Here is a 410,765-nt window from a genome sequence, read left to right on the forward strand (position 1 = left end):
CTTCCCCAAGTTCAAGAAAGTTTCACAACAGTCTCATGATTATCTTTCCCAAAACTGTTCCACAAATCCTGGGGGTTCCCTTCCCCCAAGTTCAGGGCAACACAGTTCCAAAGGGGGGCCTTGAGGGCCCCGTCCTCCAGACAACACTAAAGTTCCTTAGTCTCAGGTTTCCCTTCCCAAAGCCTCTGGATTGGGTTAACAGTTCAATCCGATTACTCCTCCTTGGTTTTACTTTCAACAATGTCTTTGTCTTTCACAATTTAGGCTTCCCTGGTGCGCAGTTGTTGGACCACAAGGTCCACCCATTAGAGGTCGAGCAACCGGGAACCCCAGGTTCCTTGGCCCACACAGGTTCTTCTGTATCTGACTCTGTGAATGTTCTCAATCACTTGGCTTCTCCTCATCAGCCTCTTGGCTTTTCCTCAATATGTCACATATCCTTTGCTGGTCTTTCGACTTGCCACACTGTGTTCATGCATAAAGTTCACTTTGCAGTCGTTTTATTTTCTTCCCCCACCTTTTTGTCCTGCTCTTGCGCAATCTTCCACACTTGCGCTCTTATCTCGTACGTTGCTTTCAGATTGGCAATTTCACATTCATCTGTCACCAGGCTGTAGCTTTGCCCATAAAGTGTTTATTCAGTTTGGTATTCAATATTAGTGATCATTCACTTTTAACGCTTTCACTTTTCACCCAACCTGTGGCTTCGGGTTTGTTTCACTGTGCATTTGGCATTAGTCATGCTTTTACAGAGCCCCCAGGAGCGCCCCGGTTTCAAGTGACTTTGCCTCCACTCACCGGTCCCTGGCGTTCCCTTCAGGCAGCTGCGCTGTTCTGCTGGTTTGTCATCCACCACGAGCCCCGCTCACACTTCGGGTGCTCTTCTGTTCCAGCCAACAGCTCTCCTTTTCTTTGTGGATGCTGCATCCCTTTCTTTGCCTGCAGCTGTGGCTACTTATCTCTGACCACTCAGGCTTTCCATGACCACCTGAGAAGAGGATCCAGGGGGGAGTAGGTGTGAGGATACCCTCTGGTTTCTCACACTTCACATAACCAAAGAATATTTCCTCAGTTGATCAGTAGCAACATAAATTGTCTTTGTCAGGATGTTTTGAAACATCATATTATTTCTGAAGGTATGCTCCTGTGTCACTATCAGCTGGTGAACTCACCGGGTAAGGTGTGCGTGTCCAATTGCCTCGCTGCTCACATGTATTCTGCTTCAGCTGCTCCTCGCGACCCGGCAGTCTGCTGCTTTTGGTCTGCCCACCTGCGCCACGTATACATGGCACTTCCTTTGTTCTGGAGTCTCTCTGGTGTTTGCCGGCCTCTCCACACATTTGCTTCCTGCTGCACAGCCTCTGCAAAACAGGTCTTCAGAAGCCAAGCTTCCCTCTCTTAAACGTCCAGCTGTGCCACCTCTGCAATTAAGCCTTCTGGAGGCAAAGACATTCTCAGGACCAGCTACTGTTCTCTGCTGAACAGTGGTCCCGGCGTCTTCTCCCTCGTACAGTTTCTCCTGCTTACACTGCTCAATAATGGCCTGCACCTGTGGGAGCCTTTTAAGCCTCGCAGTCTCCCTCAGGTGTCGGTCACTCCCATTAACAAGCTGACGATGCCTGCAGTTTTGTTCCTGTTTAGCCCTATTCTTCGTCCCAGTACTTGGGGGAATTATGGGACTTGAAGTCCCTAATGACAGTTTGCTTTTCCAACTTAATTTTCGATTCTAAAGAAATATAATAAGGCTGAATCACAAGACTGCATTCTGTAGCAGAATAAGGTTCTTTAGAGTATGAATTGTTATTATTCACAGACTTATTTCGCTGTACCTTTTGGGATTTGGGGGGGGGGGCTTCTAGCTCTGACTCTCCAGGGTTTTGGAAGTGTTTTATTTATTTCAATGCCTATGGGTTTATGATTGTTTTTACCTATATTGAGATGCTCAACTTGGGGAACAAAACGATTGTTATGACAACACGCCATTACACACTTTGGTATTGAGATGTCCTCTCTAGTGGAAAACCAATACTGCGTCTCACCCTGCTCGTTCCCCTGGGCCCTTTCTGCTCCCTTGTGATCATCCAGCAGAACACCACCCCCAAGGTCAGAATCAGTAAGTATCTGCCTATCCCTGGCCAGCTGGGAGTAGACTTTAGGCAGGGGCTAAGTGGGGATTCTGTAGGATTCATCACACTTATGAAAGGGCCACAAAGAGTCGGTGTCCTCCTTCTGATCCACCACATATGGTGTCAGGAGAGGAATCCTTACCAGTTCTTAAAAGTTGGGGACCCTTACTATTTACCAAATTAAGTCGTAAGGCCCAAACCCCTAGGGTTGCCACCGCAGAATCCATAGGGTTTGACCTACAGAGCACCACAGAAATCACAATACCACCCAGTGAAAGACATGGATTCCATGGACTCTCATTAGCGCCCCCCCCCCCCCCAACGGAACCTATATAAGATTAGCTTCCAAGTCTGGGTTTCCCTGGTGGTATGGACTAGACGCGTTATGGTGGGAATCATTGATCCCGACTACTGAGGCGATGTTAAAGTTCTCCTGCACAATCATGGAAATAATACCTACACTGCACAAGAGGGGGGGGAGCTAGCCCAGGTGATACTTTATAAAGCATTGTTCCCAATACCCCAAGAAATATTAGATCAAACCGAGACAGACAGGGAAAACAAAGGGTTTGGAGAAGCAGACTTCCTGAGGGAAGTAAAAACTCAATCCCAAGAATAGATGAGACTAACACCTTCCCTGACCTTGCATTTGCTTAGAGAAACAATCCCATCCTCACAGAAGCCTTTGGGAAAGTAGTTGTGGAAGAAGAGGGACGTAGTCAAGCTGGTCCCCCCCTTCTTCCTAAAGAAAGAATTATTATATAGTGGAACTGTAACTCCAGAGGGAATATATCAGTCCCAAATAGTGGTTCCACAAAGCCACAGGTGAATTGTATTTGAATTGGTCCACTCCCATTTGAAGTCTGCACATGAAGGGATAGGGAGACCCAGAGTCAAAATAATACCAAACTTCTATTGGCCAGGAGTGTTTGCCGATGTGAAGAATTTCATAATGACGTGTGAAATCTCAAGGAATGACAACCACTCAAATAAACCCTGCTCCATTGCAATCCTTGCCTATCATTGATGTTCCATTTTTGAGTATAGCAATAGATGTGCTATGCTTAGAAACATCTGACCTAGGAAATTTTATCCTGGTAATAATGGATTACGTGTAACGCTCACCTGTTTCCCGTAGAGGCGCCGGTCTTGACTGGGCGTATACCGTATCTTCAAAGGTGATGTGTAACACACGGCTGGCTCTTTGGGCTGGACCTCTGTGCACTGTATGTCTGACTCGAAGGATAAGATGTCTGCAGATAGAAAATATGGGATTAAGGAACTGGGTTATTGAATGTCTCTCTCTTCTTCCCTTTCTCTTCTCCTGTAGAACCCCAAAGGTTAACGCTCTCACCTTAGGTAAGTGAACGCCGTGCTCTCCATCTGCCTCGGGGCAGGGTACTGTAACCAGTTTCTTCACTGGATAAGGGGAGCAGGCCTCTTGGCTTCAGAGGACTGCTGTCCGTCGTTTACTGCACGAACGGTAAGTTTCGAGTAATTCTAATGTCTTTAAAGTCTTTAGTAATGATGTTTCTTGTTTTGCAGGGTTCCGGCGATGGCGGATGACGGGCTGAAGTGAGTTGAAGATGGAGCCCGTGTGATGAATAGAAGCGCCTGGAAGCATGTAAGTAAGCGCTTGTTGCCTGCTTCACGATGCGCTCTAACTGTCTTTTTATTTTGCAGGTACAAGTTCGGAGCGGCTGCAGGGTGCCGGAATACCCACTGGGTTAGATGTGGAAAGGAGTAATGGCACGTGAGTATTAAAGTTCCCCAATGTCTTCAAACGCACCTTGTTTTGTCTTTCAGATGCGGGATGCAGCGCCGAAGGCCTCCGGAGCGTGCGAAGAGTTGGTAAGCTTTTGACTTTCAGATGCCGGAATGCAGTGTGAAGACCTCCGGAGCGCACGAAGAGTAGGTAAGCCTTTGTCTTTCAGATGCCAGAATGCAGCGCGAGGCATTGGTGACAGCCGATGGACCAGGTAAGTGAAGAGCTGTCACTGAAGACCGTAATGCTAACCTGTTCTTTCTTGTCTTTATAGGTGTTGCTGAAGACTGAATTCAGGATGGTAAGCCTTTTTCCTTAGGCCCAGGATCAGATGCAGAAGACACGATGAGCGTTCTGCTGCAGAGGATGCAGAATAATGCAAAGCAAGATTCATCCATCGGGTGTGGTTTAAATCGCCTCCTGTAGTGCTTAGGTGTCTCCTTCCACAGCCACGCCTAGATAAGAAAAGAGTTCCTGCTTTCCAGAAGAGTTCCAGTGTTCTGAATCTGGGGAGTGGCTCCTGCCCCACCCAACAGGAAAAGTAGTTCCAAACAGAAGAGGATCAGAGGCTCAACTGGCAGGCAAGTAAGCAGCATGGTCTGCTGCAGGTAAGTCCACCCAAGCATTATGAGCCCGGCGCTTCCAGCGCTGGGACTGGGCATATTTATGAGCCTGGTGCCACTGGCGCCAGGACTGGGTCCAAAAGGTCCCAATTGGGACTGGTTGGCACTCGGAACCTGGGTTATGGATCTGCTTCCAAGGGAGTTGGGGGGAAAACCCCTGACCTTTTGGAAGCAGAGATCATGACAGTACCCCCTCCCAACCCCCCACCCCCCCCCCCCCTCTCCCCCCCCAACCGGGCCTCTCCAGGGGTTTTGGCTTGTCATGAAATGTTCGGTGAAATCTTTTGATTAGGCGAGGAGCGTGGACATATTCAGCAGGTTCCCAGGATCTCTCTTGGGGGCCGTAGCCTTTCCAGTCAATTAGGTAAAATAGTTTAGATTTGGAGATCTTGGAGTCCAGAATGCTTTTGACTTCAAACTCGAGTTCTCCATCAACTAGGATAGGTTTTGGAGATTTAGTTAGTCGGGTTTGAGGTTGCACGGGTTTTAATAGAGAGACGTGGAAGACCGGATGTATCTTCATGTGCGGGGGCAAGTCCAACTTGACCGCTACTGGGTTTACTATGGTAGTGATGGAATAGGGACCAAGGTATCTTGGGTTGAATGTGCGTGGCCCTTTTAGAGGTAGATATTTGGTGGATAACCAGACTTGATCCCCTACTTGATATTGAGGGGCTTCCTTCCGATGTTGATCTGCTCCTTTCTTGTATTGTTCTTTAGGCCTTTGAAGGTGAGAAACAGCTTCCTTAAAGGCTTGGGTGATTGTAGAATGCAGGTAGTCTACTGCTGGTGTTTCAAGATCTTGGAGGGGATCCAACTCCGAGGTTCGAGGGTGACTGCCGTACAAAAGAAAAACGGGGTTTTCCCAGTTCCCGAATGGACAGTTATTGTAGGCATATTCGGCTATCCAAAGGATGTCTTTCCAAGTTTTTTCAGTTTGTTGCAGCATGCAGCGTAAATACTGTTCCAGAGTTTGATTGGTCCTCTCGGTTTGTCCGTCGGTCTGAGGGTGGTGACTGGTCGATAGTCTCATCAATTTGAGCCGACCGACAGCAACTTCGCCAAAAATGAGAAATAAATTGACTACCTCGATCCGAAATTAGAACCGAAGGAAAACCGTGCAGTCAGACGATGTTTTCGAGAAATTCTCAGGCCAGAGTTGCTGCTGTTGGCAAGCCTTTGAGCGGAATGAAATGCGCCATCTTGGAGAATAAGTCCACGATTACTAGAATCGTATTGTATCCGGAGCATGGAGGTAGATCGGTGATGAAGTCCATAGAAAGCGTATGCCAAGGGCGAGGTGGGATGTCAATAGGGCGTAAGAGGCCTGCTGGTCTTTCCTTTTGACTCTTGTTTTGGGCGCATACTCCACAGGACATTATAAAGTCTCTGATATCTTTTTTCCAAGACGGCCACCAGAAGTAGCGCTTGATCTTTTCTGAGGTCTTGGCCATACCGGGATGTCCTTCCATTAAAGAATCGTGATAACAAGAGATTACTTTTTTCTGTAAATCTGTGCTGGGTAGGTATAATCGTTCTTGGAAATACAATAAGTTGTCCTTTACTGCAAAGTCCTTTCCCTGCAGATGCCAATTCTGTATGTCTGCTGGAGTTACAAGTTGCCTGGCTTAATCCTTAACTTCCTCTATGGATTCTGTGGCGATTACACCCAGAATTCTTTGTTCGGGAATGATTGGTACAGGTTTAGGGTTGATCAAGTGTTCTTCCACTCCCATCCGAGAAAGGGCATCAGCTTTACCGTTTTTTGTACCAGGTCGATAGGTAATTATGAAGTCAAACTCGGCAAAGAATAATGCCCAACGGAGTTGTCTAGAGGATTGGGCTTTTGCGGTTTTCAAATATTGCAGGTTTCGGTGATCCGTAATCACAGTAACGGTGTGTCGGGCCCCCAGCAGATAATGCCGCCAAGCCTTAAAGGCAGACTTGATAGCCAGAAGTTCCTTGTCAGTAATCGTGTAATTGATTTCAGGAGGCGAGAATTTGCGGGACCAAAATGCCACGGGATGCAACTGATTGGTTACCGGGTCCTTTTGTGATAGAACTGCCCCCATGGCAAGGCTTGAAGCATCAGTTTCCACGATGTAGGGGAGTTCGGGGCGAGGGTGTTTTAAGATTGGTGCAGAGATAAATTTAGTCTTCAAATCCTGGAAAGCTTGTTCCGCCTCGGTAGACCATTCAAAACGTTTGTTTTTCTTTAACAAGGCAGTGATGGGCTGGACTATTCGAGAGAATTCGGGGATAAACCTGCGGTAAAAGTTAGCGAAGCCTAACATGCTTTGCACACCTTTTACGGAGGATGGTGATGGCCATTTGAGAACTGCATCGACCTTCTTTGAATCCATACGCACTCCGCCAGGTGATAATATGAATCCCAAGAATTCAACTTCAGTCACGTTGAAAACACATTTTTCCAACTTAGCGAAAAGTTTGTGTTGAAGCAATCTTTCGAGGACCATTTTCACGTGTTTCCGATGTTCAGATTCCGATGAAGAATAAACGAGGATGTCGTCAATGTAAACAACAACACACACATCTATGAGCTCTCTGAGGACATCGTTCATAAAATATTGAAAGGCGGCCGGGGCATTGCAAAGTCCGAAGGGCATGACCTGATATTCAAATAGCCCATACTTGGTGCGGAAGGCCGTCTTCCATTCATCGCCCTCTTTTACTCGTACCAAGTGGTAAGCTCCTCTAAGATCCAGCTTTGTATATATGCATGCTTTTCTGACTTGGTCCAGGAGTTCAGGGATCAAAGGTAACGGATATCTATTCTTAACGGTGATCTGGTTCAGGGAGCGATAATCTATACAAGTTCTAAGGTCTCCTTCCTTTTTTGGAACGAAGAACAAAGCTGAAGAAGCAGTGGACTTGGAAGGACGAATAAACCCATTTGCCAGGTATTGATCCAGGTATTGTCAAAGGTGAAGGTTCTCAGGCTCGGTAAGGGCATAAATTCTACTACAAGGAGTAGAAGATCCAGGTATCAGGTCTATCTGGCAGTCATAAGACCTATGAGGAGGTAGAGAGTTAGCCTGATCCTTCCGGAAAACATCTTGGTATTCTAGGTATTCGGGAGGTAACTGGGGAGTCTCTGAAGAAATTGATGCCAGTGCAACACCAGGTGGAGGGTGACAAGTAGAGACACATTCTGGAAACTGGACCGTTCTTGCTCGCCAATCGATCAGAGGATTGTGTTTCTCTAACCAAGGTATTCCTAGAATAATCTGAAACTGAGGGGCCTTGATCACATCGAACACGATCTTCTCATGGTGTCCATCTTGACTTGCTAGCGTCACCTCTTGAGTGGTATGCGTTACTGGCCCGGAGGCTATCTCCGTACCATCCACCGTAGTAATGACGTCCTTGGGACAAAGAGTTAGATTCATCCTCAAAACCATTTCATGATCCACATAATTGCCGATGGCACCGCTGTCGACGTAAGCTTCAATTGCATGTAATCGATCCGGATGATCAGGGCTAATGAGGACCATAGGTATCACGAAATGCGAGGTCACAGAACTGGTTTTCACGCTCGGCAAGAGGACCTCTATTCTTGTCGGGCGAGGTCGTTTCCCTGCTCAGAGTTTGTAACTTTGGTAACTGCAGCTCCTACTGCCTTCTTGGCAGGTTTCACCGGACAGTCTCGAAGAAAGTGCCCTGAGTTTCCGCAATAGAGGCATAATTGCAACTGTTTTCTCCTTTCCCGCTCCTTTTGTGTTAGAGGACCTTTCAGACCCCCTATTTGCATGGGTTCCCCGGAGTCTACTCCTTTGGAAGGAGTTGGCGGTTTGGAAAATACTCGAGCATCAAACTTGGAACGATCGGCCTTCCTGTTCTGCAGTCTGTGATCTATTTGAACGACTAAGTCTACATAGTCCGAACAATCTTGTGGGGGATTCACTACTTGGGCTAACACATCTTTGAGCTCTCCACGTAGACCTCTATAAAACAGCGTAATCCTTTTGTCCTCAGGCCATTGAGTTTCCACTATCAGTCTGTTGAAAGACGCAATATAAGCCAAAAGGTCTTGATTACCTTGTCGCAACGAAAGAAGCTCATTGTCCAAGGCCTGCCCCTGTGAATGTCTTGCGAACAGTTTTTCCATACTGAGCTGAAAAGCTTGAAAATCATGGAGGACCGGATCATCTTGATTTACTAGAGGGATCGACCAGTCTGCCGCATTGCCACTAAGGTACGAAAGCTACTTTAGCTTGATCAGTTGGAAAGGCTGCTGGCCGGCATAAGAAATGCAACCGGCACTGATTGATAAATACTGCAAACCTCTTTGGGTCACCAGAAAATCGTTCGGGCGGAGCCAGAGGTACATTCCCAGGTAGGTTGATCTGCACTGGATTCATAGAGGATGTAGAAGGAAGATTTCCCCCAGGTGCGGGTAACGGGGTCTGTCCGGCTTGTGACTGTAGCAATTGTCTAGCGAGATCATCTGTTCGCTCTTTGGAAATAATCAGTTCCCTTCTTAGAGCGTTCGTTTCCTGACGGGCTGCATGCACTTCTGCCCTTAGTTCCCCAAGTAACTGGGCTAGCTGGTCGGTATCCGAGGTTTCCATAGCGCCTGGACGGGAGTTTTGTGGTAGGCTTTGCGTTCTGTAACGCTCACCTGATTCCCGTAGAGGCGCCGGTCTTGACTGGGCGTATACCGTATCTTCAAAGGTGATGTGTAACACACGGCTGGCTCTTTGGGCTGGACCTCTGTGCACTGTATGTCTGACTCGAAGGGTAAGATGTCTGCAGATAGAAAATATGGGATTAAGGAACTGGGTTATTGAATGTCTCTCTCTTCTTCCCTTTCTCTTCTCCTGTAGAACCCCAAAGGTTAACGCTCTCACCTTAGGTAAGTGAACGCTGTGCTCTCCATCTGCCTCGGGGCAGGGTGCTGTAACCAGTTTCTTCACTGGGTAAGGGGAGCAGGCCTCTTGGCTTCAGAGGACTGCTGTCTGTCGTTTACTGCACGAACGATAAGTTTCGAGTAATTCTAATGTCTTTAAAGTCTTTAGTAATGATGTTTCTTGTTTTGCAGGGTTCTGGCGATGGCGGATGACGGGCTGAAGTGAGTTGAAGGTGGAGCCCGTGTGATGAATAGAAGCGCCTGGAAGCACGTAAGTAAGCGCTTGTTGCCTGCTTCACGATGCGCTCTAACTGTCTTTTTATTTTGCAGGTACAAGTTCGGAGCGGCTGCAGGGTGCCGGAATACCCACTGGGTTAGATGTGGAAAGGAGTAATGGCACGTGAGTATTAAAGTTCCCCAATGTCTTCAAACGCACCTTGTTTTGTCTTTCAGATGCGGGATGCAGCGCCGAAGGCCTCCGGAGCGTGCGAAGAGTTGGTAAGCTTTTGTCTTTCAGATGCCGGAATGCAGCGCGAGGCGTTGGTGACAGCCGATGGACTAGGTAAGTGAAGAGCTGTCACTGAAGACCGTAATGCTAACCTGTTCTTTCTCTTTCTTGTCTTTATAGGTGTTGCTGAAGACTGGTTTCAGGATGGTAAGCCTTTTTCCTTAGGCCCAGGATCAGATGCAGAAGACACGATGAGTGTTCTGCTGCAGAGGATGCAGAATAACGCAAAGCAAGATTCATCCATCGGGTGTGGTTTAAATAGCCTCCTGTAGTGCTTAGGTGTCTCCTTCCACAGCCACGCCTAGGTAAGAAAAGAGTTCCTGCTTTCCAGAAGAGTTCCAGTGTTCTGAATCTAGGGAGTGGCTCCTGCCCCACCCAACAGGAAAAGTAGTTCCAAACAGAAGAGGATCAGAGGCTCAACTGGCAGGCAAGTAAGCAGCATGGTCTGCTGCAGGTAAGTCCACCCAAGCATTATGAGCCCGGCGCTTCCAGCGCTGGGACTGGGCATATTTATGAGCCTGGTGCCAGGACTGGGTCCAAAAGGTCCCAATTGGGACTGGTTGGCACTCGGAACCTGGGTTATGGATCTGCTTCCAAGGGAGTTGGGAAAACCCTGACCTTTTGGAAGCAGAGATCATGACATTATGCCACTCGCTGTCCCGAAGCATTCCTTCTGCCAAACACCACCACCTAGCAAATACTCAAGCATTTGCTACCTTTTCTCTCAAGAGTGGGATTCCAAAAAGATATATTGGCAGATAAGGGTACCACTTCATACCCTGTTTGATGCAGGAGGTCAAAGAAATACTTGACATTAAAACCACGAGAACCTCCATGTATCATCCCCTAACAGACAGCCTAGTTGACGTTTTAATCAAACGTTAAAGCAAGTAGTGCACAAGTTGGTGGAGGCTGACTGGAAAAAATAGCATGTGGTGATACCTTGGGCAATGTTTGCGGTAGGAAAACACCACACGCTTCCCTGGAATAGTCTCCATTTGAACTCCCTTATGGGAGGGAACCGAGGGACTTATTAGACATGTTGAGGAAACGTGGGAAGAGGCCACTTTACCATTTCTCAAACCGCCCAAAAACACATGGCAGAGGTAAGCGAAATAGTGTGAAAACATTTAGGATAGGCTCAGGAACATCTGAAGGCTATCTATAACAAACCGGCCATACCACATAACTTTTCCATTAGACAATCTATTCTGGTTCTCCCACCCACTGTGAAAACAAAATGGTCTCGACATGGTATGGATATTATAAAATACTAGAAAGAAAGGGACCACTAAACTATCTTGTATCACAAACTGATGGACGACAAAAGATGCAAGTCTATCATGTCAGCTTGCTGAAAGAGTGGAAAATAGACCAGGCAAACACAGACTGGAGATTCTTCTTCCGGAGCTGCCCTTTGCCTCGAGGCCCTTCGCTAATGGCTGCCCAGGATGGCTGTACTAAGAAGGGTCCATACAGCCAATAGGGGGAAGGGGGCAGGCTGGGGCCGGGAAACTGCAAGGATTCAGGAGGTGGGTTTGAGGAACCTGAGGGCATCATCACTTCTTTCCCCCCAAATCCTTCTGTCAGATGGTCAGCGAAGGGCCATTGCTCTTGAATTCCGACCCTGGGGGTGGTGATGCGAGGGAGGATCACCTGGGTGGGGGAGACTTGGGGAATGGTAGGGGGATGTCCTTGGGTGAGATGTGTTATTCGTCATTTCCATTCCATGATCAACCCTGCGTCCCAGCCACATTTATGGGATATTGTTACCCTTTGACCTCTGGCTGGAAAAACACCAGAAGACATAATCCATCTAGGACAGTAGGAAGAAGGTGAGACATGGTATCCCCCTTTTCCTTGTGAGAACCAACTTCCCCCTCCCCCTGCCTTTATAGGCTGTTGCAAATCATTTCCCCTCATTCATACCATTAAAGTACTGGGATGAGGAAGAGGCGACTAGGAGTAGTGCACACCAATGTGGCATTTCAACATTGCAGTACTGAGACGAAGAAGAGGCCTATAGACTGTTGTAAGGGTCAGGCATGTCCAGAATACTCCATTAACTATGGTCAGGCAATTGGCCTGAGGATTCACTCCTGCAACCTGTCAAATGGTTGTAGGTGCATAAAAGGTGGAGCCGACAAGGAGAACAGAGACCAGAAGGAGAGAAGTTGTGCCCAGCGTTGTGAGCCGGAGGGAAGAGAAATCCTGTAGTGGAGGAGGCAGCCGAGTAGGGTCCTGTCGGGAAACCAGAACGCCGGCAAGTATCCAGAAGGAACTGTGGCGCAGAAGCCTAGGCAGGCCGTGGAAGCCTTACTGGTCGGTGCCCACTGCGGGGCACAGAAGAAATCTGATAGCTGCAAGCTACCGGCAGTGTCCACTGGAAATGAGCAGAGCTGCCAGCAACTCACAGAGAGGGAAGTGTGAGTGGGGCTCGCAATTCAATGGAATCTGTATGCGGAGCATAGGAAGAGAAAGCAGCCTCCCGGAGGAGACACCCGGCAAAGGTGAGTGAACAGAAGGGAACACTCAAACCGGGGCACTCCTGGGGGATGTTGTATGCCAAAAGTGAATGCATAAACCCAAAGTAAAGGGTTGTTGAATAATATGAATACGATTAACTGTGAGCAAAACGATAAGGGCTTTAAACTATTGAATACCAAACCAAAAAGAAAGCTTTTGACAAGCATATGAAAGTTTTTGATAAATCTATGAATAGATGACAAGTTTGTGTGCAATACAAATCTAATATATTGAAAGCAAAAAACAAATCTTGTGAAAAGAAAGTATTTAATATTGCTGAAGAGTGTGAGAGCAATGTGGTGAAGGAACGAGAGCAAACCTGGGAAAATAGAGTCCACGACATGGATGTCTTCATTAGAGACAGAGTATAACCTAGGCGAATAAAACATTTTTTGAATATAGAAATCTCAAAATTATGAGAATTACAGATTAAGCTGTTTATATATGTATTTGTTTTATAAACTCACAGAAAGTATCTTTTCATATTTATTTTTTTGTGCATTACACATTATCGTTCACCCTGGAGTTTAATGAACAGTACTGTGGAGATGTTGCCCAACACTGACCTGTTTCCAATGCAACAGCATGAAGACCTTAAGAATCCCCCAGGAACTCTTGCCTCCCCAATCCCGATGTCTCAAGAACCATAGGTGGGAGGGGGGGGGGGGCAAGGGCTCCAGGGAAACCCTCTGGGGGAGAAAACCCTGCTTGTCTGATGAGTCTTCAATCTGGTCTTGTTTTCAAACTCGGGAGATTGGGAGTCGAGAAGCTGTTCTTGAGGTAAGTGCAAACGCCAAGGAGGACCGGAGCGTCGCTGCTGTGCTGCAGAGGGATAGATGGACAGGTAAGAGAGTGTATGTGTGCTGGAGGTAAAAGAAGATGTGGAAAGATCCAGACCTTACCAAGAGGTTCAGCTTCTCGGATCTGCTCTCAAGGTTCTGTAAACGGGGAAAGGTTCTGTAAACAGGGAGGCAGAGTTTGTCAGGCTGTCAGAGGAGAACGACAGTGATACAGAGAAAGGGATTCTTACTAAAAGAGAGGGGTGAAACATTACATACCACAGCGGGCTGAAACTGGAGTGAAGGCAGAATGTTGGAAGGAATAATGCACAGAGAAGTTTGTTACACTCTTTTCTCTGCATGCATTAGATTAGAGCATAAGTTAGTGTAAGCAAAGGCATGGCACTCGGAAAGGAAAGATAGGATAAGAACTCACCGAGTAGCAACAAAGTCTTGCCTGGGCCAGTTCATATGCATATGCACTGCTGGAGACAGAGGCGGAGACAGGAAGCATCTTGAAGTGTGTACAAGAGCTGAAATGTTGCGTGGAACTTCGGGCATCATCTTGGAAGAGGGTCAGATGATGAGGCCAATATGTTTTCATCTATTCCAAATGGACCATTGCTGTGCCCGGGATGTGACAGTTGTGGCTATTCCATTTACTTCTATGCAATACTATGATTTTGTTCAAAGCATTGTGCTAAAACAATCCCTCTATATAGAAATGTACATTTTGTATATTCACATTAGCTGTCATTGATCTACAACCTTCTAGTTACATGTTGTAAATCTCAAATACCCCTTTTGTTGGTTTTTTCTCCTTTTTTGACCTAAATAAATAATGGTCCCTTTTTTTCACCCCTCCGATTTCATAAATTCTTTCTCAGTATCTGTTTCTTAGATCACCATACCTGGAGTACTTCAAGAGATATCTGGCAGGGATACTCCTACCCATGATTTTCTTTTATAAATACCTTATTATAAATAAGGTCCCACGGTTGAACAAATATTTGTGTATAGAAGGAATGAACACCACAAAGTGAACTGTATGAAAGAACTGTGTGGCAAAGTCAAGGACCGTGTGGGCCGACAACTGTGCCTAGACTGGGATACCCCATCTGTGAAAGCCAAAGAAACATACAGAGAGCAGATCCAAGTGTGTGAAATATTGCTGAAGTGTAGCAGAAGAAAGCAATCTGTATGAACTGCCAAGAAATCAGGAGTGTACAATTTACCTGGAACTGGTTTTTGAATATTGAGAGTCTGAGACTAAGTACAAGTTGGCGACATGTGTAGACCAGTCATTTCCTAATGAGACCTTGAAAGAAGCCTTTTTTTTTTTTTTTTATTTGTTTTGGCTTAAGCCTTTACAAAAGAGGAAGGTAATACAAGACAGTTTGCGTTAGTTACGAAGGAGACATAACTTGTGTTGAGGTTTCTTACTGTCCACCAACCCTGCCAGGTTTTTTTCTGTTCCTATAAATGACCTACTTAGGTACCTCTATCCTTTGGATCGTTGTGTTAGATTGTCACACCACTTTCTCTTAGCACCTGGATTGCTGCAAACGTAAGTGCAGCATTTTTCCCTGAGATTATTCTGTCCCAGAGGAAGTCTGTAACTATGTCTTCCTCCCTCCGTACCAGAGCTCCGAAGAATCTTAATCGCTGAAGCCAGGTGCCTTCGCAATCCATTAGGATATGTTTTAGCGTTTGTTTGGCAGGGTTTGCGCAAATTGAGCATAATTTTATTGCCATGTGCCCTTGGTTACGTCTTGCCAAAACCGCCCCACAGTGGACGAGATTCAGTCTCATTCTGAGGAAGTCCGAGCGCAGTTTTCTATTTGGAGATTTCAGTAGATAACATGAGAGTGATCCAATTTTCTTTTCTCCCTTCAAGAATAAATTTTGAGTTGGGTCCTCTCGTGCTTTCTCCACTGTTTCAATCCAGTCCCGTTCTTCTAGTCTACATTTTACTTTAAGAGGGTTTAGAGCCAAAGTCTCTTCATTCAGGTCCAATTTTTTTAGCATTTCCAAAGTTTTCCGTTCCAACGAGATGAGAATAGCGGATTTTTTCAATAATACTTCGTGTTTGAGATCGCCATACAACGTCGAGTCCTTACTAAGTGTTATTTCCCTAAATAGTGAAATGAGCTTCCAATCAGCCATACAGTTTAAGGATTTTAGGCCTAGTTCGAATCTTAGGCTTTTTAGGGTGGCGCAGTTTGGAAGACCCAAAACTCTTTTCCAGAGGCGGCCCTCATAGTTGTCCCAGTTTATGAACCAGAGATCCGGTTTTGCTTCTAGACCGTATAGAACAACTGGAACCACATTGGCGAGATAGAACTTTACCAGAGGCAAAATAGAGAACTTGCAGAATTTATAGTTTAGCTTGATCATCTGTGATATGAATTGTGTTATTTTGACTGCCACTTCATTTTCTACTTTGTATGTCGCTGGATGTGCATGGATGTTATAACCCAGATATTTTATGGTTTCTACTGTTTTGATCCGTTCTCCTCCCATGGTCCAGTTTATGTTTTTTGCTTTTGACAATGGATGTTTAAAAATCAAGATGTTCGATTTAGATGGATTAACTGTTAATTTGTTTAATCCTACATATTCATTCAATTTGTCCAGTAGATGTTGTAGCCCTATTGATGTTCTGTCGAGGAGAACTATGTCATCCGCGTATGCCAGCCAGCAGATTTTCCTCCCATTTAATGTTGGGCTTATCAAAGCAAATGTTTCTAGAAAGTGGCCCATATCTGCCAGGAACAAGTTGAAAAACAGAGGTGCCCCCAGACACCCTTGTCTTACACCTCTATTAACTTCAACTAGTCTGGACAGGTGACCCATTGCATCGAGCCGTATTCTTAGGTTGGTGTTTTTATGAAGTTCCACCAAAATTGACAGAAGAGTTTCTGGAATTCCCCAGTTCCGGAGTTTGTCCCACAGTAGGGTTCGTTCCACCTGATCAAAGGCTTTGGACAGATCTATCCAGGCTCCGTACAGCATTTGTTTTTTCCCCCCTCTCTCTTGCTCATTCAAGATGTTTAGAATCAGGCCGTTAATAGATGTTGAGTGGCCTTTGCGAAATCCTGTTTGGAAGCGTGATAGAATGTTGGAATCTTCAACCCATTTCGTAACGTGAGTTAGTAATAGTCTCATGAAGACTTTGCTTTCAATGTCCAGCAATGCTATCGGTCTATAATTCGTTGGTTTACGACGATCCCCGGATTTGAAAAGAGGAATTATAAGGGCCGTTTTCCAAGAAGCAGGAAAGGTTCGTTGTTTTAGTATTTCTCTGAAGAGAGCGGATAATAACTTTGACCACAATAATGGTTCACTTTTCAGTGCCTGATAGGTCAACCCGTTTAAGCCCGATGCTTTTGATGATGAGGAACTGGCTATGATTTCCTGTATGTCTTCTTCACAGAAGTTAAGTTGCCAGGTAATATCTGGATTAGATCTAAATTCGCGGGTTTCGTCGCTCTTAAATGTCTCTGTCAGGTAGCTCACCCAGCCATCTTCTGACACTAGGTTGCATAATGATTGTGCATGATCCCCTTCAAACTGGTTCATTACTTCCCAGAAGTTCTTGCTGTTTTTTTCTCTGAGTGTTTGTAGTATGTGCTCTCCATCTATTTGCATACGAATTGCGTTATGCGAAATCGACCATGATTTATAGTTGGCTTTTTGGGTTCTTATTTCAGTTTTCATCTCCTCCACTGAAAGTCCTGCCTTTTTGATGTCTCTTAACGTTTTCCTGTGCTCTCTTTTTCTTTTTTGTGTGAATTCGTCAAAGGAGTGCAGGTGTTTCTGTTTGGCTTCTCCCGCTAGGTATTTGGGTGCTAAGGTTGCCCATAGGAAGTTGGTAAATCGGTGTGGATCGCATTGTGATTTCCATATGTATTCGGGAATCATTTTAAGTTTTCCATTTAAGTTAGTCCCCCCATCTTTATACTTTACAACTCTAAGTTTTCCTTTCTTCCCTTCTAGCATCTGTAATTCTCGTTCAGCTTCTGTTGTCAGAATGTTTTCGAGTGACAGCTCCAGTCTGCTGTGGTCACTTCCAGGCTCCTGTATTATTTTTAATGTATAGGGCAAAGCAAGCAGGGTTTTTGAAACGAAGATATAATCTAAGGCTGAGGAAGATTTACCTCTTCTCCAGGTTATGTATGGTTCTTTTACGCCCTCCTGTGAGCCCACTACCATGTGGAGGTCCCATTGTTCCATAAAATCCTGCCATTGTTTTCCGAGTTCTTTTTCTCTGGGTTACTCGATCACAGTTTCCTTTTGGGGGATATAGGCAATTCGTGTTGAAGTCTCCAGCTACCACGATCTTACTAGAAACTAGAGTTGTTTTTAGTAGTTCGAATAGAGATGCTAAATTCTCTAAAAAGCAGTCTAGTTTTGATGTTGCTGGGTTCCAGTAAATATTTACAAAGACCCAAGTTGTGGTGTTTTCTTGTGTTGATACTTCGGCTCTGCATGCCTGAATGCCCTGGGGATTATTCCATATTTCCTTTGCATTTTTAAAGACTTGGTTTTTTAATGCTATTAGTAAGCCTCCTGAGGGCCGACCCAGTGGTTTTTGTGTGGCTGACAAACAATGGACCATATACCCTTCGATGCTTAGCGGATTGACCAACCAGGTTTCTTGTAAAAGAATTGCATCCCCTTGATTGAATATGTGTGACCTTGCTTCTTTGCCTCTGATGACACTGGAGCCTCTTGTGTTCCAGCTAAAGATATTAACATGGTTCTTTCTAAAGTTGTTGTGTGCCCAGACCCAGCTTCTTCAGAACTTCTGACAGTATATCTGGTAAGAGCATAAGGGTGTTTTCTTTTGTTTTGAAGCCCTTTTCTAAGCTTCCTTGCTTTGTGAGAATTGCCTCATTTTGATATGTTGTTTCTTTGTTTGGGCGTGGGGGAGTGCAGTATTTGGCCATGATGTTATTTCTCTTCTTGCAGTATGAGACTTCCAGTCCATAGGATTCCAACTCGATTGAGTTTCGCAAGATGTCATTTTTTGCAGTCTCTGAGGTCATGATGAGTTCGACCAAAGAAGCCTTTTTAATTTCCTATTAAAGGAAAGATCCCCTTTCCAAGTTCAAAACAGTTGCACAAAACTCTTGAGGTTCCCTTCCCCAAGTTCAAGACAAATTTCAAACAAAACAGTTATCAAAGGATTGGGATCCTCCCCAACCCGCTTACCAAAGGTGATTTCTCTGGTTCCCCAATGCACGTCTGCTACAACACAAGTCTTTACATATTTTAATTGTCTTGCTCCTTTTGGATATTCATACTCTTGAGTCTTCATTTCACTTGCTTCCATGCAGGACACTCGGTGTAGGCGCAGTTGACAGACATCACGGTCGACCCATCATAGGTCATGCAACTGGTTTGTAGATCCCCAACTCTTAGTATCAGTCTGTACTCGCTCAGGACCTTGGTAGAGCAGCAGAACAGTCAAGCTTATTTTTTTTAATATCTTTTTATTGATTATGAACAAGTTACAATAAGCAAGTCAAGCATCAGACATTCATCAAACATAGTCACATTGCAGAGATACAGTGCGTTTCGTTATTGAGACTATAAAGAGGACAGGGAGGCAGGTGTTGAGGGGCCCGGGGGGAGGGATGAAGAGGCGGGGGCAGCCTGGCCATGATTTTGCTCTCCCGATCCCCATGTTACACCAAACATACATGCCCTCTAGGCTAGGTATTTATACATTCTCGGTCCATCTCCCCCAGACCTTCAAGTGTTTCCCAGGGCAGCCCCTGGCGTTGTATATCCTCTTCTCGAGTGACGTGCATTGGTCCATCTCATTAACCCATCGGTTAAGACACAGTCCATCTGGAGATCCCCACGTGGAGGCTATGAGTCTTTTCCCCAATCCGAATGCCAGCTAGAGGAAGGTTTTTTTCACTTTTGGTACACTCCACTTCCCCCCAGATCCCGAGTATCACCATCTTTGGGTCCTGCAGGACAGGGGTCCCCAGGAACTTGTTGATCTTACGGGTGCATTGGCTCCAGAAATCTTGAATAATATCCCAGAGCATATGAAAGAACGTTCCTTCAGCTCTGCAGCATCGCCGGCAGTAACCATCCTTCACCACCCCCGATTTCATCATTGAAGCCCTGAAGTGATAGGACTGGTGCAGTATTTTGAACTGTATCAAGCAGAGCTTGGTGTCTTATGCCAATCTCCCATGGGAACATTGGCGCCTCAACCAAATCCTCAGATTCTAGCGGGCCTACCACCCTCTCCCATTTCTCCCAGAGAGTTCCTGGGCCCCGAAGGCAGTTATCACCTGGTATAGTGTTGACGTGACCTTCGCCGGGATCCCATTTTAGAGCATGCTTGCTTCTAGAGGAGAGCACTTGGGGATATCTGCCAAAACTGGGAATTGGGCCCGGATAGCATGTGTGATTTGCATATGCCTATATCACTCTCCAGTGGGTAGTGCAAACCTGTCCTGCATGTCACAGAATGGTGCTGGGTGCCCATCCCTCCTCACATCTGCAAGGGTCCGTATCCACATTTCCTCCCACCTGACAGTGTCCCATTTAGAGGATTTCAGGGATATGCGCGTTGTTCCACAGGGGTTGTCCCAGCGTGAATCTCCCTCCCCAGCCAATGTGTTGGGTATCCTCAGCCCAGACCTTGTGGATCTGTTGTGTCATCCCGGACAAGTCAGACATATACCCATTCCATGCTGTATAGTGCTCAGAGGGGTCTAATTTCCCCCCATACTACTGATCTCTCCAGCTATGTGTGGAAGCCCAGGGTCCCCATGGAGCCAATCGTTCACCACTCCCAGTTGTGCAGCCCAGTAGTAGGCCTGGAGGCATGGTAAGCCTATTCCTCCTTCCCAAACGGAGCGCTGTAGGATTTTTAATGCTATGTGGGGCTGTTTCCGTCCCCAGATGAGTCTCGGAGGATGACCTCTATGGATGCAAAGGTAGTGTGGGGAATGTGATGGGGGCGTTCTGGAGGACATACAGAAATCTTGGGAGAGAGAGCGTTTTGAAGAGGGGCGCTCTGCCCATTAGTGTCAGTGGGAGGGATTGCCAGTGGGTGACGTCTACTTCAAATCTATCCACCACTGGTTGCAGATTGAGGTCGAGCGAAATCCCCGGGGTTAGGACTGACGGTGATACCTAGGTAAACACATTTCTGAATGGGGCAGAGTAGGGGCAGTGACGTGGGATTGCATCAGCCCCACCTTGGAGCGGGAAGAGGACCGTTTTCTGTTTATTTACTTTTAGGCCACAGAAGTACTGATATTCGGTCAGGATATTCGTGACTGCCGGGCACACAGTCTTGGGGTTGCTCATGTAGATGAGCAAGTCATCTGCATAGAGACCTGGCCTTCCGCACCCCACGGCCACACGAAACCAGACCATTCCATTGATGACCTGAGCCTGACTGCGAGCGGTTCTATGGTCAGCGTAAACAGTAGGGGGGAGAAGGGGCAGCCGTGCCTGGTGCCCCGCCCTAACCTGAAAATCCTGGAGGTGGTCCCTTAAACCCTCACCACAGCTTCGGGAGAATCATACAGTATCTTGATCCAAGACATATAGTTGGCGCCGAATCCCATACGGTCCAGGATATCCCATAAGGCTGCCCACCCCACTGAGTCAAAAGCTACTGCCAATAATGCGAGTGGGTCGTTAATCACAGCGGCTTGGTCAATAGCGAACTGCACCATTCGTAGGCTCATCCGGGTGGATCTGGAAGGCATGAATCCACATTGATCCGGGTGGACCAGGGAGTGTATAGCCGCTAGCAATCGATTGGCTACAACGCGGGTGAGAATCTTGGCCTCCCCGTTGATGAATGAAATCAGCCTGTATGAGGCGCAGGGCTAAGGTGGTTTCCCAGGCTTGGGGATCATGGCTGCCTGCCTAAGATCACAAGGGAGCTGCGCTTCTTCCCGAGAGCGCACCAGCATGTGGTGCATGTGGCCTATAATTGGTTCTCCCAGCCTCTTCCTTGTTTCCACTGGGAAACGGTTTGGGCCTGGAGATTTCCCGGATTGGAGTTGGGACAGGGCTGCCGCTATTTCGTCCTCTGTGATTTCAGCCTCTAGTTTGCCTATGTGGTGCTCTGATAGTCTGGAGAGCGGGACAGAGTCTGGAAAATATGTGCTGTCGTTTCCCTGCTGTGTTGGCTGGGGGGAGTAGAGATGCTCATAAAAGGTAGTGAATGCCTCAGCGATCTCAGCATCCTCTGAGAATAGTTCTCCCGCAGGCCCCCGTATGGCACGTACACATCCCTTGTTCCTCTCCCGTCTTTCCAACTACGCAATTGTCTTACCGCCCTTGTCCCCCGTTTGGTATATCTGACTACGCATGGCCCAGTGGGCAGTCTTGTCATTGTCTAGGGCTAAGTTCCTCACAACCTCCTGGGCTGTAACCAGTGCGTCTTTCCAGGCCGGAGTCCCTGCTGCAAGGAACTTCTTCTGCCATGGCTGCGTTCTCTACAGCCTCTGCAATTTCTCAGGTGTGAAGTCTACAACGGCCCCACACAAGAGAGAGTGTCTCTCCCCGAAGTACCGCCTTATAACCCTCCCATAGTGTAATTGGGCTGTCAACCGAGGCCTGAGAGAGAAATAGTCTTCTGTTTTTTGAGTGAGTCCCTCCACTACTTCTGGTATCCTGAGATAGTATGAGTTGAGACACCAGATGGGGTTGGGTGTTCTCAGACCATGTATATTGTCATGATCAGCATGGAGTGATCTGAGATGCCCCTAGCCAGATACGTGGCTGTCTGGATCCTGTGTATCATGTAGTGCGGGATGAAGAAATTATTCTGCGCGATAGGGACTTGTGCACGCTCGAGAAGAATGAGAAGCTGGCGTCCATGGGGTGTAGAGTTTTTAGCTTGGTTGGGTGGTCGGGGTTCCTGGTACCCACGTGTGTTCTGTCCCTGACCACGTCCATCACCTTATTAAAATCCCCACCAAGCACCCAATAATATGCTTGTTTGTCCAGCATTACCGCTTGGAGATCTGTCAGGAGTTCAAGCGCAAGCCGGGGGCTGCATATATTGCTATTATACCCCAGGTGTTGCCTCTTATGTCCCCCGTTACCACCACGAAGCGCCCTATCTGGTCAGTTTGGACCCCTCCCAACTGGAATGGCACTCTTTTATGTATGAGGATCATTGTTCCTCATGATCCACTTGAAAATCCAGCGTGGAATGCCGTTGCATAGTTGGATCTCCAGAAAAACGTACGTCTGTGCCCATGAGATGTGTTTCAGTCAGCAACACGATATCAATCGAAGCACCAACCTGCGTTTGATGCTGGAGCCCAGCCCGTTAACATTCCATGTGAGCAGGGTTAGGTGTCCCTCATGTGTCATTGATGTCGTGGGAGGTGTTTGCCCAGCACATGCAAGACCCTCTTTGCCTGCGTCTGATTGCCCATGCCGCCCTTTGGACCCCTGTGTTGCCCCCCCAAAGCCTGCCCAACATCCCCACCATTGCTACGGTGGTGTGCCCGTCTAGCCTGAACCATGACTCTGTGACCATTAGAACAAGACGGTGAAAGAAAATAACCATCACCAAAACCCCCAGTCCTTGGAGATCTGTCCCCTTTTCCGAGAGTGTTAACTGCAGCAGGGCTACTGCCCCAGAGTTCCCCTTGCTAAGAGACAGCCTAACATGGACCAACATGTTTTGTGGCTTCCTGTGAGGCCAGCCATCCCAACAACCCTACCTGTACTCTCCCCCCCCCCAACCAGAAGCACCTGTAGCCTGAACTGTGCGCCAACTGGGCGCGGAACTTCAAACTTGAACATTGATGGATGTTATGGGGTGCCTACCCCTGCTGCAATTGCGAATCCGACGGCGGCCACCAATGCAGTGTCCCCTAGATCAGCCTATCCGGTGCAGTGTCCTGGTTCGTGGTGGCAATGTTCATCCGCTTTCCTATGCCCCCACCTCTTCATTCTGCAGAGATGCCAGTGATTCGGGGTCTTGCGGGTTTCTTTGCGGCGGGGAGCGGTCCGTCCTTGGTTTCCGTCCTGGTGGTTTTCTTGGGGATCGTTGCGGGTCAGCTCTGTTCAGGATCTGGGTCTCTAGCCATTCCTAGGCCTCGGGTGAGTAGAAGAGGTGAGTGACTCCTTCGTAGTGTATTTTCAGGAGCGCCGGAAAGAACAGTGCATACTTTATTGACTGTGATTGCAGCTTCTTCTTGACCGAGTCAAAGATTGTCAGGCCTTCTGTACCTCTCTGGTATAGTCTGGGTAGAAGCCAATACGGTAGCCATTTTAGGTGATGGGACCGGTGGCACGGGCCATCTGGAGAATGGCGTCCCTGTCACGGAAGTTTAGGAGTTTGGCAATAATTGTTTGTGGTGGTGTGCCAGGGATTGGGCGTTCAGCTGGGACCCTGTGGGCACGCTCAATGGAGAAGAACTTGAAGCGTTTCTTAGGGGCAAACACCTCGGTGAGCCAGTCTTCAAGAAAGAGCTAGACACTGGGTCCCTCCTCCTTTTCTGGGATCCTGAGGATCTATATGTTATTCTGCCTTACCCGTCCTTCATTGTCCTCTGCTCTGCTTTCAAGTTGGGTCACCCTTTGGGTGATTGTGGCCAGTTGTTTCTCCATTTGCCACTCAGAGGGAGTTCGAAATTCTCTGCTCCGTCTCCCCCAGCTTCGAAGCCAAGTTGCGGAGATCTTGCCGGAGAAATGATACCTCTGTGGATAGGCCACCAATTCTCCCTTCTAGAGATGACCTGGATTCCCTAATGGCTTTCATAATGTCAGTGAGGGAGATGGCTGGGGCCTGGTCAATGTTCCCTCTAATTACTGTTCTCTATGTGCGGAAATGGCTGGCCTTTGTGCGCACATTATTTTCCACTTGCACAACTGACTAATGAGGTAAGCCACTTTGTGAACATGCATAGTGTGGTGAGCTATCATTCCCAAAGCATTTGTAAGGGAGTTTCTCCTTTCTGGATCGGCCGCAATACCTAACAAAAGTACTCCTTCTGAGACAATGCAGAAAGTGTTTTATTCCACTGGAAAAAAAACTCATCTTTATTACAACAAACAAGTATCACTCATAACTGATGTGGCTGGCAACAAATTTAGACCGGATACAATATTTGCAGATGGATTCTGGCAACTAAAAGGAACCTCAACTATTATGAATCAATTTAAAGGGCAGGAGAACATTTTTTTAAGGATGAAAATTACATTAGAATATCTGCACCACAGAACATGATTAATTTGTGCGCCTCTGCTTACCATCCACATTACATGGTCCTGTGAACAGAGCTGTGACAACACTTACTCAAAACCAGTCTTGCAAGTAAGAGGCATACCATCACCTATGTTTTCCCTAAAAACAGGAAAATGTGCCAAACAAAAACAGTAAACAATAAACATATGAGAGCCTATCCCCTGCTTCTACCCACAAAGCTCCATTGATATTTTCGAAACAGTAGCCAGCAGAGCAGTGGCATAGGAAGGAACTCTACTAATAATACTATGTGATTTCATGAGGAATTTTGAAGGGAAAGAACAATATTTAATAGGCATAAAGTATCCCTATTGGCAAAGCAAATTACTTTTTTACTCCCTGAAAAATCATTTGATTCCATGTAGGGAGTCAAAGATCACCAGAGCCCTACATGCAACCCTGACATAGGAAGTGAAATGGCAGGGCACCTAATAGTCTATTTGAGTCCACCCTTCCTCCCACAGCCTAGCCAAAATTCAACAAGAGCCTTACCGAGGTGGAAGGGAAGCAGATGCATGTTCCTTTTCTGTTAATAGTAACATTCTCAGAGGAACAGCAGTTTGAGTTCCATCTTCCGTAACTAGGGACCCTTCTTCTGCAATTCACTGTTATCAGTTAAACAAGCTGTATGGGGATGCTAAAGGCACTAAACACACACCACGTAATTATATGGAAAAGCCCTCCGCTAATGAGCATAGAAAGAAACAGAAGGTGCAGTTTCCTAGACTGCTCCTAGAGTTTGCTATCCTTCAGCAAAACGACAACACATTTCCTTCACTGTGCTGTACTGCTGAAACATCTGACTTGGTTTTTGAAAGTTGCTGATTTTGTGCTTCACCCTCAAGGAGTGTTCTCCTGGGTCCAGCTCCCCCCGCCACCCACCAGGCAATTCACAGCTCCTGTGCTAGCCTCCAATACTAGTTGGCAGGGCTCTGGAAAAAGTGAGGGATTTTAGCAGTAAAACACTCCCTGGGATATTTGCATACCCACAATACTTTGCAAGCAAAACATGTTTAAAGCTTCACTGTGCTTGTATGGGCAGTTTAAGAAAATGACATGAATCTGCATGTACACAATTATTTTGCAGTGCATACAAAATTATATAAAACATGCCCCACCATACTATTATTGGGTAGGATTATACAGGTGCTCAGTGAAACCCTTTCTCTTTTTTAAACAGAGTTTTCATATAACAATTTGAGGCCCATGCAGATTGTGTGAAAGGTATTCTAGCTGTCTGAATATTCGTTGCGCTAATACAATGTACGAGTAATGCCAGGCATAGTCTATATCCCTTGTTCCTTGCAGGCCAAGTAAACGATATTGCAATGTTGCTCTCCACTTATAGGGTAACGTTAGCAATGCTAAGTAGGAGACACTGAGTTTGACATTGGCTTACTCCAAATCCTTAGCGGGCAAATTCATATATGATTTTAATAACACATTGAAACAGTACTCTTGCAAGTTAAAGTGTTTGTGTGGCATATGTACAAAGAATAGGAAGCATGGGGGGAGGCTACACATCCAAGTAGCTTGCTTACTAACAGTCCGTATCGGATGTTTGAGCTCACAGCTGGGTTACATAGTGTGGATGACGCTTTTGCTAAGGCACCATGAGTAACACAAATTTTGGTGCCTGAATGTTATTCATATTACAACAAACATAAAACAAGTGGATGTAGGCACAACTCTAACTCTGGTAACCTTTCTCAGAGCCAATTTAGGCAGATTCAAGGTTGTCTTGTAATATCTAAATGTGGACTGAGGCAGAAGTTGGAACCATAAGGTACAAGTGTGGTAGAGTCAAATATTGGCGTCATGGGGGGTGTGGGGTGGAAGGCTATTTGTTTGTTGTATGTGGGCATATCTGAGCTATACCTTCTGTTCATGGAGCCACTTTTTCATATTTGTTTTAGCCTCTTGAGGCTGTGTTCTGTTTTAGGTTTTTAAGGTCATGCTTTCTTAGTAGTGTAATGGAAATGGGCTACTAGAATATCAAGACTAGTTTGTATTGTCTACTTTTATTAGGAGAGAAAGCAAATGCCAGTTAACTGATGCGGCTTGTGCCTTATTAATTCTTGAGAAGATGGGAATTATCTGTATGCGCTGCTAAAATTCTTCTGCGCGGCACTCCGAAGGAAGCTGGGCAAGCACACATGAGCACAGTTTAGAGGGAACATTGGTCCTGGTGTTCCTCAGTCATTTCCCCATTTTCAGGAGTTTGGGTCACAGACTTTGAGGTAGTTTGCTTTGGAGGGCCTGTCTTTTTGCCATGTCTTTGACCATTGTGCCTGGTGGCTTTGGTGCGATGGGGAGATGTTCTGCCGTTAGTCTGTCATCGAGTGGGCCTCCCAGAGCTAGTGGCAGCACAGAATGGGGCATGGGCTGTTCCAGGTCCCCCTACGGAGATGTTGAGATGCCTGGGAGCGGAAAGGCGGAAGGTGGGGGTATTTTCTGCCCCTTCTCGGAAGTCACAGAGGGGATCCACAGCCGGGTCCCTCCAGCCCCTGTCTCAGCCAGGAAATGGGCTTGTGGCCTTAGGTTTGGGGGCCCAGCTGTTCTGGTGTGAGAATTGGACCTCCCTCAGCCCGTGTAGATTTACCCTTGCGGCGTAGTGCCCTCTCCATGAGCCCAGTATTCCTAGTGGATTGGCCCAGTCTCTGGTCTCCTTTTCTAGTATGAGACCAATGTTGCCCTAGCCCCATCGCTGTCTCAGTTCTGTGTTCCTTCATTGCGGGAATCTGGTCTCACTCTCGGTTGCGTTGTCTGTTGTTATCAGAGTGGTGGTGCTTGCTCCCTTTTGTGCCCTGCGGTAATCGACAGTTCCAGTTCTACTCGTGAAGCAGGTCGGATGTCAGGCAGTGTTTGGTAGTGGATAGGGGGCATAGTCCATGCCCCTTCCTCTGGTTGCAGGGAAGTCCTGCTGTAGAGTATCATTCACCCCACTCCAGCAAGGAAATGGGGTTGTGACCTTTGGCTTGTGGGGGGCGCTGTTTGTTCCGTGTAGGGAATCGTCTTCCCCTTAGTCAGGATATCGTGTCTTCCGGCATGAGCATCTTCTTCTGCTCAGTGTTTGCTGTGATTAGCACCAGACTCTGGGCATCTGCTCCGGTGTCAAGGCGGTATCGCCTGCAGCTAATCTCTGCCCCGTGGAGACACAGGGTGAGGCTGTTTGCCCCTTTACACCTTGTATGTTCCCCGTGTCCAGACCCTCTCACAAATGTGTCCTTTGTATGGGTTTGGGTGGGCCGGCTTGTCGACTCCCACCGATGCCATCTCCTTTCCACCCTTGGTCCTGCTGAGTCTAAGTGGGACCCATACCTGTTCCTCCGGGTGTACGTTGTGTGGGGTGCCCGCCCACCACCTTATAGCACGTTGTCGGTTGTGAGCCGGAGCAAAGTCCTCCTTGCTCTGGATGTTGCACTGGGTTTTCTCCCCCTGTTGAGATGGTTGACGGGGGAGGAGGGATAGGATTGTGGCCTCCTTCTCCCGTGGTAGTGTAGTGAAGGAGCTAAGTACCCCCACCTCAACCACCTCGCCCATATTGTCTGTATGTTAGAAACCAGAGCATGTGGCATACACCGAACAGTTGAACCAACAAAGGGCAGAGTATGGACTCTGTGCAGTACCAGTGAAAGTACCAGTACCTAAGAGAATCTGGGAGGAAAGCTACCCATTGCGAAAACCATACATGCAGATGAGAAAATATGATGGCCATTTGAATGAAATCCCTGAAGAAACAGAACAAATAAATGGGCAGGACGAATGGTGACATCACACAGAGCCGAACTGACGTACATAGAAGAGATGCAAAGACCAGAGAATGCAGATGTTCTATAAGGCATCAAGAAAGTACCAAGGATAAGTGACATCTTGGGATAAAGGTGAAGAAGCTTATGCCATAGAAACAGATGAAGATATCAAGCTAGTTTATACGTGTACAGATGCAAAAGAAATGGGGCTAGCTTTATAGTGTATAGATTACGACAAGCGCCTATATATAAATATATATATGGACAAGTAAAGGGTGGATGTTTCCACTACACATTATCGCAGTGCTGTACATTAGCAAGAAGGCCTCATTTCTAGTGTCTCGCAGTTAAAAAGCAAATGGAATTACAGAGTGAATCTCAGCAGACAGAGTTGGATGAGCCAAGAAGCCAAGGTCTTATCAAACTGGAGTGAACTGACATTGGATACAAATCTTGTGAAAGAACAGAACTCCTGTTCAGAAGGCATGAACAAAACAAGAAAGACGTCGGAGGTTCATTAGAAAATAGTATTAAATGCACCAAAAGGTTCGATTCCATGGTCTCTAGTCACATGGAAGAATGAAGTTGGACGAACGAGAGGGTCACACCTACGCACGAGTGCAGAGCGTGCCCTCACTCCCTGAATTTCTCAGAGCTAAGCACAAATTCAAGGCCAAGCTTCAAAGCCTAATTGACAGTAGACTACTGAGGTGATGTTGGATTGGTATGCTAATTGGTGGGAAGCAATGGTTAAGGCGAGCTCACCAGCACCTGGATGGCCAGCCTGCATGCTGTTAGACGTAGATGGAAAAGTACTGACGGAGGTTAGAGTGCCAACCAATTGTAGAGGACTGCGTATTTAGGGGTCCTATAGTTGTGTAACCAATGGGACGTTGTGTATTTAGTGACGTTCATAGTGGTCATTTTTGGGGGAGGGCTTAGTTGCCCCACCTGATGTTAAGTAACCAATCACATATTCACATTTTTTTAGACTAGTATGGATCGTATACTTCAATTTTCACTCAGAGACAATCACCCATACTCATAGGTTTTGGTAGTTTGCTACGTAGGATGACCTTGGTGCAAACATAGGTCAACGTCATTGATGACGAGTTTTGTGTATAAGATCTCAGTTTTTACTAAGAATGTTTGAGTAAGAGGATCGAGCGATTTTGTTGATGTTAGTTATGCTCCCTGTTTTAGATAATTGACATTAAAACAGTTTTCCTTTTGGCAATTACCTGAGTCATCTCTATTATTAATGTATGAATAAAATCTGCATCCCCATCCATCTACAGGGTAATTGCTACTCATCATAAAGGGCTGGGTTATCCAGTTCATTTAGTAGCAGAGGATGGTTTCAATCCATCGACCTGAGTAAAGTTTAGAGTCCCGGAAATATTGGACAACCTTTTCCATTCGGCTGAAAGGACGTGAAGCTCCCTGTAGATATTGGTTAGTGTAATTTGCAAAATCTTGCAAGCAAGGTGTGACAGGTCCCCTGGTTTCTACAGAATCCCCTCCCATGTCTACGAGAGGCTGATCGAACAGAAGGTTGAAGAGGCGGTAAAAGAGGCGTACAATCCCGAGAGTCAGAAGATAAAAATGAGAGCGGGGAGTAAAAACAGAGAGTTGGCAAAAGGATGGGTGATGAGTGAAGAAAAAAGTGAGTAACAGAGGGTGGCGGGATAAAACATAACGCAAGAATAAGAGTGTTATATACATACTGATGAGATATTGACTTGAGTGTGGCCAAGCAATAAAATATTGTGAGAGAGGCCACAATAAGAGAATATGCCCTGGCATGCGTTTTAAAACAACGTATCAGAAGAAATTTGAACTTAGAGTCCCATAGCGGATGACGTAGAAGACGGATTCAATTAAAGGATAATCTAAAGAGGTTAATTTAGATGGCAAGACGAGTCTTAGAGAAGATCGCAGAAGATATATGTGACTGTTTGAGTTTGTCTGTTTGTTTTATGTGATTTTGAGAATGATGACGTCATAAACCGAAAAACTCATTGCTTGTTTTAAATTGAACTTGGTGGTGGTTTTTTAGCAAGATTAAACTAAAAATTGTGATCCAAGGGATTGGAGCCTGCGGATATTGGTGCTCGCTTATATTGTATTATTTTTCTGAAACGTATTTTTAAATCTGTGATAAAAAACAAGCAAGTGTCACAAATTAAGAGTAGACAAATTGAAAATGGAGGATATTACTCCACTTATGCATGTCTGCAAGCAGTTGCCGAAACATGCACCTAAGCTTAGACAGTATAGTGCGGACTGGGTTAAAGAAGCCACGGATAAAATGTTTATGCCGTGGCCACAGGAGGGTCACTATGCAGTCCTGCAGCATATGACGACATATTTGCATGCATCGTACACAGGAAAAAAGCTAGACGATCGATTAGCTAGCCTAGAGCTTTGGAAGATGTACCAGGAGGATCGAAATGAGCCGCCTCCTGTAGATTGGACACTTAATGTATGCAAAGAGGGGGGTGAAGAGCCCTCTGCTCCCCACGCCCCAGCTGAAATAGAAGGGTTAATCCATTGAGGGAGCTTAAGGGTATAGCAACCCGGCATATGAGTCGCCTACGCAAAGTAGTGACGAGGATCCAGACACAAATACTGAGAGAGATGTAATCTCTAAAGTCCCGAGGGACAGTGAGAGACGTGATAAAGAGAGAAATGATCGAGCAAGCACATCTCTAGATATAGGAAGAGAAATAAAGAAATGGAAGGGAGAAAAAGGCAAAGCTGATGAGATAGTGCTCTTACATAACAAATGGATGGGTGGTAAGATTTTGTTCAAACTTGATGGTAAAGGCATCGAGGATTTAAGACAAAGGAAAGATCAAGACGAGCAAGACAAAAAGGAAAAAGAAAGAGGAACGATTGAAAGATGAAGGAGCAAAAAAGAAGGATAGGCAAAGACGAGAGCAGTTATATCAACAGGAGCAGTCAAGAAAACAAGCAAGAGCAGAGGAGCAAAGAAAACCAGATAACAGAGAGAGCAATGGATGAGCAGGAGAGGCTAGAACGAGAGGCTAGAACGAAAAAGCATAGACTAGGAGGAACAGAAGTTAAGGGATAAAATAATACAGAGACGAAAGGATGAGGCGATATGCAGGGCAAATGAGAGAAGAGATGGGAAGAAAAAAGAGGAAGACCAGGTCAGATAGAAAGCAAGGAAATTAAGAGAATTTGACAATGAGATAGAATGTAAAAGAAGGCAGAGAGCATATGATCTCGATCGCCTGGAAAAGGAGATAAGGGATCCTGAACCAGAAGTAGCCTGGGAGGACATAGAGGAGTTCTTCCCAGAATATGAGTCATTACCAGGCCGGTCTAGAGTAAATCTAGAGGACGAGTTTGACTCCAGGAGCATTGGGGGAAGCGATTGATAAAGTATATCATGAAATGAAAGCCCAGAAAGAATCAAAGAGTAAGGGAGAAAATTATCGACTCGAGAGCACTCAGTTGTACGACAGAGGGAGCCTCATGCAGTACGAGGCAGAAGGAGTTGTTCTTAGACAGACTGACTCCGAACAGAGACGAGGAGGAGAGAAGTTGCACAAGTTGGGCAAAAGAAATTTCAGATGAAGACAGAGACAGAGACACCTTAAGTGGGGAAGAGAGAGGGGATGCATGTGGTCCTAAGGGATGTTTTTCAATGGATAAGGAAGTAAGATGGTCAGATTTAAACGCAACTATACCTAGGGCGTCAGAACTATTGACACAGTCAGACCAACCTGAAGGGCAACTCCATGGTGAAAGGGGGGAGTCGCCACCATATGTGAGCAGAATAAGATCGCTACCAGGAAGAAGGCGATGTGGGAATATCGTCCCTTCTGTGGACAGACAAATGATGAGGGATGAGAATGAGCTTGGGCTTCACAGTTTCCCTTGCTAGAAAAAGGGGGGGGGGCAGACCACAGTATATGTCATGGGCCCAGATGGACAAGGACAATTTAAAGGTGTAAACTCCCGAATGTAACTTCTGGCGCTGGGAAATGGATACATGAGTTAGAAAAAATTACGTGCGGAAACACGTTTGGCTATAGGGGACATTAAGGGTCTCCTGATCACCATACTTGGTGAGAGAGCTGATGACATTTGGTCGAGAGCAGGATATGTTATTATTACTACAGTTAAAACTGCTCATGATGGAGCACCATTTAATAACTGTAGGACGGCAGTCTGGAAAGGGCTTAGAGTACTGTATCCGGACATGTCCGATATGGGAGCTATAATGACGAAAAAGATGGAAGACGGGGATGAGCCATTTGTTTACATTCAGAATTTTCAAGAGCAGTGGAGCTTGGAGACGCGCGAATCTTGAAGAAAATCTATGCCTGTGTTCTATCCTATATTGTGCCAAGGGCTGCCAGACCCTGTACAGAAGCAGCTCAAGACGTTAGTGGGTGTAGAAGCCAAACCGTGGTCGGAGATTCAGCTGACCATTGCCTCTTCGCTTTGCCTAGCATCGTCTTTCTTGCGATTCTTTTCTTGCAAGAGTCTACAATAATGTGCAAAGTTATTGCAGAAGAAATTGTCCAAATATGCCATTGAAGGGGCAATGTTGACTAGTGTAGACGGATTGAATTCACAGCAAATGGCAAATATACCACGGGCGAATAGCCAAAGACAGTTTGATCAGGGCAATAACGGGTTTGCTCCACGAGGAAGAGGAGGATTTCGAGGAAGAGGTTTTCAGAATAATCAAGGGAATTGGCAGAATAATCAGGGAAGCTTCCAGAATAATCAAGGTGGGTTTCAAAGTATGCAGAATGATGGTCAAAATATGCAGGATGGGCAGATTAGGAGGCCACCTATATGTTGGACATGTGGGATGACAGAGCACTTTGCTCGTATGTGTAGAAGTCGAGGGTTTTTGCAAAACGGCCAATTTTTAAGAGGAGGGACGTCAAACATGTCTGCGTATTCACAGCAGAGTGGAGATGGGTTTGCTCAGAATCAAACGATGCAGCAGCAAGCGCCAAGAGTGCAGCAAGGCTTGTAGATGCAGCAGGTAGTAGTCAATCCGCTACAAGGGCAGTCACAGCAGTCACCTATGCAGATTCAGCAGAGCACGAGCACAGGACAGGACAGCTTATAACTCCTAGAGTAGGGGGTGTCACTGTCGATGGAGGGAATCCTTTTACAGGTAATGGAATAAGGCTGTACCCGCAATAGGACGGCTTACTTGGAGACCTGATGTGTTCAGTACTATCTTTGATGCTGAATCCTCACAAGGAAACGAGGGTAGACATCAATATAGGAGGCAAAGGGTTTTTGTTTTAAGTAGACACAGGTGCAATGCGTTCGTGTATACGAGAGGGAAAGTTTTCGATGTCTGGCAATGCCATGAATACTCTAGGTTTTTCAAGTAGAGTTCCTTTTACTGAAGAATTACCAGTCTATATAGCAGACATGAAGGTGCCTTTGCTATATTCGCGGCAGACACCTATCAATATATTGGGTCGAGATCTAATGACAAAGTAGAATATGAGAATTTTGTTTACTGATGAAGGCATAGTGTGTTCAACGCCAGGAATCCATTATTTAAATGTGAGTGAATTTATTATGGCATTTGCAGGACAAATGGCCATGTGGGCAACGACTTTAGAACCAGAGGTTTTCCACTATGGAGTACGTATTCTGTTGACATGGCTACCAGGCCTAGTAGGCAGAACTATGAGGATACCTGACAAATTTTTGTTTAGGCCAACAATACCTATGCGTGAAGAAGAGGGACAAGATTTTCCCTTGGACCTGCAAGCAGCCATAGTGCGAGGTGAAATGGTTTTGCTTGATGTAAATGATGATGAGGGCAGACAATGGTGTGCAGTAATTGCCATCGGGGAAGGTTACAGATTAACTGACATCACTACTGATGATCTATTTGGAGATCATCCATCTGATGATGAAGTGATATTTGATATGAGAATTACTTATTGGGTGGGAGCAATCAAACAAGAGGTTCCTCAGAAAATGATGCTAGCACAAAAACTTCCTAAGTATTTAAATGAAGATCTGGTGAAAGTGGCAGTTTCATTATGGACTGCAGGCCCCTATGACATAGGCCTGTTAAAGGGGGTTGGAGAGGTGAAGAGTAAATTGAAACCAGGAGCAATCTTACCTCAAGCACGACAGTATCCCATGTCTCAAGAGGCAGATGAAGGCATTTTTAGGACTATTTCCGCCATGATGGATCAGGGTATCTTAGTGATGTCAGAGTCACCCTGTAACACAACAATTTATCCTGTGAAAAAAGGGAAAGGGGGGTTGTGGAGAATAATTCAAGATTTAAGGCCAATAAACCAGATTGTAGAGGCTGGGTTCCCTCTAGTTCCTAATCCTAATACAATCTTATGTAATATACCTGTTGAGGCACGACATTTCACTGTGATTGACTTGAAAAATGTGTGTTTCTCAATCCCATTGCACAAAGACTCGCAGGATCTGATATCATTTACGTTCAGACAAACGCACCTGAAAGGCACCCCTTTACCAGAAGGGTATTGTGAGTCCCCATTGATTTTTAATAGAGTTCTCCAGATGTATTTAAGCAATATTGATTTAGAAAGTGTTGTGTTGCAATACGTAGATTACATTTTAGTTTGCAGCACTTCAGAGGGAGAGTGCAGACGCGATTCTGTTCAGCTGATGATTATACTTGCTGACAAAGGATATAAGGTTGACAAAGAAGTTACAGTATTGTCAACAGAAGTGTTATGCATAGGCCAATTGATTTCACATGAAGGAAAGAAGGTTACTCCTGAGAGAGCTGAGGCTATTTTGAAGACCATAAAGCCACACACGATAAAGCACATGCAGAGATTTCTGGGATTATGTAACTATGTCAGAGCATAGGTTGTTGACTACAGCTCATATATAAGGCCTTTATTGCAGGCCCTAAAGAAAGCCCAGTGGACTGAGGAAATGGAAGAAGGGTTTGAAGAGTTGAAAAAGGTAATTTGCACAGCTCCAGTTTTAGAGATTCCTAATCATGCTGAGGAATTCTTTATATTCTAACACACTGACGGCACGGCACTGTTATGACAGCTGTTCTTACGCAGAGAACCACTTTGGGGTACAAGCCCCTTGCATATTACAGTGGGATTTTAGACCCAGTGATGAGAGGTAATTTTCTGTGCGAACTTATTGCTGGCAGCCGCCACATCGCTATAGAGAAAGCTGCAAGCATAGTGATGGGATGCTCTATGACGTTGTTTGTTGAACATGCACTATTTGCCATTTTAGAGAAACCAAAGGGTACGTTGACTTCTCAAAGGGCTTCTGCCTATTAAGTAGTTATATCGAATCCAGCGATCAAAATAGTTTGATACAAAATAGTGAATCCTGCCATGTTTGTAGCTGAACCACTGGCAGAGGATGAGCATGCGCATGACTGTTCGAACTAAGAAGAGTTCTATGATGAACTCCCTAGGATAAAAGAAAACGCTTTAGCAGGAGGAGAAATTGTTTTTGACGGTTCTTCAAGAATCGATCAAAATGATGGGCAGAGATACACAGGTGCCACTGTGGTAAAGCACACAGCCAATGTGGAGTTTCAGAAGATGGAGGGTGCTCAACTACCGTCCCATTATTCAGCACCCGTGGAAGCCCCTGAAAGTCCTGCTTTACCGCGGTACGCTCTTTGGACCTTGTTGGACTTATTGGATTTACTCGCCTTTTCTTAACTACAACCTCCATAAGGCATTGCAACTAACTTTAGTGGACGTGCCTATTTAACTCTGCTCGCGCGCGCCCGTGGAAGCCCCTGAAAGTCCCGCTTTGCCGCGGCGTTGGGGCGCATGAGGAGGATTTTTTTTTAAAATTGCAGAATTTCTTCTGTTATGTTATTTTCTGCACGTTTTTTATCTTTTATTTTAATGTGTTAAATATTTCTGTTTTCTTTTCTTCTAATTATTAAGTTGAAACATGGTAATGTTGTAAACCGTTATTGTGCTTGAATTGCTGAACAGCATACGAACAATAGCACAAACGCTTATATTATAATTTATTATTTATATAGTTCTTAACATATTTTATTGATCATGACTGATAAAAGGGGAAAGATCTATAACCTACGCACGGACATGCCATGTCCATCACGATTATGTGCGTTATGTGACTCATCACATAAAGTTAACCCTCTCCTAACTCCGAAATCAGCTCGCCCTATTACAAAAGGACCCCAACCGGATAAACGAGCTGGGAGGAAACATACCCGCCCTAATATTCCGGCTGGTGATATCCGAGACTTTGGATTCAGAGCATTGCATGTGAGTCGTTTGATGGCGAAAATTCCTGAATTAGCCAACTTAAGCGTCTCAAACATAGAGGCTCAACCTTTACTTGTTAATCAAGAATGCTTAGCTAATAAACAACCTTTAATGAGCTCCCCCACAGCATTAGACTCTAATGTCAGTAATAAAGGTTGTGAGCAACCATGCAATATTTCCTTATCAGACACCATGATACTGCAAAATGCCCGTACAGGCAATGCACCAAACACACTGAATAAATCAAAAAGTATCATCAATGATGTGGAGGATGCTGTAATTGATCTTTATTCATCACACTCGTGCTTCTCGGCCAAGGAAGATAGTCATGATCTTTCAAAATCTCCTGCCTTATTTCGGAATCAAAGTACTTCTGAAATTGAAACTTCTATCTCATTTATACCTCCGACCCCAAGAAGGCCGGATCGAGCTAACTCTGCTATGACCAGAGAGTCGCTCTTGAAAAAATCTCCAATAATAACGTTAGAAATGATGAATATTGCCATAACATCTCTTGCAAAACTATTTGAAGTTCTTGATACCAAAGTAAGCTCTATTTTGGACAATTCTAAAAACAATGCTATTTGGCAAAAATCGATTGCTGACTCTTTGGCCCAGAGGCAGATATTTGATGAAAAAGCTGCTTTGTTAGTATTTAATCAAATACCTGAGCTTATATCTACACTCAAAATGGTCACGGATCAATATGGTTCTCAATGAAGTCGATGCTTAACCGATAAACTTGTACCAACTTTAAAAACTGCTGTCCCATTTGTAGAGGGCATTATTCCAGAGATTCCACCGAAGGTTCCGGCTGTAGTGCCCTCGCTGCTTACAAAATCCATTGATGAATTACCTTTGACGCTCTCTCCTAAAGTACTTCCCAAAGTAACATCTATTGACGAATCATGCATACCATCTTCTGTTAAGATACTTCCTATTGTTGAAAGCGCACAAGTACATAAAGAAGCTTATATGATTTTTGACAGAAATTCTAAGAAACAAAAATCTGAACCTATTATAAATGTGAAGAAAACAAGAAATCAAACATCTAAAAAGGTATCATCAAATGGTCAGACCAAACAGTTTATTAAGTCACTCTCTAAACCAGCGAGTGGATTAAGATTGGCCTCTAATGCTATAACTAAAAAATACACTAATTTGGTACAGGAGAAAAAAAGATCTATCAATGACAAGATGAGGGACTCTCAGGCAGATCTAAATCATTCTCCATTAGACGAATTGGTAAAGGCGGTGGAAGGATGTGATAATGAGTGTGCAGACTTACCTGCTGAGGAGCATCTAATAGAACCAAATAAGCCTGACATAGAAAATAACTCTGATCGCCAAGGATCTTTACCTACTTGTGCGGAATTTAGTAAAGCTGTGGATGATTTTATGTGCCAATATCGACCAAATCCGGTTTTGTCACATCCGTTGATGAAATCCAATCTTGCCCTGAATAAAAGTCTAACGCAGAGTTCTGAAATTGTTGGTTACCCACTTGCCTTGCCACTTCGAGATGGTGAAGTTGGTATAGGTACAAAGAATCCTTCTGACATTCCAATAGTACCGGCATTACAGGCAAATGTGCAAACTGATATCTTATCCTCGATTAGGGATTGCTTCGTGGCCCTAACCATAGAACAAAAGACACTTAAATCTGACATGAAAATGTCTACCTGTGGTTATAATTCTGATCCCTCATTAACTGCAGATCAGAAAGCTAATGTTAGAAATGTTTCATTTCAGCTCCCAGCAGCTATTGAGAAAACAAACTCTATACAAGAAGCACCACGCACAAAGAAAACGGTCCTAATGACTTTGGGTAGTGGAAATAAAAAATCCCCTCATTTACATTCAATATTTCTTAGTTGTCGAGGTGGTTCCTTCCCGAAATACACTATGAACAGAGGGAGTATCATGGAAATATTCTCCGATATCCCAATGTTGGAGAGTCTTGCCTCAGGAGACATTGATAGGATTGAATTCCCTGATGAAAATGATTTAACTGTCTCATGTTTGTGGATTAGATCTTGGGCCATTTTTAACATCATATGGTCTGCGAGATTGGCGCTTTTTGAATTAGGATTCAAATTAATCCCTACTAATGGTGAAAATCATCCAACTGTGAGTTGGAACACCAGAGGGCACAAGCACTTATTGAACAACCCAAAATGCATATTAACAAATTTTGATATAGTGCTTCTACAAGAGACCTGGTTAACGATTTCTCCATCATGGGACAATCATCATATGCATCTGGTCCCTGCGATTAAAGGCCAGAAAGGTAGACCAATGTCTGGTCTAACAATCATTTCTGATATTTCAACTATAACCAATGTAGCTGATTGCCCCTCTCCGAATTCCTACATGCAATGGTCTGTAATTTTAATTCAGAACATAAAAATCACAATCATTAATTTATATTGGAATCCTGTAGCTATTCTAACCTCTATTTTTCTAAAGGATCTCAATGCCATCATGGAAAGCATTGCTGCTACTCCTAACATCATGCATATTATTCTTGCTGGAGATTTGAATATTCATCTCCTTATGACGTCTAAAAAAGGGAATTCGGAACAGGCCTCTCAGTGGCTTTCTTTTGTAGAAACTTGGGATTTTTTAATGTTGAATGGTGCATTTAAAACTGATATTCCACCTTCTTACACTTGGTCAAGTGGACAACACAAAGCAATTATTGACTGTTTATGTAGACAGAGTACTATTCAGTCAGATATCCAAGTTTCTTGTTTTACCCTCCTTGGATAGCGATCATCTGATGTTGACGATTGAATTCTCTATCCATACTCAGAGTAATTTGCAGGTCTGTCAACAGCAACTAAAAAATTTGAATATCAACACACAGCTGAATAGGCTATATTGGACGAATCCTGACTTAGAAGCGCTGGGCGAAGATTTGATTAATGATTATCACCTTCTTTCAGAGAAAGCATATATTCCATTAGAATATCATGATAAAATGCACCTCTTTGCCTCTTCTAGCACAATTGCTCATAAAACGAATAATAATATTTGTCCTACCCATGCATTTGACCAATTAGAGATAGAAAATCTTTATTTCGTAAACAAAAGAGACAATCCTTGCTTTTACCGCAGAAATATCGTGACTCAGCTCTACGTAGAATAAAAACTAACTATAAAAATTGGATAAGAGCGCATAAAGCAAGCATGTATCAAAAAGATGGTGAACAGTGGCTTCGAGTAGCTCAGATAAAAAATACTTCTCAGATCTGGAAATTAATTAACTCTGGCACAACATGTTCACAATTATCATCTCAAACTAATGGTGTATCGGAGAAATGCTGGGTTGAATATTTCACGAATATGTATGACTTACCACCAAATAACAGCGAACAAGAGCTACCGAGATTTGATGGTTTCCCATTCTCTTTAAAGTTTGATCTGGACGATATACTGTTTTATATTAATAAGGCAAGTTCATCTAGAGCTCCGGGCCATGACAGTCTGTCCAATTACACTCTAAAACAGAATCCGACTCTATGGGCTAAAGTTTTACACGCTGCTTTTCTTTCTATTCAGGTGAAACAAAGCATTCCTCCATCTTGGTGCAAAGCTGTGATAGTCCCCATTTACAAAAAGGGGGATCGCACAAGCCCAGCAAGCTATCGCCCAATAGCATTGCTAGACGCACCTGGGAAAATCTTCTCCAGAATTATTTTGAGAGACCTCAATATTTGGCTACATAATGAAAACAGACGTGACCCTTTTCAGACGGGCTTCGTAGTGGGGTTAGGTACTGTTATCAATATAACTACACTTAATGCTATTAAAGCAGGATATGCAATGAAACAACAATCTCTCTACTTGGCATTTGTCGACTTTCGAGTCGCCTTTGATTCTGTTGATCGACAATTATTATTTAATAAAATGTTGAATTTTGGTTGCCCGACATCACTCATTTCGTTAATAAAACTATTACACTCTGATACAACAATGTAAGTCAAATTGAACCTAGACGGGTTGCTATCTGAAACCATTCATACTAAACGCGGCCTAAAGCAAGTCTGCATTCTTGCTTCAACCCTGTTTAATATGTTCATCTTTGACCTAGGCATAGATTTTTTGAAGTTAATTAATGATGCACCTAATCTCGGCAAGCAATCCATCGCATGGCTTCTTTATGCGGATGACTTGGTCCTTATTTCACAAACACCGAGTGGACTTCAGTTACTTCTTAATCAGCTAGAATGCTTTGTTGTCAAGAATAATCTTACACTTAATTTGGAAAAAACCCAAGTTATGGAACTAAGAAATAATCATTTGAAACTTCGGAAACACAATGATTGGGTTCTGCATAAACAAAAACTAACGATAGTTGATGAATATAAATATCTTGGTGTAATGTTTAGCAACTCCACTGCAAATAAACCAAAACAAAGTAGTTTGAGTAGGAAACTATTATCTTTAATCTCGCAGGCCAAAATACTTTTAGCTAAATTTGGTAAATTCTCTTGTTCTCATGTTCTTACATTTTACCTACAAAAGGTAATTCCCATTATGACTTATGGGGCTGAAACTTGGACACCCCAAAAACGAGAATATTGGGACAGAATCGAAGCTCAATTTTGGAAAAAAAACCCTTAATCTACCGAGCTCGACACCAAATGCTCTTCTGCGGTTTGAATTGGGCACTCTCTCGATGCATATTCAAGCAGCCTGGAAAAGATGCAATCTTTTGCGAAAATGTCTTCTAGGACTAACTGCAAACAGTGTGCTAGCAGTACTGGCAGACTATTTGTTACGTTCCCAACATCCATTTCCAAGATATTGGAGAACTACTGTGTTCGATAATTTGAGTGAAGCTAATATATCACTGGAATTGTTATTGCATACTCCAAACAGGGCAAAATTGAAATTGTATATATTTGACCGGCAATGTACACAACAAAAATGTTTAGCATTAAAAGATTTTGATAGAGCGCTATTCGGTCATAAGAAATTCCGACAGGCGGCTGACTATCTATTGAAATGCCCATCAGCCATACTGAGAAATCAGATTTTAAGGTTTCGGTTAAATTTGTGGCCAACAAATCAAATACTGTTGAGAAGAGGTCTAATTAAAGCAGAAGTTGCACATTGCCGATTTTGTAAACTTGTTGAATGTGTTGGTCTAAAAACACAAAGAGAAATGATTATCCGTAAACTTACTCAATCACATTATATATCTCGTTCTGCCGATGAGTTATGGTATGAATTGTTTGCCACAACTAAAACCTCAATAAGAATAGCTACTATGCAGTTTTTAAAATCAATACTGCTCCCAGCTGAATCTATAATTAGTCCTTAATGCTCAAACATCGTGTTATAATAATGCGAACTCGGCTAAAACTGAATTTTACGGTTTGTGGCTTTTGAATTATGAACTGATTAATTATTACTATTGTGAATGTAACTATTGATGAGCATATCTTAGATTTCTTTCTTCCCTTTTCTTTCCTTTAGTTGTAAATAATTGAAATTGATGTGATGTGCACTTAAGTATTATGGAAATTTGTGATGTGCATGTACATCATGATGATTGAGAATGGAAAATATGTATTTTAATGAACCAATTTTCTAGAAAAGTTTTTGTTTTGAAAGGTTAAATTACTTTGACCAACCAAAATAAATAAAGCACAGGCTGCAGAATTAGTGACGCTGATTGTCGTGCTTGAGAATCATGCAGACCAGGAAGTAACAGTGTACAGCGACTCCGCCTATGTGACATCAACGGTGCACGCAGGGTTAGCACGTTGGAAAAGGAGGGGCTACCTCCAAGCAGATGACAAGCCAGTGCAGCATGCAGTCTTATTGGACAGGCTTATTAAGGCACTGCAACTCCTAGTAGCCATCTCAGTAGTTAAATGCGCAGCACATACTAAAAGAGCAGACTTTATCTCACGCGGAAACTAAGCAGCAGACAATGAAGCAAAACTTGCTGCATGTTCAGAAAATGTAATGACATTTGATACGCCTGATGTAAATGAGAAAATGGTTGTAACAATGAACGTGTCTGAAAGATATAGTGATTTGTCAAAGACACAGTAAATGGAGATCTAGGGGAAAGCACCTCAAGATGAAAAGGATTTGTGGACGCGAAGAGGGCGTTCTTTAAACCCCTCTGAAGCATTGTGGCGACAAGACAGCACTGGTAAGACAGTGATGCCTGTAGCCTTATTGAGGGTGGCGGTGGAACAGCTACACTACCCTGCGCACACAACTAGGGAGAACCTCACTATTGCAGAGGATTGGTTCGTACCAAATATGTTAGATCATGTTGCGTTCTTTGTAGTGAACTGCACCGTGTGCCAACAATTTACAGCTAGGCCTACACTGAGCACAGTTAGGGGAGTTATTCCAAGACCTACTGGCCCCTTTCAGCATTTGCATATCGACATGCTGCAAGTATGTAATGGATATAGATATATGATTGTTGTAGTTTGTCATTTTTCAAGATGGATTGAGGCTGGTCCGTGTACACGCCCAGACTCTACCTGTGCAGCTAAATTCTTAGTGTGGGAAGTGTTTCCCAGATGAGGAGTATGTGAAGTAATGAGGTCCGAAAATGGCCCACATTTTGTGAATCAAACATTTGAGCAGATCAGCTTGTTGCATGGTATAAAGCACAAGTTCTCTTCGGCCTATCATCCACAAGGAAATGGGATCTGTGAACGGCTCAACGGCTTTCTTAAAGAAAGAATAGCCAAGTTGAAGCTTACCTTGAAGAAAGGGTGGTTGCATTGCCTACCACTGGCATTATATATATTGAGGAACCTACCAAGTTCGGACCACCATCTCACCCCCATGAGATAGTGACAGGGAGACAGATGAGGACACCCCTCACTCCTCCATCCAGAGTTAGAAGTAATGCTCAGCCTACAGCAGAACTGTTAGGAATGGAGCTACATGAGTATCTTATGTATATGTCTTCAAGTATCTGTCATTTCAGGTCAGCTACGGCGAAAAGGATGTGGGGCAGCACAGAACACAGAAGGAGATGCTTCAACAAGTAGTGTTCAAGAGCTTTGTGTTCCCAAAGTATTCCCTGGAGATGTGGTCCTAATCTGCAACTTTACAAGGAAGTGGCACGAGCCCAGATTTAATGGCCCCTTCATTGTAGAAGATGTCATGCTGTCTGCAGTCAGAGTGCAAGGCAGACGTGCTTGGACTTTTTTAGACGACGTCAAAGTTTACACTGGAGAAACCCCTCTGCCCCCACCCCCTACAGAAGCAAGCATCGGGGAAGAACCTCAGCAAATGCAGACAAGGTCTATGATGAGGAAGAAGGATGCAGAGGCTGTCAAGTGGAAGAAAAGATTTCGTTGGACTGTGGCTTGGTTCGGGACACTGTTTTAGCCACTTCTGAAAGAGTTAAGGGAAGCTGATGCAAGCACTCTGTGCAGTTATTTCAGGGTGAAGGGAAGATCTTTTGTTCTTAAAGCCACAGGAGCTTGTTAAACTTTGGACTGAGGCATGCTTTAAGCCTTGATAAGAAAAGAAATGCAAAATTCCGAGTTCATTTTCGACAATCCAGAGGGTGCAGTACCCTGATTCATTTCACACTGAGTTTCTGTTTCGATTTGCCCATGTTGAGTCCCAATGACAACGTTTCAAGGATCATGTTTGAAGTTTTTCTCTTCATTCTGTGCATGTATCTGGCTATTGTGGGGAGAACTAGTAGTATTTGTTTTTCTGCAAGGTCCTAAGAATGGTCCAATCATAAGAAGGTTGCTCACAGCTATTATTGAGCAAATTTTGCAGTTGCCAGTGTATAGTGGGGAAAGGACAAATGCCCCTATCCGCTGATGATGCTCACAGACAGGTCAGTTTGGTTTTCTATCGTCTGACTGAAGAATACCCATAAATTGTTGGAAGACACTGATGTGTGCACATTCCTAAGGGATCCGAGAAACACTTCAGAGTTAAACGAAATCCTGAGAGGCATCATACTACAAGTGAGTGCTTATTGTGCGAGAAATCTGAGATCAGAGTGAAACTTTCCTTCGAGGGACAGATCAAGAGGTTGCTGGTAAGACAGAACTTTTGTTTCCATGCTGAAAGAAATTCACCATGTCATCTGGTCTAAGGCAAATTCCTGAGATCGTTTTTCTTCATGCAGGAGAGGCATTCACATTTCGTCTGGTTAAAAACTGGTTCCAGGGATACACTGAGCGTTTGTTCTTGTCATCCAGTAAGCAGACAGTTGATTGAGGGTAAATTGCTGAGTCAAGACATCAGCTTCCAAAAGCAGTACATAATGCTGATGTATGAAAGATTACTTTTTCCTTCCTTAGGCAATACAAATGGGTAGTATCAGCAGTAATATAATAATGCAGAGAGACGTCTACAAAGTAGATGCTCTACATTGATATACCTGTTATTTATGCTTGCATTGTGTTCATAATCATATTGCTTTTACTCACAGTACGGACATCGTACTACGTTGATGTACCTAGAGCTAGGACTCCTGTGAATCTTCCTGAGCAGAAAGAAAGTGTAATCACGGCAATTACTAGGCAGCCAAGACCCTATGTAGTCATTCCTGTTCCAAAGAGAAAGACGACAAATTGTCTGAGCTTGAGTCAAGTGTCACTAATAATTGTGCACATACAAAAAGTGTCTTAGAAACTCCGTTAGGACATAAAAGAAAGGCTTGGCAAGATAGACAGGACAAAAGGTAGCTAGATGGGGAGCCCATACAAGTAATGCATGCAAACACACCTGTTCCTGTGATAAATGACCCAAGGGTAGTAACCCAAAGGCAGTCACACATGGAGATTTTGCAAGACATTTTCATGACTAAATGGTATGTTGACAGGATGAAACTTGCTGAACTTTCTCCTACTCAGGGAGCACTGATAGATGTTCCTGTAATTGATCCAGTCAGAAGGAGCTATGCTAACACACTTCATGATATGATCATATAAGGTCATATGAAAAGAATGAGACCTAAAAGAAGCACCAAAGAGGATGATTTTGAATTAAATGATAACCTGGACAGCACAGCTCACCTGGGAAATAACATATGGTATCAGCATATGAAAGAAGTAGAAAGAAGAACTATGAAGGAGGAATGCTTTGTATGTGCACTCCTGCCATACAGTATGAGGAAATCTAAGATCTTTATAGCTATTTAAATAGATGTTCTGACTGCACACTGCATATTACATCTAGCATTCTGTAGTACAAAAGGCCAGTTCATGGGTCGAACAGCCTACCTCAAATGGGCAACTGAATGGACAGATCCAGATGAAGATGACTATATCCAAGACACAAAGACAAGAAACAGAGCCTATACTAAGAATCGTGTGATCAGGTACGAAAGGCCTGGAGTAAAAGGAGCTGGAATCAGATGGGAAGTAAATAAAAAATGGGTACTTCCAGAAAAATCTGCAGAAGATATTCGTAGATGGAAGAACAGAGACCAGATGCAGATTTGGGGAACTGTGCTATCACCAGATGGCTGGGAAAAAGGTATAGTGATCTGCAGAGACTGGGTGATAATGGGTCACTACCAACCAACTATTGAGAATGCACAGATGTTGTGTAAGCCTCTATGGTCGAAACTTGCTAAGCTACTGACATGGGTCAAAGACAGAGGAGGACCCTTACAGATAGTACATTTGGAGAGCGCAAAACTGTGTTTCAGAAACAATGGCACAAGAAAAGTTGGAGAGAACCAGAAATGTGGGCGAATATTTGAAGCACCAGGAATGAACATTGGGACAGCAGTGATCATGGATCGTTATTGGGCTTGCGGATCCAAGGCATTCATGAAGTTACCCAAGGATTGGGGAGGAATATGCACATTGGTAAATGTCCATGTTCCAGCATTGGTGATTCCAAAGAGTGGTCTGAGACTCGAACGTTTTCCAAAAGCAGATGTTCACCTGAGGAAGAAGAGACCTGTGGAGCAGATAAAGAGGATGAAGAGAGTGAACTATTTCTCAGCCAAATCAATAGAAGCTTTTGACTCTATTCCTTATGAACACAGGCTGTTCAGCCAGACCTAGTCAGTGTTCACGGTGATCTTCATGCCGAGAATCCAGGTTGGAGCAAATACAAAATGGCTTCAAATTACCAGATGGGAATTGCTGCAGACAATTTTTTAAAAATTATTTGTATATAATCAATTTGGATGTTTACAAAAAAGCTTTTAGTTCTTGAAGTTCTTGGAGTTACACGAAGGACATTTCTGCGTAATTGGTGATTTCTCAAAGAAGGCCAAGAAAGCGAAGAAAAGCAAAGAGAGAGGCTTTTCCGAAGGTTTACTTCTGTATCATTTGCGACGTCTTCTCTAATGCAGACAATTAACACAACTATAAAGGGATTCAATGCTATCAGAGGTGTAACGCTCACCTGATTCCCACGGAGGCGCTGATCTTGGCAAGAAGGTGTCTGTGACTCGAAAGGTGATGTGCAGAACCCGATGGGCTTCTGGGGTCGAACCTCTTCGCACTGTGTGTCGAACTCGTAGGGTGAGGTTTCTGCAGGTGAAAGAATATGGGGGTTAATGGTCTGGGTTGTTCAATGTTCCTCTTCCTCTCTCTCCCTCTCCGTAGAGCCCCCAGGTCAACGAGCTCACCTTAGATAGGTGAATGCTGGGCTCTCCATCTGCGTCTGGTGCAGGGCGCTATTGCCAGTTCCTTCACTGGTGAAACATAGGCCTCTTGGACTCAGAAGACCGTCACCGTCGTTAACTGCACGAGCGGTGAGTTTCCAGACACCTTTTTAGTCTTTATAGTCTTTAGGTGCAAGGCACGTTAACATTGAACAGGACTTCGTATAATGCTTTTCTCCCTTTTGTCTTGCAGGACTCTTGAGGAAGATGGAGTGAAGCGCCTGGAAATGCGTGAGTAAATGCAAGCACTCTAACTGTCTTTTCCTTGCAGTGTAGTTCGTGCTGAAGAGCAGGCGTTCTATTGCGAAGAGCGCGATGGGCGTAAGTAAATACCTGTCTAATGTCTCTTCTTTTGTCTTTCAGAAGTTGGTTTGCAGCGCCGGAGTCCGCGGAATGTCCGTAAGTAGATACAATGCTTTTATCTCCGCAGGCGGCGATGCAGTGTGAAGAAATCCAGAATTCACGGAGTGCCGGTAAATAGTGACAATGCTTTTGTCTTCGCAGGCGGAGGTGCAGCGTGCCGAAAATGACCGCAGCCGATGGATCAGGTGAGTAGCACTGCGAGATAAGGCTGCCTTGCTAACCTGCTGTTTCTTGTCTCTGCAGGTGCTGCTGTCGACTGGATGCAGGAATGGTGAGTATGCTTCTTGCAGATTCAGGATGCAGGAATGGGGAGTATGACTTCTTGCAGATTCAGGATGCAGGAATGGTGAGTATGACTCTTGCAGATTCGGGATCGTAAGAAGAAAGGCTGGAACAGACTCGGTCAGCGTTCTGCTGCAGATGCAGAATAACGCGAAGCACGTTTCGTCTATCGGGTGTGGTTTAAATAGCCTTGGAGTGATGAGGCGTCTTCCTCCACGGCACCGCCTAGGTAAGAAAAGAGTTCCAGTTCCAGAAGCTTTCCAGTGCTGAATCCAGGGAGTGGAGCTTGCCCCACCCAGGTAAGAAAGTAGTTCCTGTTCACAGAGGACTTCTAAGAGGCTGGTAAGTAAGCAGCATGGTCTGCTGCAGGTAAGTCCACCCAAGCATCTGCACACATATTATGAGCCCGGCGCTTCCAGTGCCGGGACCGATGATTCTGATGAGCCTGGTGCCACCGGCGCCAGGACATGGTCCAAAAGGTCCCTGTGGGGACCGGCTGGTGCCTAGGATTAGGGTTAGGGGCCTGCTTCCAAGGACGTTGGGCTGGTCCTGGCTCCTTGGAAGCAGTGATCATGACAGTACCCCCCCCCCCCCCTCAAGGCCCCTCCTAAGCGTGTCTTCTCCAGGGGTTTTGGTTTGTTGGGGTGATTCAGATGGAATCTCTTGACCAGACGAGGTGCGTGGACATATTCAGAGGGTTCCCAAGACCTTTCCTGGGGGCCGTATCCTTTCCAATCAACCAGATAATATAACTTAGATTTGGAGATCTTGGAGTCTAGAATGTTCTTTACTTCGAATTCGAGTTCTCCGTCTACCAAAACAGGTTCTGGGAGTTCAGCCAATCGGGTTTCTGGTTGTACTGGTTTTAATAAGGAGACATGGAATACTGGATGTATTTTCATATGCGCAGGTAATTCCAATTTGACCGCCACCGGGTTAACTATGGTAGAGATGGGGTAAGGTCCAAGGTATCTCGGGTTGAAGGTGCGGGGTCCTTTTAGAGGCAGGTGCTTAGTGGATAACCAGACCTGATCTCCTACTGCGTAGTGAGGGGCCTCTTTACGGTGTCGATCTGCTCCCTTTTTGACTTGAGCTTTAGCTCTTTGCAGATGGGCAGTGGCTTCTTTAAAAGCACGGGTAATCTCAGAGTGCAAATGATCCACAGCAGGTGTTTCGAATTCTTGGGGAGGATCCAGATTAGAGGTTCTAGGATGATGTCTGTATAATAGGAAGAAGGGAGTCTTCCCGGTTCCAGAATGAGTCGAATTGTTGTAAGCGTATTCAGCGATCCAAAGAATATCCTTCCAAGGGTTTTCAGTTTGTTGGAGCATGCAACGCAGATATTGCTCTAGAGTCTGATTTGTCCTCTCGGTTTGTCCGTCAGTTTGGGGATGGTGACTGGTTGAAAGTCTTACATCAATTTGGGCTAGACGACAGCAACTTTGCCAAAAGTGGGAGATGAATTGACTTCCCCTATCAGAGATTAAAACCGAGGGAAAACCGTGTAACCAAACGATGTTTTCTACGAATTCTCGAGCCAATACCGAAGCCGAAGGTAGGCCCTTCAGGGGAATGAAGTGAGCCATCTTGGAGAATAGATCCACGATTACTAAAATGGTATTATACCCTGAGCATGGAGGTAAGTCCGTGATGAAATCCATGGACAGGGTATGCCATGGACAGGGAGGAATATCCAGAGGGTGTAACAGGCCGGCTGGTTTCTCCTTCTGACTTTTATTCTGGGCGCACACACCGCAGGAGATTACAAAGTCTCTAATATCCTTCTTCCATGATGGCCACCAGAAATGTCTCTTGATCTTTTGCATGGTTTTGGTAATGCCAGGATGACCCTCCATTAGAGAGTCGTGATAACAGGAAATGACTTGTTTTTGTATTTTCTCACAGGGCAAGTACAATCGCCCTTGGAAATATGGTAGGTCTTGATCTATTGAGAATTCTTTTCCCTTTAATTGCCAGTCCTGCAAATCGGCCGGAGTTAGGAGTGACTTGACTGTAGTCTTGATGTCTTCAAAGGATTGAGCGTTGATCAACCCCAAAAGCCTTTGTTCTGGGATTATGGGTATTGGTTCTGGATTGGTCAAATGTTCATCAACTCCCATCCGAGAGAGGGCATCTGCTTTTCCGTTTTTACTGCCGGGTCGATAAGTAATTATAAAGTCAAACTCAGCCAGAAACAGAGCCCAACGAAGCTGTCTGGAAGACTGAGCTTTGGCCGTCTTCAGATATTGTAGATTGCGGTGATCAGTCATTACGGTGACTGTGTGTCTGGCTCCCAAAAGATAATGCCGCCAGGCTTTAAAGGCCGATCTGATAGCTAAAAGTTCCTTGTCTGTAATTGAATAGTTGATCTCGGAAGCCGAGAATTTGCGGGACCAAAAGGCTACTGGATGTAATTGGTGTGTGACCGGATCTCTTTGTGATGACACTGCCCCCATAGCAAGACTAGAAGCATCCGTTTCCACGATGTAGGGGAGTTCTGGGCGAGGATGTTTTAGAACAGGAGCAGAAATGAATTTAGCTTTTAAGTCCTGAAAAGCTTGTTCTGCTTCTGTAGACCATTCAAAACGTTTGTTCTTCTTTAACAGAGCAGTGATGGGCTGGACTATCCGAGAGAATTCCGGAATGAATCTGCGGTAAAAGTTAGCGAAGCCTAACATGCTTTGAACTCCTTTTACCGAGGTTTGTGATGGCCACTTGATGATTGCATCGACCTTCTTTGAATCCATATGAACCCCATTAGGTGACAATATGAATCCCAAGAACTCAACTTCAGTTACGTTGAAAACGCATTTTTCAAGCTTGGCAAAAAGGTTATGTTGACGCAGTCTCTCGAGAACCTTTTTAACGTGTTTCTGATGTTCTTCTTCAGATGATGAATAGACAAGGATGTCATCAATGTAGACAACAACACACACATCTATGAGTTCTCTAAGGACATCGTTCATAAAATACTGGAAAGCGGCAGGAGCGTTACAAAGTCCAAAGGGCATCACTTGATATTCGAATAGCCCATACTTGGTGCGAAAGGCCGTCTTCCACTCATCGCCTTCTTTTATTCGTACCAAGTGGTAGGCTCCTCTGAGATCCAACTTTGTATATATGCATGCTTCTTTGACTTGGTCCAGGAGTTCAGGGATCAAAGGTAACGGGTATCTGTTTTTAACGGTGATTTGATTCAGGGCGCGGTAATCTATACAAGTTCTAAGGTCTCCTTCCTTTTTCGGAACGAAGAACAAAGCCGAGGAGGCTGGAGATTTAGAAGGACGGATAAACCCGTTAGCTAGGTATTGGTCCAGATATTGCCTGAGGTGAAGATTCTCTGGCTCGGTGAGGGCATAAATCCTACTGCAAGGAGGAGTTGTTCCGGGCATCAGGTCTATTTGACAGTCGTAAGACCTATGAGGAGGCAGGGTGTTAGCTTGATCCTTCCGAAAGACATCTTGGAATTCTTGGTAGTCGGGAGGCAATGTGGGAACCTCTGAAGAGATCGCCGCCACTGAAACTTCAGGCCGAGTATAACAAGTGGTAAAACATTCTGGAAACTGAACCGTCTTTGCTCGCCAGTTGATCTGAGGATTGTGCTTCTCTAACCAAGGGATTCCCAGAATGATCTGGAACTGAGGGGCCTTGATCACATCGAACACAATTTTCTCCCGGTGTCCATCTTGGCTCACTAGCGTCACTTCTTGGGTGGCGTGCGTTACTGGTCCGGAGGCTATCTCCGTGCCATCCACTGTAGTAATGACGTCTTTTACTGCCTTAGGGACAAGAGGTAGATTCATCCTTGATGCCATTTCACGGTCCACATAATTGCCGATTGCTCCGCTGTCGATGTAAGCTTCAATTGCATGCAAACGATCCGGACGTGCAGGATTAATGAGGACCATGGGCACCACGAAATGCGAGGTCACGGGACAGATCTTAACGCTCGGCAAGAGGACCTCTACACTTGCCGGGCTAGGTCGTTTCCCTGCTCAGAACTTGAGGTACTGGAATCTGCAGCTCCTACAGCCTTCTTAGCTGGTTTCTCTGGACAGTCTCAAAGAAAGTGCCCCGAGTTCCCGCAATAGAGGCATAATTGCAGCTGTCTTCTTCTTTCCCGCTCCTTTTGGGTTAAAGGACCTTTCATCCCCCCTATTTGCATGGGTTCCACAGTGTCAGCTCCCTTAGTAGAAGTCTGTGGTTTAGAAAACACTCGGGTATCAAATTTAGAACGATCAGCCTTCCTGTTCTGTAATCTGTGGTCCAATTGGACGACTAAGTCAATATAGTCCGAACATTCTTGTGGAGGGTTCACAACTTGAGCTAACACATCCTTGAGCTCTCCACGCAGGCCTCTGTAGAAAAGCGTTATTCTCTTATCCTCGGGCCATTGAGTTTCCACTATGAGTCTGTTGAATGAGGCTATATAGGTCAAGAGGTCTTGATTACCCTGTCGTAATGAAAGAAGTTCATTGTCCAAGGCCTGCCCTAGTGCATGTCTTGCAAACAGTTTCTCCATGCTGGACTGGAAGGCCTGGAAATCATGTAAAACCGGGTCATCCTGGGTGACTAAAGGGATCGACCAATCTGCGGCGCTGCCACTGAGAAAAGAAAGCACGAAAGCCACTTTGGTCTGGTCTGTTGGGAATGCAGCTGGTCGACATAAGAAATGTAAGCGGCACTGGTTGAGGAACACTACAAATTTCTTTGGGTCACCAGAAAAACGTTCGGGCGGAGCCAAGGGCACATTACCAGGTAGATTGATTTGCACTGGATTTACAGATGATGCAGAAGGATAGCTTCCTCCTGGAGCGGGCGGGGGTGTCTGTCCTGCCTGCGTTTGTAGCAATTGCCTAGCAGGTCCTCTGTTCGCTCCTTGGAAATTATCAGTTCTCTTCTTAGAGAGCTTGTTTCCTGACGAGCTGCATGTACTTCTGCTCTTAATTCCCCGAGCAACTGGGCTAAGTGATCAGTGTCTGAGGTTTCCATTGCGCCTGGGTAGGAGTTTTGCGGTGGGCTTCGCGTTCTGTAACGCTCACCTGATTCCCACGGAGGCGCTGATCTTGGCAGGAAGGTGTCTGTGAATCGAAAGGTGATGTGCAGAACCCGATGGGCTTCTGGGGTCGAACCTCTTCGCACTGTGTGTCGAACTCGTAGGGTGAGGTTTCTGCAGGTGAAAGAATATGGGGGTTAATGGTCTGGGTTGTTCAATGTTCCTCTTCCTCTCTTTCCCTCTCCGTAGAGCCCCCAGGTCAACAAGCTCACCTTAGATAGGTGAATGCTGGGCTCTCCATCTGCGTCTGGTGCAGGGCGCTGTTGCCAGTTCCTTCACTGGTGAAACATAGGCCTCTTGGACTCAGAAGACCGTCACCGTCGTTAACTGCACGAGCGGTGAGCTTCCAGACACCTTTTTAGTCTTTATAGTCTTTAGGTGCAAGGCACGTTAACATTGAACAGGACTTCGTATAATGCTTTTCTCCCTTTTGTCTTGCAGGACTCTTGAGGAAGATGGAGTGAAGCGCCTGGAAATGCGTGAGTAAATGCAAGCACTCTAACTGTCTTTTCCTTGCAGTGTAGTTCGTGCTGAAGAGCAGGCGTTCTATTGCAAAGAGCGCGATGGGCGTAAGTAAATACCTGTCTAATGTCTCTTCTTTTGTCTTTCAGAAGTTGGTTTGCAGCGCCGGAGTCCGCGGAATGTCCGTAAGTAGATACAATGCTTTTATCTCCGCAGGCGGCGATGCAGTGTGAAGAAATCCAGAATTCACGGAGTGCCGGTAAGTAGTGACAATGCTTTTGTCTTCGCAGGCGGAGGTGCAGCGTGCCGAAAATTACCGCAGCCGATGGATCAGGTGAGTAGCACTGCGAGATAAGGCTGCCTTGCTAACCTGCTGTTTCTTGTCTCTGCAGGTGCTGCTGTCGACTGGATGCAGGAATGGTGAGTATGCTTCTTGCAGATTCAGGATGCAGGAATGGTGAGTATGACTCTTGCAGATTCGGGATCGTAAGAAGAAAGGCTGGAACAGACTCGGTGAGCGTTCTGCTGCAGATGCAGAATAACGCAAGCACGTTTCGTCTATCGGGTGTGGTTTAAATAGCCTTGGAGTGATGAGGCGTCTTCCTCCACGGCCCCGCCTAGGTAAGAAAAGAGTTCCAGTTCCAGAAGCTTTCCAGTGCTGAATCCGGTGAGTGGAGCTTGCCCCACCCAGGTAAGAAAGTAGTTCCTGTTCACAGAGGACTTCTAAGAGGCTGGTAAGTAAGCAGCATGGTCTGCTGCAGGAAAGTCCACCGAAGCATCTGCACACATATTATGAGCCCGGCGCTTCCAGTGCCGGGACCGATGATTCTGATGAGCCTGGTGCCACCGGCGCCAGGACATGGTCCAAAAGGTCCCCGTGGGGACCGGCTGGTGCCTAGGATTAGGGTTAGGGGCCTGCTTCCAAGGACGTTGGGCTGGTCCTGGCTCCTTGGAAGCAGTGATCATGACAAGAGGAGAGCCATAAAACCGATGACTCTTCAGAATAGATATCACATCAATGGATGGCGGTGTTTGTGCAAAAATTGGAGAATCATGTTGCACATTTGTACCTTATCATGATGACGAGAACGGAAGCTTGACAGAGGCCATAGTCATGCTGACGAAGCTCCATGGTCAAATGATAGACGAAGTAGAAGACATTGCTGATGACAGCTGGTTTGGATCGCTCTTTTCTTGGGTTCCACAACAGATGGCAGCTATGTTCAAATTTCTTGGAGCCCTGATAGTGATGATATTGCTTGGATTCTGAGTGATCAAGATAATAATCTCACAATGCAAGAAGACAGCAAAGAAAGCCATAGGGATGAAGATCATGATCGATGTCGAATCAGGATGGAAAGCCCGAGACTTAACAGATGAAGAGATCAGAGACTTTGTGAAGGCTAGTATCCATGCATCTGAGGGAACAAAGTTCCTGTATCCAAAGAACCATAAGAAGTATGTGGGAAGATGGATCTATTGCAGTCCAAGTGGACAATGCAGCCTCATGACATGGAACAAAGATGAGCATGTCAAGTCAGCTGGATGCCTGAAGGGTGTCAAAGATATGGATTCCAAAGAAGCTCTTTTCCAGAAGAGGATGCCTGGATGTGAAGGATGATGGGAGAGTGATTAATGAATCGCCCGGGGGGGGGGGGAGTGTAGTGAAGGAGTAGAGTACCCCCACCTCAACCACCTCGCCCATATTGTCTGTATGTTGGAAATCAGAGTATGTGGCATACACCGAACAGTTGAACCAACAAAGGGCAGAGTATGGACTCTGTGCAGTACCAGTGAAAGTACCAGTACCTAAGAGAAACTGGGAGGCAAGCTACCCATTGCGAAAACCATACCTGCATACGAGAAAATATGATGGCCATTTGAATGAAATCCCTGAAGAAACAGAGCAAATAAATGGACAGGACGAATGGTGACATCACACAGAGCTGAACTGACGTACATAGAAGAGATGCAAAGACCAGAGAATGCAGATATTCTATAAGGCATCAAGAAAGTACAAAGGATAAGTGACATCTTGGGAATAAGGTGAAGAAGCTTATGCCATAGAAACAGATGAAGATATCAAGCTAGTTTATATGTGTACAGATGCAAAAGAAACGCAAGCAGATGAAGCAATCTTGAGGCTAGCTTTATAGTGTATAGGTTGCGGCAAGCGCGAATATATATATATATATATATATATATATATATATATATGGACAAGTAAAGGGTGGATGTTGCCTCTACGCATTATAGCAGTGCTGGAGTGCTGGACATTAGCAAGAAGGCCTCATTTCTAGTGTGTTGCAGTTAAAAAGCAAATTGAATTACAAAGTGAATCTCTGCAGACAGAGTTGGATGAGCCAAGAAGCCAAGGTCTTATCAAACTGGAGTGAACTGACATTGCATATAAATCGTGTGAAAGAACAGAACTCCTGTTCAGAAGGCATGAACAAAACAAGGAAGATGTCCTAGGTTCATTAGAAAATAGTATTAAATGCACCAAAAGGCTTGATTCCATGGTCTATAGTCACGGGGAAGAATGAAGTTGGACGAATGAGATGGTCACACCTACGCACAAGTGCAGAGCGTGCCCTCACTCCCTAAGTTTCTCAGAACTAAGAACAAGTTCAAGGCCGTGCTTCAAAGCCTAATTGACAGTAGACCACTGAGGTGATGATGGATGGATATGCTAATTGGTGGGAAGCAATGGTTAAGGCAAGCACACCAGCACCTGGATGGCCAGCCTGCATGCTGCTAGACGTAGATGGAAAAGTACTGACAGAGGGTGTCCAGTCAAACGATCGAAAAGAAGGATGGAATGACCTTTTGCTCGAATGCAAAAGGATCGAAAAAAAATGGTGTAATTAATTTATTTATATATATATTTTTAGTTTGGGTTGATAAAAAAATGTATTTAATAAAGAAAACAGGGGGATGGGGAGGGCCCCCCCATAAAAAAAAATATCGATCCTTTTGTTTTCGACCCTATCACTGGCAACCCTGACAGAGGTTATAGTGCCAACCAATTGTAAAGGACTGCGTATTAAGGGGTCCTGTAGTTGTGCAACCAATGGGACGTTGTGTATTTAGTGACGTTCATAGTGGTCATTTTTGGGGGAGGGCTTAGTTGCCCAACCTGATGTCAAGTAACGAATCACAAATTCACACTTTTTTAGACTAGTATGGATCGTATACTTAGATGTTCACTCAGAGCCATACTCATAGGTTTTTGTAGTTTGCCACGTAGGATGACGTTAGTGCATATGTAGGTTAACGTCATTGATGATGAGTTTTGTGTGCAAGATCTCCGTTTTTACTAAGAATGTTTGAGCAAGAGGATTGAGCGATTTCATTGATGTTCGTAATGCTCCCTGTTTTAGATAATTGATATTTAAACAGTCTTCCTTTTGCCAATTACCTGAGTTGCCTCTATTATTGATGTATGAATAAAATCTGCATCCCCATCAATCTCCAGGGTAATTACGCTCATCTTAAAGGCTGGGTTATCCAGTTCACTATGCTCCATGCAGCTCCTTAGTGGAAGGGGGGGGGGGGGGGGCGAGCCCAAGCAGCCGGGTGTGCCCCCCCTTGGTCGTGCCTGGAAGGATTCTGCACGTTGCCTCATGTTAGGGAGAATTCTCTGTTAAGGCTAATTTCCCAAACCTAGTGAGTCCCCCAGCAGCTTTGATGGATTTTTGGGGTTTAATTATTTCTCCTGCTAAGAGTGAGACTCTTTTTCTCCCACTCTTAGGCATGATTTGAGAATGTCCTTTGACTATGTAATGTGTTTTATGGGCTATGGGGTCTTTTACTCCATAGGGCTTTATGTGTTTTTGGTATATGTGTTACACAGCACCCTCAGTGCATTAAGACAGGGGTGTCATAGTGACCCCCAAACATAGAGTCCATACCCTGGGACTGACTACTGTCTCCCAGGGCATGTAAAGTCACTATTGGCTTTACTAGTCTTAAATTGTGAACAGAACCAGTACAAACCATCATATTGTGGAAGTACTGGTAGGGGTAAATCGATTGCCCCTGGCTCTGTTTTTCAAGGGGGCACTGTCCAGTCCCCCCTTGTCGAGTTTCTGGCTGGTGGCAGTGGATACTACACAAAATATTCCACCGGAATATTTCCTATGGGATTTTTCCATTCATTTTAAACGCACCACTTTTTGGTGCAATGTTAAAGATACAGCCGGGTTATTTATTTAATATTTATTCCACGCTTGGGTCTTTTTACCAGGACTCGGTTTTAAAATGGCGTTTGTGTTCGCCTCTGAAACTCCACCCAAGTCGAGCCCTTTGTTCCACTTTTTGCGGGCTTCTGCACAGAAGCCTCCAAAAGTGGTGCCACTCTGTCTGGGTCTACAGGATGTGTGAGAGGGGGGAATAGGCACCCTGGACTGAGTTGCCTTGGCAACTCAAGTCGCACTCTTGTGTGATTGGCTCAGTGGTGAGCTGCCCGGCTCACCACTTAGCATGTTTGATTGACAGCTAGGCTGATGAATGGGGGTTTTCTGCATAAAAGCAGGGTTTTGGGGACTGGAACTTGAGAAGTCGCCACAGGATCTAAAGAATCCGAAGAGGGGAGAAGCTGAGCCAACTACGACACCACAGGTGGAGCCCTGCTGTACGAAACTTACCACCTTCCCGACGACAGAGAAGATCTTCTTCCAGGAGAGTCTTCTTCCCTTTGAGCTGGTGGGACCAACCAGTTTGCATTTTTTCGCCTCCTGGATCGTCTTGTGGTCGAATCGCCCGTGCCAAGCACCCCGGCGGCCGGATAGCCACGTTTCACCACTGCCGCGAATAAAAGGGTAGTACCTTTTAACCAGGAAACTCCGCGGCTGGTTTCTTCCCTGGCAGTGCAACGACCTCCAGCTCTCCTCCACGTCAAGATACTTCTCTTCCCCTGGACGAAGCCCCGACTTGCACCCGCTGCCAGGAACAACGGGCCCTGCTAGAGCTTTCTCACCATTTCAGGTACTGTGTCCTGCCTGGTCTCCCTTGCAACAGACTGTCCAAGGTGTCCCGTAAATCCTTGACTCTTTATCCTGGGGTGACCTCGGACCCGTTAACATTACCTTTCTAACTTGATCCAACCCCTTTTTGACTTTCCTGCAAAGACTTTGAGTGCATTTACACTGTGTGATCTTGGGCACATTCCGCCTTGCTCTCTCCAAGAGTGGGCCTGGCTTATGAACTTTTTTCTCTACAGTAGACCCTGCCTTTCTTGACTTGCTGTGGTTCTTTAAAAGTGTTGGTACTGTGTGATTTTCCTATTCTGCCTTTTCTCTCCCTTTTTAAACAAATTATTGGAGTACCATCTATGGTTACGCGCTCACCTCTGTTTTGCTAAATAAGTGGTGTCTTCACCTAGACTTGTCAAATAATTAATTAGGGAGGTGCATATATTTCTAGTGACTGGGTTTGAACTTGCTTGACATATTAGTGCCAGTGTATTTTTACAAGTGTGTTTTTAAATAAATAATTATATACTTTGATACCAAAGCTCTGGTCAGTGTTTGCTTGTGCTACTGTATTTTTAGCCCTATTGTGTATACTCTATATACTGCCTAACTCTTCTTGAGAGAAGTCTGACTGCTCAGCCACAGCTACCAGGTAAATCTGGGTGGTGTAGACTGCTACCAATTGGGTTTACTGCTAACACCTGTAGTCTTAAACTTTTTGCAGTGGTCCCTAAGGGAACTGCACAGGTTTCTGCCTAACACCTCAGCCCCCGGAGATGGCCAGAGCCCAGGATGTTGCTGTGTAGTCCAGGACCGTGCCGTTCCCGACGGGGTCTGTCCGTTTCGGCTGCCGTCTCCTAGGTGTCTTGGGAGGGGGGGCACTCTGAGCTGGCACCTCCAGGCCACTGCAGGTTCTACTTGTCTGCCTTTTTGCCACTGGTACCACAGTGGACGGCTGGGGACCTCGGTCCGATGATGTCTGTAGAGGGCAGCCTCGATGTTGTCTGGAGCAATGGTGCAGGCAAGAATCCACCTGAATCTGCTTCGGTGGGGCTGTTTGACCTTTCACCGGCTTCCCAGCTCAGATTTCTGTCAGAGAAGGGCTTGGCTGCTGCAGCAGTATTTTCCCATCCGCCCACTGAATTTGTAGCTCTGGAGTTTCACAGAGGCTCAGGATATGTGAACAGGATGTTGGCAGCCACCGGGAGCAAGGTCGCTCAGGTCTGCATGAGCGCCTCGCACATGCGCCAGTCTGGCTTATCTTACGAAGAAGATGCGAGCTGTAGGTAAGTACACTGAATCTTAGGTAGAGAGGCACAGCAAAGAAGCACTTACACTTCTAAACACTTAGGAATTTTTGATAATACACTTCAAAGGGCACTTTCACTTTTGTGTTTGTTCGTAGTTACATTTGTAGCAATGTTAGAAAGGGAAAAGACAATGTTATCGTATTATCGATTAATGCGCACTCATGCGGTTTATACAGTAATGCATTTACTCTGCAAACACATATAGTAAAGTCACTTAAAGAGAAGAAAATGTTTAGTGTAAGATAAGCTTAGTTCAAGTTTCTAGAGATGGTTTCTTTGCCTAGTAAGCCCTTAAAGTCCAAAAATGCAACCCTTGTTAAAGGCAGTTCAGAGAGGGCTTGAAGTCTTGACAAGCAGCGAATTACACAGAGTTTCTGTGGATTTCTTCCAGTTTCTAGTGTTAATGAAGCAGCAAGTTAACAACTAATAAAGGAGACCTTAAAGCTGACTCGAGAAGGGGATACAAGCAGCGGCTTGGGTCTGAAGTAAGAGAGGGTTGCCCTGGACACCTCTACTTGCACTCCAACGTTCTTGAGCGACTTCTTGGAATCAGGTAAGCAATACCTTTTTCCCCACAGTAACTTAGGTTAGAAGAAAAGGTTTGTGCTGGATGCTCCGCGATGTTGCAGCTCTGGACCCGACCACCGGATTCCTTGGTCTGATGACTGAAGGCAGGACAACGGACAGGATCTCTTTGCAGCAGTCTCGAGGGAGGACTTGTAGCACGACTTTCAGCAACTCTTGGGGTCACTCTGTGGTTTTGGCACCTTTTCTGCAGAACCAACAAAGGACAAGGATCGCCCGGTCAATGTTTTGCTTCCTGCAGGCCCACACTCTGTTGAGGGGGTCTGGGCTAGTTGGATCGGATCTTTGGAGTGTCCTTATGGGTTCAGCAAAGATTTGCACAGATTCAACCTTTCCACGCTGATGCACGCGAAATGGGCAGCAGGTCTATTGGTATTGGGGTTTTGCAGCTCTAGAAACTCCTAGGACCTCGAGAGATGGCTTGTTTCATAGTTTGTCTTGGGAATGGTTGTTCCCACCAGCCAAAAGAAAGGAGTCGTCCTTGTTGGAGCTTCCCTGTCGCACAGAAAACAGGGTCAGGACAGCAATGGTCGCTTCACGGTGTAGCAAAGGGTCTGCAGGCATCTCTGGTTGTCTTCTTCAGTTACTTCAGCTTCCAGTGGTCGACTTGCTTTTCACTCAAAAAGCCTCACCTTGTATACAGTTCCAGGACACACTCCTCTTCAATCTCTCTCAGCATTTTATAAAAAGAGGTGTTTGGCTGTCAATTCAGGACAGCCAGACCCCTTGTGGGAGCTGGACCTATTCACTCTGGCAGACAAAGGACAGGGTGGTGGAAAACTGCTCCCCCACTCCTGGGATGGTAAATTCAGATGTGGGGGGTCCTTGTGTTTTATATTCCGACACTAGCAGAAACTTTATGGATAGAACCTTGGCTGACCGTCTTGGTGTTCCATTAGAAGAAAAGGAAATTCCCAAACAGGTCACAGCTTTAGATGGTACATGACTTCTGGTACAATCGCACAAACCACTGGCCAGTTGGAATTGAGAATAGCAGAGGGACATTGGGAGGAAATTATTTTTTAATTAATTGATGTGTCCCAGTCGCAAATCATTTTGGGAATTCCCCGGATGACTTTACACAATCCCCCGATTGATTGGGCTAAGACCAGTAGAGTTTAGATCAGAATTTTGTCTCGAACAATGTACTGTGGATGGTTTCGAGGGAGGTAAGGTTAAGCAGGTGTGAATCAGGGGAAACACTTTGCAAGTGGTGCAGTGGAGAAACATGTAGTGGGGACAATTGTGGGAGTCTTGCCCACATGCCATTGTGGATTTGAGGATGCCTGCAGGGGGCTAGTGAGTTTCCACCACACATCCCATAAGACTGCAAAATCGACTTGTAAGATGGGGCACCCATTCCCTGTGGCAGGATTTATGTATTAACAGAAAAGGAGAACGAGCACCTGAAGGAGTACCTGCAGGAAAATGCAGCCAAGGGTTTTATTCGCCATTCAGAGTCACCCACTGCGTCACTCTTATTTTTCGTCACCAAGAAGGATAAGAGATTAAGAACTTGCATTGATTATAGAGCCCTAAATAAGATCACCATAAAAATCGATACCCACTTCCACTGATTTCTGTGATGCTGGATCCGATACAGGGTGCTAAGGTTTTCAATAAATTGGATCTCAGAGGGGCTTATCATCTTGTGAGGATTAGAGAGGGAGACGAGTGGAAGACTGCATTTCGAACTCACCTTGGACATTTGAACATCAGGTGATGCCGTTCGGCCTTTGTAATGCTCCAGTAGCTTTCAGTTTTTTATCAATGAAGTGCTTCGGGAATACCTAGATATCTTCGTGGCTGTTTACATTGATGATATCTTAATTTTTTCAAAGGCTGTGAGTCAACACGAAGAACACGGTCGGAAGGTCTTGACCAAATTGCGAGAGAAATCACCTTTTTGCAAAGCTGGAAAAGAGCCCGTTTCAAACATCAAGAGTAGATTTCCTGGCCTTTGTAATTTCTCCGGCTGGGTTGGAAATGGATACCAGTAAAATCAAGGTGGTTGTGGAGTGGCCAACACCAACCAAACTCAAAGACATCCAAAGTTTTATCGGATTCGCACATTTCTAATCGCAGGTTTAACCGAGATTTTTCTCAGGTGGTGATACCCATTTCTCAACTACTGAAGAAGGGAATGAAGGTTGTGTGGGGAGGAGAAGCGGAAGAAGCTTTTTGTTTTCTGAAGTAGAGATGCACCACAGGACCAGTCTTGCTGCATCCGGGTGTGGAACAACAGTTCTTTGCGGAAGCAGATGCTTCTGATGTAGCCTTGGGAGTTGTGTTGTCCCAGAGACACTCAGTTACAGGTCCACTTCATCCGGTAGATTTCTATTCAAAGATGTTTTCAGCAGCGGAAAGGAACTACACAATATCTGAAAGAGAACTTTTGGCCATCAAGGCAGCATTCGAGGAGTGGAGGCACTACCTTCTTGGAGCCAGACATTGAGTAACTGTTTTAACGGACCACAGAAATGTAACATTGCTGCATTCAGCCAAGACCTTAACACCACAGCAATTACATTGGTCCTTATTTTTTGCCGATCACATTTAAGCCACGGCATCAGAATATCAAAGCTGATGCAATGTTGAGGTGTTATCCCGGAAGCACTAAGGAAGATCCCATCACCCAGTTCCGTTGTTGTAAGAAAGAAATGTTGTGGTTGGTGAGGTGCAAAAAGTCGATAAATTTGATGAGCAGATTCACCAACTGATGTCTCAGGAGCAAATGTGTGAGTGGGTGAAAGAGGATCCAGTTTGGCAGATTAAAGGGGGTTTACCTTACATGGATGCAGAGTTGTTTGTGCCCGCTGAAGAATTGTGGGAAGAGGCTCCAAGTGTTGCCACGATTCACCATTAGCAGGGCATCGTGGATTTAGGAAAACTTTGGAATTGTTGCGTAGGGAATTTTGGTGGGAGGGTATGCGTAAGGACACTTTGAATTATGTGAGACATGTGCCCGAGTTAAGCTGAACATCCAAAAACGTGCAGGTTTGCTAGCTCTGTTACCTACTCCGCCTCGCCCTTGGCATACAGTTTCCTTAGATTACATTGTGGATCTTCCCCCAGACGAGGAGTGTAATAGCATCTTGGTTGTGGTTGATGTTCTGTCTAAGGCAAGTCCTTTTGTGTCCATCAAGGGGGCAGCTACAGCTTCTTCCTTCGCACAAGCCTTTTTACAAAACATTGAGAGCCTTTATGGGTTACCATCTCAGGTGATCTCTGACCAAGGATTTCAATTTGTGTCGAAGTTCTGGCAAGCATTCTGCAAAGAGTTAAAGATTGAGGTTAGTTTGACCATTATTTATCCTGAAGCGAATGGTCACACTAAGATGGTGAATCAAGCGCTTGAGAAATACGTTGCTACTATAAGTCTGGCATGGGTTGGGTGGAGCTGCTATGGCTGGCAGAATTTTGTTACAGCACATCCCAAGATTCCACATCCATGTCTCCATTCTTTGTGAACCAGGGTTTCCATCTGAGATTTTTTATGGAAGTGAATTTTGAGGAGGTGGAGGTTCCCGATGTTGAGAGTAGGCTGAAGACTATGGGTGAGAATATCAAGAAGGGTATGGAGGCATTGCAAAGGAGTACATTAAGCTACAAGAAGTTTGCTGACCGCAAGCAGAGATCAGCTCCAGAGTATCAGGTAGGAGAGTCGGTATTGCTTTCCAGTAAGAACATTGCTCTTACGGGAAAAAAAACAAGTTCAGTCCACGGTCCATTTGAGGTTGGACGAGTTCAGTCCCCAGTTACAGTAATATTGAAGTTGCCCTCAGGTCTCAAGGTGCATCCCACTTTCCACGTAAAAAAATCTTTTAAAGCCTTGTACAGAGGGTACCAGATTACAGGAGGTGCCAAGTCCAGTGAGTGTTGAAGGTTCTGGGGATGAGTACAAAGTGCAGCCATTCTGGATTCTAAGATGGTACATGAAAGGTTGCAATATCTGTTGGATTGGAAGGGGAACGGTCCAGAGGAAAGATCATGGCTGGCTAAGGAGGAAGTTAATTCCCCGAGATTGGGCAGGAGGTTCCATCGACATTGACCTGAGAAACCTGGCCACTGGGACAGGGTACTATTGGAGGGGAGGGGGCACTACTATCAGGTTCCCATTAAGTATCTCAGCTAGAAGGAAGTTTGGGTATGGAAAAGGTGCATTTTGCGCAAGGAAGGTGCAAGATCTAAAGTCGATTGTTAAAGGTGGTTATATTGGGGCAAGAATATTTTTTCCTTAACAGTGCCTTGCAGGATACAGGAATAGTCCGAACTTAAAATGGTGGGCTTACAGAGCAGCAATGGTTGGCCCAGAGGGGATTGGGCGGTAGTAACTAGAGCTCCAGTAATTAACTAAAGAGAAAACTGTAAAGAAGATTTTTCATAATAGCAGACATTTTCAGAGTGAGACCTCCTGTCATCAGTGAAGAAGTTGAAGAACTCAAGATAAGTGCCATAATTGGAGAATGATCACTCAATTAAAACAAGACAGACTGCCATAGCAGGGGAAAAAAGAATGTTATCACAACAAACTCAAGACTGTTGACGAAAGTATGTGACATAACCGGAGAGAGACTGTCATTTTCAAAAGTAACTTTTTAGTCAAAAGTATTTCACTAGAAAAACTACATTAGCTAGTTGAGACTAAAGTACAGCACAATTCTTATAAGGCACCTCCAAGCTGGGGTGGAGGGATAAAGGTAATTATGGAAAGTTGGTATAGAATACTTTAAAAAGAGTGTAAGATTAAGAGAAGTTTTGTAACCACAGGTTGCGTTCATTTGCAAGTTCCCTGAAGACATGAGGTTCAACAGTCAGAGGGCAATCGACAGGGACCTGATCTTTTTTATTTGATCAACTTCTACTTTCCCCCCAGGCTGGACAACTCAGCAATTATAATATAAGGATTGTTTGGTGGACCGAAGTAAGGGTCTGGAGGACTCCTAGTTTGCTTTTGCAGGATTTTAGAGCCGGGTCCTTACAGATAGTCAAGTCAGGCATACCATACCTGTCATGATGCCTGCCCCAGGAAGACCAGACCAGGCCCAGCAGCCCCAGAAGCAGGCATCATGCCACTTGGAGCATGCCCAAAAGCCCCAGTTAGGGGCTGTTTGGGTACAGTTCTGGCGCCTATGGCACCAGGCTCAAAGATAAAGTCAGTCCTGGCGCCATGGGCGCCAGGCTCATTATTGATAACTTACCTGAAGCAGACCATGCTGCATACTCACCTGAGGCAGACCATGCTGCATGAAGACTCAAGCCAAATGAGGCTTTGGAGGGACTATTTTACTGAAGGGACTATTTTGTTACTAGGGTGGGGCTGTGGAAGAATACTTACCTGGATCTTCTTCCAAGGCTATTTAAACCACGCCCGGACAGCCACACATGCTTCGCGTTATTCTGCTTGCTGCAGCGTAACGCTCACCATGTTTTCAGCAGCTCCAGTCTTCAGCCACGCCCGCTTCAGTCCTGGGACTCCTGAAACAAGAAGACAAAAAGGATAAACGTTAGAACAGGAGTTTTAACTTTAATCCTTACCTGAATCCTGATCCATTTCGCCACGGAACTGAAAGACAGAAGTCTTTGAAGCATTGCTTCGCATTCCTACGGCGCCGCGCTGAACTCACCTGCTTGGCGGTACTTCAGCATTCCATCACGCTCTCTCCATCTCGCGGCCGCCCTTCGACACCTAAGGAGACAAAGACAGCAAGGTGAGCAAGGGGACTCTCTAAGGCCATACAAGCTCCCCCAAAACTTACCTGATTTACCACGGGGGTCTCACCTCATCTCGGGTCGGCACAGTCAACTCTGCTTCATCGCCGTACCCCGGCCCCTAAGGGGAAAAACAAAATAGACTTACCTGAATCTTACCGGGTGCCATTTGGAAATCCTTGTGTGGATTAATCGGCAACCTGCAAGGAATCAGACAGAGTGAAGAGCAGACAATTGAACTCTTATGAACAATTGGACTTTAGAGTCAATACTGGAACTCACCAATTCCTCTACGCCAGTGAAGTAACTGGTCATCAACGCGCCCCTGCGGTCGACGCAGGATGGAGCGCTCATCCTTCCAAACCATCAGGTGAGACTAAGGAGGGGACATCAAGAGTGATCAGTGGGAAGACAATGGGAGTGGGGAAGGTAGGTTGACACTCAATTCCACGGGTGGTTAATTCCTCTTCTCCTTTGCAGAAGAATATTCTTGCGAGCCAGACAAACTAGTCTGAGCGGGCCAGTCCAGTCAGTCATCTCGGCGCTACACGTCACGCTGGTGGAAATAACAGCGGCCCAGTTCCGGTCGACGCCCCCGTGGGAACCAGGTGAGCATAACAATACCAGCAGTGCTGACAACTATCGAGCATCCTACTGTTGGACAATGGAACAAATATGTGAGGCCTTCCATGGCAGTAGTGAGAAGTCTATGTAAAGTCATGCTACATGCAGAAGGGTATTGAACAAGCCGTTTGTACTATGCCAGGCAGCCTTCTGCACTAGTCTGAATCCGTACCATGTCGGTTTCGATGTGGAAGTGCCCACCATTCAGCAGAGGTTGCGTTGGTCAGTGTGTGCTACGTGACATTTCTACTGCCAAATGTGATGTTATATTAGGTTTTTATGGCCTTGTTGTAGAACTATAAGCAAGGCGTTGGGACATAACATTTGGCAGGCTTTTAAAATATACTGTTGCAGCAATTTGCCAGATGGACTTTTAGGCCATGTTTTGTAATGGAGAGGAAAGACTATGTTGTTATTTTTTACTTTTCTTAACCATGTCTTTTCGGAGGAGTTGTGGATTCAAGTGAGTGTACTGTGTGGCAAATGGATGATATACAAGAGGAATAACAAGATGTTATAAAAGTAGTTCAGTAGTGTTAACATGGTTATGGAGGGACATTATTGGTTATTGGCTACAGAGGCACTATGAATGTGGGAAAGAAGTTATAGATGTATTGCACAGTGTGTATTGTTTATCAGGCATCACTGATGTGTCCCTTCCAGATGTTATGGATGTGTAACATTGTTTATTGGGCATCACCGATTTGTGCCAGAGGTTAGGGATGTATAACATATTGTTTATTGAAAATGGGTTTTGCGCAGGGAGGGGCAGGAACTGGGTGGGCATGGCCAAAGGGATTAGCATGGCAATGGGAGGTCAACGGGCGGGCTTTTAACCGAACACCAAACACCTACAAGCTGTGTGTCCCTCATATGCCATTTCTCCCATTCTGTACTCTAATGCAATAGTTTTGGCTTATAATAACCTAAACTGAAAAGGGCAGTCCCCTTTTAAGCCGACAAAGCTAAATGGTATGAGGTACCGCTTTCAATAGGCATATGAGGGATGTAGCTACATTAGGACAGTACCTAGGCATATGACGCTTTCACTGTGTTACACATGGGAAAAGGACACTGCCCCTTTAAGGGCAGCCAAGGAGAAAGAGCGGGAGGAGAGACGGAAAGGGAGGGGCGAGAGAGGGAGAAAGTTAGTTAGAGTTGAGAGGTGAATAAAGTTGGTTCGTAGTGAATTTGGCTCCGTGTCGTTTGTAGGCCTGAGAGCGTACGTATGAACGAGGTCCAACACTGGCGACGAAGCCGATACGACCCGTTGCGTGCCGGCAGCAGTTTGGAGGGCCTGTGAGCCCAGCAGTGCGAGGAGGGCCTGTGAGCCCAGCAGCGTTCAGGGAGGGCCTGTGTGCCCAGCAGTTAAGGAGGGCTCGTGAGCCCAGCAGACCAGGTGGGCTCGTGTGCCCTGCAGCATCAGGACCGGAGAGCCCAGCAGTGGTGGCCTGCCAGCAGCAGACCAGCCGACCAGAAGATCGGGGAGGACCCTGCGCCCAAGACTGGAGAGCCCGGTGGCGAGGAGCCCGACAGCGGAGGACTGCCAGCTAACCAGCCGACCGGAAGATCGAGAGGCCCGTGCGCCCTAACTGCAGAGCCCAGCAGCGAAGAGCCCAGCAGCGGAGGCCCACCGGCAGCTGGCCAGCCGACCAGGTGATCGAAGGGCCCGTGCGCCCGAGACTGAAGTGCCCAGCCGACCGGAAGATCGAGAGGCCCGTGCGCCCCAACTGCAGAGCCCAGCAGCGAAGAGCCCAGCAGCGGAGGCCCACCGGCAGCTAGCCCAGCCGACCAGGTGATCGAGGGGCCCGTGCGCCCGAGACTGAAGTGCCCGGCGACGGAAGCCCGCCGACAGCAGCCCAGCCGACCAGGACCGCAGCGCCCAGCAGAGGAGGTCCCGCGCACCTCGACAAGAAGAGGACCGCGGACGCCAACAACGAGCGGAGCCCGCGGACCAGAAGAGGCCCACAAGAGGAAGGAGACCACGAGGGAACTCAGCAGGCCCACACGTCACGGAAGAGGAGACCCGCAGGCTCGCGGCATCCACCCTCAAGTAAGGAGTCGGAAAGGGGTAGCGAAAAGGGAACCCCGAGTCTCCCACCCACGTGACACACCAGGGAACCAGTGAAATCACCCGAAGGTGACACCTGCAAAAGGGAACCCCGAGTCTCCCACCCACGTGACACATCTGTAGAGACACCCGAAGGTGACATTTGAAAGGGGAAACCCCGAGTCTCCCACCCACGTGACACACCAGCAGACACACCCAAAGGCAACAGTTGAAAGGGGAAACCCCGAGTCTCCCACCCACGTGACACACCAGCAGACACACCCAAAGGTAACATTTGCAAAGGGGAACCCCGAGTCTCCCACCTACGTGACACATCGGTGAAAACACCTGAAAAACAAAATTCTGCAAGAATCCGAAGGTGACATTGCCAGAACGCCACTCTGCACACAAAAAGCAGAGGGTGAACAACGTGCCCCAGTGGGCGAACATACACCGCAGCAGTTCAAGAGAACCACGGTGCAAAAGCCTACCAGAGCACCCCGATCATCCGCGACGCAGCACTCCACGCTACACACCAAGATACCGCCATGTCATCTGCAGACGCGGCAGACCCTAATGCACCACCACCACCACCACCGGGAGCTCCCTCCTCTCATGCAAGCCTAATGAGGAGACCTGCCCCGTTCACGCTAAACCCACACCATGACCAGGGGCAGAGATGGGAAGAATGGATGGAGGAATTTGACGACTTCGTGGGTGCCATTGGCACACAAGAACCTCCCAACATACTGAGCATATTTGCAAATGTCGCAGGGAGAGAAATCAAAAATATTATACGCACGATCCCTCCACAAGATCGCACCACATATGCAAGACTCCTGCAAGCCATTAACGAAAAACTGGTCATCTCACCCAACCGGGACTATGAAAGGTACACTTTCAACCAATGTGGCCAGCTACCTCACGAATCAATAGGGGAGTTCGTAATACGTCTTCAGAGGAAAATATGCAAATGTGACTTTGCTAACTTTAATGACGAAGAAGCCATTAGATTACGCATCATAGAAGGGTGTGTATCCTCGATGTTCCGGAAGCACCTCCTCAAGAAACCCCTATCCATAAAATAGGTGCTAGACCTAGCCAGGGTATACGAAAGAGTGGACATTCAAGCAGCAGCCATTGAGAACCAAAAAAAGGGAGAAACCATAGCCGCAATACATCCCTACGCCCGCCAGCCAAACCCCCAACCAAGGACCAACCAGAGGTACCCGACACAACGAGCACAGGGTGACCGCCAATGCTATCGCTGCGGATTCGAATATCCACACAGAGGACCGTGCCCCGCCATTGGGCAACGATGCATGAGATGCGGAATGGAGAACCACTTCCAAGTGATGTGCAAAGAACTACTACCGGAAGGAGGATCAGCACGCCCACGATCTACCCCTCGCACGATGGACGCACATAAAGAACAGCATCACCATGTGGACAGGAACGCACCTCTCGCGCCATCATATCAACGCCCAAACACAGTGAGAGCCTTGGAAGGACTTCAGATTGAACCAGACAGGAAAGACCACGAATTATACGATGCCTATCAGGATGACTTCATGCGGGAACTGGAACGCGAAGACACCCGCAGAGCGGAAGCACCAGACAACCGGGAACGTGACAGGGAGCCATACCCTTACCCCCCACCACACTATCCACCAAGTGGAAACGAACAGCCTCAATACCTGCAGGACGGCTACGACCGAGAGTATGTATGCCTTCTCAGCGTGGAGGAGGAGGACACCGCGGCTCCCAGAGTAACAATTCAGATGGGAAGAACCCAAAACAGATTTATTGTTGATACAGGAGCGACGGTCAACGTCATGAATGAAGACATCTATCGTGAAATAGCTTCAACATACCCCATCCAAGAGTCTAGGACACACATCTTCCAATGGGGAGCAACCCAACCCATGACATCAAAAGGGAAATTTCAATGCGACCTACGACACAGAGGCATCACAGTAACCGCCACGATACATGTGATAAGAAGCCCAGCTATTGGCCGCTGCCTTCTCAGTTACAGGACAGCTAACGCACTTGCCCTGATTGACCTACACTATGACCAGTCGGAGGTCATTGAAGGACTACCACTACCATGCGAATCCCTCAGGGCAATCATAGACAGACCATTGGCAAAAAGAGACCTCAAGAACACTTTCCCCAAACTGTTCGAAGGGGTAGGGATGCTAAAAGGGCCATGCATCAAACTACACATAGACAAAAACGTCAGGCCAGTTCCACAACACCCACGGAAAGTGGGTTTCCACCTCCAGGAACAAGTGTCAAAGGAAATACAACTTCTCCTCCAGAACGACATCATAGAGAAAGCGGAAGGGCCAACACCCTGGGTGTCACCGATAGTAATTGTCCCCAAGGACAATGGTCGCCTTCGCATATGCGTAGACATGCGCATCCCGAATACTGCCATCCAGAGGGAAAGGCACCCAGGACCAGGATTGGAGGACATGCTAATCAGGTTAAACCAGGCGAGGTTTTTCTCAAAACTTGACCTCAACCAGGGCTACCATCAACTCGTCCTGGATCCAGAATCACGGCCCATAACCACATTTGCAACGCACGACGGCCTGTTCCGATACAAAAGGTTAAACTTCGGCATCTCATCTGCCGCAGAAATATTCCAAGAGACCATCAGGCGTCTCATAGCATCAGAGACGAATGCATTAAACTACAGTGATGACATCCTCATATTCGGGAAAGATCAAGACCAGCACGATAAGGCTCTCAGGAACATCTGCTCCATCCTACAAGATGCAGGGCTAACACTGAATGAGTGCAAGTGCGTCATTAACAGAACAAGTCTCAAGTTCTTCGGACACACATTCTCCAACAACGGCATATCTGCAGACCCAGACAAAATAAAGGCCATCACTGATCTGCGAGCGCCGACGAACACAGCAGAGTTACGCTCGCTATTAGGAATGGCGGGATATTGTGCGCGATACCTTCCAAACTACGCCACAACGACTGACCCGCTCCGCAACCTCCTGAAGAAGAACCAACCATTCACATGGGACGCACCCTGCCAGGAGTCATTCACAGTGATAAAAGAGGGACTCACCAACAACAAACAACTGGCATATTTTGATCCCAACTGGCACACCATCATCACAGTTGATGCGAGCCCGGTGGGGCTGGGAGCCATCCTAGCACAAACTGACTCCGCAGACAACGGCCACCATGCAATAGTCGCCTACGCCAGCCGAGCCCTGTCACACACGGAAAAGGCCTACTCTCAAGCAGAGAGAGAAAGCCTGGCCGCGGTATGGGCGTGTGAGAAATACCACCACTTCATCATTGGCCGAAAATGTACCCTAGTGACAGACCACCAAGCCCTCCTATCTATCTTCGGGAACCCCAGGACGAAGATGCCACCCCGCATTGAGCGATGGGGGATAAGACTACAGGAATACGATTACACCACAACGACTGACCCGCTCCGCAACCTCCTGAAGAAGAACCAACCATTCACATGGGACGCACCCTGCCAGGAGGCATTCACAGCAATAAAAGAGGGACTCACCAACAACAAACAACTGGCATATTTTGATCCCAACTGGCACATCATCATCACAGTTGATGCGAGCCCGGTGGGGCTGGGAGCCATCCTAGCACAAACTGACTCCGCAGACAACGGCCACCATGCAATAGTCGCCTACGCCAGCCGAGCCCTGTCACACACGGAAAAGGCCTACTCTCAAGCAGAGAGAGAAAGCCTGGCCGCGGTATGGGCGTGTGAGAAATACCACCACTTCATCATTGGCCGAAAATTTACCCTAGTGACAGACCACCAAGCCCTCCTATCTATCTTCGGGAACCCCAGGACGAAGATGCCACCCTGCATAGAGCGATGGGGGATAAGACTACAGGAATACGATTACACCATCATCCATAAACCAGGAGGAGACGCAAACCCAGCGGACTACTTGTCCAGACACCCTCTACCAGACAAAAATGACACTTAGGTACAAGACATATTCAGTGGCTTCATGTGCCAATCGTCAAATGCCATGCCGCCCACCATCTCGACCACGACGTTCGAGGAAAGGAGCAAAGCCGACCCAACGATCAGGGCCGCTATCACCCTCACCCGCTCCAACAAATGGAGGGAACGCCACTCAAATAGAACTGAAGAAGGAGACGTGGACCAGAAAGAATTAGACCGGCTAGCCAAAGTAAAAGATGAACTTATAGCAACTGACCAAGGGCTACTACTACGAGGTAAGAGGCTAGTAGCACCAAGAGACCTAAGGAAGACACTAGCAATGCTGGCGCACGAAGGGCACAGGGGAATGGACAACACCAAAAGGTTCCTCAGGAACTATGTCTGGTTCCCATATATGGACATGATAGTGGAGGACATGCTCAGACACTGCAGACCCTGCCAACTGGCAGCCCAAGGACAAAACCCAAACCCCCTCCAACTCACCACGCTGCCAACGAGACCCTGGCAAAAGGTCGCAATGGACTTTTATGGACCCGTAGAAGAGGGAGGGTATCTATTAGTAATAATAGACGAGTACTCGAGATTCCCATTTGTGAAGCAAACACCCTCGACATCCTTCGCTGACAATGCGCCCATAGTGGACGAACTTTTCAGCGAATGGGGCATCCCCAACGTCGTGAAGACCGACAACGGGTCCCCTTTCCAGGGACGGGAATTCGCAAACTTCGCAAAACACCTAGGCTTCTCCCATCAAAAGATCACACCACTCTGGCCCCAAGCCAATGGGATGGTCGAACGGTTTATGGCCACGATCAAATTGACCCGACAAAAGGCAGTAGCGGAACAGACACCCCATCCGAAAGCCATCTGCAGCATGCTCCGAAGCTACCGGAACACTCAACATGACGCAACTGCAAAGCCACCCGCTGAACTCATGGTGAGATACCAACCCAGGACACGTATCCCACGATGGGAGGACTATACACCGGAAGAAGACCTAGCCATCAGGGAACGTGACGCTGAGAAACGAAGGAAAGCCAAGCAATGGGCTGACACAAGAAGGAGAGCAAAGGAACAACAGCTGGAAGTTGGACAAACAGTACTGGTCCGACAAACACAGCGCAAGAAAACGGACACTCGATACCATCCAGAGCCAAGAATCATCACAGCTATCAAAGGGCCCATGGTCACGGCAACCGGAGAACTAGGGGACATTACCCGTAACTCCTCATTCTTCAAGAAGCTGTATCTGGAAGAACCTGAACCACCAGAGATACCCGACGAGAGCCTCAATGAGGAAGAGGAAACGGAACCCCCAATAGAGTCAAGCGGCGAGAGCAGAGAATCACCAGGGAGACCCCCGAGGACGATAAAGAAACCGATGAGGCTCATCGAACAGATATAGCCGGACTGTTATGATAAGCACGGGGGAGGTGTTACACATGGGAAAAGGACACTGCCCCTTTAAGGGCAGCCAAGGAGAAAGAGCGGGAGGAGAGACGGAAAGGGAGGGGCGAGAGAGGGAGAAAGTTAGTTAGAGTTGAGAGGTGAATAAAGTTGGTTCGTAGTGAATTTGGCTCCGTGTCGTTTGTAGGCCTGAGAGCGTACGTATGAACGAGGTCCAACACACTGCCACATGAACCGGTACCAGGCACATGATGGCAAATGTAAGGAACGCATGGTGGTAACAGTAAAGACAGACACAAATGATCAAAGTTCAAGGGTTTTTATTAAACTGTGTGCAGGTTGGAAAAATGCCTAATCTGAACCTAAATCTAAGATCGGAGCAAGCAACGACCATCAAATGAAAATAAAGCAGTCATTGTGGCATTGTGCCAAATAAAAAGGGCCTATACTAAGAAACCTATTGCCAAACCTTACAACAAATATAAAAGGGTGTGGGATGGTTTTGGAGAAAAGAACTGTTCTCAAATAATGTGTCAGGATGCGGTGGCTTAGATCTCCCATCCCCACGTTTTGAGTATAGAGTAAGATGGAATCTTTAAGCACAGCACACACTCAAGCTTTCCCAGCACAAGTAGACAGTTCCACATGCAGCTATCAGGACTGTGAATGGCAAAGTCTAGTTTCTCTTGAAAGTCTCTTGCCTTCGAGGGCCTGACGTATTCAATAATAACACAAAGGTTCCTACAACAAAATGGAAGTTAGTTTCCTGGTTTTACTTGGGGTGAGGATTCTTCACCCCTGGGTCCCCCTCTTCTGGGTGCTGACCCCTGTTCCTCGTGGCCTTGGGTGATCGGTTTTCACCCCTCTGATCTCCCTCTTCTGGGTTTGGATCCTAAGACAGTTCTTATCGATATCAAGGCCTCTTGGTTTATGGTTTCCTGGTCCCGCAGGCCTGATAGGTTTACCACGAAAACCAGCAAACAAACACAAAGTTCTGTTCTACGTATTTCTCGGGTGATGGATTCACCCCTGCGTCCCCCTCTTTCGGGCACTGACCCTTTACAAATTGTACTCCACAAATCAAATAACAGTTCCTTCTCTTAATGGACTGTTATGGATTCACCCCTGGATCTCCCTCATTCGGGCTCAGACCCCTCTCAACTATTAGCCTCCCTCCACAGGGTTCAGTATGGCTTTGCTTCCTTCACAACTCTTAATGTCTTTTATAAACAGTTCTAGTGGACATCCCTCGGCCGGGTTCACTCTTGTCAACACACTGTTTCTTGGGACTTTAGACTTTGCCCCCTTCCTATCAGCATCCCTCTTCCGGGTTCACACTTGCCAACTTCACCTTCACTTGCAATGTTTACGGGATTCACTTCCCTTGCTTTCTAATGTGGCGGGATTCACTTACCTTGCTTTCTTTATAGTTTGTAGATCAAAGGCTTTCGACTGAACAGGGATTTTGCTTGACCTCCTGTATGACCGCTTTAACCAATCTTGGCGGCTCTCCCATGGCCTTCTGGTACCTATAGTTTTACTCAGACGGGGGATTGACCAGGGTTTCTCAGAGCAGCACCCACGTGGTACCGGTCCCCTTTTGCAGCTTGTCTCCCCTTTATAATGTTACAGTTCCTTTAAACTTCTTTCACTTTGCGACTTTCATTCACCACAGCCCGGTTGTTATCGGTTCTCCCCTCGACTCACCAGCTGTGATGAACCGCTTGGCTTCTTCTTTAATGGAGTCAAGGCCGGTACCACTGAAGCAGGAGTCTCCTTCGGCTTATCAGCATCAATACACTCAGTGTTCCGTTAACATCTGCTGCGGCACACCTGGGCTATTGTCCTCACTTTTACGTTTCTTTCAGCGGAGGGTTCACAGGGTTTTGTCGAAAAGGGCAAGGTCCTTCCTCTCTTCGTCAGCCTCTCCATATTTGCCACCTTTCTCCTCCTCTTGAACTGCCGGGTCTGGATAGCTGTCTTGTCCTTGCGGTCTGCCTTGCTCGTACTGTGCTCTTTTGCTCCACCTTTTATCCCTGTGGGGAAAGGAAAGGGCCATCAAGTGTGTGTGTGATTGAGTAATCGCCTGAATTTGCCTGACCCTTTTGTTGTGACATGTCGGGTACACAGCACTGCTAGTCTGTTGTCTTTTGTGGGGTAAAAAGCTGTTGGTGTCGAAAGGGGGTGGGGAGGGGGAGTAGATTGCCAGATTATCCTACGGATAGGATGGGATGGGGAAACTGTGCTATATGGATTTACAACCCTCTTATCAGAGGGGTTTTGACATGAGTAGGAGGGTTTGTGAGGCACACAGGAATGACCAGAATTATTAGTATAAAGTGAACAAAGGGAATTGTGGGATTGGTAGCGTTTTGTCAGAGCAGATGGGGATTGTGGGAAATAGTGACTAGGGGGGCGTGGAAAAGAATGACCGGGAGTATGCGGGTAGGGAACAGAAAAACAGGGATTATGGGAGGAGCAGTTTTGAAGTGCAACAGGGTTTGGGCTCCTAGGGTATTTACCGGATATGGAGGGGACGTCTGGTTGGAATAGTAGCGATCTAATGGGAGGAAGGGAGACCGATGTAATTCAGCCTATGAAGGTTTTAAGGATCTCGCCCTCCTCTCTTTCTCCGGTACAATACTGGGTCTCGCTTGGGTTATTCCCTCGAGTACAACCCTGGGCCTCTCCATCTCGCTGAGCCTTTATCGCTCTTTCACCCCTATTGTGGGGATCTGAGTGGATCAGCCCTTCATTAGCCACCCGAATAAGGGTTTCTCGAGGCCGGCTATGTGAGATACCCTAAGGTATTTCACACAAAGCCTGAGCGTGTGATGCTGTAATGGGGCATATGGCAGTAGTACCTGTGCTTACTAATGTAACAATGGGATACACTTGGACACTTTATAATAACATCTGACCATACAAGAGCCATATAATAGCTGCACCTCTTTGTGTAAAGGCTATAGCTGGACATTTGACAGTGTGCTGGTGTAAGATGCCAGTACATGGTACAAAAAGGCAATATGCAGACCCTCCAGCTTATAGCGATTTTGCGATCCCGCAAAATGCTGCGAAAACGGGCGTTTTGTGCAAAATGCTGTGAAAACTGCAGTTTTATGCAAAAACAGCAGCTTTTTTTAAAAAAAAGAAAAAAGTAATCTGCAAAAATTAATGTTTAAAAAAAAAAGCTCAAGCCTGTGGAAATGCGCCGGTCACCTTGAGAATAAGGTGACCTGCTCATTTCCAAAAATGGGTTGTCTAAAAATAGCATATCCTCAGCTCTATTTTTAAATTCCCCATTTTTTGAGGATCAGGGTCAAAATCTACATAAAAAAAATAAAAAAATTGTTACACTATGAGAGGGAAAGGAGAAAGAGGGAGTGATGGGTGGGATGTGAAGTGATAGGCAAGAAAGCAGAGGGAGAGCAGTGGGTCAGAGGAGGAAGTAGTGCACAAGAGAGGAGAGGAAGCAGCGAAGTAGTGGGCCAGAAATCTGAGAGCGAGTGGAGGTACAGAAGGTACAGAAAGTAGAGGGAGCGTGTGGTCAGTGAGCCACAAAACAGAGAGGAAGCGGTTGGCCGGAAAGAGGCAGTGAGCTGCAGATTGGGAAAAAGGATGAGGGAAGAGTACACTAGAATGGGAGAAAGGATGCAAGAAGCAAAAGCACACAAAAGAATGAAGGAGTGTATATTGAGGGAGGAATTGTAGAGTGTAAGGTGTGAATTGGGAGTATCATTTGGAGTGTGGCAGGGGATGGGCAGTGCATATTGTGACTTGACAGTGTGACATAGCACGCAAGTATTTGTATGAGTGAGAGGTTCAGGAATGCAAGTTGTGATGGGAAGTTGGTGAGATGTGTGTTGGTGAGAGAGGTGTTTGGGGGATTGGAGAACATAGAAGGGGAATATTTTCAGCATTACAACTGATAATGATCAATTAAGTTAATACTATTAAATAGGCATGCACATTAAACCAAAAATGTAGCCATATCCAACACTGTTCTGCCAAGCCAGAGACATCTGGGACTCTTCCTATTACATTGATACAAAAGATACATAATAACGGTACCCTGGCTCTCTTGTAGCCTTGCACTCTGCCTATTTCCTGCAATGTGTCAATCTTACAACCTCCAGTTAATACAAAATGTCCCGCAAAAATGCTGCATTAAATAAAGGTTTGTTCCGCAAAATCTGCCATTTCATGCCGCAAAATTCTGTAAGGCCTGAATATGGGTCATAGTAGGCTGTCCATGCATACAAGTCTACATACAGCATATTATGAAAACAGGACTATTGCATTTGACAATGCGTATTCTACTGGTTGGTTATGATTTGGTCTTCTCACGTGTGCTTTTGTTCATGTTATTTTTCCTGTAGGTTACATTTTCTTTATTGCTCAGTACATTGATGGGCCAATTCTAGTGTGAACCAGAGTCCTTTTGCCAGTACTGCATAGCACCTGACTAGTTCACTTGTGGAGTAGACGTGGACACTTTGTAAACATTCTGCTTGGCTATTCTTTCCTTATTTTGCCCGACATTATCCTCGGTAACCACCCGGGTATTTTACGAGTACATCAAAATTTAAGGAGTGATGGACTAGAGGAGCAACTCATGATGTAGCCAATGATCAGAGGGGTCATGGACCATATGAACCTAGGACCAGAGGAGTGATGGACCAGAGGAGCCATTCATGAGGGAACAAATGACCAAAGGGGTGATGGACCATAAGCACCAACGGAGCAACTTATGAGGGAGCCAATGACCGGGGGGGCATATGAACCAAGGACCAAGTAAGAGCAATCAACCAGGTTGCCCAAAACCAGAAGGCGAGTGACTCACAAAGGAGTCAAGGGCCAGAGGGGAGACAGAAAAGAGGCAACTCACAAGGGCATTGCTGCCTAGTGGGGGGGCCCATGTCATGCATGACACCATGAGCCAGTCCTGGATTTTCACTTGGCACCGTGGTCCTTGTAGGCCCATACCTATAACGGAAAGAACAAAAATACCAGTCCTAGCATTTGGCTGGCTCAGTGTCAAGAAGGACATGGGGCTACCTGGGAGGTATGCAATGGAGCCAAGGATCAGAGGAGAGCGACGAATCAAGGACCAATTGGATGATAGACCAGAGAAGCAATTTTCAAAAGGGCAATTATGCACTTGTCTAAGTCACACAAATGCAAGAAATTAAAATAGACAATTGTTAGAAAAACAAAATGCAATTTTAATAAATGCTTTTTGTTCCAACATATTATGTTTGTGTTCAATATATATATATACATACATACATACACACGTTATTGTTATTTGTCTTACTTTTGAGACCTATGCACAGTGTTTTAGAGGTGTGCTTGTTTTGGGCCTGTTTTGAAGTGGCATTCAGTTTATTTTTTCCTTCTGACTTGGCAACACTGGTCCTTTGACATTTAGTGTTTGTGGTGCCTTGCGCTTCTGCCCCATGCGTGGAATCCCATTTTGAGTCATGTTTATCAGTGCCATGTTTGAAAGCTTGTTTTTTCTGAGCCGTATATTTCTGCAGCATGTTTGGGTTTAACACTCTCTGCTCTTCAGTAGTGCGTTTTGGTGTAGCAAGCTTCAGTTTACAGTTTCCTTAGCATCTGATTTTTCAGCAGCATGTGACTGTGCTTTGGTGACATTAACTGTATGCTAGGGCCCAAGACTTCATAAGCCACTGTGGGCTTAATAGCCCCTTCAGTTAAATCAGATGCTATGGGAAGCATCCTGAGCACGCTTTCCGCTGAGCTCTATGGAAAACAGGGCAGGCTTCCTATGATGATTGACTGTACCCTCTCCAACAGGGCCTGCTTAAGGTTAGGGTGGGCTGGGCGTCTGCCCGGGGTGCCATTAGCCCCCCCAGAGTGCCATTAGCCCCCCATCACGCCAGCTCGTGGGAGTCTTTCAAGGGCCCACCCCCCAGCTGGCGTAGTGGGAGTAGGCACGGCAGGCACCCTATTGTCATTAAATGCACCTGAAGGGGCAGGGCACCAGAGGCGTAGGCAGGGTAGGGCCTGAGGGGCAAGGCCCACCCAGAATCTGTAAATGCCCACTCAGCAGCACTGTGTGGGCATTAATAGATATTTTTGTCAGTGCAGTGGGCCCAACTACATTAGCTTCAGGCCCCATTTGCTAGTCACTCCTGGCTACGCCTCTGCAGGGCGCATTTAATAATAGGGTGCTGATGCAAAAGCATCAGCACCCTATTGAGATGATTACCTCCCTGCTGTGACGCAGAAGCGAAGTGGTTTTCATTAGAATAGGGCTCCCAATTCCAGTGATTAACTCCCTGCTCAGGTGCAGGAGAGGAGAGTTAAAAGAAAAGAGAATTGGCGCTGCCCGGATTGACCAGGTGTGCGCGAGGAGGGTTCACATTATTTTTGTCCATTTGAGGCCATGGCACATACTGCGTTATCCCTAGTCTGTATGAGGGGCATCTGCATGTCTATTTTGTTTTCAACCTTTTTTAGTATTCTTCTGATCTTGTACTACCACTATTAAATGTGGTCTATTTCTTGGTCTACCCATGCTCACTGCCTCCTCTTGTCGTGGGGACAGGTTTCTCGAAGCCTCCTCTCCTTGATCTCTTTCTTGCCCTGCCTCTTCATTATTCCTGCCATCTTGATCTTCCCATTCATTTTCCCTTGATTGTTCTACTTCTTGTCCCAGGACCATCCATACCCTCTCTGTCATTTTTGTCAACACAAACATTTCTTATTGCCCCAGAGTTGAATCTAACCAAACAATCTCCTGACTTCCAATCCCCTATTTTCTGCACCGGTACTCTTATTTCTGGTGATGCTTCTTCAGGTTCTTGTAACCTGACCAACATTTCCCACAATGCTCTTAACTCATTGTTTATATCTGCTTGTCCACCCTATGGGTACACTGATGCTGCGGGCATGTCAGCGCTTGTGGATGGGTTATGTGGAGGTGCAAATGCTCTTCAGTCCTCCCCTTCCCCACCCCCACCCCCCAGTTGCTAATCCTGTTGTTGACAGTCTCTCTAACACTGGAGTCTTATAGAATGGATTTGTATACCGTACTGCAGGTTTAGGCGTTACAGGGTATATCCCCTTAAAATGGATCTCTTGATATTCCTGATCTTCCATATCCTCAAATAATCGCCAGAGATGTAGAATCTCTTTTTTGGGGGGAATTTGTTCCCCTTATATTTTGCTGCTAAAAAGATGAATATTTTTTCTTGCATGTTTCTGTTATGGGAACCCTGTTCTGGCCAGGAGCAGGACATCCCCCCTTCCTGTGTTTCCAATACCAATTGTTTGTGATATTTATCTATCGTGTCACAGTGGCAGGACCCTATGCATGTGTTTTTATTGGTGTTTCTTCCCCCATAATGTTGCGTGCGTCTCTAATGTTCACTTAGACTTTACGGCTATGCTGCTGCTTGTTACACAAAAATACAGATCAACCCACTTTTCCCCACCCTTTTTTTCGCCTTTTTTCCCTCTAGGGAAGTAAGGCCAAGAGTCTATCTTGCAAGTTTATTCTTTACAAAAATGAAGATGGGGCAAAGAACTCTGCTTCCTGAACGGTCTATCCTGTCCGCATCCGTTCCTTTCTCCTTCCAAACTGGAGCCAGGCAGGTGTTTATAAACTGTTGGCTTGCTGCAGTTGTGTCACTGGATAAGGGCATGGCTTCATCCCAAAACCGTCCTGCTTCCATACAAGGGATGCTCCAGTCTTCCTTTCTTCATTGTCAGCAGGTACTGTCAGGATATGCTCCTTTACATATTGCTACCTTACAAAGAAACCCACTGCAGCCCTGCAGACTTTTACAAACCTTGAGGCCTAGCCCCAGGAAAAACGAAACATTTCTCCAACTAATTAATTCTATCCATACTCCACTAATCCTATTCATGTTTTTACATGGTCCTGTAATTTCTTTTAAACCTGGTTTTTATAATTCTACATGTTGTGCATGGAGCATATAAAATCCCATTTTAGCATGCATGGGCTTTTGACAGCAGACAGCTAGTCAGTGTGCTCGTGCTAGCACGAACACCACGGCAATGCCTGTAGTGCATTTTTAGCACAGGCTGCATTCTTTCCGGGAAGGAAGGCGGAATTGTTTTACTCATACTGTGCTAAGATTTTAAAACTGCATAGGATTTGACATTTACAATGGTATTCAGCTAATAGTTATTTGCACCTTATATTTAAATAACTGCCTTCTTTTAGTGCCTGCCCATGTCTGTATATATGATTATATTTGCATGAGAGAGCTTTCCCAGTGCCTCCCTTTCCTCTGATGCCTTGTAGTGCCTAGAAGCAGTCAAAAGACGTCTTGCCTAATTCTAAAGTGCTTGGGAGTGCAGAAAGACACTAGCTCCTTCCCAACAGTACAGCTGGTGTGGCATTTGTGTGATAGCTGCTTCTTAGCGATAGGTGTGGTGGTTGAGAGATCAGGAGTATGTGTTCGTTCTGGCAGGTTGTAATTGTCATGCTCACCTGATTCCCACGGAGGCGCAGGTCTGGCTTGGAGTGCTGATGCTTCTTTTATGGTGAAGCGCAGGACTCTGAAGATGGACTCACTGGCTCGCAGGAATATTCCCCTGTGCGTGAAAAGGGAGCATTACCTACTGACGGGGGGGGCGCGTTGAAACCCAGTTACTTCACTGGATTGAGGTTTCATGGGAGTTCAAATAAGCTTGACTATTCAGGTAAGGCGCTGTAAGAGTTTTGTAGCAAGTTCAAAAGTTCAAGCTTAATAATAATGTTCATTGTCTTATTGCTGCAAGCGCTAACGCTTATGTCTTTTTCCCCTTAGGGGCCGGGGTTCGGAATGCCGGAGATATGGCGCCGACCCGAAGTGAAACGTGCAGTTCCAGTAAATGACAGGTAAGTTCTGGATGAGCGTTCGGGTAAAGTCTTTGCATTCGCTCATTCAATCTCTGTCTTTTTTCCCCATAGGGTCCGGAATGCCAGGAAGCGGCAGGACCCAAAATGAAATGGGAATGACCCAACAGGTAAGTCTTAGAAGGAAACTGAGCTTTTCCTATTCCCTTCCTTCTCTCACCTTGTGTTCTTGTCTTTTTCTCTCTAGGCTCTGGGAAGTGGCTGCGGATCCGGATGATAGCTGCTGAAGATGGAGGTGCCCAGGAAAGGTGAGTGAAATGCAGCGCTGTAGCGATCGAAACGAAATGCTTTTGAAATGACGTCTTCCCTTTCAGGATCGTCGGTGTGAAGTCTCCGTGATGCAGCTTTAGCAGATAAGGTCCTCTTTCTCTCCAATTCTCTCTTAGCAGGTGACCCAGGGTGCTGACAGGCGTGGCTAAAGTCCAGATGCAGGAGCTGACACGGTGAGCGTCCAGCTGCGAGGAGCAGAACAACGCGAAGCGTGAGTTGCTGATCGGGCGTGGTTTAAATAGCTTTGGAAGAAGTTCCAGGTATGTATCCTTCCACCAATCAGGTATGTATCCTTCCCCGACCACACCCAGGGGAAAGTAGTTCCACAGGTAAAGTAGTTCCATTCAGGCCTCAAGAGGGCCTGGATGTAGCAGCATGGTCTGCATCAGGTAAGTGCACCTTAAAACACTTGAACACATGTCTAGCTTTATGAGCCTGGCACCTAAGGCGCCAAGACAGGGGTCCAACATGAGCCTGGCGCCTAAGGCGCCAGGACTGTGTCCAAAGGGCCCCAGCTTGGGCCCGCTGGCACTTCCCTGGGGGAAATGATGCCTGCCTCTGGGGTTGCTGGGTCGGACCTGGCTCCTTGGAGGTAGGCATCATGACAGTACCCCCCCCCTCAAGGCCCCTCCCAAGGTTGTTCCCTCCGGGGGTTTTGGCTTGTTCGGAAATCTCCGGTGGAACCTTTGTATTAATCGAGGTGCGTGAACATGGTTACTAGGCTCCCACGATCTCTCCTGAGGTCCATATCCCTTCCAGTCAACAAGATAGAAGAGTTTGGACTTTACCACCTTGGAGTCTAAAATGTCTTTAACTTCGAATTCTAATTCCCCTTCAATTTGAACTGGGTCTGGAGGCTTGGACAGTCGGGTCCCTGGTTGTACTGGCTTCAAAAGTGATGCATGAAAAACTGGATGAATACGCATGTTAGACAGTAAATCCAGTTTAAAGGCCACGGGATTGATTATAGCCTGGATGGGATAAGGTCCTATGAATCTGGGATTCAAGGTTCGCGGGCCCTTGAGGGGTAAATGTTTCGTTGCTAGCCATACCTGATCTCCTAATTGGTAAGGAGGAGTTTTACTTCGGTGCAAATCAGCGTTTTCTTTATACTTTTTCTTGGCTTGCTGTAAATGAGTTGCAGCTTCTTTGAAGGCTCGGGTTATTGTGGAATGCAGATGATTTACTGCGGGCATTTCCAGGGTCAGGGGTGGATCTAGATCAGAGGTCCGAGGATGGTGACCATACAAAGTATAAAAAGGAGTTTGTCCGGTTCCAGAATGCACTGAATTGTTGTATGCATATTCTGCGATCCAAAGGATGTCTTTCCAATTTAACTCAGATTGGTGTAACATGCACCGAAGATATTGCTCGAGAGTCTGATTGGTTCTCTCGGTTTGTCCGTCGGTCTGGGGGTGGTGGCTGGTGGATAGCCGCACATCTATTTGTGCTAGTTGGCAACACCTCTTCCAAAAATGGGAGATAAATTGATTTCCACGATCCGAGACTAATATGGAAGGGAAGCCATGTATGCGAACTATATTCTCCAGAAATTCCTTGGCCAAGGTGGAAGCTGAAGGCAAACCTTTTAAAGGGATAAAGTGGGCCATTTTGGAGAATAGATCCACAATTACAAGGATAGTGTTGTAACCAGCACAAGGATGCAGGTCAGTTATAAAGTCCATTGACAAGGTGTGCCATGGTGCCGGTGGAATATCCAAGGGTTGAAGTAGGCCGGCTGGCCTTTTCTTTTGACCCTTGTTTTGGGCGCAAATTCCACAAGACAATACAAAAGACTTTATGTCTTTTCTCCAAGAAGGCCACCAGAAGTGGCGTTTGATTTTTTTCCTCCGTTTTAGCGATACCAGGATGTCCTTCCATTAATGATTCATGATGATGGGCAATAACAAGTTCTTGCAATTCTTTACTAGGCAGAAACAACCGCTCCTGGAAGTAGGGTAAGTCATCCTTAACGGTGTAATGAGGACCCTTTTGACTCCATTCCAGTAAGGCTGAAGAGTCTAGAAGTTGTTTTACTTGCGTTTGGATGTCCTCAATAGTTTGCAATGAAGTTAGGCCTAAGATTCTTTGTTCAGGTATGATTGGCACAGGTTCTAAACTCGAATTGGGTTCTTCCATGCCAATCCGGGATAAGGCGTCCGCTTTACCATTCTTGCAGCCAGGGCGATCGGTAATTACAAAATCAAATTCCGCAAAGAATAGAGCCCATCGGAGTTGTCATGAAGATTGAGCCTTGGCCGTCTTTAAATACTGTATATTTCTGTGGTCCGTAATTACGGTGATGGTGTGTCTTGCCCCGAGAAGGTAGTGACGCCAAGCCTTGAAAGCAGATTTAATAGCCAGTAACTCTTTGTCGGTAATTGCGTAGTTGATTTCAGGAGGAGAAAATTTCCTGGACCAAAAGGCCACAGGGTGTACTTGGTTAGTTTCTGGGTCTCTTTGCGACAGGACAGCTCCCATGGCCGAACTGGATGCGTCGGTTTCCACAATGTAAGGGAGATCTGGGTGCGGGTGCTTCAATATAGGTGCAGAGGTGAATTTGGTTTTCGGATCCTGAAAGGCTTGTTCGGCCTCAAGAGTCCATTAAAAGCGTTTGTTTTTCTTTAGGAGAGCTGTGATGGGTTGGACTGTTCGGGAAAATTCCGGGATGAATCTTCGATAGAAATTGGCGAAGCCGAGCATGCTCTGAACTCCCTTCACCAAGCTAGGAGATGGCCATTTGAGGATGGCGTTCACCTTTCGCGAGTCCATTCGGACTCCTTGAGGTGTCAGGATGAATCCGAGAAACTCCACTTCTGTGGTATGAAAAACGCATTTTCGAGCTTTGCAAATAATCTGTGCTGGCGCAATTTCTTAAGAACTGCCCTAACATGTTTTCTGTGATCGGATTCTGAAGAGGAGTACACCAGGATGTCGTCAATATAAACAATGACACAGACGTCGATAAGTTCCCGAAGAACATCATTCATAAAGTACTGAAAGGCGGCAGGTGCATTGCACAAACCAATGGGAATCACCTGATATTCGAAGAGCCCAAATTTGGTGCGGAATGCAGTCTTCCATTCGTCGCCTTCTTTTATACGCACCAGGTGATAAGCTCCTCGGAGATCTAACTTGGTGTACACACAAGCATCTTTCACCTGGTCGATAAGCTCAGGGATCAGGGGCAGAGGATAACGATTCTTAGGGCGCGATCGTCTATACATGTTCTAAGGTCGCCCTCTTTTTTCGGCACGAAGAACAGAGCTGAGGAGACAGGAGACTTGGACGGGCGAATAAAACCATTGGCTAGGTACTGATCTAAATACTGACGCAAATGTAGGTTCTCAGGTTCCGTAAGAGCATAAATCCTACTACAAGGTAGTTGAGCATTGGGTACCAGATCGATTTGGCAATCATAAGACCGATGGGGAGGTAACGTGTTAGCCTGTTCCTTCTGAAAAACGTCTTGGAATTCTTGGTATTCTGACGGTAGCTGTACAGGGGTGGAAGTTGCTGAGGCTAGACCCACAACTGGATTTCTTGGGTAACAAGTTGGTTCACAATCAGGAAAACATATCTTCTTTGCTCGCCAGTCAATTCTGGGATTATGTGTTTCTAACCAAGGAATTCCAAGAATTACTTGAAATTGTGGGGCCTTGATCACATCAAACACGATTGCTTCCCGATGTCCATCCTGACCCACCAGTGTCATTTCAACAGTGGAATGCGTTACAGGCCCTGAGGCTATTTCGGTTCCATCTACTGTAGTAATGACATCTTGGGTTACTTTCGGGCGGAGAGGGAGCTTAATCCTGGAAGCCAATTCACGGTCTATGTAATTTCCAATAGCTCCACTGTCGATGTATGCTTTTATAGCATGCAACAGCTGAGGCTGTTTTGGGTCCACGAGCACCATTGGCATGACAAAATGCGAGGTCAAAGAGTTTGTTTTCAAGCTCGGCAAGCGGACCCCTACGCTTGTCGGGCTAGGTCGTTTCCCGAATCAGGTGTCAATAAATCGTTATCAGTGGCTCCAACCACCTTCTTAGGTGGTTTAACCGGACAATTTCGAAGGAAGTGACCGGAGGTCCCGCAATACAGGCAAAGTTGCATTTGCCGCCTTCTCTCTCGTTCCTTCTGTGTTAATGGTCCTTTAACACCGCCGATTTGCATAGGTTCGGATACGTCGGTACTCTTGGAGTTAGCGTGGGTTTTGATCGGTACTCGGGTTTCGTACTTGAACCGATCTGCTTTTCTATTTTGAAGTCTGTGATCAAGTTGAACCACTAAGTCTATGTAGTCTGCGCAGACCTGGGGTGGATCTACTATCTGAGCTAGAACATCCTTAAGCTCTCCGCGCAGGCCTCGATGAAACAATGTGATCCTTTTGTTTTCTGGCCATCCAGTTTCCACAACCAGTCTATTAAAGGTGGCAACGTAGGACAGAAGATCCTGATTACCTTGTCGTAAGGATAGCAGTTCGTTATCAAGGGCCTGTCCTTGAGAGTGTCGAGCAAACAATCTTTCCATGCTGGCCTGGAAACCCTGAAAATTCTGGAGAATGGGATCATCCTGATTTACCAATGGAATAGACCAATCGGCAGCACTGCCACCGAGGTAAGATAGTATGAAGGCTACCTTGGTCTGGTCGTTAGGGAAGGCCCCGGGTCTGCATAAAAAGTGTAAACGACATTGGTTCATAAATACGGCATATTTCTTGGGATCCCCCGCAAAACGTTCAAGGCATGTGTCCAGGTAGATTGATTTGTACCGGGTTATTCAAACCCATTGATTTGGAAGTATCTCCGGAATTAGGTAAAGGAGTGTGCCCTGCCTGGGCCTGCAATAACCTTTTGGCCAGGTCATCTGTTCTTTCCTTGGATAGGATCAGTTCTCTTTTGAGAGCGTTAGTCTCCTGGCGGGCTGAGTGCACTTCTGCCCGTAATTCCCCCAAAAGCTGGGCCAGCTGATCTGTCTCGGAAGTCTCCATAGCGCCCGGGTGGGAAATTGTGGGTAGGCTTCGCGTTCTGTCACGCTCACCTGATTCTCACGGAGGCGCAGGTCTGGCTTGGAGTGCTGATGCTTCTTTTATGGTGAAGCGCAGGACTCTGAAGATGGACTCACTGGCTCGCAGGAATATTCCCCTGTGCGTGAAAAGGGAGCATTACCTACTGACGGAATAATGCTCAAGCCTCCCACTCCCTTCCAACCCTCCACGATACCCTTCCTCGATTCCCCGTGAAGTCTCACCTTAGGGTCTAAAAGGATGAGTTCTCCATCCTGCTTTTGATGCAGGTGCGCGTTGAAACCCAGTTACTTCACTGGATTGAGGTTTGATGGGAGTTCAAATAAGCTTGACTATTCAGGTAAGGCGCTTTAAGAGTTTTGTAGCAAGTTCAAAAGTTCAAGCTTAATAATAATGTTCATTGTCTTATTGCTGCAAGCGCTAACGCTTATGTTTTTTCCCCCTTAGGGGCCGGGGTTCGGAATGCCGGAGATATGGCACCGACCCGAAGTGAAACGTGCAGTTCCAGTAAATGACAGGTAAGTTCTGGATGAGCGTTCGGGTAATGTCTTTGCATTCGCTCATTCAATGTCTTTGTCTTTTTTCCCCCATGGGGGCCGGGGTCCGGAATGACAGGAAGCGGCAGGACCCGAAATGAAATGGGAATGACCCAACAGGTAAGTCTTAGAAGGAAACTGAGCTTTTCCTATTCCCTTCCTTCTCTCACCTTGTGTTCTTGTCTTTTTCTCTCTAGGCTCTGGGAAGTGGCTGCGGATCCGGATGATCGCTGCTGAAGATGGAAGTGCCCAGGAAAGGTGAGTGAAATGCAGCGCTGCAGCGATCGAAACGAAATGCTTTTAAAATGATGTCTTCCCTTTCAGGATCGTCGGTGTGAAGTCTCCGTGATGCAGCTTTAGCAGGTAAGGTCTTCTTTCTCTCCAATATCTCTTAGCAGGTGACCCAGGGTGCTGACAGGCGTGGCTGAAGTCCAGATGCAGGAGCTGACACGGTGAGCGTCCAGCTGCGAGGAGCAGAACAACGCGAAACGTGAGTTGCTGATCAGGCGTGGTTTAAATAGCTTTGGAAGAAGTTCCAGGTATGTATCCTTCCCCGACCACACCCAGGGGAAAGTAGTTCCACAGGAAAAGTAGTTCCATTCAGGCCTCAAGAGGGCCTGGATGTAGCAGCATGGTCTGCATCAGGTAAGTGCACCTTAAAACACTTGAACACATGTCTAGCTTTATGAGCCTGGCGCCTAAGGCGCCAGGACAGGGGTCCAACATGAGCCTGGCGCCTAAGGCGCCAGGACTGTGTCCAAAGGGCCACAGCTTCGGCCCGCTGGCACTTCCCTGGGGAAATGATGCCTGCCTCTGGGGTTGCTGGGTCGGACCTGGCTCCTTGGAGGTAGGCATCATGACAGTAATCCAGACCGATTCTGGCTGCGTTAGGTCTGAGGAGAACGCCTAGGCTGGAGGGTGTGTAACCAGCAGTGTTTAGTTAGGGTGATGGGGAGTATGAGGCAGATGATGGTATGAGAACAGCTATACTGAATTGTGTCATAGTATCGCTGTGTTCTATTTGAGTGGTGGTGTAAAGAAGAGAGTAAGCGTGGAGATGCAAATATGGTGGTTTACCTTAGGTGCTTGAGATCGAGCCCACTCCAATAGTTCCATGTACTCCATCTGTTTCATGTATTCCGAACTGTTCCATGTATTACGACCATTTCAAGCACTCAGAACCATTCCTTTCAATGCTCTTTCAGATGTTCCATGCCCTCCAAAACATTCCATGTAAGTCACGCCATTCTATGCACTCCAATCCGCTCCATGCACTCCAATACGTTCCACGCGCTTGCATCCGCTTCCATGCACTCCTATCCGTTCCACGTACTTCAACCATTTTATGCACTGCTCCTTTCATTCGTTCTACCCACGTTATCCTTTCTCCATGCATCATCCATCCACATATGTCATCTGGCATTCATAGCAAGCCTATACTAAGGTGTTTCAAGGTGCGACGAGGCAAGGGAGGGGTAACAGAGGGAAGACAGACAACGATCCTACTAGGCCAGGTGTCATTCAGATCGTGCAAGTGCAGATAAATCAACTGAGCAGAATCTGGCTTTATCAACAACAAAAAATAACACGGCTCAGCACGCTACGTTCTGGTTGTATTGATCAATGACTGGTTTACGGATTATTTAATTGGGCCTAAAAACGACTGTAGTAATTTTCCTTTCTGGATGTGTGAATCTGTTTTGACTCGCATGCTTTGCATATTCCGCCATGTAGTGGTTGGTTTGGAATAATTGGTCGGCGTGTTCTTATTGTTGGATGCCCGGTCGTTGTCAAATCCTCATCTTCCGTAGTTGAGGCTTGACCCACCCCCCCTCAAACCCATTACAGGGGATATTTGTAAGACAATGTATTGCTTGACCAATTCATTTAATTGAACCCATTTGTTAGAAAGAATATTCCACAGAAGGCATTTTGATTAACAAAATATATTTTTTTGTTTTATTACATTTGTTTAGACAATTTGAAGAACGATAATGGCGAGAGCTACGGTGGAAATATTCACAGAGACATTACATATTTTTCCCATCAGATGTAATGGTCACTGCTACACCACTAAAATCAGTCTTTTTATGGCCACTTGAACATGGTGGGTCTGTCTGGAATTGTATACTTTTTTGGCATTACTCTTAGCCAACGCTGGGATGAAAACAGGTCTTTAGAGAGCTCCCCCCCCCCCCCGAATTACCAAAATATCACCTAGAATCAATGTTGCACATTTATCGATTAGTGGTCTCCTCAAGTAGCTCAGAAAGCAAATTAGAATTTTGTCTTTCTTTTTAAAAGCAAATAAATACGACGCTTAACGTAACGAATATCAGGTAAATGCTCTTTACGAGCGTTAAACTTGGGCCATTCGTTGTGGATGGGATCCGGATCTGCATCGCGATTGCCAGAGCAATGATGAAGGTCTACCTGGATCATAGGAGTTCAAATCTCCTTTTTGAGAATATAAAGCCTTCAGAAGTTTATGTCAGAGTGGCAGGATATGGGGGCGCCGACTGGCGCGAGGGGAAATGTTCATGCAATGCTATAATGCTTCATCTCAGGGTAACACGTGGTGGAACAGACCTCTTGGACATTGTCTTCACACAAAATTATCTTGTACGGGTCAGGGTACAATCAAACGAGAGAACAGGCCCTCATCCAACCTGGTACTGGGGTAAACGTGCTTTGTGTAGCGTGCCATTGGGCGATTCTCATCATTGCCCTGGAAGAGAGCACAGACGTTGTAGCCACCAATGGAAAAGGATACTTCAACAGTGGAGGTCTGTCGAATGACAGGCTGCAACACAATAAGATCAAGTCATAAGCCAGAGAGGACGCTGGCAATGACCGCAATATAAAGGTTTGCAGTTAGCGAGGCTGACGTTGGTAGGTATTCCTCGGGGAAGGTTTAGGCTCAAGTGTGTTGACAGTGTGCTTGACCTTTTGTTTTGATAACCATGCTTTCTTATGCATTTCTTGTATCAGCCTTTGTCCAGCATGCATGTTAACGAGTGAGCTACCACTTGAATAGCGGTAAGTAGCAGTGTGGGATGTCTTGCCTCAAGAGGAGAGGACAGTCCTCATAACTATAAAATACAGGAGCCTCCCCAGTTCCAGACGTACCTATGGCCAGACACACATTGAACATCATCATGGAACGCAAAAAGGCACTCCTTGTGGGGGCATATTTTTTTCAAACATTCTGATAAGGCTTTCGGCAAGTGTTGAATTTTTTGGGTTGATGTTGACAAGATTCCCCACCCCCCCCTCCCCCCCCAAAGAAAATACTAGTAGGGACACCTCAAAAGCAGAAGTAGGTAAACAAGCAGTTAAAGACAAATTCTTTAGAATGACATCTGCCAACAATTAGTAATTTAGGCACAGCTGGCCGAGGAGTCAAAAGCATCTGAAAATGGACCCAGGTGTGCTTAGAACCTATACATCCATTAATTCATTCATGGGGCAGTTTGTCCTTCACATAAATAAATCATACAAGAATAAACTAAAGTGTTGACACAAACACCAGGGCAAAAATCACAGCCTGCCAAGTAAGGTAACTTGTTCCTTTTAGAAATTGGGTCTTTCTTTAGAGAGTTCACAACAAAAGGACTTTGATACAGACGAGGGCTTTCCGTAAGGATTAGAACTTGGGATAAACTATCAACCTTAAGGATCTACCTCCCTTGCCACCTTCTATTGTGGTATTCCATTAAGTCCAGATTTAATCAGCAGGAATATTTCTCCCAGGTTCCGTCCCATGAGTGATTAATGAGTCCTGCCTTTAAGCAGCATATCAAGTCCCGGGGACCCCCAGTGCCTCTCCCTTCTGGCAATAGGGTCCCAAGGTTACACCCCTCTGTTGGCTCCAGTAGAACAACATTGAAGAAAAAGTCCCAAATCCTTACACCAGTCAGTTCTTCATCTGGCTCCACAATAGTCTAAGGGTCCAGGTCTCTGAATCTCTGCATACCTTAGTTGGACTAGACAATGTCCTGTTCCACTGTGGTCCTTATCAGTGTTGCCATAGGTTGGGTAGCATCTGTGAAGAGCAATAAACACTCCTGAGGTTCCAAGCTTTGCTACAGTATGGTCCACATCATCTCCCAGGGGTGAGGTATACCAGGAGAGATTATAGCTGCTTAACCAGGGGCTAGAGTGCATCCCTTTCCCAGGAGTCTGATCCTGGTACCCAAGCTCGTATATCTTTCAATCTTATCAAACAAACTTTCATATCTGTGGACCTGTTTCTAGGCGTTGACTCCGACTCTCAGGCTGTTAGTCAGATGGGTTTTAGTATCCGTCTGTTACCAGCACCATGCATCCAGGGAACTTCCCACCTTTTTGCCTGTTGCTCTGTTCTCCAACTAAGAACCTATTCACTTGGCCCAAAGTCCTCTTCTCCAGCAATTCGGTCTTCTTCGCCCACTCTTGGTCCTCTCTCCCCCCTTCTGTTGTGTACCTCCTAGGAGGTCGTCTCGGTCCATAACCTTCCCTGCACTCTTCCAGCTTCCCTGGTGTTCCCATTCCTCCGACCTCTGTGTACTCATTTCCTTTTTGATAGGATCCCTTGTCCACCTCTTTGCCTTTTCTCTTCTTGATTTTATTTCTCTCACACCTCTGCCTTTCTCTGCTTCAACTGCTGTATCATTTCCTAATCCCTGATCTCTTTTCCAGCCTATGTACTCTTCGCTCTTCTACAATGTTCGCCACCAGTCTTTCTGCACCTCCTGCTTTCAGCACTTCAACCTCCTCTCATTGCTCTCTGCACATCTTCCATATCACCACTTCCCACATACGTCCTTGTCCTGAACCTTCACCTCTCCACACCTTGTTACTCTGCTACACCAAACACCCACACACTCTACCACTTTCGCAAGGCTTTTGTTTTTAGAGTCTGAAACCCTCCCCTTGGGCAGGGTTATGGTCTGCAGGCAGCACAGGTTATCAGTACTTGGTCTGAGTTCAAATCGATTACAAGTGGGTGCATTCAATGATTCTCAGCCATTCTATTATTCTGGGACACAAGTCCTGTATACAAACCAGGCTTTTTAACAGGCCGATCTACTATCTTGGAACTCTCCTTTACACTCATGTGCCTGGTAGCACACCGGAAGAGCCTGTGCAGGAGCAGAGATGCGACTCTTCTGCAGTCTGCTCACAGGCGGGGTCTGGAATGCAAACGCAAATTGGTAATCTCAACTTTCTCTTTATCGATCACTGCATCCAGGGGTGGACTGGCCTATAGGTAACTCTGGAGATTTCCCGGTGGGCCTCTGCACCCTGGGCCTCTTTTGTGTGGTATTTCCAAATGTTCTCATAGGAAAAGCATTGGGCTTGCTGAAAATGTGTCATATGGGGCCACTTTGAAAAAGATTTCCAGGGCCTCTTTTGGTCCCCAGTAATCATTTCCAGGGCCTCTTTTAGTTCCCAGTCCACCCCTGACTGCATCCCCATAGATGCGGGCCGAGGCAGCAGATTTAAAAGGCCAGTAGAAACACTAACCTGGAGATCCCTTGCCCCTGGTGTGGTGGGGCAGGAAGGGCATTGTATCCTTCCCATACTCCCTCCTGCCACACATCACATAGCAGGTGGTGGGGCCCCAGTCCCCTGAAATAACCCCAAATTCACCACCATGGGACGTTGTCACACTGTATTTTCATATAAAGAAAACATTGCTTTTAACCATAATTCACAAATAAAAAAATACTGTTGTTCCTTCATTGTTATATGCTAAGCACTTTCCCCCTTGAATTATCAGTCAGGAATCCCTGTGATGCCCATTGCAGCAGTAACCATTATCCTTGTAATCGTCATTCTTAGCAGATGTAAACAATTCTATTAATCCAAGTGTATATTTTCCAAATTATGTATTTATCTCTATAACTGCTGTTTACCGGGCAGATTTGTTTTCTTAACAATGATTACAGGGGATTTCATTTTAAAATGAATGTTATTTTAGGTATTAAAGTACAGAAATAATTCAAAATTGTTGTGTACAAAATGACTTTAAATAAACCTCAGGATCCCTCTCTTCCTCATCAAGCTGTTCCCAACCCATTGCATGCATTGAATTCCTTCACTTGAAGAGAACATAGACCCCATGCACACAAAGTACAGCTACAATCATTGAGTGCAAAACATTTTTACAGTAAACAATAAGTAGAGGTGGGAATCCAGCAAGAATCTAGAGAATCATTCAAGCCCAGCAAGTCATAACTTCCAGAAACCAACATAAAACAGTTGATGTCTGGGCACGCTCTTTGATCAGACATATTTAACTATAGACAAGTCCAAAAAGACACGGCCGATCAAAATAGGGTGGTCCTAACCAAGCAGTACAGTCTAATGAGCAAAGAAAAAAAAACTCCACTGGCATCAGCCCAGCTGAAAGCCATTAGATGCACGTAGCACCCTTCCTCGAGCCCATGAAGCAAAGTATTCAGGAACCTACGGATGGATCTATAGTGTTGCATGCTTCACAAGCCTCACCAGTCCACAATAGCGTAGACCATATGACATGCCTCCCCAAACAGCGCAATGGATGGGACAGGTTCCTATGAGGGGCGCTTAGTGTGCATCAACAGTTCCCGCTGCAGGCCAGCATCAATAGGGGCGGACGACTTGCTTGAAGGTAGGTCTGTGATGAGGGTAAGTTTGTTGAATACGCCACGGCCAAAGTAATCAGCAATCACAGAGAAACCGTCATTGGAGCACTGGAGCTACAAGAAAGGAAGACGGGTGAGGAGAGAGTCATACAAGCAACCCTTACACAAAGTCTTTGAGGGGCACAGCTGGAGCAGTTTATTCTGCCACAACAAGCCTAGAGCTGCTAATACAGTCTGCAGTGGTTTCACCTACATCATTTTAATCGTAAACTGTTTGGTTGAGTAATAATGAGATATCTCTGACAAATATTACAAACCAGTAATTGCCTTTGAGGATTGTGCCCACATACCAACACATGATCTGCAGTCTACCTGGTGGTTGGCTCAGTGTATAACATTTGTTTTTTCAAAGTTGAAAAATTAGGGTGTCAAAAGGGGCCTTCCCGTCACACTATCCCTTATCCTACAAGTAGCAATGATCCCCCATGCGTCAACATGCTCAGATTGTTGCTTTTTCTGACTTGACATCTGTAAGGGTTGTGTGTGCAATGCAAATGGATACATTACTCACCGTAATTGTATTTCTGATGTTTGTATCTGCTTAGATTCAGATGCTATGCATAGGCCGACATCTAGTGCGTGGGAACCCCTGCAGCGGTAGGGCTCTGCTGTTGCGAGGGGGTTGAGAAGGAGCACCCGAGAGGCTCGACGTGGAGCTCCGGAGGCTGGGGGGTGCAGCGCAGGCAGCACGATGGGAGGAGGAGAGGAGGAGAACCTCCCTCACCCCCATCCGACGCCGCTGAGTAACGGCTTACACCGGTGGCCCCGGCGCAGGAGGTGGCCAGAGCCACCAAGACTCCCGAGGAAGCAGCACTGCTCGGCGGGGAGGCTGAGACAGGAGGCGTCAACACCCCCTAGTGAGGAGCAGGCAATGGGTGCAGCGGTGAGGAGGAGGCCCCATCAGGCAAACTGTGGGGAGAGGATTAACAGCCCAGAACCCAGCATTGGCAGGGGGGTGCCCCTGTGGAGACAGAGTGAGGCCTCTACACAGAAGATTTGGGCCACAGCATCCAGGTGGCAGAGCAGCTGCAGGAGACAGTGGTGCTGGGCCCAGAAGGGGCCATTGCCTTGGAGGTCAGTGCTGTGAAAGGCGAGGACGGCTACCCCCCACAACCCCACATCAACAGCTAATTCCGGGACTGGACCAGCCAGGGTTACCAGTGGTCAACCAAGGAGTCGGTACGACTGGACAGAGCCCCGCGGCAAGTTTAGATGTCTTCCAGGGCTAAGGGGAATACGGCGAAGACCGGCCAACGTGTGGGAGACCCCCTAGGTATCCTCCCCACCCTGCGGCCAGCAATGGAAGCCAGGGAGCCAAACCGAGGTGACAATGGTCAGCTGAAAGAGCGGCCGGTTCAGGACGGGGCCGCAGACTTGGCACAAATGACAAGACAGGACCTCAGAGGAGAAATGCAGGCCTTGAGAGAGACTCTAGCTAGAACCTTTCAGGACCAATTTCAGCTGTTGAGAACTGATCTGAATGTAGCGCTGGAAGAGCTGAAACAAGAAATGGCCCAGCTAGGGGAAAGAACGGACCTATTGGAAAGAGGGCTGCAGGAAACAGAAAAGGACAACGGCTAACAGTGAGGCGATCAACCGATTGGACCTTGCGACGCAGAACTTGGAAACCCAGGTGGAGGACCTTGAAAATAGATCTAGAAGGGTCAACATCAGGATCAAACTCTTACCGGAATCAGTGGCTGACCGAGAACTGAAGGGGGAAGTCCAGAGGATCTTTGCTGACCTCTTGGGTGAGGGGGGCCTAGAAGCGATTGAATTGGACAGAGTGCACAGAGTCAGTCGACCCTCCCGGGGCCCTAATGCCAGGCCATGTGATGTTCTGGCCACATTTGCTAGATATGGACAAAAGGAAGCGGTGTGGTGCGCTGCTAGACAGCGCGAACCTGTGCACTACAAGGGGCAAGAGATTTCCTTGTTTCAGGACCTGACGAACAGCACGCTAGTGAAAAGGACCATGGGACCAGTCCTGAGAGAACTCACCAGGAAAGGAATAAAGTACAAGTGGACATTCCCCTTTGGGTTACTGTTCGAATGGGGGGGTGGGGAGGGGTACAGAGACCGGCAACTACACCACAGGAAACGGCAAACATAATGCATTTGGCGTTGACGGGGAAAGGGAGGCCTGAGGGGGCAAGCCCTCAGCCACCTCGGGGGAGGCTGACCGGGAGAGAGCAAAGGAGGCGGGGAATGGATCCGAGTAAAGTATGGGGTTTGAGTCATGGTAGATATTCTGAAGGGGGAGGTGGGAAAATGGGCATCACGTAAAGCCATGAAGGGGGGAGTTGAAAACATATTGGAACAAGTAAGGACAGACGAGTCCGGGGGGGGGGGTTTGGGGGGGGCAGGGGAGGGTCTGTAGTGGGGAGGGGGGAGCCCGGCAGCTCTCCAAGTTGGGGTCCGGAGGGTGGGGGAGGGGAGGTGGGGGGTCTCAGAGGTGCCGAGCAAGCAGAGCTTGTAGAGGGCATAGGGCCACAACATGGGGGGTGGAAGGAGGCAGTAGGGGGGAGGGCAGGGGCGAGCAATGTCGGGAGGAGTCTCCCAGGAGAGGAACAAGGGAGCAAAAGCAGGGCTGTGCCATAGGTTTCTCGACGGGTTCATCCATCACGCATAATGTGAGGGGGCTCAACACCCCCGTGAAACGGGCAGAATTAGAGAAGTTCACTAAGACACATGCCCCGGATGTTCTGGCGCTCTAGGAGACTCACCTGAGAAGGGATCAGGGTCTCAATCTAGAACTGATTACATATGGGTGTCAGCGAGTCTGGTAGGAAGGGTGGAGGCGGTGGAGACGGGTCCCATGGGTATAGCAGATCATAAAACAGTGCAGATGAGGTTGGGCCTGCGGAGGCGAAGCCCGGTGGGTGCGGAAGTGGATTTTTCCAGAGGAACTACTGAGGGAACGGGTGATCCGGGAAGAGATTGGGGATAAAATAAGGGTGTTCTTTGAGACAAACAACAGGACCGAAAAGTCTGGGCAAAAGATGGGACGTCTTTAAGGCCACATTGAGGGGGGGAGCTCATCGCCCTGAAGGTGGAAATGAATAGACAAATGAGGTTGCTGGAGGCACAATTGGAAAAGGGAGGTAGAGACGGCAAGGCTAAGGAGGGGGGGGGGGAGCACCCTCCAGGAAAGCATTTAGGGCATACAGGCTAGCTGGGGGGTTCTGAGGACCAAAAAAGGGGAGAAAGCTATGCTTATGGTTAGGCAAAAGTACTATGCGAAGGCTAATAAGGCAGATTTGTTGCTAGCGCACCTCCTGTTGAGGGGGGGGGGGCAAGGGAGCAGAACGTGATCACGGCAATGCGGGATGAGAATGGGAACAGACTCACCCGCACGGAGGATATAAAGGGTTGCCTAGCTCGATTTTATAGTACATTATATTCCTCACAGTACCCCCCTGCCCCAGCCTCAGAGGGACTTTCTCGGGGCTCTGCCCTTCCCTAGTTTATCCCAGACGGCGAGGGAGGAGCTGGGCCGCGACATCACGGAAGATGAAGTGAGGATTGCAATAGCGTCACTGCCCTGAAATAAGGCCTCCGGGCCGGACGGCTACTCAGCATCGTTCTAAAGGACCTTTTACAAGATTCTCACTCCGCATCTCACGCAGTTGTTTATCTCCTTCAAGGATTCAGGGAGAATCACCTCGACAATGGAGGAAGCTAAAATCATGCTCATTCACAAGCCTGGGAAGGACCCGGAGGAGTGTGCCTCATACAGGCCTATCGCACTTATCAATATAGATGTGAAACTGTATACTAAAATACTTGCGAAGCAGCTTGAGGGGCACCTTCCGACACTGATCCACCCAGACCAAACAGGGTTCGTTCTAGGGAGACAGACTTCAGATAATATCAGGCGGGTAGCTCATCTTGTAGAAAAGACACAGAAAACGGCCACTCCGGCGGTGCTCCTAGCCTTGGATGCGGAAAAGTCGTTTGACCGGGTGGAGTGGTCATTTCTTTTCCAAGTTATGGAGAGGATGGGACTGGGCGCAGATTACATCAATATGGTCCGAGTCAACTATCAAAGTCCATCCGCATGCATTATGGTTAACGTGGCAACATCAGATCCATTTAGTTTAAGGCAGGGGACTAAGCAGGGGTGTCCACTCTTCCCCCTTGCTATATGCAATTAACCTGGAGCCCCTACGACATGCTCCTCATCCTTACCGATCCGAGGGGGTCCATTAAGGCGAGTATCAAATTCGCAGAGGTGTCGGGTTTGCGGATCAACTGGCAGAAGTCAGAGCTCATGAATTTGTCTTTGGAAGCCAGGGAGGCTGAGGAGCTTAAAGAGGGATGTCCCTTTAAGTGGAGCCCCGGGGCAATAAGATACCTGGGGGTGAAAATTACCCCGGCTTTGGAGGGGGTGGTACTCGGCGAACTACATCCCCATAATGAAAGCAATTAAAGAGGACCTCCGGAAGTGGAAGTGGAGTGCCCTCAGAATATCTTGGCTGGGGAGAGGGACGGCGCTTAAAATGGTGATTTTGCCCCAGCTTCTTTACCCCTTTCAGGCGGTTCCGCTCCCGGTTCCCGCAGGCTTTTTTTTTTAGAGAATTGGACACGGCGGTGAAGGAATTCATAATGGGAGGACAAGAGACCACGACTGGCCAGGCGCTTGATGATGGCCTCGAGGGGGGACAGGGGCCTGGGGCTTCCGGACTTCTGCCAATACTATGAAGCTGCGCAGTTGCAAATGATCAAGGAGTGGTTCTTGGAAGAGTACGGGAAGCAGTGGGCTCAAATGGATAGGGCGGTGGCCCAACATCATCTGGGGGAGGTCTTCTGGCTCCCACGCCACCTTAGGCTACCTCATTTATATCTCAGCGCCATAACGAAGGGCCTGGTGGACATTTGGGATGGTGCGGTGAGAAAGTTAAGGGTTACAACACACCCCTCCCCTTTTACTCAGCTATTTCAAAATAGGGACTTCACCCCAGGGTTGGAAAAAGGGGCTTTTAGGAAGTGGGAAGAAGGGGGGTGCAGTGTCATCAGGAACATGTTCTGAGGGCACACCATGAAAACGTACCTAGAGTGCAAGCGAGAATTTGACCTGGGGGAAAGGGGACAGGCATAGGTATTTCCAGATTAGAAATTGGGTGATGACTGAGGAGGTGAGAAACGCGGCCACGCGGACTACGACGCAGTTAGAGAGGTTCCGCCTAACGCATGAGGGGTCTAGAGGGCTAATTTCAGATCTCTACAAACTTCTGGGAGACACGGTCCCAAAAACTAACTGGGCTTACATGTAAAGATGGGAGCAGATTCTGGGGACGAGAATAGAGAGGGGATTGGGAGAGGCTGGGGATTACCGAAGTGGGCAAGAGCAGCGCAGTTACAAGAAGCTTGGTATAAATACATCTTTGGATGGCACTACACCCCTTCTCGCCTGAATGCGATATACCCTGCAACATCTAAAGACAGTTGGAGGGGGTGTGGGTAGGAAGAGACAGCAGCTCACATTTGGTGGGATTGCACCAGAATTAGACCTTTCGGAAGCAGTATTACGCTGGCACAGGAACAGGCGTTTGGAGAGGGGCGGGATCCTTGGGCGATCTTAATGGGGAGGCTAAGGTTGGGAGACAGGGGTACGGGGAAGGGTTGAGATAATGCGAAGATTACATTTACACTTGCAGCAATGTCCCTTGTCGCTCACAGATGGAAGGGGCCCGCGGTTCCGACGGAGCAGGATTGGCTGAGGAAAAGTGGGAATTGGTGGCATTGGAGTGGGCCACATATGCAGTCAATAGCAATCTGGAGAACTTTGCAACTGAGTGGGGAGAAACGCTGACATACCTAAAAGGAGAATTACGAGAGCAGTGGTGCCCGCAAAGGCTGAAACTGTTGGATCTTTATGGATGACCTACGAAATACTTTTTGATGTTGGAGAGTGGGGAGGACATGAGGCAATCTTGGCGCCCTGAGGGGGAGTGGGAGTGGGAAAGGAGGGGAATTATTTGATTTGTTGAACTGCATGTTATAAAATAATAAAAAGATGTTAAAAAAAGGTAAGAGTAGATAAAGCTAGAAAACATCTATGCACCGTCTACCCCACAGGGGAAGAAGGGTGGGCACATGTGAATCTAAGCAGACACAAGCATCAGAAATACGGTTACGGTTAGTATTGTAGCCCTTCTGAGGCTTGTGGATCTGCTTAGATCACATGCTATGCACAGACTGCAAAGCAGTGTCTGGAGAAGGCACAACAGTAAATAGATGTTTTAGCACCGCTTGTCCCACCTGTGAATGTTCTTTAGAATGTGTGTCAATGCACTAATGCTGAGTAAAAGTATGTATGGAACTCCATGTACCTTCTTTGCAAATGGCGTCCAGAGGGACATTTGCAATAAAGGCCAAAGTAGCTCCTGTACCCCTGGTAGAGTGAGCTCTTGGTGTGAAAGGCAGAGTTTTGTTTGATAGGGAGTAGCAGAGCTGTATGCATTTCACTACCCATTTGGAGATGGTGTTTTTTGAAACGTGATCTCCTTCCCTGCCAGGTTTTATCTGGTTTACATAGTAAAGAACTGCCCTCCTTACATCTAGTGTATGGAGGATTTTCTCAGCTGAGTTTGAAGGATTTTGAAAGAAAGCAGGTAGTTCAAAGGATTGGTTAACATGCAACTTGGATATAGGTGTGTTAGGCAGAATCCTGTGCAGTTCCCTTGGGGAACACTGCAAAAAGATTAAGACTACAGGAGTAAGCAGTAAACCCAATTGGTAGCAGTCTGTACCACCCAGATTTACCTGGTAGCTGTGGCTGAGAAGTCAGACTTCTCTCAAGAAGAGTTAGGCAGTATACAGAGGATACACAATAGGGCTAAAAACACAGAGCAAGCAAACACTGACCAGAGCTTGTCATCAAAAGTATATAATTATTTAACACACACTTTAGAAAATACACTAGCACTATAAATCAAAAGCAAGTTCCAACACAATAAGAAAAGTATACACACCTCCCTTAGCAATTACTAGACATGTCTAAGTCAAAACACCACTTTTTGTCAAAACAGAGGTGAGCGTGCAACTTAGATGGCACTCCAATAATTAAATAAAAGGGAGAGAAAAAGGCAGGTCATGAAGATAAAACAGTTCCCAATACTTTTAAGAGACCAAAACAAGTTAGTGAAGGCAGAGTCTACTGTAGAGCCAAAGTTCATAGGCGAGGCCCACTTTAAATGGGGCAAGGTGAAATGTGCCCAAGATCACACAGTTGAGAAATGCATTCAAGTCTTTGTAGAAATGTTCAAAAGAGGTTGGGGTGGTTCAAAAGATAAAAGTTAGAAGGTCTGTGGGCCAACCCGTAGAAAGGGAGGCCAGGTGGAACACAGTACCTTTAAAGTTAAGGAAGCTGCAGCGGTGGCAGTTGTTCCTGGCAGCAGGTGCAGTTTCGACCAGGGGAAGAGAGGATCTCGTCGAGGAGTAAACTTGGAGTCGTTGCACTGCCCAGGGAAGAAACCAGCTGCGGAGTTTGTCGGTTAAAAGGTACATTCCTGGTATTCGCAGTCACAGTGGTGAAGCTTGGCTATCCGGCCTCCGGGGTGCTTGGCACGGGCGATTCGACCAAGAGACATCCTGGAAGGCGAAATTGTGAACTGGCTGATCGCACCAGCTCAGAGGAAGAAGACTCTTTCAGCAGAAGATCTTCTCTTGTCGTCGGGAAAGTGGTGAGGTTGTTGCAGCAGCGCTCCACCGGTGGTGTCGTCGTTGCAGATGGCTCAGCTTCTCCCCTCTTCGGATTTCTTAGGTCCTGTGGTGACTTCTGAAGTTCCAGTGCCAAAAGCCCTGCTTTTGTGCAGAAAAACCCCCATTCAACAGCCTAGCTGTCACTCAAACATGCTAAGTGGTGAGCTGGGCGGCTCACCACTGGGCCAATCAGAACAGAGTGTGACTTGGGTGGCTAAGGCAACGCAGTCCAGGGTGCCGATTCCCCCACCCACACACCCTGTGGAACCCAGACAGAGTGGCACCAGTTGGAGGGCTCCTGTGGAGAAGCCCCGCCAAAAAGTGGAACAAAGGGCCCGACCTTGGTTGGAGTTAAAGAGACGGACACGAATGCCATTTTAGAAAAGAGTTCTAGCAAAAAGACCCAACCGGTGATTTAATATTAAATAAATAAACCGGCGGTATCTTTAACATTGCACCAAAAAAGTGGTGCGTTTAAAATCAATGGGAAAATCCCATATGAAATATTACGGTGGAACATTTTGCGTGGTAACCACTGCCACCAGCCAGAAACTCGACAAGGGGGGACTGGACAGTGCCCCCTTGGAAACAGACCCAGGGGCAATCGAATTAACCCCTTCTAGTAATTCCACAATATGATGGTTTGTACTGGTTCTGTTCACAATTTTGGACTAGTAAAGTCACTGGTGACTTTACATGCCCTGGGAGACAGTAGTCACTATGACACCCCTGTGTTACTGCACTGAGGGTGCTGTGTAACACATACAGTAAAAACAGATGATACCCTATGGAGTAAAAGACCCCATAGCCCATAAGCACACAAAAAGTCAAAGACATACCTCAAATCATGCCTAAGCGTGGGAGGAAAAGAGTCTCACTCTTAGCAGGAGAAAAAAACAAACCCCAAAAATCCAGCAAAGCTGCTGGGGGACTCACTAGGTTTGGGAAATTAGCCTTATAAGAGAATTCTCCCTAACAAGGTGAAACCCTAGGGTGTGTTCTTAGTACCAACATGTCTTTGTGGATAAGGGTCTTGCACTGACAAAGCTTGTAGTTCACGGACTCGTTTTATGGGGCGATGGCCACCAGAAAATCTGTTTTGTACGTTCGGTGTTTTAGGCAGGATTTGAGCATAGGCTCGAAGGGAGGACCGATGAGCTTTGAGAGTACCACATTGAGATCCTACCCTGGAGGTGGGCTGGAAATGGGGGGTGGGGAGGAAGTCTCTTTACTCCCTCCATGAAAGCCTTAATAAGGAACAAGTTACTTACCTGTAACTATTGTTCTCCAGCATGGGTCTGGCATGAATTCACCGATTCCCATGCACAAGAACATTCCCCTTCGTCAGGCCAGGAATCCTCAGTAAAGTAAAACACTGTTTCACTTACAAACTGTATTTCTCCTCTAACCCACTCACTGAGCTCTGGGTCATACTGCCCCAAGCCAATAATTGCCCTCTCCTAAAACCCCTCCTCTGGCATACAGCTTCAGATTTAGTAAGCAGGTAAAGTGGCAGTATGACCAAGAAGAGCCGCAGAGGTGTCGGCGGGAGGGTTTGCATGTGAATCCATGCCAGACCCATGCTGGAGAACAATAGTTACAGGTAAGTAACTTGTTCCTTTTCCAGCATGGATTCACATAATCATGAATAAAGAATACATAGCAGTACAACACTACAGAACCATAGGAGGTGGCAAGGCTCAACAGAAGCAATTACTCTTACCTCCGGAACAGGCTCACCTTCAAGCATACAGGTTGCGTAGCACTGCTTGGTCGACCCTGGACTCCTCCCTGGAATCCCCGTCGACGCAGTAGAATCTTGTGAAGGTGTACAAGGACCTCCACGTAGCAGCCCTGCAGATGTCCAGCAGAACACACCCAACAGGAACACCATCGTCACAGCGATTGCTCTGGTGGAATGGGCTCTCGGACCGCCAGGCAGCGGTCTGTTTGCCAACCAATGATAGTGTGTGATACAGCCGGAGAGCAACATGGAGATGGAAGCCTTGGACAAGGCCTTCCCATGGTTCACAGGACCAAAGTTCACGAACAGTTGAGACGTCTTCCGGAAACTCTTTGTGCGTGCCACATAGAACTTCAGACCATGAGCCACATCCAGCAAGTGCAAAGTCCTTTCAGCCGGCGACAAAGATTTCTGAAAGAAAACAGGCAACACCAAAGGTTCATTGAGGTGGAATTCCAACGGAACCTTTGGCATGAAGGAGGGGTGGGTCTGCAACACCACCCCTGTGTCGTGAAAAGTCAGATAAGGCCGTTTGCAGGGTAGGGCCTGGATCTCACCTACCCTCCTGGCAGATGTGATGGCCATAAGGAAAGCCATTTTCCGTGAGAGGAACTTGAGAGGGGCATGATGCATAGGCTCAAAGGGGGCCCCCCCCTCATGATCACCCTCAGTACCACGTTGAGTTCCCACACCGGGGCAGGTGCCTTCACCGACAGGAATGATCGGAACAGTCCTTTGAGGAACTCCTTGACGAGACGGTGGGACCAAAGAGAAGATCGGCCTGGAGACCTGGTGTAGCGGGGGATAGCCGACAGATGCACCTTGATGGAGGCGATCGACAAGTACGGAAGAACCTGCAGGGCCATGACCCTCAGAGGATTGATCTTCTGTGCCTGGCACCACGTAGCGAAGCGTTTCCACTTGTTCCCATAGCACTGGCGACGTTCTGGCCCTGGCAAGGACCTCCCTGCAGTCTGCTGGCAACTCTTACCCTCCAAACTCTAAGGCTGCAGGAGCCAAGCCCGCAGGTTCAGCGACCCTGGGCCGTGATGCAGGATTGCGCCTCCTGTGGTGAGCAGATCCGCGACCAGTGGCAGCTTGACCGGGGGTGACATTGACAGGTTGAGAAGGTCCAGGCACCAAATCTGCCTCTGCCATGCCAGGGCAAAAAGGATCATCCTGCATCGGCATCGTTGGAGTTGATTGATGACTCCCGATTGATTTATTTTGCTGCGATTGTGTTTTTATCTGTGCATCCTTCTTTGAAATCCTGATTTTTACCCCACATTGCTGCTACTGCTTTTTCACTCGCGCTTGCACACTTTCTAGAATATTTGTTTCTACACTGTTGCCTCATTTTAGTACTTAGACCTCTTATTGTGCTTTTAATATTGTGAAACTTCCCCATTAACTAAAGAAAGGTGCAGTTTCAATCGGTTTCTTGCTTACTCTGCACGCACTTTCAAACTACATTTCCCCATCAGGAGCTGTAGTTTCTGCATGCGCTTCCATTGAAACCCAGTGTGAACGTGCTGGCGCGAAGGGGGCAAGTCAGTCCATGGCGTGAAGGGGGCAAACCGGTCCGTGGCGCTCCGTGGTCTCGGGTGCCACGTCCTTTGCAGGCAGCATCTACTACCTGGTAAGCAACATGAGTCTCCCGGCTAGTCTTGAGTTTATTGCCAAAGAAAGAGCAGACTCCGAACGGAGATCGGCTCGTCTCCTAGAAATTGCGGCGGTCTCCAGTGCTCGCTTTCAGAACATGTTAATGTCAATTTGTGCTGGGATAGGACCACACAGATAACACGAGCAAGGATAATCTGCATAAAGGATACTCTTGCTTGAAGGGATTATTAGAAAAATCCAGCACTAATAACAGAGTTACTGATGAGGTCCCAAATACTCAGCTTGCACCTCCTGAACATTACGTCGTAAGCCAAGAAGAGCAAAGTTAGCCTATGAGCATTAATGCCACTAATGCCATTTGCACTGTGTTCATGCTCCCCATGAAGAGCAAGGCTAATTCCAGCTTTAAGCTCAAATGCCTTCTTCTCAATACACGGTCTCTTCTGAAACAAGCTCTAGCGTTCTGCGCATACATTTTGACACACAACATTGACATGTGCCGTAACTGAACCTTGGAATCTTACTGCGGCGGCTCCCTCTCTTGCCCTGGCAATACCTCAAGTTACAATATATTCTGCCAGGACAGGCTTGAAGGCAAAGGGGAAGGGGTAGTAATCATTTTTAAAGACTTTCTAGACGTCTGGAGTACTGAAATTTTGAGTATAGGTAACTGAAATTCTTCATATTATAAAATAAGACCACACGCAGAAAATACAGTGAACTTTATTCTTGTTTATTGTCCACCAATTCCAATGAAGGATTTCACTAGTCAATTATCGGATCCCCTCTTAACGTTCCTAAAACCTTCCTCTAAAATTTTACTTCTTGGAGATTTTAATTAATAACAATACTCACACTAAATTGCTGGATACGGCTCTCTCAAATCTTGGCTTCTCCCAATTTATCCTTGCTCCTACACATGTAAAAGGGAACACTCTTGACTGGCTGCCAAGTCTTAATATAACGCCAACCAATTAGTCGGTTAGCGCGTGTACCTGGTCTGACCACTCGTTTACTTCGAGATCATTTCTGAAAGAACTGTAGTGAATAAGAAACCTATCATTACTACAGTTCTTGGCAGAAACCTAAAAAAAACGGACTCCAGAATCCTTAGATCATTGGACTTGTGGACTACAAGAGAAAGTGAAGGCTGAGTGTTCTGTAGAAGAAATCACAGACTCCTATCTAGACACTATGCAAAAAGCAGTAGACACGTTAGCTCCTTTGCGACTTAAGAAGACACTGCAAAGAGACCAATTCTTGGTTCTCCACCGATTTGCAAGCCCTGAAAAGCAATAAAATCAAAGCTCTCTACAAATGGAAAAATTCCCCAACAGATTTGGATAAAGAATATCAAATACTTGGTTAAAAACTATAAAAAGACCATTATTTCAGCTAAAAGAGCCTACCTAGACGATCACATTGCTAAAGCACAATCCCAACCCAAGAAGCGTTTTAAAGTGTTGAGGGAGTTGGAAACAACAAAAAACAACATGGACACAATCACTAGAGATGGAAACTGGTGTAACCTGGTCCAAGAAGCAATGGATACTAAATCTAACGTAAAACAAGCTTTAATCTGGTTATCAAATAAAACCTTAGCTAGTACTGATCCCAATGTGACCAATCCTACACCCAAGAGCTGGAAATCAGAAGAGCTTTTCTCTATTAAACATATATGTGAAGCCGAATTTACATTGATTGTAGAGAAACTCAAGCCATCAATCTGTAAGGGGGACATCTGTCCTGCATTAGCTATTAAAGCATGCTCTGCTGCTCCGATTACCACTCGCTGTAGGTTTGTGAGCACGTCTTTTAGAGACTGTTCTGTGCCAGCATGCATTAAGCAATCCTGGGTCACACCGTTCATAAAGAAGCCTAATCTTTCATCCAGTGACCTGTTAAACTATAGACCTATTTCTAACTCTCCGTTTCTATTGAAGGTTCTTGACAGGGTTGCATATATACAAGTGCCCCCCCACCTGAGAACCATTGACATTTTGAATCAGGAGGCAATCCTGTTTCGAAGACGAGCACGGCACGCAGACAGCTCTGCTGGACTTAAAATCCAGACTCCTCCGGCATATGGACCAGGGAAATACAAGCATGCTGATGTTTTTGGACCCGTCTGCCGCCTTCGATCTGGTGGACCATGCAGCGCTGGTAGCCAGGTTGGAGGAGTTACCAGGTATCATGCCTTCGGAAGCTCAATGGGTTAAATCATTCCTTGGGGGACAACACTGGAGAGTGAGCAGTGACTTAGCGGATGCTAACCCTTTAGAGTTGACACAGGAGTACCTCAAGGAGTTGGTCTCTCCCCCATCTTCTATAACATTTTTACTGTTCCACTCCTTGACTTCCTGGATTTTAACGGCGTCGAGTTCACCAACTACGCTGATGACACTCAATGTGTCATCCCAATTACTGGTGTCTTATCTGAAGATGAATCAAACATCAATACGATCTACGGCCTTATCCAAAATTGGATGGGTACTAATGGCCTCTCGCTCAGTACGAGCAAGACAGAGCTTATGCTGGTAGGAACAAAAAAAGAATATTCACAAGTTGGAGGGACAGTACAACAACTCCTGATTGGTGATTGCATCATTGAAACTAAAAAGGTTAAACTTTGGGGTCTATTTGGACTGCAGTCTGAATATGAAGGCACAGGTCAGTATTTTAGTTGCCTCCACGGTCTATATCAAACATCTGTCCGATGCCCGTCCTTTTGTTTCTAGGACAAGCAGGGAAGCATTAGCATGTGTAATAATTGGTTCAAGGATGGACTACTGTAGCAGCATCCCGATTGGTTTACCCAATTGCTGGATTAATAGACTGCAAGTGATGCAGAATAATGCTGTCAGAATTGTTGTGGACCGAAACAGAAGAACAAGTTACTTACCAACTGTAACATTCTTTCGACTGGATGTTCCTCCCACGTATTCTATGATAAATACACTTCCAGCTTGCTGGCCTCGGATTTTTTTTCACAGTAGAGAGTGCTGCGCGTCCACGTCGCTCGAGTCTGTGTCCCTCGAAGGCCTCCGTATCAGCACCGACGTCACCATAGGTATAAATAGTCTCGCGCAGTGTCCGTTGCTCAGTTACGTTTTGAGGTGCTGTTTTTGTCTTGTACGAGATGGTTAGTACCTTTGAAAGAGCGTAGGCTGAAACTACAAGGGAAGTTTTACTGCGGGGAAGGATGGGAGGGGCGATAAGGAATACGTGGGAGGAACATCCAATCGAAAGAAAGTTACAGTTGGTAAGTAACTTGTTCTTCAAACGGATTGTGTCCTCCCACGTATTCCTTATCTTTGATAGACTCCCAAAGCAGTAATGTGTATAGGAGGCGGGAGTAAAACAATGATTTCTTTAAAGATGCACAGAGTGCAACAAAGCTTTTCCAAATTTAGTCTCCTGGCTAGTGGAGGAATCTAGACTGTAGAATTTGGTTAAAGTATGTGCGGATATCTGAAGCGCAGCAAAGTTATGATGTACTTGAAAAGGATGAGGGTGGACATAGCATTATTGCAGGAGACTCACCTAACCAGGGAGAAATTGGCGGTGGTTCAAAGAGAGGGAGTATAGCGGGTGCTACATATTCAGTTTACGCAAGAGGAGTTATCACATGGATAGCACCCCACGTGCCATTCAAAGTGCTTCAGTCCACGGGGGACCCAGAAGGCAGACTGATCATTGTTAGAGGGTTATTGGAAAACCGGGTAAGTATTGTAAACTTATACGCCCCCAATCAGGACACACCAGCCTACTTTTGAACCATGTATGGTAAGATTAGCCCCCTACTGGTTGGCGGGATACTATGGGGAGGGGACTTTAATTGTGTCTTAAATTCTAAGCTGGATAGATCAGACAATAAGCTAGACAAACCCACCCCGGCTGCAAAGATGCTGAGGGCCCTCTTGAGTGACTTTGATCTTGTGTATGTCTGAGGCAATTGCACCCCCCAGATAGGCAATACTCACACTATGCGGCACCACATGATCTGCACACGAGACTGGACTATGTGTTCGTTGCGGCTAATTTGGTAAGCTGGATGAGAGGTGCGGAATACAAAGCCAGAGTGTTCTCAGACCATTCTCCTCTAGTTCTGGAGTGGCAACACCAACCCCCTAGGGTGCGGATTCCGACGTGGAAGCTCAGAGCCGAGGCCCTGCAGTTCTGGATTCCAGGAGGATCTAACGGAGGAGATCACAGAGTACTTTGAGATGAACACAGGCAGTGTCAGATTGATGGGAACGGTGTGGGAGGCTTTCAAAGTGGTGGTGCGGGGGGTGGCTATGTCGAAATCCAGAGGGCTCCAGGGGAGCATAGAACAGGAGTTGCGCAGAGCTGAGGAAGAGTTGGAAGACATAATGCGTAGGGGAGGCACCTCTAATGAGGACGGGATCAGGATGAGAGAGCTCCAACAAGCTAGTTGTGAACACTGGGACAGGCTATGTAAATTGAGCTATAAGAAATGTGGAGAAACAGCATGTAGGGGCAGATAAACCTTGAAGGTTGTTGGCCTGGCTATATAAGAGTGAGGCACCAAGGCTTGCGATCAGGGAAATCAGGGGGTGGGTGGGAGGTCGGACCCTGGACACCCAGGAGGGAATGAATGGCGAGTTCCTCAGATACTACAAATGGCTTTATGAACACCCAGGCGGAGCTGGGGACGAAGAGACCGGGACAAGTTAGAAGACATGGTCCTGCCTACTTTAGATGACTCGGAATGGGCAGACCTGGATGCCCCGATCACAATAGAAGAGCTTGAATCAGTGATCCGACACCTGCCCACTTGTAAGGCTCCGGGGTCAGACGGCTACCGAGCAAATTCTACAAACAGGAGTTGTTACCCCTGCTGCTGGCCATGCCTAATGAGTCATATGAGGAGGGCAGGCTGCCTGAGATCCTTACGAGAGGCAGTGATAATTCCGCTCCAGAAGCCGGGTAAGCCGAGTACGAACTGTGGGTCATATAGACCCCTGTCGATGCTCAACCAGGACAGCAAAATCCTTACGGCAGTGCTGGCAAATAGGCTTAAGCGTGTCATCGGCAAACTGATACACCCTGACCAAACAGGTTATGTCCCTGGTAGGAATATAACTGATGACCACAGGCGATGGCATCACATTATTAACCAGACTGAGGAGGACCCAGGTGAACTGGCGATCTCCTCGCTTGACGCAGTCAAGGCGTTCGACTCGGTAAAATGGCCCTGGCTGTTGGCGACTTTAGAAGCCTTTGGAATGGGTCCTGGGAATCTTAGGTGGGCCAAAATGGTAAACAGCTCCCCAAATGCCAGGGTTAAAACGGGTTCTACAATCTCAGACAAATGGCAACTTAGCAGAGGCACCAGACAGGGTTGCCCCTGGTCACCCATGTTGTATATACTAGCGCTAGAGCCATTGGCTGTCTGTCTTAGACAGCAATATGGAGAGATTGGGATGCGCACCGCAGGTGGTCTGCATCTCATTTCATTATATGCTGACGACATGCTCTCGTACTTGCGCTTCCCAGAAGAGAATACACAATACATCCTGGAGGTGATGGAACGATATGCCGCCCTCTCCGGCATAGCTGTAAACCCCAAGAAATCTAGCATGTTTCCCCTAGGGAGGTACAGGTTTGTCTCGCCAAGGGATTTTGCCGGTGTGGCCAATACCCTGGCAAACTAAGTCGTTCAGATATCTTGGAATTGACATATACCATACGACAGGAGAGGAACATAAACACAATACGGTGAAAGCAGTTGAAGGCATCAAAAAATACCATGGGCTTCTGGTCCAGGCTGCCCCTGGCCATGATGGGGAGAGCAGCTTTAATGAAGATGGTAGTCCTGCCCAGACTGTTGCACTTTTTTGTAAACATCCCACATGTGATCCCTATGCGTTTCTTTGCTAGTCTCCACAGCGTGTGCAGGGGCCTCATTTGGCATAACTCCAGGAACAGGGTGGCTCCTTGGAAATTACAAAACTCGTGTGACAGAGGGGGAATAAACCTGCCGAACCTGGAGTTGTATTATCTTGCGGGTCAATTGCAATACGTGGCCAGATGGCTGTCTGAGGAAGAAACAGCAGAGTCTAGGTTATTGTGCATGGAACCGGCTCCTTATTTTCTTAGAGAGGTGGTGTGGCTGCCTAAGCTTAAGGTGCTAGAGATGGCGCGACTGTTGGTACTTGGCTGGTAGGTTTGGCATAGAGCATGGCGGCTAGTGGGATGCCCGGCCCCGTTTTCCATGCAGGTGCCGCTGGCAGCGCTATGCAAAGACCACCCCCAATTGATACAAGGGGTTCGTAGGTACTGGGAGCCCATGGGTCTGGTTACTTTGGGAGACATATGGCAGGATGGAGTGGCGCTAGAATTCCAGAAATTGATGGACACTGGGGTGCATAAGGGGCAACATATAACCCACTCCAGAACTGTTAAGCGGGTGTGAGAAAAATGGCTGGTGGTGGTGCTCACAGAACAACCGGATGCCACCATGGAAATGATATAGGACGTCTCGGAGGGCGGGCACGAGATATCCCGCATATATGAGCTACTGGGGTCCAAGGTGGGGAAGAAATTGTCCTCATTGAGACAGCTCTGGGAGGAGGATGTGGGAGAGCCTATGTCGGACGGGTTATGGGATAGAGCCCAGAGATATCACAAGAAAGTGTTCCAAAATGCAAGGCTCCAGCAGATCCAATTATATGTCACACATAGGGCATATTTGACCCCCAGTAAGATTGCTAGGTTTGGGGGCCAGATAATCCAGAGATGCCCCAGGTGTGGCTAGGTAGAAGCCGGTATGTTACATATGTTCTGGGCCTGTCCGGAGGTGGGTAGAATCTGGGCTGAATTGAAAATACGCCTAGCTGAGAAAGGCATTTAGCTAGAGGTGGAGTCGGCCTGGGCATGCATGCTGGGAGGTTTCCCCAGGCCGCGCCATTTGAGGCACATTAGCAAGATGAAGGACTTGGCATACATCCTGGCTAAAAAGAGGATTGCGATGCGCTGCAAGGCAGCTCATAGGCCCAGATTGGAGTTGTGGTGGGCTGACCTTCTGAAATGGGCCGAGGCGGAGTTGGCGGTTTGGTTCGAAGCGGTCAGCAGGGGAGGAGAGGAGGAAGTAGGACCCCTAATTGAATGGAGGCAATTGGTGGCCACCATGGTGGCCCCCCCCAGCCCGATCACAGTGAGGATGATATGGATGAGAGGAGGACAATCGACCCGCCTGTGGACGTACAGGCTGAGGATATGGACAATATGGCTCAAGTTGGGGGGGTGGGAGGGTGTGGCACTAAAGAACATGGCCTGTAAAGTTAACTTGTTTGATATGGATATGGAAGTCCTAATTATTGTGTTGTTTGATGTGTTATAAAATAAATGTTAAAAAAAAAGTATGTGCGAATGACCATGTGGCAGCCGCACATATGTCTTTAATTGGGACTCCTCTTTGGAGAGCTGAAGAGGCTGCAATACCCCTGGTTGAATGAGCCCTGAGGTGTTGAGGAGGCTCTTTTCCTAAAAATGTATAGCACTCTATAATAGTTAGTATTATCCATCTTGAGATGGTCTGTTTCGTGATAGGTAAACCTAGTTTATGTCCTGCATATCCCACAAACAACTGTTCTGCTTGTCTAATCCTTACAAGTTTGTTAATATAAAAACTCAAAGCACGCCTTGGATCCAGCCTATGCAATCTCTCTTCCTCTTTCCCTGGATGGGGAGGAGGGTAAAATGAAGGTAATGTTATTTTTGTGTGATGTGGAATTCTGAGACCACCTTTGGGAGGAAATGTGGCTTCACTTGAAGATCTACCTTATCTTTGTGAAAGATTATATGAGGAGGTTTGCAAGAAAAAGCTTGTAATTCGCTCACTCTTCTGGCAGAAGTTAAAGCCACTAGGAACACTGTTTTAAGAGTGAGAAACCTTAATGAACAGGAATGAAGGGGTTCAAATGGAGAACACATTACAAAAGTTAAGATTAGGTTTAAATCCCACAGGGGAACTTGGGGGAAGACAGTCAACCCTTTCAGAAATTGAATGACTATGGGCAACTTGAAATAGGAAGGCTACTCAGCCGTGCGCTTAAAGATAGACAGCGCGGCGAGGTAACCCTTGATTGTGCCGACTTGAAGGCCTGAATTTGCCAAGTATAGTAAGAAAGATAACACCATTGGTGCACTAGATGAAAAAGTGTCAATATTCTTCTCTCTACATCAACTGCAGAATTTGTTCCAACGGCAGCGGTATAAAGATTTAGTTGCTGGCCTCCTAGCTGAAAGCAACACCTCCATTACATCATTCAGAAGGTCCCAATCTTTGTATCTCAACCTTTCAGAAACCAAGCGTGAAGGTTGAGGGTCCTGATATCCAAATGGAGAACCTGACCTTTCTTCTGCGAGGGAAGATCCTCTCTTTGTGGAAGACGAATCGGAGGACAGATGGACATGTCTAGAAGATCATGGTACCAGTTCTCCTGGCCCAATCCGGGGCAATTAGGATCATGGGTATCCAGAATCTCCTCAAACTCCTGATCACTTGAGTAAAGACAGGGACAGGAGGAAGAGTGTACAGAAGTGGAAAATTCCCAGTCCACCACAAACGCGTCCCCTAGAGCTCCTCTCGGGGTAGATTCCCTTGAGCAATACTGATTGCACTTCCGGTTGATACTGGTGGTGAACAGATCCACTCGAGGGGTTCCCCAAAGGGCGAGGATCTCTTGAAGGACTTCTTGAGCTAGTTCCCACTCGTGGGAGACTGTTCTGCCTGCTCAGAGCATCCGCCGTCGAGTTCTTCTCTCCGGCTAGGTGAACTGCTGATAGAGAGATTCCTTCCTGAATTGCTCAGAACCATAGCAGCATTGCCTCTCTGTACATTGGCAGTGACCCTACGCCTCCTCTTTTGTTGAGGTTGCGCATGGCCACCGTGTTCTCCGTCATTATCAGACATTTTTTTCCCTGTACCAATGGCAGGAAAGCCTTCAGCGCTAGTCTGATCGCTATCAGCTCTAATAGGTTGATGTGTAATCTGGACTCCAGTGGAGACCAACGACCGTTGATAGTCAAGTCGTTGGCATGGGCTCCCCATCCCGTGAGTGAAGCATCCGTGACTACTGTTATCTTCAGCCACGGTTGCCAAAACTGTTCTCCTTTCAAGATGTTCTCCAGACAGGCCCACCACTGAAGGTCTCGTGCTACTCTGTCCGGGATACGTAGGAGATCTGACATTCTTCCTGAGAATTGCGACCACTGGTTCCTTAGCACCCACTGGAGAGATCTCATTCTCAGGCGATCCTCTGGCACTAGAAAAATGCAGGATGCCATGAGGCCGAGCAACCTTAAAAAGTCGAAGGCTGGAAGACGCTGGGCATTTTGAAACCTGGTGACAATCTGTAGAGTATCTTGATCCCTCACCTCTGGTGGCAAGGTTTTTCCCAGGGATGTGTCCAGGACTGCTCCAATGAACTGGAGTCTCTGTGATGGTATCATCTGTGACTTCTTTAAGTTAAGGGAGAAGCCCAGTTTGTGGAGGAAGTGGCAAACATAATTTAGATGGATGTGAGCTTGTTGTGGGGACACTGCTCTGATCAACCAGTCGCCAGGTAGGGGTAGAAATGAATCCCTTCCCTCCTTAGACTTGCTGCCACAACCGACATTAACTTGGTGAAGACCCTCGGTTGGAGCTCAACCCATATAGCAGAACCCGAAATTGATAGTGAGAGCTGCCAATGGCGAACCTCTGGTACTTCCTGTGCTTGTGATGGATTGGCACATGAAAGTAAGCATCCTGAAGGTCCAGAGATACCAATCAATCCTGAAGCTGGAGGATATGAGAAAGGGTTACCATCTTGAACTTGTCTTTCCTGAGGAATTTTTTCAATTCTCGCAAAACCAAGATGGGCCTCAGTCCTCCGTCCTTCTTTGGTATTAGAAAGTAGGGGGAATACCAACCAGTGTTCCTCTCCGCTACAGGAACCGGTTCTATGGCATCTTTCTCTAGCAGGTCTGAAATCTCCTGCATAAGAAGCGGGCCTGGAAGCTTCAAAGAGTTGTTCCCCGGTAGATGACTGAGGAGTATGTAGGAAAGGCAGGCAGTAACCTGGGGCAACTGTTTCCAATGCCCTAGCATCTGACGTAATAGTAATAGTTGAGTTAACCTGCCTCCTACTGGTGTTTTGTGCGGCGAGACCTCAGAGGGGTTTAGAAGCGGCTGATGCAGATGAGGGTAATGCAGCACCTGCTGATGCGGACTTGGTACCTTTGACCCATCCACCACGGGTGAATAGTTTCTGGCCCCTTTGAGCTGGCTGCCCTCTGTGTTTTAGGAATGTGGAGTAAAAACGAAGGGGCTTCCCCTTCCAGGACATACCCGTGGGGCGATTTGGAGTTTGACGGATTGCAGCCCCAAGTGATTTTGCTGCCGCCTTTGAGGTTTGCAATTTCTCCAGACGGTCATCAGCTTTCTTGCCAAATATGAGAGGTACCGTCAAAGGGCATGTTCAAAAGCCTGGCTTGTACATCAGGAGCAAAACCAGACTTCCGCAACCATGCAAATCTGCAGATTGTGGTACTCGCCACCATGGCTCTGCTGATGTTGTCAGCAGAGTCGATACCTGTTTGAAGGGAGTCACACATCGCATTCTTCGCATCCTTGACTACATTCAAGAATGCGTCTCGTCCCTCCACTTCTGGGAGACGGTCAGCTGCCGATGAAGCGCACTCCCAAAGGGTGTGGCTGAATCTCGCTAGCGTGCAAGGGGCGTTAATAGACTTAAGTGCCATACTGCATGCTGAAAAGATCTTTTTAGACATGGCATCAAATCTTTTATCGTCCCAGTCTTGTGGTATTAGTGGGTATGCAGACTTACTACTTGATGAAATTGCTGCCTGCACTACTAAACTCTCTGGAGTTGGGTGTTTACTTAAATATTTAGGGTCTGAGGACGACACCCTGTACTTTGCAGCAAACTTTTTATTTACTGCCGGGACAACCTCCAGTGTTTCCCAATTTTCAGCTATTTTTCTCTGCAATGCTGCATGAAAAGGAACTATAGGGTCTTCTTGAGGCCCTTTATCTAAGATGTCTGTAAGATCATCTCGTTGGAAAGAGGGTGTAGGTGTTGTCCACCCCATAAATTCCACAATTCTTGCCATAGGGACTCTAAGGCATTTCTGCATGCTCCCCAGGTTTTGGTCTGGCAAATTCTGCCTCTGGAAAGGTATCTATGCCACTGGTATCTTGTAAAGATTCTTGAAGATCTCTCCATCTATTCTCCTCCGAGATAAATTCCTCTGGAATAGGCACTCTTGTTGTTTGTAAACCAAAAGCCCTCTCATTGTCAGAGTCCTCTCCTTCCTCATAAATAGAGGATAAAGCTCTGAAATAGTCAGATCGTGGAAGAGGGGTAAAACCCATTTCCAGAGAAGAGGGTGCCAAATTGGCAGATAGTGCATGAGAAAAAGTTGCAGTTGTCGATGCAGACGTCATAGGTGTCGACAAACCTGTAAATGGTGACGAAAAACTCGAAAAAGGCCTCAATGTCGTCGAGAGAATCGGAATCCTACTCGGTGTCGTCGATATTGTCGACGCCACTCTCGATGCCTTGGACGGGACATTTGACACCTGTGGTGCCGATGCCGCAGTTGGGGCCTGCAACTTCGAGGGCTTCTGTTTCATCAGAGTCGACAACGGCCTCGACGAAGGTGTCGATGACTTGTGCGTCGAAGGTACCTTCGACGATGTCATCGATGACAGTCTTATACGATGAAGTCTTGTCTTTACTCGAGGGTTCGTGATGCTCTGAAGGGTTTTTGTTTGCCGGGTTCGATGACTCGCTGCACTTTTGTTTTTCGGGTCTTTCACCCGGGGTACCACCTCTAGGCATCTCCGAGGGGGTCAAAGCCGCGTTCTCGAAGACCCTAAGCATTTTCTTTTGAAATTCCTCCCACTTAGCAGGAAAGCTGTGTTTAGTGGGGCAGGTGACACTTTCTGTGGAATTAGAGAATGAAGAAGAGGGCGATCTATTATGCCTTTTCTTAGAATGTCTCGATCTCGAAGAGTGGTGGGAAGCACTTCGAGACCTCGATCGGGAATGTTTCTTTCAATGGCAAGGAGACGAATGTCTCGACTCAGCTGAGGACAATTTCGAGGAGTAGAAGATTTAACAGGCTTACCTCTTTCTAACTTCCCCCTACGCTCCTTCAAGGCTTTCGCCGTCATGGACATACAGACCTCACATTCCGAACACTGGTGTTCTGATCCCAGGCACCACAAACAGATCCTGTGAGGATCAGTTAATGACATCTTTTTACCACAATCGCAAACATTTTTGAAGCCGGATCGTGGTGTCGATGTTTCGGATGAAGATGCCATCGTAGGATGTTAAGATTTTCAATGAGTAGAAGAACCGAGCGTTGCGTCTCCGAGGCTTACGAAGCAGCACAGAAAAACTGAACTAAGCAACAGATGCTGCGCAAGACTATTTATACCTATGGTGATGTCGGCGCCGATACAGAGGCCTTCGAGGGACACCGACTCGAGGGACGTCGACGCGCAGCGCCCTCTACTGTGAAAAAATTTCCAAGGCCAGCAAGCTGGAAGTGGATTTATCAAAGATAAGGAATACGTGGGAGGATACAATCCATTCGAAGGGACCATATCTCAGACACAAGAAGGGACCCACATTGGCTTCCAATCAAGGAGAGAATCCATTTTCGGTGAATGGGGATTACCTTTAACTGCTTAAAAAAGTCTGGCCCAATCTATTTTAAGGATGTTTTGGTTCCCAATGCCAGTAAATATAACTTGAGATCCAACAACTGCTCTTTTCTAAAGATACCCGTTTGTCTACTGACACAGGCCAAAAATGGAGCCTTCTTTTCGGCAGCTCCAGCATTGTGGAATGGTTTTCCCATCAATCTGAGAGAAGAATCTTCCATCAGGGTATTCAGAAAGGGACTGAAGACCCTTCTGTTTAACTAATCAGTACTGCTGACTCCGGTTCCATCTAACACACTGCTCTGTCAGGAAGCTAGGCTGTTTGATGTTTATGTTCTGTTTGTTCAGTGCCCTTAAGCCCCCGGGTCAGTGGTTTGCACTATATACCTTATAAATAAATAAATAGCAGGAGCGGCAACAAAGGGAACGCGTATAGGAACAGGCCTTCCCATGGGAAGGAAAACGCGCCTCCCCATGCTCCTGGTAGAATCTGCGGACGAATTTCTGGCATTTGGAATTTGTTGCTGTCGCAAACAGATCGATCTGGGGTCTGCCCCTCTTGAGGAAGAGGCGGTTCACCTGATCCTGTTGAAGTTCCCATTTGTGGCAAGAGCGCAGTTCCCTGCTGAGGGAGTCTGTGATGGTGTTCTTGACTCCCGCCAGGTGAAAGGGGATGAGAAACATCTCTTGGGCGATGGCCCATTGCCACAAGTCCTAAGCCTCTCCGGAGAGCACTGGGATCTGGTGCCTCGCTGCTTCCTGATGTAGAAAATCGTGGTGGTGTTGTCTAGGAAGACTCTCACTTTGCCCTTGAGGGGCAGAAGGAACGACTTGAGGGCCCACTGCCCGCAGCTCCAGGATATTGATGTGGAGATCACTTCTCTGGCAGCCACAGTCCTCTGGCGTGGAGACGTCCGGTGAGGGCTCCCCAGCCCTCAAGGGATGCAACCGTGGTGACAGTCTCTTGGTATGAGGGGCTCTGAAATCCTGTGCCCCCAGGGTCGGACTGGGACAAGAAATAGGCCCAGACACTGAAAAGAAAGTGGCCCACCCCTCGTCTCACGACCCTTGACCTCCGATGACATCACAGAAAGTGATGTCATTTGACCCCACCCCAAAGTGACATCCCGGGAAGATATGAAACATGACCTTTCACCCCTTGACAAAACAGGAAGTGGCATCAAATAGCATTGTTCCTAAGTACACTACGAAAAATATTGTTATGATTTCACTAATGGGATATACATTTCATACAAGAATGGATAACCATAGGTATCATTAATATATGTGTGCATAGATCCATATTGTCAAATTACTGTGATTGCAGGCAGACGTCCAAGGCCAAAACATAATATGTTATTGTATAGCACTTATGCTTAAGCTCTTTTTTATAGAACAAATGTGCATACAATTTCACCCAGCCTGTGTTGGTACTCATTTATCGACCTAAGAAGGATGAAAGGCTGAGATGGCTTTGCTGGGATTCGAACCTGGAGACAACACACATTGTAGCAGTGAGCGCTCAACCCACTGAGCTATCGTAAAAATGAGCAATTATTCTATAGTGGATACCATTAAAACGGTAACTGAGATTTAACAGCAGACCAGTTAAGTTCATCTGCAGTTCTGGTGCAAAGTTGGCCCATGTCAAGCATGCATGCATCTACTTTCAGGCTGCAGAGGTTGGCAAAATAGGGAACGCAGCGCACTCACAGGACATCCCATACTCTGAGCACTCATTACCTCATACATGCAAACAAACATCCTGACCAGCATACCAGGGAGATGTGAAAGATGGACACATTACAACAAAGCATTCATTGAGGCACAATGAAGTCAATGGCCACTTGATGTGCTATGGTCAAATATTTCTACACTGTACAGAAGCTTTTAGGCACAAGGATTTTGTCAAGTGACCGAGGACACCGAGATGGAATGTTTTGTGATGATCGTAAGACAACGGCAGAAAAAAAAAACATGCTATTACTGCAACTTGCGAAAGGCAAAATACATAGTCCGAAATGGATGCCTATTCTACTCTAAAATTGGTAGTTTATCACTAATATCACTAATACATATTGATCACCCCTGGAGTGGTGGCACAGTAACAGCCGCCAGCCTGGCGGCGGCCCCGGCCCCTCAACTTTGCATGCTGCAGCATGTGAATGATGTGTGCATCATAATTTATTATGCACACATCATGCATGCAAATAAATCATCAAAGCAAGGTAACATGTGTTACCTTGCTTTGATGAATTATGCCGTTGCAGGTGTTATTTGTTTTTAAGAAAGAATTTTATTTTTTCAATTTTTTTTTTCTTCAAAACTGGCCCCCACTCTCCAGGGCCGATTTCGGCCAAGCCACGGGCCGAAAATCCAAATCAACCCTGTGTGCACCCAGCGATGATGGAGCTCACACCCCACCACCTTATCGCTCGACAGACCTCATCAAGAGCAATCTTGTATGCGAAGATTCCAGACACCTGGATCCACCGAGCGTCCAGGAATTCCTGAAGGGGTCACATCCACAACCTGCAGATTCGGATCAGGTAGATGCACGACAACACCATGCTGAGCAGCACCTTGGTCCACAGCACTCTTCAGTGCCAACAGCCGCTGTACCTTGCCCAGCAGGGCCGCTATCCTCCCTACCAAGGGAGCCGCCAGGCAGAAGACCGTGTTGAGCCTGGCCCCCAGGAACAGCCCCTTCTGCGATGGTATTAAGCCGGACCTTGGAGAGTTGACAGAGAATCCCAGATCCGTCAGCAGCCGGACGGTTCTCTCCGTGTTTTCAACGGCTACTTCCCTTGACTTGGCACAGATGAGCCAGTCATTGAGGTACAGGTACGCGTGTATCCCCTGTACACACAGATGGGCCCCACTGGTGTCAGGCACTTCGTAAACACCCCGGGTTTGAATCATAAGTTACTTATAACGCGCTTAATACCCAGAGGTTTCGAAGCGTGGACCTGGGGATCAAACCTATGTTGCTCCGTGTCCTCTTGCTTCCAAGGCGAGCACGTTGCCGCTGAGCTATCCTCCCTGGGTGCCGACATCAGTCCGAAGGGCAGGACCTTAAATTGGTAGTGCCTTCCCTCTACCACAAAGTGAATGGGGACGTGGGAGTATGCGTCCTCCAGATCCAGCAACATCAAGAAGTCTCCTTCCTCCAGTTGGCCGAGCACGTGCTGCAACATTACCATCCTGAATTTTAGGGACTGGAGTTATTTGTTGATGTGCCGCAGGTCTAGAATGGGCCTCCAGCCCCCAGTCTTCTTTACTAAGAAGTATCTGGAGTAGACTCTGGAGCCTCAGAGTCTATTTGGAGCCAGCTCCATCGCCCCTTTTCGCATGGTCCGTACTTCCTGCTGGAGTTGAGGATTGTGCTGCTCCTGCCCAGCCACCAGCTTATCTGTGGACACTTCTGTTGGAACTTTGGAGTGTGTCCGTAGGCAAGAGCGTCCAGCGCCCATTGGTCGGAGGAGATCTTCCACTCGCTGAGGAAGCCTGCATGGGTGGGGCCCCCGACAACCTGGCTGGTTCAATCTTGCCTCGGGGCCTGTGTGCCGCCCTGGGAGGAACAATGTCAGCCACCTTCACCGAAAGCCCTAGAACAGCCTCTATAGGCCTCCTGGGTCGTGGACTGGGAGGGTTGACAGTACGAAGAGGACCCTCTGCCAAAACCTTTCGACATTCTGCTGGACCTTCCGCCGAAGGCATGAAAGGAAGGGCAGTGTTGTTGAAGAGTGCCCAGGGGCACAGGACGTTTCTGTGTCAGTCTTAATGGCCTCCAATGACTCGACGGTCTTCCCAAAGAGGAGGTCGTCAAAGGGCATGTCCAGAACTCTCATCTGGACCTCCCGACAGAACTTGGAGGCTTTCAGCCAGCCACGACGATTGAGGCAGGTACCCCCTAGCCCCCATCTGCAGGGACCCTGTGTCCGCGACGTCCAGGGCCACTCTGATGGCATGGTCCGATGCCACCGCCCCCTCCAGGAGGATGCAAAGTGCCAAAACCCACTTGTCATTGGGTAGGAACTCCAGAAGCAGGGCCATCTTATAGCACAGCTACCAGTCATACCTGGCCAGGATTGCAGGTGCGTTGGCCGCCTTGTCTGTTGATGCCACCGAGTCGATCACATTTCTTCCAACGGTATCCAACTTCTTCCCCTCTCTATCCAGAGGGACGGAGGATGCAGACGAGGGGTTAGGCTGATTCTTTCTCAATGCCGCCGACACCACTGAGTCCGGGAAAGGCTGCAAACATAAGCACTTGGGTGCGGACTCCGGCACCAGGTATTTCTTCTCCATCCTATCCCTCATGGCCAGGGCCGTGGCCGGATTTCTCAAAGCTTGGCCCTCCTCCCAAACGTCGTCCAGAAGAGGCACCGACAAGATGGACTTCCTGTTGGCCTCGCACCATTGGCATCGGAAACCTTCCTTCTTGGTCTCTTCTGGCATCATTTGGAAGCGTTTGGACATTCTGGCGACCATGGCATGGAATGACCCCACCTCGTCTGGGGTAGAAGGCCTTGGCTGCAGCGAACCGCCCGCCGTGGCCAAGTTGTCGTCTGTAGTCGCTGTGTCCGTCCCTGTGTCCCTAGCCAGGGAGGGCATGTGTGGAGGTTGATGCAGCGGCATAGGGTGCTCCTTCCTCTTTTTCGCCGATGGCTGGTCCAGGGCCGGTGATGTCGTCAGCATCCTTTTCAGAATCTCCGACACCAGGGTGTGTAGGGTGGAAAGGATGTCCAGTGATACATCACTCGGAGGGGTAGGGCGGTAGGCCTACTGGGTGCCCGCGCCACCGTCTGCATTTCCGCCGTCTCCGTCATCCCTCTCGGCCTTTCCGCCGTCGGCACCCACGTCCTCCTGGATAGTGTGTACAGACACCTGGTCCTCCTTGTCCAAGGAAGAAATATCCATGTAACGTCCCTGCAAAAATGTCTCCTGACCAAATAGTCGCCTTTTTTTTGCGGAGACATTATTACATTGACCATGCGAGGGACGGCCCTGCAGCCCCCAACATGTTTTTGTTTTGTTGTTTTTTTTAACAAGGAGTGCAGGGAACATCCCTGCAACCAGTCCTCATACATAAATGTCACCATATATAATGTCACCAATGGCTTTTCCTGGCGACTGTCACGCTCCCGTCTGTCACACACCACACATGTCCCTACAACATCTAGGTGCCCCATACCGCTTCCGGACCATACACCTTCCTTCTCATCTACTCACGTAGGGCAGGGATCACGTGAGCGGCAAATTCCCCATTTCCCTCCGGGCCATGCCACTTATTCGGGGCACGGCAGGTGGCGTGTTCAGCCCCCATTTAGGTGGCGGTTGCCATGGCACATTGGGGAAGGCATACATGGACGATTGCGTCCGTGTCACGTGACAGTTGGTTCCCGGTCATGTAATACGGCTGTTTGCCACGTGACGCGGAAGCGATCAGTGCTTAAGCAGTGATTCACCCATTATTCTTTGCTTCACAGCTGTTTCCTCGGAACTCTGTACGGCAACCACTGTTTGTTCTTGCTTCATGAACCTTACGACCTTGGAACTCTTACACAGAATTCATTTGGATATACCATTCGGTTGTGAATTTGTACCCTGATTTCACGGACTATTGGATCACGGAACTGCAACTCGGACTTCTTTGGGATTTCCCTTTTGTCTCGACATTCTGCACCCGCTCTTGGTTTTCCTTTGGCAAACTTCAGGATTGTTATCACAGGCTTCCTTTGTGTTCTCCAATCTCGGCTACAGGTGGGCCAGTCGGTGTTCACTACACACCGCCGTGAGTCATTTCAACTCATTTCAATACACCCTACTTCCATCTGGGGTGCTGCTCACGTGGCCTCTCCACGGAACCATCCCTAAGCCCTGTCTGGTTAGCAACAACATCACTGCCATTCCTAGGTAAGCCGCTCATAGTCCTTTACGTACACTTTATTTCTGACTGTGATCGTTTGATGCTAATTGGCATTTTGCTTTACAGCGGCCTTGGGGTTCCAGTGTTCCACAGTTCCAGTCTTCAAGAATCTTCTACCTGTGGCCTCAAAGATCGCACAGAGTGGTGTTACATTCTCTCTGCGTGGTACTTGTGGACAGAGGTTTCTCTAATCTTCAAGACGATCAAGTCTTGACAGCGACATTTATGGGGACATCATTACTCAATACCCCCTAGAGTACGGCTCAGGCCTCCTCTGCTTAAGGATGGCATCCTCTTCCCCGGTGTCCTCTGCACCGGCTTGGCCGAGGCCACCCACCTCGGTGGCAGGGATAGTCTGGGCACTGCCGAAGCTACCTTGACTAGGTCAGCCCCCTTGGCCTTCGAGAGGGCGGCCGCCACCAACTCTATCGTCGAGGACGATTTCACTTGGGCCGCCTGGGGCAGTTCGGCCACCTTTTCCTGCACATTCATCTTCTCGGGTCTTTCCCGCAGCTTTGCCGGGTTAGCTAATTTCCTCTTCGAGGAGGAGCTGGAGCGATGGGTAGAGATGGAGGCAGATGGTGAAGATGAGCGCGCCCTGCCCATCGCTTGTGCGGCGCCCCCGAGGGAAACAGACGTGCAGTGCTTGGCTTTGTCTTGGGCCCCCACAGATGGAGCATCCTCAAAGGAATTAGAAGCCTGCTTATCGGACCGGCCAGTCCTGTGTGAGGCATGCCCCTGCTTGCCGCACAGGGCATAGGCCTCGACACTGAGCCACTATTCGATTGGAGAACTCGAGGCATATTTCACAATCCGCTTCCCTGTGATCCAAATGGGGACAGTAGAGGCACTGGAGGTGTTTGTCCTCTACAAACACATTCCGCAGCTGGAGAAGAGCTTGGAGAGGGAGCTTCCCTCCTTTTCTTCCGACATGGTCCTGAGTGCAAAGTAGGCCCGGTGGCCTGCTGAAATCTTCAATGAAAGGTTGACGATTCTAGCCTTTAAAGGGCGTGGAAATTGACCGACAAACGGATCCCCGCTTGTCGGCCAAAGGAACGAAAGAGCACACTGACTGTTGACAAAAAACGTAGAATAGCTCACGGAGCAAAACACAAGGACTCCCAACACTTGAAGGTGCAGTACGAATCTGAAGATGGCTGCCAGAGGAGGAGCTTAGAGAGAGGGCAGTATGACCAAGAGCTCAGAGATAGGTTTAGAGGAGAAATACAGTTTTTTCTTTTACCAAGGATTCCCAGCCCGCCGACGGGGGATGTTCACGAGCATGTGAATCCATGCCAGACCCCATGCTGGAGAACAGAGACTTTCCACCAGGAAACCTTGTTTTGTGAAGAGGTGTACGCGGATAGAGCCGCTAGGTGAACCTTGATGGAGTTGAATACTAGGCCAGAGTATAGTAATTAGATCATATAGTGAAGAATGTGTGATGGAGTACATTCAATAGGGTTTATGTTGTTTGACTGGCACCATATTACACATCTTTTCTATTTGTTGAAATAACAGTGCCTGGTGTTAGGTTCATGTGCCTTCTTGAAGATTTCCATACACCTTTGAGGTAGTTTTAAATGACCAAACTCTATGGCTTCTGAAGCCAAATTGCGAAGTTCATAGATTGAGGTTGTGGGTGTAACGTTATTCCCCCCCCCCGTGTTCAGTGAGCAGGTTGATGGGGCACGGGAGTTTGATTGGGTTGCACATCACCAGTTTGAGCAGCTACGGAAACCAAGGTTGTCTCGCCCACATTGGATCATCCAGGATTAGAGTTGCTTGTTCTTAGTGCATTTTTTGCCCTATTCTGCTGAAGAGCGGTGTCGGTTGAAAAGCATGAGCAAATTTCCCTGACCATCACCCATCGGGCGTTCCCCTTGGATCTGGGTTGGGGAAACCTGGATGCGAAGTCTGGGCATTATGCGTTTTGGTTTTTGGCGAACAAGTCCAAAGGAGGATAGCCCCAGAGTGAAAAGATATTGCCCCTCATTAGAACTTTGCCGGTCCAGAAACAAAAGGTGTCGGTACCATTATTTCCAGACCAGCAAGGTACTAGTCTGGTGGGTGGGTGCCCTCCCGCAGGGCAGGTCTGACTTGCCGGGTGGACCGGCAACTGCCCACAGGCTTTCACAGAAGCACCAGAACCGTTATTACCGGTGCCAGTGTTTCCGTGGTCCCCATTCCCAGGAAGAACACATTACCGGCACCTAGCTCCCGGTCCGCCGGTACTTGTAATGTCCTGGTGTTACCAGGAAGCTAGCTGCCTATAACTGTTTACAAGTCAGTGGCAACCTGACGATTTTACCGGCACCGTTACCGCCGGACTTGTAATGAGGCCCATTGTCTAAAATTACTCTGTTGAGTTGCCACTGGTGTTCTTTGGGCAGGGGAATCGAGCCTGCTAGAGAACTGAGTTCCCCTGCAATGTGTTTAGATACTAGAAACATGTTCCGCTTGAGTGCCCACTGTTAGGGAGAATTCTCTGTAAAGGCTAATTTCCCAAACCTAGTGAGTCCCCCAGCAGCTTTGCTGGATTTTTGGGGTTTATTTTTTTTCTCCTGCTAAGAGTGACTCTTAACTCCCACTCTTAGACATGATTTGAGGTGTTCCTTTGTTTTTCCATGTGTTTTATGGGCTCTGGGGTCTTTTACTCCATAGGGTCTCATGTGTTTTTACTATGTGTGTTACACAGCACCCTGAGTGCAGTGACACAGGGGTGTCATAGTGACACCCCAAACATAGACTCAATACCCTGGAACTGACTACTGTCTCCCAGGGCATGGAAAGTCACCATTGGATTTACTAGTCCCAAATTATGAACAGAAACCAGCACAAACCATACTGTGGACGTACTGGTCGGGGCAATTTGATTGCCCCGGGGTCTGTTGTTCGAGGGGGCACGTCTCCGTCCCCCCTGATAGAGTTTTGGTTGGTGGCAGTGGATACTACTTTTTATATTCGACCGCGAATATATCTCTATGGGATTTTCCCATTGTTCGAGGCTACCAACTTTAATTATTTAATTACTATAGCCTCGAACATACCACCAGGTTATTTATTTAATATTAATTCACCGGTTGGTAATTTTTGCCAGAACTCGATTCTAAAATGGCATTTCTGTTCTCTTCTGTGACTCCAACCCAAGTCGAGCCCTTTGTTCCACTTTTTGGTGGGCTTCTCCACAGAAGCCTCCAAAAGTGGTGCCACTCTGTCTGGGTACCACAGGGGGTGTGGGAGGAGATTAAGGCACCCTGGACTGAGTTGCCTTGGCAACTCAAGTCGCACTCGTGTGTGATTGGCCCAAGTGGTGAGCCGGCCGGCTCACCACTTAACATGTTTGATTGACAGCTAGGCTGAATGAATGGGGGTTTCTTGCATAAAAGCAGGGCTTTGGGGACTGGAACTTCAGAAGTCGCCACAGGAGCTGAAAATCCGAAGAGGGAGAAGCTGAGCCGACCTGCAACGATGACACCACCGGTGGAGCCCTGCTGAACCGTCTCACCACTTCCCGACGACAGAGATCTTCTTGCCGGAGAGTGGTGGGGACAACCAGTTCGCTTTCCTCTTCGCCTACCAGGACGTCTAGTGGTCGAATTGCCCGTGCTAAGTACCCCGGCAACCGGATAGCCACTTACCACTGAACCGCGAATAAAAGGACCGCTCCTTTGAATCGAGAAACTCCGCGGCCGGTTTCTTCCTGGCAGTACAACGACCTTCTGCTTTCCTCCCCGACAAGATCTTCTCTTCTGCCGGACGAAGCACCGACTCACAACCGCTGCCAGGAACAACTGCCCCCGCTGGAGTGTTCTCACCATTTCAAGGTACTGTGTCCGCCTGGCCTCCCTTTCTATAGATTGCTACAAGGCGACAGTAAATCCTTAACCTAGACTGGGCTGGTCTCTTGACCATCTAACTGGTCCCTTTCTTTTGGTCCAACTACTTTCTGAACCTTTGAGACTACTGTGCACTTTTCAACCGTGTGACCTTGGACCCATTTCGTTCTGATCCTCTTAAAGCGGGTCCAGCTTTCTGAAACTCTAACTTCACTGTTTTATTCTGCCTTCCTCTCTTGCTGTGTTCTTTTGAAAGTGTTGGGATCTGTTTCAATGTATGCTCTGCCTTTCCCTCCCTTGTACCCGAAGTATTAGAGTGCCATCTGCGTTAAGTGCTCACCACTGTCTGAAAATAAGTGGTGCTTTACTTAAGACTTGTCTAATATTCTGCGAAGGGAGTGTATATACTTCAGTAACTGTGTTTTGAAATTGCTTGATATTAGTGCCAGTGTGTTTTTATAGATGTGTTTTTAAATAAATAATTATATATCTTTTACAACAAAGCTCTGGTCAGTGTTTGCTTGTTCTACTGTATTTACCTGCCCTATTGTGTATGCTCTGTATACTGCCTAACTCTTCTTGAGAGAAGTCTGACTGCTCAGCCACAGCTACCAGGTAAATCTGGGTGGTGCAGACTGCTACCAATTGGGTTTACTGCTAACTCCTGTAGTCTTAAACTTTTTGCAGTGGTCCCTAAGGGAACTGCACAGGTTTCTGCCTAACACCCACTTCCACATTTTTTGGGCTAGCTTGGAAAGTGTGTGCCTCCCTGCTTGTTTATGTAAAACATGGCAGTGGTGCGGTCTGTGAGGACTTGCACTGTTTGGTGCACCTGAAAGGCTTGTAGGGCTTTGAGTACTGCTAGTAGCTCCACAATGTTGATGTTATTTTGGGCTGTGATCAGTGTCCTCAGGCCATGCGCTGTGTGGTGAAGGTAATGCCCCCCCCCATCTGGAGAGGGAGGTGTCTGTTATAACTATTGATTGCACTGGAGGATTGTGAAAGGGTTTCCCTTCAACAGATTTTCCTGTCTCCACCAGTGTAGCGCTTGAACTACGGTTAGTGAAACAACCACTAGATCGTCCCACTGAGCGTTTGCCAGATACCACTGTTTCGCTAATCACTCTTGCATTGGGTGCATGCACAATCGTGTGTGCGGAAACAGGTAAATGCATGAAGCCATCATGCCGAGCAAGCGCATTGCATACAGTTATTTGGCGACCTGCCAGATACTGAGGTATTTGCAGCAGTATGTTTTGTACTCTTTCGTTTGAGGGGAAGTCTAGCCCCTCTTCCGTTTTTACGATTGATCCTAGGAACGGTTTGGTTTTGCTTGGAATGAGACTTGATTTTTTTTCTTGTTGATTGAGAATCCCAATTGGAACAGAAGATTCATAGTCCTTTTGGGTATTTTGCTTGCAAATTTGAGGGGATTGCTCGGTTATCAGCCAGTCATCCAGATAAGGGTACACTGGGATTGATTCTCTGCATAAGTGCACTGCCACTACCGCTAATACCTTGGTGAATACCCTTGGAGCGGAGGCTATGCTATGGGGTAGCACCTTGAATTGGTAGTGTTGATTTGCCATTTTGAAGCACAGAAATTTTCTGTGCGCTGGGAACATTGAAATATGAAAGTATGCATCTTTCATGTCCAAAGTTGCCATATAGTCCCCCGGTTTGATCAGTGGGATTACTTCTTGCAACATAGTCATGCAAAATTTCTGAGGCTTGACATATGTGTTCGCAAGGCGCACATGTAGGACAGGGCACATTGTAAGGTCTTTCTTTGGCCAAAGAAGTACACTGAATAGTTACCCTCGTTTACCGGGACGATTTCTATGGCGTCCTTTAGTAGCAGTGCTTTGACCTCTTCCACCAGAATACGCTGGTCCTATTGCATAGTTTGTCTTGGTGGGTGGTGTTTGTATGAGTTCTATGTGGAAAGTACCCACTTTTCTGACATGATCCCCTCCCATGCGTGGGTAAAATGAGAAATGCAAACTTCTACTGGAGAGGCATGGGAGGGGACCGGTATCTAAGCATAGCATCGAATGCCTTACCATCTAAAGAAAAGCGTCGAAAAAATGAAAAAAGAAAAAGCATCTAATGCATTTTTTTTTTTAAGGTAAAGGTTTTATTTTAACTGTATTGGGTTTTTAAATGTTAATAAATTGGGGCTGGGGAGGCCCCCCCATAAAAAATATAAAGAAAATGCATTCAATGCTGACCTCCCCCTCCACCCCCTGGCGCTTTTTTTTTTTTTAAGATGGTAAGGCAATCGAGGCAATGAATATAAACCGAGGGGACCTGGAGCGGGCGGTCATTGCTTTGGGGGGGGGGGTGGCCCCTTTGAACATTTTGTGGGGAGGATTGCCCCTGCGAGGAACCCCAAGATTATGTCTGCCCACACTGGTTGTAGTTGGAGGACCACTGGGAGTTTTATCCTCAAAAATGGTGTGCATAAAATGTGCCTCTCTGCACAAAGGGTTTGTTTGTGAGCTGTCCCAGGGATTTGAGGGCATCATATTCCTCCTTAGCACTTTTCAGTGCATCCTCGACCGCTTTCCCAAATAAGGCATTTGGCTCAATTGGCATATTTAAAAGGGTGGCTTGGGTTTCCATCTTGAAACCTGATTGGCGTAGCCATGCATCATTTAGTGAGGGTACCCTCACCTAATATGCGGCCTGCATTATCTGCTGCATGCAGATTATTTTTCAAAATGCCACTTGCCACCAGTTTACCTTCAGCTACTGTTTTTAAAAGCTGTTTTCTGGGGCAGAGTCTATCTGTTGTGAGCTCTCGTCCCACTTGTGGCAATTTCGCCAGGAGTGTAGTGTTGTTGGCTATCCTTACTTGGTAGCAGACGAGGAAGCTACTTTCCTGCCCAGTGTGTACATCTTTTTGTTCTCCTTGTCAGGAGGGGGCTTCAGCAGAGGCTAAAGGTGTGCCTGCTCTTTTCCTTGTGGTTGTCACCACAAGAGAGTTGGGCTTTAGCTGCCCCCTGATGTACAATGGCTCCGACAGGGCTGGTCTAAAAATCTTCTCAATGCGGGGTTGACTGCCCTCGTCAGGTTGGGGGGTAAGTAAAGAAGGCAGAATGCGCCTTTGGATAGATTGGAGCAGACTAATGAATTGTGCTGCAGATCTCTTATCCCTGAGGATGTCCTCTACAAAGTCTTTGTCGACTTGTGCATCCTGGGTATCTATTTTAAAATGTTCTGCAGATTTTAAAAGCAGATTATACTGCAGCTGGTTTTCCACAGGGGAATCAGCTGCAGGTTGGTCAATATGATCTGGAGATTGAATGATGTATACATCATCATCATCATAATATTGGTCTGTATCATCTATGTCCCCTTGATCTGCTATTGAGCTAGGGTCTTGCGAACCTTAAGTGTCAAACTAGTATAGGTCGTCAGATATGTTTTGAGAAGTAGAGGTACTAGGCTGTGCCATGTCTAGGCAGGGTTGTTTGGCGACGGGCTGCTTATTAGCTGCTTTGCCTTGAGGGGGCCATTGGAGGTTAGTCACTTGATCAGGATGTTGATCAAAAAAGTTAAAGCTAGAAATTCTCCTCATCACGCTATCAAATTGTTCCATAGTCCATTAGATGGAGCTTGGTAAAACTGTGAGAACAGGGGTAGGGAAAGGCTCTGGTGTAGGGGGCTGTTTGTGGTACATGGGTGACACTAGGGGCAGAGTGTTCTTCATCCTTTTTAACTGGTGTTTTTGAGGATAGGGGCGAAGATTTGAGTTTTTTGATGTTTTAGATTTGACTAGTGTGTCTGGGACATGTTTTTTAATGAGTTCTCATTTTGAATTATTAACAAGGGCCGTCGACACGTCTTTCGACACAGTCATCAGTACCCGAGGACTTGTCCGATTTGCTTGCAGTGTCTGAAACTGACTTCGGCGTCTGTTTTGGGGGCCTGTCATAAAGCGAAATCGATGGCCTAGAGGAAAGGGACTTTTCGGACCTATTGTAGCTTACTGATGGACGAAGCAGTCGACTGTCGACCGTGGGGGGTGTGTTTAGTGAGGTGTGAAGTGTGGGTGCTAGTGCCGCAGAACCGCCAGCCTGCCAGTTAGAGTCGGGGGCTTGCATGCAGGAAACAGTCTGGTCCCGATAGCCCTCAGCATCACTTAGGATGGCAATGTTGCCATCACTGGAGGCTCCCTCAACATCCATGGAGTCCTTCCAGGGAAACTTCCTGTTACAGGAAGGACAACATTTAAACAGTTTTCACCATAGCATGGAAAGATGGCAGCTCGATGTAAAAGGAACAATAAGGAAATAGGCCTTCTCTAAATGAGATTAATTAGCACCACCCCCACTCTCCCTACTGTGCAAGGCTGAGGCCCGTTTGGGCCTAGGTAGGCTGCAGACAACGTTCTTCAAGACGGGTGAGTAGTTATGGTCGAAAGGGCTTGTCCTCGAAAGCCATCGCAGCAGATCCGGCGGTGTGCGCCATCGAAAGGATAGAAAGAAAGTCTACGCTTAAACTTTGTATAAGTAAAGGCGTTAGCCAAAAGAAGGAACTCTGCAACTTGTGTCCGACTAGGATGGTGGAAAAAAACAATCTGAGGTACCTCGGCACATGAAGGACCATGGGTACAGGAGACGTCACACAAGGGATAGTATTACTGCCACGCCCTGTTGACGTCCCTGTTCGGGTTTCGAAAACAAAAAATGTAATACTCTGTAGCTACCACTAGATGTCGGCCTATGCATAGCATGCGATCTAAGCAGATCCACAAGCCTCAGAAAAATATAGAAGACCTTTGTACTGTCCCGTTGCTCTCTTGCAGAGAGGCTGGGCGAGCCATGAGATTCTAAACAGATAAAAGCCTCAGAAAGACCACTACTGGTAAGAAATGGTGTCTTTTGGGGCTTGTGAATCTGTTTAGATTCACATACTTTGCATAGATTAAGAATGGCATACTCCATGAACTAACCCTCTGACTAAAACAGAGGTGAACTTCACGTGAAAGGTACCAGGTGGCGATGTGCTGTGTGATATTTGGTTGAAATGACAAAATAAATTATACATGGTGGATATTATATATAGGAGAAATATTACTTACCAATTATCGTCTCTCTGAAGCTTGTATCTGCTTAGAAGCACATGATGTCTATAGTTCACCATCTAATGGTTGGCTCAGAGTATAACAGCTCATGTCACAATCCATACATACCATGATCCTTCAAGCATCAACGTCCTCAGATTTCTTTTTCTGGCCGTCGTATGCCAGGGTTGAATGTGCAAAGCTGTTCTCAACTCTACACATGCCTTTGTACTCTACCTATGCCTTTGTACTATCATGTTGCTCTGCGCCAGGGTGGGCGCATGTGGTTTTAGCAGATACAGGCATCAGAAAGACATGCCGCATGTGGAATGCAGGTAATGTTTCTTTTGCAAGTGAATGACCGAACAGACAGAGTGTCTGCAATGTTTCCTTACCGCTCTGAATTGATTTGTGTTTTCCCTTCACATGAGAACGTTGAGGTGGACCTTTCTGTACGGGCCCTTTAAACGCAGAGGACACAAATACCCAGGAGCCAGCGCAGAGTGCATTTGCAGAGTGTTACGGTGGCTGAGGTGCCAAGGGATGCAGAATGAAGACAAATTAAGTCCCTGTTGCCTAAACGAGATGCTAGGTAAAGTGGAAACAAAATCACGTATTAAAAGCCCTAGAAATGGGGAACCTTACATGAAAACTGTTACACGTGCAGCGTACTGGTTGGGAAATATGCTAACTGTTGTAAATGAAGACTCACCCATGAGGGAGGGGGCGCAAAGTGAAATAACCAATTAGTATCAACCCGAAATAGGAGTGAAGACACTAGTTCTACCTTCAACAAATGGTGTGAGGTGCTATTCTAAATGTATGTATGTATCTAACTCCAACTTCGGGGATATTGACAACACCACACTGCAGGCATTGCCACAGAAATGCATGACATTATTGAGCAACAGCTTGACCTACTCATAGTCACTGAAACCTGGCTCCACCAAGCCTCTGGACCAATACTTACCATTGCCATTCCTCCGGATTACACTATCCTCAGGACAGACAGAACAAAGTCAATAGGTGGAGGAGTAGCTATTGCTAAAACCCATCTTAAAATAAGAGCGTGCCCCATAGAGAATCCAGACGGGTACGAAATCCTACTAGCTAAACTAGCCACTAACCACAAAATTACTATAAACATAGTAACCATTTACAGAGCGCCCAACACTAAATCCCAGCCTGAAGTAGACATACCTTTATTACAAACGCCACTCATTAAACCCAAAACAAAATTAATAGTCCTTGGCGACCTGAACCTTGGATTCAATGATATCCAAGACTATAAAGCAGAAGCACTACACAGTGCACTTAAAGACATGGACTCGTGAACGCCCCTACCCATACAAAAGGGAGAATACTAGATTGGTTACTACCACTCAATACCTCAGTATCCATAGACTCCAACACAGTATCTTGGTCAGACCATCACAGTGTAAACTTCTCTATCCTGTGTAATGAACCAGACCCACCTAAACCTAACATAGTGGCATCCTATGTAACTAGACATATCCGCAAACTCTCAGCAGATAACCTTAACCCTCTGAATATTCGCCCTCAATGACAAAATGATTACCAATGAGAACCCCTGTATCTTGGCTGACACCTACCACAAATGTCTCACTAACACAATAGATACCCTAGCACCTTGCGTCACCAAAACCAGACAAGGACAAAAAAATCCTCCTTCTGGTTTAACGATGAATTAGTCTCCCTTAGACGGACCAAACGATCGCTCGAACACCGTCTAAACAAAACCCACACTCCAGAAGCCGCGGAAGCATTCAATACTGCCAATAAAATCTATAAAGCAGCCCTCATTGCTCATAAAGCAGATGCCCTCAATACTAGGATAAAAAATGCCTCCTCTGACACAAAAGAGTTATTCTCCATCCTTAAAGAGTTGGAAAATCCCATCCCTATCATTAACCCGGTTCAACCGAGTTAAGAATGGTGCACCACCGTTCAAGATGCTCTTGCCACCAAAATCAAACTTCTACAAAACAAAGTCATCTCCAAAAGAATTCTATCCGATAAACACCTCACGTCGAACCAAATCACTAAGCACGCAGGAGACACTACGCCTACTTTCAACTTCGCTCCAGTCACCCAAGAAGTAGTACAAAACACTATAGCTAATCTCAAAGCATCCAACTGCAAAGGAGACAACTTCCCAGCACCCCTAGTCAAACTATGTGCCCCTACCCTCACCCCCATAACCACCAATTTTGTGAACGCCTCTTTCAATTCTAATCTGGTCCCAGCTAGCATCAAAGAAGCATGGGTCACGCCACTATTAAAAAAGCCCACGCTAGATCCTCTAGCTCCCACCAACTATCGGCCTATAACTACTGTCCCTTTTCCTACTCCAAATCATCGACAAACTAGCCTATAACCAAATACAAACCCATCTTGAACAAAGTAACCTACTAGGAGCTAGACCTCAGGCCTAACCATAGTACTGAGACGGCCCTCCTGGACCTGAAAAGCCAATTAGATACATCAGAGATGCAGGAAAAATGGCTACACTACTGCTCCTGGACCTGCAGCATTTGACCTGGTAGACCATGACAAACTCTGTGAAACACTAAAAAAAGACTTTAATTTCTTAAACAATGCCACACTCTGGCTCAAATCCTTTTTAATTGGATCGAACATCCAGAGTCGCCATAGGAACTGATTCAGCTGACCCTATACCAGTTCCCATAGGAGTTCCCCAGGGATCATGCCTCTCCCCCACCCTCTAGAATGCATAAACTAAACTCCTATTCTCAGCCCTAGATGATATGGGTGTCTTCTACACAAATTTTGCAGATGACACCCAGTTCCTCATCCCTATTACGGGCGACTACATTAAGATACCCAAACCATCAATAAAGTCTACGCCATCATCCAATATTGGATGCCTTAAACAGCCTTTGCCTCAATGAAGAGAAAACTGAGGTTTTCATCGTGGGCTCTCAAAAAAGATCCTCCATCCCGATTGCTCACCCATCAACAGAGACGGCACTCGCATCCCAGTACTCAAGCAAGTTAAAACTCTTGGGGTATATATAGACAGCAATCTCACTATGCATAAACAAATATCAGCCCTCTCCTCCTCAAAAAGCATATACACCCAAACTTATTGCACTCAGTCGCCAATTCCTCACTCCTACAAACTGTATCACTCTGGCTAGAGCGCCGATTTTAACGAAACTGGACTACTGCAATATCCTTCTCCTAGGTACCTCCAAAACCAATATCAACAAGAAACAATTACTGCAGAACAAAGCCCTCAGAGCAGCTCTAGGTATAAAGAAATCCGAACACACATCCAACATTAGGCGAGAAAATCACTGGCTGCCTATCGGAGCTAGAATCATTTTCAAAACACTATGTGTCGTTCATAAATGCATCACAAACAAAGCCCCTGGCTACCTCAACACTATCAAGAAAACATTTCCTACAGGGCCTTTAGATCCAATAATTTGGCACTACTAGAAATACAGCAATACAAATATAAGAGAGCAGGTGGAAGTAGCTTCAAAGTCCTAGCCCCAACTCATTAGAATGCCTTACCACTTAATATCAAAAAGGAGGACACGCTATTAGGGTTCAAAAAAGCACTGAAAACCGGGTTGTTCAACAAATACTAAAACTCAGCTATTTCTAATCAACCAGGGTACCTGACTGTCCCCGATTTACCTTGACTTTCCTAACCGGTCCCATGTACTATATGTATGCCCAGTGGCCTATTATGCAACAAGAGTGTCAAATGATTGGCTATTACTGTTTTGAAGGATATGCAACATTGTATAAGAAATACTATAAGCTGTCTGCTACTATGGTTTTGATGGATATGTAACATTGTATAAGAAATTCTATAAGAGGTCTGTAATTTTGCTGCGATACCCCTTGGGTCTGGGCGAGAACTGTAATAGATAAAATAACATTGTACTATTCGCTGCAGGCAACCACAGGGGTGAGTGTGGGGGAAGACTGCAATTATCAACCAAACAGGGAGATGTAAACCCCCTCCGAACCAATGCCTGAACTGGGCCACATATCCCCTCCACCCCCACTACTCCCCTTAGGTCCTCTGGCCCTGCAAGAAGAGAGCCAGCGGCTTTCGGTGTCTCCTGTACTATTACCCATTTTAGCACACGATGATGCAGACCCGAGCTCACAAAGTGTTTGTGATGATGCCGACCATACAAACGCTAACAAAACCACTACGGACGTTGTGAATTTTGCAGTAAAATTGCTGCTAAAGCTATGCAATACTGGAAGGCGTACAAAAACAAGGTAGATACTATGGACCCTTTAAGAGAGAACAAAAACATGGATACCCGTAAATAGTCCACCAGACCGCAGAGAAGCAGATCAGTCGGAACCATGTTCACCTGTTGCCCATATACCAAACAGACAGCGAAAACAGGGGAGGTCCGAAGCTTCGATCCTGATGGATGGGGTTTTGCCATAAGTATCAATTTACATGACAAAGAAGGAACAAAGGCTGGGTAAACGTACAAAAGCCTGAAACGTGGGGAACCTAAATGATGTCTCTCCATTACTAATTAAAACCTTGTCCCCGGTGCCCCTAAACTCAACCATCATTTCTCCTGATGCATGGAACAGAAGGAAAGTAAAAAGGAAAGCTGCCCGGAAACAAAAACGACAAAGGAAATCAGCAGGTACACTAACAAGCTGGTTGGTGGGCGATGGACAAAACAATGCAGAACCTGCTGGAAGTAAAGAGCCAAGGCTAGTACTACTGCCCCACACCACTAGTATATTGATACAGACACCACCCATCATGGATGAAGTTAACCAACCTCCGGTGCCGGCGGCCCAATGTGGATGTGCCCAGACATTGGTTTCAGAAACGGTAGAGGTTGTGGTGGGTGGAAAGTCTATGAACCTGGAAGAAAAGACATGGACCCTGGTCCATGCCCCTCAACTTTTACAGAAAAAAGAAAAAAAAAAAAATAGGTCAGACCTATTATCAATCTGTAAACAGGTTCTGGCGCTAAGAGTACCATCATGCGCAAATTTCAGCTTTGTGTAACCAGTGCCATCGGAGGGTGGAAATTATGTACGAGCCCACTGTGTGTCATCAGAAGCATCAGCCCCAATTAGACTACATCATGAATCTATCCAGCAAGTGGGCTACAAGGTGGATTGTCCATCAGATGCCCCCCTCTGGAAACAAGTAACCACCCAGTCCGTTGCGCAGGTCTAAAAAAGTGGCATGGGGGTGCTGCATCAGGTTGTAACAGAGAACATCCGAAACCAGCCAGAACAGAGGATGCGCAGGGCTGGGAATGATTTTAACGTTTTCTGATAAAAAATCTGGCAGACCAAATTAACTGTGAAGTTGATATCCAACATCAAAGGACATAACCATTTCCTGAGAAAAGATTACTCTTTAACTCTACTGTGCAAGTATGATATATTATTTATGCAGGAGACATGGTTAATGAAGTCCATACATAAAGAGGGGTACACGCTGTTCCAAAGGTTGGCGGCAAAGGGCCCTTGAGGCCGCCCTTATGGTGGCCCCAATTGTTGGTACAAGACAAAATCTCCTAGGAGAGAGCATTAAACTGCTTGCTGATTCGGAAAACATACTGGTTATAGAGATAAGAATGAAGAAAGGGAAAACCTGTTCTACAATGCTCTTCATTAACATTTACATGTCTCCCGTTACAGTAAATACATGTGTTGACTGGCTCTCCATACAGAGGAATGAATGCGTTATCATTGGCAGTGATTTAAATGTGTTACAGTAAATTTGGAACCACTGTTTGAAAAGATTGACTCCATGGGGCTGATTCATGGAATTTGTGTGCCGTAAAATGGGGATTTGTGCGCCATTCTGCCCGCAAATCCACATTTGTTAAACAGGGATTTGCGGGCAGAATGGCGCACAAATCCCTGTTTTTCGGCACACAAATTCCATAAATCAGCCCCTAAATATGTTGACTGGCTCTCCATACAGGGGAATTACTGTGTTATCATTGGCAGTGATTTAACCGCGTGTTGCAGTAACCCAGACAAGAGTGGACCATTTAAATCCATGTATCCAATTAGTGCGATTAAGCGGAGGGGTGATACCAAGGGGAAAAAATGGTTATCATTTATCAAAGAATGGGGGCTTACCATGTTTAATCGCAGAACCATAGGCGATAGCCAAGGAAATCATACCTGATCTATGAAAAATTAAACATCGATCCTGAACTACTACTTTGAAAGTTATGAGCGTGCAAAGAGAGTGGAGTCCCACCAGATTAAAAGTACTTCATATAGTGACCATTCTATTCTGGTTTTGACCTTAAGCATGGGAGTATGTGGACCCTTGCAAACTAGGGGCGGTGGGCTAAACGTAAACCATGGTAAAAACCGGATAGTCTGGCCCCAAAGGAATATTGATAGAGCTGTGAGGGCCGCGTTAGAGCTGCATAGATATGAGCTATCTGCCCTTTCTCTGTATAGTGTCCGAAATGGGCGAACGTTAAAGTGCGTTAGCCATCGAGTCAGGATCTATGGTCACTAGAAGACCAGTAGTACACTCATATAAGCATAAAAACCCATATGACAAAGTAGCACAAGAGGAAAAATGCAGACTGTGTGGCTCTATCAGAAAAATACAGAAGACCTGTGGGGAAACTGGAACCACTGAGGTTCCCATAAAGAAGTGTAAAAATACCTAAAACAAATTGCTATCGAGAAGAGCCCATATAAAGAATATCCAGTGGCAGCAAATAATTTCAGTATTGTGTAGTAAAAACTCCAGATGTATTTGGCAACAGCTGGCGAAAGTTAAGGGTGATGGCCAGTGGGACCTAGCAAATCCTGTTCCGGCCACAACATTGACAAGAGTATATTCTGTCTAAATCCACAATAGGCAGATTTTTGAATACAGAGACCTGGACCATTGCCTTTAGTTGCTACGATTGATGAAAAAAAAAAAAAAATCACAAAATTAAAGGGCGCACACATGGCAGGACCCGACGGCCAGTCTAATGCTGCCGTAAAGGTAAACCCTGTGGAATGGTCAAAAATCCTGAAGATATTTTGACAAGTTATGTAGGTAGAGGGTGATACCAGAGACATGGCTAAGAGTGATTATGCTTCCAGTTTACAAGAATGGTGATAGAGAGCAGCCTGAGAATTACTGATTGCTCTCCCTCCTGGACGTGGTCGGGAAACTGTTTGCATCACTGGCACTGAGAAGTGGGTCGATGACGCTGATATATTGCACGATACACAGACAGGCTTCAGACCGGGATCAAATAACCCTTAACATTAGGCTATTGGGCGGTGTGATCCAGAAGGCGGCCAAAAAGGGTGATCTTGTGATATATCTTGTAATTGTCGATTTCTCCTCAGCCGTCGATTCAGTAAACCGTGTGATGCTGTGGGAAAAACTGTACAAACTGGGATGCCCAAATTGGCTGCTAGAAATTATTTGTCTACACTCGGATACAAAAGGTACAAGTTAGGCTGGATGACTCGGGTACAACAACAACCGAGGTGAAAATTAACAGGGAGTCAAACAGGGTTGTACATTGACCCCCCCTTTCCCTCTGTTTACCCTGTACCTTTCGGATTTTGCAAAAGCGATTTCGAGTGAGACAGGTTGCCCGATAAAGATCGGGTCTAGCTTAGTTGCATGTGCACTTTACGCTGATAGTCATTATGGACCGGACCATAAATGGAGCGAAAGCTGAATTATGTGTCGAAAAACGATCTCGCTATAAACATGAATAAAACAGATGATGCTAGTAACGGGTGGTAAGGTGAAGCAGGTAAACCTTGAGGTTTGAGTGGGAAAACTGGAATAGGTCAGTAGCTATACTTACCTTGGACTTGAACTGGTGCTAGTGGCAGCTACAATACTATCGTAGAAGCCAAGAAACAAAAAGCAAGTCAACATATACCATAAATAAATTTGCAAGACAATTGGCGGAGTTGGAGAGAGAGTTGAAGCAGTCTGTGCAAGGTGTGCTTCTTGTGCGTCCGGACCGCCACCTGGCTCTGCCGTTCCTCTACGCCAACACAGCAACAACCTAATATCCTATACTGTGCAACCGAGGGGAGATTGCTGCTCCTGTTCGATAGCATATGCTTGCACTCTAAAGACAATACTTCCACTTCACCCTTGACAGCCCTGCAACCCGCTTGTTATTTCTTTCCCGCGCACAATACTGTAAGCTGTCACCGGGGGTCCTCCACGTTGCGGGCATGGTTAATCTAAGCCAATACAAGCCTCAGCAGTTTACACCTTAAGCAGCTAAAGAAAAGGGAAAAGAAACCGATTGGAACAATAGGGGACTGAGTGTGCTCATTTGGAGAGCCGCTCGTATATCAATGCCTCTTGTAAGGAACTCATGGTGGCAACAGTAAAGACAGACAAGTGATCACAGTTCAAGGTGTTCATTAAACTGTATACATGGGTTGGAAAAACGCCCAATCTAAACCTAAATCTAAGATGGGAGCAAGCTACGACCATCAAATAATAATAAGGCAGTCCTAGTGGTGTTTTGTCAAATAGAAGGGCCTATACTAAAAAGAATATTGCCAATCCTTACAGCCAAGTACGAAAAGAGTGTGGGATAGTGTTTACGAGACAAGAAAGAAGTGTTCACAAATGATAAATCAGGATGTCTAACCGGGGGTCTCCCTTCCCCACGTTTTGAACACAGGAAAAGGTGGGATACCTGAGCGCAGCACACCTTTGGGCTTTCCCAGAACAAAGCCACAGTTCTGTTCTTTGGTATCAGGATCTTCGGTGGTTAAGTCTCTTTTCTACAAAAAGTCTCTTGCCTCCGAGGACCAGATGCGTTCAAAATAACAAAATAAATTCTGATTGCATGTTCAGTGATAACTTTTCACCCATGGTTCCCCCAACTTCCAGGCTCAGACCCTTCTCCAATGATAGCCTGCCTCTGTCGGGTTCACTATGGCTTTTTACTTCAAAAGAATTCACCTGTCTCAATGTATTATTAAACAATCCGCTGTGGACATCCATCTTCTCATGAATTGCCGCCCTGGAATAACTCCCCGTCGTGCGGTTTGCCTTCCTCATAGTGTGCTCTCGAGGTTAATTGCCCGACTTTGCCTGACCCTTGTGTTGGGACATGTCGGATAAACGGCTCTGGTGTTAGGCCGTTGTTTGTTACAGTGTAAGGAAGTGTTTGTGTCGAAAAAGGGGCAGGTACAGTTTCTGAATATCCTACGTGGTAGGATGGGTGAAAGGTGTTATGGGAAAGGGGACACCACGTCTCACCCGTCGGTGTCCCACCTTCAATCCACAACGACCCTCCCATCCAGGTGATCCTCCCACACTGGTCCACCCCCAGGAACTGGATCCAATAGTGATGGCCGTATCCTGGCCACCTGAATGACAGATCTGCGGGACTAGTCAGGGAGACACCTTCAGGTTTCTCACACTCTTGGCATACTTGAAGCAAGCACCTCCACCGCTATTCTTCCCCTGACTTGACTTGTTTTTGGTGTGGGCTGTGGGTGAAACCTTTAAGCTGCTGCGGTTTTTATCATGAAGTCAAGAGGACTTTTGTGCTTAAACATTTGCCCTACGTTTGTCATATGCTCCTGTTCTAGCACTAGGTGCTTACAGGACGAGTGTTGCTTGTGAATCCCCCCCCCTGTTGGTTTTTCTCATTGCTGCCTTTTGTGTTGCTAAGGGTGGTGACTGTGGGTACACTGCCTTTGAGCCGCACCCCCAACGCTACCAGCTCTAGCTCCAGACTCAAATTTTGGCAATTAACTTGAGAAATGTTATGAGACTACTGATTTTGATTTAAACCTCATTTAACATTGCAAGCAGATAACCTTGCATGTTCATGTGTTTTAGTTTTTTAGTTTCTGTTTTAACCGGACATCTCCATTTTAGATCAATTTTATTCCAATTTTATTGTAGTACTATTTAACTGTGCTTATCCCGAGGCAGAGCTTTTATAATCCGTTAGTAACAAGCATTTGCACTGGTGTTCCTGTTTTGCACGCTCCCTCTTGTATATTCCCTTCCCCCATAGCAACTAGGAAATTCTCCAAACTTGATTGACATGACATAGCTTCAGGGCTAAGAAGCAAACTTTCTTTGGAGGAGCCTGGGGAGGATAAGATGGTTAAAATGGCCAGCAAACGGAAGTTGACATCCATGGGGGAAAAAGGGAACTTTAACAGTGGCACTAGTCCATGCCCCAAAGTCGTTGGTTCGTTCACAACAGGCCTCCAGAGAAGCATTCTTTGAAAGTATGAGGAAAGCTTGCAGCCTTCCATCTGGTGTTACGCTCACCTGGTATCCACAGCGGTGCCACACTATACTGGATGGAGGTCTAAGCGCTATCCTCGGCCCCTCTCGGCTTGGTTATGTGCCAGCCGTTGGGTAGCGCCTATAACAGGAGAATGGAGAGTTAAGATACTGGTTCTGTGATGGGTGAACTCCCACCTCCCTCTGGTCCAAACCCCCCCCCTTTGGGTTATTGTTCAACTTAGGTTTTTGTGCATTGAACTCCCCGTCCTGCGTCTCTGTGCAGGGGCACGTGGTTGGTGCGGGCGTTCCGTGGACTTAGTTGCTTCACTGGTCCGTGTGCCCTTATGTCGGGTCCAGACGGGCTATGACTCCGACTCTGCTTGCTGTCTTCCAGGTGAGTTATGTCTTTTCTGTCTTTATTCTGTCTCTTTCTTTCCCTCCGTTTACTCTGTCTTCTCTGCGACTTGCTCCACTACGCTGTTCCCTAACAATGTCTCTTTGTTTTCACAGGGATGGTTGCGATCTCGGAGTTGCCGTGCCGATGGCGAAGACCACAGTGAGTTACTGATGAGGAGCGCTGCGCTGTTTATTGGTGTTAATTGCTAGCCTGAGTTCTCTTCTCTTTGTACAGGTTGCGGTGATGTTCTGGAGTGATGAGCGATCGAAGTGCTGCTTGCCCAGTTCAGTGCTTTGTTAATGATCTCCTTGTTCCTTTTCCCTTGCAGGATGCAGTGAAACCGAGATGGGAGAGGCAAGGGAAGCGCAGGGTGCTGCCAGGACTCTTTGCTTGCCCAGGTAAGAATCATTATTAATGCTGTCCTTATTTCTTTACCTTTGCAGGTTGCGGCAAACTCCAGAGATGGGTGAGATAAGCGAAGCGCAGGATGGATTCAAGACCAGTTACTTCACAGGTAAGTGTTCTTGCTCGCTAATGCTGTTCTTGCTCTGCCAGGTTATTAATGGAATCCGGATCTAGGGCATCAAGATCGGGCCATCGGAGAAACAGATGAGCAGGAGCTGGACACGGTGAGCGTTACGCTGCAGGAGTGCAGAATAACGCAAAGCGTGTTCTGCTGTTTGGGTGTGGTTTAAATAGCCCAGGTAAAGTAGTTCCAGGCCAAGAAGTTCCAGGCCAAGTAGTTCCAGGCCCAGCCACATCTAAAGCACTAGAATGCATGGCTTGGTTCTAAAGAACTGAGCTGTGTAATAGGCCTCCATGTTGGATTAAGGTCCAAAACTGGTATTGCTCCATTCCTGATTTAGCGCCACTGCTGCCAAGGGGCTGTTATACCTGAGGGTGTCAGGGGCATGGATCATGACATCTGCTAATGGAGAGGACCGTGCCTCTACTCCCATCCCTACAGGTCCTTGGAGGTACTCTACAGGTGCTTGGAGCCCAACCTCCCCCAGGAAGAAATCACAGACCTGGAGTTGTTGGCCTTTACGGAATGATCTTTATCCGGGTGCATGGAAGGTGCGGGGCAGGGGTCTGAAACAAATATGGCGGGTGGGTTTGGGGAACCTGCCCTGCTAGACAGAAATTCACCCAATGTGTCTCCAAAGGATTAAGTCATGGAAGACCTGCAAGGTAAAGCATCAACAGGTCAAAGAAGAGAGGGGGAGGAGCGGAAGGTTAGCTCCATTATACATTCCCCAACTCCTAAAATTATGGAGTTTGGAGAGGGTAAGCAAGAGGATGGGTGACCATGTAAATAGTAACCAGGTCCAGGAGGGTGAACTAGTAACGATATCCCTTTCCCCCGTGGAGGCATTAAAGGGGAGACCAGTCCTCTTACCTATAACTTTTAAGGGTAATGCAAACAGTTGTACCTTTGCATTCTCTAAAGGGGTGACAGAGGGTGGAGGGACTAAAGTTAGAGGGCAGAGGGTGTGGCCGTCGAAAATGTGAAGTGGCAATTTGTGGCAAGACCGCCCCAGAGTGGCAAATCCAAGGAACCGCAGGACCCCAGTGGGTCTTCAGGTGGTGATCCACTGGCGCACCTAAAGTCCCTTAACCAGCCTTTGAAGAAGAGTGTTCAGTGTCACACACAAAATTCTAAATTTGAACAGAGGGACCTGATCCTTACCCTAGGGTCGGTTGCCAGGACTCTGGAACTTGCCCTGTTGACAATGAACAATGTCCAGAGGGATTTAGTGCACGTGGTGGCAACCCAAGAGAAAGTGCTTACCTCCCCGGTGGCGAAAGTAACTAATATTGAAGGGTATATATTAGGGTTCTAGAGGCGCGCACCCTTATAATCCAGGAGGATGGGGAAAGGGAGCAAACGCCTGTGGTCAGTGCCTCTCCCCCAAGTGTTATGTCAATGTCATCATGTGGGCGGAGGAAGTTTCAAATACTGCCATGTGCTATGAAAATGATGTGCCAATGAGAGGCTGTGACTGGAGATCCTGAGGTGAGACTATTCCCCTCTTATCAAGTGTCCCCCCTCCCACCCTTCAGGTTGCTGAAGATTTGTTAAATGAGATTGGGCCTGACCAGCTAAGTGCGGGGGAGATGGCTTCTGCACCTGATAGGTTTGAGACACTTAATAGGGATAATGGAGAAAAAAAAAAGACAGGGGCTAATACCTCATACCATTTTGGGCCCAAAATAAAAATAAATAAGGGGCAGAAGAAAAGTGGCCGCAAGGGGATGTCCCAGTTCATTCAGAATCTATCTACGCCACCAGCCCCGAAACAGAGCAGGAGGGTGGGCAGTGGTAGATCAATGCAGGGGGGGGGGGGGGGGGGGGGGGGGGGAGTCTCTAAATCATCACACAAGAGAGGAGGTATGTCGAATCGCAGGTTCAATTCCTTAATTCATTTGACACAGGATGTGACTTGGATAATGGGAGGGAGTGGGAAACTGTGGGAAGGAAACGGCAGGTGCAGGCAACGCATGAGGATCCAGAAAGGGTGGAATTGGTGCAATTTGTTGGGGTACCTCCAGAGAGCCCAATGATCCAGCGTAATAGGGCGAACCCCAAACAAACAGGGGGGTTTTGTAAGGAGTGAGAAATTTAAACCCCAGGGCGGCCCCGTTTATGACTCTGGAGGAACATAGACCAGCTGTAAGGGGGAATCCAACCAACATAGTGTAAACAACTAGGGAAGAGTCGACTAATAAACTGGCTCTCCAGAAATGGCCTTTGGATCAGGAACAGGTCATTTTAAAATCGATCCAAGGGGTTTGCTATCCTATGGAAATCACAGGGTTTGGCAGACTTATCCTCGGGGGACATTACCCGGGTGGAATTCTGGAACTGTTTCGATATGGATATGGCAATACTCCATTTCACATCTAGTATGGTGCTCAATCAATTGTTAGCAGAAGCAGATGCATTTAGAGCCTGGGGATACGATCTCTATAAACTGTCAATTAGGAATGGGGGCCTGCCAAAGGATCCTAGGGTGCAGTGGGTAGAGCATACGAACGCAGCACCCGCACAGGAAAATGTAAAATTAACAATAAGATTGCGGGGGTGGGTTCCAAGGAGAGAGAATTTGCAGTGCGGGAGGACGGTTTGTGCCGTTCGGTCAGGGACGAGGACTGGTGCTGTGTGGTGCCACCATAAATCTGAGGCCAGGTGGTCCAGTATAAAGGAGGACCCATGTGGGGTGGGTGTACAGGGCTTGGTTTGGTTTCTTGGAATTGTAGGGGTTTTTCGCACTGGTTTCAGACTAGCAGTATGGACCTCTTAAACTCTGTTAGGCAAGATTGTATCCAGTACCCTGTGGGAGACTGCACCAGCCTTGTCCTCTTGGCAATAGGTAATCCAACCTTTGGTATAAGTCTGTACTATACAAGTTGGTAGAATGAATGAGTAGCCAAGCTTATCTCAAGAGGGGTCAATGTGACCTGTAGGTTTGCAGCATAGAGTTTCACATTGACAAGTAGCCAAATAACACACAAGGTTTCCTGATTAAATAATTGTTTATTCATTTAAACAGTCAGTTTGAATAAGCCTTCTTTAGAAGGGATCAAATATATAACACTAAAATATACTTCATAATTACACACTCAGTATCAATAAATTAGTAGATACCCTTTGGGAATGGCACACAAACACTTCCTACACCCTGGAGGTGACTTCAATAGTTAGGACACAGTGGACATTGATACATCACTGGTACATTTAACGCGATACTGAGTTTGATGTCAAAAAGGAAAAGGTTAGGCAAGGAAACCGTGCTTAACAAGTTTCTCTAACAGGTAAGCACTTTTGAACCCCCCCACATCTCCTCCCAATGCAATGTAGATTAACCCTTTCCCAGCTATACAAGTAAAGGATGTATGACTTTTTGGAGGGACAGATCAAAACACAAAGTCAGAGGTTAGAAGAGTCTTCAGGGAGCCAGGACAGTCAATATCAATTGAGCAAAGTCTAGGGGAGCTGAGGCACTTCTTGAAGGTAAGTAAAAAGTCTTGCACAATGTTATAGAGAGCTTTGTAGAAAAAGAAATCGCTGTTGGGCCACAAGCTGGGAGGCTTGTGATGGGCAAAGCTGCAAGTAACTCTGCAAAAAGCAGCAAATGTGTCTCAACTGAGAGCAAGCAAGCAAGCTACACAACAAGAGGCAAGTACCCCTTAGTTCACAGTATTTTAGGTCTGAAGAAATTGGTTCCAGCTGGCTTCTGTTCCTGTTCTAGTATGGCAGATCCTGTTCCTGGGCCACAGTCGTGGGGACAAGAGGGAGGACGTCTGGGGACTCCTGCACTACGATTCGAAGGTCGGCAGCAGCAATGGGCAAAGTTCAGATCAGAGGTACTTTGCGGTTTCAGCTTCTCGCGAATATCAACACTGCCATTCTTGGACACCTTGTGGATTTTCCTTGCTTCTAGGGTCCAGCACTCTATTGAGGTGGCTCAGGCTTGGTCAGCCCCAATTTCCAGGAGTAAAACAATCTTCGGCTCCGGGACTGCTAAAGAAGAGGGCCATTAAAAATAATAAACCGCTTTATGTCGTCTTCATAGACTTCTCGATGGCTTTTGACACCATCACGAGGAACAAGTTATGGGCCAAACTGGAGGAATGGGGTTGTCCTCTTGCATTACTGGTGATCCTTACTGCATTACACATGGACACTTCCATGTCTGTTCAACTAGCTAGAGAGGGCAGAGAAACAAGACAGTTTACTGGTCGCGATCCTATTCATACTCTGTCTGATCTGGGCAAAAAATTTGCTGACACTACATCCCCCCCCCCCAGAATTAAACGCTAAAATGATCAACTATTTATTGTATGCCGACAACCTGATTTTAATGGACCACCCGCCTATCGGGTTGCAGCATCAGTTGAAGGCTTTGGATTTTACTCAAAAAAGAATAATCTAACGATTAGCGTGCCCAAATCGAAAATCCTGATTATGCAAAAGAGCGCAGGTAAGGCAGGAGGACAATTCAAGTGGTCCATTAGCGGGAAACCCATAGAGAAAGTGGACAACTTTGTATATTTGAGTTTCAATCTTCCCAAAAGAAAATAGAGCTCAGCGGCTGGCCGTAAAGAAACAAAAGATATCGCTCTGGCCATACAGGATGCTGTCCTGCACAAGAAATATGGGCATTTTTCAATAATCCCTGTAAGAGTATTATTGCAAAAAGGTGGTCCCTGTGGTCACGTATGGTGCAGAGACGACATTCTCCCTGGATGGGCAAGGGGTTAAGCTTGAAGGAGCGCTCTGGAGGAACATTTTAAAGCTACCAGCGAGTGTCCCAGCCCCAGTTGTAAGGTATGAACTGGGCCTAGTTTCTCTGGAAGCTCTAGTTAAGTGGAAAAATCTAAACTTTGTCCGAAAGATCTACCTGGTGGAACAGGGATCAAGCTGGGTGTTGTTAAAGTGTGGGTTAGAGAATAAGTTCTCGGCCCCCCTCTCAGAATGGCACTGTCAGTGCCTAGAAATATTAAGCGCCATTGATGCCTCAGTGGAGCATTTACTAATGAATCCATTGAAAATTAAAAAGTGAAAAAGAGAGTTTGGGAGACCGACGGGATTGACGCGATCTTGCTAGGAAGTACTATGTATTCAAGGGAATACTGTTAGATGCGAGATCCTATAATACATTACCATAATATCTGAGGAAATGACCGGGGCAATACTGGCAAGCCCAGCGTTTGCGATTCCACCTGAACTTGCTCACCACTAATGAAATCTTGGGAGCCCGAGGCAGTGTAGATCGCAACGAGGAGTTGTAGATTTTGCAAAATGGAAAACTCAGTAGAAACCATAAAACATCTGAGGGGTTACTGCCCTGAACTAAGCATCCAACGGCTGACTATTTTTTCTCATCTTTTAAAGGACTATAAGGAGGTTCACTCAGATTGGCTATGGCAAAGCATTTTCACAGATAAATGTTTTAAATGATTGTTGGCTGCAATACATTTCATTAAAGATTTTTTTTTTTTTAAATATGTTTATTTTTTAACAAGGCAGGAAAACATTACATTCACTTGCGGTCAACATTCAGTATGCATTATTACACGAGAGTACTGCTTCCCATGTCCCCCCACCCACCCGAGTTCATCCCGTAGTTCATTCCCCTTCCTCCTGTTCCTGTCCCTGTGGGGCGGGCCAGCTCTCTAGGACCCTCCTGGCCAGCTGAGGTTTGTATGTTAATGCTGGAAAGTCTCAATCAAATTCGAGGAACGGGTTCCAAATGTTCTGGAAGCGGTGGAGAAGGCCTGCTCTGGCCGCGGTCACTCTCCGCGATGAGTACATCCCACAGTTTCACACACCACAAGGGTAGGAGCGGGCCTTCCACCAACTTCCATGTGCGGGCCACCACTATTCTACCCGCCAACAGGCATGGGGACAGCAGTTTAGCTTTAGGGCCTGTGCGTGGGTAAATCCCTGGGACCGGGGCGCCCAAGAGAATAGGTTCAGGATCTAGTGGGAGTGTAATGTGCGTGATTTCTGCAATGACCACTAGGCATTCTTTCCAGAAGTTCTGGGCTTTGGGACAAGTCCAACACATGTGGAAAAAGGATCCTACTTGGCCACATTGTCTCCAGCAGGCCGGGTCCACCGAATCATTCATGTGGTGCAGTCTTAAAGGGGGGGGTAGTACCAGCGTAGTAAGATTTTGTGGGCGCATTCTCTATTTGTAACACAGGTGGATGCTGATTGGGTGCGGGTCCAGATGTCCACCCAGGCTTGGTCCAGTATGGGTTGTCCCAGGTCCGCCTCCCACTGTGCCATGGCCCAGTATATGGACGTGAGAAAGTCTTTTTGGAGAAGCTTATATAATGTTGAGATCTTACCTCGGAGTGGAAGGTCTTTGAGAGTAAGTTCTATGGGTGTGGGAAGGCAGGTTGCTGCTTGGCGTATCTGAGTGGGAACACCAGTGCCGCAGTTGGTGGTAAGTGAACCGGTCTGTTTCTTGAAGTTGGAAGCCATCTTTACATTGTTGATAAGAGAGTGGTTGTCCTCCCTCGAAGAGTTGTCCTATGGTCTCCAATCCGCCCGCGATCCAGTTTTTGAAATTTTTGGGAGCTGTTCCCGGGGAAAAGGCAGGGTTCAGGAAGACCGGGGATGAGGGGTTAAGTCCCCTTGGAATTTTCTACTGCTTCAGCATCTTATCCCATATGGCAACAGAGTCCCTGGTGGTCAGTAATAGCTCCTGCCATGGTCGCCTGGTCGCCGGTGGGATGTGGGGAAGGAAGCGTAGGGGAAGGGCTAGGTGCGATTGTTCCATGTCCACCCATCTAGGGCGATTGTTAATTGTTTGCCATGCTTGGGTGCACGCTAGTTGGGCTGCTATCTGGTATTTCTGGAGGTCAGGGACCCCGAGGCCGCCAAGTCTTGCATTCCCCATCATCGAGTCTCTTGGTATTCTGGATTTTTCCCCCTCCAGATGAATAGCAGCATTTTCCTCTGTAGGTTCTGAAGTGCAGGGATTGGGATCATCACTGGGAGGGCTGAACATGTATACAGAAATCTTGGGAGCAGGTTCATTTTACATGCTGTGATCCTGCCCATCAGGGAGATCTCCTGGGATGCCCAGCGCTTCAGGTCTGACTCCAGTTCTCGGAAGAGCGGAGGGAAGTTCATGCGGTAGACATCTGTCGGTTTAGCCGGAATCTGGACCCCCAAATAGTTGATAGCCTTCGTTTTCCATTGGATCGGGCACATTGGAATTGGGTCGTCTCGCTCTCTCGGTGAAATCCTTATTCCCAGCGCTGCTGATTTATTGAAGTTAAGAGTGAAGCCCGTGACCCTTCCATAGTTGTTTAGTTCAGTCAAGACGTGTGCCAAGGAACTGCGGGGTTCAGTGATAGTTAAAAGGACATCGTCCGCGTAGAGGGCAAGTTTATGGTGCAAGGGCCCCACTTGGAGCCCCTTAATTGAGTGGTTCAGCCTAATCCTCTGGGCGAAGGGTTCCATGATCAAGGCAAATAGGAGTGGGGACAGGGGACATTCCTGTCTTGTTCCGCAGATCAGCGTGATGGGGGCCGAGAGATTGCCACTGATTCTAAGTAGGGTTCTGGGTGCTTTGTAGTTGGCTAGAATCATCGTGCGGAATTCCGGCCCAAATCCAAATGACTCTAGGGTAAGCCTCATAAATGTCCAGTCCACCTTATCAAACGCCTTGATTGCGTCCAGTGCCATGAGTGCCATCCCTCTTTCTCCACATGTGGCTAGATCTACCAAATTCAGAGCTCTGCGGATATTGTCCGCCGTAGATCGGTTCGTCAGAAAGCCGCACTGGTCGGGCTGAATTATATACGGGAGGATGTGAGCTAGTCGAGTCGCCAGAATTTTAGAGTAGATATTGGCGTCAATGTTGACGAGGGCGATGGCTCTATATGAGGCTGGACATCTCGGGTCGCCTCCAGGTTTGGGGAGCAGGATGGTGATTGACTCTTGCATGGAGGGGGTTATCACGCCGGTCTCTCTAAAGGCGTTAAACAGCTGTACCAGTGGGGCGAGTAGTTGGTGCTTGAAAACCCTGTAGAACCTGGTTGTGTAGCCATCTGGGCCTGGCGCACGAGATTTAAGAGATTTTATAGCCTCATCTACCTCCTCAGTAGAGATTGGTGCGTCCAGGAGGTCTCACGTGGCGTCCGGGATTCGAGGGAGTGCTGCTTTGCAAAGATATTCCCTTTGTTCGCTCACGTCCCATGGTGGAGCGGTCATTATCTGTTTCAGATGTTCAGATGCCAGGCGTCGTTTGTCTTGTTCTGCGTATTGGATTCGACCATGTGTGTCTCGGAGCCCAATAACCGTGTTTCGTTTTGCTTTGGCTAGTTTGGCCACCAGTAGCTTATTTGCTTTATTGTTTTTGGCATAATAGAATTGCTTGGCCTTGGCCATTTGGTGTGCTGTGTGTTCGGCGTAGTGGGCCTCAATCTTCTTCTGTACTGTGCGAATGGCTCGTTGGGTTCTCTGGGACCATCCTTTTTCTTTATGAGTTTGCTCCGCCTTCCGGAGGTCGTCTTCGAGGGCCAAGCGGGTTTGACATCTGGCTTTGTGGAAGGCAACTCCCTGTGCTATTAACTCCCCACTCACGACCGCTTTCCTAGCGCCCCAAGTCTTGGCGGGCGATGTGTCCGTTACAGGGTTTTCAAGAAAGAAATTCTTGATTGTGGTGGCGATAGAGTCCCTAAGCGGCATTTTGTTGAAAATTGGATCATAGAGTGTCCATCTACGTCGGGCCGGTTGGGGAGGGCCCTGGATTTGGATTTCCAAGGACACTGGACCATGGTCCGACAGAATCCGTGGGCCTATGGAGACCTTGTTGGTGAATGAGAGAATTTGGGGGGAGACCAGAAGGAGATCGATCCCTGAAAATTTTCTGTGGATGTGGGAGTAGAATGAACCCTCCACGCGTCTACCACATCCAGAGTCCTGAATAGCTCTAGTAGTGCCAAAGCTAAGGTGAAGTCCCCAGATGACGAGGGTGGGACTTGTCTATTGTAGGATCCGGCACTCCGTTGAAGTCAAAGTCGCCCCCAATGATAACTTGGCCTTCTAGGAAGGAGGGGAGAGCAGCGCATAGGGCCTCGTAGAAGGCGGCTTGAGCCAAATTAGGAGCATATATGGACACAAAGGAGTATAGTTCCCCAAGTAAAAGGCATTTCACAGCAACGAGCCGGGCAGAGCTTCGTGTCGAGAATCTGGGGGTCTACCCCCTTCCTGAAGAGAATGGCTGTGCCCCCTTTTTTGGAGTTTCCAGATGCAACAAATTGTTTCGGGAAGAGACGAGACATTCAGTGAGACGAAGTTCAGGGTGGAGTGGTCTGGAACGCTAGACGAGGGAGTCGTTATGTCTGGTGAGGGTGCAGGGGACGAAGGTTGTGTCAGCCAGCATCTCGTGGGTACTGCGAATGCGTGCTTCCCTGCCATTCAGATTTTTGCTCCAGCCTCCAACAGGGAGGTGGAGATTTAACTGGGGGGCGGGGCAGGTTTATGTGTCCAGCACCCCCCCTTGGCCAACATGGCCACGTAACTATTCATAGCCAACATGGCTAAACTTGTAGGTATCGCCTTCCAAGGATATAGATGGGTTGATCCTCGGAAGCGGGCAAGGGCCGTGGGGTGGGGCCCGCCGCCCTGACCATCGGGGTCTTCTTTCGTTTCTTATGGATGGTGAGGTTCCTTTATGTGTGGCTATTTCTTCTTTCTGAACCTCGGGACTCTGGACCAGGAGTTTGCCTTAGTGATGGGCGATTTCGGGAGGTCTGAGTCAGAGGCCCTCTCAGAGTTCATGGGTGACCACTCTTCAGAGGGCATCGGGTACATGATCTTTTCAGCGTCTTCCAGGTGGCCGATTCTTCTTTGAGTGCCTTTGTAGGAGAACTGTAGGGCCTTGGGGACGAACCATCGATAACTAATTTGTTGGTCTTGTAGAAAGACAGCTAGGGGTTGAAAGGGCTCGTCTTTTCTGGAGAGTGAGGACGGATAAATCTTGGTAAATTTGGATGGAGGTGCTCTGAAAAGTTATTTCATCACGAGAGCGACTGATTGCAGAAATTGCTTCCTTTGTCATGAAGAAGTGCACTCTGGTAATGACGTATGGTGGAGAGTCCGTTTCCACTCCCTGGCGAGGGCGCATCCTGTGAGTGCAGTCCAGGAGGCGTTGTGACTTATCGAAATCCGGTAGAAGAGCTTGGAGTAGGTCTGCCACATATTCTGCAAGGTTTCTATCTGGAACTGAGGTTGGGACCCTTCGGATGCGCAGGTTGTTGCATCGGGCCCTGTTTTCTAGGTCTTCTTGTTTAAATTCTAATATTTCACATTTATCCTGGAGGAGTTTGAGCCCTGAACCTCCGCCAGGGTCGATGCTTAGTCCTGTGTCCCGTCTTCTACTTCTCCTAGCCTCTGTTCGGTGTCCGTTACCCTTTGGTCGGTGTTTTCCAGTTTGGTAGACAACTCCCGCATGCATGATCTGAATTCTGATTTAATGTTCGCCATTAAAGCCTTAATATCATTTTTCGTAGCGAGGGTACCCTTAACCTCTGGGGCTGCTAGAGGGGTGGAACCAGGGGGGGGTTCTTGTTTTTTAGATTTATCCGTCGCCATCAGCATTGTTGCAATGTCTGCGTTTTTGCCAGTCTTGGCTTGTTTGGACATCTCGTTCCCCTGGGCAAAACGGGGCTTCTGTGTACCCCGGAGTAGAGGGGACGATTACTGCGGTGTTAAGGGCCAAAGAGTCACAGTGGGTGGGTAGGGGGATGGGGGGTTGTAGAAGGTGGGCCGGGTCGCCCCAGGAAGATGGAGGATCTTTTCATGTGTCAGGTAGGTAAGGGGGTAGTTGTGTCTGGCTGCCCCCTCTTAGTTGCTGATGGGAGCTCACCAGGCCTGCTGAAGCCCTGCTGCGTAGCTCCTAACTTGTCTCCAGAGTTGTAGCTTGTCCTACCCGGAAGCTGAACGGAGCTGTATTAGGGGGAGATTGGGGGAATCAAATTTTTACCGTGTCTGGGCAAAGGGTGGGGGCTCCGGCAGCCCAGCGTGGGCCCCCCTGCTGTTAGCGGCCTCTTCCGATGGTGGGGAGGGGGGATTGCTATAGGCCGCTAAGGATGGTGGCTGCAGCTGGCTGTGGTGGTTCAGTATGGGAAGGCACTCGAGATGTCCACCCTTCCCCGGCTCACCTCCACTCCAGGCCGGGGCTGCTTCTTGTTGGCACGGCAAGCCGCATCCGAAGCGGAATCCTCCCGGCCACTCCCTGGCCGTCCAGGGCGCGGGCGCTGGCAGGGCCACCGGGACGTCCGCAAGTGCCCTTCTATCGATCACGGGCGCACCTCCGCCGGCACCCTGCAGCTGGAGCCAGGGGGGTCCGTGCGCCTTGGCCAGGCCGCATGGGCCACGTCGGGCTGTTGTGTCGAGGCCTCAGCTTTGCCCGCAGAGACAGGGCGGGAGCTGGGCGGGGGGGGGGGGGGGGTAGGGGGAGGGGGAGGGGAAAAATCCCCGATGAGGAGAGATATATATATGTGGGTGTCGGTGTGCTGGATGGGGACAGCCGCGAAGATCCCCCGGGGGCAGGAGCTCCTCCCCTTCTTTACGCCATTCCTCGGCCTAATCCTCTGAGCCCTCATACGCCATCTTGGAAAAAGGTGCGGGCGGGGAGCTCAAAGCTTCGTATCTCCACGGCTTGTCCCCCGAAGACTCCCGGAGCGTGGCCACCACTGCAGCAGGCTTTCACCAAGCCTTGGATATTTTTCGGTCCATCGTCCAAGCCTAATATTGGCGACAATTCATCGCGGCAGTGGGCATCCCACGGAGGCCGTCAAAGGAGCGACCGCATCATCGGCACTCCAGGCCATGCTCCCTCTTTAAAGATGTTTTATCGTCATTCGCAGGAATGGCAAGTGAGGATTAGAGCCGCAGACACCACCCAGGGGAAGTTTATTATGAGCTATTAAGCTATGCTAATGAATTCGTAGACTAGTTGTTTTTATTATGTGTGTAATGTGAAATTGTAATATAAAGCTTGAAATGTGGTGTATTGTGAAGGTTGAGTTGAAGTCAAATTGTTTTCATATGCTTTATTACATTGATGTTTTGTGTGTTTTATGTGAAAAGGTACCAAAACAAACAAAAAGAAATGTGCAAGACAACCTGCAGGCTATACGCTAGAAGGAATTACAAAACTGTATAAGCAAAGTTTTGTTCCGCCCATCCTTTATGGACTGGAAGCACTAGCTATGAGCGATCTAGTGTGGCTTGATGTAATAAAGGGCCTCTTTTGGAGAAAGATCCTAAGCCTCCCGCCGGCGGCTTCCATGGCCTACTGGAGACTCGAGCTGGGCCTGGTGTCTTTAAAGGGTCAGGCACTATCTGCAGGGGCTTACTATACCTGACGGTCAGAAGTAACCCTAAGTGTCCATTATTGAGGGTTCTGGGCCATGGTCAGGTGGCAGTCAGAGGGGTAAGAGTAAAAATTGTGATCTAAATGAGGATTGTTTCTATTCGCTATGTTGGGTGCCATATTTTTGAAGATGTACTCAATACAAGATATTAAAAGCCATCTATACAAAAAAAAAATGGAAAAAAGGGATTGGGTAAAAAACTACACCCACCTGGAAAAGGTAAGAAATTATAGACAAGTCAATGGAGCAACATACAAATACTTAAAAACACAGGCCTACCTAGTCAAAAGCCCCAGCCCTTTGGTTCGAGATTTTAGACTGCGCCTACGCATAAACCAACTCCCGCTTTTAACAATCCAGGGTGTATATAAAGCCATTCCAAAAAGGCCAACAAATTTGTTGTATCTGTAAAATGCCAGAGATAGCTAGGCATGTACTCATTCAATGTGCTGAAATGAGCACATGGTATATGTGCCCCCCTGGGCAACTATGTGAGCCAATGCGATTCAATTAAAACAGATGCTTTTTGGCATTACTGTTTAAATTCAGACACAGGGTCAGTCCGGATAGCACTGTCCAGTCTATGGTGTCTAGATTAAAAAACGACTGGGCAACTAGGATCTGAATATGGACCTAGTGAATAAATGTAGCACCCCATAAAGTAGAGAAAACTGGAACCATACACCTCTACAGCCACTTTGGGCTTTGAAGAGTTGAACACAAAACCGTAAAATGCAGATTATCGTACTGTACAGGATATCAAGAGACACTATTCTAAAGCGTTTTGAAGTATCTGAAATGCTAGGACACCAAAATAGTTTTATCATGTTTTACTGTATGTGTTCATTGTGTTTTTAGTACAGTGTTTTCCCTTACCACTGGATGACTGAGGAAGTAGATGGAAGAAACCTGTATTCATATCTGTACTTTTATCTGTATTCATATTAGTATACTGTATAATTTTGAGAATTTGAAACCTAAAGCTGATGAAATAGCTTGTTTTGATCTTAAATTCGTTTTCATATGATATTCTCAGATTCTGTTTGATTAAGTTGTTCTACAGTACCCGGATCATTAGCCCACTCACCTGAATCTGTGTGGAGGTCCGATGGATCGTCTGTGTGGAGGTCCGATGAATTGTCAGATGAAATCTCCTTCATTCTCTCTCTCTACAGGAGTTGCTGGACCTCTTTTTAAATGTTTTCCCCTTTTTCTTGGAGAGATCAGGACGGGCTATTCCAGAGGCCACTTTGCCAATAAGGCTATTTGCCCGGCAGCGGGGTCTCCGGGGAGCCCACCCCACACCAGGGAGAAGCCTTGCCGAAAAACCCTGGTAAGTTCTTGTGTAGGTAATCCTGTCTTGGACTTCTGGTCCTAGCATGCAGTGCTGAGGAGTATGTGAATGCAGGTCTTTCCAATGCGCAAAGATCTGTGAAATGGTTCAATGATCCAGTAGCAATGAACTCCAAAAGGAATGCAGAATGCAGTAGCAACGGGAAGGTAGGAGGGAAGGACACAGGGTGCTTCGTTCGGGAACAAAATGATATGCGGTTGCTGGAAGACTCAGAGCCGAGTAGGAAAGGGGCGGGCCAGAGGAAAGGGCACAGCGCCCGAACAGGGACGCGGAGAGAACAGGAAGCGGAGCGGGTAAGTAGCAGACAAGAGGGAGAGGGAGACACCGCCTGAGAGCGGAACGGGGAACTTACGGAGGGCAAAGAGGAGCGTTGGCGATTTCTCCCCAAAACACTGGAAGTTGCAAAGCAAGCACGTTAGCAACTTCCGGGTAGTTATAGGAGGAGAAAGAAAGACTAGAACGCACGTAACATTTACTGAAGAGAGGGTTAGTCCTTCGTCCATCTCTTCCACCTACCCCATAGTTTCCACGGCCGGCAGATCATGACAGATTAAATGATTTTTATTTGTAAACCGCTCATTATTTGAGACAAAAACAAAACATTAAAATAACAGTTTTGTGGCCTTGGTAAATGGGTCACCCTCTCTCAATTGGCTTGTTTTGCATAGTTCTATTGTCTTGTTTCGATAGAACATAACTACGTACATCAATTGTGTGATCCCCCCCACCCCCCCCTTCCTTTTGTGGCTTAGGGAAACAAGATAATAGTTGAATTGACTCGATTACTGTACACAGTAACATTTTCATTTTTTCAAAAACAAAAGAAAAAAAAAACAGATTTAGAAAGACCGCTCTGAACGGTCTTTCTAAATCAAACTGTCATGCCAGTGCAAAGTACCAAATACTGCCTCTGTGGGGACTTGAATATTACCATCAATACACACCATATCTGTGGGACTTGATCAGTATCACGACACATCTTTGTGGGGACTTCAACATTAGCTTAATCATATACTACCAACATACAAATGTTAACATTGATCTGAACACATAGCATCCCAATGTAGACTTACACCTTTTATTAGACCATTCACATATAGGAGATGTGGTCAAGTGGCTTAATTTATCACTAGGGTACTATGGAACCCGACCTAATTCACTCATGATCTCTTCTTTACCAGCACATACCATACAGACTTATAAATCACCATCGTCACAGAACATCTCTTTGGAAATCTTACCGTCGCACAAACTCCATGTTGGGAGAGTAGCCTTAATTAGATAATATAGCATAAGGAAAAATTTAAAATATTGCCATCCGACATACTTTAATAGGGAGTTTAACATGGACGTAATTGTACATTAACACTGAGAGAACCATAGAACAGCAGTTATCCCATAAAGTGCCTTTAGTGATGTTAACTTTGCCATTATGCCCCACCAAAACCTTGACAGTAACTTCTTTACTATTACAACATTCATGGAGAGTTTTGTAGTGTAGCAATGAAAGTGCTGAATGTAGAATCATGAAACTGGAGTTCAAATCTTGCCTCCCCTTAAACGCAGTGTGACCCTGGAACAATTACAAAATATGCCTGTGACTCAGTTCTCTTATCCTTGCTTTAACCTTGAATGAAGTACCTTTATGTGCACATGGAAATTAAAAATCATAGCAACCCATCTGTTACGGTACCCTATGATGTATAAAATAACTCCTACTGAAAAGACATACATTATAGGAAGTAATTTAAAATCAAGGATCAATTCATTTTCACATGAATGCATTCCCTTTCCAAATAGGAATTATGAGGCAAGTCTCCAAAAGGATGGTAACGCACGTTCTTCTCCCGGCAGCGATGGTACCGTATGCACGATTAAAGATGGCATTTTTGCTCATTTAAAAGCAGGACCCTATATTATGATTATTTTCTGAACATATTTCTGCTATGGACACATTTCTAAAACCTAAGTCCCCACAAGGCAGGTTTAGGTTGGGGAAATTCTATAGATCCCTAACTCTAGGAGGGGTTTCCCTGACGACAAAACTAAGGAACGTCTGTCAGGATGTTAAACAAACTAAACCTCTTCAGTCCTGTGCCCAAAATCCTAAACTAACCCTTACACTCTAAACTAACTACAAGGTGAAAATGGGGATTTCTCTGAGCTACAGACCTAGGGGAAGGGGCTTACCTTCCCCTAGATTTCGTCCAGTGGTTTATCCACGGATTTTCATTCATCTTCAAAATAAAGTCACTCTTTAAGGAGAACAACTCTTCCCCTTTTCAATCCTTCAGTTTGTCCATCACTGATGGATCTCCTACTATTCACAAAAGGGGGATGGGAGAGTCATTTTCCTCCCCCACCCCACCCCGATTTATATTTAATTTTCTCTTTTCCCTCTGTATGTTTTGATATGATTTCATCAAAATTCCAATTTGCTTAAGGGGGAAAAAACTCTTCCTTTTTACCTCCAAGTACACAATTCTCTTGAATTAAAACCTACTTCTCTTGACTCACAGCATAGTCCACAACATAGTTCTCTTGAATCCTTAAAGGGGTATGAGTCTTCCCTGTTACACACTTTCATGTATAGTGGTTTTGACCCCAAAGTTTTCCCAATCCTCCTTCCTTTCCCTGGTTTACTCACATGCAGGGTATCGTCACTTTCTTGCTTGGGTGCAAGTCCCAGTCTCACTGGTTGCCTGCTTCCCTAACGTGCCAGGGGTTCACCACTCTTTGCTTCACTTTCCCTTTTATCCAGCACACAATAATTCGCCAATATTGGGTCAGCAACCCTTTCTTACTTCCATCGCCTTTATCTAGAGATTTGCTTTTAAAACTGTTCATACTTGCAATGATTCCACGGTCTACGTTAGGTTCTCTCAACAAGGTTTGCATCAGTAATACTTGCACTGCCTTCACTTAGGCTTGTTCTTTCAACAATGTTTGTATCTGTAATATTCTCTCTTACAGGTTGTGGATGGAGTCTTTAGCTTTCTTAGTGTTTCCTAAGCATCTGTGCGCCCGATCCATTGAATGGTCTGGCATCCGGTAAGTTAGTCACTTCCCGCTTCACATTCCTCTGACTGGCATTTGCGGCTGCCCATTGTCGAAAAGCATCAAACTTCTCGCGGTCTGGCACCTCTGCACACCGTGCCATTGGCCTCTGCTTGTCTTCGGTGCCCTCAACAGTGTCAGCAAAAGGCAGGTGCCTCTCCAGTTTCTGGCTCTCTCGTTCTCCCCAATTTGGTTCACCTGTGTTGCTTTTAAATATCTTTGTCCTCGTCTGCAGTCTCCAATGCCTAGAACACCACATGGGTTTCTCTTTTCCGTGCCTCAGTACCCAAAAAGAGGCGCTGAGGGGAATGAGGTTTTTGGTTAGAAAAACCTGGAAAATAAGTATCTGTATTGCAATAGGCCATGTATAAATGTTGCAACGGTATATGGTTGTCACTGAAAGGTATAACTGAAGTGTTACCTTGACTTAGTCTCTTTCTGTCTCCCTGGAGCTTGTCCTCTCTCATGTGGTCCTCCCGCAGATAGACATCCCCAGGGTCAGAGTCGTGTAGCTTCCGTCGTTCCCTGGCCACGTAAGATGCTTCCTTCCAGGGAATCTGTGACAAAGCTGTCAGATGTGTGGGCGCGTTATCGCGCGTTAGGAAAGTTGAACAAGTTACTTTCTTACCTGGTAACGTTCTTTCGATGGGATGGTCCGACGACGTATTCCATATCTATGACATGTAATCACCACAGCTGTGCTGCTTCGGAAACTTTTTTCGGCGTCTGCGTCCTGCGTCGATGCGCCGTCGTCGAGGACCTCCTCCGACGTCATCCGATGTGATAAGTAGGAGGCACGACGCCCGTAGCCTCAGTTGTAGTTTTTTCCCCCAGAACGTGTGACATTAGTCAACTGCCAGTCAGACACAAAGCCTTGCGGAACGTAAGCTGCAATCGCAAAAGAAATTCTGCAGCGGGGAAGGCAGGGAGGGAGCGATATGGAATACGTCGTCGGACCATCCCATCGAAAGAAAGTTACCAGGTAAGAAAGTAACTTGTTCTTCGAGGGGATTGGGTCATCCGACGTATTCCATATCTATGACAGACTCCCAAAGAGCAAGGAGGAGGGAAAGAATTTAGAATCCAAATTTAGAATTGCCAATCAAATAGCAGAGCAAAGGACCGCCTTGCCAAAGGCCAGATCCTGTCCTAGGATGGAATCGAGGGAATAGTGATGTACAAATGTATGTACTGAAGCCCAAGTGGCTGCATCACAGATGTTGCTAATAGGAACACCCCTCTGCAGGGCAGTAGATGCAGCCATACCCCTGGTAGAATGGGCCCGCAAGCCAGCCGGTGGGTCCTTACCCGCCAAGCGGTAACACTGCGAGATGGCCAAAATAATCCAGGGAGACAAAGTCTGTTTCCTCACAGCTTGCCACAAACGCTTTCCAGCGTAACCAATAAAGAGTTGATCGTCCACTCTGACCCGGGACATGCGTGAAACAAAAGCTTAAAGCTCTCCTAGGATCAAGCCTATGGAGCCTCTCCTCTTCCTTACCAGGATGCGGAGGATAGAATGTCAGAAGAACAACCTTCTGGGCCAAATGAAATTCCGTCACTACCTTCGGGAGAAAAGAAGGACGAACTCTAAGGACAACCCTGTCCTTGTGAAATACAGTGAAGGGTGGTTTAACTGAAAGTGCCTGTAACTCACTCACCCTGCGAGCGGAAGTAACCGCAAATAGAAAACACAGTTTTCAGAGTTAACAGCCTCAAAGGGCAAGAATGTAAAGGCTCAAACGGAGCACCCAAAAGAAACTTAAGAACAAGGTTTAAATCCCAACCGGGCACCAGGAAAGGTGACGGAGGGAACACATTAGTGAGCCGTTTCAGAAACTGTGAAATTAAAGGGATTTTGAAGTAAGAACACTCTTCAGACGAGCGCTTAAAGATGGACAGCGCCGCCAGGTAACCTTTAATGGTACCCACTTGCAAGCCCTTGTGGGCCAAAGAAAGTAAAAAGGACAGAACCATGGGGATGTCACATGCAAAAGGATCCACATTCTGAACTCTGCACCAGTCGCAGAACTTGCGCCAACGGTACAGAGACTTTGTTGCTGGCCTTCGGGCCGAAAGCAACACCGCCATCACGTCTTCAGGGAGGTCCCAATCCTTATACCTCAACCTTTCAGAAGCCAAGCGTGAAGGTTGAGGGATCTGACCTCTGGATGGAGAACCTGACCTCCCTCCCGTGAGAGCAGATCATCTCGGTAGGGAAGACGACGTGGAGGGCAGATGGATAAGTCGAGAAGGTCCGGGTACCACGTCCTCCGAGCCCACGCCGGAGCAATGAGGATCATCCGGGAACCGAACTTCCGTAACCTCCGCAGCACTTGCGGGATGACGGGGACTGGAGGAAACGCGTACAGCAGCGGGAATGACCACTCCACCACAAACGCGTCTCCTAAGGCTCCTTTTGGAGGAAATTCCCGCGAGCAAAACCTTTCGCACTTCCGGTTGACACTGGAGGCGAAGAGATCCACTTGAGGGGTCCCCCAAAGGGCGAAGATCTCCAGGAGAATCTCCTGAGCCAACTCCCACTCGTGAGAGATCGTGCTCTGCCTGCTCAGAGCGTCCGCTGTCACGTTGTCGTCTCCGGCCAGATGAACTGCCGAGATCGAAACTTCCTGCTGGATGGCCCAGAACTCGAGCTGCATCGCCTCCCTGCACAGAGGAAGTGACCCTGCCCCCCCCCCCCTTTTTGTTGAGGTAGTGCATGGCCACTGTGTTGTCCGTCAGGATCAGGACACTCTTTCCTCGCACAGTCGGCAGAAAAGCCTTCAGGGCTATCCTGACGGCCCTCAGCTCCAACAGATTGATATGGAGTCTGGACTCCGACAGAGACCAACGACCGCTGACTGTCAGCCCGTTGGCATGATCTCCCCATCCCGTGAGGGATGCATCCGTCACGATCGTCACCTCCGGCCAGGGAAGCCAAAATGGAGTCCCCTTCATCAAGGTGCCTTCGACGGCCCACCACAGAAGGTCCCGGGCGAACGAGGGCGGCACCTGAACCGGGTCCGACATCCTGCCGGAGGACTGCGACCATTGCATCTTGAGTGCCCACTGCAAAGATCTCATCCGCAGGCGAGCCCCTGGCACCAGAAGAATGCAGGATGCCATGAGGCCGAGCAACCTCAAGAACTCGAACGCTGGGAGCGTCTGGGCATGCTGAAACTTGTGCACCATCTGCTGAATGTGAAGAGCCCTCATCTGGGGAGGAAAACACTGCCGCAGGGAAGTGTCGAGCACTGCTCCGATGTACTGGAGCCGCTGTGTTGGCGTCAAATGGGACTTCTTTAAATTGAGGGAGAAGCCCAGCCTGTGAAGGGAGTGGCAGGTGACGGACAGATGATCCAGGACTTGCTCGGGAGAGCTCCCCCTGATCAACCAATCGTCCAGGTAGGGGTAGACGTGAATCCCCCCCTTGCCTGAGATGCGCTGCCACCACCACCATGAGCTTGGTGAAAACCCTCGGGCCGGAGGTCAATCCGAACGGCAGGACCCAAAACTGAAAGTGCGAGTCTCCAACCGCGAACCTCAGGTACTTCTTGTGCTTGGGATGGATCGGCACATGGAAGGAAGCATCCTAGAGGTTGAGAGACACCAACCAGTCCTGAAGTTGAAGGGCCTGGAGGACGAGAGAGAGTAACCATCTTGAACTTGTCCTTCCTTAGGAGTTTGTTCAAACCGCGCAAGTCCATGATGGGTCTCAATCCCCAGTCTTTCTTCGAAATCAAAAAATAAGGGGAATACCATCCCTTGTTTCTCTGCTACAGGCACCAGTTCTATGGCGCCTTTCTCCAGCAGGGCTTGAATTTCCTGCGCAAGGAGCGGATCCGGACTCTGCAAAGAGGTTCCTCGGTGGATTGTCACGAGACCTCTGCCGAAAGGGAAGACAGTAGCCGTGGGTTAGGATCTCCAGAACCCACACATCTGAAGTAATGGCACGCCACTCTACAAGATGCTGCGCCAGCCTTCCCCCAACCGGCGAACCATGGGGCATGGCCTCATGACTGAGTGGTAGCGGCTGCGGCGTTACCTGAGGGCAAAGGGGCAACTGCCCGAGCGGCCTTGGCACCACGGGTACCCTGTCGTCCACCTCTGGTATCCCTGCGTTGGCCTCTGACTGCCAGCTCCTCTCGCTTTACTGAAGGACGAGTAATAGCGAAAGGAACCACCCCTCCATTGCTGTCCCCTAGGACGAAAAGGCAGAGGTTGGCGAACTGCAGCGCCAAACGACTTCGCTGCAGCTTTGGAGGTGTGCAACCTCTCAAGGATCTCGTCAGCCTTGCTGCCAAAAAGGTGTTCACCGTCAAAGGGCATGTTGAGGAGCCGGGACTGCACATCAAGAGCAAACCCCGACTTCCGCAACCACGCAAACCTGCGTATCACGGTGCTCGCCACCATGGACCTGCTGACGCATTCAGCCAAGTCCAAACCCGACTGAACGGACTCACACATGGCATCCTTACCATCCTGGACCATAGCAAGGAAACCATCCGTTCGTCCCCTTCGGGAATATGTTCAGCCGCTAATGCAACACAGTTCCACAGAGTGTGAGTGAAACGAGACAAGGCACAAATGGAGTTGGCTGCCTGAAGCGCCATACCACCAGAAGAAAACACTTTCTTCGCCCAGCCATCAAAACGTTTGTCGTCCCTATCAGGAGGGATGGTAGGGTACGACGCCTGCTTTGCTGGGGCCGTGGCCGCCTGCACCACCAAACGCTCCGGAGTGGGGTGCCTGGTCAAGTAGCAGGGGTCGCTACTGGCTGGACGGTATTTTCGCGACAAGGACCTGCCCACCGCCGGGAGACTCTCCGGAGCAGTCCAAGCTGCCGCCACCCTTCTCTGTAAAGCCATATGGAACGGCAGTACCGGGCCAGTTGGGGGACCAACATCAAGGATGTCTGTGAGATCATCCTGCACAAACTCCCCTGGGGGAGCAGACCATCCCAAGTACTCAGAAACCCTAGCCATAAGGCGTCGGTACGAGGAATCAGCATGAGAGCCAGGCTCAGGCCGACAAAACTCCACCTCCGGAGAGGTGTCCAGTCCACTGGCATCATGCAGGGACTGCCTCAAATCGTCAAACTGACTATGCCCTGAGATAATTTCATCTGGAACCTGACTAGGAACCAGGCCATCAGAATCCTCATCCGCCTCTGAAATATATTCCAGGTGGCGAAAAGAAGGCACCCGAGAGTGCTTGCTCTTAACCAGAGCCTTTCTAGGGGGTTCCCCCGTGCCACGGGGTACCTCCGACACAAAAGGGCTCGAGCGAATCGGCGCCGTGAGAACATGCATCGGCGCCGAGAGGATCGGCGTCGAGGAAATAGGCGTCGATGTCGGATGCAGCGCCGCCAGCATCGGCGGCGTCTACACAGTCCTCGAAGCCGGAGCTCCGAGCGTGTCCTTCGACGACCTGAGCGTCAACGGCTTCGACGACTTCCTCTGAGCCGGAGCCTCGAGAAAGCCCGTCGACGGCGTCGACGTCTTCCTCGAAGACATCACAGGTGCACACGGTCTCGAACACGTCGAGGACCGGGACCTGGAACGGGTACGTCGAGAACAAGTCCCCTTGTCCGAACTGGACCTCTCCCATGACTCGTGCCGACCACTCTTGGGAGCTGTGTCTCTCGACCTCTCACGACCGACCCCACTCGGGGGCGCGGACGGCTTAGTACCCTGCGACTCGAGAATCGCCAGCATTTTCTTCCCAAAGGAAGCCCATTCCTCCGGCGTCGCACGGCTGGTGGGGTAAGCAACGTGCCGGGCAGAGTCCTCCGAAGAGGACCTGGAAGATGACCGGTATCGGCGCTTCCGAGAATGCCTCGAAGAGGCTGAGGAGTGGCGAGACCGACTCCTAGAAGGAGACCCACTAGACTTCCGACGATGACGCAGAGTCTCTCCTCTCGAATCATCCGTCGAAAGCCCCGCATACTTCGACTTCCGGGGCTTGGACACCTGACAACTTCTTACGTTCACGTAAGGCTTTGGACGTGAGCGACTGGCAGTCGATACAGTCATCCGTGTCGTGGGCCTCCCCGAGGCATCAGAGGCAGGCGTTGTGCGAGTCCGTCACCGACATCTTGGACCCACACTCCCCGCACTTCTTGAAGCCCGGACGCTGAAGACGAAGTAGAAGACATCTTCACACGAAGGATTTTCACAAAAACAAACAGGTTCGAAGAACCAAGAAGAACAGAACTCCAAAGAGTCGAGGCGTTAACCGAGATTCACGAAGCAACACGTTCGCGGAAAAAACGGAACTGAGGCTACGGGCGTCGTGCGTCCTACTTATCACATTGGATGACGTCGGACGAGGTCCTCGACGACGGCGCATCGACGTCATCAACTCAGGACGCAGAAAAAAGTTTCCGAAGCAGCACAGCTGTGGTGATTACATGTCATAGATATGGAATACGTCGGAGGACCCAATCCCCTCGAAATCTTTTTTAGCAACTTTCCCTCCATGTCTATGTGCCTCAAAACATTTGGTTTTAAAACTCTGTCCTGACTTTGTACAATGAAATGAAGCCTTCAGCGTCACTCAACTGCACTTTTGCCCATTGTTCTGGGGGAAACTGACCAGGGCATAAGGCTGTCAGTACTGGGAAACTAGGTTTCCTTTTTCTTTATACCAGTTATCTATTTTGTGGGTAACTTCATGCACAATGCATCTTACAATGCAGTGCAATGGGGTTTCTTTTGTATGGCCCTAGAGTACACTCAATGGATTTGCTTTGGTTACTTAAAGACAAGCTGGTGGCAGCAGTTGTATTTTGACTATTCTTTCAATACTTTGTTAGCCTTACCGCGTTTGGCTACCAACTGTGGCTAGTGTCCCAAAATGGCCGTGCCACAAGGTTTTTGCTTGTTCTTTTGGTCATTTTGTTTGTTGGCCTTCTTCCTGCCCTGTCAGGTCAAAGAAATCCTTTAATAGTCATGCCTTGCCCAGGAAAGCGCATGCGCATGTGCGTGTGTGAGGTGGGTTTCTGTCTCACCCGAGTTTCTGGATAAGACTAGGAGTACTGCAGCCATGCCTCAGATCCTGGAGAAATCATGCAAGGAGCCAAGTATCCTACCCAGCTGTGAAGACCGTGGAAGACCCTTGGACCGTCCTAAGAAAGCCTGCTGGCCAACTTTTGCTGCAGTCCCGGTGGAGCCCTGTCTGGCTGATCTTCAGAAGGCCTTCAGTGGTACTTTGACCCTTGGAGTGGTGGGACCAACCATTCCAGACGTAAGCTTGGTGCCCAGCCATCTGGAGTCTTCAGACATGTTCCTGGAACCATCCTGTGGACTGACCAACTCCAGTTTGGGCTACTGCAGTAGAGGCGGCGTGGTTCCCCGTTTCAGCTCGGCACTTTGGGTACCCTCGGCTTATGCTACAAGAGTCCCACCTGCAGAAATCCGGCCCTTCAGCTTCAACGGGTGCCAAGATATGAAGCAGACTCTCAACGCAACAGCTGTCGCTGTGCATGGATGACAATCGTCGAAACTGGCTTCCCTGTGTCTGGTTTGCTGCCTAGAGGTGTGCTGCATCAGTAGGAGTTGCATTCATCGACTGGAACAGGTTGCCCCAGCTTCTGTGTCCAACCGGGACATATCTTGCACCTGTGACTCCTGGGCTCTGGTGACCAGAGCGAACAGTGAGAAAAAAACAACCTCTTATGATCTGCCAAGTTTGAAGAGAAACTGGAGTGCGGGGGAGGGGGGGGAGGGTCGAGTTACGACAATATTAACTGCCCACCTATTTCCACCCGTGAAAGTTTTGAATATAGTTTACCTTTGTTTGGCTTTGGCAATACTCGTTCCTGAAAACTGGGGACAGGTTTATTTACTAGAATAGATACTTACCTTACACCAGATGACAAAGTGTTTCCGTTTACTGGAATAGAAATAGCGGGTGTTAGGTTTCCTAGCTTCCCAGTGTATGTCCATGCATCTCTGAGGTAGCTGTAGGTGTCCAAACTCTATGACCTCAGGAGCCATGCTGCTAAGTTCAGAGTTTGTGGGCATGGGTGTAGGGTCTCCCCCCCCCTGTCCTGAGACAACATGTTGTACGGGCAGGGTAGTTTTACGGGTGGGGAGAGGGACATTTCCATTAGATGAGCGACCCAGGGTTGGCGGGCCCACATGGGGGCCACCAATATCATGGTGACTGGTTCCTGGTGCATCTTGTGCACTATCATATTGAGTAGGGGAGTCGGGGGGATGGAGGGTGAGCAGCGTAGACACATTTCCCTGACCAAGTTATCCAGAGTCTGTTGCCTTTGGAGCGGTTCTGGGGGTACCTGGAGGTATAGTCTTGGCATTGGGTGTTCTCCTGAGTTGCGAACAGGTCGATCTCCGGGAGGGCCCATTCTGCAAAGTCGTTGGAGATGATGTCTTCGTGCAGACGCCATTCGTATTCTACAGGCAGCGGGAAATCTCTGCTGAGCACATCTGCCAGAAGATTGAGTTCCCCTGGAACGTGTTGCGGCAACAGAAACATCTTGTGTTTGAGAGCCCACATCCAAATGTTTTGGAACAGCTTGGATAGCCCTGGAGAGTGTGTGCCCCCTTGTTTGTTAAGGTAATACATGGGTGTGGTGCTGTCTGTCAAAACCAGAACTGTCTTCCCTTGTAGTTGAGTCTGAAGGGGGGGGGTGGGTGTGGGAGGTGGGAGGTCCAAAGTAACAGTTGGAGGGAAATCCTCCTACACCTCAAGAAAGACACAGGGAAACTGGACAATAAACTAGATGCCCTGGACACCAAAGTGGATCTTATACAGTTACGACTTGATGAACACGAGGGCAGGCTGGATGAGGCAGAGGACAGAATTTCGGGCCTGGAGGACACAATGGCGACGATCCCGAATAGATTGGCGACCCTGAAGACGGCAGTCAAGGTTATTACAGCCAAAAGGAACAAATAACTGTCCTCAGAAAAGGTCTGGCATGAATTCACGTGCTCATGAATATTCCCAGTCAGGCCCAAGACAAGGCCCAGCACTGCAAGTCTGTTTCCGTTGGGGTTGCAGCACAAGCGGGTCCCGAGATGAGCAGGGTGCAATCAACATCACCATCAACATCATCTCAAGCCATTGCTCCAGGTCCTCCTCGACGAGGAAATCAGCTACCCCCCGGGAAGCTGCAGGAGAAATTGGAGGACTGTTTCGATCGTTCCTGCCGTTGAAGGTGCCTGCCCCGGCGTGGGAACTCAACGTGGTGCTGACGAGGCTTATGGGGGCCCCCTTTGGGCCTATGCATCAAGCTCCTCTCAAATTCCTTTAGTGGAAGACAGCTTTGCTCGTGGCCATCACCTCTGCCAAGAGGTTAGGTGGGATCCAGGCCCTGTCCTACAAGCAGCCTTATCTGTCTGACTTTCCTCTGTGGAGCCAGTGGTCAGGGGGGGAGGCCCTTTTCTGGAGCAACCATTGTTTCAGGATCGATGCTGACTGGAAGCACACAGCCCCTGTGGGTGTTCCACCAGTGTTGTTGCATGGGGGAATGGCGTCGGGTGGGGCCATTCTGCACGATTTGGGGTGGTGTTCGGCGGGGTGGGGGGGGGGTGTTACAGTTGTCAGTGTCCGCTTGTATATATGGCCAGCAGGGTATGGCAAAGATGGCTAGATCCTCTTTGACGGGTCGACAACTTGACGCCCGGCACCAAGGTTGCGGTACCTTGAATGGCACTGAATAGAGGGGAGGGGGGTCCAAGTTGAGAGCCTTAAGTTGATTACCAAGAATATATGGGGGTAACCGCCCCGACAAGATTATGGAGGTTCTCCAGCCGACACCTGGTGAGTCAAGGGGAGAGTAAATGAGCAACACAATGGGGATGCCCATAGATACTTTTCATCGTATTCCTCTTATGCAAGGGGGGTGGCCATATTCATTCTCAGCTCCTTAGGTTCCGCCTAGCGGAGATGGTAAAAGACCAGGAGGCATAGCTTTGCTATTAACAGGATACATCGAAGGGATGAAGGTTACTCTCTTAAATACGTATATACCCTGAATGCTGACGAGTCAAGGTTCTTTGGCCACCCACTTATCCCAGATGACTAACTCCTTGATTTTAGGGGGTGGGGGGATTTTAACAACGTTAGATGGAGTTCTGGACAGGTCCACAGGGGGTTGGGGGGAGAAGAGGGAGGGCTGTGTCCAGGTCATGTGTCTGGGGAAAGAGACCGGAATACTGAGAGGAATAAGGGCTGAATTGGATGCCAATGAAATCAAGCTGAAGGAGTTAGAGGGGTCAGATCAGTAGAAAACTGTGTGGTACTGGTGTATATCAGGAATTAACTGGACACTTTCCAAGCGAACATTCTGCAAGTGGTACGATGTACGCACAGATCAGGCCCGGTCCGACAATACAGGGAAGACCAGAAGACCAGGGTGGTCCTAGAGCGGCTCTTGGCAGAGGGGTGGGGGGGGGGAGGGTCGGTGTGGGGTTAGGGGTTGGGGGGGGTAACGGCAGTCGGTTGTCTGCCAGGTGATTGTGATCGCCTGTATGTAAATCGGTTTTTTGAGGCACCACTGCCATATTTCCTTTGCCAGAATTGACAGTGTGTTCCTCCCTGCTTGTTGCCATAGCCATCTGTATTGACCAACATGCTCTTGTTGTAAGGTTTTGTCCGGAAAGATAGCAGTGCCATTTTTACTGCCAACAGTTCCAGCACGTTTATGTGCTGTGTGGTTTCTCCGAGTCCATATACCCTGTGCAGTGAGTGTGTGACAATGGGCTCCCCAGCTTAGCATTTAGGCATCTGTTGAGATTGTAGCCTGTACCATTGGAAGGGCCTACCCTTTAAAAAGTTTTTTTTCTTTGTCCACCATTGTAGCGCTTTCACTACCTCTCTTCTGTTACCACCACTAGATCGTCTCACTGGCCCAATACTTAGGACCATGGTCCTGGTAGCCATTGTTCGATGGCTCTCAGGTTTAGACATGCGTGCAGCACTATATAGAGGTCATGTCTAGTATCTTCACAACCTTTCTTAGTTACATAGACACCTGTCTGGAAACTGGGGATTAGGTGATGGGATGCTTGACCCCCTTCTGTGGATGGGTAAGCAATTGCTTGTGCTGAATCTTTAACAGGAACTGTTTTTTCTGGGATTGTACGAGACTAGATTTTGTTTCATTTATGGTGAAAACTAGCCTGAATAGTAGGTCAACTGTTCTCCATGTGTAGCATAGGCAATTGGCCACAGCCTCTCGTGCTATGAGCCAGTCGTCCAGATATGGGTAGAGAGGGGATGTTTTGTCTGCATAGTTGTGCCTCTAACACTATCAGCACTTTTTTTGAATACACAAGGTGCTGAGGCTTTTCCAAAAGTTTGTACCTTGAATTGTTAGTTACCTTTTCCTACTTTGAACCTTGGATATTTTCTGTGGCTGGGGAACATTGAAATATGAAAGTATGCATCTTTCATGCCTACTGTGGCCATGAATAGCCCCCTTGTTAGCAGTGGAATAATCTCCTGTAGCGTTGTCATGTTGAAAGTTTGTAGTTTTACATATTGCTTTGCTGGCCCTAGAGTTTGATCCTTTTTGGGAACCAAGTAGTGAATGCCCCAGTTTCCCTGATTTGGCGGGACTTTCTCGATTGCACCCTTTTACAGCAGAGCCTCAATTTCTTTCTCTAGGAGCTCCTGATGGTCCAACGGCAGCATTCTGTTGTGCGCTGGCAGGTTGCAAGGGGTGCCCACCAACTCCTCAGAATACCTCCTTGAAACAGTGTCTAGCACCCACTGGTCTGACGTTTATCCCTGTGACCACAAAAGTGATGGGTAGAAGGTTTTGAATATATCTGTACCACTCATTGCTATGGGCAACCTTCCACACCACCGTGTTTTAGCCCGTCTGCCCATTGCAAAAGAGGTCCAGCCATATGCAAATCAGTCAGGTATTGCCACCAATAGTAGCAGCCCAGCCCGAACTGCTAGGCCATGTCCCCTCTGCACGGAAACACAAGCAACCCCAGACATGTTTTGGCCTTGTTGGGCCTCCTCAGTGAGGTGCAGCTTGGTTCCCTATGGCGCAGCAAGCAAGGGACCTACGTCTGGGCATACCCTCCCTCACATAGTGAGACAAACTGACCACAAAAGTGATGGGTGGAAGGTTTTCAATGTATCTGTACCACTGGCATTGCTCTGGGCAACCTTCCACACCACCATTTTTTAGCCTGTCTGCGCCATTGCAAAAGGGGTCCAGCCATATGCAAATCAGTCAGGTACTGCCACCACACCCCGAGTGGGACGGGTATGCCAGACGTGGGTCCCGTGCTTGCTGGGCCTAGAGACCCAAGCTACTCCTCACTGATGAGGCCCAACAAGGCTGAAACATGTTTGGGGATGCTTGTGGTCTCGTGCAGAGGGGATATGAACTAGCAGTTATGGCTGGACTGTCCTTTTGGGGTGTGACTAAGCCCGATTTGCATACATATGGTTTTCCCTTCTGTAATGGCTTGGAAGGCGAAGAACAATGGTCTGGAGGGTTGCCCAGAGCAATGCCAGTGGTTAAGATTAATTCTAAACCTTCCAGCCATCACCTCTTTGTTTTTGCCTGATGTTAATCCCTCCCATGCCGAGGTGAATGAGGTTATGCGACCCACCGCTCCTGCAAGGGGGTAACATGAGAGGGGACTGTATGCCCAAGTCCTTGTTTGGAAGTCGAGGACCCCCCTTCTGGAGGTTTGACCCAATTCCTTGGGCTTTCCTCTACGCTGCTATCTAGAGGGCAATGAATAGCAGTATTGATGCCGATTGCCTGTGTATCAGCTACTGTCCTGGGCTGTTTGAAAGTATGTGCTCACCTGAAAGGAACAGCGGTTAGCCCGTGCCGCTGTAGGCTGAAAAGATCTCCCAGACATCAGTTCCAGGGTCTTTAATGTATCATGATATTATTCGGCCCCCTTTAAGGTTTCATCCACTGCCTTACCAAATAGAGCTGCTTCCTCAATGGGTTTGTCCAGCAAGGTTGCGTGGGTCTCTGACTTGAAGCCTGAAAATGTAACCATGCATGGTACTTTTTAACAGGCGCCCCTTCCGCTGTTCTTGCCATGTTAAGAGTTCTCAATTATGACATTAGCAGTCCCACCCACCCCCCTCAAATATTATTTTGCAGAATGATGACTGGGATTCTGCAGGGATATGTTTTTCCAATTCCTCTATGTCATCCCACAGTGCTCTCTTGAACCTGGACATTTCTGATGTTGTATTAGCAATCCTCAGGCTATAAGCCACAGAGGATGCTGCTTTGCGACCAAAAAGTATACGCAAGTCTGCTCTCCTTGTCAGGGGCCAACTCTGTGGCAGCCATGGGTGCATTAGCCCTTTTTCTGGCTTTGTCGACAACTAATGAGTCTGGGGAAATTTGCCCTCTGATGTACATGGGATCAGCATTTGAGGGTTTATATTTTTTCTCCACCCTTGGGTTAACGAGTTTAGTAGCGACTGGTGTAGATAAAAGAGTTTGCCACTTTTCATACCATCTTTTTCTCCTAAAATGCAGAAGCATTTAGCGGCCCTCTTTAGAAGGTCTGGAACGCATCTTCTGTTGCACACAAAATGACTGGACAGTCTACCTCATCTGGGTAAGGCATCATCCAGGTCGATGTCCTGATGTGAATCAGTGTCCTCCAATTCATCACGGTCAGAGATCATTAAGCATTCGATGTAGTCTGCTCGGGGTATAATGGAACCTATGAAGTACCTTAAGCTGAATTAGTTTGAAGCGGGAGTTGGATACCCCGTTTATGCGAGCGCACATGTGAGCCCAGCGTTCGTCAGTCACCTCCACCCCGAAGTCATCTTCCCATACACGCCTCAATTTAGTGAATTCTGGAGTAGATCTGGTTTGGACCATGTTGTGAAGTCTAGATATCTTACCCCCAGTGGGTGTAGGCGAAGTCAGTTCTTCAATAGCGGGATCGTCTGGTGGTATCGCTGGGAACATGGGGAATTTTTGTTTAAGGGTTTTCCAGAGGGATGAGTACCGGAGCCATATAGACGGGCTCCGTCTCAGGGACAATGGGAGGTCTGGCCATTCGATGATGCTGCCCTGCACAAAGGCATCACGGATCAACTCACATCCAGCCTCGGCCCAACGGCGCACCATGGGCAGCGGTACTCGAGGGACCCCAGGGAGAAAGTTCCAGAGCGGGAGGTTGCCGTGAAACGGGTGGACAGTGCCAAGCAGTTTCCACGTTTTTGTTAATGCCAGGGACGTGCAGACCACCGGGTCAAGTGAGTCCAGGCCCGATGGGATGGGTTGTATCACCAGGGAGCGGATATCCCGGTCGCTAACCGTTAGTTTTTCGAGTCTGACATGTGGAGGGGGGGGGGGGGGTCTATTGTGTTGAACCAGTGTGATGTGAATTGGATTTGAGCAACCAGCCAGTATTTGCGAAAATCAGGGGCCCCAAAGCCGCCACCAACCATTGGGGTGGACGAGGTTCCAAGTTTAAGACGGACCGCACCCGAGTGCCACAAAAAGGAGTTAATCGTACGAGTCAGTGTTCGGAAAAAGCCCTCGTCTGACCATAGGGGGATGTTGGTGAACCTGTAAAGAAGTTGGGGCAGTACTATCATCTTCAGTATCCCTATTCTGCCTGCAAGGGAAATCGGTAGCTTACTCCAAGCTAGGGTCCTGGTTGCCAGATGCACGAGATAATTTTGATAATTTTCTTCGTAGGTCGACTCGAACTGTCGAGTTATTTCTATCCCGAGATAGGTGATTTTTGACTGAGCTCACGTGAACCCCTGGGTATCAGGAGGGAGAAGAGTGCAATCCGTGAGTAGGAAGAGAGTGGATTTTGCACAGTCCACTTTAAGGCCCGAAATGTGACCGAAACGGACAACGTCCTCCAATATTGGGGGCAAATTGATGGAGGGAGAACGAATGAAGAGGAGTGCGTCGTCGGCGTACAGAGACGCTATATCAGCCTGGCCCGCAGTTCGCAACCCTCTATGTGCATGGAATTGGCGCAACATGTCGGCAAAAGGTTCTTTTGCTATGGTGAAGATCAGGGGAGAGAATGATCAACCCTGCCTCGTCCCCCTGGCGATCTTGAAGAGGGGAGAGCATCGGTCCTTAGTGCGGACCCTGACCACCGGATCGGAGTAAAGTAGTCTGACCCAGGAGAGAAAGGCGGGGCCAAAGTTGCATTTTTCAAGGACCCGCCAGAGGTAACTCCACGAGACAGAGTCAAACGCTTTTTGCATGTCAAGTGTGGCGGCCACCGCGTGTACTTTTGGATTTATTCTGCTAATTATGTTAAAGAGGTGGCTCAGGTTCAAGGAGGTGGAGCGTCCTGGGATGAATCCTGCTTGATCAGAGTGGATAACGTATGGCATGCAGGGGGCAAGACGCAACGCTAACGACTTGGCATATATTTGGACATCGCAATTTACGAGCGAGAGAGGGCGGTACGAGCCGCATTGTTTGGGGGATTTACCAGGTTTAAGTAATACGGTTATCGTGGCTTCACGGAGTGATGGGGGAAATTGGCCTGTCTCCACTGATTCCTCCCAGAGAGCTATTAGGTGGGGGAGTAGGAGTGATTTCTAGCGTTTGTAAAATTCGATCGGGATGCCATCAGAGCCAGGAGCCTTCCCAGAGGAAAGGGAGTCCACAGCATCCGAGAACTCCTCATGGGAGAGCGGAGAGTCGAGGAATCCGATGGTCTCAGGGGAGAGTCGATAGGGGGAGGGCTTGAGGTAAGAGTCAATTTCCGCCATCGAGGCATCATCCGCATTGGCATACAGTGCTTCATAAAAGGTGAGCAATTCCGAGTTGATGTCCTTCGATGAGACAGCCAGAGAGTCATCGGGCCTCTCAACCCCGGGAATATGCGGGGCACCTAGCTTGCGGCAGATGAGCCTAGAAAGGAAGCGGCCGGGGCGTTCACCCTCTCCATATTTCCTTTCCAGGCCAGGGTTATCCAAGAATTTTTGCTCACGGTCCGCCAGTGACTGGAATGTGTCGAGTTCCACTCCTATAGATTCCAGGGCCTCATGGGTTTGGAGTAGGAACATTGGGCCGCCAGAATCGATAGTTAGAATTCGCTTTCAGCAAGGTCCCTCTGGATTGTTCTAAGAATACCACTTTCCTTTGACAGCGCTATGCCCCTAATATAAGCCTTAAAACATTCCCATAGAGTGGCCTGTGAAGACACCGATTCTGTGTTTATTTCAAAGAACTCCTCGAGGGCCACCTCCAGCTCAGAGCTAAATAAGAGGTCAAGGAGAGAGTCGGGTTTCATCCTCCAGTGTCTAGTACGTTCGCGGTCTGGGCCCCAGCACATGGTGATGGTCACTGGCGAGTGGTCAGATAGGGTTCTAGGAAGAATCATTAGTGGTGTCACATTTTTTAACAGTACATCAGATTACCCATCTATCAATTCGGGAATAGGAGTCGTGCACCGAAGAGTAGAAGGAGTAGGAGCAGGAGTCGGGGTAGGAGTCTCCATGTGTCAACCATTGCGAGTTGGTGGAGAAATGACAGGGTAGTGTAGGCCGCCTTGGTAAGTTGGCGGTCCTGGACCTAGATCTGTCGAGGTTCACATCAGAAATTGTATTAAAGTCGCCCGCCCAGAGAATTGGAACTAGGGGAAATCCATCGAGAAGGGATGTGAGGTGTGTATAAAATTCAGGGTTGTCTATTTTAGGACCATAAATATTCAGTAGGGCCACCTCCGTGTTTTGAAGCGTGGCATGGAGTAGCACATATCTGCCCTGGGGGTCTATCTGGGAGGATTGAATAAGGGCCATGACCCCGGGGCTTTGGGTAGAGAAGTCGGTTAAGTATCTTTAGGGGCCCCACATTTTGGCAAATCTCACACATTGTTCAGCGCAGGCATGTGTCTCTTGCAGAAAAAGGATTTTGGCCCCATGCCGTTCGGCCTGTAGCTGGAGTTGCCTCATTTTCTTAAAATTGCCCAAGCTCCGCACATTCCAACTCATGAAAGTCAGGTTATCTTCGGTCACCAATGTAGAAATGTTCGTATCAAATCAATATTAAGGTCTGATGGGTCGGTTTAGCAGCCCTGCAGCCCCAACCGTTCAATGTTACCTTGTGCTCTGCCCTCGCTGCCAGCGGCAAGCTTTTTATAACACCCAACGTACCCAACCCCCACCCACATCCCTCCCCCAACTAGAGGAATGACAACCCCGAAACCCATTAACCAAATCCTAACCAGTCGTATCAACGCCGGGGGACCAGTTGGCCGGCCTCGTGGCGACGCTCCAGGCCGGAGGCAATTTGGGATAAACATAGTGCCTGAAAGTGGCTTTGTACGTAATTTGAAGGCGGTTTCGCACGCTTGAGCGTGGCACAGTCGTATAACGGTGAACCAAATTGATCTTGTTGGAGAGTAGTAGACTCATATTCCTGGCGCAGAGAGGTAGTCAGTGTTGGCGACCGCTCGACAGGGTAGCTTTACAGACGTAGAAACATGGGTGACGTGTTCAATGCAAAGTTTAGCGGGATATAGCGTGGAGTATTTAACTCCGTGGTCTCTTAGCCTTTTCTTTACTGCCAGGAAAGTCTTGCGCTCCCGCTGGACAGCCACTGAGAAGTCAGGGTATAGGTGTATCCTTGCTCCACCCAACAGAAGTTTGCCCTTAATTCTTGCGGCCCTGAGGAGGGCATTGTGGTCTCGGAAGTTCAGAACTCTAGCTATGATGGGGCGTGGAGGCACTCCCGGCTTGGGTTTAGCTGTTAAGGCTCGGTGTGCTCGCTCTATCGCGAACTGTGGGGAGAGCTTCGGGGAATCGAGGAGCGACAGTAGTGTATGTTCGATATATTCCTCCATCGGCTCATTGATACCATCCTCGGGAACACCAATAATGCGGAGGTTATTACGCCTCGATCGGGACTCAAGGTCCTCATTCTTCTTCTCAACCTCGAGGACTCGGTTGGAGAGCGCGGAGACCCTCGCACGAAGGGAGCCCAGGCCATCCTCGGTGGAACTCACTCTTGTCTCGATCTCCGACACCCGACTGTCAGTCCTCTCGATGTGGGCCTTGATGGAGGATATGGTGCCATTCATGTTGTCCAATTTGGAATGGAGTGTGGTGAAGCCCTCACGGATGAATTTCATCATGTTCTGAGAGTCTGGAGCAACAGATGATGAGTTAGTGGGGGCCTGCTCAGGCACTTCCTCAGTCGATCTCGACGGAGTTTTTGCAAACATGTTAATGGAGCACTGCTTTTTCCCGGCTCCTTTGGTCATTGTGCCGATAACAAGACTTGAGAGGAATGAAGGAGGATATATGGTACCCCAGGCAGTGTGGGAGGGGGTCTAGCAGGATACAGCACGTTGGAGGTCCGAGCTGCGCACACCAGTAGGAGGTGATCGCCTGGGGCAACAGTAGGATATTATATTTGCCCCTTCAATGAATCGGGGGTCCCACGGATAGTTTAGGAGGTTGAACTGGCGTGCCTTAGTAGATGACCCTATTTGCGTGTTGTGTCCCAGGAGGGGGGACCCAGAGGGTCGAGCAGGCGGCCGGGGGGGGGGGGGGGTCTGATGACCGCACTTACGTCTTCACAGTAGATGTGGTTGCCAACGTAGTCAGTGGGATCTCGACCTGTAACGGGAGAGCTGGGAATGGAGCCTCAAAGCCACATGTGCATAAGTGAGCAGGTGCAACCGCTGTTGGTCGCAGAGAATTTAGGCACAGCGCCCCAGTACCACCTCTCAGGAGGCCGACAGCTCAAAGTTCAGGGAACTAGTTGTATTTTGGGGAGGGGGGCGAGGGACGCTAGGCCCCCCCCCCCCCGTCTTGTTGTATTGTGCGCGGCCTGCTTCTGGATGGCTGATATGCATATAGGGAGGTCAGGATGTACACCCCATCGCCAATAGCCCCCGTGCCGTTGTCTCAGGGAAAGATTGTGTGACCTGCGGGAGGCACGAGCCAGTTTATGGGGCACACAGCCAGGATGGGCAGAAGGCCGCGCCGAAGCTACCAGGAACCAGTGTCTCCCCAGACACGGTACAAGGATCCAATGCGATCTGTCTGGGCCGCGTGTAGATGTTCATAGAGGGAGCGGAAGGGACTGGGCGCATCTACACCGCAGGGGGCACCATGAGGGGAGGAGGAGCGGAGTCGGGACAGGGTCTGGGCCGCAGCACGCCCTCAGGCGCAGGCCATCGGGTCCCAGGGTATCCCCCATCAGATGAGGCCGGCCGGTGCTCCCTCCCGGGCAGCGTAGTCCCGTATTATAACTTTGTCCTGTGGGTACGTTAGCAAGGGACTGGTGGCAGTCACTCCGGAGATCCCTGTAGGGTTTATACAAGTTCGTGTCCATCAATGGGGGTGCTTGAGGACTTAATCCCCCACGTACCTTATGGCCACCAAGGATCCGGTATTTTAGCTTTCATTGTCGGGGGAGCGCGGCACCTGGGATCCGTCGGTGCGCCGCAGCTAAACCCCGAGTGCTGAAGTCTCGTTGACGGGAGGAGGGGGGTGGCGGGGGGACTGCCACCAAACCGCCCTCGCGCTCCAATGCGGCCACCGAGGGGAGGGGGGGGCAGGTCACGGCCGAGGCAGGATACAGCCCGCCTCCCAAAGCGGGTCCCGGCACAGCCCACAGGGATACCAGCCCGCCACAGGCCGCGCAGCTCAGTCGGCGGCATCAGTTCACACCAGCGGTGTGGGGTCTCAGCGCCCACGTTGTCTCCCTAGAGTCCCTGCTCAAATGCAGAACGGTGGGGTGACCCACCGCCTGACGGGTTCCCTCAAGGCTGGTGGGGCGCCCCAAGTATGCGAGGCGGATCAGCTCGCCTCTCCTCCAGCGCCGGATTTTGGCACGCAGCTTAGCAGCCGTTGGCAGATGGCCGCAGCCGTGGGAGCACTCGATCCCTGGGTTCACACCACCATTTTCAATCAGGATTCAGACCGGGTGGTCCCAGGGCCAGCTGCTCATGAATCGTAGCAGTCAGGTTCACTCAGGTGATCGCAGAGGCACAGGATCAGGAACAAGTGAAATGCCTGCCGCTGAGCTCACGGTTCAGGCGGCCATCTTGTTCGGCACACAACAGCGCCCCCCCATGAAAGATAACATTTTGAACATCTCTCGAAATTCACGCATCGACCAGTCCTTTGGGCGTCTAGGTGCTGCATGTGAATCTAAGCAGATAACTTCTAGTTCTCAGCACCAGAAGGAGAACGACAAGAGTTGTTGGTACACTTCTTTCAGGCCTTGTGCTCTCTTTGGGAAGACTGTCCCAGGTGTTGATTAAGTCATCAATCATTAGTGCAGGGAATTCTGGTCCTTGCAGCTGCAATGTTCAAGTGCTACTAGGACTAGCATTCCATTGTTACACCTAAGGGGTTGCTTGCTCCTCACGCTGGTAGGAGTGTGTTTGCTGTGGCCCGTTGCTTAGCTGCTCCAGTTTGGCACCGGTGGAAGTTGCTGTGGAGATGCACAATGCTTGGCCGCGTCACGTCAGCTGTCCGCGCACCCTGTACGCTTTGGAGGCACTAGCTTCCCTGTCCTAGCCTCCAAACTTTGGAACACCCTCCCCGCTGCCATCAGAGCTGAAGACTCCTTCAACACCTTCAAGAATAAAACCAAATCTTGGCTCTTTGACCAGCAATAGTCGTGTTAGACATCTGTCCTACTTACCCAGCCCGCCTGTTCCCCTGCACGATTTCTGGTCTGCTACCTTCCCAACTACCTCAGGGATACTTCCTCTGCGGAGCCTAGGGACACTGTACCATGTTTAATATTTGTAATTATTAAGATTGTTATTATGCTGTATTGGTATACTTTTATTGTAATTTATCTCCCTGTATGTTCTTTTCTTGCAACCCTGTACAAATTGCGCCCTGATGCCCCCGGGCCTGATGGTCTGCGCATTATAAATAAACAAATACAAATACCCCACGCAGCCTCACAAACTCTGCCTGCATTCTTCAGTTTAAAAGTTGCGTTCCGCGGCATTGCTGCACTTCGATTTGTAGCATTACTCTAACTTTTTGAACTCTGATACTGATTCCTGACTACGGCTACGTTTAAATCAGACCTCCTTTTGTCTATTCCCTAGTACTTCATTACGGACTGTTGACAAAATGGAATGCCACACAGACCTCTTCTGTTCTACTTCTTGTTTTCATAGAGACCAGCCGCTGCCGAACCTCGCCTGTGAACTGGATTCCTCCCTTCATTTCACCCTCTGCTGGTATTCTGCTACTCTCAGATACGCTTGGTAAGACTTATTATGCTTTTCTGTCAGTTTAGGTGTAACAGTGCAATACGCCAGGCTGGCTCCAATCACCTGATAAGTTGCATTACCGCTCAGGGGTTCACGTACTCTTGTCTACACACATACTTACTTGTATCCATTCTGAACCACTGTTGTTCATCATCTCCATACAACAACTGCACAAAGAGACTCTCTGAATAAGTTCTTCAAGAGTCCATCACGTGCACTCACGAACACTTTGCTGATCAGTGCACCATCCTGTATCTAGTGCGACCCTCGCGTGCCCGGTTGAATATCCTATACTAACGTTTCTTTTTGTTGTTTTGTCCTGTTGTTGGTTCTTGAACTATTGACATTTTTCATTACCAGTTAATCCTCCTCTGTGGTAAGCCACTTAATTCCTATATTCATTGAACACTAGCTCCCAGGTTTAAGTGGGTTAATAGTACCTCTTGGTTTCCTCATAGTTTCAGACCCCGTACGAAGTAGATGCCAACAGTTCTAGGTACTACAGGAGATATTTGGGGTACTGTCTGTATGTCTCCTACTCCAATTTGGTGTTAACCTGTTTTCTGTATTTTTGTTACAACAATTGGTTGGTGGTGCGTGTGTTCCCCGCTCTTTTGTATGATCAACACCTTTGTCTAACACTAAAACAGCAGAGGCGTGTATCAAAGAAGAGTTCCCTCAAGTTGAGGAGGCCGGAGTTCTGGGTGAATCCCGGCTGACGAGTGGCGATCCAGGGAGTTTCCTCAATGTTTCATTCGATTGACTCAAGGTTTTCTAACCAATGCCCCTGACAGCACGGTGGTGAGCAACATCCATCTACTGATGGGTGATTAATTACATTAACATATGGGACTGTCTTCCTGAAGACAGCATGAAGCTTGCAAGTGCTAGAAGAAGGAGAACACCACTAGAGTTACAGGTACACTGCTGAGAGTTACAGGTACACTGCTGGAGAGCACCTTTCATTCTGTGTTATATATAACACATACTACTTACCAGTAATAGTCTAAACCTTCTATCGGCTTAGAATCATATGATTTGCATAGTCCGCCATTTAGTGGTTTGCTCGGAGTAGAACACTAGGTTTATTTAAGCAAAAAATAGGGTGTCGACAAGGGACATTCGGTCACACTATCCTTATCCTACATGTTAACATGCGCATGATCCCTTATGCATCAATATATGCAGATGGTTTCTTTTTCTGACATGACATCTGTGGAAGACTATTACTGCTAAGTAATATTTGTCTTCTGGGGCATGTGAATCTGGTTAGATTTGATTTTGCGGTCTCGCGGTTTCAAGGTGACTTCCCTTCAACTCACCCCGAGGTTGTGCCATCAAAGCTGGGATTGGCTAAGTAAGTGGTTTTCCCGCAAGGTGAAAATCCCACCCCAACCACTCATCCCCCCCCACAGTGACCCACCCCTCGCACCAAATTCTACCATCTGACAGTGCTTCAGTGTCGAAGTTGGTGACCATCAGTGTAATGGTGTCAACATGTTTCTGTACGCTTTGGAGACTTGCTGCACAGGAGTGCGGGGAAAAATGTGAGGGTACATGTACACAGGATAGGTATAGTGTGACAGGAATGCCCCCGTCTATGTCCCATTTGTTGACTTTGAAAATAGTGTTCTTATTTGGAGCAAACCATTGGATGGACTATGGAAAGCAAGTGACTCAATAGCCCCAGAAATAGGACAAGCATTACTTACCGTAATAGCATTTCTGATGATTGTATCGGCTTAGATTCACATGCTGTGAATATAGTCAGACAGCTAGTGGTAATCAAGGAGTATTGCATCTGGTCTTTCAAGGATCGGAAGGGGACGTCAACATGGGCGTGCTTGTAACACTATGCCTAACGTGATGTGTAGTGTACCCAAAATCCCTCACGCGTCGAGGGTCCTCTGGTTGTGTTTTTTCTGCTGTGAGAGAGCTTTATGACTAACGTGAGTGAGTACAGAAAGAGAGATAATAGTAAGATGTTTATGTTCCTTCTACTCAGAGCGGGGGGGAAGGGTGGGCACATTTGACTCTAAGAAGATACAATCATCAGAAATGCTATTATAGTAAGTAATGAAGGTCTTCTGATGCTTGTGAATCTGCTTAGAGTCATATACTGTGCATAGACTAGCAAGCAGTACCCAGAGTTGGATGGCGGGGTGTGAGAAGGAACCGTGGTAAAGAGATTTCTTAGTACCTCTTGTCCCACCTGACAATCAGACCTAGAGTGAGTATCTAGGCAGTGGTGTTTTGTAAAGGTGTGTATAGAACTCCAGGTTGCTACTTTGCAAGTGTACTCGAGAGGAAGTTTGGCAATGAATGCTATGGAAGCTCTAGTGCCCCGAGTCGAGTGTGCTCTAGGCTTGAATGGCAGATCTCTCTTGGCAAGAGTGTAGCAGAGTGTGATGCAATTTACAATCCAATTTGAGATGGCTGAATTAGAGACAGGGTACCCCTCTCTACCAGCCGCCACCGAAATGAAAATCATATTCATTTTTCTTAGTGTTTTTGTCTTTTCAAGATAATATATGACTGCCCTGCGCACATCAATTGTGTGAAGGCTTCTTTCTGACACGTTAGTGGGGTCTGGAAGAAGGCAGGCATTTCTATTGATTGGTCCACGTTAGACAAGATTTGGAGCAGTACCCTTTGGGTGCACTACAACAACCTTGACCTCCTGGCAATAGGAACCAACCTTTGGTATAATTCTGCACTACACAGGTTGGTAGTGTGGCTGAGCAGCCAAGCTCATCTCAAGAGGGGTCAATGTGAGCAGGAGGGTGGTTACACAGATTCACAGTGACGGGTATCCAAATAAACACACTCAAGTTTTCTTGATTAAACAACTACTAATTAATTTAACAGTCAGTTTGATAACCCTTCTTCAGAAGAGGCAATATAATATTAACAATCAAAAAGACTCCAAAATACACACTCTTAGTTTCTCTAAATCAGCAAATACCCATTTGGGATGGTACACAAACACTTCCTACACCCTCAGGTGACTTAAATAGCTAGGACACCGGACATTAATAGATCACTGGTATATTTAGAGCAATACTGAGATGAGTGTTAAAGTAAAGATGTTTCAGAATAAAACAAGAGATCACGCACAAATTCTGAAGCAGGAAAGTACTTTTGAACCCCCCCTCAATGCAAAGTAAATTAACCCTTTCCTGGAGGGAGGGTAAGGCACAAGCAGAAGAGAGAAGAGTCATTCAGGGAGCCAGGCCAGCCAATGTCAATTGGGCAAACGTCTAGGTGAGCTGAAGCACTTCTTGCAGGTAAGTAAAAGTCTTGCACAATGTTTTAGAAGTCTTTGTAGACAAGTAGAATCAATGTAGGGTCACAATCTGGGAGGCTTGTGAGAGGTAGAAGATGGAAGAAACTCTACAGAAGCAACCAAGACCAGTCTCAACTGAGATCAAGTAATGCTACAACAACCAGAGGTAAGTCCTCTCAAACTTTACAGTACCTTTGGTTAGAAGAAATGGTTCCAGCTGGCTTCTGTTCCTGTGCAGCTCTGCAGATCCTTTTGTTCCTGGGCCTCAGTCATGGGGACGAGAGGGAGGTCGTCTGGGGACTCCTGCACTGAAATGGGACGGTCAGCGGCAGAAAAGGACAAGCTTCTATTCAGCGTCACTTCACGGTTTCAGCTCCTCGCGTCTCAGCAAATAGCACCACCGCAGACTATCGGATACCACTCTGGACTTTCCTCACATTACTGGGAGTCCGGAGGATCTTCCACAAGCTCAGGTCCGATTTAAAAGTGATGGACTGTTTGGTGTTCCTCTCCCTAGCACTTCGGTTCCAGCAGCAGTAACAGCCAGCTCCGAGAGGATGTGCAAAAGAGTTCACTTTGGAGTCGATTGGTCCCACCAACTCAAGGGGAGAAGCCGTCCTTGCAGGGCTTCTCTAGTTGAGGTGAATTCATAGCTTCAGCACAGCAGCAGGGCTTCACCGGGCAAACCAATGGTCCAGGAGTTGCAACAGGCATCTGTTCCAAGTTCTTCTTCAGATTCCTTCGTCCACTGATTGACTCTGCCTTCCAAGACAAAAAGCCTCGTCTTTTATGCATGTTTCTCCCATTCATTCCAGCCTAGCTACCAATCACAAAGCAGGGTGGCTGTCCTTGCCAGACAGCCAGCCGGCCAATCACTTTTGGGTGCATTCCTGGAACCAAGGGGATTAAGCACAGGGAGACTCGGGCACCTCCATCACTTCCTGCCCCCTGCCAGACATGCTGGAGCCAGAGGCGGGCTTCACTTGTGAATCCCGCCAAAGAAAGCGAACATAGGGACCAAACCATGTTTGGCGTGCCGAGCAAATCTCAAGAAGGACCTTTCCAGCAAGAAATGGCAGAAAAAGAAGACCAGGGCCATTTTGATAAAATGGGCACCCATGGTTGCTTTACTGCAGCTGCGAACGCAGCCCGCTGTAAAAACACACAATGGTAGTAAAAAGTAAACCGCTGCCACCAGCCATTAATTGTAGAAAGGGTAATATAAAAATGTTACATGTGAAACTAGGTAGAGGGGATACTAAGTAACCCCTCCAGTACCCTACGCAAAGATAGCGCGTGCTGGGACTAGAAAGTTACAAATTGTAAGTAAAGTCAATTTCAATTCTCTTGGTGAAACTACTGTATCCAACAACAGTGAAGGTATTTAAACATTTGGAAAATCGACTTCCGTGTGCCACTGCACTGTAGTTGCTGTGTGTCACAATGCAAAGATGATGCCTATGGAGTTTGTCAGACTCCAAAAGAAACCGTGTTTAAATCACAGTAAAATACATGAGAGAGTGGGGAAAAAAGGTCTCACTCTCTCCAGGTTGAAAATTAAAGTCCTATAGTCCAGCAAAAGTGCTGGGAGCCTCTAAGGTAGAAAGGAATTAGCACATTTCTGAGAATTCTCCCTAACAGTTCACATGGAACTTTGAAATGAATTTAGACACAAACTCATCTTATCTTTGTGAATTGTGACAAATGGGTCTTGAACTGAAAGGGCCTGTAATTCACTGACTCGTCTTATTGAAGTGACTGCCACTAGGAAGGTGGTCTTGTAAGTGAGTGCGTTAAGGCTAGCCTTATGCATAGGTTCAAAAGGAGATCCCATTAGTCTAGTTAATACCACATTTAGGTCCCATCCGGGAGCTGGATTTGAAATTGGGGGATGAAGTCTTAGCCCCTTCCATAAATGCCTTGATCACTGGGATCTTCCACCACAACACCTTCTTTTGGGACGTAGTGCAAGCTAAAAGAGCAGCTAGGTGGACCTTCAGGGAATTAAAAACCAGACCTGAGTCCAGTAAATGAGTCAGGTATAAACCAATATGTGTAGGAGAGCAGTCTATGGGATTGATGCTCTTAGAATGGCACCAGATAACGAAGCGTTTCCACTTATTGGAATAGCAATGTCTGGTGTTCGGTTTTCTAGCCTCCTTAAGAATGTCCATGCATCTCTGAGGGAGTTGGAGGTGCCTGAACTCTAGGACTTCAGGAGCCAGTCCGCCAAATAGAGAGTTTGCGGGCATGGATGGAGTGTTTCTCATGTCTTGTGAGAGCATGTTGTATGTGCAAGGCAGCTTCATCTTGTTGAGTAGGGGAGTTGGGGGAAAAGCGTAGACAAATTTCCCTGACCATGTTATCCAGACACCATTCTTCTTAGAGCGGTCCTGGGGGTACCTGGAGGCGTAATCAGGGCATTGTACGTTCTCCAGAGTTGTGAACAGGTCAATCTCTGGGAAGCCCCATTCCGTAAAGACGTTTGAGACTGTCTTCGTGCAATTGCAATTCGTACTGTGTGGGTAGAGGGAAGTCTCTGCTGAGCACGTCTGCCAGAAGATGGAGTTCCCCTTGAACGTGTTGAGACAGGAGTAACAACTGGTGTTTGAGAGCCCACTTCCAAATGTTCTGGGACAGTTTGGATAGCCCTGGAGAGTGTGTGCCCCCCTGCTTGTTCAGGTAATACATGGCTGTGGTGCTGTCCACAAGGACCAGTACGGTCTTCCCCTGTAGTTGTGTTTGGAAAGCTTTTAGGGCTTTGAACACTGCCAAGAACTTCAACTGTTGTATGTCGTTGGATGCTACTGCTGGGGACCAAACGATGTGCGCTGTGTGATGGAGGTGAGCCACCCACCCAGTCAGAGTGCGTCTGTGGTGAGAGGGGCTTCTACTGCAGGGGTGGTGAAGGTTTTCCCCTTCAAGAGGTTTTCCCTCGGCCACCACTGCAGAGTGAGAACGAGGGCTGCCGAGAACCACTAGATTGTCCCATTGTCCGCTGGCCTGACACCATTGGCTGCTGAGCCACTCTTGCATGGGGCGTATGTGCAAACTAGTCTCGGCGTACCCGTTGGCGTCTGTGGCCTTCCCGACGACTCTATTGCGGCAGCTTGGGGGTTGTGTGCTTTCCTTTACATGATGTCTGTGTGTGTGTCCTTCCGCAGATAGGTCAATGGCCTCTGGATCGGAGACATGGCTGTCGCTTCCTTCCTCGTCACTCGAGGCAGAGGTGGGAGAGCTACTCTCGGCCTGCTGCATGGCATAGGCTGCCCACTACTTTACTCGCCGTTCTTTTATCGTCTTCGGATGCCAACGTTTGCAGGACCGGCGGGACTGCTCGTTATGATCGAGGTAGACACTTATTACACCTTCAGTGTGAGTCTTTCCATGGGTACTTGCCGTTGCAAGAAGGGCAAACTTTACAAGGAGTCCTATCCAGAGCTCAGGTTAATAGTGATAGCAAAACCAGAAGGGAAAAGAGAGGGAAGAAAGAAACACATTCTTGAAAACACACGACCCCTGCCCCCACTCTCCCTACTGTGTAGGCCTGGCCGGAAGGCCGATGCCACGCAGTCTACAGCGTCGACCGGAGCACCAGCCGCCAAAATCTACAGTCGTCTTTAGCGTTGGTTCTGAAGTAGCGGGTGAAAGATTGACGAATATTAAAAGACTGTAGGTCGTCGACAAAGAAATATATCTTAGCAATTTTAGAGCTCTGCATAAGGCAAACAGCTAGCTTGATGGAAGAAAAAGGACCTCGACGCGCAAGGAATTTTGGGTACCCTACATGTCACGTTAGGGATAGGGTCCCAAGCACGTCCATGTAGACGTCCCTTTTCAATCCTCAAAAGACTAGATGCAATACTCTGCGATTACCACTATATGTCGGACTATATGCATAGCATGTGACTAAACAGATTCACAAGCATCAGAAATATATATTGGGGCAAGACAAGCAATGGTGCTGGGAGGCAAGGCGGGCTACATATGGTGTTCATTAAATGCCCAGTAACAGCCTTTCCGGAGCTTGTATCTGCTTAGAATTTGATGCTTTGCATATACGCTGTCATTGTCAGAAGCCCAGACCATTGGTTTTGTCCATAGGGAACCCAGCACTAGACCTGAACAGGAGGGGGATGGATGCAAAGGAGAGGAATCCAATTCCTGCCACACCTCCTTATGCAAACATGTGTTTGCAGACCCTTATCTCTAGCCTTGCCTCTTGATGCAGGTGCTTGCCAGTGTTTTTTCTCACTTTAAGCTACATCCAATCCGTAACAATGGAGAGAACACCAGGATATCAAAATTGGTCACTGTTAGGGAGAATTCTCAGAAATGTGCCAATTCCCTTCTACCTTAGAGACCCCCAGCTCTTTTTGCTGGACTTTAGGACTTTTAATTTCTAACCTGGAGAGAGCGAGACCTTTTTCCTACTCATGTATTTTTCTGCGATTTGGACTCTGTTCCATTTGACTTTGGAGTCTGACAAACTCCATGGGCATCATTATATAGTGACACACCGCACCTTCAGTGCAGTGACACAGTGACGTTAAATTGACTACTTACATTTGTAACTTTCTAGACGAGGAACACTATCTTGCCATAGAGTGCTGGAGGGGTTACCTAGTATCCCCTTTGTCTATTATCTTATGTAACATTTTTATGTTACCCTTTCTACAATTAATGGCTGGTGGCAGTGGTTTACTTTTTCCTACCATTGTGTGTTTTTACCGTGGACTGCAATGGCAGCAAGACACCCATGGGTGCCCATTTCGTCAAAATGACCCAGTCTTTTTTCACCATTTCTTGTTGGAAAGGTCCTTCTTGAGATTTACTCTGCGCGCCAAACCAGGTTTGGTCCCTTTGTTCGTTTGGTCTTTGGCGGGATTCACTGGTGAATCCCGCCTCTGGCTCCAGCGTGTCAGGCAGGGGCAGGAAGTGAGGGAGGTGCCCGAAACTCCCCCTGCTTAATCCGCTTTGTTACAGGAATGCACCCAAAGGTGATTGGCCGGCTGGATGCCCTCGGAGGACAGCCACCATGGTGTGAGTGACAGCTAGGCTTAGAATGATAGGGAGACCTACATAAAAAGGTGAGGCTTTTTGCTCGGAAGGCAGAGTTGACCACTGGACGAAGGAATCCGAAGAAGAACTTGAAGAGGACGCCTGCTGCAACTCCTGGACTGTTGGTTGGCCCGGTGAAGCCCTGTTGCATTGCTGAAGCTCTGAATTCGCCTTGACTAGAGAAGCCCTGCAACGGACGACTTCTCCCCTTGGGTTGGTGAAACGAAGGAACCCCACAGTGAACTTGCCTGGACATCCTCTCGGTGCTCGCTGTACTTCAATTGCTGCTGCAGGAACCATATTGCCAGGAAGAGTAACTCCAGATCGAGTGCATCGCTTTTAGTCGGACCCGAGCCCCAGGAAGAGCCTCCGGACTTCCATTAAGCAGGACTGACCAAGCCTGAGCCACCTCAACAGAGTGCTGGACCCCAGATGCGAGGAAAGTCCATTAAGGTAACCAAGAACCGCGGTTGTGCCGCTTGCGTGAGCTGGGAGGAGCTGAAACCACGAAGTGCTGCTGATCTGAAGTTTGCCCATTGCTGCCGCCGACCTTCCATTCGTAGTGCAGGGGTCCCCAGACATCCTCTCTTGTCCCCATGACTGAGGCCCAGGAACACAGGATCTGCAGACCTACACAGGAACAGAAGCCAGCTGGAAGCAGGTTTCTTCTAACCAAGGGTACTGTAAAGCTAAGAGGACATGCCTCTCGTCATGTAGCCTTGCTTGTTCTCAGTTGAGACTTGTCTTGGTTGCCTTTGCAGAGTTGCTTGCAGATTTGCCCCTCAGAAGCCTCCCAGCTTGTGGCCCTACATTGATTTCATTTTCTACAAACATTTCTAAAACACTGTGCAAGACTTTTTACCTACCTGCCAGAAGTGCTTCAGCTCCCCTAAACTTTTGCTTAAATAACATTGGCTGTCCTGGCTCCCTGAAAGACTCCTTACCTCTGACTTTGTTCTTTGCCTTTCCCCAGGAAAGGGTTAATTTACTTTGCATTGGAGGGGTTTAAAAAGTACTTACCTGCTGTAGAATATTTGTTAACCATGATTTATTCCCTCAAAACTTTACCTTTTTTTCTCCCACTCAGTATTGCTCTAAATGCGCCAGTGATAAAAATCAACGTCCACAGTGTCCTAGTTATTTCAGTTACCTGTGGGTGTAGGAAGTGTGTGCGTACCATCCGCAATGGGTATCAACTGATTTAGTGAAACAGAGTGTGTATTTATTTAAATATATTTTGTGTTATACGATTGCTTCCTTCTAACTAAAGAAGGCTTTTTCAACTGTTAAATTAATAATTGTTTCATCAAGAAACCTTGTGTGTAATTGTTTATTTGAATAACTGTCATTGTGAAACTGTGTAACAACCTTACTGCTCACATTGACCCCTCTTGGGATAAGCCTGGCTGCTCAGCCACACTACCAGCCTGTGTAGTACAGACTTATACCAAAGGTTGGGTTACCGATTGCCAAGAGGACAGGGTTGGTGCAGTCTCCCACAGGTTACTGCACACAATCTTGACTAACAGCCACTCACACACTGAAACACCAATCACAGCCACAGCGCTGCAGAGACCAGTGCAAAGCAACCAGTGATAGCAACAGAGACACACTGGCTGCAATCCCACACCGCTACAATTTGAGATCCCACCGCACAGGGCTGGCGGAGGAAGCCAGAAATTGCAAAGTGAAAAATAACTAGTCCCTGCCCCACAAGGTATTAAGGAGAAACACCTGAGGCATTCCACATAATTATCGAGATGATCTCGGGATGCAGACCTATAAACAGAAACTGTACCACTGAACTTCCAACGGTGCCATGGTCAATCGGCTGCATGCCTACAAGAACAAAGTATGTGGGGCTTGGCCCATCTTAAAGACTTCTCCTTGAACATACACCTTCCAAGAGGGCAAGATAGATAAGGGTTGGCAAGGAAATATTGCCAATCGACCCAGAGGGAGGGAAATGCAAGCACCTCCCCTGGATAAACACACTTCCGGTTTCCTTTTCATCCAATCCCTACTGTTCATGTCCAGGTACCAATGGCCTTGATGCATTGGCATCCTCAACTGTAAACTATTAAAAAGATGCAGCTGAAACCATGTAGAAGCAGCTAATACTAGTCTGTATTTAACCTTAGCCAGCTGAATTGTTTTTTCTTGTTTAAGTTTGTTTTACAATCAGCATCCGGCTTCTTGGCTCTGTTCTGATGCATAGTGAATGGTCGATTCCTGGTGCTTTTAGAATTCTTCTGATCAAGGCAGAAAATGTTGAATGTGAAAAATGTATTATCCAGCGTGCAACAAAGTGCAAAGCAGAGCAGGAACATTGTAATCTTAAAAAGGAGTGATAAAAGACTGCAAATGAAGAGAAATTAGGAAATTAAGATTGAAGCGGCAAAGAATATATTGACAATTGGAACAGTCACAGCCCCTCATAAAAAAAAGTTCAAGATTTCTGGGAAAACTTGAAGTGAAACAGATCAGCAAACTTCACCAACCCTTCTGAAGAGATAGTCCTAATAGAACCACATCACCACAGAGCCCTACTTTGGATCTACTTACCACTTTGGGTTGCTAGTATCACAAACGGTTTAGTACTGCAAGAGGTACTGCACTAGCACAATAGAAAGCAATACAGCTAGGTGTGACTACGAGGATGGCAATGTGGAGACTAAAAAGCACACAACACAGGAGAAGGATGGACGGAACATTGCGACAGAAAATCTTGTAAATGGGCTGACAGAAATGGAACCCCATCAATCCTGAACGGAACAGAATCATTACTTTTCTCTGGAATGTGGCAGTACCAGAAGCATCCTCTATGCTTACCTGTCGTTGAAATTGGTTGTGAAGATCTTTGCGCTGCTCCTGTGCTCTGATCATTTCTAGCACTTTACGGTTCTCTTGAATGCAGGTGGGGCACTCACTGTCGCTCTCACAATAGCTCTCGAAACAGTGCTGGTGAAAGGAGTGACCACACAAGAAGTGCACAGAGGGTAACTCCAGAGCGCTACTGCAGATGCTGCACTTAGTCTTCTGGAAGATCTTGGGGCTGACAGAAAGCAAAGACAGTGAGTATGTTAACTGGAGTGACAAGCACAGGGAAAGGTGGGCAATGTAGGACCCAACATGAAGTTAGCACATCTGCCCATGGTCTGGAATATGAAATAAGAAAGAAGAGGGGCAGCCAACCTTTCATTCTCTCGTACAACCCTACAACTCGCATCATTCCCAGACTTTAAGGTCACCGAAGTGAGATCATGGGAGTTGTAGACGAAAACATTTGGAGGATGAGGTTGGTTAACCCAGTTCTAGAACTAGACATATGAAGTGAAATCATGTTATCACAGTTCTGGATGCACAATAAAATACAAAGCAGCACATGCAGTAAGCACAAATGCACATAATTAGGTGGGCAGAAACATCCTCTGCAGTCTGTAACTACGCACAAGCAGTCAGAAAAGCTATTCACAGTCCAACTCATCACATACTTGGATTATCGCTGTATATTCTAGGATCGGATATTTGCACCAGTACTAAATGTGTGTATATCCAGTTTGACATGTGGGGTTCTAAATTCACCACATTTTCAATTTAAATCACGTTTCTGTTAGGAACCATTTTCTTTTTGCAGCTTTCCTTCGATAGACATCAATGAGACAATCAACTTTTTGCAGCTGTTTTGAACTTGTACTGAGACTTTTGGAGGGAAGTGAAACAGTTTTACTTCACTTTCCTTGCTAAACACAAGCGTTTTGGGGGCACTGATCAGTTCCCATGTCTATCAGTGCAGGGGAACATTTTTCTTTTTTTTTTTTCACTTTGTGTTTATTGGATTTATTCAGTAACAATGGCGATAGATACTCAACTCAACCACCAGTCTAAACCAAACCATAAAAAACACCCCAACCCTCCTCCCCCCGAACCCTCCGCCCCACCCACCCCCCAAAACAAAGAGCTACACAGGGTTCACAAACAAAAGAAGAAGAGGCACCTCCAGGCTGGGAACACAATTCTGTACAATTACTGGCCATCTGACCGATTAGCCCTCTCTGCAAGATCCCCGCCAAAGCACACTCTGCTGGAGCTTTTATTCAGCAGCCGAACCGCCTCCACCCTCCCCACATTGTCCACCACCACACATGGCCCCAGATCTCAGAGTTTCAATGCAGCACAGTCTGTATTCAGGAGCACTACACTCCAATCCTGCAAAAAGGAAGGCATGTCATCATGTACAATAGCTGCAAGCTTCTCATAGGTGAAAATTGTTATCAGTTTATGAAACCAATCAGACTTCGTTGGGCCCTGAGATCCTTTCCACCTCTGGGCCAGGGCCATTCTTCCTGCCCTCAACATCGCACTGACTACCCTGGGGAAGGGGCCCCCTTCACACCGAGGCCCAGGGGCACCGAGTAAAATCTCCATGGGATGGAGGGCAGGGCAGTTTCCCAGGATATCTTTGATCCAACTTAGTAACTCTGCCCAGTAGACCTGGATGACCGGACATTCCCACCACATATGAAACCAAGTTCCTTTACCCGCACATCGGGGACATTTAGGGGAGACACCGGGAAACATTTTCGACAAAGAAGCGTGCGAATGGTGCCAAGAATGGAGCATTTTGAAGTTGTGCTCCATTGCTGCCGTATAAAGCCTCCCTTTAAAGACAGCTCGAAGCACGGAGTCCCAATCCCGCTCCTCCAGTGCCGTGCCAATTCTCTCTTCCCACACACCCCTGAACGCCTGTCTCCCCTCCAAGTCCGCCGTAATTAACACATTATAGATTTTCGACAGGGATCCCTTCCTGGAGCTGGCCTCCACAAAAATCTTTTCGAAGGCGGTCAGCTTACGAGAAAGGGAGGCCACCCACTTTGCTTGCGTGAGAATGCCCTTGAGTCGCAGAAAGTCAAAAATGGAGGGAGGCCTCTCCGGAAGCAGCTCCAACAGCTGGGGAAATTCAATAAAGCCTCCCTGGTCAAAAAGCTGCGCAGCCCTCTCCAGCCCCTGGTCCGACCACATCTGCGTCCCTCGGAACCCCCTAGCCCCCCAGATCCAGTGGAGGACCCCACAGGGAAGACAAGGGAGAAGGCCATGATGACAACAATTTGTTATCCCTACCAGGTCCCCACAATCGCCACAGGACCGCTAGAATTGGGTGGGACCGGGCTACCGCTGGTAGGGCGCGAGGAGGGGTCCAGAGCAAGTCCCTAACCTTGTGGGGGTGAACATGCACATCTTCAATAAAAGACCAATATGTCCTAAGGTCCTCTCGCAGATGCTCTAACATGACTCGCAACTGGGCCGCTTTGTAGTACAGCTTAAAGTCAGGAAGACCAAATCCCCCGAACGCCTTAGGAAGTGTTAGAGTACTCAACTTTATTCGAGCCCTCTTACCGCCCCATACAAAACGCAGAATTCTCGCCCGAAGCGAGAGAAAGAAGGAGTCTGGGATAGCACGAGGCAGAGAGGAAAAGAGATAGAGCAGCCTAGGCAGCATGTTCATCTTCACAGAGACCATTCGACCAAACCAAGAAAGCGTCAGTGGGGCCCACCTATCCAGGTCAGAACCAACCTTGGCCATCAAAGGAGGAAAGTTTAGCTCAAACACCTTTCTTAGGTCCCTCGGAATTACCACCCCAAGATACTTGGTACTAATTTTCTCTATACGCAGCCCGAACACCTCCACTCTACCCTCAATATCCACGTCCCGCTCTCCCATGGGCATAATACAGAATTTAGAAACATTTATTTTAAGACCAGAGAACTGTCCAAATCCACCTATCAACTCTAACAACCGGGGCAGGGAGTCGTTAATCCCAGTTAAATAAACTAGGATGTCGTCTGCAAAGAGAGACAGCTTAAATTCGTGCTCCCCACATCGTACACCTGTAATCGCCTCTTCCCGCCTGACCGCAATAGCAAAGGGCTCCATAGCCAGCGCATACAAAAGAGGAGAAAGAGGGCAGCCCTGGCGAGTTCCTCTAAAGAGTTAAAAGCTCGGGGACGCGAAGCCATTGACCAGAACCCTCGCAGATGGAGCATTATATAGTGCAGAGACCCATCCACAGAACCTATCCCCAATACCCATCCTTCGCAGCACTTTCATCATGTAAGACCATTCAACGCGGTCAAAGGCCTTTTCAGAGTCTAACGAGAGGAGGTAAGCCTCAGACTCACTCTTGGACACTTCATATATTAAATCCAGCGTTTTCCGCACATTGTCAGAACCCTGCCGCCCTGGAATGAAGCCCACCTGGTCCCCGTGAACCAAAGAGGGAATCAGCCTAGCCAGCCTGTTCGCCAAGATCCTGGCCAATAGCTTGACGTCAACATTTAAAAGCGAGATAGGCCTATAAGATTGACAAAAGGAGGGATCCCTCCCCTCCTTCGGGATGACAACAATGAGAGCCGACATTATAGAGGGAGGCAGAGACCCCGTTTCCAGGGCCAAATTATACACCTTAGACAAATGCGGCGCTAATGTGGAGCGAAAGGTCTTATAAAAGCGGACGGTGAATCCGTCGTCTCCCGGCGCAGTGCCGCTCTTCAAGGACGCGATAGCCTCAACAACCTCTTGGGGCGATATCGGGAGTTCCAACGATGCCGAGCGTTCCAACGGCAGACAGGGGATGGGGAGAGACCCAAAGAACCGATCAATATCTGACCCATCACCAGAATATTCAGAGGTATAAAGGGTTTCATAATATGACTTGAATTGCTCAACGATCTGGTCATCCCCCAGCCACCTTACACCCCCCGGACCAGATATGGATTTGACTCGTCGACTGTTACGGAGTGCCCTAAGTCTCCAAGCCAATATCCTGTCCGCCTTTTCCATATATCTTTGTTTTAGAAACGCAAGCTTCTTCTCAGTCTGCCCCACGAGCAAGGCAGACAGTTTGGCTCTCAGCTGTTGAAGCCTAGCCCACTTGTCCAGATCTATTTGCGTCTTCAACTTCCCCCCTGGCTGAATAGCCAGAATCTGCTCCCTCAGCTTACTCTCTTCCCTCGCCCCCTCCCTCCTAGCTCCCATTTCCATCAAAACGCATCTGATCGTAGCTTTAAATGCATCCCACACCCCTCCAAACCCCACCTCTCCATTGTCGTTTAAGGTAAAGAACTCGACTATCGAGTCCAGCAGGGACTGCCTTAGCGCCCTATCCTGCAGGAGCGAGTCATTACATATCCAATGCGAACTGCTCCCGACCCTTGGGGGAATCCCTAAACTAACACAGATCATATCATGATCGGACCATGGGATGGACTCCACCTTGAAGTCAGAGATATATTCATGGACTGCGGAATCAACTAGCACATAGTCAATCCTAGAGAATGACTGATGAACTGAGGAGTAATAGGTAAATAGAGGATCCCGGTTACCAACATCAGCGTGGGCATCTAAGAGATGTAGGTCCATATTTACCTCCCGAAACGACTCTGCCATCTTCCATTGGGATCTAAGATCAGGGCATGGGTTTGCGGATTTCCTGTCTTTATCCAGGTGCATCACCATATTAAAATCCCCCCCTACAATGATTGCACCCTCTCGAAATCCCCGATTTTCCCGCTCATCCCCTGCCAAAACACATCCTGACCCTCGTTCGGACCGTAAACTCCCACCAATGTGAACCACCTACCCCTTATCTCCCCCTTGACCATAATAAAACGGCCCTCTGGATCCACTTTATGCGCTTTGGGAGAAAACTGCGCATCTGGGGAAACCAAGAGCACAACCCCCCTTCTTTTCACCCCATATGATGATCGAAATAGGTATTGAATAGCCCTAGATTTGAGAGCGGGTTCTCTCCCCTTAACCCAATGGGACTCCTGTACAAAGAGAAAGTGCAACTTCAACCGCCGGAACTCTCTGAGCACCAGCGACCTCTTGGTCGGGGAGTTCAGACCTCGCACATTTAGAGACCCCACAGAAAGAGAGTAAAAAAAGTCATTCATAAGGGCAGACGGAAAGCCACACGGAAGCACCTCCCCCCAACCATGGAGACCCCCAAAGAAGGAGCAAAACATATGTGTTGAACCCAATATTCATAGTAGCGCTTAACTCCCCCCTATGCCTCACAAACTCCCCGCCCCTCACCCCCCACCCAACTTCTGAGCGTCTGAAAGGACTGCATCTACCTACAGTCAATCTTCCAGACCACCAAGGCTCGCCTCCACCAGGGCGAACAACCTCACACAGAACACAACAGTTTCCGGGCCCCCCCAGACCCAAAAGACGTATCCGACTTCCCCCCTCCACCAGCCAGAGCAAGAAGCGATCCCGCTTAGAGACCGGCGACAAACCAACGATACTCAACCCCATACAAGCACAAACGCAGTCAGAGGACAGCAGAGGCTCCCCCCCTCCAGTTAGGCCGGCACTTGCCCCGGGGACGGAGGTGCTATCTTCCTATATTTCCTATGCCCCCGGACGCGCCGCCGTCCCAGGGATGCCGGAGAGTCCCCACGGGGACCCTCAGTGGGATCACCATCCAACTTGACCTGCTCCTGAAGAGAGTCACTCAATAGCTCTGCCATTTCTCTTCTGATGTCAGACTCCGAGGTAAGCACATGTCTCTCTCCATCGAGCTCAAAGGTGAGAGAGAATGGGTGCCCCCATCTATACCGCACTCCCTTCGCTTGTAACCACTTCGTTAATGGCCCACAGAGTCTCCGTCGCGCCAAAGTGAGTGCAGAAAGATCATGATAAATGGAGATTTTGGCACCATTCCACTCAATCACACCTTTTTTGCGAGCAAGTTCCAATATCTTAGTTTTCTCTCTATAATAGTGGAATTTCACTAGAACGGAGCGAGGGCCTCCCACCTGACCTCCTGCTCTATGAGCTCTGTCAATGGCAGGATCCATAGTAATCTCCCTTTCAAGAACCAGACTTATAACTTCTTTGACCTTTCGCTCAGGTCAACCTGCGTCTCTCCCTCCTGCTCCGGTATGTTGAAGAACCTCAAATTAGAGCGTCTCTCTCGATTTTCCAAGTCGTCAAGCTTGAGGGCAATCTTTTCCTCCTTTCTCTCAAGCTCCGCCAGCCGCAGGTCAAGCTGGGTCTCAAGGATATCCACAGAGGACTGATTGGCTTCGTGGGCCTGAACCCTATCTTCCACATCGTCCACCTTCTTATCCAGGGAGTCAAGTCTCTTCCCTATGTCTGCCCTGAACCCCCGGATCTCCTCGAAGAGAGCTGCCATACTGCGGCCCATATCCTGGGAATCTACTACTTCTTTTTGGCCGGAGACCTGCATACTGATGACCAATTGAGTCCTGGGGAGACCTCCGGAATCGCTGGAGAGCCCTCACTCCCTGCATCCAGACTCCAAACTTCCCCTAGGCCGGAGTTCCGACAAGTTCACCACACGAGGAGCACTCACCGGGCGCGGGAGCCCCGACCGAGCTCCAAGAGAGCGCCCCCCAGAACACATCCAGAGACCATGTCGCTGCCCCTGAAGCGTAGGGAAGAGTGCAAAGTCGGAGTCGGAGCTCCCCTTCAATCAGCAAGCAAAATCCACTCCTCCCCCGTCTGCCTCCAGCACTTCACAAGAGAGAAACACACACTGTCTGGACCCAGGTGGGTGCCCCAAGCTCCAGAGTGCCTTCCGACGCCGCTGCTACAACGGCAAAGATTCCCTCTTCGCTGCTACCTCCAGCCAGCAACAGTTTATGGGTCCATTCTCCGCCCTTCCCGGACCATCCCTGCCGCCAGCTCTCAGCCGGCACTTCCAACGGGGAACGTAGCGGGCCAGATCACCACACCTCTTTTTCCCTCATCAGGCCTCACACGTCCCGCGACTCCTCTGCCGCACTCCAGGAAAGGTGCAGACCCTTCCCTCGCCGAACCAAGCCAAGCGGACTCAAGCAGCACTCCGGCACCCAGCGCCACCCCTCTCAGGTCACCGTACCGGAGGCAGCTGTATGTCTGTGTGCCAAGCTCCCAGGGGCTTTAGAGTCTCATGGCAGCTGTATGTCCGTGTGTCAAGCTCCCAGGGGCTTTAGAGTGTCATGGTAGCTGTACGCCTGTGTGCTAAACTCCCAGGGGCTTTAGAGTGTCATGTCAGCTGTATGTCCATGTGCCAAGCTCCCGGAGGTTTAGAGTGTCATGGCAGCTGTATGCTCGTGTGCCAAGATCCCAGGGGTTTTAGCGTGTCATGGCAGGTGTAGGCCTGTGTGCCAAGCTCCCAGGGGCTTTAGAGTTTCATGGCAGCTGTATGTCTGTGCGTCAAGCTCCCAGGGGCTTTAGAGTCTCATGGCAGCTGTATGCCCATGTGCCATGCTCCCAGGTGCTTTAGAGAGTCACACCATTCCCCACCGGTCCTCTGCTGGGGCTCACCTCGGGATGGCAGCTTCACACTCCGTGCCCCCAGCAGGTTCCGCGGCCTCTCACCGTTCCTCCGGGGCCTCCGGCATACAAAGTCCGCAGCTCACTCTCCCAGAGCTGCCGCACTCTCTTCTCTTCCGGGGAGAGCCCACGGCTCCCCCCCGCGGGAACCGCCACACAACGGACGCCGCTAGGGGGGTGAGGGGGGGGGCACGGGTCCGCAGCAAGGCCGCGCAAGGGCTCCGATCTGGGCGCCTCCGCCCCTCCCCCACCGCCAGCGAGACAGCGCCGCGCGGCCCTCCTCGGCGGGGAAGGACCCCTAGCCTCTCCCGGCAGAGCGCTCCGGAGGCTCCGAACTCCTCGCCCCCGGCACCTCCCGTCACCGGCGTTCGCTCCACCTGGTCACGGGGCTACACGCCAGCCCAAGGGGGGGGGGTCCTCACACAGCTACGAAGGGGCTGGGGGGCCCAATCCTGGAAAAAGGCCGCCCTGGGGAGGAGAACTGCCGAGAAGCTTCAGCTCATCTCGGCGCCCCCTGGTGGCTCCCCGGGGAACATTTTTCAATCCACAATGTGCAACCTTAAAATCTGTTGCCAACTTTAAAGCTGTGAAATGAGTTGAATTATTTTTTTCTTGGACAACATTACCTTAATCAGAAACACTGCTTACTCATCTGTCACCATTATACTTCTCACCACCCCAATTCAAAGATATTCCTATGGCAACTCCCTTGATTTGTAATTTATATTTTTCTCCAGTTCTGAGGAAATATTTCCACTTCTATCGGTTCTGAAGCCTACTATTCTATTTACCAGCCATTGATGGTATGGCAATATTGTAAGTAAATGTATTACCAGCTTGGTTAACTCATCGGCCAAAGGATCGTCAACCCTACCCCCGGCCACCATAAGCTTTGAAAGTCTCCGTTTTGGCTCCCTTGCTGAGAAAACCATCCCTGGATCAGAATACACTGAAAAATGACCACCCGGTTGCTGGTCTTTTATGGCCGACAATGATGCTATAAAAAAGTTAGTCACCTAGCATCAGCAAAGAGAACCAACTTTTAGACTCTTTTTCAGTCTGGTTTTCAGCCATTCAATAGAATAGAAATGGCACTTGTGACAATGTTTCTATGATATTTTTAAATATGCAGACAAAGGCGCTTTTCCCCCTTCCGATTAGGTTTGACCGCTCCGTAGGATCTCGAAGTAAACAGTGATGAGGTCTGCAGTCTTGCGGGACGAATCGAGGTATTCAGCCACTTTGCCCCAAGGGAAGGGTCATGTGAAGCTAGCAATGTGAGCCTGCAACACAACATTCGGCCTAGGGGTGGCGGTAAGCGAGAACTCGCAGGGAGAGACTCCCCTCTTGGGGAGAAGGACCCCCTTTCCACTGAGGAACTCCCTTGTCAGTGTTCTCAAACATCCACTACAACCCTATCACTTGACAGAAAACAGTTATTGTAAGATAAAAACAGAAAACAAGTAACAGCCTGGTACTGTGAAGAGTACGAACGGAGCAGTGATAAACAATACCAGTCAATCACAGAGACGAAAAAACCTAAAGGGAGTGGTTATGAAGAGTATAGCTCCAACACAAAGGAAGGACTATCCAGGAAAGCCCCAGCATAGCGTAATAAAAGGGGAAGTGACAAGAAAACCAGGAGTTTCAAACTGGCTGGCAGGGGGAAGCTGGCAACTCGGGGAGAACAGTGGTTTGTGTGTCAGCAAACCGTAGGAGAGGCAAGTGCACTACCTGGAGAACAGGCTGGAGAGAAATTGGCCAGAGACTGGTAGTCCCTGGATGGACACAAGGCTGCAGAGGAGCCCCAACCTCGACGCGCCTGAAGTGTAGCACACTCAGGACGGAGCCGAACATGTCTATCAGATTGAAGGAAATCCCAGGAGGGAGCAGAACGTGAAATGTGGTGGCCAGAAAGAGTGAATACCTCTTTATTTGCCGATACCACACACCGACACTGCAGTGTGTCAAAGGAGCAAAATGGAAGAAAGCAGAGAAGCCGTCCTGACTGACAACGGAACAGAAGCCAAGAACACTGTCCCGGTGACGCAGCCCCATTACACCATGGGTAAAGGGGAGAGTGGGAGACCCGGGGCATGAGAAATAAGTGGGAAACTTCCTACACCTTGGAAAACAGAATCTAAAGATTGAAGTAATCCTACTCTTACCAGTAACTGGGAAGAGTAAAAAAAGAGGGAGGAGCATTCAGGGACTTACCATACGCATCCCAGTGAATGACACGAGTATAAGAAGAGTAATAGGAGTAATCCTACTCATCCCAGTGAATGGCAACAATACAAGAAGAGTGAGAATGGTTCAGTGAGTGGCAAGAATATCAGAAAAGCAAGAGTCAAATAAGGACTCAACCTACTTGTCTTAGTGAGACGATAAAATCAGAAAGAAGAAAGAAGGGTCGTGAGGTACAACACCTATTCAGAGACTCCGTCAAAAGACCAGAGAGGAATCTGAAGAGTCAAGGGAACCAGTATAAGAGGCCCTGGAAAAACCCCTTGAAACAAATGAAGGACCTAATAGGAGACATAGCAAGAGACTATCTGAAGATCCAGTATGGAGGAAAACTTAGCAAAAGTTAAAATTGAGAACATTCTACTTCACCACACAGCCTACTTTCTACAATCCTTAAATCAACGCCCGTTAGAGGTACTAGTCTCCTTTTGTTCATAGAGGTAATAGTCGATCTGAGATTAACAGGAAGTAGGTTCCATAGGCGAGGGCCCAAGACTGAGAAATGTTTGACTTTTACAGAAAAATCTTAAAACCTCTTTCAATAACTTATGGTGCTTTCCTAATATCTTTTTTGCAATCGTGAGAAAGACAGTTCTGGCAGGTTTGAACCCTGAAAAGATGTTTTTACTAAATCCTTCAGCATAGTTAAAAAAAATGTAATCATTGAAAACATAATTCATTACAAACAGAAAGGGATTGTCGCACATGATTAACTAAAATACAAACATCGATGTGGCTGGTAGAAGAGGGACTGCGCCAAAAAACAGGCACCAGAAGGACCCATACAAGAGTTCCGGAAACCACTAACCCCAGTGAGTCCGCCCTCACGAAACCAATGCAGGTTAAGAATTGGTACTAGGAATACATATTCCTAGTGCAGCATTTCCACGTTATTTTTAACTACTTCTGAAGAATGTTCTACATTTATGTATTTATGAAGTGAAACCTGTTGAGAAAATACAACCTGTGAATTAATGGACAATGTTAGAAGACCATTATGACCATTATGAGTAATAAAACTCTTGTATGATCTTTGGTTCTTCTTTATCAAGACCCACAAGACAACCAGTTTATGAAACCAATGTACATTATTTGTATCATGACCCAGACCACCTCTGTGGAAACTGTATAGAATAGGACTAGTGATTAACAATTGGTGTTTGTATTTTAATCATGTGTGAAAATCCTGTTTTCTGTTTGTAACGAATTAGATTTTCAATGATTAAATAGTTTTTAACTATCCTAAAGGATTTAGTAAAATAATCTTTTCAGAGTTCGAACCTGCCAGAACTGTCTCTATCATGATTGTGAAGCAGAACCCTACCCGGGAATAGATCGAGATGGCACTCAGTTATTTGTTGAATAAGTGCACCCCGGGGGTCCTCCCTCGTTTCTTGGCTTTCCTAATATCACCTTTAAATATGATGAAAAATAGTAACGTCCATGCCCAGATGCAGTTTAGTCTGCCCCGCTCCTCTTTTCCCACTGGATATGTTCCTGATAAATAAACAAATTAAATCAACATGTTCTCCATCATAAAATTGTCTATTATTTCTGCCTGCACAACCACCTTACAGTGAAGTGTGGTAGGAAGAGGACACTGTCTCTTGTGACAAATTGCAGTTATTTGTCCCTTCTTCCCTAGGGAGACTCCCCATGTGAGGCTAGTGAAGTAAGCCCACTCCGCAAGACCTACCCTAGGGGTCAAGGAAAGTGGGGCCTCACGAGGAGAGACTCCCCCTTTGGGGACAAGGATTCCCGTTTCAGTGAGGAACTCCCTGAAGGAACTACCACAGCCACGTATGTGGGACTGCCTTCCACAGAGAATATTATGAAGGCTTCATTTTTGGATATATGCAATTGTTAGGACTGGATTTCTATACTCTGGTCTGGTGGACAGATGTGTAGGAGGCCAACCTAGTATCAGAGAAACAACTGGGAGCTGTAGCCAAACCAGTTCAAGGTAGCAAGGCGAGTGGCCAAGGCTAAGTCTCAGGAAGGATGAGCCTGGTAAGGGGCCCTCAATGAGTACAACGTGAAAAGTCAAGGAACACACTTAGACTAACAGTTATGCAAATATTTATTTATGGCCATAGAATACTATGAAAAATTACTACTAGCATGTAATAATCACACAAACTAAATAAATGATACATACAATCACTGGTGTAGGGAAACATACATAAACCCCTGCAAAATGAAGTTGTATTAATATGCAGCACTCCAGGTCCAAAGAGATACAATACAAACTTCAAAGGTCCATCCCTAAGATGTATGGGGCCTTGTGCCCCAAAGTTCCACACAGTTTTGGGAGAGAGGGCTTCTGGGGTCCAATGAAAGGTTCCATGGGGTAGAAGACAAGTTGTTCTAGTGAATAAAAGTGTCTCCCACTATCGGAATACTTGCGCGAGCAAGCAATGGCAAAGCCAAACTGTTATAAAAGTTTCTAGAAGTTAAACTTTTAAAGGGAATTTAAATGTTGTTCAGGTATGTACTGTTACAAATCACCTCCATACTCAGATTGTTCTGAAGGCTTTGCAGGTCTTCAGAGGAGGGTCTCATGCTGTTTTTCCCACCTTCAGCACCGGCCTTTCTACCCAGCAGTTGCAGGTTCTAACTTCTCCGGTCGGCAACAGATGATGGTGCAAGGTCTTGTCTTGCTGAACACTCGTTCTCCCGACTACATGCAAGTGCCACACACTCGGCTATCCCCTTTCGAGTTTGAAGTAAGCAGGACCTGCCCGGTGTTACGACATTGGTTTGCTGCGATAACGTTTACTGCCACTCACACAGCACTGTACTTACAACCCACAGCACTGTTAGGGAGAATTCTCAGAAATGCGCCAACTCCCTCTACCTTAGAGACCCACAGCAACTTTGCTGGATTTTGAGGAATTGATTTTTTTAACCTGGAGTGAGTGAGATTTTTTTCCACCCTCATGTATTTTTGCGTGACTTTTGTACACTGTTTCTCTTTTGGATGTGGAGTATGACAAACTCCATAGGCATCATCTTTTATATTGTGGCACACAGCACCTTTAGTGCAGTGACACAGTGAAGTCTTAGATTTCCCAAAGGTTTAAATACCTTCTCTGGGTTAAACTACTGTTTCCCAGAGCAGTACAGTGAAATTGACTTTACTTACATTTGTAACTTTCTAGATGGCACACACTATCTTACTATAGGGTGCTGGAGGGGTTACCCATCATTCCCTTTTTTCTAACTTCTCATGTGACTTTTTATATGTTACCCTTTCCTCGCTGGTGGCAGTGGTTTCATTTTTTACTACCGTGGTGTGCATTTACCACAGGCTTCGTTCGTAGCTGCAGTAAAAGCACCCAAGGGTGCCATTTTTGTCAAAACGGCCCAGTCTTCTTTTTTCACCATTTCTTTGTGGAAAGGTCCTTCTTGCGATTTACTCTTCATGCCAAACCAGGTTGGTCCCTTTGTTCATTTTGCCTTTGGCGGGATTCACGAGTGAAGCCTGCCTCTGGCTCCAGGGTGTCTGGCGGGGGCAGGAAGTGAGGTAGGTGCCCGAAACTCCCTGCGCTTAGTCCCCTAGGTTACAGGAATGCACGCTTAGGTGATTGGCCGGCTGGCTGTCCGGCAAGGACAGCCACCCTGCTAGGCGACTGACAGCTAGGCTGGAATGAATGGGAGCAAGCTGCATAAAAGGCGAGGCTTTATAGCTTGGAAGGCAGAGTCGACCACTGGACGAAGGAACTGAAGAAGAACCTGAAGAGGACACCTGCTGCAACTTCTGGACCAATGGTTTGCCCGGTGAAGCCCTGCTGCTGTGCTGAAACTCCAAATTTGTATCGACAGAGAAGCCCCTGCACGGACGACTTCTCCCTTTGAGTTGGTGGAACCAATCAACTCCAAAGTAAGCCACCTGGACATCCTCTCGGAGCTGGTTGAAATTCCACTGTAGTTGCTGCTGAAACCGAATAGCCAGGGAGAGGAACACCAGATCGTGTGCGTCGCTTTTAAGCTGGACAAGAGCTCCAGGAACATCCTCCGGACTCCCAGGAAGCGGGACTGACTAAGCCTGTGCCCCCACAGAGTGCGGGACCCCAGATGCAAGGAAAGCCCATCTCGACAGCCAGGAATTGCAAAGGTGCTAATTGCGGTAGACGTGAGGAGCTGAAACACTTAAGTGTCACTTGTTTGAAGATTGCCGGTTGCGGTCGGTGACCGTCCCATTACAGTGCAGGAGTCCCCAGACGTCCTCCCTCTTGTCCCCACAACTGAGGCCCAGGAACACCAGGATCTGCAGAGCTGTACAGGAACAGAAGTCATCTGCTGCCCTTTTCTTCAACCTAAAGGTACTGTGAAGTGTGAGAGAACTTACCTCTTGTTGTGCTGCCTTCTCGTTCGTGGAGAACAGCAGTATGGACCAATGGATGGAGGATGACAAGTCACACTCATTTATCGTTTCTCATATATCGATAAACATTTTTACAAATCACTTCATTATATAGCAAAAATATTCAATGTTTAAAAACAAATCAATGTACATAAATCATTTTCACACAAGGGTAACAACATTTTCAGCTCACATCTTTCCCAACCATTCATTTACTCACTCTCTTTCCATCTCACTACACTATCTTCAATAAACACAATGACCATCTACAATAGGTCACTCTTTACAATTCTCAATTTCAACAGTATTTGGTTCCCCATGCCAGTTTTAAGGTGACTCAATCTGTCTGTCAATCTTCCCACAGATTTTGGTAGACACGTGTTTCGGTTGTCAATGTTGGACTCCGTAAGTCGTGTCCACTAGATCATGCAGCCTTCATCGGGACAAAAACAGGAAACTCAATAAGTCCTGTTGCACACGGTAGGTTGAGCCACACCACCGCCATATATTTTATGGGAGAGGCACATATGTGATGGACAAATCATGACTCTACTTTGAGGCTTGGCATAAATATTTCTGGTCTAACTTTTAATTGCAAAGGACATGAATAGTTGTCTTCATCTCAATGTTGTAAATCCACTTAATCGCTCTTCCAAAGGTTCATTCACTTTTATAGTCCCCGTTATTCGGTTCAGCTAAATACTTCTTCATAGGGTAGACTAACTGTCTGCTTAAGGTATTCTTCAGCCCGTCCTTAACCGACACAAGGACTCCATAATTGGTTAAATGCCTTTCAAATCAATGTTGGTCTTTGCTTGTTAAGTCCAAATAGTTGATCCACCAAATATGGCAAATGCCATCTCGTCTCCTGGCTTATTGCAGTTGGGTGCAGTTGATTCCGTTCTTCTAATATTGGCAATTTCTCTCTTCTTCCAAACTAAATGGAAAGCATTTGCGTCTCCCTTATAGCTCCCAGTGCTGGCGCAGCGTCTTCACTGCGTCGCGGGCGGCAAAGAAAACCTTGTTGGAGACTTGTCTCGGTTGCTCTTGTAGAGATGTTTGCAGCTTCTCTACCTCACAAGCCTAATCAGCTTGTGGCCCTCCTTTAATTTCTTCTATTCTACAAAGACTTTTTAAATATTCTGAAAGACTTTCTACTTACCTGAGAGTAGTGCTTCAGTTCACCTTGACATTGGCTGGCCTGGCTCCGTGAATGACTCTTCTCTCCCTTGCTTATGTGTTTTACCTTCCTTCCAGGAAAGGGTTAACTGACTTTGCACAGAGGGGTTTATTTTTTAAAGTACTTACCTGCTTAACCCCTTAAGTGCCAAGGGTGAGGTATCTCGTCCTTGGGATTACTTCCCTGTTGCCAAGGACGAGATACCTCATCCTTGGCACTTACGTGGTTAATGAAACAGGAAACGTTAGAAGACATTGAATGGCGAAATAGCGAAATAACAAAATCACCAAAAAAGGCCTTGGCACGGGGTTGGGGGGGGGGGGGGGAGGGGGAACCCACGGCAGTTAAAAGGTTAAGGATAACTGTGTGAATACTTGTTTTATTCTGAACTCTCTTTTCTTGAACACTCCTCTCAAGGATATTCTAAATGCAACAGTGATACTTTTTGGTCAACAGCACCCTAACTATTGAAGTCACCTGAGGGTGTAGGTAATGCCTGGATGCCATCCCAAAAGGGTATTTCTTTAGAAAACTAAGAGTGTGTATTTTTTGAGTGTATTTGTGTGTTGCTTTATATTGCTCCCTTCTGAAGAAGGCTTATTCTGACTGTTAAATACATTAATAATTGTTTAATCAAGAAACCTTGTGTGTAAGACTTTAATACTTGTCACTGGGAATCTCTGTGTAACTCGCCTACAGCTCACATTGACCCCTCTTGAGATAATCCTGCTACTCGACCACACTACCAATCTGTGTAGTACAGACTTATACCAAAGGTTGGGTCGCTATAGCCAGATCATCAGGGTTGTTGTAGTGCACCCAAAGGGTACTGCATACAATCTTGGCAAAACACCCGGTATGTGGTTTAGGGGTGGTTTGAAAACCTGTGCCTCGGGCGATGTTCGAGTGTACACCCCACCACCTTCCCACCCGACGGAACTCCTAGTAGAGAGGAATCTTGTCCGCGAAGCTTCCAGACACTTGTATCTAGCGAGTATCCAGGAACTCCTGAAGAGGCCGCATCTGCAACCTCCAGAGCCGGATAAGGTAGACGCAAGACGACATCATGCTGAGCAGTGACTTGATGGTCCGTACATTGGCGGTCTTCAGTGACAACAGCCGTTGCACTTTCCCCAGCACGGCCGCTACCCTCTCGTCTGAGGGAGACGCCAGGCAGGAGACTGTATTGAGCCTGGCTCCTAGGAACAGTGCGTTCTGCAATGGTGTAAAGCAGGACTTCAGATCATTGATAAACTCCAGATCCGTCAGTAGCTGGACGGTCCTCTGTGTGTTTGACGGCTACCTCTCTTGACTTGGCACGGATGAGCCAGTTGTCCAGGTACACGTGTATCCCTCAGACATATGGGCCGCCACTGGTGCGAGGCACTTCGTGAACACCGTGGGCGTCGACTTTAAGCCAAAAGGGAGGGCCATGAATTGGTAGCGTCTTTCCTGCACTACGACGCATAGTAACTTCCAATTCTTCCTGTGAATGACGATGTGGAATTAGGCATCCTCCAGATCCAGCAATGACAAGAAGTCTCCTTCCTCCAGTTGGCAAAGCACGTGCTGCAATGTGACCATCCAGAATTTTTGAGACTTAAGGTACTTGTTGAGCCGCCGCAAGTCTAGAATGGGCCTCCAGCCCCTTTTCTTTTTGACTAAGAAGTATCTGGAGTAGACTCCGGAGCCCCGGAGCCTCCTTGGAACTAGCTGTATCGCACACTTTCTTAGCATGGCCCGTAGCTCCTGCGGGAGCTGATGGATGTGCTGCTCCTGCCTGGTCACTGGAGGAATCTGTGGACACTTTTGCTGAAACTCCAGGGTATGTCCGTGGACGAGAGTTTCTAGCACCCATCTGTTGGTTGAGATCTTTTTCCACTCATCAACTAATCCAGTCAGCTGGCCTTCCACTGGGGTGCATAGGTGGGGATCCAATGTCCTGGCCGGTTCAGTTCTGCTTCAATGCCTGCTTCCACCTTGGGGGCGATGATGGCGCTGACCACCTCTACCAAAAGCCTTGTAACAGACTCTGTAGGCCTCCTGGGTCGTGGACTGGGAGGGCTGACGGTACGACAAGGAGCGTCCACCAAAACCCTTCGTCGATCTGACCGACTTTCCGCTGGAAGCATGAAAGAAGAGCAGTGCTGTTGGCGAGTACCGAAGGCACGAGCCGTATCCGTATCAGTCTTGATGGCCTGCAAGGACTTGTCGACGGCCTTCCCGAAGAGGTTATCTTTGTCGAAGCGCATGTCCAGTACCCTCGTCTGTACCTCTTGGCGGAAATTGGTAGCCTTCAGCCAGCCTAGACGATGGAGGCAGACACCATTCCCCATCTGTTCCAAACCTGTGTCTGTGATGTCCAGGGCAACCGTGATGGCATGGTCCGATGCCACTTAACCTTCCTGAGGAGTGCAATCACCTCCACCTGTTTGTTGGGTAGGACCTCCATAATCGGACCTAGCTTGTACCACAGTCCCGGTCGTACCTGGCCAGGATCACCAACCTGTTGGCTGTCTTGATGGTCGACGCTTGAGTAAATGACCTTTCTCCGCACTGCGTCCAACTTCTTCCCCTTGCTGTCCAGAGGGACGGAGGACAATGATGAGGGGTTAGACAACCTCTTCCTCGCAGACGCCGACACGACAGAGTCCAGCGACGGTTGCAAATGTAGGCACTTGGGTGCAGACTCCGGCACCCAGTACTTTTTCTCCCGCCAATCCCGCTTGGCCAGGGCTGAGCAAGGATTCTTGAGGAGGGCTAGGCCTTCCTCCCACATGTCGTCTGGGGGGGGTGGGGCTTGGGGGGTCACTCCGATGGTCCACCCGCTGTGACGATATCATCATCATCATCCGTCGTGCCCGTCCCCATCGGGGGAGGGTTAGGGCACGGGGTTTGGAGGTTGATGCAGAGACGTCGGATAGCACTTCCTCTTTTTAGCCGGAGGCTGATCCGGAGAGCCACTGGGTCGGGACCTGTGGCATCCTCTACTGAATTTCTGAGACCAGCGTGTGAAGGGTCGAAAGGATGTCCAGGGATACATCTCTTGGATGAGCTGGTGTGGTCGGCACACTAGGCCCTGTGCCGTTGTCGCCATCAGCGTTGCCACCGTCGTCATCCTCCACGTCCTCGTGGACTGTGTTGCAGGGACGCCCGGTCCTCGTCGCCTGAGGACAAAACATCCATGTCTTGGGGTACAGCCTGTGGCTGGCCTGGGACTACGTCATCCCCCCACCCCCTTTTTGCACCCCGAGGGGTCTTAGCCAGGCTCAGCGACGGCATCCTCTTCTCCGGTCTGCCAGGAGACTTCGCCACCACCCCAGCTGAGGCCCCCCGCCTCGAGGTAGGGACACCATGGGCCCATTAAGGGCTACCTTCACAGGGTCAGCCCCTTCAGCCTTCGAGAAAGAGGCGGCCAACAGCTCTATCGTCTATCTCCTGCGCCACCTGGGCCTTCTTGGGCAGGTCAGCCACCGGGCTTCACCCACAGTTGGGCGACTTCCTCTTTGTTGGTCTTTGATCGTGCCCTGCCTGTCGAGGGAGCCGATTACGCAGCGGCCCTGACTGAAACTGACTTGCAGTGCTTTGCCTTGTCCTGGGCCCCCACAGATGGAGCGTCCTCAAAGGACTTAAAAGCCCGCTCATCGGAGCGGCCAGTCCCAAGTGAGGCATGACCCTGCTTGGGGCACAGGGCAGAAGCCTTGGCGTCTAGCCACACCGCCAGTCTACTGTGTTGACCCTTCATCGTTCGCTAGGAGAAGCTGAGGCAAATTTTCCAATCTCCCTCTTTGTGGTCCGGATGAAGGCAGTAGATGTATGGAAGGCGTTTCTCCTCCACAAACACGTTCGGCAGTCCGCATCTAGTGCAGAGCTTGAAAAGGGAACTTCCTCACTTTTCCTCCGTCATGGTCAGAGGTGCGGAGTAGGTCCGATGGACTTCTGGAAACTTCCATGAAAACAACGATCCTTGCCCTTGAAGGGTGTTGAAATTCACTGACAAACTGATCCCCGCTGTCGGCAGATGGAGAGAAGAGCTCACAGTCTTACTTGACAAAAATAGAACTTTTTCAGTTAAAAAACGTGACAACTGCAGAATAGCTCACAGAGCAAAACTCGAGGACTCCCAACACTTTAACGTACAGTAAAAATCTGACGATGACTGCCAGAGGATGGGCTTAGGGTGAGGGCAGTCATTGGCTGGGTGCAGTATGGCCCAGAGTACAGTGATTGGTTTAGAGCAGAAATACAGTTTGCTGAGGATTCCTGGCATGGCGAAGGGGGAATATTCATGAACATGTGAATCCATGCCAGACCCCATGCTGGAGACTGACATGCATTACTTACAGTAATAGCATTTCTGATGATTGTATCTGCTTAGAGTCACATGCTGTGCATTTATATAATACCACATTTAGGTCCCATCCGGGAGCCGGGTTTGAAATAGGGGGATGAAGTCTTCCAACCCCTTCCATGAAAGACTTAATTACAGGGATCTTCCACCACAAGACCTTTCTCTGATGTACGCTGAAAGTGCGGCTAAGTGGACCTTCAGGGAATCAAAAACCAGGCCCGAGTCCAGTAGATGAGTCAGGTACAGGACAATGTGTGTGGGTGAGCAGTCTATAGGACTGATGCTCTTGGAATTACACCAGATGACGAAGTGTTTCCATTTATTGGAGTAGCAATGTCATGTTTTAGGCTTTCTTGCCTTAAAGTAAGTCCATGCATCTTTGAGGAAGTTGGCGGTGCCCAAACTCTATGACCTCAGGAGCCAGGCCGCTAAATTGAGAGTTTGCGGGCATGGGTGTTGTGTATCCCCATTGTCCTGTGATAGCATATGGTATGGGTAAGGTAGTTTCATTGGAGGGTCGATTGACATCTTCAGCAGATGGGAGAACCAGGGCTGGTGGGCTCACATTGGGGGCCACCAATATCACTGTGACTGGTTACTACGCACAATCTTGAGTAGGGGATTCGGGGGGGGGGAGCTTAAACAAATTTCCCCGACCATGTTATCCACAGACCGCTCCCCTCGGAGCAGTTCGGAGGGTACCTGGAGGCGTGATCTGGGCATGCCAGGGGACCACTCCAGTGGTGATAGTGCGCAGTACAAATGTCCTTTAACATTAACATTGTGAGTTCTCCAGAGTTGCGAACAGGTCGATCTCTGGGAAGTCCCATTCCGTGAAAACATTGGAGACAATGTTTTAGTGTAATCGTCATTCGTACTCTGTGGGTAGAAGGAAGTCTCTGGTGAGTACGTCCACCAGAGGATTGAGATCCCCTGGAACATGGTGAGACAGGAGGAACATCTTATGTTTGAGAGCCCACTTCCATATGTTCTGGGACAGTTTGGATAACCCCAGTGAGTGCCCCCTTGCGTGTTCAGGTAATACATGACCGTGGTACTGTCCGTGAGGATTAGTACTGTCTTCCATTATAACTGTGTCTGAAAGGCCTTCAGGGCTTTGAACACTGCTTATAGCACCAACAGATTTATGTGGTTGGATGCTACTGCTGGGGACCAAATGCTGTGCACCGTCTGTTGGAGGAGGTGGGACCCCACCCTCCCCCCCCTTCACCCAGTGAGAGGTGCGTCTGTCGTGAGAGTGATTTCTACTGCAGGGGTGCTGAAGGTCTTCCCCTTCACAAGGTTCTCCCTCGACAACCAATGCAGAGAGAGAAAGAGGGCTGCTGAGACAATCACTAGATCGTCCCATTGTCCGCTGGCCGGACACCACTGGTTGTTGAGCCACTCTTGCATGTGGCGCATGCACAAACGTGCGTGTGGGACTAAATAAATGCAGGAGGCCATCATTCATAGCAGTTGCATGGCTTTGCGTACCGTCACCTCCCGACTGGCTACATATTGAGGGATTTGAAACAGCATGTTTTGAACCCTTTCGTTGGAGGGTAAGACAAGGCCATCTTCTGTCTGAATCAGAGACCCCCAGAAATTGATTGACTTGGCTGGGGTCTAGTCTGGACATCTTTGTTTATTGAGAATCCATGACTGAAGAGTAGATCTATAGTCTTTTGGGTGTTTGACAGGAATGTTCTGTACAAATAACCTGTTATGAGCCAGTCATCGAGGTAAGGATAAACTGGAATGGATTGCCTGCGCAGGTGAGCCGCCGCTACTGCCAGCACCTTTGTAAATACCCTCAGGGCTGAAGCAATGCTGACGGGAAAGACCTTGAACCGATAATGCTTGTCCTCTATCATGAACCTTAGGTATTTTCTGTGCACTGGCAACATTGAAACGTTAAAGTATGCATCTTTCATGTCCAATGTTGCCATGTAATCCCCCTGTGTTAGAAGTGGGATTACCTCTTGCAGTGTTATCATTCGAAACTTTTGTGGTTTGACAAATTTGTTCGCTGGGCGCAAGTCTCGCACAGGTCGCATGGTGAGATCCTTTTTGAGTACAAGGAAGTACACTGAATAAATACTCTGGTTTACCTGTAGAACGTCAATGACTTTGATTGTGCCCTTTTACTACAGGATCTCGACCTCTTGCAGTAGGATTTTCAGATTTTCCAGCGACAGTCGCCTGGTCTTCGGAGGTAGCTATCGAGGTGTTTGCCTGAACTCTATACAGTAACCGTGGGCGACGGTCTTGAGCATTCACTGGTCTGTGGTAATTCCCTCCCATGTGTGGAAGAATGATGTTAACCGTCGCCCCGAACGGGGAGGCATGGGAGGGGACCTGGATCGGCGAGTCATTTCGGATTGGAGGACGGCGAGCCTCTAGGGGTGGTACTCCTACCCCTTCGTTTGACACAGCGCTGCTATCTAGACAGAGGTTGGTGGTCGAGGCAGCTGACCCCTGTCCTGAAGACCATGTGTTTCCAGCTCCATATTGATTGTGCAGGAAACAAGCGAAAGATTGTCTGCGAAGGGAGCGGCGAGGGCTTCCACTACGCTGCTGAAATGGCCTTTGAGTTATCTGGTTCAAGGACTTCAAAGTCTCATGTTCTTTCTTCGCTGTTTCTAGTGCCTCATCTACCGCTTTAGATTCCTCCACCGGTTTGTTAAGGAGGGCCGCCTGCGTTTCTTGTTTGAACCCCAAATTTTTCAACCACACGTGCCTCTTCAATAGGGTACCATGGTGTTAGGCAAAGTTTGTATGCAGTGCCCTCTGGGAACACTACAATCAACTCTGACTCCAGGTATAGGAAACCCAACCTTTGGTACAAGCTTGTACTACACAGTTTTGGTAGCATGTTGAACAGCCAGGCTTATCTCAAGAGAGTTTGTACCCGAACACTCTCCTTTCCCCCTAATACCCTCTGTGTTCACCTGCGATTGAAAAAAAGACAGCCTCTCGTAATCAATTTAGAAAAAATCTTTAAGTTTTAGGGCTCAACATGCTTAAAAATACTTGAGATATAGCATCCATTGATCGTATAGAAAACGATACACCAATATACAGGTTAAGTAGTGCAATGGTTTGTGTAAAGAAAGAAATGAGTGACCTTTACTGTCAATGTTTGTGGTGACAGTGGTTTACACAAGACAAATAGACATTTGTGACATGGAACAACATAATCGATAACACAAAATAATTGTTTTTGAGGACAGAGCCAATACACTGTTTCAATAGTGCGTCTACACCGGGGTGTTTCAGCCGTCTATGTGGGCTTGTTTTGCCTCATCTTTCTACAGCCTTCTTCAGAACGGGATGCTGTGTGAACTGAGAGTTTGTGCTGTGGGGAAGGGAAGGGAGAATATAGTCAGGGGAGTGTTGGAGTGAACATTGATTCATATAGATTCCACTCTAACACTCCCCTGACTATGTTCTCCCTTCCGTTCCCCACAGCACAAACTCTCAGTTCATACAGCATTCCGTCCTGAAGAAGGGTGTAGAAAGATGAGGCAAAAGAAGCCCACATAGACGGCTGAAACACCCCAGTGTAGACGCATTATTGAAACAACAGTGTATTAGCTCTGTCCTCAAAAAGAATTAATGTTGTGTCATCTATTATGTTGTTCCATGCCACAAATGGAACAAGTTACTTACCTGTAACTGTTGTTCTCCAGCATGGGTCTGGCATGGATTCACATGCTCATGAATATAAGAATACATAGCAGTATACACATGCACAACCACGGGAGGTGGCAAAAGGCTCAATATCAAGCAATACAACAACTCAACATTAAGCAACTCTTACCTCCTCACCAGGCTCACCTTAGACGAACAGGTTGCGCAGCACTGCCTGGCCGACTCTGGACTCCTCCCTGGAATCCCGGTCGACGCAGTAGAATCTTGTGAAGGTGTGCGTCGACCTCCACGTAGCAGCCCTGCAGATGTCGAGCAGGGGCACACCAGACAGGAACGCCGTAGTAGCAGCGATCGCTCTGGTCGAATGGGCTCTCGGACGGCCGGGCAGCGGTCGGTTTGCCAACCGGTGACGGTGCATGATGCAGCCGGAGAGCCATCTGGAAATGGAAGTCTTCGAGAGAGCCTTCCCTTGATTCACAGGTCCAAAGTTCACAAAAAGCTGTGATGTCTTCCGGAAACTCTTTGTGCGGTCCACGTAGAACTTCAGCGCTCTAGCCACATCTAGGGAGTGCAGAGTCCTCTCAGCCGGCGACGAAGGCGACGGGAAGAAAACTGGCAACATCAAGGGCTCGTTGAGGTGGAAGTCTGACCGCACCTTGGGCATGAAGGAGGGGTGCGTCCTCAGCACCACCGTCGTGTCGTGAAAAGTCAAGTATGGAGGCTTGCAAGACAGGGCCTGGATCTCTCCCACTCGTCGTGCAGAGGTGATGGCCACGAGGAATGCTGTCTTCCACGACAGAAACTTCAACGGTACTGAATGCATAGGCTCAAATGGGGCCCCCATGAGCCTAGTTAGTACCACGTTGAGCTCCCACGCCGGGGTAGGGGCCTTCACCGGCGGGAATGATCGGAACAGTCCTTTCATAAATTCCTTCACCAGACGATGAGACCACAAGGACGCCCGTCCTGTAGTTCTGGTGTAACGTGAGACGGCAGCCAGATGTACCTTGATGGAAGCGTGAGATAGGCCAGCCTTGGCCAAAGACAGTAAGTACGGCAATACTTGAGGGGCCGTAATCCGCAGAGGGTTAATCTTCTGTGCTGGGCACCAGACAGAGAACCTCTTCCATTTGTGTCCGTAGCACTTGAGAGTTGAGGATGCCCTGGCCTTTGCAAGAACCTCTCTGCAGTCGGCCGGGATGTCGTATCCTCCAAACTCTAGTGCTGCAGGAGCCAGGCCTGGAAGTTCAGCGAGACTGGTTCGTGATGCAGAATGGCACCTCCTTCTCTGGAGAGAAGATCCGCGTCTGTCGGTAGCTTGACTGGTGTGGACGCTGACAAGTCCAGAATGTCCGGGAACCAGATCTGCCTTGGCCACGCCGGTGCAACGAGGATCATCCTGCACCGGGACCTCTTGAGCTGGTTGACGAGCCGGAGTAGCAGCGGCAACGGCAGGAATGCATAAAGGAACAGGCCGTCCCAGGGGAACGAGAAAGCATCGCCCATGCTCCTCGGTTGGGGAAACCTGCTGGCGAACCTCCGGCACTTGGAGTTCACCGCCGTCGCGAAGAGATCGATCTGGGGTTCGCCCCATCGTCGGTCCACTTGATCCTGGCGCAGTTACCACTCGTGGCACGAGCGTAGCTCCCTGCTGAGTGAGTTGGCAATGGTGTTTTTTTATCCCTGCCAGATGAAAGGGTACCAGAAACATCCTTTGTGCGATGGCCCAATGCCACAGATCCTGGGCTTCCTTGGACAGGGCAGGGGATCTGGTTCCGCCCTGCTTCCGAATGTAAAGCATCGTGGTGGTGTTGTCGGTGAAGATCCTCACCACCTTGCCCTTGAGGGACGGAAGGAAGGACCTGAGGGCCCAGAACACTGCGCGGAGCTCCAAGATGTTGATGTGGAGAGTCTTCTCCTCCGAGCACCAAAGGCCTCTCGCGTGGAGGCCCCCAGTGTGCGCTCCCCAACCTTCCAGGGAGGCGTCCGTCGTCACCTGGTGGGCCGGGGCTAGGAAGCCTGTTCCCGCCGTCAGATGGGCGCGGACACCCCACCATCATATCGCCTGACGGAACGTTTCGTCGAGCGAGACCCTGTCCTCGAAGCTGCCCATCGTCTGGATCCAGTGGGCGTCGAGGAATTCTTGCAAGGGCTGCATGCAAAGTCTGCAATGGGGCACCAGATAAATGCAGGAGGACATCATTCCGAGGAGGGACTTGATAGACCTCACTTTGGCCACGTCCGTGGCCAGTAGACGTCGCATCTTTCCTAGGATGGTCCTTATCCTTTCCTCCGACGGTGGGGCCCGCCGCACCACTGTGTCAAACTGTGCTCCCATAAACAGGGCAACTTGCGACGGGACCAGGTGGGATTTTGGAAAGTTGATGGAGAACCCCAGGTCCGTGAGCAGCTGGACGGACTTCGCAGTGTGTTCCACGGCAAGCTCCCTTGTCCTTGCCCGTATGAGCCAGTCATCCAGGTAGGGGTAGACGTGGATCCCCTGCAGTCGCAGCCGCGACACCACCGGTGCTAGGCACTTGGTGAACACCCTGGGCGCCGATTTTAATCCAAACGGGAGGGCCTTGAACTGGTAGTGCCGCCCTTTGACCACGAACCTGAGGAACTTTCGGTGTCTCTTTAGAATAGGGATGTGGAAGTAAGCATCCTCCAAATCCAACGACGACAGGAAATCGCCCTCCTCCAGCTGTCCCAGCATGTGCTGGAGGGTGACCATCCGGAACTTCTGTGCCTTGATGTATTTGTTTAGCCGTCGCAGGTCCAGTATGGGACACCATCCTCCTGTCTTCTTCCTCACGAGGAAGTATCTTGAGTAAACTCCGGAGCCCCGAAGCCTCTTCGGGACGAGCTCGATGGCACCTTTCCTGAGCATCGCCCGTACTTCCAACAGCAGTTGATGGACGTGATTTCCTTAATGGCCACGGGAGGAATGCGGGGGCACCTCTTCTGGAACTCGAGGGCGTGCCACAGGGCCAGGGCTTCCAGAACCCAACGGTCGGTGGAGATGGGACTCCCACACGCCGACGAACTTTGTCAGCCGGCCTCCCACCGGGGTGCTTCGGCGGGGGCCCGACCCGACGGACGGTTCAATCCTGCTTGGAGGCCGCTTTGCCTCCTTGACCACCTTGGCGACGACAGCGGGATCCACCTGACTTGCCGCGTCCCCTGTAGGCCTCCTGCGACGAAGACCTTGCCGCTTGACGGTAAGTAGAGGAGCTGCTGCCGGCTCCCTTGGAGGCACCCTGTCTGCCTCCGGAGCTCCGAAAGGACGGCCGTCGCTGTTGGAGCACCCCCAGTGCACAGGCTGTCTTGATCGCCTGAAGGGATTCATCAACCGCCTTGCCAAAAAGGTTGTTCCCATCGAAGGGCATGTCCAAAACCTTGATCTGAACGTCCTGGCGGAAATCCGTCGCCCTGAGCCATCCTCGTCGTCTCAGGCAAACGCTGTTGCCCAACTGACGGAAACCGGTGTCGGCGATGTCCGTAGCCACCGTAATGGCGTGGTCCGAGGCAATCTCACCTTCCTGCAAGATTTCCAGGGCCTCAGCCCTCTTGGCATCCGGAAGGAAGTCCAACAGAGGGGCGATCTTAAACCACAACTCCCTGTCGTACGGGCTACGATGGCCAGGGCGTTGGCCGCCTTGATGGTCGTCGCTGCAGATGAGATGACTCCGTCGTCCCATCGCATCCAGTTTCCTACCCTCGCCGTCCGGAGGGGAGGTTGAAGTCGAGGCCGAAGCCCCCCCCCCCCCGCTTTCTTCTTGGCCGCCGCCGAGACGACCGAGTCCGGGGTAGGTTGCGCTCTAAGGCACAAAGGGGCAGCGTTGGGGACCTGGTACTTCTTCTCGTACCGGTCCCTCTTCGCAGGAGCCGTGGCAGGGTTCTTGAGGAGGGTGAGCCCCTCATCCCAGATGTCATCAAGAAGCGGCACGGCGAGGACAGTTTTCCTTTTAGCCTCGCGCCACTGGTAAAGGAACCCCTCCTTTTCCTCGGGGCAGAGCTAGAAGAGCTCGGATGCCCTGGAGATCATTGCATGGAAGGATCCAATCTCGTCGGGCGGGGACGCCCGGACAGGGGGCGACGGGGGACAAGTCCCGTCGTCGCCTCCGTCGTCATCCGTACCCGTCGTAGTCATGTCCATGCCTGTATCATCCCCGTGGGTAGTGGACCGGGGGGAAGACAGAGAAGGCTGCAGAGGCAAGAGAGGAGGTCTAGGATGCATCCTCCTCCTCTTAGGCGGTGGGCTCCCCGAAGGTCCTGGCTCCGGATCCTCCGTCGCGTCTGGCTCAGGCTCCTCCGTCGGGGGGAAAGGGGCAACCTAGTCCTTATCTCCGAGCATAAGGACTGGATGGCTGACAAATGGCCGCCGGTGTCCTGCGGCGCAGGAAACGACGGGCGCGAGGGCTCTTGAGGAGCCTCGTCTGCGTCGTCACCGCCCTTGTCGGGATCCCTCCCGATGGGCTGTGTCTCCTCCACGACTTGGATGAGCTCCTCTTCAGAGGTCGTGTCCGTATCCACGACAGCCACCACCCCCTCCCCCCTTTTTCCAACAAGGACTTTGTGGGGGTCTTCTCGATGGGCCTGAAAGACTACTCCCTCCGCGGTGGCAGGGAGACTCTGGTACCTGAGGGCGCCTCCACTGGTGTAGCCTCCACAGGCTGAGCCAGGGACACGGCGACATCCTCAATCGAGGTCCTAGCGGGGTGAATCACGGCCAACGTCACCTTCTGTACGCCCGGGGCCTTCACCTTCGGGGGAGGGTCCGAGCCTCGCTACCCCTCTGCCGGAGTCTTCGAGATCGACCGGGGCCTCTCCAGAAGCTTCGCCTGGTTCTCGGACTTCCTCTTACCCGAGCCAGAGCGTTGGCTCATGGTCGATGGCGCCGGGGAGGGTGCGCCCTGCCTGGCAGCCAAGGAGCCCAACCGTTTGGCGCTCCCGGTGCCCGCGGACTCGCGGTGGTTAGCCTTTTGTTGGGTCGCCGGAGCACCCTCACAGGACTTAGAAGACCGCTCAGACTTCTTCTCACCTGTCGGGCTCTTACCTTCCCAGCCAGTTGGCGAGACGGAGGTGGCGATCCTTCATGGTCCGCTCCGACATGTTTCCACAAAACGCGCAGTCCTTTTCCTTGTGCGTCTTGTCCTCATGGAGACAGTAGAGGCATAACGAATGCTCGTCCTCCTTGAAAACGTTCTGAAGCTGGCATCCAGGGCAGGTCCTGAATAGCTTCCCGGGTGTCGAGCTCCCTTTCTCCTGGGCCATGTCCGGGGTAGGCCTCGGAACTTCTGGAACCCTCCAAAAGCGTAACTCGACGAAATCTTCACCCTTGAGGGGCCTAGAAAACTCCGAAACGGATCCCCGTTGATCGGAAGTAGAAACGGTGGAGCTTGAGGCTCTTTTAACCGAAAAAATTAGAAAATTTCCTGAAAAAAAGCGCAAAAACGCATAAAAAGCTCGAGAGTTAAGCACAAGGACTCCCAACACTTGAACGTGCGGTAAAAATCTGAGAATGGCTGCCAGGGGAGGGGCTTAGGGAGAGGGCAGTCATTGGCTGGGGGCAGTCTGACCCAGAGACCAGTGATTGGTTACTACTGAGAAAGACAGATCAGAAACGAAACTGATACTGATTTTTTCTATACCGAGGATTCCCGGCCTGACGACGGGGAATATGAGCATGTGAATCCATGCCAGACCCCATGCTGGAGACGTCTATTTGTCTTGTGTAAACCACTGTCACCACAAACATTGACAGTAAAGGTCACTCATTTCTTTCTTTAGACAAACCATTGCACTACTTAACCTGTATATTGGTGTATCGTTTTGTATACGATCAATGGATGTTATATCTCTCGTATTTTTATGCATGTTGAGCCCTAAAACTTTTTTTAAAAAAAATCAAGATTTTTTCTAAATTGATTACGAGAGGCTGTCTTTTTTCAATCACAGGTTAACACAGAGGGTATTAGGGGGAAGGAGTGTGTTCGGGAACATACCCTAACCTATTCAAATGTATCATTATTTCAATATTCAGCCTTCCTGGGCAGAATAGGTTTCAAACCAGGAGCCCCTTTTTTTGAGCTCATCTCAAGAGGGGTCAATGTGAGCTGTAGTGGAGTTACACAGACATTTACAGTTACAAGTATTCAAATAAACTCCTACACTCAAGGTTTCTTGAATAAACAATTATTCATGTATCAGTCAGAATAAGCGTTCTTCAGAAGGGAGCAATATAACAGTAACACTCGAAGACACTTCATGAAAAACACATGGTTAATATCTCTAAATCAGTAGATACCCTTTTGGGATGGCACACAGACACAACCTACACCCTCAGGTGAATTCAATTACTAGGGTGCTGGGGACATTAATATATATATTACTGTTGCATTTAGAATCATGGAGTACGATGTCAAAGGAAAAGATTTAGAACATACAAGAGACCACAAATATTCTTAAGCAGGCAAATACTTTTGGATCCCCCCCCCAGAAAGAGTCATTTGATACAATAAGCTAAGCCAATGTCAATGGGCCGAAGTCTTATATGGGATGAAGCACCTCTGGTAGGTAAATGGAAAAGTCTTTGCACAATGTTTTACAAATCTTTGAAGAAAAGAAGCATCAAATGTTGGGCCACACGCTGATTAGACGTGAGTAGTAGAAGATGCAAGCAACTCTACAGCAAAAGGTAAGTTCTGTCAGACTTTGTACAGTACCTTAGCAATGAGGAAATGATGCAGCAGATGACTCCTGTGTTCCTGTGCAGCTCTGCAGGTCTCATTGTTTGTGGGCCTCAGTCGTGGGGACAAGAGGGAGGACATCAGGGGACTCCTGCAACGCACTGGTATGGTCAAAACTTGCAACCGGCAAACTTCACTTTCAGTGGCTGTTCAGTTTTTCAGCTCCTTGTGTGTACTGCAAATAGCAACACTGCGGTTCCTGGCTGTCGAGATGGACTTTCCTTGCTTCTGGGAACCCGCACTCTGTTGTGGGGGCTCAGGCTTGGGCAGTCCTGCTTCCTGGGAGTCCAGAGGATCTTCCTGGAGCTCTTGGGCAGCTTAAAAGCAACGCACACAATCTGGTGTTCCTCTCCCTGGCTATAAGGTTCCCAGCAGCAACTCTGTGGAAATTCAACCAGCTCTGAGATGGATGTCCAGGTGGCTTACTTTGGAGTGGATTGGTCCCACCAACTCAAGGGGAGAAGTCGTCCTTGCAGGGACTGCTCTGTCGATGCGAACTTGGTGGTTCAGCAATGCAGCAGGGCTTCACCAGGTAAACCAACGGTCCAGGAGTTGCAGCAGGCAACCCCTTCAAGTTCTTCTGTTCCTTCGTCCAGTGGTCGACTCTGCCGTCCAAACCAAAAAAAACTTGCCTTTTATTCAGTTCTCTCCCATTCATTACAGCCTATCTGCCACTCACCCAGCAGGGTGGCTTTCCTTGCCGGACAGTCATCCGGCCAATCACAGAGTGCATTTGGGTCGCCTACCCCAGACACCCTGGAGCCAGAGGCGGCCTTCACTCATGAATCCCGCCAAAGGCAAAACGAACAGTGGGACCAAACCGGGTTTGGCACGCAGAGTAAATCTCAAGAAGGACCTTTCCACCAAAAAATGGCGAAAAAAGCCGACCGGGCAGCCTTGGGTGCTTTACTGCAGCTGCGAACGCAGCCCACAGTAAATGCACACCATGGTAGTTAAAACAAAACCACTGCCACCAGCCATTCAGTGAGAAAAGGGTAACAAACATTTTTTACATGAGAAGCTAGACAAAGGGGATACTAGGTAACCCCTCCAGCACCCTATTGTAAGATTGTGTGCGCTAGGGCTAGAAAGTTACACATGTAAGTAAAGTCAATTTCACTTTACTGCTCTTGGAAACAGTAGTTTAACCAAGAAAAGGTAATTAAACCTTTGGGAAATCTGAAAGACTTCCCTGGGCCACTGCACCGAGGATGCTGTGTGAGCCAATGTAAAAGATGATGCCTATGGAGTTTGTCAGACTACACAACCAAAAGAAACAGTGTACCAATTCACATAAAATACATGCGAGAGGGTGAAAAAAAAAATGTCACACTCTCTCTAGGTTAAAAACTATCAAGTCCTCAAAATCCAGAAAAGTTGCTGGGGTCTCTAAGGTGGAGGGAATTAGCACATTTCTGAGAATTCTCCCCAAACACTTGAGCCAGAGTTCTCCCTACTGTCTCTGCAGCATCAAAGGTAGGTTTCACCTGCCTCCCCTCTCACACAATCGCCAGTAGACATGACCGTGTTGGTTCAGGGACCTCTTGCAGTCCCTTCTTAGAAAAGATTCCACTGAACATCGCTGTAGCTGGCCAACAACGTAGTAGTGTTGGCAATTCTGGTGGAATAGGCTGCCTCAGTTGTGACCTGCTTCCCCAAAGCATCCAATTTCTTGCAGTCCTTATCCAGCGGTGCTTCGCCCGTGGACAAGGATACCCCTGCTCTTTTCCGGGTCGTAGTCACCACCAGGGAATATGGCGTGGCATGTCCCCGAATGTAGAGGGGGTCTGTAGGTGAGGGACGAAAAATCTTCTCAACCCATGGGTTCACAGCTCGTTTGCGATGGTGTTAGCAAAGAAGGAGTGATAAACTGTTTAATGGAGTTCAGTGCCAGTGGTTTCACCTTCAGAATATCCTCCACAAAGTCGGTGTCTAGCACTGCTTCTTGAATGGCAATCTGAAAATGTTCTGCAGCTTTTTTCAGAATAGCATTAAATGCCATCTGGTCATCTACGAGGGATGCCTGTCTAATAGGAGATGGGGGGGGGGTCCATGCCCAATGTGTCTGGATCAGGTGTATTGGTTGGTGACAACCATGGTGCATTATCCACTGGCTGATCCATCCCCCCCCCACCCCCCCCAATCTGGGGCCTGGGCAATAGGGTCCTCAAAAGGGATAATCTTCCTGAACATACAGGTCTTGAGGAACTTCCTCTGGTTCCATCAAGTCAAACACCTCCAAATGCAGGGGGAAGGAGGTCCTCTGAAATTTGGATACAGTAGGGTAAATGTCCTCTTCACTAGGCCTCTTAGGTGTGGTAAACCTTTCTGAAAAGCCTCCAACTTTGGAAAGTCTATCCATACACCCTTCAAATCGGTCTCTGGTCCATAAGGAGGAGCCAGAGCGGTCTAGAGGGAGTGGGGGGGAGGGCTCCCCTTGGGCATCCGAGTGCTTAGTGCATCGAGATGTATCTGCAAGAGTCTTAGCCAGGGGCTGGGGACCTTCAGAATAGTCTTCTGCCTTTCTCGGCATGTGAACGTAACCCTCGACCTGTCTTTGGGCTCATTAGCCGCTGAAACAATCTTTGCGAGACTCTCGCGTATGTTCAGAGTCTCTGGAAGGTGTTTCAACTGTACTAGTGCCTTCGCCGTAGTCTTAGACGTTGCTGGTTCCTTCAGCGTCAGCGCGCTCTGAAGAGGCGTCTCAACGCTCTTGTGAATTTTGGTGCCGACACCCTTGTCAGTGCAATGCCCGGACGCATGCCGCTTAGGCGGTTGCGGGTAGGGCTGCCGACCCTGTGGATCGGTGGGTTCCGTAGAGGAAATAGGCATACCTGTTGGCACCTTTGACCGTCCCGACTAGTCTGTTGAGCCGGTGCGGGAGGGTAGGGGGTTGTGTTTTTACCTTTATGAGTAGTGTGTGCGTTCCTGTCGCCGGGGGTGCACTCCCCATAGCAGAACCGGTGGCCTGCCTGCCGGGGCCGGACAGGCCGTAGTGAGGCCGCTCCTAAAATAGATCGATGGCATCCGTGATGGAGCCACGGCTGTCGCTCAATTCCACGTCACTCTCGGCGCCTGTGGCAGCGGGGGAGCTACCCTCTGCCTGCATCATGGCATAGGCCACCCACCGTTTAACTCGATGCTCTTCAATCGTCTTAGGACGCAAGAGCTGGTAAGGTCGTCAATACGCCTCATGGTGATCGAGGGAGACACTTATTGCACCTCTGGTGCGTGTCCTTCCAAGGGTACTTGACTTTACAAGAAGGGCAACATTTAAAAAGGTATCCGGTCCATAGCATGGGGCCAACAGTATCATGGTGATTGGTTCCTGGTGCATCTTGTGCACAATCTTGTTGAGTATGGGAGTCAGGGGTGGGGGAGCGTAAACAAAATTTACCTGACCATGCTATCCAGAGCCCGTTCCCCTTGGAGCAGTTCTGTGGGTACCTGGAGGGGTAATCTTGGCATTCAGCGGTCTCCAGAGGTGCGAACAAGTCGATCTCTGGGAAGCCCCATTCTGTGAAAGCATTGGAGACGATGTCTTCATGTATTTCTCTACGGGCAGCGGAAATCTCTGCTGAGCACGTCTGCCAGAAGACAGAGTTCCCCTGGAACGTGTTGGAACAACAGGAACATCCTTTGTTTGAGAGCCCATATCCAAATGTTTTGGGACAGCTTGGATAGCCCTGGAGAGTGGGTGCCCCCTTGTTTGTTTAGGTAGTACATGGCTGTGGTGCTGTCTGTCAAGATCAGGACTGTCTTCCCCTGTAACTGTCTGAAAGTCTTTCAGTGCTTTGAATACCGCTAATAGCTCCAACAGATTTATGTGGTGGGACGCTACTTGTGGGGACCACACGCTGTGCACCATCTGCTGAAGCAGGTGAGCCCCCCCCCCCTCCCACCCCGCAAGCGAGGCTTCTACTGCAGGGGTGGTGAAGGTTTTCCCCTCGACCACCACTGCAGGGAGAGAACGAGCGCTGGCGAGACAACTACCAGATCTTCCCATTGTCCGCTGGCCTAACACCACTGGCTGTTGAGCCACTCTTGCATGGGACGCATGCGCAGACGTGCGTGAGGAACTAATTAAATGCAGGGCGCCATCATTCCTAACAGTTACATGGCCTTGTGAACCGTCCCTTCCCGCTACATACTGAGGGATCTGAAACAGCATGTTTTGAACCCTCGCATTGGAGGGGAAGACGAGGATGTCTTTTGTCCGAATTAGATTCCCCCTAGAAACTTTTGCCTTGACTGGGATCTAGGCTGGATTTCTTCTTGTTGATTGAGAATCGCATACTGATTAAGAGGTCTATTGTCTTCTGAGGGTTCAATAGGCATGTTTCGTAGGACTCCCCTGTAATGAGCCAGTCGTCGAGGCAAGAGTAAACCGGGACAGATAGTCTGCGCAGGTGTGCTGCCGCTACTGCCAGTACCCTTGTAAACACCCTTGGTGCCAAGGCAATGCAGAAGGGTAGTACCTTGAACTGATAGTGCTTGTCCTCTATCATGGACCTTAGGTATTTTCTGTGCGCTGGCAACATCGAAATATGAAAGTATGCATCTTTCATGTCCAGTGTTGCCTTGTAAATCCCCCTGTTTCAACAGCGGGATTACTTCCTGTAAAGTGACCATACGAAACTTTTGAGGTTTGACAAACTTGTTCACTGGGTGCAAGTCTAGCACAGGGCGCATCGTGAGATCCTTTTTGGGTACAAGGAAGTACCCTGAATATATACCCTTGTTTACCTGTAGAATAGGGACGACTTCTATGGCGTCCTTTCCTAGAAGGGTCTGCAGCTCTTGCAGTAGGATTTGCAGGTGGTCCGGCATCGGGCGTCTTGATCTTGGCAGTCTGAATTGGGGTGGTCGGGCAAATTCTATACAGTACCCGTGGGCGACCGTCTTTAGTACCCACTGGTCTGTTATTTCCACCCATGCAGTAAGGAAAGATGTTATACGCCCCCCAACCGGGGTGGCATGGGAGGGGACCTGGATGCGCAGGTCATTTCTGACCAGAGGACAGAGCACCTCTGGGGTTGGAACCTCGTCCTCTACCTTTCCCACGCCGCTGTCCTCTGGGTGGATAAGTGGTGGAGGTATTAGACCCTTGTCCCGAATTCCAGTTGTTTCCTGCATTATACTGGTTCTAGGGAAAACGAGATTGGCCGCGAAAGGACCAGTGGGAGACGCTTCCTCTCCGAGGAGAGGGTTTCTGGGTAATTTGTTGAAGGGACTTGAGTGTTTCATGTTCTTTCTTAGCTGTTTCAAGAGCATCAGCCAATGCCTTGCCAAACAGGTTGGTCTCCTCAACAGGTTTGTTAATCAGTGCTGCTGGAGTCTCTGGTTTGAAACCGGAGGTCCTCAGCCACGCATGTCTACCTGAGCAAGGTACCTTGTGCCAGGGTTCTTCCCGCTGTCTCGGCAGCGTCCAGAGTGTTTTTGAGCACATTCTGGTTCACCTGCTTGCCTTCGGAAACAATGGCAAGCAACTTGGTCTGTGTAGGTTCTTGCACTTCTTGCAGAAGTTTCCACTGGATGTCTGCATAGCTGGCCAATGGCATGGTGTTAATGGCTATACGGGTGGAAAACGCAGCAGCAGTTACCCTTTTTCCCCCCAGTGCATAAAGTCTCTTGGACGCCTCATAGGGCGGTGCCTCTGCTGTAGACGGGGGAACACCAGCCCATTTTCTAGTAGTGCTAACCACTAAAGAATCTGGAGTGGCATGACCCTTGATGTAGGCAGGGTCGGTCGGAGAAGGCCGAAACAGCTTCTCCACCCTAGGGTTCACCACCCTGGTTTGGACTGGCGTCAGGTGCCAATCTCCTCTTGATTGAGGTCAACAAAGGGATGGCATGGCTGGCCGGAGGTTTTCCTCCACGAAATCAAAATCTGGTAAAGCCTCTTGAGTAGAGTTCTGAAAATGGTCAGCCGCTTCTTCTTCAAGATGGCGTTGAAAGCCATCTGGTTATCCTCTGCGGAGGCTTGGTGAGCCGGAGTGGAGGTGGGGGAGGGGAGGTTAGATTGAATCTATGCACAGGACATCGGGGTCCTGGGTGGGAGTAGGGGACGTCCAGGGTTGAGCATCAACCCGATGGCTGTCCTTCCAATTGTCCATAAAACCTGTCTGATCATCCACATTGTAGTTAGTTTTCCAGAAAGGTGCCATCCTCATCCTGATCCTAAGTGTCCATAACATCATTATCTGCGAGGACACAGGTATACTCTGCATGTGGATCTTCCATGGTCCTTTGAAACTTGGATACTGGCATGGAAGGAAAGTCTTTGAGGCCTCTTGGGAACAAGGGTCACAGAATAAGAGACATTTTTCTAATATGTCCATACATCCCTCAAATTTCTGCCTGGTCCATGAGGATGAACCAGAGGGGTCCAGGGGAGGAAAGGGTTCATCTTCTCTGTGACGTCAGGATTTGTCCTCTAATGTACTTGACAAAGGCACAGGACTCATTGTAGTCCTTGCGGGGTTGAGGGTGCTGTGGCTTCTCTTTCGGCACGTCCCTAGGCCATTCTTTGTGCTTCGCCGCCTCCTTCGACCGTTCCTTCAGTCTAACTGCTGAAGTAATCCTTGCAATGCCCTCGCCAATGGTCGGGGAATCTGGGCGGTCTACCGGCTGAATCGTAGGCTGAGTGGTGGATTTTGACACCACCGCCTGAACCATAGGTGGAGAGGTGGATTTCGGCACCACCCGGGCCTTAAGCGGCGTCTGCGCGTCGTCCTGGAGCACCTCGACATCCGCCTGTCTTTTAGTGTTAGCGCCCTTTACTTTGGATTGCCCAGTCGCTGGCCGCGACTGGGTTTGCAGGGAAGGCTGCTGATCATGCTGATCAGAGGATCCCGTCGAAGTTTGACGGTTCCATTGGCGCTTTCGTACGCTTCGACAGTGCCGCCGAAGCAGAACCTTGGGTTGTGCGTTTGGTGGTATGATCGTGTGCGCCCGGGTGTTTTCCCCATAGCGTGACTCAAGTCAGGCCTGGTGGGGTCGGGGACAGGCGTTGCTGACCGAGAGAAGTCCGCCGCTAGGTCAATGGCTTCTGACACGGATGCCTGGTCATTGCTAGTTCCCCCAACCCTTTCGGCGGTTGCAACAGCGGGGGAAGAACATTTGGCCTGTAACATGCCGTAGGCCGCCCACCGGTTCAAGCGACGCTCCTTAAGCATTTTAGGGCGCAGGAGTCTACAGTCCACGAAACTCACTTCATTGTGGTCGAGGGGGAAGACCGTTGTTGCACCTAGTGTGCTAGTTTTTCCACGGATATTTGGCCCTGCACGAGGGACAAAATCTAAATGGTGTCTTTTCCATAGCGAAAGATAGTTACAGCAATAACACCACCCAGGGAGCAGAGAGGGTGAAAGAGGAAAAGCATACTTGTAAAGAATATGTCCATCCCAACCTCACTCTCCCTACTCTGTAGGCCGGCCAAAAGGCCTGGCCATGTGGACGGTGGCGCCGATGGGATCAACATGCGTGGAAAGTCTGCAGCAGTCTTCAGCGTTGTTTCACAGGATTTAACAGTCAAAGTAACTTAACAGGAATAACGACAAAGTCCATAATAATGACAATACCGCTAGCTCTACGTAAGAACTCCGCATTAGGGTGACCAGTAATCTGGGCAGAAAAAACAATCTGAGGGACACCGACGTGTGATGGATTTTGGGTACACTACACGTCACGTTAGGGATAGTGTTACAGGCACGGACATGTCGACGTCCCCTTTTCGATCCTCGAAAGACAAGATGCAATACTCTGCGATTACCACTAGATATTGGACTATATACACAGCATGCGATTCTAAGTAGATACACAAGCATCAGAAAGTAGATTACAACATTAGATTTTACCTGCTTAGAATAGCTGTGTTCCATTCCTGAAAAGTGTTCCTTTTGGTGTAGCTGACCTTGAGTTGCCTGGAGCATCCAAAATTAGTGTAAAGAGTTCTTGCTCAACTTAGACTGTGTTCCAGTGAGCTGAAAAGCAACTGCGATTGTACATTACACCAAAAAAAGTCTTACTCACCTAGTATAACTGTGTTATCACAAAAGTAGTAGAGGTGTATACTGTTCCTTGAATCTGTGTTACACTATTCAAAAAGGTATATTTGCAAGTTGGTTGACTATGTGATTTCCTTGTCGAGTGTTCCTGCATAACTGACAGGGTCTACTACCCTTGTATTAATGGAAAGTAACTTATGGTTTTACTCCCCAAGAATAGGTGTGCCCTATACCAAATGTGTATACAAAGGTCTGTGCTTTGATCTGTGTATTTAAAAGCATATTGTTGTGTTTTTATAATGCGTTTATATGCTTTATGATAGTACTAACTTACCCAGGAATCTCTTGGTCTGCTTGTATGAAAAAGAAACCCTTTATTTGTACAATACATAGTGTGTCAGGGTTTCTTTGGACCATATGTAAAACATTTATTTGTGCTGATTCTACAGCCCTCTCTCCCTCCTAAAATAAGCCTGGCTGCTCGGTCTACATTACCATGAACTCAGGTGGTACAGTCATATACTAAAAGTGGAGTCTTATACCGTCTCAGTTGAATGGTTTTACTACGCCCTTAGTTCGACTTCAGAGAAACTGTCCTAACAGCGGGCTTACCTCCCAAGCCACAAAGGGGGTGTCTTGCCATGGGGACCAGGTCCAAACACTCTTGATTCATCACAGTGAAGTGTATTTTCTAGATTTGTGCATGGACTAATTGTACGCCTGTCGCAACCTATGCCATTCCATTGTGTTGAACCTTGTCGCTCGGACCACGTTACCTACACTTAGAGGGGGTTGGCTTCCCTTGTCAGGTGTGTTAGCCTTCTCCTTGGGTTACCGGTTGCAGCATTAGAGGGTGGTGCAAAACCTACCTTAACAGCCAGCCAAACCGCTTTGGTCCAAGACCTGGACTCTCCAGCCTAGGCCTTTCCACACTGGGCAAGACCAGAGTTGCCGTCCATTGCTTAGCAGCCTGCAGAGGCTGACCACCTTTGACCATGGATACCTTGTTCTCTCAGAATACCAATGTGGCAATAGAAGAAACAGGTATCGTACCTAGCAGTGCCCCTGCTCTCTTGCCATCTAACGAACATTGGCTCTGGGCATCATCAAGCAATGCCTCCACTCTGGAGAGTTATGCAGGCACTGTTGAGGGAGGAGGGGGAGAAATGCAAGCCTTTGATCTCTATGCAGTCCCTATTCTACGTGTAGCTCCTGAACTTCTACCTCATTACTATACCTTGTTATTTGTCCACCATCAACCCTCCGATTTCTCCTCCAACTTCATCCCTCCTGCCGTCCCTACTATTTTCCATGTCACAGCTTCTAAATTGCACTTTACAAGAATTAGTTATGGACACTCACTTACGCCTGTGTCTGTGCATACGTACACCACTCTAAAGATACTCTAGAACAACATGCTCCACGTTTCACAGGCAGACAATTGGGCCAATGCAACTTACATCAAACCCTTTAGTTCAACATTCCACCTTCTCCCCCCCCCCCCATTTCCCCCAAGCTGGAGCCTACCTATTCCTGAGGTCCTCCATCTCCTGCCGGATGCGTGCAGTTTCTTTGCGGTATTTCTGGATCAGCTGCTCATCCTCTTCAGTCTGTTCACTCTGCTTCTGCAGTTTACTGATTAAGTAATCCTTGATGACGGACAGTGTGGCTGTGGAGTTGTGGGCCAAAGTTTGAACCACTAAAAAGGCAAGAAAGAGCAGTGGGTACCGAGGCAACCCATTGGAAAAGGATAACAAGCGAGTCCCGGCTCAAAATGAGCTCAACAGATTCCCAAGTTCTTATTTGCCATTTCCTATCCAAGTTAATCATTGCGCTGCTTTGAACAGTGATGCAAGAATGTAGCCCTTGCTCTGACTCAAGAGTGTGTGATATGGGGCGGGGCATAGTACACCTACCCAGAAGTGTGTACACACAGTTCACCATTACCCAGGATAGTGTGGTACAGTGGCCAGTGACAACTCTTGCCCATCACCATCCAGAACACAAGTTATTGCCATTCTTAGCCAGCAATGAGTGCTTCAAAGGACAATAATAGCCCTTCCCTAGTAGTCAGAGGCATCACTATACCCAACAATGTGCGCAAGACAGCACCGGTTACCTAGTAATGCGTTACACAGGTCAGTGCCACAGCTCATCTCCTAGCATGAGGCACACAGGCTAGAAATGCTCTTGCTCAACAGAGTACACCACTCAGGGGAGCACTAACACTTACCTAGCAGAGGCGGCATCAGGTTCTTCTTCTCAATGTGCTGCAGCGTTTCTGTGATATATTCCTTGCAATCTTCCTCTTTCCGGGCAAAGTAACTCAGTGCCTGCTCCCAGAGGCAGGGCTCTTGATCCTCATACAACTCGCACACCTCAATTACTTTGCGGTACTCCTCATTCTGCATGTGGTAGTGCATGATCTGCTGGAACCTGGGGGCATGAGCAAAGGAGGTCAGATTCAGAGGACCACATTCTGCATGATTTCACAAGACGAACTGCCCTGGGAGTAGCTTGGGTAGACTCATTGACACTGCCAATGCTAGAGGACAGGGTGGGAGACGGCTGAGAAATCACAATTGGTAAGTAAGGTTTTAGATGAGAAAAGCACAAACTTACAATTTGCCCTGCTCATAGAGGTAGAGGACTCCATCCTTGAAGTTGTGCATCTGGCAAAGCACTAAGGCCTTGTCAAAAACGGTCACAAATCTTCCACTCTTTAGTAGGGAGATGGCTTCCACTTGCAGCTGCTTCTTTACCTGCAAGGAATCAACATGTTGAGATCAGCAGACAGACTTGACTTCGGGATATCCAAGCCAAGAGCTGCAGCTGGAGAACAAGGAGCATAGCTGCCCAATGTAGGATGCTGCCACATGTGTATGAATCCACTCGCTAGCTTGGTCTTCTCCGTGCGGAACACCAGTAAGATGCTGCAATTGCATGGAGCAAAGTGGTTTCTAAGCAGTGCTTTTGCTGGATATGACTAACTGCAGAAAGTAGGTGTACAAAGCACACTGATATTGGTGCTCAATAAAAGTATGACTGTTTAAAGAGCCAGTGGATTATTAAGACTGACTGCTGGATGTGGGGCTATTCAAATATTAGGCTTTAGCCTTTGCAGGAGGGTACTGTCCACAGGAAATGGCCAGCTTTGCCAGCCATTACTGGATACATGTGAGGGAAGTAAGGGTTACTGAAGTACGCTGCCTTTTCATATAGTTTTTTGCTGGACTGGAGTCTGAATGCAAGTGAGCATGTGTGCGAAGAAGAGCAACTGATAAGAAACCGCTTTGCTGGATAGAAGCATTGGCAGTTTAGGGAATGGGAGTATGAAGGAGATTGTTTTCACCAGTCTTTGCAGAATAAGACTGAGGCTGTGCAGAGAGCAGTTACAAGGAGAGACTGGATGCTAACCAGTGCTTTACTGGATATAGTTGAGACTGCATCTTACAGAGGTGTATAAAGACGGGTAGGTTTCTACATTTCAAACGGAGAACATGTGTCTCACGGTGTGAAAATTGCAATGAGCAAAGTCCCACTTTGCATTCTCATGGGTGGTCTGACCTTTGGGTCCTCTTCATGCGCCCAATTCTGGAGCCGCAGTTCTAGAAGAGTGTCATAGACACCCTGCGATGAGTCGGACTGCACATGAGTCATGTGCTCCAGGAAAGCCTTCAGTTCCCGAGGGTTGTTGGCAAAGATGGGAATGAACTCTTCGGAGTTGGCCTGTAAGAGAAACAGTGGAATCAGGGCATTACTTCAAATGCTGAATTTATCCATCAAACAGAGAAAAGAAAAAAGTTACTTAACTGTAACAATGCATTTTCCAATGTTGACATCGTTCACAGTGTCAATGTGCTGTGGTCTTACTTTGCTGCTTCCAATATTGAATCTAGAGCAACTCAATGCTTCTGAACAGGTTACCTTTAATATCTCTGAACTGTCTTTAATCCACTGTGCTAGAGGGGCAGAAGAAAATAAAAACCTTTGCAGATCAGTCTAGTACAGCTTAAAGGATAATCCAGCACCAAAACGATGCATCTCTTTCAGTCGGGGATTAGCAGATCTTCCCATGTTTTGCACTACAGTTCCCATGATCCCACGCCATTGTCAGCTGCGAGTGATGGGAGCTGTAATCCAAAACATCAATAGATCGAAAAGGATGTAGAACCATGCAGAGGAGAATCACCTAGAATCACAGCCAAACTATTCTGATGACACCAACCAAGGCAGAAACATGTGTCTAGAGTTGCTATTTGTACTCGTGCTCCGATGAGAATTGCCTGGCATGTCAGGGCTAGACTGGCTTTGTGGACATATATCCAAACAGATGCATTTCTCCTCTTGCAAGGCACAGTGAGCTAAAACATGAGACCCTCCTGAAAGGTGCTTCCTCATAGAGCGGTTATTTAGTCATGGTGGTTGTTGTTCCCAGTAAGACTATTGCATGCAAACAATTTGCGTTCTCCATACATAGAGGTTTTCCAGTGAGAAATGCATTATGTGAAAGTCCCCTACCTCACTCAGGGGACATCTAGTGGGGTGACCAAGGGGGCTGGGTACCTCCTAAAACTAGAGGACAATGGGCCCAGGGTGTTATGAGGAGGATTCCCCAGGTCACCCTACTTAGAACCAGACCTCAGGGCAGGGGACAATCACATGAGGCTATCTGGTGACAGTTCCATTTACGAGGAGCAGAGACCATATGGGATAAAGTAAATTAAGCTATCCCCAACCCCAAAGCACAATGCGTTCAATGCCACTGATGCTGGGAACTCTGAAGCTCTTAAGTGAATTCGAGAAATGAAAGCAATGCAGAACCAACAGCAGCTGCACGCTCAGTGCAGGCTCCCATCAAAACCTACAGAAGGAGAGCAGGTGTACTGAATTAGGGAAAGAAACTGAACAGTCAAATGGCCATTCATTACATAAGGCCTCCACTCTCATATGGCTAGGGTTGGGGCCTGAAAATCTGAGACAGGAACTCCCAAGTGCAGGGACTAGCCAGGTCCAAGTCCCACAACAGACCTGGAAGTCACCTCACGGTGCCGTGCAAGACAGACAATCCTCAATCGCAGCTAACACCCCTGGATCCTCCTTCACCAGATACGAGGCTAGACGGAGGAGCCAAAGCCCTATAAAATCAGGCAAGTTCAGTCTGGTAGTAGAACTGTTTGGAGTAGTAGATGGAGATAGCGGCTGTTTTGAAGAAGGCTGGAGAGGGGGGTGGGGGAACAGAGGACATGAAAAGTGAGCATAGACCAGAAGACTAGGGTAGGGCTCCAGAAGGCTAGACCACACTGGAGCTTGCGGGCTGGAGCAGAGATCCAAGAGACCAAAATGAGCCAAGATATCAGAAGCTGCTAGTAAGGAGAGAGTGGTGGCCAAAGATAGTAAAGTATCTGAGAGAGATTGGTGCCCCGGGGTGGTGAGGAAAGTGTAAATATTTGTGAACTGGAGAGGCTTATGTAAAAGGGGTTCCCACATGGGTGAGGGACAGTAGTGAGCCTTGAAAGACTTGTGTATAGGCGCGTTATAAATGCCATATCATAGCCAGAGAAGGTTGGTGCTGTTGGGTAATATTTGAACCTTAGTGCTATATCGACATCACTTTTGAGAACCCCAGAACTTTTTGCTGGACTGGTTTGATTATTTTCCCTATACCGCAGGGAGAGGGATCCTTTTTCCACACTCACCAATGCTTTTACTCTTTTTATGGGTGTCATTGTTTAGACTCTCCATAGTGTCCTTTAATTGTATTCCTTGACAACTTTTTTTGTTGTAACTTTATTTAAGTTCGGCAAGCACATATCGATTTAAAACAACCAGGATCTAGTCAGCGGTACACCCTGTACTGTGCAATTCACATTTCCTACATACATTTATTCACCCCTCCCCATTGATACAGTTGCACCATCAGTTCCTGACCAGAAACGCTCTAAACTAACCCCATATATCTCGGTGGCGTGACATCATTGGCTGCATTTGCACATAAGTATCCTCACACTCGTTAGTCCGTGTCAGCGCTCTCAACCATTTACGGGTGGCAGGTGGCCATCGGTCCTTCCACTACACCCAGACACAATGTTTTGCAACCATACCCCCCACATTCAAAAAGGACCTCATTCGCCTCTCCGCGATATCACTCCATACCCCAAAAAGGGCACTGAAATGTGACCTCTTCAAGTGCTTTCCGATCACCCTGGATAGTATTTCGTAGACCCCTTCCCAATAGCACCCCAACTCGGGACAGTTGCAGAGCATGTGTGCATACCCAGCGCCTGACCCCTCACATCACGGGCAGCAGCCTGTATGGACAGGGTATATCCTCCCCAGTTTACAGGGTGTATAATGAAGATGTGAAGAATATTATATTGGATCAGCTTCATCCTCATTCATGAACACTGATTTGGTGAACAAACACGTAGCTGCCCATTGCCAGTCAGTGATACTAATCTCCAATTCAACTGGCCATTTCTCCTGGGTGTTATCTAACCTAGGTGGGGTTTTATCCAGTAGTCCTCTGTATATGGTAGACAGCAGTCTCCGGGACCAATAGGAGATGGATATTAGTGAGAGTAGGCAGTTTTCTATGGGTTCTACACCATTTCCGCACAGCAGCTCCCAACCTATAGAACTTTAACAGTTCTGTTAGTGCTCCCCAATGCCCCTGCTTCCAAGTTGGCGTCAGAAACGTCCCAGCCGGGATCAGGTCGCATATTGCACAGTGATCTAAACCAGTCCAGTGTTGCAGCATCCCACGTGGGGGAGTGGTCAGGAAATCGCTGCAGCAGAAGCCAGCAGCAATATGGGCGAGTATTGCTCTCCAGGCCATCAGTTTCGTCTGCACCGGGTCTGTGAGAAACCTGAAGGTATCTCACACACTAGTCCCCGGGGATCTGTCATCCAGGTGGCCAGGACACAGCCATAGCTTTTGATCCAGTTCCTGAGGGTGGACCAGTGCAGGAGGATTACCTAGATGAGGGGTCCTCGGGGAGTGGAAGTGGGACACAGACGGGTGAGACGCAGTATTTCCTTCTTGTAACACCTTTTCCCCACCCTACCCAGTAGAATACTCAAAGACCCTACCCCACCCAGCCCCCCCTTTTCTGCCACAACACACCACAAATGACGGACAAACACCTAGAAACTCAAACCCTCCCCCTTTTCCCGACCCAAACACTTTCCAATGACAGCAGAACCCACGCCCAATTTGTGATTTTCCAACGTGCATATGCTGCGTGAGCCTTGTAATAGTCAACAGTGCGTTTCTACCCCTGGAGACAGTGATGGCCAAATATCTTAGTTGATCCGGTGTCCATTTCAGCGGGCAGCTACCTTGGGCGAAGTGTGCTAAGGGGAACATCTCTGAATTCCCGCCGTTAACTGTGAACCCGGAGTAGCCCCCTATGTGCGCAATGCACCTCATATGGGGTCCAGGTTACCCTTCCTTTTGACAACTTTTGGCATAGACCTTTTTATTGTTACAGGGTTGTCCTTTGGGCTCCCCTTTTACTTTCTCTGGCTAACCCTGTGGGAACTACACTTCCCAAGGGTAGAAAATACATTTCTATCCAGTCTACATTTTGTTAGGGGAAGCCAGCACACCCCACCCTAAGTGGAGTGCTGGGGAGATCCCTTTCTCACTAGCCCTGTAACAATTCTGTTACTGGGACAAGCTTACCTTAAATGGCTGGTGTTGGGGCTGATTTTCCATACTCTGGCCTGGGGGAGATATATATATATATATATATATGGCCAACCTATATTGTGACAGGGACAACTCTGGGAGCTGTAGCCAAACCAGTTCAAGGTAGCAGTGACGAGTGGTCTAGGCTAAGTCTCAAGAGGTGGTGAGCTTGTAAAGGGTCCCCAATGAGTACACACAATGGGAATCACAAATCACACTTCAACAGTACTAACAGGCAGAAATATATATATATATGTCACTAGAGAAGGGCATAATATAGATCAAACCCCTGTAAAGGAAAGTAAGGATTAGATTATGCACTACAGGTCCAGAGAGAATTAGCTCTAGTTTCAAAAGTCCTTCCCTTAGTTGTCTGGGGCCTTCTGCCCAAATGTTGAGGAAAAGTTCTGACACAGTTTGTAATGCTGGGAAAAAAAGAAGGTATGGTCTGTGGGGCCCAGTTTACCATTCCAAAGGTTAGGGGACAAGTTATTCTAACAAAAGTTCCGCCAACTTTTGGAAGTCTTGTGAGAGCAAGCACTGGCAAAGCCGAAGTATTGTAAGAGTTTATAAAAGTTAGCAAAACACTTTTAAAGGGATTTTAAGGGCAGGTAAGAACCACTGTAAATTAACCCCCATACTTTGATTCTTCATAAGACTTGGCAGGTCAATGGAAGAATGTAGGAGGTAGTTTTTTCAGACATCAGCCTCAGCCCTGGATTCGCACGAGTTGCAGTTTCGAGCAGATCTCTGGTCTGTGTATTTAGCTGGTGCAAGGAGTCTCGGATGAAAAATAGCAAAACACGATGCAGGACCCCTCTCAGGACTGGACTCGACTCAGGTAAACTCTTTCGGACAGCGGTCACCACAGCACGGCGAAGGCAAAATGACTCCCTTGTCATGGTAGGACTTTCCCTCCTATCTCAAGTCCACTTGACGCTAGGACTCAAATTCTGCTGAGGTAAGTCTTAGCCCAAACTCAGAGCTGGTCAACCACAGGGCAGTCCCGGGACACTTCTGAAGGCTCTTCGCAGGGTCCCGAGCAAATGTCAGAAATGGATGTTCCCTCCACTCCAAGGTTTGCAGCTCCCCCAGGACAGCAGCATAAGTTGGTTGCCAAGCCTCCTTCAGACGGGTCACCAGTCATCCTCGCAGGTCTCACAGCTGGACAGAAGTCTTGGCTTCTTCAGGTTTCTCCAGTGTGTGTGCAGGGGTCCCCTTAGCCCAAAAGCCAGGTAAGAGCAGAAACTCCCACTAGCAAACAGCAACACACACAATCAGGACCACTGGCGGGGACACTCCTGCATACCACACAGACACACTGAACCCAGTTTGTGGTTTGGAAACACAGTCCCAGCCCACATCCTGCCAGCAAACGCACATAGCCCTCTAGTACCCCACCAAAAGCCTTTGCTTTCCGGGCACTGGAAGGCCATATAAGGATTTACCTGGCCTCACGGCCAGGAAGAAGGCTAAAATACAAGATTGTCAAAGGACAAGCAAAAAACCTTGTGGCATGCCCATGTTTGTTCACTAGCCAAACGCAGTAAAGTCAGTTAGGCTAAATTGAAAAAGACCCAAAAAGAAAATAAATAAATAAAAAGGTAGAAAGTCAATGCTGCCACCTGCTTGTCCATTTAGCACACCTAGAGTAACCAAAAATCCTTTTAGTGTTAATCTAGGGCAAAAGCAAACGTGTACCCCATTGTACTGCATTGCAAGATGCATTGTACAATGATAAAACATTACCACAAGTGATATTAAGTTACTAAAAGTAGTAAAGTAACTAGGCTAAGGGAAACAGCTGACAGCCTCAAGGACATGTCAGTTTCCCCATAACAGATGAGCAAAAGACAATTGCACTGTAAAAAGTACAGGTCATGATAAAAAATAAAAGCTAAAAGTTTGGGGGTCCATTAAAATAGAGGAAAAGGTACAGTAAAGAGAAATCTTTCCTAACAGCTGGTGGCAGTGAACCTTTTTTGCAATGGCTGGTGGCAGTAAACCTTTTCACAACTTCAGTGCACCTTTACTGAAGGCTATTTTCACAGCTGCGGTAAAGGCACCCATGGGTGCCCATTTTACCAAAATGGCCCTGTTTTTTTGCCATTTTCGCGCTTCTTGTTCCTTCTTGGTCTTTCCCCTGCTCTCCAGGGCAAGAAATTCCTTTGGCCGATTTTTTATCTTTGGCAGGAGAGCTCAGTCAAACCACCCCCAAGGCTCCAGAGTGTCTGAAGGCAGGAAGCGAAGGAGGAGTCCAATCCCATCCCCCAAGTTTGAATGTTGCTCCTCTGTTTGATTGGCTGGGTTCCTGCATAAAAGTCTGATCCTGGAAAATGAAGAAGTAGTCGACCACTGGACCTCGATCCAAAGAGGAAGATGAAAATGTAGCCGGGACAATTTCCAGCCACCCGAGAGCCTGCTGTGTAACCGGAGCCTGCTGCTACCGTTCCTTCCAAGCGACCAGGAGGCTCCAAAAACGACAAACCCGACCCAGAGCCTGGTGAGATCCACTCAAGAAGACCTGCATTTTGAGCCAGCAGACCTTGTGCTGCAACCTCGCGGGGGGCTGCAATACCCCCAATACCATGGGACCTTGAGCCATTGTGCGGGACATGGTCTTCCAAAATCCAAATCGAGCTGAAACTTTGGTGGCATCCTGCTGGGCCACCAGAGACGCGAGTCCAGTCCTCCAAGTCCCCTCACTAGAGCGCTAGACCAGTTTAGCGACTGCAAATCCAATCAGCAATATTCGGTCTTCTTCTGGCTCCTGAAAAGGGTGCCAATACCACAGAGCTGCATCCAGCCGCAAATAAACTCTTGCCTGGAGCCTTGCCTGTTGATCCTTGCTGCAAAATCCCTTCCAAAGTCCTGTCTTCCATCTTCAGACAAAGGAATCCATCGACCAGGTTTTTGGCTACAGATCCTGAAGTCTCCCCTGCTGCAACTCTTCTTCCATGCTGAGGTACTGCGTTGACTGGGGTATTTACCTACCTTAGACCTTTGTGATTCCTGTGTAGCTTTGGAGTGTTTCTTGCGATTGGGAGTCCTCATACAGTTCACCCAGGCCCACTGCTGGAATCCTCCTAGGTTGTCTTCTCAGACATCCCTGGACCCTTTCAACCTCTTAAAGTTTAATACTTACCGGTTTGAACAGCCTTCCTTGGGAACTGATATTTACTACTTCTGTGCCTTTCTGGACTGTCTGTTGGATACTAGAGACCTAGTGACCCACCCTTCTGCCACTGAGAACACTCATGCTCCAAGAAGGGAAAGGCTTCCTAAGGCTTGGGCCTGTTGCCTATAAAATGTGTTTTAAAAGTGTACTCATGTAAATGAGTTGGTTGGAAAATAACTCTGAAAGCTAGCAGTTACAAACGTTCTTACTTACCTTGAATGTGTGTTGTGCCATTCTGAAAAGTAATGCTGTTGGCTTCACTTAACTATTTCTTCCAGAATATTGTGTAAATTCACCAACTGAGTCTTGCTTCCCCTGACTTGCTAAACGAATTCTAAACTAAGTCTGCCTAGGGTTTTACGTACCTGGAATAACATGGAGTCATTCTTAAAGTGTATAACTGGGTTTTGCTTTCCATGGTCTGTTTTATACAGGTTCTAAAACAGTCTGAGGTTTACACGTACCTTGAAGTTGCAGGTAGCTCCTGTACAAAGTATATGGGTTTTACTTGTCTTGAACAGCTGTGTGCAATTCTTAGTAAGTTACTGCGGGTGCTACTAAACTGGGTCTGCCTTGTGCCATCCTAAAAGTTATTGCTTACCTTAGTCTGTGTTCCACTGACCTGAAAAGCAACTGTAATAGTTTATTACAACGCTCGGTTTTACCTACTTAGAATAGCGGTATGCCATTCTTACAAAAGTGTTCTGTAGGTGTAGCCGACTTTGGTTTGCTTGGTGTAATCCTTAACTAGTGTAAGTGTCGGAAGTGGGTGATAGTCTTTTTGAGCTCATCTACCCTTTGAATTGCTGGCTAAAGAAGGGATCAGTGGTACTTGAAAATAATTGCCATCTAATTTACAGCTCTACACTATTTATATCAGTCACAGCCTAGCAGCTTCAAGAAAACCCATCAAGAGCAATGCCTTACGATCTCCGTAGTGGCAGCTCCACCACTTCTCCCTCTCCCAGAACTATCACGGATGAAGAAATGCTGGCCTTGCCTTGCCTTGCCCCTCCCACCTTCACCCACAGAAAACGGTGCCGTTCTGGCTTTAAATCCATCTTCGCCAGTCGAGGGGAAAAAATCTCAAACTGAAAAAGCAATACCAGAACCAGATTACGTCCTTTTTTCCACCACTCAGTGGCTCATTGAGGAGTGACCCATTAGTACACACTCCTCTGGAAAAAATCTATGGAAAGCGATTCCCGCAACTTCCACCAGGCTACACCATTAACAGGATAAAGAAGTTTCTGAACGCAGTATTAAATTGGAGGAAAACGCTTTCCCCAAGAAGGAGCCATTAGATCGTTCCATGGTGGACACTCCCCCTGACATGAATGATTGTTCAGATACTATACAACATAATGCCCAGTGTACCTTGGGTATAGACTTTTACTCCTCTCCAGCACATTCTCCTAATCCACTTCCTCTGGTACAGTTATCGGCGATGATGCGTCAAATTGAGGATGGTAAATGAGAGGAGAGAGAGAAGGTCTATTCACAGTGATAAATCATGTCCTATGCATTTTGGTCTACTTATATGAAGTTATATAACGAGAGAACAAAACTAACACGGCATTGCTTGAATCATTGTTCAAATCTGAATATATGGATCTGCAGGCCGCGGCAAGGGATTTTCTCATCTCTAGGAAATTGGGCTCAATTGAAACACTGCCACTGAATGCAAATGAAACTACGGGTACAGTCTCCAAGGAATCTACAACACAAGCGGTACAGGCGACCAACGCCACTCCATATGGACCAACTGAGAAGGCAGGCCAAGATCAGACCACTCAGGTGCCTTTGGGTGAGATTAATGCCACTGTGGCAGCCCCAGTTTGCCCCATGACACAGCAGGATCCCATTGGGCAACAGTCTCGGGTAATTTGCCTGGCTCAGATGACACCCTGGCGGCAGGCTGGGGCAAATGAGTAATCTAACATACCCTCAAACAGGCTACCAGCTCTGCCCGAGTCTATGGAAAACAATATGCAGGAGGCCATATCGGTGGAGGAAATTCTTAGTATGGAACCTGTAAAGATGTCGGATCACCCACAACAGACCCGCCTGTGAAACAGACATCATGCTGTACAGAAAAGGAGAATAAAAACAATCTAAAAACATCCCCTCCAAAAATACAACAAAAAAAAGCACGCAATTTTATCAAATCCTTATTCTCACAGAGTGCAGCGAAGGCAGCCTTGCCTCTGTTGGAATGGTCGGGTACCTCAACTGAGGTAACGTGCCGGGTTTCATGTCAATCCATCTCACAGAGTTCACAGGTTGAAGGAGCATAATCTGCCCCTCTGGAGGGGGGTGCCTCACTTGCGCCCAAAGTGCCTGTGGTCACGGAAGTATTAACTGTGTCGCCTTGCATTCGGCCTATGCCCTCTGCCTCAAATATACATTTTTCCGGTTCAGGCAAAGGCTTTTGTCATCCCCCCTGAGGTCCCAATTGCCACAGTGTGGCACAAAGGACTGTGGGGTGGGTAGACAAGACTGTTTTCCTCAGGGCCCAGTAGGCCTGCAGAAGTCGATTCACACACATCAGAAGATAGCACAAGACAAATTAATAACATGATCGAAAGTGTCATTTCCGGAATCCCCTCCTCGATTTTGAACCACCCAAATTTACTGTCCTTACAAGAAATACTGTTGTTGGGCGGTATCAAATCTGGTGACTTAGAGAGTACTTTCCCCAGATCGCTGCAGATTAGATCAAGCAGTGATCTATCAAAAATCCAAATTTGCGATGGACAAGTTATTGAAGGAGCAAGATCATCTCAGATGTTTGTGTTCCAATCTTTTGCATTTGATGGCAACCTTCTGCAAGGAGAGGGACTTTCTCGGGGGCTTCAACAAGGTCATGGAGGAAAATCACAACAATTGGGACAGAGTTACAGTGGAAGATCAAGTCCTGGCCTTCAAGAGAAAGATCATGAACTCAGAGGAAACTAGGGACTGGTCATGGCTCCTGGCATCTTCCTCAAGTTAGAATTGGAGGTTTCAACATGGGGAGAAAGTTGTTGGACGAGGCCCCGAAAAGGAAGATTGGCTGCTTTTCGGTGGCCTCCTTTAATTCCAGCGGTAGTGTTCACTGGTTCAATGATCTATCCTTGGCCCGTTTACTTAGGTCACACACAGTGATTGTCTTATAAGAGAGCTGGCTTAAGACAGAGCCTGCCTTGGATGGTTACTGTGTTGTCCACCAGCCTGCAAAACAAGGCGTGAATGGCCGCCAATATGGTGCCTGCTGACCCTAGTAAAAACGTCAGCATCAATGAAGCTGGTTACTAGGATCGATGTCAGTTTTGGGGTGATGGCCACTCATATTAGACCTGCAACTGACATGGATGTGAAGGTGCAGATTGTGAACATCTATTGGCACTAGGGTATGGGGGCAATAATGGAGGTGGTTGAATCCATCTCCTCATCTGTTGCGGACTGGTACAATACTACAACTGCAGGGCACATCCTGGTGGCAGGGGATCTTAACTCAGACTGTCTTTCCGTTCTGGAATAGAATCTAAGATGCTTAAAAAAACAAGGCATCTAAATTTGGGAATGGAAGAGCATGGGTAGATTGTTTTAGAGGGATGGGGCTCTCACCCCTTAATGGCTTGGTTTTTAGAGATATTCCCACTCTGTTACGCGGTCTAATGGGCGGAGTGTTTCCACCATTGATTATGTGTTTGTGGGACCTTGGTTACTGGAGAACTGTTCTTGTTTTGAAATTCAGAAGACAGAATTAAGGGATCATTTCATCCTGAAAGCCGATTTAGATTTTCTAGCTAATGTACCTGATCAGACTGCAATACCTCTGGGGCGTTGGGCTGTGGCACCCAACATACAGGGCAACCATCTACATTGGACACCCCACGTTAGTAAGGGTGAACCAAGCAGTTGCGGCTGCTACAGCCGTTAAATCCAACCTATAAATGTCCACCATGTTCGCAGTTGAGAATTTTGAGTGTTTTGTAGAGAGTGTAATTGCTCCCAACATCTCTAGGGCAGGTACAGTGAAGTCTCGTTTATATCCCCACACACATCTATAATGGGGATGTGGTTGTCAGACGAAGAGAACTGAGACATTTGCTTAGGCAAACTAAAAACACCCAGCTCTCTGAAACATAAAAAGGGGTTCAAATAAGAAAAGCGCAGCAGGGGTTTAAAACTGGGCCTGCAAATCCAGAGCTTCTCGCATGCAATTGGATGTGGAAACAATGCTATCTGCGCTTCTAGATAAGGATTCTAGATGCTTCTAGTCGTTGATCAGTGCATCTAGAAATATGCGAACGGGTAGGATGGTGAATGGTGTCGCAGAGAAAGACTGGGTACATCACTTTGAGTCCCTGTATGCGTTGTCCACCTTGCAAGTTAGACGTACAGTGGTAAATGAACCTGACAAGGCTAACCCTTTGGACATTACTCTGAGCCATATTTGAGTGAATTGGAAAAATCAGTAACTCAAGGGCACAGAGTATGAATGAGCTTACAAACAGGTTGTTCAAACGTAATCCTGCACTTTGGGCAAAGATTCTACGCACTATTCCTCGACATTATTGAACTTGAGCAATTTCCTCCATCGTTGGGTGCTGCCCACATCATCCCCACTTATAAGAGGGGATAGAGCGTCGCCTTCCACCTATTGCCCAATAGCCATACTCAATGCAGATTCCAAATTAGTTTCCTTCGTCCTGTTACAACATCTGGAAATCAGGGCCAATAGCCAAAATGTAATACCCAAGTGGCAAACTGGATTCAGGAAGGGTATGGGTACCATTATGAACGGTATGATACTTAAGTGCATACAGGGTCAAGCTTGGTCTAAAGGGAGCAACCCAATTTATCTGGCCACTATCGAACTCGTCGCAGCATTTGATGCGGTCGACAGATCACATGCTGATGGCCAGTCTGCACAGAGCAGGGGATCTGGTGCCTCCCTGCTCGTTGACGTAGTACATGCTGGTCGAGTTGTCTGTCTGGATGAGGACAACCTTGCCACTGAGAAGTGGTAGGTGTTAGGAAAGATTTCATAATTGTATGTAATTTTCCCTCCATGTGGCAACCCCCAAACTTTTTGCAGTTTTACACCCTGATCTAGACTTTGCCGGAGAAGCGCAGCCTTCCGCCGCCCTCCTCTGGGCTCTCGCTCAATTCTTATGGGGAAACTGACATGCCCTTAAGACAGTCAGTACGGGGAGACTTCGTTTCCCTTAGTCCTTTCCTCATGTTGCAGCTTTTGTGCAACATGAAACAAGAGTGCACCGTAACTTACATTACCGCGCTCTTGGGTCTCTAGTCATTCCAAAGACCCTAGAAACTCTTGCTGGACTTATGAACTGTGCAAGTGTGTCACGGACGGGACTGGTGGCAGCTATCATTTCTCTTGTGTTTTGAACCCTTTTTCGCCATGTTATCCGCGCTTACCGCGTTTGTCACAAATGAGTGGCCTGGCTCCAAAATGGCCATGCCACGAGGTTCTTTGTCCTGTCCGCTGACCGTCTTGCCCCTTCACCTTCCCCCAGGTCGAGCCGACCCAGGCAGTCCTTATTTGGTCATGCACTTTCCCGCAAAACCCCAAAGCTTTCGTGGGCTTCTGCATGCCTTGTGTGTGCCTCCAGGATGTGGGCTGGGATGTCTGGTCCCAATACACATCCTGGGTGCCAGAGAGTCTGGAGTGTCCTGAATGCCTGGGACCACCGTGGTCTGTGATAGGTCCACGTATGGTGTGAGTGTTTGTGAGCAGATCTCCCATTGGGTCCTCTCCGTTTTGGTGCAAAGGGAACTTTGGATAAGAGGAGGCTGGAAACACCACTACCATGTCGATCTCCTGAGTTCACACCGAACAAGGGATAAGGAGCCAAGTATCCTGCAACAAGAAGCTGAGTCGAGGAACCGCTGGTGACTCGCTGAAGGTTTGACACCCTGAACTGCTGTCATCCTGAGAGACCCCTCTGCATCTGATCGTCCTAGAAGGTCTGCTAAGGCGCTTCGACCCACTGGAATAGTGGGATCAACTATTCACGGCACCTTCATCAAACCCTGCAAGTAAGCCTCTTTGGAAGTGTCCCTAGGCCAACCAGTGGGCTGACCAGCTTACGCAGGACGCTTTGCTCCGTCACCTCCGCCGTTTCGGGGAAGCCCTCGAAACTTGGTTTACTGCTTGCTCTGTGTCCATGGCACCCTCACACCGAATTTCGTACACTTGGCATTCCCAGGTCTGAAGTGAGACGATTGCGGCCGGACCAGAGTAAAAGCGGTTGCCGTGTTGCCCTGCTGTGGTAACAACCTGTGCACGTTCGCTGCATTTGGGACACCCTCGACCCTGCATCCTGCTACGCAGAATCTACACAGCGTCAAGACGTCCTGATCATCGCAGCTGAACCTGCCAGCAACGTGAACTGAACTGGAGAAGTCTGGGTCTGCCTGCGTCGGGGACCGGTGAGTAGTCCATACCCCAACCAGTGGCCCCTCGCGCAAGAGCCCATTTCTTTTCTACCTCTGTTGCAAAATAGCGACTATCCCGCACTCTCACCCTGCCTCTGCCCACAAGTGGAGGCCTTGTTGAGTAGTGGGGACTTGTTCAGCATCGCTTCATCCACCTTCCTGAACTGCCCGATATCCTCGAAGAGGCCCTCTTTTGTCCATTGGCACCAGGCGTGCAGGTACTTTTGAGCGTAAGGCTCCTCTCTTCGTAGGGCTCGGACTTCCTCCTAGTTAGGTGTATTTCAGATGTCAAACTGGATCTGATGATTACTTTCACTGCCCGTTTTCCTCCCCACCTAGGTGGTCTACATATTACGTGCTCCTAACTCCTTAGACCCCTCGGTCTTGTATATATATTGTATTGATTGTGATGTGTTGGTTTACTTTAGTATTATTGTGATTCTTTGCTATGGTCGATGTTACAAAGGCCTTGTAATAAATGGGTCTATATTTTTAATATAACACCTGTCTGGAGTAATTTGTAAGTGTCCTTGCTTTGTGTGCTCATTGAGGTCTTTCCGTCACCCTCACCCCTCTTGAGACTTAGTCTTGACCGCCGCCATCTCTACCCTGATTGGTCTGGCTTGTCCAGAGGTTACCCTGTTCCAAGAAACTAGGCTGGCCTTCTGAACCTCTGCCCCTCCAGGTCAGAGTTCAGAAATCCTTCTAAACAGTAGGAAGGCTCTGAGCGCTAGTCAGACAGCGTTCAGCTCTAACCAATTGATGTGGTATTTCTGCTCCTGTGGAGTCCAGGTGCCGTGGACCGAGAGATCGTCCAGGGTGGCTCCCCAGCCCTCGAGCGAGGAGTCTGTGGTGATTGTGGCCTGCAGGGTAGGCGGCCGAAAGGGCTTACCTGTCCGTAGATTGCAGTCCCTGGACCACTATGTTAGGTCCGGGTGGAGAGATGGAGGAACGTTGATCATCTCGGATTGAGAGCCCCGCTAAGTGCAGCTGAATCCTCCTCATCCTCAATCTCGTGTCTGGGATGGCTAATAGGACCGCTGCCAATAGACCCAGGAGATGTGGGTACTACCATGCCGAGGTCAGCTCTCTGTTGAGGAAGTGGGTGTTGGCCCTCTTGATGGCCGAGATCTTGTCCTTAGACGGAAATACCTTCTCGGAACACGTGTCCCAGATGACGCCCAAAAATGTCAGTCTGCGTGGGCTGCAGCTGCGACTTCAGTGTGTTCATAAGGGCATGGGAAGAGTGGTGAACCGCTTCCGGAGCTGTAGCCCTGACAAGCCAGTCGTCAAGGTATGGGTAGATGTGGAGGCCCTGCGCTCTGAGGAGGGCCGCCACCGTATTCATGGGCCTCATAAAGACCCTGGGGGCCGAACTGAGGCCAAAAAGAAGGACCTTGTAGTAAAAATGGTACCCCATGATCCAGAATAGTAGGAAAGAACGATGGGGTTGCTAAATAGGGATGTGTAGGTACGCGTCCTTCAGATCCAGGGAGCACATCACCTTGCACAATGTCTCCCTTGCCCAATGTCTCCGCTATAAAAGCTGGCGTAACCATCTTGAAGGGATGATTTTGCAGGGGTAAGGAGAGGTTTAGGGTGGAAAGGTCCAGCACAACTCTCAGGCCCGCCTAGTTCTTCTGAATGGCGAAAAAAAATCCTGGAGTAAAAGCCCAAGCCTCGCTGGGAGACTGGGACTTCCTTCACTGCCTGGCTCTCTACGAGCGACCGGATCTCCACCAAAAGAGTTGTTGTCCCAACCTGTGGGAGTGGAGGGGAGGGAGGAGAGGCTGGGATAGGGAGGCTGTACCCCGTGGATACTACAGAGAGGATCCAGGGGTCTGAAATTCTGGCACCAGAAATTTGCGCGGAGAGCTAGCCTGCCCCCAGTGGAGACACATGGACCCGAAGGGGTGTGTCATGCCTTCTTTCCCTGGAGGGCTGTTGTGGAGGGGGACTGGAAAACACCCCCCATCCCTTTTTTGTTGCTTGCGCTGGTTCGGAGACGGCGAGCAGTCCATCTGCCTGGATCTCCGTTCCTGGAAGCTGCAGAACCCTCCTTACGTACGACCCCTGTCGGAGCGCTGCTTGATTGGGTGTACGATTTGGGTGTGGTCTTTGTCAGGATGGATAAAGACTAGGCTGTTTGTGAGCCGTTTCATTTTGTCCAGCTCTTCGTCCGTGGAGGAGTGAAAGAGGTTCCCCACTCAACCCCCCGCCCCCTCGAACGGTAGATCTAATATGCGCTTCCAGGACCTCCAGGTTGAGTTTTGTTGCCCGGAGCCAGGCTGTCCATCTCATGTCTGTGGCAATACAGATGTCATGGCCAGAGGTGTCAATATGGGCCACGGTGGATTCCATGAGGTCATGCGCCACCAGCTTGGCCTCGGCCAGCCCCGACTTAAAGCGTGATTGGCTCAGAGTAGGGAGTTCCGGGAGGAAGTCTGCAATAACCTTTGGTTGGTGGCAGCCAGCATGGCGTTGGCCTGACGGAGATGCAAGGACGAGTTGGAATAGAGCTTCTTCCCGTACACTTCCAAGATCTTCTCCTTGCCTAGCAGCGCCGCATAGGAGGAGGCCGAGGACGACTGAGGCTTGGAGTATAGTGATGCCACAGCAATCACTGAGGAGTGTGGCTGAGGATGGGCCGAGAGCAAGAGTGCATCCCCCTCCATCTGCCTGTACTTGGCGTCCAGGCGTCGATTGACCAGTTGGGCCGAGTGGGGCTTGAGCCAACCCTTCTTGGCCAGGGAGACTACATTGGTTTGCAGTGGAATCCCCGTTTTGGCAGAAGGGCATCACGTGAGGACATCAGCCAGAACCCCCTCTGCCGTCTGCTTGACCTCAGGTTGGGGTAGGCCCAGCTCTGCCAGTCCAGCAAGACGTTCGTGGAAGGCCCTGGCCGGATGGCGTATACGGATCCTCCTCCTCATCATCCGTAACCTGTGGATCAGGAGGATCCTGTGGAGGAAGAGTAGTTGGCACCGGAGGCTGGGGTACAGGAACTGCAGCCGGAGGCTGAGGAGGCAGCGGAGGCTGGTACAGAATTGCCTGAGGCATCAGCTGGGGAGCCGGAGGCAGTAGGTTTGCTGGGGTCTGGGACGCCGGTTGAGGCACTTGTGGTGCCGCTAGCATTGCGGGGAGAACTTCCCTGATGGCGTCCTTGAGGATAACCCCCATGCGAGGAGACTTCATGAGGCCGAGGAACCTCTCGAAGAACCCCTCCTCACTGGCCGAAGAGGCGGCAGGGGGTGCTGACGGGGTAGCTGGGAGCTGCTGGAGTCGCTGCGTACCCTGCCCATATGGACGCAGTGGGAAGCTGCCCTGTGCAAAAGAGGGATAGGCTGTAGGCCACGTACCCACCTGGACACTCTTTCTTCGCCGAATTCCTGGTATGGCGGACGGGTGCCTCTGTCTGGTGGCCATCTTGTCGAGCTGCCTGCCACATGCCTGCAACATGTTGCTCGGCCCGGCCTCCTCCAAGACTCTTGCGTGTGGATCACAATGCCTACCCTGCTCCTCGGGCCTAGGCCCAGTAGGTGTGACGCCATCGACCCGGGGGTCGGTACAGCTGCGTTTAGGCACCCCCTCGGACGTATTGCAGGTATTGGGGCGTAGTCCTCTGCCATAATGCCGGTACTACGGCAGAGCCCCTCTGATGACAATCGGTACAAGAACCTTCCGGTCCCTCAACACTACACCGGGAGGATCCAAGGATCCCTCGGCCAAAGGCCAGTCGGTGCACGTGTTGGTATAAAGACCTGACCGGTCCCTCCCACGCGGGAGAGTCCCTGGGGAGAGTCCCTGGGAAGGAGTCTCCTTTGCGGGGTGCAATGGAGAACATCGGCCCTACACTGGGCTTGGCTCGATGTTTCACTAAGTTCTTGAGGTCCTCTGGAGGCGACTTCTGGAAGAGCTACCTCCACCTCACTAGTCTGTTCTTCAGCCCTTTCAAGGACAGCGAGCCACACGCAGTACAAGCTTGCCAGCCGTGGTCTGGGCCAAGGCAACGTAGACACAGGGCGTGGGGGTCTGAAGTTGGGAAGAGCCCGTTGCAGGATGGACACCTGCTGAACCCTGTGGAAGTCGACATGCACCGGGGAAGAGCGTGACACCAGAGGACATAGTACCGGAATGATAAAAAGACAAAAAAGACCGAAGTAGCATCAGCGTGTGGAATTACATGGCCGAAGCCAAACCCAGGAGCCCTGGTGAATTCGGGCCATTCCAGTCGATGCAGAAAAGGGGACTGATGTGTGGCGCCGGAGGGCGGAGTCAGGGCAGCGCCTGCTCCATGGGCGCCTCTAAATTTAAAGGGGAAGAAGGTTTTTTCTGGTGAAAAAGGTTCCTTCTCCCGTCCGTTGGAAGGGACGCCCATGAAGTATGGAGGAAAGGGGACGGGACGCAAGAGTACAGTCTTGCACAATAAAGAGTTTTGTTGAAAAAGAAATCACTGTTGGGCCACAGGTTGGGAGGCTTGTGAAGGGCAAAGCTGCAAGCAACTCTGCAAAGGGCAGCCAATGCAAGTCTCAACTGAGAGCAAGCAAGCTACACACACAGTAGGTACCCCTTAGTTCACAGTACCTTTGGTCTGAATAAATGGTTCCAGCTGGCTTCTGTTCCATTCCGCAAACTGCAGCTGGTGCACAACTTCTCCCACATGATCCGTTGCGGTGTAGGCACGATGGACTTCTGGAAACTTAAAGAAAGAAAACACTCAACGACTTCTACCGTTAAGGAGAGAATAAAGATGACGTAAAACAGGTCCCCGTTAGTCCGATGGATAAACAATGGCGCACCCAAGCTCGATTGAGCCGAAAACAAGAGTTTTCCTACCAAAAAAGTGCAAAAACAAAAAACAAAACGCAGAAGCTCGAAGAGCAAAACACGAGGACTCCCAACATTTCAACGTGTAGTAAAAATCTGAAGATGGCTGCCAGAGGAGGGGCTTAGGGAGAGGGTAGTCATTGGCTGGGGAAGTATGACCCAAAGCTCAGTGATTGGTTTATAGGAGAAAGACAGTTTAAACACGAAAGTGAAACTGTTTTTTTCTTTTACCGAAGCGGGCCATATTCATGAGCATGTGAATCCATGCCAGACCCAATGCCAGAGAATGTCATCTGCATCGGAGAACTCATTGATGGGACATCTTAAAAAAAAGCATGCAAACGAGTTGAAATCTGTCCTTTGAGTTAAAGATGCTGTCACAACTTCTTTTGACCGAGTCAGAATGCTCTATGTAAGATCTTATTGGCAACCCAGGTAAAGTAAAGAAGGCATTATTTGCAGCAGATTGAGCCAACACTATTGCAGAATTTCACGCATGTCCATCCCTAAACCACCTCAAATGCAATCATTAAAAAAAAACAGGGAACATTAGCCCCATACTTATCACTTTATTCCAGTAAACGGGTGCAATCCACTTTTTAGATTTCAGTTGAATTTAGTTTGGGCAAAGGAAGTTCTATTGAGATATGGACGGACAGCAATGGGCACTGTTTTCAGTAGATTTTGCAATGATGAAACGCAGTTCAAGAGAGCTCGGCATTTATTGCTTGTATGTGATGCTATAAAAATTATTACGTTGAGAGCATTCTCCAAGTATCAAAATATATCAGAAGAATGCATGTGGAATTACTGCTAGTCCGGTTCAACCACATCAATTGTAAAAACTGTCTCATCTTTCTTTCATCTAATTCTACATGGGAAGGATGGGTAGTCTATCTGTAAAATGGAAATATGAATGGACTGAAGAAGATCATGATTTGTGTTGATTGTATACGCAGCTTCACTTTTAGGTGCTTTTTATTTTTCTTAATCTGTAAATGGAAAGATGAATTGATTGTATGATTTGATTTAACTGTTTTTCTTCCCTTTTATTTTATTTCTTATTTTTACTCATGTATTCCAGTTTTGTGTTACGTTGTTGTTAAAGGTTGAATTACATTTTAACCAATACAACACAAATATGTTTGTAAAGAGTTCTTGCTTACCTTAGTCTGTGTTCCACTGAGGTCAAAAAGGTCTTACTCTGTTATCCTGAATATGGTTATAGGTTTCTACTGTTCCTTGAATGCGTGTTCCACTATTCAGAAAAGTATACCTGCAGGTTGGTTTACTAAGTGAATCCTTAACCAAGTGTCACCGCACAACTGCTACGGTCTACTACCCTTATATTACTGAAAGTACTCAGAAAGTAACTTATGGTTTTACTCCCAATTAATAGGTGTATCCTATACTAAACGTGTTTGATACAATCTGACTTGCCTAGAAATACGGTTAGTTTTCTGAACAAGGTTTATGCTTTGGTCTGTGTACCTTCAAGCATTGTGTTGTGTTTTTAGAAAGTGTTCATGATTCTATGACCAAGTACTTACCCCCCCCCCAAACCCCTAATATTTATCTTGGCTAACTTGTATTTATAATAAACCTTTATTTTTTAGAGTACTTCTGGTTGTGTTTCTGTTGAACCCTTGGTATACTACAAGTTCTTTGTACCTTCCTACAGCCCTCTATCCCTCCTAAGGTAAGCCTGGCTGCTTGCTCTACGCTACCATATACTCAGGTGGTACAGTCTTACACCAAGTGGAGTCTTGTACCCGTCTCAGTTGAATGGTTTTTCTAAGCCCTTAGTTGGACTTCAGAAGAACTGTCCTAACCGGTGCCTAGAGGGGTGACAGAGGGAGACATAGGAGCGAAATGGTGAACATGGACTGGAAAAGGTAGGTGCCTGAAGGGGTGAAGAATGGTGCCCAAAAGGTTAAAGAAGGCAGGGAATTGAGGGGTAAAAAAAAGTAGTGAATACAATGACGAGAGGGAGTTACGAAGGAGTGGGGGTGTGAAGTAAACAGAATGTTTGTACAAGAGCTGATAAAAGGAGTGGAGAGTAGGAGTACGTCACGAGAACAGGACTAGGATTCGGTGCACTTAATACAAGAATAGGAGTGGAGAAAAAGGGGTACAATCTGGAGAAACAAACACCAAAAGTGAAGCAGGAAGGGATACGTCAAGAATTGTCTCCAACCAGAGAACAGGAGCAGCTTGTGGGGCCTAGATGTAAGGACTAGGAAGTAAGAGTAGTAGGCCATCTTCTCACCCTGCAAAGCCTCCATGGTCTGCATCCAAGGCTTAGGGAGTTGCCACACACCTTACTCTGAGCCCTCATTCCCTGGACTTGAGAATAAGAATTACTAGCAGAAATCAACCACTACTTGGAGCAGACCTTTACAGTCTGTCAGAACAAACCATTAACTGGAAAGACCAAGTCGCAGAGAAAAAGGATGAAGAAAGGGGAGACATCTTGATGATCAGAAGGGAAGCAATTTATGGAAACAGAAGGCTGAAGAAACACCATCTGAAACTTTTACTTGTTCCTGAATGTTTAGTTAATTATATCTCCCGAACCAAGTCAAATACCATTTACATTTTACTTCCAACTTCTTTATTATGTTGGCACCCATTGTAAGAATCCCTTAATAAATTACTTTGAATCTAAGTTGAACCTAGTCTTCCGATCACGGTCCCTGGCATGACAATTCAGACACACGCCTTCTGCAATTATAAAAATCTGCCCTTGTGCTTGCATGAGGGCAGATTAATCTTCGAATTTTGTAACCAGTTAGTGTTAATCGTCATAAAAGACGTGAACACAGAGGACTCAGGGTTTGGCTATAAACCTATTCAATGGTAAGGGGTTGAAAAACGCATTTCTTTCCCTGTTCTATGAGGCGTTTCCTTACCTCAAGCAAAACTAATGGGTTGGCCCTTTGTCAAGATGTCCAAAGCAAAATATGTCCTGTGTCCAAAATCCTATCCTGGTCATCACACTATAAACTAACTCTAAGGTGCCATGGATATTATCTGAGTTTCAAAGTGCACAAATATTTAAATGCAACACAAAAGGAAAAGCCCAACCAAAACGATCCAAGTGGACAATGCTCACAGATCCAGGGAAGGACTCCCCTTCCCGGATTCCTTTTCTTCCAAAATGAAAAAGTCAAACAAAGAATAACCAGGTTGCTTGTAACTCAAGAGGACAAGACCTAATCCTCAGGAACCGTGGACACAACCAGGGTAAGGTATTGTCCAGGACAACACCTTACTCTGGTTGTGTTCATGGTTCCTGAGGATTAGGCTCCCTTCCCAGGGTTTCCTTTTACATACAGTTCAATATCTTAACTGTATGTCTTCTATGTGATTATCCTGTCGCTGTCTTACACTTTGGTTGTGGTTTCCAGACTCCCAGGTCACCTAGTATAGTCCTTTGCCAGGCTCCTTTCCACATTTGTAACAATTCACAATCTTAAGGGCATGGCCCTTCCTTGAGATTCTCGTCTTACCACCATTCGTCACATATACTTGACTTGCCTGGTATACTCTCCTTCCAGGATTGTTATGCAGTTTCTTCTACTTTACCAACCATTTGGTATTTGTGTTACCAAGTCGGAACATGAAATGTCTCTGGTTTCCGTTCATTGTCTCTGCCAAGCTCCTACTCAGGGTCCCAGTCACACGGTCTTGGAATTTCGTTCTGCAACCGGATAGTCAGATTGTTTCTCTGGTTCTCGCGTTGCTTTCTGCTCTTGCCAGCACATCCAGTAGGCATTCAGGCTTCGGTCGACTTTCCAGTCTATGCATAGGTTGGGAGGCAAGACTTGTTTCCCTGAGCTTCTTTCGGTCTCCACAGAGCCTCCTCAAGCGTATTGCTCCCTGGCTGGCCCTCTTGCCCCATGTAGCTGCTAGGACTCCCGTGGAGCCACCGGTACATCGCTCGGCCTTGAGCTGGAGAACTCCATGCTTCTCTTCCCGGCATGGTTTGGAACCCTGTCCGACCAACTGAATTTCGCCAGCGACTATACGCTGACCCTGGTTTGCATTAGGAGTAATCCTCATTGCCCCTTGCCTCTTCCGAATCTCAGTTGTTATACTGTTCCTTGTTGGATATTGGGGCACAACCCAAACAGGGACGGAAGAGAGGGACATCTGACTTTCTCCGATGTCGTGTCATCCCGAGAGATGCGCCTCCCCACTACCCTGCCCCCATGTGGTCCTCCCCCATATAACCACCCTGAGGGTAAGAAGGTAGCACCTGCCATCCCCTGACCACATGTGCGAGTCTACCTCAAGCGAAAGGAGTCATGACATCATCAGATTCATCACAGTAGCCACAACTGAATTATGCGGTACAAGTTGTGGGTTTCTCTCCCAGTGAAACATGATTTTGTTGGTTTATGTGTTACATACAAGGGGGTCTCAAGCCAAGAATGTATGTGCACTCTTAGGCAGAAAAGCAGCAAAAATATGCTGACTTTAAACATATTTTCTGCAAGTTAAACTTTAGACTTTCACAGCATCACAAGGGACAGAAATCCCAAATAAAATCTTATTTTCTATATTTTTTGACATATTGGTCTTAATAAACACACACAATTGATATCCCAAATAAAAAGTTCACCATTATAAAGCAGTTGATTTTTAATCCTGGGAGAACACATCTCAAATTCACAACAGATATTGCACCCATTACGACCATGGAGCACAAAAGACTAAAACGTATATCAATAACAGAAAGCAGTGGCAGTTCTCACCATCACTGTTCGCTTGTAGACAAAATGTTTAATTTTAAAGCATCCAAGGTAGCTGTATTACATAACTTCAGGACCTAAAAAGCAAAAGAGACTAGGGACATGAGGTGCAGGTGAAGACGGACCAGCGAAGCCCAGTCTCCACAATGAATAGTCCTGGTTTCCTCTGCTGATTGGAAGCAATAGACATACCTTATTCCCCTCCGCTCTGCTTGAGGCCTCACCGTTGGGCTGGTAATCTGTGCAGAGTACTTTCAGCAGCTGGGTGGTCTCGTTGGGCACCTGGCCCATCAGGATTTTCCCATAGCGTTTCATGTTGCTCTCAGCTTGGGCAAAAGGTAGCTTGCCAATGTACCGCAAGCCCTCCTGGTAATTCTACAAGTGCAAGAGGCAAGAAAGGAGCTCAATGTTTAGGATAAAAGGGGTATGATAAAGAGCAAGGAGAGAAAAAGGGGGTTGTGCAAACTGAGCACATAGCAGCCTTGGGACTTCATTCAGATCAGTGTATAGCATATGCAAAAGGAAACGGCCAGTGGGAGGAGAGTGGTGAAGGTAGCATTTGAGAGAAGTAGCATTACCCAAAATCATTTGCGTGATGGGTAGAGGCTCCAGCAAGATGACGTATCTAACAGGTAGCATGAAGTTCTGGCATACCACCTAATGGAGTGTCCGGAGCTTTAAGTTATTGTTACAGTTTAAGGGGACAATGATCTAGATCAATTTGTATTCCGTTGCTACGGTGCTATTCAGCAAATTGCACAACAGCAACAAAACTGATACATTTATAAAGGAGATCTACTAGGAACATCACAAGCGTTATTCCATACGTTCAATATGATTGGCATTCAGACTAATGGAGAGAATCAGTATACCATGAGCTATGCCACACCTATGTGGACTTTTCGTATACTGAAAATGGCATATTGTATTATATTTTGTTAACACTTGTATACTACTTGTATTTAATGGATTGAAAATTATAGCTTTTTTTTTTAAACAACGCCGTTCTTAGTGGCACAGTTTACATTTGAGGCATGATATGAAACCGTTGGGAGTCAATGGAGAGCAGAAGCAGGCTTGGAAAATCAGAGACATCCATGGTGATAGCAATGGTTAATCAGCAATCCCAAGCTTGTGCATCTTTGGAAAAGGTGTGATGCTATGGCCAAGCAACTGGCAAATGCCATTTAACGAATTAGATCCAAGTGCACCAGAATTTCACCTGCCCCAAAATCTGGAGAAGTTTGAAAAGACCACTTGCAGGTAACCTCAGTCTGTAGATAACAAGGAAGCAAACATTTACTTACCTATAAGTATTGTTCTCCAGTGTCTGTATATTTCACAGACTGGCATGCCTCAAACGTTCCTAGTCAGCAGGCTGGGAATCCTCAGATTATGTTTTACAATAGCAGTAAATGAAAACTTCCCCACAAGCATATCCAACTAATTTCAAGCTATTTTCCCACTAAGCTAATTAGGTGCAAAGGCCTTGGACTCTGGTCTTGGAGGCCATCTACAGATTCTAGAAGCACACAGTGAGTGAACATAGACTAAATCGCATGTCAATCTATAAACAACCCCTATGCTGGATAACTAAGTAACTTCTCCCTTCTACAGCATTGAACCTTTCAAAGATTCACATGCTTTCAATAGTTTACAAAGCAGTATTTAACATTACATAGCAAACCTAAAGGGTCTGATACTAAGGCTGCACTTATACGAACAGGCTCTGCAGCACTGACAGACCCACATTTGCAATCTTCCTTGATTGTTGTTGGGAAAGATTTCCTTTTTTCAGCTTTCCCTCCATCAACATTAATGGAACCACCAATGTTTTGCTGCCGTTTGGACTTTTAGAAGCCAATGAAGTATTTTTGCTTCACTGGCTTTGCAAAGAAATGACCCTTAGAGAAAGATATAGATATAGATATAGATATGAGTTAGCTGGGGGAACGGGAAAGGGGCAAGTATAAATGAGTTAGCTGGGGGATCGGAAAAGAGTGTTTCTTGGGTGGAATGAAGGGGGCAGGTGAGTCCATGTGCATACGTTTGCGTCAGTGTGCGACTGTGCCTGTAGAGAAAGTGATTGGGGGGTGGCAAACACCCTCTAAAATAGTGTTTATTCCACGTTTTAAAGGCTGCACCAAATGAGCCAAAAAAAAAAAAGTCAGTCATTTTATGTGCAGCCTTTAAAATGTGGAATAATTACATGGAACCGTTTTGGGGCACTAATTAGTCCCTATGATTATCAGCGCAGGAGAATTCTGTTCCCCCGTAGCAACACTTTCTTTTCCTGCACAGATCACCATACAATGAAGTGCAGTAGGGACACGGTCTTCCTGTAGCTTTGTAACTTGTAGCGTTGTGGTTACTACTGGTGGGATTGGAGGACATGTATTACTCACCGTAAAATACCCTTTCTGATGATTGTAGCGGCTTAAATTCACATGCTGTGCATGTAGTCAGACATCTAGTGAAAATCACAGAGTATTGCATCTTTCTTTCGTAGATCGAATGGGGATGTCGAAATGGGCGTGACCAACACTATCCCTAACATGAGGTGTTGTGTACCCAAAATCCCTCACGCGTTGAGGTCCCTCTAGTTGTGTTTTTTCTGCTGTGAGGGAGCCTCATAGTCAGCGTGAGCAAGTGCAGAAGAGAGAAGGTGTAAGAGGTCTATGTTCCTTCTACTCCATGACAGGACGAAGGGTGGGTGCATGTGAATCTAAGCAGATACAATCATCAGAAATGCTATTACGGTGAGTAATGCATGTCTTCTGATGCTTGTGAATCTGCTTAGAATCACATGCTGTGCATAGACTAGTGAGCAGTACCCAGAGATGGTGGTAGGATGTGAGAAAGAACAGTAGACAAGAGATGTCTCGGCACTGCTTGTCCCACCTAAGAATCAGACCTAAAGTGTGTATCTAGGCAGTAGTGTTGTGTAAAGGTGTGTACAGAACTCCAGGTTGCTGCTTTACAAATGGAATCAAGAGGAACATTTGCAAACAATGTTATGGTACCCCCTGTGCTCTGAGAAGAGGGTGTTCTAGGCGTGAAGGGCAGAACTCTCTTGGCAAGAGTGTAACAGTGTGATGCAGTTAACGATCCACTCAGAAATAGCTGATTTAGAGACGGGGTCCCTTTCTCTACCAGCAGCCACAGAGACGAAGAACTGGTTTGTTTTTCTTAGTGTTTTTTTTGTTTTTCTTTTTTTACAGATAGTAGATAACCGTTCCTTTCATGCAGTGTGTGGAGGCTTCTTTCCACCACTTTAGTGGGGTTCTGGAAAAAGGTGGGTAGTTCTATGGACTGGTTTACATGGAACTTTGAGATATATTTGGGCGCAAAGTGAGTGTGTGCGCGCAAAACCACCTTATCTTTGTGAATCGTGACAAATGCATCCTGAACTGAAATGGTCTGCAGTTCACCAACTCTCCTTATAGAGGTGATAGACACCCAAAAGGCAGTCTTGTAGGTGTGTTTCAAGGTTACCTTGTGCATGGGTTCAAAGGGAGGTCCCATAAGACTGGTAAGAACAAAATTCAGCCGGTTTGGAAATAGGTGGATGAAGTATTTTACCCCCTCCATGAAACCTTGCTCTAGGACGTGGTGTACGCCGAAAGCATGGCTAAGTGGACTTAAAGAGAATTGAAAACCAGTCCTGATTCTAACAGGCGAGTTAAGAAAAGGATATCTTTAGGTAAGCATTCAATAGAATTGATGCCCTTGCCATAACACCCGATGACAAAGCGCTTCCATTTGCTGGAGTAGCAATGCCTGGTGGAAGGTTTCCGTGCCTCTCGAGTATGTCCATGCATCTTTGAGGGATCTGGAGGTGCCTGAACTCTATGCCCTCAGGAACTAGGCTGCTAAATTGAGAGTTTGAGGGCATGGATGTAGTGTTCCTTCTGGTCTTGAGACAGCATGTTGTATGGGCAAAGTATCTTCCTGGGAGGGGAGACTGACATTGCCATGAGATGGGAGAACCAAGGCTGGCGGACCCACATAGGGGCCACCAGAATCATCCTGACTGGTTCTTGGTGCATCTTGTGCACTATTCTGTTGTGCAGGGGAATCCAGAGGGGGTGGGGTGGGGGGGCTTTGGGGGTGGGAGGTTGGTGGTGGTACACAAATTTCCCGGACCATGTTATCCAAAGACCGTTACCCTTGGAGCGGTTTTTAAGGTACATGTAGGCGTAATCTGGGCATTGGGCATTCTCAAGAGTGGCAAGTAAGCCGATCTCTGGGAAGCCCCATTCTGTGAAGACATGGAGTATAATGTCCTCCTGTAGCCGCCACTCATGCTCTACAGGTGGGGGGGGTCTCTGCTGCGTACGTCCACCAAAAGATTGAGTTCCCCTGGAACATGTTGCATTTGAGAGCCCACAGTTTGTATAGCCCTAGAGAGTGAGTCTGTGAGGTCTAGAACTGTCCTCCCCTGGAGGTGTGTCTGGAAGGCCTTCACCAACAGGTTGATGTGATTGGATGCTACCGCTGGGTACCACACGTGTGCGCAGTCTGTTGCTGGTGAAGGAGGGGATGCGTCTGTGAAGAGAGTGGCTTCTGAGGCGGGGGTGGTGAAGGTTTTCCCATGCAGAAGGTTTTCCATGGACCACCACTGCAGAGACTGAACAAGGGCTGCCGAGACAACCACTAGATCGTCCCAATGGCCGCTGGCCTGACATCATTGGCTCAAGAGCCACTCTTGCATGGGGCGCATGCGCAGACGGCCGGGAGGAACTAGGTAGACGGAGGAAGCCATCATCCCCAACAGTCGCATGGCTTTGCGTACTGTCACCTGGTGACTGGTGTTAGGCAGAAACCTGTGCAGTTCCCTTTGGGAACACTGCAAAAGATTTAGGACTACAGGTGTTAGCAGTAAACCCACTTGGTAGCAGTCTGTACCACCCAGATTTACCTGGTAGCTGTGGCTAAGCAGTCAGACTTCCCTCAAGAAGTAGAGTTAGGCAGCATGCAAAGTATACACAATAGGCACTCAGACACAATAGCACAAGCAAACACTGACCAGAGCTTTGGTATCAAAGTATATAATTATTTATTTAAAAACACACTGTTTGAAACACTCCAGCACTCTTATTGTAAAACACTCTAAACAGTTACTATCATGCTATATACAACCCTTATTCCTTATCAGACAAGTCTTATTTAACACAACTTATTTCCAGACAGAGGTGAGTGCTTAACTATAGATGGCACTCCAATAAGTTCATGAAAAAGGGAGGAATAAAAAAAAGACAGAATATGTGAAGATACACGACTAAGATTTAGGAACACTTTTAGCAAGGCAGAAGAGCAAAAGTCACTGGTGAGCCAAAGTCCATAGGCTGGGCCCACTCTTAGAGAGAGCAGAGCACAAATGCGCCCAAGATCACACAGTTACACTAGGCTTTGAAAGTCTTGCAGAGAGTTCGAAAAGAGTTTAGAGAGGCTCAGAAAAGTTTAGCCAGGGTGTCCCAGGCTAACCCAGGTTCGAAAGCCGGGGGCTAAATCTACTTCGTACAGTCAGTGGCAAGGGAAGCCAGGCGGAACATGGTACCTTAAGTGGGAATCCAGCGGTGGCAGTTCCTGGCAGCGGGTGCAAGTCTCGGCGTCGTCCAGAGGAAGAGAAAATCTAGACTTGGAGGAAAGATGAAGGTCGTTGCACTGCCAGGGAAGAAACCAGCCGTGGAGTTTTCCGGTTAAAGGTATTACCCTTTATTTCGCGGTCGTGGTAAAACGTGGTATTTCGGTTGCCGGGGTGCTTGGCACAGGCAAGGCGGCCACGAGATGCGTAGGGAAGGCGAAAAGACGGTGAAACTGGTTATCCCCACCAGTCAAAGGAAGAAGTCTCTCCGGCGGGAGATCTCCTCTGTCGTTGGGAAAAGTGGTGAGACTGTTCAGCAGGGCTCCACCGGTGGTGTCGTAGCAGGTCAGCTCAGCTTCTCCCTCGTCGGATTCTTAGGTCCTGTGCGACTTCTGAAGTTCCAGTCCCCAAAGCCCTGCTTTTATGGAGAAAACCCCCATTCACTCAGCCTAGCTGTCACTCAAACATGCTAAGTGGTGAGCCGGCCGGGTCACCACTTGGGCCAATCAGGACGGAGTGCGACTTGAGTTGCCTAGGCAACTCAGTCTAGGGTGCCTAAATCCCCCTCCATCCCTCCCAAGTACCCCAGATAGAGTAGCACCACTTTGGAGGGCTTCTGTGGAGAAGCCCGCCAAAAAAGTGGAACAAAGGGCTCGACTTGGGTTGGAGTCACAGAAGAGAACACAAACGCCATTTTAGAACCGAGTTTTGGCAAAAAATACCAACCAGAGAATTAATAATAAATAAACCAGCAGTATGTTCGAGGCTATCGTAATTAAATAAAGATAGTAGCCTCGAACAATGGGAAAATCCCATAGAGAAATATTCGCGGTTGAATATAGAAAGTAGTATCCACTGCCACCAGCCAAAACTCGATCAGAGGGGACGGAGACGTGCCCCCTCGACTAACAGACCCCGGGACAATCGAATTGCCCCGGCCAGTACGTCCACAATATGATGGTTGGTACTGGTTCTGTTCAGAATTCAAGACTAGTAAAGTCAATGGTGACTTTACATGCACTGGGAGACAGTAGTCAGTCCCAGGGTATGGAGTCTATACTGGGGAGTCACTACGACACCCCTGTGTTACTGCACTGAGGGTGCTGTGTAACACACATCACAAAAACACATGAAGCCCTATGGAGTAAAAGACCCCATAGCCCATTAAACACATCTAGAGTCAAAGGAACACACTCAAATCATGTCCAAGAGTGAGGGTAAAAGAGTCTCACTCTTGGCAGGAGAAAAAAAAATAAACCCCAAAAATCCAGCAAAGCTGCTGGGGGACTCACTAGGTTAGGAAATTCAGCCTAAACAGAGAATTCTCCCTAACAACTGGCTACATAGTGAAGGATCTGGAACAGCATGTTTTGAAGCCTCCCATTGGAGGGTAAGGCTAGGCAGTCTTTGGTCTGGATTAGAGTCCCCAGAAACGGTTTGACTGGATATTTTCTCGTTGATAAAGAAAAAGTTACTTTCTTACCTGGTAACGTTCTTTCGATGGGATGGTCCGACGACGTATTCCATATCTATGACAGCTAATGTCCACAGCTGTGCTGCTTCGGAAAATCTTTGGCGTCTGCGTCCTGCGTCGATGACGTCGATGCGCCGTTCCCGAGGACCTCCTCCGACGGCCGACGTCACCCGATGTGATAAGTAGGACGCACGACGCCCATAGCCTCAGTTGTAGGTTTTTCCCAGAACGTGTGCCACCAGTTTTCTGCCAGTCAGACACACAAGGCCTTGCGGAACGCAAGCTGCAATCACAAAAGAAATTCTGCAGCGGGGAAGGCAGGGAGGGAGCGATATGGAATACGTCGTCTGACCATCCCATCGAAAGAACGTTACCAGGTAAGAAAGTAACTTGTTCTTCGAGGGGATTGGGTTCTCCGACGTATTCCATATCTATGACAAACTCCCAAAGCAGTACCAAGCAAGGAGGTGAGAAAGAATTTAGAACACAAATTTAGCATGCCCAATCAAATTGCGGAATAGAGAACTGCCTTGCCAAAGGCCAGATCTTGCCCTCTGATGGAATCAAGGGAATAGTGACGTACAAAAGTATGTACTGAAGCCCAGGTGGCTGCATCACAGATGTGACGAATAGGAACTCCCCTCTGCAGGGCAGTCGACGCAGCCACTCCTCTCATAGAATGGGCCCGCAAGCCAGCCAGAGGGTCCTTACCCGCCAAGCGGTAACACTCGGAGATAGCTAAAATAATCCAGCGAGACAAAGTCTGTTTCGTCACAGCTTGTCCCAAACGCTTTCCAGCGTAACCAATGAAAAGTTGATCGTCCACTCTGACCCGGGACATGCGCGAGATATAAAAGCTCAACGCTCTCCTAGGATCAAGCCTATGGAGCCTCTCCTCTTCCTTACCAGGATGTGGAGGAGGATACCACGCCGGAAGAACAACCTTCTGGCTCAAATGAAATTCCGAAACCACCTTCGGAAGAAAAGAAGGAGGAACTCTAAGGACAACCCTGTCCTTATGAAACACAGTGAAGGGTGGCTTAACTGAAAGTGCCTGTAACTCACTCGGCGAGTGGAAGTAACCGCAACCAAAAACAGTTTTCAGAGTCAACAGCCTCAACGGGCAAGAATATAAAGGCTCAAACGGAGCACCCATAAGAAACTTAAGAACAAGGTTCAGATCCCAACCTGGCACCAAAAAAGGTGACGGAGGGAACACATTAGTGAGCCCTTTCAAAAACTGCGAAATTAAAGGAATCTTAAAATAGGAACATTCTTCAGACGAGCGCTTAAATATGGACAGCGCCGCCAGGTAACCTTTAATTGTCCCCTCTTGCAAGCCCCTGTGGGCCAAATAAAGCAAAAAAGACAGAACCATGGGAATGTCGCATTCAAAAGGATCCACATTCTGAACTCTGCACCAGTCGCAGAACTTTCTCCAACGCCTGGCCGAGAGCAACACCTCCATCACGTCTTCAGGGAGGTCCCAATCCTTATACCTCAACCTTTCAGAAGCCAAGCGTGAAGATTGAGGGATCTGACCTCTGGATGGAGAACCTGAACCCCCCCCTCCCGTGAGAGCAGATCATCTTGGTAGGGAAGACGACGTGGAGGGCAGATGGACAAGTCTAGAAGGTCCGGGTACCACGTCCTCCGGGCCCACGTCGGAGCAATGAGGATCATCCGGGAACCGAACCCCCGCAACACTTGCAGGATGACGGGGACTGGAGGAAACGCGTACAGCAGCGGGAATGACCACTCCATCACGAACGCGTCTCCTAAGGCTCCTCTTGGAGGAAATTCCCGCGAGCAACACCTTTCGCACTTCAGGTTGACACTGGGGGCGAAGAGATCCACTTGAGGGGTCCCCCAAAGGGCGAAGATCTCCAGGAGAATCTCCTGAGCCAGCTCCCACTCGTGAGAGATTGTGCTCTGCCTGCTCAGAACGTCCGCCGTCTCGTTGTCGTCTCCGGCCAGATGAACTGCCAAGATCGAAAATTCCTGCTGGATGGCCCAGAACTCGAGCTGCATCGCCTCCCTGCACAGTGGAAGTGACCCTGCCCCCCCCTTTTTGTTGAGGTAGTGCATGGCCACCGTGTTGTCCGTCAGAATCATGACACTCTTCCTGCGCAGAGTCGGCAGAAAAGCCTTCAGGGCTAGCCTGACGGCCCTCAGCTCCAACAGATTGATATGGAGTCTGGACTCCAACGGAGACCAACGACCGCTTACTGTCAGCCGGTTGGCATGAGCTCCCCATCCCGTGAGGGATGCGTCCGTCACGATCGTCACCTCCGGCCAGGACAGCCAAAAAGGGGCCCCCTTCATCGGATTGCCCTCGACGGCCCACCACAGAAGGTCCCGGGCTACCGAGGGCGGCACCTGAACAGGGTCTGACAGCCTGCCGGAGGACTGAGACCACTGGAGTTTGAGTGCCCACTGCAAAGATCTCATCAGCAGACGAGCCTCTGGCACCAGAAGAATGCAGGATGCCATGAGGCCGAGCAGTCTCAAGAACTCGGACGCTGGGAGATTCTGGGCAAACTGAAACTTGTGCACCATCTGCTGAATGTGAAGAGCCCTCACCTGAGGAGGAAAACACTGCCCCAGGGACGTGTCGATCACTGCTCCGATGTACTGGAGCCGCTGCGTTGGTGTCAAATGGGACTTCTTTAAATTGAGGGAGAAGCCCAGCCTGTGAAGGGAATGGCAGGTGACGGACAGATGATCCAGGACTTGCTCGGGAGAGCTCCCCCTGATCAACCAATCATCCAGGTAGGGGTAGAAGTGAATCCCCCCTTTCCTGAGATGCGCTGCCACCACCACCATGAGCTTGGTGAAAACCCTCGGGCGTAGGTCAATCCGAACGGCAGGACCCGAAACTGAAAGTGCGAGTCACCAACCGCGAACCTCAGGTACTTCTTGTGTTTGGGATGGATCGGCACATGGAAGTAAGCATCCTTGAGGTCGAGAGACACCAACCAGTCCTGAAGTTGAAGGGCCTGGAGGACTTGAGAAAGTCACCATCTTGAACTTGTCCTTCCTGAGGAGTTTGTTCAAACCGCGCAAGTCCATGATGGGTCTCAATCCCCAGTCTTTCTTTGAAATAAAAAAATAAGGGGAATACCATCCCTTGTTCCTCTCCGCTACAGGCACCAGTTCTATGGCGCCTTTCTCCAGCAGGGCTTGAATTTCCTGCGCAAGGAGCGGATCCGGACTCTTTAAAGAGAGTTTCCCTGGTGGATTGTCGTGAGGCCTCTGCCGAAAAGGAAGAAAGTAGCCGTGGGTTATGATCTCCAGAACCCACACGTCCGAAGTAATGGCTTGCCACTCTACAAGATGCTGTGCCAGCCTTCCCCCAACCGGCGAACCATGGGACCTGGCCTCATGACTGAGTGGTAGCGGCTACGGTGTTGCCTGAGGGCAAAGAGGCAACTGCCCGAGCGGCCTTGGCACCTCGAGTACCTCTGTTTTCACCTCTGGCACTCTTACAATGGCCTCTTTGACTGCTAGCTCCTCTCGCTTTACTGAAGGACGAGTAATAGCGAAAGGAACCTCCCCTCCATTGCTGTCCCCTAGGACGAAAAGGCAGAGGTTGGCGAACTGCAGCACCCAACGATTTCGCTGCAGCTTTGGAGGCCTGCAACCTCTCAAGGCTCTCGTCAGCCTTGCTGCCAAAAAGGTGTTCACCGTCAAAAGGCATGTTAAGGAGCCGGGACTGCACATCAGGAGCGAACCCAGACTTCCACAACCACGCAAACCTGCGCATTACGGTGCTCGCCGCCATGGACCGGCTGACACAATCCGCCAAGTCCAAACCCGACTGAACGGCCTCACACATAATATCCTTGCCATCCTGAACCATAGCAAGGAAACCATCCTGTTCGTCCCCTTAGGGAATATGATCAGCCGCTAATGCAACACAGTTCCACAGAGTGTGTGTGAAACGAGACAAGGCACATGTGGAGTTGGCCGTCTGAAGCGCCATACCCCCCCGAAGAAAACACTTTCTTCGCCCAGCCGTCAAAACGTCTGTCGTCCCTATCCGCAGGGATGGTAGTATACAACGCCTGCTTTGCCGGGGCCGTAGCCGCCTGCACCACCAAACTCTCCGGGGTGGGGTGCCTAGACAAGTAGCAGGGGTCGCTACTGGCTGGACGGTATTTTCACGACAAAGACTTGCCCACTGCCGGGAGACTCTCCGGAGCAGTCCAAGCCGCCGCCACCCTGCTCTACAGAGCCATATGAAAAGGCAAAACCGGGTCAGTGGGTGGACCGAGATCAAGGATGTCCGTGAGATCATCCTGAACAAACTCCCCTGGGGGAGCTGACCAACCCAAGTACTCGGTAACCCGAGACATAAGGCGCCGATATGATGAATCGGCATGAGTGCCAGGCTCCGGCCGACAAAACTCCATCTCCAGAGAGGTGTCCTGTCCACTGGCATCATGCAGTGACTGCCTCAGGTCATCAAACTGACTATGGCCCGAGATAAGGTCATCTGGAACCGGAACCAGGCCGCCATCAGAGCCTTCATCACCCTCTGAAATGTACTCCAGGCGGGGAGAGGAAGACCTCTGCGGACCAAAGCAGTGCCGGACCTTAGCCATAGCCTTTTTAGGGGCAAACCCCGAGCCATGGGGCCCCTCCGACACCATCGCCTCAAAAGGCGTCGAGGGCGCCGAACGAGTCGGCGCCGGCAGAAAAGGCGTCGAGCGAATCGGCGTCGACGTCAGCTGCAACGCCTCCAGCATCTGCGGCGTCGACACAGTCCTCGAAGCCGGAGCTCCAAGCATGTCTCTCGACAACCTGGGCGCCAGCGGCGTCGACGACCCCCTCGAAGACGGAACCTCGAGAGAAACTGTCGACGACCTCGGCGCCACAAGCGTCGACGTCTTCTTCGAAGATGGCACAGGATCACGCGTTCTTGAGCGCGTCGAGGACCGGGACCTGAGAACGGCTACCATTGTCCGAGCGGGACCTCTCCCGCGAGCCGTGCCGACCACCCGAGCCCGAAGGCGTACGGGCGGTGTCTCTCGACCAGTGCCGACCAACCCCACTCTGAGGCGCAGACGGACCGGTGCCCTGCGATTCCAGAATCGCTAGCATCTGCTTCCCGAAGGAAGCCCATTCCTCCGGTGTTGTTTGCATGGAGGGATAAGCGACCCGCCGACGGGCGGAGTCCTCGGAAGAGGAAGGCGACCTATGCCGGCGCTTCCTGGAATGCCTAGAAGGGGCGGAGGAGTGGCGAGACCGACTCCTGGAAGGAGACCCACCGGACTTCCTACGACGACGCGGAGCGTCACCCCTCGAGTCATTGGTCGAAAGCCTCGCAGACCTCGACTTCCGGGGCTTAGACACCCGGCCTACCGACAGCTTCTTCTTGCTTTCCCGCAAGGCCTTCGCAGTGAGCGTCTGGCAGGCGACACAGTCGTCCGTATCGTGGGCCTCCCCGAGGCACCAGAGGCAGGCATCGTGCGAGTCCGTGACCGACATCTTGGACCCACAGTCCCTGCAGTTATTGAAGCCCGGACGCAGGGTTGAAGACGAGAAAGACATCGCCACGAACAGGTCTTCACAACAAACCGAACAGGTTCAACGAACCGAGAATAGAAAACAGCAACTCCAACGAGTCGAGGCGTACCGAGATTCACGAAGCGAACACGTTTGCGGAAAAAACGGAACTGAGGCTATGGTCGTCGTGCGTCCTACTTATCACATCGGGTGACGTCTGCCGTCGGAGGAGGTCCTCGGGGACGGCGCATCAACGTCATCGATGCAGGACGCAGACGCCAAAGATTTTCCGAAGCAGCACAGCTGTGGACATTACCTGTCATAGATATGGAATACGTCGGAGGACCCAATCCCCTCGAAGAACAAGTTACTCTAATACCTGGTAACGTTCTTTCAGTGGGATGGTCCGACGACGTATTCCATATCTAGGACAGTAATCACCACAGCTGTGCCGCTTGGGAGAAACTTTCGGCGTCTGCGTCAATGACATTGATACGCTCTCCGAGGGCCTCCATCGAGCCGACATCACCGGATGTTATAAGTAGGGCGCACGACGCCCGTATCCTCAGTTGTAGTTTTTTCCCCAGAACGTGTGGCACCAAACCACTGCCAGTATGACCACAGAAAGCCTTGCGGAAACGTAAGCTGCAATCGCATAAAAAATTCTGTAGCGGGGCAGGTAGGGAGGGAGCGATATGGAATACATCGTCGGACCATCCCATCGAAAGAACGTTACCATGTAAGAGATTCTTGTTCTTCGAGGGGATTGGGTCCTCCGACGTATTCCATATCTATGACAGACTCCCAAAGCAGTACCAACGTATGGAGGAGGGAAAAAGAATTTAGAATATACAAATTTAGAATGCCCAATCAAATTGCAGAGTAAAGGACACCTTGCCAAAGGCCAGATCCTGCCCATGGACAGAATCTAGGGAATAGTGTCGTACAAAAGTATGGACCGAAGCCCAGGTGGCTGCATCACAGATGTTACAAATATCAACACCCCTCTGCAGGGCAGTAGAGGCAGCCATACCCCTAGTAGAATGGGCCTGTAAGCCTACCGGAGGGCCCTTTCCCACCAAGCGGTAACATTCAGAAATTGCCAAGATAATCCATCGAGATAAAGTCTGCTTAGTAACAGCCTGTCCCAAACGCCTTCCAGCGTAACCAATAAAGAGCTGATCGTCCACTCTGACCCGGGACATGCGTGAAATGTAGAAGCTTAAAGCTCTCCTAGGATCGAGCCTATGGAGCCTCTCCTCTTCCTTCCCAGGATGTGGAGGAGGATAAAATGCCGGAAGAATAACCTTCTGGCTTAAATGAAATTCCGACACCACCGTCGGAAGAAAGGAAGGACGGCTCTGTCCTTATGAAACACAGTGAAGGGTGGCTTAACTGAAAGTGCCTGTAACTCACTCACTCTGCGAGCGCAAGTGACCACAACTAAAAATACAGTTTTAAGGGTTAACAGTCTCAAAGGACAAGAATGTAAAGGCTCAAATGGAGCACCCATTAAAAACTTGAGAACAAGGTTCAAATCCCAACCGGGCACCTAGAAAGGTGACGGAGGAAACACATTAGTGAGCCCTTTCAGAAACTGAGAAATTAAAGGAATTTTAAAATAAGAACACTCCACAGACGAGCGCTTAAATATAGACAGCGCCGCCAGGTAACCTTTAATGGTACCCACTTGCAAGCCCCTGTGGGCTAAAGAAAGCAAAAAAGACAGAACCACAGGAATGTCATGAAAAAGGATCCACATTCTGAACCCTGCACCAGTCGCAGAATTTTCTCCAACGGCAACGGTACAGGGACTTTGTTGCCGGCCGTCTGGCCGAGAGCAACACCTCCATTACGTCTTCAGGGAGGTCCCAATCCTTATACCTCAACCTTTCAGAAGCCAAGCGTGAAGGTTGAGGGAACTGACCTCTGGATGGAGAACCTGACCCCCCTCCCGTGAGAGCAGATCGTCTCGGTAGGGAAGACGTCGTGGAGGGCAGATGGACAAGTCGAGAAGGTCTGGGTACCAAGTCCTCCGGGCCCATGCCGGAGCAATGACGATCATCCGGGAACCAAACCTCCGTAACCTCCGTAGCAGTTGCGGGATGACGGGGACTGGAGGAAACGCGTACAGCAGTGGGAAGGACCACTCCACCACAAATGCGTCTCCGAAGGCTCCTTTTGGAGCAAATTCCCGCGAGCAGAACCTTTCGCATTTCCGGTTGACACTGGAGGAGAAGAGATCCCTTGAGGGGTCCCCCAAAAGGCGAATATCTCCGGGAGAATCTCCTGAGCCAACTCCCGCTCGTGAGAGATCGCGCTCTGCCTGCTCAGAGCGTCCGCCGTCTCGTTTTCGTCTCCGGCCAGATGAACTGCCGAGATCAAAATTTCCTGCTGGATGGCCCAGAACCGGAGCTGCATCGCCTCCCTGCACAGAGGAAGGGACCCTGCCCCCCCCTTTTTGTTGAGGTAGTGCATGGCCACTGTGTTGTCTGTCAGAATCAGGACATTCTTTCCTCGCAGTCGGCAGAAAAGCCTTCAGGGCAAGCCTGACGGCCCTCAGCTCCGACAGATTGATATGGATTCTGGACTCCGACGGAGACCAACGACCGCTGACTGTCAGCTCGTTGGCATGAGCTCCCCATCCCGCGAGGGATGCGTCCGTTACGATCGTCACCTCTGGCCACGGAAGCCAAAATGGAGCCCCCCTCATCACATTGCCTTCCACGGCCCACCACAGAAGGTCCTGGGTGACCGAGGGCGGCACCTGAATGGGGTCCGACATCCTGCCGGAGGACTGAGACCACTGGAGCTTGAGAGCCCATTGCAGAGATCTCATCCGCAACCTGGCCTCTGGCACCAGAAGAATGCAGGATGCCATGATGCCGATCAACCTCAAGAACTCGAACGCTGGGAGACTCTGGGCATGTTGAAACTTGTGCACCATCTGCTGAATGTGGTGAGCCCTCACCTGGGGAGGAAAACACTTCCTCAGGGACATGTCGAGCACTGATCCGATGTACTGGAGCCGCTGAGTTGGCGTCAAGTGGGACTTCTTTAAGTTGAGGGAGAAGCCCAGCTTGTGAAAGGAGTGGCAGGTGACGGACAGATGATCCAGGACTTGCTCGGGAGAGCGCGCCCTGATCAAACAATCATACAGGTAGAGGTAGACGCGAATCCCCCTTTCCTGAGATATGCTGCCACCACCACCATGAGCTTGGTAAAGACCCTCGGGGCGAAGGTCAATCCAAACAGCAGTACCCGAAACTGAAAGTGCGAGTCGCCAACCGCGAACCTCAGGTACTTCATGTGCTTGGGATGGATCGGCACATTAAAATAAGCGTCCTTGAGGTCGAGAGACACCAACCAGTCCTGAAGTTGAAGGGCCGGGAGGATTTAAGAAAGAGTAACCATCTTGAACTTGTCCTTCCTGAGGAGCTTGTTCAAACCGCGCAAGTCCATAATGGGTCTCCATCCCCCCCCATCTTTCTTCGAAATCAAAAAATAAGGGGAATACCATCCCGTGTTCCTCTCCGCTACAGGCACCAGTTCTATGGCGCCTTTCTCCAGCAGAGATTGAATTTCCTGCGCAAGGAGCGGATCCGGACTCTTCAAAGAAAGATTCCCTGGTGGATTGTCGCGAGGCCTCTGCCGGAAAGGAAGACAGTAGCCGTGGGCTATGATCTCCAGAACGCACACATCTGAAGTAATGGCACGCCATTGTACAAGATGCTGCGCCAGCCTTCCCCCAACCGGAGAAGCATGGGCCTCATGACTGAGCTGAAGCGGCTGCGGCAGTGCCTGAGGGCAAAGAGGCAACTGCTCGAGCGGCCTTGGCACCTCGAGTACCTGGTTTTCCACCTCTGGCACTCCTATGGTTGCCCCTTTGACTTGCAGCTCCTCTCGATTTACTAAAGGACAAGTAATATGAAAGGAAACCTCCCCTCCATTGCTGTCCCCTAGGACGAAAAGGCAGAGGTTGGCGAACTGCAGCGCCCAACGACTTCGCTGCAGCTTTGGAGGTCTGCAACCTCTCAAGACTCTCGTCAGCCTTGCTGCCAAAAAGAGGTTCACCATCAAAGGGCATGTTGAGGAGCCGGGCTTGCACATCCGGAGCAAACCCCGACTTCCGCAACCACGCAAACCTGTGTATTACGGTGCTCGCCGCCATGGCCCGGCTGACGCAATCAACCATGTCCAGACCCGACTGAACAGATTCACACATGGCATCTTTGCCCTCCTGCAAGGAAACCATCCCGTTCCTCCCCTTCGGGAATATGATCAGCCGCTAAGGAAATACAGTTCCACAGAGTGTGTGTGAAATGAGACAAGGCACAAACGGAGTTGGCAGCCTGAAGCGCCATATCCCCAGAAGAAAACACCTTTGCCCAACCGTCAAAACGTTTGTCGTCCCCATCAGAAGGGATGGTAGGGTATGACGCCTCCTTTGCGGGGGCCGTAGCCGCCTGCACCACCAAACAAGAGTGAGACCCTTTTTCCCACTCTCTCATGTGTTTTAATGTGATTCTGTACACTTTGTTTCTTTTGGTTGTGGAGTGTGACAAACTCCATAGGCATTATCTTTTACACTGTGTCACACAGTACCTTCACTGCAGTGAAAGAGAAGTCTTCCAGATTTCCCCAAGGTTTAAATACCTTGTCTGGGATAAACTCCTGTTTCCCAGAGCAGTAAACTGAAATTGACTTTACTTACATTTGTAACTTTCTAGACCCAGCACACACTATCTTACAATTGGGTGATGAAGGGGTTACTTCGTATCCCCTATGTGTAGCTTCTCATGTGACAATCTTATGTTACCCTTTCCTCAATAACTGGCTGGTGGCAGTGGTTTACGTTTTACTACCATTATGGGATTTTACCGCAGGCTGCATTCACAGCCACGGTAAAGCACCCATGGGTGCCATTTCTGTGAAAATGGCCTGCTCTTTTTTCACCATTTCTTTGTGGAAAGGTCCTTCTTGAGATTTACTCTGTGCGCCAAACCAGGTTTGGTCCCTTTGTTCATTTTGCCTTTGAAGCCCGAGTGAAGCCCGCCTCTGCCTCCACTGTGTCTGGTGGCGGCAGTAAACAAGGGAGGTGCCTGAAACTCCCTGTGCTTAGTCTCCTAGGAGACAGGAATGCACCCTGTGGTGATTGGCCGGCTGGCTGTCCAGCAAGGATAGCCACCCTGCTGGTTGACAGACAGCTAGGCTGGAATGAATGAGAGCAAGCTGCATAAAAGTCAAGGCTTTTTGGCTTGGAAGGCAGAGTCGACCACTGGACGAAGGAATCCGAAAAAGAACTTGAAAAGGACACCTGCTGCAACTCCTAGACCGTTGGGTTGCCCGGTGAAGCCCTGCTGCTGTGCTGAAACTCCAAATTAGTATCAACAGAGAAGCCCCTGCAAGGACAACTTATCCCTTTGAGTTGGTGGGACAAATCAACTCCAAAGTATAATGATAATGATGTGTTATTTATATATCGCCTTTATCCAAAGCGCTTTACAGAGCACATTTACATACAATATCACCCAACCGAAGTTGGTACTAATTTATCGACCTCGGAAGAATGAAAGGCTGAGTTGGCTTTGCCGGGATTCGAACCTGCGACCTGCAGATCACGCTCAGATCGCAGCAGCGAGCGCTCAAACCGCTGAGCTATCTTACCGGCTTATGCCACATGGACATACTCTCAAAGCTGGTCGAGTATCCACTGCAGTCGCTGCTGGAACCGGATACGCAGGGAGAGGAACACCAGTTTGTGTGCGTTGCTTTTTAAACTTTTAAGCTGGCCAAGAGCTCCCGGAAGATCCTCTGGACTCCCAGGAAGCAGGACTGACTGAGCCTGAGCCCCCTCAGAGTGCGGGACCCCAGACACAAGGAAAGCTCATCTCAACAGCCAGGAACCACAGTGTTGCTATTTGCAGTAGACGCGAGGAGCTGAAACACCGAACAGCCACTTGTTTGAAGTTTGCCGGTTGCGAGCGGTGACCGTCCCATTGCAGTGCAGGAATCCCCAGAAGTCCTCCCTCTTGTCCCCACGACTGAGGCCCAGGAACAGCGAGATCTGCACAGGATCAGAAGTCACCTGCTGCACTTTTTCTTCAACCTAAAAGGTACTGTGCAGTCTAAGAGAACTTACCTCTTGTGTAGCCACTTGTCCTTGTTGGAGACTTGCTTGGTTGCATGTGTAGAGTTGCTTGCAGCTTCTTTACTTCACAAGCCTAATCAGCTTGTGGCCCTACTTTGATTTTCTTCCATTCTACAAAGACTTTTTTAAACATTGGAAAAGACTTTCTACTTACCTGCAAGATGTGCTTCAGTTCACCTTGACTTTTGCTAACTTAACATTGGCTGGCCTAGGCTCCCTGAATGACTCTTCTCTTCTGCTTAGGTGTTTTGCCTTCCCTTCCAGGAAAGGGTTAACTTACTTTGCGTTGGGGAGGTGCCTTGAAAGTACTCACCTACTTAAGAATAACTGAATGAATACTAGTTTCATTCTGAACTCTCTTCTCTTTAACACTACTCTCAATAATATTCTAAATGAATCGGTGATATACTAATGCCAACAGCACCCTAGCTATTGAAGTCGCCCGAGGGTGTAGGTAGTGCTCGTGTGTCATCCCAAATGGGTGATTGCTGATTTAGAGAACTAAGAGTGTGTATTTTGAAGTGTATTTGTGTGTTGCTTTATATTGCTCCCTTCCGGAGAAGGCTTATTCTAACTGACTGATAAATTAATAATTGTTTACTCAAGAAACCTTGTGTGTAAGAGTTTATTTGAATACTTGTCACTGTGAATCTCTGTAACTCCCCTACAGCTCACATTGACCCCTTTTGAGATAAGCCTGGCTGCTCAACATGCTACCAACCTGTGTAGTACAGAATTATACCAAAAGTTGGGCTTCTATTGCCAGGAGGCCATGGTTGTTGTAGTGCACCCAAAGGGTACTGCATACAATCATGCCTAACAACTGGCTTGTTGATTAAGAGGCTCGAGTTTCGGGTTTAAAGCCGGAGTTTTTCAACCAGGCATGTCTTTTAAGTAAGGTCCCCTGGGCGTCCAGCGGTCTCCGAAGAGTCCAGCATGTTTTGCAGTATGTTATGTGTTACTGGTCTGCCTTCAGCCACGTCCGCCAGCAGACGTGATCGAGTGGGCTCTGGAACATCCTGAAGACCATCCGGAACTAGGCCCCATTGGACATCACTTTAACTTGCCAGGAGAGTGGTGTTATTTGCGATCCTTGTGGAGTAGGCCACAGAGGAGGTAACCCGCTTACCCAGGGCATAAAGCTTTTTACAATCTTTGTCCGGAGGGGCTTCCGCTACGGACAGTGGAACCCCTGCCCTCTTCCGAGTGGTAGTAACCACCAGGGAGTCCGGTGTAGCATAACCCCTGATGTAAAGAGGGTCGGAAGGTGATGGGCGGAATAATTTCTTAACCTGGGGGTTGACCGCTTTGCGAGGGATGGGGAAAGCAAGGAACGGGCCAGGCGCCTTTTATAGAATTTAGTAAGGGGATGGCTTGACTGGTCGGTGCCTTCTCCTCGAGGATATCCTCCACGAAGTCTGAGTCTGCAGCAGCTTCATGCGATGCAATTTAAATTAAAAAAAAAAAAAAAGAGCAGCTGATCATTTTCAATGGCCTTAAACAACATCTGGTCGTCAACAGGTGACAAATCCCTCTGTGGAGAGGGAGCGAGATCTAGGCAGATGGCATCTTGGCCAAGGGCCCTGATCCTGCTCCCAGTCTGGGTCCTAATCGGTCGGGTCTTGTGCAAAAGGAATAAGGTCTTCATAAGGAGCCTCCTGTGTTGGGTCATCCGGGACCTCCAATGTATCTTCCTGGTTTCCCTGTGCAGAGCTGGGTAATTTCTTCAATTTGTAAGGAATGGGTCCTCTTCCCTGGGTCTTTGGGATGTAAAGTACCGGTCTGAAAAGTCAATGAATGGGCCATTTTTTCCACATATTGCTCAAACCACTCCCTAGTCCATAGAGAAGAGGCAGAAGGGTCTGGAGGAGGAAAAGACCGAGCCGGGGGAGATTTTCCCAATAAGGCCTTAAAGAGAGGCTCGGGGGCCTCAGAATACTCCTCTCGACGAGAGGGGGTGCCCTTGTGCTCTGTGGCAACCGAAATGAGAGCCACAAGGCTTCTCTGAATCTTCGGTGGTTGCATTGAATGTCTCGATGCGCCTGAAAGTGCAGTCGCGGTCAGTGACTCAACCGAGGCCTTAGGCGCTTGTGCGCACTTTGACAAAGTGTAGACGACGGTGTTTAAGGTGAACGCCCGTTCTAGAGGTATGCCCAGTCACATGTCACGAAGGCGGTAGCGTGGAGGGCACCAAACCAAGAGGTTCTGAAGACGACGCAATCTTCGGCGGCCCTGTGGGCATTGTGCGCTTCTTCAACGGGAGGATAGCTCAGCGGCAACGTGCGCGCGTGGAAGCAAGAAGACACGAAGCAACACAGGTTCGATCCACGGGTCCGCGCTTAGAAACCTCTGGGTTCCTAAGCGCGTTATAAATACGCAACTAAGACAAAAACAATTACGCAACTAAATAAACAAAAACAATTCCTGTAACAGCGCCTCGATGCCCGCGGGCTGTGTGAGCGCTTTAAAAATGTAAAATAAAAAAATTCGATGACTCCGAAGAGGCCTTAGGGGTTGTGTGCTTGTGAACATGTGGTGCGTGGGTGCCCTTGTCGCCGGGGTGCGATTTCCCTGTAACAGGTGCCAGGGACGGTCATATGGGAGCCAGAGGGCTCCGCTGAGAGGTCGATGGCTTCCAATTCGGAGCCATGGGTGCCGACTGATTGCTCGTCGTCCAAAGCAACAGCGCCAATGGGGGAAAGTCTTTCGGCCTGCACAACTCTAAGTTGAGTTCTAGGTCGTCCAAGTTTCAGCTCATACTCAGGAGGTTCCAGAAGACGAGGGCGATTGAGCAGACATGTGTTTATTATTTTATCCACTTCCCCTTTGGTTTGCCCCCTTGGCAAAAGTAAATCAAATTTTGTCAGATGTGCAGGCTTTGGAGGGGTGGAAGGAAGGGGGGTCTGGTGGACTATTTTTCGCTCCAGAAGGAATAAAAGGCTGGGACACGATAGTACATGTGGAGGGTCAATAATATAACTACTGAGACGAAGCTGAGTACAGGCTACCCACTGGAGGCTGGTAGTACTAGTACTGAGATGAAGAGGAGGCGCGGCACTGTGAAGAATATAGTAAGAACAAAGGGTGAGCATTCTAGTGGTTATCAAACAACTATTGACATGAAAACCAAAAGGAGGACTGCAGAAAGTGTCAAACCATTCCTGGGGCAGCAAGCTTAGAAGCAGTCAGACGTGGGAGATTCGGACGAGTGGGAGCCCGACAACCGGAGATGCAATTAGGAAGCTGGAAGTGTACCCTGTGCACAGAGATAAGGACAAGGTTGCACTTACCGCCGGCGGACGATCCAGCAGCGCCTGGACTGTCGTGGAGCCCTCCACCCCCACCTTTCCATCCTTCACCTCCATCCCCTCCGCCGAGGGATGAGATGGAGACTGAGACGCGACGACAGAACAAATCTCCCATCGCCCTCTCCCCGGGCTTCCCCGACGAAATTGGCTAGTTTCACGCCATGATCTCTGAGCTTTTCCAGCTATGCCACCGAAGAGCAGAAGGAGAGATTCCTTTATCAGTGACGAGGCGCCAAGAGGAAGACGTACTCTCAGTCCCACTGTTGGATGACATCTGGGATGAGGGACAGTCCCTTCTGAAGAACCCGTCCATGGCTTGTGAAGAGGCCGGTACGAGAAGAAGTACCAGTCCCAGATTCCGCTCGTATGTGCCTCAGGGTGCAGCCGTCCCTGGACTCGGTGGGCACCACGGCGGCCAAGAGGAAATCGGCAGGGGTGACTACATCTACTACCACTTCCCCGCCAGACGGCGAGGGGAAGAAGCTAGACGCCATTGGACGTTGGGTGATCTCGTCAGCAGAGACGACCATTAAGGCGGCCAACTCTCTCGCTATCGTGGCCCGCTACGATAGGGAGCTATGGTTTAAAATCGCCCCCCTCCTGGACTTTTTCCCGGACGACAGAGCAGAGGCTCTCAATCCTGCAGGAGGGCGAGGTGGCTTCTAACCACACCATCACGGTAGCCACAGACACCGCCGACACCGGTTTTCGCCAGTTGGGCAACAGCGTTTGCCTTCACCGGCACAGTTGGCTCAGGGCCACTGACTTCCGTCAGGACATACAGACCAGGGTACTGGACATGCCCTTCGACGGGAACAACCTGTTCGGCAAGGCAGTGGACAAGTCACTGCAGGCCATCAAGGGGGACACAGACCGCCCGTGCCTTGGGCACGCTCCATCAGCGACAGCCGTCCTTTCGGACCTCTGGAGGCAAGTCCCAAGGTGTCTCCAAAGGAATCAGCGGCAGCTCCTCGTCGTACTGTCAGGCGGCCCGTTCTTCATCGCAGGAAGCCTACAGGGGCTGCAGCAAGACCGGTGGACATCGTCGTCACCAAGGGGCCCAAGGTGACAAGGCCTCAGCGAAGCAGGAGTGAACCGGCTGGGATGTCGGGCCCCCACCCGAGCACCCCGGTGGGAGGCTGGCTGACGAACTTTGTTGGCGGGTGGAAATTCATCTCCAACGACTGTTCGGTGCTGGATGCCCTGACCCACGGACACACTCTGGAGTTCCAAAGGAAGTGTCCCCACTTTCCACCGGTGGCAAGGAAAGGAAACCACATTCCACAGCTACTTCTGGAGGTACGAGCAATGCTGGAAAAAGGCACTATAGAGCTCGTCTCGAAGAGACTCTGGGGCTCCGGAGTGTACTCGCGGTACTTCCTCATCCGAAAGACCATCTGGCGGCCTATCCTGGATATCCGCCACCTCAACAAATACATAAGATCCCAAAAATTCCAGATGGTCACCAAGCACCACGTGCTGGGACAGCTGGAAGAAGGGGACTTCCTGTTGTCGCTGGAACTGGAGGATGCATACTTCCACATCCCCATACATAAAGGACATCGAAAATGTCTGCGATTCGTGCTCCAGGGGTGACACTATCAGTTCAAGGCACTGCCCTTCAAGTTGAAGTCGGCACTAAGGGTCTTCACCAATCATGCCTGGCGGCGCGGCTGCGCCTGCAGGGGATCCACCTCTACCCCTATCTGCGCGATTGGCTCATCCGAGTGAAGTGAAGGGAACTCGCCGTCGACCACACAGAGAGGACCGTCCGCCTGCTCACGGAACTGGGGTTCTCAATAAACTATGCGAAAGTCCTGCTTGGTGCCATCACGGGACGCCCTATTCCTGGGAGCCAGGCTCAACACAGTGACACGGCTGGCCTCACTGTCGGAGGAGAGGATAAAGGCCATCCTGGGCAAGGTTCAACAGCTGTTGACCACGGAAGTTGCCAGGGTGAGGTCCATCAAGTCCCTGCTCGCCATGATGTCATCATGCATCTACATCGTGCGACTATGCAGGTTGCGGATGCGGCTGCTGCAGGAGTTCGACGCCGGGTGGATACAAGTGGCAGGGAGCTTTGAAGACAAGATCTCCCTCAACGGGACTTTCCGTCAAGCGATCCAGTGGTGGGGCACCCATGCGCATCTCGTGGTATGGACTTGCAGACCCCAGCGCATCAGGAGACTGACGACGGACGCCTCCCTGGAGATCTCCACGCAATTGGTTTTTGGCTCCCAAAGGAGAGGTCACTGCACATCAATGTCCTGGAGCTTCAGGCCGTGTTCTGGGCCCTCAGGTCCTTCCTTCCGTCCCTCAAGGGCAAAGTGGTAAGGGTCTTCACCAACAACACCACCATGATGATGATCTACATCCGGAAGCAGGGGGGCACCAGATACCCAGCTGTCTCCAAGGAAGCACAGGATCTGTGGCACTGGGCCGTCGCCCAGGGGATTTTCCTGGTACCCTTTCACCTGGCAGGAGTAAACAACACTGTCGCTGACTCACTCAGCAGGGAGCTGCGCTCCTGCCAAAAATGGGAGCTTCGGCAAGATCAAGTAGATCTCTTATTCCGACGATGGGGTAATCCCCAGATCGATCTGTTCGCGATGGCGACGGACACCAAGTGCCAGAGGTTCGCCAGTCGGTTTCCCCTAACGGGGAGCATGCGGGATGCATTCTCCTTCCCCTGGGACAGCCTGTTGCTCTATGCATTCCCACCGTTACCGTTGCTCCTGCGACTCAGTCAACTCAGACGGTCCCGATGCAGGATGATCCTCGTTGCACCGGCGTGGCCGAGGCAGATATGGTTCCTGGACCTTCTGGACATGTCACCCTCCCCTCCAGTCAGGCTGTCGACGGACGCAGATCTTCTCACCAGGGAAGGAGACGCGATCCTGCATTACGACCCAGGATCTCTGAACCTACAGGCCTGGCTCCTGCAGCACTAGAGTTCGGAGGCTACGACATCCCGGCAGACTGCAAGGAGGTACTTACCAAGGCCAGGGCTTCCTCGACTGTGCACAGAAGATCAACCCTCTACGGATTATGCCACCCCCCCACCCCCAAGTGCTGCAGTATTTGCTGTTGCTGGCCAAGGCGGGGCTGGCACATGCCTCCATCAGAATTCATCTGGCGGCTGTCTCCCGCTAGACCAGAACTGCGGTGCGGTTGTCACTGTGGTCCCACCGCCTGGTGAAGGAGTTCATGAAAGGTCTGTGCGGCTTGTTCCCGCCAGTGAAGGCTCCGGCCCCGGCGTGGGAGCTCAATGTGGTGCTGACAAGGCTCATGGGCACGCCATTCGAGCCTTTGCATTCGGCGCCGCTGAAATTCCTATCGTGGAAGACAGCGTTTCTTGTGGCCATCACCTCCGCACGACGAGTGGGAGAGATCCAGGCCTTCTCCTGTAAGCCCCCGTACCGGACATTCCACCAGACGAGGTTAGTGCTGAGGACGCACCCCGCCTTCATTCCCAAGATGCCGTTGGACTCGTTTTCTTCCAGTCGCCGGCTGAGAGTACTTTGCACTCGCTGAATGTGGGTAGAGCGCTGAAGTTCTACATGGACCGCACTAAGAGTTTTCGGAAGACATCACATCGGTTTGTGAACTTTGGCCCTGTGAACCAGGGGAAGCCCCTCTACAAGGCTTCCATTTCCAGATGGCTCTCCGGCTACATCATGCACGGTCACCGGTTGGCAAACCGACCGTTGCCCGGCCGTCCGAGAACCCATTCAACCAGAGCGACCGCTGCTACGACGACGTTCTTGTCTGGTTTGCCCTTGCTGGACATCTGCAAGGCAGCTATGTGGAGGTCGATGCACACCTTCACAAAATTCTACTGCGTCAACTGGGATTTCAGGGAGGAGTCCAGAGTCGGCCAAGTAGTGCTGCGCAACCTGTTCACTTGAAGGTGAGCCTGGTGAGGAGGTAAGAGATGCTTAATGTTGAGCCTTGCCACCTCCCGTGGTTGTGCATGTGTGTACTGCTATGTATTCTTGTATTCATGAGCATGTGAATCCATGCCAGAGCCCATGCTGGAGAAGGAACAAGTTACTTACCTGTAACTGTTGTTCTCCAGCAAGGGTCTGGCATGGATTCAAATGCGAACCCTCCCTCCAACCCCTCTGCAGCTCTTCTATTTGTCCTACTGCCACCTTACGTGCTACCAAATCTGAAGATGGCTACCAGGTGAGGGGCTTAGAAAGAGGGCAGTCATTGGCTGGGGGCAGTATGACCTAGAGACCAGTGAAGGGTTATTAGTAGAAAGACAGTTCAGAAACGAAACTGATTTCTTCTTTACCAAGGATTCCCAGCCTGACGACAGGGAATATTCATGAGCATGTGAATCCATGCCAGACCCCATGCTGGAGAAATAAGCATTGGGGGGAATCTCCATCAGCACAGTGGGAGTGAGAAAGCCATTAACAACCGGAGAGGGGTCTGGTACCGAAAGTTCAAAAATAAAGTATCAGAGGGAAGCTCCTTTGGCACAGTAGTATGGAGGAAACCATTAGCCACCAGAGAGGGGTCTGGGAACCCTGACAAAAGAAAGCAAGAGAGAAAGACCATTTTCTTCATGGCAGTAAATGGCAGGAGAGTAAACCAAGTCTGCCAACCTGAGAGACGGGGAAGCCTGGGCATGGACCCTCGAAGTGGAAGAAAGGTCAGGACAAAAGAGGCATTTTTCCTGAAGTTGTCAAACCCTGAAATTAAGTGTTGGGTAAGAATTGATGCAGTCACAATGTGTGAGACTAAACAACACTCATCTGCTTGGTATTAGGTAACCCACTTTTTGGTATAGGGCTGTACTACACAAGTTGATAGTGTGACTGAGCAGCCAGTCCCATCTCAATAGGGGTAAATGTGAGCTGTAGAGCTGTACAAATGAAATCTGTAAATTCAAGTAGCCGAGTAACACTTCAAGGGTTCTGTTACAAATAGGTATTTATTTAATTAACACCAATTTTTAAATAAGCATTCTTTAAAAAGGCTATTCGTTGTAACAATGTAAATGTACTTTATAAAACATTTTCAGAATCAAAACAAGTTATTGGGTGATCTTTGGATAGGATTCTTACACAATTCCTACACCCTGAGGTTACTTCAATCACAAGGACAGTAATGGCATTTATATATCTCACTAGTATACTTTGCAGATTCGGAGGTTGCAGAAAGGAAAGGTTAGGGAAGCAAAAAGTTTAGACAGTTTCTCAGTATATGCAAGGACAACTAAATCTTCCAATGAAATCTACATAAGCCTTTCCCAGCAGTAACAGTCTACAACAATCTACCACCTATGAGGAAAAATGGTATCAAAGTCAATGGACAAGAAGAGTCTTCAGGGAGCCACGATAGCGAAAGTCATTTGGGACACAGTCTATGGATCTGTTGCACTTCTTAGATCAAAGTCTTGCAGAAAGTTAGAGTGTTAGAAAAATCACTTGTAGGGTCACAAGCTGTTAAACCTGTGAAAAGAGTTGAAATCAACTCTAAAAGGTAAACCAATGCAATTCCCAACTGAGAGGAGTGCTGCTAAAAGGTGTCCAGTATATATATGTTTTCGTTTAGGGAAAAAAAGGGAAAAGGGGTTTTTTTAGCAAAAAAAAAAAAAAAAAAAAAAAAAAAAAAAGGGTTTGGGGGGACCCCCCAACCAAAAAAAAAAAAAAATGAAAAAAAAAAATAACATTCGACCATTTGACCTGTCAACCTTTTGGTGTCGACCATTTGTCCTGTCGACCATTTATTTTCGACCAAATGACCTAGAACCCTGCTAAAAGAGAACGAGGTAAGTACCACAAACCTAAACAGTATCTCTGACTTGAAGAAGAGTGGTTCAGCTGGATTCGCTCGCTACAGCAGTGCAGACCCTTGTTCCTGAGCCTCAGTCGTGGGGACAAGAGTGGACGTCTGGAGGGCTCCTGCGGCAGTACTTGGAAGGTCGTCAGAAGCAAGGGCTCTTTTCGGTTCAGCAGCACTTCACGGTTTCAACACTTGGCAAACAGCACTGATGCGGATCTTGGATACCGATTGGGCTCTTTGCTCCCTCAGTCCTGCACTCTGGTGAGGGGGATCTGGAGGTCCTGCTTCAGGAGTCCTTCGGATTCTCCTGGTGCTTCTAGCCAGATTCGTTCCGCGGCAGATGTTGCACTCTACTACGGACAGTCAAACCCTGGCACTGGGCTTCCTAAGCAACTGATAGGCACCGCAAGTCAGGGAAGGTGGTCCAGTGGAGTTCGTCTCAGGGTTAGCTGGTCCCACTAACCCAAGGGGGAAAAGTCGCTCCGTCCGGAGCTTCTCCGTCGAGGTGAAGGAGTTCAGCACTACAGCAGGGCTTCGTCGGGTAATTCAAAGGTCCAGGAGGCGGCAGCATGCTTTGTTCACCGTTTCTTCGTTGGGCGTTTCTCCCAGTGGTCGACTCTGCCTGTAGTCCCAAAACCCTCGGCTTTTAAGTAGGTGTCTTCTATTCATGCACAGCCTAGGCCAGCCGGCCAGCCAGTCAGCCAATCAGGGCTAGTTGCATTCAGGCATTCCTAGAGACAAAGGAAAGGGGAGTTCAAACAGAAAATGAAAAAAAGAAAAAGACGACAGGTGCCATTTTGACAAAATGGTCACCCATGGGTGCTGTACTGTAGCTGGGGGGGTTCAGCCTGCGTTAGCAAAACAGTAGGAAAAATTAAACCACTGCCAGCAGCCATTTAAAGTAGTGAGGGCAACATAAAAATGTTACATGAGAGAGTAGGATAAGGGGATACTAGGTAACAACCACCTCCCCCCCCCCCCCACAGACACCACCCGAGCACTCCACATGTGTGTTGGACCTACAAAAAGAAAAGGGAAGTAAAGTCAATTTCACTTTACTATTCTTGGGAACTGTAGTTTGCACAAGAAAAGGTATTTAAACCTTATAAGAAATCTAAAGGGATTCCTCTGTCACACTGCACTGAAGGTGCTGTGTGTCACCATACAAAAAGCAGCTGCCTATGGAGTTTGTCAGACTCCAAAAACAGTGAAAACACAAAATCCAAATCAGGTAAAAACACATGAGAGTGGAATAAAGATCTCTCACGCCAGGGTTAAAATCAAAACGTTCTAAGTCCAGCAAAAGAGCTGGGGGTCTACAAGGTGGGAGGAATTAAGCACTAAAAATGAAAATTCTCCCCAACACCAAGATACCAGGAGAAGGGAGTCATTCCCCTGGTTACAAAAATGTAAAGACTTTCTGATACAGACTATTAGAAGACAGGCAGGGTGTCTGCCAGGGAGGAGTGTTTTAAATGTTGCCCTTTTTGTGTTGAAGGACAATTTTGACCCGGGGAAGGGAACCATTCCCCTACGAAACAGCCAACATCTGGAAACAAACTTCTATCCCAGTCCAGAAGAAGGGAGTCATTCTTCTGGCCCAAGAAGGTCTACCTCTCTATAGTTTAGTTTTTAGTGTAAGGAAGAGAAGTAGGGCTTTTGACACAGTACGCACTATTGATTTATATGGACATTCTAAGAGAACCCTTAGGCCCCGATTCACAGAGCGTTTGCCAATGGGGTTTTGCCATTATAAAAAATGCTATTGTAAATTAGGCCCTTAGTGTTTTAGTTGAGGCAAGGAATCCCCTCTTAAGGATAGGGAAAGTTAGGTTTTCTCTTTATTTTCCTGACTAATAAAAGTCTACAACAATCACAATGCCACCTGTGTCTCAGTCTCCACCTTCTGCACCCTTAGAGGATTTATTTTATAAGGTAATGTGATAGGGTTTCCATTCATATCTTGTTACTTACCTTGAATCTTCCTCAACTGTTGGTGTTCCCATTGTTAGCATGTATAGATGTACAGTAGCAATTTGCTAGTAATACTTCAATGTTATTTGTATTGCATGGAGTGAGTTTAGGCTTAGTAAATAGCGTATTTTTTTATATTTTATGGTCTCGTTTGATTTGAGTGCTGTGTGTGTGTCATTGTGCCATTAGACAACATTCCTGAAGTTTAAGCCTTACTACTGTACTGGCTACCTGGATTAAGTTCGGCTACATCCCAGTGTTTTTCATCTGTTCACTTTAATAGGGTGGGCTCAGAGAACCCTCCTTCAGGACAGGTTCTAAAACTCCATCTCAACAGTTGTCGTCGGGGGCTGAATCCTGCTCCTCTTCTCTTGGGGCTGCTTGTCTTGAACGCTCCACTGGATCTCTTCTTCATGGTCTCCACTGTGTCCCCAGAGGTCAATTGCTATTTCTGGGTACCTGTGTGAAGAAACTGGAATATACCCGACATTTACTGCTTCCTACAGGTCACTTTCCCCAACATTGCTACTAGTGACACTTGTGAGAAACCAGAAGGTGTCTCCCACGATATCCCCAGGGATCTTTCATCCAGGTGGCGAGGACACCGCCATCGCTATTGGATCCAGTTACTGGGGGTGTACCAGTGAGGGAGGATCACCTGGATAGGGTGTCCTTGGGGGAGTGTGACACCGATGGGCGAGACGCTGGATCCCCTTCTTTCAACACCTTTTCACCATTCTACCACGTAGGATATACCAAAACACTACCCCGCCCCCATTTCTTTCCCCCGACACAAACACTTTCGCACAACACGAAAGACAATGGACTAAGACCAGAGCTGTTTACTTGACATGTCCCAATACAAGTGTCAGGCAAAGTCAGGTAATTGACCAGTATCACACACACCGGATGGCCCTTTCCCTTCCCCACAGGGATAAAAGATGGAGCACAGGACGAGCAAGGCAGACAGCACCACTTGAGAGCTACCTCAGCACAGCAGTTCAAGAGGAAGAGAAAGATGGCGCATACAGAGGGGGTGACAAGGAGAGAAGCGACCTAGCCCTTTCCGACCAAGGCCCGTGTGACCTCCGCAGATGGAATCATAAGACTGCGAACAATAGCCAGCGTGTATTGCAGCAGATGTCAACAGTACACAAGACCTTCCACTGCTGATTTTCAAGCCAGGGAGAGAGACGCTCGTCTCTGAGGTGCCAACCTTGACTCCAGAGGAAGAAAGCCAAGTGGTTCATCACAGCTGCTGAGTATAGGGGAGAGCCGATAAGAAACCGAACTTTGTTTAACAAAAAGTAGCAAAACCGCTAATTTGAACTGTGATAGGCTTAAAGAGCGAGTGATGAAAAAAGAGGAAACTAGCAACAGGAGTCCGGCACCACGTGGGTGCTCCGGCAGGAAACTGGGCGTTTACTCAATGGAAGAAACTACTGTAATCAGAAAGTCTAGTGGAAAAGGCGTAAAAACGAGGTTAAAGAAGTCACGGGTTACAGGGGTCTTGTAAAATCCTCTGTATTGTCGAATGTCTTTGATCAACAGATGATTGTGAAGAAGAGGGAAATTAATCCTGCTTGGTGAAATTAGCACATGAACAGTGTGTTGCAATTGTTGGTAAGAGTGAACCCGGAAGAAGGATGCTAACAAAAAGGGGTGAGGCCTGAAGTCCCTATGAACAGTGTATTGACAGGAATTAACCTGACTGAAGGATGTCCACAGTGAACCATTTTGCAAAAGTTGGCAAGCGTGAACCCGGCAGAGGGAGGCTGACAAAAAGGGGCGAATCCTGAAGAACTGTTTAAAAAGACAGTAAGATTAGTGAATGCAAGAAGTATTGTAAGACCAGGGAAGTGGATTGTCCCCCTTGGCATTGGGATCCGAGTCCGGCAGAGGGAGATCCCGAAAGAAAGACCCGAGTCTGATCGAGGGAAGCCTAGGGGGTCCGAGCCAGAGAGAGGGAGATCCAAGGGGTGGAAAGTCATCACCCCAACGTTCTTTTGGAAAGGAACATTTTGTTTGTTCGTTTTGCTGAATACATCAGGCCCTCGAAGGCAAGAGGCCCTGATAACTGGTACGGAACTGTCAACTCATTTTGGGAAAGCACAAGTGTGTGCTGTACTCAGGAGATCCACCTTGTCCCATGCTCAAAACGTGGGGAAGGAAGAACCCTGGCAATCACATCCTGACGTATTATTTGTGAACACTTCTGTCATTATTGAAAACCCCTTCACACACGCTTTCTGTAATTAGTTGTAGGGATCTGGCAATAGTTTTCATTTTAGTATAGGCCTTTTACTTTGACAAGACGCCACAAGGACTGCCTCATTTTTCATTTGATGGTCGAAGCTTGCTCCCATCTTAGATTTACATTAGGCGTTTTTCCAAACTGCATTTACAGTTTAATAAACACCCTTGAACTGTGATCACTTATGTCTGTCTTTACTGTTGCCACAAGTTGCTTACACACTGCAAGGTACTTATGTGGACTGTAGCATTCTTCTAGGGACCTGTGACGAATCACTGGATGTCGTCACTTCTCAGAGGGAGAACGCTTTCCCATGAAGCCAGGGAGGTGAGGCCGCTACTCTATAGTACCCCTGGGGGTGGTATCATGCAGGAGGATGTCATGGGAGGGACCCCACCCTATGGAGGACGATGGCCGTCTAGGCTATAGCCCTTATGAGAACATCAGATTCCCCCACACACTCTAGCCTCTCCTTCTGCTAACCCCTTTGTAAACAGTACACCTATGTACTGTCATAAGGCAGACCAACTCAAGATTCTGGAAAGTACTGAGATTAACAATATCAGGAATATAGGTAGTACTAGGACGAGGTGGGACACAGAAACAATGAAGAGCAATACCAAGAAGGAACTGCAGTGGTATAGACTTCTGGAGGCATGGTTCCTCTTACGTGATAAACACCAAGCATGACTGCCTATCAGGGAGGCACAGCCAACCAGGACAAGAGACCGAAGCCCCGGAAGCACGAAGGACACGCAGAGAAGGCCAGGACGGAGCCAAGAGCTGTCTGCTCCCACTTTGCCCAACAGCATGCAGACAGTAACAGGAGGCTGTCGGACAGTGACACAAATGCAAGAAGCAGCATCCATACAGTCGGTGGAAAGGCAAGGCAGGAGATCTGCAAGGTGAAGGCGCCAAGACAGGGAGATGACCGTGCAGCACACAGAGTAGGAGAGAAACCCCAGGAAGAACTGGCTGCGCATCCTGGGAATAAGCAAAGTAACAGGAGAGGAATGGGGACAGGTAGGGGCTGGAAGGTAAAGGAAGCAAAACCGCTGTACAGATATAATGAGCAGAACTATCCCCCCTCATGTCAGGGCATGGCAAGCAAGGCAGCTAAGGGGACAAAGAGAAAGGGAGAGAAAGAAGAGTCGTGGACTCAAACTAGAGCCAGACAAGTCATCATCCTCATGGCAGTACCAGGGTCTGGAAGATGATCTCATGTGTCTTAGGCTTGCCGAAAGTTACATTGGCTCTCTGTAGAGCAAAGTGCGGTATAAAGCAAATACTCTCGTTCACAAGGGCCCCTAGAAGACTAACTTTACTCTCCAACAAGGATGCCCTTTTGGTCTGTCCAAGTTTTCTCCTGAAAACGTTTGGGGGTACCAGCTTTGATGCCTGGGCTCCTTTGTTATGGAATGCACTGCCTCGCTCTGAGGATAATCCCTTCTTTAGTCAATTTTAAGAAACGACTGAAGACGTTCCTTTTTGATAAGGGTAGAGATCAATGAGCTTTAGGGTTTAGCCACTTCGGAGCATGTGCTTTTCTGTTAGGCTTGTCAGCGCTCTGAGGTATTTGGGTGTGCGGCGCTATAGAAAAAAAATGAGATACTTGTCGGGGAAGTGAACCAAGTGGACCCAATCAAAGAAGAGAAGCCAAGGTCGCGGGCCCTCCTAACACTCAGAGTTGGGTGTTCCAAGTGTGAAACCTAATGACGAGAAGACCAGGAGAACGGAGTTATTTTCCTGATAAGTCGGACCACAAGAAAGGTCCAAAAGGCCTGTTTTTTAATTTTTTTTTTTTTTTTTTAAGACTGAACGCCAGGAGAAGGACGGCATTCTCCTGGTCTACAAAGGAAATATTGTTTAGAACTTTTTGGCTTGGAGAAGTGAGTCTTTTGCCCAGGTTGAGACTCGATGCAAGGAGAAAGAAGGCATTTTCCTGGTCCACCAAGGAAGCATTGTGTGGAACTTTGACTATAACCCATGAAATGGGAGACATTCTCCTGGGACCAGAACCGTATCGCTTTATTCTTTAGTTTAGTGTAAGGGACAGAAGTAAGGTTTTCTTGACATAGGACGGTGAACACGTTCACGTTAACCGACAGTCACCATAGATCTTTAGATGAGGCAGGGAAACCCCTCTTAGGAGATAGGGAAAGATAAAATCTATCTTGCTTTATTTTTGTTTAATAAAGGCTTTTAGTCCCAAACATGCAACCTTTGCATCAGAGTCCTTCTGCACCCTTACAAACCGGTTCTTAATGAAGCCCTGAATTTTTAGAGACTACTCCCGATTTAGTAGGGATTTTTCAATATGTATAACACTTGGATTGAAGGAAATCCATTGTTTCAGGAGGTGCTAGTTTGTGCAACATGCACAGTATTAGGAAAGCTGTTCTGCTTGCTGCTTTCCTCCTATAGACCTCAATGGGGGTCGGGGAGGGAGTGGACACCCCTTTTTGCTTGGTTTGTGTTAGGGAGATGCATCATTGTTAAGCTTCATCCCCTCTAATAGTAAGACCCCCAGCACTTTTTTGCTGGACTTCTGGACCTTTTTCTATAATCCTGAATAAAGTGGATCCTTTTTCCACTCATCCATTCCTATGGGCTCAGTATTTTGAAACTCTATTCTTTGTATTTTCCCTATCCTATGGAGTCTATTGTACTCCATAACTCTCTTAAAGTAATCTGTATTTCACTATTGCAGCAAACAGCTCCTTATGGGCAGAGTTGCTGGGGACCCTTAGGGTCCTCCTTTGAGATTATGTTTCTTTATCCTAGAGTAACTACAGTCCTTACGGATAGAGCGATACTTTGGATCTCTCCTAAAATGTTATTGTCTGAGATTGGCACACACCACCCTATGTGGTGTGCCAAAGGGATACCTAGTACCCCCCCCCCTTCTCTCTGCTCATGTGACTTTAGTCACAGACAATCTCCTAGCTATGGCTGGTGGCAGTGGATGTGTTCAACCAGCTATTGTGGGATTTTTCTACTGCAGGCTATGTCCATAGCCACGGTAGTGCACAATAGGGGCACAAGTACCAGCTTGGGGCCTCCCTTCTTTTTACGCCATTAGTAGCATGGTTGTTCTTGGTCAGCCCTTCTTCTACCATTCTGGGAGGGGGAGGCCTGTGTGTGTGTTAAGCCTTTGGTGGGAACCCTCAAGTGCCCCTGACAAGGCTCCAAAGTGTGTGTGTATAATATATATATATGTACATATATATATATATATATATATATATATATATATATATACACACACACACACACAGGAAGTAGGGGAGGCGCTTTCACCCCCAGTCCTTCATCTGCCAGAGTGCCTGAAAGGGACCAGCTCCCACTGCAGATCTTGCTGTCCTGATTGGACAGCTAAACGCCGCTTTCCCTAAACTGCTGAGGAAGATTGCAGAGGAATGAGTGCTGGAACTGTATAAAAGGTGAGGCTCCTGGAGTGAAAAGCAAGTCGACCTCTGGAAGCTTAAGTAACTGAAGAAAACTACAACCAGAGATGACTGCAGACCCTTTGCAACACCATGAAGCGACCACTGCTGTCCTGATCCAGTTTTCTGTGCGACAGAGGAACTCCGAAGAAGACTCCCCCCCCCCCCTTTGAATGGTGGTAACAACCAGTCCTTGAGCCATCTCCCAAAGTCCTGTGAGTTGCCAGAGTTGCCGAACCCCAATACCAGGAGACCTGCTGCCCATTTTGATTGCAACATCATGGAAAGGCTGAATCCGTCCAAATCTTTGCTGAGCCCTCAAGGACATTCCAGAGATCCGATCCAACTCCCCCAGACTCCCTCATCAGAGTGTAGGACTAGTAATCCAAGAGAATTGACCAGGCAAATCACATCCTTTGTTGGTGCTGCAAAAAAAGGCGCCAAAACCGGAGGGCGAACAGAGAAGTTGATGAAAGCCATGCCAGAGATCCTCTCTTGAGACTGCTGCTGAGAGACCCCATCCATTGTTCTTCCTATATTCACCAGACCAAGGAATCCAGAGGTCAGATCCAGAGCTGCAATATTGCATAGCATCCACCACTAACATTTTCTTCAAACCTAAGGTACTGTGGGGAAAAAGGTATTGCTTACCTTATTCCAGAAAGTCACTCCAGAGCATTGGAGTGCACGTAGAGGTGTCCAGTGCAACCCCCTCTTACCTCTGACGCAACCCGCTGCTTGTGTCCCTTTACCAAGTCCTTTAACAGGGTCTTCAACGCTGGTGAAGTCTTCTTGTATCTTCTTTCCTAGAGACTAGAAAGTATCCACAGGAACGTTTGACTTCTGCTGCTTTTTAAGATTAAGCCTCTCCGAACTGCCTTTTAGCTATGGTTGCGTTTTAGATTTTAAAAGACTTGCTGTGCAGGGAAACTGCCCCTAGAACCTGAAGTTCTGCCAGGATAACGCTAACCAACTGTTTTCCTTCCCAAAAATCACAATCCTATATGTGTATGCTGACTGAATGCAATTACCGTCTTACTGTGTAGGTGCGCGTCACTACTGATAGTACGGTAGACCTGTCAAACTACTGAAACAATTGTGCACGTTCAGCAACTACCAACTATACCCAAGTGTGTTGGTTTATTGTGCTAAGTATTTAACAGTGACTCTTGTGTAAATAGAATAAACCTATATTTTAATATAAATGTATGTGCAAGTGTTTCTTTGATGTGCATTACTAGCTGGGTTCAGCGTACTTACCTACAGCTCACGTCTTCCTCTTAAGATGAGCCTGACTGCTCTGCCACTCTACCAAGGTCGGAGTAGTACAGACTGATACTAAGAGTTGCAGATCTACAAACCACTGGGATAGCTTACTAAAATCTTACCTCCAAGTGGAACTTTAGGAAAACTCCCCTAACAGTTTGGACTCCTGCCCTGGCTTTTTTTAGAGGCAAGTTCAACCTTCTGCTTTACCACCCTTGTCTTTCGGCTCATTCCTATGGGGAAACTGCGTCTCAGTGCTGATAGTCTTATGGAGTGATCAAAGTCTCGCGTTGTCAATTTTTTGTATGTTACAACTGTACAAATCACTCTAAAGTGAAGTGGGGTTAGGATACTTTGTTTGCTTATATAATGTTTGGTAATGGCTTTTTGGTTACATTTACAATACACCTAGGATGGGTTGGTGGCAGCAGATATCTTTGTACCGTTTTGTAAACATTTTACTTGTGCACTTTTGCATTTACTGCAAAGAGCTACTAAAGGTGACCAGCACCCAAAGATGGGTGTCCCAAGAGGTTTTTGTCTGTCCTTTGGACAGATCCTTCTTTGGCCGCCTTCCTGCCCTCTCTAGTCAGGAATTGCCATATAAGGAAAGCCCTTTCCTAGGGTAAGCTGTTCCAGGCAAAGAGGTGGTTTGTGTGCAAGTTTGGATGTGGGGGCGGGGACTCTGATCCCAGTACACATCTTGGTGCCTGAATGTCTTTTATAGTGGGCAGATCTTGGGGCCAGTGGCTATCCAGGCTGTTAGTTTAAATGGTGCAGATCCTTACCGTTATGTGAACCTACGCAAGCTTGGAGACCAATACTTGGATAAAAAAAGGACTCCTGCAGCCGTTCTTCAGATCATTGCTGGAGCCAAGAAACCTATGAAGAAATGCAGCTGCTAACGACCAGAAGACGACTCCTGCAGTGGACCAGCACAAACTCCAATGAAGTCTTGGTGAAGCCCTGCTCCTCTGTCCTGATCTCAAGAAGGCCCTAGTCGGTGCTTCAACCCCAGGATGAGTGGGAACAACCAGTCTCGGTCTCTGCTTCAGGATATGTGCCTTCTGAACCTTTGTAAGTGTCCCTGGACCAACTAGTGGACTAACCAGCTCTCTCCTGGGCTACCTTGTTATAGCCAGCACTGTTCCGAATGCAACCTTGGAACTTGGAGGATTTTCAACTTAAGACCCCTGCTTCTGCATTTTCAGCCTTCTTGCAAAAACAGAAGCCATGCAGTAACTGCTTTTTCGTTCAACCTTGTGAAGACCGCCTGTTGCTGCCTGACCGTAGTGACTCCTGTTGCAATCAATCTTCTTTGCATTCTACAGGTGTCGTGAGGCTGCCTGCTCAGCAGAAGTCTTCATCTTTTCATTGTTTGGGTGATCAGCTGGAAAGTGCGTGGAACCGAGATCCAAGTACTGCGGATGACTGACATTGCTGAAGTGACCTCCGTACCCATGACCCGTAAGCATCCCTTGACGGTACCAAGCACAGAAGATTACATCTCCAACGGATTCAGAGTCGGTGTCAGAGGGGCAAGTTAACATACCTGTACCTTCCACACCGTTCTCCATAGGGTTAAATGGGTGTAAAGCCCTGTCCCTAAATCACTCTTTCCTGTTGGAGTAGGCCTGGTCAAGAGTCCCTTTCTAAGCATGTCCTAGTGTGCGGGATTGAGTAAGTTTACTTACCTGAACTTTACTTACCTTTTTGAACTTCGTATCATAACCACTGGCATCGTCCAAATCTCTTAAGCCCAATGTAACAAATCCTTGGATGTTGCCCCTTCTACCCTAGGGGGAGCCCCTTCCCATGAGGCCAAAGAGGAGAGGCAGCTACCCAACAGTCCCCCTAGAGGGGTATTCAGCAGGTGGATTCCATGGGAGGGGGAAGGCTCTATGGTACTAGGGACGACTGTCCAGGAAGAACGCGGTATGACCAAAACATATCCCCACCTCCCTCACCTTCCTACCCCATACAGGGTCCCATAATCCCAAAGTCTTCCATGTACCTCTGTAGGGTAGATTATCTGACGTCCCTAAAATAAATACTGGGACGAGGAAGAGTGGGGACTACCTATGTGAGCCATATACAGAAACAGACAAAGAAGAGCACAAATAACTCAGTTGAAGATTAGAACATCAACAGTGAGACGAGGAAGAGGTGTGGAGCAATGCAAAGTGACCCAGGGAACCAACATGTGCAGCCTATACAACTTGTAACAAGTATGTTCAACCCGATAATAAAAAGGGTAGAAGGACTTCACAAATTGTCACACCATTCCTGGAGGAACCAGTAAACTTTAAATGAGCTGGAGGAACAGGGACGCTGGGAGTGCAGAGACTGCGAAACTTGGCCGCAGGCAGAAGCATCCCTGATAGATCCGCTGTGGTCAGACCAAAGAAGGAGGTAGAGACCAGGGCAGCGGTGCGGAGAGCTGGAAACACAGCTCAAGAGCAGAGGCATGCTGAGAGGCCATTGTAGCCCCTGAATAGACCGTGAGAAGCCAGAGCAGGGAGGAGAAGCCAACGGACAACCTGAGTTCACTGGTAAGAACCCTCAAGAGGTCCGAATAGACCGGACGGATGCCTCCAAAGTCATCTTCATAGTCACAGTACCTGGCATGATAGCAAACCAGGTATGCAGCATCAGGAGAAGAGAATCTCACAGGCCTGGGACCTGCACTGTTTTATTAAGAGTAACCAAAGTCATCTTTATAGTCACAGTACCTGGCAGGGTAGTGAACCAGGTGGGCTGAGAAACAAAAACCGAGAAAGACCTGGGGAAGGAACACTCCGCAGGAGTGAAACATGGTGAGAAAGGCCAGGGGAAAGGGAGTCATTCCCCCTGGTGTTTGTGAACATTGTGAGAAAATCCAAGGGAAGGGAGTCATTCTCCTAGCATTGTGAAAAGGCTGAGAAAGGCCAGGGAAGCGAGTCATTCACACTGGTATTGTGAACACTGTGAGAAGCATGAGAAAGACCAAGGGAAGGGAGTTATTCTCTTGGCACCAAGATTTTGAGTTGGAATTTTGCTTTAGTTGCGAATGCAAACTCTTCAATCTGGAACTTTGTATGATACCCTTGAAGGGATTGCAATCTGGGGAAAGGAGTCATTCCTTCAGGAAATAGCCCCTCCAGACTACTGGCATGGTAGTCCGCTCTATGGAAAAAGGGAGCCATTCTCTGCATTAAGAAGACTTGCCAACCTTTTAGGTTAGTTAGACGCGTAAAGGCAGGAAATGGACATTTGGTTACGGACATACCAGCATATCCTTAGTATTAAGTTGAAGCAGGGAAACCAGTCTTAGTGATGGGGACAGGTAGGGGTTGCCCTTTGTTTTTCTGACGAATAAACGTCTTTAGCAACAATCAGGCCACCTGCGTGTCAGTCTCCTGCTTGCACGCCCTTACGCTACCTGAAAAGTATAGCTTTGGAACATATGACTTTAGGGTACACTGCCATAAACCACCTTAGGGCTGGTCTTACTAAGTGCTAGGGTAACTGTTCTATGGTTACTGTAAAGTGTCTTTACCGACTACTTTCTTCCATCCGAGTACTTATCTGCGTTGCACTGGTTACTGAATCATCTGCTTTCTTTCTTCTCCTAAGGGTGAATGTATATATCCATTTCATAGTAATGGAGTGACAATATTTGCCTAGAGATTTCATTTGTGCAGTGTAAGGGTTCAAAAGTAAGGCTGACAAAATGCTGGCATGTTTCTGAATATAAACTTTTATTAAATACGAATGGCTGAGAAAATGACTATCCCTAAAGCAAAGAGGGGGTTTCCCTACCTCAAAGGAAACTAGCGAAATTATCAGGAGGTCCGAAAGTAAACCGTGTCACCGTCGTGTCCAAAAATCTGCTTCTGTCCCAAACAATAATCTAAGGTAACTGTGCAAGGATGGTCTCTTCTTAAAGTAACAAGTGTTCTTTGTGTTTTCAATCAACAGAACAGTTCCCCGATTTCTGGTAAAAAGGGATGAAATGAACAAGGTTAAAAAATGCAAGCGTCCCAGGCTAAGTTTCTGCTCCTTTACCCTAGAGTTCCTCAGTTTCCCTCCTTTTAAGTTCTTGAGCCTGTTTATCTTCTTAGGCAAATATCAGTGGACAATCCACAAGGATATCTTGTTTAGCTTCACAATCCTTTGTCTTGTCAACTGGACACAGTTCCTTATAGAATGTAGGATTCAGTTTTCCCCCAACTCTGGGGTCATTGACCCTCAGTCTCTCATATGGGTGAGAATCCCAGAATCGAGGACACTAGCTTTCCTGCCAAGCTAGTGTACTCTCATGGACAGTCTCTTTCACGTGGGTCTCGGTCCCTTTTTTCCTCCCTTTCATTAGGCGCTTCTACTTCACATGGGTGCGGGTCTGAGACTCGCAAATCATGATATATGGTTGGTTCACTCTCCTGCCAAACACCTAATCAGATTATCTGGGTTGCTCTCATTTGTTATATGGTGTGATTTGTTATCTCTGATCAATGTCCCTTCAGGGTCCCAGACCCTCTTTCTCCAATATTTATATTCATTCTCTAGCTTCCCCAGACCTCCAACGTCTCCTGGAAAACCTGCGTACCTTTCTCTTGATAAGTACCAGAGTATCCCCAGTTGCTGCGTTTTTAGAGGCTCTGCCAGCTCCCTGGTGAATGGCGGAGTCTATAGCGGTTCCGCAGGGGTCTTACTCTTGCCCGGTTACGGGTCCTGCCTTGCAAGCGGTTCACCAGAGCATGTGGTGTGCTGAGGTACGTCTCAGCAGCAACTCAAACTGTCCCACCAACTTGGACCGCCCTCAGGTCCTCATTCTACTCCCTTCGTGGCTTCTTCCCTTTGGGCTTCTCCCTGCCAACCCGGTGCAGGAATCCTGCAATTCCTCCTCGGAGGATCATTCATCCTCTGTCTCAGAGCGGAGTTCCTTTTAAACTCCAGCACCGGCCAGCTGCATTCGTTCTGGCAAATGACATCGATAAAAAGTATATTATATAGTTTGCCAAGTATATTAAAGTGACTGACCTTGCAACAGAGTACATTAGCGCTACCTACAGGGGTGGGGGGCTGGGGTATTTGGTATTAGACCACATCCTCAGATTTGTCAAAGTAGCGTGTAATTGAAAGGCCTAATAAATGATTGTATATTTGTGTACTTAGCTGTCTAAATGGAATTATTGGTGATGTTCTGTGTACAAGACCACTCCAGTAGCAATCAAAGGTTAAACCTTGTAGCACTGCTACCTTACCTCGATTGGGATTGGCTAGATCTCAGTGTTTACTTTTTCACCATAATAAGTTGGCCTCCCAAAATTCACCCAGAGGGTCGATCCTGGAACTCCACATTAACACCCTTCTGAGCCGAAGGACTCTCCAACCAAAATATATCCTGGACTTTGGTCACCCTCCTAGCTGTGTTGGACATTGTGTTCCCCTGCTCTTTACATTCATATGCTACGACTGAGTAAAAAGCACACTACTTCATTAAGAATGTAGCAGGAAGCCTGTGCCAAGATCTGCGTGTTACACTTGGATCCTGACTGGTAATCCTTACTGTGTGTAATATTGTCTAGTGGTCTTTTCCTGAACTCACCTCCGAAAGTCTATGTACTGTGTGTACCCTAAAATAGAAGCCACATAGCTGGTAGCAAGGAATGAGTTAGACCTTCACTGTTTTTACTTGGAAAGTGCGTTGCTATGCGATATGTTCACAAGAGTACTTATTCTCCCCCAACACATCATACATATTCATTTGTTACCTAATAAAGTGTATATATTTTTTAAAAATATTCCAGTGTGTTGTCTTCCGTTTTCTTTTTGTGCCAAAGTTCTGTCTGTGACAAGACTTTAGAAAGCTGTCCTTGTATGAACAGGGATGCATCCCTTAGGTTTAGCCTGAACTACCCAAAGGTTTCGTAGCTGTGGGCGAGCGGCAGGCTTAGTCTGGGAGGGAGGAGGGCAGTAGCAAGGCACACAGAACTCAGAGTTTACACTTAGTTCAAGGAAACACTTATACACTGAAGTTATAGAAAGAAAAATAGACATTTATCTATATACTGCAAGGTTGCGGAAAGAGAAGACGACACATGGGGCATTGCTGTGGTTATATACTTTTATTCAGGTCAAAATAAGGAACAAATTACTTACCTGTAACTACTGTTCTCCAGCATGGGTCTGGCATGGATTCACATGCTCATAAATATTCCCTGTCAGGCCGGGAATCCTGGGTAAAAGAAAAAACAGTTGCACTTTCACTTACAAACTATTTTTCTTCTAAACCAATCACTGTACTCTTGGTCATACTGTTCCCAGCCAACAATGGTCCTCTCCCTATGCCCCTGCTCTGGCAGCCATCTTCAGATTTGCAAAGCACGTAAAGTGGCAGTATGACCAAGAGCTGCCGCAGTCGCACGAGGGAGGGTTCGTATGTGAATCCATGCCAGACCCATGCTGGAAAACAATAGTTACAGGTAAGTAACTTGTTCCTTCTCCAGCATAGGGTCTGGCATAGATTCATATGCTCCAGAATAAAGAATACATAGCAGTACAACATTACACAACCACATGAGGTGGCACGTCTCAACAGAAGCAATCACCCTTACCTCTGGAACAGGCTCACCTCAAGCGAACAGGTTGTGCAGCACTGCTCGGCCGACTAGTTTCCTCCCTGTCGATGCAGTAGAACTTCATGAGGGTGTGCGTGGACCTCCACGTAGCAGCCCTGCAGATGTCCAGCAGGGGCACACCAGACAGGAACGCCGTCGTTGCAGCGATCGCTCTGGTGGAGTGGGCTCTAGGACAGCGGTCTGTTTGCCAACTGATGACACTGCGTGATGCAGCCAGAGAGCCACCTTGAGATGGAAGCCTTGGAAAAGGCCTTCCCATGGTTCACAGGACCAAAGTTCACAAACAGTTGCAATGTCTTCCGAAAACATTGTGCGTGCAAATAGAACTTCAGGGCACGAGCAACACTAGCGAGTGCCAGGCCTTTTAAACCAGTGACGAACGATTTCGAAAAAACACTGGTAACACTAAAGCTTTGTTGAGGTGGAATTCCGATGGAACCTTTGGCATAAACTAGGGATACGTCCACAGCACCACCCTAGACTTGTGGAAGTCAGATAAGGCTGTTTGCAGTATAGGGCCTGGATCTCACCTACCCTCCTGGCAGAGATGATGGCCACAAGAAAAGCAGTCTTCCATGAGAGGAACTTGAGAGGGGCCCGATGCATAGGCTCGAAGGGAGCCCTCATGAGCCTCGTCAGCACCACGTTGAGGTCCCACACCAAGGCAGGAGCTTTCACCGATGGGAAGCATCGAAAGAGTCCTGTGAGGAATTCTTTGACGAGACGGTGGGAGCAAAGAGAAAACCTTTCTGGGGACATGTTGTAGCGGGAGATAGCCGACAGATGCACCGTGATAGAGGCGTGCGCCAGTCCCGCCTTGGCCAAGGACAACAAATATGGAAGGACCTGCAGGGCCGTGACCCTCAGAGGGTGATCTTTTGCAACCGGCACAACGTAGCAAAACGCTTTCACTTGTAACCGTAGCACTTGGAGTTGACGACACTCAGGCTTTGGCAAGGACCTCCCTGCAGACCACCGGCAACTTGTATCCTCCAAACTCTAGGGCTGCAGGAGCCAAGCCCTCAGGTTCAGCGATCCTGGGTCGTGATGCAGGATTGCGCCTACTTCTCTGGTGAGTAGATCTGCGACCACTGGCAGCTGTACCGGAGGAGACGCCGACAGGTTGAGAAGGTCCGGGTACCAAATCTGCCTGGCCACGCAGGGGTAATTTGAAGACTTGCAGCAGGAGAGGCAACTGAGGGAATGCGTACAGAAACAGGCCATCCCATGCGAAGGACAATGCTCCCCCCCCCCATGCTCCCCAGTTGGTGTAATCTGCTGGAAAGTTTCTGGCATTTAGAGTTCACCGCAGTTGCAAAAAGAGCAATCTGGGGCCTGCCCAACTTGATGAAGATGTGGTCCACCTGGTCCTGTGAAGTTCACACTCATGACAGCAGCGCAACTCCCTGCTGAGGGAGTCAGCAATGGTTTTCTTGACTCGCGCCAGGGGAAAGCGGATGAGCGCTGGGGATTGAGTGCCCCCATTCTTCCTGATGTAGAACATCATGGTGGTGTTGTCCATGAAGATCCTCACCCACCATGCCCTTTAGGAACGGAAGAAATGACTGGAGGGCCCAGAACATTGCCTGCAGCTGCAGTATATTGATGTGAAGATCCTTCTCCTCCGCCTGCCACAGTACTCTGGCATGCAGGCGTCCGGTGTGGGCTCCCCAGCCCTCCAGGGAAGCATCTGTGGTGACCTGTACGGGGGGCTTTGGAAGCCTGTGCCCTGGGGATGGACACCCCAGAAACCAAAAATCGCTCGTCGGAAGTCCTTGTCGAGCGGGATCTCATCAGTGAAGCCTCCGGATACCTGAACCCAGTGACCGTCCAGGAACTCTTGAAGAGGTTTCATCAGTCACCTGCAAGACATCATGCCGAGCAACGACTTCATGGTCCACACTGTGGCGATCTTCAGTGACAACAGTCGCTGCACTTTCCCCAGAATGGCGCTACGGTCTCCTCCGAGGGCGACGCTAGACAGGAGACTATGGAGTCTGGCTCCTAGGAACAGCGCGTTCTGCGATGTTGTCAAGCAGAACTTCGGATAATTGATGGAGAACCCCATATCTGTCAGCAGCTGGACGGTAGTCTGTGTGACTGACGGCCAAATCTTGCAAACTTGACCTAATGAGCCAGTCATCCAGGTACAGGTACACGTGTATCTCCCGTAGATACAGATGGGCCGCCACTGGTGCCAGGTACTTTGTGAACACCCTGGGGGCCAACTTCAGGCCAAAGGGGAGGGCCTTGAACTGGTAGTGCCTTCCCTGCACTACGAAGCGTAAGGATTTTCGGTGCTTATTGTGGATGGGGACGTGGAAATAGGCATCCGCCAGGTCCTGCAACGTCAAGAAGTCTCCTTCTTCCAGATGGCCGAGCATGGGCTGCAAGGTGACCGTGCTGAATTTTTGGGAATTGGAGGTACTTGTTTAGACGTCGCAGGTCTAGAATGGGCCCGCCAACCACCGCATTCTTTTTGACCAAAAAGTATCTGGAGTAGACTCCAGATCCCCGGAGTCGTCGTGGAACCAGCTCTATCGTGGAACCTCCTACCCTTGCCCCCCTCCTTTCCCGCCCCATCCTCTCCCCTTCCCCTCTGACCTTAAATTGGTAACAAATACTACTTGGGGGCAATGAGGACACCAGATCACTCCCCCTTCCCTTCCCCCTACCTCAAATCTTACACCGCAACTCCCTTCCCCTACCCCCTTCTCTACCCTACCCCCTCCTCTACCCTCCCCCCACCCCCTTGTAAATTGTTATACTTATTGTTCAATGACCTGTTCATGTTTGTAAATATGCTTCCCTCACTTTTGTACCTGTTATATTGTAAAGCGCTACATAAATTCAATAAACATATTGCCCCTTTTCGCAGCATGGCCTGTACCTCCTAAGAGCTGAGGGATGTGCTGCTCCTGCCGGGCCACCGGAGGGATCCACGGACACTTACTGAAACTCCAGGGTATGTCCATGGGCGAGAGCATCCAGCACCCATCTGTCGGTGGAGATCTTCTCCCACTCACTGATGAATCCAGTCAGCCGGCCTCCTACCAGGGTGCATGGGGGGGGAATCCACCCCCCAACATCTTGGCCGGTTCAGTCCTGCTTCTGCGCCAGCGTTCCGCCTTCAAGGCGACGACAGTGCTGACCACCTCGACTGCAGGCCTTGGAACGGCCCCTGTAGGCCTCCAGGGCCGTGGACTGGTAGGGCTGGCGGTACGACGAAGAGAATCCTTTCGTCTGTCTGAATTTCCTCTGGAAGCTTGAAAGGAAGAGCAGTGTTGTTGGAGTGCCCAGGGCACGAGCTGTCTCTGTATCAGCCTTGATGGCTTGCAGGGACTCATCAACGGCCTTCCCAATGAGGTAATCTCCGAAGGGCATGTCTAGCACCCTTGTCTGGACTTCCTGGTGGAAACTTGTGGCCTTATGCCAGCCTCGACGACAGAGGCAGACACTGTTTCCCCATCTACCGGAAACCTGTTTCGGCGATGTCCAGCGCCACTGATGGCATGGTCCAAAACCGCCTCTCCTTCCTGGAAGACAGCGGTTGCCTCTGTCCTCTTGACGTTGGGTAGGAACTCTAGAATCCGGACCAGCTTGTACCACCGCTCTGTCGTACCTGGCCAGGATCGCAGGTGCGTTGGCAGCTTTGATGGCCGGTGTAAATAACTCCCCTCCCCCCCATTTGCGTTCTATTTCTTCCCCCCCACTGTCCGGAGGGACTGAGGATGAGGAAGAAGGGTTTGACTATCCCTTCATCGTGGTCACCAAAACCACAGAGTCCGGTGATGGTTGCGACCGCAAACACCGGTGAGAGGACTCTGGCACAGTACTTTTTAACAAGCCTATCCCGTTTGGCTGGAACTGTGCAAGGGTTCTTCAAGAGGGCCAGGTCTTCCTCTCACAGGTCGTCCAGAAGGTGCACGGCCATGCTGGTCTTCGTTTTGGCCTCGCACCTCTAGTACAGGAAGCCCTTCTTGGTTTGCTCGGCCTGTGGTTGGCCCCGGTCTTCAACATCCCCATCCCCCTTTTTGCACCCCGGCGAGCCGGGCTAAAAGACCGCATCCTCTTCTGATCCAGCATGCCAGTTGGCTTCGCCACGCCCCAGATGGGGCCTACCGCCTTGGAGGAAGGGACAGCCTGGGGGGCAGTAGGGGCTACCTTAACGGGGTCAGCCCCTTTGGCCTTCAAGAGAGCAGCCTCCACCAGCTCAATCGTTGACGAAGATTTCTCCTGCGCCGCTTGGACCTTCTTGGTCAAGTCGGCCGCCTTTTCCTCCGTCCTGGGCTTCTCGGGTTTCTCCCGCAGTTTAGCCGGGTTGGACGATTTCCTCTTTGAGGAGGAGTTTGATCGCTGGCTGTCGATGGAGGCAGATGGCGACATTGATCGCACCCTGCCCATCGCGGGACCAGCTTGCGCGGCGACCCCGATGGAACCTGACTTGTGGTGCTTGGCCTGGTCTTGGGGCCCCCACGGATGGGGTGCCCTCAAAGTACTTAAAAGCCTGCTCCTCAGACTGGCCGATCCTGGGTGAGGCATGACCCTGCTTGGGGCACGGGGCAGAGGCCTTGGCGTTTAGCCATGCCGCCAGTCTACTGTGTCGATCCTTCGTTTTTTTGGAGAAGCCGAGGCAGACCTTGCACACTCCTACTTTGTGGTCCGGATGAAGACAGTAGAAGCATTGAAGGCGTTTGTCCTCCACAAACACGTTCTGTAGTCCGCATCTGGTGCAGAGCTTGAAAAAGGGATCTTGCTTCTCCTCCGCCATGCCCGGAGGTGTGGATTAGGCCTGACAGCCTTCTGGAAACTTCGAAGAAACACTGAAGATCCTCGTTGAATTAACCTACAAATGGATCACTGCTGTCAGCCGATTGAGAGAAGAGCACACAGGCTCTTTGACAAAAATAGAAACTTTACCCGTCGAAAACGACTAAAACTGTACAAGTAGCTCACGGAGCAAAACTCAAGGACTCCCACGTGCAGTAAAAATCTGAAGATGGCTGCCAGAGAAGGGGCTTAGGGAGAGGACCATCATTGGCTAGGGGCAGTATGACCCAGAGTACAGCAATTGGTTTAGAGGAGAAATACAGTTTGAAAGTGAAACTGTTTTACCGAGGATTCCCGGCCCAACGACAGGGAATAATCATGAGCTTGTGAATTCATGCCAGACCCCATGCTGGAGAAAAGAGGAAACCCCGAATTGTTCCCAACACCAAGATGGGTTACCCTGCCTCAACTAAATACTAAGGACTCGTTCAGGATGTCTGTCTAAAGCAAATAGTTCACTGTCCTGTGTCAAAACCTTTTTCCGCCCCTTATACTCTTAACTAAGGAAAAACAAGGATCTTCCTAGTTCTGAAGAGTGACTTCCTTCTTCTTGACTGAAACTTTGTTTTCACCTCCTGGTGATGAGAAGTGTTCTCCAGATTGCATAGAACAAAAAGTTCTAAGTTCTCTTGGCAGATGTCTCAGTCAATGGCAGGCACAGAAAAGAACGTCTCTGAATTACTTATTCTATTCATAATACCAGGGATGGCTCCCTCCCCTCTGGCTTTTCTTGAACTCACCGACAACTCAGCAAGGGGTGGGGGAACCTCTCCCTTCCCTTGGGCTTTCTAAGACCTTTTTAGGATGGCAGAGGAAATGACTCCTTTGCAGTTTCTCGTATCCCCGGGGGAATTACTTCCTTTCCCCTCTGTGGTTTCCAGCTGCTCTGCTATTTGTAAGGTAGTCCTGGTTCACTATTCTGCCAGACACTGCTATTGTTTCGTTTAAGCCAAAATGACTGAAATAAAATGTCTCAATGTGTGATTTGGCCGCTTTTCGGCTGTTCGCAAATTCCGAACGGCTGAAAAGTTTGACCAGATCACGCATTCAGTGCTGGGGGCTGCAGGGGGCGTCCTGCAGTCCCCACTACCCCCAAGAAAACCAAAAAAACCTGGGGATGTCCCCCGGGTTCTACGTTATTTCATAGCCGTTTTTTTTTTCCCCAAAAAACTCAGGGTTTTTTTGGGGGGATACCCCCCCCCCCCCGCTCCAAGCCCACTTTTTTCTTTTTTTTTTATTCCCTTAGACCCACAACCATATATTTAATTTACCCTCCCCCCAACAAAAAAAAACGGCAATGAAAAAACCTGCGATGAAAAATACCACGGTGAAATGAGTTTATACCGTCCCCCGCAACCCCACCGCTCAGGGAGGACACCCCCGCAGCCGACAAGGAAAGGACCCTGCGGCGCCAGTTCCCGATCACGGAAGTGAAAGGGAACAGGCGTCGCAAGGACCTCGGCGAGACGGAATCCAAGTTAAGTAGGAGGGTGTGTACATCGGTAATGTTCAAGGGGGAAAAAGACCTTCCAAAAATAATCTTCATCTTTTCTCCCGCGAACATTTCCTCTTCGGGCATTCAACCCCAAATCTATCGTTTATATAGTGGTTGTAATAATTTCTCTGTATTCGGGGTTCCATCTGAGTCCCAGACCCCCTACTTCACATGCAGTTGTTCCCTTAAAGTCTTTCACTGGCTTACCTCCAAGCCTTGAGCTCCAGGGTACTTTTACCCTTTTTAAAGGGTTCCCACTTTGGTTCTCCATTCCCACCAGCGAGCCCAAGCAAGCCCCTACCTTCAGTGAGCTTCCGTTCGGGCTCAGGCCGGCTACACAAGTCTTCCGCCCGTGCTCTCTGCGTCGTCCGTCCCAGCCCTGGCATCTCCATAGGAGTTGCTTGCTGCTATGCTCTGCTTTACCGGTGTGCGTGGTTCGGTTCCTTCTCTCAGGCAGACCTCTGTGGTCTGCTTCCAGCAGAGTACAAGGTTCTCCTTCCTTCAACCCTTGTTGGAGGCTTCAGCTTCTCTATTCCCCTGGTGTCGCTTCTCTGTTCCCCTGGTGTCGCTTCTCTGCTCCGCTGACCTGCTTGCAGCTCTTCATGAGAGGGCTGAACAATCTCTTCAGTACAGTACTTCTTCCCTTTTTATGCATCGGCAGCTTACCGATTGTACATACTGACTAGACTACTGAAGTTGGTCCCACTGAGTGCTCTTCATTACTCTGCGCCTCTTCTTTGTGCCAGTACTCATGCTATTCATTTCAATTGGGTTGCTTTGAATCTTCGTCTCAGTACTTCTGCAGGATTCATACAGGGAATCCCTACTCTTCCTCGTCTCTGTACTTTAGAAGATCTTTGGATGCTCTACCTTACATAGGTACATGGAAGAGTGTGGAATTATGTTACCCAGTATAGTGTAGGGAGATGAGGCAGTGTATGGGGTAGTCTGGGTATACCACATTCTTCCTAGATAATCGTCTATAGTCTTACACGGGGGATTCATGAGATCTACGAGCTGGGTACTACTCCCAGGAGGACTATCGAGGACCGGCCTCACCTCCCTGGCCTCATGGGAAGGGGCTTCCCATAGTGAAGCAGGAACAATATCCCAGGATTAGTTACAATACACCACGGCTTGTAGCATTCAAGTAAGGAAAGTACTATCACACAATACTATAATAGTTGAACAGTTGCAGTATTTGCAGAGTTAAATACTTCAGAACAGCAATAATGGTAACAAAACAAAAAAAAAAAAACACTCAATCAAACCTCCTGAAATCTATATGCAAACTTGTTAAAACTTTGATAACTTGTGAAACCTTCAGTTTAGCCCATCTTAGAAAGTCCAACCCTGTCTTAGGTGAATCTCACAAAGTCAGAAGGTACACTGGGGCACCAGTGATCAAGGACTGAGGGAGACAAGAAAGCAGAGTTCAGGGATCAAAGAAACCTAGTCCAACAGGATCTCTTCAGGTTGGTATCAGTCAGGTTTCACAGGGCAAGGAAATTAGGAGGTTCCCTCAACGAATTGCCCCAAGGACAAGTGTCCTAAGGCAAGGTAGAGCACAATGGGTTGTCTAGCAAATGTAGCTCAAGGAAGGCCGTGGAGAGGTGCAAGATGCACCTATCTACAGCCACCAGAAGCATGTGATAAACAGAGCAATGCTCCAAGTAAGTAACTAGGAGCAGGATAGTACCTTTAAGCAAAGATGTTGATGCAGGAGGACTATCCCCACGGTGAGATGACAACAGACCTGGTTTGAGTTTTCAGTCTTGGCAACAGGAATAAAGAACTTGGAGTGGATCTGGCGGCTTCTCTCATTTCGTCGGATGCCCACCAAGGGATCTTTGCAGCACTGGCTCAATGCACAGGCAAAATGGCACAGTACCACGGCCGGGGTATTGGCGAATTGCGGGTTGTGGAGTTCGCAGCTCTTCCGATGAGGGCACAAAATGCATTTTGTCTTGGCACTGGTTAGGCCCACCAGTCCTAGGGAGGAAGCCGTCCCCTTCAGAGCTTCTCTGTCGCTCAGAAGTTGAGAGTGGGGCAGAAGCGGTTATTCAGAGGCTCTGGCGGTCGCTGTAAGTGGCTGCGGACTTCCTTCATCGGAAATCCTGGTTCCAGTGGTCGACTGAGTTTCAGCTGCAGGACCCTCATTTATCCAGGAACAACGGCTGAGAACACCAAACATCATTCAAACTTGGGGGTTGGCTGTTGTAAGGAAGGCATGGTATCAACAGTAAGACAGACAAAAGTGACCACAGTTCAAGGGTGTTTATTGAAATTCAAAAAGGGTTTGAAAAATGCCCATCTAATCCTAAATCTAAAGAAGGGAGCAAGCTACGACCATCAAATAATAATGACGAACTCCTACTGGTGTCTTGTCAAAATAAAAGGGCCTTTACTAATAAACCTATTGCCAATCCTTACCTCTAAATACAAATAGTGTGGGAAACAGTTCTATGAAAAAGAAAGGTGTTCACAAAATGATATGTCAGGATCTTCAGGACGTTTTCAGCACAGGGCAAGGCAGTAAACCCGAGTTTAGCACAGTCTCTGGCTTCTCTAGCACGAGGATAGAGTTCAATCGCTAGCATCAGGGCCTTCCGTGACCAAGTCTCTTTGCCTTTCAAAGTCCCTTCTTTTGGAGGGACCAATGCGACAAACAAGTCATTTTCCTCTTCGGATTTCACAAGTAATCAATTTCTCAGGCGATTCACTATTCACCTCGGATCCCCTTCAGTCAAGCTCAGATCCATTCAATACAATGTCCATAGGATATTCATGCATCCAATTCTCTTAGGGTACTCTTTCATGAGTCACTCGCGGTTCACCCCGGATTCCCCTCAGCCGGGCTCAGATCCTTTTTAGCACAATTTTCAATTAGTCTCCGTCCGCCAGGCTCGGACCAACTTCAAATTACTTTGTCATGAACGGTCTTTACGCTATTAACATCGAAGACTTTCGAATTTGCACAGGGTTTTTCTTGACCCCTTGCAAGACCACTTCAATTCACAAATTATTTGTCACTCTCACTATCGCCACCTTTCAGTTTGATACCTTACAGAGACTTTCGAATGAGCACACACGCCATGCCAGACCACTCCGTCTAAGGTATCGTATCTTGGCTTCAAAGTTCCAGCACTCATCTGTTGCCATTCACTATACAGTGTTGCCATTTGCAACCTTGGCTTCAAAACAGACCTATCTCCCCAATTTACCGGCTGTGCCGACTTCCCTGGCACTGCTTTGTTGGACAGTACAACGGCAGCAAGCACCTCCCCGCCTTGACTCTCGGCGTGGGAGAGCCCCGGGTACCTCCGACACACAGTGCAGGATTCTTCAGCCTCGTCTGCTGGTCTTACGTTTCCTATTTTCAAAGGCTTGTGAAAGTAACAGTGCCTTGTCGAAAAGATCAAGGGCACTTCCGTCCTTGCAATGCCCTTCCTTTTTACCGTCCTTCGCCTTGTATTAAACTGCCATCTTGGAACTGCCGATTCCTTGCATGCTTTGCCTCGCTCACAGTGTGCTCTCGTGCTCAGCGTTTTATTTGTGTGGGGTAGTGTAATGTAAGTCCGGTGTTTGCAATGGTCAGTAATTGCCTGACCATTGTATTGGGACATGTCAGGTATACTGCTTGAGCATTAGTCCATTTTCTCTTATAGCGAGCTGTCTGTGGGAAAGTGTTCGTGTTGGGGGAAAGGAGGAGGGAGCAGGGGATTTGAGTTCCTAAGTATCCTTTCTGATGGGATGGGGTAAAGGTGTTGCAGGGAAGGGGATACCGCATCTTGCCATGCAGTGTCCCACTCCCACAAGACCCTCCCACACTGGTCCACTCCCAGGAACTTGATACAAAAGCGATGACCGTGTCCTGGCCACCTGGATGACAGATTCTCCCCCATCACTCCCGGGGCCTAGCGGGTGAGACACCTTCGAATGGGGACAGCAAGCCTCCCAGTGCAAACTGGTTCCAGGCAGGCACAATGCAGGACAAGGATCAGCAGAGTATCGGCCACCTCCCCCACTTCCTATCCTCTCAGGGGAGTCTTTGCAGGTTTTCCTTTCCAAGGAAGCCCGCCTAAGACAAAAGACCCATCAAGACCTCCCCAACCCAGCAAGGTAGAAGTTGGCTCAAGAAAGGACAAGTCATCGAGATTGGGGCTTAAAAAAGTACAGCCGACATTTTAGGCGAATGGTGAAACGTGTGTCCCTTACCGCAGCTGCGAAGAAAGCCTGTGACAAAAGTCCACAAAAAGTGGTGTAAAAAGGTACACTGCCACCGGCCTGTCAGATCTTGTCACAGCAATGAAACGTTACTGGAGAAACGAGAAAAGGGAGACATTGTTTCCCCTCAGCACTCCAGTTAAGGTGATGTGTGTGCTGATCTCCCAAAATCAAATACAGGGGGACAAAAAGGTCCCCACCCTGCCCTGGTAACTGTGTTACCACAGTTAAAATAAAATTGGAAGCTGTAGGAACTCCCAGCAATATGTCCAGAAATGTTGGAGGAAAGCATAATTCCATTAATAAGTACCAACAAGAGGTACAAAAGAGCTCCCAGGGTCAGAGTAAAAGAATGAGTGAGTGTAGAAAAAATAGAAAAAGGTTCCCACTCACTCCAGAGAATCAGTCCAAAAATCCAGTAGTCCAGCAAAAATGCTGGGGGACGCACAAAGTGCGGAGAATTGGACTCAAAAAGGAAAATCTACTGTACATATTCTTTTGTGGTGCGTCTTTTGGGACTGGTTGTACCTCCACGATAGCCTTCCTCCCTTCTGAATTTAAACCCAACTGCTCTGCTAAAGCTACCATTGTAGAGTCTGGGCCTTCCTTTAGAGTGACACACTGTTCTACAATTTGGTTAAATTATAACAGACCTCACTAGAGGGTTGTGCAAAGATGTCCAAGAGTTGGCTTACCCATCAAATTGTGCTTCATGTTCAACTGTGTTTGTATTGTTTTTAAAAGGTCTTCATGGTCTTGTTCTACCTTCTCTTTCTTCCTTGATCTCCCTTCTTCTCTCCTCCTTGTCGTACTTTGAGAACTCAGCCCCAATTCCTGTCTGTCCCCCCACAACCCATTTCCTTACCAACACCTGCACACCTAATAAACCTGCCCTTCAATCGTGGGCCTTTTTCTCCGTTTGGTTCTCATTCAAGTAACTATCTTTTAGCTAACTGTAAGCATACAACTGTACCTGTCTAGGTTTTGGAAGATATTTTTTTACACACACACACACACACACACACACACACACCCCCCCCCCCCCCCAAATGTTTACATTTAATTGTTTTTCCTTATGTTCAATTGTTTTTCCTTATGTTCAATGCTTTGGTGAAAGTGCTGTACAAGCGAAAATAAATACAAACAAAATAAAAACAGAATATTGCTCCGAGAGCTACATCACTGCAATTCAACTGAGGTACAAGAAAACACACAGGTACCATATGGGATCCATTACTCACCGTAATCGTATTTCTGATGCTTGTATCTGCTTAGATTCACATGCTCTGCATAGTCTGACATCTAGTGCCAGACAATTGAGTTCCCCTAGAAAAAGTTGAGATGTTCGGAGCATGTTCCACTTGAGTGCCCGCTTCCATTTTTTGGGATAGCTTGGTTAGACTTTGAGAGTGTACCTCTTTGCTCGTTTAGATACCGTCTGTGGGGACCTGCACTGTTTGACCTATAAGATGTTGCTGAAAGGCTTGAAGAGCCTTGAGGAATGGCAATAGTTCCAAGAGGTTGATATGTCTTTGAGCTGTAACATGTCCACTGGCCGTGGGCTGTGTGGTGGAGAAAGTGAGCCCCATCCATCTGGCGAGTGAGGCATCTGTAGTTAGGAACGCTTGTGCTGGTGGAACGCGCAAGGATTTTCCTTTTAGCAAGTTGTCCCTGGACCACCAGCGAAAAGCCTGTACCAGGGTTAGCAAACCACCATTAGATCGTCCCACTGACCGCTTGCCGTAGACCATTGTTTTGCTAACCATTCCTACATTGGACGCATGCGCAGACGCGCATGTGGAACCAAGTGAATGCATGAGGCCATCCCGAGCAAGCGCATTGCTTTGCGTACAGTAATCTGGCGACCACCCTTCAACAGCATGTTTTGTACTCTCTAGTTTGAGGGGAAACCCAGCTCCTCCTTTGTCTATAGAATAGCCCCTAGAAATAGTTTTATTTGCCTGGGGGCTATGCTCTATTTATTTTCCTTGATGGAGATGCCCAGATTAAAAAAAGACACCACTGTCTTGAGTATTTTGTTTGCAAATTTGAGGCAATTCCCCGGTAATTAGTCAGTCGTCCAGATAAGGGTATACTGGGATGGACTTTCTGCACAGGTGTGCTGCCACCACTGCGAGTACCTTTGTGGATACTCCTGGTGCTGAGGGGATGCCGAAGGGGAGCTGCTTGAATTGGGAGTGAACTTCCGCTATCTTGAATAGCGGATATTTTCTGTGCGCAGGGAGCACCGAAATATGGATGTATGCATCTTTCATATCCAATGTTGCCATGTAGTCCCCCCCCCGTTTTAGGAGTGGGATACCTCTTGGAGCGTGGTCATGCAAAACCTTTGGAGTTTGACATTTGTTCGCATGGCGCAGATCTAGTATTGGGCGCATGGAAAGGGCTTTGTTTGGCACAAGGAAGCACATTGAAGAAATACCCTTGTTTACCTGGTTTGCTGGGACGATCTCTATGGTGTCCTCCAGCAGTGCCGTTACTTCTTGCAACAGTATGTTTTTCTTCTGTTGACATTTTCCTCTGTTTTGGCGGGTGGTATGGTGGTTTTTGTAACAACGATACAATATCCGCCTGTCGCGCTGGACAACACCAACTTGTTTGACGCTATCCCCTCTCACGCGTGGGTGAAGTGTGAAATTCGGCCTACCTGGAGTGGCATGGGAGGGGACCTGAAGCAGTGTCTCATTGTTTGGAAAGAGTTGAGCCTCCACAGGGTGAAGTTCTGCCCCTTCCTCTGCTCCTTTTATTTCCTCTTTCAAAATTGTTAGAGGAACTTCGTCCTTGTGATTGCCCCCAAAATGAGGACCGTCTGCCCTAGGTATAGCCCGAGGAACATTGATCACCCGGCCCCCGAAACCTTCTAGTGTTTGAGGAGCCCCATTGAACATGGGGCTTGTTTGTTAACTAGCCAAGGGATTTTAGAGTGTCATATTCCTCCTTAGCACTCTTAAGGGAGTCTTCGACGGCCTTCCTGAATAATACATTAGGCTCAACTGGAATGTTTAGGAGGGTTGCCTGGGTTTCTAACTTAAACACTCGATCGTCTGAGCCAGGCGTAGCGCTTGATGAGTGTACCCTCTATGATGCGACCTGCATTATCTGCTGCATCAAGGTTAATTTTCAGGATGCAGTTTGATATCTGCTTTCCTTCTGTAATAGTCTTTAACAGGGATGGCTTCTATTTGGAATTCCAGGTCATCCCATTTGTGGCAGCAGTAACTAGCTAAAAGCTTAGTGTTGACGATTCTGGTCCGGTATGCCGCAGAGGTGGCAACCTTTGTCCTGAAAGTATATATCTTTTTGCTTTACTTGTCTGGCGGGGTTTCAGCCGACACCAGGGGAGTGCCTACCCTCTTTCTGGTAGTGGTGACCACCAATGACTCAGGTTTAAGCTGACCCCCTAATATACATGGGTTCAGTGGGCACCAGTATGAATAGTTTTTCTATTTTGGGGTCGACTGCCTGTGAGACTAGGCGCCAGTAGGGATGGCTGGATGCGTCTTTGTACAGACTGCAAAAGCGGAATAAACTGGGTGGCAGACCTTTTGTCCCTCAGAATGTCTTCCGCAAAGTCCTTGTCATCTGTGCTTCCTGAGTGTCGATGCTAAAGTGTTGTGCAACCTTTAGTAGCAATTCTTTGTAAAGAGAATCTGCTACAGACTGTTCCTGGTGGTCTGTCGACTGGATTACGTAAATATCATCATAGTCATAGAATTTGTCTTGGTCTCCACTATAAAGGCCCCCTTGAGACCCGGGTCTTGTGACCATGAGGGGTTGTCATAGTACATATCTTGGTAAGGGTCTTGGTAGGTCGAAGCTGGGGCATCTAGAGCAGAGGTGCTACACTGTGGCCCAAGATGAGACTTTTTAGCAGGGGGATGCAGTGCCGAGGCCCCTGGCTGTGTGTTATCTCTAGGAGAAGACAGTTGGTCTGGATGTCTGTCCATAAAGTCCACTAAACAGGACATCCTCCTTAAGATCTTATTAAACCGATCAGGTGTATAGTCACATGAAGGTGGGAAGCCCAACATGATGAGAGGTGGCCTAGGAGGGAGTTTGATCTTTATGGTGCAAAGCCCCTGAGAGTATGTTTACAGGGGGTGGCGATCTACTGCTTGTGTGCTTTGAGGACAAAGACGGTGAAATTTGAGATTTCTTCGGTGACCTTGCTCTAAGCAGGGAAGCACGGATGTGTCTTGATTATTTCTTGCATTTTCTGCCTTTTCTTGGGGGATGCCGAAACTCCTTCCGCCGCCAATTGTTCGGCACACGAAAGGAGGGCCTTTTTGTGTGTGGTGTCCAAACCAACCTTGGGGTCAGGTTTTCAGAGGTCTGTCATGGCACGAAAGCGTACGCAATGGCCCAGAGGACAGTGAAGAACCCGAGGCTTTCTCTGTGGACACCGCGTGGGCTTCGACACTTGACGGTACAGTCGAAAGTCAGCGGTGGGGTATGGGTTTGGTTTTCTTGAGCTTATGTGTGCTCTGGCCACCGGGTGTCTTCTCCATCACAGAACCGCTGGCCTACTTATTGGATTTGGGGGCCCCACACATGACCCGCACTCATGACCCCGATCCTGTCCTCGCTGCAGTCTTTTGTCACGTCGATGGAGATCACGGCCTGCATGGCATGAGGGGCCCAGCGTTTGGTGTGCCAATCCTTTAAGGTATTAGGTCAAAAAAGTGAACAAGATTTGCAAACTTTTTCGTTGTGATCCCTCGGGAGACAGTAATTGCACACTTAGTGCGTGTCCTTCCACAGGAATTTCGGGTGGCAGGGAGAGCAAAATTTCAAGAGAGTTTTTACTATTTTTTTTAGAAAGGGAAAAATAGTGAGAAAAAGGGAACGGGGATGACAGAAGAGGTCAGTATCAAGAACCTCCCCCCTCTCTCCCTACTGTAATGGGCCAAAGCCCGAAGAGGCCCGTGCAGGCCGCTTCTGGTCTTCGACAATGAGGTTGTTCGTCAAAAGCCATTGAGCAATCTGTTGGCTATGCGGCAAAGCAAGCAATAGGAAAGAGTCTACAAGTAAACTTTCAACTAATCAAAGGCATCAGCCTGGCAGAGAACTCCACATTTGCAACCGACTTAGATGGGGGAAAAAAAAAACAATCTGCGGGGCCTCAGTACGCTAAGGACCATGGGTACAGTCCAAGTCACACTAGGGATAGTATTACTAACGCACCCTATCAATGTCCGTTTGAGTTTCAAAAACAAATCTTGTAAGACTACGCAACTTCCACTAGATGTCGGACTATGCAGAGCATGTGATGTAAGCAGATCCACAAACTCCGTAAATATATGTATATGAGGTAAGATGATGGGCAGGACGCCCATTCAGGACGACTGATGCTGCTTTATCAAGTACAAGGTATCCCTCTTACCTTGATATCCTCCAGCTGAATCTTCAGGTACCATTCATGGTGTGCATGCTTTTCAGCCAGGTACACTGCATGGGTGTAATATCCTGCCTGCCGCAACACCTTTATAGCAGTCTCTACATCAAAATGTACTTCACTTTCACTGGTCTGTGGGAAGATTAACAGGAGTTGTTGGATTATTCTGCAATTCACAAAGCAGAAAAGAAAGAAAAACAAGGTCTTCTTATCCCAGACCAGAAACATCAAGTGAAATAATACATGCTTTGCAACTAGTTTACAGTTCAGGCCTTGAGCAAGTAGAACACCTCACCCGTGGTCAGCATGCAGCTCTCTATCATGATCTCTCTATACTGTTCTATGTAACTTTCAACCCAAAAACTGCCTTTGAACACAATCTTTACACTGAAAGGTAGGGGAAAATAGACAAGGAAAGGTTATAGGGCCACCATCATGAGATCTACCAATGACAGCCTACAGCACAACTCAAAGATTTATCTTCACCTCGTACAGTGCCAGAATTAGTACTCGACCCCCTTTATTCATTTCCTGAAAGACTGTCCCCCAATTCGTACCTTGATAAACTCTTCCAGCTTGGCGCTGTCCTTCAGCTTGGTGTAGCAGTTGAGCAGCAGTGTGGTGTGGTCAGCGTTGGCGAGTGACTGGAGATGCAGTGCCTGCAAGTACGCCGTCAGATTGTGGATGCGTTGAGCATCAAGAAACTTACGAATCACATAAGATGGTTCCAACTTTCCAATGGTTCTTATGCAAGAAGAGAAAAATAAAACATCATAAAATGGCCTCAGAGGAAGATTTAAAAAACTCACAGAAGGTGCCAGTGACGACTGACAACCCCACCTTCCATTGGACCTTATTTGTGTGCTCAGAGGGACTTCACTAAAGTCACAATGCAACCCTTTTTGATGTGCTTTCCTATGGTATTAATAAGGCTCCTGGACAGGTGTAGCTATTGAAGCACTATTTTAGTTCCAGGGTGTTTCTATAACACTGCAATTGTGTTGTGGACGCTATTAAGTAGAAAGCCCACCCTTTCAGGTGATGTAGTTGTCCTTGTACCTTCTGCTTGCTCTGCTGGGTTTGGATTGTATTTTTCCCCCTCTCAACCAAGCTTAATGGAAGGCCTGACAAAGTGGCTCCGTTTTTTTGGCTCATAAACCAGAGGTTCTCCAAAAAGGTACCACGGCGTCCCAGAGAGAACACAATGTCTTGGTTAGTCATGTGGCTAGGAAAGCGGAAGCTTTGTGTAGTATCGCTTCCATTTTGTGGAAACCATGTTACCTGTCAGGGGTCCTTCTACATTCACAAAATAGAGGTAGTCCGTTTGCCTTGAAGGTCTTAGAGTTCACATGACTACCCACCCCCTGTGAGAGGGGGAGGAGGGGTCTGTAGCCAGTGTGATTCCAGTTTTAACTCACAAATGCAGATGCCATTCAGAGATAGTGTGGATTCCCTTTCTTTGCTTCTGTGAAACCTTTCTGGCTGTGTTTGCAGGGGGTGATTAGTGGTCTTGACAAGGGTAATTAGCAGCTTTGGGATGTCTTCTATGAGGGGATTTGTGAACAAACAGACACAACCGTGCACTAACGAGAACGGAACTGAATAGCCTTTCAAATACTGCTGCTGCGTTGAGGCTGATGCTGTGGCGCATGCACGAGTGGCGTTGCCATGGTGACCATTTGTAACTAATGCGGCCATGGGGCATCCGAACGGTAACCCGGTCTCCTGCCTCACGGTCCGTGCATGCTAAATATGTTGGTAGGTCTTCCTGACAAGAGTGATTAACCGCACTGGGACGTTTTCTATGAGGGGATTTGTGAACAAGCAGGCACATCCGTGCACGAACATGAATGGAACTTGTAATAAAAGCGAGGGATTCCGAAGCGTTGGAAGACGGGCTAGCCCTGATAGCATTACACTGAGATGTGTAACAGATGGTGGGTACTTTAGGTTAATGTGACCCTTCTGATCGAATGGGAGATGGTGGAGTGGTGCAGAGAAGGGGGATTACCCTAAGAATACTGGGAAGATGGATTTTGGCACAAAGGGAAATATACTGAAAGGGATTTTTGATTATCCCGACAACAGCACCAATAGCAGAACACCAGTGATACCATTGGGAGATAATACCAGGCAAGCTAGATCTAAGAGAAGCCGGGTAATGAACTAGGTAATGTTGTCATATAAGACAGTAATTCGTGTATGATGTACTGTTCATTGCACTGCATGTAGCCACGGCTATATGAGTAATATACATGTTTTTATTAACCGGATATTTCCAGTTATGACCACAAGTAGAGGTTAGTAACTTTCTGCGACTTATATGTTTGACAACTCACTAGTGCAAATGTCCTTGGGTAGGTTATAAATATAACTCCCTATATAATGTCAGGTCCACAGATGAACAGAAAGAGTAGAATTGGTTTACAATGGACAACTCAAAGCCCTGAAGATGAATATAGCATAATATCCGAAACACGTTGGCTAATTTGGACAGTCTTTTGGGTTGACCATAGTAGAAGTGTTAAATGTAAATGATACCAGTGTGTAAAGCGAACATTTGCATTTGAAATATTGTTGTTGGAGTTTAGGGTCCAATGGAACCTGTGCAACTTTGATTCCTGGTACATCGACTGCCTAAGACACAGGAGCAACTTTATAATTAGTTAGGTTTGATGAATTTGTTTTTGAATGTTCACTAAAATGCGATTTTTAAAAATTTCTGTTTGGATAGCATTATGATTTAGAGAAATATAGTCCGTAAAGAGTGCATGTGGGTGATCTACAGGCTCTTGTTTTGTTGTTTTGAACTAGTAGAGTGGTAGACAGTGTCACCACTGGCCTGTGTAAAACTCATGGTGGCAACAGTAATGATAGACACAGGTGATCACAGTTCAAAGAGGTTTATTAAACTGTATAAATGGGTGAGAAAAATGCCTAATCTAAACCTAAAAATCTAAGATGGGAGCAAGCTACGACCATCAAATAATAAGGCAGTCATAGTGGTGTCTTTCCAGATAAAAGGCCTACACTAAATAACCTATTGCCAATCCTTACAGCTAAGTTACAAAACAGTGTGGGGCAATGCTCACCGGAAAGAAAAGAAGTGTTCACAAAATGATAAGTCAGGATGGTATGGCTGGGGTCTCCCTTCCCCATGTTTTGAGCACGGGATAAGGAGGGACTTCTGAATAAAGCACACTCCTGGGGCTCACCTAGCACAAGGTTACAGTTCAATTCCAAAACATCAGGGCCTTCGGTGGCCATGTCTCTGTTAACCAAAGTCTCTTGCCTCAGAGGAAAAACAAAACCTTGCCAAAAAAAAAGTTACTTCAATCAATCTTTCATATTGGGCAATTACCCTTTGCCATAGGATCCTCCCCTGTCAAGTTTCAATCCTCCTCTCAGGGTTGCCGTCGCCCTGTTGGGTTCACTACAGCCTTTCAATCACAAGTTCAACAATCATTCACCATGGACAAAACTCACCCGGGTTCACTCCTGTCAACACAATGTTCTCGGGTGTTTTAGGGTTTACCTCGATTTGCAGGCATCCCTCAGCCGGGTTCATACTTGCCTCATTTTACAATAGCGGGGGAGGGGTCCTTTCCCCTAGCTTTCTCTCAGCAACAGATCAGAGACTTTCAAATTGTACAAGGTATTTGATGTGACCACTCAGACACCTCACGTCAGCCTCTCCTAGGGCCTCCTGGTACTTGTAGTTCCAACAAAGGGGACAGACAGAGTTCTTCAAATGAGCTTCCCAAATTTGTAAACACACACGTCCTTTATTCACAAGTCCTTCCGCACACAATATGTTGCCGACTGCAACCTTCAGCTCAACACAGTCCGGCTTACTATCAGCTCTCTCTCCAACTCACCGGCTGTGTTGAACTCCCTGCCGTTCATGGTCTCTGGAGTCAAGGACGGTACCACGGTAGCCAGCAGGCCTCCCTGTCTGGGCTATAGGCGCGGGAGGCCCCTGTGCACCGTTGACATCCGCTACACCGCACACCAGCTGTATAGCCCGGTCTAATGATTCATTTCACTGAGGCTTTGCGTGTCTAGGTTGAAAGGGGCAAGGGGACTTCTTGTGTCGTCCTTTCGGGTCTTGCCGCCTTCCTTCTCTTTTTGAACTGCCGGTTCAAAATAGCTGCTGCCTCATGTGGTTGGCTTTGCTTGTAGTGTGCTTTCGTGCTTCACCTTTTATGCCTGTGGGGAAGAGAAAGGGCTGTCAGGTATGTGTAATTATTGGTAATTGCCAGACTCTGCCTGACCCTTGTGTCAGGACATGTCAGGTAAACGGCTCCTTTTAGTCTGTTGTCTGTCACGGTGTGAGAAAGTGTTTGTGTCAAAAAAGGGGGGTAGTAGAGTTTCCAAGTATCCTATAGGGTAGAATGGGGAAAAGGGGTTATATGGAATTATAGCCCTCATACTAGGGGTGTTTGGTAAACTCAGAAGGGTGAGATAGGTAGGTTTTGTGAAACAAACGGAAAAGACCGGGATTATTATCGTGAAATGAACATGGGCGATTGTGTGAACAGTAGTGCTTTGTCAAAGTAGACTGGGAGTTCAGGCAATAATAAATCAGAGGGACTTGTAGAAGAAGGATTGGGAGTATTCCGGTAGGAAACTGGAAAACAAGGATTCTGGGAGTTGTGATTTGAGTGCAAAAGGGTTTGGGTTCCTAGGGGATTCACCAGATATGGAGGAATCAATGGATTTGAATAAGGGAGATTCTTGGGGTGGAAGGGAGGTATATGTGGAACAACCTACAAAAGCCTCAGGGACTTAGTCCCCCTCGCTTTCATCTGTGGTATAGTACTGAATCTCGCCCGGGGTATTCCCTCGCGCATAACCCCGATTTCCCCTACCCATGTGATCTTCCCTCGCTCGTCTATCCCCAGGGTTGGGATCTGAGAGCACCAGCCCTCCCCTGTACCCCTGAATAAGAGATTCTCGAGGACTACGTCAGGTTTCTTACACATGGTGACGAAACCCATATGCACCAGAAGAGAGTTTATCACAGAATACATTGAATGAACACAACAAAGTAGTGCTCCTCTCCTTTTCATTTTTGGAGGAAGTGATCAGCAATTGGCTGTCCCTCTGTTTGGATCTGAACCAGTGTGTCGTCGCTGGAGACTGGAGAGTTGCCAAAAAACATGCGGTGACCAATCATAAACCTTCTGCAGAATTAAGCCTTTGACCGAAGATTTTTCTCTATCTGGCACTGCTTGCAAGTTTTTTCTTCTGCCTGATCTGCATCGGAGGGTCCCCTCTTCAGCACCACAGTACTTCTTTAGCTGAGACTCCACTGCAACTACAGAGACTGTGGCTCTGGGCACTTGTCTGCAAAAGATAACACTTTCTGTAAACAATTGGATAAAAACCGCAAAATGTGGTTGCCCTTGCCCTCCTTAAAAACTCATTCTATCCTAGATATTGTAAAAAAGGGCTTTCCCCACCTTAATCCCCAGCGATCTCCTACAAAAGGAGGCCAGGAAAGGGCCATCACTTTTGGATCCCGACCCTTGGGGCAGACTAGCGAGGGAGGACTACCTAGGTAGAGGATCTTCGGGGATTGAGGAGGAAGTGCCAAAAGGTGAAACACGTATCCCCATCTTTCCTGACAGTAATCTACCAAACGTTTCTTCTCTTTTAGGGGGACATTACAACTCCCATAATTCCTGTTTTCCCTTTTGACTGTCAAAGGTCTGGGACGAGCAAGAGGCCATCAGGAGTGCTACAGATTGCCCCTTTAGACAACATGGGAAAAATAAGGGCAAACTAGTTTAGAGAACAGCAGCAATGTCCCGCTAACTGAGTCAGGCAGGGCTAGGCAACTACTCACACCAGACTCCAATTGACTTTCCCACCAAGTATAAAAGGTGGAGCCAGAAGCCACACTTTGAACGAGCCTTTGGAAGCAGAATGCAGAGAAATCGAGGAGAAGGCCAGCAGTATCCTGTGGAGAACAGAGCACAAGGATGTTGTCCCATTGTTTGGAGGGTCCAGAGTGTAGCGAAAGAATATAGTGTCTCCAGGAAGCTGGACTTGCAAACCCTGGCGGGTTTTCCGACTTGTGCTGGCAGCCAAGAGTGAGTGCTTGTTTCCCTGGGCGTGAGTCGAATTCCAGGTGTCAGTGGGGCAGAGAGGAGACCCCGACCACAGCGCTGAATGAAGCAGATTTTTTGGCGACCATACACCACGACCAGTGAGTTTCAACATGGTGCACATGTGAAAGAAATGAAAGAACACGTACGAGCGGCACAAAAGTGAAACACTAATTATTTTTGAAGTCTCCTGAAAAGAAAGGAAAAAGTGCTGCCGAGGGGAGCAAGCAAAGTGGGGGGAAAATATGAGAAACAATGAAATGAGATGCGTATGCCCAGGATGGCCTAAACAGAAGAAACTATGATAGGTTGTGATACAAAGAAGGCTGTGAATTGTTGAAAGGCAAGGAATTTATTTAAACACAACCAGTGTGTTATCAAGGGCAACAAAAGTCTGGTTGATGTTAAGAGAAATTGACTAATTTGAAACTTGAAGGTTGCTAGTGTGCTGATAAAACGCCAATGAAGAACAATTGAGTATTGAAAAAGGATACAAAGTAGCAGAGTGGTCCTACGAGAAGAAGTCACACATTGAAAGATATGACAAGCGGAGATTAGAGGACAGCAAGTTGAATAAAAGGAAAAGGAAATATGTGAATTGTGAAATAGGCCAAGAGGGCAAAAGTAAAAAATAAAACTTTGGAAAAGGCCAAGAAGGCAAGTGAAAGAATAAGAACTACAAGTACCAAGAGGCATTGGTGCTGCAAGAGAAGATTGTGAATGGAAGGAATATTGAAAGAGGTTGAAACGGTCAAGCAGAGGTCTATGTAAATTCCTTGCAGTTTCGAAAGTCTTCAACGGTGAAAGATATCTTAGATGAAACATGGGGGAGGGAATCCCCATGAAGAAAAAGACAGACTCGAGCCCGGGAGAGGGAAGCCTGTATAGAAGTGTGAGAAATTGAGAGCATATGAACTGAGTATTGATGGCAAGGTGGGTGAATAAGGAAGTGATTGAAGTACCCGAAGTTGAAAGCCTAAGATTGAACTGCTGAACTGTACCAGTAAGGCAAAGTGTGCAAGACTGATAGAACTGTGAAAGTAGGGACGTTATTTGGTACTGAAGTGTTAGGGAGAATTCTCGGTTTAGGCTGAATTTCCTAACCTAGTGAGTCCCCCGGCAGCTTTGCTGGATTTTTGGGGTTTATTTCTTTCTCCTGCCAAGAGTGAGACTCTTTCACCCTCACTCTTGGGCATGATTTGAGTCTGTTTCTTTGAATCTAGATGTGTTTAATGGGCTATGGGGTCTTTTACTCCATAGGGCTTCATGTGTTTGTGTGATGTGTGTTACACAGCACCCTCAGTGCAGTGACACAGTGGTGTCATAGTGACCCCCCAGTATAGACTCCATACCCTGGGACTGACTACGGTCTCCCAGGGCATGTAAAGTCACCATTGACTTTACTAGTCTTAAACTCTGAAAGAACCAGTACAAACCATCATATTGTGGACGTGCTGGCTGGGGCAATTCAATTGCCTGAGGGTCTGTTAGTCAAGGGGGCACGTCTCCGTCCCCCCTGATTGAGATTTGGCTGGTGGCAGTGGATACTACTTTTTATATTCAACCGCGAATATTTTCCTATAGGATTTCCCATTGTTTTAGGCTACTACCTTTATTTAATTATTTACGGTAGCCTCGAACATACCACTGGTTTATTTAATTAATATTAATTCTCCGGTTGGTAATTTTTTGCCAACACTTGATTCTAAAATGGCGTTTGTCGTTTGTGTTCTCTTCTGTGACTCCAACCCAAGTCGAGCCCTTTGTTCCACTTTTTTGGCGGGCTTCTCCACAGAAGCCCTCCAAAGTGGTGCCACTCTGTCTGGGGTACTTAGGAGGGGTGGAGGGGGATTTAGGCAGCCTGGACTGAGTTGCCTAGGCAACTCAAGTCGCACTCTGTCCTGATTGGCCCAAGTGGTGAGCCAGCCAGCTCACCACTTAGCATGTTTGAGTGACAGCTAGGCTGAGTGAATGGGGGTTTTCTGCATAAAAGCAGGGCTTTGGGGACTGGAACTTGAGAAGTCGCCACAGGACCTAAGAATCCGACGAGGGAGAAGCTGAGCCGACCTGCCACGACACCACCACCAGTGGAGCCCTGCTGGACCGCCTCACCACTTTTACCAACGACAGAGGAGATCTCCCGCCGGAGAGTCTTCTTCCTTTGACTGGTGGGGATAACCAGTTTCACAGTCTTTTCGACCTTCCCGACGTACCTCGTAGCCGCCTTGCCTGTGCCAAGCACCCCGGCAACCGGGATACCATGTTTTACCACGACCGCGAAACAAAGGTACCACCTTTAACCGGAAAACTCTGCGGCTGGTTTCTTCCCTGGTAGTGCAACGACCTTCATCTTTCCTCCAAGTCGAGATCTTCTCTTCCCCTGGACGAAGACGCAACTTGCATCCACTACCAGGAACAACTGCCACCGCTGGAGGATCCTTCCCACTTAAGGTACCGTGTCCCGCCTGGCTTCCCTTGCTACCGACTGTACGGGGTAGATTTAGTCCCCGGCTTTCGAACCTGGGTTAACCTGGGACACCCTGGCTAAACTTTCCTAAGCCTCTCTAAACTCTTTTTGAACTCTCTGCAAGACTTTCTACACCTAGAGTAACTGTGTGATCTTGGGCGCATGTGTGCTCTGCTCTCTCTAAGAGTGGGCCCAGTCTTTGGACTTTGGCTCACCAGTGACTTTTGCTCTTCTGCCTTGCTAACAGCGTTCCTGAACCTTAGAGTGGTGTACCTTTCCATATTTTGTCTTTTTCCCTCCCTTTCTCACAAACTTATTGGAGTGCAATCTAGTTAAGCGCTCACCTCTGTATGAAAATAAGTGGTGTTTTACTGTGACTTATCAGATAAGGAAAAAGGGGTGTACATATTACAATAGTAACTGTGTTTAGAATATTTTACAACAAGAGTGCTGGAGTGTTTCAAACCGTGTGTTTTTAAATAAATAATTATATACTTTGATACCAAAGCTCTGGTCAGTGTTTGCTTGTATTATTGTATCTGAGTGCCTATTGCGTATACTTTGCATACTGCCTAACTCTCTTGAGGGAAGTCTGACTGCTCAGCCACAGCTGGGTGGTACAGACTGCTACCAAGTGTGTTTACTGCCAAAACCTGTAGTCTTAAATCTTTTGTAGTGTTCCCTAAGGGAACTGCACAGGTTTCTGCCTAACATGAAGCCATTCTGACATTTCTTTTTGACACACCATTTTCCTTTTTGTATTCCTTTAACACATCTCATCTTGAGAAGGAGGGCAAGGTTAGGTTTTCTTAGTATAGGCCTTTTTATTTTGACCAGACTGACTTGGACTTATTTGCTATTGTTAAATGGTCGAGATTACTCCCATTTTAGAGTTGAGGCCAGTTAGGAATTCTACCATCCCAACCACATTAGTAAATAAAGGGTTTTCGAAACTTGGATCCATTGTGTCTGTGTCTACTGCTCGATACCATGCCTTCCTCACAATATGAAAAGGATTTTAACTAGCCTGCAACTGCATTTTCTCCTGCAGGGAGGTCTTTTTACCAAACTCCTGGTATTTACATGATAGTGTTGCACATTTGTTTTATTAAGCTAGTACCGATTAACTGCCCCTCTCACCTCCTAGGAGTTAAGCCTGGGCTACTCTGCCATTCTACCACTTAAGAGTCTTGTGAAGCTTAAGGGAAACACTGGTACCTAGGAAAGCAAGAGATACCTAATAGGACCTGATCAGACGGCATAAGGAAAACTTCCCCAACAGCTTGCGACACCCGTAATTTAGTTTTGGCTTTACCACGGGGTGTAGCCAGGCATTCGTGACTCAATGTACCAGTATAATAGCCATTAGGGTACTAATTGACTAAGTCCTACTACTGGACATTTTGTTTTGTCCATCCTCTTTGTGTTAGGGAGACTTCTCATTTCTGTGCTAACTCCCTTCAACCTTAGAGACCCCCAGGTCTTTTGCTGGGCTTTAGGACTTTTTAATTTTAACCCTTGAGTGAGAGCTCTTTTTCACACCTCTCTCGTGTTTTAAGCAGATTTGGATTATGAGTTTCCTTTTTTTTTTTGGAGTCTGAAACTCCATAGGCATGTACTTTTTGTATGGGGACACACAGCATCTTCAGATTTCTCCTAAGGTTTAAATACATTTTCTTGTGTGAACTACTGTTCCCAAGAATCGTAAAGTGAAATGGACTTAACTTACCTTTTCTCTTTGTAGCTCCAGCGCACATCTTATGTGGAGTGCTTGGGGGTTACTTAGCAGCCCCTTTTCCTACCTACTCATGTTACATTTTTTGTTACCCGCACTACTTTATATGGGTTGTGGCAGTAGTTTCATTTTCCTACCATTGTGCTTTTCTACTGCAGGCTGAATCCTCAGCTGCAGTATAGCACCCATGGGTGAACATTTTTTCAAAATGGCCCCAGACTTCTTTTTTCATCATTTTGTGTTTGCAAGGTTTTTCTTGGGTTTTACTCTGCACACCTAGGCAGGTTTAAGCCCTTTGTTAATTTTTGGCAGTCTTCAGTACTGAAACCCGCCTCTGGCTCCAGTAGGTCTGGAAGGGTAGGAAGCGAGGGAGGTTCCCGAAACTCCCCTGTCCTTTGTCTTTAGGAATGCCTGAATGCACCCAGTCCCGATTGGTTGGCGAGCTGTCCTTTCAGGACAGCCACCCTGCTGTTTGAGCGACAGCTAGGCTGTGCATGAATGGGAGGAACCGGCTTAACAGGCAAGTGTTTTGGGGCGGAAGACAGTCGACCACTGGGAAGAACGACCCGACAAACAAAAACTGAAACAAAGCTTGCTGCATCCTCCTGGACCATTGAACTGCCCGGTGAAGCCCTGCTGCTGTGCTGAAACTCTTTTTCTAATCGGCAAGATAAGCTCCAGAAGGGAAGACTTCTTCCCTTGAGTTAGTGGGACCAACTAACCCCAAGATGAACTCCACTGGACCATCTTCCCAGACTGGCTGTACTTCTTTGCTGCTGCAGGAACCGAGTGCCAGGGGGGTCAAGAAATCCGTAGTCTAGTGCAAAGTGTGTGATCCGTCCAGAAGCCCCAGGAGTCTCCCCAGGACCCTCCAGAAGCAGGACTCAAGGAGTGAAGGAAGCCCAACTGGTATCAAAGATCCGCGGTGGTGCTGTTTACCGAGCGCTGAAACCACTAAGTGCCACTGACCTGAAAAGAGCTGTAGCTGCCACTGACCTCCGAGACCCCCCAGACGTCCTCCATCTTGTCCCCATGACTGAGGCCTAGGATCTGCATCAATGCAACCAGACAGAAGCCAGCTGGACCACTCTTCTTCTAACCAAAGATACTGTTCTGACTTGGGGTACTTACCTCAGTGTCTTTAACTTTGCTCTTCTCAGTTGAGAGAATTGATTTCAGCTCTACCCTTCACAAATGTAACAGCTTGTGACCCTACAGCGATTTTTCTTCAACAAACTAACTTTGTGCAAGACTTTGTTATCTAAGAAGTGCCTCCGCTCCATAAACTGTGCTCGAATTGACTTTGGCTGTCCTGCAGACTCTTCTGGTCCATTTGACTTCGATACATACTGTCCCTCATAGGTGATACATTGGTTTTTAACTATTTTCCCCTCGAAAAGGTTTTGACCTAGACTTCATTGGAAGATTTAAAGTGCTCACATGCTCCGAGAACCCGTTTAACCTTTTTGCTTCCTCCAACCTTTCCTTTCTGCAAAACTCAATTTAAAAAGCGTACTAGTGATATATAAATGCCATTAATGTCCTACTTAGTGAAGTCACCTCAGGATATAGGAAGCATGTAAGAAGCATCTATAAAGAGTATCTACTAGCTTTGTGTTGAAAAGTATATTGGATTGTTAAATACATTCCCCTTTTAAAGAATGCTTATTTAAAAAACTGTTAAATAAATAACTATTTACAACAAAAACCTTGAGTGCAAGTGTTACTTGGCTACTTGTATTGGTGGATTTAATTTCTACAGTTCTACAGCTCACATTTACAACTCTCGAGCTAAGCCTGGCTGCTCAGTCACACAACCAACTTGTGTAGTACAGGCCTATACCAAATGGTGATTTACCTAATACCAAGAGGACAAGCGTTGTGTAGTCTCCCACAGAGTTACTACATCAGTTCTTGCATAACAGTAGGGAACACAATACAGTCCTAACATTACACAGGTGCAAACATGGGCTCACCTGGAGCCCAGCCCTGCACCCACTACTCGGGTATAGACAGGTGTATGCTGGTTTCCTGCCATGGACAGTCCCAGTGCACATGCAGTGTGGGTGGACGAAAGTGATTCACGTTTCGTCGGGCCAGCCGCACTAGCTGGCTGCCGAAACATGCGTTTATCTGCCTGGTTTGCAACTGGAAGCCTGGCTCAGGCAAGCCTTTAAGCAAAAGTGAATATCTAGGGGAGGCCCTCTACATTCCTCAGAGAGAGATCAGTTGTTTCTTACCAAACCTGTTGGGAGGATTTACCATGGAAGGTGGGCTACTTCTTTTCATGACTAGTTTGGTCCATACTGACCAGACCCTGGGTGCTTTGTCCGTCCCAGGTTTCTTCTTTCGGCTGCTAAACGTTCTCTCTTAGTCCTTCTTGCTGGGACCATTCCTGGATCGCCGTTTCCTTGCAAAATCTGTGTGACCAAGCGCCTTGAGGTAGGGCGCTTCCCTGGGCCAGAAGAGTTAGGAGTTGCCACTACTCCAGCTCCATCTTGGCTCGCATTGGTTCTCCCTACAGCCCTTCCCCCTACTCCCCACAGCCCGTCCCACCCCCAACTGTTTCTCCCGTGGATTGCTGGATCGCTACACTGTTTCGCAGCTCTATCTGCCCGGATCCCCTTGGTCATGTTCCTAAATCGCCCTAGTGTTCCCTCGTCAATGCTTGGACATCTGGCAAGAGGCTTGTTGTGCTGGGTAAATAGATTATTCTTACTTTTCTTTGTCAGGGTAGTCTAGGGTTCAAGGCGCCCTCCCTACAGCCCCCGCCCCTCCCAAGTATTGGACCCCATCTACAGCCCTATGGAAGCCACCCTGTACTTACTAGGTTTGCCCAAGTCTTCAGAAATGAATCCTGTACGCCTGCCATTGTATGTACCTGTGCTCGGATTCTGAGATGTTTTGTGGAATCCTCGTCAGGGATTCCTGGGTACTGGAGTAGTGAGGGTTTGCAGGCTTCTCTCTACCATGGTATGCCACTAAATAACACTGGCCTGAATTCTGCTCCGCTTCGCTCCTTCCTTCTCTGTTTGGCTGGGACTCAATCCTGGGACTGGGGTCCCCAGAGGTTGGGTGCTTCTTTGCTGCACATGTGTGGTAGAACAAGTACCTAAAGGGATTTAACCCATAACTGCAACCTGCCTATGGACTCTGCCCAGTTAATTCCTACGGGCAACGTTTGCACATTTTAAAACTCCTTCAGAAGGGACTACAATGCATATTTACCAGAACGTTGACATTTTTCGGGGGCGATCTTGGGTCCCTAGAGTTTTACACCAAAGACTAGAAATTTAGCAATTCCCTCTTCGCCTCACCCTCCCTCTGATTGATTATAGATTTGAATGTACTAAATCACTGCACTCTTGCCTATTGAAATGTATGTCACTTAGGCTTACCTATGCTACATTGTATTCTTCCATTTCTAGCCGTAGGAGACCAAGTATGTCTGGTAGTGTAAGACTAACTGTTGTGAATTTTAGTGGTCATTTGGGGCATGGTTTGTAATTGCCATCCTCTCCCTATAGGAACTACATTAAGCCTATGGTTTGTGGGCCTTAGAAATAGGCAAATACGCTAAACAAGAAAATTAGGGACTACAAATGCTCACACCAAAATGGGAAATGGCCGACACCTAGGAGCAGTCATATTTCCACCTACAAACTTCCATGGACATGCCTGGATGAATGTTGCCAGCCAAAGAGGGGTAGAGGGAGGATCTTTACTACTATTGATGCCCAATATGAATATTAACTTTCAAAAGTAAAAATGCATAATTTAATGTGCCTGGTACAAAGAGGTATGCATTACAAAACGATAACCGTTTGAGAGTGTATATATATATATATATATATATATATATATATATATATATATATATATATATATATATATATATATATATACACACATATATACTACATTACTCACCGTAATCGTATTTCTGATGCTAGTATCTGCTTAGATTCACATGCTGTGCATAGGCCGACATCTAGTGGAAGCTGCAGAGTATTACAGTTTGTTTTTCGAAACTCGGAAATGGGCGTCGACACAGGGCGTGCCAGTAATACTATCCCTAGTGTGACGTCCACTTTACCCAAGATCCCTTACGCGTCTAGGATCCTCAGATTGCATTTTTTCTGACATGGAGTAGCGCGAGTACAGATAATCCAAGCAGATAGACAGAAAGGTAAGACTACAAGCAATCATGCGCCTTCTCTCAGAGGGGAGGAAGGGTGGGTCGCATGTGAATCCAAGCAGATACAAGCATCAGAAATACGATTACGGTGAGTAATGTATCCCTTCTGAGGCTTGTGGAATCTGCTTAGATCACATGCTGTGCATACATTAGCGAGCAGTACCTGAAGAAGGAGGTGGGATGTGAGAAGGGCCATGAGCAAATAAGTGTCTTAAAACCGCTTGTCCCACTTGTGCATCTGCCTTGGAATGGGTGTCAATGCAGTAATGCTGAGTAAAAGTGTGAATAGAGCTCCAAGTAGCTGCTTTGCAAATGGTGTCAAGGGGTACATTTGCAATGAAAGCCAGAGTGGCCCCAATGCCTCTAGTAGAGTGGGCTCTTGGCGTGAAAGGCAGAGTCTTTTCAGAGAGTGAGTAACACAGCTGGATACAGTTAATAATCCACTTCGAGATGGCACCTTTAGAGATGCGATCCCCCTCTCTGCCTGTAGCTACGGAGACAAACAGTTGATCTGTTTTTCTTAGCGGTCTGGTTTTATTTACATAGTAGATGACCGCCCTACGCACATCTAGGGTGTGTAGTTTCACCTCAGCCGAGCTTTGCGGGTCCTGGAAGAAAGCCAGAAGCTCGATGGACTGGTTTACATGGAATTTTGATATAAATTTAGGTGAGAACCTAGGGTGTGTGCGTAAAACCAGTTTGTCTTTATGGACAGTAAAGAAGGGATCCTGCAATGACAGAGCCTGAATTTCACTGACCCTTCTTATAGAAATAATAGCTACTAAGAAGGCCGTTTTATAAATCAGGTGTTTGAGACTGCTTTTATGCATGGGTTCGAAAGGGGGGCCCCATGAGCTTGGCTAGCACCATATTAAGGTCCCACCCTGGTGGTGGGTTTGAAATAGGAGGGTGAAGTCTCTTTACTCCTTCCATGAAGGCTTTAACTACTGGTACTTTCCACCACGAAACCTTGCTATGGGAAGTGGTGTAAGCCGACAGGGCTGCCAGGTGTACTTTCAGCGAGTTAAAAACCAATCCTGCATCTAGCAGATGGAGCATGTATGTAACAATAGTGGAAGGAGTGCAATCAACCGGGTTGATTTGTCTACTCTGGCACCAGATAACAAACCTCTTCTACTTGTCAAAGTAACAGTGCCTTGTGTTTGGTTTCCTAGATTCCTTTAGGATGTCCAAACACCTCTGTGGCAAATTGAGATGTCCAAACTCTAGAACCTCAGGAGCCATGCTGCCAGGTCCATTGAGTTGGGTTGCTGGTGCACTGTTTGACCTTGGTGCTGGGACAGTAGGTTGTACCAGGCTGGAAGTTTGATGGGCTCGCACACCGCCATCCTGCGTAGGTGTGGGAACCACGGTTGTCTTGCCCACATGGGAGCAACTAGGACGAGCGTCATCGACTCTCTGTTCATCTTGTTCACCACTTTCCTGATGAGAGGAGTTGGTGGAAAAGCGTACGCAAACATCCCTGACCAGTTCATCCACAGGGCGTTCCCCTGGGAGTCTGGTTGGGGGAACCTGGATGCAAATCCTGGGCATTGTCTGTTTTCGCTTGTGGCGAATAAGTCTATTGTGGGGAAACCCACTGAGAGAAGATATCTTCTACGACCTCTCTGTGTAGAACCCATTCGTGTTCCTCTGGGAGGGAGTCTCTGCTCAGAGCATCCGCTAGGGAATGGAGCTCCCCTGGAACATGTTGTGATGACAGGAAGATGTTCCGTCTGAGTGCCCATATCCAGATTTTCTGGGCAAGCTTGGACAGATTTGGCGAGCAAGTCCCTCCTTGCTTGTTCAGGTAGAACATGGCTGTTGTGCTGTCCGTCCGGATTTGCACTGACAGGTTTAGTAGGTGGGGCTCGAACGCCTGAAGCGCTCTGAATACTGCCAGAAGATCTAGCAGGTTGATGTGGTTCTTGGCCACCTAGTGAGACCAGAGACCCTGAGCTGTGTGGTGGAGATGGTGAGCTCCCCACCCCGTCAGACATGCAACTGTAGCAACTACTGCCTGTACTTCGGGATCGTAAAAGGGTTTCCCCTGTGCGAGATTCTCTCTTGTCCACCAGTGAAGGCTTTGTACCAGTGTTGGCGAAACGACCACTAGATCGTCCCACTGACCACTTGCCTGAGACCACTGTTTCTCCAACCATTCCTGCATGGGACGCATGTGCAGGCGCGCGTGGGGGACCAGGTAAATACATGACGCCATCATGCCCAGTAAAAGCATTGCTTTGCGTACCGTTATTTGTTGACCGGACTGATAATGCGGAATTTGCAGTAGTATATTCCAAATTCTTTCTTCTGAAGGAAAGGTCAACCCCTCTTGAGTATCTAGGATTGCTCCTATGAATTGTTTGGAGGTGCTTGGCACCAGGCTTGACTTTTTCTCGTTGATTGAGAAGCCTAACTCGTGGAGGAGGTCGATAGTCCTTTGAATGTTTGTCCTGCAAATTCCTGGGGTTTCCCCCGTTATGAGCCAGTCGTCCAGATAAGGGTACACTGGGATTGCCTCCCTGCCTAGGTGTGCAGCCGCCACCGTCAGTACCTTGGTGAATACCCTTGGTGCTGAAGCTATCCCGAAGGGCAGTACCTTGAATTGGTAATGTCGACTGTCCACCTTGAAGCGCAAATACTTTCTGTGCGCTGGGAACATGGAAATATGAAAATAAGCATCTTTCATATCCAAGGTTGCCATGTAATCCCCCTTTTTTAGGAGGGGGATTACCTCTTGTAGCGTGGTCATACGAAACTTTTGGGGCTTGACATACTTGTTGGCAGGCCGTAAATCCAATACTGGGCGCATTGTCAAATCTTTCTTTGGCACAAGGAAGTAAGTTGAATAAATACCCTTGTTTACCTGGTGTCCCGGGACGAGTTCTATCGCGTCCTTTTCAAGCAGAATGGCGATCTCCTCGAGGAGAATCTTCTGATGTTCTAAAGAGTGTACTCTTTGTCGTGGAGGATGGTTCCGGGGACGCTGAAGTAGCTCTATACAATATCATGTGGATACTGTTGACAGCACCCATCTGTCTGATGTGATCCCTTCCCAAGCCTGGGTGAAGTTGGAAATGCGTCCCCCTACTGGGGTTGCGTGAGAAGGGACCCTGAACTGAATGTCACTGCTTTGGTGAGGCGTGCCGCCTCCCTTGCTGGGGCTGCCTCTGCCTTAACCACAACCTCTCCTATTACCCCTGCCGTAACCCTGGGTAGACTGTTGGTTGTTCCACTGTGTACCCTGCCCCTGGGAATAGTTAGATCCTCTCTGGGAATTTTGGCCGCGTGGGCGACGAAAATTACTATTCCCTCTCTGGTTAGGGGGTTTATTGGTTAACTGGCCAAGGGACTTGAGTGTTTCGTATTCGTCCTTGGCATTCTTCAGTGCGTCTTCGACCACCTTACCAAACAACAGATCGGTTTCCACCGGTTTGTCCAACAATGATGCCTGGGTTTCTGCCTTAAAACCAGACTGCCGTAACCACGCATGTCTTTTGATAACAGTGCCTTCTGCTATCAATCTGCCTGCATTGTCCGCTGCGTCGAAGGTTGCTTTCAAAATGCAACCAGACACGGCTCTACCCTCTGCGGAAATCCGAGCTAACTGGCCCTTTAAAGGTTCAGGAGCAGAGGCTATGAGTGCCGCGACTTCTTCCCACTGATGGCAGCTGTAGCTGGCCAACAGGGTGGTGGAGTTTGCAATCCTTGCTTGATAGGCAGACGTTGAGGCTACTTTCCTGCCGAAACCGTATAGTTTTTTGCTCTCCTTGTCGGGTGGAGCTTCGGACGACGACAAGGGTGTTCCAGCCCTCTTACGAGTGCTGGTGACAACTAGGGAGTCTGGCTTCAGATGTCCTCTTATATAGATAGGGTCAGACTGGGCCGCCCTGAAAAATGTTTTCAACCCTGGGATTGACTGCTCTGGTGTGGTTCGGGTTCACCAGGGACTGGTCTATTCTTCGCTGAATGGACTTAAGGGTAGGGATGGTCTGGGCAACAGGCCTCCTTTCTCCCACTAACTCTTCTGCGAAGTCCCTCTCCTCCTGGACACCGTTGGTGTCAATATGGAAATGTTCTGCTGCGCGTGCGAGAACCTCGTTTAGGAGGGGTTGGTTATCAACCAGGGAGTCGGTAACCGGGGCTTCGTTCTCTACCGGGGAATCTACTCTGTATGTTTCCGGGTCTTCCTCTTCCTGGTCCTCATCATCCCCATAGTAGCCCGTCCCGGTTTGCTCTTCTACCATGCCAAATTCTTGGTCCTCACCAAAGGAAGCCTCTCCTTGATACAGTGAGTATGGTCTTGAGTATGGTTGTACCTCGAAGGGGTCTGACCTCATCGGCGTTTCAAACCGGGGCTTTTTACTCGGGGGGGGGTGGGGAGGGAATAGGATCATTAGAGCCTGAGGGTGTCGCCCCTTGTGGATCATACGAGAGGAAATGTTCTGGATTTTTATCATAAAAATCAGCCAAAGAAGACATCCTTGACATGACCCTATCTATGTCTTCACTCGACCATTTTCTGGAACTGGGAATGACTCTCTCAGCAAGTCTATGGGATTTATCTTGAGTAGATTTGCTGGTTTTAGACATAGCAGCAGACCTGGTTTTGTCTGTCTGTTTAGGGGGGAGTGGTGTGTTTCACAGGTGTGGAAGAGTGCAAAGGCTGCTTCTTCTGCTGTTTTCCCCCCTCCCCATGAGTGGAAAAATGTTTTCCCTGTCCTTAAGTGGCTCCGGAGGTTTTCGACGCCTGCCGTCGAGGATCGGGGATGGGGTCCCTGTCCTTCGAGCGTGGGGCCTCGCTGATTTTGACTGCGGGCTCTGACTCCTGGAGCGCGGCCTGGGGGTGGAAGTCGTCTTAGTCTTCCGACGATCGAACTTCTGTTTGCCTAGGGAGCGAGGCACTCTTGGCAAGAGTGGATGATTGCCTGGAGTCTTGCAGCGATCTTGATCGTGAGCGCCCAGAGGACACCGAATCGGACCGTTCTGTTTGTGCCTCTTTCCGAGAACTCGACGTCGTCGAGTCTCGGTTGGACTTCGTGTGTTTAGTGTGTGTAGTGTGTGAAGCGCTTGTGTCGCCGGGGGTCTTCCCCATAGCCGCCCTGCCGGACGACCTTCCGAGGTCGGGGACCTGCGCTCGGCTGTCTTTCAACGCCGTAATGCCCTCGCCGTCCGAAAGTACGACGTCGCTGCCGTCGCTGAAGGCGCCCTCAGCTGCCATGGCCGCCTGCCTGGCGTGGTGGGCCCAACGCTTCGTCGAACGGTCCTTAAGTGTCTTAGGTTTAAACCTACTACACGCTCTGCAGTTCGCTTCGGGGTGGTCCCTTGGCAAGCAGAGATTGCACGTGGCGTGCCTGTCAATCCAAGGGTATTTGCGATTGCACTTGGGGCAGAATTGAAAAGGGGTACCCTCCATACGCACCTTGAGGCAGCGGGCTAAGTGTAGGAAATGTATAAGGTGTACCTATATACCAAGAGTGTAGAGTATGTACAACCCCCCACTCTCCCTACTTGCAGGGCCGAGGCCAGGGGCCTTCCAAGGCCCGGGCCGAGGCCTTCCGAGGCCCAAATCCGTCGTGCAGCAGCCGACGGTCAATTTCTTCTCCAGCCGGCGTCGAGTGTCGAAGTTCGACGTTGGGGTGGGGAAGGATGTCAATAGATTAATATTTTAAATATTTTAGCAAAAGTATGGCTAAGGCCAGGGGACTCCGCAAAATGCTTCCGACCAGTATGGCGGAAAAAAACAATCTGAGGATCCTAGACGCGTGAGGGATCTTGGGTACAGTGGACGTCACACTAGGGATAGTATTACTGGCACGCCATGTGTCGACGCCCATTTTCGAGTTTCGAAAAACAAACTAATACTCCGCAGCTTCCACTAGATGTCGACCTATGCACAGCATGTGATCTAAGAAGATTCCACAAGCCTCAGAAATATATATATTTTTTTTAATCGCGTTAAAAAATATACATTGATATGAATTTTTTTTGTAATTTATTTATACACACAAAAAATCATTACACTGCCAACTACAAAAAATGGGGCGTAAAATAGTCTCACTTCAACATCATATCTAGGGTCCTGGCTACAGGAGTAGGAAGGGTCTGCTGAGGCCCCCTTTACACTTATATATAATGATAATGATGGGTTATTTATATAGCGCCTTAATCCAAAGCGCTTGTCCATATATATTCTGCTCTAGTGTATTCTCACTCAAGTACTTTCTCTATGTACTCTTTATATAAAGTAAGGAGTATGTATTGCAGTATATTTTCTTGGCAAACTGTACCAATCCACCAGCCTTCTTTCCTGCCTTAAGCGATGCCTGAACGCTCGGCCATAACTACCAATAAAACCCCTCACAAGATGGGTGTGTAAACATCACCCCAACATCCTTATCTTTCAGAATGAAATGGACATCTGTGTCCAGGAGTTCACCAACATCTACTGATGGCTCCATCAATTCTATACAGAACATGCCCTATAACAAAGTACTTCTTGAACAGACCATTCATACCAGCCTCCTTACCTTATGTATTGCTGAATGGCCCCATCATGGTCACCCTTGTTGTACAGGTGGTCTCCATACTGCCTAAAGATCTCAGATAGGCCATCGCTGTCCAGATGCTGGCTCTTAGCGAGGTTGATGGCCATCACAAACAAGTTCTTTTTGAAGAGCATCTGCAGAAAGGAGGCAGAACATATGCAAAACCCCAAGGTGGTGCTCCCACACAGAATGTCACAGACTTTGCATTAAACGTCACAGCCACTTTTCTCATTAGCACAGTCTTTCTCCTTGGTGGGCGCTCCGTAAAAAGCTTCGCTCCCAAGTACCTTCTAAATGTCCTCTGCTCTATTCGGAGCAGAATAAGCATGCTAAAAATAAACCAACTTCAGGCTTGCACTTTGCAGAAAAGAAAATCAGCAGTGGTTCCAGTTCCCCCTTTGTCCACCCGGTCCACCCGGTGTCTAGCTTGATCAGGAATGTTAGGGGTTTATGTGTTATTTGGAAGAGAAAAGCCCTCCTGTTGCACTTCTCAAAGTTGAATTAAACACTCAAACAAAAAAATAAAGAATATTTCAACTATCTGAATCACAACACCTACAATTTAAAATTAACCACAGAACACAGCCAGACAAGTATCCATTTTTTGGACATCACCTTTTACATTGAAAACGACACCATCTGTACAACGCTCTATACCAAATCAACAGCTGTCAACAGTATACTCCATGCCTCAAGCAGCCACCCGAAACATATCATTTACAATATACCTTATGGTGAGATTCTAAGAGTCAAAAGGAACTGTACCAAAACAGACAATTTCAAACAAAAAGCAACAATAACAGTGAATACATTTATCTCAAGAGGATATCCCACCAAACTTGTCAAAAACAGTTATCGGAAATCACTAACCAGGACCAGACAATCATTGCTACAAGTGAAACCTAATACCAATATTACTACAACCGATTCAAACAGAACAATCAATTTCATCACAAATTACAGTTCGAACTCCTCAACCATTCTGGAGCATCCTCAAGTTAGACTCCGATCTCACGACCAATTGGAAGCTAAACCAACCATTACCTTCAAGAAAGCCAAAAACCTCAAAAATGAATTAAGCCCATCACATTTTGAGCTCGACACTTCCACCGGAACTTCCAATTCACAGACCATGTGGCTTCATAAACCAATCAAAGGAAGATACAAATGTGGTCAATGCTCCATGTGTAAATATGCAGACAATGCAAGAACTACCATCACCAAACGGCACCAATTTTACCATTCAACAGTTCATCAACTGTAATAGTAAATTTGTAATTTATATCATCAGTTGTCTCTGTAACAAACTTTATATTGGAAGTACCATCAGAAAACTTAAAACCAGAATCAGTGAACACATTTGGACAATCACTAACCAAGATACAAGATCACCAATAGCCAATCACTTTATGGAATCACATCAACCCACTCAGATCAGTCAAATCAGATTTTACGGAATTGTCAAACTCAAATCTGCCCCTACAGGAGGCAATTTGGAACTCAAACTAAGACAACAAGAAGCACGTTGGATCTGTTTAATGGATACCTGCCACACCGGTTTGAATACAGACCAGGAGATATGCCATTTTCTCTAAATCATCAAAACTCATCATTATCACATCTTATCTATAATTTCTTCAACACCCCCATATTCTCCACCCTTGCTGTAATACCACGCATAATTTCTCTGCTTCCTTACTACAATCCATTTTGCAATTGATCCCATTTTCTTTTAAATCATGAAACACTCTATGTACTCTCATGTGAATATTGAGCATGTCTTGTGCCTTAACACCGGTCTCCCCCAGTACCTTTATGGCTGGAGACCTATATCTCCTGCGACCGAACTACTTATTAAATTGAGACACATCTATCACTTGTGTTCAATAATCATTTTCCATTCTTCAAGCCATGTGGGAGTTTTCCCACCACTGAGCTGATCCAGTGCCCAAACATCGTGTCTCCCCGAGTGACTCTACGGCTAGAGACTAAGACTCTGTGCAAATTTATCTTTAACCAAATCAGGATATACACATGTCTTTCATAAAACCTCTTTTCACTCCTAACATCATGCAGGATTGTAAACTACGGTTTGTTCCAATCTATAATGATTGCCCATCGTAGCCTTTGTAATACATCTGTTTTCTAAACTTTTTTCCTTAAACAACCAAATCAATGCCAAGTTCCACAACGTTACCTTTCCTTTCTTTTTTGCATCTACTATATCTATTTTGTTTGCATTTTCATTACGGGATACTTCAACCTTAGGCATTCTAGCCGCATTACGAAAACACCTAGATAGCTTGTGAGCGATGACGTCATCACGCAGCAATGTGCGTGCGGATGACGTCATCGCGCACACGTTGCCGCGCGAAAACGCATTGCCCATAACACACAGCGTTACTCCAGTATTGGAGTCACCTACGAACGACAAGGAACATTAGAATCCTAACGGTAAGCGGTATTTCAAGTATTACTCTTTTTATACTCTGTCTTTTAGGAACTAAAAAACAACCGTTTTTGGTCCTGCATCGAAAATGCATCCATTTATACCTATCTTTTCCTGCCTAACGGCCATGCCTGCCTTAACAAGGTTGTGATTTCATCTTATGCTCAGTGGGAGCTCTAACCACACTTTAAGCCTGACCTATGCTACTTACCTACGCTATTTTGCTAAAGACACCTCTACTTGCTCACCAGCATGTATATCTTTGCTGCACTCTTAACCAACACTGCATTAAACCATACTTCAAGCATTGCTTGTTACTTAACTTTTGCAATTTGATAGACACCGCCACTTGTTGACTAAAATTTAAATCATTGCTGCACCTCTAACCAACACAGCAATGTACCACATTTCAAGTATTTGAATGTGTTCAGTTTGAAATGTAAGCAAACATAGCAGAGTGCCTCGTACTTTTACACACCAGATCAGACGGAATCTATTTATTCTATTAAAACTTAAGTGAATCAACACCATCAACCAATTTGACTTGACCATAATTCTGTAAGTAAAAATTTTTCTGATATATTCACTTACCCATACCACTTAGAACCAACAGCATGAGACTCACTGCTCAAGCTAACCCTAATCTCCCTCTTCCTCTCAGACACCCTTTGATATTTCATCTCATATTCCTCCTGAAGAACTACCGCGACCATCCGGCGGAGTAACACGTGTTGAGGAACTAACATTTTTTCAAGCCAAGGAACGTGGTTTCCACATTATTAGAAGGGAACACTACAAATTGAAGTACTCACTGCATCATTGATTTAAACTTCAATAGGACTTTTCAATCTACAAGGATTTTCTTAACCTATGAGACTTAGTTTGATTAACTGAGGACTCCAAACGAATAAAGATCCCAAATCAACAAGGATTTATTTCAACTTACAAACAAGACCTAGTGCATTTAACTAAGGACTTTCTCAAAGGATAAAGACTAAATCTTAGTGAAAACTCAAGATTTCACATTGTCCTAAAAGCTTCAACTTTTGATACTCTCAAAACAATTTATTTTTGCCTAAACAAACATTTTCTTTCCTTTTGGACGTAAATGTGCCAATTTTTGTCAGAATTATAATGTAAATAAAACTAAAAGGCATCTGAACATTTTTGTTTGAGTATTTAATTCAACTTCGAGAAGCGCAACAGGAGGGCTTTTCTCTTCCAAGTTTGTCCTAGCCCAGGTCAGCCTCTGTGGCATCCCTCTACTGCAGCATCTCTATCATTACCATTCTGGATCTTTGCAATATTCTCCACTTAGAGCGCCAACACTGTTTCAAAGGTTGAACCCTCTTTTCTACTGGGTTTATGCGTTATGCAGACAGAAACATCTATGCAACGATCCTACATTAACCACAAATCCGGTGCCAGGGATACACAAATGAAATGTATAGGTCTAGATATGTAATGCTAACATCCCAATAAACTGGCTGTCCATATTAGGTAAATAGTTTAATGTAGATCAAACTACTAATATGAATCCGTAGTGTTGAGCTGCTTTTCAGACACAGCAAAAGATTACATTTTACAGGCTAGCACTAGGCATTCCCGAAGGCACTAGATGTCTGGGTTGGCATCAGAACAAGAGACCTGCACCATCTACAGGGGAGAGGGACAGCCTTACCTCCAGCTTAGTCTGTGTGTCCTTCTCTTGCAAGACATGCACCTTCCCATCCCGAGTCAAAACATATAGCGACCCCCATTCAGCTAGCACATCAATCACATCCTCAAAGACAGTACTGTAGGCGATGAACTTGTTGTACAGATCGTACACAGTTAGAGTCTGCTTGTCAGAGTTCTGGACATCTGCTGCTCGGCCTGCAAACTCAGACCTGAAAGCCACGGAAGAAAGAATGGAAAATGTAACCCATTATAACACAATCTTTTACCCAGAGCATCATATTGCAGACAGAATTCCATTTAGTGTAAACTAAGCTGCGGATGGATGGTCAGTGTCTCTCAGCTGCACATAACAGTCTGGCATGTGCTCTTGGGTCAAATGGATTAATCTAATTTTCGCGAAAAGGCCCTAATGTTTTGTCTGGCGAGGTACGAACTGGTTTCCTGAAGCCACATAACCTTGGTGTTTGGGGAGGTCCTGCTGTCCCATTTCATGTGCCCCCTAAACTTTTTGATTTTTCATTTTGGTTTGTATGGAACGTGGAACTTATTTCTGTGGTTAGAGGGACTTCTATTGCGGTCCACCTGCAACTGTAACACTTTTAGATGTGCTGGCCTATGGTAGCTCATATGGCTCTTAAGACCGGTATGCTCCTTAAGCACACCATTTTGCCCCTAGTGTGATTACATCACCCTACAATTATGATATGGTGTAGGCTGGTGGCAGCTGTAAATTAGTTTTGGCTTCACCAGGGATATATCCCATTTTACTGTATTATAGTAACCATTGGGGTTCTAGAGCATTTTTTATGCCCTGCTCCAAACTACTGGTTTTGACCCATCCATGTTTGTGGAATACATGAAGCAGGCCGAAAAATGTGTACACCTGGGCTCACTCCGAGCCTAGCCCTGCAACCTCTGTAGTGACAGCTACAATACACAAAATAATGGTGGATCTGATAGTTTGGCAGATTTTGGGACCAGCCACAAAAATGTTTGTCTGCCCGTTATGTAATTGGAGGACTGAAGTAGGGCGCAGCATAAGTGTAGGTTCATATCTAGCGGATACACTGGGCATTTCCCAAAATTCCAGATTCTCGCCTGAATTGCTGGCGAATTTGCTATGAAGATAGAATGCTGAATCTCTAGGACCAAGTTTGGCCATACACCCTAATCTCTGTCTCGTTAACTCTGGCTTCTTCTTTTGGCTTCCAGACTGGCTGTCCCAACTGGCACAGTTTCTGCCCTCTTCCAGTTTTACCATTGTGGATGGACCCAGCGCCTCCAGGTAGGGAGCCTCAATCGTGCAGAAGGGTGGTGAGACACTATTACCCCACCTCTACTGTTTGTCTGGGCAGACGTCACTGTTGCCCCGGTTGTGGGATCATTTTCTGCTTGTTATCTGCCCAGTCAGTTTTGCCCTTAAAGTCACCCAGAGATGCCCGGTTGAGCTCCTAAACCCTCATGGAGCCTTCAACGTTACTTCTGGCTTGTGGGACTACCATCCTGGGAATGTCAATGCTTTTTTTGGGACGTTCAGGTCTTTGCTTGTTTGGGATGCAAGTACATGGGGTGTCAAGGTCAGTAAACTGACCTTACCAAAAGGCATTGGGGCCACTCTCAAGCTAGGGTGGGAGGCCCATCCGGGTGTTGTGACTGCTCTCCCCTGGGTTATGCATTGAATTAGCCAGTCATGTATCCATTGGTCCCGAGTGGCGTTTCAGGTCCCCTCCATCACAGTTCATGATAGACTTCCTTTGGCCAGAATTCTGCTCCACTTCCTTCTCGCTCAGGGAATCTTCAGGGGGTTGGTTGCTTGCTGCTTCACCCACACACAGTGGTACAACAGGCATTTACCTTCCATTTTCCCCAATAACATGGGTCTGCCTGTGGTGGCTTACCCCCCACAACCCCTCTTTTTTTTTTTTTTTTAAATGGGGAACATTTTATCAACTGATAAACTCAACTAAAGTGACCCGGGAAGGTACTCACTGAACGCTGACATTTTCAAAGATTACTTCAAAACTCAATACAGAGCTCCAATTTGGATATTCTTGATGCATTGTCAGCTGCTGACTAAGGTCTGCTCTCTGCTACAACCTTACGAGGAAGCCACAGAGCGTGCTAGCAGTCATAAGAAGTCTACGAGAGGTGCCGCTTCTGGTCAACATACCTAAACACTATGCATGTTCAGCATTCAATTCTAGATGTGTGGTGCACCTCATCACTCATAAAAGGCACTTGAGAACACCTATTACAAAGTGTGGTTGCCATCGCCCAATAAAGCTGGAAACAGTCGGATGAGTCCAAATTAACAATGTGAGGCACCAGGGTAGAGGCGTACTTACTTCGGAGAGACCTTACTGTCCTTGGATACGACAACAAGATAACCTCGGTACCACTGCACAATTAGCTTCTGTCCTTCGAACGCAAAGCAGGGCCCACGCTCGTCAGGCTGATACAGGTAAACACACTCATTGCCAGCCACCACAAACTGCATGTCCTGTGATGGGTCACTAAGGACCGAGCAGCGCAGGCCACAACCATGCGTGTCAAGCTCCATCCGGGGGTAATCCTTGACTGACAGCTCATACGACTGGAGAGAGAGACATACATGCCAAGTTAGGTTAGCACTGAGAGAGAAATCATACTAGTCATGCAGCACATTTGTTTAAACCAACCCTGAATGCAATTATATTCAAAGATATCTGCACAGAGAGCGCCAACATTCTTTTTTTTACAAATTCAGCTACCCTTCAAAAAAGAACACAAAAACGTGTTGGTAAAAAGTCTCAGCAGCAATGGACAAAATCTGAGGTTCCTCCTAAAAATATGGACCTTACACAGACATTAATAAGCTGCAGAAATGTTAACTAGACCCAACATAGTAACATATGGCCAACATAGTAACGGCATAAAGACTGTATTGTTGCTTCGTCAACTTACCAGCACATCCTCTGTGGTGACGACAAACAAATGGGTTGTTTTGCCAGCCTGGCGAAAGGCAAGGCCAGTGACAGGGTGACTTCCTTTGTGCAAAATCTGCGTTTTGCTGTGTCTGTCCCGCGTAATGTCACCTTTTGTGAGGACAACACTGCCATCTGTGAAGCCTGTGAAAGGCGAGAAGAACATACATTGACAGTCGCCATGTCATTCAAGCGCAATAGGAGTTGTTGCGCTCTCTATTGTACTGCAACATTGGTTCCTTCTATTGGAAAATTAAAAGCTGGTTGATTAATAGAATGAGTATTTGTGTACGTTCTACCAGTTTTCAGCCACAGGCAAGTTCCAGTGGAGTTAGAAACTGCTTCCAAAAGTTGTACTTCCAATAAAGTTTACAGCAAAATAACCAAAGAGATTATTCAATGTCTGATTATTTAAACTTTAATCCTAAATCTAAAATGAAATAATTATTCCTGCATGCAATGCCTAAACACTTCGGAAAAGATATATTCAGTCTGTGCAAGAACCACAGTTAAGAAGAGACCCCTGAAACCGAGACAAGTGACATGCATTTTAGGCAAACTGAGGGGACTCTGGAGAAATTCAAAAATCGAGGAGTAGAAGCACATCGGCATCCCTTCCACACCATAGCTGAAAAGTGAAGGATTCTTCATGTACCAATAGCCATGAAGTTAAGATTCTCGTGGACAGTGATGCACGACACAACCGTTGGCTTGTTGCCCGGGATTGCTGGAAAGATCCTGGTGCACAGTGGCGTCCCCCCGTCCCGTTTGTCGAGATTCCAAACCTTCACCTGCATGAGAGAAGAAGGAAGACGTTAAAAATACCAATGAAAGGATCAACCAGCCAATCCAAATTCTCATCAGTTAAAAGAAACAGCACAAAAACATGGTGCCCTCATTACTCAATATAATTTGCTCAAGCAGCAAAAACAAAAACACAAATGGAACAAATTCTATGCAAATGTTGCAGTTTATTTCTACCTGCTTAAAGGCAAACGGGCATGTGAAGTCCTCTGCAGGTTTAGGGGTGGATGACGCAGTCGGCCAGGTGCCTCCCCGAGACATTGGATGACAGGCATAGAAGTGGTATGAGGAGAATACCCTGTTCTACACAATGTACTTCCCGCCAATGGCCAAGGGACTCACGTGTGAAAAAGCATTGCTAGTGGCCCTTTAAGGAAAATAAATTAATGCATAAAGGCACAGTGTGCCACCCACCCCAAATAGTTCTCCAATGCGACACTCAACACCATCCCAGGATAAGAGACAGTTCATAACTGCGTTGTTCATGTACTGTGGACTACACAAAAACTCACCATGCAGAGAATAGCAGATGCAGTTGTACTCCCAGAGCCAAACACTTGGGGTGTGAACACATGCTCTACAAATCAAAGATGGCGGACAAAGCCCTTGAAGCACACCCTCCATCTGAAATAATGTTAAACACCTACAGCCCAGAATCTATTAGGAGGGACCCAATCAGCTATCAAGATTTAAGATAGTGGCCCAGGAAAAAGCCCAAATTGGTCGCAAGATGGGAACAACATGCAGTAGCCAGAAAAGATCACCATGGAGAGGCAGAGCAGCACGAGCAGGAGTGTGGGAAGAAGGAAGGGGTCTCAAAGACCAAGTCCAGAACCAGGGAGACTAGGAAGCCATGAGAGGGAAAGCATTGTCAAAGGCAATAGTATGGGGTAAGGCCACAATCTGAAGGTGCCAAGCCCCTGTTGGGAGCAAGAACAAGCATGTGCCATGGCGTAGAAGGACCGTAAAATAGGAAGCAAGAACTACAATGGGTATAAAACGTGACCCAATCAGAGGAGTCGAGAAGAATCTCAAGAACATCTCCATAGAAGGGATTGCTCCTGAGACAGGGGCAGAGTGCCAGGAAATAGAGTGAACCTTTGTGAAGTGGAAAGAGACATTTAAATAGATACCACTGGTTGGCGGGTGGACAGGACTGTGCTTATACTTTACTGGAGGCTGGCAATGTGCTTATAAACATTGAGACATTTTAAACTGATACTGTTGAGGGAGGAAAAATTGTGTGAAAGTTGCATTTGTTTTGAAATATAAAAGGGCTGGAGAACATTGAAACAAGCCACAAGAACTGGTCAAATGAGTATTGAAAGAGGGAGGTTATCTAAGGCAAACTACAGAGAAGGGGAGAAGTTGGCATTTCACCCAAGTGGGTCAAATAGCACAGCGAGTAGAGCGCTCGCTTTGACATCCGTGCGGACCGGCAGGGCCAAACTCAGCCTTTCATCCTTCCGAGGTCGATAAATTGAGCACCACACAGGTGTTTTTTTAATTTGTTAAAAAAATAAAAGAAAAACGACAAACATCTCGCTGCACGGCACCGCACGGTGCCTTCAGCCAGGAAGGCCCGTCTTCAATGTTGATGACACGAGTCATCAGCATTGAAGACGGCATTGATGTTACCTATACGGTGGACCCACCACCTCGGGGAATATCGCCTCAATAGGACAAAATATTTATTTTCAACCCATTTCCATGTTGCTTGCGTTTGTAAGCAACTGTTCACTAGGCTAACAGGTCACAGTTAGATTAAAAATGGCAGGTTCTCATATTTCCTGTACATTTTAGTTTTTTTAATTTTTTTTTTACTAGAGACCATTTTCCCAATGGATAACTATATTATATAAACGTGACAAAACAAACCAACACTCTTAATACAACCATTTATTAAATCATGTTTTTCATCAAACATCAAATACCATCTCACCCTAAACTAGTACCAGCAGATGTTGGTATTGTAAGTGATGCATGGTATCAAAAGTATGACACAGACAAAAAGGTACAATTTGTAAAAACCTTAATTTTTAAAATATTAATAATTGTTTTGGTTTATAAAAAAACTTTACAAAAAGAATAGAGCATTTAAAAACTGAATTGACATTAAGAACCTAATATACAACCATCATAATAATGTATCACATACCATTACACATAATACATCACAATTATATACAGAAGATTACATAAGCTTTACACAAGTATTAAGATAAAAAAAGAAGAAAAAAAACAACACAATCTGACCTAAATTCAATTATGCTTTTTAGGCTGATTTCCCAATGTACACAACAACATTTTTTATAACTCTCTTTCCTTTTGAACAGTCAGTGTTTAATAATCGCTATATGCAAGAGCAGACGCTAATGAAATCCGACCGGAATAATGAGACTTGCCAACTTTACAAACATTCTTTACAAACAGTGCTCTTAACTTTATTGACAGGGATTTTCCATTTAAAATGTTCAACCAAAGCAAGTATCTTGGTACCCATTCAGAATTGGTAACATGTCGGCTGAAATATTCCATTCTCTGGGTATGTAAAGCTGGACACAAGCAATAGCTTTGATAATGATTCAATTTCTCTCTTGCTCTCATAATGCCTGCAAACTCCTTTCACCATACCAGATCCATCACGTATATATAGAATTTCCTTTGTACCCATGACATAAAATTGGAGACGCATAAAGTAGTTTCTCAGAACTTTGCAGAAGTATCAGATAGCTTTCCATTATGCCTGGTACCTTTTGCGGAGATACGACTTAATTAAAACCTTTATTACCGTTTCTGGGTTTGGAAAAACTCCTACTTTGCCCTATAGCTAGGATGGCAGTAGTCTCTACCATCAAATAATAAATAAAACAGTCCTAGTTGAGTCCGTAAAAACAAAACGGCCTATACTAACAAAACCCAATGCCCGCCGGTCCTTACACGTTAAAGTCTCCCTTTCCAACTTTCAAAACACAGTTCAACAAAAAATTCTTGCAGGTCTCCCTCAGTCGGGATCAGGCCTTTCAAAGCAGGGGTTCCCCTTCCCCACGCTTAATTCACATCCTTTAGGTGTTCCCTCCAAACCAATTACACTTCTGGTCTCCCTCAGTCGGACTCAGACCTTTTCCTGAAGTTGAACACTTTCGAATGTGTGGCTTTTACTATAGACCTCCGCAGAACCACTTCTACTTTCCCCTTTTGCCCCACTGTCTCTTGGACTGGGTAGTTCAATGTCAGAAGCACAAAGGTTCGACGTTCACCTTTTGGTTGGCTTAATCTTCACCATTTCACATCTTATAGTTCATTCACTTTATCAAACAAAAACATTTCATCTTTCACTGAGACTTTCGAGTGTGCCACTTGCTTTCACCTGAGCACTCAGCTACTCGGCATCACTTGTTTCACAGCTATCAGGCATTCAAAGTTCATCAGAGTTCTGCCTTTCTTTGCATCTCATCCACATGTGTGCAGCCTTCTATTGTGCAATATACTATTGCAACTTCTTTCCTAAACAGACACCAGTCTTTCATGACGCTTGCTAACTCACCAGCTGTGTGCGTTTCTTTCTGGTCTTTGCAGTTTTTCATTCACGGGTCAAGGTTAGTACCACAGGCTTGGCTTCGCCTCCCAACTCTGCCGTTCACCCAGGAGGGTCGCTGGCATCCTTGAAACACAATGCAATCTTGTTTGGGACTGGACATTCTCCACATGTCTTCAGGAAACTCTTGGGGTTCTCTACCCTTTGTTCTAATCACTCGGTCGATCGCTCTGCTCCAGTAGGTTCACCTTCGCCTCGGAAGTTCTGCTCTTGATCATCGTGTTTCACCTAGCTCAGAGTGCGTCTCTATGTTCTTCCTTTTATCCATGTGAGAAGAGCTAATTGGTATCAGATGTATGCACTTAAAGTCAAGTGCCTGACCCGATTAGTGGGACATGTCCAATGAGCTATGCAAGGGTTAGCCGCTTTACTCTCAGTCGCCCTCTTCTTCGGCCCAGTGTTTATGTGGAAAAGAGGGTGGGGGTGGCGGGGGTTAGTTGGGACATCTGAGAATCCTATAAAATAGGATGGGTCAGATGTAAGGAAAAGGGGGGGGGAATACTGCATCAGTCGCCTCACCCCCACTCCTTTTTCCTGGTTCCTGATCTCATAGGAGCAAACCTAGGACACGTTTCAACTCATCACGTAGAACTGACATTTGTAAGGGTGCAGAAGGAGGAGACTGACACACACGTGGCATGATTGTTAGCATAAACCTTTATTTAGTCAAAATAAAGAGGAAGCCCATCTCTCCCCAACTCCAAGAGAGTTTTCCCTGCCTCAACTAAGGAACTAAGTATTCGGTCAGATGTCAAAGGCATGTCAAAATACCCACTTCTGTCCCTCACACTTTAATACTAAAGAGCTAGTGAAACTTCTTGGTCCAGAAGAATGGCTCTTTTCTTCTGGACAATGGACTATAATTCCAATTGCAGGTGGTAACTTTGCCTGAGAGAATGACTCCCTTACCCAGGTTTCAGTTTCTTTCCAATCTACAAAACACATTTCCAGTTTGTGATGCTGTACAGTTCTCATTTCCAACTCAAAAATCATTCCTTATTGCCCATGGTTTTCTTCACTATTGGGTTCCTGGAGAAAGTATCTTGTTCTCCACATTTTTGCAGCACCAGGGAATTACTCCCTTCCCCAGGCTTTCTTTCGATTGGCTTCATGGTACACAACACCAGGGGGTAAATGGCTTCCTTCCCCGGATCCCTTTTGGCTTCACAGTTCACGAGGGTTCGGAGGAATGACTTCCTTCCCCAGGCCCTTCTCAGAATCTTATTTTGGGATGCGGGTCCCAAACCGTGTTGGCAGACCTGGTTCACTTCCTTGCCAGGTACTGTGACGTGAAGAGTGGTTGCGATTACCTCTTTCTTCCGTTGCGGGTCCAAGAGCCTTCTCTCCTCTTTATATCTCGTTGGTGATAGACCTGGGTGTCAGCTGAGTCGCAGGTGACCACTGAATTGTGCTTGTGACAGTACTGCCAGTGAATAGCTGTCCACACAGTCTCCCCTTGCTGTCTATTGCAGGAAGAGGAGGGGTTAAAATCCCAAAGTAAGCACAGCAGAGTCGCAGTTGACCGCAGTTAGACGCAGGCGACGGCAACTCTGTAAATCAGCTGTTTGCAAGACAGCCCGGTGATCCGGACCAGATGGAGTTGGAGGGAGAAATGCCATGCGGAAGAACGCGGCTCCAGACCTGTGTGCAAGGCGAGACTTTCCACCCGTTGGTGAATCCCGATAGTGCAATTGTTGCGGCCGTTCTAACCCCTTCCCCGTGGACAAAGGCGGCAGCTCCCAAACCTTCACCACCCTTGGCTCACTGTGATTTGCTTCTACGGAGGGCTCCCACTTGATTTCCATCTATGGTTTCACCTTTGCGGCCGCCGCTGGTGTCAATGCTTGATGTGATAGACGGTGAGATGTTGGGTGCGGAGGGTGCAATTCCGCCCGCTTTTGGAACGTCACTGTTGAATCCTGTGCCTATGGAGGAATCCCTTATCCTTGAACCTCCTGATAGAGTTACCTTGAGCGACCCCAATTTGGTCAAACTCTGTGCTACTGACTAAGAGTAGTGGGGTTTTAAGAACGGCCCGACGGGGGGGGGGGCAGAATGCAATTTGGACGTTTGGGGGTGTGGGCATGTGTCCCCTTGATGACTCTGCCCATTGTGCCACCTGTGCTACTGCAGGAGTCAACCTCTACACAGACGCCTATTTTTTCCTGTTCCACGGCACCACACAAAGCCTCAGTGAAAGGTAGGGACAGCGCCTACCCGTCTCCAATGGTGCTGCCCTCTTCTTCATTAGCCCTACGGCTGTCCCAAGATATAGCCCTTATTGAAGCCTCTTTGAACAATAAGACTAATTGGAATTTGCACAAGAATTCTGTGCAAATTACAGCTCTGTTGGATGATCTTGCCTCTCCAACAACCCAGGGGAATCTAAATTGAAGGTCCCCCCCACAAGGCAATCCAGTGGACCTACTGGTCACAATCTTTAAGAAGGGTTTAAGAACTGACCTGGGCAACTACCGCCCTATTGCCCTCCTCGCCAGTTTGAGTAAAATCTTTGCTTCTATTTCGTTGAAGCGGCTGTCTAGGTGGGCTATAGACTCAAAACATCAACATCCCAGACAAACCTGTTTTGTTCGAGGTATAGGTACGGGTCTCAATCTATTCTTGTTGGACCTGTTAAAGCTCCAAACAACGAAAGGCAAATATAAGCTATACGTTGCCTTTGGAGAAAGCTTGACAGTGTGAACCGGGAACGGCTGTGGTGTAAACTGCGGGCCTGGAAATGCCCGGAAAATATATTGGCACCAATGGAAGCCCTCTAATCGGACACAATGCAGGTCTGCCTAAATTCAGAGGGACTGCTGGTAATTAAAGTTAATAGGGGCCTTAAACAAGGCTGTGCCCTTGCCTTCATTCTTTTTAACCTTTTTGCATTCTTATAAGGAATTAAACGATCTACGAGTAAACATAAAAAAAAATTCAAAGATTCTGGTATTTAATGGCAGACCTAGAGGCAAGTCTACCCCCAAATTCCAAATGGCAAATAAACCAACAACCGTTGGAATGCGTCAACTCGATTACCTATTTAAGCGTCTGTCAACCAAAGTGTAGTTGAAACACCTTGGGCATTCCTTTTAAGATCAAAGGTTAAATATTTGGTTGCCAGGATATGGTATTATATTGTAGATTCAGCAAGTTTTCTATGACCCCATGGATTACATTTTATAACCAAAAAGTAATTTCAATACTCTCGTATGGGGCGGAATCATGCTTAAATCTCACTTGCCAAATTTGGGACCTTCGAGAAGGGCTCTTTTGGAAGTGAATTCTGTGAATCCTTAAGATGTTGCCCATGGCCTGTATTCGCTTTGAATTTGGTTTATTAACCTTTATTCAGTCTCTTTGTGGAAATCCCTTCAACTCTTTCATAAATCTTTGTTGTTCCAAAAGATCTCACAATTGACCATGAAAGGTAGCCCAACGTAATCACGCTCACACCAGATTAAAGTTCACCCCTATAGGGAATTAAGGCCAAGAGTCTTATCTTGCAAGGATACCAAGTTTAATTTTTACAGGAATGAGGATGGGTGGCAAAGAACTCTGCTCCCTGAACAGTATTCTGTCCCTAACCGTTCCAAGCTCATCCAGACTGGTCCAGGCAGGGGCCTTATATACTTGACTTGGTCACTGGATAATGGCAAGGCTTCATACAAAATGGTCCTTCATCCCTACAAGGGGTGCTGCAGTCTTCCTTCCTTCATGGCTGGTGAGGTCTGTTTTAGGACATACTACTCAAGAATACACTGTAGCTCCTATTTATCATCATTTTGATATAGATATATATATATATATATATATATATATATATGTTCCAGTAGTTCCCCTTAAAACCTAATTTTCCATAATTCTGCATGTCGTGCATTGAGCATGTACAATCCCCTATTCTTAGTCTGCATGGGCTTTCGACAGACAGCCAATAGCTGCTCAGCCACTTTGTGTGCTCTGCCAGAGCTTAGCCTCAGTGACACAACACTGATCTGCGATCCATTTTTAGCGCAGGCCACATTCTTTTTGGCACAGAGCCTGCTGCTCTTTTATCGTGCTTTGAGAAAAATGAATTAGAATTTAACATTTTACAAACTTATTCAGATAATAGTTGTGCGCACCTTATATTTAAATAACTGCTTTCTTTTTAGTGCCCCTGCTCCCCCCACCTGGACTCTTGTAGTGCGTAGAAACAGTTTAAAAGAAGATCGTGCCTAATTCTTAAGCGCTAGGGAAGCTTGGGAATGAAGGAAGGCGCTAGCTCCTTCCCAACAACCATTTTGGGAGACCATGATGGGTCGCCCAATCAGGATTACCTATGCTTATGGGAAACTTAACCTAACGACTGTTTGGTAGATCGGGATTCTTCAGAGGCAACTTTAATTTCAAACCTCACTCTGACAAAAGAGAAACTCAACCAACAGGATTGGATATTGACCCAGGCCAAAAGAAATAAACAGACTTATGAAAGACTAATGTCCTAGAGTCTAAACATCTGAAACAGGTACCCAAATATCTGAAGATCTTTCTGTGTGGAATAGTACGAGGCACTTTGAGGGTTTAAATCTATTCCCTACTACGGAATTATTAGTTGCCAGGAAACATCTGATGGCGGACCAGTATTCTTGTAGATACTGCCAGAATTCTTCTGAGACAGAAACATTGAAACAATTGTTAACAAAGTGTTTGGGCTGGAAACCTCGGAGGACCCCGTTTTTGGGCTCAACATGTGCCTCAGCTCCAACAATAGGCCTAGACGACTGGTGGCTCAAATCCCTAATGGGTGAAAGCCACATGTTGGTTTTTGCTTTGGTTAAATTCTTGAATGGAATCCCCTTGAGTGATGATTCTGAGGCATTAGTATAATAGGGAGCAATTAGTCTCCAGGGTGATTGTGGTGTTCATTTAGTGGAGAATAGTGCTTATATATTTTTATTGATGAGTTGTAATTGCTTTTTGAATTGTGTGTTTTTTTATTTTGATCTTTGAACAGTGAAACCTGGAAAGTAATGTTATGTTCATTCTGTTCTTTATTTGCGTTTTAATTGTTAAAAGGTTTGAAATAAACCAATAAAAAAAATAAAAAAAAATATATAAACCTGTTCACTAGCCTGGCAGGTATTATTGTGTCTCAAATTACTTAAGGCAGTCTCTAAAAAGTACAACCGGAGTTAAGGTATGATAAGAAGCTGGTTTCCGGACTTCTCGTGGCCTCCCTTCTTTCCCCAACAGGCCTTGTACCTATTGAGTCTCTGTCGGGTCTTGTTCAACGGTTGCAAGCACTTCTGTTGCTCCTTTCGGCTGGAGCGGCAGCGCAGCATTCGGTGCTGAGCGAGTGGCGGTCTCTCCACAACCGCGCCATCTGATGGCTCCGCGCCATCAGACTTCCGTTCTTCCAGCTCTCCGGGTGGCCAGGGTACTGCAGACCAGGTGAGAACGCCTCTTTTCCCGTTCTTGTGTCTCGGTCAGCAGCTTCCGCTGCTCTACACTGGACATCCTCCAGGTTTTTAGATTCTCCTGGGAGGGTCCGACTCCTTGCTTGGTTTTCCCCACCTTCTATTTTGTACTGGTCTTAACCAATAGGAATTTGTGAAACACTAGACTGTTCAAAAGGTGCTTCAAGGAGTGCCCTTCATGCCTTCGTACCTTCTCCTTGTTCCCCGTAATTTCCCGAGCGCTCTCTCCAAGGTGGACCTGCCTCACCCTCACCTCCGTACTGCTACTACTATGTACATGACATGTACATGGGATGGCAAGGCAAAGGCAGGTTAGGTGAGGGGGATTGATGAGAAATATACTACATTCTCCTTAGATTGTCGTCCCTAGTACGATTGGGGGGCCTCCCCTCCCGAGATCCTCCCGCTGAGTACCATCCTGAGTGGGTCCGTCCTGCACCAAACCAGGAAACAGACCGAGAGACATCCTAGTGGCCTTCCACAGCTTTGCACAAAAGAAAAAGTCTTAGAGAAAGCCAGAAAGGCAGGGCACATCACCTACAACGGCACAGAGATAATTCTATATCAAGATATGGCACAATTAACCCTGATTAAAAGAAGGCGTATGGGTCCGGTCCTGACACTTGCGTGCCCAGCAGGTGCGATACAGATGGACCCACCCATTTGGTCTGAGCTTCACCTGGAAAGGCAGACAACACAAGATCACTACCTGCGAACAAGGAATGGACTTGCTGGGCCTGGAGGAGCAATCCCCGGCGGGACCCACTTCTCAAGCCGACCTTCGCAACACTCGCAAACCATGAGAATGGTCTACAGTGGGGTCTGAATGATAAAAAGAAAGGAGGCCCTCCAAACTTCGCACCAAAACGACCCGATGAAAGCTATGCCAGAATGCCAAAACCGATCACCTGAAACTGTAAGCAGATTCTGGAGAAATAGCCCGAGACTGTACAGTGAGCCCGGGGAGGGCGTTCGCTAACAAAAGATACGTCTACGGTATCAGGAAAACCCTAGCATTTGCAAATCATGATAGCAGTGGGGGTGTGGGGGGCCTGGAGTCCTGCATTAGGCAAACCTGGGGCTATACCGGAGCACAGCTGACCTGGCCCTTGTGGATGCATGGAGGGAGATGCGGGGTAGCAACGTGGGGTACACCTATTCACACGCGCACAGGACACACTAACGAATAGACTAAATATGGATTTCCAAAGCACTGCTAGGCAAAACCACACAGACATTGCCTTAGGAGAGATCGCGCTCTCAGACCATGCCCCATTGACCCTGACAATACTCCGACCACACGGCCCTCCTGGGCTGTGGAGGTGGTGTTACACGACCCACCTGTTTAAGGACGCTGTTCTAACCCGGGAAATAGAAGAGCTACAGGAGTTTGCGACTAATACATTGGAAGACACTCCTCTGCAGCTATGGTGGTATGCCCCCAAAGCCACGATGAGGGGAAAGATTATCATGATAAAAGCTAGAAGAGAGCTGAAATTGGAGGAACAGCTAGAGAACAGACTCAAATTATGGCACAGATGGGCTCAAAACACACAGGTGCCATCAAAAGAGTATCACGCAGTAAGGGGGCAGCTAAATCCAATTCAGACCAGAGCGGCTGAACGTAACCACCTTCGTCTGCGCCATAAATACTACGTCAAAGCTAATAAATCTGACCGTCTTCTAGCCAGAATGCTAAGGAAGGAGGAAGGGGATAAAACCATCCTGAAAATTGAGGGGTAGGGGGCCGGATGTTCACCAGCAACAATGACATAGAAAGGGAGTTCTGCCGGTTTTACACCACCCAATACGCCTCTGACAACACGGACCCCACAGCCCAGGTGACCTACCTGGAAAAGATAGATCTGCCGACTATCTCACGAAAGGAGAGGGAGCAGTTGGAAGAGAAAATAACACAGGACTATGTCAGAAGGGTGATAACCACCATGCCACTAAATAAATCCCCAGGCCCCGACGGGTATGTCGCGGAATTCTATAAATTACATAAAGAAATCCTAATCCCCCATCTAGCCAAATTGTTTAACCATGTTGGACCCACCAAAGCCATACCCAAATCAATGGAGGAGGCAAAGGTCATACTTATACATAAAAAGGGCAAAGACCCGGCAGAATGCGGGTCATACCGCCCGATAGCGTTAATAAACGTGGATGCTAAAATACACACCAAAATCTTAGCAACCAGGCTAGAGACAATTATGCTTAGAATAGTGCAACCAGACCATGCAGGCTTCATCAGAGGCAGGCAGACAGCGGATAATGTAAGAAGAATTGCCCACCTGGTAGAGAAGGCGCAGAGGAAAGGGATCCCTGCCCTCCTGCTGGCAATAGATGCCAAAGAAGCCTTCGATCGGGTGGAGTGGGGCTTCCTTTTTGCTACAATGACTAAGATGGGCTTTGGACCTAAATACCTAGATCGGGTCAAGGCCAATTATTAAAATCCACTCCTCCGACTGGCAATTAATGGGCAGATCTCAGGGCCGGTCATAGTAGAGAGGCACAAAACAGGGTTGCCCCCTCTCACCGCCGTTATACGCACAGCATCTAGAACCATTCTTGGCAGCGATAAGAGTAGTAGAGGACATAAAAGGAATACCGTTTGGGGGATATGACTATAAAGTGGCCGCTTTTGCAGACATGCTTCTCACATTGACGCAACCCGTCACCTCTCTCCCAGCGGTGTGTGGGGAACTTGACAGATTCGGACAAGCCATACTCCACGTCCTGGGGATCGCTACGGGGACAAACAGAGGCCTGGATATGATCGGTCTGAATGGGGCCCTGGTAGGCATCCCCACAAAGTCAAGCCGTAAAGTGTATGTCATTATAACAATGTCGGCAGCTATGGTCCTAGCGTGCAAGTGGAAATCGAAAGAGATTCCCCAAGAACATGAGTGGATCGCAAAAACGTGGTCACTCGATACATGGTGACCATAGTTTGCGACAGACTGCGGCGGCCTTCTGAAATACCTAAAGGAGGCAGCTCGTAGAGCATGCTGCCCTAGATCTATGACTGTTAGGAATTGTAAAGCCTCAAGGAGTTCGACCTATAAAGGGGAAATACCAGGAAGAAAACGTGGAACCCAGCTACCCTGCATGGACATAACTCCTCCACAGCTGCTACCAGAAACCAGGAGGGACCATAGAGCTCCAAGGATAACTCTTGGATAGAGGGGGGTTTCCAATAGTTGAATGTTGTAACTTTAAAAAATGCCAATAAAAATAAGTTGAAAAAAAATAAAAACAAGAATCGCCTGGTACTTGTCATATTTATACCGATTCATGGTTGGTTGCTAATGGTCTAGTAGTCTGGCTGCCGGCTTGGAAAAGAAATGGATGGAAAATTCACAATAAAGAAGTGTGGGGCAAAGAAATATGGCAAGACATTGCTGACATGCTAGTGCATACTACTGTTACTGTATTTCATGTAGATGCACATTGTGCAACAGATTCATTAGAACAATGGTTCAATTCTGTTGCATATGGACATGCAAGAGTTCAAATTGTGGACTCTAAAGCTGAAGAAGACTTGGAGGGAATTGCCAAGTGGGCCCACCAGAAAAGTGGACATCTCGGAGAGAAGCCTAGTATCAGGTGGGCGGAATCAAAATCCCTTTAGAAAATCCTGAAAACTGATTTTAAAATGCCCTATATGCCAACATCAGAAACTTAGATCTATTCCACACATAATTCATGGCATGTTAAAAATGTGGGAAGTTGCCAGGTCACATTTGGCAAATTGATTATATTGGCCCTATGCCCATTAGCAAAGGTTGTTTATGCACGTACAATTGTGGACACGTACTCAGGCTATTTAATGGTCTTACCATGTAAGAGAGCTACTCAATTTAATACGATAAATCACTTGATCAGGTTGCTGTGTATTATGGCGTCCCATTACAAATTCAAAGTGAAAATGGCTCCCGTTTCAAAGGTAAATTGGTCGTGGATTATTGTATTGAGAAAGGGATTGAATGGCTTTTTCACATCCCTTATCACCCGGAAGCATCTGGTCTGATTGAACGCATTAACGGGTTATTGAAACAACAACTGCCCAAACTTAGTGATGGTACTTTGCGGAGCTGGCGCGAACACTTGTCTGAAGCAGTCCAAATTCTTAACCATCCTATTGCTAACAGTGAAACTCCATTGATGTGTATGTTAACGCCAGCTTTGTAAATGAATCCAAGTCGTGCACATGAAACTTTGCCTTATTGGGAAACATCTCCAAGCGATTTGGTGCCTTATCGTGCCACTCCAGAATCTGCAGGGGGAGAGTTGCATGCTAGAGAGGAGGTTTGCTTACAGCCTGACAGTATTACTGTAATCGATACTGGTATTGGTGTACATATTCCCTCTGCACACATGGGTTTGATCGCTCCAAGATCGGGATTGGCCCTAAAGGTATCCAAGTATTTGGCGGTATTGATTATCAAGGCGTCATTAAAGTAATTCTTTTAAGTAGTGGTGAAAATATGCTACCCATTCATATTGGAGATCGAATTGCACAATTGGATTGTGGTGCCTATTAAAATATCCATGGGTGCTAAAGGCGAACCTCCCGCAACATAGACAATTTGTGGGAATAAAGTATTTGGTTCATCTGACACTATGGTTCCTGGTGCAAATGTTATGGGTTGAGAAACCTACTGGTCCACCCGTGCCTGCTGATGTAATAGCATCCAGTAATGATCAACTTGTTTTGGTCATGGAACCTGGAAAAAAGAAAAAGAAATGGGTGCACATCCCTGCCAACAAATGTTATTTACGTGAATTATGTACTTCACTGATATCTTCCTTTTTTTAAACTGTCTTTTAGATCCTAAGTGTATTGAGTGCCTGTGTGCTGCACGTTGGGAGTCCTTTCGGCAGGGTACGGGTTCATGTCAAAGGATGTGGAAGACTTCTCCATTCTGCAAGTGGAGCGTGGCATTTGGATGTATGATAATGCACCGCCTATTACCTATGCTCCCGAGGATGCAATCATTGCTGCCTATCAGATTGCATTCAGAAAGCGACGAGAGCACAAAAACAAGGTTTTACCTTTGTTTCTTCCGGGAGTTGCTACTTCCTTTTCCCCATCAGAGTTATTCTGCTTTAGTAAAACAGCCAGGAAATGTTTGGATCTATTTGGCCCAAAAAGTACTTAACATTTCACACTTTTGCTCGTCGGATGTGCACAGTTCTACAGACTTAATTTCTACTCGTTTAGTGGCCATTCCGACGCACACTTGTGTTGAAGCACATATTTGGAACATTGCACAATGACTCTTTGGTGCAACACTTGGATATTTGAAATTCATTTTCAATTTACGAGTATGTTACATTTTGTAAAGACACGTTTCATAAATTTAATAACATGACGTTCGTTATCACACACGATATTGCTCCTGCTGACGTTTGTTATAGCATGACATGTGATGTTACTTATATATATTTTTTATTATTAAAATGGTATAGTTTTTTTACAAAATGTTACTTATATCAATTGAGATTGGATAAACTATTCAAACATACTGATTCTGAGAAACAATTATGTACAAGATCTATTGCAACGTGTACGGATGGTTCCAATGACATGATCTGCAACTTCACCATTCTCACTGCTAGCCACTTGAAATATGTTAAACTTCCGCCTGGTTGGTTATTTTCTTGTGGCAATTTTTCTTATTCTTACATTCCTGCTAATATTTCTGGTGGTCTCTGTGCTTTAACACGGCTTGCTTTGATGATGTACCCATTAACACCTGCAATCACGCGTTCTGTTCGTGCTGCTTCTTATCATACCTTAACTCCGGTTGTAATTTTGATGTACATTTAGTCTCGGAGGCCCAAGTGCTTGCTCTTAGTGTTTCTTTTATTGGTATTTTTGGTTTGGCTGCAGGTACCTATAAAACCATGATTAAGCTTGCTTGTTTAGTAGTTAAGGGGCTTAATGAAACCTCACAAGCATTAACTGAAATATTATTAGATAAACATTCTTCAAAATAGGGTGATTAATTATTGGTTTTTGAAACATAATTTAGGTTGTGAGGAAATAGAGGGCATGTGTTGTTTTGATTTAGGTGATCATTCCTGCCCTATTGAAAAGCATATTAAAAATATTAAGGGTCTTGTTACAAAAGGTAACTCAAGATTGATATGTAAATTGGTGGGAATATGTATTATCCTGGATTCCTGCATCATTGCGTTCTGCTTTGTTTTGGCTTTGTGGTATTCTTGTAGTTTTGACTAGCCTTTTTTGTATTTCATGTATTCCTAATATATGGAGAATGATTTGTAGGTTTTGATCTTCTGAACAACATACGTGTTATGGTAGTGGAGTATTCAAGGAGTGGAATGTAATGCTAGGGTGTAAAACGCGAGCCAGAACAACATGGCGTCGATGCGCATCTATTTTGAACACTCATCTACCATTGCAGTAATAAAGTCTGCGCTTCCGCGGGCCTCACAGAATGAACAAGTAGCAGGGAAAACAGAGCAAGGACACAGATATTCTGCAGGCGGACTGACTACAGGGAATAGTTATTGTATTGTCCAGTGAAGGACGAATACAGAAGGCTAGTTGGGGTGCGCTGCAGCTGCTTGATAAGGGGTCTGGGAATGCATGCAAGTAGAGGAGTGCTGGGTTTTTCCACTTTCAACTGGATTTTTCGACCCTTTGTCTCTTCGACTTGTGATCTGCCTTTCGGCCGAAGGCAGAACACGATTTGGAAGGGGTGGGGGTGACCCATAAAAGAGGTCATCACGGAAAGGTGGTTCAATGGTGAACCCTGGGTGTTGCAGTCTTGCTGATAGGGAGGACGCTCCGTTTCAGACCCCGTTGATCATAACTATCTCTTCATCTACCTGCTGAGGGACTAAGCAGTGTTGTCTGGTGGCCAAGATGAACTTTTCTTCTGCTGTATTGATAACAGTTATGACATTTATATTCTAATCTGAATATACAGGTTTAGATGTATTAGTGTGTTATCAGTTATTAATAAACGGCCTATAATGAGCCATGTTCTATAACCTTATACGGTATGGGTGTCTCTTCTGCTAGTCTGAGTCCAATCATTTGTTATTGTGAGAAGGGGCTGGGGAAACTTAACAATTTGTGTTCTTCCCTTTTAGCCAAATAGACGCAATACAGGCCTCGATCCGGTCTGCAGTCGGCAGACAGGGGAAGAGTTGGAAGGAGGCCAGACAGATGCAAACCCCGAACCAGGCAGTCACGGATAGAGCCTCCAGCCACCCAGCTTTCCTTACAGCAGAACCGCAGCAGAGGGAGCCGACCCTGCAATAGAGAGAACATGGGAAAGCATGCAGAGCTGCTGCAGCAGTCCAGGCCAGGAGATAGGGAGCAGTCGTGAAGAGAGCCTCTAGCCGTCCTGCTGCACAGCTGCAGAACTGCCGCAGGAAGCACAGAGCCCATGTGCGAGAGATAGAGAAAGCGAGCAGGGGAACTTGAACGCAGCTGTTGAAATGCTCCCTGCAGAGGAGAACCAGAGTTTAATCCGAAGTTACCAGGGTTGTTGGGGAAGATTGGAAAAATACAGGAAACCGGAGAAGCAGGGTCTGGGACCCATGTCAAAAATACCCGACATGCTAGTGGACTAGGTGTACGAGTGAGGAAGAGAAGCACACTCCCTCTTCTTCTTCGCAGTACCTGGAAGGGAAGAAACCAGGTTTGCCAAGAAGGGTCTGGAACCCGCATCAAACAATAGAAGCCAAAAAAGGCCCGGGAAAGGGAGACATTCCCCAATCAGTTGAGATTGAACTGTAACTTCAAACAACCTTCCAATTGGGAACGTTATACTTTGTTTTCTAAAGGCACTTGCAACCTGGGGATAAGGAAATATACCCTCAAGGATCCCATTCCACGTTGGGGAACTTTAATTATCCAGGGGAAGGGACCTATTCCTCTAAACCAAGGAGACATAACTTTCTTTAGTCTAATTAGAAGTGTAAGGGACAGACATAGAATTCTGACATAGGACTGTGGACTTTTGATTTGAACATCCCGACAGGTCCAGTCGTAATTTTAGTTGAGGCAGGGAAACCCTCTTAAGAGTTAGGGCAAGATCTTTACCAGCCACAATGGCTCCACTGTGTCAGGGCCGTACTTCACCCGTGCACCCCAAAGAGAACAACGTATCCGCTTTCTTGGCCGTCCAGGTTGTTGTCTCGTTCATTGCTTTTCTTTTCTCTTGTTCTCTCTTGTACATGTACTTGATATGTCCAACAGGGATTCCTCTTGTACAGCTTCTGTGAGAGGGCAGATAGGGAGGTCTTCCTTGGAGGGAAGACTGTTAATTTCCTTTATGTTTCTCCTTTATTTTCAAGTGCTGGTTAACGGTGGGTTTGAACTTTTACCTATTTTTATTAGTTACACTTCTTCCTTTTCTTTGTAGACACCCTGCAAGCTGCGGGTGGCATTGGGGCAAACCCCTTGTGCTTTTCCCATGAACTGGGGGCTTGCTGAAAGAACCCAGGCCAAACAATGTTTTTGCTTCCTCTCCTGGAACGGTGCCAGAGGCGCAAAGTGTCCTTGGAACAGTAAAGCTCGTTTTCCTTTTGCTTCATGTGGCTTTTTCCATTCTCTGGCGCTTGTGAGGTGCTTTGCATGGAGCCCAGAGGCCAGGCTGGAAGGAGCCCCTGCATCCATTTGCATTTTGTTTTATCTTATATTCCCTTTTGCACTTTCTTGTGTGAGGCCTGCAGGACTGGAGTGGTTTCCCTTTTTATTATTGTTTTCAAGGAGAGCAAATGGTCCTAGACTTCTTCAGTGGAGAGAGTGCAGCATCTAATTTTCTCCAAGGCCTTGCTTCCTTTGAAATATTTTTTCTTCTAATCTCTTCACCGTACACAGGGTGCAGACACGGATCAGCAGAGCGTAGGTGGTTCATTTGTCTGCTGCTGCTCCTAGAGGGGAGGTATCAAGGGCTCCAAACTTAAACATGCTCCCTTGCCTGAAGGAACAACACTCGCTCACTTTCTTCATCTTGCTGACAGTTTTAGTCTGTCAGTGTTACGATTGTATACCGAGGCTGAGCCTCAATACTTCAATTGACTATGTAATTGAGGTTTGGTTTGCTTTCTTAATGTGGGTTATACCACAGTAGAGTTGCCATAGGGTTAGATCTGTGATTGGCCACGGGTAGAGGTCAAAGGGCCTTACAGTAATGGTGGCAAGTTTCTGGATTAATGGGTTTGCATTTTGATGTAGTCCACGACAGAACTTCCTGTTCAGCTGTGCTAGATGTTCATCCAACATCTCAATTAGCAGCTCCCTCTGCAAGACGGTTCTTGTGAATAGTGGGGCTCCATCTGCTATCCATATGACCTTGTTTTGTACTTTATGAAGAATCATCCGGTGTCATTATGGGATGGTGCTCCATGCTATGGAGGCATGTGTCAGGATGGGTCTGATAATCACCATGTAGGTGTTGATTTTACTCTGGATAAGCATGGACTGTCTTCAGAAGAGACTACTGCTCTGCCAGCTTACCAGATGCTTTCCGATGACTATTCTTATCATGTTTCTCCAGTTGTACTTGCTCTCGAGGTTCACATCTAGATACCAATTGCTGCACTCCCACTTGTTTGTCTCTACATTGAGACAGATATGCGGGAGCTCCTTGATGGTAAATAGTCTAGCAGTGGTCTTGGTGGTGTTCAGTGCCATCTGCCAGTTGCTGTACCTCGAGAAGTGCTTGTCCAAAGACGATTGAAAGTTCTTCGCCTGTCAAACTAGAAATTATATCGTGCCTCCTATTGCTAGGAATATATGTATATTGGCCTACGCCAAGCTGCTAACAAGCTGCTTATAAACCACATGTGAATAAACTCGCATTGCAAGGTCCTGACCTTAGAAACCATGTAAACTGTCATTTTGGGTCAAGCCGCCATTTTAGGTTTTCTTGCTCTATAAAGTCACCATGTGAGCTAAAATGGTAGCCTATGTTATTCAGAACAGAACTCGATTGTCATGACCTCTGTACAGTTAATGTATAACTTGCCTGCAGGCCACCTGTTAGGGTCATGAGCTGAGACCTTGACCTTCTGCTGACCTGTGTGCAATGGATTACCTGTATCACCGAAACTGATCTATAATTGAATGAGAACACCTGCTTAACTATATTGTATAAATTAAGTCCTGCATTGTAATGTTAGGCCTAGAGCATACATTATTACCATTTCTTCTTGTTAATGTATAAACCTAAGATGAACTAGATTTGACCCGACAAGGGACCCTAGAGCAGTAACTTATTTATGAAATGGTTAACCTGCAAAAAGGCTGGACAACAGGCTAGAGAAATGTATAAAAGCCTGACTGTTTCAATGAATATTTGCACTCACTGAGCACACCGAACCACGCCGGAGTTCGCTGTGTTGTACTGAGGGTCGATAGCTATCTGAATTTTGTTCTGTTCTTTTGTAACTGGATTCAGTATAAAATAAAGTACTTTGTATGTTCCTTTGTAACCTGCGTTTGGTGTGTTTCCTTTTTGGTTACCCTGCCTCATATTATTTCTTTGTTTTCACACGCCAATTCCATTTTCCTGAAATCGGACTGCAACACCATCTGTGTACAGTGTCAGGTCCATTTTGTGGAAATACATGGGGAATGTCGCTCCTCTAGCCGGAGAGATAATTTTTTTCCCTGATGGAGAAGGTGGCCTTGGCAACGGAATAGTTATTTGAGGGATTACTGTCATTCTTCCCCTGAATTGTTTATTGGCATTGAATTGTTTGCTGCCTCCCTCTGTGGCCAGCACTTTTTAACACACATTGCACTTTATATTTTTGTATGTTTATTCCTGTGTGTATTTTCAACTATTTAATATTTTCTTAAATTAAATTTGACTAAAATAATAAAAATGTATTTTTTAAAAAAGTTTTTTCTGTGGTCTGTATGGGGTGATCAGCGGAGTTGAATTTGGGTTACTGCCTTCATGTTCTTGTTGGAACCATGTTTTCCCAAGTGAACTTAGTTTCATATCCGCTGGCTTGACCTTGTTCAATATTGTGAGTTGCTTCCCCTTCTTGCCAGCGAAGTAGGGGTTACCCATCCATTTAGCGTTTATTAAATTAGAAAGCATCAGTTGTGGCAGTGTTTTGATAGGACGAGTATGACATGTACATGTATCGATCCGTTTAGGATGGTCCTCGGGTGTCTTCAATAAACCCAAAAACAAATATTAACATTCCACGGTCTATAAACAAACTTGTAAATAATATATTCTCATACATCAACATACTTCATCAGTTGGATGAATCTTCCTGTTCGAAATTCTCGCATCTATCCTCCTATCTGGCACCCTTCTTCCTTGACCATCAACGCAGGTTAATACTATGTTGTCTGGACTTGAATTTCAGTTGTCCTAAATCAATTTAAAAGTAAAGTAATATCTTTGAACCAAACATTCCCCAAGCTAAAATCCCAGTTTACATATGTGAGAAACCCAACGGTGTCTCCCTGACTAGTCCCCAGGGATCTGTCATCCGGTGGCCAAGACACAGCCATTGCTATTGGATCCAGTTCCTAGGGGTGGACCAGTGAGGGAGTATCACCTGGAGGGGGGGGGGGGGGGGGGTCCTCGGGTAGTGGAAGTGGGACACCGACGGGTGAGACGAGGTATCCTTCTTCCCCGTAGGATATGTAAACAATATACCCCCCCTTTTACAACTCTAACACTTTCGAACATCACGAAAGACAGCCAAATACCAGAGCCATTTACCCGACGTGTCCCAACACAAGGATCAGGCAATTGACCAGAATCACACACACCTAACAGCCCTTGCTCTTCACCACAGAGATAAAAGGGTGAGCACAAGAGCACGATACGAGCAAGGCAGACCGCACAACGAGACAGCTATCCAGGCACGGCAGTTCAAGGAGGAAGAGAAAGACAGCACAAACCGAGAGGGTGACAAGGAGAGACGCGACCTTGCCCTTTCCGTCCAACGCGCGTGAGATCTCAGTGGAAGGAATTGTAAGATCACGAACAATAGCCCAAGTGTGTTGCAGCAGATGTCAACGGTACACAGAGCGTGCCTACGCTGATAAGTAGGACAGAGGGAGGTGCCTGCTACCGCGGTAATTGCCTTGATTACCGATACGAAGAAAGCCAAGCGGTTCATCACAGCCGGTGAGTTGAGGGAAGGACCAATAAAGAAACCGAACTGAAAAGTCTTTGACCAGCAGATGATTGTGAATAAGGGAAGTGAATCCCACATCATAAGAAACTAGAAGGAACTGAAATTCGCAAGAGTGAACCCGAAGGAGAGATGCTGATGGAAAGGGGAAAAGTCTAAAGTCCCAAAGAACAGTGTGTTGACAAGAGTGAACCCGGCAGAGGGTTATCCACATTGAACTGTTCAAAAAGACATGATTCCTGAATACCACAGAGGGGGGTCCAAGGGTGAAAAAGCATCACCCAACGTACAAGCAGAAAGGAATCTTGTTATTTTGAATGCATCAGGCTCTCGAAGGCAAGATACTTTTTACAGAGCAAGAGACTTGGCCAGCGAAGATCCCGATAGCTGAAAACAGAACTGTCGTCTCGTGCTGGGAAAGCTTGAGCGTGTGCTGTGCTCCAGAGTCGCGCCTTCTCGCATGCTGAAAAGGTGGGGGAAGGGAGACCATGAGTACTGCATCCTGACCTATTTGTAAACACTTCAATTCTTGTGAGCCCTATCCCATACTCTACTGTATTTAGCGCAACGATTGGCAATAGGTTTTTCTTAGTATAGGCCTTTTAATTTACAAGACACCACTAGGACTGCCTTATTTTTGATTTGATGGTCGTAGCTTGCTCCCATCTTAGGTTTAGACTAAGTGTTTTTCCACCCTACCTATACAGTTCAATAAACAAAACTGATCACTTGTGTGTCTATTCTTGATTCCATGCCTTCCTTACACATGGTACTTTTAAGTGTTTAGTTGGTAGCAAACCCACTTGACTGTTCCAAATCACATTCCATATACATAACCCCTCTGCCGCTACGAAAATCATAAACCCCTTAAGGGCACTGCTATCGTTTGTTTCAATAGAACATATGAGCCGTTTCATATTCTCGGTCTCACTTCTGACTTTCCTACATACAACCCTGTCAACTCTTACCTCATATTCACAACTCCTTACTGTCCAATCGTAACCGTCTATCATGAATACATTGTTGAAGTGGTGTTTGTTACTGATCGTACGTCAGTTACAAGATTACATACTTAAAACGAGAACATTTAAAAAAAAAAAAAAATTTTTTAAAAAATCCTATTTCGGCTGCCTCGGTTTCTGTGTATACAAACTCAGCAGCCATCTTATAACATTGCTCCGACGATGTATACATATGTACCCGTGTGATTTCTGCTAATGTTAATGATGGTTGGTTGCCAGTGTTGTAATATTCACTTTTATAACGTTTTTACAATGTGACCATATTAGACAAATCAGGTGTGTACAATTGATTTGTGTGTTAGTAGTGGTTAATTGGCCAAACTGTAATATTCACTGGCTCTTGTTCAACACCATTGAAGCTCAACATTGAGCTTAGTGCTAAGTGAATAGCTTGTATAACAGCAACTTAATAAGTTAGTTCCAATTTGTGTGCCCGTTATACTATTAAATGTGTTGGGTACGACAACATAAACTTCAGACACATCTGACGGGGTCCTTCTTCAATACCCTGTAGACAAACAGATAATCATCATCTGTTTGTACTAATCAAACAATGTCTCATTATGGCCACATAACACTCTATATGATCAAACAGATTCTTCTTTCAAAACTACAGTAAATACTTACTCTCAGCACACCAACTTGAAGTCTACTTCACCTATGAGATCCGGCGGAGGTCCAGCATGAGAGTTGAGACGGTGAAGCAACAAAAGTCAATGTGTCCACAAAATCAAATCCAAGCAATGGCAACAGGTCGTGATGGTAAAACCATAGTGAATCAAGACAACTGAAACAGTGATTATGGAGAACAGTGGTTATGGAGAAGGGGGAATTATTTTATTCCCAACAAACTTAAAAATAGGGAGTAAAATATTCTCAGTTCTAAATTTTATCTGGAGCACTGGGTATCAGGAGTTGTGCAGACTAGTGCGAGCAATAGTTTATGTACATTAGAAGGTATCCACCTGAGGGTACTTTAGAGAGTTGCTTTCCCTATTCACCCCATCCTATCCAATTAAGCATCCCTAATCCTCTTTCTGGTTCCCCCAAACTCCGTATTCCCTATCCACCTGTCCCTGATCCTCTTTCCCCCCCATTGGCTGCCTCGTGGACACCCGTTAATTTCCAATAATGAACCCATGACAACCAAGGTGAGAGGGTCATACTCCATTCGACTTCCATGGTTACAGAGGGGTTGGGACTTACCCTTAGGGGGTTGACACTCATGATAATATTATAGCACTGTATGCAATTTAGACAGGCAAGTTCCAGTTTTCTGCATTTGTAGGAATGATGTACAGTTCTTTTACTGATATCTGCTCGTATCAGTCTGTCTCAAACTGTTCTATCGTTAATCTGCAATTCTTTACAAATTTCATTTAGACATGGATCTGTTTATAAGATGGTCCAATATGTCTTCATCAATTAACAAGAGGTTGGGCAAAAAGTAATAGAATATCCAACTGAAGTTTTTGTTGATGATCCTTTACAATCCAACCCCATTTGTTGCTGCCACCCGTCTCCATGCTTTTTCAATTACATTCACAGGGTAACCCCGCTTGTAGCAATTCAGCTTCAGTCTCAAAGTCTCGATTCTCAGAACTAATTTGCGTCAGTCTTAAAAATGGAGAGTACGGAAGATTCTGTACCAAAAGTCTTGGGTGGTACAACTCCCAATGTAGCAACTCATTCTATTTGTTTTAGGATAGACCGAAAATTTTAATTTGTTCTCCAAATTTAGTAGAACATTTAAGTCTAAAATAATGGATGGTTCCATTAGACACCGTAGAGGTAAATGTTATTGTGTCATGAGTGAATATTGTTCACATGCTCTAAAAAATTGATTCAATTCAGACATCTGCCCCAAAAAAATAAAAATTAAAAAAAAATTAAAAAAAAAATGGAGCCATCATTTTCCACCATTTGTCCAGTGTTCCAACTACAAAATCTTATTTAAAAAATGCTGCATTAGCAAGTTGGCATATATTAGTGCAAATCTTGCCCCCACAGAGGTTCTTTTAGGCTGTTGGGAAATAGACTACCAAATTTAGAGTAACCATTACATAGAACAATTCAAAACACACAAAAGGAAAGGGTGATGAACATCCTCCTGTACTTGATGTCTGTGTAAGGCACTGAACGGTGCTTCAATGTTTTCCTCATGTGGGATGTTGGTATTTAAACTTCTAATATCCATGGCTGCCAAGACATATTCATGATCTTTGGTCTGGTATCTTTGTAGCAATTAAATGTGTTGTGTCCTTCACATAATGAATGATATCACTCTCTAGTGGTTGTAGTGTATTATCTATATAGATGAGTATCTGCTAAAAAAAAAAAAAAACTAAATCGCTCTGAGCCACAATCAGGCATCCAGATGGTTATGACATCCTTATGTATTTTAGGTAAGCAATAAAACACTGGAACTGTCGGATGTTGTTTAAACAGTGCCCTGTACGTTGAATTGCTAACTGATCCATGTTCCTCTGTCTATTAATAGTGTCTTGACGGTTGATGGATTGATAGATAATGTAGGATCACTACTCTATGGTTTACAGGTTTGTTCATGTTGCAAATATTGCTCACATTCAGCGATATATTTAGAAGCGTTCATGAGTACAATAGCTTATGGGGCATAGTTTGGATCCCTGTGGCGTACCTGTTCAAGTAGGCTGTGTTGTTGAGAGATCTGCTTGCATGGCCATGTGGAAGGTGCCACCGTCCATGTATCCACCAGTCAAGTTCATCAGATAACTAGGAAATCCAAGATTAACCAATCAATCATCATGTGCAGCAGTCCCTTGAGCCATACACAATCAGAGGCTTTGGCCATGACCAAGAAAACAATTCCTGTACATGTGTAGATGTTGTATCCATGGGTGTTATTAAAGATTTATCTTTTGTCAACTTTCCCTCCATAGTTTCTATGGATCCCCAATTTTGTAACCTGTTCGGACTTCGAGGAGAGGCAACGATCCTCCAGGTCACTTCACCTCTCCCTAGATGGGAGCCCCTTTCATGAGACTAGGGAGAGGAGGATGCTAAGCAATAGTCCCTGCATGGGTGATAACAGGTGGGAGGATCTGATGGAGAGGAACTTCCCTTCTTGGGACAAGGATGTACATCTGGGACCTGGCCCCTTCATCTGCCAATCCCACAGGGTAAAAGCAACACCTAACCCGCCCTTACCTATGGTAAAATCTGAGACTATGCGTTACTGTAATGTGTCAGACAGCCTCACTATGATAGGTACTGAGACAAAGAAGAACCAAAGAATGCCACAGTCAAGCATGAAGAGTGTTCAACCATCTGCTGTCAAACTAGGTTGCGCTGGGGCAGTTCTAGCTACGTAAGCTAAACAATAAAGAAGTACAAGGAAAGCGACGTCCGGAAGGAGAAGTCAGCGTGCTAGAAGGCCGTCAAAAAGCCCACGAGTTGGAAACAGGGTGTGTAAAGGTTGAATCGAAGCAGTCATTTGGAGGGACGAGAACAAACCAAGGGACGCCAGGAAAGGGCGTCGCCCATCGGCTGGGAGTCGACAACCTTGAAGCTGAGAGTGAGTGTGGTGGCGGCATGACCTGCGGCAGGTGGACCAATGCGGTCCAAGAACTATGCCAAGACCGCCAACATTAGCCTGCCGCAGAGACACGTAGGTGTTTTCATGGGAAATATGAGATCTGTGGTAGTTGCGTGACCTGTAACAGGTGGATCGTTTGGTCCAAAACTTGCACCCAGACCGCCAACAATAACGGACTGCAAACTCAAGCGGCCCGAAGAAGAGCTGGAGAAGAAAAGGAACGAACAAACCTGTAATCCCTAGCAAAACCAGTGAAGAATTCCACGAAAGAAGATAACTGGAACAATAATAAATCTGGGAGGGGGCCGGGAAAACTTGAGAAGGTGAAACAAGAAGAAAGAAGTAGATCCATTTTGTGGGGCAACTTGTCAGAATTTGCCTGCAGACTTCTGTGAAGGCACGGTGGCCGCAGACCTTGCACATCACAAGATAGCGACCGCACTGTACCACAGCAACCTCCCAAAGAAGGCTCGGAATGCTTCCAGTTCCAGACCCGCTGCTCCCAGACACAGTGGCACTGCACGGCATTCGGGCTATAAGAGCGCAGCCTCCCGGTAAAAGTGAACTTTTCATTCCCGGTTACAACGCTCGTTTCTTCTTTGCCCCAGCTTCTTGTCCCTTTGGCTTCCTCCTTCCGCTCACTGGATCCTCCAGCTTCTGTTTCTTTTGAGTTCTCTTGATCCAACTTGCTCTTAGAACGCCTTTGGGCCTGCAACTTTCTTGCCTTGTTGACATCTTCCTGCTGCAGCCTTCCTTGCTATAGTCCCTGCTCAGCCGGGACTGTTGACAATTTCCTGCTACAGCCTACTTTGACACTTGTTTTCCCCCTGCAAAGGTTCTCCAGTCTCCCCCCTCCATACCTTCCCACGGCCCACCATCATTTCAGGGTCCAGTCCCTGCATGAGGCACCTGTGAGAAACCTGAAGGTGTGTCACACGCTAGTCCCGGGGGATCGGTCATCTAGGTGGCCAGGACACAGCCATCGCTTTTGGATCCAGTTCCTGGGGGGTGGACCTGTGCAGGAGGATCACCTGAGTGAGGGGTTCTTCTGGGAGTGAAGTGGGACACCAGATGACGAGATGCGGTATCCCCTTCCTTGTAACACCTTCACCCCCATCCTACCAGGTAGAATCCTTAGGATCTCAAACCTCTCACCCTTTTCCAACACACACACTTTCTCACGGACAGCTCACTGTGAGTGAAAACAGACTGACACCCAAACTGTATACCAGAAATTTCCCACTACAATGGTCAGGCAATTACTGATCATTGCACACACCCGACTTCCATCACACTTCCCCACACATAAAAGGCAGAGCACGAAAGCACACTCTGAGCAAGGCACAGCACACAAGGAAGAATCAGTTCCAAGATGGCAGCTTAATACAAAATAAAAAACAGCAAGACTGAAGAGGATTGGAAGGAGGGAAGTGCCCTTGACCTTTTCAACTTAAGACCGTTACTTTCATGAACCTTCGAGAATAGGAAACGTAAAACCAGGAATCAAGGCTGAAGAATCCTGCATTGTGTGACAAGAGGTACCCAGAGCTCTCCCGCGTCGATAGTCAAGGCGGGGAGAATCGTTTGCCGCTGTGGTACTGGCTCCTACAACAAACCAGCACCAGTGAAGTCAGCACAGCTGGCGAGTTGGGGAGACCGATTCCAGACCGGTCTGTGTTGAAGCCAAGGTTGCAAGCGGCAACATTGTATAGTGAAAACTGAAGAGAACAGTGTATGAAGCGTATGTGGCAAGCGACGCAAACATAAATAAATAGCAGATGAGTGATTGATCTTTGAAGCCAAGATATCATACCATAGACAGAGTGGTCGGGTACCACGTGGGTACTCATTCATCAGTCTCTTAGGTATCCAGCTGAAAGGTGGCAAATGTGAAAAGTGATAAAGAATTGCGAAATCGAAGTGGTCCGGCAAAAAATCCTGTGCACATTCGAAAGTTTTCGATAATTAATGAAGAAGGATATGAAATTGATCTGAGCCCAACTGAGGGGGATCCGGGGTGAACAGAGACACCAGAGCGTGAAAGCATTGTGATAAGAGAAGGATCTGAGTCCGGATAAAGGAGGTCCAAGGTGAAGAACATTTTGTTGAGAGGATCTGAGCCCGGCTAAGGGGAATCTGAGGTGAAAAGTGAATAAGAAATTGGAGTACTTGTGAAAATCTGAAAGAAGAAAATATCTTATTTATTTTTCACATCAGGCCTTCTGAATGAAGAGACTTTGAAAGACAAAGACTTTGGAATAGAAGGCCCTGATGTTAATGATTGAACTGCAGCCTTGTGCTAGAGAAGCCAGAGATTGTGCTAAGCGCAAGTGTACCGCCTTGTCCCGTGCTGAAACTGTGGGGCAGGGAGGCCAATGGCCTAAACATCCTGATATATCATTTTGTGAACACTTCTTTTTCGTAACAATGTTTCCCACACCATTTGTATTTAGTGGTAAGGGTTGGCAATAGGTTTATTAGTATAGGTCCTTTCATTTTGACAAGACGCCACTAGGACTGCTTTATTATTTGATGGTCATAGCTTGCTCCCGTCTGTAGATTTAAGATTAGATGGGCGTTTTTCAAACTCTTTTTAAGTTCAATAAACACCCTTGAACTGTGGTCACTACTGTCTGTCTTACTGTTGATACTATGCCTTCCTTCCAACACCTTGATTCCTGGTGTCTACAGGGGCGAGGTGGCTTTCAAAAACGATAGACCTCATCTCTTCCCTGAACTTAAGCATCAAACGACTCAGGTAAGGTGAACATCTCAGACAACTCCCTGGGAGTCTCTTCCTCATCCGACTGGGGGCAAGTTGAAATATGGTTCTCGAGTAGAGAGAATCCTAAAGCTGGAGAGAATTGATTAATCTAAAATTGAAGTAACTCATGAACACACTGAAATTGAAGTAACTGATGAAAACACTGAAGAGTCAAGGGGAGTTTTGAGGAGTCTCTCCCTCGCCCGGTGGGAGCAAAGTGAAAGACAGTGCAAGTCAAGAAAAGCCTGCTAAAAGCTGGTGGTAAACTAGGAGCAGGCAGCAATTCTCCTAGTCCCATGATATTTGCGGAAGTTTGTGAAAAACAAACTGAGGGACCTTTACCCAGAAAAAAGGAGTCATTCTCCTGGGTTAGAATAAGAACTCTTCCGTTAGCTTAGTGATTTGTAGGGACAGGGGTAGAGTAGGATGTTTGACTAGCATGGTACCTTTGCTTTGGACATCACATACTTCCCGACAGACCTGTGTTTCAGTTTTGTTGAGGTAGGGAAACCACCTCTATCTTTGGGGATAGATAGGATTGCATTTATTTTGGTTAATAAACCTTCATAGCAACAAACATGCCGTCACTTAATCAGGACTCCTCATTCCATGTCACCACAGGGAATAAATCTTGAGCTTCGCACCCCCTGCCCTTTGCTATGGTGAAAATGATCAGTCCTTCTAACAATCAGTACTAACTAACTAGGTTTACCTTTAAATTTTTACACATGTGTAATCTTTTTAACATTGCACATAGCATCTTGTTATGCGATGCAATGGGAATAATTTTGTATCACCCTTGCCTTTACACTTGTGGTCACTTATGTGTGCCTAAAGACAAGCTTGTGTCAGAACAGAGATTACAATTTTTGTGTTATTTCTAGTGAGGGCATTTCGCGTTTACTGTGTATGGTTACTAAAAGTAGCTAAAGCCCTAAAATGGCCACGTCACAAGATTTTCATGTATTTTGACATGTTTGCCCTTCTTCCTGATTTTCCAGGTCAAGAAATCCCATACAACGTCATGCACTTGCCGGAGAAAGCGGCAGCATTTGCAGGCTAGCGATGCCTTTGGGGGTATGTGGCCCAGGAAGGTGGTGGGACTGTCTGGACGCCCTCCCCATCGGTGGTGCCAGAGAGTCTAGGTGTGGGGCATGAGTGAAACCAATTGTTGTGCCTGTTTGGACAACTACAGGCTGTTTGAATGGTGGAGATCCTTACCATTGGTGGGCTTGGACTGGTTTCCAGGCTGGATTTTGGATAAGATTTTACAGCCATTTCTTCAGATCAGTGTTGGAGGCAAGAATCCCCCCATTGAAGACCATTCCCAAAAAGGCCAGCATCCCTTCTTGCGTCTGGTCCAGTGAAGCCCTGTTGGACTACCTGATCTGCAAAGGCCCTGTGTGGTGCTTCAACCCCTGGACTGGTGGGACCAACCAGTCTTAACAGGTTCTCGAGGATCCAGCCATCCTGAGCCTTCGGGGTGTCCGCGGACCACCAAGTGGACTGTCCAGCTCTCCAGTGGGCTACCTCAATAGAACAATTGCCATTCCGCGTTTGCAGCCGGCACTTTGGTGGTCTCCAGCTAGTGGTAGAAGTCACCTTCCTGCCGAATTTCAGCATCCCAGCTTCAAGGGATCCTGTCCTAGAAGGACTTTTACAACCACAACTGGAAGGTCGCCTGCCATCGTCTATGTGCGGTGGCCTTCAGTGGAACGTGCCTTTCCCCATCCTGTATAGTGTCCTGAAGAGGGCTCCATCGGTGCATTCTACATTTTTCCAATCACCAATGGTTGCACTCCGCTCCTGGACCAGACCGGAAGAACCATTGAACCTGCAGCTCCTGGGCATATCTCACCGGAACCAACGGTGGGAAATCCAACCTGCAGTGACCCATCCAGTCTTCCGGGCAAATCTGAGTCAGTGCAGTAAGTAAAAACAAAGCATTGGTCATCCCCGGTCCTCCCTAGGAGAACATTGCAAACAAGTCTTTGTGCCATTCAACAGCTTTTTGGTTGTCGAACCGGAGTAACAAAACCTGAAAGATAAGAACACATTTTACTTATCTAGTAACTTGTTGCTCTCTTCTTTTGAGCACACACAAACACAAGTAATTTACCTGCTACAGATACAATCTGGGGAGAAGCATTGTAACTTTTGGGCACAAGGTGCCATTCTTAGGGACTGGACTGCTGAAGCTAGGGAATACAACTTGGGACATGGTTCCATCTTTACTGCATCACTTTACTTACCTCCTTTGTTGATTTAAGTAATTGAATGCGTAAGGGTGCAGAGGAGGAGACTGACACAGGTAGCATGGTGATTATTTTTCTGACCAAGTAAAGTCAATAACAAAGAAAACCTCACTTTCCCTATCTACAAGAGAGGTTTGCCTGCCTCAACTAAAACACCAAGGGTTCTGTCAGAATGTCTGTGTAAACCAAATATATATATATTTATTATTTGGTTTATTACAAGCCTTTTACAATAAAAAAATGAATCAAATCCAAACCTCCCCCGTAAACGAATTAAAATCCATGCCTCATCCTACGATACCTCCCTCCCCACTTCTCTTGCAGTCTTGGCCCACTTAGTATCTTCCTTTACATTACAAGTCTAACATTTCCCCCAAAAACTGATGTTGCTAAAATAATTGCATTATTGTCACCCAAAAATAAACATTTCCTACCAATCCTCATTAGTTAAAGTTTTAGATCTTGAAAACACCTCCCTCAAATATTTCCTTCTCAGATTCTTCAATTCCTCACATTCCATCAGGAGGTGCTACATAGTCTCCACTCGATCACCTCTCCCGCAGAACCGACACAACGAGTTGCTGTCCTCGGTCTGCCTTCTCACTCATAAGACCTCTCCCGTTGGGTGTATATTCAATCATATCCTCCTAGATGTTCCAAGGTTTGTAGCTGGGGAATTTCACTAGGTATCTCGGGACCAGACTGATCGACCTTCTCTCAAGGGGCAAGGCAAACGCTAATTTATACAAGCTTCTTTAAAACTGTATTAATCCAGTTGTAGCTGGATTTTTACCTTGTCCGGATTAGAAAGAAGCACTTCTTTCGTTAAGTCAATTATGGTAAGCCAATCAATAAATGTGTGTTTCCATAGCTCCAATATTTCATCGCCTCGCCCTTCATTACTTCTATCCTTTCCTTTGATTATATCAAAGGGCAAGAGGTTACAATCCTCTAAGCACTTCCTGAATAAACTCAGTGATTTCCACCTTACCACTGAGCAAAGGGACTGTAGGCCTAATTCAAACCTCACTGAAGCCATTGGAATTGATTTTGGTAGGCCCAAAAGCCACGTCCAAAAAAAGGCCCTCCAATAGTTCCCAGAATTCAGGTGGCAGGTTCAGAGCCGTTTCCACTCCATACAAAAGTACTGAGGTTACCTTTTGCTTATAAAAAGGCGATTATTGGGACCAGCATGAATTTGCCAAATTACTCCGCAGAGCCATGTTCTGTCCCGCGAGACTTCCACATTTTAGTCTCAGCCCATCGCTGCACAACTTCTTTAATATTACAATTTATCGAGACTCCCAGGTATGTTATTGAGTCAATCTCAATTTTGTCAGAAATAATTGAATTTAGAATTCTTCTTTCCACAAGCATTGGAGAGCACCAAGATTTTAGTTTTCTTTGCATTGATTTAAGTTCATTAAGATTGAAATAATTTTGAAGCTGACCCAATCTCCTCTGGAGGCCGATAGGCGCGAGATCGATATACACCAAATCATCAGCGTACATCATCCACGGCATCTCATGATTGTTCAGCTTCAGGGGAAATGCTCTTACACCTTCTTGGCTCAATCCCATGTCCGACAAATAGAGATTAAAAGATTGCAGGTGTCAGAGGGCAACCTTGTTTTAACCCTCTATAAATTGGGATTGGCTGAGTAAGCAGACCCTTTGCTGACATTCTTATTTGAATTGAGGTGCCAGAGTACAAAGCCCTTATTGCTTCTAATAGATCTGGAGGACAAGCCCAGCCCGACATTCTCAGCCAGAGTTTGTTTCTGCTAATACTATCAAAGGCTTGCTCCAGATCTATGAAAGCCAGGTACACGTTCTGTTAGATTTTAAACGCCCATATCTTGAGTAGGTTTAGCAGAAATAAATTCAAGCTTGTCTGTACCCCGGAACAAAGCCTGTTTGCCTCACATCGAAATTCCCCGAATCTCGTACCAATTTATTTAGGGGTTTTAGAAGAATGGAGGCAAAAATTTTCCCCAGTGTCCAGCAGGGCAATGGGTCTTTAATTCTTTGGCCCGTCCCAGTCTCCTTTCTTATAAATGGGGACGAACAATGTCTTTCTCCATGAAGGAGGAATTGTTCTGGTAATTAGAACTTGATTAAAGAGGATCCAACAGAATTCCGCCCAGTCCTCAGGATTTTCCTTCAAGATACTATTACTCAATCCATCTGGTCCTGCAGCTCTCGATGCATTTAGTTTATTTAAAAAAAAAAAATCAATATCTGTATATCCTCTTTATCAAACTCTATAGACCACCAACCATATGCTTTCTGCTTTTTCACTCTGAGAGCATTGTCCAAGCCACTAAAGAGATCTGCAAAGTACTTTAATCACACCTTTTCTGGGACTGTGTGAACAATGGCTAGTTGAACTGTGGCATTATTAAGAAGCTTCCAGAGATCTCTTGTATTTTTATTAGATAAGATCTTCATTATCATTTCACCACCTTCCTGTAAACATCGACCTCTCGTTGCCAGTAGCCACTTTTTATATTGCTGCCTTTGCATTTTTTTTTTTCTTAGCCGATCTCCCGTTCACTTTCATGGTCTATGAGTCAGATCTGCTTGCAGAAGTTTCTTCATCGGTCTCACTTTGTGGCTTGGATAGTGCAATCTGTTAAACTCGGGTCCTGCCCTCATTTGAGGCATGACTCTGAAGTCCTTAAAGACTCCTGTATAATCCATTTTTTCCTCTAGATTCTTATGATATGTGGTTATAAGACTTTAAATGTTCATGGGCATTATTCCGAGTCGGGTTCCACCCTAATTGACATTAAGTGCATCTGTCATTAATTGCAGTCTTACAATATTCAATCCCCTTTCGGTCAAAATAAGAAGGTGATTGTCACTTCAGCCATCAGGATAATCTCCAAGGTAGCTTACCATTCAACTAGATCTTGTGATGCAAAATAATAATCTGGGTGCGCTACACAGTTACCCCAAGACCTCGCCGGTTTCCCTGGAGTGTCTCCTTTTATCTGCCCATTGGCCATGCACACCTCTCTTTCCTGAGTTCCAACACACTCCCGGTCAATAATCTATTGAGCAATTTTACCCCAGCTTCATCCAGAAATCTCATATTGTGGTCACCACATACAACTATATGAGGGTTATTTGCTGTTATTCTCACTTCGTCTAGTGCTGTAATAATTGCCGCCACACATTCTTCATCTTCCAACCCAAGAGGGTTCCAGTGGAAATGTAATATGACTAGTGTTAAGAATGTTGGCCCTTGCCCCCCACCCCCTGTTTTTTCCATGACAGATCGCTACCTGGGTAAAGCAGTTAGGATTTTTTGCTTGCAGTATAGTAAATGGACCACTCCTCTTATCATTAGGCCTGCTGCACCTTTCTCTGGATGGCGGAGTTGAAATGTATATCAAAACCCTCAAAAAGAGGTTTATTCGAGAGCCAGGTCTCCTGCAAACAGCATACATCAAAGGCATTCATATCCGGCCCTTCCTCCTTGAACAAATGCGTAAACCTGCGCGTATTCCATGAGGCAATACGCAGGACTGGTTCTTGAGTGATTAGGAGTTATAGGCTTGACGCCTGTGCAAGCGTTGCTTCCAACCAGCTCCAATCAGTTGACTCACTTTTTTTGTGGCCACATTTGTATGTTTCTTACTTGTCTGTGGGCACCTTCCACAGTCACTTTCAGTCCCAAAGTTTTCTCGCTTCCTGATATGGATGATGTTAAGGATACAAATCCCAACAAGTCATTGGTTTGATTGCAATTGGGTACAGGATTTCTACCAGCCTTTGAATTCCTCTATCTGAAGTTTTTTGATATCGTTGGTATCTTCTTCTGTTTTCATAACTGCGGGTCGGACTCCCTCTAATATTTCAAAACCCAGCGGGAAGAGGTTCACAACCACCTCCACCACGGAATTTCCACCACGGAATTTCAAACAAGCATTGAGTGGAGGTGTACGATCACCCAAGCAAGTTTAGTTTCCCTTATGAAATCCACGTTTTTAATATCTCAGCCAATGAATCTAAGTTTCGGTGAGCAGTGGAACAACTTTAGGACAATTCTCCGATTCATAATCAATCCATCTTACAGGCATCAGTCATTCAATTGATACCAAGTTGTTCTCCGCATCTTGAAGAGTATTGTTCGAGCTCTTTCCTCTGTCTTAGCTTGTCTTTGATCTAAAGCTTTCTCAGACAGATCACTGTGCACCTTGGTTCTCTCCATCAGGATTGCCCTTCGTTGTTCCATTGTGATGAAGGAGATGTACGTTTCCCTGACTTCAACGCTAATAGAGGGTGGATTTCAACTTCCTCATCCACCATTCCTAACAGATTGTTTATTGATATCTCTTTGTCGTCATCCATCTCATAGGTAATATTGATCACTGGTTCATTCTCCACAATTATTGCAGAGTACGGGTTCATTGGAATACGAATATTCTCAAACATCTCTTGTTCAATTATTACTTGATTGGGGTGATTTTAGACGGGAGAAGGGTGGTACATTGTCCCTGGTTAGATTTGGTAGCAGTCTGCGAAGTTGGTAAGGCCACGTTCCGTAGTAAAGATCTTGAGTCATTAGGGTGGCTGTTTTTCAAATTAGTTGGTTTTTTTACTTTTGTTGTCGTTTTGAAATGGTCTTCTCCCTTAATCCCTGCTGATCGCCATTTCCAGAGACTCGGTAGAGTACTTTCCTGGTCTTCATTGGCAGGCTTTTGCTTTTTCTAATAGGGTACTAAGTCAATTTCAGAATCCCTGGTGTGTCCTGTATCGCACACATCCGACGCTACCTCATGTACCTGTACTGCAGGTGGTATAAAGTTGGTCTTTCTGGGGCTCCTGCTTTGATCATTTCCATTTTCTTTTTGAGTAGGGGTGCAGCCCTGTTTTTGTGGTGCTAAAATCCAGGGTCCTGCAATATGATGCTCCGGCTTCAAGATTTCTCCTTCTAATCTGGCAGGGGGGAGAAGTATGCAAGCTCTCATCTGGAAGCCCAAGTTCCTGCGGATTCCAAGAAGTATCCTCCTTCTCGTGTCTTAGCCACTTCATTTGGTTTGGGACTGAAGCCATCTGTGCTGTTTTCTCAGCTACTTCACCCCTCGCTAGATCGTATAATCTGGCTTGCCACTGGGCAGTCAGCTCAGTTTCTTTATCAAGCCTAGACTGCACAGCTCCGGTGAATGATTCCAGATACTTCAGTTTCATGAGCGACATTGCCAATAAGGTCGCCTGATCTTGTCATTAAGATTTTCATATAGCTTAACAAATTGATTTACTGCCACTGTTAGCACCCTCATTACTAAATTCTGCAATTGGACATGATCAATCCCCTCCATAGTTCGTGTCTGGTAATCCCCCATACACCTTTGCAGAATGATTCATGCAAGATTCAGAAGAGGTAGATGGAACTGACGTAGATGAGAGCGTGCCTTGTTGAACAGGCTTCAGGGAGATCTTATGGTTTGGTGGTTCTTGTGACCCACGAGCCATGCTGATTTGGTCTCTTTGAGGGATTATTATTTCTGGAACACTATGAATATCCGTTAGAGCTTTGGGTTCTTTCCCCAACTTCAGAGAGGAGTGCACGTGTTCTCTACTTGGGTCTAGGAATCAGCAATCCCTATTAGTCAGGATCAAGGGGATTGAGGTATAGATCCTGCAATGGTCACTTATCCTGCGCTGATGAGACCTTGTTAAATTCAAGGACACAGCATCTTTGGCCATTCTCAGTTCCAAAGCCTCATGTTGGCGTTCTACCAACGTTGCAGTAGAGTGTGGCGCCAACTGATTAGTCCTATCCTTTGTTGTCTCGAGGAGGGCACCACAGCGTATTCTGGCGAGTTGGGTCGGTGATCACTGCTTCAAGAAATGAATAATCGTCTTTCCACATTGATGCCTATTCAGCCACCAGGCCCTTTTCCTTCCCGGGCCACGACAACTGTATGTTTTGCTAAACATGAGGTTTCCTCCGGATGTGTAAAACTCATTTCCATGGTCTCTATCCCTTCCACTCGCTGTACAAGGGCCGCCTCTTTAACTTTGGTTATCTTTGTATCCATAACTTTTCTCTTCATTGACTTTGGGGATGGGTGTTGTTAAGCCACTGCTCTTCCCTGAGCCCTCTTTCAGCTTCTTGGAGGGGACGTGTTGGGGAGTCTGCAAAGTCAATCACCCCCACGGGCTCCATTGTCCCCAATACCATTTCTTCTCGCTCTTTCGCCTGCTTTCTGGTAAATGATTTAGGTAGGGACATAGCCAGAGAGACTGGGCTCACGCTCTAAACAGAAGGCAGCCTCTTTTCCTTACTGGGCGAAACGGATACAATAATCAATAACTGACAACATTCCACAGGCATGCAGCAAGATTTGGAATGCTTGCAATTGAATTGGAGGGCTCTCTCTAAGTGGGGGGTCTTACCTTCACCACGACTCTGAAGGTTTCCCCACTCTCGCTGCTCGACCTACACAGACTGTAGTGACTGCAGTGACTTCAACTGTTTTATTTCTATAGAGCACCTTAACCCAGAGGTATCTGGGTGCATACGACAGTTGCAGTTACAGATTACAGTTACATGTATACATTGGGCATTGGTTTAGGAGTGCGGGATTACAAACATATGCATGCAGAAAGCAGTAAAGACAGTAATGGTATACATTAGTCTACGAATATAGGAATGCAAAGATGTGCAATCGAAAAAGTAGTGATGTGCAACAGAAAAAGCAGTGAAGACAAAGGTTGCAAACATGGTCCTGTGTTCTAGTTTGAAGTAAGATGGTTCAGAGAGGCACCCAGTGTGCATTAGGATAGTGCGTGGCAGAGTAGTTCTGAGGTTTAGTCTTTACTAATGCTCATCAGTGAGCCATTGGATAGACATGCTTCTGAAATTTGAAAATGAGTTGGTCGTTTTCAAATAGAGGGGGGAGAGAATTCCAAAGCTGTGCGGCATGACTGGGAAGCTACTACCCCCTGACTTTTGTAGTTTGTATCTGGGGATTGTCAAATTGTAGCTGTTGGAGGACCTGGTGACTCGGGTTGAGGATGACATGTTCTGTTAAGTATCTTGGGGCTGCATGGTTAAGTGATTTATAGGTGAGGGACATGGTTTTAAGTTGGATCTTGTCCTTGATGGAGAGCCATTTATGTGGTGGTCTTATTTCAGATATGTGGGCTCTCCTAGGAATGCTCAGAACGGATCAAAGGGCATTATTTTGCAAGATTTGTGATTTATTGAGAACGTGTTTGCTTGCTCCCAGATAGACTCTATTACAATAATCTAGCTTGGAAAGTATTTGTGCTCTTGCGAGGGTGATGCAGCTCTCGTTAGCGAGCAGAGGTTTGCAAGCCCTGATCAGTTTTCTTGGATAGGCGGTCGCCGAGGCTGTTGCGTTCACTTGTTTTTGTAAGTTCATTGCGGTGTACCTCTTTGGCTACTGGGATCTTGTTACTGTCAATATTGAAGGAGGTGTAGTCTGTATTCAATTTGTTGATTTTAATTTTAGTTCCTACGATCAGCAAATCAGTTTTACCATCATTCTGGCAGAGGCCATGTGTGGCCATCCATGCCTGAATAATTTGATACATTTTGTTCACCAATAGTACATCATTGTCGTAAATACCCGTTAGAGGGAGAAGGATCTGGGTGTGATCTGCATATTTAGTGTAGGTGACACCCAGATTATCAAACAGGGGCTTCATGAAGATGTTGTACATAGTGGGAGATACACAAGAGCCTTGTGGGACTCAGCATGTGATGGGAATAGGATCAGCTGCTGCTGAAGGAGAGAAGACTCATGGTCCCGTTATTTAGAAAAGATTGTATCCAAGTAATAGCATTCTGAGAGAAATGGGCTGCTGAAGCGAGGTGGTTGCACAGTACTTTATGGTCAACCAGATTGAACGCTGGTGAAAGATCCAGAAATAATAGCAAAGCCATTTTCCCATTATCCTTGAGTTCATCAATCTTTGCTTTTAGGTCTATCAATGCCGTTTCAGTCCCATGTTGGGGGTCTAAGGCCGGATTGGCGAGTCCCTAAGAGGTGGTTGATCTCTAGATATTCCTGTATCTGTAGGTAGGCTACCCTGTCCAGTATCTTCAGTAGAAAGGGGACTGATAATTGGCCTATAGTTTGCAGGGATGGTCGAATCAAGTTACTGTTTTTTAAGGAGTGGTAGAACCCACAATTTTTAGGTTGCTAGGTACTATGCCTGAGGTAAATGAGGCATTAATTAGTTTGGCTAGGAAAGGTGCCAGGTCTCTGGCAGCACCTTTGATTATTTGCACCGGGCAGCTATCGCCTCGGCACTTTGGGGGTTTAAGGGAGGCAATCATTTTTTGTACCTCCAAGTCAGAGACTTTCGGGATTTTGAAGTCTTGGGATAGATCCAAGGTTGGCCTGGTAGTGAGGTGCGGGTTATCAGAATTTTGAAGGTTAAGCCGTTTTTCAGCAATTTTGGCTTGCAGTTAGATAATTTTGTTAGTGAGAGCATTCTGAATGTTCATGCACCAGATTATGTATTTCACCCACGGGTCTGTAGGGGTAATAAGTGTCTCCATCTCTTTGAGGATCACGAATAACTCTTTCGTGCTGGAGCTGGCTTGATTCATTCTGTTGTTGTAGGACTCTTTTCGTACAGAGTATTTCTTCCTTATATTTTGCTGATAGGTTAGTTTTGTTCTCAGCGGAAGGTAGGAGTCAATATGCCGCTGTCCTGTGTCAAAAACCCAATTCATGTCCTCTACACTCAAAACTAAACTATAGACAAGGTAGACCTCCTGGCCCTAGACGAAGGACTCCCTTTGTCTTGACTGGGGATAGAAGTTAGTTTCCAGGTGCTGACTTCGTTTTAGGGGAATGGCTCCCTTCCCTGGGTCAAAACTGTCCTTCAACACAAAAGTGCACATACTTCTCCTTGGCAGGCCCACTGCCCGTTTTCTAACGGTCTGTATCAGAAAGTATTTACACAGGTAGCCAGGAGGTTTCAGGTTTAACAACGCCAGGAGGAATTCTTTCCTTCATCTGGCCTTTCTTCCACTCGCTTTACCACAGTTTGTCAGACACAAGCCGGTCATCACCGCAGCTCGTTACCTGGAGGAGGTTCCCTTGTTGGCAGCTGCAGTGTAGGTGGACTGGCTGGTGGCACAGACGGGCAGGTGACATGGGACAGCGTCCCAAAGGCAGTCGTGGCTTCGTTGTGTCAGTAATGGGGGCCACCATGTTGGCTGTTCCACGCGCATGCGCAGTAGCTTACACAGCGTTCCCCGTTGTCATAGGGGTGACGCCCACTGCAATGAACACAATGCAGGAGCAGCGTGCCATTTAAATCCTGCTTAGTTCCTTCACAGACGCTTCTCAATACGCTGTGTGTTTGGATCTTCCTTCCACGTTTCATTTCCTGGAGGGTTCTGCTCTCACCTTGTTCTGCCATAGTCTAGCCCTGCATGTTCCTCTTCCTCTTGCTGCCTTCTCCCATCCTCTTTTGTCCTACCTTACCTGTCCAGCCATTTCCTTCCTGCCTTTGCTGCCCTGCCTCCCTGTGATGCTGCAGCCTCCTCCCAGCCCCGGTTGCTCTACCTTGCCTGTGCTGCTTCGGCTGCCTTCTTCCCGCCTCTCAACCTTTGTTCAAGTTGACTGATAACATCCTTTCCACGAACGGGTGTGCCTCGATTTTGCTGAACATTCTACACTCAGCTTTCCTGGTCAGCACTTGCGCTGTCTCCACATCTCATTAATCTGGGAAAGCTGCAACGTGGCATGGGGAGTTGGTCTCCGAGTCCTCTCCCGGTCGGTCTCTGTAGGGGAACGGCAAGGGGGTTGGTCCCTGCGTCGTCCTAGCAACCTGACACAGTCTGGATCGCCAAGGAAATCGGAAAGACAAGTCACAAGACCATGAAGTCAGCAGCAACGTGACCAGGTGCTTGACACAGTTCACAACTCCAAGGGAGAATGAATCCCTTCCCCTGGTTTCCCTTTATATTTTAGTTTTGGCAGACCTCTCCTGCCAGGCACTACCCCAAAGAGGAGGATACTTTAATGTCCTTTCTTAATTAGAGTTCTGGTCCCAGACCAGAGTAGTACTTCTCAATTGCCTAGACAGACTTGGCCCTCTATCCTTCCAAATATTGCCACGAAGACGACGATCCGTTTCCTTCTCTTTATGCGATTCAGGGTCCTCAGCCCTTCTCTGGTAGTTAGTGGCATTAATGACCCCACCAGAGCCCTCAGGTACTCCCTTTGCGCTCAGCCCACTTTTGTCCTTGTCCCCTCCGGGTGGGTCAAGCCCCCAGTTATCTACTTTGGAAGAGGTGCACCTTATTGAGGCAGGGATTGCGGAACATCAGTGGGGCTCTGCAACCTGGGTAAGTCTTCGGCTTGTCCATTCATTGCGTTCCCATCCGCTGTTGGCCTCACCAAGGAGTGCCACAGCAGTTTTTGGGTGTCCTCCCTCCTCTGGAAGCGGTCCACTCTTTTTTACACTGGGTCAGCCTTGTTACTGTCGTTTCTCCCTGCAGGTCTCATCGCTAAGCCGGTTTCTGTATCCTGGGTCCTCCAGCTTCCAGGCCCATTTCTCACTGTGGTTCTTGCTGTTAGCAGTGTCTCTTCTGGGAGTTGGTGGGGCTTCTTCCTTGTCCCAGTCAGTGTCCTCTGTTCTCAGGGCTTCAGTTTCCCGCTTCTCACAGCTTCCCTGCTCTGTGTCTTACCAGCTGGAATCTCACATCAATATCTCGTTTGTATAAACCGTATAAAATAAAATAAAAAAAAATCTTGTCCTTCAGTTTTTATTCCACTTTCTTCAATGGATGTTGGTGAAGCACTAGAATGCTCACCTCTGGTTCTTGTAGCATTTCTCATGGCTCTGCACCCCCTCCTCGTCTCAGTACTTGTTTCATAACTCTTCATTGGGTAGTTTGGACTCTTCTTCATCCCACTAGGTGTCAGATCTATAACCCTACAAAAGTACATGGGGTAACAAGGTATGGTATAGGGATGTACAAAGTATGGAGGCGTGTAGGATTATAGAGGAGTTGGTGGACGCATTTTCCCTAACTCCCGCCCCCTCACCGCCGTCATATTGGAACAGTAAGAGATGCGCCCTATATGGGACTTCATGTGTTGTCCCTATACCGCATGGAGTGTCCGAAAGACAATATGTACTCGGACAACCATATGGAATGTATCCTCGAACCGAGAGGGTGAAGGATATCGTGTGGAAGTTTGTCAGCACGCACCATTGGACATCATGGAGTGAAATCTGATGAGGGCAGAGTGATGTCATGAAGATGTGTGAAGACATACTGAAACGATATGAAAATACTTAAGAGTGACAATGTAACTGAAGTGCCAATAAGTAAATATGCAGCAATGCAAGGTAGTTAAGACATATCAAAGCTTGTTATAGAAGAATATATAACATGGCTAGGACAGCCATAAGTGGAAGATGACGTCGGCTCGTGCTAAGACTCAATCCAGCTACCTCACAGACGGACCAGGGTTGCAGTGTCAGGAGATGCTGGAAAACAGCTTTGGGTACAAAACCAAGGGGAGTCTATGTTGGGTTATGATCAAGGATGCAATTTTTAAGGAATAGCTGCAAGGCATAAAGGGAGGCAGACGGATAAGCCATGGACGTGAGACATTTCTCTTTGATTAAAAAAGAAAACATTTGCAAGAGCCAAGTATTGGACAATTAAAAGTGTATAACGTCTATACAAGATAGAGTGAATGGATCTATGTGATCACTGCGACGGCCAAAATGCTGACGCCAGTTACGGCGCAGCGCAGCGATCATATAGATCACTGTGCCCGCTTCCCCGGCCTGCTTTTCCCCCTTCACACCCCCCACCCACAACTTACCTTTTACGGTGGCACACTTCTGTGTGTGCCACCTGCACCCTGCTATCTCTGAAGCGTCAGCTCCTCCCACTAACGTGGGTTAGAGCTGATGCCGCAGGGTGCTTTTTTTTTTTTTTTTTCTTTCTTTCGTGCCTCCCACTTACCAACATGTTAAGCAGGGGACACCTCTGCAAACCCCGACTCCCGTTACGGGACACCCCCGCAGCCCCTGCTGTGCTTGAGCACAGTAAATGTCACCCTCGTTTTGTGTTCCCCCAAAGTCGCAGTAACTGCGGGGGTGCACAAATGAGGCCACATTTTTGTACGATTCCGAGTGAATAAGTCTCTAGAGGCCAAGAGGACCAACGACACCCAGTATAATTGAATCAAATACTACTCTACTTGGCGTTCATGGATCCGAGTACAGCATTTGACAAAGCGGACAGAACATTGCTCTGGGCTGTGCTCAGGTCCATGGGTTGCCCAGAGGAGTTGGTAAAGGTGCTCCAGCTGACGAACATACATCGGCCTGTGTCAGATTTGGCGATCAGAGACAGTGCACAGTTTTCTTTGAAACCTTTCTGGGTGTCCGACAGGGTTGTGTGGTGGCCCCGGTGCCATTTGCTCTTTACATTAAGTGAGTGTACCAGGCATTGGTGGAGGCCAATGCAGATTTTATTAGGGTGGGTGGATTACCGCTCCCAGTATTGGGCTATGCTGATGATATGGTTTTAATTGCACGCACCCCCTTGGCCCTACAACGCTTGGTTGATGCCTGCACTTTGTTCATGTCCGATCTTAAATTGGTAGTAAACTCCAAGAAGTCGGCAGTGATGGCATGCAGAGGGACTGGAGGCAGACCACTCAAGATGTGTAGAATCTGGAGTGGGGGTGAACTTATACCACGGGTGATTAAATTCGAATACCTTGGAGTCTCTTTCAATGAAAGATGGTGGGGGTCTGGCCATATCGAAAAACAGTGCTTGAGAATGAGGCAGGCCATTGGGGGTCTGTCCCGTTTCCAAGATTTCTGTTCAGGGCACCCCATTAGGTTAATTTTAGAGGTCTATAGAGCCCAATCCAAAGCCGCAACCAATTATGGGGCTGCACTGTGGGGTATGGAGAAAATTACTCATATAGAATCTATAGAGAACACCTTTTTGAAAAAATTGCTTAGCCTCCCACAGTCTGCTCCGAATTATGCCACACACTTGAAACTTGGATGCCCCCACATTGGGGACGAGTGGCAGGTGGCTCCTTTTTCTTACTGTTTGGCCGTATGGTCAAACCCTAAAGCCACGCTAACGCATACTATTATACGAGCATTGGAAGTAAGCCCAACTAAACCTAAAATCCCTTGGCTCTCATACATTTATAAATGCATTTCTCAGTTAAATGCAGAGAGTCTGGTATGTCCCTTGTCCCTCCTGACATCTTGTACTGTAGGCAAGTATAAGCAACTGTAAAATGCAATTCTTGTGACCAATAGAGAAACATCTGCGTTCAGGGTAACCGCGAAAAGAAGGCATATCATAACAACTGCAGAGGGTATTCAGCCGTACTTACTGCACAGTGATAGGCCTTCTGATCGGTGGGCACTGAGTAGGGCGCGTTTTGACTCCCTCTGGCTTGGGGCGCAAACCAAAAACTGTTCAAATGTTGAACATTCACAGCCTGCCCGTGCTGTGATTGGACTGAGGAGGACTTTACATTTCGTAATGTTCTGCCCGGCCTACCAGGACTTAAGAAGCAAAACATTACTACCACTGCTTAGAAAGGCTGGTTTTTCTCAGGTCAGAACGGCTCAGTTTGACTTATTAGCGTAAGCCACCACTTCTGTGGCTTGGGGATGTGTTACCTACCCAAGAAGCGCCTGGTATCGGCGGAACAAATTTATTGCATCTTGATATATCAGGAAAGTCGAGAAAAGCTATGAAAAATTTGGTATTGGCGGAACATTGTTTTTTGTAATTTGATAGAACTAGTTTTGGGCCTTTTTTAATAATCTTTGAATGATTTTTTAAATATAAATCTTGGCAAGTATTAACTTTTTAACCACTATTGTGTATTGTATTAATATTGCATATTTCTTTTTTAGAATTGTGGTTTATGGATATTTCTTTCCTAATGACTTGATAATAGCAACAAACAAGAGGTCAAAATGGATAAATTTGTGGTCTCTTCACACGTGATCCAGAAGTTTTAAATAAAAAGGGCTATTTATTAAGCTAGGGATGAAGATAGTGATGTGCTTACACTTCTGTGAATGTCCCAGAACAGAGCAGGCAACAATGTCAACTACAGGCGGGAAGCTTTGGCTCATGGTCGGTCTAATGAGAGATGGTGGCCTAATTGGGAAAGTGGGGAGTAATTAGACGCGACTCAAGCACCTGGGTTTTGTTTCGCTTACACTCTACTAGCCAAGCCGACAGTCCAAGGTTGTGCGGGGATGCCAACCAATCAGTGGGTTTATGGGGCAACGTGCTATACAATGATGCATAGACCAATTTGTTGCCATTCTGTCCGCTATAATCAGTATTACATGTATTTAGAGGTAGTTTGAGGCGTGTTTTACAGATAAGAGGCAGCCAATGGTGTACTAACCTCTATGTATTCTATAAGTAGATATGTTCCCCTAACCAATGCCTCCAGTCAATAGGTTTTACAGTTTGCCACACAGGATGTCATAGATGACGCATATTGGGGTATAAAACCTCTATGTGATCAAGTTTGTGTGCGAGTGTGCAAGCATCAGTCCAATTTATGCCAATTTGCTCTGCTTTATTAAGTTGAGACTCAAGTAGTACTTTGTCATATTCTTTGAGTCGGTCTGATTATTTGGTCAGAGATCTTTATTGGTAATCCCATCTAGCACAAGCGACACTTCAAGGTGCTAGAGCACAGGATGTTGGGTGAGGGATATTATACTGCATTCTACCCAGATGATCGTCCTTGTCCCTAGAGGCGGAGTCTCTCTCCATGAAATCCTCCCGCTGAGTATCACCCCCGGGGGACTATTGTGTAGCAGCCTCACCTCCCTGGCTTCATGGGAAGGGACTCCTCCCCTGATGCCCCACCCCCCCGACCCCCGACCACCTCCTACCCCTCAGAGAGAAGCGACAACATCTCGCGATTCATCAGAATGCATTTTAAGAACCTATGAAAGGGATCAAAATTGAGATATGTTAACCCAGAGCAAAAAGAAACTCTGGGGTATCGGGCATAATCAGTTAGGCAAGAGCTACCTCTGGGGAACAAGGAGCTAGCACATTGTGCAAAGTTAGATTTGCTGTGCATTAAGATGCAAACTAACTAACAGCCCCACCAGAACCCACCTCTCCAATCAGATCTGTGTACCCACGTTTAAAAGATCCAAAGCGGGGGGGTCCAGTTTTCAACACCTCACACCAAAAAATTGGAATGCCCTACCCACCACACTAAGAAACGAAAGTTCTTGCTCCACCTTCCGCAAAATGCTAAAAACGCTACTGTTCTCCTAAATGTCACTAACCAACCTGCGTATACATGCTGTTCCCTATAACCCCTGTAACAGCCCCATGTATTCTCCTTGCCTGCATCTACTCTTGCATCTGTTTTTATCCTATGTCCTCACTACTGTTTTGTTACCTATGAAAGCTAAGCAATCTTTAACAGCGCCATGATGCTCCAGGGCCTCTTGCGAGCTTTATAAATGCAAATAAATAAAATAACTTTGTCCTTTGTCCTTTTCATACCATTCATTATAGTCCAAGTGTCACTTAGGCGTGTTCTTTATTCTACTTTTATATACATTCTCAAACATACACAGTCATACACAGTACATAGCTAGGTTTGTATGGCCCCACAGGAGTCAAAAAGTGGCTGCTGGCAGCTTTTGGTTTCAAGCTAACCAGGTTCCCCTTGGCTATAACCAGGAGCTAAATAGCTGCCAGCAATTTCGAACCCAGCTATGGTGAATGTATATAGGTTCGAGTGTTGTGCAATATCACCCGTGTTTAAGGCCTAGATTAAATACTGTAGGTTTATACATTCCTGTCTAAATTGAATGGTGTGCTTCACTGTGCGGACTCATTGTGGACTTTTGACCCAACTCACACTCTGAAAATGCCCTTGACCGCGCTGAACGCTTACATTTATTGGGTTTGGCTAGCCTCTCAGAGTTCCCCTGTTCACTATAACGGCCTTATACAATCTGTCCACCTGCCGAGATTCTAGAAAGTCATCTTAACAGTGGCTTACTTTGTCCACCATTCTCAGTAGCTCAAGGAGTATCACATGTGCTTTTCGAAATCCAAAAATTTTCTTTAAAGGAAGATTTCTTTCAGAGGCAAAGACGTTAAGGTGGGCAAGAATTATCTTTTTCCAGAGCTTCGACCGTCTGGACAGCAAGCTGTCAGCTCACAGGATCGTTCAGTGGTTTCACAGTCTTTGGGAACACAATGACTGGCTTCTTTTCAGGATTTAGGAAGTGCTGAAGTTGCGTTCATTCGTTTTAAGATTACTGCAAAGCATTACATTGTTGCAGACTGGATCATCTTTAGGACCAGCTTGGTTATACTGCCACTTCCTGCAAGACCAGTCATTTCAGAGCCTGTACATTCCTCAATGTTATGCACTCTATTTGAAACTGGGTGTTTCGAGAGAGGTTTGGCGACTTCTTGCACCACTTGGTCCGTTACCCTTCTGGCTTTGTAGAACATAAACAAAGCCTCAAATCTATCCTCAAGGATCTTCGTTGCTGTATACAAGGTGGGCCCGGCCCTAAGCAGATGGGCTATGTTCCTTCTTCTCAGTCAAGTGATCCGAGTCATTCTCCAAACAGAGTCGTCAGATTTCTTCAACTCTGCTGTTATGGCCTTCCACTTGTCACCCTAGTGCTGCTAGATTTGCTCTGGTGGAAGCATTGTGAGCAACGTCTACTTCTGTAGTAGATCAGGCATGCTGCACTTCTGCTACTTGAGAAAGAAAACGGTAATTACTCAGCATCTGACTGCTTGATGCCCTTTCGTAGGTCATGGATGGAGCAGAATTTCAGTATCTGCTTCATGATTCTGGGCTCATTAGTCAGCTGGACCGCAGTCATAAAATCCCCCCCAGCTTGGTCAATGTCTCCCTGGGTGCTCAAGCCAGGATCATGTTCCTTGCGGGGGTTCTAGTCTGCCCCACAGACATCATGCCTTACAATCTGCGGTTATTTTCCATCTTGTGGCCCACAGTAAGCACTATGTTGTGATCAGGGGTCCGCTCAGCCAGAGTTTCTAGATCGACCACTTGTTGAGGGTTCTTCAGGAGAACGATATCTACAATGTCTGGATTATGGCTAACTTGTGCTGTGTAGCGAGTGGAGCGTGTAAAGCACACTATCACAGTCATTATCAGGGACCACTATGCTGTAGGTGCTCTTCATTCCGCTATGAGGGGAGTGGATGGATGCAGGCAGGTACTGTTCGCCCTCTTCCAGCGGACACTGAGATAGCCAGGCTTTTTTGTTCCTCCCGCACAGTGATCAGATACTGCAGAGGCTCTGTGTAGAGCAGGTTGGCCTTTTATTTTCTTTAGCTGCCTGCATGCACTGAGTGAGGCAGTTTGGTCTCCTTTTCATCACCAGAGTTGCAGAGGGAGGGTGGCCCAGGACTTGAAAGTAGGTAGCCCTTTTCCATTTTGTTTGCTCCAAGGTGAAAAAGCGACAAAAGTGGCTTGGACCTGTGGTGGCACTGTGAGCTACAATTCTAGGACCTGGGCAAATGGAGCACATGTGATGAAGTTTCTTTCACGCTCTCCACTGGGGGGGTGGTGGGGGAGTGAAGCAGCCACAGCAGGTGCACTCTTCTGTGGTACAGTGCTCTGAAGGCAGACGTTTGGGCAGCTGCACGTTCTGCCTTGCCACAGAGCAAACAACAGACTCTGCCCTCCTTTTCCTTTGAAGCTTGGTTTGTTTCTACTTCTGCAATGTGAACGGAACCTGCATGTCCGGGGGCTCTATTCTTTTTCCATACCTGTAAATGAGCGATGCACAGAGCGCCCCCACGTCTGGAGTGCCAGGGGAGAAGGAGCACTCATACAAATCTTCTGCACAGTAAACGTTCCTGCTGGGGACACGAGTACTGTGTGGCACATGAGATGTACGTTATCCAGATCCCTTCTCTCTGGTACTCCGCCTGAGAAGCACCAACAACTGAAATGGTCCCGTTGGTTACTATGTAAGCCCTGGACGAGTACAGCTCAAGCCTCGTGAAACTTTAGAGCTTCTGAAGGGCCTTTTTGAATAGTACGTGTCAAGACAGAAGCTGAGAGGATGTTTTCCCCTCACCGGTTGCTGTCCACCCTAAATCAGGCGCATCCAGCGTAGTAAGAAATATCCAGACCACACTGCGGCTTTTTCTAAAGGATATTGTTGGTGTGTTGGGCTATTTTCTTAAGAAAAACTGTTGCGAGTACAGCAGTGGCAGTTGTTCTACAGGTATTTCTTCACTTTATTTTTTGTTCGGTGTGTTCACTCTACGAAAACCGTGGTCGGTTGGCGTCGTCGGCGCTCCTCAAGTTTCCTGTAAGTATACAACCATTTGCTGTTAAAATGGACCAAGCTTCGGATATTTATTACTATGCCAAGAACCAGACAAGTGCAAGCTTTGATTTATCAGTCCTGAGGAAAGCAAGCTCTGTAATTTCTGTGCAGACATCCCTTATGCTGGAAACACCAATAGTGTCGACTTGGAAAAGTGTATTGAAATAAAAACACACTAAGTCACTGTATACTAACCTCACGAAATTGACCTTTGAATTTACCTACAAGAGTTACATAGGAGTTGAAAATATTGGAACTGTAGGCATTTCCGCCCCCCCCCATTTCTTTGTTATCACTGTATTTACGTGTTTTTTTTTTTTAACTGTATTAGATGAATACATTTTTTTTTAAATGGTATGAGATTATATGAAGACAGACTTATTGATTTTGTGGTGCATCACATATACCCATCAGGGTAGCCTATATCTCAAATATGTGTGGTCTAAGAGGAGAGCAAGGTTTTTTGCCTCACAGGAAGGCAAAGGAAGAGGACCCAAGAAGGGCGGACAGAGAGAAAGGGCAAGCAGAAACAGGGGTCCCAATGAGAAGGCTATTCAGCTTACTGGCATTAAGGCAGAGGTCATTGAAGGAGCACCAATCCAGAATCGTGGATAGACAGTCAGGAATGAGCAAGAGAGAAGAGGCGGCCGAGGGGAGCCTGAAAGGGCTGGGTGTCATCCGCATAACACTGAAAGTTAGATGAGAAAGTATGGGACTAAGGGGCCAAGTAGACTCTAAATAGCCAGGGAGGGAGAGGTTGGAGCTCTGGGAGACACCACATGTGGAGAGGGAGGTGGCGTACAGCAAGGACCCACGTTGGACCTGGGAGGGCCGGTCCGAGAGGAAGGAGGTCAACAACTCTAAGGCCTGATCCGTAGTGTCCAGGTCCTCACGGAGTCAATTGATCAGGAAGGTTTGGTTGATAACGTCAAAAGGCAGAGGAAAGGTCAAGGAAGAGGAGGACAGAAGGAAGGCTGAAATCAAGATTAGAGAGCAGATCTTCACGGGTGTTCAGGAGAGCAGTTTCCGTGCCTCTGGCTGCTCTGAAGCCAGACTGATGGTCATGAAGACAACCAACAAATTCAGTATGGGGAGTAAGCTGGGAGATGGCCAGCTTTTCCAGGAGTTTGTCCAGGAAATGGGTGATAGAGATCGGGCGATAGTTTGCCGGACAGGTAGGATCAGCAGCAAGGCTTTTTGAGGAGGGAGTGCACAAGGGAGTACTTTAGGAGACAGGGGGAAGACCCAGTGGCAAAAGAGCGATTGCAGAAATCAGCCAAGGCTGGAGCGATATTGGAAGTCCATGAGCAGAAAGAGGTTACCTTGTGCACCTTTGCTTAGACCATTATAGGGGTTTGTCATGAATAACTCTTGTGGCCTTATTAAGGGGGGGGTCTGATGAGTGGACGAACTCCGAGGAACCATGTAACAAACAAAAAGCATCAGGTAGTGTAAATTAACTCTGTCATGGCTTGCCAGAAGGGCATGGGAAGAATATGAACTATATGGTGACGAGTTGAAGTTCTTCCTATGCCTTGCCGAAAAGTCAGAATAGTTAGTTAATAGTATGTGCCTTTTTGTTTGTGTTGCAGTAGAATGTCAAGATAGAGAGGCACTACTGTTGACAAGTCCCACACCCTCTTGAGGTTTTCGACCTCTAGGGTAACCCCCCCATATACCGCCTCCAGGTGTCATCACGGATCAGGCAGATTCTCCTGGTCCCTCCTGGCTTCTAAATGAGTACAATGCCATGCAACTGTCACATTGGGTACCATTATCTCACTGGGACCAAAGCTGTTGCACTAAAACAGTAAAATATGCTTCTGGATAGAAAAGTCTAAAACAAACAAAAACAAAAAAAGTTTTGCATCGACCGTTAATGCTGATGGATTCACTGGCAGTAATTACGCTGAGCAAAAGGGCCAATTTAAAATCGGCAAAAGAATATTTTGCTGAAAAGCGCCGCTTTGATTCTGGTAGTGGAACAAATGGTGCTGCTTTGACCTTCTCAGCTCTTTTCAGTCTCCCTTCTTGATAGGCTGAGGAGCCCTGCTTAAGGAGCAGGGTACAAACAAAATGAGGAGAAGACTTCCTTTAGTCCACTTCCTACTAGGACATGATGGTCATTTTTCAAACTCGAAGCGCAGGCTTCTGGAACAAAAATCATCACTGACTGTTACTATGGCCACGAAGGGAGAAAGACTCAACCACGAGTGGTCTAGCGAGAGCATAAACAGCCCATTTGGATATAGCCTTGATCAACTACACGGTGCACCTCGCTTGTACAGATAGTTCCAAACGCAGGTTTAATTTGCTTGTACACAGGCAAGATTCTTCAGACTTTTTGTTCCAATTGAGTTGTTGGTATTTTTACAATTGTAACGCAGAACCAATACAATGTTCTTAATAACAGTTAAACAAAAGCACACATGCCTCGCTGCATTAGGGAAATGCTAGCCAAGTGTATTTTATTTGTCTTTAGGTACTTTTAGTCTGGATTTACATATGGGGAAATCCAGAACTACAAGTCCCAGAAAGCAAATTGAAAACTGGGATTGGTCTAGCAAGTGAATGATATATATCAAGAGCACAATATGACATCACAAATGTTCAGAACTTTCAAACCAACCAACAGCAGCAGCGCCATAGCAGCAGTGTCTTTAGATTGCTGCTCTTCGGACAGATAAGTACAACCCTTAGCTGTGCTCTCCTTCTGCGCACGGCATTAGTCTTAACTTCTCCTTATGTGGCATTTTACCTCCTATCTGCACTCCCTAAGGATTGCTGTACTTCCCTTGCCTTTCAGAGTCTTTGTGCTTTTTTTTTTTAACATGTTTTCTGGCACCGCTCCCATTCTAGACAGTCTTTCCACACAGCATGCACTTCTACTACCCAATTTCTCCTACTAAGGGGGGGTAGGGTCGTCCCCTTTTTCCTACTGGTTATTTGATGTGGTCACCATTTACAAATGTTTATGAAAATGAGTGCAAAAATCTTATTGGGGTAAGGTTTCTGCTTTGAGCTTAATTGGTTCAAAGGGAACATGCGGTTGAGGGCTAGGCAGTTTATATTTTGCAAACTAAATCTTAAAAAATACACATTTTCAAAAACCCAGAGAGAATGTAGGAATCTTTTTTTGACATGGAAAAACACTAGTAGTTCTTTTTACAGAATGAAAAAAAGTGACTCAGCATTCGTAAAAGGCGAACACGCATCCCAGTGTCTTGAGCAGCCCGCACCCGGATGAATTCAAGGTGTTCTTGTCTACTGAACTCAGTGACCCAGCCTCTAAGAGGATGAGAGCGCTCACTAACTTGCAATCCTCAAGTCTCTTCCAGGTCAATTGGATCAACGAAGTAGATGTACACATTTAAAAAAAACTGTACATACGAACATGCATGCAAAAATGTATGTTAGTATAGGCTTTCAAAATGTACAACTCCAGGACACAATTGCGGGACAGGGTGGCAAACAGCCCACATTAGCATGGGAATGTTGATTTCTACACAATTTAGGTCCTTCTTCGGAACTATACAACGGTATTGGTGAATATAAACTGCCTTTAAAACTCGTTAGACACGTCTCCTTCCTGACAGTAGTGCAGTCTACTACATCTAATGAGGGGTGGGAGGAGCGGGGGAGGAGGGGGTGAGCAAACAGACCTTATCTAGTGCAGGATGGTGGTTCTTTAAACAATAAAATTACTAAATCAAACCACTTATGCGTTTGGTCAGCTTTGATTTAATCATGCAATGGCAATCCCTACGAAAACTCGTCCAGTCCATATGCGCCGTTACAGAAGGCATCCTATATGCAAATCACGCGTGTCCGTGCTCCATTCCCGAGCATACATCTTGTCCCCTCTGCCGAGGGGCGCAATCAACACCAGTCATATGTTGGCTTCTTTGGGCCTCATCGTCGAGGCACAGCCGGCCAAGCTTCACGTGAACACTGAAGCGCCCCGAATCTCCTGAAAATCCACTGTCCTAGTCACGACCCATTCACTGTTCACAGGCTGAAAGTATTGCTTGCATTATAGGGTACAGGTAAGAAAGCCCCGATTATTAAGAATCCCACACAAGCCACCACCTTACCATACCTTGCATAGCTTCACTTACCAGGGGATTAATGCCTTCCTCATCTTCGCCCACAGACACCAGGATGCCGTGCTGCTTCAACTGGAACAAGTGCGTCACTCTCAACTTGTACGCCTGGAAGGAGGTGATCTGCAGAGACCTTGGCAGGAACCAGACGTTGCCTTCCATATGTGTACCTCGGTTAAGGATCGCACTGGTAATTATTTTTACACATTTAGAGCTCCCCCACATCACAATAAGCAAGTCCCCTGGGCGCAGCAGCAACAGAAGCTATAATCTATAAAGCCCCGAGGGCAGTGCAATTCCTTCTCGCCAGTGTGCGCCACCACGAATCGGTGTTATTTACTAACAAACAGATGCTGTTGCTGGGCATAAAGAGAAGATCTTGACTTTGCCAAATGGTTCATTCTTTTAAGACCCCTTTTGCTTTTCTAACAAAACTGATACCACGCAAGCAGGATACGACCAGTATAAAGCACTACTAAAACAAGCTGTTGCAAAGTCAACAGTGGCTTTACATAAGAATTCAGACCACGAGGAGAAGAATGTACCCACCACGGGGGCATACTCCCGGAGTAGGAGGCAAACAAGTACACTCAGTACCAGAGCAGGGAAGGGTACAGCAAACATGGGAAGGGGAAACAAAGAAGGCGTAGGACGACAATGAAGAGCATGAGAAGGGGCGTGGGGCGGACAAGAAAGGATGAAATAACCAACAGGGGGTGCAATGCAAACAACAACGAGGTGTTAAAACGGGGAATATACAAGGCAATGGTGCAGCCGTACCTAGCAATTAAGTGAAGTGGCATGCCTGGAGCCCCCTCAACAGTAAAAGTCACCACTATCCAGCGATGTCAGACCCCACTGACATACTGCTACATCACATGGGAACCCCCTAACATTCAGTCCGAATTCCAAAGGAAATAAGCATTGGCAATGCCAACAGTTTGGGCTTTTGTGTAGGCATGGGAAAGGGACTTGCGAGGCACTGCCACATTGGTATTAACTTGCTATTGGTGGTCGGAGGTGCAAAATGGCAAAGAACCCATGCATCTAATAGTAGTGCCTGGTAAAATGCCTATTACTTATACAAAAGCCAAATCTGCTGCCTTTGCTAATGCTCGTTTTTAACAGGATTTCAGTGAAAGACAGGCATATTGCTTATAAATAGTGGCTGAAGCCAGACCTGGTTAAGACAGTTTTATTACACCATCAGCTCGTGTACAACTCCAATTATTGGGTGGGAATGGCCATTGGGATTATAATGGTCATGGGAAGTCAATGGGTGGGTAAATAACCAAACAATATCTACAAGCTTTGTATTCCTCCCCATTTGCCATTTCTCCCCATCTGTAATGCAATAGTTTGTGCTTCTAGGTGGCAAAAGCGCCACCAAATAGCCCAAACTAATGCACCTCCTGACATGCAACCCAACTCCTAGGGCTTTAAGTGGGTTAAGAAATCGGGAGGCGGGGGAGGGGGCTCATTTGGGAACGAGGCCTAAAAAGTACACAAACCATAGTAAGCTGCACAAACAAATATATAAATGCATGCACGCATTTATATATTTCTATGCATACCTTACTATGGTTTGTGTACTATGCAAGCCATCTTTTATAAATATCTGTTCATAAAAGATGGCTTGCAAAGTACACACACCATAGTATGGTACGCACATAAATATATAAATGCTTGCATTTATATATTTGTTAGCGTGCTTCACTATGTTTTGTGTACTTCAAGATGGCCTGAAAAGTACTCAAAGAAATGTATAGGATTTACATATTTATGTGCTACCTTATGGCTTGCATACTTTTCTAGCCATCTTTTTTTAAACATTTCTATGTTTATAAAAGATGGCTTGAAAAGGGCACAAATCAAGCCACCTTTCAAAAAGCTTTGAGGACGGCCAAAGCCTGAGGTGTCTTTGTCCGCATTGAATTGAGTACTTTTCAAGTCATCTTTTATAAACCTTGAAATATTTAATGGCATCCCCAGGTTCGCTGATTGTTAAAGACGCCTCTGCGAACTGGGGAAACAAAGGAACGGTAACTTCCTCGGTAACCCCTCGCATGAGGGAATACCAGAGGAAGTTAGTGACTGACAGAAGTACCAGTCAGCTACAACAACACTGTGGCTGGCTGGCACTTCAGTCAGCTCGCCGCACTTAATTGCGGGCGCATCTCCCTTTGCGGCTAATGCGTTGTGCCAAAATTATGGTGGGAGGGGGGGAGGGGGATGGTGGAGGGGCGGCAGGGCCCCAACCGACATTTTGGAGACTGCCAAGACCTGGCCCACTTAAAGCACTGCCAACTCCACTCAGGGATACCCTGCTGAAATACAAAAATACAAACCAAACCAGGTGCTACCTGCCGATACCCAGCTCACAGTAGCCGACATCATCGGAGGACCCACTGCGCACAATGGCGTACAGTCATCATCCAGGGGTACCCATGGAGATATACAGCCCATATCATCCACCGGCTGCAGTGTGGACAAAACGAACACACTACTCAGAAGCCCAATTTATACAGCAACCCAATCCCGCATCCAGACTGCATTCTTCCGGGAGAGATTCCCAGCTTTACACACCAGAAGGGAACTCCATTGTGCACAAAGACGCCCCTAACTGCACTAAAGGCAGCTGCTCCCTCTCATAACCATCAGCACACGTCACTGGTGCCATAGAAAAGATCACCCTGCAGTGCACATCACCAGGATGCCCGCACGCTCCCCAGAGCGCAGTGTTGATAAAGACACACACACACCTATCCCAATAATTGCACAATTGAATCAGAGTACACATAACCCACGAATCATCTAGCCGTAAGCCATCACCCATGAACACTTTGCTGACGTACTATACACAGCTGTCAGGTATCATTAAATGGCATAAAACAACTTCATCCAGGTCCCGCCCCATAATTACTTTAAAAAACCCTAAATCTGACTAGTTATTGCTGCGCTGAGCTCATCTGTTGAAGAACCGATATAAATATCACCAGGGGTCCTGGTCTTTAATTTTGTCGCTAGCCTCGGGTGAGCAATTCAAAATATAATAATTCAACGTTTCCAAAATCCCCCCTCAGCAGTTTTGCCCTCCTTAAGTGAAAAATACCCTTCTCCCCTCAGATTCAAATTCTAGGCACATGACTGTCAAATGTCTACGAGTCAGCCATGTCAACGTTTATGCAACAAATTAGCATCACAGGTTACTCGACCATCCCCCTGAACACCCCACTCCCTGCCAACAACTTACTCCCAGACAACCAACACCACCATACTCCTCCAGTGAGGTGGGTTCCCTACAGGCCCCCTGGACCCTTTCTAACACCAGATAGTAACTCACAGATTCACCCACACTAGCTCATCAAAGACCGAGTGGAAACTTTTGGGGAATGTCTAAAGTTACCTCACCCCTTGCTACCCCTCAATGACACCTGTACTGTCGCCCATTGTTTAACCTATAAATTGCAGGGAGAAGATGTAATCAGATTTTTTCCCCTACGGATTCCTTCTTCCACACTTTAATATCTCCTCTTCCTAGTGGCTTCTTCTATTGGTCAGCAGCCCCGCACCCCTCGCCACCCTTCCATTCCAACAGTTACTCCCAGTAGTGTCTTTGGCACCTTCACACTAGCTACACTTGACATCACGTAATCCAAAGGATAACAATTGCTTTGCTTTCCCCCAGACCGAAGCACACTTATGTTACACTGCAAGGCTGCACCAAATCACCACTTTAGTGGTCTCACAGCACTCAGCATGTCTGGAAAAATAGCCTATTGTGCCCCTGATCAGGATCCAGACATTAGTCCGAAGAGGCAGAAGCCATGAGCAAAGGGAGTGGCGATTTAGAAGTCTAAAATCAATGTTTTGTGATAGCTTGGGTGCATGTGGCGCCAAAAAATGCGCCATAGGTCAGGGTTAAGAAAGGAACGCATTCAGGCATAACATTTTGTGGGTAGGGGGGACCCAGCTACCTAACTTTCTCAAACCTCTACATTTTAGCTGGCAGCCTTGGTTTTTCAATGTTTGTTCCGTGGCCAGAAGAACTTCTACTGAAATCCCGATGCAACCCTTTTTCTGACGTGCTGCCCTTGGTGGCCCATGTGGCTGCCAGAGTAGGGGTGCTTTAAACACAGCATTTAGGTCAAATAGCCATTCTTTTACCCTGAAACTGTGAATTAGACTTGGGGCAGCTGCTAACTAGTTTGGGCTTAGCAAGAGTCAGGAGGTAGCGATTTTTACCCTATTAGATGCCCAAAGCACCAATGGGGCAACCATAGGGGTAACAATGGATCTTTTGAAGCCCCGCTCCTGGCCATTTTGTTTTGAGCCCTCCCTTTGCCTCTGTGGACCACAAGGCATGCTAAAAAGGCAATTGTGCCGACGTGGTCCCACCATTAGTCCAGCCATGCACACATGGAGTCCACAGACTTGCCAATCTACATCCTGTGTGGGGTGGCCAGCATGCTTGGCAGCCGGATTGGCTGGCAGCCAAAGCCTTGGTGTTCTGCCCTGTGGTGCAATTGGAGGATTGGCCCAGGCTCCAAATTGACAGAAGCTGGGAGCCATTTACCTGCCAGATATAGCCGCAGGGAGCCTGGTTAGTTTGAAACCAAAAGCCACCAGGAGCTACTTTTGATTCCTGTGGCAACCACACAAACCTAGTTATGTGATATTAACTGTGCATGTTTGGGAATGTATATTAAAAGGAGGATAAAGAACACACTGAAGGGACATTTAGAGCATATTGAATATAAACAAGGACAAAAAGATAGCGCATGCATGGTTAGATTTGCTAGGCACTTTGTAAAAGCTACAGGTTCCCCAGAGGTAGCTCCTGCCTAACTGGTTTTGCCCGATACCGAGGATCTGCCTTTTGTTCCTGGTCAACAAATCCCAATTTCGATACCTGTGTGCTTACATCAGCTCCTGTGTGAATGTGAATGTATCATCAGTGGCAGACCCTGTGCATTCCTCATATTCATACCTCAACCGCTGACAGACTGATGCTGGCATGGCTACACTACACAGGCTGTGCCCTGGCTCCTTTTTTCTTCGGTTTTGGAATACCCTCCTGGCCTGAGCAGTGGGACTGCCTAATCTTTCATGGGGCAGTTGCCTGGCCTCTCCATTAATGCCTCCTTGGCCAAGGAGTTCAGTAGCTTGCAGCTGCTGCTCCACAACTCCACCCCGAGATGTTCGGAGTCTTCCTCTGCCATTGCATCTGTCATGGAACGGTTTCTTATTGGTAGGCAGCTCCTTCTGACCATCTAAGGCACTGTCCAAGAGCATTGTCGGGGTTCCAAGTCTCCCTCTCACCATTTCTTCATATGCTGGTGCTTGATCTTTTGCAAAAGTGTCCAGTTGATCAGTGTTTTGTCATCTGGATCTTTGCTGGGTGGTGGGGTTTGAGATCATTCAAGTCAATAGGTGCCAACCACGACTAGCCCAACCTAAATGTTGGCACAAACTCACTGTTCTTTCGTCGTTCCTGGGTCGAATCTTCCTCACCTAGAGAGATTAGTACTTGCCCCTGAAATCTTGGTACAGATTCTTCCAGCTGGGCCCAGAGGCAATGGGGTTGTGAGCAGCCCACCACATGTTCCACTTTGCGGACTGGGCTTCTGCTCCCTCTGCATCCAACTCTTCCTTGCCCACTGGTACTCGAACCTTGGACTGGAACTCTTGAAGGGGGACCCTTCTGTGTCCCCCTCTGCTTCACTTATGTGGTAAAAGAATAAACTTAATTAGGTCCACCCCAGCCCCCAACTGTGGTAATCCTATTGTATTTTGTCTCATTCAGTATTGGAAACCTTTGAGAACTTCGAAAACTCTGTAAAGAGACTCCAGAAAGGGGCTTTGCGTAGGTTCACCTGGGGTTCTCCAGTATTTTAAGCAACTTGGCGATTTTAGGAGGTTCCAATTATTTATTAATTATTTTAGAATAGAGCATTCCCACCATCCTACCCAAGGGCATTGTTCCTTCATAAACCTTTAGCATTCAAGAGGGCCTCCTCCTGGAATTGCAGCTGAGGGTGGGCTGAATTATAATGGTATTTATAGAGCATGGGCCTAGCTTCGAGAAGCAACAGAGTACTTTACAGAGGTTTACAACAATACAGATGCATAACATAGCGCTTTTCAGAGGTAACAACAGAACAGATATACTGCGGATGGTGGGATACAGAGGAGAGGTACAGCTGGACCGGGTGGCAGAATGGCTGGAAGATTTCATTAAAAGCCTTGGGGGTGCATATTGCCCAACATGGTTTGGAAAGAGGTCAAGTCCGTCATCAAGACCCTGCCCCCAGCCGACACCTAATCCCACCATAAACTCACCTCCTCACTAAAGACGAAATTAGTTATCTAGCGAAATGTCCACTAAGAAAAGTATACTTTTAACCAATGCAGGGAGCTAGAGGGAGACTCCACAGACAAGCTTGATACACCTTCAGAGCCTTGTGCTCCACTGTAATTTCCATAAATGTACAAATGATGAACTGATAAAGCCATTCACCCCCGTCATTGTAAGCTGCATATCCTCCATTTTCAGGAAACAACCCCAGGAGAAACTGCTACCCATGCAAGAAGTTCCAAACTCACAAGAAGTATAGAGTTGATCTGCAGGTTCAAGTATTGAAAACTTCAAAAAAAGACAACTAAATAGAAACAGGTTGCCTCCACCGGACAACCCAAGATGCCCTACAATGCCAGATGTGTGCTCACTAATGTCACACCCCAGAATGCCACACAAGGACCTACCAAGTTGTGCTATGGAGTGGTCTTCCATTCCTGCCATTGATCAAAACTGCAACAAATGTGGATGGTAGAAACATTTCCAATCTGTATACAGATTAGGGAGACTTTGTCCACAGCCACCTAACAAAACAACCAAAAAATACGGAAGCAGAAGCTACACAACATAGAACTAACATCTACACGCTTTTACTTGTAATTGTCTGAAGAACACGACTGGGGAGGACATCAAAAGGATTACAGTTATCGGATAAAAAGGCAGTAAACTATCCCTGAAGTGAAGATATACATCAGAAAACTATCAAGGACATGCATATTCGACACAGGTGTGACTTATCATAGGGACTGAGCTATACAGTAACCTACACAGGACAACCCATCTATTGAACATGTGTACTACTGGAGTGCACCAAAACCCTTCAAATGCACAGCAATTCGAAGCACGATTTGCTATAAACAGGGCTGCTCTATCTGTTTCAAGACGGTTGAAAAACCCGACTGGAGCTCCGGTGGTAATTTAGTGCACACGTGCACTGCAGTAGAAAAGCATATTAACACACAGCAGGACGGCTATCCCCTCACCCCTTTGTAGCTCCCCTTCCTCAAATCCACCTACACTAACTATCCCTGCAACAGCCTTGTCTTTCACCGGTTCCTCCACCCCAGTCCCACCATTCAAGCTCCAGAGGATATCACCACATAGCAGACTGCCCCTGCCTGAATCGCAGGCGCTGATCCCGGGGGGCAGGAGCGCACCGGCCTCTCCTGGCCCCCCCAACGACTCCTTCTCGAAAAAGACGAAGCGCCGCCACTGCAAGTAGGCAGCCATCCTGAAACCAGGAAAGGCACGTGACCACGGCGTAATAACATCACTTGACAGCAGAAGAGGAAGGCCGCTATCCGATTGGTGTATTGTGGCCACGTGATTGTTATGAGCACTAGACCGTTTACTGAGTTTGTCTGGCACGGTAGCACAACCACCCTTATCGTGCAGCCAGCTGAAATTAAACGTCTGACACTCATGCACGAAGATAATTTATAAACATTAAAAGTATCTGTCAGTATGTGAATATAATTTTGATTCAACATGTTAATTAGTTTACAGTTATCTGGTCTTTAAAACAACGGCACATTTTGCAACATAATTTGCTCAAATGTGATTTTGTTACAATTGAATGAGCATGCCGTGAAAGAAAGCATGGCGTTTGGTCGAGTATTACAGAATAGCTCTTAAACGATTGCCAGTGGTTAGCTGGCTCACTTCATGAATTATTGCAATCTTGAAGCAGAATGATCCACATTTCTGAAAGTGACACTGAAGAATACAGATTTTACATACTATCTTTTAGGAAAGTCATGATTCTATTAAAGAGATGGAGGTGAAGTATTATGGTTCCCTCACTTTAATGCCAGAGAACAAAATCTTCAAAGGAATAATGTAAAACTCTTATAAACCAACAACTGAACTACATTTCCCAAGACACTAGGGAAAAAAGGGGAGTTTAGTCCAAAAAACATATGACTGTCCATAACCAATCATAGCATGCTCAGTGTATAACTGTCACTTCCCCTTAACCAACATCCTCATCTTTGATGTGAAGCCTGTACACTTCCTCTGTCTATGAACTCCAGTCCCATAGGATCACACATGCTGCATCATCTCTTCCCTTTCATGCTCTCCTATGCAGGTTTCGAATCCGCACTTGAAACTAAACCGCAATAGAAATAATGTCCCCATCGGGCGGACCATGCAGTTCGTCGCTACATGGCAAAAACATCACATTTTGATTTATAGTGCACTAAACATTCTTAGCTTTCTCTCCATCCAAACCTGTCAGGGGCTTGCGGGCAGAGACATGCCCACAAAGCCAAGAGGGTGGGGGAAGTGCACAAGAGACAGGAGTGCAAGGAGTCCTGCAGACAAGAAAGGATAGGCAATAACCCATAGCTCTCAACTGTTTGTGTTGCAATGGCGGGTGAAAACACCCGATTTTGTTTTTGGCGGGTGAGAGCCCATTGACATGAATGGGCATGCCGGAGGCTTGGCGGGTGAGTCAGCTGTTTACAAGGCGGGTGACACCCGCCAAATGCGTGTGAGTTGAGAGCTATGCAATTACCACAGACAGGCAACAAAGGCAGTGAACAGAAAGGGGCAGTGAGTTAGGTTTCTACTTGGGCTGTATGGAGAATGGAGGAAGAGTTTCCCACAGCGTCTGGGGAAACTCTCGCCTTCTGAACTGGTTACTATTACAGGGCCCCACTCTGAATGCTCATGGAAAGGAGCTTCACTCCTGAAACAGGAACCAGCACACTGTTAACACTATGGCACAAGGTATAATACTGAAACGCGACAAAGGAAAGGGGCAGAGAGTGCCTGCTGGGAAACCCAACAGCCAAACTCTGAACAAAGGGATCATACCAGCACAAGTGAGGACAAGAACAGTAACAGAAATATCCAGGGAACAAATAGGAAGTCAAAGTAAGCAAGGTTCAGGACAGAGACCAGGAATGAAAAAGGAAAAGCAAGACAAGAATCTAATTGCAATGGTACAGGAGACTCGAACTGCAGACTAGAAACTAAGGATCGGAATCATCAAGGAATAGCAGACTGAACTATAGATCAGGAACAAGAAAACTCAGGACTGAAAGTCTGGACTAGGAAAACAAGGACTGAACAGCAGACTGGTGACAAGGAATTCATAGAACTGTATATCTGGACTGGAATAACAAGGGTAGGACTGCAGACATATAACAAGGAAACTCATGACTTGAAACTTGGAAGCTAAAGCCAGGAAACACAGACTATGGACATAAAACAAGGAACTGCAGGCAAGGAACACGATCACAAGTGGTTAAGAGCAAAGCACTGCAGACAGGGAGCAGCAGACTGCAAGCAGGGAAGCAGGGCTGCAGAGCAGGAAGCACAGAGGTGCAGAGCAGAAGAAAGGATAGTATAGGCAGAGTAGCAGGGCTGAAAGGCAGGGAGCACAGGGCACAGGGCACTGGAACT

General features: G+C 47.4%; 1 protein-coding gene across 1 annotated transcript; it reads right to left on the reverse strand.

Annotated features, from left to right (window-relative positions):
- Positions 1-94,541: 94,541 nt before the first annotated feature.
- Positions 94,542-408,617, reverse strand: VPS11 (VPS11 core subunit of CORVET and HOPS complexes). Its single transcript, XM_069614391.1, has 16 exons — positions 408,449-408,617; positions 401,012-401,160; positions 347,518-347,653; positions 346,843-347,006; positions 346,245-346,492; positions 343,901-344,108; positions 339,753-339,904; positions 319,264-319,450; positions 318,695-318,838; positions 259,538-259,720; positions 236,008-236,169; positions 235,063-235,202; positions 234,674-234,876; positions 233,968-234,139; positions 194,363-194,585; positions 94,542-95,410 (listed from the first exon to the last, which is right to left on the reverse strand). Exons 1-16 carry the CDS (start codon positions 408,582-408,584, stop codon positions 95,246-95,248), a joined length of 2,772 nt encoding a protein of 923 aa, XP_069470492.1. The 5' UTR covers positions 408,585-408,617; the 3' UTR covers positions 94,542-95,245.
- Between the last annotated feature and the right edge of the window lie 2,148 nt (positions 408,618-410,765).

Source organism: Ambystoma mexicanum, chromosome 9 (genome assembly GCF_040938575.1).
Source record: "Ambystoma mexicanum isolate Mex_15411 chromosome 9, UKY_AmexF1_1, whole genome shotgun sequence".
Lineage (NCBI taxonomy): Eukaryota > Metazoa > Chordata > Amphibia > Caudata > Ambystomatidae > Ambystoma > Ambystoma mexicanum.

Excerpts from the sequence above, each read along its gene's own strand:
- VPS11 (XM_069614391.1), bottom strand. The coding sequence starts at position 408,584 with ATGGCTGCCTACTTGCAGTGGCGGCGCTTCGTCTTTTTCGAGAAGGAG. Across the intron at positions 318,839-319,263 it reads AGCTGGAAGAGTTTATCAAG|ACCAGTGAAAGTGAAGTACA; the intron begins GTACGAATTGGG and ends ATCTTCCCACAG. Across the intron at positions 235,203-236,007 it reads CGCATGAAGAGGACCCAAAG|GTAAAGAAGCAGCTGCAAGT; the intron begins GTCAGACCACCC and ends GATTCCTTGCAG.